This window comes from Haliotis rufescens, unplaced genomic scaffold (assembly GCF_023055435.1).
Source record: "Haliotis rufescens isolate VD_foot unplaced genomic scaffold, xgHalRufe1.0.p SCAF_4, whole genome shotgun sequence".
Lineage (NCBI taxonomy): Eukaryota > Metazoa > Mollusca > Gastropoda > Lepetellida > Haliotidae > Haliotis > Haliotis rufescens.
Window position 1 is genome coordinate 19520436 of NW_025964112.1, and position 576716 is coordinate 20097151.

General features: G+C 39.4%; 10 protein-coding genes and 1 non-coding gene across 17 annotated transcripts; 6 read left to right on the plus strand and 5 right to left on the minus strand.

The window, feature by feature from the left end:
* The first annotated feature begins 9791 nt into the window (after positions 1–9791).
* LOC124132122 (zinc finger protein 91-like) lies at positions 9792–18500 on the plus strand. Its single transcript, XM_046495809.2, has 2 exons — positions 9792–9909; positions 13538–18500. The coding sequence occupies exon 2, from the start codon at positions 13579–13581 to the stop codon at positions 15550–15552; it is 1974 nt and encodes a 657-aa protein (XP_046351765.1). The 5' UTR covers positions 9792–9909; positions 13538–13578; the 3' UTR covers positions 15553–18500.
* A 4049-nt stretch (positions 18501–22549) lies between these two features.
* On the minus strand, positions 22550–42508 carry LOC124132123. The gene is made up of 7 exons (XM_046495810.2): positions 42361–42508; positions 40851–40967; positions 40156–40248; positions 33377–33628; positions 32818–32943; positions 29132–29224; positions 22550–28521 (listed from the first exon to the last, which is right to left on the minus strand). Exons 1-7 carry the CDS (start codon positions 42506–42508, stop codon positions 28211–28213), a joined length of 1140 nt encoding a protein of 379 aa, XP_046351766.1. The 3' UTR covers positions 22550–28210.
* A 6390-nt stretch (positions 42509–48898) lies between these two features.
* On the minus strand, positions 48899–89645 carry LOC124132126. 4 transcript variants are annotated; one of them, XM_048381805.1, is made up of 8 exons: positions 89473–89645; positions 63508–63651; positions 61959–62061; positions 61329–61422; positions 58161–58227; positions 57483–57549; positions 54897–55496; positions 48899–54836 (listed from the first exon to the last, which is right to left on the minus strand). In XM_048381805.1, exons 1-8 carry the CDS (start codon positions 89536–89538, stop codon positions 54400–54402), a joined length of 1578 nt encoding a protein of 525 aa, XP_048237762.1. In that variant the 5' UTR covers positions 89539–89645; the 3' UTR covers positions 48899–54399. The 4 variants fall into 4 exon arrangements, with proteins under 4 accessions (XP_048237762.1, XP_046351768.2, XP_048237763.1 ...); XM_046495812.2 differs by having other exon boundaries at positions 48899–55496; XM_048381806.1 differs by lacking the exon at positions 89473–89645 and adding an exon at positions 89018–89172 and having other exon boundaries at positions 48899–55496.
* Positions 89646–98870: 9225 nt separating this feature from the next.
* On the plus strand, positions 98871–143046 carry LOC124132127 (alpha-catulin-like). 2 transcript variants are annotated; one of them, XM_046495813.2, is made up of 17 exons: positions 98871–99114; positions 111760–111949; positions 114618–114793; positions 115098–115217; positions 117394–117483; positions 118335–118547; positions 119129–119332; positions 119798–119884; positions 123201–123359; positions 125684–125776; positions 126081–126266; positions 127680–127697; positions 130036–130086; positions 130576–130836; positions 134075–134197; positions 134624–134707; positions 135211–143046. In XM_046495813.2, exons 1-17 carry the CDS (start codon positions 99022–99024, stop codon positions 135427–135429), a joined length of 2367 nt encoding a protein of 788 aa, XP_046351769.2. In that variant the 5' UTR covers positions 98871–99021; the 3' UTR covers positions 135430–143046. The 2 variants fall into 2 exon arrangements, with proteins under 2 accessions (XP_046351769.2, XP_046351770.2); XM_046495814.2 differs by lacking the exon at positions 127680–127697 and having other exon boundaries at positions 98873–99114.
* A 13034-nt stretch (positions 143047–156080) lies between these two features.
* On the minus strand, positions 156081–201918 carry LOC124132129 (cyclin-dependent kinase 14-like). Of its 2 annotated transcripts, none has more exons than XM_046495817.2 (18): positions 201712–201918; positions 190179–190250; positions 177708–177748; positions 172403–172571; positions 171652–171806; positions 170983–171074; positions 170273–170352; positions 169472–169566; positions 168758–168820; positions 168099–168160; positions 167064–167125; positions 166820–166940; positions 166175–166268; positions 164943–165006; positions 164666–164763; positions 164358–164448; positions 160205–160308; positions 156081–159379 (listed from the first exon to the last, which is right to left on the minus strand). In XM_046495817.2, exons 1-18 carry the CDS (start codon positions 201758–201760, stop codon positions 159341–159343), a joined length of 1551 nt encoding a protein of 516 aa, XP_046351773.1. In that variant the 5' UTR covers positions 201761–201918; the 3' UTR covers positions 156081–159340. The 2 variants fall into 2 exon arrangements, with proteins under 2 accessions (XP_046351773.1, XP_046351772.1); XM_046495816.2 differs by having other exon boundaries at positions 171652–171818.
* A 4081-nt stretch (positions 201919–205999) lies between these two features.
* Positions 206000–247250, plus strand: LOC124132130 (protein PALS2-like). 2 transcript variants are annotated; one of them, XM_046495818.2, is made up of 15 exons: positions 206000–206090; positions 224152–224219; positions 225012–225130; positions 225331–225486; positions 226060–226215; positions 226847–226925; positions 227848–227996; positions 229802–229933; positions 230363–230474; positions 231064–231123; positions 232765–232926; positions 233541–233743; positions 235381–235500; positions 238097–238132; positions 241346–247250. In XM_046495818.2, exons 2-15 carry the CDS (start codon positions 224183–224185, stop codon positions 241520–241522), a joined length of 1698 nt encoding a protein of 565 aa, XP_046351774.1. In that variant the 5' UTR covers positions 206000–206090; positions 224152–224182; the 3' UTR covers positions 241523–247250. The 2 variants fall into 2 exon arrangements, with proteins under 2 accessions (XP_046351774.1, XP_046351775.1); XM_046495819.2 differs by lacking the exon at positions 206000–206090 and adding an exon at positions 215819–215840.
* A 10166-nt stretch (positions 247251–257416) lies between these two features.
* On the minus strand, positions 257417–280926 carry LOC124132131 (tumor necrosis factor receptor superfamily member 16-like). Its single transcript, XM_046495820.2, has 5 exons — positions 280727–280926; positions 270020–270527; positions 263666–263962; positions 261947–262066; positions 257417–259985 (listed from the first exon to the last, which is right to left on the minus strand). Exons 1-5 carry the CDS (start codon positions 280757–280759, stop codon positions 259753–259755), a joined length of 1191 nt encoding a protein of 396 aa, XP_046351776.1. The 5' UTR covers positions 280760–280926; the 3' UTR covers positions 257417–259752.
* A 6339-nt stretch (positions 280927–287265) lies between these two features.
* Positions 287266–287685, plus strand: LOC125372246 (RNA-binding protein 25-like). Its single transcript, XM_048381535.1, has one exon. The coding sequence runs from the start codon at positions 287266–287268 to the stop codon at positions 287683–287685; it is 420 nt and encodes a 139-aa protein (XP_048237492.1).
* Positions 287686–326787: 39102 nt separating this feature from the next.
* Positions 326788–326860, minus strand: Trnaa-agc. The gene has a single exon. It is a non-coding gene; the product is annotated as a tRNA-Ala (tRNA).
* Positions 326861–374229: 47369 nt separating this feature from the next.
* Positions 374230–542895, plus strand: LOC124132132 (titin-like). The gene is made up of 72 exons (XM_046495821.2): positions 374230–374295; positions 392252–392463; positions 415993–416291; positions 419068–421821; positions 423729–423978; positions 427074–427171; positions 427602–427799; positions 430095–430168; positions 436202–436351; positions 438348–438408; positions 439448–439566; positions 442326–442488; positions 445178–445310; positions 446558–446578; positions 449187–449357; positions 450848–450917; positions 451081–451173; positions 451486–451581; positions 453165–453329; positions 453662–453817; positions 466910–467069; positions 472408–472548; positions 473231–473350; positions 486149–486385; positions 486627–487899; positions 488224–488399; positions 489471–489937; positions 490108–490295; positions 490611–490748; positions 490998–491170; positions 492333–492410; positions 493696–494001; positions 494783–494821; positions 495283–495585; positions 495975–496280; positions 496547–496855; positions 497531–497827; positions 498836–499138; positions 499349–499648; positions 500323–500625; positions 501121–501423; positions 503669–503695; positions 505890–506183; positions 506626–506922; positions 520384–520686; positions 521069–521371; positions 521701–521799; positions 522986–523288; positions 523975–524043; positions 524390–524689; positions 525445–525537; positions 525854–526153; positions 526582–526704; positions 527070–527357; positions 527772–528053; positions 528754–528838; positions 529152–529355; positions 529862–530000; positions 530304–530503; positions 531167–531316; positions 531855–531975; positions 532163–532329; positions 532796–533139; positions 534027–534314; positions 535277–535408; positions 536137–536298; positions 536733–536916; positions 537641–538104; positions 538490–538565; positions 539173–539322; positions 540125–540596; positions 540899–542895. The coding sequence occupies exons 3-71, from the start codon at positions 416030–416032 to the stop codon at positions 540582–540584; spliced, it is 17361 nt and encodes a 5786-aa protein (XP_046351777.2). The 5' UTR covers positions 374230–374295; positions 392252–392463; positions 415993–416029; the 3' UTR covers positions 540585–540596; positions 540899–542895.
* Positions 542896–547092: 4197 nt separating this feature from the next.
* Positions 547093–567147, plus strand: LOC124132134 (A disintegrin and metalloproteinase with thrombospondin motifs 9-like). The gene is made up of 6 exons (XM_046495828.2): positions 547093–547494; positions 551006–551096; positions 555452–555717; positions 559411–559584; positions 562214–562361; positions 564812–567147. Exons 1-6 carry the CDS (start codon positions 547120–547122, stop codon positions 564850–564852), a joined length of 1095 nt encoding a protein of 364 aa, XP_046351784.1. The 5' UTR covers positions 547093–547119; the 3' UTR covers positions 564853–567147.
* The last annotated feature ends 9569 nt before the right edge of the window (positions 567148–576716 follow it).

A 576716-nucleotide genomic window follows, 5' to 3' on the forward strand; every position in this document is an offset into this window, starting at 1 on the left:
GGTGCATCATCTTGATGTTGGTGAAGAGCCACAAGCAGATGGTAATGTGATATTTAAGGCTTGAGTAAGATACAAATATCTGTATCAACATTTATTAACGAGGGGCAAAACGAAAAAATCCACAACTGAGGGAATCCAATCACTGGGGTTAAAGTGGGTTCCTGGTGTTTGCCACGCTGTGCAATTTCAACAACCTCTGATTTTTTTATCACATTACAGGGGCTTTTTTTGTCTGCTTTTCCATTTGAATGCCATGTCCACAACTTATGCCTTATTGGTAACAACATTGAAGTCAGGATTAATCCCTCACAGGCATTCATCGTGTGGAATAGGATCCAGGGCAGCAGGTGGTTTATTGGGAGGGGGGGTCTTCCTAATTGTCAAGCACATATTGTTATAGGTACAAATTCACCCGAGCGTGGTGACTGGTACGACAAAAGGGGGTTAAGGGCAGCATCTCACATAGGACACAACTAATTGATGAATATCACACCAATGTAGTGACACAACTAATTGGTGAACTATAGTTACATACACTGTACTGTATGAATATTTTAAATATATACACCTCAAGAAAAGTATGTCACTACCAAATTTGATTTGAGTGTAAATGTGATTTTCAAATGGTACTGTGTGTTGACACATCATCTGCCTGAAGAATGGTAGCCACCTTCACTGCCCAACATTGTGGGTTTGTTTATGCAAGTCGTTTGCACACCTAAGGAGTTTCTATAGAGAAATTCATGTTTGATGACAGAAAGTGACAATTTTGAATGAAATGGCAAATCATTGACATGCACCAAACTGGCATGTCATGTCGGGCCGTGTTAAACATTAATTATGCTGTAATCAGTCGACGCAATAGAATACACACAGTGACTTGTCGACTGCAACTTGCACAGTTCTTCATCATCACCGGCATACCTACAACAGAGTGTCCCCCAGCACTATCAGGCATCAATGGCAGGATTAAGGGCCAGAAGACCACTAAGACATCCACTCCTCTCACCTCAACACATACGGGACCATTTAGCCTGGTTGCAGGTTCAATCACACTGGATCTGATGAGAGTTGGATGTTATTGCACCAATCTGATGGTAGGACTCATGTATGGGGGCAAAGAGGAACATCTTATTATCAACCAGCATCCAGGAAACAGTGAGTGACATGTGGTGGCAGCCCAGTAATTGTATGGGGATGTTGCTCCTTCGATTGTAAACTTGATTTGGTCACAGCTCAGGGGATATTACATAGACAAAGGTACCAAGATATCATATTGGACTCATTTTGATAACCATACACATGCCACACGTCATGTCTTCATGGACGACAATGCCTGACCACACCGACCAGCACGAGCTGTGACTGACTATTTCCAGAACAACGCCACTGAGACTCTGCCCAGGTGTGAATCTAATCGAGCATCTATGGGATCAGTTGGGTTATAGGGTTAGAGCAATAATATCAAGATTCCTCAAGGACCCTCCAGCACAGAATCGACAAGAAATTATCCCATGTATTGCGTCAGAAATTGCAGCACATGTCTCAGTTGAGAATCAGGTGTCTTATTTTGAGCACGAGGAGATTTCTTGTGGATGTGATCGGTGTACGATCAGACATTGACTTACACTGTTGATCATTTGCCTCTAAATATTCCTAATTACAGTCCTTGTAATCGTTAGCCAAAAACGACAATAAATCTCGAGGGGTGACATTCAAATCATTACAAATTCATTGATATACTGCAGGTTGGGCAAGATAATACTGCAATCATAATCCGGTAGTTTGATGCCAACCAAGAGGAAAATGAAGTGTCGAAACCTAGCCCAGTCCCTTAAGAGGGAAAAGAGACATGTTCTTGCCAAATAGAAACTAGTGAACGGTTATCATAATGTTGTTTCAAGTAAGAAGTTTAATGCACCAAACAGGATGTTAGTAATTAAATGCTACTTACAGATTGTTAATTATTATTTATTATCAAGATTTCACACATTCAACAATGTTATTTTTGTAGGGTTAATAGAAATAGCAGAAACAGTATATATACTCAACAACAAAAGTTCCTGTGACACCAATATTTTAGTGTATTTTTCAAACAAGTAAAGTTTGGTTTTCAATATTGTAGTACATGTATGGAATCAAGTCACAAAAACGCAACTGCTACAGAAAAGCATGCATTCCATGCAAAAGTTGACTTTTATGCAAGCCCCATGCATTTCACTACCCAAGAATGGATATAAAAACATGTGCGTTAACGGGATTCCATATGCATTGTTTAGCATCGTGCTGACAACAACCACTCAGAACAACAAAACAATTACGCAATTATTCAACATTACGATATGCCAGGCTGTCCGAAATGAGCGTCTGCGAGCCATTGGTATGCTTGAAGCAGGATTGAGTCAATGTGATGTTGCAAGACAATTTAACGTCCACAGAAACACCATTTGGTGTTTATGGCAATGTTGGCAACAGACGAATATCTTCACAAACCGTATGTCGTCGCCTCAGATGTGCAGGGATTGCCGCCAGACGTCCCATTTTGACAGGAAACCACCGTCAAGCACGTCTACAGTGGTGCAAACAGCGTCTACGCTGGACGTCCATGCAGTGGGGACAATTTCTTATCACTGACGAGTCTCGGTTTCATCTCAGCCACAGCGATGGACGGATTCGAGTGTACCGACGTCGAGGTGAACGTAACGTCAATCATTGTGTCATGGAAGAAGATCAGTTTGGGGGTGGCAGCGTTATGGTATGGGGTGGGATTACAGCAAGACAGAGGACCCGTTTGATAGTGGTAGAGGGAAATCTCAATGGACAGCGCTACCACGACGAGATCATCGGCCCTGTTGCTTTACCGTTTTGGCGTCGTCATGGCCCAGGCATTACCTTTCAACATGACAACGCCCGGCCTCATATTACTCGACTTGTTCGGGATTCTCTTCAACAAAACAACGTGAATGTCATCCCCTGGCCGGCTCGCTCCCCTGATCTCTCACCAATCGAGCACATGTGGGATGAGATGGATTGGCGCCTTCGACGTCAACTACGTGTTCCACAGACACTCCAGGAACTTAGAAACATGCTCCAGCAGATATGGACAGATATCCCACAGGACTTTGTGCGACGCCTGGTCCATTCCATGAGACGAAGACGTGTTGCTTGCATCGCAACCAGAGGTGGACACACACGCTATTGATTTGTAAATTGACATTTTGGCATGTTCACGTTTTTTTTAATGAAATCACGCATTTTCTGATGTCAGTATGGCAAATTAAACCATTTAAACACTTACAGGAGTCTTTTATCTGTTTCAAACCGGAATTGTTTCAGATTTGGTAAAATCATAACTATGCATTAAATCTTATTCAATGTCACAGGAACTTTTGTTGTTCAGTATATATAACAGCTAAGAATCGCATATCAGCCAATGAAAACGCTGCGACAGTATCTTTAGGCAACTCCCCCAAATATATTTGTTTTGGAAGCAGATTACAGAGCGTGTGATGAACGCACTTTCACTTGGACATGTAAATACTTTCAATGAATATTATGGATCGTGATCCGTTTCTAAATCTCAACTCCAGCTGTGACTGTCAGCAGCATAAAAATAATTCTTGACCACTAACATTATGAACTTCTAATATTCAGATTGGTAGATGTTGGTCATTATTTAGAATGTGTGAGTTATGTCTTTCCTGGTCTGCACAACACAGTTGACATGGCGGTTGTGTCTGCACACAGATCACCCGCACTGTAAAATCACCCTGGTCCGCACAAATCAGTTGATATGGCGGTTGTGTCTGCACACAGATCACCCGCACTGTAAAATCACCCTGGTCCGCACAAATCAGTTGATATGGCGGTTGTGTCTGCACACAGATCACCCGCACTGTAAAATCACCATGGTCTGCACAACACAGTTGACATGGCGGTTGCGTCTGCTCACAGATCATCCACACACACACACACACACACACACACACACACACACACACACACACACACTAACACACTAACACACTAACACACACACACTAACACACTAACACACACACACACTAACACACACACTAACACACACACACACACTAACACACACACACTAACACACACACACTAACACACACACACACTAACACACACACACACACTAACACACACACACTAACACACACACACACACACATACTGTATGTTCTCCCTGGGCAACACAACACCAGTGACACATACCAGTTGAAGCTGTACACAGATCCTCTATATACATGCATATGGTACATATTAGTAATGCTCACATGCAGAAAAGACTATATACTTTGAGTACTATACTGAATAGAGTCATGCTACAGGCAGGTAGCACCACTTTACAAACATGGTCACATACCTACAGAGGTATTGGTGTAATACATGTTCAGATGCAAAGCATAGCCTAACATATACAAAACATATAACCCTATACCTATTCAGTAAATCAGTATAACAGGTCTGAAATTATACTTCAAGGTGTTTGTTCTTTGTGAATAGAATATATATTCACCCATAAGAGGTAAATAATCAGACTGAATGCATGTCTACACGAAACTATATTTAATATACACGCATAGAGTGATATATAAATTTGAATAAACCTATCTAGTCTAACAAAATGTTGCAGTGGTAATACATGTTTGCAGGGTTTACTCCTGGTGATGAGTAGGGGTGACAGGCCCATTGATATATTTGATAAATAAAATAAAGGTTCAAAATATAATATCAAATCCTTGATATGTTTGTCTTGGGATATAGCTGGCAAATACTTCAGGTTTTAAAAGGCTACCTGTAAAAGCATGAAGACCAGATCAAGCAGTGTTTGCAATACATAAAGATATGTCTATTTGAAATACCTGCAGACCATCAGACAAAACTTTTCAACCAGCACTACTCAATGGATCTGAAGTATGGATTTTAACTAGATAAATTGTCTGTAATTAGATTTGTGTATAAGCTTCAAATAATCACATTACACGGTACCTTGTACTAAAGATTTGTATCCTCAGTACATAAAAGTATGCATTATTTCATACTGCCTTAAGATGATATCTTTGAAGAGTAAGTTGTCAAATATGTAATTGTCTTATGTTCAGTCCTTCTTGCCGTTCGTTTGAAAGGCCTCTTTACCAGAGGGAACAATCTTCCCAAAAACGAACAAGCGTCTCGAAACGCATGATCCCCAGTCGAATCCTGCGATTCAACTGTGGAAGTGGCAATCTGTCTTCACTTTTCAACTTAAAATTCTCGTTAATCTGGCTAATGATATCAGTTCCGTAACTTACCCAGGGTTGAAATTGCGTGCCCCATGACAGCCTGCATATTCATCCATCTGTAGCTTAACTTCATAATCCAATTTGGGCTTGATACCAGGCATAAGATGGTATAAATCTTCCAATAATTCCCCGAAGGAATGTCCTGGACAGATGTCTGCTGAAAGAGATTCATCCGCAACACTCTTCAGTTTTGATCCGTATGCCTGAACGCTGGTGCAACTCCTGGTTGATAGTCCTGTCCTGGTTGAGATCCAGGGTGGGTACTATGCGGCCCGTGTGGCTTGCAGAAATCGGAATCAGTAGGCTTCCAGCTCTGAGTTAAGATTTAATCGGTCTATCCACAGGCTGGCACGCATGACGTGCATTCTGGTAGGCATCTTCCCACTGACTCCTACGTCTGGGCGAATGACCAATCTGTAGGTCTACCATGGTCATGGCGTCCGTGCTGACAAGCGTAGCTGTAGTGATACGTGGTGTTCAGCCTGCCCATGGTGGGAACCCAATGACCGTTTCAAGTTTCATGACTCCATGGTGGGTACTGGTTTGTGTACCCTGCTTCACGTGGACCAAATCTTCCAAGCTGACTTGCCAGTTTTTCAGAATGTGACCACCAGCTGCTAGCCTAAGATACAAAGCCTGAAGAGACGAAATGTCGCAAGTAGACACTTTCTGCGTCGTCTGGCCTCAAGTCTTCCTAATCCCCTACAGGCCTGTTGACAGGGGATTTCGTCTAGGTACGTTGTTTTCTTCTAATGTCAGCCATATCTGCTGATGGCATGTTACGTCTCTTGTTAGAAGGTGATGGGTCTGTGCCTGGCAATTTCCTTGTCCCCTTAATGACCTCTTGGTCGGGTACAGATCTCCACCCCTACCTTCCTTAGGGGCTGACCATTTAATATTCTGAGAGGTGCCTATGACTTCTTCGGACTGCACTTCCAGCACTTTTGTGTGGAGTCGCAACTATCATGAAATGTCCACACTTCATGCAGGAGGTGAATATGGACGGATTCGACACCGCCATGTCAATCCCAACACGTTAAAGCTTAGCAACTATGTAAACTAACGGGTAACTAAGGATCACAGGATAGTAAAACTTTGTTGAGCTGAAAATAGCGTGAGGACTACCATAGTAGTATGCTATGTTAAATATTGTTGCTAGCACTAGCACACATAGGAAAGAATCGGGATGTTTATGCCTTGCGCATATGCAACAGGTACAGGTGATTGCACAACTGATATGGATAGTTGATAGTGAAGAGAACTTTTGTTCAAAATCTGGAATGTTTTACAGTGTGATGACAGCCAAAGTACAGGATTAATGGTCATTCACAATAATCATATGGATTCAAATCGAGCATCTTTGACAAGGGTTCCAGACAACAATTCTCACAACCAATACCATCCTTAAAAACCAGCCGTGTATTTGCGAGGACAGCCCGGCAACGTCTGTGCATCTACTGCATTCGTGTGAGATGCCCAGCCAGAAGGCCAATCCTGATAGCAGAACATCAGTTTTGCAGACAACACTCTTTCAATGGAGAGCATATCAGTGGAAAGGGCCCTCTTCTCTGACCAGTCGCCGATCCGACGGCAAGACATGTGTCTACAGGCGTCAAAATGAACGTAACGTGTTCTTGAAGGTGAATGCTTTGAAGGGGGTGGCGTTATGATTAGGGGTGAAATAACGGCTACAGGAAGGACTCAAATGATTGTAATTGATCGGAAATTGAATGCTGCCAAATATCAGATGAGCTTTTGCAATTTCACAATTTACAGAACAGCCCTAGGGTTACATTGCAGCACGATAACACCAGACCACATGTTGCGAGAGTTGTGCAGCAGTATGTTAGTGTGATAGTGGGCCAGCTAGATCCCCTGATCTGTCACCAATCAAACATGTTTGTGACGTCTTCCATATACTTCCAACAACGTTTCAGGAACTCTGGCTTATTCTTCCACAGATATGGAATGCCATTCCCCAGGTTTTTTTCTTCAATGAAGGTGTCAGGTCTGCATCAATGCACAATGTGGACACTGTGTGAACTTGCCTATTAAACCGCCTCGTGTGACATGACCATATTTGTATATGGAAGGACTGCTTTTTATATGTACCGTTGTTCGTGGCCTTACCTTCAGACATTGTTCTTTCCAAGTGATATAAATCCATCTCTTTTTCCTTTGAGTATATTAGAATCAGCCCATAAACTATGATATGTAGCTAACTTCAATATGAATCACTGCCGCGCCTCTTTCCTACTCTCCCTCCCAACCTCATAAGCTGAAATTGGTGTAAAACCATGCTCACTATTTGAAGCAAGAGGGGAACCCACCTACCACTTTACTTATGGCCTCAAGATGGGAAGATCACCTGCTAATTTTTTTTTAAAGGGTAGTATAAAAACTACAAAATTCACAAAAGTCAACTTTCAGATTCATAGAATACTAACGGAAGAAAGTAACTGTGCTTCATATAAAGTTCAATAAACATAATTTTGAACCAGGGAGATAGTTTTATGGATATACAACTTCTTTATTACAATGAATGCTTCTTTAAGTAGCATTTAGAAGCTGTTGTATATCTATAGAACTGTCTCCCTTGTTCATCATACCAACTTCTAAATGGAACTTATAGTAGAAAATATATATTTATTCTGAAATTAAATATTGGACCTTTCAATACATATTCATTAAGACATCCCCTCGATTTTATGGTCATGATTCACAATTTGCACGTACATGTTAATGCACGGCCCACAGATTGGATGGTTAAGTGTTTGTTGGGAGCATGACACTCATACACGTGTTTTTTATTGTGAACAGCAATACAATGATTGTGGGCATGCTGCAAACAGGAATGGCGCAAAACGAAGTTGCCAGACACTTTAATGTTCATCGAAACACATGATTATCTCTTTGGAGATGTTATCTACATCAAAGGAACACTCCTGTCTTGCCACGTCACGTCAACAACGCAACCTTTATGCGGTTGGTGCATCTACATAATTGATACCAAACTGCCATATTAACAGCTCAGACAAAAAGTGGCAGAACCGTACGCTACATTGCAGTACCGGTTGAGGGACTACAACATCCGGCCCCCACGTCTAGCAATATGCTCAATTTTGCTTCCACATGACCACCAGGCACGCCCAGCTTGGTGTAGACAGCATCTGAGGTTCTGAAGACAAGACAGGAACGGGATACTCTTCACATGTGAGTCGTAATTTCATCTTGTCAGCTCTGAAGGTTGTGTAAGGATATATAGACATTCGGGAGAGTGTTTTAGCGAAGCTTGTGTTCCTCAACATTGTCAGTTTTGGGGTTGAAGTGTAATGGTATGGGCGGCATAACAACTCATGGGAGGACACAATTCATTGTTACGGGGCCGATCATTTGATTTGAATTCCTGGGAGAGGGGGTGGGTGGCCTAAATAATTAGGCTTCAGACTATTGAAGAAAAGAAGAAATTGTCTTCCACAAAAATTACATTTGTTGCAAGGTGTTTTTCTCAAATAAGATTCAGGCTCAGAGTTTTAAATAAATTAATATCTGGTTATTTTTACCTATCCAAGTTAATTTGATACAAAAAATCTGAAATTTGTAATCTGTATTTGAAAAAATAAATTGATGTCTCAGTGTGATACCACTTTATGCCAGAACTACTTTAATGACGCAAGGTTTTTAGAGTCAAATCGTGAGGTAAGAAAATACATAAATTGAACATTTGTCCTTTATTGTCAAATACCCTGCGCCACTCTTGAAAATATTAATGTCACTTGATGATAGACATGTTATTGACAAGAAAAAACAACTATCCTCTGTTTATTATGTTTATATTTTGTGATGAAATACAATATTTATCTGAAAACAGATAATCAATATCTCACTCATGTGACACTTTATGCTCGAATTCCTTTCAGTCTGCCTAGTTGATGCTATAGCTTCCAGCCAAAGAAATGTAAGATAAGTAAAAAAATACAAAATAAATTGAGGATATTTTTATCTTCTTGTCTCATAACATGTTTATCTCATTGAGTGACCTGACAAAATGTGTATGTTCATGAGTGACACATGACCTGACTTTAAACAATCAACTCAACAAAACCGTTACAAACAGTGGACCTGATTAATGAAAATAATCTCAATCTGCCCCCCACCTTCAGTATTATGTTCTTTGTTGAATTATTCAACATGTCATAACTTAAAACTTATCCCCTGTCATAGCAATAATGATTTTATGCAATACCAATATCCTCTCAAGATGTTCAGGTGAAGGTGTGGCTATTTTACTCTAATTCAATAGAAAACAAATCTGTGATGAATCATTTACAAAAACATCAATAAAACACATTTTTACACTGCAAATGATATATAAGTTTGTTTTTCTTCTTTGTTGTGTTTGTAAATTTCAACGGGATTCGAACACACCCAGGAATAATTACACCGTTTGAAACTACGTTTCTCGTTTTTACCTCCCTTGCAACATCAGGGGAGGCTACTCTAATTAATGTCACCAAAGCATTAAAATTTCAGATGTCTTTGACGAAAAGAGACTGACGCGTAGATGGAGCGTCCTAAGGACAACTTTAGGAAGTTTTGATAGGTAAATTGGTTCTAGATATTGTATATATTGAAAGACATTGATTAATCTGTCCAAGAATCAGGATAATTCATAGCTTCACAGGTCAGTGAGGTGGATACAACACAATGAGAATAACTAACGAGCTACGAGTAGCCTTGTACGATGAATAACGGTTTATCTTTCCCAAGGAAACTAGCCTATGTCATAGATCCCGAGTGCGCGAATCGAACTGGGGATCTTACATTTAGTTCCAAGGGATGGATAAACCGTAATTCCGAGTTTCGAGTTCGGTCTTCTCTTGCTTTACCCATAATCCATTTTACTGCAAACATATCTAGATCCTATCTTTCCCTTGCCACCTTCAAAATGTTCTAGTATCTGTTAACCAAAACAAATGTACGAAACCGTGAACAAGCAGCCTTTTCACGGCTCATCGGATTGTGTAAAATAGCTCAATATAACCATTTAAATTTAGTATATTTTTATCATTTACACTGAAACAAAAACATTAATTTAATTCATTAACTTTAATAATTGCAAGTTGCATAAATCAACATTGGTGAATTCCAGAATGTCAGTTGAAGTGGGTCACACATGTTGATGTAACGTTACAGCGCCTCAGTAGGCCAATTTTAAGGTTTTCTAGCATGAATAAGTTGATGAAAGACATGCATACCACTACTGGGTGATGAATGGATGGATAAGAAATATTTATCAAGTTATTTATTCAGAATCAGAATACAGAATTATGCTCATTCCATATCATCGCATAGATGATAGACTGAACAAGAGTCATCAGGAGATGACATATATGCTTCTGGTCTGGTTCAATTCAGAAATGGAGTTCGGCTATACTTATACCCACCATTGCCATTGAAAACTATCAGTTCAGTGAAGAAAAAACTAATGCTGTTCAGTATTTTTTAAACTACTTAATCATCAAAAGACACCAGTTCACCACTAGCCTGATCTGTATAAGTAAGTTTCATCCAGAAAAATTCAACGGTTTGGGATTTCTGCTCCGGAAATATGCACTACCATAATTATCAGTATAAAATCTGATTTTAATAAATTAATAAAATGTGTCATCGGGTTATCAGTTTTAGTGCATGTGAGATGATTTGCTACTTTAATGACAAACATCAACACCTTATTTCAAATTTTTCATTTTATTTTTACCCAGAAGGATGGATATATTGGATCGATTCCTATATATGATGACCATATTGTGAGTAGCTAATGAAATGTATAGTCTGGAAGGTAATTTAAGGTACCGACGTTTACTACAATATCTGGAAAACTATCGGACCTACTCCAGTCAAAGTTGGTATGAGATTATTAAACAGTCATACATAACTGGATATTACATTTAAAGACAATCGGTGCATGAATAAAAAATATGTCTATTTAGCTATCACTATATTTCATCAACAGCCAGACCTGTTCGTCACAGGTGGAACAAGCATTCATTGAAACAGCCATCTGCATAATGCTACCCCTGCGTCACAGGGCCATATGACACAGTTGAACCAATCAACTCAACTCAAAAGGGTGCATGGGAATCATGCACGTTGAGACGCCCAACGCTAACACCGTATTCATGCGTTGATTTCACAAGCTTAGTACCTCTCTCACAATTAGGCAAATGAAGCTCCGTAAAACAGGGGCAGTAACTCTGTCAAAATTAGTCGAAATGAAACGGGACTGCGATATGCGTATCATCAACATGTCGACATCTTGTGTGTAGAGTGTCAGGAATATTCTCTGGAAACTGTAGGAGTTGATTTCACAAGTACCCTCTCTCACAATTAATAAAAACTAAAAACTAAAAAAAACATTGACATTAGCAAATATTACGGTAAGGGCTAGAACACTTAAAACTACTTGAAGTAAATTGATGTGATCATTTAAGAAATAAATGGGTGGCACTGCCCAAATACAGGAACTCTGTAATGTTCTTTATTAAAAATGTGATCATGTGACAGGCACAGAGACGGCATGAGTGACACCTGTCTTTGTACCATTTATTTCTATTTGATCTCATCTCTTTCCCTACTTTTCTTGCATTTGTTATTGAGTCACATTTTTGGTTAGGGTCAGCAGTTGCATTCATTTGGAGACACATTAATTTAAAGATTTACAGTATTTTATATCAATGTGGCATTCCATTTGATGTCCATGGATATTCCATGTATTCACAAAGTATAACATTGCGGGACATCATAATGATGTAGGTGCTTTGCCCAGACTAACACAATCAACAGAGCTGCATGGATACCAGTCAAAATGGACAAGCCATATTTGGTTAAGACAGCCAATTGAAGCAGACCAGTGAAATTTTCAGATCCATGGTGGTCGTTTTTATTATTGGTACATATTTTACCACACTACCAACCAGGACATTTCAGAAATACAAATCTATTGAGGGTCCCTGATTGCAGATAATATTAATCAATGGTTTGTCTGACCCAGACATGATTATAGAGTATTTGTACATGCAGCCATGAAAGTATTGATACATAGCTGGGATATTGCTGATTCTACCATGAATTTGGAATTTACTCGATTCTGATTGGTCAATCAGAGGCTATTAATCACAATAAACCCCCTCTAATTGAAACAGCTGTTTCTGACAACCGCATCACTGCGGAAGCTAATACTCATAGAATAGTACTATTTTCAGTCATTGTCGGTAGGCATATTTAAATAATTATCATGATAATATCTACAATTACAGGTTACAAAATGCACAGATGCGGTTACTACAATATTCAAAGGATGTGTGGCAATACATTTCATGCAGAAAACACAATAGAAATCTACAAAGGGAATATATTTACGTTTTGGAGACAACAGAAAGCTTGGAATTTTGGCGCTCTTCTATATACGACTGTGATGTCATATCTTTTGCGTCACAATGAGCGATATGATGTCATAATGGTGACGTGCGATGTAGAGCGAAAGCCTTGCAAGGCTCACTTTGTTTTCTTTAGGGATGCCCACCTCATGTTAGCTTACCAAGTTGCCGTGCTTATATGCTTTCAATGCCTGTCATATGTGAAGTATTACGGTGTAAACAAACTGCTTGAGTATATGCAGCGCCATATTTTGTTTGGTGATTCCCTTATTCAGATCGATAACCCGCTCAAAATACTGGACTCAACCAATGCCACATCACTCAGTATATTTGCTAACACCAAAGAGTTCGCGTTTTATTTAGTCATGGTAGAATGGAGATAAACATACTGAGTTTTCAATGTAGAGCTAGGTTACCTGTAGATTTAACCACCCTAAATTTATCATTTGATACCTCACGCTGCACGTTCGGTTCCAAATTCAATTTAGGGCAGTTAAATCTACAGGTTACCTAGCTCTACATTGAAAACACAGTATGTTTATCTCCTAAATGAGACTTAAAACAAGTTTACAAATCAAATTGAATACATCTTTGCACCACTGCAACATCATGAACAGACAGTAGGTGGAAGGATGTGAGCTAAAAGTGTTGGTGTGAAAAAGGTAGAGAAGTACAATTCACTTTACCATTTGATTTTCTACCCATTATATCAGGTGAAGGATACCTAGTCTGTTTAGTGTTTGAAATAATCCTAAAGTTATAAGTGCACTTGTTTTGTTTTTATGTTTCCAGACAAACTAACTTTGAAGCCCTTTGACCTGAAGATCTTCACCATGAGTTCTCCAGAGGAGTCCTATCTGAAGTGTGATATCTGTCATGCCAATTTCCGGAGCAAAGAAGATTTTCAGACCCATGTAGAACAACACTTCCTGAACACCGAGATCTCCAGGGAGACCAAGTCCGAGTCTCCAGGTCCAAGTGCAGCATCATCAGGTTTAATCTACATCTGTCCAATATGCCAGGAAGACTTTCTGTCTGAAGATCATCTGAAACAGCATGAGCAGTTGCACCAAGGTTTAGAATCATTAGACAATGAAGAGTTATCAAATGAGGATGTTTTAACTGAATACAATGCATTGCAGACTTACCAGCATGGCACTGCAGGTACTTCTTGTGGAGAAGCCAGTGTTCAGTCATATTGTGACAATACAGTTTTGGGGACTGGAGAGGGTAGTTCCGTGTCTAATAGTGAAGATGCTTGTGTCAATACTGTGTTTGGTGCAATGATGAGCGAAGGAGTTGATTCAATCACTACCAAGCCAGAAGTATCTCAGACAGGCAAGAGACCTTTCTCTTGTAGCTTCTGTGACAAGTCCTTCCTGCGCAAGTTTGACTTGAAACGTCATAATGTCACTCACACTGGCGAGCACAGCTTCCGATGTGGAACATGTGGATTAGGATTTTTGGATTCATGTGGCCTCAAGATCCATTTACGTACCCACACTGGAGTAAAACCATACAGCTGTGGAATATGTGGTAAGGCCTTCTCGCGGCAGCATGATGTCAAGCGGCATTCAATCATACATGCCAAGTCTCGGATTAAGTGTAAATGTATGTACTGTAATTTGAAGTTTAATGATCTTACTCAGCTTACCAAACATTTTATTTTCGCTCATTCAGAAGATGATGATGTTGCGTGTTATATGTGTGATTTAACTTTCAAAACTAAAGAAGAGGCTCTCAGACATGTAGAAGAATCACATGAGCAGAATGAAACAGAACCAAGCTTGAAGGCAGGGCTTTCAGACCAGGATGAAGATCGGAATGACTATTTTGATTGTGCCACAGGTCTGAACAAATGTCCTATATGCGAGAAGCTATTCACACGGAAAACCGACGTAAAGAGGCATTTGAAAACACACACAGGACACAAGGATTTCATCTGTGGTATTTGTGGGGTGAGTTTCATGGACTGTTCGGGACTGAAGGTGCATTTAAGGACTCATACTGGGGAACGACCTTTTCGGTGTCATGTCTGTGAAAAGAGCTTCAACAGGGGTTATGACCTAAAGCGTCACATGACAATCCACAAAGATGAACAAATCCTCAGCTGTAGGGTCTGTGATTTAAAGTGTGAAAATATTCCCAGTCTTAATGAGCATCTCCATACACATAAGGAGGCTATAAGGAAATCGCAAGATGACGACGACCTGGAATCCGTATCAGAAGATACGGATATTCCAGGTGATGAGTCTGATCCTGAACTTGGTGAGCAGGAAGACATTCCTCCCACCAAAATGTTTTTTTGTCATGTTTGTAAAACCGGATTCAGTCGTAGTCACGATTTGAAACGGCATGTAAGCAACTTTCATCCAGGAGAATATTTTTTCAAATGTGACATCTGTGGTTCCAAGTTTGATAACCGTCTGGACCTGAAACATCACATGAAATCCCACTCTACCAGTCATGTCACATGCTGTCTTTGCAACACGAACTTTGAATCAGACAACAAGTTACAAACTCATTTAAAGTTCCACACCGGAGAAAATCAACATGAATGTATCGTTTGTAACAATATGTTTTTTAATTCCTATGATCTAAAACGGCACATGATGTCCCACACTCAGGAAAAGCCATACACATGTAGCTTGTGTTCGTGTAAATTCTTTGCTGCTTGTGATCTTAAAGTTCACCTCCGCACCCACACAGGAGAAAAGCCATACTCCTGTCCTGTGTGCTTCAAAGCTTTTAACCGTAAACATGACCTGAAGAGACACACGGTGGTGCACAGCAAGACTCCATCTTGAATATTGTACAGTTTGTTTTGACAATAGTTGTGTGGTCTCACAAGACAACTACCCAGGTATTTGTATGCCGTATTTTGCTAACACTATTTATTTTCTACTTTTTTGTATACACTTTCATAAAGAATGTATTTGGATAGATTCATGTGACAATTTACCTTTAAATCTTATCTCATACTCAAATTGACTGATGTTCATGTAAAGAAAATGCAAACATGTCCCACTTGCAATGCAATTTGCTGTGCAGAATTGTGCTCAGGGTGCAATGAACAGGAGTTGAATCCCAGATTCTCCTTCATTATGATCCTTGGTGTTGGCACAATACCCATGTGGTTTTAATGCAGTATCAGTGTTCCCGTTTACCAGTAATTACCAGTTTTGTACCAGTGAAATTAGGCTTGGACCGGTAATTCAGGTGACTGCCAGTCCCTGTGGACCAGCAAATAAAGTACCTTATAAATCTTTGTTGTTGAACCAAACATTGGTGATATTCATATAAGTACATTTTTCGAACGAAGTCAGCTTGTCTGTTACCATCAGGGTTTCCCTTTGTCTATTTTTATTGCAAGGGAATAACATTTTGCTTTGCTTCGAGATAAAATATCCATTTGTAGTGACTTCATCTTGAAATATTAAAAAAAGGAGAAAATTATGACTGAAGTTAGTGTGAATGATGTTTAGATGAAATTAAGTTACTTCAGAGATGACAAAAATTAGGGTGGGACTGGTAATTATTAGAGCTGCCAGTCCACTAAACTGGCAGTTTCAAAAGCCAGCGGGAACACCAAGTATTAAACAGTATTTCAGTTACTGGGTATATATCAAGGCATGTCAGCATAATGTGGGAGGAAAGCTGAAAGTGACGCTGGTGTAAGATGTGAACCACTTTTGTGAAAGCCATGGGCTATTGTGAACAACATTCAGCTTTTAAGTAAGATGAGGAGATAACGTGGTTCAGCCATATATGATATTTGTAACATTACATGTTTTCCTAGGTTGTTTGTGTGTCATTATTGTACGATGTTTATACATGGTTATCTTTACAGACTATTTTTGTAGATTGCACAAATGAAATAAGAGGCCTCATTAATTAGATTTACATGGTGCATGTATATTCTTAAAACCCAAAACTAGAGAAATGGTTGTGTTTTTTATATACCTTAAGGGATGACATCAGTATGGAGTTATCTCTACTGGCTAGCCAAAACCTTGGAAACTAAGTACCTCTTCAGACGAAACCACAAAGTTGGAACGTCATGGCAAGCAGTCATACCGTTTCATTCCTCGTTTGTATGATGTCGTTTACTTGTACTAATACCTGTGCTGCTTCCACACATTGGGATGCCAAAAGACGAGTGCCTCTCTGCCATGGAACAAACTTTGTCCTGTCCTGAATTATTTTTTGCCTGGCAACAGTGATGGTAACCTGGACCAGCCACCCAGGAGATGTCTCTGAGAGAAAGGACTTGCCAGGATCATGATGATCACCAACTGCATCTGTCTGACAGTGGTAATGTACACCCTCTGGAACTCTGCATGTGTTGGAACCGGTATCTCCCAAACTGAGAAAAACTCAGACTGTTCACATAGTCAGAGGAGTATATTGTGAAAACTTGAACACAACTAGCTGAGGAAGGAGCTCTCACTTCCTCCAGGCTGGGCGGTAAATGGCTGGTAACAGATGTCAACATCATGTGCATGTTTTGGAAGACACATAGGGTCATACAGTTTCAAAGCCAATCCTGTCCCACTACTATGAACACAAGGTAGGTGTCATCTCCCCCTTTCTCTGAGGCAGTCATCTGACCCCATTGAGCACACATCTTGCTGGACTTGTACAAGAAACAAGTGTGTGTTTACCAACTCAGTCAGCAAAATTCCAGCTATAGCACTCCAGCCTGTAAATATTCTAGTCTTGACCAGACAAACCGGTGACTGGGCAGCATCACACACGAGTCCAGCATTATGACATACAATCAATCAAGTCACTGAGTCTATCCGCCTGATCCACTTAGTCACCTCTTACAGGAAGCATAGGGTAATTCAGGGTTAGAGCTGGGCTGTGTTTCTGCGGCATTGACACATCATTGTAATAATTAATGCATAAAAAATGGATATTGTGGGCCCAAGGGCACATTACATATGTGTGATGTCTAACTTGTTTTACACAATCACTTTCCATTTAAAACTTATTCCAATTTTTAAGAAATTTTTGGATCGCAAATACGTTTGATTTGTAATCTGATTTTTCTGACTAATAGTTTTTCTAATGACCAATGAAATGCTCTCATACAGTTTTGTGTCATTCTGAGAATGTTCAGTAACAAATGTATTATTGTTCATGACACAACGATATTATATCAGTTTTCCCGTTTACCAGTAATAACCAGTAAAATTAGGCTTGGACTGGTAATTCATGTGACTCAGTACCTGTGAACCGACAAATAAAGTACCTTATGAATCTTTATTGCTAAACAAAACATTCACAATAATCAATACAGTATATTTTTCGAACAAAGTCAGCTTGTCTACTATAATCAGGGTTCCTGCTGTCTATTTTAGGCCTGCCAGTACCACAAACTTTTCCAACACATCACAATACCCTATGAGGTAATTTGAAGTATTTTGTTGCCAGTCACACCAGCGAAACAATGCCCTGTGATGTCAGGAGTCATCGAGTGTTCCAAAGCTCCTCTCAGTGATCTATTATCTCCTCGATCACAGAATGTCATTGAATAAGCCCAGCGATGCTGAGTGAGTGAGTGAGTATGGCTTTACGCCGCTTTTTAGCAATATTCCAGCAATATCACGGCGGGGGACACCAGAAATCAGCGATGCTGAGAGTTTTGAATATTTGTTTACTAAATGAAACATGCGACAGCACATTTTTTACAGCAAGTGCTAGTTTATGAAATCACTTTTACCGGTATTTTCAATATAGTTTTTATTAATTCAAGTGGCTAAAATCATTATACCAGTAAATGGAAACTAATAAACATGTTATTTTTTAGATTCATTAATTTTCCTTTTTATGCACAGAATGTGGTTTATTAGTTATATTATATTGGTGCTGAACACATCCAAATGTCGCCAGTGTTAATGTAGGTACCCATAACTCCATCCTTAACCTCTATGATCATTTAGGGTTACGTACCTGTTTAGAAACTATGAAATTACTCAAACTTCATCATTAACCCTTGGATCCCCTTTTGCGATCAATCAACCCTTGCTTTATGATCATTAGAGTTAGGTACCCATTTAGTGGCTATCATTGATTTTATAGCAGCCCCTAATATTCTTCTCACAAAAACACTGAGAAAGCAGGATGAAGAATGGTTTAGAATTGAATATTTTGGCTGCTGGAAACATTCACACAAGCCACTTTCACTCGTTACATTTATTCAGTAATGATTCAAAAGCGGACTCACCCTTGTGGCATCACTAGCCATGCTTTTACCTCCCTTGTTCCCTACTATGGTCCACATCCTTGCAGTGTTCCCTACCACACGTTTCTGTCACAGAAATCACACAATGAATTATTAAATACCATGTCTTCATGCATACCCGCGAGTTCGACTTCTGACACCATTTTCAGTTGGTGCCATATCAGCTCATTCCTCACCACTCAGTATCTTGTAGATTACGGAACGGGTCGAATGTGCCAAATGGCATCGGGATCACTTTGAAGGGTCCTTAGACTAAAGTCACAAGACACCAAGCCTACCCGTAACCTTCGTCAGTGTCCATCACCTTTTCGACCCTTTTTCGTTCAGTTGCATAACATTCTAGGCATGAATAGGTAAATTTGCAGTTAGTTTCGGTGTAGACGTAGATCAGTTAGTTAGCTGTTGGGCTAACAATCCGAAAGTCTTGAGTTTGTGTCCGACGGATTCTCATAAAAAAAAAAATGGTTGCTTGTCTTTGAGACACATGACCTACAGCAGAGAGTGTCCTCATGAAAAGTTGTGGTACTGTATTCGAAAGGTTCATGCACAGAAGTAGCCTCAAGTTCTAAACATGCTGTTATAGCATATACATGATACAGCATTTTAATGTAGTCTTGCATGTTTACAGCCGTCACATTTTACCACATGCCCCCAAAAGTCATGAAAAGGCCCACAATTTTCAAGGACACCTAATTAAAATCCAAGGTTTATCACTGTTAATTGGTAGTTCTTCTGACCAGAATCTCCACTGGGGACAAGGAAAACAGCCTGTTGGTGCTGAGAAAAGTGACCCACACAACAAAGAAAAAAAGTTTGATTTATTCACTGGTACAGAAGCATAGCAAAAAAAAAGTGACATGGAAAAATTTAGTAAAAACTAAATATATTTTACAATTGTATACTTATCCTGTATTATCCCTTAATGCATTTACTGCTGTTTTGGGACAGAAAGACGAAGCTGTGAGAGGTCCAGCTGAAGAAGAAGTTCCAACCAGTTGTGTGGTAGCACTCTCACACAGCTGCCACATGACCCAGAAGTGTTGACGTCACATTACTGCTTTAAAGAGTTTGTCAGGGAAATAGCACTGTCATGGGAGGGGTACTTTGACGAAGTAATGCAGGATAAGAATACAAATGTAAAAGATACTTATATTTTACTAAATTTTGTAACTTATCCAGCATTACTCCTTAAAGGGCAAGTTCACACGGAAATGAACCTATTTTTCTTGTACTTTTTCCACATTAAAAGTGTTAACATAGACATGATAGAAGTGTCATAGACAAAAATATAAAAATATCACAATTAATTAACATATTTTTCGCATTAAAACGATTTATATTTTTCACATTTACCAAGTGTTCTATTTCCACAACAAAAACACCATGGCTTATGCCCCTTGCAATATGACGTCATTGGTGCCAATTGATAAACATTATGACGTCATCATGCTTTGTTAGAGCCGCTTCACGTGGTGTAGGTCCAGGTGTGTGATTCTAGCGTCTCAGATGCCAGCCAGCATAGTGTTATGCTGAGTCACCACTGCGCCGGAGTGTGTCGTAGGCCATGTTGTTTTACCGCAAACTGGTACTTAATATCTTTTGCATTGAGAATAGACAGGGACCCAGTTGAATTGGCACCAATTACGTCATAATCTAAGGGGGATAACTCAGGCCTGTTTAGCTCGAAAAACGAAGGCCTCATAACGGCATATCATTTTCACACTATTGTGAGCTTCCTACGTTCACTGTGAAAAAAAAAGAGTGTATATTTTCAAACACAGATACTAATTAATTCTAAAATTGCGTTTTGTTTAGAAAAAGAAAGAAAGTGATTTTTGCGTGTACACTTCCCCTTTAATGCATCTTTATCAGACGGTGCAGGCCTAACTTCAGATCTGATCCTCAAGAGACCCTCGTCAAAATGTCCAAGGAACCATCACCTTGCAATGACCACAACCATGTGACCATTCTTGTCAGATAGAAACAAGAGTGTGGGAGATGCAGGATGTTAGGTAACAGTACAGTAATAGAAGAAAGTGTGACCTAAGGTCTAAAATTGACGTACCAAGCTCATGCCAGTAGCATGTAAACCCTATAGTCTGGTGTGACGAGCACCAGAGAGGTCAAAAGGTCAGCTCAGGGCCAGTTATGAAATCCTGTCACAGACCAAGATGACACTGTGCGTCCTGCACTTAAACTGGACAAGGGTGATGTAGAGCGTTGACCCTTGCCGCAGCAGCCAGACTAAAGAGGAAGACTGAATAGCATTAGGTCAGTTGACCTATTTCAGATCGGAGATGTTTACAGTCAGAGAGGCCTAAAAACTTGACATTTAAATCACCCTGCTCAGTAGCCTAGAATCCCCTATTTAGCCAGCGATGAGGTTCAAGCTCCATACTCATACAATCCCCTGTGAACTGGGTGGTAGACAGACAAGTGGTGTTCGAGATCTGAGAAGAATGTGTGATGTTGCCTGTGAAGGAGCAAAATGATCACTATGATATTTGAGACACCTCCTGAGCTGTCAACGATGATCCCGAGAGGTGGGTACCTGGTAGCCTATGATGAATTTGTCAAATGGCTAAACGATCTTGAATAGTGATGATTTATAAGTTCTGGTACAGATGATGTCTACCAGAAGCCACGTAATCCAAGTTTAACCAGAGTACTATCGCCCTCTTGTGGACCATGAGGTCAGGCTGACAAAGGGCTTTAGGGAAAAGGTGGACCTCCGTTTGTATGGAAGTCAAAAGTGTGTCTTGAATCTTGATAGTGTTGGCTTAGACATTAGGTGGAGATCCTCATCCCTGGTGTGTGTCCTGTCCACCACCTCCAAAGCATAGATGGGCAAAGCATCCTTCCTAAGCTAAGGAATCTTGAACACCGATGATATCGCAAAATCTTTGTCCAATGGTGAGACCAGATCCTTCAGCATCGTTCCGGTGGAATGGAAGTGGTCTTGGACGAAATTAGTGTCCTGTTTATCCATGTCTGGGCCGGGTGATAGAGTAATGGCAGCCTAACATGACTGATTAATGAGCAGACCAGTACTTGGTTTAGCCCCTCAATGACAGTCAAGGTGACAAGAAGTACTGATTACATGGCCGGGGTTCAACCCCCAGATGCTCTACCACTAGACCACGAAATAGGGTCCTTAATCCAGTCAGGGACTTGGTTAAGGCTTAGATGAGTGTACTTAGATCCGTTGTACCGAGGGGAGTCCATATCATCTGCACACATTATTAGGGGCGCTACCTGTATATTGTATCAGGTGTCGAATGCACAGGGGGCATCGTGGGCAACATACACGGAAGCGCCAGGAGGTGCTGAGGTGCTGTTGTCGCGACCGGCACCTGCTGTAAGGACAGCTGGTGTTTTAGCTGGAAGGCCGGGAAAAGGTTCCGAAACCCTGGAAGCATGTAGGAGCATTGACATGAGGGTGGTCGTCGATACCAGAGGAGGTACAAGCGCTGGAGCGGAGATGGGCATCGTCATCGTCATCGGATTCATCAGCGAAGTCTAGAGAACCGTTGGTGAAGTGGAGGGTTGCTGTATCTCAGCCGCAGTAGCCTGCATATTAAAGAGAGAAAGAGCCAAGCATCTTAGGGTGTCTGAGCGCCCACTGCAAACACTGTTTCTTAGATACCCTTGGATAATTGGAGAAGGCTTGAGGAGTGAGAGGGCGGCAGAAACAGCACTGAGATGTTTTCGAGCAGGGGTCCGTGCAGTCCAAACACAATGGTTGGGGATCCCTGCCAGACTTGTTACCGTGGCAAGTAATACAACAAGGAATAAATCTATAAGTCGTGTTCATAATGCGTGCAACAGAACAATGAAAACAGGAAGGCAATTTGTAACTCCAAAACACATTGGTTAAATGAGAAAATTACGCAAAAGAAAGTGCAAACAAACATTTAAACCCGCGAAGAGTTTAGGCAATATACATGAAACTATTACCAAGCTATAAACGGTAATTCAAGACATACGGCACGAGAACGTGACCATGTGGATAATTCAAAAAGGCAGATTGGAACAATTACCGTGACAGAGCCACAAACGAACGTGAATGTAAGACAAATTACGTATGGATAAGACCAAAAAGGCACAAGCCTGCCATGAACAACAGCACAATAGCAAGAGAAAACGATGCATTAATAAGAAGCAAAGAAGGCTGGAAAACTGCACAAAACACTGTCTGTCTGCGTTGAGTGACAATGCAGTAATGTTCTCTTATGTGACGTCCCCATCTGGGTCACGTGGCAGCTGTGTGAGGGTCCTGCCAGACAACTGGTTGGAACAACTTCTGCAGCTGGACCTCTCACAGCTTTGTCTTTCTGTCAAAACAGCAGTAAATGCAATGAGTAATGCAAAATAAGTTAAAGATTTGAATTTTTATCCACAATCTCATATATGTTTGAAATTAAGTCATGAATAAATTGGCATGACATCTATGAATAACCATGATAACTGAATAATGTTTTTCTTATCACAGTTGTAACCTTTAGCTGTTTATATAGACAGCTAATAGATATCAGATAATTCTAACAAGCAATATATATATATATTGTTCAACAAAAATATAAACATTTTGGTTATACCTAAACATGAACAAAATTTTGTTCACAAAGAAACACCCAAGTATCTTGAAAAATGCACTAGAGATTCACCAATAAGAACCTAATAGAATACCTAGAATACAAGTCAACATGTAAGGTATGAATACACATTGCCATTTAGAAAGTTGGGATAAAACTTTCTTAGTAAAGTCCCATCCGGGATTTGAACCCACACTCCCAGAGTGAGGCACCTAATCACCAGCACACAATACCCCCTGTAGCATGGAAGCCTCAGTGACTGAGTGGGTTAAATCTCTGACTTTGTGTGCTGGCGATTAGGTAACTCCCTCTTGGAGTGTGGGTTCAAAATCCCAGATGGGACTCAACCCCCCAAAAAGTACTAGAATCTACACTTTACTAAGAAAGTGTTATCCCATAACATTTGTAACATGTAAGGTGTCTGATAAAAGGGGTGCGCGCATCCCTGCACCCTCCCTCTGGATCCGCGACTGTATGCAAACTTTGATTTCTTTTAGGGGAAAATTAACCTCAAATCAACTCTATTTACATTGCTTCTTCCCTTCTGGCATGTTGACCAACACAGATAATCTGAGAAACATCCACAACTATCCAGTGTTTACAATCTCCATTTTATTCTGATAAATACCCTGACCCATTTGCCACAATACCTTTGTCACAAATCCAAGTCACATCTTACAGTGCTACAAACAGACATCCTATCAAACTACACTGTTCCTTCATGATTGAAACAAGCAGCAGTATTACCAGTACTTGACTTTTGTGTATCATAAACAGGACTTCCCTGACTGTTATACTTATAGTACTCGGGTAACTATCTCTTCCAGCTGACAACAATCAGGTTTCATGATATGAGGTATGCTTATACGAGCCCAAATAGTTCTTGCAATGCTTCAGTGAATTGTGACAACCCTAGTATTTATGTAAATGTACAACAAATTATGACTTTTAAGAGTCAAAGTATGGCATCTATGATATATGTATCCATGCTCTGTCAAATAAAGTTTGTTTCAAGGCGTCAATAGCGGTAATCTGACCGTGGTTGCTGTAAATAACATTGAGTTGTGCAATCTACCAATTACTTCACACACAATTTAGCCAAATTTTAATTTAAACTCATAAATCCAAATATACAATGAACACTTTTTATAACCAGACAGTATAATTACATGATTAATTTAGGTTCTTCAGTATGAATTTGTTGACATTGTATTTCCGGTGTTACATACTCACAGGAATGTCTTTGAGTTTGGGGGAAAATACCACTAAAACTCATTATGGTGTGTATGATGCGCACCCCCTTCTACACAGCTGTGTGTTTTGGGAAAAAAAAGTGTGCACTATACACAAGAAAATATGGCATATCAAATTATCCAGAACATTTATATACAATAGCACTATACAGGGAGATTCTAGATTAGAGGCGACTAAATGAAACTATGTACACATCGAAGTAAGCAGTTTGTAACAAGGTTTACTCAAACGCTGGCATTTCTAGGCCACTTCCATGAAGAATTATGACTGGTATCACAATCAATATTATTGCATGACTGGACTGAAAAGAGCAGAACTTGGTCCTTGTTATCGCTTTTTACGGCAGGCCAAAAGAACTGTGAACAATGTGACACAGCATGTACAGGTATTGAAAGTACTTCTGGAAAACTACACTGACAATACATTCTGGAATGTCTACTGAGATGAAACAAGAGATTGAGATTCAAAACCTCTTTCAACAAAATTTGAGTAGGGGTTCAACTGTGTTGGGGGTAGCAGGGGCTCAACTCATGGTGGGGGTATCAGTGGCTCAACTATGTTGGGGGTAGCAGGGGCTCAACTCATGGTGGCAGTAGCAGGGGCTTAACTATGTTGGGGGTAGCAGTGGCTGAACTATGTAGGGGGTAGCAGTAGCTCAACTCATGGTGGGGGTAGCAGTAGCTCAACTCATGGTGGGGGTAGCAGGGGCTCAACTCATGGTGACAGTAGCAGTGGCTCAACTATGTTGGGGGTAGCAGGGGCTCAACTCATGGTGGCAGTAGCAGTGGCTTAACTATGTTGGGGGTATCAGTGGCTCAACTATGTTGGGGGTAGCAGTAGCTCAACTCATGGTGGGGGTGGCAGTAGCTCAACTATGTTGGGGGTAGCAGAAGCTCAAACCATTGGTGGGGGTAGCAGTGGCTCAATTGTGTTGGGGGTAGCAGTGGCACAACTATGTTGGGGGTAGCAGTGGCTCAACTATGTTGGGGGTAGCAGTAGCTCAACTGTGTTGGGGGTAGCAGTGGCTCAACTATGTTGGGGGTAGCAGTAGCTCAAACCATTGGTGGGGGTAGCAGTGGTTAACTGTTATGGGGGTAGCAGGGGCTCGACTCATGGTGGCTGTAGCAGTAGCTCAACTCATGGTGGCAGTAGCTCAACTCATCGTGGCTGTAGCAGTAGCTCAACTATGTTGGGGGTAGCAGGGGCTTAACTATGTTGGGGGTAGCAGTAGCTCAACTGTGTTGGGGGTAGCAGTGGCTCAACTATGTTGGGGGTAGCAGTAGCTCAACTGTGTTGGGGGTAGCAGTGGCTCAACTATGTTGGGGGTAGCAGTAGCTCAACTATGTTGGGGGTAGCAGAAGCTCAAACCATTGGTGGGGGTAGCAGTGGCTCAATTGTGTTGGGGGTAGCAGTGGCTCAACTATGTTGGGGGTAGCAGGGGCTCAACTCATGGTGGCAGTAGCAGTGGCTTAACTATGTTGGGGGTATCAGTGGCTCAACTATGTTGGGGGTAGCAGTAGCTCAACTCATGGTGGGGGTGGCAGTAGCTCAACTATGTTGGGGGTAGCAGAAGCTCAAACCATTGGTGGGGGTAGCAGTGGCTCAATTGTGTTGGGGGTAGCAGTGGCTCAACTATGTTGGGGGTAGCAGTAGCTCAAACCATTGGTGGGGGTAGCAGTGGCACAACTATGTTGGGGGTAGCAGTGGCTCAACTATGTTGGGGGTAGCAGTAGCTCAACTGTGTTGGGGGTAGCAGTAGCTCAACTGTGTTGGGGGTAGCAGTGGCTCAACTATGTTGGGGGTAGCAGTAGCTCAACTGTGTTGGGGGTAGCAGTGGCTCAACTATGTTGGGGGTAGCAGTAGCTCAACTATGTTGGGGGTAGCAGAAGCTCAAACCATTGGTGGGGGTAGCAGTGGCTCAATTGTGTTGGGGGTAGCAGTGGCTCAACTATGTTGGGGGTAGCAGTAGCTCAAACCATTGGTGGGGGTAGCAGTGGTTAACTGTTTTGGGGCTAGCAGGGGCTCGACTCATGGTGGCTGTAGCAGTAGCTCAACTATGTTGGGGGTAGCAGTAGCTCAACTGTGTTGGGGGTAGCAGTGGCACAACTATGTTGGGGGTAGCAGTAGCTCAACTGTGTTGGGGGTAGCAGTGGCTCAACTGTGTTGGGGGTAGCAGTAGCTCAACTCATGGTGGGGGTAGCAGTGGCTCAACTATGTTGGGGGTAGCAGTAGCTCAACTGTGTTGGGGGTAGCAGTGGCACAACTATGTTTGGGGTAGCAGTAGCTCAACTGTGTTGGGGGTAGCAGTGGCTCAACTGTGTTGAGGGTAGCAGTATCTCAACTATGTTGGGGGTAGCAGTGGCTCAACTGTGTTGGGGGTAGCAGTAGCTCAACTCATGGTGGGGGTAGCAGTGGCTCAACTATGTTGGGGGTAGCAGTAGCTCAACTGTGTTGGGGGTAGCAGTAGCTCAACTGTGTTGGGGGTAGCAGTGGCACAACTATGTTGGGGGTAGCAGTGGCTCAACTATGTTAGGGGGAGCAGTAGCTCAACTCATGGTGGGGGTAGCAGGGGCTCAACTCATGGTGACAGTAGCAGGGGCTTAACTATGTTGGGGGTAGCAGTGGCTCAACTATGTTGGGGGTAGCAGTAGCTCAACTATGTTGGGGGTAGCAGTAGCTCAACTATGTTGGGGGTAGCAGTGGCTCAACTGTGTTGGGGGTAGCAGTAGCTCAACTCATGGTGGGGGTAGCAGTGGCTCAACTATGTTGGGGGTAGCAGTAGCTCAACTGTGTTGGGGGTAGCAGTAGCTCAACTGTGTTGGGGGTAGCAGTGGCACAACTATGTTGGGGGTAGCAGTGGCTCAACTATGTTAGGGGGAGCAGTAGCTCAACTCATGGTGGGGGTAGCAGGGGCTCAACTCATGGTGACAGTAGCAGGGGCTTAACTATGTTGGGGGTAGCAGTGGCTCAACTATGTTGGGGGTAGCAGTAGCTCAACTATGTTGGGGGTAGCAGTAGCTCAACTATGTTGGGGGTAGCAGTGGCACAACTATGTTGGGGGTAGCAGTGGCACAACTGTGTTGGGGGTAGCAGTAGCTCAACTATGGTGGGGGTAGCAGTGGCTCAACTCATGGTGGGGGTAGCAGTGGCTCAATTGTGTTGAGGGTAGCAGGGGCTCGACTCATGGTGGCAGTAGCAGGGGCTTAACTGTGTTGGGGGTAGCAGTGGCTCAACTATGTTGGGGGTAGCAGTGGCACAACTATGTTGGGGGTAGCAGTAGCTCAAACCACTGGTGGGGGTAGCAGTGGCTCAGCTATGTTGGGGGTAGCAGGGGCTCAACTCATGGTGGAGGCAGTGGAGGAAACATTAATTCCCAAACACTTTGTCTCTGTTAGCTTTAAAATATGCCAATCTGAATACTTTTTCGATCTGTGAGCGGTGCTCTTTCATTTTGCTGGAAAGGAAGCTGGTCAGCTGCAGATTGGCATCAGTGGAAGCCGATGGGAATTTGAAGCAGCCAACATCATAGCTGTCAACAACACGATCTTCGACCTTGGTAATGATGCGTAGACAACCTGTGAGCTTGGCATCCTTGATGTCCAGGTTGTACAGTTGGAGACACAGCAACACGTCCTTCACATCCAGCAGGGGAACACACACAGGAGGAGGGTTCCTCACTGGAAATGGACAACCACTTCAGTATCAGTAACCATGGTAACAGCTTTTTATTCATAATGTGTCCAACTACAACAGTGTCTGCGGCAAAGTACCTCGATGTGAAATCATTTTCGTGATCCCTAAAGTGAATGTTGTTTATTGATGCAGTCTTCAACATTCCAGCCATATAACACCTAACCAGTGACCGAAAGTATATCCAATAAACCATGCCATACAGTCACTATGACAATGAATAAACCATGCCATACAGTCACTATGACAATGAATAAACCATGCCATACAGTCACTATGACAATGAATAAACCATGCCATACAGTCATGATGACAGTGAATAAACCAGGTCATGAAGCACGACCTCCTATCCATCTAAGTTGACTCTCATGACAAGCATAGGATATTATGGAAAAATTCCCAATGGAGCTGTGAGAATATCACAATTCTTAGCTATCCTTTGCAACACACTGACTCACATTCATTCATGTTTCATAGTGTTACATAACAACAGACTGTCTCACACAATCCACCACTCTCCATGACAACAGACTGACGTTCAAGCATTTCTGAAACCGAACACAAGTACTGTCATCAGACCATGCAGACAGGACTCACCAGAGACTGTCTTGTTGAAGTAGATTTTCTTGTCCACGGAGAAGCTGATGGCTACAGTGGACTGCTGGGGTTCGAATGTCAGGTTTGCACACACTGGGGAATGAAACGGTTTCTTTATTACAACACCTATTCGTATAACAAAGTCTTGCTCGTCCATAATTAATTACATTTTCAAATATTTCATAGAGACCTGCAAATAATCGTGCAAGCAGCAACTCTCTTTTCTTATCAATCACTAATTATTAATTGGTATTTTATGGTGAACTTCACTACAAAGAGACATCTACATTATTTACTAGTGTAGTGTGGACTTTACCCTAAAAGAAATACAGTTGTGTAGAGGGATGTGTGCATAATTTATTATTCAATTCATATAATTTTCACTCAATTGCGTATTTTCTTGAGTATAGTGCACACTTTTTTCCAAAAAACACAGCTGTGTAGAAGGGGGTGCGCATTATACACGAATTAATGAATTTTGATGTTTTTTCCCCCATGAAAAGACATTAACCTGAGTATGTAACAAAGGAAATACAATGTCAACAAATTCATACTGAAGTACACAAATTAGTCATGTAATTACACTGTCTGGCTATAAAAAGTGTTCTTAACGCGTTATTAACAGCAATCATGGTCAGATTACCGCCAATGGAGTACTCACCTGTGTTGTGAAGGCTGATGGTGTACTCACCTGTGTTGTGAAGGCTGATTGTGTACTCACCATGTTGTGAAGGCTGATTGTGTACTCACCATGTTGTGAAGGCTGATGGTGTACTCACCATGTTGTGAAGGCCAATGGTGTACCCACCATGTTGTGAAGGCTGATGGTGTACTCACCATGTTGTGAAGGCCAATGGTGTACCCACCATGTTGTGAAGGCTGATGGTATACCAACCATGTTGTAAAGGTTGATGGTGTACTCACCATGTTGTGAAGGCTGATGGTGTACTCACCATGTTGTGAAGGCCAATGGTGTACTCACCTGTGTTGTGAAGGCCAATGGTGTACTCACCTGTGTTGTGAAGGCCAATGGTGTACTCACCTGTGTTGTGAAGGCCAATGGTCTACTCATCTGTGTTGTAAAGGCCAATGGTGTACTCACCATGTTGTGAAGGCCAATGGTGTACTCACCATGTTGTGAAGGCCAATGGTGTACCCACCATGTTGTGAAGGCCAATGGTGTACTCACCTATGTTGTAAAGGCCAATGGTGTACCCACCATGCTGTGAAGGCTGATGGTGTACTCACCATGTTGTAAAGGCTGATGGTGTACCCACCATGTTGTGAAGGCCAATGGTGTACTCACCTGTGTTGTGAAGGCTGATGGTGTACTCACCATGTTGTGAAGGCCAAAGGTGTACTCACCTGTGTTGTTAAGGCCAATGGTGTACCCCCCATGTTGTGAAGGCTGATGGTGTACCCACCATGTTGTGAAGGCTGATGGTGTACTCACCATGTTGTGAAGGCCAATGGTGTACCCATCATGTTGTGAAGGCTGATGGTGTACCCACCATGTTGTGAAGGCCAATGGTGTACTCACCTGTGTTGTGAAGACCAATGGTCTACTCATCTGTGTTGTGAAGGCTGATGGTGTACTCACCATGTTTTGAAGGCTGATGGTGTACTCACCATGTTGTGAAGGCTGATGGTGTACTCACCATGTTGTGAAGGCCAATGGTGTACTCACCTGTGTTGTGAAGGCCAATGGTGTACTCACCTGTGTTGTGAAGGCTGATGCTGTACCCACCATGTTGTGAAGGCTGATGGTCTACTCATCTGTGTTGTGAAGGCTGATGGTGTACTCACCATGTTGTGAAGGCCAATGGTGTACCCACCATGTTGTGAAGGCTGATGGTGTACCCACCATGTTGTGAAGGCTGATGGTGTACTCACCATGTTGTGAAGGCCAATGGTGTACCCACCATGTTGTGAAGGCTGATGGTGTACCCACCATGTTGTGAAGGCCAATGGTCTATTCGTCTGTGTTGTGAAGGCTGATGGTGTACCCACTATGTTGTGAAGGCTGATGGTGTACTCACCATGTTGTGAAGGCCAATGGTGTACCCACCATGTTGTGAAGGCTGATGGTGTACCCACCATGTTGTGAAGGCCAATGGTCTATTCGTCTGTGTTGTGAAGGCTGATGGTGTACTCACCTGTGTTGTGAAGGCCAATGGTGTACTCACCATGTTGTGAAGGCTGATGGTGTACCCACCATGTTGTGAAGGCTGATGGTGTACTCACCATGTTGTGAAGGCCAATGGTGTACCCACCATGTTGTGAAGGCTGATGGTGTACCCACCATGTTGTGAAGGCCAATGGTCTATTCGTCTGTGTTGTGAAGGCTGATGGTGTACCCACCATGTTGTGAAGGCTGATGGTGTACTCACCATGTTGTGAAGGCCAATGGTGTTCCCACCATGTTGTGAAGGCTGATGGTGTACCCACCATGGTGTGAAGGCCAAAGGTGTACTCACCTGTGTTGTGAAGGCCAATGGTGTACTCACCATGTTGTGAAGGCTGATGGTGCACCCACCATGTTGTGAAGGCTGATGGTGTATTCACCATGTTGTGAAGGCCAATGGTGTACCCACCATGTTGTGAAGGCTGATGGTGTACTCACCTGTGTTGTGAAGGCCAATGGTGTACCCACCATGTTGTGAAGGCTGATGGTGTACTCACCTGTGTTGTGAAGGCCAATGGTGTACTCACCATGTTGTGAAGGCTGATGGTGTACTCACCTGTGTTGTGAAGGCCAATGGTGTACTCACCATGTTGTGAAGGCTGATGGTGTACCCACCATGTTGTGAAGGCTGATGGTGTACTCACCATGTTGTGAAGGCTGATGGTGTACTCACCTGTGTTGTGAAGGCCAATGGTGTACCCACCATGTTGTGAAGGCTGATGGTGTACCCACCTGTGTTGTGAAGGCTGATGGTGTACTCACCTGTGTTGTGAAGGCCAATGGTGTACCCACCATGTTGTGAAGGCTGATGGTGTACTCACCTGTGTTGTGAAGGCTGATGGTGTACTCACCATGTTGTGAAGGCCAATGGTGTACCCACCATGTTGTGAAGGCTGATGGTGTACCCACCTGTGTTGTGAAGGCTGATGGTGTACTCACCATGTTGTGAAGGCCGATGGTGTACCCACCATGTTGTGAAGGCCAATGGTGTACCCACCATGTTGTGAAGGCTGATGGTGTACCCACCTTTGTTGTGAAGGCTGATGGTGTACTCACCATGTTGTGAAGGTCAATGGTGTACTCACCATGTTGTGAAGGCTGATGGTGTACCCACCTTTGTTGTGAAGGCTGATGGTGTACTCACCTGTGTTGTGAAGGCTGATGGTGTACTCACCTGTGTTGTGAAGGCTGATGGTGTACTCACCATGTTGTGAAGGCCAATGGTGTACTCACCTGTGTTATGAAAGGCCGATGGTGTACTCACCATGTTGTGAAAGCTAATGGTGTACTCACCTGTGTTGTGAAGGCTGATGGTGTACTCACCATGTTGTGAAGGCTGATGGTGTACTCACCATGTTGTGAAGGCCAATGGTGTACTCACCTGTGTTATGAAAGGCCGATGGTGCACTCACCATGTTGTGAAAGCTAATGTTGTACTCACCTGTGTTGTGAAGGCTGATGGTGTACTCACCTGTGTTGTGAAAGCTAATGGTGTACTCACCTGTGTTGTGAAGGCTGATGGTGTCTATCTCCATGTGAACACAACACCCACAGTCATAGTAAAGGCAGCTACACCCACTTCCTAGGGAGCCAGGGTACTTCTTTACCAGTTTCCTAGTCTCTGACTCTGACACAATATAATGTAAAAATATATTCATCAAATCACAAGTAAGTAATTCTGAAAACAAAAACTAATTATATTTGTGATGAGAAACATCTGAACATGCAGAAATAGACAGTCAACATAAAAATTAAAATCTTAACAAAACAAAAATTCTTTGGCTTAAAAACTAAGTGTCTTTGTCAATAATCTCTGAATGAGAATATGGTGTGAATGTACCCAAAAAGATAAATCAAACAGAAACAGTTCAATAAGCATGATAAGAAACCTATTTCCTTTTGTTTGTAAAGGCCACTCTCATGAAGGGACACAAAGGGGTAATGTATTGTGAATCTGACAGTACAGAATTCACACTCTGATCAGCTTAGGAGGTGGTATAAATTAGATTGTCTGGTCAACAAGGGTAGATGGGACACATATTCATCTAGCATATTCTTACCATCAAACCTGTTCTGGTGGCCATCTTGGATATTCCTTGTCCCTAACATGGCCAGGGCATGGTTTCCTCCCGGTGGAATCTTAAAACAGCCAAGATCAAATGACTCAACAATAACTGTTGCCAACTGGGCCAAAACACGAACACACCCACTGAAGGTACGCTGCTGGATGTCGAGTTTGTAGAACTTAATACAGATGCTGGCATACTTCTTGAGGTACGGCACAGCAACACAGATAGGAGGAGGGTTCCTCGCTGAAACAAGATAGGTGTGAGGAGTTAGTGAGTGTGACTTAACATCACTTTGAATACCAGGCCTCGATTTAAGGAACTTGATTTAACTTGCACCAGGCACATGTTGACATGAAAAGCTAGCGGCACTTGACATTACCAGGTTGCACCCTGGTCCCATAATTTTATCAAAGTTGAAACAAAGATGCTTAAAACTAGTATAAATAAGATCCATACAATTTCCGAACTCTGGTGACTGTCATGAATTACAAAGAACACAGTAATTAGTGATTTACTATGGTAAGTAAAGCTTAGAGGTATTGAATGTGTTCAAAGACTGTTGTTGTGTGGAAAGTAAGGGTTAGTCAGACACAAATATTGTAAATTTTACAATGGTATATTTATAATACTGATCCTATCTCACACTATGCATTTCTTCCTTCTTTCAATCCTATGTGGAAATGTTTCCAGCTTCTAAAAATCAATTCACCCTAACACATCCCAGCATCACCATGGTTACCCCGCAAACAAATCCGTCACGCACTATAATTCTGTGCATAGCGACCTACACAAAACAATCAAGTGATTGCCTCTGCCACATCCTTCTCTTTCACAGACCTAACAGGCTAGAGGAGCTGTGATGCAGGGATGAGGGCATATTGTGTGTGAGATGGGACGAGTATCATAAATATACAATTTTATGTAAAATTTTAATTTTTGTTATCTTATCCTATCTCATGGTTTGATGGTGGGGTGCAGATACCCTTGCCTATAGTAGACTACAACTGTGAGACATATACAAATAAGCTCGTGCAAAATAGTGAAATAAACAATCTATAACAATGCCTTGACAAAAAACTTGTGAGCGGGAAAAATACTCCAACACAGGTGATATGATCCCAATATGTTAGTCGGATATAGCAGCATGAATTCAGTAGATCATGCCTAGCATGAATGACCACTTAGCTGTAAAGAATAATCGATACAGCTTGCAACTTACAATTTATCTGGAAGGGGTCATCAGTCAATCGAATCGACAAGACAGGAACGGGACACAGCACTATCTCTCATGGTCAATAGAGTGTGCCTGTGCAGTATCGTATTTTATTTCGCCAAAGCTATCAAAACCGCTCAGGGAATTGTAGCATGCTAAGATGACAAGAGGAACGATCGACAATATCCACAAAAAGATCTTTGAATCAAAACCAGGCCGCACATGCATGAAAAAGGGTACTGAGAACTGTCTTTCTTTTTACCAGTAAAATTAGTCTTGGACCGGTAATTCATGTGACTGTCCCTGTGGAGCTACAGGAAGTATCTTATAAATCTTTCTTGTTGAACAAAAGATCGGTAAGATATAAAAGTATATTTATCAAACAAAGTCAGCTTGTCTGTTATCATCAGGGTTTACTGTTGTCTATTTTTACTGCAAGAAAATAACATTTCGCTTTGCTATGAGGTTAAAATATTTATTTGTAGCGACTTTGTCTTGAACATGTTGAACCAAAGTGAAATATTTCAAACCATGCGCTCCAAGATTATACAACATGGCACCATCAAAGCAGTTGAAGCTTTTAAGTTTTTTAACCCTAGAATTCCGGCAAACATACAAATCATGAATTAGAAAAGTGATCCAGTGATAGCACTGTGATAGCGGGGATGACAAAAGGCCCAAAACTGCTACAAACCGTAAAACAACAAAACATCAGAACATTTCAAGATGACTGGTTGAATGAATTGTGTGGCAGCAGAGAAATTGAATGGGTTCACCAGGGGTGCATTAACATGCAAAAATCGGCTATAAAAGAGCACATCAAAAACAGCATCACGGTGACTGTTGCTGTCTCTAAAAACGTCATGGATGGTCACATGTCCGTAGCTAAAGAAAAAACAGATGACAACCTAACCGTGATGATGAAATTGTGTTATATATGACAAAAGAGACTATTGAATTGCCGAAAAGGGATGGCTGATCTTCTTTATCGGGGGCTGTATACATGGTATACACCCATAGCACATCATTGAAGAAATGGAAGAGAAATTACCGAATCTACCATAGAACACTTGAAACAGAAACTTTCAGATAGCAACTGTATCAGTCTGATTATTGACTAAACTGTCATAATATGGTACTTGTATTGTAACTGGTGGCAAAGCAAACAATATTTCTTGGAAACTATACCGTTCATGGGGGAACGGAAGAAATAATAACTACTTCATTTAATGAAAGAATGGAGTATGCCAATGAACTAAATATTTGGTTTGGGATCAGATGGAGCCAGTGTTATGACCAGCAGCAGAAGTGGTGTTTGTGTGAGACTTAAGACAAGTGATTGTCTGTGCTTAGTGCATTTACACGGCATTGCACATCGTGTTCGCATATCGGATTCCCGTACATCAATGACGTGTATTAACTGTACCAGTATTCTGCGACACAGTATGACAGATTAAAAGAACTTTCTAAAACTTTGGATGACACAAATATTATTCTCCAGTGTCAACAGCCCTGTACTGAAATTTAAATTGAGGCAGCCAAGCGTAACAACACAGTGGCGGTAAATCTCGCAACAACTGAAATTGTTTTCGTTTGTTGCGACTATGTACATGTTGTCTGACATTCTGCCGTACATGGAAAAACTTGTCACAGTCTTCCAAAAAGGACAAGCTGAACCTATCTATGATACAACCTATGGTAGAGTTAACCATTGGAAGCCTCCAAGCCTTATTAGATGAGACTGATAAACATGAAAAGTATTTGAATGAGAATGTAGTCGATGACAAATTTCGTGGTGTCAAGTTGGCATTGGCTCATCCCATATCTGTCATCGCCTTTCAAGCCAAACAAGTGGGTTTTATAGAAGATTTTATTCAATCATTACGCAATCGTTATCATCGCGAGTGTCTTGCAGTCACTGGACATCATTCTGAATTCCTTAAAGTACAATGAACACCTCAAGACATCACTGTGCACGGAGGGGAATCCTTTGACATACTTCCATTGGTCCAAACGATAATGACACAGCACACTTACTAGACCCAGATTGTTCCAAAAGAGATTTTAAGCATTTCAAGCAAGGTGTAGCTGGTCTTGGACCTGTTACTTTTGCGAACATATGGCAGGTCTTTATCAACAAATATGTGGAGGATGACATTGAGATCCCAAGGAGGTGGCCGGAAATGAGATGACTGGTACAGCAACTTGTAGGAACTGAAGCTCAGCAACTGAAGCCATCTTCGATCCAGTGTACTAGCAATGACTGAGCTGATCGCAGCAAGGTAAGTAGCAAAAGTAGACCCATAAAGCTTCTGGTAGATCGTAAATGATGGGGGTAATTAGGGATCTGTTGCGGAGAAGCAGTGGTGGGTGTGGTGATGTGACAAGCGCGACAGTAGACTTCAAATGCTTTCCACTTTCGGTCGTAGAGGGTCTTCGTAGAGGAATGATGAGCTTCTGTGATGGTCTTTGCTACTCACTTGGAATACCCTTTGACAACAAGTGACCTCTGTCCGTGTCACGCTGAGGCAGAAGGTTGTCCGGATAAGAATGAACTATCTGCAAGTTGGACCAACTTGGCGAACCAACTCTGAGTGGTGTGATGAACTGGAGTCATTGAGTGGGAGTCATCTCAGACTTGCTTATGTTGCCCTCGAGATGGTGCACAAGGATGACTGCCTAAATGCAGTCATCTATCTAGGACTCGAACACGATCCCTTGGATGTGCAGGAACTTTGTGGTGGGCTCGGTAAGACGGGCAAAGTGCCATGGGACCGTATAAATTCCAAATAGGAGCACCTTCCATTGGTAGTGGTGGAAGAAAGAAATGGAGGTGCTCCCTGTGGAGGGGATGTCAGCCCGTTATTAATGTTAGCCCAGGGACTACCTGCCATGGCTTGTCTACAGTAGCTGATAATAAACTATGAACCTAGATTTATGTTAGTTCCACACTGACAAGGCAAAATAAAGATAGATGGTCATTTATGGAGTTAATATCGGTTCTTGCCGTTTGTTATTCTCTTGAAAATGTTTCATTATAAATTGTAAATTTCTCATTTCTCAATCGAGACTGTTCCAGGTCTTTCACGCGATTCTTCTTTATTCAGTACTATACAGGCCACAGGCCCTTTGTACCAATATGTATGACATACTGATAAAATATGTATTCTTTCTTCTTTACTGTGATACACACATTTAGCGATATTAAAAATGAGCTTTGTGTTAGTAGATAAAAGAATATTAAATCAAATGGACATTTGGGTGTAGATAATATTTTGAAGGAATATAGAGATGGCATACGTGAGTATATACAGGGCACACCAGCAGGAAATGAAACTCGTCTTCTATTAGGCTAAGTTTGCAAAATCTTTCTTCACGAGGGAAGTTAAGTTCTCCTCCAGTTTCTATTTCCAGCCAGTGTGCACTGCATCTAAACCTTGACATACATGGCCGGATTTTACTCACGGTTACACAATACAAACATTCTTCACATCTGCAAAGAGCAATAATAAAACTTGTATAATATCAGGATGTAACTGTACTCCATATAACTGCTCCTATTCAGTTGTGTGTACAATTTCATTTATGAATAATTGAAAAAAGAAGGGGCTTAAAACGCTACCTTGTCTAACGCCTAAATAACATTGAATTGGGTTGACAACAGGTTGTTCCTTCTGACACATGACTTGACATTACGATAAAATGACTTTAACATTTTGGACATCTTCATGCTGACATCGTGCTTTCCAAATACTTTCCACAAATAAGAACGACGAACAGAGTCAAATGCCTTTGAGAAGTCTATAAAGGCTACATATAGCTTACAACCAGACATACCTAAATATCTTCGAATAATAGCATTTAAAATAAATAGATTGTCAATTGTCGAGTGTCCTCGTCTAAAGCAAGATTGACATTCTGATATTTGGTCATACATATCTGCCCACAAAACTAATCTATTATTTAATATACTTGTGAACACTTTAGACAAAACACTCAATAAACGAATAGCTCTATAGTTATCTTTGATTAATCTTGAGCCTTTTTTGTGTAATGGGATAATAACACCTGTATCCCAATCTTTGGAAAAACACCACTATCAAAGATACAATGGAAGATTATCTCAACATGAGGGACAATGTTAGGTAGTGCAAATTTCAGGTATTCTGGGAGAATTTGTCCATACCAGGTGATTTAGAGGTTTTGAGAGAATTTATACTGTCGATAATTTCATCTTTAGTGAATGGGCCAATCAAGATGTCGTGGGAGATTTCCTTGCTTTATTAGATGTTCGGCTTCGTCGTTTAAGAAATCACTATCTTCTTCAATTGTAGATTGGTTAAATAAATGTTCAAAGTATTCCATCCATTCATTTGAATCTATGGGATTATAGTTACATTTCGCATTCTGCAAGTCCTTGATATTCTTCCAGAATGTCTTTGAATCAGTAGTTTGCTCCAGTGTGGTACGTTTACTGTTCATCTTACTGCAAATCTTCATTGTCTTTAGTTTTTTCTAAATTTGATAAGTGCACGACAGCGTTCGTGTTTCATTAACAGACAGTCATCATCATGCCACGGGTTTCTTGTTTTACAAATATGTTGATGATTGTTATTATTATTCCAAGGTTTTTTTAACATACCTACTGCTGAAAGAATTGCCTCTGTAAACGTTATACACTCTTGTCTATGTCAGTAAGAGCTTCTAAACTCGCTTTTCCAGATTCGTTGCAATTTCGGGCGATTCCATATTATGTATGAACTGTTCCTGCTTGTTATCCACCCAGGTGTATCGAACACGGCGGTCTGTTGATTGCGTTTCCGCGGAGCATTTTACCACAGGGTTGTCATAGTTACCATGGTTACAGGTAGATGTATTGAGTCACATCGAGGCACAACCTCAAAATCACATATATGATAAAAGAAGTCAGATGAGCATACAACATTATCTATGGTACTACAACTATTAGGGCTGACATAAGTGTACTCTCCTATTTGGTTATCCGCACCCAGTCTACCATTCACTATGTGAATGTCTAACACTTAACACAACTCAAGTAGGCTTGTTCCATACATGTTGACTACTTTATCGCAGGAATTTCTTGGTTGGCAGAACCTTGGAAAATAATCTGAGTAACACACATTATTATCAAGGAATGGGAAAATGCCATCTTCTAAATAATCTACTTTTTCGCGATTGGCAATCATACAATAAATCTTCTTTCTTCCTGTTTCAACCTTGCAAAGGTTGTTGCCCTTTGCCATTACCCTGTGCGGAAACATCCAGGAACAGATCAGTGTGGAGTGAGGGAGAAGAAGGTGAGTGTGTAATAGATCCCCCAGAGTCTCATCATACAGAGGGTGTCCAGCTTTGACACTAAATGTTGGAGCCCAGGTGTACGATTAAGTCTTGGATGTTGCTTGGTGCTGTTGAGGAAACTGCAGATATCTGGTCAGTATTTGCACCAACACCATGCCCCTTTCAGCTGAAGCATCTATGTTCCAGATGCTAACTTGTAGCCCTGACATCATGCATACAGGCATCAATCATGACTTACCGGAGACAGTATTGTTGTAGTACACAACCCCATCCACGCTGACTGTCAAGGACACTCCATACTGGTCAGGTAGATAGGTCAGGTTGGTGCAGACTAGAGAGGAAAACACAGTTTCACATGTAATTCAGTCTTCATTCTAAATAAATAATCGTACTGTGTCCCCATGATGCTCGTATGTATCAATACATATGTAACATATATACACAGCCCTATTTTAAAGAAATATGATGCCATTCCCCACCCCTTTATCTAATTTAACAAATTTTCTTCCACTTGGTAAACATTTAATTTCTGAACATGCTGAAGTTGGTGGAAATGTCAGACCCCTCTTAAATATCGACCTTCAAATATGTCAATCTACCCACTTCTCCTCCCTCTACCCACTGGTGTTAAACTTAGCACCCTACCCACTGGTGTGACAATATCAATGACCACCCACAACATGCACAAGTTGGTGTGAGTGAGAGTGAATTTGGTTTTACGCCGCTTTTAGCAATATTCAAGCAATATCACGGCGGGGGACACCAGAAATGGGCTTCACACATTGTACCCATGTCGGTAATCGAACCCGGGTCTTCGGCGTGACGAGCAAACGCTTTAACCACTAGGCTACCAGACCGCCCCTGCACAAGTTGGGAATCAGTTTGTGATTGCTAACTGAAATGTGTTGTGCCCAGCTCTGTCCTTCAACTCACCTGTGTCATTGAGTCCAATCTGACTAACTTCAAGGTGTGCACAGCATCCACAGTTGTAGCCAAGACATCCACATCCAGTCCCATTTGCCTTTCTGGAGTCCAACACGTCATGTGAATCTACCATCAGATCACAGTATATACATGCTATTGTTCTATAAATAATGTACGACAGCAAGAACAAAACACAATACATCAAAACTTGAAACTGCTCATTCCACCATCGAGGGAAAGGACTTAAGACTCTGCAAACACAATTTCAGTCAAACTAACGACATCATGAGCATCTTGAGACATTGTATTACATACTACAGTGGAATCTAATTGAAGAATTGTCCAATTGAAAATGGTCTGGTTTAAGGCAATATCTGGATTACAGAATGTCAGTCATATCATGCTCGGCCAAACAGATCCTTTGAAAAGCATCTAGGACATTCACACTCTTGCACAAGTCACTCACATTTTCACACTTGTCTATTCGAGACACAAGTGGTTTTAATAGCAGCTTACTATACCGTGCTTTGAACTCTCTAATGACGAGTGGCTGCAATACAGAGGTTCAATTAGGAGGCAAAAATTAAATTTTCATGTTGCATAATACGATGTTTGGATGAGATTTGTGTGTTCAAATCATTCAGCCAATCAGAACAAAACCTGGGAATTCACTCAAGCCTTACGATTTGCCATCCATGTAACTGGGAGTGTCTCGGGTTTTATGCAAGTGTAAGTTTGATACAACTTTTCTGTGCTGGTTGCTCAGGTATTGTGATTGATAATGACAAGCTGTGTTTACCGTTTTTTATTGACACGCGCATGACACTGAGTCAATCAAATAAAGCTGAGTTTCTCATTAACAGGTGAGTAAATTCTAATTAACTAAGCAGACAACAGAGTGACAAAATAGACACAAGTTACGGATAACAACTTCTTTAATACTGTAAAGGCGATTCTAACCTCTTGAACAAATTGGGGTGTTATTGGTGGGAACAAGCATGTGAAGTTTCAGGTTCATTGGTCCAGTGGTTTCTTAGGAGAAGATGCACAATGGATGACAGCCTAATCATGATCAGTATAAATACAACTTAGGTTGGGTCAAGGGGAATCTGCTACAGATATAGTAAACTTGCACCTCACAAATATGAGCCTATTTTTCATATTTTGCACCTCGAATCCAGCACATGAAACACTTCACCATGTTCATGATGCAAACATCAGCTTTTGTTACTTTGTGGTGACTGGTGCTGGTGAGCAGGTTCCTCGTCACGAACAGAAATCAAAATACTCTCCTTTGCTGTAGAGTAAATGGGTGTATCTTGATCATGTTGATCAATTAGTGTCCATCAATTTGACATGCGTTGTCAATCATGCTGTCTAATTAATAATTTAATCAACAATGTCCAGTTGTTGAATCCACTTTGACATCAGAAGTAGTTCTGGAAATCTAGGGAGCCATGTCCTATTCCTAGTCCTAGAACAACCGAAATACGGACAATATAAATGTACATTAACTCACCTTTGGTTACAAATAGTCTTGATATCTCTGTTCCTCTACTGCCACCATTTCCTGCATGTGTCAACCCGCAACAAACAGCTAAGACGAACACGAATGTTAGATTTACCTTCCTGGAAGCCATCATGTTGTTGATGTTGTTTGGAGTCATGTGTTCTAATAAAGAGCAGATAACTCCGTATTATTGTCATACTGGAAGTAGGTTTGCAGTAGTTTTCGGCGGGAAATTCGAAACATATTGCGTGCTGGAAATCGTGGAATTATGTATTTTCTCATTTGTAAGGTCATGCTAAAATATAATTATTTGAATATCTTTTAACTATTTTGCATCCAATAAATTACATAACTGGTGTCTAGATCTAATGGGTGCAGGCTAAAACGGCACCCCAGCAAAACGTCACCGATTTCTCTGGCGAAAACGGCACCGCATTTGGCGAAAACGGCTACTATGAGTCGGGCGAAAACGGCACCTCTATTTTTAATAACGATAACACCGATTTTTGTAGTAATATATAGGGTTTATTTACATGGTATTTTATTGGTGATGTATTTACATTTCCTCTTTTCAGAGATATAAGTAAATATAATATTTGATTGGTGATTTACATTGTATTTCCTCTTTTCAGTAAATATGTTCATATATACATGTCCATCTTCATCATCATCATCATCATCCTCTTCACAAAATTGGTCCATGAACAACAGAACATTGTGAAAGTACTTGGGTCAGGGAGAGATCAGGCAATCTGAAAATATAAATGTGTTAAAATACAATATTCGTTATGTTACAACAAGTAAATTGGAGTAGGAGGCTAATTTCTTATTTGTTTTATTTCACAATTAGTTGTGTTTGTAAGAGACGATGTGAGTTTAATTTCTATTATTTTTCTTCAAAGCATGTTATGTTTTCACAATAAGTTGAGTTGCGTATAAGCTAAGTTGGATTATAGTTGGAGTAGAGGCTAATATCTAATGTAAACTTGTTTTAACATCTCACAATTATTGGCGCTTGCAAGTTACAATGTAAGTTTAATATCATTTATTTGACCTAGGTAAAAAATCACAGCATGTACATATTTTCTTAGATCTATAGGGAATCGTGTAATATTCATGTATTTTCATAAAAGTGATTTATAGCATGGCATTTCATCATTATTGTTTTGGGTTGTTTTGGGGGGTTTTTTTGGTTGTTTTTTTTTGGGGGGGGGGGGGGGGGGTAAAATCAAAACTGAATTTATGATTATAAGAACTAGTAAATCTACCATCTTTATGTTAAATAGGTTTGGAAATATTTGTGTGGTATTGAACCTCATGGGAAGGTAAGGATAAGATATATGGATAAACAACTTCTTTTTCACAATTAGGAGCGACGTTTCGGCGTAGGTTCTAACACCGTTATCAAGCAACCCTCTTGAGAAGGAGTTATTGAGAAAACATCAATGTGTAACGATGCACCAGGTTCGCAGTTTTCATCCACGGTATAAGAAAATCTCCTCTTTTTCAGTACTGTTATATTGCTTTAGTTGTTTTTCTCGATTTTTTTTTTTTTCATTTATAAATTATATTATTTGAAATATTATGATCATATTGATTATCATCATGTTATATAAGGGTAACTATTATGGCTTCTTTTATGATTACCGAATGTACAGTACTGAGTCCAAATGAACATAATCAACCACATTTTTATGATGTGCATGCATGTACCAATAGGACCGTATACTAGTATTTGTCTTCATTGAATTATTTCTTCAGTGTTTGACTTTTACTAAATGGTTTAACAAGTGCATCGTTTCAATTTCAATATCGATGTTTGGTTCCGAATAATTGTGTCACGTGTGACACTTCGAAAATACATTGTCGCGAGGAATTAATGGCATGTTGCATATTTGGAGATACTTCCAGTGACATGTCACCTCACTTCATCTTAATAGCTTCTTCAGGAAATATGCCTGCATCCATGGGGATCAGAATAGCTACACTTTAGCATATCTATATCTTTTCTTAATATAATTAGGTGTCCCTCGGATATTGCTCAAAATTGCGTAAATTCACACTCACTCACTCTAAGTATAATGCCTCCACGTCAGTACGTAACAGGAGCAATAACAATAACGTGACTTTAAAATGTTCGATATAACCAGAGAACCCCTGCTCTATAGATGAGTGTGAGTATGGTGTAACGCGGCTTTTAGCAATATTCCTGCAATATCATGGCGGGGGACACCAGAAATGGGCTTCACACATTGTACCCATGTCGGGAATCGAACCCGGGTCTTCGGCGTGAAGAGCGAACGCTTTAACCACTAGGCTACCCGATCGCCCCGCTCTATAAAGGACCCACATGCAGACCCGAGTGGGAATAGGTTCATTTAAACTTTTGTTAGTTGCGAGAGTCGACGAAATGGATCACGTGATTTGGATTTGATTTTATCATCCCGCGATTGCGTTGGACGCTGCTAAATCTCGCTCAGGTTCGATTGTTAAAAGTTACTGACAGCTGAGACAAAATGGAATGGTGCTTACTCCGGAGTTGAACAAAAAGGAACTTTTAAACAACCAAACATCAAAGTCAAAAGAGATTGATGAGATTGAGGTTATAAAAAAAAAACTCCCAACAAATCACGCGTACCACACTGCTTGGTCCCGAATACACTCAAAGATCCCGAATCCCGCGTACCAAAAGGGGGTTGTCAGCCTCACTAAGGGAATGTGGTATAATAACAGCATGAGAATATTTTGAGTTAGAAAGAATGCTGCACGTTCTAAAAGTCAGTAACATAAATAGCAAACAGAAGTGAGGATAGGCGATTGTAATGTCGTTGTAATGCATTTATGGTCTAAGGGAGATAACCATGTATGCATTCATGACATATTTCTTTTAATCAACGCCGGGGTTAAAACGGAACGTGCACGTTTGAATTTCTTTCTCCTTAATTCGGTTGTTTTTTGTCTTCTAATATCGATTCGGCAAAAAAGAAACAGATCGCAAAGGACTCCATGGTTTTGTTTATGGTCAAAGGGAGTTAATCAGTAACTGCATTCCCAGACTTACCTCCCTTTTGGACAAGGGACATAACTCTTGTTAATCGTACGCAGTTAGCTCCCTTTCCTCGAGACACGCCCATGCTCCTCACAGCGATAGTACGTTCCCGGAGCTCTCTATACTATCGCTGCCACCAGTCAAAACTCCCCACTGTGAATAGGTGGCCACAACCATGCTTGGAGTTGAACTCGCAACCGAATGACCGTTATGTTTACAAACAAGTGACGACTGTCGTGACGCCGAATACACTTATCGCTGCTAAAATACTTTCTTCGTTTGTCAATTTGAATTTCTGTTTCATTAAAACTATCGTGTTATTGATATAGTAAGAATGTAAGGGAGAAATTGGTTGATTTTCCGTTAGTCTGCAATCTCGAACCAATCTGATTACCAAAACAACAAAGTAAATTCATTTGGAAAATATGGTCAGTCGTAAACCTTTTCAAATTGAAATATGATGGCCTTCCCAAAGACATAAACAAAAGTATAAACATTACTACATATGGGGTTGGAGGGCAAATTTCAAGATTCTTGAAATGGCCGCGCCCACACTGGTGGCAGCGATGTTACCGAGAGTGTAACGAAGGTGTCACGCGCTGGGAAGGAGCTTGGAGACACGCCGTGAAGTTTTAAGCGAGACACTGTGCGGAGTTAAGACAAGGAATTAACTCCACACAGTGTTTTGCTTAAAACTTCACACACGGCGTGTGCCCTCGATTAAAGGGAGCTAACTGCGCACAACAAGACGATATCAAGAGTTATATCCCTTGTCCCAAAGGGAGGGAAGTCTGTTTAGCAAGTGTAAACATGAATAATAGTTACTTCCCTTTGACCGTAAACGGCACGATTCCCCAAATCTAAGGCGGTGTATCGATGTTGTATGTAGGTAACGGAATAAACTGAGTGGACCTGAAAGAAGCTGAAGTTGTCGGCGTGCGGCCTATGAAAACCACAGCATATTTTCTGCTAACTACAAAACATTAAAATGAGGTTGTATTTCAGTAGGTCTAGTTATATTGCTTTTTGATATTATCACTCGCAGTAGGGCTTAGTTCCTGTTTGGAATGGGAAAAGCCAAGGTCACACTGTAGAGTTAGGTCTTAGCTCATTCTGTTTTGATCTACTTTTATGGCGACAGCTTGTAAATATTCTGGACAAGGCAATTTGGTGTTTGACATTGTGAGCAACAATCCATGTCGTCAAGGTAATATGACACATAATCAACAAAGTTTCTGACCATCCAATCCATTTGGTTGCCTCTTACGACCAGCATAGTCTGTTTGGGATCAGTTCTAGGGTGTGTAATTCCTTAGGGTGTAGTTCATTCTGGTGGTTATGAATATATATATATATATATATATATAGCCTTAACTTTAAAGAAAACGTTAACATTTGTATCAGTGTTTGTTTTGTTTCTTTGTTGTTTAACACTGCAGTCAGCTATAATCCAACTATGAGGGCTGGCTGAAAAGTTCTAAGCCTAAGTGGGATATCTCAATCAGATTGAAACAAACTTTTGCCATCAACAAGTAAAATCATTTAATGAATCAAAGACATAAGAACTGCAACTGTAGTGTTATTATTGTCTTTGTACCAGACCATCTAGTGAACCTACCCATTGAAATCACCAGAAATGGACAAAACTGGCTATAGGGCGGTCATCAAGTACCTGCTGAAAGGGCTAACTGCAACACAGATACATGCTGACATGGTCTCGATGATGCCCCTTCCTTTACCACTGTATAGAAGTGGGCTGCGGAATTCAAGCGTGGCAGAGAGAGCCTTGACGATGACCCGCGTCCAGGAAGCCTTCAACAGCAACCATTCCGGAAAACATTACCCGGGTGCATGACATGGTGATGGCTGATCGACGATTGACCACTCGACATATTGCCAGTGTTGTGGGCATCTCTCATGAGAGGGTTGAGCACATTATCACCAATGAGTTGGGAATGACAAAAGTTTCTGCAAGATTGGTGCCAAAGCTCTTGACAGCAGATCAGAAACGTGTCAGAGTCCTGAAGTCCCATGACAATTTATGCCGTTTTGAAGCAGATCCCGATGATTTTTTGGCCCGATTTGTAACCATGGATGAGACCTGGATTCATCACTTTCAACCAGAAACCAAAATCCAGTCTAAACAATGGAAGCATCCGGAATCACCAGCCCCCCAAAAAGCCAAGTTGGTTCCTTCTGCTGGAAAGGTGATGGCTTCAGTCTTTTCGGATTCCAAGGGTATTCTGCTTATTGACTATCTTGAAAAAGGCCAGACTATCAATGGAAGATATTATTACTGAGACAGTTGCGTGAAGCTATCAACGCTAAGCGACAGGGAATGCTCAATAAAGGAGTCCAGTTCCACCAAGACAATGCTCCTGTTCACAAATCGGTGGTTGCCATGTCAGCGATCCATGATTGTGGCTTCAAACTCATTGACCGACCCCTTTATTCACCCGATTTGGCCCCATCAGACTTCCACCTGTTTCCCAAAATGAAAAACTAGCCGGTCGCCTTTTTCCTAGTAATGATGACATCATTTCCGCTGTGAATGACTTTTTTAGGGTGGCTGAAGAAACTTTCTTCTTGACCGGCATCCAGGCCTTGGAGCATCGCTGGCAAAAGTGTGTAAACCTGGAAGGGGACTATGTGGAGAAATAAATGAAAACCATCGACTTGGTACGGGTCTTTCACAGTTATGCTTAGAACTTTTCAGCCAGCCCTCGTATATAACATGGCAGGTACACATGTATGCATTATCCCGGACACCAAATCCGCCATGTTTGGTTGATACTACTAATAAAGTATTTTGAATCTACTTTGGTAATTAAAGAAGATTTCATTTACTTACGAAAGCATTTAATTCAAGCCGTTGAGTGGGGGGCAAGCCCCCCAAACTCCCTGTTGTTTTATCGACTTAATAAAAATGGTGAAAAACAGAAACCGTTACCAAAATGGCGAAAGGTGGAATTCTTGTTGTTTAACACTGTTTAACAATAATCCAGCTATATCACATGGCCTGCAGAAATAATTTTGGACCTGATATTATAAGCAGCCTGACACTATCGCCAGTATTGGGGGAACAATGACACAATCAGCCAAGTCATCAAGCCTGACCAACAGGTCGAGGACAATCACAAGTTACTGTTGACCTATTTTAACCCCAGAATTTCCATGGGGAATATCAAATTAATTTGGAGAACATGCTAAGTGAGTATGACACATTAATTTCTGGTGTACCTCACTTCAAAAATGGTATCGTTAGGAAATTTGTCAATCAATCATTGAGCTTGGTATGGAAATGAGGACAATCCATAATTTGATATTATATTATTTTTTTCATTTATGGGTAGGGCTGGTAGGGATGATTTTCCATTGTATTCAGCAAAGAAATCACAGCCATTGTAGTTTTGTTTAACCCAGAGACCATATACTCGGTTTAACTCTATCATACCTGCTAAACTGCTTCACTGAACCCGAGAACAACAAACATCAGCATGAATAATATAAATGTTTATTACATATTGACAAGATATAGACAAACAGTAAATATTGCTGATCTTTGGAATAGCGAATCAAGTAGTGTAATGACAGCCACCTTTTCGTTGGTCCACTTTCATAGGTTCTGCCTGGTGATGATTGAAAATACTCCAGAAGACATCCAGACAACGTTTTCCCACCAGTAATGTCTTTCTATGGCTACCACAAATCATTTGCTTATTGTTTGATTTTCAAAGGAAAAGGGACACAATTTCTTTTTTATTGAAACAACTACAAATTCACTCATAAAAATTAAGAAAAAAAACTAACTGAATATTTGGTACAAAAATAAAAGTAAGAAATTGTTTTCGTTTTGATATGCAGGTTTTTAACAATAAGGAAAGCAATTTTAGGGATGTCCCTGTGGACAACTGCTTGTGAGCATAGAGTGGAGCAAGATAGTTTGTGATGTTCAGGTATATGAGCTCCCACTTATAATAATTTGTTTTTGTTTCTAAGCATTGTTAACATTTGTTAAAAGATAAAAGTTGTTATCTTGACTATCAATAACCAACCCTGGTAAATAATTCCGTCTTTGTTACAGATTCCAACTTTCTGCACCTTGAGCTTCAGAGGTCATGTAATACATTAGAATCAAGTTAAATTCCATAGATTTGTTCCCAACAATAGAAATAACTTAAGAAATATAATCCTAACTCCCTACTAAGTAGGGATTAAAAAGAGGTCATAAGAAACAAGAATGTTTTTTTAACTGGCTTGAACTAGAGGTCATTGTAATGTCAAAAAGAATAAAGATAGACAAGAGATTATGCTACGTAAATATTATTTGAAATAGCTTCAAAAACTACAGTGAAATATTTATAAGCTTTGAATTTATCAATACATGTAAGTCTGTCCACAGGAACTTGTAACTTGAGGGAGAGATTTTACCCTTTATACTGACGTTTGCTATGATAACAACATCACAACAGATTCATGTGATTTGTCAGAAATAATTGATGATGAGGTCAATATAACCCCTACCACAACATGGACATCCACAAAATATATGGATACATTTTAATGTAGGTCCTTAGGTAAACGTCTTTGAACTTGATTGACATAATAGACAGTATTTTGAAATTGCTCAGTATGTCACTACTTCAAAACAAAACACAAGCCTTTCCATTCTTTATATGACTGGAAGATTGTCAGCAATTTTTGTTAAAAAAGGTAAAAAATATCCCCAAACCAAATTGGAAAATATTCACTCTAAAGTGATGGTAAAATAAATATTGTTTCATTAATAAAACTCTGGGACCTCTGCACAGCTTTGATATCATGGAATCAATCACCTGATTAAAGCAGATATTGACATCCACCATCATCAACAGATTTCATTCAACTCAAACATGCAATATGATTTTTCATATGAAGGGAAATACGAAGTACTTAGTCCCAGCATAATTTTCATCCATCAGTTTAATCCAAAGAAGATCAAAATTGCCAAAAATAATCGATGAAATTGTCTTCCATTACCATGCTTCAACAATTCCTGTTCCCAACAACCTATTGAGTACATACACACAAGGCGAACATTCACTGCATATAAGGTAGCATGGCTATTTTTGATTGGGCAGAGGGAACTCATCCATCTTTAATTGTTTGGATGACAGATCACAAAGTTATTCTATTTCTTTTTTATAGGTTCAAAGCAACAGTTTACAAATTATTTGTGATGTTTATTGGACAACAAAAATACAAACCTAAATTCCTCAGCCCTAAAGTTATTGCTTTCTGTTTTTCCAATCTTTACATTGTTTGCGGGAATTACATTATAACTACAGTGCAAAACATGGACATTTGTTTTATTAGTAAACAGTCTCATTTAAATCAGATCTTCTGCTCGAATACGTCTCTGCGTGAAGATTAAACAACCCCATCATAGATTATTAGCGTTATATGAACCTGGGTTGCTGATCCAATCAGAAGTCAGCTTTATAAACCTATTTGGCTTCATTCCTTTACCATCTCAATTTGGAAATATAGATGTTCACAAAAGATAAACATACGGAACACCAATATTTCTACATTGGTTCCCCTTTGGCTGTTAATGCCATGGTGCTCCGAAACCACAGGGTGTATAAAATAGCCACAATATAATCTGCAGCTTTTATTACTTACATTCAGAACTGGCCATTTTTAATTGGTTTTCAATACAGAAATTATATATGCTGGTCTGAATGCTTCACTCACTCATACCGATAATTTCGAAGTCTTGCTGATTGGCCCATGTGACACGAGGGGTTGTCAGATCTGCATGCAGAGAGTATCATATCAGAGTAAAAGATCTGATTTTAATGAGATTGATTACAAATGACCTCTGTGTTGGGAAGTGTTTCAGACTGACCAGAATTTGTAGTCAAAGGATCAGGATCAAGGAAGTTTACTGGTCCTGTTCAATCTCTTGTGGTCCTGACCAAAACGGTAAACAGTGCTAACTACCATAGACAATACAACATATCAAACACAGCTGTTCAGATTGTCGACTGTGCGTATAGTTTCCATGTTCCATTAGAAATATATCAGTGGGAAAAAGACAAGGCCGAATTGTATTTTCTCAAATTATCAGCATGTTGAGACTGGAGAGTGCAGATCCATGATGTGCATTTGCTCTTAAAGACATAGCTTGAAATGGATAATAGTTATTTTACGTATTCCACATTTAACAATACAGTTGTACTGCAGATTTAATACATGCACACTGAAATTGATCAATTATTATCAAAAAAGATCATAGTGATAAAAGTTTCTACAATTTTGTATGCTTTTTTATTTTTCTGATACATGAAAAGGTGGGTCCGTCAGGAAAATATAAAAAGATTTTAGCTATTTTTAGTTCCTACTCTGTGACTTTTGTCTCTGGTCGGTGAAACCAGTGAACCATCACATTACAAAAGGGCCACATTATGGCATGGTCAGGTGATTTCACCATACATGCAACAGTGGTTATTATCACAGTAATAGATTTGGCAAGATACAAAACAGAGGCTTATATTATTTATCACACAGTTTTACATCTATTAATTCATAATTACAAAGGAAAAGAACTATGGAGTCTGATCTGAGTTGAATGTAACACAAATGTCTAAAAGCTGAAATACCAGTACATAAATATAGTAAGTAAAATAAAGTTTGATTACAGAGAAAGTTTTATACCTCATAAAGGTGACTGGCTCATGGAAGACATAATTTTGAATCAGGCAACTTCCGTATATTTACCCATCCTGTATTCAGTTTATTACATAGGTATCTTCTTTCTATAATGACAAACAATCTTGATCCATTGGCTACCACAGCATTGTCTTGAGCATGATTCAAATTGACCCATGCTAAAATAGACTTCATACCAAATTGCCCTGATGAGCAGGCAAATTTCTGTGCTATATGTTATAGATAGGAGAGATGGGCATTGTCCGGTCACTTCCCCGGAGAAGCTGTAGTGATGAGTGGGTCCAGGTCCAGGGTGTTTAATATCTATTAATCATAACTGAATGGAGATATTTGAGTGTCTCTACTGCTGAACTGTCATAGCTGATACATAGTCTTAAGAGTAACCTCCCCTTGTTCAAGAAAAATGAAAGCCAGAGGACCACATGGCACCTAACTGAGAGAGACAATAAAAGAAATGGAGCTTGTATTGGCTTATAGTTATTCCAAAACTTTGTGCCTTACAATACTATAAGACCCTGGATAATCAAGGATGATGTTTCTTGATTGGCTAGAAGTACAGAAAGTGCTTACTACAAATCTTCATTCCTATAATCCTACAGAGCCAAGATTCTCCTTGAATATAGGACAAAAGTTTAGAAATTTGATCTGTCTCACTTCTTTTGATTTTTGCCTGAAGTTTTAACAGATGTTATGAAATGTAAAACAATTTTCAACATAATTTTGAAAAATTAAACATTTAAATCAACTCAAGATATATACAGTACAAATACTTCTTAAATATGTTTCTTACATTGTAACCTTGTTTACAATGTTGTTGGGCATCTGTTATTTTCATAATTGAAACATTTTGGCAAATTGGCTTAATATCAGTAATAATAAGGCATGGAATAAACCCAAAACCAAAAAAAAATACAGTTCTGTGTACAACACCTCAATTTAGAATGTATCAAAGACGTATATACATATTTGAATGTATTTGAAAACACCTGTTTGGTGTTAATGCGAGTCTGATCCTTTCCATCTTACATATTGGCCGAGAAGAAAGACATAAAAATCAAGCCATTTTTATTCCATACACACATTACTATATATTCCAGTCTTTATTGGTTTTCAAAAACTTGAAACTCTTTGCAAAAAGTTTAAAACACAGACAAAGAGCTTAATAAACAGATAGTAAGCTAAATCATTGCTCGGAATAACCCTTCATGAAGTGAGGAAATCTACAAAGGCTGTTTACTGAAGTTTATATGTACATTGCACCCATAGCACTCAGCATGCTCAAACACATCACAGATTGACAAATCTCAGCTGAAAATAAACATGGAGTAATGGCAACTTATTGAAGCAAAACTTTCAATCTATTAAGAATATAATTACAACATAATTATGTTAAGACATGGCACAGGTTTCATTGACCAAACGTTTGATTCCTCTCAAATGTACAAGATATAGATGTGAGCCTGCAACTTCAGACAGTAGTGCAAACCTGTCTCAAGTAGACTGATTTCAGGGTACACAGCTCAGCTAATAAAAATCCATATGTAAAACGTTTTTGGCACAGGCTGAGGCAATGAGTATGTGTTAATTGAAGGCTATTGAAATACTCCTGCTTGAGTAAGGAGGGAGGGAAATTCAGGGAATCAATGTATTTGATAGAAGTTGAGTGAGTGAGTGAGTGAGTTGGTTTTAGTATAGCAATATTCCAACAATATCATGGCGGGGGACACCAGAAATGGGCTTCCCACATTGTACCCTTGTGGGGAATCATGCATTTTGAGTCACGTAATCTCTGCATGATTATGAATGTGAATGCCTCAATATCAGTGAATGTGTGTGTATATATATGTCCTGATTTGTAGAATATTTATACCTGATATGATTCCAAAGTCAAAGCAAATCTTAATCACTGTGCATACAATACTGGTGACCTTAAAAAGAAATCACAGTGTAAGAATAATAGAATTTTTCTTTTGATATTTAATGTTCCAACCTCATTTAACAAATACTTATTTGATGCACAGTCTTATCTGATAATATATATTTCACATCGTTGTGTTTGCATATGGTCAAATGAGTTAAAAGTTAATTCAATTTCTCACGACTAGCACAAGCTTTGAACTTTCTCAACAAATAACATCAGATATGTGGAATGTTTTGATTTACACACAAACATGGAACAAAATTAATATCGGGCACCATATTCGATATATATCACATTTCTGTACATTAAAATAAACTTTATGAATCATATTTGGGTAGGTAACAAGATATATGGCAACATGTTATCACAACTTTGTAATTTCGTCATAGTCATTTACCAATATTCCACGTACAAATCTCTTTGAATGTTTTGGTCGTGACATGGTTTCTGAAGAGTTGTCTTTCCTTGCAGCATCTGAAGAAGAACCATGTTCCTTATTATCCTTGATCTCAGAAACCTGTGGCGTGTCAGTTTGATCTCCTGCCTTTGGCTGGAATTCAGGTGCTGCATCATCTATTAGGTTTGGCATGTCAACAGATTTATCCAATTTGCCAGATGCACATTCAGAGTGATCTCCCTTGCCAGAGTCAGCATTAACGTTATCTCCCTTGTCAGATTCACCTTCAGAGAGATCCCCCTTGCCAGACTCGCCTTCAAAGTTATCTCCCTTGTCAGATTCACCTTCAGAGAGATCCCCCTTGCCAGACTCGCCTTCAAAGTTATCTCCCTTGTCAGATTCACCTTCAGAGAGATCCCCCTTGCCAGACTCGCCTTCAAAGTTATCTCCCTTGTCAGATTCACATTCAGAGTGATCTCCCACGTCAGCTATACTTTCAGAGTTACCATCAAGAGGCATTGAATTATCCAGAGTTATTTCAGCACTGTTTACACAGTCTTTGTGGTCCCAAGGCAACACAAGTTCTGTGTCTGCCCCATCTTTCTCAGGATGTGTTGTTATTCCAGAGTTAATTTCCTTGAATGACTCTTCAACCTGAAAAATTTCTGCTTCTGATTTTTCCTCTGTAGTGACATCTTTCTCCTGATTTTCTGCATTGGTAATTAATGAGCTAACACTCTTATTGGATAGGGAATCCACTTTATTTTTGCGGATTCCTTGCAACGAAACTATATCTGAGCAACTTGCACTGGAGTCAAGGAATGCATCGTTGTCATCGGAAAAGCTGTCGTTGAGCGTATTATCATTGAGAGAAATTTCACTGGAGTCATCAACACTGCTTTGGTAGGCCCTGGGAAACAGGAAGTGTTGCTGGGTGAGTTTGTTAGGAAGGTTTTGAAGCATCTGGGCAGGGGAGACAACCATGCTGAAGCGATCCCAGTCACTTGAGGCAGAGCTGCGAAGGCTGCTCCGTACGGAGGAAAATCGAGAAAACCCACCATGCCCTGATAAAAAGAAAAACACAAAAGTCAATGATTATGCTTATTACTACACCAAGGGCTATAACATTAGTACCTGTCAAAACTATGATACATTGAGATAAACATTGTTTTCAGATTTGCTGGTGTTACTGAGTATTCAATGTCATGCCTTCGGCTCAAATTCACAATTCTGAAAACACATAATGTTCAGGCTACAGCATAACTTAAAGTGACAAAGAACTATCTCTCCTGAGTGAATGAATTGGGTTTTACACTGCAATACTCTAGCCATATCTCTACTACTAGAAACACTAGAAAATGGCTATACACATATATTGTACCTATGTGGGTTATCAAATTCTGGGCCTTTGTGTCAACCACTAGTCTACCCTACCACCCCTCTCCTGAACTAACACTCTTGTATGACAAGGGACATTATCTATAAGTCAAAGTAGCAAGTGCATTTTCTATGGATTGAAATAGAACCTTGTCATCAGTGAGGTCAAGCTGTTGCTGGCAGCCATTTGGGATGCAATGTGACAGCCAATGGCTGAACACAAGCAGTCATAAAACCCTACATACCAATACTTTCAGTTCTCCTCACATAGGCAATCCGATGCCAGTAAGTTGTGTTCTTAAGTAGTACATGTATTAAGAGAAATGTTTGTCTTGAATGAAATATATAGAAAATATAGTTCATGCTTAACGTCATCTTCTGATTCCCCCATAACGGTGGCATTATCCCAAGAAATAAGGCTGGAACTCCCTTCCTGCTTGATAATCCAGTAATGCCGCAAAGTATGACACAAGTCACCTCAAGTATGACTTTATAGTAACACAAGTCACCTCAAGTATGACTTTATAGTAACACAAGTCACCTCAAGTATGACTTTAAAGTAACACAAGTCTCCTCAAGAATGACTTTATAGTAACACAAGTCACCTCAAGAATGACTTTAAAGTAACACAAGTCACCGCAAGTATGACTTTATAGTAACACAAGTCACCTCAAGAATGATTTTATAGTAACACAAGTCACCTCAAGTATGACTTTATAGTAACACAAGTCACCTCAAGTATGACTTTGAAGTAACACAAGTCACCTCAAGTATGACTTTATAGTAACACAAGTCACCTCAAGAATGACTTTATAGTAACACAAGTCAACTCAAGAATGACTTTATAGTAACACAAGTTACCTCAAGTATGACTTCATAGTAACACAAGTCACCTCAAGAATGACTTTATAGTAACACAAGTCACCTCAAGTATGACTTTATAGTAACACAAGTCACCTCAAGTATGACTTTATAGTAACACAAGTCACCTCAAGTATGACTTTATAGTAACACAAGTCACCTCAAGAATGACTTCATAGTAACACAAGTCACCTCAAGTATGACTTTATAGTAACACAAGTCACCTCAAGAATGACTTTATAGTAACACAAGTCACCTCAAGAATGACTTTATAGTAACACAAGTCACCTCAAGTATGACTTTATAGTAACACAAGTCAACTCAAGTATGACTTTATAGTAACACAAGTCACCTCAAGAAATAACCAGAGGAGGGCATTTTAGCTTTTAGACAAGAAAGGTTTTCAAGATACCAACTGAATGAAAGCATCTTTCTACCTTCCTACACCATTTGTTTACCGTAATGAACATAGGTAGCAACTAGAATAGGAATAACACAGTTCACTATTATAACAAATGAGAGAGTCCAAATTCAATGAGGAATCAGCAAAATGGCAAAAAGATAAGTGCTCTTATTCAAACTTCTGCCAAAAATGCCAACAAAGACAATCACTTCACCAAACCAAAGGAGAAATGCATGCCACAGTTTAGGGGAGAAGATGTTTACAACACACAACTGACACCTGATGCCAGACAAATAGATATGACTTTTTGTCAGGTGAGCTAAAATACGGAACTTGGGGTGTCATGACATTGATTAAGGGAAAAGTTTGGAGAGGGAATTTACTCGAACTATTCTGCCTTATGACTCACCTTCGAGAATGTAGTGCTCCTTTTTTTCCAGATAACGTAACTCGTCCAGTTTCGCCTTCAATACTTGCTGTAAAACGCAAGAAAGAATAATTCATAATTTTGGAATGATAAATTGGAGTGAGTTATTTCAAACAAAGATGAATACATGCATAGTTACTGTGGACTTGGGATGTCACAACATTACAAATGCAGAACACAACAATAAAATGAAACAAAGTACAATCTTGGACTTATTTCAGCCAAATGTAACTTTTCTAAGTTTGGAAAAAGATTGCCAAGCCACAGCAGTCTACAAACACTGGTATCGAAGCTGGTATGCATACCATCCTTGCTAAACTTTCATTCTTATCTCCAATGTTGTCTACAATTGTAAAGGACATCAGCTATGCCCTAGTTAGATGCTGATCATTTGGATAGTGATAACAATTACCACAGTAGTTTGTCTAGATCGACAATGGCTAATCGTGACTGAATAGCCAGTAGACAGGGGTGGTGCCATCTGAAAATAATCCGTACCTGACCGTTTCCTCATTTGCATATTTTTCCGCAAATATACCCAACAGATATCGTTTTTCATCTGCAACATATCCATTATATGATAAAAGTTATTCTTTGATGAAAGAAAGATACTGTCAGAGGTTGAGAAGCCAAAACAGGTACCACACACAGGGGTCTCACCTTGAGTCTGATGAATCTTTCATAAAGCTCCACCTTGCGACAGCAGTCTTCGAACAGCACAACAAGCCTGTGAAATCATCAAGACACATTATACAGAGCTACTACTTAGGTCAGATCCAAGGGGGAGCCAGATGGACCAATGAAACGTGATCCATAGTAATACTTTATACAGAGCTACTACTTAGGCCAGATCCAAGGGGGAGCCAGATGGACCAATGAAACGTGATCCATAGTAATACTTTATACAGAGCTACTACTTAGGCCAGATCCAAGGGGGGAGCCAGAGGGACCAATGAAACGTGATCCATAGTAATACTTTATACAGAGCTACTACTTAGGTCAGATCCAAGGGGGAGCCAGAGGGACCAATGAAACGTGATCCATAGTAATACTTTATACAGAGCTACTACTTAGGCCAGATCATAGGGGGGAGCCAGAGGGACCAATGAAACGTGATCCATAGTAATACTTTATACAGAGCTACTACTTAGGTCAGATCCAAGGGGGAGCCAGAGGGACCAATGAAACGTGATCCATAGTAATACTTTATACAGAGCTACTACTTAGGCCAGATCCAAGGGGGGAGCCAGAGGGACCAATGAAACGTGATCCATAGTAATACTTTATACAGAGCTACTACTTAGGTCAGATCCAAGGGGGAGCCAGATGGACCAATGAAACGTGATCCATAGTAATACTTTATACAGAGCTACTACTTAGGCCAGATCCAAGGGGGGAGCCAGATGGACCAATGAAACGTGATCCATAGTAATACTTTATACAGAGCTACTACTTAGGTCAGATCCAAGGGGGAGCCAGAGGGACCAATGAAACGTGATCCATAGTAATACTTTATACAGAGCTACTACTTAGGTCAGATCCAAGGGGGAGCCAGATGGACCAATGAAACGTGATCTATAGTAATTCTTTATACAGAGCTACTACTTAGGCCAGATCCAAGGGGGGAGCCAGAGGGACCAATGAAACGTGATCCACAGTAATACTTTATACAGAGCTACTACTTAGGCCAGATCCAAGGGGGGAGCCAGATGGACCAATGAAACGTGATCCATAGTAATACTTTATACAGAGCTACTACTTAGGCCAGATCCAAGGGGGGAGCCAGATGGACCAATGAAACGTGATCCATAGTAATACTTTATACAGAGCTACTACTTAGGCCAGATCCAAGGGGGGAGCCAGAGGGACCAATGAAACGTGATCCATAGTAATACTTTATACAGAGCTACTACTTAGGCCAGATCCAAGGGGGGAGCCAGAGGGACCAATGAAACGTGATCCATAGTAATACTTTATACAGAGCTACTACTGAGGCCAGATCCAAGGGGGAACTTCAGTAGTTTCTGAGAAAACTTGTCCCCACTGCACACAGTATGTACTAGGTAAAATAACATGGATCAAGTGCTGTAACTGTGTAAAAAATCATTTATGGCACCAATTTGTAAACTCAGTCTTGACAAGTATCGCTTAGATAAGCATGCAACTTTCATGCATGTAACTTCGGTGTTTCTGAGAAAGCCTGTCCCCATTGCACACACTATATTGAAAAGCATGGAGCAAGGGTCATAACTCTGTAAAAAATAATATATTGGTCTAATTTTCGAACACAGTCTTGATCAGTATGTCTAAGCTAAGCAAAACTTTCATTCCTGTCCCAACTGCACGAAGTTTAAAAAGCACGGAGCAAGGGCCATAAAACAAGAGTCATCAGAAGATGACAAATCTCCCCTGTCCCCTCAAATTCGAAAGAACAAATCATCTGACTGTTACTTTGTCCAACTTGATGAGAGAATTTCTATCTAATGTGTATACAAGAGTAGTTATAGAACTATCAAAACATTACCATGGAATTTGGATTCGGAACCTTGTATTTCTATGTCAGGTACACACCACTATGACCAGAGTCAAAATCAAACTTGTTGCCATGGAAACAGAACATAATATAAAATCCCTAAATAACAAAAGGCAGCAGTGGACAACCTGGTTTCAAGAAAGAGTAATTATTAGCTTTAGAGCTATGGTCCAGACAAACACACCACTATGAACAGAGTCAAAGTCAAAAACATTTCGATGGAAACAGGAAAATAATAACAAAAATTAAAATTCCTAAATAGCAAAAGGCACCACTTAAGCCCTTGATTAATACATATACCAAGTTTGGATGAAAAATGTTAAGTTTAGTTTAGTTTTTTAGTCGTGCTCTGGAAATGACACCTACCCCTCCCTTTTGAGACTAAGTCCAAATTGTTTCCATGGAAATCAAGGAAAATAAAAATGACACTTCAGGATCGGCCAAGTTGTGTTGAAAGATATTGAATGTTTTTTGAGTTGTGCTCCAGAAACGAAATGCGAAATCCTAAATCCCGGCTCTACGTCATGGTGGGTGATAATAAACTGATAGATTCTTCATGTTCTTTGAGATTTTACAGGCCAGTGGTAGACAATGTGGGCTTGCAGTTTTATCTCCCATCCTAATAATACCTTTGCAAAGGGCAGTGAAAAGTGCAACTGTCTTAGGGCATGTTGGATGTTGGTGTATTAATTATCAAGGAAAAGGTTCTTTCTAGTGAGTGAGTGAGTTAAATTTTACATCGCATCGGCAATATTTCAGCCATATAGCGATGTGAACTAGGTTGAACAAGTTAGGCATTTAGATTATATATTAAAAGCTGTCATCGAAGGACAGTACAACAACCAGCAATATATCACAGATTATAAATTTAAAACTAGTTTTAGAGCAATAAAATAATCAGATACAATACAAACAATACAATATAAAAACGGGCTGTAGGTCGCCAGCAACCAAAGTTAGGCCACCATACTAGGGACCATGGGGACTTACGGTACTTCTGCTACCTACATGGTACCCCAGCAGGATTTACACCATCCCTCTGGCCACTGGCGATTATCAGACAGATTAGCCAAAGAGTTAAAATCAACAAAAATACTACGATTAAAAGCACAGAGATAGGAAATGATACGTTGAATGATACTGGACTTACGTAGGTTCTTTCTAGAAATTATACTTGGAAATGATAGATATAGAACAGGTCCTGGTCCTGTAACGTCACAAGATTCCAGTTACCCGGGACATGTGAATGGGAACTGAGTACTTCTACGATCTCCATCTGATTCCCTGGTCCCTACCTGAGAGTGTCCTTGGCGTCCTTGATCTTCCTGACCAGTATCTTGTGAGGCTCGCCCTCCACACTCTCACCATTCACAGACAGAATCACGTCCCCTGTTGAACAAACACAACATTACATTGGTACTTCAACATTTAATTGTCAAACAACATGTTAATACTGAACTGTTTTGTTGCGTTCTGTCATTTGAATGTTTGAGTGAGGGAATGTGTTTGGTTTGACACTATTTCAGTTATATCACTGCATGTCAGCTTGACGTTGGAGGAAAACCTGAAGTGATGCAGGTCTCAAACCCAATCAGGGATCTGGGATTTGAAGACATGGTTGTAGTATTCTCACATATAGAAGGAATGAAACTCAGCACAGCGAGGTGAAGCACCTTAGATGTAACCTACTCACCATCCAACTCACTCACTCATTGACCCACCAACTCACTCACTCACCCTCCAACCCACACTCACTCACCCACCAACTCACCCTCCAACCCTCACTCACTCACCCACCAAGTCACTCACTCTCCCTCCAACCCTCACTCACTCACCCACCAACTCCCTCACTCATGCACCCACCAACTCACTCAGTCATGCCCCCTCCAACCGCACACACCCTGCCCCTGAAGGAGACAACGTACCTCGGCGCATGCCAGCCAGCCCTGCCGAACTGTGAAGTTCCACATAGTCCACATAGGTCATCACCTCCAACTCGTTGGTCTTCTTGTTCTTGATGCCATATGTCTGTCAGACAGATGACAAGTTATACCATACAGTACAGAAGGACTCTGGGGTGAAATACTTTTTGTGTTCCTTTCTAGAGAGAATCTTCTACTAACAAATTGGGATACATTTTCTGTAGCTAACTTTATTTATTCATTAATCCTAAAGGACCAACTATTTGATAGTCTGGGAGTGTGTGTGTGGGGGGGGGGGGGGGGGGGGGGGTTGGTAATTGAGGTTTTATCCAAAATATAAATTATTTCCAAAAATTAGTGAAATAAGTGAAAAAATAATTATGCTTCAGACTATAAAAAAAATAAGAAGTTGCCTCTCCACAAAAATTTGTTGCCAGGTGTTTTTCTTTTAAAAAAAAATTCAGGCTCATAGTTTTAAATAAAAAATATCTGATTTTGTAGCCGAAAAATATCTCAGGTACAAACTGAGTCAAAAATAGAGTCGCAAGGCTCTGTAGTTCTCCTGACTTGTAAACCATAACCTTATGACACTTGAACCTTATTTTGGTAGCAACATCTAAATGAGTTAAAAAAAAACTTGGCGCAAAAGGTCCTTGGAAACAAAAATAAAGTTATGCAAATAGTGATGCCTGGAACAAACATGGATCTACTTCTAGCTATTACCTTTCACACAAAGATTAAACCCTGTGTCCTGCGGTCTCCTAATAAGTATTTTAGTAAAAAAAATTTTTTTTAAATTACAATATCATATTTACGTGAGTCAATAAGTGAGTGTGTATGGTTTTACGCTGCTTTTAGCAATATTCAAGCAATATCACAGTGGGGGACACCAGTATGGGCTTTATGCATTGAAACCAGAACCGAACCTGGGTCTTCGATATGACGAGGGAATGCTGTCAGTGTGATTGCACCCCCTCACCGTGTAGTGTGCTTGCACCCCCTCACTGTGTACCTGTAGTGTGCTTGCAACCCCTCTCTGTGTACCTGTAGTATGCTTGCACCCCCTCAATGTGTACCTGTAGTGTGCTTGCACCCCCTTACTGTGTACCTGTAGTGTGCTTGCAACCCCTCTCTGTGTACCTGTAATGTGCTTGCACCCCCTTACTGTGTACCTGTAGTGTGCTTGCATCCCCTCTGTGTACCTGTAATGTGCTTGCACCCCCTCACTGTGTACCTGTAGTGTGCTTGCACCCCATCACTGTGTACCTGTAGTGTGCTTGCACCCCCTCGCTGTGTACCTGTAGTGTGCTTGCACCCCCTCTCTGTGTACCTGTAGTGTGCTTGCACCCCTTACTGTGTACCTGTAGTGTGCTTGCACCCCTCACTGTGTACCTGTAGTGTGCTTGCACCCCCTCACTGCGTACCTGTAGTGTGCTTGCACCCCCTCACTGCGTACCTGTAGTGTGCTTGCACCCCCTCATAACATACCTGTAGTGTGCTTGCACCCCCTCATAACATACCTGTAGTGTGCTTGCACCCCCTCATAACATACCTGTAGTGTGAAGCCCCATTTGTTGTTTTCCTGATGAAGTTTAATAGTGCGGCGGCGCCGGGTCTCGTCTGGATCGGTATGGATGGCACGGTCTTTCTCCAGGTGATCCAGGTCATCCCCCACTGACCCCTGCCACATTAGTGGCTGCAAAGGAAGTTATCATCATTCCATATATCCATTCATAAATTGTCAAACTAGTTCAAACAGCCAAACCTCAGTGGGAAGGACCTGGGTATGCTGAGATTCCAAAATGTGTCAGATGCTCAGGCACAAGATAATCAATCTCTTTCATTTGCCAAATTCCACCTCTGTGGGATACATATAAAACAAGAAAGAAGTGAGCAAAGCTCACATACCCCGGTTATCCCCGCTGGTCAACAACAAACAGTAAATAGTTTGTTAATTAATGAAATATACCTGTTGCTTTATGTCAGAGGAACTGCCCTTCCCTTTGTAAACCCATGAGCTATACAAAACCAGTCATCAAAATTTCTAAATTTCATCATGTTTCCATGAAAACAGCCAAAGAAAAAAACTTTCAGAATCTCATAAAAGATAAAAAACAATCATAGTGGTTAATGTAGCAAGTTTGCTGAAGCTAGGATACATAATATTGTAAACATAGATCGTACAAAAACTCTACCCAAAATTTATGTTTCACCATGATTCCATGGAAACGGCAAAAATTAAAAAAATCAGAATCTTCAACCTAGCAAAAGGCACAAGTACTCATTGTGGTAAATGTGTGTAGCAAGCTTGATGAAGCTAGGATGCATAGTTAAAAAGATATCTGCCGTACAAAACACCCACACTAAAAGTTTAAGTTTCTTAATGTGTCCATGGAAACAGCAAAAATTAAAAAATTCAGAATCTTCAAACTAGCAAAAGGCACAAGTACTTATTGTGGTTAATGTGTGTAGAAAGTTTGGTGAAACTAAGATGCATAGTTAAAAGGATATAGGCCGTACAAAACACCCACCCTAAAAGTTTAAGTTTCTTAATGTTTCCATGGAAACGGCAAAAATTAAAAAGTTCAGAATCTTCAAACTAGCAAATGGCACAAGTACTCATTGTGGTAAATGTGTGTAGCAAGTTTGGTGAAGCTAGGGTGCATGGTTAAAAGGTTATGGGCCGTACAAAAGCTCTGACGGAAGGACGGACAGACGGAACGCTATATACCCCCGATTTACTTTGTAAACGGGGGTATAAAAATACATTAGAACTCTGTTAGCTAATATTTAATATGAAGAAAAGTTCAAACAAAGTATGTTAATATCGGTAAACGTAACTCTCTGACATTCCCATCCAGACGCTCGCATGCATGACTTTTCATTTTCTTTATTTACCCTGACCAACAATTCTTTTGAGGTGTCACCTAAAGAATGATGTTCATGTGTTACAAACAACTCTAAAACATTATTGTCAACAATGACCCTACGACTAAATCTCAAAAGTTAGTAAAAATAGAGGCGTGAATATTTATTTTATCACATCACTGTAACATGTATACAGTGAGCTTATCAGCCAGAGTATCTGTCAGTCTGGTTCTTGTTGCACCACTTGGCCGACTGTTTCCCAACTTCCATTACAACATGTAAGAGGGAAACCATGGGATATGCTTCTTACCAAGTGCCACTTGATGGAGTTACCCCTTTGTAACCGTGACAACCAACACTGGCTTCCATCAGATAAAATCATTTGAACACTTTTCATGCTTAGAGAGTCACTTCCACCTTCTTCATACGCCTTGAAGAATAGTGTTACACTGGCGTGAGCAGGACTGGCAAAACAGAAGTCTATTTCACGATTTCACGTCTGTTAATATTGTTGTTATTTCTGCATTACATTTTCTCCTATCTGGTGATCTTGATTTCGTATTTCTAACAGGCAATCTTATGTGTTGGTTATGAAACTGGGAAATGAAATATTATACATTGGAAACATTCTGAATATCTTGAATAATCATGATAATTGAAACTTGTTGGAATTACTTGACATGAATGTGATACAAATATATTATTTTCAACACACAAACATTCAACTTTACCATATTTCCTTTAACAAAAAGAAATATAACCATCGGAAAATACTGTAATAAGATTTATATCTTTGCTAAGTCCATGTTGTACATACTTATAGAACTCAAGTGTATAATTTTCGCTACAATAACATCAGTGATTAAATATTCTCTCACAGCAACACGACCCAACCTACTTCAAATATCCACTCAGTCACAATTGGTCTGTTTAACAGAAGCCAGGGAAAGAAATGCAGTTTTTCACAAGCGTGCCACAGGGCACATGTGCTGATGTGTAGGGGAGTGCTTTACAGTTATAGTGTGACACAGGGCACATGTGCTGATGTGTAGGGGAGTGCTTTACAGTTATAGTGTGACACAGGGCACATGTGCTAATGTGTAGGGGAGTGCTTTACAGTTATAGTGTGACACAGGGCACATGTGCTGATGTGTAGGGGAGTGCTTTACAGTTTTAGTGTGACACAGGGCACATGTGCTAATGTGTAGGGGAGTGCTTTACAGTTTTAGTGTGACACAGGGCACATGTGCTGATGTGTAGGGGAGTGCTTTACAGTTTTAGTGTGACACAGGGCACATGTGCTGATGTGTAGGGGAGTGCTTTACAGTTATAGTGTGACACAGGGCACATGTGCTGATGTGTAGGGGAGTGCTTTACAGTTATAGTGTGACACAGGGCACATGTGCTAATGTGTAGGGGAGTGCTTTACAGTTATAGTGTGACACAGGGCACATGTGCTAATGTGTAGGGGAGTGCTTTACAGTTTTAGTGTGACACAGGGCACATGTGCTGATGTGTAGGGGACTGCTTTACAGTTTTAGTGTGACACAGGGCACATGTGCTAATGTGTAGGGGAGTACTTTACAGTTTTAGTGTGACACAGGGCACATGTGCCGATGTGTAGGGGAGTGCTTTACAGTTATAGTGTGACACAGGGCACATGTGCTAATGTGTAGGGGAGTACTTTACAGTTTTAGTGTGACACAGGGCACATGTGCTAATGTGTAGGGGAGTGCTTTACAGTTATAGTGTGACACAGGGCACATGTGCTAATGTGTAGGGGAGTGCTTTACAGTTTTAGTGTGACACAGGGCACATGTGCTAATGTGTAGGGGAGTGCTTTACAGTTATAGTGTGACACAGGGCACATGTGCTAATGTGTAGGGGAGTGCTTTACAGTTTTAGTGTGACACAGGGCACATGTGCTGATGTGTAGGGGAGTGCTTTACAGTTTTAGTGTGACACAGGGCACATGTGCTGATGTGTAGGGGAGTACTTTACAGTTTTAGTGTGACACAGGGCACATGTGCTGATGTGTAGGGGAGTGCTTTACAGTTTTAGTGTGACACAGGGCACATGTGCTGATGTGTAGGGGAGTACTTTACAGTTTTAGTGTGACACAGGGCACATGTGCTGATGTGTAGGGGAGTACTTTACAGTTTTAGTGTGACACAGGGCACATGTGCTAATGTGTAGGGGAGTACTTTACAGTTATAGTGTGACACAGGGCACATGTGCTGATGTGTAGGGGAGTGCTTTACAGTTTTAGTGTGACACAGGGCACTTAAAATTGTTTGATAGGCACTTAGAAGTTGATGGATGACAAAGTAGACAATAAAATTATGGATAACAACTTGTTTATTATACTGTATTCTACCATGAATTTGGAATTTACTCGATTCTGATTGGTCAATCAGAGGCTATTAAATCACAATAAACCCCCTCTGATTGAAACAGCTGGTTTGACGGCCGCATCACTGCGGAAGCTATTCTTCATAGAATAGCACTTTTTTCAGTCATTGTCGGTAGGCATATTTAAATAATTATACCTACAATTACAGGTTACAAAATGCACAGATGCGGTTACTGCAATATTCAAAGGATGTGTGGCAAAACATTTCGTGCAGAAAACACGATAGAAATCTACAAAGGGAATGTATTTACGTTTTGGAGACAACAGAGAGCTTGGAATTTTGGCGCTTTTCTATATACGACTGTGACGTCATATCTTTTGCGTCACAATGAGCAACATGACGTCATAATGGTGATGTGGGAGGTAGAGCGAAAGCCTTGCAAAGCTTGCTTTGTTTTCTTTTAGGATGCCCACCTCATGTTAGCTTACCAAGTTGCCGTGCTTCTATGCTTTCAATTCTTGTCATATGTTCGAGTGAAGTATTACGGTGTAAACAAACTGCTTGAATATATATACAGCGCCATATTTTGTTTGGTGATTCGGTAATTCAGATCGATAACCCGCTCAAAACACTGTTCTCAACCCAGGCCGCTTCACTCAGAATATTTGGTAACACCAAAGAGTTGGCATTTTATTTTGTCATGGTAGAATGGAGATAAACATACTGTGTTTTCAATGTATAGCTAGGTTAGCTGTAGATTTAACCGCGCTAAATTTAACATTTGAAACCTCACGCTGCACGTTCGGTTCCAAATTCAATTTAGCGAGGTTAAATCTACAGGTAACCTAGCTCTACATTGAAAACACAGTATGTTTATCTCCTAAATAGTGACGTTTCAGTATAGATTCTTATACCATTGTCAAGCTCAACTTCCTGCCTTACATTAGGAAGAACACTGAAACAACCATGCCATGTCTGACAATGTTCAGCTCAAACCAAGATTCTTATTTCTCAATTATTACTATTTCCAAAATCTGAATGGACAGTGAAGGATTTTAATTAGGTTTTTTAAATATTGTTTATATATTTGTTCCCACAGTTCACACAGGCTTGAAGTATGCAGAGACTGGCCCAGGGCTGTGATGACCGGTTCCCTTCTCACCCGACACACTTTGAATGATATGGCATGTGCAAAACGTCACAATCTGGTGTACAATTTTAGATTAATAGGGTGTTTCTCTAATAAATATCAGGGGTGAGGGAAAGGTTTGGGGTGAGCAGATCATGAGAAACAAAAAACTATTTATGAAGCCTTATCTAAAAACATATGGCGTATATCTCCTTATCAAACTTAAAAAGGTTAAAGATGTAAAACTTGCGTTTTTCAACAAATTCTCATCTGTGGGAATTCATAGGCAGAAAACATTCAATCTATAATGCTTGAAATAGTGAGTGAGTGAGTGAGTATGGTTTTACGCCGCTTTTTGCAATATTCCAGCAATATCACGGCGGGGGACACCAGAAATGGGCTTCACACACTGTACCCATGTCGGGAATCGAACCCGGGTCTTCTGTGTGACGAGCGAACGCTTTAACCACTAGGCTACCCGACCGCCCCTAATGCTTGAAATAAGTTCACCCTAAATGTGGATCATCTGTCCACAGTGGCCACTGACACTCTCAACCCTGCCTTGCCTGATTTCCAGTGTAGCAAAGGCACACTGGACTATGACATTCGATACTTTCATAACAGAATCAGCAGTAGGGTACCCTAACCTATGTGCCAAGTAACCATATGTCATTCTTGTGAGTTGTTACATGACACTTCCACTGATCAAACCTTAAAGCCATTTCTCAAGGTCAGGACTGCCTAGGCCATGCTTCCACATATCATGGCTTGAACACACCCTTTGGCCATTGTTAAAAACACTTGGCACTTGGCTGAACTGCTTGATTGCCAGAAGACATTTTCTACCAATTTTGTCATATTAATTACTTCTGAATCTTTACCAGAGCTTCATTATTTTTTATATTGTTACATGATTACTCCAACATGTAAAGATGATGCTCATCTTCAGTTTAGCTGTGTAGAAGAAAAATATACATTGTCAGGAGGGATCTTTACTATTAGTCTCCTTCTAAGAATGTGAACCTGAAAGGAAGTGCTTTGTTCCCCAAATTTCTGTTTTCAAATGAAAATACATTTGCTTTCATTCTCACTAACAAAATAATCACGCAGAAGTAAGCATGGATAGCTAAGATGAAAGTGGGCCCTGTTGGATTTCGAACTGACTGACCAAAAACACTAGGATAAAGTAGTTTCAATCATAGTGTAATGCAAGTTGAGCATAAAGTGACAATGACATACTGTATAGAGAAAAATAAAACTTTACTGCTAACCATTAAGTTGGAAAACCAACAAGCAAAACAAACTAGATACATGATTGTTTATGTTACTTACTTGGAGACCGTGGTCAGCGTAATATGTTGGTACAAAACAAAATTCCATGAAAAGCAGAATAAAGAGTGTTCTAAAAATTACTGTCTCAACAAAATTTGAAAACCTATTTATATACCAGTATACACTCAGTAAACATATTCCTGTCTACTGATGAATGTCCCTAAATCTTACTGCCAGCTGACTGATAACCATCCCAATCAGAACCCTCTTGATGTAACAGTAACTTGTTCTGTATTCTACTGTTTAAAAGAGCTTACTTGTGATATTCCACTTGTAAAAAAAACCAGAAAATGTACACAAAAAGTTTCAAATGTCTTTTCACATTTCAGCTAATTGATATTTTCCTCCCAGAAGCACAATTGCCAAGATATTTAAGATGTCAACAAGGAAAACTTGGACAACTGATTGTTAAATAATGGATATCAACTTCATGAATACAATCATATTTATTGACATTGATAGTCCAGGCCTTTGGAGTATCAAATTATTGACTGATTTGAAAATACAGTTAGGATTCTGCAGCTCACCTTCTTCAAATGGTATTTGAACATGGAGTTATAAATATGCACTTCCATGCAAACAATCGCAGTAACTTATCCAGCAAATATATTTAAGACACCAGTAAATCAGAGTACTAAGAGAGTGAGTGTGTGACTTGGTTTAAGGCCAGTTTAAAAAGCATTTCCGTTATATCATGGGAGGTCAGCTAGCCCAAAGTGGTACAATTAGACATTAGACAAATCTAGACATTACCACTTGGGTGCTGACAATCATACTAACATAACCAGAGTGAATTTATGGATTCCAAGCTATCATCAGTACATCCTGTTACTACTAAGGGATGTAACTCTGCAATGTTGAACAACTTGTAAACACAAAAATGAAATTTAAACTTTCAGTAGCAGTCTATTTCTGTGTGTACGCCATTATTTGGATGATGTAATCGGCTGCCATGACAACTGACCTGCCTGGTTGAGTGAATGGGAGGTGAGGTACAATGGGGTTGAACATCACGTTCAAGAGTATTTCACTTTCATAGCAACGTGCTTGTGTTGGTGTGACTGCTTGTACTCCGCCTAACAGTTTTATAGTGCTAGCTCACCAGGATACCATGGATACCCAACACAGACACAATGTTCTGACTCACAAACAGCCAGTCCTTTGTTTATTCAATTAATGCAAAGCACCAGGCAGGGTAACAACAAGTGCCATCTTTTAATGTTGTTTGGTATGACAAGGCCAGGAGATTCAGCCACTGACCTTCTACTCTCTGGGCACACATTTTATCCACTACACCACCGAGTGAATGTATAAAAAACTTGATGTGATGACTCTGGATATATATGATATTAGATGGGATGCAATGTGATCAGTAATATTTGTATAACCACCAAGGCTGTTTGAAGTGTGTGTATTATATTGATGAAGTGGAACCCACACCAGTAGGATTATCAACAACACAACTTTGACTGCAAAACTGCAACAAGAGCAACAGCTTTCATATAGATATGGATGAAAGTAATGACACACTGAGGTATTGGGGCAAGTTATGAGCACATACTGTCAACAAACATGGGATGATGGACGACTGTACAGGGCTTTACCTAATTGCTTAAAACTTTAAAATGGACGCAAATCATATCCACTGTGAGTCCCATTGGATGAAAAAGAATATGGATGTGGGAGTGAAAATGATTGAATGAAAAAGATTGAAGCATGTATGAAAGATTTATCTGATGTTTCTGTTCTGATACGAAATACCATCAATGTTCGGATAGTCAACGTCAGATTGTCTTCACTCAATCACAAAGTTTTGATTCAAACAAGAAAATCTCCTTCTGTGTCGCAGAAGGCATCACGCATTTTTGCATTTATCCTGCTGTTGGTACAGTGTCCACTCTGAGGCCCCTATTTTAATGCCCCGGACCCCAAACTGTATTGTTTGTTTGTTTGTTTTTTAACGCCGCACTCCGCAATATTCCAGCTATATGATGGCGGTCAGTAAATAATCAAATCTGGACCAGACAATCCAGTGATTGACATCATGAGCATCGATCCACGGAATTGGGATACGATGACATGCATCAACCAAATGAGCGAGCCTCTTCTAACCCGGAATCTTCACACGACCAAACTGTATTACCCCGAGTGCCCAGTTCTCACAAATATAAAGACCAAGGTCTGACTGTATGATAAAGTATAGTTGCCAAGGGAACATATGGTATGCCCCTAATATTTCCTGATAACACATGGACATTTCCATAAAATACCATTCACTGTGTAAATAAGTGACATAGATTGACCCTGAATCATAATTACTTTCACACTCAATATTCATCAAGTTACGGAACAAAGTTTCATCTTAAAAGAATAAAATATGAAATGAAAATATGAGATTGTAAGAGTAGACTTGTTCTAGAGTAGCACAAAGAATTGAGAGAGACTAATACACTTTGATAATGGCACTTACATGTGTTCGTGTCGTGTCCTTGATCACCCGCTGACTTCCTATACCCTATTTAAGCATGCACTCTCTTACAAATATGTAATAATGTGTTCAGATATTTGCTTCCATCAACCTGAAACATTTGAATCTACATGCACTAACGGACTACTGCTTCCTGTTTGGCTGATAGTAGAGTGAGTATGGTTTCAGAAACTGTACGTACATACATATACATATATCTGACACATAACCATCCAGAGCTTGTAAAACGTTTCCAAGTGGTCACTCATAAAAGGCCACCTAGTCCATGTTGTAAACAGGTTAAGCTTCTGAATACTAGCCATTACTAAACTACTAAAACATATTACTAAAACTTGTTAGACAACGTGGAAGTAAAATAATGTGCAGCTAGCTATTATTAACATCCTTAAGACAGAAATACATGTAATCTTATATGATGTAGCATTCAACACATTTATCAAGCAACAGAGAGAACATATTTTCCCAACTCACTTGAGCTTCTTACAGTGCTCACAGCACCAATCCAACTCTAGGGTGTCAGAGTGAGGTGAAAACAAATTTGAAATCACTGGTTGAAATGTGAAACTTTCGCCTTTCAACAGAAATCTTTTGTGTGGCGGACAAAAATTGATTTCTTTCTCGCCCCTGTGCTCTAAACTGGAGAGCTAACATTTGTAAACAGCTTTTATCTCTTTAAACCATGCACCTTCCTTAAATGTTTGTCGGCCCTACAGAGTCGTAAACAATGTCGCTTTGCAGTATAAACAAACTCCAAATCCCTCAGAACACCACTGTTGGGAAACTTAACAGTATTTATAATTTCTCAATTTATAATGTTAACAGTGAAAACCATCTTAAAACAATATCTCATGCAACTTTTGTTGCAAATTAATATTTCTTAACCTTTATAATATCTAGGATACAAATTTTAAACAGTAGTATCTACATTGTATGGCTGGTGCTGTTAACTGACAGTTCATTCTCATCGACTATAGGTGATTAATAAAATCATAACATGTCTGATCTACATAGGGTTGATGGTGTGAGTGAGTGACTGGTGTATATTACCCATAAGGGTAGAATGATCATGTGTGATAACTTTCAGATATTTGCACATGTGCTTCATTGTTGAGAAAAAAATATGATGTCATCCCTTGTTCATGAAATCACAAATTGACTGCATGACATCATCTATACAATATGCTGCTATCAGTCAAGTTTCTCTGTAAGGTTAATATTTTATACATTCTTTCCTCATTTTCTCTCTTAAAATGTCAATGAGTATAATACAGAATAACCGACTCTATACACGCAATTCTGGACTATCTGACCCTCAGATATGAATGCTGCAAGTTCCTTGCCAAAGGTTTGGGATAAACACCATTCATTGGAGACAGATAATTTGTAATTCCCCGTAGTTCATTGGTTATTCTTTAATTAATGTCACAGTCGGCAACATTACAGTTTTATCCAGGCAACCTATGAACAATCATGCCTGGAGCAGGTATAGCAGTGACTGAAAGCACGAGTACCGGTCCACGTCATCTGTGTATGGCACCAGGTGTACCAGTGACTGAAGCATCAGTACCGGTCCACGTCATCTGTGTATGGCACCAGGTGTACCAGTGACTGAAGCATCAGTACCGGTCCACGTCATCTGTGTATGGCACCAGGTGTACCAGTGACTGAAAGCACGAGTACCGGTCCACGTCATCTGTGTATGGCACCAGGTGTACCAGTGACTGAAGCATGAGTTCCGGTCCACGTCATCTGTGTATGGCACCAGGTGTACCAGTGACTGGAAGCACGAGTACCGGTCCACGTCATCTGTGTATGGCACCAGGTGTACCAGTGACTGGGAGCACGAGTACCGGTACACGTCATCTGTGTATGGCACCAGGTGTAGCAGTGACTGGAAGCACGAGTACCGGTCCACGTCATCTGTGTATGGCACCAGGTGTACCAGTGACTGAAAGCCAGAGTACCGGTCCACGTCATCTGTGTATGGCACCAGGTGTACCAGTGACTGAAGCATGAGTTCCGGTCCACGTCATCTGTGTATGGCACCAGGTGTACCAGTGACTGGAAGCACGAGTACCGGTCCACGTCATCTGTGTATGGCACCAGGTGTACCAGTGACTGGGAGCACGAGTACCGGTCCACGTCATCTGTTTATGGCACCAGGTGTAGCAGGGACTGAAAGCACGAGTACCGGTCCACATCATCTGTGCATGGCACCAATCAGCCAAGTCCCAGAGTCTGATCACCTGACCCATTTTAGTGAACTCATCATGACTGACAAATCAGAAAGTCTCAAAACATCCTCCATTTTGTCCGACAGCTTAAACCAGTCAGAAGCAATAGATGTTATCTTGGTCAATGTTCAGGATAATGTTTTTTTTATATTTCTTCTTCAGTGCCATTGCCCATAATGCACAGATCCACTAAAAGGAAATTTAACAGAACTTTTATTAATATGTATCACAAACTAACACTAGGCGAAATACATCTGACATGGTCACACTTTCTGTGGAAAACAATATATCTGGAAATGCAACATGTCATGTTATTAGAAGCGTACAAATTGAAAGCGACACACAGCTAATCAGGAGCTTTGTGTGGCTTATCATTCATTTCATATGGGTCATCTACGACCTTATTTAGAATATTTTCCTGATTTGAACATCAACAAGTACCAAATAGATTTTTCTTTTTGATTTTCCCTGGTTTTGTGCCTTCCTTTGCAATATTTTTTTTATAAATTCTAATTAAACTAGTTAATCTTTTCCAAAACTGATTATATAAATCACAGCAAAAGATATTTATAGAAAAAGGTTGTATAAAGAGTCTGTGGCCTCTAGGACCCATTGACATGGGCCCAAGCTGATACTGACATACAACAGAAAGTTGCATTGTTTGTGCTATATTTAACAACTCCTACATCTGTGAGTCTAAAAGGTTGCATCACAGCGGGCCTCATAACTGGAGTTCTTCAAGACAGGAACATCACAAGAAAGTGTGTCTCACAAAGATAATACTGTCTATATGAACTTTGTATGTTTTTAATTTTTAAGAAAATAGTTTAGCATCTGTGTGAGTTGGCTTTGTTATTTTGCAAAGATTCTTGTGTTAACCTGCTGTTTGAGGCTTAATACAGAGGAGCAAGACAATGGACAACACGGCACGAAACAAACCAAGGCCAGACTTACTGTATCACTTGAGCTGAAAGTACTGGTGAGTGGGAACAAAAATGAAACACCAAAAAATACCGCGAGGATTTTTTATGTTTCCAGAAAGTCAATTCCACAGTGTCTCCTCTTATTGTCTTACTGTTTAAGTTTTAGTTCTGACATTAACTTTGTAATGAACATGTCAGCTTGTACAATAACTTTGAAGTGAACATGTCAGCTTGTACAATAACTATGCAGTGAACACGTCAGCTTGGGTGAATCAATCACTGACATGGGGAAAACACAGATGAGTGAAACAATCATTGATATGGGAAAACACAAATGAGTGAATCAATCATTGACATGGGAAAACACAGATGAGTGAATCAATCATTGATATGGGAAAACACAAATGAGTGAATCAATCCTTGATATGGGAAAACAGACGAGTGTATCAATCCTTGATATGGGAAAACACAGAGGAGTGAATCAATCATTAGTATGGGAAAACAAAGATGAGTGAATCAATCATTGGTATGGGAAAACAAAGATGAGTGAATCAATCATTGATATGGGAAAGCACAGACGAGTGAATCAATCATTGATATGGGAGAATACACATGAGTGAATCAATCACTGACATGGGGAAAACACAGACAAGTGAATCAATCATTGATAGGGGAAAACAGATGAGTGAATCAATCATTGAATGTGAAAACACAGACAAGTGAATCAATCATTGACAGGGGAAAACAGATGAGTGAATCAATCATTGATATGGGAAAACAGACTGGTGAACCAATCATTGATATGGGGAAAACACAGACGAGTGAATCAATCATTGATATGGGTAAAACACAGATGAGTGAATCAATCATTGATATGGGAAAACACAGACGAGTGTATCAATCATTGACAGGGGAAAACAGATGAGTGAATCAATCATTGATATGGGAAAACACAGAATGGTGATCAAACATTAAATTTATCAAAAAAAGATGGCTCAATCAATCATTGAAAAGTGGAAAACACAGACAGTTGAATCAATCATTGAAGCATGGGTACAAACTGACATTAGGACAAACTTACATTCCTTTTAATCCAAAATCAACTCAACAAAACTTTCTTGTAAACTTTACATCATGAGGAACAAGAATTAAAACATTGCTCAGCATTTAAAATGTTTAACTTCCTGCAAAAATATTTCAAATGTATGTGCTTAATCTGAAGCAAATCAAATTAGCAGGGAGAAAACTAAACACAGACATAGTATCACATGACTTGATCTTCATGTTTTTCAAGGCCTTTCTTTACCTATGTCTTAACATGGGGATCTCATGTCAAGATCCTGTGTGAGGAGCACAGTGGCGATCTCGTAAATGTGAGACAGCAGTCATGTGATCCCCACCTCCTTAGAAAATAGCAGAGGTCAGGGTTCATGTCACTGACAATCTCCCTCAAGGGCCATATGACCCTATGTACTCTTAGTAGTATTTACACTGACCGGGAGTGGTTGGAATTGACCCACGGAGGTCTAATGCTGGGGCAGCAAACTAGAAATGTATTTTTCTGGATATTGGCAAGATGTTTAAAAGGTTCAAGCAACAGTGTGGTCCATGTCCTCTAGTGGAGGCAGATACATCCATACATAATTCTGTGTAGACAGTGTTCTATATGGTCCAAGAAGTACATGCTCTTTTACATTTATATATACTTCTGTCACTGACCTCTTTACCCAATTAATATTAATGCACTGTAAATATTTAATTTGAACACACATCTTATCCAGTTTCCAGGAACTGTCCATTGTGAAAGTACTAATACTGATAAGAATGCAAAGGAATGGACACATACTGATGAGAAAGCAGAGGAAGGTACTAATACTGATAAGAAAGCAGAGGAATGGACTATTACTGATGAGAAAGCAGAGGAAGGTACTAATACTGATGAGAAAGCAGAGGAATGGACTAATACTGATAAGAAAGCAGAGGAATGGTCTAATACTGATAAGAAAGTAGAGGAAGGTACTAATACTGATAAGAAAGCAGAGGAATGGACTAATACTGATAAGAAAGTAGAGGAATGGACTATTACTGATTAGAAAGCAGAGGAATGGACTAATACTAATGATTGAAGAGGAATGGACTAATACTGATAAGAAAGTAGAAGAATGGACTAATACTGATAAGAAAGTAGAGGAATGGACTATTACTGATAAGAAAGCAGATGAATGGACTAATACTGATAAGAATGCAGAGGGATGGACTAATACTGATAAGAAAGCAGAAGAATGGACTAATACTGATAAGAAAGTAGAGGAATGGACTATTACTGATAAGAAAGCAGAGGAAAGTACTAATACTGATAAGAAAGCAGAGGAATGGACTAATACTGATAAGAATGCAGAGGAATGGACTAATACTGATAAGAAAGCAGAAGAATGGACTAATACTGATAAGAAAACAGAAGAATGGACTAATACTGATAAGAAAGTAGAGGAATGGACTATTACTGATAAGAAAGCAGAGGAATGGACTATTACTGATAAGAAAGCAGAGGAAAGTACTAATACTGATAAGAAAGCAGAGGAATGGACTATTACTGATAAGAAAGCAGAGGAATGGACTATTACTGATAAGAAAGCAGAGGAAAGTACTAATACTGATAAGAAAGCAGAGGAATGGACTAATACTGATAAGAAGGCAGAGGAATGGACTAATACTGATAAGAAAGCAGAAGAATGGACTAATACTGATAAGAAAGTAGAGGAATGGACTATTACTGATAAGAAAGCAGAGGAAAGTACTAATACTGATAAGAAATTAGAGGAATGGACTATTACTGATAAGAAAGCAGAGGAAAGTACTAATACTGATAAGAAAGTAGAGGAATGGACTATTACTGATAAGAAAGCAGAGGAAAGTACTAATACTGATAAGAAATTAGAGGAATGGACTATTACTGATAAGAAAGCAGAGGAAAGTACTAATACTGATAAGAAAGTAGAGGAATGGACTATTACTGATAAGAAAGCAGAGGAAAGTACTAATACTGATAAGAAATTAGAGGAATGGACTATTACTGATAAGAAAGCAGAGGAAAGTACTAATACTGATTAGAAAGCAGAGGAATGGCCTAATTCCAATAAGATATCAGAGGAAAGGATTGGTACTGATAGGAAAGGATTGTCCATAACAGATAACAATTGATAATGATGGTGTAACATAATGTCAATAACATGTAAATGTTTCCAAGGATGAAAGTTTGAAAATGTAAATTTGACTGCACAGTGTGCTAAAAGACATTTGACTGTTCAATTCTCCTACAATATTTGAAATGCCACAGACTTTAAACTGACGCAACTATTGCTTCAATAGAGTACCTGCTTCTTAAAGGTTTTATGACCTTCCTGTGACTTCCTAGAAACACATGATCTTCTAACATACAACAATTCTTTCATTTCTGTTCACATCACTTCCAAGGAAAGTCAACAGGTACAAACATTGGACCCTTTTCAGTTTGAGAGTGTTTACATTTTACAAAATTAAGTTAAACAGTATTCCCATTCTACAAACTTCACACCCAAAACATCTGCTATCTCTCTGAAAGCATCTCAACAACATATATCTGGAATCAAAACTACTTCAGTGATACATGTAAAGAAGCTTTTTTCATTTCCTGGAAAAGCTATAAAAAAACTGTTAGGCCAACAATTCTAATTTTTGTGTTTCATGTAAACTGCTACCAATTAAAACAATTCTTTAAATAACGCAAAATTAAAGAGCACTGAATCCCTTAAAAGTGAGAGTAGATGGTGGTTTCTAGTCCAGACAAACCAGGATGGTAGTATTGTGTGGGCACTGACACACGTTCATCCATGACACACGGTTACAGACGTATCTTCATCTTATTTGTTTCTAATAACAAGTATTGAGGGCAGAGGACCAATTCTGACCCAGAATCCCACAATATTGTTTGATATACCCTCTGTGGGTGTCAGTGAACACAAGACCAGACAGCATCATTTTAATGGGATGTAACTTGAAATTCATGTTGTTTTGGCTCCATCTTACAAAAGTCAGGTTTGAGTGAACAGTGGATCTTTTTTTTATTTTTAGTTTCTATTCAGTCAGTTGTGTGATGAGATAAAAAGACAATAAATTGATCTACATCACTTTTAGAAATAATGAAAGTAGAGTCTTATTCATCTTCCTTTCCACCCTTGCTGAACTAGGCTGGAATTTCTGGGCTTGATTGCAGAGCCACCAGTGGCTATTACGAGTTATGCCACTCTTATTAACCAATCAGATTCCACCTCTCACATCACTTGCATCTACTTCAAACAAAATAGCTTCTAGTTTGATTGATAATCAAGATCTAAAGTTTAATAAAACACAAAGTGCATCAAATTATGTGGGCACCTTCATTAAAAACATGAAAAAGATTTGGAAAATATATGTCAATGCCCAGTTGACAGTACACATGCTCTGACAAATCTTGCAATCGAGCGAAATCTGCACGGCAGTTTTACAAACCAAATGTTGATTTTGCTACGTGATTTTGATTGCCCTATGCATAGATTCGTTAGTTCAGCCAAAATATAACTCCATAATTGCAACCTAGTTTGGCAAGGGTGGAAACTAGACTTTTATAGTCAGTTAACTTCCTTGCCTTGGGAAGATGAGTCATATGACGTCAGGGTACACCAGGAATAGGCTTGACACATTGTTCCCATGTGGGGAATTGAACCACTAACCCATCACCCTTAACTGTATAACATCGGGGCCGTGTCATGGTCTGAATTGTCTGCTCCATATAATAAATGCAGCAATGTGGTATAAAAACATATAAAAGTCCTCCTACATTTTCTGGTGAGTGGTGTTATGACAGTGTGTGCAAGGCATAATTTCCTTGAGTCCTATTTATCACAAAGCAAATAAATGAGGGGAACAACTATTTTTTCTAACTTCATATTCACATATATAGGTCATTTTTTGTTTCCTAACACAAGGAAACGCAATGTAGAAAGTACATTTTTTAGTTTCCTTCAAGCTTCTTGTCATCATCCTCAGTCATTGGTTTGACATAAACGTGCTTCAAGGACACTTGACATGCATCTAAACGGTGCATACTTCATCAACATGACATAACTGTCAAAACATAACGCAGGTTGTGTAGAGGAAGTATGCTCCCTTTCCTCTCAAGGCGTTGTTTGTCTGTTCTTTAACACCACAGTGAGCATTGCTTCAGCTATTTGACTGCATGCTGTAAATTATAGTCTGGACCAGACAAACCAGTGATTGATATCATGAGTAATAATTCAAGTTGTCGAGAGTGATAACACACAATCAACCTTTCATCATTGTATCAGCGTAATTGGGTAATCAAAATTCTTGTTTCTCATCACCAACCATCCCAAAATACTTCTCTAAGCTTTTTCTTGTATTCTAAATTTGGTTCCTGTGCTGCCCTAAGAATTATGTTCAATTCTGAAGCTCCACTTTGTGATGTAACCTGTCCTGATGACCACAATACTGATGATTTTGATCATGCAAGTCAGGAAAGGCTGCAAGGTATTAGATCCTTGGAAGGGTATTTAGTACAATTGGGAATTCAGGTTGGAATTGTTTGAAAATCTAAATGTAAAATATAATAAAAATTTTACCCCAAAAATATGTTGTTGTTTATGTGGCTTTATCATTAAAGGCTAGATTATTAAACATCATGTATGAGACGTTCAAAGTGTGCTTAGAGTTGACAAAAATCAAACATGCTTGAGTTGACCTATTCCTTGTTCTTTCACTCAGCAACTGATGTGTTGTACATCCCAAGTGGAACTATTCCATGTCAATAATTCTCATATCATATCCTAAAGCATGACCTACTGAGGTTACATAAAAGCTGAAGGAGAATATTGCAGTGTCAGGTCAAAGGTGACACATCTATTTGGATATCAAATTCCATGACCTGCAGAGTGAAGTTGAAGAACACCCTGGGGTTTGAGGGAGGGTATTTATAGACAAGACATGCAAGGCAACAGCTGCAGGAATCCTACACTGAACACACAACACCTGATAAGTCTGTGTAGGTGGGATGTTGACTTTCATTTAGTCTACATAAGTAGCTTTACCAACTTAAAAGTGGCACTTCAGACAAAATCAGAAACATAACCAGTGGTTTCTTTTGTTATTAGTGAGTGGCTGTTGTTATTGCCACCCTCACCTATATTCAAGTTATTGCCATAATGAGCGACCCATGACGTTGGGGTAAGGTAAAATACCATGTCATCAACCAAGTCACCTATCCTGGCCACCCGATCCATCAAGTTGTCACTGACATCCAACACAGGTTGCTGGGGACCTATTCCACGCTGGAATCCACAAGGGGAGGGAGCAAGTCATGTTTTACATTGCTTTTCAGCAATATTCCAGCCATATCACGATGGGGATACCAAGAATGGCATTTAGGTAAATTGTACCTATGTGGGAATCAAACCAAGATACTCCGCATCATAAGTAGACGATTTCACAAGAGGCAACAAACCCCTGTCCATCCATTCACTAAAACTACAAACAACAACAGCGTTCAAAAAAAAGTATCAAAGCATTTCTGTTCATTTTCAGAATCACAAAATGTCCTGAACTGTGTTTTGCTGACAATATTCACACTTGGACTATCGGTGCCTAAGCATAAGAAACTGCCAAATCTCTATGAATTTCAAGTTTCTTGAACTATGATGTATATCCATATTCATTTATGTACTAATTCTAAAGATTCTGTCACATGCTACAATATTGGGATCCCTGACTCCATTAGCAAGGGTTTCCCCTTCTGTTTCCACCTTTTGCATCAGTAAAATGTTAATTACAACAACAAAATATTAAATATGAATAGGTTACATTGCCCCTATTTATACGCAAAAGATGAGAATCGGTTTTACCTGAAATGAACCAAAAAGACACACACGAAAACTTAGCTGTTCTCATGAAAACTACAAAAATATCCAACCATGTTTAGGTGAGAGAGCTGATGGAGTCCTCTCCTGCTGCCCACGATGATCACTGCTACACTGCTTCCAGCCAGTATCACATGTCATTAATAACTGTCAGTTATAACACATTGCACATATATTTCATCTCTTAAAATTGAGGAAACAAGTTAATGACCTCAAAACTACTTCATACCATATATATCATATATAATCTTACTTTGCCTTCAGCTTGTGTTTTTTAAACATTTTTAAAGCTACATTTATCCTATTTGCAGATTTACCACCAAACTATCTAACTTCACATTTTGTCTTGCTGTGCTAATTTCCATTGTGCAATATATACAAATATATTCATAATATACTTCATATTTTGTATAGCATAATCTTATTAAATGTTGACATAATTTAAAAAAATGTTCATTGAATTTTCGGTGGATGATGTCTTTAGATACATTGTTGGATTCATAATGAATTGAACAAATGACTGTTTTTGTGTACAGAAACTTTTTCAAAGGCAGATATTTTTTTAACATCAGGCTATATCGAGGTTAACAGGCTATAATTATTTCCAGTTGTAATGGTTACATTTTGTAGTTGATTGTTACACATTTGTCAACAATTATGTTACAAAATTGCAACATTTTTATTACTTCAAGTGGTGTTGGTTTCTGGTTATATTCATATACATATAAACATATGTCAATAATCATAAGAGATCCTTGCTGACAGTAGAAAATGTTCAATTCTGACTATGTCATAAGCATACGTTTTTAATCACCATCAATTAGTGACGATACAATGTTTTGTTTGTTTGTTTGTTGTCAACACATGTGGTATGGTCAGGGTAACCCATGTGTTCAGGTCAGGGTAACCCATGTGTTATGGTCAGGGTAACTCATGTGTTCAGGTCAGGGTAACCCATGTGTTCAGGTCAGGGTAACCCATGTGTTATGGTCAGGGTAACCCATGTGTTCAGGTCAGGGTAACCCATGTGTTATGGTCAGGGTAACCCATGTGTTCAGGTCAGGGTAACCCATGTGTTCAGGTCAGGGTAACCCATGTGTTCAGGTCAGGTTAACCCAAGTGTTCAGGTCAGGTTAACCCATGTGTTCAGGTCAGGGTAACACATGTGTTCAGGTCAGGGTAACCCATGTGTTCAGGTCAGGGTAACCCATGTGTTCAGGTCAGGGTAACCCATGTTTTCAGGTCAGGTAATCCATGTGTTCAGGTCAGGGTAACCCATGTGTTCAGGTCAGGGTAACCCATGTGGTCAGGTCAGGGTAACACATGTGTTCAGGTCAGGGTAACACATGTGGTCATGGGTTGAAAATGCATGAAGGTCAAGTAACATGTGTTCAGGTCATGTCAGGTCAGGGTAACACATGTGTTCAGATCAGGTTAACCCATGTGGTCAGATCAGGGTGAAAAATGCATGAAGGTCAAGTAACATGTTCAGGTCATGTCAGGTCAGGGTAACAAATGTGTTTAGGTCAGGGTAACACATCTGTTCAGGTCAGGGTGACACAGGTCAGGGTAGCACATGCATTTAGTTTATGTAACCCATGTGTTCAGGTCAGGGTAACCCATGTGTTCAGGTCAGGGTAACCCATGTGTTCAGGTCAGGGTAACCCATGTGTTCAGGTCAGGGTAACACATGTGGTCATGGGTTGAAAATGCATGAAGGTCAAGTAACATGTGTTCAGGTCATGTCAGGTCAGGGTAACACATGTGTTCAGATCAGGTTAACCCATGTGGTCAGATCAGGGTGAAAAATGCATGAAGGTCAAGTAACATGTTCAGGTCATGTCAGGTCAGGGTAACAAATGTGTTTAGGTCAGGGTAACACATCTGTTCAGGTCAGGGTGACACAGGTCAGGGTAGCACATGCATTTAGTTTATGTAACACATGTGTTCAGGTCAGGTCAGGTCAGGTCGGGTTACACATGCACTCAGGCTGGGGTAACACACAGGGGAACATATGTTCAGGTCAGGTTACACATGCACTCAGGCCGGGGTAACACACAGGGGAACATATGTTCAGGTCAGGTTACACATGCACTCAGGCTGGGGTAACACACAGGGGAACATATGTTCAGGTCAGGTTACACATGCACTCAGGTCAGGGTAACACACAGGGGAACATATGTTCAGGTCAGGTTACACATGCACTCAGATCGAGGTAACACACAAGGGAACATGTGTTCAGGTCGGGTAACACATGTGATCAGTTCAGGTCAAGTCAGGTAACACAAGCGTTCAGGTCAGGGAATACATGCGTTCTTCTGAGCCTGATCTATTTTATAGAGTATTAAAATTAGATGAAATTGTTATATTCCCAAAACAAAATAGTGTCCAGGTTAGCAAATGGGTGCAGGGTATTTACAGATAGGAATGTAGATATGTAGAGACTGGGTAATTGGGAATGGTGGTTACTGGACTGTCAGGTATCATTATTTACAGACTGGAATAGTTCTGAGTGTGGTGTAAAACAACATTGACCTCCTCCAAAGATCAAATACATGTTCACACTTCCAGCAAGGTTTCTAACCACTTTTACAAAAACTAGACACCAATAACAATTAACAACATTTATCTGTAGCAATCTCGTCTTTTTACAATTAGTAGTTTATTATTTTGTATTGACACATTCAGTGTTTTGAAATATATATTTTTAAATGTGAAAATGGAGTCATGTTCAAGGAAGTGTTTCTCCTTTTACCCACCTGACTGCTTCAGTCCTATGCTAATTACAAGGACATACTTAGGTTGATAAATGTAGACTGGTGTACTGAACTGCAGTACTGCAATATCTGAATGCCAGTAGGTGTTTTGAAAAGGTTATACAATTATTGATATTGTTCTATTTTAAATGCTATTTTTCAGCCTTACTTTTCACATCAAGGGGTAAATTTTACGTAGCAATTATTGATTTCTCTAAAACATTGGAGTCCATTCAGCGTTATCTTCTATGGAAGCTATCTGCAAACATGGTTTGAGTGCTAAAATGGGTAAAATGTTATAATCCATCTACAGTAATGTGAAGGCTGGTGTTCGTGCAAACAACAGAGTATCTGGTACATTTGATTGTTTCATTGGGGTGAGGCAAGGGTGTATGCTTTGTCCCTTTCTGTTGCAGTTTCTCGTAAATGATTTGGTTTGAGAAATTGAACAAAATTGTCACATTGGTGTTCAGTTTCATCTGGATGTTAGTCATATTTTTCTACTTTTATTTTCTATTTTGTTACGCAATACTGTTAACAAATTACAAATAAAGTTAAAAATATTCCATGATTACTCTTGTAAATGGAATATGTCAGTGACTCTTTCAAAAAATAATTAATAGTTTTTTAAAAATGGGGGGAGGTTTATCCCGTTCACCAAAATGGTATTATGGTGGAAACGTGGTTGAAGTAGTTACTGGATACAGTGATCTTGGCCTGTATTTTGGCAATATATTACTGTGGTCATTTTGACTTCAAATTATTTGATGCAAACATAACACCAATACTTTTATACGAGGCTGAAATTTGGGGTTCAGTGATATGGAACCATTATAGAAAGTTTAACTGTATGCCCATAAGTGATTTTAAAACATAAAATTATCAACTTCAAATAATGGGGTGATAAGCAATTGTGGTAGATATTCTATTCAGTTACTTGCTGTTTTGAAATGTGTTAAATATTGCCTGTCTATTACCAATAAGCAGGAATCTTGTTTTCCCCAAAATTTAGATGAGGATTTGGCTCTTTTATTCATAGTGTTCTAAAACTCTATTTTTAAACATGTTACCTGAATGGCTTATATGCACAGTCTAAAACATCCATTTCTTTTGAGAACTATTTGAGTAGTATTACTGTAAATAAATTAAGGACTACATTGACTCACTTTCAGCATAGCTGTCACAATTTAGAAACTGAACATGTTAGATGTTCTGCCTTTAAGGAAGACTTTCGACCATTAAACCACACTACTCAGTAAAACTTAATCCTCCACAAACATGCTATTTTTTTATCAACTTACACATTGTTTTAGTAGACTTCCTGTTCTTTTCTAAATACTTCTTTCAGACGTTACATGAAGTTGCATATGAGGATGATCAGGGGATGGTGGGTTGATGGTTGTTGGGGGGGCAACCCCTCATTTTTAAAGAATAACACTAAACATGGAAACGTTTAAATAAACTAAGCATTTGATATTTCAACAAACTTAACAAAACTATCAAAAGCAAAATGCTTTGCTAAGAGTTTGCAATCATCTAGCATTTTGTATTTTAAAGGGAAAAAATACTCCAACACTCAGATGTCTAGCCGGCGCTGTTTTAATTATCCCGCGTAATCACCAGATGCCAATTAGTGTCAGGTCAGGTCAGGTAACACATGTGTTCAGGTCAGAGTAACACAGGTCAGGATAATACATGCATTCAGGTCAGGGTAACACAAGTCAGGATAATACATGCATTCAGGTTGGGTAACACATGTGTTCAGGTCAGGTAACACATGTGTTCAGGTTGGGTAACCCATGTGTTCAGGTCAGAGTAACACAGGTCAGGATAATACATGCATTCAGGTCAGGGTAACACTTGTATTCAGGTTGGATAACACATGTGTTCAGGTCAGGTAACACTTGTGTTCAGGTTAAATAACACATGTGTTCAGGTCAGGGTAACACTTGTGTTCAGGTTGGGTAACACATGTGTTCAGGTTGGGTAACCCATGTGTTCAGGTCAGGTAACACATGTGTTCAGGTTGGATAACACATGTGTTCAGGTCAGGGAAACACATGTGTTCAGGTTGGGTAACACATGTGTTCAGGTCAGGTAACACATGTTCAGGTTGGATAACACATGTGTTCAGGTCAGGGTAACACTTGTGTTCAGGTTGGATAACACAAGTGTTCAGGTCAGGGTAACACTTGTGTTCAGGTCAGAATAATACATGCATTCAGGTTGGGTAACACATGTGTTCAGGTCGGGTAACACATGTGTTCAGGTTGGGTAACCCATGTGTTCAGGTCAGGTAACACATGTTCAGGTTGGATAACACATGTGTTCAGGTCGGGTAACACTTGTGTTCAGGTTGGATAACACATGTGTTCAGGTCAGGGAAACACATGTGTTCAGGTTGGGTAACCCATGTGTTCAGGTCAGGTAACACATGTTCAGGTTGGATAACACATGTGTTCAGGTCAGGGTAACACTTGTGTTCAGGTTGGATAACACAAGTGTTCAGGTCAGGGTAACACTTGTGTTCAGGTCAGAATAATACATGCATTCAGGTTGGGTAACACATGTGTTCAGGTCGGGTAACACGTGTTCAGGTCAGGGTAACACTTGTGTTCAGGTCAGAATAATACATGCATTCAGGTTTGGTAACACATGTGTTCAGGTTGGGTAACACATGTGTTCAGGTCGGGTAACACATGCGTTCAGGTCAGGTGACACATCCTTTGTACAAGGTAACTGCCTGATATTAAACATATGACTTGTTGGTTGTAATTACAATATATTCATTTCTTTTCATTTATTTGCTGTAGCAAGAACGTGGGAGGCCTCAATGGCGATGGATCAAATTGTTCCATAAGTAAAACATATCTGGCTATAGCAATCAGTTGTTCTAAAGTGCTTCGCTTAAGGTTATTGTTATTTTAAATATATGTAGTACAAGCTGCAACAAAAATAACTTGATATTAGAATATATAATTTCTGATAAAATACTAGTTTCAGACACAGTTCATCCAATCATTGCATCCAAGTTGTTGGAAGTGTAACTTTTGGGTATATTTTCTTACCCAAGTCACCAGCAGATTGGTAGAAAATCTGGGTACAGCTGATTTCTATTTATGGATTAGTTAACGAGAAAATACAGAGGGTAATCTTTATTTCTGCATATAAAACAATGGCTAGCAGAACAGAAAATACAATTCAAATGGTAAATCATCATGTCTAGTGATAAGTTTTCTTATTTTCACATTTTTATTGACCAAGTTTGTTATTATCTGTTCGTTTACCTGAATTCTCTGAAGGGATACTATGTAGTTTTTTACTACACATAATATGATGTTGATCGTTCAAAATTGCAGTTTGGCTGCAGCTTGTTAAATTATTGTACATCCTTCGTCATGAGAGTGAGTGAGTTGGGTTGGGTTTAACGCCGCTTTTAACAGTATTCCAGTTATATCGCGGTGTGTCAGCTTAATGTGGGAGGAAAGCCCGAAGTGATGCAGGTCTCAGACGTTTACCACTTTGGTGAAACCCACGAGCATGGGTATGGTGCTGACAAACTTAGAAACATAATTTGGCCAAACCGGGGATTCGAACCCACAATCATAGGTTTCTGGCGTGCCGAGGGGACGCAACTCTGCACAGTAAACCGCGGCACCTTAGACGCGACTGGGCCACCTGTGCCCCCCCCCCATGTCATGATGAACAGCTTCTAATTCTTCGATCCCCGATAGATGTCACTTTGCACAACAGTGCAGCAAGAATAGCGCCCAACACAAGTCGAGTCAGTGGACATTATGGTCCATAACAACTAAAAATTGTATCCCCGAAGAAAAAGCCAATCCATATTTCAATACCATCAAAGTAGGAGTGTTGTGTCCCTTTAAGTTCACCCCACCCCCTTTTTTAAAATATACATAATTATATCTATTTCTCAAATAGTCTATATAAATATTTATTGGGGCCCTAAGCATGTATGATTTGCTCTTAGCACGTGATAAGAATATGGTATGAAAATAAAGGACCCTCACCTTAATTGTGTCGATATATGACGTCAGATTTCTAATAAAGTGGGCAAATTCGTTCCATGTTCCACTCTAGCATAAAACTTACTTTCCAGGGTGAAATTTCCGATGCATTTGTCTCCTGTGAACTTTTCGAATAGAAAAAAGGACTGCATTTTACCTTAAACACGAAAGCAAGCAAAGCTTTCGCTTCAATAGCCACGAAAACGCCCCCTTTCTAATGTCGGACAGGGAGTGAAACGTCTGAGGATTTAGTGTGAAGTGTCTCGTGACCGTGTCTTCACATACAATATAGTCAACTGTCATTCAGATAAAAATATGGCACGAGCGGGAATATTGTTCGTTAACAATACAGCACAATATCGCCTGTTGATTTACCGATCTCTAAACACACGTACACCGAGTTCATATACAGGGCTTATCACATGACTAAACATGTCGGAGGGAAATGTTTCACCAACCTTATTCTCCTTCAGTGTTGTGAGGGACTTCATGCCCACATCGCTCGGGCCCCTCGACAGCAACATTGCTGTATATCCTCACCCCCGGGGAAACATGCCCTGGGGGGCCACGAACCGCGAGCAATTCCTTGACACTGTCAACACTTTGACTACACAACACAGTAGCGATAGGGTCAGACCACATACCGTATTAAACATGATGCGCGCTCTAAGCCGCACATATCCAGACTGTTTGAAGACGTATTTTAATGTGTCGTTTCTCTTTGATTACACACAGTAAAGAAAGAGTTGCCGAAAAAACAAATTTGTCTAACGCGTGGTCGTTATATTATGTTCCCGTTCTTCATTTACCTCGGTAAGTGGATCTAACTAAACATTTGGTCATTTTATTAAGAAATAGATCAAACATTTTTAATTTAAAAAAGCATTTGGAATGTAAAAAAATCATTAATGTACTCATTTTGAATGTTTTGAAAGTTGTTTTCTTTTCGATGTTTATGTTCTATAAATGAAAGACGAAGTACGGTGAGTTAATGTATTCAATATTTCTGAAACATTGCGTCTATTGCACAAGACCTGCGCGCGTTAATACAATTTACTCTATCATTTACAGTAGCCTGTTTCTCGAGTAAATTTGTGGATTTGCGGGAACAGGGCCCACTTGCACAAAGCGATCTCAGCCCTAAGATGATCTTAACTCCCATGCTTTAACATAGGCTTACAATAGTCGTAGCGCTAAGATCGCTTTGTGCAAGTGGGCCCAGGAACAAACGTACTTTTTTTGTGGTCGCAAAATGTAAATGCTTACTATCCTTTGCTGTATGTCCCAGCAAAACTTCGCATGACGTTTTTCCCTGGACCTGACTCAGTTTTAATACGATGTAACTATTCTCCTATATCTTCTGCGTCCAACATTCATACTTTCCTAACATGTCATGGATGGGATACCTTCACGAGGGCAGTGCCGTGGCACTGCTTGTCACTCCCCACTCAACAGAGAGGGCGATATTTATTTCACCAATACATTAGGCTAACTCACTGAGGTATGTATCAAGGGTAATTATCAAGCGTAACCACACGTGCTTTAGACCTATACTTGATAACTGTTATCAGACCAGGATGTAGCATATGAAGTGTCCAGCAGATAGTACTTCCACTGATAGAGTGCACGCATATCAATGTCACCGTTGTGTTCTCGTGGAGTGGCCTTGTTGGCATTGCTTAATCCTATAATAACAACACAACGATACATAGTCGATGAAGATATAGTTGACTCATTGAGTTCATTTTCTTTCTACTTTTTTTAATAGATGTTGGAATTCATACTTATATCACCATTATCATTAATGTCATCAGTAGCGTACGTCCCATCGCTCTGGCCAACAATGCCTTAGCATTGTCGCAATTAACATATACGCATACCATTGGTATGCATGGTCTTTAACGTACGATTCTCAGCGGTGCATGACATATCATCCTCATAATTATGAACGGATCGCCGCCGTTATGATCCTCCATAGCATAACTATTGTTGTGATCAACGCATGTATCACGGTTGTGATCATCAACAATTCGTTGTCATGGCTATTATTTTTCGTATGACTGTTGTTGTCTTTATCAGCAGCATTAGCGAACGCGTCACTATCAGGGCAATAAACAACGTACATAATGCATTATGATCACCTTTATCGCAGATTCATCAATGACTTGACTGAGTGTGTGTCTTCGTATGCCCCAACGGCATTCCCTGTCTGATCCAGATCTATAATTTACAGTCTGACGTAATATTACTGCAATGCATGTTGGCTGCGGTGTAAAACAAGGGTCAATCCTGACACTTACTGCTATTACCGCCGATTTCACGGCCACGGAACATAATTCTCAATAAAACAAAGCACTTAATTATAACAAGTGGGTCCTTATAATTTATGAATGAGCAAGCGGCGTTTGTGTTATTCACAAAGCAATTTGCATTTGTATGGTGTTTACAAAGCACTAATTTGAATTCATCTCCCCCATCAACATTTTATTAGCTTTGCTAATCCCAGCAAATTTACATTCAAACACTATTACCTGTTTACACAAGGTTCGACGCGGTAACCCTCGTCGCGCCGAGATGGTCAGTTTGCAATCCTCACGAACCTCACATCAAATATATGTTAAGTGAGTGAGCTAAAACTTAAAGTCACGTGGGCAGTATGTCGTCCATATTGTGACCATCTTAAGATAATACGTTAATAATATGCAAAATAATCTCGACGATGGACATTATACCAGTTAGACTATCACATATTTGTATTTAAAACTATAGGAGCATTAAAATTATATGACTATTTTACATGAGAATACAATATAAAACCGGCCTATACATCCATCGCCATCAACCAGAGTTAGGCCACCATGTTCTAAGCACCATGGTGGCTGTCGTAGACTAACGTTTGGTCTCTGAACATACATAATTTTGATACACACAAGTATTTACATATACATTGAAAAGAAGCCCCGATGAGATGGGAACAATCTAGACTTGCTTTATCTAGGACTATAGCACTACAGTAAGGGCTGAGCGAAAGGGCAAATAATATGGTTCAGGGACTTTAAGACAGACAGACTAGGATTTACAGTATCCCTGCTATACCTTCATGGCATACCAGCAGGAGTGGCGATTTAACTGAAACTTAAACTAATATTCTACGATTAAAACACTGGGGGGGGGGGGTTAATACTTGGAATCATATGATCTTACATATATGATGACGTGTACGGTAAGCCAGCACATGACCATTTTCAGGGATGTTTGGAAGGTATTTACACCATTTGACTGTCTGGGTTGTGTAATTGATTATTTATGTTTCTTCGTAACGCGGGAAGACAAGCTAGGGAAACTCGGCTCTGATGTGTCTAACCATAGCTGCTGCAACAAGGCAGCCCTGACGCCCCATACAACACACACACAGTGGAGCTTAGTTCCGCGACCACTCACGCTTCACTATAGACACAGTCTATACGTTTTACCAAAAATAAGACTAGTCCAATTATTGACACAAAGGATCCCTGAAAACAACACATACTTGAGTGGGACACAAAAAGGGTAGCCCCGGAAAACGATTTCTATCTGGATTATCTTAACTTTTATTTTGTATTTAATAGATTGTAGGTTAGTTACACACTTTCCCCTGTTTATACTGTAAAGGTTTATGGGCAACATTTTTAACATCTTTCGTCTTAATAAAATTGTTTTAACGGTATGTTCAACGCCATGGCAACCATGAAGAAGTTGACACACACACGGTCACAAGTACCAATCACAAGCTTGTCGCAAGATAAGAAACAAGTTTGAATATCGGGTATCGGTTGGCCACTATGGCATGTCGAGTATGGGCAGTGTATGTGGTAACATTTCCTGATTAGTTGATTCATTAGTCCAAATCTCTGTTACCTGACTAATTGCGTGTCATATATCCCGATATATGTTGTTCACGTTATTTACCATTGGTTTCGCTGTACCAGGTTCGATTACATAACGGGCATGTTGTATTCAATATTGCCTTATAGTATTACAGAGAGTGACGTAAACCTTAGTTCACCTTGGTCCAGACCTATGCTTATACTATAGCTGAGTGTGGCGTTATACATGTAACAAACGGATGGTGTGAGGTGCAACAATGACAAGTCCACTAGTACCCACATACGACGACTTCCATGCAAGTACGCTAGGATATAGTATGGTTGTAAACTAAACGGTTAGTATGGAAGTTGTCAGATAAAGTATCGAAATGAGGCGACATTTGAGCCAAGTTTTCCTCATCCATTTCGTTGACCTTTCACATACAGTTCAAAACGTCATTAACCCCTAATCACTCACTCACTCGCTCTGGAGCAATATATAGTCTCCTCTGTTGCTGTGTCGTCAGTTTAGGGTCAGGTATGTATGACCTCGCAAAAATACCATTGGGCCAATGGACATGTCATGTCAGGCTATACCCTGTACATAAAATAAAGTACCAAATATTAATGGTTTTATTGTTGTATCTTTCTTATGGATGGATGGATGGATGGATGGATGGATGGATGGATGGATGGATGGATGGATAGATAGATAGATAGATAGATAGATAGATAGATAGATAGATAGATAGATAGATAGATAGATAGATAGATAGATAGATAGACTGCTGTAAAACCGGCAAATAATCTCTGACATAATATCCCGAAAAAGACACGTTTGTTCGTATACTTTGCAATGCACTTTGGTCTCTATCACCAACCGTCTAACAGTGACCTTTGTCTCGGAGTAGTCCGCTTCGACTTTGCAGTAAAATCATAGATTCAATAGCCACCTGTTTAATTACGTGTCTTTATCAGACGATGTTTACATTCCAACCGCCTTGCGTATATAAAACAAACGTCAGCTAGTTGTGTAAGCAAGCCGCGGACAGCTATTCACGGTATTCAATGCAATTATGTTTTGTTTTAGATGAAGGCATACTTTTAAAAATATAGTACATCAGGCAAATTAGGAAATCTCTCCTTTGAGGTATGACCTGTGTGTCATGTTGGGCTAACAATTGTCAATATTCCGTACTTTTTGCTGTTGTTACAGTACGTTAACCGTCGTTGGTTATATTGAAGTATCTGATGTATATCAAATATTGAACGTTACACCCGTGGCGATTCTTAGTGGGAGTAAAGTTCCAAGGCAACCTATATGTCGCAAGAGGCGACTAAATGGATGGGGGAGTCATGCTCGGTGACTTGGTGGATACATCGTATCTCAATTGCATGGCTCGACGCTCATGATGATAATCACTGGAATTGTCTGATAACTCTCAATTATTTACAGACCGCTGTATTATAACGAGAATATTGCTGAGTGAATCGTTAAAAAAGAAGCAGTATATTTTATGATTTTGTTCTGATTGTCAATGTAACCTCAATTACAAACAGCCCCAGGTCTATTCCAGATCCTCATTCAACATTTACGTTATTAAGATGTAAGTATGAACGCTGTCTTCTGTAAACGATTGGCGATTTCATCTGAAGCTACAATTACTGGTGTCTGGCTCATGTACGCTAGAATATATATACTTTATTAATTATGTATTTATATTAGCACACTTGTAGTTCCCTGAGAGGGTGACGCACATCCAAGTATTTGAATAGCTAAAGGCTGCAAGGCCATGTGTCTTCTGGGATATGAATTTGGTTTATTCTTTAGGACTTAGTCCTATCGCCTTACGCCACCTTTGTCGTATCAGAATTGTATGGTAATTTGATAATTAGTCTTAGGTTCATGCATAGGCCTGTGCTGACATAAAATGTGTAAGGATTGAGATTATTAACGCTCGACCTGTCGACAGAATGTCGAATATACATACTGTAAACTACGGTTATAACGAACACGCTTATAACGAACTGACGGATATAACGAACTTTTTTTTTTGTCCCGACTATCTGCTGTATTATGCTGTATATATGCTTATAACGAACTACGGTTATAACGAACAAAAATTTGTGGTCCCTTTGAGTTCGTTATAACCGTAGTTTACTGTATTTAACTTAACTGACGGAACATAATATGGCACTATAGTTTCGAATGGCAGGGCCGAGATAACAATAATTCTGAAAAAGCGGGTAATATAGGAACTGTATATTAACACCCGCACTTACCGTTAAAGATTCGACGTGCGCTTCTAGCAACTGCTGATTTCGCACTTGGTGATGTTAAATATCGTTACAATAGTTTCCTTGTCGAAGTTTTTCTTCTTTTCTTCTCTTCTTCTTTGTATATGTAGTAATGGTGTCAGAGTATCACGTCATTTGGAGGTATTCAAGGAATATTGTGTAAATAACTCGTAGAGAGTCACCCTTAGGGCCGTATCTGGGACTGGATCCCATGATGATGGATGGCAAAGGGACACAACTCTGCGTCAATAAGTTATGTCCCTGAGATGTTTGGACTCATTTTTGCCTTAACATATCGACCCAGGCATTGAAATTATATAAGGTTCATGTGGTAGAATCCCCTGTTTGTCCCGATAATGATCCCTTCAATACCATGTCGCGTTCGTGGGTTTCACCACAGCGGTATAAATATACACGCGACCTGTTTTTGTTGGAGTTTTCCTCCAATATTAACTGACACACTGATATATAGCTAAAACACTGTTCAAAACGACGTTAATACACAACAATGCAAACAGTCCTCTCAACTAGGAAACAGAATACATATTACGCATGGCATTTTTATTTCCTAGTTCTCGGTACAAATTAATTCTATTGTTTGCGCAGAGATGCCGAGTTTGTCAGCACCATGCATGCATAACCGTACTGCTCATAGCGGCATTACATTCAACTCACTCACTCCTTTCATTAGCCAAGTATGAATTGTTCATTATTGGAAGCACGCATTGCCAACAGCAACAGCAAGTTGTTGAATTTGCATTGCCAACAGTAATGATCAAGTGTCACCAGTTTGATGCAAACGTTCATCCTTTGGATATCATATATAAGCATATGTGAGTGAGTGAGTTGGGTTTAACGCCGCTTTTAACAGTATTCCAGTTATATCGCGGCGTGCCAGCTTAATGTGGGAGGAAAGCTTGAAGTGATGCAAGTCTCACACTATTACCACATGTTTAATGAAATAGGATTACACAATAAATAAGGAAGATACAACAACCAAATTTTACACAGGATGAGGCACATGTTTCTTTCACTACAAACAATCTTTTAAGGTTCTAAGGGACGTCTGTGTCTGTGATAGCACTTTGCCAAAGTCAGTACCTGGTGTTACCACCACGAGCATCGATCACAGCTCTGCACCGCCTGGGCATGGACTGTATGAGTCGTCGAAACTGGCGTTGTGGAATCCTTCTCCACTCATCCTGCAATGCATGGTTCAGCTGTTGAAGCGTCTGTGGTTGAGGCTGTCGGCGTCGTACACGTCTGTCTAGCAGATCCCACAAATGTTCAGGGGGTTTAGATCAGGCGATTTGGAGGGCCAAGGCATCACATTTACATTTTTGTGGGCAAGATAATCCATGGTAACACGTGCAGTATGCGGTCTTGCGTTGTCTTGCTGGAAAATCTCTCTTCTGACGTCAATGGCGGGAATAAGGTGACGTTGAAGGATTTCATCAGGGTAGCGTACAGCAGTTAAATTTCCCTGCACGTGCACCAGATCTGTCCTACCATTCACGGACATGCCTGCCCACATCATGACACTTCCACCGCCGTATCAGTCGACTTCATGAATACAGTGTCGAGTGTAGCGTTCATTTCTCCGTCTGTAGACACGCATCCTACCATCATGGCGATACAGCATGGACCGCGACTCATCACTGAACCATATCCTTCTCCAGTGTACTAGGGTCCATGGTCGAACATTTCTGCTCCATTGCAGACGTGCACGACGATTATGTTGCCGCAGAACGGGCGCTGTATATGGTCTCATTGGCCGTATCCCATGCCGTCTTAGACGATTTCTGATGGTTTGCGCTGAGACTCTACGAAGACCAGGAACATTGTTAGCTGTGTATGCTGCACTGATTGTCCGGTTGCGTAGATGCAACACCCGCATGAAGCGGTCCTGCGCCGCAGTTGTGACCCTGGGTTTTCCACTTCTCGGTCGATCTCTTGTAGAGTTGTGGAGTATGTAGCGCTGCCACAGACGAGAAATGGTACTCTGCCTCACGTTAAAGTGTCTGGCTTCTGATGTCTGACTTTCTCCAGCTTCCAGACGCCCAATGGCTCTGATTCTACAGTCTTCATTCTTTCTACAGTCTTGGCATCATGAGAGTCACGTATACAGAACATCGGAAAGTGATTCGCAGCAGGACTGCCAAATTTTTATACCTATCGGTATATAGGTTAAGTAGCCGTACTTGCACGTGCAGCATGTTTACAGCTTTTTCTCCATGCAATTTCTCCCAGTTTGGTTTCAAGATGCTGTATTTTGGCGACAAGTCACCAAATGTTGTGTTCGGGTGCAATGAATTAGTGTAAAGTCAATATTCACAGTTAGCAATGACATTTATATTGAGTTCAAGCCTTCATCTTTAATAACAGTCAAGTTTGAAAAACAGATTTCAGCTATGCGTTTCTTTTTGGGGGGTATCCAAGGGACGCAACTCGCGGCGCCTTAGACGACTGGGCCACCCGTGCCCCCTATAAGCATATGTATATTTTTCACGATTTTATATAATACGTTTCATCTCTAACACGGAATATGGTTATTTTGTCACGCTGGTTTGAACTGCAAAGATACAGCTTCATTTCTCATTTGAAGCCCTTCTCCTTCCAGAAATGTATAACACAGGGCCAGAGCGCCAACATACCCAACTGTTAAATCGTTCCACAGCCCAGCTGGGAACACATCTTCGTTATCCTTAGCTATGCGGCGAGGATAAACAATTAGGATACGTACTGTTTTGTTTGCTTGACATTTTGCATATGAAACTGTTTCATGACACCTACTTGAACCAGAAACATATACGTGTACACACCTTGTTCTTTGAGCTGATACCTTTCTACTACGAACCAAGGACAACACGCGTACATTGCTCCTGGGGTAAACCCCCCCACCCCACCCCCCACCCCTCTCTCTCACACACACACACACACACACACACACACACACACACACACACACACACACGACAACCATAACAGTCATACACGGTCACAGTTCCAAGCACGATACAGTAAGCGGGTTTTACGCCGCCTTTAGCACTTCCCTCACTGTAGGCACGTGGGAGATGGATCTTGGGTCTAATGCACCAATCACTAGCTACTACATTCGCCGTCCTCTGACCATATGGAGGGTCTCTGGTATAGTTCAAATTTGTTGTTTGTTGTTTTAAGCCGCAGTCAGATATATATCAACTTCCTGTGTATAATTAAGTATGGGCCTTGCAAAAAAAATAGTTTATCAATGTCCAGCGTCATCGCGTTACTGCGATACACAATCAGCCAAGATCACGTATGTTAGTTTGCTCTTTCGACCATCACACGGGACGAGTTCCAATGTAAGATATAGTGCATTTATATTAGTCAATTAGTTAAAATGTTTGCAATATTAAATCCACATAGCGACACTTATGAAAGGGTAGGCTGGCGGCCTGAGATAGAGGGCAGGTGATGGGTGCGAAAGCAAGTAAACAATTATTTTCCTTCGACATGTGTGGTTTGAATGGAAACAAAGTAGTTTAGCAACGCATTTAGTTTTGGAATTGAAACTAATAGTTATGCCATATAGCTTCATTGTGCATTGTGACATCACAGCCATTATGACATCACATTCACGTACGCAAGTGCCCGATGCGACGTCACCCCCTGAAAATGTGATTTAGGCCAGGTTGACTTTTAACGACTGATTAATTCAGTGCATGTGAAGTCTAGACGGTGCATCAATAAAACGCGACAAAGCATAGCTGCATGAGCCGCATCCGATCAATGGCGAAGTCTGCAGACGGTATCGTCAACCCTATAGCCTAACGGCTAGCGTGTAGCTAGTCGTACCGTAACAGTATCTTGCCGGTGAGCAAGATGGCGGCCATGCTGCAGAAGACAGATTCACGCATATCTCTGGAAATACGAACAAAATCTGTAGAACAGACCCTCGTGCCTCTGGTGACCCAGGTAGGATAATTAATTACTACAATTTCCGCGTTGTGCGCACTATTTACGTGAACTGTATCTTCGGAAGAGTGGATTGATGTGCAAATGTTTACTCGACACCGCCTCTGCAGAAAAATACTCATTCTATGTTGATGATAAATTTGATCACATATGCATCACGTTTATTTTGTATTTTTCTCTACGCTTGGTTCATCTGATTGTCATGTTGAATTGTGCATCCAATGATTTGAAATATACTTCTCGGACAATTGTTATGTAATATTTGACACAGAAATGTCACCTCCCGCGCTTGCTGAATGTAAACATTAACAAACCACACCCCCTTCCGTCGCAAAAGGCAAAAAGACAATGTAACACATTATGGTTGGAATGTTGCACAATTTGTATTGGTGCCACGCCCGTATTCCACATGTACTAGGTGATACAACACTATGTTACTTCTAATGATTAATTTTCCTTCAAACACGAATAATGCGCCAGATATTGGGCATGTCCCATACAAAAGAGTTTTACAGTTTATCACACGAACTTAGGTTTTCTTTGATAGTTATGGTATTTAATAAGAAACTTCAGTTTTCTCCAAGACCATCCCATCATTGCCTTGTTAAATATAGGCAACCTACATCCAGAATATTGGTAGGTTCCTTGTTATTTACATATGTTGTCATGTGAGCAACAATTTACACATGAGTCTGGAGTAGAAGAGAATTCTGGTTGTTATCATAGTTATCAGGTTATGCTGCTCCTTGTTCTATCATTATTATTCGAATACAGATGAGTGTGTCATTAAGCCATGTAAGAAATTATAAGAGAATATCATTATGAAGTAAATGAGGACAATAAGCATAATAGAATAAGACTTAAGCAAGTGAAACTAGTCTGGATTTTATTATTAATAATCATAATGATGGTCAGTGGTTCTTTATTGATACTGACTATTAAACATGGCGAAAGGGTTGTAATTAGTGGTAACTTGTACCATAAATGGCAGCTCAAAATTTGGTTTGGTACTTAAAAGTTGAGGGTGCTACTCACTCTTTAATTATTTATTTTTATTTATTTTGTGGTTAACATGTTGAATGAGTCAGTAAGGATTTTAATGATCCTTTTGTTATGTTGGAAATGAAAAGAAAAAGTGGTAGCAAAAATTCAAAATAAAAATAATACTCTCTCTCAAAAAGTTAAGTTTTGACCTTGCTATCAGTATACGTGAAGTTCATGTGATACTCGTTGATATTTTAAAGTCCTACTGGGTATGTTTTGGTAGCATTGGAGTGAACATAACAAGAAGCTTCTAAAATAGAACCCTAAAATTGAAAGCCATCTTCCAGTTACTACAGCAGCTGAAGTGGTAAAAAGTTGGAAGTTTAGTCCCAAAATAAAGTAATATGAGAACTCTGAAGACATTCTTGGGTTGTGAAAAAGGCTTATGCATCTGGCGTTGTTCTTGTACACCTATTACAGTAGACAATGTCAATTAAGGGTGGCTTGTTAGACATTTCATCCTAAAAACACATTCTTGCAATTTCCAATGAACTTGTACCAAGATCGTGTGTTGTTATTGAGCTTGTGTCACCACAGATAGTGTTCTGCTCAACATGTTGAAAGGGGTTTTGCATAAAAAAGTTTACATTTTCTTTCAAACAAGCTTGAAATAAAACTGAACTACCTTGTGTTGTTGAAAGATTGATTTCCCACTCAAGAATGATTGAAGGTCAGATAGCATGAACCATTTTAATTAGTGTTCATCATGTTCATTTGTGTGTTCCAAAGCACTCATGTTTTACTCACTTTATGGCCTGGCAGGTTTGTTCTTTGCTAAATTTGACTTCTTCCCTGAAGGGATGTATAAACTTTATGAGGATATGAAGCACCATTTTATGAACCAAAAGCATTAAAAATATCAGTTTTGGGGGGAAATGAGTAGTTAGTAATTTAAAGTGTATGATCTTGTAGTATCAATACAGTAAAAAGTGTATCATTTCATCACATGAAAACTCACGATGAAGCCCTAATTGTCTGTTTAATTTGTTGGTATGGAGAAACCATGGACTTGTATAAGTTATATAGGTCCGTGGGGAAACTTAAAGTTACATATATGCTTTAAACCCATTTGAATATTACATTGATCATGTTGATTCTGTGCGGTGTTATATCAGGCCATCCTCAAAACACATTACATGTATATTAAACACATGATATTAAAAGCATCCAACATATGATTAGATATGTGACCTGTGAAATGTACCTGTGCCATGATGCTATAAACATAATAAGTAAGAGTTTGAAAGGCTTTTGTTGAACATGTTAAATACTGTTGACTACCAGTCATGTCAATTATTACAATCTATTATTTATGGTAATCTTGAATTTTTTGTCTGCAGCTCTCACAGTCTTAAGCAATAGCCTGCAATCTGAGTCTTCATATATTTTCTGTCAGACTTTCTGCCTTTTTTATCCAGTATGTTTCAGTATAATTGATAGTAGACGAAAATGGTTTTGACATTGGTTGGGCTCTACTCCAAGAAAAAATATGACCCTCTTTAGACTATTTGTTACCATGATACCTGAACGAGAACGTCAAAAGTTGAGTTTCAGGCAATGCAGTTTGCACTAAACTACAGTGTGTCATGTAAAGTTGTTGATGCAACTGTAACCGAGTACAGATGATCACTCTAATTGGCTGCGATATCATGTAACCATACTACACTCTGGTTTAGCTGTATGCTTAGAGAGGAGACAATTTACAAGATGTTCAATACTGTTTATGTTATTCAAATTTAAAGTTAAATCAGTTATGTCACTTTGTCAATTCACCCCGATTATGTTTCGAGCTTTGTCAGCACCATACCAGTGTTTGTGTTTGTAAACATCTAAGATCTGTATCATTCAGGGCTTTCCTCCCACATTAAGCTGACACACCAGGTAAGAACTGGAATACTATTCAAAGCGGCATTAAACCAAACTTACTCACTTTGTCAATCATTATAAGTTAAACACCACTTGGCAATGACAGAACTTCTCTTTGTCCACATCATTTACCTTGATGATAGAACCAATTTTATGAAAAAATTGTGTCACCAGTGGGATTCAAACCAGCGGAGTCTGTACCAAAGGCTAATGTAGTGTTCTGCCACAGCGACATGGGATTGTGTGAAATTAACTACTAAATATTTACCTACATCAGGTTTATTGTTATCCATTTATGAACTGCAAAATATGAGTTTTGTGAAGCTTTTATATGTTTCTCTATGCATTGTAGTGTTTGTACTTACATGTGATTTTGTAGCTTTCCATCAACGAAATGAACAGACAGAAAAGAAATTACTTAATGTTTTGGTGATTGATAAATGTGCTCAAGTTGGTCCAAAATGAATGGTATACTTGCCCAGCGACATGCATTTCATATCCCAAGTTGGCAAAGTGTGAGGTGCATGTGCAAAAGGCTCGGGGAACATATTTCACAAGCATCATGCATGGGTGACTCACACAGTGTCCTCACAGTTAAGCATAGAGTTCCTGAATATCTTTCAAAATACCTGGAACAACACAATGTTTTTAAGCATCTTAGGTGCTATAAGTGCTGGACATGGTTGAAATAGGTTAGAGCACATGGACTATGGTGTGTAATCAACGATTTCAACGATTAAACATCAGGTCCTCATGCTCTAAGTCTAACTTATACTTATTAATATTAAATAACACACAACATCTTGTATATATATCATAGTTTGTAACAACAAGTAGTGTTTTATCAAAATGTCCCATGATATGATAATAGTCAGTTACCATGACCACGCTGATGGGATGTGTTATTGAACTGTTGTTTGTAACATCAGGTTTGATACTGTTAATGATAATGTCCTGATTGTGTATCATGCAGAACAATAACAACCAACACACACAATGGGTTGCTCTTTGAATAGTTCAATGATTAATGGCAATAGCAATTATCTCTACTTGGAAGGCAATGAAAAAATGATTGTCCTAGTTTTCTGAAAAATCAGCTTATAACTTGAACATTTTCATTGGTGGTTTATCACCAGATGTCTGTTGTAACTCGACAGGTAGATATTTTGACATGTTTGCTACGCATCACAAATTCTCCACCAGAGACAGGCACTTATGTCAAACACTAATTCCAACTGAAATCATTCTAACAACTGAACAGGGTTTCACAGTATACCCAGCAAGTCCATCTTTACTCATCAATATGAAGAAACAAAAGAAAGAGACTGACCTGTGTGTTGTGTGTGGAGCTCCTGCCGGGGAGTTGCAAGGCGGCCCACCAAGAGTCTAGGAGTTCCATTATGCATAACCTCTGGTGGTGGAATGCAAAAAAGTGACTTTAGGTGATATGGGCATGGAGAGTTTATCATATTCATCATGTTCACAGGAGTGTGAACTTTGAGCAAGGATCACACTGATTCATGGGGCTATGCCAAAGTTCAGTTTAAGTTCAGCAACCACAGCCGGACATCACATATTTCTTTCATTTGCGTATAGCATGTTAAGGTATTGTGTCATGAATTATCACTATTAATAATTTATGTTTGTTATGTTGGTTTGTCAACATCATGACCATGCTCTTGTCATTCACCAAAGTGGTAAATGTTGCAGAGGACCTGCATCATTTCAGGTCCTCCTTTCAAATTAAGCTGTGATACCAAACTCTCTTACTCACTCACCCTTTTTGTTTAGAAAACATTTCTGAAAATGATGTTGTAAACGTCACTTTTACTAGGTTCAAGGTTTCAGATTGGGTCATTATGTTGGATTTTGACTGATCTTGATCATGCTGATTGTCTTCCAAGATATTCTAAAGATCTTTCTTCAAATTTGGTCATGATAAAATCATAAAAATTCAATTTGTCTCGCAACAGCTCTGAGGTAGTATATAAACATGTTAATTATTCAACTTGTTGAAGGTCCCAAAATGGTTATCATGGTTATGTCAGGTGTTAATGAAGAGGTTTAATTATATTCTTTACCAGATTTGCATATGTTGCAAATGTGATGGATTTTGACCTTGCTAATCCTGTGGATGACTTCTCAGTCTGGTTTTGTGATGAATTCACATGGGAAATCCTTGGTGAAGGATCCAATTAATATTAAGTTTTGAAACACGATTAAGCTTGATGCGGCAAGTTAGTTATGCAATAATAATAAATTATTTGTGAAATTGGTAATCATAGTAATGTGTGCTGTGGGCAGAATTTAATCAATATATCATAATCTGAAACTAGGGCACTCAGGACACTACACACTGTTGGCAGGATTCTTCATGAATTCTGTCAATGAAGCCATGTTAACAACAAGATTATTTTGAAGGGTATTGGGTGGCTGTGGTCTGGTGAGTCTGTGTGTCTGCACTGACTGCACTGCACTGATGATGTAAGGTGTCCACACACTGCTGGCACTGATTGATGCTTTGAGGAATCAGGGATAATTTGAGAGTGAATAAGTGTTTAATGTCCACAACCATTTCCTAGTTGTGAGTAACCTATTCTTTATCATGTTTCTGTTTGAGAGAATATATAGAAAATTGTAGGTTTACTGATCAGATAAAGACACATTGCCCTCATTTGCTGGTGTTACAATATGACTTAAAATATCATCTGTAATATACTGAACAATGGATGGATCTTCAATTACTTGTGTCAGTGCACTTATATGACAACATGTTTCTGTCAGTCCAAGCAATGGAACCATATGTGTGACTGAAGATTATGAAAAATGTTAGACCTGCCAAATTATCACGACTTACGTGGGATATTCTTCCTATTTTTGTATGAGGGTTTGTATGAGAGCATGAAGAAATGTACATCTCAGTGAGTGGTGAGACTTGCCAAGAGAAATTACCTGATATCCGAGACTTCATGTAATATTATACTGTTTGTTGCTGCCCAAGGCCTGATAAAATGCCAAAGACCTCCCTTATTCAATCAGTCCCATACTAACCCATTGATAAAGAAATGCAATGAGTAAGTAAATCATGGCCTTTCTACAGATTATATTTTTTCATTTAACATCTGACTCATAGCCTCTGCTTGCTGAAGTCCCAACAATTTCCCCAAACAGGGACCCTTTTAATTATTTTATCCTTGCTTAATTGGTGTTGCATTGCAGGATGAGATTGATGAAGGTTTTAATGATGTGGTTTGTTGGGCCGAAAGTGACTGGGTGCGCCATGTTCCAGTAGTTATCATGATTATCTTGGTGTCCCTGACTGGCAGTCATTAAGTCTGGGGTCACATATATCGGTCTAGTTAGACACACTGTAGGAAATGGCTGCTTTAATTTATGCTATATTAATGACTTGAAGCTAGGATCACATTATAAAGCGGTATGAGGGATTTGGGTTGAACCTCACTCAGTGACCTTTGAACATATTGAAAACATGTTTAAAGAATGTATTGTGGAAATGTAAATTAAATATGCTGTATACGTTTTGTGTCTTTTGTATGAAAAATGATTTATTTTGATACCACTGATTTGCAGGTGTGCTTTGAGTCTAGATAGTCTTCCTTATGATCAAATGGGAAAAATAAAATATATACTTGATTGATTATGTTCATGGCTCCTTTTAGCATTTGGCTAGAACCTGTAATCACTTACAACTGTACAACTGTAACTGGCCATGTACCTGTTGTGCACAAGTTGATTGAAGGCCTACACTTGGTTTTTGTCTTGATCATGTTGATGATAATGGTCTTGATCATTGATCATGCTGTCAGGCTGATTATTTCACACCTCCATGATGTCTGTTATTAAATGATTATCTATAAGATAATTTAGGTAGTCATAAAAAGGGTTGCTCAAATCTGAACTCTTTTTTTCATGCATTTACAATATGATAAAATAATGGTATGACTGTGCAATTGCTGACACCTCAGTTAGGACATATATATTTTTGTATCCTGAACTTGTATCATGTGTATTGTGCTGAGTTAAAAATGGCAGGTGATTATTAGCTACATCGGTATTGAGAATGATGATATGGATTTGTGTTTTGAAAGATTATATTCAGTGCTGTGTAGTCAGATATGTAGCCCGTCTATAATCATGATAATTGCCAAGTTTGTGCCCTGATCATGCTAATAGAAGGTCACACACACACCAGTCAAATGCAACCATGGCTATATTGACAGGATGCATGTCAGTTCTTGTCCATCATTGATTGGGGGCAGATGTGCACATCCACTCGTTCAGACGAGCAGATGATGACAAACATTGTTGGTTATGGTACTAAGCTGTGTTGTACATTACTAAAGCTTCAGAAATTTAGGGTGATTTAATCATTTCAAAGACATGTTTATTATCTTCATGATCATGGTTATATGCATCTCTCAGTGCACAACACTAACACTGGTCCACTGGTCCGAGTCTAGTATATTTTCTGAAGGACCAGTAAAATGAAATAAATGGTGGTCCGGTGGTCTAGTGTTATTTTGGGGACGAACAAAGTAATTTAAGTGTGTACGACTTTTTAATTCAGCAATAGATTGAGTCTAAACTATAAGCACCATTGTGTCTTGTAGAGATCCAACAGGACCAGTAAATCTTTTTTGTTGCTGGTCATTTGGACCACTGACAACTTTGGTCAGTGTCAAGCACTGTCTCTCAGAAAAGCTAACTTACTGGTAGGACATGAGGATGTTTTGTCCACTTTTCTGTTCTGTATTGTACTGGGGAGTGTTTTCTATCAAGTCATACTTCTGTCTGTCAACTTTCCTCTTGGATCTCAGACAGTTTATCTGTATTTATTGAAAAGTTTACATCAAGGTCTTCTTGACCATTTCTGACTACAATTACTATCGATGAAGTGTGTTAACATGGTTAAGTTACATTTCTTTCAGCATGTTAGGTAATGAACATGATGAAGGTAGTGATATTAAGAATAATTGTGGGTTTCAGATATTTTCCTGGTAAAGTCTACCATGTATACCACATCAGTAAGCATCTGTTTGTAAGAGATGTCATCTATATTTCACAGCACATGTAACTGGATGCTTTTTCATTCAAGAATGTTAAGCATTTGCTCTGTCTAGTAGGTAAACTATAGAACCTGGTGGCTCTGCTTTGTTGAGAACAGTAATCAAGAATTGGAAGTTAATGCTGATATGGGGATTGTTTATTGAGTCAGCACCGATTTCCATCCTAATCATTGAATGAGGCTATTATGATTATTTTGAATTTGCTTTAAAATCTTTAATGAAATCTGTTGAGTAATATTGCTTTCTGTATCACAGCTGTAACAATTTATATTTCAATGTATTGAAAATTGCTTCCAGGCCTGATAACTGAAAGGCTGCAGTTGTGACATTCAGAGGAAGGATTATTAGTAGCTATGCTCTCCTTGGCAAGCCATCACCAACTCCTTTGAGAATCGATACAAATCAGGAATATTTGCCCACCCTCGTCATGTTTGTGTCTCTCTTCACATGTTTCACATTTGAATTTATTCCATTGTGTCTTATGAAGAAATTGATGTTCACCACTGTCACACAAAATTTACATAATTGGGATATAATTTGGCAACATTGTGTAAAAACAATAGTATACTTTTTGCTAAATTGGATTTGTGATTGAAGGAAATTATTCAATTAATTTAACATTTCTACGAAAATAGATCATTGGATGTTTTTTTATGAATATAGTTTCAGTGTGTTATCATGGTTATAGTCTTCGCTGAAATAATTTTTCCCAACCTTTCTGCATCATGTATATTTAATAGTGATAAACATCGTAAAATGATTTATGGTTTTTGCCAAAATATGCAGTGGCGGATCAAGAGAGGGAGGGGAGGGGGTGTCAGGGGTGGCCAACCCACTCCTTTTGAATGTCTGATGACATTTTCTATGCACATTTCCTACCATGATAACAAAGTCATGGTGTTTGGGTGATAAGTAAACTGGTGAATTATATATGGGCATAAGTGAGTGAAAGCAAGCTAAAAATAGCTTCCAATTTACAAGGATAAGGATTAAGAAAAGAAATTGTTTTAGCCCCAAAGTAACACAAATCTTTTTCTATTTTTTGAGTAGGTTACCGGTGTTGATGTTATCTCTTCTCAAGATACCTAAGCACAAAACAATTTCATCTCCGCTTGTGTACCTGCTGGAAGTAGATATCTTATGTTTGTGCAGCCAGTCATCCCTCCATCAATTATCCATCACTGCTTGCTTGTGTGTGCAGCTGCCTGGAGAGCAGTGTGCCATGTTGCACAGCCATTAACGTCACCCACTTACAGCAAGTACAGCCTGCACAACAGTTGGATTGTATGGGACCGCCTCCATGGTGTTGTGGTAGAGCCTCTGCCCAGAGAGCAGAAGGTCAGGGATTTGATCCCTGGCCACATCATACCAAAAGACGTTAAAGATGGTACTTGTTGTTATCCTGCCTGGTGCTAAGCATTAAGGGGGTAAAACCAAGACTGGTTGGCTTGGCATCAGTATACTGTGTCTGAGTGGGGAACTGTAAATCATGAAATTAATGCTTCGCCAAAAAGAATGCGAACACTGACCCCTGGCGAAAAATGTGACTCAATATGAATGCGATAAAAGCGACTATATATAAATGCGATAAATGCGACCCAATATGAATGCGATACGTTATGGATATGTTATCTAAAGAAAATGTCCTCTGTCAGGTTTACAGGATAATCTTCACCTTAAACCAACCTTACATTAATCCAATCACACACCAAATAGAACTGCTTACTAGCGCTGAGTAGTGTACTTCCGCTAAAACAATACATGCGCGCTGGCTCGTGTCGGCCTTTGACACAGTCACAAAGAACAAAGACACTGTGTTGTGTGGATGACGTCTGTCTGGACTTGCAGGTGTGATCAGTGGTGACATAAGTGAGTAGAACTGTTGTCTTGACCCCAGCAGTGACCATGGTGACAATTCACAGGATGTAATTAGTGTTTGAATGACATTGTTTATATACTTGTTACAAGTGCTGCTCAATAAACAGTGATGTGGTATACATAGTTGTTTGTTTTCAGCGTATGCCTAAGTTGGTATTTCTGCTTTCTAAAATGTCTTATTGTTGATATAAATGCGTTGTTTAATGATGCTAACCAAGACCACTCGCATTCTTCGCATTTATTTCAAGATTTACAGTATTCATGTTAACCTGTGGCATGTTATCTCAGTGGGCTAGCAATATAAAATCGGCATTAGTCCGGACTAGTACTTAATTTGGAGAAAAAATCTGGCATACTTCAAAATACCAAATTTGTTCTCCAAATTAAGTAAGCCACCCTAAAAAGCCCCACCTAGGTTGCCTCACCTTTTCGGACATACCCTTTTTGACCAAACACCAAATGGCCTGGCGGGCCTGTGCGCGAAATATGCATATGTCGGAACGCGCACGTTAAATTCCTAATTTTATGTAAGTAAGTAAGGACTAGTACAAGTAGCCAAACACACACTTGCATGCAGGTTGCTAGATGAGGGCAATAATCTAGAATGCGACGTCAAACCCCATTTAACCTCAGCTGCATTTTATGGTCAATGGTGACTCATTCTGCATCAGGGGGTTAGGTTTTGGTGCGAGTGTGTGTGTGTGTGTGTGTGTGTGGTGTGTGTGTGTGTGTGTGTGTGTGTGTGTGTGTGTGTGTGTGTGTGTGTGTGTGTGTGTGTGTGTGTGTGTGTGTGTGTGTGTGTGTGTGTGTGTGTGTGTGTGCTTGCAAGCATGTGTGTGGGGTGTGTGTTGGTGTTGATGGGTGAGGTGGGGGGGGATTGGGGTGTAGGATATAGGATGTCGGTGTGTGTCTGTAGGGGGGTGCTATTATGACATTTGCCTTTATACTTTTCATAAAGACTCCAAGATTTGTAGATGTAGAAGAGGAAGCTGACATGGTTGAAGGTTTTACTGCTTTCATGTATTGATGGATGGAACTGGATAAGACCTACTTGTCTAAACTAAAACTGTCTGCTGTATATCAGTTGTTCCCACATTCCCTAGTATATTCATGTAACAGTGTGGTAACATAATATGACAAAACCATGAAACTGACACATATCAAATTGCTTGTGGCCATCCATACTAGTTATTCTTACCGTATTCAACATAATTTAGGCTGTGCTTCAATAGGAGTCCTCACATTGCATGTTATTTCACTCAGCCATTGTTGAAAGAGGCTCAAACATGGAACTGTTCAGAGGGACCTATAGCATGTATGGTATCATCTTGCAGAAAGGAACAAACAATGCAAGGCATAGTATATCATTTATATCATGGTATATATTCAGCATGTTTAGCAAGTATAGCTAGTTTAGCTTCATCAACAGTATAAAAAACAGAATAGATATTTCTACAATGTTCTAGGCATGTATCATTTGACATGACTGGTTTAGATTAATGGTAGTGATCAAGGGTTAACCATTTTGTACCCCAAGGTATGAAATGAATAGAGAAACTTATAGCCTTATCTTTCCAGAAGAGTGACCACAGAACATGCAAAGCATCAAATAAATTAGCTGCTTGTGTTTGTTTGCAGAATGTATAAAGCATTAGTTCGTTTACCAATATGTTGTGACAACCTGTTGATCCGGATGGTCGCATTCCAAACAGTGTTCGTAATATACTTTACTGCAATCTTTCCCTGTTTTTCTTAGATGTATATTGACCAATTTAATTAGAATTACTACTAAAACATTGTCAGAGTAAACACTGTAACGCTGATAATTAAGAGTTAAGACCTTGCGGGGACCTTGGTTAGATAAGGTGGATCAGGTGGGTCAGGTTGGATGACTTGGTTGATTATGTGTCATACCTAATGGTGTGGGACTCACATAATATTAAAGACTGGTTTGTGTGGACTAGACTTGATTATTTGCAGGCTACTGTGATATAGCTGTAAGTATTGCTGACTGCAGTGAAAAACAGCAAGCAGACAAATCAACAAACAACGAAAATATTAAGTAAATTTTATCATAAGCCTTAAACTACATGGCGTACTACACCTAGACAATGGTAAACATGAAAGTAGACACGAACCATCTCATGCTAACATGTCAGCTCATGAATCATTGGCCATGCATATCTCACAGGAGACCATAGATGTTGAGAAAAGGTTGGCTTCTTTACACATTTGCATCATGATCGTGATGATGGTTTACAACCTTCTTTCATCATATATGTGGAATCAAAGAAACTTATTGAAGAGTACAGCAGCTGGCATGCCTTGGTTTCATGTGTTACCTTGTTTACTTCCATTATGCTTTGATAAATGATGTGATAATTCAATTCTATGAGTAAACAGGATACTCAGTGTCTGAAAGAAGGCAACAGTGATGATTGTTTGTCATGATGTGTATTCCTACATATAACATTTGTATAAACCCATCCCATGTATAATATGTTGAAGTTGGGGTTCAAAGTCACTCACCCTACTCACAAAACATCTCACACAAGGGAAGCATATTATTTTGTCTAACTCACTCACTCTACTCACACAAGTGAAGCTTATTTTTTTGCATGGCCAGCTTTGTGATGTACCAAAATGGAAGATGTAATGTAGCTCAGCCTAAATATGTTAAAAGTTGGGGTTTCAGGATAACAATCCAAGATAAATCCGCAACCTGTCAGCTGAATGATGATGTTAATTGCTCTGTTGCTGTCGTCTCCAGATCACAACCCTTGTCAACCATAAGGAGAGGACTAAAGTCACAGACAAGACTCAGAGAGCTTTGGTCCGAGTTGGGGAGGCAGTCAATCTCGCAGTCGAGCGCTTCACTACCGTAGGCGAGTCGATTGCTGTGGAGAACCCAGAAATCCGAGATGACATGTGTGAAGCTTGTCAAGAGGCTAGAATAGCAGGTAGGAGTGGCACCAGTGGGGTTGGATAATGCACCACTTTGTCTTTTGCCTGATCGTGCCGATGATGCATTATCACATGGTGACTGGAGTCTGTTGTGACATGACATGTGATGCATTACCACATGTGAAGTAGGATGGAATGTGATTGATGGTGAAAGGAGATTTAGATTAAGGATGGTATTGTGAACAATTGTCACTGACACCTCTGTCAAGGGCTTGTGTCATGTTATGGCTGATGTTATGTTGAAGTCCAACATTAGTACTAGTACTTGTGGAGAAAATGGAATGATATAGAAGTCATGATTTCATAGTTGCCTTTATTTAAGTATATTCAGCAAAAAAGGGAGCATTGTTCTTCTTCAACCATAAATCAAATGTAAATTGTTTATTCTGTTGGATCACTAATTTCCCCTTTCGGTACAGTCAATCTTTCCTTGGCAACGCTGCAGGTGATCTGCAAAATTGTTTTTTGTTGTTGAAAGTACAACTTTGAAATACAGTCAAACCCTGTTGTCTTGAACCCCCTTGTCTCGAATGCACTGATATATAAATGTATGTTAATTTTATGATTTCATGGATTTCAATTGATCATCCAATATACAGTGAAGACACTCTCACCCTGATCATAATCACTGGTGACATCACAGTACACATGTTGTCAATTTGCATAACTGGGCGACAGAAGAACATATACATTAGTGAACTCAATAATTCATCTGAAAAATCCTATTCCATATCTTTTGAAAGATTATTTAACTTACTTGTACGAAGGCACTGTCACTGTCATTGTATTGTCACGGTTATTATACTGAAATATTGGTAAAGTGGTGAAGATAACAGAGACGCTGACTGACAACATGTTATGGCACAATCCATCAGTGTCCATCAGATATGTTCCCTATTTTGAAAGTTTTTATATTCAAGACATGCACCATATCAGTCAAGATTTGCCTCAGTCACTGAAATGCTGAACAATTTCTTTTCTTCGATAGGCATATATGATAGTGTATTACCCCCTCCCGCATCTTCCCGAGGCAAGAGAGTTAACTGACTTTAAAAGTCCAGTTTCCACCCTTGCCAAACTAGCCTGGCATTATGGAGTTAGAATTTGGCTGGACTAACGAGTCTATGCATAGTCCAATCAAAATCGCGCATTGAAATAGAAATCCGGCTCATAAACTGTCATGCAGATTTCGTTCGATTGCAGGATTTGCAAAGCATATGCACTGCCAACTCGTCAACAGATATTTTCGAAATCTTTTCATGTTTTTAATCAAGGTGCACACGTGATTTGATGCACTTCGCGATGTAAGACCCGTTTTATCACAATATAGATCTTGATTATCAATTAGATCGGCTTGACTGGGAGCCGCCATTTTGTTTGAAGCACATGCAAGTGATACGAGAGGTGGAATCTGATTGGTCCATAGGAGAGGCATAGAAGGGACATAACTCGAAAAAGCCACTGGTGGCGCTACAATTGAGCCCAGGAACTCCAGCCTAGTTCGGCACAGGTGGAAACTGGACTTTTACAGTCAGTTAATTCTCTTGCCTCAGGAAGATGCCCCTCCCATTACATTTACAAGAAATAGTATCATTTTTAATACACCAATTGTATTTGTAGTTTTCTTAGTAGCCCATTAATCAAAGAATTGACACACAGTTGCAATGTTTTAACAATGAATTGACATACAGTTGCACTTTAAACAAAGCGTTGACATACAGTTGCACTTTGAACAAAGAATTGACACAAAGTTGCAATGCTTTAACAATGCATTAACATACAGTTGCACTTTGAACAAAGAACTGACACACAGTTGCAAGGCTTTAACAATGCATTGACATTCAGTTGCACTTTAAACAAAGCATTGACATACAGTTGCACTTTGAACAAAGAACGGACACACAGTTGCAAGGTTTTAACAATGCATTGACATACAGTAGCCCATTAATCAAAGAATTGACATGCAGTTGCACTTTGAACAAAGAATTGTTTGCTACTGTTCGCGATATTTAACCATTGAGAAATGTTAATGTTATGCTAGCAATGTATGCTATTTCTGTGTACTAGGTGTATGTTATTTCTGTATATCCGATATGTATGTTTTTCAGTACATCAGATATGAATGTAACAATCTCATTAAAATCAGAACTTTTACTCTCTGCATGAAGATCTGAGGATACCTCTGTAGACATGTAGAACAGCAAAAGGTTGCATCAGGTGAACTTTCTACTCGGATGCTTCTAAATTCTCAATGTGTGAGCAATGCATTCAACAAAAGCATCTCTGATTTATGTGTCTTTAAAACAAATATTTAGGAAATCCAAACAACAGTGCCAAATGCAAACAAATAATGCAGCACTATTATATCGTCTTGGATATTTTATAGATTATGTCATTTCTGAGTGCCATGGCATCAACACACAAAAGAGTGAAGTATCGAAAGTATATTTGTGTTCTGTGGCTATTTATATTTGGCAGAGATCACAATTTCCAAATTGACATCTGATTGGCTCAAGAATCCATGTGTGCTTCATTTTGATTGGGTGGTAAATGATTTGATTTTGATGTGATTGTGAATATTAATTCTGTATGTCAGCTATGTATTGTATTTCTGTATGACAGATGTGAATGTCATTTCTGTATCCACTGTATGTGTCTGTCCAGGCTCCAGCATCCAGACTCTTACAGCTTCAGAGCAGCCCAATGATGGCACGCCAAAGGCAGTGGCGGACAAGACCGCAATGGTACGGGCAGCGAGGCAGCTTTTGTCAGCCATCACTAAAGTGCTGCTGCTGGCAGACAGGGTGGTGGTCAAACAGTTGCTCATGGCCAAGGACAAGGTAATCTCACTTTCAGATCTTTTACTTTCACTGGTCCTGGAACATGTCATCCTTGAACATGTCATCCTGGAACATGTCATCAGACACTTATATTTTCTCATTGTTCACCTAGGATTTTGTAAAGGAAAAATTGTGGAAAGTCTGCTGACTTGCCTAGTGGAATTTGAAACAATAGTGCTTTGGCTAGATCTGTCCAAAGCTTTCTCTCTGAACTGTTGTTATGCCCTGGTATTCCTGGAATATCAATTTACAGTTACTAGTCTAATCTGTTTGGCCAGCACTGTGACAATACTATTTTTTTCAGGTCCTCTTTAGTCTAAACAACTTAGAGGATGTGTCAAGTTTTCCTGATTTCGTCTCCGGCTTCACACAGTTTGGGAAGGACATGGTGGAGCTGGCTCTACTGTCTGGGGAGAGACAAAATGTGAGTCTCTCACCTTCATGTGGCTGTGTAGGGTGGGCATAGACAAAATGTGGCTCTCTCGCCTTCATTGTGATTGTAGGATGGGGGATAGACAAACTGTGACTCTCTCGCCTTTATTGTGAATGTAGGATGGGGGATAGACAATGTGTGTCTCGCCTTCATTTTGGCTGTGTTGGGTGCAGATAGACAACATGTGTGTCTCTCGCCTTCATTTTTGCTGTGTTGGGTGGGGATAGACAATATGTGAGTCTTTTGCCCTCATTGTGGCTGAGTAGGATGGGGGATAGATGAAATGTGAGTCTCTCGCCTTCATTGTGACTGAGTAGGGTAGGTATAGACAAAATGTGGCTCTCTCACCTTCATTGTGATTGTAGGATGGGGGATAGACCATGTGTGTGTCTCGTGCCTTCATTTTGGCTGTGTTGGGTGCGGATAGACAACATCTGTGTCTCTCGCCTTCATTTTTGCTGTGTTGGGTGGGGATAGACAATATGTGAGTCTTTTGCCTTCATTGTGGCTGAGTAGGATGGGGATAGACAAAATGTCTCGCCTTCGGACAAAATGTGAGTCCCTCCCTTTCATTGTGGCTGTGTAGGTCGGGGATAGACAAAATGTGAGTCCCTCCCTTTCATTGTGGCTGTGTAGGGTGGGGATAGACAAAATGTGAGTCCCTCACTTTAATTGTGGCTGTGTAGGGTGGGGAGAAACAAATTTAGTAGGGATTCAGCATGTTCAGTACTAATGTCAAAGACTTCACAGGATTTCCCATTGTATGACAAGGACAATAAGGGGATATTACTTTCTTTTCAAGTTAGTTCTTAAATAACTTAAATGTTTGTGAATGTAAGATAGGATTTGTATATGAAAATGCACATTTTAAGGAGTTTTAACAGTAATCTATACTTGCTGCATTTTTTGCAAACAGAATGTTATGGTTATGAACCAGTACCACAGACTGACAGATTTGCCTCCCAGACATATAGGGCATTATCATTAGTATTCATCAGGTTCATGTGTTGCTATTTGTTCTGATAATGACAAGGATTACTAGATAAGATAGCTCATCTGTATTCATGACATGCGTTACTGCTACCAAGCTAGAAGCATGATGAAGAATAAACAGCATTAGTATCCTGGCAAGTACATACCGACACTGAGCTGTGTTATATCACAGCTCTAGACTGGAAGTAATAAGGAGCTTAAGAGTCCTTCTACTGTCTTGTAACTCATACAGATATTGATAGATTTATGGACAATTGCTAATGAGAGCCAGGTTAAGTTTGATAACAAGCCAATCAGACGATACTAAGTAGGTCAAAGTTCACATGACCAGGTCATGGCTGTTTTGAAATTACTTTCAGGACTGTTACTTCAAGTGGCTCAAGTCATGTCCACAGTAGCAATTTAAGACCAGGCATATTAATGAGGTTAAAGGTTGGTTGATAATGATTATAACTGCCGTGAGACTGGTTTTGGGACAATGATTTGGACAAATATTGATCATGTTGACAGATAAGTTGGTTGGGAGCACATGTCAAGTTTGATTATAAGTTCAAGTATTACTTTTTGAGGTTGTTTGAGAACAACATTTGTATATGATATATGTCCAATTGCTAAGTGGCAGTGAGGCAGGCTAGTGGTTAATGTGTTCGTTGGCATATCAAACACCCAGTTTCAATTCTCTATATGGGAACAATTAGTATAGTCCAATTTTCATGTCTCTGCCGTCCTATTATTGGAATATTGATAAAATCAGTTTAAGACCTTATTAACTCACTACTCACTTGCTAAACCCCAGGGGGTAGAATAGGCCCCTATTTCCCCCTTGTCGTAAGAGCAGACTGAAAAAGGAATTGGTTGACTACTATGTATGATCTGGCTTATGGTCATTATACCCCAGTGCCATGGATGGTTCCTAATGGATTCAGATGCTGGTTTGCTTGGTCAGGATTCATTTTATGTACAGGTGGTTGATATAGCTGGTATTTTATGTAAAACAACATGCATTTACTCGCTGAAGTGTCTGATGTCTGATGAAGATGACACCAAACTGTCTGTAGCTTTGATAACAATCATCTGAGAATATTTGTACAATAGCATATAGAAATTATATTAAGACAATGTTCAAGTAATGTTGTGAATGCTTCCATGAAGTTAAAATGATGTTCCCCTGCAGGACCTGAAGAGTGAAAAACACCGTGCACAGATGGGGTCAGCTCGTGCCATCCTCGAGAAGTCAACCATGATGCTGCTGAGGTCATCAAAGGTAAAATATGTTGTGGTTGTTGTATGGGGTGACTATGCTACTCATTTGGATATTTTCATCTTCTGCAAAATATTTATGTATTCGTCACACCATAGGAATATAGAGATTTCTCTAGGTTTTTCCTGTCAATAGTCCTATATATTGTATACTTTCATATGTAGTCAATGTCCTTGGCATTGTGTGCTTAGTATTCTATTTTGGGTGAATGAGGTAAGCAGTAAATGTTTTAAGATTGACTGTTATATTGAAAATGAAGATAAGCTGGTTCCTTATGTGCAGGGACCTGTGAAGTTTCCGGGGTAGAATAGGTCTTCAGCAACCCATGCTTGCCGTAAAAGGTGACTATGCTTGTCGTAAAAGGCGACAAACGGGATCGGGTGGTCAGGCTCGCTGACTTGGTTGATGCATGTCATCGATCCCAATTGCGTGGATCGATGCTCATGATATTAATCACTGGATTGTCTGGTCCTGACTCGATTATTTACAGACCACCGTCATATAGCTGGAATATTGCTGAGTGCGGCGTTAAACAACAAACCAACCAACCTTAGGTGCAGGGGCGGTCGGGTAGCCTAGTGGTTAAAGCGTTCGCTCGTCATGCCGAAGACCCGGGCACGATTCCCGACATAAGTACAATGTGTGAAGCCCATTTCTGGTACCCCCCGCCGTGATATAGCTGGAATATTGCTAAAAGCGGTATAAAACCATACTCACTCACTCATCATGTGCATGGAATACACAGCATGCAGTCACTGGTCTGAATGGTTTTTGCCATGTCAGGTAAGGAGTGTTGGACTAGCAAGGCTCTGTTCATCAAACATAAACTGAATCAGTTATGCCATCACTCACAGACCTGCCTCCGCCACCCGGACTCTCAAGCATCTCAGCGGAACCGCGCCGGTGTCTTTGCCCAGATCAAGCAGTCACTGAATCTAGTCCAGCACATTGTCACTGATGGTGGCTACTACCCTGTCAACGGTCACACGTCGCCTACCACCAATGGGGATTCAGGAATAGGTCTTGCAGCTGTTCCTAGCACCAGTAGAGCATTCAAGGAGTTTGAGGTGAGTACGGTCAAACCATTTGCTGAAAGGTAGTCAACCCAAGTTTGATTTTCAGTGTCCAGCTAGAAGGGGTCAAACTTGAGTACAAAACCTCAATTATTTTAGAAAGGTAGAATGAGTTGAAAGGTTAGTAAATGTCTGATTAATCAGAAACAAGACATAATGAAAATAAGAATAAGATCATTTTGTATATATAATGAAATAAAACCATTTGGCATGCATCGCTGCAATGTTGCACTCATAGGTTTAGGTCAAGTCTCCAAATAATTTTGTTTGGAAGCCAATTATTTGACCCTCGGACATTGACTAAATGTATCTGGGAAAATTGATATTCACATCAAAATCAAAATACATTTGTTTCAGTTGACCTGCCCTTTAACAGATCATACTGAGCAATTTTGGAAAAGTGAGCTCTGTTTCAGACTTGTAATCTTTTAGAGGAAAATACCCTTTAAAGTAAAATTTTATTGTTTCTAGCTCTCATCCTGTATCCATGACAACCCAAAAAATACCTTTGTTTCTAAGATTGACCAAGAGCTATGCAAACCAGACAACTGTATAGAAATATTTTTTACCCCCAGGATCAAGTAGATCTGACACGTGTAACACTGATTGGCCCAGTCACAGAGGAGAAACTTCAAAGTGCCTTTGATTTTGTAATTGACACTGCCCAAGACTTCACTGACTCGGCCTACACATCCCACATGAACCGGGAGAAGATCCTGAGTCTCTCTGATACCCTCAAGGATGAGCTGCAGGACCTCCTCAAGGTTGGACAGAGTTTGGTGAGTTGCCCCGGGCGACCCAGCCCATGAACACTAGCACTGCTTAACACAAAACTGTAGGTGTGAAGGTTATTTGACATTTAGACTGACTGGTTCCTTCCCTCTGAATACATGATCATCTCCCATTTTGATGAAATGTGATGTTTTTTGTTTTGGAAGACAATCTTAAAAAAATGGTTGATTATTTTGATAATTATGCTTGGAAAAAAAGAAAATTCAATTTCATATGATAAATCTTATGGTGTAAATGAACAAAACACTTACTTTGATTGAATAATAGTACATTAATTTCTGAATTGTCTTAATATCCACATTTGTTTTGTGTGTATGCAGACGCCCCATTGCCTAAAGTTCACCTACAATTAGGTTTTCATCTTGGACACTCAGCTTAGATGTAACAAGAAATTGATTGTATTCACTTGTATGAAAATTTGTATTTATACATCATGTACAATGACTTTTCAGAATTCAAAGGACACACTGACACCAACCCAGGAACTTGAAACAGCCATTTTGAAAACTATTGAAGCATCCAAGTCATTTCGGAAGCAGGTGGGAGTTGTTAATTTGTTAGGAGCAAATTGATTTCTTTTTTTAATTTATCCTGCATTACTGCGTTATGCACTTACTGCTTACTTTTGATAGAAACGAAGCTGTGAAGGGTCCAGCTGATGAGAAAAAGTTGTTCCCCTGACAGAAGCAGGATCTCAGTCACCAGCTTTGGTGATGTCATGGAACTTCAGATTACTGTTGTTCACCGGACAGACATGTTGTACATCCAGTTAATTGCTGCTTTTGGCTGTACCCATGGTCTTCAAGTTTGCATTCAACCAAGTCTGTTTCTGCCTTGATGGTGGTCTCTTGGTTTGCGTTGTTTATATGCAATAATATTTATTTTAGCACTTGAAGTTGATAGTTTGTCAATGATTTTCACATGTTGTTGTTCCATTCTGCCGTCTTAAATCTGCAAATGTGTCACGTTTTTCGTGGCACACATTCTGTATTTCAGTGTTGGCTCGGTATTAGCACTGCGTACAAATACCTTTAGCCGTCTATTGGCGTTTATGGTGTAATACAATCTTATGATATGTTATGTATCCATTATCATGAACTTAAACCTTGTTTGTTCTCTATAATTGGCTATCATACTCTTAGCAACTTCTGCGTAAATTGTCTCAATTTATATTAGTTGCTTGCACTCTAAGCCATTTGTTCCGTTGCTATTGTGTAATATGTTGTCTATATTATAACGCAAATCCAGTATTTTAAGTTAAACCTTGTGTTACTGTGTTACATGTTGATTCCCAAATTTAAACAATAGGTTAATCCAGAAATCTTGACGTAAAAGAACTTAGTGTGAAACCAACAACCAACCAACAAGTGATGTACAATCAACAAATGTATTACAAAAATTCACAAGGTTTACAAATCAATACAAATTACAGTGGCAGAGAACAATAGTGTGGTAGTAAAATATTCAATGGGAAAATATTATATGATGGCAGTGGTCAGTATCAAATACAAAAATACAGCGGGGATAGCAAAAGTTAGTGGTTATTATAATATATATTCATCCACTGACGACAGTGTTCAAGCTTCCGTGATAGGGAATCAGGGATGATGAGCGATCCTCACATGAAAGCTGTTTTCAAAATAATGAAATATGTGATTAGGAAATGTGTGAGAGATACTTAAACATCCTCACATCTCCTTATATACAACATTCCTAACATTCAAGACAATTCTGTAAGGCTTAAAACAATGCTGGATGAGTCTCACCATTTCCAGAAGTTACCACATCTCTCTAGCGTCTAACATCTGACAACTGCTAACCTTAAATGGTACTACATTCCTGATGACTAATCACTGCCAATATACAATGCAATGAGCATCTACTGAATCTCAACAGAAACATAATAACACAGTTACAATAATTGGTAAACAATAAAATATACTGTCATTCTCTATAACACTTGTTCAATCTCTATAATTGGGTAATCTATCTATGTACAACTTCAACTTTAAATTAGCTTTTATTTTATGCTTGCTTGTTCATATTGCTCGGGGCAAAAAATCTGTCAAAGATCCTCACCCAGGAGGGGCTTGGGTACCCCATCCTCGTCACGAGTCCCGGGATTCATCATCTCCCGGTATGTCTTTCAGATAATCCAAGCGGCATTCCAGGAGCCGCTCTCCTGTCCCCACTCAGAGCACTACTTATCAGACTCCTCTGAGGTGTCGTTAGTTGAATCTTTTGACAAAACCCTTTGAGTGGGATATGCACCTCGGTCTTGCCCAGATGCCAGATTGATGGAAGACTGCCTATCAGCAATAGCACCCTCTCCTGGCTCAGGCATCAACAAGAGGGACACTATATAGTCACACCCTACTTTCATCCCACCTGACCCCATGTTGAAGGATATGGTCAGGACGCTGGATGAGGAAGATCTCCATAGAATGATAGGCTCGTCCAAGCCGATAACTATCAAGATCCCTGACTGACATTTTACTTTTACAGGCATTAGCCTCATCATTGGGCCATGGATCTTACCGAAACCAATGCCAACAGGATTGATCACTTCCAGATGGTCGTGGATTTTTCAACAGAGGCAGATTGACCACTTGCGCAATCGCCTCAAGGCAACGTTCAGCAGATGTCACCGCCATCCACCGTCCTATGGGTATCTGGCCTTGTCCAACTGGGATTCTGAGTTTAAGTGCTGGCTCCTATATCAGCAGTGGTCAGCTGCAACACTTTTTAATGGCCAGATTACTGACATGCACACCCAGGTCTCGTGTTATGCTGGTAACAAGACACTCAGGCTCTGGAGCACGTATCCCAGAAACTTGGCCTGCGCGCATCTAAGTCAGGCAACTATCGGCAACTCATCCCCTCAAGGACCAGACTATTGATAAATCTTCCTTTCATATTCCCACCTCCAGTCATCCCAATAGTTGATACACAAATAGGTTGGAGACTGGGCCTGTTTTGGAAAAATTGGAGCGGTATGGCAGACCCTTACTCTGTCAACAGCATAAGGTATGGGTACCACCTCAACTTGTTGGCAGACCCACCATTGACAACAGCACCTACGCTGTGGCTCTACCCCAGGAAACAGCATCAGCCTTTGGGGTGCAACCTAAAAGTCTGTTGAAGAGAGCCATAGAGCCTTAACGTGAGGTGATCACAGTGATCTGGTGCCTGCAGAATCAGGGGTCTCACACACACTCTCTTCTCATACACACTTTCAGGTTTTCAACCTGGTGGATCAACTGGGTCTGTGCTTCTGGTCTAGCACATATCCGGTTGTCGGAAAGTGCTGGCAGACACCCTATCCAGGCAAGACAGAGTGGCACCTATGGAGTGGAAACTCCACCCTGAGGCATTCCATCTCATATTGTCAACCAAAGATTGACCTATTTGCCACACGCCAAACCTGCCAGATCCAAACGTATGTCTTGAAGATAACAGATCCGCAGGCATGGGTGGTTGTGGTTGATGTGTTCAGCATCCTTTGGGAGGGGTTAAGAGTGTACACTTTTCCATCCCTGGTACTTCTACCCCAGGCAACCACACCCCACACTAGGCATCTTCCATCTGCATGCCTGGTTCATCTACAAAGATCCCTTGGCAAGAAAGGTTATTTGGCACAAGAGGCTAAGGCTATTGCTATAGCACATAGACCCTCAACTCAAGACCTTTAAAATGATAATTAGTATTGCAGGATAAGTATACAAATATGAAAAATGTCTAGATTTTACTAGAATTGTAGCTAAAATAAAATAACTTTTAGCAACTGTGACATTGCTCAGGAGAAGATGTGATAAGGTACCTGAACATGTTTTGAGAATCAGACTGTTATTGCAGCTACTGGACACAGCCATGGACCAGGCATCAGAGTTGTTCAAGATGAACGAAGACCATGAGCTGCTACAGGGTCTGCGTATCGCTGGCATGGGTGGAGATGTGGACCAGGTGGAGGAACTCACCATCAAGTTTGAGGAACACCAAGAACAGTTGGAGGAGGTGAGTATCAGGACTGATGGGTGTCAGGACAGGTGGAATGATGGGTGTCGGGGCAGGTGAAGGAGATGGGTTTCATGATTGATGGGTGTAAGAAGTATGGCTGTAAGGATTGGTGTCAGTGAAGACGTAGGGGATGGATTTCATGACAGTTGGAGGAGATGGATTTCAGGTCAAGTGGAGGAGATGTGTGACAGGACTAATGAGTGTCGGGGCAGGTGAAGGAGATGGGTGTCATGAGGGATGGGTGTTAGAAGTACAGTTGTAAGGATGGGTGTCAGTGAAGATGTAGGGAGTGGATTTCATGACAGTTGTCAGGACTGGGTGTCAGATAGATGGAGGAGATGGATATTGGGGCAGGTGGAGGAGATGGATGTTGGGGCAGATAGAAGAGATGGATGTCAGGACAGGTGGAGGAGATGGATGTTGGGGCAGATAGAAGAGATGGATGTCAGGACAGGTGGAGGAGATGGATGTTGGGACAGGTGGAGGAGATGATGTCAGATAGATGGAGGAGATGGATGTCAGGGCAGATGGTGGAGATGGATGTCGGGGCAGATGGAGGAGATGGATTTCAGGGCAGATGGATGTCAGGGCAGATGAGGGAGATGAATGTTGGGGCAGATGGAGGAGATGGATGTTGGGGCAGATGGAGGAGATGGATGTCAGGGCAGAATGGGAGATGGATGTCGGGGTGGGTGGAGGAGATGGATGTCAGGGCAGGTGGAGGAGATGGATGTCAGGGCAGATGGAGGAGATGGATGTTTGGGCAGATGGAGGAGATGGATGTCAGGGCAGAATGGGAGATGAATGTCGGGGTGGGTGGACGAGATGGATGTCAGATAGTTGGAGGAGATGGATTTTGGGGCAGATGGAGGAGATGGATGTTGGTACAGGACGAGGAGATGGAAGTTGGGGCAGGTGGAGGAGATGGATGTCAGATAGATGAGGAAATGGATGTCAGGGCAGAATGGGAGATGGATGTTGGGGCAGATGGAGGAGATGGATGTCAGACAGATGGAGGAGATGGATGTCGGGGGAGATGGATGTCAGACAGATGGAGGAATCGGATGTCAGGGCAGAATGGGAGATGGATGTTGGGGCAGGTGGAGGAGATGGATGTCAGACAGATGGAGGAGATGGATGTCAGGGCAGATGGGGGAGATGGATGTCAGACAGATGGAGGAAATGGATGTCAGGGCAGAATGGGAGATGGATGTTTGGGTGGGTGAAGGAGATTGATGTTGGGACAGATACAAGAGATGGATGTCAGGGCAGGTGGAGGAGATGGATGTCAGACAGATGGAGGAGATGGATGTCAGGGCAGATGGGGTAGATGGATGTTGGGGGAGATGGATGTCGGGGCAGATGGAGGAGATGGATGTCAGGGCAGATGGTGGAGATGGATGTATGGACAGGTGGAGGAGATGGATGTCAGGGCAGGTGGAGGAGATGGATGTTGGGACAGATACAAGAGATGGATGTCAGGGCAGGTGGAGGAGTTGGATGTCGGGGCAGATGGAGGAGATGGATGTCGGGGCAGATGGAGGAGATGGATGTCAGGGCAGATGGGGGAGATGAATGTTGGGGCAGATGGAGGAGATGGATGTTTGGGCAGGTGGAGGAGATGGATGTATGGACAGGTGGAGGAGATGGATGTCAGACAGATGGTGGAGATGGATGTCGGGGCAGATGGAGGAGATGGATGTCGGGGTGGGTGGAGGAGATGGATGTCAGGGCAGGTGGAGGAGATGGATGTTGGGACAGATACAAGAGATGGATGTCAGGGCAGGTGGAGGAGATGGATGTTGGGGCAGATGGAGGAGATGGATGTCGGGGCAGATGGAGGAGATGGATGTCGGGGCAGATGGGGGAGATGAATGTTGGGGCAGATGGAGGAGATGGATGTTTGGGCAGGTGGAGGAGATGGATGTATGGACAGGTGGAGGAGATGGATGTCAGATAGATGAGGAAATGGATGTCAGGGCAGAATGGGAGATGGATGTCGGGGCAGATGGGGGAGATGGATGTCGGGGCAGATGGTGGAGATGGATGTCGGGGCAGATGGGGGAGATGGATGTCGGGGCAGATGGTGGAGATGGATGTCGGGGTAGGTGGAGGAAATGGATGTGGGGGTAAATGGAGGAGATGGATGTTTGGGCAGATGGAAGATATGAATGTATCAGGGCAAATCGAGGAGATGGATGTATCAGGGCAGGCGCCTTGTGTTAGTAGCAGGGGATGGGTGTCATGACAGTTGGAGGAGATGGGAGATTGGAGACTTTAACATAATGATGATGATCCATGCTTGCCTCCTTTGGTTTCAGGTATGCAAGCTGCTGCACCATCTGGCCTCCACTGACCCACTGGTGATCACTGCAGAACACAATGAGTCATTCCTTCACAGCATTGGGCCACTGGTGAGTTTACAGAACTTTAATATTAACTCTCAAGCTTGGTTTTTCACAATGGAAAATTTGGATGAATATTTTCTCACTGTTTTTTATACAATAACAATTAGATAAATATCACTGCAAGGATTCACTGGTTGTGGGTTCGAATGGATCAGCCATGATTTGTTGTGAACAATTATCTTCCCCTAACCCTGTTAATCTTAGTAATTTAATAGTGTCAGACTGCTTTCAGAAACGAACCTCATGTAATGACGTATAGATAACGCTGTTCCCTGTTCTTTATTGGCTACCACTGTATTCCATTGTTCAGACCCTGTATGCAGCCCAGACTCTCGCTCAGTACCCCTGCAGTAAGGTGGCCAAGGAAAATCTGGAGGTGTTCGGAGATGCCTGGAAGTCACAAATTAATGATCTGTCCATTCTTGTCAAAGAAGTCAATGATGTTTGCCAAGGAAAGATGGACAAACCAGTATATCTTTCTTTACCTCGACCTGGGGTGAGTACTTGCAAGGGAGATAACACTGTTGACTCTCAGTAAGAGAGTTGCCCTGACTGACTTTAATATATAATCTTATTCTTGGGATTTGAAAGTACTGATATTTGAGACAGATATGACAATCTAATTATTGTTTATACTTTCTGTTTTGAGATGTTTAGGCTGTTGGTGTTACAAATATGTAACTTCCCAGAAAGACAGGGAGGGATAAGTCCTTGATATTGCTGAGGGATTGTCAAAACATTCCATAAGCATGTTAACAACGTCATCGAGATGAGGTCTCCAAAATGTACTGTTAGTCTTTACCTAACACTGACATCTCTTTTTTAAATCAAAATAACCTTTAGTCCAAGCATCACCTAGGGATGTTAAAATCCCCCAAGATTGCAGGAAGTCAAGGTAAATGACTCAACTGTACGGTATAAGCGATGCATTGTATTTCTTTTGCAGATTGGAATGTACTTGAACATTCTAGGAAATATGCAAACATGCATCTTTAAACATACTTAGTTACCTTGGTTACATTTGATTAAAGTGGCATTTTTAAAGCTGTAGTTTCAATGAAGACAGGGTTGACATATGGCTCTCAATGTTTTCTTACAATGCTTCTTGAAAAGGGTACTAGCAACTGTATCGAAACGTCACATTGAAAGAATACAAAAGTTGAAATCCAAAAGTCAGGTTTGACTTCAGCATGGTTATAGTGTGAGGAGGCAGTGCATGGAGACAGAATGCAGATAACGGAATGTCTAGCACCTAAGGCATCGACTAGAGAATGCTCATAGCGGGACTGATTGACAATAGGAATGTGATCTAGCATGACATATGTAGACATTACCTTGCTTGGTTTCTGTTTCATATTACTTGCAGGTTGTACAAATTTGACATTTTTTTTCAATTGTATTCTTGATAAGATAAGTCTAATACTTGCAAAAGGAAATTATTTAGGATACAAACTTCAAGAAAAGCAAGTTATTCATTTATTTGTTTTGTTGTTTAATGCTGCACTCAGCAATATTCCAGCTGTATGATGGCAGCCTGTCAAGTCTGGACAAGACAATCCAGTGATTGATATTGTGAGCAATGATTCACTCCGTCGGGGTAGGATGACACACAGTCAACCAAGTCACCAAGTCAGGGCACCTGATACACTGGGTTGCCTAAGAATAGCATAGGTTGCTGGAAACCTATTCTAACATGGAATACCCCCAGGGCAACTGTGCCTTGCTTCCTTGGCATTATGAATTATTCCTTGATGAAATTGTGTTTGGGTTATAGGCTGCTTTGGAATTTTACTCCTTCTTATATACAAATCATATCTTCGTGACATGTAAAACACACTAATTTGCTATATCTAACTGAGCTGTAACTACTGAATGCTAATACATGTACATTTCTAACAACTCCAACTAGAGTTCCACTCCACCCCAGGTAAGTACTACAGCTAAGTGTCACATGGTCACCTCTACGTGTGTGTTAAGCACTCCAGCTAAGTGTCACATGGTCACTTTTACGTGTGTGTTAAGTACTACAGCCAAGTGTCACATGGTCACCTCTACGTGTGTGTTAAGTACTCCAGCTAAGTGTCACATGGTCACCTCTACGTGTGTGTTAAGTACTCCAGCTAAGTGTCACATGGTCACCTCTACGTGTGTGTTAAGTACTCCAGCTTAGTGTCACATGGTCACCTCTACGTGTGTGTTAAGCACTCCAGCTAAGTGTCACATGGTCACTTTTACGTGTGTGTTAAGTACTACAGCTAAGTGTCACATGGTCACCTCTACGTGTGTGTTAAGTACTCCAGCTAAGTGTCACATGGTCACCTCTACGTGTGTGTTAAGTACTCCAGCTAAGTGTCACATGGTCACCTCTACGTGTGTGTTAAGTACTCCAGCTTAGTGTCACATGGTCACCTCTACGTGTGTGTTAAGTACTCCAGCTAAGTGTCACATGGTCACCTCTACGTGTGTGTAAAGTACTCCAGCTAAGTGTCACATGGTCACCTCTATGTGTGTGTTAAGTACTCCAGCTAAGTGTCACATGGTCACTTCTACGTGTGTTAAGTACTCCAGCTAAGTGTCACATGGTCACTTCTACGTGTGTGTTAAGTACTCCAGCTAAGTGTCACATGGTCACCTCTACGTGTGTGTTAAGTACTCCAGCTAAGTGTCACATGGTCACCTCTATGTGTGTGTTAAGTACTCCAGCTAAGTGTCACATGGTCACTTCTACATGTGTTAAGTACTCCAGCTAAGTGTCACATGGTCACCTCTAAGTGTGTGTTAAGTACTCCAGCTAAGTGTCACATGGTCACCTCTACGTGTGTGTTAAGTACTCCAGCTAAGTGTCACATGGTCACCATTACGTGTGTGTTATGTGCTGCACAGTTACTTATTTTACTGAAGATGTCAAGTGTGCACTGGCAGCATACATGGCACTGTCCATCACGATCCCTTTGATTTGCTCCAGTGTCATTTGTTATTAAATGTATTTACTAGCGTAGAAATATTTTTTACAGTTGTACAGATGTGTCTTTATTTTGATTTTTGAAGCATGTGTTGTTTTTGTCAGAAGTTTTAAAAAGTCTTTTTCTGATGTTTCTACATACCGGTATATGTTTTATCACTGGCTGCAATATCTCAGCTTTTGATGTTTTCCTGAAATATTTTGATGTGAAGGGTACCAAATTTGATTCAAGATCCTTTGAGAAGATCTTTGTTTTCCAATTGTCCTTGTCTTTTTGTTGTGTGATGAATCAAGCAGCCTACTTTCAGTATAAATGTTCAGATATGGGGATGCTGAGCATTTATATTAAATGGATTTGAAATGATGAATATGGCAAAGTAAAATGTTTAAGATAAGGTTATAATTCTCAGAATGTTCAGCTGAAGAAAGAAAACAAATTCATAACATATTTTGAGGAGTTTTATTATGTTGAGAATTTAGGATGTGCTATTAAGATGGTAACTGGAATTTATGTAGACATGGCTGAGTAAAAAAAGCAATGTTAAAAATGTGTTGCAAGTGGTGCACCTTCTTCAAACAATCCTTGAACCTCAACATCACAACATGTCTTTCTTTGATCAGGTCTTGTGAACAAATGGCGATCACTCCAAGATAGCTGCTATTGTCTTGGTACTGCTAATATGGGTTTGCATAGTTAAAAATCCCACTGACTTTGCTACCATACATTGTGACTTCTACATGAAGTATTCAATTTACAGCCAGTTTTCAAGAAACTATGACCTACAAGGAGACAAAACTATTTTGAACCCAGTATTCCAAAGTTTATGTCATTAGTTCAACACTAGTTCAACATTAACAATCAGGTGCTTCAGCTGATCAAAGCATTGCATGACACAGACAGAAGGACATGTGGTCAACATTTCATGCCATGGTTTTCTCAGTTATTGGATCCAATGTTGTAATACAGGGTCAGTGTGTGTCCTGCCTAGACAAACTAGACTGAAATACTGATATGCATGTATTGTAGACAGTAGACAGACTCTTGAGGGCTTCTTAGGAGATGTGGAATACAGGATGTGTTTGTCCTGTCTAGACACACTTAGACTGACATACTGATTGATATGCATGTAGACAGTAGACAGACTCTTAAGGGCTTCTTAGGAGATGTGGAATACAGGGTCAGTGTGTGTTCTGCCTAGACACACTGGACTGACATACTGATTGATATGCATGTAGACAGTAGACAGACTCTTGAGGCTTTTGTAGGAGATTTGGTTTACAGGGTCAGTATTGGTCGTTTCAGAAACATGGGACTACCGCCAGATCCTTCAGACCTGCTAAGCTTGATGCTGAGGTAAGTCACCTGAATGTAGATAGACGTGAGAATATGCTCTACAAGGTTAACGTCAACTAAATATGTTTGGCTTGCAAGTCTATACTAAAAGTGTGATTTCTTTTGAATCTGTTGAAGGGAAAACAGCATTTGCACTTGTAATATTGAGAAAATGTTGATTGTGCCTTTGTTAGGTGAATAGTTTCCAAAACAGTGTAATAATGACTAGATGATCAATCATTATGCATAAGTGGTGACCTCTTTTGGAGGACTTCATGGAGGGAGCATTGTATGACTAGGTATGTCCAATTACCACTTTCAATTACCATCTTACATGGCTTAGACAGATACAGTTTCAGATCATCATCAAGACTACACGCGTGAAACTATCCAAAGTGGCATTTGACATCATCATGCTCATTCCTGCTCCAGTCATACTATGCTTTCCCACATTTAAGTTTTATGAATGCAGTGCTAGATGTGTAAGGTCTGTTTACCTGGTGGTTGTAGGAGCAAGCTAAGATTGCCAAGCTTGGTCTGGAGATGAAGCTAATCACTTCGGAGATGGATGCTGAGACAGACAAGTGGGAGGAGCCAGACAATGACATCGTCAAGCGTGCCAAGAACATGTCCAGCATGGCGTTTGCCATGTACCTGTTCACACGTGGAGAGGGGCCACTCAAGACTACACAGGACCTATTTGTGCAGGCCGAGTTCTTTGCTGAGGAGGGCAATAAGCTGTACAAGACGGTCATGGGTTTTGCTCAGAGGGTAAGCAGCAGTAGCAGAGAATAAGTTCAGTGTGAGCATGTTAATCATCAGTTTTAGGCCCTTTTTTAAACCTTCTACTCCACAAGTTACATTTATAGTTTTTTTAATACTTTGTAACTGCAAACGTGTCATCGGGTATTGATCTGTTTAAAGAATATGGGAGAAAGTTCCTATGTTATAAAAGAGAAAGGATATATCAAACTTCAGTGCAATTTGTTGTATTACAAGTCCATTTTTTGTCTTCTTCCTCAAGTAATGAAAAAGATTATTCATTTCTCGTAGGTTAGGCATGAAATAAGTTCATCCGTATTAACATGATTAAGTTGGGTGCTCATTAGGTAAACACTCTCTGTGTTCTGTGGAGGAACTGCAAGTTGCAGAGAAATACCTCTGTAGTGATGCCTGATTTACTTAGTTGGTAAGCCAAGCTATAATGTAATGTATTCAGTGCTAATGATATTTATTTGGTCAGGCAGAGTGTTACGTACAGTGTTTGAAGTGTATTAAAATGTAGCCAATCGGGGAGGAGCTCTTTTCATATAAAATGAAATCAAATATTTTTTACTTATCATGTATTACTCCTTAATGCATTACTGCTTACTTTAAAACAACAAAAAGACAGCACACAGCGATGGTCTTGGGTGAAAAAAAATAAAGTCCCACTCCTGCCTTTTGTGTGGACCATCGCCGCTATCATGTGACCTTGATGACAAGTCACCTTCCTCACATCACTGCTTGTCTCACTATAGCAAGCAGGTGTCCCAGTGGAGCGCTTCAAATTGGATTAATTTAGACCTTTAGTTTTTTGGTATAATTCTAAAATTGATGGGTGATGTATTCCTTTCATATTACTTTCACCATGTTGTGTAGTTTAATGTGGGTTATTTAGGCATAAAAAAACTTCTTTTTTCCTGCAATGTACTAGTTGTTTCCCGCCATTTTAAATTTGTGTTACAATTGTTTGCCTGCAAAGGTAGTCAAATTGTTGACAATTCCCACCTACGTATGTATAACATATACATACGTTTTTAAATACTAGTAGCTTTGGCGTTACATTGAGTTTGCGTGTATCAATAATATGTACACACTTTAAAGTCTGAAAAAATCTGCCGATAGATACTGTTTAATTCTATGGCAATCTTCCAACTCCGTTTCATCAACAATTCTTTATTTTGCATAACTTATGTTTGCGCATTGTACTAATTGTCAGGGAAAAAATCTTCCCAAAGCCGTCACTCTACCAGCTCAACTAAGGCCTTACCTCAGTTGGTGGACGGTAGAGTTGAATGTCTTAGGGGGAGTCTCTTTATCAGGGGTATCCCCGAGTCTGCACCTGTTCGTAGACGCCTCCCTTCAAGGGTGGGGTGCTCACCTGCAAGGCCAGACAGCCTCATTGCTATGGTCCAGCGCCCATCGAAAGTAGCACATAAACAACTTGGAGTTGGAAGCATTAATACCATTGTTAGAATCTGCCACAGTCCGTCCAACTCGCAATATCCACAGACAACAGCACTGTGATGTGGTGCCTCGCAATCAGGGATCAACGCACTCCCACTCCCTGCTTCAACAGACATTCAGATTTATTCATCTAGTGGATCATCTGGAACTATAATTCATAGTTCAGCACATCCCCAGATGTCAAAACGTACTGGCCGATGTATTATGGTGTCAAGACAGGGTGGCTCCCACCGAGTGGAAACTTCACACAAAAGCATTTCAGTTACTGCTTCAGAAGTCCGACCTGTTTGCTATGTGCCAAAACCACCAACCCATGATGTATGTCTCCCTGTTACCGGATCCGCAGACTTAGGGGTTGGATGGTCGCGCCCTAGTGCCCAGTGAGAGGGTTGTTCGTCGAGCTCAGAAATCTAGCAGAAGACAATACTCTACTCCTCCCACAGTGGTCGAACCTACTCATCCACCCTCACAGCAAGTTGCCTCACCCAAAGCTAGACAGATTTTGTCTGCACGCTTGGGTCTTCTTAAAAAGGCGTTAAGGGCTATTCAGCTTTAGCTCATCGTCCCTATACCAGAGGACAATACGATGACAAGTAGGGATCATTTGAAACTATTTTTGCAAGGCACTTCGAGGTTTGCGAGGGCCCCCCTTCGAGCCCCCCTATGCATCCTCACTTTATGACCTCACCAAGGAAACAATATTTCTCTTGACTTGAGCCATGGCGGCACGGGTGATCGAGCTACGTGTGATCAACATCAACCAGGTCTGTTTTGAGCATGGGACACACCGAGCAGTATATCTCAGGTTGTGCTGGGAGTTTGTAGCAAAAAATCAACTACCAGGCCAACCCGATCATTCCTTCACCATCCCACCAATATTGACTATTGTGGGAGCCGAAGATTGAGGGTGAACTTCTCCTGTGCCCGGTGCGAGCACTTTGAGTTTTCATCTGCCGCTTCTAGGCTAGGCGTGGTTCCAGGAAGCGGTTATCTATACCCATGTCTCCTACATCCACGCCCTAAGTTAGTTGCAACACCATATCCCTATGGTTATGCACAATCATCCTTCAGACTTACAAGACCGCCAAACTGGATCCCCAGGGAGTGAAAAACCCTCATGAGATCTGGGCGCTAGCCTCTACCTGTTTTTGGAGGTCTGACACAGTTTTCTCTAGTGTACTTATCCTGCATTACTATGTTTAACGACCCACCCGTTGCAGACTTGCCTCCCCACTTTGGCTTCAGAAACCTCAAAAGTATGTTTTTTAAGCTCGGGCGAAAGGCAGTGATGTTAGAATGGTGACTTGGGCCATACAAAAGGCAGGAGTGGGACTTTGAAACAACTATATTTCTTCACCCAAGACCCAAGTCTTTTTGTTGTCGTAAGGTAAGCAGTGAATGCATTAAGGAGTAATGCAGGATAAGTATATAAATGTAAAAAATATTTAGATTTTACTAAATTTGTCAGTTCTGATGTCGACTTAAGTAGTGTTTTACAGAGTTGCATCCCTTAGGCATGTCAGAATTCTATGATCTCGTGTTCAAAATCCCAAATTCACCCTGATTATGATTCTTGGTTTGTCAGCCCATAACCATACTTAGGGTTTCAGCAAAGGGGTAAACATCTAACACCTGCATGACTTTGGGCTTTCCTACATTACCTGACATGCCATGATATTCAAAGCAGTGTTACACCCAACTCACTCACTTGTACACTGTAGTGACAGTATGATAGTAAGGATGAGGGCAGTGTGTGTCATAGGTGCCCCTTGTCTTGCAGGTGCCCCCGTGCCACCACAAGGAGGAACTGTTGATATACCTGGACCGGGTGCCAGTCTTCTGTCAGCAGCTCTCCATTAGACTTAAAGCGCCAACCTTTGGAAAGACGCCAACCTTCAACAAGGTGAGAAGTGGAGTAGGGAATAAATATGCATAGTATCACCTTAAGCTTAAGATTATGTATAATCATTTTCAGACTTAGGCACGGAACTCAAAGGATATAAGAATGCAGCACAGAACCCCCTTGATTCTGAACATTGTTTCATATGCATGATCTGTACACATAGTACTTGAACTGGAATCAGTGGACATAAACCATTGGTTTATGGTTGCTAAACATCGTGAATAGTATAGGATTATGTGACTACTATTTGTCAAGTTTCTGTGAATCATTTATGTCTCCCAAGATGATTGGCAAGTATGTAATGTATGAGGCTGGGATTCCTGTGCCATTCTTCAAGGACTGCTTGACTCCATGGTGTCTAGAACTTAAGATTCAGACATTTATGCACTTGCTTGGAAGCTGAATATCTGCTGTTGTTTTCCTTAGGTTGACAGTACTATCCAGGAAACAAAGAATCTTATGAATGTCATTGCCAAGGTCGTCACAACATGCTTTATTTGTGCCACAAAGGTAAGTCAGAAGTTTGGGAAGCTTTGGATTGAAACTACTTTTGTTCTGTAAGGAAATGTTGTCAAGTATCTGTTGTCAAATCTTGTGTTTACAGTGACAGTCACAACACTTCTTGACTAAATGCACATCCATGTGCCTTGTAAGTTTCCCTTGTGGAGTTGAGATTGCCAAGTGATTTGAGTGAGTGAGTGAGTATGGTTTTATGCCGCTTTTAGCAATATTCCAGCAATATCACTGCGGGGGGCACCAGAAATGGGCTTCACACATTGTACCCATGTCGGAATCGAACCCGGGTCTTCGGCGTGACAAGCGAACGCTTTAACCGCTAGGCTACCCAACTGCCCCAAGTGATTTGAAGCATTACACAGAATAGGTGATTAATACTGGTAACACATCAAGCAATGGTCTCTTCACAGGAGTTCACAATGGTGTGTAGGCATGCTATTTATAAGAATCCCTTTCATTGCTGTCAGTTTGATATCCCTTACTCAATTCCGTTGCAGTTCAACATTGACTATCGTGTATCGCCCGGTGGGAGTTACAGGTGGCGCTGTCAGTATGAAGGTTCAAGATCAAGTGCGGGGAGTGACACAGATGGTGGAGGCCTCAGCCCACACTCGGAGGGTGGAGCTATGTTCAGGTCATCGTCAATCAGCCCTCACTCTGAAAGCTTGTATCGAACCTCATCGTTGTCAAAGTCCCTCAGTACTGAAAAGTCATGACAGGAGGAGCTTAGTGGCTAGTGAATCCTTTATGTCTGCTAGGTGGCGCTTCTGCAGTCCACAAAAGTCAAACACAAATAAAAAAAACGTGGACTAAAAACAATGAGATCAGTGGAATATTCCTGCAGTTTTACAGCCCTTACAAGACTGAGGTTTCACAATTCATGGAAATATTGTTTGATTGGTAATTGCAATGTATGAATTGATATTTATTTAAGTTGGTGCCATTTGTGATGTTGCAAAATGAAATTGTTCCTTTTCAAATTTTCTTGTAATGAACTACGCAATCAATTTTGGGGCATTTCTCAATGCTTGTAAATTTACTCTAAGAAAAGTGTTCATGAATATTTATCATTTGGAAATGGATGCAACCAGAGCATCCAATCTATTCAAACCTGCTTGATATTACAATTGATGTGTGATACTGTACACTCATACCCTCTATGTTTTCAAAGTTCAAAATTTTTGCATTAGAGTATAGTGAGTTAGGACAGCATAGTGGTGCATTTACAACCAAAATTATATCAAAATAAAAATGTGATTAATGGCTGTCGTTTTTATGAAAGCTTTATGAGCATTATTTTACTGCTGGTATCAAAAGTTTATGATGTTATTTATTTGAGCTTTAAATTTTCATCCCTCATTTAATGTATGTAGACGTGTTCTCATAATATACATTTTTTTATAAAGAATTATTGTGGGACCTCATTAATTAAACATTGTGCTTATTTTGCATTAAATACAGTGAAATTCATTACTCCAGACAGTTTTGGCATCATTACAATGTTGTAGTGGACAAATAATAAACATGGATTATCGTGAAATTCTTTGTTGAAAACTGGCTAAGTTACCAGGAATAAAGTCCAGATTAACGAGGTTCCATTTTGCCATGTGTGTTTCATAATAAGGTGACTGATTGTTGGTGTGCAAATTCAGTATTGTTTTGAAAGTAACATGCATTTCATGTAAAGCTTTTTGTGAAGACTATTTGTACAAACCCAGTTTGATGGTCACAGTGTACTGCTGTTTGTGTCAATCTCTACAGCTGATATCTAGCTTTATGAAAAAAATCGATTACAGGTTAGCAATTTATTTTTGTATTTTATGTATATAAATATCATAACTTACAGTGTCAAAGTATTAAGAAAACCAATTCACATTATGGTAATACAAGTATGGTCCTTTTGTGATTAAAGTTGGACAAGTCAAAATGGTAGTATTTCATGGATCTGGTTTTATTTTTTTTGTTTATTGTCATTTTATTTGACAATTTTAGAGTCTGTTATATATTACATTTTAAGAGTGATTGACATAAGGAATGGCAACACAAGATATATCTCAATGTCTCTTCCTGGCTGTAAAGAAATGTTTCTCTGCTTATAATAATGAGACAACCAATCATGGCAGAAAGATTTTTATTTGTGCATTAATGTTTTAACTTTTCAGCAGCTAGGTTTAATCTTTTGCTGTCCTTTTTAGGATTAAGTGCTTGTCAATTTTACAATACAGATGATACTTCTCAAACATTTTATGAAAATATCTGTCCATTAAATGTTTTCTGTTATAAAACAATCCATATCAATCTCAAAATATCAATATTAAACAATGCACTTGTCAAATGCAAGGAAACTTATAAGAGCAGATATTGTGGAGTATCTATTTTTACAGCGATATTCTTGACTTGTAAATATTCACAAATCTTCCTGAATTCCATGCTCTTGCTTCAAACTGTCACCGCATTTCTGTGATAACCAAAATGCTGAACTAATATAAGATGCTACTTGTTGAAAAGCATATTTGCATGAGATAATATTCCAGTCGCATGTTTGTATTAATGTTGTTAAGTGTTGTAAACTTAATCTAAGCCAGTGATCGCAAGCAAGAGGACTTTGACCCCACTGCTTCGAACTTGGCAATGATGGGGATTATTTAACAAGGCAGTGATTTCTGTAAACGAGTTGATACATTTTTTAACTTTAGCTGATGCCAACAAATTAAGACTTGAATGTAGTAACTGTTGCTATGGTTAACTGCTTCAATTTGTGTTTTTATCACTCTCCACACATAAGTCATCTGTATCTTTTGATAAATTATCTTGAAATGTAGCTAATATGAATTTATATGTAAAGTAGGTAGAGTAATTGGTTGCCTTAAGGATATGATCCTGCTTGTTCTACTAGTGTTTGTTAGTCAGTTTGTCAAGTAGGTTGATCGTGTTTGGATGATCAAAGTGAAAGTTATTTTATCAATGTTTAGCAGCAGGCAGTTTAACTTTATGATGATGCAATGAGCAATTTGTGCCAACTTGGAGATTACACATTTTCTGGTGATTTCCTATGTGGAGAGAGGTTGTATTCAAAAGGTAACCGCCATTAATTGGCAATACCTTGTATGATAACATTGCCAGAGACACTTGCACATATGTACATACAAGCATACAGTCCTTCATCCTGTGTTCATCAGTGTTCAGGTGTTGTCAAGAGGTTTAGCGCAGCAGTGATTGTCTTATCCTGAGATTTCAATACCACGTGATTTTTGCGAGGTAACCCCTATTTTCCTACTGTCTTATCAAGGAACTGAGTTCTCATCCCTTGCAGGACTGTTTTGAGTCTGTGATACACATTGATGTCATAAATGAACCTTTAAGTAGAGCTTAATGGATTATGAATTCAAAATGAATGTCACTTATATTTTCAGTTAGCATTTTATTTCTGAAAATAACAGAATTGTGTCTAAGAAAATGGCATTTTTATTCATCATTGTACATTGCTTGTAGTTAGAAATCTTTCTGACAATTGAAATTGGTTGTTTGTTCTGTAGGGAAGTAGTGGTAGATGTTGTCTTCATGAGAGCTGGTTGTAGAGAAAATTCAACTTTTATCATGATTGGGTGGTGCAGGAGGTTTTGACTGCATTGTTGCTTGTTACAGATTAAATTCAGACCTATCATTTTAAAGTGGGAAAGTGGATAGTCCAATGTGGATGATGTCTTTGAGGTTTGATTTAATAAGTTTTAATGTGAACTTATAAATGTGAATGTACAAACAGCTGTTCAGTCTCAGTGTTAGAGTAGGAATGCATTTGTCCGAATCATCAAGTTGTCATGGTGACCCATGTTGATAGTGTTGCTTCCACATGCCTGATGGAAAACCTCAGAAATGTTTTACTTGTCAAAACAACATTGTCTAAGAGACACTTATTTCAATGTGTACATAGTATTTCTTTCAGTGTTGTGTGAAACTCAGCAAGTCATTGAGAATGTACTTGGTAATGTGCATCGGTGAAAATGTGCCGTGTAAGAATTCTGTGGAGATATAATTAATGTTTCCTTGTTTAATGCAATGTAGTTCACCTCAGGTTTGCCCATACTTTTGTACATTTTTTTCTTGCATTAAGAAAATCCCATTTATCATCACATATTATGTATCCAATCTGATCTAAATACATTTTACTCACATATAATATTTGCTATATCTTTTGTACAATATTATTTCAGTATTTAATACGAGGTGTAGTCATATAGACGCTTTTCTCCCATCATGCACCTGTAGCTTGAAGGAGAAGTGAACAAGGCCCCTTGTACGACAGGTAATCAAGTTCACAACTCTGTATGGAGGAGTCTTAGTGCTCTGATTGCATTGTAAACTGGGGCTCTGAAGAATACAGGGGTTGTAGTAAGATGTCAAACAGTCCATGTGAAGGATTCAGACTAGAGAAATCTCATGTTAAGACTCATTCAGGAATTAACAGTTACTGCAATGAAAGGTCTCAGTGATGTTATGGCTGTAATGATCAGGATAAGATTATTATGAATAACTTCATATAAGCACTGAAAATCTACTGCATCTTGAGACATCTTACAACAACTCTGTACCCTGCTTTTATAGTCTAGTCAATGCTATTGGATTGCCAATATTTATAGCTGTGTAACGTAGTACAGGCAGCACATATACCTACTTGTGTCAGTAGTCAGGTGTGACTGTTGAATGTATGGATGAACAGGGGGATGAAAGGTTGTAGTCATGTCACCCATGCTGGTGTACAATACTTTTGTGGATAATATGTATATTTGAAACTATGCCCACATGCCACCTTACAGTCATGGTGCACCTGCTGACTCCATAACATGTAGTCATATGACAGTCATGGTGCACCTGCTGACTCCATAACATGTAGTCATATGACAGTCATGGTGCACCTGCTGACTCCATAACATGTAGTCATATGACAGTCATGGTGCACCTGCTGACTCCATAACATGTAGTCATATGACAGTCATGGGGCACCTGCTGACTCTATTAAATGTAGTCATATGACAGTCATGGTGCACCTGCTGACTCCATAACATGTAGTCATATGACAGTCATGGAGCACCTGCTGACTCCATAACATGTAGTCATATGACAGTCATGGTGCACCTGCTGACTCCATAACATGTAGTCATATGACAGTCATGGTGCACCTGCTGACTCCATAACATGTAGTCATATGACAGTCATGGTGCACCTGCTGACTCCATAACATGTAGTCATATGACAGTCATGGTGCACCTGCTGACTCCATAACATGTAGTCATATGACAGTCATGGTGCACCTGCTGACTCCATAACATGTAGTCATATGACAGTCATGGAGCACCTGCTGACTCTATAACATGTAGTCATATGACAGTCATGGTGCACCTGCTGACTCTATTAAATGTAGTCATATGACAGTCATGGTGCACCTGCTGACTCCATAACATGTAGTCATATGACAGTCATGGAGCACCTGCTGACTCCATAACATGTAGTCATATGACAGTCATGGTGCACCTGCTGACTCCATAACATGTAGTCATATGACAGTCATGGAGCACCTGCTGACTCTATTAAATGTAGTCATATGACAGTCATGGTGCACCTGCTGACTCCATATCATGTAGTCATATGACAGTCATGGAGCACCTGCTGACTCTATAAAATGTAGTCATATGACAGTCATGGAGCACCTGCTGATTCAATAACATGTAGTCATGGAGCACCTGCTGACTGTATAACATGTGGTCATGGTGCACCTGCTGACTCCATAACATGTAGTCATGGAGCACTTGCTGACTCTATAACATGTAGTCATGGTGCACCTGCTGACTGTATAACATGTAGTCATGTGACAGTCATGGTGCACCTGCTGACTCAATAGCATGTAGTCATGTGACAGTTATGGAGCACCTGCTGACTCTATAGCATGTAGTCATGTGACAGTCATGGGGCTGTGGTTGTTTTTTGAGGTTATGGCGGGGTTAGATGTCTCTGACCGTAAAACCACATGTACGAATATTAGAATTTAAATAAGGCTCTTGTTGATTTTCATTGATTTTTTGTAGCTTTTACTTCAAGAAGTTGTGTACATGTGACTACAAATATTTACATGTACACATTCATGTTGCATTTAGTCTTGAAGGCAGGTTCTTTTTCTCAAACTTTGTAGTATGTTGTCATGGAATTTACACTGAAAATTCTTTTGAATCCATATCCTTTCAAGGTTGTCAATCAGATTTATTGATTTTGTTATGATCAGCAGCTTTGTTGTATATTCAGTCACTCTATCAAGAGACCTTTGTTCATGTATGTTCGATTATCGCTGACATCTTTGTATCTTTGGGTGTTGCATTGTTCTTGGAAGTCAAATCATGAATTTATTCCTTGATATTTTGATAATCTAATGCTTGTGAAAGCTTTAACCAACCTTCCCCAGCATTCCGGATTGTGTTAGAGTATAGAGGTTGCTAGCTTGATTGTAGATGGCGCTACCAATACATTAGGGCGATACATGCATGTGTGCATACTGGCTCCAGGCTTTTAGCTGGTGATCTGTTATCAGCTGGAAGATAGGTGTCTCCTCTTGGTTGTAAAATTACCACAAATTGTAAATATTTGTGAAAATGTCACATTTTTAACAGATGAGAGTTGTGTGCTTGTGGGTATAGCTTTGAAATTACACTGTTTTTTTCTGTTATGATATAGAAAACTGTAAACCAGGGGGAGATAACTTGTTGAAAGCAGTGTGCTATCACAAAGCAGTTTGTAACTGGTTTGACCAGGAAGCTTCATTACAATATTATGAGCTCTCCCTCTTATGATCTTGTCTTCAGTCCTTAACATTAACCCCTCTGCTGAAAACAGTCATGTGAATCAAACTTTATGCCGAATCAAATACCAAAAGATTTGTTATTAATGTTACTCAAGCTTTTGTAATTTCTGTATTCATACATTTCAGTACATATGTTTCATAAAATATGAAAATCCTATTTCTTCAGTATTTCCTTTACATTTTCAGATGATAATTATGTTATTACTAAATGAGAAAAATGCTACATAATGTCAGAAAAAGTAAGTGTATGCATCCGTGATGATTACACTCTTCCATTTATACATGTGGCCTTGTGAGAGCATTGTTACATAGACTTTGCATTTACTCTGTAATCACAAATTTTATTTTATTTTTGTACGTTGTATTACTACAAAAATATACAGATCTTTTGTCATTTATTTCCCATTAGTTTCCTGAACCAGAAATCCTGTTATTGGAAATATACATAACCATATAATATAAGAAAAATGTTTGTGACTACACTGGATTTTTTATTTGTTTTAAACTTTAAAGCAGTGTCAATATGAAAAATAACCCAACTAAATATGTTCAATCATGTTTTCTAATTATTTTTGTTCTATGGTTGATAATGTCAAAGTATTGAGTTCACTATGTCATCTACCTCAGGTATGTTGAAAACATTACAGACTATGAAGTTGTCCTCGTCCCAGGTAATCTTCCTTTGTTTACATATACTGAAATATTTTATTGTTCATTTCTATCTTTATTTCTGTTTGGTTCCATGTATGTTGGTAGGTTTCTGGTGGTTGTACAAAGTGTACATTGACACTATGGTGCTATTTTGTTTTCTCCCTTTCCTGTGTAGTATGCTGGGAGGAATCTTCTTCCCTTATTGAGCGTGTTAGGTCAGGAAGGACAGGTTCATACAGGAGACCAGCTTGGTTCAACTGCTGTGGAAAACAACACAAAAGCAGAGAAGTCATGGAAATCGATGCTACTTTTAATTTTTGTTACATCAATCTTTTCTTTCAAGGCATGTCTTTTTTCTGAATTTGTTTTTGAATTCTACTTTCTCAGAACATGGTGGAAGGTCATTCTTCATTGGAATATGAAAATGTAGAAATGTTTCTCGAGTCAACGTTGAGCTAGCTGTCCTGTCAGAAAGTTGATTTTAATTTTGTTGTTTTTCATCCATTATTTCTATTTTATTTGGTCAGTATGTCAGAAAGAGGACTACTTTTGTCTGTTTTAATGACCCATGTTATTTTTAGAATAATGCCTTTTTAAAAAATTGTTTTTATGATGTTAACCTCAGTAAGCTACTTCAGCTTTCTGTCTTCAGTATTTACACAAGTCAGCAAATGTCTCCTGTAGGAAGTCTGCCCAGACAGCATCAGTGTGTTTTGAGTGCGGCTGTTGTGTTGTACGATATGTGTGATTCTCTCTGCTGTCACCAGATGGCAGCACAGCCTTCCCTTTGTTGGCTCATTTCATGGTCAAAGCAAATAAAACATGTATGAAAATATTGTCTTCTTGATCTATACATACTTAGAAAATAACTAACGAGCTATAGGGAATATTATCATACCTCCATGTCAGAATGATGAGATCTGATTGGTCCACGTGATTTTGATAAAATACTGTGTAACCCGCCTTGGAGGGAAATAAACTTTTCAGCTGGTAATAAATCTCTTATACCCAACCACGAGCACTACAGTATGCACGTGCATTTCTGAGAGACATAATATATCCTTTATACCCTGCTTCAAACCAAAAAGCCACACTCCGAGCCAATGGATGTCACATGACCTCAGCTCAATTGAGCAGCTGTTTTCTATCAATTTGGAATTTATTTGAATTAATCTACAATATCACATTAAAACATGTCGGAAAGATAAATTTGTTGTAGCAGGAACACTCGGGGTCCAAGGGGTGATCCTACTACAACTTATAATGGACTATCTGTCTTGAGTGAATAAAGCCTTTGTTGAGGGACTTACAGCATTCATTCAACAGGGATAGATAAACCTTAATTCCGAGAAGGTTATACATTAACAGTTTAAGAGTGAATATGTAGAAAAAACGTATGAAATGTCAAATCTACAGAGAAGGAAGGCACCCTAATGTTCAAATAATGTCATGAACTATGGATAACATCATATCGTTGCTTCAACTGACCACTCAGCATTGAGAATTGCAATGTGCATGTGCAAATATCAGAAGTTATTACACATGATCTTTCTCCCCTTATGGGCCAGAAGAGACACACTGCTGGGCTTATTGGTCTTTTTTAATATAATCATGGATTTCATGTGTAATCTGTAATTTATTATTTAAAACAAAAAAACTAACAATTTACATGTTACAGTAACTGACTTTCAAGGCCTACATCATAAGCTTGAGATTCAAAATTATTCAATTTAAATGCTAGTTGTTGATAAATGGTCGGATTTAATTGTAGTTTGTGAGATGTTGATGTGTACAAGGAGGTCAGCTTGTGTTCATAGCGTGAGGACGTGTTTTTCGAGAGCTCTGATAGCTCTGATAGCTAACCGAGAAATTGAGACACGAACAAGATTGACATGCACAAACTGTAAGTCTACATTCAGACATTGTATAAATATATGCGAAAATTTTATTATTGATGTGCAGTGATGGAGGCGCAATTCGCCCAAAATTATTCACAACATCAGAATGCCAATACAGATTTTCAACCAGGCCATGTTGTTCAGCCACAGGTCAGTGTAGACAACGCAGAATGGATCAAAACCTTATTTGATCAAATGAGGCACTTGACTACCATGGTTAATTCCATAAACCAGAGGATGCAATGTGTTGATAGCATTGACAGTAAATTAACTATGACTGACAATAAGCTGACATCTCTCGACATTACAATGATAGAGACAACACTTCGCGTTCATAAGCTTGAAGCCTGTGTGAGAGAGACTGCATCAGAAAACAAAAAGCTGAAACAACAGGTACGGGAGCTTACCGATGTAAGATGTACAGAGTACCGATGATCGGGACAGGTTGTCGAGAGATGTAGAAGACGTGTTTTATGACATAGACTCCATATACCAGGAACAGCGAGACCTGAAAGAATCTGTTATTGACCTGAAAACACGCTCTATGAGAGATAATCTACTCTTTCATGGGATCCCGGAAATGCCTGGAGAAGAACCTAAAGAGGTAATTAAAGGTTTCTTAAAGAAAGAAATGAAGGGTGACACAGACATCCACCTCTTACGTGTACATAGGATTGGCCCTCACTTATCTAACAGACCACGTACTATAGTGGCAAAATTTGCAAATCACGACCGAACGGTGGGAAATCCTGACTAACACAAGACAGCTGAGAGAAACGCAATTCGGTGTTAGTGAACAGTTTCCTCAAGAAATTGTGCAGAGACGAAGAGATCTACTCCCCATTTTCAAGGAAGCAATGAGGCGTGGTTTGAAATCTAAACTCACAGTAGACTGACTGTATATAGACGGGAGACGTGTGTACCCAGGAGACGACCCGTTTATAGATCTCACCCCACTAGGCGCTCCCCCCCCCCAGCAGGAGATCATATGCGAGTGCCGTCGGTCGGTCAGACAACAGAAAACCCAACAAGATGGCCAGGACTGAGGACACGGGAGAAAACAGGCCGCGGTAGGAAAATAACGGAGGTCAGCAAACCCGTGAGTCATCTAACAGTGAAAACGTAACTTAAGAAACTTAATGTGTGTGGTATTAGGACAAAGCTGTTGAACCCCGATTTTGTGAACGTGTGATTTAGATGCTGTGAACATCCAAGGATTTTCAGTTCATATGAATAACAGAACTAACGTACTGAACACACGTGTATCTGGCGGGATCATTGTAGCCATCAAAGAGACACTATTTGACAAAGTGAGCGTCATCAAAAAGATACATGATATTGTTTTATGGTGTAAGATACCAAGTGATTTCCTGCATGTTAACGATGACCTTATCCTAGGAACTGTGTATATACCACCAGAGCAAAGTAGATTTCATTCACCGGAAATATTTACAACACTAGAAAATGATATTATTCGTATGTCAAACTGCTCACAGTATATGTGTATTGTTGGTGATATGAATTGTGGTACTAAAAATCTTCCGGATTTTATCATTTTGGACGAATATTTATGTGACAATGATATTATTGACGAGGAATTATTGTTTTCAAATGTACAACGGTGTAAAGTTAGATAGAATATCAATGGATACTGAAACAAACTGTAATGGGTATAAACTCCTGGATTTATGTAAATATAACGGCTTGTATATTGTAATTGGGAGATTAGGCAAAGACAAGGGTATTGGTAAACTGACATGCAGAAATGCCAGTGTTGTTGATTATTGTATTGCATCAGCAGAAACATTCCCATTATTAATAGATTTTGAGGTGCAGGAGTTTGACCCGATCTCGTCCGATGTACACTGTGGCTTATCGTTCAGGTTAGATTGTACAGCACAACTGTCTCCAGTTATAGATGATGACAAAGATGTACATGTACATAAAGTTGTAAAAAGATGAGTTCCTGATAAAAGTGAAACATTTTTATGTAATACCGATAAGGTTGCCATTACCCATCAGTGTACAGAATTAGATGCATGTAAAGACCAAATAGAGCCAAATGACATTAACCAAATTGTAAATAAACTCTCTCAGACGCTGGTTACTGCGGCTGAAACTACTCTAGGTACTGTAACAAATTCTAGACACTCTGTACATAAGCAGAAGCATAAACCCTGGTTTGATGAAAAATGTAAATCATCACATAGATTTTACCACAAGCGTAAACTTATATATGGAAGGACTAAAGACAGTAATAGCAAAGCTATGTACATTTCAGCAAGTAGAGCTTACAGTAAAACCCTAAAGAAGGCATTTAAAACATATCAAAACAAATGTGTCCAACAACTGAGTGAATGTAAGGATAGTAACCCTAAGAATTATTGGGAAATTTTAAAATCATTTGAACCAAAGAAAACAGCAGAAAAAATCAGTATGGACAAAAATTTTAGAATTTTTTAAAGATCTTAATCAAAGTTCTGATGATAATGACAATGTTTTTGTCAAAAACATAAATTATGATAATCATGATGATATCATAGATTGTAGGATTACAGAAGAAGAAATTATGTCAGCGGTCCGTGCATTGAAGAACAATAAGGCTTGTGGGTTGGATGGTATTTACAATGAGCATGATGAGTACATCAAAAGCTCTATTCATGTTATGCTGACGGTTTACGTAAGTTTTTTAACCTCATTTTTGACACTGAAGTTTTACCTGAAGCTTGGCTTGTTGGCAAAATAAAACCAATCTACAAAAACAAAGGAAACCAAGCTGACCCTGACAATTACAGAGGTATTTCTAGCCTAAGCTGTTTAGGTAAATTGTTCACTACACTATTGAATAATCGTTTACAAGCTTACTCAGTTCAGACTAATCTAATATGCGAAGCACAAGCAGGATTTAGAAAAAATTACTCAACAATTGACAATATGTTTATTCTTAAAGCTCTCATTGATATCTATAGAAATCTTAAAAAGAAGTTGTATTGTGTTTTCGTCGATTTTAGCAAAGCTTTAAATACAGTATGGAGGTGTGGTCTGTGGACAAAAATGATAAAGTCTAATATCAAAGGAAAATGTTTTAATGTCATATATAATATGCATCAAAATATCAAATCTTGTGTTTCACATAATAACAAGGTGTCAGGTTTCTTCCCATGTCAAACTGGTGTAAGACAAGGTGAAAATTTGTCACCTTTCCTGTTTGCTTTGTACCTTAATGACCTTGAACAATTTTTATCTGAAAATGACTTTGAAGGACTGCATAATATAAATAACCTTTTAATAGATTCACTTGAACTGTACATAAAACTTTTTCTCATTTTGTATGCCGATGATACTGTTTTAATGGCCGAAAGCCCAGAAGATTTAAGAAAGTGTCTCACTATATTTGAAGAATATTGTACTATGTGGAAACTTAAAGTCAATGTTGACAAAACGACAAGTTGTTATTTTTGCCAAGCGCTCCACAAATAGTCTTCAATTTTATGTTAAATGGCTCGATTCTTCATGTTGTTAAAGAATATGTTTACCTTGGTATTTTATTTACAAACACTGGTAGATTTTGTAAGGCGCTAAAAAGACTGACGGATCAGGCATCTAGAGCAATGTACGCTGTATTTCGTAAAATTAGATTATTAGAAATTCCTTTTGACTGTCAATTGAAATTATTTGATCAACTTGTTCAGCCAGTATTGTTATATGGATCTGAGTTGTGGGGTTTTTGAAAATGCTGTTGTCATTAAATGTGTACATCTTAAATTTTGTAAATATATTCTCAAGTTAAAACAGTCAACACCCGATTACATGGTATATGGTGAACTAGGGAGGTATCCTCTCAGCATTTTCATCAAGATAAGAATGATTTCATATTGGTGCAAGCTAACATCATCACAAACTAGCCTTTCTAGTATAGTATATAAACTTATGTTTCAAATGTCCATTGCAAATCCAAATTACCATTTCCCACTATTAAAGCAAGTAAAATGTATTCTTCAAAATATAGGCTTTAATTACATTTGGTTGTCTCAAACCTTTATTAGTGTCGCTTGGTTGAAACAAAATGTGAAACATGTTCTCATTGATAATTTTCAGCAAAAATGGAGAGAGTCAAAGGAAAATTCATCTAAAGGTTACTATCATAACATGTTTAAAGAGTTACCATCCCTAGAACCTTATTTACTAGAACTACCAATCACCTTACGCATCTCTCTTGCTCGTTTTAGAACAGCAAATCATAGATTACCCATTGAAACAGGAAGATGGTATAATATTGTAAGAGAGGAAAGAAAATGTACATTGTGTAAAAATTTGATATGTGATGAAATGCACTTTTTATTAGAATGTCCAAAACTCTCAGAAATTAGAAACAAGTTTTTGCCTCAATACTACTGTATGTATCCTTCTGCCATGAAATTCTCTCTTTTGATGTCTATTACTTATAAGCCAATTCTATTAAAACTGGCGAGTTATATAAGATCATGTATGGAAATGTTCCACTGACATGTTTTCTCCTATTGTATATAAATCCTGTATCCAATTACATCTCTGTATCACTGCCGTGATTTACCAGAATAAACATCATTCATTCATTCATTCAGGAAGACCTGTAGATGTTCTCCAACATAAAATTCACTTACAGAAATCTTTTAGGGCCAGTCAGTAATATCTTTCTTTTTTCAAATGGTCCTAACCGGTTTCTGTAATCACTCTTACAGAATGTAACAAACAACATTACCCAGACAACACTTTGCCACAAACATTTTATTCTGATGTCTGTTGTATACAGTTAACAGAAATGAATCTGACACAAGATCCTGCTCCAGTCTATATGTCAACTCCATCTCTTCATGACTGTATTAATGAGGGATTCTGTAGAAACACTCTCCTTTCCCTAGGAATGTTAGATTCAGGCCACAATATTAGACACTTCTGGCTTGTTCAAAGAGAAGTTCTTTTGTGTACAAAGACAATTTTAAGTCCACATTTTCAATATATGACTCAAGGTTATATTCTGTATGTGCATCTTAAATATTTAGTCAGCAGGTAAGATTCATAAAACACCTAGGCCTCATTTCACAAATTTTATCTTAGCACTATGACTGTCTTCAACCTACTTGAGCATGTAGTCTAATACTAGTTGCAGCATTAAGATTGCACACATAACTGGATATATATTGAACCCTAGCGTTGATAATAGATAAATCTTATTTCTCAACTTACATGAACCTAATGCTACAGTTTACCAACATCAGTCTGATATAATTGTGAATCGATATGGAGCTATTGTGATTGCCATGAATATTTACAGAGATACTGCTAGACAATTTACAAACAAATGCCCAATGCTTGATATGCAGGTGAAGTGTTAGTGGAATCAAAAGAAAATTTGTTTCATATATTTCACATAGTATATATCAAAAGAGTAGCACCATTTCAAAAATATTTTGCCCTACTCTTAAAATGTAAGCACATGACCAAATTAGATCTTTCCATGCGAGTTGTAAATATTTTGAAACACTAGATCCAGTTAAGCAACCAAACCAACAAAACCAAACAACATTATACATTGCCACACTCAAGTAACCTATTTCTATTGCTGGTTTTCTTCATGAAATGAATCCACTGAAATGATGTCCGACACAGATGGAAAATCTATATTACAGTCTTACATGAAGCTGATATTCCCCAGGAATATCAACAAGTATCCACTTGTGTACACTCAACAAAACCTCAGTAAATACATATGTTAACTAACTGAACAAAGTCACTTAAAGGAAATAAACACACCAGAGTCCTGTTTTATTCAAATTTTAATGTACCAAACAGACAATGAATTGAAGATGCTTTTCACATGTTAATGTTTTTACAAGATTGCCGAGATCTGGTAATAATGCTAGTCATGACCATCAAGGTCTGTATTGTGACAAAATGAGATACTGAGAATGGGAAAACCAATCCAAACTTAACAATGTGTGAACAGCAGACATCACAGAAAATGATCCTAAGGATAAGGAAGTTTGAATAATAGAGGGAGATGACTAATTGCCAGATGAAATCCAGGAGTGATAACTCTGACTGTTGAGAATGAGAAGCAGAACACCTACACTGCAGATGTAGGAAGTTAAGAAAATAGAAATGAGTTTTATCTAGTATTACATTGTAATCATAAAACAAACATACAGGTAGGTACCTAACTGAAAATATCAACTACAATCACTAAAAGTAAGGCTTACTTTCACACACCTAGAAATAGTTTATATAAAATTATTTTCTGTGATGGATGATGTAAATGTTTGTTGGTGGGAAGAATTGCGACAGCAGCATTTTAAATGAAACAAAATCATCTCACCAAAATGATTTGACACAAGTGTGAACATTTACAAACTTAAATATTACAGCATTAGTCCCAGCACATAGAACATGTTCAAGTTTGGTTTGTTTATACATTTGTAATGTAAGTACAACAGCTGGCAAGTATCATGAAAATACTTCATTGTGGAAGAAATATGAACATACAAACATGTGACAAATGAAAACATTTGTGGCCACTTCTATTTGCTCTACAACATATATCTTTCAAAACAACAAAAGCATTGTGAATAGAAAACCATCCCCTAAAATAAGTCAAATTTTGGAGACTACTTGAGACATTGTTTGATTTAATAAATAAGAGATATGGAACATAAATAGTTTGATTCTGTGACATTGTGTTGACTACCACCTGTTACGGTGCTTATGAAGCACCTTTTAACTGGAAGTGAGAGAAAAGGAAGGTAATTGGTAAAGTGCTTATCAAGAAGCTGGTACTGCTATTATAAGGTAAACACTGATGCACTGCACTGTTATGCTGTTATGTGGTGCAATGATATTTTCAAATAAACAGGAAATAATAACTACCAGGAAAAAACATTAATTCCAAGTCACAATCCAATGCTAGCCATATGCAAATTTACAGTCTGTTTCGTTAAGATGTGTACACAGATGATACTCTTAATGTTGAGTTAAGCGAATCGTTTTTAATTTATGCACCACCAATTTAGAAATTTAAGTTCACAAAATTTACCTATTAGAGAGAACAAGACATTTGGCTGACTTAGTTTGAGGGATGTAGCAGCTACTCCCAGTCCCAGACTGGAGCTATGCATAGTTCTAAGTCGCTACCAATAAAACATTGTCAACAATGTGAGCAGGCTCATCACAGCTAAAAAGAAGCTAGCAGCAAAACCAGTTTGCGTGCATGGTTAAATACACATAATACAACAACAAAAGATTTCAAATAAAATACACCAAAAATATACACTTAAAGCAATACATGGGCACTGCTGGAACAAAACAATTGATATATTTTTGATTCGATCTTCCTTGACTTAACAAGATCATCATAACATTGGTCCCCATGACGCCTAAAATGTTTTCACTGTAAACTCTCAATCTGGTCATAATTATTTCGCTCTGTTTTTTAGTGATTCATCATTGATCAGTGCAGAGTGATCTTAGCAGATTGCAAGAAGTGTATATTTTCAAGACTAGAGAACAAACAGAATCACATTCAAAGAACATAAATGCCAAGCACAGATATATACATATGTGCATGCTTTGTTTCCCTATAACACCAGACATCAGCATTAACAAGCTTATCTTGCTTTTCAAACTTAGATATTTCACATTAAAAATCAGTATTTGTCTTTTTGTCACTAGAAAAGTAAAACCTGACAAATATACCTTTCTATTTGCTGAGTGAGTTGGGTTTAATGCTGCCTTTAACAGTATTCCAGTTATTTCAAGGCACGTCAGCTTAATGTGGGAGGAAAGCCCTTTTCTTTGCTGATTAATGGAGCTATTTCAGTGACATATCTTATTCTGTAAGGAAAGAAGCTTTTACGAGAATGTAAGACTATTTCAAGGAAACTCTATTTCTGTAATTTTTGAAAATGTAGAGTAAATCTGTTTCATTTCATTCTTAATAACTGTTCACACATTTTGTGGAGGTCTAACAACATTAGCATCCTCTTTCTTACATTCCTTATTCCTTGGATGTAGAAAGAGAACTCGAGACCCCACAGTCAAGTATAACAAAACACTAAGGAACTTGTACATTTCTTTTAAGCATTACTATTGCTGTGACACAAACCAGTTTGAGAAAGACAAGACAACCTGCAGTATCATGCTGATGTAGGAATTGGCACTGGAATGCATCTATAAGTTACTACACTAGCACGCTATATAGGGGACTCTCACACAGCGGATACACATGGCAACAGAACACTCAGCCTACTTCACACATTTCAGTCTGTATACCATAGCAACTTTATCCTTGGTTTAACATACTGATACCGCAAATCATCAATCCACAAACATTTGGACTGAATCAACAACCAATTTCACTCATCACTGATGATCATATCATGTTAATTTGTAAAGATGGTTAAAGATTTGGTAGTGAATCTACTGATAATTCAAATAAAATGTTGTTTTAAGGAACATAAAGGTAAATCAATGCTGACATAGAAACAGAGGTTTGATTGTGTGAGAGACAGGTGATAATATTAGGGAAAAATTTTGCACTTTGGGATACTGCTAGCAGTTGATTATAACCACAATGATATTAATTACATTTTCGTACATTTTCAAGTTTTCAAGCCCAGAATTCCAAAACCTTTTATTGAAATGATCATAATGATATCACCACCATTGGGCTCAGATAAAGGACAAATAGACACGGAACAGAGGTAATGGAGACTTGTATATTTGGTGGGTAGGGAATCGTGCAGGTCATCATGACAAGGCGGTTGCATGCTGGGCACTGCAGGAGATCATGGAAGCTAGAAGTGATACTATACAAATAGGGGGACATGCATGAATACCAAGCCAGGGTTGCTTGGTCCATGAGGGCATGAGTTGTACATACACATACTAGGTCAGTCAATTGAGTGATGTGCATGTCGTAGTGGCTAGGGACACAGATGGTGGCTATCACAAATGACACCCAAAAGGCTTTTGTCTTGACATGCAGAGCATTGACCAGATGGCTACCCTATAAGGACAGGGATCCAAGAGGCATGGTATATCTTTGCTGGTCATCTTATTATATCTTGAGTTCATCAGACATTGCCTGTGCAGGAAATAAAAAGGAAGAGCTGGGTGCATGAGGTTTGAGTGGAGCAGGGAGGAATAATGGAAAAAAGTGGGGTGAAGAGCTGAAGCTGGAGTGGGAGAGAAAGCAGAAGACTCTTGATATGTCCCTACAGTTTGGTAAATGGTTAGATGGAACTTGATACCAAGACTTCAACAATCAGTTACAATACACCACATTGAAATTTCACACTTGAGGAAGAGCTGTAAAACCACAATCTCACAAAAATGTTCAATATCACTTCAGACATACAGTCTGTTGAGCTAAGAGACACGATTGTCTGTTTTGTTTTCAACCAAATATGTGATTGATTTCTGGGCATTAATAAGACATCAAGCAAACACTCTTATCCAAACCCTAAAGAAAATGACAGGCTATCTCAAACCTAGTATACGCACATATAGACAAGAAGAGTGCTGTGTTGTAAAATATGCTCAATATACAAAGAAAATATCAGCATAATGCAAGTTGCATGCGTCACTATCACAATATACACATTATTGCAAAAATAATTCAACTGCACAACAACTTTGTCATGACTATGTGTTACTAACTGCCAATAAGGAATGTTCATTAAATTTTCAAGCTGTGTTCTGCTGTATCATAAGCTGTTAATAAGTTTCAGATAATGGTATTCAAACAGATAATGAGTTTCATTATCACTAAGATGCTACAAGAAACACAAAGATGCAGTTTGGACAAAATAAAAATAAATATTAAAACTTCATTCCAGAAAATAAAACTTTGGTATGTGAACATATGCAAGATATGAAGCCATATTCATGGCAAGTTGACTATAAAAAAAAACCTTGTCATCAAAGTGAGAAAATAACATTTTACTCAGTGGGAAAATACCATTGGGATACTGAATCAGAGACTGTGATGAAAGATATCCATGACTGTCACCAGTCTGAGAGGTCACACCACATCAAAAACAAAATCAGCAAACAAATGAACCTGGTATAATATGAATGTCTTACGTTTTGGTCAATTTTACCTCTCATAACTTTAAAATGATCATGAAATGTGAGGATTGGTGTATTTCAAGATCATTCAAAACTCCAATTTAAATCTATGATGAACATTAACTTAAAATAATACAGTGTCACTGAGGTACATTCATAATTACTTCTTTATCGTAACACATTTCTCTAATCATAATGTTTCCCACCAAAAGTCACTACCTTACAGAGCAGGACAAAATTCTTTTGACAAAAAGAATTCCATTTTGAAAAGAAAGACTCAAAAAAATGTTTTCTGGGTTAAAACATATTGAACAACATATAACAAAAGGATAACAGTGGCATGACCCTTCAAAGAAATAGGCACTCTTGAAAACAAAACAAAACTTTGTGTGGCATTGCATATAATGATCAGTCAGTAAGAAACACCCTCAATTATCAAAGGTATCACATCACCATTGTATTATGATAAATATCCTGGACTACCTGGATATGTTAGTTAATGGGTCCAGGGTATATATCATAATATAATCAGAAATAATACACTTGATAATTGAAGAAGGCTGAGACAGGCCCTAACTTACCTTCGAGTGAGAAGTACATCATGTTTTATGAGGAACTTGATTCACTAAAGTAAACCCTGGTCACAGTTGCCATCAACTAGTGCAAAGTAAACTTAGCAACTTCATAAACCACATGGACTCAGGTTATTTCATATCTGAAACATATTTGTAAGGTGCCCCTTTGTTCATCCAAATGGTTTTTAACTTATGGTTTTGTATGCAACATAAACAATTCTATTAACAAATTGAAAGGAATATTTATTCCCAAAAGATTTTGGTTTCTTTTTTAACTTCATGAAAATGTTAATGAGTAACAGTAACAGACGAACAATTTAAATCTATGAAACTCACCCTACATAATGATGAATACCCTGGATGCCACCATGGTTACATCCTAGTTAGGGACTGGTCATTTATAATGGGGGGGGAGGGGGGGGGGGGGGAGGTAGGGGAGAGGAGGAGAGAGAGAGAGGGAAGAGAGGAGGAGGAGGAGGAGGAGGAAGATGGTTGCGAATGGGTCCAGGGAATAATCATATCAGAGTAAAGATATCATACTATATAAAACTATGCAAATCCTCCAAAGGTTTTCATTAAGTTAGGACTTAGGACTGACTGCCACAATCTGAGCATGGTTATGTACAAGATGAGATTCAGAACACAATGTAGCACATTCTGACACAAGCAGCAACTACAGCCACCCTGGTGACAATAGGGTCTTTGACATTCACCTAGGCAATCACTAAAGCCTGGTCTTCTCAACGTTTCTACCAAAATACAAGTATATAGCTCATCATTCTATCTAACAAAAATTGTATTCATCCAATTCTGATTCAATACTATAATTATATTATAGGTCAATAACCTTCTCAGTATCCTGAATACATATTGACATAAATTCACTTCAGTTTTCAGTGTATAAACATACTTACTCTGGTAATTTTTATTCTGTTTTCATTATTTTAAGTCTTTGCTTTGTGTTAGGAAACATATGTTTCAATATGAACACTCAGTATGAATAAGCTTCACAATGTCATTTTCAGCATTAAACTATATTAGAATATTTGTTCCTTTCATAGAAACAAAATAATAAACAAAACCAAATGTGAGCTGCTGCTGTATACAAAGTGAGACAAAAGTATTCAGGCTGAAATACAAAATACATTATAGGCATAAGGAAAACTTCAAATTCAAGCAGTCTACAGAAAATGATTCATTTTCAATCAAAATAAACAGAGCTTGCACATAAGCCTGAAGGACAACTGAAGGCTCTCTACAATCATCCTCTTTATCTAGGCTAGCACTAGCACTAGGCTAGCACTTCGGTAAACCTACACTAACCCCTGGACCCATCCAAGTGGTTCTCGCAATCGTAAATTACCTGCCCTTGATTTTCCGACAAATTATACGTCAAGATAAGGAAAAAGAAAATGGGCAAGGGAGGTAACTCCTACTGCCCAGAAACCAAAGCCACCACTAGTTTTGATTGACACGAAGACATCCTTTCGTCAGCAAGTCAGTTTTTAAATGTTGAATTTTTTGCAAACATCACTGCAATTAGTGGGTATGGCCACTATGTTGTTGATATCAGAAAAACCAACATTGAGCCTGGTTTGTAACTTGCATTCTGAGTGGGACATTAGACCTTGTGGCATAGCCAATCAAACCGGCTTAAGGAAATCAAGGGCAAGTAATTTGAGATTGCAAGAACCACGAGGATGGGTCCAGGGATAAGTGTAGGTTTACCAAAATGCTAGCCCTGCAGAAATAGAAGATGCTCTACAATATGATCTTAAAGTTCTAAATATTGTCAGTCTTGTATAACAACACACTCACAATACTTTCATTCTGATATCACACAGCCAGTGAGTGAGTATTGCTTAACACTGCAATACCATCCATATGCTTGTGGTGTGCCTATAATATACCTCCCTCTCTGCCTTGCACTTGTGACGTCTACAAAACACGGCCGACAGGGGTTCTATACATGGGACATATAAATAGCCTATCTAAAAGGATTGTATCACTATGCTGTAAAAGGGGTATAAAAAATTAGCCTTGTCATAAGACTGATCAACATTTGTACAAAATAGCACAATCTTTAAAACATTCTCCATGTGTAGTAGTGGGGACAATAATACAAAATGCACTTCATATTGTAAAAGGCATTCACATTGTGTTGTAAAAAGACTTAGACAACCTTTCTAAGTTCTGTTGGTCAAATCTATCATTGAGAAGGAATTGTTGAACTGCCAAACCTCAGTGTCTAATCTACACACTGTAGTACGTCTTCACATATTAACCCACCTATATATTATCTTGTGTGTTTCTCATCTCCAAGCTTAGCTTCAGAGCAAGCAAGTTAGGGAAAAGAACACAAAAAACTTTGTGGACATTTTCCAAAAGTGCATGTGCTTTTATAAAAAATTCATGGCATTGTTATTGTGCTTAGCCAGGTGCTGTTTCGGGGCTGAGGGTTCAAAACACAACGTTGCAAGGGAGAGTAACTTCTCATCCAACAACAAGAAATTTGTTGTGTTTGTTTTTCAAAACAGGAAAAACATTAATTTATTTATTGTTCAGAGAGGACAATATTTTGAATAAGAGGATAAATGGGTAGACATAAAACGTTTTCCTATATTTTTTAGCATATAGTAATATGGGACTTGCTGGGGATGAGAAACACTTCAAAACATGAAATATCATTCACCGCTTCAGATAGCCAGGGGCCCCCCGAGTTATTTGCATCTGATAAAACAAATAACCCAACATTTCTGAGCAATATGGTCCCCTAATTTGATTGTTCTGATACCTGGACCATCAATTTTACAGGATCATTTGACCCATAAACATTCACATCAATTTAAAGTTCTGTCATTTAACATACACCAACATACACATTGTTGAATTACACAGAATTGATTTAGTCATGATTATCTATTTGACATATAGTTTCTCTGAAATTTATCCTTTCTTCCATGATTGAGTATCATTCATATCTCATCCATTTTGCAGTTCTTTGTGAGAAAATAATATTTGTAAAACCTGAACAAGATATTTACTCCCTTGTGAGAATGTCCCTAGATCTGATATGGCAGAGTTACAGGAATCCTAGGACTCTAAGACAAACTGCTGCACTGATGGAATCCATACACAAAACTAAGGTGTATTGTGAAGATCCTAAACAATCACAACTAACCGATGAAGCTTCACCTTCGTATATTTTCAATCATCATATCAACATCCATATCAAACAGTCTTAGCTTTAAACATGGATTGTTCTACCAATGAGAGACTCTGTTAAAAACCTACTGTGACATGACTTTGATTTGGTGTTTTTAATGTGAAGTCTGACCAATGAAATAAACCGACACAACTGGTTATGAACAAATTAAGAACACATCAAGCCAACAGAACTGCTTGATACATGTTGTGACCAATCAGCAAGTAAGAATACCTTGGTGATGGAAGGTGGGTCGTTGCTTCTGATAAATATGTGGACAGAGTATGGTAGAATACAAACAGATTTAATGACAAATGTGAAAACAAACTAAGATCTTACATTAAAGCATATTATTTGTTTGGAGAGACAAGTTTCAACACTTTCCCAAAGAGAGTATTTAGCACATCTGATTTCCACAGGAATCTTTCCCTAGTAGGAGAGAATGAAAATCCAGATTCTCTGATAAAACCTGCTTGAGTTTTGAGTTTGTATCAGAACTAATTTTTTCTGCGTTGTCATCAAAAGTGTCCGTATCCATGATAACATGAATGATGGGTCTTCCCACCAATATGTCAGTGTCTCAACACAAATGGCTGACAACAGAGAGCGCCCCCTCCCATTTCTTGCAGCTACAAACCAGACGCATGGCCAGACAAACAGATGCATGTACATACAGACAGACAGCTGCCTACCATCTAGACACTGACGAGGGTGGGAATGTAGCAACAGTTTTTTGGCTGGATTGTTCTGCAGTCTTGTATTTACAAAGGGAGAAGACAAATCCTCAAACCTCTTGAATACCCACCGTGATTTTACACACACATTGAAACCACCTTGAAATTTAGACCGATTTTACTGAACATTTAGACAAAGTGTCATGTTACTTATTTATTGTTTTCAATAATGTCATTTAGTTCAATGAAAGTCAAAAGTGTAATCTTTCCAACTATGACATCATTAAGTACAAGGTCAAAACTACTCAAGCTCAATGTCAATACTAAATTGTAATCATCATATGATTACAAACAGTATTTTTTCAGTATCAAAATCAAGTTAAATTCAAGTATTTCATGTCAAGAAAGGAATTCTTACTGGTTCGATCATCTCCAGTTTACAAAAGAAGTTTTAGCAGATGTCTTCTCCCGAGTCTACAAATCTATGTACAAGAAGTTTTTGTCTTGTTACAAACAGGAACAACATGAACACACAGTGAAAACTGAACACTCTCTCTCTCTCCACACTCTCACTGGTTAGCACACTCGTTAACACCCTGTTAACACACAGTTTATAATACACTCGGAAGTCCTCTCATAGGGTTATACAGGCTACTGTTAATCTTCTCTAGTCTCATGCTGATTGCTTCGGGTGTACATCTACTTGCTTTGCCTGCAATGTAAAATTGTGCATAAATACAAAATGTGGGTCATAATTTATTAGCCCTATTGGGAATCCAGACAAGAATAGATCCTTCATAACTTAACCTAAGCTTGACTAAATGGATGCCGTGAAATTTTCTACCAGTCAGGTTTGTGACAGAAGTGCTTTCTAAAAAAAAGATTCTGCCCTGGAATACCCACTGAGTTTAAGACATGGAGACGACAACAAAGCATTGAGAAAGCTGTACATGATTTGTATGTGCTCCATATTGTCCATGATCCTCTGCTCACAGACAGTAAGATCTATTTTTCTATAAAATAAAATCACAAAATATTTGCACAATATTGATGTACAATCATGTAAACCTGTAAAATCTCCTTTTGAGCATACATAGTCAAAAGCCTTTTACATGAAAGTTTCATACTGATTTATGTAGCAATGCCACAGTAATGTGCCAAAAATGAGGCTTTTTAAGAATAGTTTCCATGGTGGAACAAAATGTGTTTCAGTGTGTAAATCTTAGAGACACCATTTCTGGAATCATCTATGCAAATTTTCAATCTAATGCTTTCAGATTTCAGTTTATGACAGACAGATGAACAGTGGTCATTTCAGACTAGTAGCCTATGTAACATAGCCATATTTGGGGAGAAAACAACTTGTCCCTCCAACATTTCACTTGTCTCGGACTAACAGATTAGAGGCCATGTCTATCCCTGATGCACTGACACAGGCTCACAATGTGCCGCAACATAAACACACTTGTACTAAAAATGTGCAAATGGTTCAGTGTATCAAACATTTGTAAAATGAAGGCCTGTGATGGCATCCCACCTTGAGCGTTGTCCGTATCCCGCTGCGTCCAGTGGGTTTCTTGGAGACCACTTCATCCATCTCTGGCAGCATTTTCAGCCCAGGAATGTTGAACACAGAGGCAGCTGGTGAAGGAAAGAGTGAGTGAGTTGTGCAGTACTTCAGTTATATCACAGCGTGTACGCCAGATGGGAAAGTCCCAAGTGATGCAGGTCTTAGACATTTACCACTTTGGTGAAATCCACAAGCATAGGCATGGTGCAAACAAACCTAGAAACATTATCATGGCAAATATGGGATACAAACCAAAATCATCAGAACAATAGTTATCATTGTTAATAATTCTAAGAATACTACCTCTATTACATCATATGTCATAATCCTATATTTTGGCTGCAATCACACTCTAACTAAATCTTCAGATTTTCAACAGAAGGCCTCTTCATTATCAACTTTACTTAACTAGTAGTCACCGCAACAACACCAAGCAGCTCACAGCTCTTCTGTGTGCAAAGGCGGGGAAATCTTCACTTCTTTCCAAACATCTACCAACTATAGTCTGGAAGGTAATTTAAGGAATTGACGTTTACTACAATATCTGAAAAACTATCGGACCTACTCCAGTCAAAGTTGGTATGAGATTATTAAACAGTCATACATAACGAATACGGTGTTAGCGTCGGGCGTCTCAACGTATGTGATTCCCGTGCACCCTTTCGAGTTGAGTTGATTGGTTCAACTGTGTCATATGGCTTTGTGACGCAGTGGTAGCATTATGCAGATGGCTGTTTCAATGAATGCTCGTTCCAACCGTGACAAACAGGTCTGGTTGTTGATGAAATATAGTGATAGCTAAATAGACAGATTTTTTATTCATGCACTGATTGTCTTTAAATGTAATATCCAGTTATGTATGACTGTTTAATAATCTCATACCAACTTTGACTGGAGTAGGTCCAATAGTTTTTCAGATATTGTAGTAAACGTCGGTACCTTAAATTACCTTCCAGACTATAGTTGCAGATGAATGGGAAGGTTGGAGGAGTACTTCTAGTGTAACTGAGGTAGTATTATTATCACATTAACAATGATAGTTGAAATTGAGTCCCAATGTACTAAATGTCCTGTGCTGGGATAATCTCTGACTTGGCTGGATGGAAAAGGTACCCCAGGTAAGTCATTAGCTGGATCAAAAAGATCATGTTCTGGTGGAGCTGAGATCTGTGTTGATCTGCCAGGAGGAAGTCGTGCAGATAACCATGAAGAAGAACTAGCTGCAGTTGGCAAAACTGATGTTCTTGGTGAATAGCCAAGGTGCTATTGAGATCCCAAACAAAAGAACTTGGAATTCCTAACGTCTCCCATTGACTGCAAGCCTAGGTATTTTTTTACGACGATACTTTCAATCTTCAGAATGGGAGATTTGCTCATCAGCCTTGATCTACAATATATCCATGAACCGGTACCCATTCATCGATATATTAGGCTTCTTGTAGATCAAGGCTGATGAGCAAATCTCCCATTCTGAAGATTGAAAGTATCGTCCAGGCAGTTCTTCTTCGAGACTAAGAAAACTGGAGAGTAAAACCCCTTGCTGTCGTCAGGGTCATGAAGTGTAGTTTGTGTCTTGATCCATAACAACTGGAATGACCATCTGACTTAGGTGGATAGTAAATCCTCCTGTTTGCGGACTATGGCATCCAGTAGACTTTGGATTCGTTTGACTTGCTCCGTTCTGATAGATTGTGGCATGACCCCTGTGATTCCCTCGTAGGATTCGAATGCATTAGGATGACATGATGAATACCTACAACAAACCAATTTAAATAAGCTTTAATGTCCAGGGAGTGCTTATTTGCTTATAATTCAGAAAAGGAGTGGCCAGGATCATATCAGAATAATCTGATTCCTCCCCAAAGTCTGCCTTGGAATCCATCGAGTTGTGGGTAATACCCGGGAGAGAGGTACTTTGACATGTGGTGTCTGTAACATCCATGGAGTCCACATGTAGAGTCTGTTCTGGTACCATGTGGTGGACGGGAGGACCTTTTAATGGTAGATGACTTGCCGCCCATATGGTCCGAGTGGGGACCGTGGTCCTGTGATGTTATGCAGATAATCTGGGCTTCATTTGGTTAGCCGTTCTTCAGCATGCCGTGCTACCTTGCAGTGACTGTGATGGTTGGGAATCTTGACTGGGTAAAGCATGGGAGCTGCTGTCCTGACGACTGGCTGGTGTTGTGCTAGGTCTGGCAGCTGTGAGGCTTTGGTGGTGAATGAAGATGGCTGCTGCTGATTTCTGCTTGGAGAATAACTACTCTAGCAGACTTATGAAGAAGGTGAGGGCCGGTTCAGGTAGGGCAGTTGTCCATGGGTTGTAGGTTTAGGAAAAGACTCAGTAATGATGGAGAGAGACGCAATGGCATTCCCAGTCTTTTTCACTGCTTCCTTACGCCTAGCCTTCTTTATGGAGTCTGACAGTTTGTTGAAAGCCGACTTGGAGATGCTCACAGGAAGCATGAGGGTCTCCTGAAGATGGATCTACTTAGCTAGATAAACTGAAAATTAGTCAGTCTATAGTATGACTTTACTACTAAGTGCTAGAGAAACGAGACTGTGAAAGTTAATGTTCACTCTAACACACACACGAAAGAAATGAGGATTTTCCTGCCTTTGCACACAGAAGAGCTGTGTGCTGTTTGGTGCTATTTCAGTGGTAACTAGTAATGAATAGTTGACAGTGAAGAGGACTTCTGTTGGAAATCTGAAGATTTAGTTATAGTGTGATTGCAGTCAAAATACAGGATTATGGCAATGATGTAATAGAGGTAGAGGATTTGTAAGAACAATAGGTTCCTGGCACATCTAAGGGATACAACACTGCACACTGAACTGTCGTGCCACAGACAACTAGGGCCACTAGTGCCCCTGGCAGGTGTAATACCTGTACCGTCAATCGACAAATAGAGGGCAGGCCCAAAATACACGCAGGCCATCAAATATAATGGCTGTATTTGGCAAAAAATAACTAAGCTTAGAATGAACAAGTATTTTTCTTTCTGAAAACCTTGGATATGTCATTAACATGTCCTGATGCCATAGCTAAAGTACTCACGGAAATGGAAAAAAAGTGTTTTTTCGATCTCAGATTTTAAATAAATGCAGTTAATATACAAAATATATAAATATTCAAACAACTCAATTAGTACTTATTGGGCCTTGGCAGAAATACAGCGTATCAAAGGTTTTTATGCCTTTTTACATGTAAAAGTGTGTAAAAATATGAACAAAATAGACAATTGTGAAACTGAGCATAACCAGGTGTTAGTAGATCAAGGTGAATGTCCATGACCTATGACACCTTGACGACAGGTGAAAACAGGTGCTTGAAACCCACGTGCATGTGATTTGTCAGTGGTTAGTGATTTGTGAGTGGCATTGTGGGATAGTGAATCATCGTCAAAATATCAGAACGTAAAAGTAACATATTCCCTTCTCAAACAACAACTTACATGTCATTATTATTATGTACATAAACATAGCTGTTATTTTTATTGTTTTGATAACTTTTTTTTCCAAGGCTAATTTGCATAATGCCTATAGCCTGTTTCTGCCATGTCAATTTGGATTTAGTTTTAGTTTTGAATGTTGAAAGTGCCTACAAATTACCTCCTGTAAAGTACATTTTGTATTGAGCACTGAGATAAAACTAGCAAATCCAGACTAGTACTTTTCCAGTTGTTTTGTTATTTCGTATTTACATCTACGTAATGCTTTGTGTCGATTATTAAATCCAGCAAAACAGGTTTTTTTCATTTCCATGAGTACTTTAGGATCATCCATTTCAGCTTCATAGGCCTTGTTGTTTCAGAGGAGAAGTTGGAAATGCAAAAATAAACGACAGATGGACACCAAGCGACAACATAAGTTCACTTGACATATGTCTAAACAAAACAGAGAATATAGTCGAATACAATGATTTTCAGTCTTAAGGATACCCTAACCGTAACAGTGAACAGTCAGAATTACTGCATAAATGAAACAGTAACAAAATGTTTTCACTCTTTTAGCATAACCTGACTGTACCTTACAGCGGACAACAAGACCATGTGACTGCAGGAAAAGGTATTTCAGTTGTAAGAGAATCTATATTGTGGCCAAGCTGGGCACGTACCATCTGGGAGGTCATGTATCTTTGGTGGCAGGTCCCGGAAGTACTCATGTTTCATCGCTATCTTCGCGGACAGACGCCGACATGGTTCCATCTGCGTAATAAAATCATGACCATGACTTTGTTCACCTGAGGTTTACATTTAGAATAAGGCAGGTAGTAACAACAATTGTGACAGACTGTTTCGTTTATCATTATTCCGAGCATCACAGCACTGTTGTCTCTCATCATGTTGATTCTTCTCTATTCATGTTTAGGACCAATCCATGAGAGACAAAGTGACACATATTTATGTCAAGACTGAAACATACCTGTATTAACTTATCAGCTAAATCTTCAGCATGTTGCACAAAGGACAGCTTGGGTATACAACATGACAGTGGCTGACGCACAAATACACCAAACTTTTCTACAAGGTAAAAACAAATCATTAGTATTGCACGAAACATCATCATACCATCTGACATAACACCATTTATTCATTAACATCAATGTTCATTGACATGAATTATTGTCAATCAAACTTAACACTGGCTTAATAGAAAGCATCCAAGAGAGGCAATAATTCCAGGGAAGATTACCACTCACTTGTATCATAGTGAGGGAACTTGGACACTCCCTCCCATGTACACTCAGTTGGTGTCCCCAGCACCTGGGGTAGGAGAAGAAAGAAGGTGTTGGTACATGTTGGGCACAATAAGCAGATCAAGTGTTTCTACATACCTTTCATTCTGCAAACAAAAAATAGGTGAGGTGAAATGGGGTTCAACATTGTGTCCTAGATTATTACACTTATATAGCGATGTGCATGCATGTGTGTGTGTGTGGCTGCTTGTACTAGTCCGGACCTATGTTATAGTGCTAGCCCACTGAGATACCATGCTGCAGTTTAATATGAACACCCCATCAGACACAGCACTCTGACTCCGAGTCGACCAGTCCTTGTTTCAGCCCTTAAAGCCAAGCACCAGGCAAGTAACAAGTACTATCTTTTCACGTCTTTTGGTGTGACGTGGCCGGGGATCAAACCTATCACCTTCCGTTCTTCAGGTGGACCAAGTAACAAAAATAGAAATACTGACACCAAGTGGAAGTAGTTCCCACCTGAGAGAGTGTTGTGTTTGCAGTACGGTTACGATAACAACCAATCATCCATGCCACTGTGTCTGACCACTAGATCTATAAAATCACATCTTACAAGCCTGCGTTGACCTGGAGTCAAAGAGCTCTGTCACCTGTCAAGAGGTATGACAATTTTGGTTAACATGATATTTCTTTTCTTTTGTGATAGAGCTGTGACACAGTATAAACAAGACAAAGGGCCTCCCAGCATAATATTCAATATTACACTACAGTAAACTACGGTTACAACGAACTCAAATGGACCAGTAATTTTAGTTCCTTATAACCGTGGTTCGTTATAAGGATATATACAACATCATACAGCAAATGACTTGGACCAAAATTTATGTTTTAAAATCTGTCAGTTTGTTATAAGCGTATTTTTACTGTATTTATATATCCTGTATCCAGGAGGAACATACTCAACATGCACAATCACTTTGCTACATATGACTTGTTTGTTTGTTGTCTGATGCAGCCCTCAGCAATATTCAAGCATTACGACGTCAGTCTGTAAATAATTGAGTCTGGACCTGACAATCCAGTGACGGACATCATGAGCATCAATGTACAGAATTGGGATACGATGACATGCGTCAACCAATCATGTTAGTCACCTCTTACAACAAGCATGGGCTGCTGAAGATTAGTTCTAACCCTGATCTTCATGGGTTTTGCTTCATATGAAGTGTACATACCCTGAATATTTTATCCAGCTGATCGAAGGCATCCTTCATACCGGGAAAGGTTGCGAGGCCAGATATCATCTCTGTATAGATGCATCCAACGCCCCTGTGGAATACAATCTGAGTGAATTCCATTGTGATACTTACAAACAAAAGCCTCAAGAGACTCTATCAGAGTAAGCAGATTCTAAGAGCGTGCAGCTGATCTTAAAAGAGTTATATCCGAACAGTGCAGCAGATTCAAGTAAAGGTCAGCATATTCTATCAGCTAGGCAGATCTTGGCAGTTACAACAGATTGCAACAAAGTTCAACATAATCTAACAAAGGTAAGCAAATTCTAACAGAGGCTAGCAGCTCTATTCCAACACAGATTTGGCATGAAATATCCCCAATTATTGTGTTTTCAAATCAGACTTAACTTTTCAGACCACTGACATTGTTGATTTATGTAGATTGCCTACATATCATATCTGTTATGGAAAAACACTGAAAAACTGTGTGCCATGCTTTTTGTAACCCTACCCTTCTTCTAAACTAACTTCCAGCTCAGGTGTGTGCTGGGCTGTCACTGAGACATCCAAAGCATTTGTATTGATTAACACATTTGTTAAACATACAAAGATATCTAGTGGTTACCATGGTAACAATTTACTTACCACATATCTAGTGATGTGGAGTAATCGGTTGAGCCCAACAGCACATCTGGAGGGCGGTACCACAAGGTCACCACTTCGTGGGAATAGGTTCGACTAGGAATGGACTTTGCTCGTGCTAGGCCTACAAGTAGACAGACATGTTAATAGAATGCAGGAATCTTACTGCATACAGAGACACACTTGCATTTCACACTTACTCCATTCATAAAGGTCCTGTATATGAATGAGATGGACATATGCTTACCAAAGTCAGCTAGTTTGAGATCTCCCATCTCACTGATAAGAAGATTCTGGGGCTTAAGATCCCTGCAAATACATGGAAATATGTGAGACAGATTCAATAATATACCAGTATCACTGCAGAGAAACACACTTTTGTGCAATATCGCTGACACAGCATATTGTAATATTCCCACAGCACACATGTGGTTCTATCATGTCTATGTCTATTTAATCACTGAACTGATCACCTGTCATTTGAAGAATTGCTTTTTAAGAAAATTTATATTTTGGTAAAACTAGGTTAAATACCAAACTGACTGTAGTCAAGTGTGAGTATATGTATTTCAATACTGTAAGTAGGTGGTTTTGACACATGTATACCTTGTTAAGTGCAAGAAACAGTGCTGGGCCAGAGACAACAGTTTCTATGGCATATACATCATGATACATGGCACCTAGATTCTTACACGCACACTTAAAAAAACTTTTTTTGTGAGCCAAAACTTTTCAGTCAACCAGCCCAAAATTGGCTCTTATCTTATCTGATTGTACATTTTACTGTTATCATATGTACTTTTATCAGCTGAGCTAACTGGAACAAACAGAATATAACTAGACTTGGATTTAGGACTGGAGGCTAAGTCGTAGACTGCACCTATCCCGACTGGGATAATGACATGTGTTCAATGCTGAAACTTGAGTTTCTAAATTCAGTTGAATGGAAAAAGCTGGATGAAAACATTTGTTTGTTTGTTTATTGCCACACTCAGCAATATTCCAGGTATATGACGGCGGTCTGTAAATAATCGAGTCTGGACAGGACAATCTAGTGATTGATGTTATGAGCATCAATCCTCACAAATGGGATATGATGACATGCATCAACCAAGTCAGTGAAACTGACCACCCAATCATAAGTCGCCTCTTATGGCAAGCATGGGTTGCTGAAGACCTATTCTAGCCCGGATCTTCACGGGTAGGGAGAAAACAGAAAGAGATGGAAGATAACCAGTGACAACATCCCCTCTCCCCTCTACCAGTGTACAGTGAGTCTCACCTGTGTAGAATCCTCCTTTCATGGCAGTAGGACAAACCACGCAGCAGTTGGAACAAAAACAGCTGAAATATACAACATAGATGTTGACATGGTGGAGGGAAGAGAGAATCTGCAATGTTACTCACATCATATATAACTTTTTAACTAGTCAAGCGTTGATGTTAGTGAGAAAACTACAAATCATAAAGTCAGTCCCATGCCCAAGAGTGACAGAATTTAATACTGTTGCTACAGGTATGAATAATACGTTTTGGATGTTTTCACACCAATACGGTGCACAGAATAAAATCTCTAACATGTCTAATGGTTCACTTGTTGTGAGAGAAGTTCATGTGTCCATGTAGCTGAAAATGCATAGATTAACCTTCCCTTGATCTGTACAAATGTATTAAATACAGGCAGAGATCACCGGGTGGAAACTGATGCAGTGGAATGAGAAACAATAACATTTGTTCTGACTTATCATGCTTATGAAGTGATTGACTGGAAGTACAATAAACTAGATTTTGAGAGAAAACAAACTTCTGACGTATTATTGATGTCATTCAAAAATATCAAATTCTGATATATTTACAGGTATTCCTCCTGTATTGTGGTATGATGGGCAGTTTTACTGAATGTCAGCTTAAACCTCTTCAACACATCAACAGAGCACTCACCTTCACATTGAATGGGTTTAAGCCACCCTGGTGCTTTTCTAAATATTGACTTAGATCTGTATGCTGAAAGAAAAAGTTGTACTTCAATTAAACGTTTTGGACAATCCAAGTAGTATCTGTGGATAGTATCCTCCAACTTGTAAAGGGTTTACAAACATAGATTTCAACAAATCCACTGAAACTGTTCAATTTATTTCAACATTAAATGATTATTCACTTGTTTTGTTTCATAAGAAACAAATATGGCAGGAACAAGTCAGGCAGCAACCAGCCAAACCAGTGGATGATAACATGAAGAACCATACCCTCTTTTGGTAAACTATGACACACAAACAGCTAAGCCACATATTTTCCGCTGAGAAAGAAAGAGTGTGGCATCTTCCAACTGAACTGGATATTCACTTTTAAGAATACTTGACAGCTATTATTTTCTTCAGGTAAAAGTAGTCCAGTGAAGAATGGTTTGGTGTAATGCTTCAGTATCACAGTTATATATCACAGAAGGTTGTAGATGTTTGTGTCTTACACTTTGGTGAAATCCTCAAGCATGGGTATGGTGCCGACAAACCTAGAAACATTATCAGGGCAAACCTCGGGAATCCAACCCACAATCACTGGCATGCCTGAGGGACACAATTCTGCACATCAAACTGCAGCACCTTATGTGACGGCCACCTGTGCCCCCCATAATGATCAAAAGAAAAGCCAACTCACCACATATTCAAATACAAAAGTGAGTGTTTCCTTGGTGTGAATGATGTCATGGAGAGTAACGATGTTGGTGTGGCGTAAACCCTTCAGCAAAGACGCTGAAACAACCACATGATCAATAAGTCCTGAACTTATATGTATCGGTGACTATTGCATTGTATTGAGAGCAGAATTTTGCAACAGCATTCCAATAATTACAAAAGTAGATTTCCTTGCATTATTAAACATAACAAAGCCAAACACATATGACAAAATTCAACAAATAATCGTTGAGAAGTTGATGTAGAGGAAAGCAAGACACCTCTTATTATCTGGAATTAATATATTAGTATTTCCTGAATGGATACCTACATACTCTTCAATAAAGTATATCTTTGGAAAAGTAATCAGGCCATGGACAATTTGTGATGTAACCATCTGTTACTGTTTGAATGCTACTTTAACAACTGAGTTTTACGAACTCACTTTTACACAAACTCAGCAATTTTTCTGGAATCGTATTAATCGGACAAAAAGCAGTTAGTATGAAAACATTGAAGTTTTATGTATAACTTCTTTATAGTTAGTAGAAACAGCCTAAAAATAATCAAATCTGGACTTGACAAAACTGATATTATGGTCGATGATCATGCCATCAGTGCATGATGACACGCCAAGAAGTCACAGAGCCTGATCACCAAATCCTCTTTAGTCAGCTCCTGTGACAAGCATGTGATACTAGGGACCTATTCATCCCTGAAATCCTAACAGGGAAGTTTCGATCTATAATACTCAGCGTGGATAATTAAAATTAATTAATCTCACCTTCTCTTATTGCAGTGAAAGGTGCACCCTCTTCTTCCTGAAGACGTATCTCTTTCAGTGCCACCACCTGATTGTTGAGGCTGCAATACACGACACACACAAGCTGCATGACCAGACTGCAGTCAGTTATACAAGTTAGCATTACTTACTCTGCACATTGCAGGAGGTGGGAATTCATATGAGCTGAGGCATGACAATGATAGTGAGCAAGATTATTTTGGAGCTATTAGCAATATTCCAGTCAAATCTAGAATTTGGGACACCAAAAATGGGCTCATATTGGGAATCGATGTGACAAACCAAATCTATAACCGCTAGGCTACCCTTCAGCCCACTCCAAGGGTAGAGAAATGCACGATTTGAGGTGTGTGAATGAGCAAAATGATGATGTTTTACACAGCAGTAGTGTTCAAGCAATATCACAGCAGACGGGAAATAATGGAGCCTTGGCCAGACAAGGCTGGGGATCGAACAACAGACCTTCCACTCACTGGGTAGACACTCTATCCACTAGACCATTGAGGTGGTCGACAATGCTTGAAATTGAAAATGTGATTTCAAATATTTGTGCAAAGAAATAAGAGGACATCAGTTACCATACCAGAGCAAAAACTGCACATGATATATATTTGATACTCAGTTTTTCAGTCCACAATGTGAGTACAGATCAGAGAGCATACACACCAAGTAGAGAACTTAGAACCACCTACCTGCTAATACCTTTGTAAACGGTGGCATACGAGCCCTCACCGAGCTGCTCCAGTTTATGGTAGGAGTCTGCTCGGCCAAACGGAGACTGTCCCTGAAACATTAGTATGTCACTGTCGGTGGCCGTACAAATCACATATATTGTTTGATGATATTTACTGTCCTCAGCATTATTCTCAAAGGGATTCCATAGCAAAGGACACAATTTCTGCAATACATGCACCTAAACTGGTTCAATTCTTCAATTGTATAACAAGTACAAAATGATGTATTATCAATACAAGGTTGCCTGTATGTTAACAAACTGTACTGTGATGTTTTTCAACTATATGAATGTGCAGGACTTCCTTATCAAAGCTGTTTCTGAAAATAGGTTGAAGACGGCAGATTATCAGGAAGGTCTAATATTGATCAAATGAGAAAACATTTCCGTACATCTATGCAATTGTTCTAATCTCAAACTGATAATATGTTTGGTGATAGCTAAAAAAATGCTCCATGCTCCACTATAGGATTTTTCCAAAGATTTCTTTTTAAAAAATCGATTGGAAGAATACTCCAGTACTACATGACATGCTGAATGTTGCTCCCACTGACACTATGTCAACAAGACATGTACAGATGACAGTGTGTCCAGGATACACTGTGATACTGTGATACACTGAACTCACCCCATAACTGGAGGTCCGCTTGGAGAGGAACTGGCGACAGTAGGCGTGGCCTTCAGACTTGGGCCTCTGGAGTCGGTCGCTTTCACTAGTGGGGAAATTGGTCACCAACATGTCGCCTGCTGAGTGGTGTCGCTTAACAGGGGTGTGACGTTTGCCTGAGACAGAAGCTGTGAGTCAAAAAGTATAAGTTGAGAACCTTTCTCAAATAACAATCTCTAATAAAAATTTATTTTGCTAACACCAGTGTCTCCATCATTTTATCTGTCTGGGTTCTTCATATTCCAGGATAAACTTGCAATAATAGGTTTGTTGTTGGGACACAAATGGCTTTCCAGGAGAATACCCAGAGCTCTTCTTTAGAATTTCCCTTGCAATCATGTTTACATATTAATGTAATTTTTTTCTTCCCAGTCCAAATGGCTCTGAGGGTTCTCTCTTACATATCTGGAAGGTCATCAAAACATATTGCATAAACACAGATTTTCAAGCATTTCCAAATCTGCTAAAAAAACAAAATTGTCCTTGAAGCAATCATTCTAAGTAATTATCAGATTTTGTTTGTTTAATACTGCACTCAGCAATATAACAGCCTTGTCACGGGAGCCTGCAAATTATCAAACATCTGGACCAGACAATAGGTTATTAGAGACCTGTTCTCACCCAGAAACCCAACAGGTGAGTAAATATCAGCTAATGCAGTATGCAGGATCAATTAAATATACACAGGTAGGTATTTTCCAATATAACTTACTTGACATGCGGGGAACCACAGCTGACTTTGAGTGTCCCCGGCCGACGTCTCGCCAGTTGCCGCTGCCGTTGGTGGCTGTATGGCCGCTGCCGTTCAGGATGGGGAGATCAGCAGGGGAGAGAGATTCGTCACGGGAGGAGTAGCCATTACTCAGAGAGCCAGGGTCTGACTGGCAATTGTACAATAACAAAACATTAAGTATAATCATCGAGATGCTTCCAAACTATGTTTTTATGGGAAACTGTGATGTTTGCAAAATGTGAATGCTCAAAGTCATTATGAAAAAAAATACAGTTTTTTGATTGCCATTAATTTATTAATGAATGGTCTTTCATCAAAGAATGACTGCCAAACTGAGTGAAGAATTGTTGCCATCAACTGTTGATCATCATTGCTGAATTTGGCATTCCCAAGGCTATGAAGAGGGACAATTAAATAGATTAAATTAGAAGAGTTTGCCAGAATGAAGACAGTATTTTAACTGAAAATCAACAGTCACAATGGCTGAACAGCAAATATTGATAAACTTTAGCCTCACAAATGTCAAAGTGACATAAGTACTGGTATAAATGTACTGTCATGACTAAAACATCAGCCCAAACAGGAAACAATTGTTTTTGTTTTTATTTTATTCTTCCTTGCATAAATATCATTACATGACAAGGGTCATGTTTCTATTCACAACAAGCATCATCAGTACGTGCAGTACATGACATTGCACGGGTTTCCTCCTTTTCTACTCAGGGCAACATGAAATGAAATCCATAATACCAAAACTCAAAAGCAGAACTATGGCAAAGAAGTATTTGAAAGTATTTGTTTCCCCTTAAAGAAGCCTTCTACGCCACATGGGATCCAACCAATCAAGCTTCTTTGGCAGAAGTAATTCAAGTTAAAGGACTGCAGAGGGGACATTGAAAAATAATTTACAGCCAACTCAAACAACGAAGTCAATCATAGTTTGGCTTAGAACTTTGCCACCCGTTTCGGAGGTTTTTTTAGTCTTGCTCTTGTAACAAATCCAATCACACTATAATTTTATGGAAATATAAAAAAACAACATAACATGAAATAACACTAAGGAGTAAAAGGCATGATTCCACCATCTGGTTGATATGTATGTAACGTTTTGAGATGAATCATGAACAAGTCTTTGGTTTAGCTATGGAACTGAACCACATCCACTGTGTCTTCATGGTCCAATTTGCTTCCATCCAGAGAAAACAAGAAAGGATTAATCAAATATCACTAATTATCAAGAGGCACCAGCTCACCAGCTGATAAACATGCTAAATATATGTGCAAAGTTGCATGAAGGACTTGTGAACACTTGTTTAGTTCTACTGAGGAAATCTTGGAATTGATGTCCATGAATGGTAAATATACAAGGGTGCATGTCATAATGGTGTCACTGGATGTGTATTAAGTTGTAATACTGGCAATGTGTGTGTTATCTGTAATACTGGCAATGGGTGTGTATCTGTAATACTGGCAATGTGTGTGTCTGTAATACTGGCAATGTGTGTGTTATCTGTAATACTGGCAATGTGTGTGTATCTGTAATACTGGCAATGTGTGTGTCTGTAATACTGGCAATGTGTGTTATCTGTAATACTGGCAATGTGTGTGTATCTGTAATACTGGCAATGTGTGTGCATCTGTAATACTGGCAATGTGTGTGTATCTGTAATACTGGCAATGTGTGTGTGTCTGTAATACTGGCAATGTGTGTGTGTCTGTAACACTGACAATGTGTGTAGCTGTATACTGGATGTGTGTGTATCTGTAACACCGGCAATGTGTGTGCCTGTAATACTGGCAATCTGTATGAAGTTGTAATACTGGCAATGTGTGTGCATCTGTAATACTGGCAATGTGTGTGTATCTGTAATACTGGCAATGTGTGTGTATCTGTAACACTGGCAATGTGTAAGAAGTTGTAATACTGGCAATGTGTGTGCATCTGTAATACTGGCAATGTGTGTGCATCTGTAATACTGGCAATGTGTGTGTATCTGTAATACTGGCAATGTGTGTGTATCTGTAACACTGGCAATGTGTAAGAAGTTGTAATACTGGCAATGTGTGTGCATCTGTAATACTGATAATGTGTTTGTGTCTGTAATACTGGCAATGTGTGTGTATCTGTAATACTGGCAATGTGTGTGTATCTGTAACACTGGCAATGTGTAAGAAGTTGTAATACTGGCAATGTGTGTGCATCTGTAATACTGATAATGTGTTTGTGTCTGTAATACTGGCAATGTGTGTGTATCTGTAATGCTGGCAATGTGTGTGTATCTGTAATACTGGCAATGTGTGTGTGTCTGTAATACTGGCAATGTGTGTGCATCTGTAATACTGGCAATGTGTGTGTATCTGTTATGCTGGCAATGTGTGTGCATCTGTAATACTGGCAATGTGTGTGCATCTGTAATGCTGGCAATGTGTGTGTATCTGTAATGCTGGCAATGTGTGTGTATCTGTAATACTGGCAATGTGTGTGTATCTGTAATGCTGGCAATGTGTGTGCATCTGTAATACTGGCAATGTGTGTGCATCTGTAATACTGGCAATGTGTGTGTATCTGTAATGCTGGCAATGTGTGTGTATCTGTAATACTGGCAATGTGTGTGTATCTGTCATACTGGCAATGTGTGTGTAGCTGTAATACTGTCAATGTGTGTGTAGCTGTATACTGGATGTGTGTGTAGCTGTATACTGGCAATGTGTGTGTGTCTGTAATACTGGCAATGTATGTGTATTTGTAATACTGGCAATGTATGTGTATCTGTAATACTGGCAATGTGTGTGTATCTGTAATACTGGCAATGTGTGTGTAGCTGTAATACTGTCAATGTATGTGTAGCTGTATACTGGATGTGTGTGTATCTGTAATACTGGCAATGTGTGTGTGTCTGTAATACTGGCAATGTGTGTGTAGCTGTATACTGGATGTGTGTGTAGCTGTAATACTGGCAATGTGTGTGTGTATCTGTAATACTGGCAATGTGTGTGTGTCTGTAATACTGGCAATGTGTGTCTAGCTGTATACTGGATGTGTGTGTATCTGCAATACTGGCAATGTGTGTGTATCTGTAATACTGGCAATGTGTGTGTGTCTGTAATACTGGCAACGTGTGTGTAGCTGTATACTGAATGTGTGTGTGTCTGTAATACTGGCAATGTGTGTGTAGCTGTATACTGGATGTGTGTGTATCTGTTATACTGGCAATGTGTGTGTGTCTGTAATACTGGAAATGTGTGTGTATCTGTAATACTGGCAATGTGTGTGTCTGTAATATTGGCAATGTGTGAGTATCTGTAATACTGTCATTGTGTGTGTGTCTGTAATACTGGATTTGTGTGTCCTTAATACTGATGTCATCTGTGTCTGTAATACTGGCAATGTGTGTGTATCTGTAATACTGGCAATGTGTGTATCTGTAATACTGTCAATGTGTGTGTGTGTCTGTAATACTGTCAATGTGTGTGTATCTGTAACACTGGCAATGTGTGTGTCTGTAATGCTGGCAATGTGTATGTATATCTGTAATACTGGCAATGTGTGTGTGTCTGTAATGCTGGCAATGTGTGTGTATCTGTAATATTGGTAATGTGTGTGTGTCTGTAATGCTGGCAATGTGTGTGTATCTGTAATACTGGCAATGTGTGTGTTACGGTATCTGTAATACTGGCAATGTGTGTGTGTCTGTAATATTGGCAATGTGTGAGTATCTGTAATACTGTCATTGTGTGTGTCTGTAATACTGGATGTGTGTGTCTGTAATACTGGATGTGTGTGTACTGACTGTCTAAGGTACATGCATGCAGGAAGTGAATTCACTAAACAGACTTCTCAAGTCTTCCTTTGGAGATCTCACTCGTGGGCATCAACTGACCTTTGACCTTTGACCTTTGACCGTTCACCTTTGAAATGAGGAAATAACCAACTATGTGCTAAACCTAATTTGTCATTTTTTAGTGTCAAGAAACAGTAAAATATATAAGTCTTTCAATCGCAGAGGATAATAACTGTATGAGAAAGTTGAAAGCTTTCATTTTCTCTTAAACTACAGCTATGAGTAACTTAATTGTTTCAGCTGTAGATTATCTGTAACAAATTGTAACAAATTGACAGTTAAATGACATGCTTTCTGTAAAGCAAATTTGAGGTGAGGTGAAATTGGGTTTAACGTCGCGTCCAAGATTATTGCACTTATATAGCGACGTGCATGCACGTGTATGTGTGTGTGTGGCTGCTTGTACTAGTCCGGACTGATGCCGATTTATAGTGCTAGCTCACTGAGATACCATGCCGCAGTTTAACATGAATACCCCACTCAGACACAGTATACTGACTCCGAGCCGACCAGTCCTTGTTTTAGCCCCTTAATGCCGAGCGCCAGACAGGGTAACAACAAGTACAATCTTTTAACGTCTTTTTGTATGACGCGGCCCGGGATCGAACCCTGGACCTTCCGCTCTCCGGGCGGACGCTCTACCACAAGACCACGGAGGCGGTCAAAGCAAATTTGAAGCCAATGCATAAATTTGAAGCATGTGCATTACAAATTCCCAATGACCAAATCGCACAAACTGTACATGCGGTATGAATAAACAGGCTAGTTCAAATGCAGCACGGATATCGAAGCATAAATTTAAAGATTTTCATGTATTTTGTATGTACTGAATGAAATTTCTGAGCAGAAATATTTGTGCTGTATTTATTTTCATTATTTAATGCATTATTTGAACTCTCAGGCTGTATTATTAATCTGATTACTCACTATTTTGTTACTTTGATGCTGTATTTTAAGTCACATAGTCCATACGTAATGGACATTCGTAGAAACATTACTTGCCAACTTTGCTGGCTCGTACATTATTTGTAACGAATGTCGAGTTACATGTGCATCATCTTTAACATAATAAATGTTGTAATATCAGAATCTCAAATACATCACATTCCTAGAAATACAGACACTTTTTAAGATAAAAATATTGAAGACTTGGACACTTTCCATCAATTATCACTACTGGCTCAAAATAAAATGTTCCACGCACTGAGGCTAATATCTGGTCTACCATTGCACCAAGATGTGGACGGAGTAGAAAAATAAGGACAAACATAATAGTATAACCTCCTGACCCTAATTATTTCTATGTACAAAGTTTAGTCTGACCTGGGAAGTCGTACAGTGACCAAGCCCTCTCATCAACCGGATGTTTTCAAGTGAAAGCAAGTGTGCAAATTACGATAATTACGTGAGAGTGATTGACATCAACAGTTACCGGTACATACCTCCTGGTCGCTTTCATGTATTGTATCTTCCTTGGTTAGAGCTGAAACACAAAGATTTGTTCATAAGACATTATCAGTATATCAGTCACATTGTAAATTGTAAAGTTGTTGTACAAGACTTTTTTTAAACACAAACGAGAGTCAAGGCCCCTGGCACTGCCTCTGCTTCTGTAAAATCAGCGATACTGTTACTTGCAGAGAGGGTAGAGAGTAAGCATGGTAAGGGCAAATAAAGTAAAAAAAAAATATTGCAATTTTTTGGCAAACATCAGTTGTCCTATATATATTAAGGCAATTTCTGAGGGGAAAAAAATCATAACAATGGTAGAAAGAATTTAAATGTCCAAGTGAAAGTGCTGAAATCACACATACATACATATTTGGGGGCCAATCAGTCCACACACAATTTTGAGGAAATTAATGTTAGGAATATTGAATAAAATTTTGAATAGAATCAATAAACTAGATTTTAAACATGAAGCAAGACATAGAACAAACAAACTCTTTTTATAACCTGGTGGTGTAATAAGAGGACTAACTTGCATACTTCAGTACGGATTTGTTGACAAGCTAATTTTAGTGTTGTGTACTAGAGTCATTGTATTTGCTTTGGGAGAAGAAAAAACACATCATTGTGTCTGTGCTGCTTCTAAACTTTGTATTGCCTTCCTCAATTTTCCCTCGCATATGTGACTGATTCACTCACAACTTTGAGCATAGCAATGGCATCTGTAAACAGGCATATCATAACGACAGTGCTCACCATATACAGGTAGCAGGTAACAAAAGAAGTTATTAGTATCAAAACATTGCAATGTTGTCTTTTAATCAGGCAAATGAAAACTCTCCGCTTAATGCAAACATTTCAATAATTCTTATGATTGCATGATATTATTGAGTATGCTGCGTATAAAACTGACATCATAATTGACAGCAAATTCTATCAAATGCAGCATTGATGTTCCCAAGTAGACTTGATGTGGATGAGTCACTGTGCAGCCGCCAGTGGTGATACCTGTCTTGTCAACAAGCACAACTGCAACGGCTTAAACTAGGCAACACATCACACCATAACAACCGATGAATGAACCTAACCTAACAGCTGCTGACAGTGATAAATCATCTGGTAGAACTCTTCATAAAAGGTACATAGAGGAACTTATTATTAAACTTTGTCAGTATTATTACCATAGTAGGTATTCTACTAATTCAGTGATTGCTGTTTTATGCCATGGACAACATTCCATCAATGTCATGGTGACCTGTAAATAAACAGGTCGCCACATGGAAACAAATGCTTGACATCACAAGGACCAATCCACATCATTAGGATATGATGACACACAGCCAACTGGTTAATATTGTGACCACCAGACCTTCAGTCTTGTCAGCTTACAATTAGAATGAGTGCTTGGTGTCTATCTGTCACAGAAGCCCTACAGGCTAAGCCTATTTAGGGTTGCAGTGTCATATTCAGTTGATCCTATGGTTTTAACCCCCTGGATGCCAGAGGGACATACATGTCCCTCACAAGATATATATATATATGTATGAAACAAGTACTTGACAATGAAAGGTTCCTGTGAATTGTTCATCTGATCAAGCTGCAAATATCTAACCATAACTGCTATGATTTAGTCTGATAATTTTTACATGCATAACACTGAGGTTGCAAAACATTATTGGCACAAGAACTTCCTTGTTGTGTTTCCTTATCTGCAACCATCATCAATCAAGGTTGCCATTATGTCTGAATCCTGCTTACCAACTAAACATGATTTATATTGTGTCCTGTGAGAACACAATGCCACGCATCCAGATGAAGATGGGGTCACTTTAAAGACAGACTTGTGTTCCTTCATTTTTGTGCAGGCAGTGTGGGGTTGGATAAACAACATTCTCACAATACTGGATGCTGACAACTGTCTTATGGCCAATAATTCACTGCGTCCTGTTCCACAAAGAAATTAAAGTTCAACATATGAGACCCACCAGGAGATTGTGCTATGACATCATAAAGACATTTGGCGTCAACTTACTTCAGTGAAGATTGATATTTGTGATGTCATGTATCTCGGTAATAAATATGAATTGAAGCGCATGAATTGTATTTTTGTGTTCTGAAGATGCTGTAGTTTTAAAATATAATGAAAAACCCCAATGTAATTGTTCACCCATAAGGTCCCTTTTTTCATGGTTGGTCACATAATATATGACAGTCATAATCCCTCTCAGGCCACTGGGATCAGCTACAGCTTTGTGCTGTGAACATGGTATAGTAAGTCAGTAAGCATGTCATTGCACATCCCAAATGTGTAGATTGATTATCATTATTTCAGTCACTTGCTTGTCTGGTCCAGACTCAATTATTTAAAGACCACTGTCATATAGCTGGAATATTGCTGAGTGTGGCATCAAACAACAAACAAACAAAAACAACAACTTGCAGAACATAACTCATCATATCATATTGCTATGGCTATCATTAGTCTATATGAAGCACAAGGATCAAGCTAATGTATCCACAAAACATGAACATGGTAACTTTGTCACTTTGTTAATACAAGTGGGGGAAGGACAAGTGACCATGCATAGCAAAGAGCAATCCTACAATGTTCGAAATTAAGCATGAAAGTCAAGAGGTCTTTGTCCATGTTGTCATAGCCCTTATGTTGAATTAGAGACAGAAAGGGTCCCTAGATTCAAACACTGTAGGAGCGAACTTTAAAGACTCTAGGACCCCATTTAAATCGAACGCTGTTACATATGTCACTAGTCTGTTTTCCCCCATGACATGAACATGATGAAGGCAGTCCACTGTATGCATGACAGCAATGACACTGTATAGAGCACACAGAGCATTCCGAGCAGGTAAATTGAATTAACATTCACACAGGTTTCACATACATTATTTTTAACAGTAGTGAGTCATTCGATGCTATCCTCCAACACCAACTTCACTTGTTCCCACATGACATAAAGCTTTTCCTCTGGACTAGGCCTTCATAAATATAATAGTAGATTTTCATCACATCATTTTATTGTCCCCAAGTACCTACAGACAAAGAAAATCTCTATGTCTGTTTCTCTTTTCAAATGATGAAATACACCATAGTCCTACCAAACCTTCATGCTTTTGTGTGATTGTGAATCACACCAGTTATTCAGTTATACCAGAGCTGGTACATGGATGCCTTTATCTGTTTGTTTACAAACAAGAAAAATGTAAAAAATTATAATGCCTCCCATCTCACAATCTTCAGATATTTGGAATTAAGTATATGCTCATCACATTGAAGGCCTGGGTTTGATTCCCCACATGGGCACAATGTGTGAATAATACTTCTGGTCTCCCAGTTCCAACCAAGATGTTGCGGTAATATTGCTTAAAAACGACATAAAACAACACCCAATAAATGACTAATAACAAATGATACAAAAAAAACTTCTTTACCATTGATCACATATCTTTCCACTATCATCAGCAGCCAGTGGTGACATCCAGCACGGCTGGACAGACTCACTAATATTCTATCTATTTACTGGTGTAATTCCATCTGGGACTACCTATGAAGTTCAGAAAACAATATCAATCATACAATGTCCGTGTTGGAAAACACATGCTGATTTGCAGGACTTCAAAACAGTGAATGGCCTAAGCTGTGACCTTGACATTAAACATGTTACACACAACTTTGACACATGGCAGGTATTGATAAGGTTGTAAGAGTTAATTCCACATTAACGACAATTAACTGCCATATATGTGATGGGATTTGCAGAAACATTGCTAAGAACCTCAGTACAAGTTACAGCCAGCGCCAAAAGCCTTGATAACCCTAATAAACAAGTGCAAAAGTGAGCGTGGCTCAATAATACCCCTGAACCGCCTAGTGTGTCAGTAGTTACAAATTAAATAGCTAGGATAGGGTTAGGGTTTGAAAAATTCATAAAAAAATGGAAAATTCATAAAAACAATATTTTTTCTTTTGACTGCACCCCTCCTTATGACACAGATTATATGTACGAAGTTGGGGATGAATCCACTGAATAGTTAAAGAGAAATTGCGCAGACAAAGTTTTCGGACGGACTTTAGGGTTTGAAAATTTCATAAAAAAATGGAAAATTAATAAAAACAATTTTTTTCTTTTGACTGCACCCCTCCATATGACACAGATTATATGTACTAAGTTTGAGATGAATCCCCTGAATAGCTTAAGAGAAATCGCGAGGACAAAGTTTTCGGACGGACGGACGGAACCTTGGTATAACTATATACCCCCGACATTTTGTCGGGGGCAAAATAAAATTGAACAATACGGGGGTCCCTCAATTCAAATCCACTTGCAAAACACCTCAAGGTCCCAAGGACCACTCCCTCCCCTGACTTCTAACACTGCTACAGTCAACACACACCCTAAACCTCTGAAACTATCAACCACAGCAAAACCACAAGTTTATATCCATGGATATAATTTAGGATAAAACTTTACTTACAACATGAATTCTCAGGCCTACCTCTCATATGTGGAAAAGGTCTGATTGACCATGAAATATTAAGTCAAGATGTGCGTAGGGCGTGCACTTGCTAGATTGATTATGGTAGTGTAAGATGGGAGGTGAGTACAGCCATCTTAATAGACCATGTGTATAACAAGCTCTGGTATGAAATCAAAGGCTTGTATGTTTGAATACTTATGTTTATTTGATTGGCAGTTAATGATCACACTTTTGCCTCTCCCTTGCTATGAATAAATCATAAACTTGAGAAACTGTACACGATAGTTTGAGAATGTCCTGAAAAAATAAACTTCTCCTTATAACATGTATAATGTATCTTGTGTATAGTTAAACATGTTAAATTCAAAAAAGTATCTATACCATGTACATGATGTATGCATCAGGTGTTAATTCCAACTTTCGCAGTCTGTGAAAAATATTTTTAATATACCAGATAAATGTCTTGGTAGAATTCCAACATCGGCTAGCTTGATTTAGCGGTACTTCACTACAGCTATCATGAACAACTCATAAAGATTTTGCTGAACAAGTTTTGTTTTTATTGATATTAATATTTCTAAAAAATGAAAATTTGTTTTACAATTAGGAAATTACCACCCAGGGAGCTGCAAATGCTGTCACTAAACATGTTAAAAACACATGCAGTATGTACCACAACAAGTGCCAGAGGAGCTTAGAAGATTGATAAAGGAGGACACTTTTCATGCTTATTAATACATACACAAGAGAGATCAAGCAGGAGACAATGCACTTAGCATTGCTTAGTTCAAGCATTGATGAAACCAAAACTTTGGCAATATTAGGATATTAGACTGACAGCTTTAAACAGAAATGCTGTAATCAATATGCTTGTGTGTGATTTCCTCAAATGACCCAGAAATAGCAATCACACAGATACATGTTTTACCTTTGCTCTTGTACACTAGTGATTCTGCAAACAATGCCCCAAGTTATTCCTTAGATGATTTTTTAGTGCAATGATTGACACAAATTACCCTCCAACCATGCCAACCACAACTGTACAACGAATAAAACTCTTCGAATTGTTCTGATTCTAGATGCACTTTTCACCTAGTATGAGTGCATATAAAAATTACTCAGACTGGTATAGACATTGGTCAGGGGGCAAATATTGGTGTATGGAGCTTAATACAGCAAATACAGTTAGCCTAAGACAGATAAGCAATCTCAAAGTAAGACTATAACATGTATAAGGCACAACCTACACATTTGTGTGAGACTGAAACGCATCATTCTTCATGCTCATGTAGGCATTCACATATTCATATAGTACTATGTACTTATTCTTGCACACCTACTTTACTCAAGAGTTTTACAAATCTGGGTAGTGATAAAATGTCCTTGTAATGTTAAAACAATGGGAATTTTTTGAAATTTGTTCTAACTTGCAGCAGGCTAGTGTTAAGACCTTGAAACTACAAATGTAGTTGGTGTGTATGTCAGCCACCTGGCAGCAAAACAAATACCTCTAAGATGAGGTGATAAACATGATCATATGAAGCTATTTAGGTGATATTTATCATGTGTTTGTGTTATTCATGATGAGATGGAACTTTCTTGTCTATTCTTTTCCATACATATTTCACGTTCCATGTACAATCACTTCATTAAGTGGTAGTTAGCCACAAAGCCCTAAATATATCTCTTTTCTGATATTCTTCTTACAAAACTAGGGTAATTCTAACCTTTTCCTCTCAACTAAATGTCATGTGATTGCATAGACATTGTGGACATAAAAAGAATTAATTTCGTAACATGCTAATAACATGAATGAAACATGATTAATTTATTCATTAACAAATATATATTGTATATGGTAAATTAACAATCAGTAAGTGATTGTAAAGTGTATGTGTGTGGATAAGCTGAACACTTGCACCGATGAACTGTGGATAGATCTACGCTACGTTTCTGCGGGATGGCAGCATTACTGTCATAATTGACAAATTCATGATTAGGGCTCATTGTAAATACAACAAGAGTTATCAGGAGATGACATATCCCCTCGATCTGGTGCAATTTGGAAATGGAGTTTGGCTACTTATACCTCACTTTTTGGTTCATTGCCATTGGATACCTTCAGTTCAGTGAAGAAAAATAATAATGCCGTTCTGAATTTTACAATATCCAAAATCATAAAAAGGCACCAGTTCACCTCTAGACTGATATGTATCAAATGTATAGCAAGTTTCATCATAAAATATTCAACGGTTTGTAGTTCTGCTCCTGAAACGAGCACCTTCCTCATTTTCAGGAAAATCCTACTTATCGCCATGAAAACGTTAAAAAAAAATAATCCCAACTCATCAAAGGGCACCAGTTGACTACTGGACTGATCTACATAGCAAGTTTCAACAAGAAATGTTCAAACGGTTTAGGGGGTTAGACGGATAGACGGATGGACAGACATGCTGATCGCCACTTCCCCCCTGTTTTGAACAGGGGGCATAATGAGCACCAATCACATGACTTAACTTTTGTCTGGACTAACAATGGGTTTGTTGGCAAGTCAAAGAACACTGTATGTAAGTCAAGCATGGTTATGGTGCGTCACAAAACAAAATCAGTAATAGACAAGCCACTGGATATCAAGTTTTTAGTCCTCTCTGAAATATTGCCGCCCAAGGGGAGTTTAAAATAAGATGTGGTACTACTGAAGTGAAACAGTTTATTTTACCTGATTAAGCCGTATTTCATATTAGAGAAGATACTGTCTATCAGGAGATGGTAAAATATGTCAAGAGATTGTAACATTGAAAATATACATAAAAACCTATGTAAGTCGCAGAAATAATCAAAAAGTCATGTGATTTTTGGCTGATTTTAACCTCTACTGCAGTGAAACTCAAAAGGACAGGTAAGGTTCTGACATTAAGAAAGTGAGCAAGTCTGGTTTAAAATGTTGCTTTGAACATAGGGAACATAGGCTTTGAACATCAGGGTATTATCAGGGAGGAAAGTCCAAACCAATGCAGATCTTAGAAGTTTGCCTTTTTGGAGAAACCCATCCCCATAGATTCAAAGCCATGATCACAGGTTTCAGGTATGGACAGAGAATTTCGGAGCCTTAGATGACAGGGCAACCCGTGCCTCTAGGGGTGAGGATTCTTGAGGAGGTCTCCTTAGGTACTTGAATCTGGGAGCCCTAATTTCAACATTCGGGTTATGCATTGGAGATATGTACATATGACATATGCTCTTACAACAAAAAGAGATATCCAAAGACACTTTTTGCAACAAATATACTACATCCATTTAATACATACTTACCTAAACATGCATAATAATTAATATCTTATATAAATCATTGACAATTCGCCTTATCAGGTATTCCCCAGAGAAATATCTGTAACTGCAGCTGATGCAAGGCTCTGTTGCTTGTGTGATGACTGACTGGCTACAGCTACATTGCATCACAAATTGGATGAACTACTTTGATGACTGAAGGAATTATTCATAGTGTGGTACACCTGTACCTGACAGACTCTGCCTTGCATTAACGTTGGATTAGGGTCATCGGGTTTAACTTTCTCCATGAGATCAGCCTTAGTACCAGTAGCTGATGGGACCCTGCAATTGAGGCACCCAAACATGTACTGATATACAGGAAATTGGCACCGAACCAGCAGTTAATAAGTTAATGGTTATGTTGGCCCAGGAATGATCATGCAAACACACACAGTATTCCTTCTTTGACAAGACTTCTAATAGGGTTATCATTAGGAAATCGCTCATTCAACTGAAGCAGTCTGTCCCATGCTTAAAGTATCCTTTCAATAGTTTACCTACGAGTAACATGTTTTATTCATTTGAGGGAGTGCTGTAAAAAATAAATCAATAGTCCTCCTTTAATGTCTCTTTTTTTCAACAATTGAACCTTTAACTGCAATACCTGGCCATTAGGCTAAAAACTTATTTAATCTAGTTACCCCCCAAAAAGAAGAGTTTTTCACTTAATTATCACTGATTATTTTAAAAATGTGGCATTGTGATCACAGTGATTAAAGTGCTTACAAGAAGTTGGCCCAAGTTTTAGAGAAGTTCAAGGCAGTCTATTTAGGAGTATGTGGTGTTTGTGCCATCACGGACATAGCCAGCAGGGCATGTCGCTTATTCATGTTCAAAGTTTGAGCTTTTACCAGTTTTTAAAGCAGCTTTCAAAAACGAAAGTTGACTTGAACATGTTTAAAGCCATGAACAATTCTGAGCCATTTGATGCCAGACATTCCTCGTATAGTTTCCCTTCTGCCAGTTTGTACAAGCAGCTGAAAGTGGATACACAGGCAGACAACAGACAAAATGTCACACCACCATAATTCAAACTTCAACATGATCAGCGTATTTCTTGCTAAACTACTGTTGGAGATATTAAAAAAACAGTTTTGGTTCTCACATGATTATTAAAAAAAGTGGAATGATTAGCAGCATGTAACCACAAAAACATTCTTACTAATTTGGCTGGTGGCCATAGCGATCCTAACATCTATGAAAAAATAACATTTACACATAGAAATGTTGTGAAAATACAACACAGCAACACGAACATGATACAGATCATATTGTGTTGTGACAATTCGCTGTCGCCAGGTGATGCACTTAGTGTAACCTCTCATCTGCGTAACTCCTGACAGGTGTGGAAAAGGGGGTTGCCGCATAATACACATACCATAGGATTCATGGTTAAATTGGTGCAATGATAACAACATATCATTTTTTTTCATTATTAGCACAAAACTACATTTGCTACTGACTTAATGTCTCATGTATTCAATAATATTTCAAAAACATACCATAGTTGGATTCAGATTCCATCATCAAGATCATCTAATTCACATCATTGTTATAGCTTGTTCCACTATTGTTTCTTTGGATTTAAGCAATATTTCAGAATCTAAGTTTGGACTTTTTTTCATTCATGTAAATTGTTCTTGTCTCCTTGTTGCTGTCAACCAAGGTAGCAATACATTTGGTTAACTACATGTAGTTATTTCATTGATTGCTCAAAAAGACTTTGAACACTAACAATTACAGGCCAAAAAGGAATTTATTTCTATTTCCCACCTCACTTTAGAATCTGCACTGAATCTAAAAGCCTTTATGAGGGAGAGATTTTAATCTATATTTCCAGTAGTCTGCAAAAATTATCTGCTACAGAGTTGCCATCTAGTTATCTGCTACAGAGTTGCCATCTAGTTATCTGCAACAGAATTGCCATCTAGTTATCCGCTACAGAGTTGCCAGCTAGTTATCAGCTACAGAGTTGCCATCTAAATACCTGCCACAGAGTAGTCATCTAAATATCTGCTACATAGTTACCATCTAGGTACATGCTTCAGAGTTGTCATCTAAATACCTGCCACAGAGTAGTCATCTAAATATCTGTTACAGAGTTACCATCTAGTTATCTCCCACAGAGTTGCCATCAAGTTGCATGCTTCATAGTTGCCATCTAAATATCTGCTAAAGAGTTGCCATCTACATATCTGCTACATAGTTACCATCTAGTTATCTGCTACAGGTTTGCCATCTTAATATCTGCTACAGAGTTACCGTCTAGTAATCAGCTACAGAGTTGCGATCTAAATATCTGCTACAGAGTTGCCATCTGAATATCTGCTACAGAGTTGCCATCTAGTTGCATGCTTCATAGTTGCCATCTAAATATCTGCTACAGAGTTGCCATCTAAATACCTGCCACAGAGTTGCATCTAATATCTGCTACAGAGTTGCCATCTAGTTACATGCGTCGAGTTGAGGAAATGGCAAACACAGCAAAGATCTAATAAGCTTCTAAAGAAGTCTCAGCTACAAACCTACGATAAAAAAATATAGGAAATTAGCCTTGCTGGACTTCTGACAATCACATAACCTCATAACACTGAAACTGCTACCAGGCATATGGCGGATTGTTTAATGATACCTGCAGCTGAGCCACTATCTACATGATAAGCCCAAGCTAGCCAATCATCTGCACAGCTAATGCCAAATTCAATCTGTCAACAGCTACACACATACTAGGATGATGACTCAGTGAAGAGCTTGGTGAAATGTCAGTTTTTAAGGTTAAATCCGATCGATCAAACACCATTATCTGGTGTTTGTGTGCATGAATGGGGGTGTTTATTTGAATCGGAGCTAATGACAGTTAAATGGTGAAAAATGCCAAGCCACCAAACCTATTTGACCACAAAAAGTTCACTGTTTACAAGCAATGCTCAGTGGTTTAGAAAATCTGATTAGTCTTGACGGCAAAGAAAAGAAACATTATTATAACAAATCATGCACTGTCACTAATTATTGCATTCACATAATCCACTTAAACTAAATTTCTAGCCATTTGTGGTCCCTCATATAAAGTCATAAAGAAGAGGTCATATTAACATGAATAACATTATCAAAGGCAATAAAATGTTACATCCTCTGGTAAAACCATCAAAATAAATATTAACTGTTCCTTTACTTCTAGCTCCTTCATGCCTCCTTGGAACTATTCCCGAGCTAAGATATTTCATATCCCATAGTGGCAGTGGTAACCAAACAGAATCAGTTCTTCACATCATTATTGCTTCAGCCATGTTGGCTGTGAGGAGGCTACAACATCACAACACCCTGTTGCATATGTTTTCCATGAGCTGGCTTGCCATACAAACAATATCTTTAACGGTTTCCTTTCAAAATACATTTCCCCAACACCGTTAAGTATTTTTATTTTGTTAGTTGTTTAACAATGCAGTCAGCAATATTCTAGCTTTATGAAACCGACCTGTAACTAATTGAGTCTGGACAAGTCTTATTGATATTATGATTGATATTATGAGCAGTGATCTATACCATCGGGTTAATTGATAATCTATAAAGCAAGTCATTGAAACTGGCCGCCTGTTTCATTAATTTTGTTTAGCAATATTCCAGCTATATGACAGAGGTCTGTAAATAATCGAGTCTGGGCCAGACAATCCAGTGATTGATATCATAAGCATTGATCCACGCAATTGGGATACGATGACATGAATCAACCAAGTCAGCAAGCCTGACCACCCAATCCTATTAGTCGCCTCTTATGACAAGAATGGTCGCCTCTCATGGCAAGCATGGGTTGCTGAAGGCCTATTCTAACCCAGATCTTCACAGGTAGTTTCATTAAGTTGCCTCATATGACCAGCATTTGCTGTTGGGGACCAAATCTAACCCAGAATCCCCATGGTCAAATATGCTTATATTCATGAAGAATACAATGAGTAGTGATGAGTAATAGAACACAAACAATATGGATCTTCCTTGTGTCACATCTGTAAGCTCTGTATTGTGTGATGCTCATATTAACAATCCTAAACACTCAGGAAGGACTCAGAAGGTAACAGATATACACATCGGGACACCATGTGAATTCTTTTCTCTTTTCTTTTGTTTACAATATGAAACAATATTAATATTTCTCAGTTTCCCAAATTTTCTCTCTCATGCCTCTTTCAGTTAAATTGTATACGGTTAAGTAAAGTCAGGTCACTAAAGAACAAAATTATAATGTCCTGTTCGACCTTCTGATTTGTGCTTCTATTTATCTGACAAGTAAATCATGTTAATAAGTGGTACTTCCGGGCAGTGTAGGTCAAAAGTACCGGTACTCCATGCTTGTTGCAAGTCAGCTGAAATGGTGACAGAGAGGTCATCACTTCGTGAGTCTGACCTGGATGATCATGTCTTTTATCGTACCCTGATCATGGATCATGGCTTATGGGATCTAACACTAGACTGGCAAAACCTTTCTCCATCGCAGGCTGCCATGATAAACATGTTGCTGATATCTGATAATCATGATATGATGATGCTGCTGGCTGTCAAAACAATATTCACCCACACAGTTCACATTTCATGTAATACGTATACGAAGAGGCCACATCATGCATGAATATCTTGTTCAGACTTACAAAGTTTGCCAAAACTTGCTGATATTCTTCTCTTGAGTTTCTTGATTCTGCTCACTTGTCCTTTTTCTTTACCTGAAATGAACAAGGTCAATAGGTCACGGTCAGGTCAAGGGAGTTTCTGTTCTTCCAGCAAAGTAAAAAGAAATTACACATACAAAATGATGAATATTCACATTTCAAATATTAAACTAAAAACTAAAGACTTTTAATAGAAAATATCATGCCATATACAATAGATGCCCTTAGGTTCCAGGTACCAGTAGTTTTTCTGGGTGTAATTTACTGTAAATTAAAAAAAAATTGTATAATGTTCTTGATACATTGATCAAACAGCTGTGTTAATATTTGATCATCAAATTACTTTGTTGAACATGATGAAGTCCTATTCAGGTGAACATTCACCTGTGTCCACTCACTGATAAAGCTGGGAAAACCATGAACACTTTTATTAAGCCCTTGGTTGTATTTGCCTCCCATTGAAGCAGCAGGACCTTTTCAGCAGACAAATATTGTCTGTTCAAACACCCCCCTGTGGCAGTTTCCCTCATACCAGATACAACTTGGACGAGTTTTGTATTGTTCTTAAGTTTAAAGCTGCCTATAGAAACACCAAGGAAAGTGTAAAGGATATTAATTTTAGTAGAAGCACATAAGATTTTCATGTGATAAGATGTACAGGGTCAGATGCAAACCACAGTGACCAGCAACATCTTTTTGAGGGAAGGTGTCATTATTTTTATATATTGATAGTCATGATTGTAAAATACATAAAACATATCCACCTGATAACCATTTTCCCAAGGCAAGGGCATTAACTGACTATAAAAGTCCAGTTATCAGCCTTGCCAGACTAGGCTGGAATTCTGGAGTTACATTTTGGCTGGACTAAAAAGTCTATACATAGTGCAATCAACATCGTGCTACGAATTACACATTCAGTTGCTAAACAACATGGATTTCAACGTGCAGATTTCGTTGCAGGCTGCAGGCTTTGCAAACCATGTGTACTGTAAACTGGGCATCTACAGATATTTTGCAAAACTTTTCATGTTTTTAATCAAGGTGCTTAAGTGATTTGATGGTGCTAAGACCCGTTTTATTACAACATAGATCTTGATTATCGATCAGATCATTTTGAAGCAAACGCAAGTGATATGAGCAATGGAATCTGATTGGTCAACAGGAGGGACGTAGAAGGGACATTACACATAATAGCCACTGGTGGAGATAAGATCGAGCCTGGAAATTCCAGCCAAGTTCAGCAAGGGTGGAAACTGGACTTTCATAGTCAGTTATTGCCCCTACCTCAGGAAGATGCCTAATAACATTAACATATCTCAGTATAATTGTAAATCAGCATGCATACTGATCAGGATGATAAACTAGCAAGTGTTTGCAAATGTAAATACAGTGAAAACATTAGGCTTGACCCTATTAATCCTGAAATTGTGCTTCCAAAATGATTGTCATTTGGGTTATCCATCTATATACAATGACATCAACATGACATCAACACATATCTATGATTTGTAGATAACCTAAATGGCTTCATCGCCCATAAGCAACCATCTTCCCAAGGCAAGAGAGTTAACCGACTTTAAAAGTCCAGTTTCCACCCTTGCCAAACTAGGCTGGAATTCCTGGGCTCGATCGTAGCGCCACCAGTTGCTATTACCAGTTATGTCCCTTCTAAGCCTCTCCTATCGACCAATTAGATTCCAGTTCTCGTATCTCGTATCACTTGTATTTGCTCCAACAAAATGGAGGGGCCCAGCCAAGATGATCTGATCGATAATCAAGATCTTTATTGTGATAAAACGGGTCTTACATAGCAAAGTGCATCAAATCGCGTGAGCACCTTGATTAAAAACATGAAAAGATTTGGAAAATATCTGTTGACAACGAGTTGGCGGTGCACATGCTTTCCAAATCTTGCAATCGACCGAAATCTGCACGGCAGTTTACGAACCGGATTTTGATTATGTTGCACGATTTTGATTGGACTTTGCATAGACTCGTTAGTCCAGCCAAAATGTAACTCTAAAATACCAGTCTAGTTTGGCAAGGGTGGAAACTGGACTTTTATAGTCAGTTAACCCTCTTGCCTTGGGAAGATGATAAGCAACATGGCATTAGGGAGGTACCACCATTGAGGGAGTTTGTGTTCTTTGCATATTTTTTCACCAAAATTAATCCAGTTACAAATATGCAATATTATAAGGGCAATAGAAGCTGATCGAAACTACAGAGGGAGAGAGTGAGTTGGGTTTAATGCCGAACAGTATCTCAGTTATAGGATGGCATGTCATCTTAATGTGGGAAGAAAGCCTGAAGTGATGCTGATCTCAGCGTTGATGAAACCTCCGACCACAAGGATCATGCTGACAAACCTAGAATCAGGGTCAAACAGGAATCGAATCCAAGATCATAGGTTTCTGGCATGCCCAAGGGACACAATGCTACACAGCGAATTGCACCTCCTTAGACGACTGGGCTACTCATGTACCATAAACTACACAGGGCAATACATCTAAAATATATCATGAATTTCTTTTCAGCATGTTTCAGTTCAGAGTTCAATAAATAAAACAAAAGTAAAGTCAGTGAGCTGACATTGCTATACACCCCAGTAGCAATATTCCATCTACGTCAAAGCAGTCTAGACATGGCAAACCAGTGGTTTATAGCATGAACAACAACCACCAAATAAGTGTATTAATATGTACAATAAGCTTAAACATGTTTAAACAATGTGGCAACTGTTTTAGGTAACATTTTGAAAAATCAAAACAACAAGTATGTAATACTTCTATACCCTGCCAATAGTATGTTCTATTGAGTGCAATACTCAAGCCCCTGCCTACATAAGCCGCCTAGTACTTGTTCCAAGTACTAGTGGCACTGAATCAAAATATGATTAATATGCTGCTTGCTTGTCATACCTTTAGCCATTAGGGTGGTGTTACTATGTGAAGATCATTGGGAGGAGCATTATCATCGGACACACTTGGGTTCTCAATTTTATAGTTTATTTTCACAAAAAATATCTGTAAACCAAGAAACAGTCTGGCAGGACAAAAACTGCATAAACTCTACCATATTGTAGGTAACATGCTATTTCATATTAACCTTGTGAGGGTTATTACTTTCAAGTGAGACTTCCTGAAAGGTTTTACATTTGAAATGTCAGATCAAATCTGGGCAGGTGATGAAGCCTTGTTCAACCTTACATTTGACTGACTTCAGTTGTTTGCATACTGCACATGGTCTTTCTGTTGCCCACATTTATTGAATTGGTTTTTAACACTATTGTATCAGAAGGCAATTTCCTCTGCCTTGTGTTTACATTTTCAACTAAAATAGAGAAGTATTTTAGCTAACTTATTAACCATCTAAATGCAAGAAATAACAAAAGAATAGCAAATATTGGCAAACCTTATCATGCCTTACCGTGAATCAATAATTTAATCTTGGTATAAAATGAATTCCATGGCAGCAGACAAGAGAAAGAAAAAGGCATGTTTTATCCATCACTTAATTCCAAACACTGGAATTGATTGAAACCAATGACCAATGGTGTAATCTAACCATCTTCCCAATCTCTCTTAGCTCCTACATACTTGAAGCAAGTCATTGATCAGGTGTATACTCAGTTTATCAGCCACCTTATCATGCTTGTCATGTCACAAAACCATTAGGTGCAGTCTGGTCTTTCTTGATTGGACTGAGATAACTGACGCCATAGAAATGTAAATGTCACAAATCCAAGAACCTCTAATTATACCCAGTACAATACGTCCTGAATGTTCTGCTCATGTCATTGTTTACATGGCATGGCCAGAATCAATTTAATGATTATATATCAAAACAAGGACATGCTCAATTAACGGGTCATTAATACATTTATAGCACTAAATCTCAGGAAACATGATAAGTAGAAACGTATCCCATGGAGAATACGGGTAAGATTTGGTCCCACAACAACCAATGCTGGTTGGAAGGGGCAACTTAATGGATCAGGGGATCAGACTCAGGGCCTGGTTCATAGTGTTTAATTGTGCCATGACAGCATAAAATGTTGCTCAGAATTTTTGTCACTGGATTGTCTGGTCCAGACTTGCTTATTTACAGGCTGCTACAGTATTAAACAACAAACAAATTTATGTCCAGACATGTCTGGTAGGTGCAGGGCACAATGGCTGTTTTCTCAACTAATTATATACTTCATTAACTCCAGCTGGTAGTACATGCAGGTGTGACCATGAAAAGGGCTCCTGGACAATTAACATGGTTAGTATACTTACCAGCCTACAGATTACAGCCCATCTGGCCTTGGTGCTCACTGTCCATAAGATAGCAGGACTACATGCTGTGAATAAACAGCTGTGTCACGTGGGCGGCACTTCAGGAGAGGAGATGACAAAACTAACACCTTTACTATTTTGTTCAGTGCTTTTTCAGTACCAGTAAATGAGAAAATAACATGACAAATTGTTTTGTATGTTTATGAAAAGAACATACCTGTTTAAAGGAGTATGGATACAATATCTGAGTATCATGAGCGTGATGAGTATGAGGGTTGGGTTCAACAGTGATATGATAATGCTCAATTTCAGGGAATTATCTACAATAATCAACTTAGTGTCATTGGCTGTCACATTGGCATAAAAATAAAAGCACTATTTTGTAAAAGAAATAATAGAAATCTTATTATTAATCAAGTCCATATTTCATTTAATGTTATGTAATAATGTGAAAAAAAAGTTTACACTTTGGACCTACTTTTTATCATTTGTTAATGGTCCTGTTATCACTTTTGCAAATATAAAGCATTAGTTATTATCATAATAATTTCAAATAGGATTTTTAACATTTGCTGTACACCTGAGGCTGAATGTCAACCTCTGAAGACACCCAGGTAAATCCTTCAGAAAAATTAGCATGAATGGGTGTTACTCTGCACAGCAAAACTTGGGGCCTTAGACAACGTATTCGACGTAATAAGCGCCCCCCTCTAATAAGCGCCCACGACGATATTTGCTAATATATTGACTAGTGAACAATCCCAATTAGCACCCCTTCCGATTGATCAATGTACACAGGACTTATTTATTCGTGTATATAATGTTATATGCATTCTTAATTATTGGAAATTAAATTCTGGTAAAAAAATATATCTGTCGTATATAAACATTTCAGACTGTCAGCATAAACCACGAAATTTACGATCTTTCAATTCTGTTGTTTTTCACCAAAATAATATTCTAATAAGAGCCCCCTATTTCTAACTTTGAGAGCGCCCTGGGCGCTTATTATGGCGAATACGGTATGTCCCAGCCCAATATTTGACGATGAGAAAATACCTGCCTGAATCCCAGTCATAAACAAAAATGTTCAATGGCCAAGTTAAAGATAAAAGGGTATCCAAATTCAACTACTACAGAAGAAAAGTGTTCTCAAGCATTCCACAGTGCTTGCTTATTGTTTGTTTGTTGTTTAACACCGCACTCAGCAATATTCCAGCTATATGATGGCGGTCCCGAAATAATCAAGTCTGGGCCAGACAATCCAGTCATCATAAGCACCGATCTGCGTAATTTGGATATGATGTCATGCCAAGTCAGCAAGCCTGACCATGCAATCCAGTTAGTCGCCTCTTATGACAAGCATGGTTGCTGCACATCTGGGTTCTCTACCCGGATCTTCTCAGTGGGTGAGTGAGTGAGTGAGATGATTGTGAGGGTTTGAGTGAGTGAGTGAGTGAGTGAGTGAGTGAGTGAGTGAGTGAGTGAGTGTTGTATCACAGTATATCAGGTTGATGTGGGATTAGAAAGCACTGAGTGATGAAGGTCGTCAATGTTTACTGCATTTGTGAAACTCATGAGCATGTCTAAGATGATGACAAACTGAGAATCGTAATCAGTAAATTCTGGGATTTGAACCAACTGTCATACTACAAGATTCTCAGCTCCATAAATACCCCATTGTGTTATTTTACTGTGTTTTGATAATGAAGTCAGAAGAAAATTAATAGTAGGCCAACTGAATTCTAATATAAGTAAAAAATACCTCATACCTCTTCCAATCACAAGCAGAAATTAGCATTTTACTAGTTATGTTCAAACCCTTGTTTTTATCAATACTTGTATCATTTGTAAGGACACATGACCTACCAATACGATACCTAAACCATTGTACAGAGTAGTGGGAAGCACTGAATGTTCCATGAATCATTACACCCCTAATCACCATCAATCTTGTTGTGCACACAATACAACAGCTTCATCATATGTATTACTTGGGATACAGGACAGCATTAGAAACTTGTCCATTAGTCATCAAGAGTCATAATTATAAGGGTCCATAGGACTAGCACAAGTTAAAAATTGGCTATTTGAATCTGTAAATATAATCAAAGTTTACATTGCATGTTACATATTTATACTGACATTTCAATTCACATGATTCCGTGAGAAATATATTTGCACAATCAAAGTTCAGAAGTATATGTTTCACTTGCTTCACTCACAATTTGATTTCAAACAACAAAATCCCCATCTATAATATATGAGGGGTGTTCATTAAAGATTTCCCCTGACCCACTTCCTATTGACCTAGTGGAATGAAACTTGGCATAGGTATTAGTCTTTCTCCACATAGGAACCACCAAGAGTGACACACTTCTCCCATCGTTTTATGCAACCATGGAGACCTCGCTTGTAAAAGCCCTCATTTTGCGTCTCAAACCAGGACTTGACTTCAGAAATCAGTGTTTCATCATCTGTGAAACGTTTTCCCTTCAAAAATGACTTCATGGTTGGAAAGAGGTGGAAGTCAGATGGTGCAAGGTCAGGAGAGTAAGGAGGATGTGGAAGGATTTCATAGCCACAGGACCGCGCTTCTGTCTGGGCAACATGAGAGTTGTGTACTGGAGCATTGTCTTGCAGGAGACAGACACCCTTGGTCAGCATGCCACGCCTCTTAAGCTTGATAGCGTCCCGCATTTTCCACAGCAGTGAAGCATAATAAGCTCCTGTAATTGTTGTACCCTTTGCCAAGAAATCCATCATCACTACTCCATGCTGGTCCCAAAACACCGTGAGCATGACCTTGCCTGCAGAGGGTTGGATGCGTGCCTTCTTTGGGGACGGTGACTCCACATGCTTCCATTGCATCGACTGAACTTTAGTCTCAGGATCATAGTGATGGACCCATGTTTCATCCTGTGTGATAAGTCTGTCAAAAAAGTTTGCCTGGTTTTTTTGGCACATGTCCAAAAGATCCTTTGAGCAATTGACTCGTTCCTGCTTTTGGAAAGGTGTGAGCAACCTGGGAATCCATCGTGCAGACACCTTATGCATGTTCAAATTGTCATGGATGATTTTTTCCAAAGACCCTACACTGATCTTGACATCTTGTGCTAACTGGGAAACAGTTATACGTCGGTCTGCCAAAATGGCGGTCTCCACTTGATGGATAGTGTCCTCATCAATGGCTGAATGGGGGCGACCAGGAATGGCAGCTGTTTCCACAGATGTCCGACCACACTTGAACAGGCTATGCCAGTGTTTAACAACGTCATATGATGGGGCATCTTCCCCATAAGTTGCTTTCATTTCATTGAAAGTTTCTTTTGGTGTGCGACCTTTCAAATATAAAAACCTAATCACTGCTCGGTATTCTACTGGCTCCATTGTCACACCCTACTCGATCATAACACCTGTAAAAGTGGTAAGATTAATAGTTCGGTGCTGCAAATTCAGACATAACCCATAGATACATGTATCATTACACATGTGAAATTTCAACCAAATATGATAACCCTAAGTGGTTTAGGGGAAATCTTTAATGAACACCCCTCGTACCAAAGGATTCAGAGCACAGCAGTTATATCGTGATGTTATTAAAATCATTGAGACAAGTCATTAAGTCAAATGACCACAATTTTACAGACACAAATAGATGAACTTAAATTTCCGGAGTATGATATTGCACAAGGACTAGTGTGAACAACATTAATTTCTAACTCTGCAACTGCACATGTGGAGAGTTCAAAATCAACATAAATTCTCTGGTCAGGGACTAGTAAAATTCAGGAAAAACTACCGAGGTAATAACATTTCTTTGTGGACAACCACTTTTAACAGTAGCATGTGATTAGCTCAGATCAATATGTAAAAGTGGCATTTAGAAGCTGTAGGAAAAACATGGTTTTTATTTTTCAATGATGCTACAAAAACTAATATCTATATTGATTATTGAACCATAGAATAAGCAGTTTCATTAACTGCTATCATCACTGGAAAAAGGCACTGTAATAATGGTAATACATCAAATAGAGATGAGAATATTGAAAATATACTTCCTTTGAAACAAGATGTTTGTATGCATTCCTAAAACAATCATTAATTGTTGTCTCCCTATAAGCATTTGTTACGAATGATAAGAAACTGCCAAGCAATCAGAAACATGATGGTGAACATTCCTGAACAGGCTGAGAACAAACTGACATAACTTTATCATGGATATCCAATCATGAAGATAGGCACTGATAGGCAGTTGGTGAGTTGGATTTAACACAGATTTGAACAGTATTATCACACTGCATTGAATAATGTGGGAAGAAAGTGACTTAGACACATGAATGTCAAAAGCATGGTGATGACATACTAAGGATCAGCATGATCATAACTGGGTGAGTGAGTATGGTCTTACGTCGCTTTTAGCAATATTCCAACAATATCACGGCAGGGGACACCAGAAATGGGTTTCTCTGATCGTACCCATGTCAGGGATCGAACCCGGGTCTTCGGCGTGACAAGCGAACGCTTTAACCACTAGACTACCAGACTGCCCCGATCATAACTGGGACAAATATGAGATTGGAAACCATGATCACAGATCCTGACCTCTAAGGGACACAAGTCTGCACAAACAGTTATACTGTCTTGAAGTGAGTGATCATTGCTTTACGTGATGAGACGCAATCAGCCAAGAGTCAGAACCCTGACCACTTGCCTGACTACTCACCATTTACGTCAGCTCTTGAGCGGTAGTCACCATTGGTAAGAATCCAACTAGTACGCATCTCACTAATGACTTGTGATTTGTGTAAAGTAACTAGACCTAGGGAGAACACAACTGTCCCCCAAGATTTGCACTTTTCTCCGACAAACAGATTAGTAGCCATGTTTAACCTGCTCCTGTGACAAGCCTAAGGTACTGGGGACAATGCCTTAGACAACTGGACCACTCATACCATGAAAAGTATGAGCAGATAATAATGTCATGATATTCCAGTTTTATTACCTAATAAACAGTGATAAAACACAAACATGGATAGAAGAAATATTTACAATAATCAATTTTATTTCTTGTTACACCTATTTCATGATTTCGAGAGGAGGTAGCTTAGGAATTAGGTTGTCTTTTTCATACATGAATATAAGAAAATGTGATATATTTCTCATATGGATCATTTCATCTTATTCAAAATCAACATTACTGTAGATTCTTACTCAATTAAATTTTAAGATTTGAAAACATCAGAAACAAAACAGAGCTGCATTTAATTGGTCTATCAAGGCTTATAAGGATAATGATTTGGGACCACTTACAATGAGGAGGTTTCTACAAGCCCTTAAATCTTGTGCAATTGAATTTGAACTGTCAGTGTCCAAAATTAAGCATGAAAGGCGAGGGGTCCTTTTCATAAGCCTAATAATGAAAGTACAAAATTTAGGGGTCCCTAGATTCAAAAACTGTAGGAGCACCTAAAGGACACCAGAATGCCCCTTAATTCGAACACTGACAGTGGATTGTCGAGCTACATCTTCATAGCCTTGCCCTCGGAAGTATGGCGCTTACAGCAGGCTGTTAGCTACACCATGACAGACAGTTGGGAAATGGCACAAAGCCAGGAATTAATAAAATACACAGTACAGAGATTTCTTCACTGAAACTCATGACACTAGGTCAGGTGCAATTGGCATGATTTGGAAAATCCTGGCCGCCAGTGTCAGATCAAACTAAGAGCCTAGAATTCAATTTGGCCATGTATGATGACATTAAACCTGGTCACTGTCCTAGTACATATTAGTTTGTAATCGGTCTGTGAAACATGCTGAGTGCATCAGTCTACATAGTAAAACGACCTATGCCCACCAGTCAAAACATGACATAATCAATACAACAAATTAATATACTTAACATCTTATGCTAAAAATATTAACATAATCAAACAACAGTTTCTGAAAAAGGCTTACACTAGACATAAAACAAACAGTATGATGAATAAACAATTAAACATGGGCAACTGATCAACATTATGACAAATAAAAGTAACAGAGAAGATTACTCAGATAAATTTGATTTCAGACAAATATGGAACTGTTATTTGTTTATACCAGTCTGATAAACAATAAGATGCCTCAGAAGAAATTACAAAGGCAATTATGAGACACAACAACTGTTATTTCAATGTTGAGGTTTCAAACGTAGATTCAGTACCTGTAAACTTCATTTTAAACCGAATGAGATAAATCATCAAAGTCTTCACAGTGCACCATTATTTACGGTATGGTGTAACAATATGTTTACAGGCTAAGTGGAACAAAAACAAGCATTCCCTACATCTGTACATATCATATTAAAAATAGAGTTTGAATGCAAGCTGCATTATAATGAGACATCTATAGGCTGTACACTAACATCAACAATGATGAATAAGATTATGTCATGCTTCGGTTCACCATAGGACTTTAACAATAGAAACAGAAAGGGAATTAACTTTTTGACATTTCTTCTTTCAAATGTAGGGCAACATTGATTATGATTAACATGACAAATAGTGATTATGTAATCTTTGTTTTTTTAACTTGTTACAAGACATTAAAAAATAACCTTCAACGATTTAACAAAGCACATGGACTAGATAAAGCACAAAAGTAACCAAATATGATATCATATCAATATTTTACTCAATTCATATTTTCTCAGCTATTGATTTTGATTAAATTAAGAACCCAATCCATCAGTAATAAATAACACGTCAGTTACAAAGAATATATCTACATGTACTCATGTCTTAATACCTGCCAAACATGCCAGCTGTGCTGGGCCTAATTTATTTTATGGGGACGAATTGATTTAATCAATAGACAATCCTAGCAATTTACATACTTAACCTATCATAAAACAGCCGCGATCGACATAAACTAACAAATTAGACGATCTGTATCGACAACATCTATTACGCTCTGGGGTTAAAAATAACGTGGAACTGATGAGTGAACTGTCAAATCACTAGGCCCTAGACCTAACAAAAACAAACCTGCAATATTTCCCTGTCAAGAGTTTCATGATAAACATCTTCTGCCATTTTCGATTCAAAAATATCTATACAAACATCATGATTTGGATTTCCTTACCTACACACAATCTTACTGTCTGACATAATCATAGTCTATTATCAACAAATCGGCTCAAGCTCATTCACAAGTCAAGTCTGCGACATTGTTCCGACGAAACTTACCATCTCGCATGGGGACTTTAGCAGATGGACTGCGACTGTCCGCAGCCATTTCTAATTTTCTTGAATTTAGTAGTTATCCAACTGTCGAGATTTTAACCCATAACTTGCAGCAATAACGCAGAAATAGGTCATGTCGTTCGGTTCTATATTTGAGTCATCAACATTCTTCTTGAAAGAGCAGCCATTTTTAACTACTAAGGGACGTAACTCGTATTATGCTTTGGATTCAGACAGACATCCGCCGAACGAAGTCAGCCATTCAAAAAGTTAGGTTCAAATGAGCATGCATCACATAAATTATTCAAGGTACAAATATTGCATACAGAGTTGTATTTGCTCGTTATTGCTATAGCATGTAGCACATATATTCAAAATGAATGACAAGTGTAGTTATATGATGGACGCTTTCTATTTAACATCCATGATTTCAATTTAACAAAATTATGAGTGAAAATGGGCATCTTCACAAAGAATTTTACAATATTGTCACAGTGTTCAGTGAGAACTATATATATAAAACATAATTTCACCTATATACATGCATGTCCTTAAGGGTAATGTGTGTGTGTGCGTGCGTGTGTGCGTGCGCGCGAGGATGCGTGTATGCGTGCATGTTACAAAACAAATTTCTAAAGTTTTCGGACTATCTTCTATCATATTTGTCTTAATAAATGTTTGCTTGTAAAGGTTTAAATATCTTCCAAAAATTAAACCGAAAGTAAAACTAAACGATATGACTATAGAGGAAAACGAATACAAGAGGGGTATGTATGTAGCCTATATCGGTCATTGGTGGATCTTTCCAAGGATCAGCGCAATGTCAGGCAACGTGATAGAGCTGAACGATTGATGACTGTTCGCAATAAAATCCGATTCCTTCATTCGATACATAAAAGTAAATCCACGTTGTAAATCAATGCCAGTCAACGACCTGTGTCAGCCACCATTGTCGTGGTTTCAATACACACGGGAGCACATGGTTGGTTGGTTTGTTGTTAACGACGCACTCAGCAATATTCCAGCTATATAACGGCGGTCTGTAAATAACCAGTGATTGATATCATGATCATCGTTCCACGCGATCATGTTGGTCGCCTCTTGTAACGACAAGCATGGGAGCACATGTATATATATATATATATATATATATATATATATATATATATATATATATATATATATATATATAACATATTATATATATATTTTAATGATAACCTTGTTCCATGTGCTCCCATGCTTGTCGTTATGCATGCACATGTGTGTGTGAGAGAGAGAGGGAGAGAGAGAGAAAGAGAGAGAGAGAGAGAGAGAGAGAGAGAGATAGTGCTAGCCCATTGAGATATAATCATCAGTCTAACATGCATGAATACCCCACTCAGACACAGTATAATGACCCCGAGCCGACCTGTCCTTGTTTTATCCCCTTAATGCCGAGCGCCAGCCAGGGTAACAACAAGTACAATCTTTTAACGTCTTTTGGTATGACGTGGCCGGGGATCGATCCCCGGACCTGACGCTCTCCAGGCGGACGCTCTATCACTAGACCACGAAGGCGGTCAGGATCAGGTCTAGACAGTTATAGAAAACAAATGCAATGTAGCTTTATTATCCGTCTACTACATGGTTTGAGTAAGGGTTGGTGACTGAAAATAACTAGTCCTCCGGCTTTGAGTGTGTGAATTGAGTTTAACGCCTCTTGCTGTATTTTAGTTATAATATAACAACATGCAGGTCAGATTTAATATAATATATGTTTATTTGTTTAACGCCGCACGTAGCAATATTTCAGCTGTGTGGCGGCGGTCTGTAAAATAATCGAGTCTGGACCAGACAATCCAGTTATTGATATCATGAGCATCGATCCACACAATTGGGATACGATGACATGTATCAACCAAGTCAGCGAGCCTGACCACCCGATCCCGTTAGTCGCCTCTTGCGACAAGCATAATCGCCTTTCACGGCAAGCTTGGGTTGCTGAAGACCTATTCTATACCCCGGATCTTCACGGGTCATATATAATATAGTAATATAGTTCGGTGAAACAGAGCAAGCAGGGCTCTGGGGCTGACAAACCAGGGTTTATAATAACGGCGAATATGGGATTCGAACTCATGATCAACACGTCTCAGATTCAGAGACACATATGTGCACGATGCATATATTAGGGTGCCTAATACCATGCACTGGGACACTCGTGTCCTCTCAGCTTCGACCTGTTTGCGATTGTATATCCGCATATCCCGATGGCATAAGTCGATGCTCTCACTATCGACCACTCATTGACTGTCCTTCGTGGGATATGAAAATATAATGTTAAATGGGAGCCTACTGTAAGTTTTTATCTATCTCGACGGCTCATGAAATCCATTCGATTCTGGAACAGCTGTAACAGACAAACTACGTGTCAACAATAGCAGCATCAATTCACGTTGGTACACAACCGCCAGATCTTAAGATGCTTAAGTTGTTAAATGGGGAATTCTGCAACAACGATGTGATATATATATTGTTGTCATTCGGCAGTCTCGATGCCGGATTTACTCTGCGGGGAGCCGTCCATTATAAACATATAACATCTGTTGTGTGATATTGGACACCATGTTACGATTAGGCGCTAATTGCAGCAGCTAATTTGACTGGCATTCCTACGACACGATCAATGATGTATCATCTAGTTTATGAATCAGGCTCGTGTTAATTTTTGTCAGTTTCAAGGCAGGTACAATGACTGAGAATTGTGCAGTGTGCCCGATTTTGGGTTTACACCACTTCATGTCTTGTGACGTTCTTCATGCATGGAGGGACGGTCAAAGTTGTAAGTTACCATTTCGGTGGTTTCCTGTTTTGCAATATAACACACACATCACACAAATGAGGTGAGGCGACGAGATCGGACAGTAAATCAGGGAAAAAAGTTACAGCTAATAATTAAACATTGCAAGAGAATGTTCATGGCAAGTATATGTTTGTTCGTTGTTCAACACCGCACAAGAGCCTGCATGGTCCAACATTCCAGCGACTGATGTTATGAGCCACGATCCACGTCTTTGGGGCACGATGACACCCAATGGAAAAGTCCCCAAAATTTGCGACCCGATCAATTACGTCGCCTGTCATATTCTACCCATATTCTAAATACGACAGAGGGAGGAATAATCTTCACAAATGGTCAATAATTAACACATCTGCGACTGGAGTATACATCATCACCTATTAGTGAGGACTGCTTGCATATAGGTATAACATGCACGTCTATAATAAAGTTTTGTATACACACGTTTGGTAACCTAAATAACATTTGATGGTGTAACAATTGCTTGTTTGCGAAACAGCTTAATTGTGGTTTATTTGCGAAATCCGTTCTATCTGAAGCGCTCGTAAAATATCAAACATCATCTTCGTCGTCAAGGTTTCGTTTTAAATAATTAATCAGTTTCAATTAATTAAAGACAATAATAGCTCAGATTTTTACTTGTCTGTCATCTGCAACTTATATTTGAGTGTTTCATGATACACCATGTGAAAGAAATATAGTTGAAGTGATTTGTGCATGCGATGTTTTAATTACGATCACATCACATTCAATCTATAATTATGCCATGTTTGTTTGTTGTTTAACTCCGTACTCATCAATATTCAAGCTATATGGCGGTGGTCTGTAAATAAAAGGGTTTAGACCAGACAATCCAGTGATTTTATATAATTAATGTTGATGATATAATAGAAATGTAAAAAAATATGCATATCTTCGGAAACTGTTAATATTATAATTAATTAAAAGTCGGTATCCGGTCCTTCATTAAAATAAAGTAAACAATAATAGTGTTGTGGCTTAGGAAAGGATTTTCAGTTGCGCTACGTTATCGTCACAACAAAATATTATTTTAATGATATATGTCTATTATCAGAGCTGTATATGAACCCCATATAAATAGTGTCGCTGTGTGGGTTCCGGTCTTTGTTTAATTGATATATTACTGCAGTAGTGATTTCGCAAAAAATATAACAAACCAAAGGGACAGCGGCGAGACATTTCCTGTTGATATCTAAAAATGTTTGAAATAACTGATCATAGCTGGACGTGGTAACTGAAAACAAAACAATGATGGCCCTATAATGATAGTTTTCGTGACTTGGATTATTTTAGAAATTGTATCTAAATAAGTGCTGAATCCATAACGTCATGGTGGAATTAACACAAAACCGTTGAAACAATGAAAAATAATGATACAACACGCAACAATGACAAATATGTGAAACACGAGTTTGTAATCGAAGTCCTCCGTGGGACACCGGCGCTTCGCCAATCAAAAGCCTCATTACAAACATTCACGTCACGTGACTACAGGTGTTTGCTGGCTTGCAACACTCAGGTGAGACATCAATGTTTTTGTTTTCATCTTGCATCGTAATTTAACCCAGTATCGTAAGATCTGGACTTGCATGTACTTGTGTATTGTGGCTACATATCGAAACGGTTTCGTAGTCGCATGTTTTAAATGTGGACAACTTTGCGTCTGTGAAAGTTTGTGACCGAGTCGGGATGGCGGTAAGGTTTTCAGGTTATGGCGTCGGTGGTTTCCTGTTCATCGTTATTATTTCTGGGTGACTTGAGATTGATTTGGCTAATTAGCTTGTGCATGAATAACTTCTCCGTCGTATTCGTGCGCCCGTTGAGGCAGTGGAATATATGTCATTGGTACTTTACAGCGCCTGTGTTCGTAGATAGCCATGCGGAAGTGATCGAGTTCTCGGAAGCGGAATGTTAGGGTAACGCTACGAAAATAGACTGTCACTTGTTTTCGAGGTACACAAAAGCGTTAATAATTAATCGATGTAATCACGGTGCAACAGTGGCGTTATACAAGACCTTACGTAATGCATGTGGTTTCTCAGTTCACAAAAAACATTCACTGATAGAATTGTGCCAATCGAACAGTGCCCGTTTCAGTGTCTGGGTCTGTATAGAGGGCGAAGATCAACGTGCATGGAGTGAAACTTTTGAAAAAAAATAATATAAAAATAACTTTATACTTTCAAACTTATCTACACCAGTAGATCTAGTTCATTAAATCAAGTTACATTTCTATTTGCATGATTTGTGTAACACGTGTAATGTATGTTTATGCTGTTTCCCCGGCAGTTTTTATCATGTGCATTTCCACATTTATTTTGATCATGCGAAATTTTGTTGTAATAATCTTACTTAGGTGCTGCAATGTATTATTTCATTATAATGAAATTTTGGAATTACAAGTATATTAAAAAATGATATGACGTTGAATATGAATGTGAGCATCTAGATGAATCATCAATTAAGTACATGCATTAATTGGGAATTTTATAAGCGTGCGAAGCACGCGCAATGAAATTGTAATTTTATGAGTAAACTGAAATAAGGTCTAAATGCGATTATCCCTGGCTTCCGGCGGAAGTCACAAGCCTTTTAAAGTCACGTGAGAAAAAACGAGATCTCGTCCTTGATTCTCTGAGCGAAGAAGAAAAGACAAGAATATTAAGTGTGATAACAGTTTACTCAACCAAAAATAGGTACTGGAACAGAACCTGCTGAGTCAACAAAAACCGAACGTCTTGGAATGTCTGTGCCATAGGCTCAAGTATCAGTTTCTGCACCAGTAATCGAAGACCACAAAGTCAACTTGTAACCATGTCTTGAACACCTCAGTGGTCCAATCCACCCAACACACAGGTACCATGATCCCACTTCATAGAACCAATCCAACTAGAACTGCAACAAACACCAAAAGTGGATCCTTCTTTCTCCATAGTCTGCAAACTCTTCTAACTGCAAACAAAACAAAAAACACTCATGAGTTTGTGGTTTCACTAAATAAGCTCTTCACATATAAATTGAGACTCCACCATTAATCATTTGATAATATGATCCAGATCAAAATCTTTCACTAAAGATGTAAGTTGAATCCATTCAAGTACCTAATGTATAATCACTAGGGTGGAGAGGGAGGGATTTAGACCTTATTTCAGTTTACTCATAAAATTACAATTTCATTGCGAGTGCTTCGCACGCTTATAAAATTCCCAATTTTATTTCGTAAACTGAAATAAGGTCTAAATGCGATTGTTTAAAGTTCTGATCCCTAATAAATCTGTATCCTAACAGTTTTGCATTGTAATATCATCTGATTCATTTAGTTTAGAACAATGTTTGCAAATTTCTCATTGGTGGTTTTTTGAATGCCTTTTTCGTAATATCTATGAAAGGTTTTAGCTTTTGACCAGTCTGCACATTTGATAATTTCAGCAACTGACATCCCAAAGTTTCTGGCTTTGGAAGTAGCCGCTGATCTAGTTGAATGAGCCTGGAATTTCTTGGTATCAATCCCTGCCTGTTCCATCAGCTGTTTCAGCCAATTAGAAACAGTTGATGTGACAACTGGTCTATGTGGCTTGGAACATCCCAAGAACAATTGATGTTCCTGCTCTGAAGATACTCTCCAGCACTTAGTTCTGTGTAGATAAGCTCTAATTGCTGATGTGGGGTCAAGTTCAGGTATGTCAGATGCATAAACGGTCACTTTGCTTGGACAAGACCCCACCTTCCGTGTTTTTGTCAATCTAGTAATAACAAATTCAATGTGGTCTCCAAAATCTGAAACATTGTTAGGATCTAATTTGTGCAACTCAGAAGCCCTACTCGCGTTCGTCAATGCTAACAACATCGCCGTCTTTTGTGTAAGGATCTTATCAGGTAAGTCACTGTTTGGGCCTAAACTTTTGATGTACTCTGTCACTGTGTCAACGTCCCAAGTTTCGGTATACTTAGGCTGGGGAGGCCTTTCATTGAATATTGCTCTCATTGTGTTCTTAATTTCTTTCGTTTGACCTACCGGTTCTCCCTGCACATGGGGATGAACCGCTGAAATAGCTGATCTTATTGCATTGATTGTGCTGTAAGAATAGCCTGATTCATACAGATGAGTGAGAAAGTTAATCACATTTGCCACAGAGGCTTGAAATGGATCAATTTCCCACCCCATGCACCAACTACGCCATTTCTGCCAGGAGCTGTTGTAAGAGTTCCTGGTGCCTGGGCGCCTGGATTTGGAGAGTAACTCGGAAGCCGATTCAGAAATGCCTTCTGGCTGGTTACAACTCCCGAGATTCTCCAGGCTGCAAGGGTAAGAGACCCTTGTTCCATCAGGGGGTGGGTCTCCCCTGCTGGAGACGACAACATCTGTGGGTCTGGAGGGAGGAGGATTGGCTCCTCTGTTAACAAGCTCATCAGAATAGAGAACCACGGTTGGCTTTGCCATGTGGGAGCTATTAATATGAGTTCTGATTTCTCCTTTTTTACCTTCATTAGGCAACGGCCTATTAATCTGAATGGGGGAAATGCATACGGTTTCATGTCCTTCCATTCCATAAGGAAGGCGTCCGTCTGCCATGCTGTCGGATCTGGCCGCCAGCTGACATACCTGTCCACCTGTCTGTTCAGTCTGTCGGCAAACAGATCCACATTTATTGGTCCCCAAATTTTGTTTATTTGCTTGAAATAAACTGTTTTCAGTTTCCAATTGCTGGAGTCTGAGTGGTGTCTCGACTCCCAATCTGCCTCCACATTGTCCTTCCCGGGAAGGTATTCGGCCGATATAATGTTCTTTCTCTCGAGGCAGAAATCCCAGATCATTTGGGCTACCGTCAACAAGTCCCTGGACTTCGTTCCCCCTTTCTTGTTGAGGTATGCCACTGCTGATCGGTTGTCCATCCTTAGATGGATGTGTACATCTGTTCTGCTCTTGGCAAAAGTCTGAATGGATAACCAAGCAGCAATAAGCTCCAGGACATTGATGTGGTGTTTTCTCTCGGAGAGACTCCACACTCCACCTGTCCGAACTTTCCCATACACTGCTCCCCACCCCATTTTCGAGGCATCTGTAGTTATGACTATATCTGGCCCTGTCGAGAGAAAAGATTTGCCGTTCCAATCGGCGAGATGATGTATCCACCATCTCAATTCCTGTTTGGACTCTACTGTCAAAGTCACTTTCGTCTCGTAGTTTTGTTTTGGTAGGAGAGCGTTCGTTCTCAGCATTTGTAAATGTCGATAGTGTAGTGGTGCTGGTAGCACCGCCATCATTGAGGCAGTTAGTTTGCCTATCAATGTCGCTAGTTGTCGTACAGTTGTGTTGGAACAAGTCAACATCATTTCGCACTGTCGAAGAATGCCAGTCACTTTGTCCTGTGGCAGTGCCAACGTCATGTCTATCGAGTTGACAGTGAAACCCAAGTACTCTATTATCTGACATGGTTCTAGGACTGACTTCTTCCAATTCACCACAAAGCCTAGTTTCTCTAGAATTTCTAGGGTCGAATCCCTGTCTATCCTCAATGCATCTTTCTGGGGATTGGCCAAAATCAAGTCGTCTAGATAAATTTGGGCTCGGATTCCTATTCTGCGTAAGAAAGAAATCACTGGTTTCAAAAGCTTCGTGAATACCCTCGGTGCTGAAGCAAGTCCGAAGGGTAGGCACTGAAACTCGTACAGTTTGTTTTGCCAGCGGAACCTTAGGTATTTCTTGTGCTCGTTGCACACTGGGACACAAAAATAGGCATCTTTGAGATCTATTTTGATCATATAGTCCTGTTTGTTTACCAGCTCTGTCAGTGTCACTATTCCTTCCATTTGGAAGTGTTGGTAAGCAACACAACAGTTTAGTTTCTTTGCATTGAATACCGGTCTGTGACCCCCTGTTTTCTTTGGGGTCACAAACACTGTGCTCACGAATTGGTTTCGTACTGGAGAAACCCACTGCACTGCCCCTTTCTCTAACATTTTTGTTACCTCTGCAGACATAATGTCCATTTCTGATTTTTGCATCTTTAGTTCTGTTGGTTCTGATTTTTGCTGAGGAATTTGATTGAATTCTATTCTGTACCCCTGAACAATGTTTAGAATGTAACGATCCTTTGTCAACTTTTGCCAATTTTTTATGAAGTGTTTTAATCTCCCCCCTAGTTTGGGATCTTCCTGAATGACCTGAAAGTCTAGGTCCTGTAACTGACTGTGCAGTGTGTTTCCCTTTTGATATTGTGAAACATACATACCTTCCTCTGGAAAACCCTCTGCCACTGCCGTCTCGCTTTCTGGTCGAGTTGGTGAAACGCACCTTCTGGAAAGAGTTGGTACTGTACCGGCCCCCACCTCTGTAACCCTGGTAACTTGATGAGGGCCCTCTGTGAAAGGGTCGACTGTTTCCTCTGCTAAACCCTCTAGTAGAGCTCTTGAAGCCATATTGGCTCTTGTTTTTGTAGTCTGAAAACTGTCTCTCAATGTCCAATCTCTTCTTTCTGTCCGTGGACAGCTTTAACAATTTCTTGTAAAAACCTTTGCCAAACAAGGCCTTCTTGTCACTAAACTTTTTCTCATTCTTTGAGAGAAATTTCTGGGCTTTCTTCTGACTTTTCATCAGCTTTGTTAGAATGTTCAGCCTTCTATAGAAGGTAGTGGCAACGTTAGCTTGCCCCAACAAACAAACAGTCTTTTCAACTAAATTCAAAAAGTCGTTCACATCAATCTCTTCACCACCTTTATCCCTGATTTTATCTACTGTCTGCCACACTTGACCGAGTGGTCCCATCACATTGAGTAGTCTTGATTGGATTTTTCCCAACCCTGCTTCAACAGATTTAGCCGCAGTAAATCTTTTTTCTTCCAACATATCTGACCATTCTTCATCAAGCTCTAGTGGCACAAATCCTTTTGGGGTCGGACAGCCCTCTAATATATTCTTGGTGATAACTTCATCTTTAATGTAGTGGTTGAAATGCTCATGTGCATAATCTAGCAGTTCGTTAGACAGTTCTTGTTCAGCCCTATCATCCGTGGGCTTAAAACGCTTATACAGGTGATTATCAGTACTAACAGTACGATCGTTGGAAACACAATACTCCGAAACTGACGATTCTGATGAACTAGTGTCACTACTTGAGCTGGATGACGAGCTATCGGAATGAGAACTACTTGTGCTACTGTCATTTCTTTTGCGATGACAATGGCGCGAAACGGCGTGGTCCCGTTTAGGAATTGTGAAACCCTCCAGTCCTTCCTATTTCGTTTCCTGCTTCGATTCTCCGAATCAATATCCTTAGGTCTGCCATTGTCACCAACTGCCTCATGGCTCTGGTTATTGTTTGCCTCGTGGCTGGTTCCAGCGGCTGTGGTTGCCTCATGGCTGACAGGCACATGGCTCCCATGCTTTTGGCTAACAGGAATTCCATCCTCGCCATCCGAAGCCAAAGAATGATCCGATCTCATGACGGTTAGAAAACCGAAGAAAAGAGTTAAGCCAAGAAGAAATCACAAAAAGAGCAAGACTGACGAAAAAAACCATCGAAGATTGCTCACGATGAAAAACACAAGACGAGCACGCAAATTTTCCACGTCTTGCGTCTTCGGAAGCCAGAGAATCAAGGACGAGATCTCGTTTTTTCTCACGTGACTTTAAAAGGCTTGTGACTGCCGCCGGAAGCCAGGGATAATCGCATTTAGACCTTATTTCAGTTTACGAAATAAAATTTGACGATTTCTTCACGTTCATACTCATAGATTGTACAATGAATAAAGTTTCACTACTGGTCATAGACCAGTTATCGCTTTTTTTTCATGTTATTTCTGACATATTCTGTGTACAGAGTTTACTGTACTAATAACTTAAATATTCGTGAAACTATGAACAAATGCGCTTATTTCTATCCATGGAATAACTTCTTTGAATGGCATTTAGAAGTTGGAATGGTAACTAACACAAAATTGTTATGGATGAGCAACTTCTTTATTACAATTGGGCGACGTTTCGGTGTAGATTCTAACACCGTTATCAAGCAAATGAGATTCATTCATTCATCTTATGGAATAAGATTCAGTTGATTTCTTTTATAAGGCTACGATAGGGAATAAAAACAGTGGCAATAGAACTTTCCTGTCAACTTACTGTACCAGTTATCGCCATTGTCTTAACAGCAAGTGCCACGAGATCACGCACACAGCTTCAGTTATACGAATTACAACTTTTAGGATATCGGGTATCATACTTAATTGGTTTATTCATCAAAATGAATAAGAAATGCTATTATCAATTTGTCGTCTGTATAATGACGAAAAGCAATATTCCCTAAATATGATCTACACATGCTTATCCTTTACACTATGTCTTGTGATTTCTCGATATATACAGGCTATGAATTTTTGGAAATATAGATCTAAAAGGTTTCAGAATAGTAATTTTGGGAAGAAATGACAGACAGATAGAAAGCAATGACAGAATTGAAAGTGCATCATTGTGTTATTTAATGTATATTTTCATTGAATTAGTCAGGTGACACCACCACAGGCATGTCTTTTCTAAAGTTGTGTTTGAGCAAGGTGATTATGGTGTTTTAAAAAAAATAAAATTCTCTCAAGAGTTTCTCTCATAATGAAAACGAGCAAAAGTAAAATGTGATGCGATCTTGTGCTATAATGGGGAGTTGGCGATAATTGGTCCTCTGCAATAACTGGTCCCTAGCCAGTAGACATGATAATATAATTATCACAATTCAATTCCTACTGCACATAACATTAATTAGCCAATTCCTAGAAGATGGTAGTTGAATATTTCCCTTGGTTCATATTTTATTGATTGATCTTTTGGTGAGGGAGTGTTGTTTTCTGGCAAACAAGTGATTGATGATGTTGATCTCATGAACAACAATCCACCCTGTCAGGTATGATGCACTCAATCAGCCAGGCCACACGTTGCTCTTAAAAAACATGGGTACAAACACATTACTACATAACTAAAATTCTATAATAACAATCCCTTCAGCCTCATCTGCGAGTTTGTTTGTTAATGTTATCAGTTATCATGGTTATGTGGTCCTGTGGTACAATCATTACAGGGATCATATTCTACCCCAGAATCCCAATGAATTATCTTAGCATAGGTTTCTGGAGACAAATTCTAAGCCAGAATCCCCACAGGCCTAGAGGAGTAAGACAAAGTGAGAAATAATCTTCGCAAATTGCCGCATGATTAACACATCATATTAGTTTAACAGGACAGGGTAAAGACGGGTATACACCATCACCTATTAATGATGAATGCTTGTATATTAGTATAACATGTCTATACTAAAGCGTTTATGCACTCATTTGGTACCTAAATAACATTTGATGGTATAAGAGTTGCTTACTTGCTTGCAAAATCATGTTATTATGGTTTATTTGTGATATTTGTTCTACCCGAAGGACTCATACAATCTCCAACATGATCAAGGTTTCTTTTCATATAAATATATCCCGGTACTAAAAGTTCAGCTCTATACATGTCTGTAATCTGCAGCTAATAATCACCTGTTTTATGATACACCATGTGAATATATTCGTGACCTGTGTATACGATGCGCTACCATCACCTCACTTAGTAATTCTATATTTATACTATGACATCTTCCCCAGGCAAGGGAGTTGACTGACCGTAAAAGTCCAGTTTTCACCCTTGTCGAACTAGGCTGGAATTTCTCGGCTCTATTGTAGGGCCACCAGTGGCTATTATGAGTTATGTCCCTCCTATTGACCAATAAGATTCCACCTCTCATATCACTTGCATTTGCTTCAAATAAAATGGTGGTGCCCAGTCAAGACGATCTGATCGAAAATCAAGATCTGAATTGTAATGAAATGGTTCTTACCTCACAAAGTGCATAAAATCATGTGTGAACCTTGAATAAAAACATGAAAAGATTTGGAAAATATCTGTCGACGGTACACATACTTTACAAGTCCTGCAGTCGACTGAAATGTGCACGATGAAATTCATGTTGTTTACGAACCGGATGTCAATTTGTTACGAGAATCTTTGATTGGACTATGCATAGACTTGTTTGTCCAGCCAAAATATTACTCCATAATTCCAGCCTATCTCAACAAGGGTGGAAACTGGACTTTTAGCATGTTTAGAGCAAGTTAACTCCCTTGCCTTGGGATGATACTATGACTTATTCGGTAGTTATTGAGTTTGGTTTTACGTCCATATAGGGAATGGAACCTAGGTGTCAGCATGACAAACAAATGCTTTAGCAGTCATGCCAGCCAGGTGCACTTTTTCATAAGCATTTTTGGGTAAAGTGTGGATAATAATTGTGACACAATGAACATTCACTCGTATTATCTGGGAATCTAACCTATTACCAACAGACCCGAGCACAACTGAAAGATGAAAGAAAGGTGGCAGTGTTGTCTTCTGGGGCAGCACACTTTGTTGTCCCTAATGAGTGCTAGGATCTTCTGATCAGGGTTCGAATCCCAGATGTGCCCTGATTATGATCCATGGTTTGTCAGTGCTGCACCTGTGCTCGTGGGTTGCACCAAAGTGGTAAACAGCTACCTTTCTTCTCACATTATGCTGACCTTCTGTGATATAACAGGAATGCTGTTCAATGCAGAGCATATAGCTGGAATATTGCTGAGTGCGGCGTTAAACAACAAAGCAACCAACCAATCAATGCAGAGCAAAAGAAAAGTCACTCAGTTATCATGATCAAGGTGCTTACTAAAGATATATAAATAAGATAATGATCATAACAATAAGTCATGATGAGACATTGAGCTACAGAAATATTATTGTTCAGATTGTTCATAAAACAATAACGAGAAAGAAACAGTGCTTTAGGAATACTCTTCCACATACATATGTATAATGCTCATGGTTAAATTGATGTTTATTTTACCATGTTTACTAGTGAGGATATGAAATGAAATGTTCTTGGGTGGCTACTGGCACTGAAAGCATTAGAAAATAAGTTGAAATAGAGAGCCTGTACTCTTAATATATTAGTGACGGTATGTGATTCAAATGAATATCCTGCTGTGAATATTTAGCATCCATAAGTAGCATCTGACATAATTAAGATGATTAAGTCAAAAGTATGATTTTGCAGATTCCGGATACGAACATGAGTTGTGTGAACTTGCCCAATTCTGGTCATTTCCTCTGATGTTATATAATTCAAGAACGGAAACTGAGTCAAGTAGAAGTAAAGTTTGACATGTGGTGGAAGTATATATGGGACATGATTCAAGTCACTTGACCACAGAGAGAAAAGTATGTATGGAAATAATTATCAACATGTCTGCATGTTTTGTGCACTGCAATGTCTGAAGTGGATTTGAACAGAGATTTTGTCTAGGATCTGCCTTATAGCATGATTAGGGGGGGTAGACTTCATTTAATATGTTTAATGATTATGTGCACAGTGGTGTTTGCTAATTGATGTCTGGTTCTGATAATCAGTCGTATGCTTTAGATCTGCAAGTTTCAGACTCCACATCCTTATCATTGTGAGTCATTTTGACAACGAGTGACAGAAATTGTTTTGAATAGGCCTCTCCTCATCATACCCCATCCATGTCATGCTTTTGGTACAAAGTAACATAGTGTAAGGTAGTGTTGTTCAGAACCGATTAATTTTATTGACTTTTATCAGGAAATTAATGATTAAAAATTTGATTTTAAATATTATTTCCCAATTATCTGTGAATGAAATTGTTCTTAGTATATGCAAGATTATTTGTTATGGTATACATCATGTACATAGTTTACTATATAGATGATATGTTAAGATATAGTATGTGTCAACGTATTGTAAAAAATGGTAAAAGCTCTTTTTAACATTTGGTAATTTTTTCATGGGCAATACTTTCATGTTAGGATTATCATTGATCATGTTCATAGATGTAGTATTATTGATATGTTTGGTAAAAACAGCATAAACAGATGAATTCCTGATTTCGAATCATCTTTATTTATTGATGAAATCTTAACCACATGGGTTGTAGCTACTAAAATGTTTGAGGATTGTGAAGCTATGCTCCGAGCTGAATGACTGACATGAGATAACCTGTGTATTTGGGCATAGAGACCAAGGATGCACCGGTGATAGTACAGCACATACCATGTACACCGTCTGTAGTGTGTGGCAATGCTGGCATGATCATGATTTGACTGAGTTGGTGTATAAGTGGAATAATCATGGACACGACGCTAAACCCCAGAGTTGTCTGGACATTCTCAGGTTCAAGGTTATTCATGTCAACCTCAAATTTCTGTACGAAGTACAAACTAATAATTGGGCTGATCATGATTCTGTAAAATCACCAATGCTTCAGGTAAGCCAAGGTGACATGTATTTCACCCATGTAAGTACCAATAAACATGTTAAACATGATAAAGAGAAAATAGTTTTATTACTGAGTTCTATATTATCATAGTTATATATTGGTTAGCATGGTTAGAATATCTCTGAAATTAATTACACACCCAAATGTTGTAAAACATGGTATAATACTACCCTCAGCATTATTTCATTTATATCACAACCATCTGTAAATAATCTTAATCTGGACCCGACAAACCTTTTACCGAAAGCATCAACAATAATCCACATCAATGGATATAGCATGCACATGATGCAGTCAGTCACCGACCGACCCTTGAAAATTTGAGTTACAATAGGTCTTCAGCAACTGATGCTTGTCGTAAGAGGCGACTAACAAGAAACAAACATAATGAAACAGGTGGTTAGTCTCAGTGACTTGCTTGAGGAGTCTGACCACCCTATGTACATATTTTCTCAATCTTGCAATCACCACAGAGAGACACTTACACCAGTTGAAAATCCTGGATAGATGCCTACTACTTATTTCTCTTGGAGTACAAGACAGCTTCATTGGTCTAATGGTAGAGCGTCTGCCAGGAGTCCCCAGCCGCATCATACCATAAGACTTTAAAAGATGGTATTAGTTGTTTCCCTGGCTGGCGCTCAGCATTAAGGGCTAAAACAAGGACTGTCGGCTCAGAGTTGGCATACTGTGTCTGGGTGGGGTATTCATGTTAAAAGTGCGCCCTGGTATCACAGTGGGCTTGGACTAAAAAAATGGCATTAGTCAGACTAGTACAACCTTGGACGCGACATTATACCCCATTTCATTTCACCTCTCACTACAAAATTAAAAAAACCAATTTAATTATTTAATATCAACAGTATTGATTATTGACAGTCAACCATGTGTTTCACCAAGCAGGTTTTACAAATGCTGTGGCATTTGAATTGCTGTTCTTTTTCATGTTTAAACATGTAAACATGGATTCACTGTAACCACTATTACAGTTAAGTGCATGTCAAGACTGAGTAACTTGGTCTAATTAACCCCTTTGTTCAAAACTAGCAATGACATGCATCTTCTGCAATCGTCAACTATTGACCAGAAACTCAGCATGTATGAGTTATTGCTTTTTCAAGTGAAATCAAGCGTCTTGATCAACGTAGAGGACTGCTGTGGAAATGGTTTATCACCATGATCACCGATACTTGAAAATATTGGCATGTGTGTTGAACTAAATTGGATCAGTTGTCTTCATGGGTATTGTTGTGCATGTTGTGTACTGGGCATGTACTGTGGGGTTCAAGTGATCATATTTCACTCCACAATAGCGATGTTGATATCAACCTGAAACTGTCATGGTACGTGGTATGCAGGTACAGTTTTCAGCTCCCCTGGCCTTTCAAATTTCAAATGCCTAAAAGTTGGTGTGGATGTTTGTTACTTTTGAAGGTTCAAGTTTGTTTAGGGAATCAAACTTGGAATTTTAATATGACCTTCATGTTAATAATGTAGCCATTTTATATATCTCAAAAAAGTATTCATTAAAATTGTCTAAAAAACTTAACAATGCTTTAACAGAGGCCTGAAACTTGGTGGGTGAGATGGTCACCTTATCGAGTACCAAGGTTTCTTAGGCATCCTAGTTGGAAATTGATTTCCACAAGACAGTGTGCAGCCATTACAGAGACAGGGCCCGGACACATCAGCACATGATACATATGATGCAGCAACTCAGGTCACTGTAGTGCTACCTGGATCAGCTTAGATCAGCCTGGTCTGATGGTTCCTTCAGAGGCCACCCATCATGTACTGAGTTGGAGGACAATGGCCGAAAGTCTTTGACATAATTTCATTGAGAGAGTTCCTTCCCATAGCAATCCAAAGCCTCTCTACAGGGTTGGGAGGCTCCCAATGCCAGGATTTTAATCTCCACAGACAACACCATAGTGTCACTCAACAACAACATATGGGATCAACGCATTCAGGTCACCTGGTGGATGTGCCAAGAGTTTGATGCACCCAACACTGATGTCTTTGCCACAAGATTCAATCACCAGTATTCTTGTCACCAGTTCCATTGGCTTGGGGTCATGCATCTTCCCGAAGCAAGTGAGTTAACTGACTATAAAAGTCCAGTTTCCACCCTTGGCGAACTAGGCTGGTATTATGGAGTTACATTTTGGCTGGACTAATGAGTCTATGCATAGTCCAATCAAAATCGTGCACCAAAACCAAAATCTGGTTCGTAAACTGTCATGCAGATTTTGGTTGATTGCAGATTTGCAAAGCATGTGCACCGCCAACTCGCTGTCAACAGATATTTTCCAAATCTTTTTAAGTTTTTACTCAAGGTTCTCACGTGATTTGATGCAGTTCGCGATGTAAGACCCGTTTTCTCTCAATTCAGATCTTGATTGTCCATCAGATCGTCTTGACTGGGCACCACCATTTTGTGTGAAGCAAATGCAAGTGATACGAGAGGTGGAATCTGATTGGTCCATAGGAGAGGCATAGAAGGGACATAACTCGAAAAAGCCACTGGTGGCGCTAAGATCGAGCCCAGGAATTCCAGCCTAGTTTTGCAAGGGTGGAAACTGGACTTATTGCAGCTATCTACTCTGTACTGCATCCAGATCAAAGAAGATTAGCATTGCTCCAGAGATAACAGCGATGCTAGAGAGCTTTCTCTTTGAGGATCAGGCCTGCATGGGATCTAGGTGTGGTGTTGCAACATTTAACAACCACTCCCTGCAAGCCACCAGCAGCATCATCATTACAGTTTCTTACTGTTTCTGATTGCCTTTGCCACATTGGCATGTGGCGAGGTACACATGTTAAAAGTACAGTTTGGCAGGCCCTTTTGGAAGGTGCATCTGGGTCTTGTGGGTCTTCTTAGCCAAGATTCAGGAGACTACTGCTGGTTCACTCTGCTATCTTTCTCTACGTTTTAGGGACAGGGAGATGAAGAGGATTTACTTAAATCGTGAAATTAATGCATCTCCTAGAGAATGCAACCGCTGGTCCATAGCCAAAAATATGACTCAATATGAATGTTACACCCTCCTCCTCTCAAGCATCAAAAGAAAACGTCCTCTGTCAGGTTTACAGGAGAATCCTCACCTTAATCCAACCTTACATTAATCCAATCATACACCAAATAGCACCGCTTATTAGTGCTGAGTGGAGTACTTCCGCTAAAACAATACATGCGCGCTGGCTCGTGTCGGCCTTTGACTCAGTCGCAAAGAACAAAGACACTGTGTTGCGTGGGTGACGTCTGTCTGGACTTGCAGGTGTGATCAGTGATGACATAAGTGAGTAGAACTGTTGTCAGTGACAATTCACAGGATGTAATTAGTGTTTGAATGACATTGTTTATATACTTGTTACAAGTGCTGCTCAATAAACAGTGATGTTGTATACATAGTTGTTTGTTTTCAGCGTATGTCTAAGTTGATGTTTCTGCTATCCAAAATGTCTTATTGTTAATATAAATGCGATGTTTAATAATGCGAGCAAAGACCACTCGCATTTTTCGCATTTAATTCACGCTTGCGTTAATTTCAAGTATCTTTGTGTCCAGGGTTTGAGATGTTACCTTGAAACTACAGGGCCTACAAGAAGACAAAGGAAATGTTTGTTTATTCTGCCTAATGGCACCTAACAACAAGGCTGAGGTCTCAAAGAATACCATGGTATTTTGTTAAGGGCAGCCATCAGGCAGACGTATTTGTATATGTTGAGAAAGGTATAGCCTATAGCATGTATGGGCTGACTTGTATTTTGAGAGCCATGTAAACAAAAGTCCTGACACAGATGGTATTTATCATGTTTATACTCAGTGGCATTTGGCAAACAATTCAACAACATCATTCAGAGAATAAAAAGCTGACTGATTTAGACAAGTAAGTTGTCATCAACTTTTTCCTGTTTTAGAACATCATGTCATATTATCATTGTCATCAGGTAATCAACGCTATCATGCATTTAAAACACTTGTGCATAATAATTATTGACATTCACAAGCTGTTACTAATTGGTATTAGTAAATTGTATGACATATATATCACAGGACAATATTTAAAATATTTCTGTTTGAAGGTTTTAAGCAGCATAAAAACATTATCAGTTCACCTGCAGATAACAATTAATATGGACGTGCTACCCGAGTCCTTCCTTTCAAGTAGGAGGATAATGGCGGATAGGAACTTGACTTTACTCCCGGAATATCCCTGCAGTTATTCTGAGTGGCTGGATTGTTTACCATGTTTATCATTGGACATGATAAAATAGAGATTGAGTGTAGTGGTTGCTGTGATCCTCAGGTTTTGTTCCTGGTGTATTTGAATGTAGGGGCTCCTATGTAACTTGAAGGAAAGTAAACTCTACATAGAAACCTTGCCGATTTTAATACTTTAAGGCATACCTGATCACAAATGCTTGACCAAAATTAAATTTAAAAAAGGGCGAGATCGTCACTCACACGAATAAATCTGCCACTTGGGGATAAAATGGGATTAACAGGGTGCACAATTTTAACAATCGGACCAACACCCAGTCTGCCTGCTTCCACCTCGGATTTTGTAATCACCGTACCTGGCTTTTTCTGTCTGCTCATTCTCCTGATTACTGTATCCACAACTTAGAGTATCATGTCAACTTACACATTAATAGTAACAACATTGATGATACCTGCAGTTGTCTTCTCAGGGGAGCAATCCAGTGAACAATTATCACAATGCTGTTTCATATCAAGTCTGTTTGTCAATGATGTAAATGTTAAATTGGACAAATAAAACAAACTTTGTACACAGCTTACTCTTTTCATTAATTGTTTGTTTTATATTTTAAAGTAAATGAATACTGGGTGTACGGATGTATGTTACTTAAATACACGATTATCCCTTGTCCAGCTGCTAGACAAGTAGGAAGTCATCTTTCATGGTACCAAAACAGGATGTTAGTGATAAAATAGCACGTTGCAGAAAATAAGTGTTTTTTTTAATTATTCACTATGTCACAATCAAAGGTTCCACGAAGTCAAAGGGGGATATAGGAATTGGTGCCATCCTTCCTTCCGTCTGTCCGTCACATTTCGTTTCCGGAGCAGATCTTGAAAACTGTACCATATTTCTTCACCAAACTTGGCACATGGATAGGTCTAGTGGTGAACTGGTGCCTTTTGATAGTTTGGGATTTTAAAAAAAAAAATGTTTGAGTTTCCATGGCAACGACTTTGACTTAGACTGAAAATGGCGGTAGTCCTTGTTTCCGGAGCAGATCTTGAAAACCGTACCATATTTCTTCACCAAACTTGGCCCATAATGTCATCTAGCAGTATTGAATACATTTCCTTTCTTGTTGGTTAGTCCTGCATTGCTTTTGTGTGTATGTTCTTCCAAAAGTGTCGTGGACACGGTTGTTGCATTCACTGACTAACTTCATGCAGAAACACAACTCGTTACAAATACAACAGTGTAACTGATCTTAAACCTACTCAACTGTATACATGGTATAAACACTGCCTCCTATCCTGTATATATTCTTGTCAACCATACTCTGTACTTCACTTGCTTGATAACGGTGTTAGAACCTACACTGAAACCATCGATCCAAATTGTAATAAAGAAGTTGTTTGTCCATATGTCTCATCCTTACTTATTACAAATACAGTTACATATTCTATCATAAACTGCAGATGGCAAAACAACACCAGTAACAACTTTTTTTAGTGCTGCAATTATGCCATTTACTAAAAGGCCCAGTGAACATAGTTCACAGGAGCTAATGCATTGCACACAACCGGACATGTCATATTGCCGGGGGATATAAGTATTTCATACTTGTTTTTCTTGGGAAGTGACTTAATTTTTTCTCTCTTTACATGCCCTTTAAAAAGAAAGAAAAGAGTACACCAGATAGTCATGTTGTATTTTGAACAAGGTTGCAATAATTAGTGAGTTGCATTAACTCTGGTTTGAACTGGATTTCAGTGTGTCCGCTTGATGTAGGATGGAATTTCAAAGTAATGCAAATAATACAGGTCATTAGCTCTTTATCTCTTTGGTGAAACCCATCAGCACAGATATGGTGCCGACAAAACCAAAGCTCTAATTCAAGCTAGATCTGTGACTTAAACCCACGACCATCAGATTCAGGTAGATCTTCGAGCTGCAAAGCTGCATTGTGAATTGTGGTGCCTAAGACATGAAGACCACTGGTTCCTCCATTCCACAAAGTTGGATTCAGTAGTTTCTGACAGCTTGTGTCAGTGCACAACAAATGAAGACAAGCTCACTGCTGTGTGTCTCAAACTACCCACACAGCTGCTGCTCTCAATATTGATCATTGGTTTTTTTCTGAGCCAAACTTGATTACTTTACCATGTTTACATTGTTTAGAGGTCATCATAAATCTGCAGTATTTTAGATTACGTTTTTGTCATACATCAACATTTATTTGTTCACTGTCTAGAATAGAATGATATAGAGAGCTATCTGTAAATATGCATAAGCATGATAAACAATGATATAGCTGAATAAATTGAAACTGAAGTGTGTAGTCCAGTTGTTGATTTGATTCTAATCTCGCTTACAGACCCAAGGTCATAATTTTATCAAACATTCACCGCATTCCACTCTCTTCCCCTTCTCAAACAGACACTTAAATAGAATTATTTTTCTTGGCATTCCTGACATGCCGAATGTGTGTTTTTTCATGTTCCAAATACAATTTCTCAGCTGACCCCTAATTGTTTCTGTACCAATGCCTTATATTATTCTGTACTAGTGGATATCCACAAAAGTTCTGTCTATATCCCTTATACCTGCTGGGCATGTTTCTTTAAAAAAAAATGGTTCTATAATTCCCTGGCAGCCATGTCTCGATCTGAGTTCTTGCTACAGCAACTCAATGGTTCCTGTTTCCAAGTGTGAACATGCATGCCGTGAACGCTTCTGATTATTATGATGAAGGCTTCTGTGGAATTCTCTCTAAGGATTTACCATATTACACCTTGATGTTAACACTTAGATTAGAGTCCAAGAACATTTGTCAATATTTGTCAATGGCAAGGCCTTCTGTGACACTTATCTTACGGTTTTACTCCAGTGTTGCAGAGCCTTACTGTGGCTTACATCACGACTATTTATAGGCAGTAGGTCTTGATGATACAAAATGTCAGTGAACAGGTGAAAGCAAGCTGAGACAAAAGCTGTGCCTGGGTTTAGACTGTGTGTTCTGTGTTTCAGACAGCATTGAAAGGGACGGAGGAGAGACAGCATGCCAGCTGCCATTATGGAAAATTCAGCAGGCCAAGGTAGGGACCTCTTCAACTTTGGATGTTTGTGATTTCAATATATATTTTGCCAATTTGTGGACACTCACTCATTTTTAGCATGGTGGGGTAGGCTTGTGGATGAATCATTGGTTCATCACGTGGAACACCAGGGTTAGCAGTGGTTAGATTGCCCCACATGGCAAAATGTATGAGTCCAATCTTGGTGTCACCTGCCATGGTCATGTTGCCCTCACTGAACAAGAGCCTGCAGAAGCAATAAAATGTTCTACTGTGAACACGGAATGTATGCTCTTTCTATGGTTACCAGTAGTGTGGTAATGTGTGGAAAGAATTGAAAGATCTCCTTTTCCATCATTGCCACATTCCTGAATCAGAAGTGCACTCAGTTTGTTACGGTCAGCATGATTTACTGTGTTTGGCTCTGTTGAAAATGTGGCAGCTTTTAATCATTACGATGGACACTTTTGGGGGATTGTGTCTTGTTTATAATTTATATGGCTATTTCTATTTAAAGTGTATGTATTCCATGGTTTGGTTGCTCTCTGCTGGTTCTTATTGGAAGGTCTGTTGTTGCACACTTTGACATCTATTTTTTTTCTATCCCTGCATACACTGAATCACATGGCGTAAGAGGTATGCGGACAAGATGATGAAGAGAGCTGTGCATGGATAGCTCTTAGAAGAGAGACTACTGAGTAATCTCATTATGAACAGCCTTGTTTCCGCCAGATACAGGTCAAATGACTGGATGCTGACTTATAAAATACCACTGATCTCTTACTTACTCCATGTTTCCATATTGATGCTCAGATGCCATACAGGAACTGTGTGATTCAATGGATGTCCTCATGGACAATGGAGCACAGGCTGATGACCTGGATTTCCTCAAGGACCTTCTCCAGGACCCTGCTCTACTTGGAATGGTTCAGGTAAAATAACTTGTCAGATTCCATTTGTTTTGATGATTGGAAATGTTAATTAATAACTTGCAACTACTTTAGACCCAACTTGTCCTCAGTAGTGATCATATCAAACAATTATTCATCTTAACACAAAGTTTTTTATTGTTTCTGTTGATGCATATTTATCTTACTCATTGTTGAAATTTCAACCCTTCATTTCGTTTTAGGCAAAGGAAAACATAGAGCGCAAGACAAGAGAGCCGAAGACGCTGCAAGCAAGTGACATATCCAAGGAGGTACAGTTTGTCCTGGACAACAACCGCGACAAGGACAGCAGGGAGGCTGCAGCACTGGACAACATCATGCAGAACCCTCACTTCAGAGTGAGTCCCCACCTTCAAAGACTTGTTGCTCCACTGGAATAAACCAGGCAGATTTGGTATACTGATGCTGGTCATCTGCCTTCCCCCTCTCTTCCCCCTCTCTTCCCCCATGGTGACCCCTGGACAAAAATAGATTCCCAATGCCCTCCAACTTGCTTCAGACATAATCATCTAAAGAAGTCCCACATTCTCTATGCTTTTGGACAACATGATTTTAATGGGAATTAGGTGGCAATTTGTTACTGATTGTGAGTCGTTATTTGAAATGGGGATACCTGAGAAAACAGATTCTCAGCAGTTACCTGTCTATTACATACATTAATTACTGGGCAAGTTTCCAAGTTTGATAACTATTTGCTGGTTGCCATGATAATATAGGCGTATTGGCCAACTCAACTGTGTGCGTTATGTTCAACTTCAGTATTAGAACTTGAGGGGGTCCTTGAGGGTTTCTTCTATTCTATTTTATCTATGGACCCCTGATATCCTTTAATAACATTAGTACTTTGACCCCTGGATTCCCATTGGTAAGTTTGTAATCTGAACAATGATTGGATGAACTATCTGTTTCAGGCATTAATGCGAGCCCATGACGAAGTGGCAGACAAGCAGTATGGTGATGATGTGTTTGACACAATGCAGCTCGATGCCCCACCACCGCCAGTGTTTAATGCCATCACAGAACAGATTAGATTCGTCACCATCAGAAAATCCACAACAGAACCGCTGGTAAGAACCTGAAGTTAGACTTGTTCCAGGCTGACAAATACAGCAAGGTCATTGGGCATTATAATATAGCAAACATATTGTTGAAAGGTACTTCAGGTTGTCATGTCTATGTGAGCAGGGTGATTGTTAAGGTATTGTCAGTATTGTTTGTATTGTTATGTAAGAATTGAAGAGACTGTTTTTAAAATCATTTGCAGATATTGAAATAATATGTATTGGCAATTTTCAGTTTCTACATTACCTTGTAGGATATTATATCGCACTGCATTTGTTCCTTAGTCCCTATTGCAGATGTGCTGGTACAGAAGGGGGTATAATCATGATAATGGGTTAACTGTCAATTTACAAACTCAATTTCAAACACGGGACACGTGTAACAAATTTATCATTATAAGTTACTAAGATTATATCATGTTATATTGTGGTCACATTAAACAATAAATGGTTACAACATTGTACAAGATGAGTTATTGGCGTTTTTCTTAAAAATGAGGTCATATTGTCCACTGACTTACACGATGGTAGGTAACATGCCAAACATATAGCCACATGTTATGACCAGAAATGCAGGTTTGCCTGCTTGTTTTCACAAATATATACAGAGGTACATGTGTTTGTGTGTGTTTCCCAGGGCATTACTGTCAAGTTGGATGAGATGAATGACCTTGTGATAGCCAGGATCCTGTCTGATAGTGTCATCGACCGGCAAGGTAACACTGACACTGTTATACTAGATGTTGAGGGGCTCAATGGGGAGAGTGTTCGTTCTCACAGTCATGTTCCAGGTTCAGACCCATGTCTGTCATATGTACTCTGTGGAGATTCTGAGAACTGGTTTTGGAACACAATGATTGTTGATTAAGGGATCCGATGGTTACAATGATTGGTTGATTGTGTACAATGCAGAGTAGTGTTAATAATGTTCAGCTGGTCCATACTAAACTTGGTTTTGATGGCTGGGATTTTACAGTGCATTGTAAAATAAGTTCACTCACCGCTAAGGCTAAAAAAATAATAGTCTTGGTTCTCAGGCACCGCTGGCATCATCATAAAGTCTGCCACACATTTCGTTTAAATTTCCGTTTTCAAAACAAACAAAAAATCCTAATACCTAAAAACGATGAGATCCAAAATAGCACACAGTTACTTCCCTTTGCATTCTCGCTGCTTTACTGCACATCTCATGTTATGGCCATGGCAGCAATAAGAGTTTGTATTTTTATTGTGTAGGGAGGCCCTTTCCCAGATTGATGGTGCACAACTGTTTATTTGGCTACATACTGGTTTTAACAAGCAAAAATAAATTAAAAAAGAACGCCCGTCCGCACCATATTTTCAAAAGCCATTGCCTGAGAACAAATTCTTTTATTTTTTTAAGCGTAAGCTTGCATATGTGATGTCTTCAATGTCTTCAATTTACTTGTTTCAATTTGTTGAATGAACTCCTTTAACATTTCTGCAAGACATTGAACTGAAATAATTCTGTATGTAACAGGATGTGTTTTATCAAATCAATGATGTATATTACAAATTAATGTTTTGTACAAACATGGTGGCTAGCATGGCAAGCTTCTTGGTTGATGGAACTGAGTTTTCTTTGTTTTACATTGAATCCATTTTATGTTATTTCAGGCTTGTTAAGAGTTGGCGATATCATTCGTGATGTGAATGGCTATCCAGTGGCCACCCCGGAACACTTGATGGACATCATCATGGACGCAGACAGCAACATCATGCTCAAGATCGTACCATCCTACAATGACCATGCCAACCCAGAGCTGGTCAGTGATGTTGCTGAAACTCTAGTCCATTAGGATTAGTATCAGATTTTAAGGATGCCAACTGGTCTTTATTAAGAGAATTTAACTTTTTCTAAAATAGGATTATGAAGAAAGAAAAAGGGTTTGTGTGTGTTTTATTGGATGAGGCGCACTTGTTAATTATGCTATTTGATTAAGAAATAATTGACGAGTGGAGTGGTTTATTGTACAATAAAACACTCCAGGGAGAGTAAACACCCTATCCTTGAGGGTACTATATATATAGTTTCAGCATTCTACACTGAAATATTGGTCGTGTAGATATATTAGAGTTCATGGTTCATCATATAATAGATCTATGGTATTAGCGATGTGATAAACATGATAAACTTGGTAAACTTGGTATCACAATGTGATAAATAAGAGAATGTAGTCAGATAACAGGAGGTACTTTGTGTATAAGATCAATGCATCCATGTGATGCCTACTTGCTCAAACACTGTCACATAATCTTCCCAATATGTTTAGATAAGGCTTTCCTCAATCTAGGGTTGTTTCTGACTTTCTGTAAACATGGTAAATAAACATGATTTCATGCGGGGGGATATAGCGATCAGCCAGTCTGTCTGTCCGTCCGTCCGTCCGTCCGTAATCATTTCCTTTTCCGGGGCAGAATTCCAAAACCATTCAGTGTATTTGATCGAAACTTGGCAAATCTATCAGGCACATACTGAAGTGGTGCCTTTTGATATATTTTGGGATTTTTCTAATTTTTATTTTTTTTTACATTTTTATGGAATGAAGTTGGACATAGACTCAATTGGGGATGGGGTTCGTTTCTGGGGCTGAATTCGAAAACCATTCAGTGTATTTGATCGAAACTTGGCAAATCTATCAGGCACATACTGAAGTGGTGCCTTTTGATATTTTGGGATTTTTCTAATTTTTATTTTTTTAAATTTTTTATGGAATGAAGTTGGACATAGACTCAATTTCGGATGAGGTTCGTTTCCAGGGCACCGAAGTGGTGCCTTTTGATATTTATTTTTTTATACAAATTTTTATTTTTTACAATTTTTATGGAAAGAAGTTGGACCTAGACTCCATTGGGGAACGGGTTCGTTTCCGGGCCAGAATTCGAAAACCATTCAGTGGGTAAACAATATGCTTCTTAAAGAACATTCAACTGTTGACTCATTACATACAGAATTGCACATTTACTAGTGGTTACTTTACAGACAGCTGCCGGGGGGGATATGTCATCTTTCTGATGACTCTTGTTGATAAATGAGGCCATTTACTGGAATGGCATAACAATAATGCTCAAGCTCTATCGTATTCATAACAGGTTTTCAGTGAGTGAAATAAGTCTTCATTACTTTAAGAACGGCAGTATATGAATAGGATAAAGAGATCACTGAGATTATTACCATCATGTGTCTGTACCATAAATAAAATGTATATGGAATAGAACAGTTATGTATTATGCTCACCAAGGGTGCCTCCCATAACATAGTTTATTGTCTTCTACAGAGTTGTGTTCCTTACCTGTAGGCTATATTGTATGTTAAAGTATGGGAGTTACGATCATCTTAGCGCTAGGATTGTTTTGTGGAACGGGGCCCTTTTTAGCACCTTACATGTGTTTCTTGATTTCACCAAAGTGCATCACATGCAATAGTATACTTTGTTAGCTGCTACACTGTTCCAGGCAGCACTAAACCCATTCTCACTTGTAAAGACTTGTCCATCATTGAGGTTTAGAAGCCAAATGCTGAAACTGTTTAAGCGTCTTAACAGACTTACAATTGTAAATATTGTTTCAGAAATACATGAAGGCTCACTTCTCATATGACCCCCTGAAGGATCGACTGATTCCATGCAAGGATGCTGGCCTTCCCTTCCAAGATGGAGATGTACTGGAGATTATCAATGAAGAAGACCCCAACTGGTGGCAGGTGAGGGGTACTTCCTTGAGGTTACTGTGGTTACCACTCTGCTGTAGAATGTACACACATTAGTTTGACACACATATGCAACCAATATATAATCAATTAATAATCACTTATTTTAGCTAGTGATGGGAAGGTTTGAGGAGTTTGGGTGAAAAAATGCAATACAAAAGATGTCATGCTAATACATGAACAATGATTACTATTAGTTCTATTATCACTAATTTCAAATGCCAATTATCATGGTTATCAGAGATATTCATAAATTACCTCAGTTTGGAGTTGGCATTGCTATTCTATATGTATGTGACACAGCTGTTATATGGGTACCAGTTAGTACCTTATTGAAAATTTTGTCCAGGTTAGTAAGATAAATGTGAAACGTTTTGTCTTTGAAAGTTGAAAACACTGGGCTTTAGGAAACTTGTGTTTCAGGCCCGCATTGCTGATGCGAATGGTCCCACTGGGTTAATCCCATCCCAGTCATTGGAAGAAAAAAGGAAAGCTTTTGTTCAGCCAGACTTTGACTATTCAAAAGGAAGTTTATGTAAGTTATGACATCTGTATCATCAGATGACAATCATCTCAACACTGTCTTTGTTTGAAAAATGCAAGTGTCTCAAGTTGCAATTGTTGGAGCCGTATCTTTAGTTTTCTGGTGTTATACAATGACAATTGTATGTGTTGAAATCTCTTCCAGATCTGTATCTTCACAACCTTAGATGCTCTTCAAGTAGTAATCAAACTGTTGGGACCCGTGAAGATCCGGGGTAGAATAGGTCTTCAGCAACCCATGCTTGCCGTAAAAGGCAACTATGCCTGTTGTAAGAGGCGACTAACAGGATTGGGTGGTCAGGCTCGCTGACTTGGTTGATGCATGTCATCGATCCCAATTGCGTGGATTGATGCTCATGATGTCAATCACTGGATTGTCTGGTCCAGACTCGATTATTTCCAGACCACCATCATATAGCTGGAATACTGCTGAGTGTGGCGTTAAACAACAAACAAACAAAACAAATCAAACTGTTGGACATTATTAGCTCTAGATATTTAAAGAAAAAGAAATGACAGTATATGTGAAACCTGGTGCCTATGCCTACTGCAGTCTGTGACTATGATCTGTGTGTTGGCAGTGTGCGGTCTGACAAGGAAGAAGAAGAAGAAGTACAAGTACAGTAGCAAGGCCAGTAAAGGTAACTTTTAACGTAGTACTCTGTCAGCTGCCATCATACTTTACATTAATGTTTCTAATAAGAACAAACACAGGGTTTTATGTGTCGCACAAATGTTGAGATAGGATACAGAGAAGGAATTTACTGCACCTTATGGAGGCACCATAATAGTCATTGTACCAACAGCGCATGAAGAGCAGTTATGGGTGTCTGTCATTTCATCCATCAATTATGTCTACTGTCCACATGATCATTGATTCATTCCAGGCTCTAAAGTAATTATCAAAGTATACTATAACTTTAAAAGTAATTATTACTGGTCCCCTGGACCCCTACTTTTATATGTCAACACTCTCCGTACTTGATGGCTGAGGATTTCACTTGAATGTGATGAATGTAATATCATGATCCTTCTACCACAACCACCTGTATATGTTATTATACCCCCGTTTAAGAAGTAAATCGGGGGGGATATAGCGTTCTGTTCATCCGTCCGTCCATCCGTCCGTCCATCCGTCCGAGCTTTTGTACGGCCCATAACTTTTTAACCATGCACCCTAGCTTCACCAAACTTGCTACAAACATTTAGCACAATGAGTACTTGTGCCTTTTGCTAGTTTGAAGATTCTGAACTTTTTATTTTTGCCGTTTCCATGGAAACATTAAGAAACTTAAACTTTTAGGGTGGGTGTTTTGTACGGCCCATATCTTTTTAACCATTCACCCTAGCTTCACCAAACTTGCTACACACATTACCACAATGAGTACCTGTGCCTTTTGCTAGTTTGAAGATTCTGAATTTTTTAATTTTTGCTGTTTCCATGGACACATTAAGAAACTTAAACTTTTAGGGTGGGTGTTTTGTACGGCCCATATTTTTTTAACTATGCATCCTAGCTTCATCAAGCTTGCTACACACATTTACCACAATGAGTACTTGTGCCTTTTGCTAGGTTGAAGATTCTGATTTTTTTTATTTTTGCCGTTTCCATGGAATCATGGTGAAACATAAATTTTGGGTAGAGTTTTTGTACGATCCATGTTTACAATATTATGTATCCTAGCTTCAGCAAACTTGCTACATTAACCACTATGATTGTTTTTTTTATCTTTTATAAGATTCTGAAAGTTTTCTCTTTTGCTGTTTTCATGGAAACATGATGGAATTTCGAAATTTTGATGACTGGTTTTGTATAGCTAATATATTTTCCAAAATTATTTCCACACATGGAGATCATCATAAGTATCTGTGCTTTGTGTTAGTTTGAATTTATGAATTCTTTACCATATCTGTTAAGGCTAGATGGAAATTATTAATTTATTGATTTTTTATATGATATTATTCCATTTTTTATGTGTTTTTATATCAACAATTTTTGGTCCTTTTGATAATTCTTCTTGTGTAACTCCTCAATCAAATTTTTATTCAAAGGTGTTCATAGTGATCTACTTCCTCGTAGTGAACACTGGTAACATGGGAGATTTGGGGGGGGTCAATTGTCACTGGAACTCAATCTTAGTTTTTAAAACATTGAAGTTAAAATCAGTTAGAAATATGTAATATTTCATTAACTAACAAACTATTTACTATTTGTTGTTGACCAGCGGGAATAACGGGGTTATGTGAGCTTTGCTCACTTCTTTCTTGTTTGTGTATTTCAGAGTTTGACAAGTGCGACCTTATGATCTATGAGGAAGTGGTTCGAATGGCACCATTCAAACGTCGGATCCTTGTGCTAGTGGGAGCACATGGGGTGGGTCGTCGCTCGCTCAAAGAACGCCTCATTAGGGATGACCCAAAGCGATTTGGTGCCGTCATGCCGCGTAAGTTCACACATATAAAACAATGGGCAATTCTTTCTGAGTGAAATCCAAGTCTTCATTAAGAGTCCGAATGAGCCACCACTGTTGCCAAACAGCCTTGAAAAGTCAAGCATTGGTTTCTTTGTTAGCATAGTCAGGGGCAGGGGGTTGTATCCTTGAGGTTAAAGTGTCGGCTCATCTTGCCGAAGACCTGGGTCTGATTCCCCACATGAGTACAATGTGTGAAGCCCATTTTCCGGTGTCTCCAACCATGATATTTCTGGAGTATTGCTCAAATTTGTGTAAAACTATACTCACTCACTTGCACAGGCGAGTAAAGGAATCGGGTGGTCAGGCTCGCTGACTTGGTTGATGCATGTCATTGTCATCTATGCTCATGATATTAATCACTGGATCGTCTGGTCCAGACTCGATTAAAACAATTACAGACCGTCATATAGCTGGAATATTGCACTTGCACAGTCACATTCAAAGTTATGGGTTCATTTAAGATTTTGTTAATTTGATCACATTCTAAGATCTTAAGCTTACTGTATACCAGTGCTGAGTTAATTTGTCCAACTTGTAAACTGGTGTGGAGTGATCTTTCAATCTTGACAATCTCTGATTTGCAGACACATCTCGCGCTCCAAGAGAAGGAGAAGAAAATGGAAAAGGATACTATTTCATTGACAGAGAGACAATGGATGCTGACATCAATGATGCCAAGTATATTGAATATGGAGAATTCAATGGCAACATTTATGGCACAAAGATAGAGTCCATCTATGATGTTATCCGCAGTGGAAAGATGTGTGTGCTTGATGTCAACCCAACAGTAAGTGTAAAGAGCTCATCTAGTCATATACAATACCATTGCCTGCCGACTGTCTTGCCAGCCATAATCCATCATTCTGTCCTCACATTTTGGTAGTCACTCCTATGGGTTTGATAATCTGTCACCAGATAATTTTGACATATAACAGGAAAAAGTATCTGTGCCTCACATCAAGTGGTGTAAATGTTATGTTATTGAAAATAGCAACATAATATTTGGTCATTTGTCTGATCAATGGCTTATCACAACAAATTTATTGACAAAACCATACTTGGTAACAGGAGACAGTGATACTACCTAAAAGAGGGGCGGTGTAAGAGCTCAATTAACAATGTCAATACTGGTTGTGACCACCATTTGCGCATTTGAGACACCAATGTCAACCAAAGATTGTCCCAACTGAGCTCGTGTTACCGGCTGGTTCTGTTCCTGTCGTAGATGTCTCTCCATCTCATCCCATCTCATCCCATCTCATCCCAGACTTGTTCTATAGGGGAGAGGTCTGCAAAGACAGCCAGCCATGGCAGTACAACAATGTTATGCTGTCTCAAAAAGTCTGTTACAACACATGCAAGGCACAATCCTGCTGCAATGTGACGTTACGTCTCTGCATTTGCACAAGGGATAGAACACGATCTTAAAAGATGTCGTTCTGGTAGCATACGCCATTCAAATTAACAATGATGAGTTGTGATAACTCCCAATTGTGTGCTGTTCACATTCAAAATCATGTGTGTGATTATCATGGTGTCAACAAACACACAAACATCCAAATTGTGTTCCGTGCATGAAAGTTGTGAATCATGACCTTAAAGTCGAGATGTCTTCATGAATATTTATTGAAAGATTCATTATTTGATTTCAAAATAAATTTATTGAACTCAGTAGAAGTACAGTTACTTTTTCCGTTATATGATATACATGATATATGGATCGAATTTTGACCTAATTAAATGCTTGCATTGCCACCATGGATAGAAAGTCGGAAAGTCAACCAAATCAATAATGAGGCCAAAGTTTAGTTGAAGTAAGTTTCCGAACAAGTTTGACAGACATTTAAATATTGGTGTAATCAGCCAAATTGCATGTCAATGACCATAATGCCTAAAATGACATGGGACTTGTTTCTTAACTATATCAATATAGATTAATGTTTTAGTTAATACAATTGCAATATGAACCAGTAACACTTAGAATAGACATGGTAAGTAAACATTGCCACATCTTGCAAAATACCCAGGTTTGATTTCCACATGGTTCATTGTGTGAAGAATCCACACACATGTCCAGAAAGGTTTTCTGGTCAATCTTTCACCTGCTGCTTCCGGTGAGACCAGAGAAAATCAAGTGTGGCTCATGTTCATCCAAAAGGAACTGACTGTAACAGGTGTTGGGTGTCTATGATGTTTAGTGTGTACAGTTCAGTGACAATGAACACTTGGTAAGATAAACTGATAAGAAGACTCCTCGCTCTGGCTTTGACCGGTCATTGTGACCGGGTTGATGTTCACGTTTGCAACCATTGATGAATGTTTTGTCTCTGATCATGTGGTGGTGTATTTCATGCAAGGCAATGGCCAGTTACTATTGTGAGTTTAATTTATGCAACCCTGCTTATAATCTTCAAATCCTTCCAGTCTCTCAAAGTGCTGAAGTCACCGGAGTTCACATCTTACATCGTGTTCATTGCTGCCCCTAGTGTGGAGGCCCTCAAGGTCATGTATGAAGATGGCAGGAAGCTCTTAAGGGGCACTAAGGTAACAACAGGCCCTCCCGAATCTCTTCCCCTGTCCCTTCCACTGGCCCACCCTAGACCCTCCCCAATCTCTTCCCCTGTCCCTTCCACTGGCCCACCCTAGACCCTCCCAAGACCCCCTTCCCTTTCCCTTCCACTGGCCCACCCTAGACACTCCCCAGACCTTTTCCCTTTCCCTTCCACTGGCCCACCCTAGACCCTCCCCAGACCACTCCCCTATCCCTTCCACTGGCCCACCCTAGACCCTCCCCAGACCCCTTCCCTTTCCCTTCCACTGGCCCACCCTAGACCTTCCCCAGTCCCTTCCACTGGCCCACCCTAGACCCTTCCCAGACCCCTTCCCTGTCCCTTCCACTGGCCCACCCTAGACCCTCCCCAGACCCCTTCCCTTTCCCTTCCACTTGCCCAACCTAGACCCTCCCCAGACCACTTCCCTTTCCCTTCCACTGGCCCATCCTAGACCCTCCCCAGACCCATTCCCTGTCCATTCCACTGGCCCACCCTAGACCCTCCCCAGACCCCTTCCCTGTCCCTTCCACTGGCCCACCCTAGACCCTCCCCAATCTCTTCCCCTGTCCCTTCCACTGGCCCACCCTAGACCCTCCCAGACCCCTTCCCTTTCCCTTCCACTGGCCCACCCTAGACCCTCCCTAGACCCCTTCGCTTTCCCTTCCACTGGCCCACCCTAGACCCTCCCCAGACCACTCCCCTATCCCTTCCACTGGCCCACCCTAGTCCCTCCCCAGACCACTTCCCTTTCCCTTCCACTGGCCCACCCTAGACCCTCCCCAATCTCTTCCCCTGTCCCTTCCACTGGCCCACCCTAGACCCTCCCAAGACCCCCTTCCCTTTCCCTTCCACTGGCCCACCCTAGACACTCCCCAGACCTTTTCCCTTTCCCTTCCACTGGCCCACCCTAGACCCTCCCCAGACCACTCCCCTATCCCTTCCACTGGCCCACCCTAGTCCCTCCCCAGACCACTTCCCTTTCCCTTCCACTGGCCCACCCTAGACCCTTCCCAGACCCCTCCCCTGTCCCTTCCACTGGCCCATCCTAGACCCTCCCGAGACCACTCCCCAATCCCTTCCACTGGCCCACCCTAGACCCTCCCAAAACCACTCCCCTATCCCTTCCACTGGCCCAGCCTAGACCCTCCGCAGACCCCTTCCCTTTTCCTTCCCTTTCCCTTCCCTTTCCCTCCCACTGGCCCACCCTAGTCCCTTCCCAGACCCCTTCCCTTTCCCTTCCACTGGCCCATCCTAGACCCTCCCCAGACCCCTTCCCTATCCCTTCCATAGACCCTCCCCAGACCCCTTCCCTATCCCTTCCACTGGCCCACCCTAGACCCTCCCCCGACCCCTTCCCTATCCCTTCCACTTGCCCATCCTAGACCCTCCCCAGACCACTCCCCAATCCCTTCCCCTGGCCCATCCTAGACCCTCCCCAGACCCCTTCCCTTTCCCTTCCACTGGCCCACCCTAGACCCTCCCCAGACCCAACTGGACCTAACTAGACAACTCCCCTGTCCCTCCACTGGCTCTCCCTAGACCATTCCACTGTCCCTCCACTGGCACTCTCTAGACCATTCCACTGTCCCTTCACTGGCCCTCCCTAAACCACTCAACTGGCCCTCCCTAGACCATTCAACTGGCCCTCCCTAGACCATTCGACTGGCCCTCCACTGGCACTCTCTAGACCATTCCACTGTCCCTCCACTGGCCCTCCCTAGACCAGTCCACTGGCCCTCCCTAGACCATTCCACTGTCCCTCCCTAGACCATTCGACTGGCCCTCCACTGGCCCTCCCTTGACCACTCCCCTATCCCATCCACTGGCCCACCCTAGACCCTGCCCACACCCCTCCCCTTTCCCATCCACTGGACCTAACTAGACTACTCCCTATCCCTCCCCTGGCTCTCCCTAGACCACTCCCCTGTCCATTCAACTGGTCCTCCCTAGACCACTCCCCTGGCTCTCCACTGACCCTCCCTAGACTACTCTCTATCCCTCTATTGGTCCTCCGCAGACCACTCCCCTGTCCATTCAACTGGTCCTCCCTAAACCCCTCCCCTGTCCCTCCCTAGACCACTCCCCTGCCCCTCCACTGGCCCTCCCTGGACCATTCCACTGTCCCTCCACTGGCCCTCTCTAGACCATTCCACTGGCCCTCCATTGGCCCTCCCTAGACCATTCCACTGTCCCTCCACTGGCCCCCTCTAGACCACTCCCCTATCCCATCCACTGGCCCTCTCTAGACCCTCCCCTTTTCCTTCCATTGTCCCTCTTTAGATCCCTACCCTGGACCCCCTTCCCTCTTCCTCCCTGGCAATCACCCCTATTCCCTACGCTTTTCCAGAGACTTTCCACCAACCCTCCATGGCCGTCCTAAGATCCCTTCCACTGACCCTTCTCAGAAACACCCCCTGGCTCAATCCCTGACTGTGCCTTAAACTTGTAACTGTAACAGGTCAAAGGGGCATAACCCTTCCCAATCTTATGCTCAGTGCCTTCACCCTTTATTAGTACCACTTCTGTTACATTCAGTTTGTGGTTTAGTTTTACGGGCTTTCAAGACATTCGCAATATGTATGTTGCAGGACAAAAGAGGAGTCAACATGGTGGAACTGAGATCGGTAAGATTCATTTATTGCTAGATATCCAAAGGTCAAATCAGAGTTATGTTTACTGCTAATCCACAAATATACTGGAGTTACTTTGCAGAAAATTTGTTTTGTTTGTAAGCCGTAGGACACTTATAACCCCCTTCCTTATGTTATTACTCCTCTGTTTTTCATGAAGTAGCAAAATTAGCCCCCAATACCCGAGCTTTTCAGGAAAGTAAACAAGTGAGGTTTGGGTGGTTACAATACCATATTTACTTAGGTATAATGCACTTTTAAAAGTAACAGCAATACAGCTGTGCAGAGGGTGTGTGCATTATACATGCTACAGTCAATGTCTAAATTCAGTCAATGTGTAAAATGACTGAAATTTTCATTTCGGCAATTTACAGGCATCAATTGTCTTTTTACAATAATTTCTTTATCAGATTAACTAAAAGATATTTAGCGCCAATGCAGGTTTGCTTGGCATGTATTAATGTAAGCAGAGTTAGCTCCCCTTGGAGGCTCGCGTGTCTTTGGAGGCTCAGTCGGGGTTTGTGCTCGCTTCGAGGGTTGCCAATAAATATCATCAAGTGTTTACCTGTGTCCTGTTGATGTGTGACAAGTGTATAGTTCCTCCTAACCTAACTGGCGTAGAAGTTCAAAAGGGCTTAAAAACACCACAATAGACTAGGATAAGAAGCCATAAAATATAAAAAAGATATACATTGACTTTCGCATCTTTAAGTCTCATCGCTAGTCTTAAAATATAGATCTGTGATAATCAAATTGTTTTACTGTCCTTTGTCGCCAGGTTTTATCTTCCAACAGTATGTGTTATTATTGTATAACTTGATTTAGTCACAATATGGCTGAAATATTGCAGATATGACTATAAATCTTTACTCACTCACACACCTTAAATCTTATCATTTTCAGTCACAGGGTGATGAAATAGAACATAAGAATGTTTGGAATGCATTGTCATAAATAGAACAATAATTGTAGAAGGATTGAAATATTTTGTCCTTTTGTAAATTGCCTTTACAACTTCAGTCATTTTACACATTGACTGTATCAAACAAGCCAACAATGAGTTTCAATGGGCATATGGTGGTCTGTGACTCAGATGGTTGCATGCTCATTGTACCCTGATGGCGTGGACCATTGCTTGTACTTGCAGTCACTGGTTTGCCAGGAAATATGTACAGGCTGCTGTGATATGGCTGGACCATTGCTTGTACTTGCAGTCACTGGTTTGCCAGGAAATATGTACAGGCTGCTGTGATATGGCTGGACCATTGCTTGTACTTGCAGTCACTGGTTTGCCAGGAAATATGTACAGGCTGCTGTGATATGGCTGGACCATTGCTTGTACTTGCAGTCACTGGTTTGCCAGGAAATATGTACAGGCTGCTGTGATATGGCTGGACCATTGCTTGTACTTGCAGTCACTGGTTTGCCAGGAAATATGTACAGGCTGCTGTGATATGGCTGGAACATTGCTGCTTGCAGTCACTGGTTTGCCAGGAAATATGTACAGGCTGCTGTGATAAAGGCTGGACCATTGCTGCTTGCAGTCACTGGTTTGCCAGGAAATATGTACAGGCTGCTGTGATATGGCTGGAACATTGCTATACTTGCGGTCACTGGTTTGCCAGGAAATATGTACAGGCTGCTGTGATATGGCTGGACCATTGCTGCTTGCAGTCACTGGTTTGCCGGAAAATATGTACAGGCTTCTGTGATATGGCTGGAACATTGCTGCTTGCAGTCACTGGTTTGCCAGGAAATATGTACAGGCTGCTGTGATATGGCTGGAACATTGCTGCTTGCAGTCACTGGTTTGCCAGGAAATATGTACAGGCTGCTGTGATATGGCTGGAACATTGCTGCTTGCAGTCACTGGTTTGCCAGGAAATATGTACAGGCTGCTGTGATATGGCTGGAACATTGCTGCTTGCAGTCACTGGTTTGCCGGAAAATATGTACAGGCTGCTGTGATATGGCTGGACCATTGCTGCTTGCAGTCACTGGTTTGCCAGGAAATATGTACAGGCTGCTGTGATATGGCTGGACCATTGCTGCTTGCAGTCACTGGTTTGCCAGGAAATATGTACAGGCTGCTGTGATAAAGGCTGGACCATTGCTGCTTGCAGTCACTGGTTTGCCAGGAAATATGTACAGGCTGCTGTGATAAAGGCTGGACCATTGCTGCTTGCAGTCACTGGTTTGCCAGGAAATATGTACAGGCTGCTGTGATATGGCTGGAACATTGCTATACTTGCGGTCACTGGTTTGCCAGGAAATATGTACAGGCTGCTGTGATAAAGGCTGGACCATTGCTGCTTGCAGTCACTGGTTTGCCAGGAAATATGTACAGGCTGCTGTGATATGGCTGGACCATTGCTGCTCACAGTAACTGGTTTGCCAGGAAATATGTACAGGCTGCTGTGATGTGGCTAGACCAGTGCTGCTTGCAGTCACTGGTTTGCCAGGAAATATGTACAGGCTGCTGTGATATGGCTGGAACATTGCTGCTTGCAGTCACTGGTTTGCCAGGAAATATGTACAGGCTGCTGTGATATGGCTGGACCATTGCTTGTACTTGCAGTCACTGGTTTGCCAGGAAATATGTACAGGCTGCTGTGATATGGCTGGAACATTGCTGCTTGCAGTCACTGGTTTGCCGGGAAATATGTACAGGCTTCTGTGATATGGCTGGACTATTGCTGCTTGCAGTCACTGGTTTGCCAGGAAATATGTACAGGCTGCTGTGATAAAGGCTGGACCATTGCTTGTACTTGCAGTCACTGGTTTGCCAGGAAATATGTACAGGCTGCTGTGATATGGCTGGAACATTGCTGCTTGCAGTCACTGGTTTGCCGGGAAATATGTACAGGCTGCTGTGATATGGCTGGACCATTGCTGCTTGCAGTCACTGGTTTGCCAGGAAATATGTACAGGCTGCTGTGATATGGCTGGACCATTGCTTGTACTTGCAGTCACTGGTTTGCCAGGAAATATGTACAGGCTACTGTGATATGGCTGGACCATTGCTGCTTGCAGTCACTGGTTTGCCAGGAAATATGTACAGGCTGCTGTGATATGGCTGGAACATTGCTGCTTGCAGTCACTGGTTTGCCGGGAAATATGTACAGGCTGCTGTGATATGGCTGGACCATTGCTGCTTGCAGCAGTAAGCAACATGCACTCACTGATTTCTTGTTTCATGTTTTCCAGGAGGAAGATTTTATCCGTACAGTGCAAGAGAGTGCTCAGATCGAGCAGGTGTACAAGGCATATTTTGATGAAACCATTGTGAATGACAGCTTTGAAGAAACGTTCCGATCCATACGCAAGTTACTGGGAGACATGGAGGTCCTCCAGCAGTGGGTTCCAGTCAACTGGGTCTACTGAGACATCGTCAGAGAAACATTGTCTGGTATGCTGACATTGTCAGAGAGACAGGGATTGCATTTGGAACATGGTAAACTGAGGCAGAGCTTTGTCTATATGTCAGGATAGCTCAAGATGTATGACAATGTTGCTGGCGGTGTAGTAAGTCAACCCTTTGTGGGTAGTTCCATTCGTCAGCCATGTTTGATGCCATGAATAGTGCTGTTGCAGTTAAGAATACCACCATTGCACATGTTTTTTATCATGTAGCTTCACCATCACCAAAGCCTCACCTAAAATGAGAATTGGAATTACTTAAATCAGGTCATAGGAACAGAAACATGTCTGATTTCATTAAACAATGAAATGCAATAGGGCTAGACGTTAACCAGTATATTGGAGTTTTCAGGCATTATTTGTCCTGGATATTCGTTGTATGCAGATATAGTTGCATCACTAAACATCATGCACCAGCAGCTGTAAGGCTGACTTTCACTATCATTGCTGTCCTATTACATGGAGATGAACAATTAATACAGGTTACAGGGCTGATGTTATTATTGACAGGGCCCCATTTAGTTTCATCTTGAACTGTGGTGCTGAACTAGATGAGCAAGAAGATTAGTTGGTGTTATGCCATTACAAGTCCCAGATATGTGTTGTTGACCCAATTGTCATTAAAACGGAAATCATGAAATTGAAATGCATATCAAGGCAACCGAATGTGCATATAACCATGGTAACACAAATTTAATGAGAAGCATTACCTAGAAGTCACAAAAATCAACTTGGTGAATGTGGTCTGAATGGCATTCTAAGAACAAGAAATATGTGTGGATCGTTTTGCTATTCACATGAAGACTACAGAATACTTTATTTGGACTGTGGCCAGTGTTGTTGGAAGAGGATGGATGTTGAAATAGAATCCTTATACAGGGACATTCACTTTCCCTTTATAGTTTGGTCATGTGATGATCACTTAAGGATCTAATTTCTATAGTTTTTCCTGTCACACCTTTTTTAGAATAAATTATTCAGAATATTCCATGTCTCCAATGCTGAAATACATGTGATCGGAAAGACAACTTGATCAAAATAAGGCTCTTTAACAGCAGCAGAAATTAACAAATAAAACCAGAAAATGTACTAGCTGTCAGGATGCCTGTACCATTAGACTGACTGATGGTGCCAAGTTCTGTTACTGGTCAAAGCCTTGTCTGTTGCTTTGAGTGCCAGTCAGACCTGTTAAATATGGTTTCTTTAAATACCTGGTAATGGTATAGCTCTCTTCAGAATGCATGTTATATCATTATCACCTGTCATTCAGTTTTGAACCTTTCTTGAATATGTTGTCTAAATTGTCCTGGTTGTTTCTCTGCAATGAAACCAAATGTCAAAAGTTACAAGAACAGGAAACATGGATCATCGATATGTATCCCTTGATATAGAGTTGGGTTGACACGTTGATACTTCAGTTGACATTGATTCTTCAGTTAACATGTTGAAAATGTATGTAACATGTTGAAAATTCAGTTAACACATTGACACTTAAGTTAACATGGTGTTTTGTCATTAAGAGTTCATATTTCTGTTAGATAGCTAAGTCAAGACAGCTTTAAAAAACAAAGGAAACAAATATGGATGATCCTTTTCTGTATGCAACACACTGAACATATCCTGAAAGTGTGCTTTGAAGTGGTGGTTTGAAACTGACCCCGTAACCATGGCAACTAGAAGCAGAAACACCTAACTTATTTTAGTAGTGTTATCATTTACCTTCTTGCCATTTTTGTATCAACATTTGTTGTAGACCTTTTGATATATTTGTGTTAAGTAGTTGTTTGAAAAGGACAATAAGATTTCCAATTTAAGTCTTATTCTTCTTTCTTGGTATTGAAATATTTTCATTTACTTAAAGCAATAACAGTTCTTCAACCCTGTCAGTTACAACCAACCATGTACTCCTGCTTATATATTTGTATGCACTTGTACGAAGGAGGAACATACATAGAGAATCATCAGGAAAGATGGGGATGAAAAGTTCAATGAAATTTAACCTTTTTTGTGTAAACTTTCCTATACTTTACACACACACACACACACACACACACACACACACACTCACACTAACACACAGGTATTATTTGTTTGATTCCTCAGTAATCCTTCTAATGTTGCTTTTTGTTCATTTTGATTTGTGTACCAAATTACTAAAAGACATCTGTATAGTCCCTATAGCAGTCAAGAGTTACCTCCCTTACTCTGCGAGAAAATCTGGACGATCAGGAATACTTCTCATTGCTTAGTGTTAACAATTCTATATTTGTTTTTCTATTCGTTCAATTTACTGTTGCGGTCATTTTAAACAGTTTAATGATAAACATTGAATGGTATGGTATAATTGATTCGGTTTATGTGCAAGTGGATTTGAATAATTTGTTTTTTTGTATTGTATGGAAAAAAATTAATATGTCATGTTTGAGTGCAGCTGAGAGATGTAATAAAAAAATAGGAATATATTATCAGATACTAATTGATAACAATTATTTTGAAAATGATGTGACAAGGTTATATTTTTATTTCACTTTAAGGGCATTAACGAGAAGCCGAAACTGAGGGAAGTTGAAGTAAGAAACTTTTAATGAAACAAAAATCTTTTTTCAATATAATATTCTGCTTAACAAGAAAATATGTCTGTGCCTAATTGAATGTGTAATTGTTTTATTTTATGACTTTATCAATTCCTCAACTGTTCTTAGTAACAGATTTGTGTAATCAGCAATATTTCATGAGGGGTCCTTATACATGTACCTCCGTTGTTGTTATTGTTGTACAGATATATCATTGTCCTACTTCATAGTCACCGCTGTCACATGTTAATCATTCCAAATGCTTGTTGTGTAATATTACCGCAAACACAGTAGATGCTGGTCTAATTCATTCCAACAGGCTTGGGTGTCACAGTTACATGCAAAATGAAAAACTTTGTAAAGTGTTCCGCCAGGTATAACAGTCTTTCATTAATATGCAGTTGTGACTGATGCAGTATGAAGAGAGAGTTTTGTTTACTGTTAACTGGTTGAAGCTTAGGAGTTGAATGTAATGATGCCGATTGCACCAGAGATGGATCTGTGTATAGTGTGTGATAGCGTGTATTTGCATTCCCCTGCACACCAGGCCCAGGCAGTTCTACTCCTGTCGCTTTGTGATTTGTTTAACATAGTATGCTCAATAGAATACATTTATATTTCTTTTCACCCATTTATTCTGAAAAGTCATAGTTTGAATAAAAGTTGGTGCATTAGTAGAATGTGGTATTCTAATTATCATATATAGTGGTGATTATTGTTTTGAAATTTCACTGCTGTAGAGCTGATTAATGGTTGCCAAGCTGGGAAGTCCAAACTTTAGAAGAGCACTGCTCGGGCACTAACACTGGTCCACTGGTCCCAGTCTAGTATATTTGCTTAAGGACCAGTAAAATGAAATGGTCCGGTGGTCTAGTGTTGTTTTTAGGAAGAACAAAGAAATTTAAGTTTGTATGACTTTTGAAATCAGCAATAGATCAATTCTAAACTCTAAGCACCATTGTGGCTGGTAGAGATCCAACAGGAACAGTAAATTCTTTTCTGGTGCTGGTCCTTTGGACCACTGACAAGTGTCAAGCACTGGGAGAGTGTTCTGGTGATGTTGTAACACTCACAGAAGACCTTTGACCCTTGACCCTTCCTGTGTACAAGGTAGGTCAGTGCAGATGGTATAAGGTATGTGCATCCACTGTCTGTAGACTTGTCAATAGTGCCTTGCACCCTTTTAATAAGATAACCTGACAAGATTGACAACACAGCACTTTATCATGCCTGTTGGTCTTGGCATCTAAAGCTGTATGCACACTGAAAATAATTTTGTGTGCTTATAACCTTTTTATTCTGACAAGATACTATTTTTGAAATGAGGTTAAAAAATAAGAGACCTTGAATTTTGACACCAGGTAACTATTTAATGTATTTTCCATTGGTGAGGACGACATCATTAACATGCTTATTAGGCAGCAGTTTGAATTATTTCATTGATAGAATATACCTTAGAATCAAAATGTAAATTATTTGTGATCACTTCTAAAGCATTCCTTATGTATTTGTACATACTCAAATAATTATGTCATAAGCCAATGTGAACTTTGAACTTATTGACCTCTGTACTCTGACCTATGCACCAGGTAACACAAGTGTGCCGTGACATTATTTTTATGAAGAGTATATTTTGAAAATAAGATGTGATATATTGAAATTTATCTTACAAAGATTGTAAATTGTGTAATTTATGCATTCTGTTAACTCCCTCCAGATTATCAGTGCCTGATTCTAGTTTTCTAAAACCTGAATAAGAAATATTCTTATTTCCTGTGTTACTTTACACATTGAGTATGTGTTGGCATTTTGTTAAGAACTGTTAGATTATTATCCTGACTGACCTAGGATGTTATCATGGCTATGCTTTGGAGAATTACTTTCACTTTCAATATTTCTACGATTTCTTCATATTTTTTTGTAATTCATTTGGGGTTTTACCTGTTTTCTAAAGTGATTGTACAGTACTTTTCTACTTTATATCTGTAGTCATATTTGGTATGAGATTTTAGAAAATTGCATAGTACAGTATTTAGTTTGGAAGTCTTCCACTAGAGTAAAATACACTTGGGGTATTTCATGGTTGAAAAAAGTGACTTCAGTATCTGTTTTTTAAAGGGTGACTAATCTATTAACAAAGGTTGAAACATGAGTAATAGCATGCCCATGCTTTTTCTTTTGGGAAGTTGTCATAAGTTGATGTAACCGAGGATCATTTTGAACATATCTTGATGTCCTCAGGTATAATGAATGGTTGAATATGCTTGAGTTAAATAACACCATAGCTTTAACTTGGTTACAATACACATGAAGGATAGATTGCAAATAAGTGTTTATTGTAATCTACCCAGCAGTTGATGAAAGTTGCCTTTTTGCTGTAAATCTGACAAGAACGACTAAAATGCACAATGTATATTATCAGACAATTTATGTACTTCTTAAATTGTATCACATCACAACTTAATATGAAGATGTAACTAATACAGATCTTGTTATTGAGCAATATTCACTCACTTCTCACTGCATCTGGTCAGTGATTCCATTGATTAGCTGGCACAAGGCTTCAAACTCTTCTTTCCTTCTGAGAGGATGGTTGTTGATATACCTATTGTAAAACAAGATGTCACCTCATTCACTAGTAACAAAGTAACATGCAAAACTATTTCTTTTCGTCTGAAAATAAAAAAAAATGTTCCATAACATATTTGACATGCGCAAGGTTTAACTTTAAGGTTTCAGCGTCAAGACTTGCTAGAATCTTGTCCTGATGTTTTATTTACCACATATCATCTAAACTAAAAAATAATTTCTCTTTGATAAAAACAATTAACCAGTAATATTAAAAAAGGTAATTCAGTGGTGAGACTGAATCACTTACTGTCATGATTTACGTTAAAACAGTTTTTTTGACTGTTGATGTTCCATAGCTTTATAAAACATATACTTATATACTAGGATGTAATTTGATTAAGTGCAAAGGAATAAAACGTTAATGATATACATCCAGTTAAGTGTGTGTTCATTGTTCAGCCTTATCACTTATTTGGCATGTGATGTAAACTATATACTCTTAACACTAAAATGTATACTATTTTCAATAAACTTTATGTGTCATTGTTTGTTTGTGTGTGTGTCATTTGTATAATTGTGATTAGTTAACCAAGACAACTAAAAAACATAAGGCCACGCCTACTAATGGCCCATTGTGTCTTGATCGACTGTTAATAGAAAGGGCGGGGCTTGTGTTCCATTAGTGCGCTTAATGATGTAGGTCACCGAGTTCGTGTTGTCCCTAGTTTTATTATGTTAATGCATAAATAAGCAGTATGTGAAGTTATTATTGTTGACGTAGTTATTTATGAGAATTGACTTCTATATGTATCTGTGTTTAAGGTGATATATACGAAACATCCGGTGTGCATAATGTGCACATTCGCGTAGCGGATTTACGAGAAAGTGTGCTCACCGTTCTTTTACGTTTATACCTCCATAAACGCAAAAACACATAGTGACGTCATTCTTAAATAATCTGAAAAAAAGAGGTACAACTTTTCAGTTCCGTTCCCAGCAATGACGACGCTTAACATTTTTATATAGAATTCCGATGTGCCATTTTTATATGTCTCCCATAAATGAAAAAGCTATTATTTTGTTTCCCTTTATCACAGTCATTTCAGCTATAAATTGTTCATGCATCTCTCTGATCTGTTGCCTGAATGTTTACACAAGGCATCAAAATGGATTTGTTTGCACTTCCAAATAAAATAGAAGCGACACGACCCTTTCCATATTCATAAGAAATTGAATCCAAAAGAATGACAAACTCTCGAATATCTAAAAGCCTAGATGTTACATGTCAACTCCTGTATATAATTTACAAAACCTAAATACTTTGAAGTAAATTTGTTTTACTCGTTAATGTCACCCTTATTTGATGAAACAGATATATAAATGATTGCTGGTTTGATACAGTATGTGATGACAGATGGACCAGAAGTTATTGAATCAACCCAAGACTGTGCACTTTATACTTATACTGACACATGACAGCTGTCTGGTTTGATCAAACTAATCTTTCTTCTTCTTTGAAACACTACGGAATTACAATTTTTTTTATTGAACATCAAAGGCTGCATGGATCTTGGTTAAGGAAGTATCCCTGTTGATAACTGCCAGAATTCACTGCGGCCCCAGGTTATTGGAAGTCAATGTGTTTGAATTATGTGTCATACGTTAAACCACACTGGAGTAAAAATCCTTGTCAGATCCTGGGGATTTTCTGTATTGCAGGAACGGTAGGCACAGTACTCTATGTATTGGCTAAGGCCACCGAGCCTCCAGAGGCTATTGCGTATGGATAATACTGGACGGGAAGACTACCACGAAAGGCCAACTGACCTCAGTGAAGTGACTGATCTAGTCTGAGGACGTAGTTGGTGCTCACACCATCTACCACTTGCTTAAATGGTTCTTTCTTTATAAGTAACAGGCCACTGGTTTTTTTTGTTTAACGCCGCACTCGGCAATATTCTAGCTATATGACAGCGATCTGTAAATAATCTAGTGTGGACCAGACAATCTAGGGGTTGACATCATGAGCATTGATCTCAGCAAATGGTAATGCCATGACATGCATCAACCGAGTCAGCGAGCCTGACCACCCGATCCCGTTAGTCGCCTCTTACGACAAGCATGGGTTGCTGAAGACCAATTTCTTACCGGGACCTTCACATTGGTCAAATAAACGTGCAAGAAACCTGTGATCTTGGTTTCGAATCCCACGTTCGTCCTGATGATGTTTCTTGGTTTATCGGCACCATGTTATGTCTGATTGGTTTCAAGTGTTAAGTCTAAGGTCTGCAATACAGTTAAGCTGATCCCTTGGTATCACTGAAATACTGTTCAAATCACTCACTCCAGTTCAATTGCCGATGGCAGACTGACGTAAGTCGGTGAGTGAGTAAGCTTGTACACAGGTTTCAGCACTTCCAAAAACATCACGGCGGAGAGCACCAATAGTGGAATCGCACATTGTAACTATGTGGGAAGCTGAACCCCATTTACATATATCAAAGCAGGGACATCGCACAGACAGTTAAACAAAGTGTTCTTGTATGCCTGTTTCTATATGATTATCAAGACAAGGTTGTTAAACATTTCAGGCGCTTGTATTCTATGAATATTGTCAATGGTTCAAAATAGGTTAGAGACTTCCATTGTAGGTGTCACATTTGTTTAGGAGCAATGATTATCGCTGGCATGTATCCAAATGGCTAAGGCCTATTAACATAGATAATTTTGAGACACAAGGGAAATCTTCCGTGAAAACTCTTTTGGAAAGTGTTTTAGTCTCGGGGCCAATTTCTGCACTTTTCTCATCTACAACAAAGGGGAACTGCTGTAAAAACGGTAGACAATTTCCATAGATTTTGTTTATCGTATTCGTTTAAAAAAACACACAACAACATCTGCTTTTATTTCCGTTGCTACAATTTCCATTTATGCAACATCTAATAACTTAATTTGTCAAAATGTTTATTTGCTTCAATTTTCAAAGCCAAGTGTTTTTTTACGAAACGATTTTCACTCACTATAAATGCTAATTCTTGTGCACTGTCATAACGTTATGTGATTATAACACAATGACCGACACCCATATAAATATCAGCTTTGTCTTCAAAGACAAATACATCTATAACTAGTTTCTTTTCAAAAGAAATTATTTATGAACCGTATGTTAAAAACTAGCAGTTATTGTCGGGCTAATGTCAACACCCACTTAATAGCATGGCCGTCTCCTTTATTGTAATGACTGGTATTAGCATTAGAGAATTATATCTTTTTATCATAGTGTAATAAATACAATATAGCCAACGAAATTTGAGCATAGGGAATTCAAGCAAAGATCATATGCAGCTAATTGAGTCTCAAACGGAGTCCGAGAGGACAATTTGTCGAAATAATCGCCATTATGCCCTGATGGAAATTGTCCGTATTGGGTTTTGTTCTTTTCAAAGGAAGACAACTAGAAAATACATATTCAACTGGGAAAACAAAACGAAGTGGTCAAAAGTAGGATTGACGTTAAAAAAGTCGGTCGGCATTAGTTGCTAGTCATGTCGTCATTTGGGGATAGCTGCTGTCAAGTGTTACGACGTCTAAAGTAGACTAAAACAGGGATATATCTCAGGCGAAGATGGAAAAAGGACATGTGTTAACGATTACAAATTACAACTATCGCCATTGCACACTGCGAACTTTCTTTGAAGTTTTTATATATCGGCTTATGATAACCAAAACCACCATCTGCTCCATCTTTGTTTTTGTCTGTAAGAGGAAACTTTATCGCTGAAGCTGTTTTATTTCACTTGATCTTATATCGCGGGTTCCTTCTTCATCCATTATCGAAAATATATCCTCAAAAAGTACACGACATTTTACATGTATAATCGTCTAAATGTGGAAATGCCATTAAAGGTTACCGCTCGGCCAATTTTGCAGATGTAAGTATTCAGTTTGAGAGTTTGGGTATCGGTGGTATAGTAAGTACAAGCAGTTTAACGCCGCTGTCACAGAATATTCCCACTATATCACGGAGAACAACAAATAATTGAGTCTGGACCAGACAAACCAGTTTCCGAAACTAAAGCATGAACAATTTCACCAGCCTTCGGGTTACAATGGCAACATAATCACCGAGCCTTCTTTTTTTCAACAGTCTAAAGCATAATTATTTTTGCAAGTATTTTGGGGGAGAATTTAAAATCCCAGCTCATGTTGTTTAGCGATTAGTAACCACGAATCTTGGGTTTACTACTATCAACCAGAGACTAAACAACGGTGTGGAAACATCTAACGTCTCCGATGACGACGAAGGCAAAGTCTGTTTCATCAGCTGGCAAGGTGCCTACCGAAAGGCCAGGCCGTTAATGTTTGTTTGTTTGTTTGTTGTTTAACGCCGCACTCAGCAATATTCCAGCTATGTGACGGCGGTCTGTAAATGATCGCATCTGGACCAGACAATCCAGTGATTGACATCATGACCATCGATCTACGCAATCGGGATACGATGACATGCATCAACCAAGTCAGCGAGCCTGACCACCCGATCTCGTTAGTCGCCTTTTACAGCAAGCATGGGTTGCTATTCTACCCCGAACCTTCACGGGTCCCAGTCCACTAATGACCAATATTGTGCTAATCTGCTTTGGCAACTGCGTAAAAATCTTAAGGCTAAACGTGGTGGAAAACTGCCGTGTTGCTCCACCAGGACAATGCGTCTGTTGACTGTGGCTTTGAATACATTGAAAATCCCTCGTATTCAGTAGATTTGCCTCGTCAGATTTTCGCGTCTTCCCAAACTTGAAGAAAGAACTGTCTGGTAAGCATTATGCAAATGATGATGACGTCATTTGCACATTGGAGGACTTTTTACACCTCCAGGGGGACGTCTTGGAGACCATTATGTTGAAATATAATTAGAAACCAACTCCGTCAACGGAGTCCATTATGATTCGTATATAAGTGTCTAAGTGAGTGAGTTGGGTTTAACCCTGCTTTTAACAAAATTCCAGTTATATCACGGCGTGTCAGCTTAATGTGGGAGGAAAGCCCGAAGTGATGCAGGTCTCAGACGTTTACCACTTCTGTGGTACCCACAGCACGGGTATGGTGCTGATAAACCTAGAAACATAATCGGGGCGAACCGGGATTCGAACCCACAATCATAGGTTTCTGGCGTGTCCAAGGGACGCAACTCTGCACAGCGAATCGCGGCGCCTTAGACGACTGGGCCACCCGTGCCCACCTTCGTATATAAGATGATCCTATCTTTCTAGACCAAAAGTCATATACATGTATATTCATGTATCTGAATGCGAGCTTAGTGTCTTGTATTTATTTATTTATTTGTTTCTTTGTTTGTTTAAATACTTTTATATTTGAATTATTTACTTGAATGATGACGATTAAACTACATAATTATGGTTTTATTTTTCTAATGGTTATTCATATACAGTGGGATTTCGTTTCATTAAATAAACAATTCAGTATAAAATCTGCATGGTTGAGCGGTATCCAATCTAACACTAGGTGTATGGTTGATATTTTGATATATGGTTTCACAGTACCACAGCCAGACAGGGGAAGAAATTAACTATCCGTTTCTATCTGGTCGGTAAATCCACGAATAAATATTCACGTTGCATGTAATCTTATGTGTGAGATCTTCTCTGATGGCGCGTCGTCCCCAACTTTGTAAGAATAACCCAAACAATTATATTTATGTAAATGCTTACTAAATTCTTGTCTGATTTTGAATATGCCAAACAGATGTAAAAACCATGTTGGACAAGTGCAATAATTACCCAGGTATAAATCCCCGCATTGTGTCATTTGATACACAATGTAATTATTTGTCCTGAAGAAACACACTTACGCGCGCACGCACGCACGCACACACACATATATTGTTTTGTACTGATCACCTTTCTTATACAAATAACCATCTATACTACTTATCAAGTTGTTTTTCAGGTACACTGGATACTGTTTCTTATGTTGAGGGGCGGTGGGGTAGCCTTGTGGTTAAATAGGCAACTCGTCACGCCGAAGGCCGGGGTTCGATTCCCACATGCACATGGATACAATACGTGAAGCTTTTTCTTGGTGTATCCCGCCTTGATATATGATGAGATATAGAATGTAGATACTTTTTAAAATTCACTCGGTTCACTAATTCAATCGTGGGTGTTAAAAGATTAGGTTCAGAGTTCGCAAAGATACACACAAACACATGTTTGTGACATACTTTTCACACTTGGTATTGGGTATGTAGTGGTATGGTGTGAAGATGTATTTCCTATGAGTTTGGAGAACACTCGTGTCATTCGGGGAAAAGCCGGAACGGTAATGTTACTACCGAAAGATAGCATTTCAATTATATACACACACGCATGTGTGCGCGCTATATACATTCATGTAATGTGTGTGTAAGTGAAATGCTATATACATTCATGTAATTCACATGTGTATATCTATTGTTAATTAACCTGTTTAATATTACTACTTTTTCAGAGTGACGAAAACTATTATTCCTAAGTATACTAATACAATGTTACGAATGTTATATTTGGGATAAGACTTTCTTAGTAAAGTAAATATTCTCGTACTTTTGGGGGGTAATTGCCAGCACACAAAGTCTGCGATGTAACCCACTCAGCCACCGAAGCTTCCACTTAAATGAAAGTCCGACAACTGGTAGTCTAGATCACGTACTTTGTGTGCTGGCGATTACGTGCCTCACTCTGGCAAGTGTGGGTTCGAATCCCGGACGGTACTCTACCCCCAAAAAGTGCGAGAATCTGCACTTTACGATAAGAAAGTGTTATCCCAAATATAACATTTGTTACATTTGACCACTTTCTAAATGGTATTGTGTATTCATAAAACAATGTTGCTTTGAAATTCCTTTTGTGTAAACTGGAAGTAAATAAATGTAGATGAATGAGACTTTTGATGACAAAAATAGTACAGTTATATGTTATTGGTGTCCGAAAGGACAGGTGGTTCTAAACACCTTCAACAAAGTAAACGGACCAATACAGGGAAAAGATGGTCGTGTCAGTGGAAAGTGTTACGTGGATGTAATATTGTTTTCAACTGGGAACCATCATGTTTTCTGATCGTGTGTATCTTCTTATTAAAAAAATATAAAAGAGATGATAACAAATATTTGAATAAAGTATGCAACATTAGAGTTAGAAAGATTTAAAAACGTGGAAGAAATTTGAATGATTTCCGTAGCTCCGCTAGAAAAGGGTCGGGCCCCTGTCAATGGAAAACCTATATTTCGAAAACTAATGCCATTCATTATTAGCCATTTGATGCTGAAACGTTGTGCACATTCAACTAAAATTGACCTTCAAAAGACACGAAGGCATTCGAAATGTTGTGTTGTGTAACGCCGCATTTAGAAATGGTCAAGCTGTATGACGGCGGCCTGTAAATAATCGAAGATGGATCAGACAAACCAGTGGCTGATACTGTGAGCATCTTCCTTCACCATAGAGGCACGATGCCATCCAATCAACCACTTATTGGAGCCTGCCCATCCGACCAATTCAGTCATTCTCATTCATGGTCTAGACTTGGTATTAAGTGCAATATGTGGCACTGAAACATTGTCTCTGGGATGCGAGGGCAATTAATAACTGTTAGACTAATATACATAATAACAGAGTAGTGTTGTAAACGATATTAATCAAATTTGCTTTGAGCGCCAACTTGCCGAGCCTAGCTCTCCTTTTTAAGAACACCAATGAAATAGAAAGCAACGTTCTAATGATACCATTTATTGGTCTAGGCATCAGTGCCGAATGTGTTTACCATGGCAGCAATTGGCTGCATCCAAACAAAATTATAAACTTGCGTTGCTTTTAGAAATGTGTACACAAGCACATGTACAGGCACACGCACGCACGCACACACACACACACACACACACACACACACACACACACACACATATATATTGTTTTGTACTGGTCACTTTTCTTATACAAATAACCATCTATACTACATATCAAGTTCTTTTTCAGGTCATAGTGACTGAAATGAATTGAATGTTGAGACTTGTGTTAATGTGGTTATACCACTGAAATATGGCCGATGCAATGTTCAATATTTACTAATCTTAAATATAAGTTCTTGTTAAACTGGTTGTAGAATTTGATTGAATCTGATATTCACCTTCAACAATGCCAAGAAGATGAAAAGGGTAATGATGGTAATACTCACAGCTATTATAATTATTAATAATTCCTGACATAATGTTTATAAGGAAATGTGAGACAGGTTGAAACTTGAGATTCAATCTGAAAAATGACCCTGTCCATAATTCTGACATATGGCCACTTCAAATGAATTTAATGATGTGGAGAAATTGTTGGAACAAAAATTAGAATATAAACATGTCCCTTGAGGAACAAGCACTCATAATTTGTGATCTTCACCATATCCTGGTGTTCTCATTCAAATGATTATCTGCACCATAAAGCACTCTCCATGTGTAACCATGAGGAAAAAACACCAACCAACTATATTTTCATATTCAAATTAAGGAATTCTTTATACAAATTTATATCAAATTCAACAAAAAAGGACATTAATGTATTTAATCTGCTCAGCTAACAAATAATTAACTATTGTTATTATTAGACTAAAAGAAAAGTCAGGGAAATAGGAAGGGTTGTCCTTGTGATGGTTTGTAAATCATTAAAGAATTGGTTATTCTTTAGGGATAATGTCATAATTCTGGAATCTTTAACAGTTTAGGGGCAGACATTCTAGCCGTCATCTGGGTAATAGCAGAAATAGGATTGCACAGGCTCAATTAAATTCTTAATTTATCATTTGTATGCAGGATTATGACTTGGGAGAAAAATGATGGTTTTGACAACCAGTTTTAATTACCATTCCAAGCTCACTTTTCAACTTCCAAGTTAGCTCATGACAGATTGACTTAATAGTTTCTGGTTTGTTTGACCCATTTTGTGAATCTTAACTGTTTCTATTTATCATCTTTTTGAAGACATTTCATGGGATAAACAATTGACATGACAGTTGGCCTGATATCAATGTTTTCATAATATATGACCAATACTTAAAAGCTACAATGCCCTTTTCATAATCATAAGAAATCTCCACTAAAAGCAGAGTTGGATGTAAGATTCCATAATGTTAAATAGGACTGTGGCAATGGCATTCCTTGGTTTAATTGTTGCCGCTATAAGATTTCCATTTCTTCTGATGGAAGATAAATCAAGTAACAAATTTTATTAAGTAAAGGAATTAATTATGCATATAAAGTTCTGTGTTTGAATTGTCAAGTAAATGGTATCCATGGCAGAATATTTGATATGATCTGCTTGAACTGTGGGTTACTGGAGAGTAAATGCTATATAGATACATATATAAAACTGTACTTCTTATGGGGACTTGATTTTTTTTATATTCAGAGCAGATTAGTTATGTGGCTCCATTGCATAGTGCCCACCAGTGAGTGTTTATGGTGCAAACTGCTCTCAGTAATGTCATTGTGGCATGACATCAAGAAGGGATTCCACCAATGGTCATCATGGGAAACTACACCCAATATGAAGGACAAATTTGTTTCCTAAAAAAATACTTGAATGAATATAACCCTAAATCAGTGTAGAATATACAGATGGTCTTGACCTCCAAGATCAACAACTAGAGAACAAGAATTTTCCAAAGCAGAAGTTAGTCCAATACCAACATTCAAATAACCATGTCTAGATTTCAGCTAATGGCAGTGTTCTTTTGTAAAATAGAGAATAAAATAAGATGTGAGTCCTTTGTGGGGCATAGGTGCAACTGTGGCATATCATTAGTGATAAAGTGAGTATGGTTTCACGCTGCTTTTAGCAATATTCCAGCAATATCATGGTGAGGGACACAGAAATGGGCTTCACACATTGTACCCATGTGGGGAATCGAACCTGGTTGCTTGGCATGACCAGCAAACGCTTTAAACACTAGGCTACCCTACTGCCCCTGATATCATAACTATGCATGATATCAAGTGGTCCTAAGTTAGCAGAAATTAGCATTTATCAGAAAGTTGGTTCATCAATTCTTTGGAAAGCATCATTCACCAATTCACATTTACATGTAAGCTACAAAGTATGCAGTTATCCGACTTTGTATTCACTGTAAAATATAATGGCATAGAGTTCTTTTGTACAACAGAGAATAAAATAAGATGGGAGCTGAAAATGAATGTCCTTTGCAGGGCAGAACTTGAAACTGTGGCATGATATCATAACTATGCATGATATTGTGTGGTCCTGAGTTAGCATAAATTAGCATAATTAGCAGAAAGATGGTTCAGCAACTCTTTGAAAAGCATCATTCAACAAATTCATATTTACATGTGAGCTACAGAGCATGCAGTTAAAAGTTCTTCATCCAACTGTATTTTCACTATAAAGTGTACCTTTGACAGTAACACCAGACAATGGGTCAGTGACTGGACTGATGCTGAATGACTTACTTTGATCTGTTCATTGCAAGGACTGTATGTCGTTATATTTTCCTTTTAGTTGTGCCTGTCGGAGAGCCACAACTCCAGAGTTTGGATTGGTTTGGTGTTGATGGAGTCGTACAGTAGAGGTTTCTTGTGGTTACTGAATTTGCATGTCCTTTTTGTTTTGATTTATTACGTTATCATGCAATCCAGCACATTACCAACAACAACTAGAAATTTATGATGAGGATTTTATTATCTCATACAATCCATTATAATAATCAAATACATAAATATTCCTTCTGAAAAATGGTGTAATACAATGAGTCACTATAAACAATGTCATGACGTCCAGTTTAGGGTATCTTGTTAAACACATTCTCAAAATAGTTGTAAATGCTTGAAACAAATATAAAAGGGTTTGATTCATAAAACGAGCATTGTCAATGTATCAATGATAACATGTTTTTTGTTATTATAGAAAATAACATACAAAAACAACTGACATCTGCCCCAGGTCAGCTTGAATAATCATTGTGCTATTAGTCTAAATACCTTGACATTTGACAATAATTGCTAAGGTACAACCTAAGCTCAAAACACTTGTATTCAGGCACTCCACTGTTTATAATCATTGCATTTTCATTAAACTTTCTTTAATTGTTGAGTCTTATGACATGGTACCTGAGAGAAATTAAAGATTCAAATTGCTGCGAATTTGATTACTGAACCCTTGAGTGTAAACCAATCTTTGAGCATAAGACACAGCCTTTGATCTTGAAATAGCTACTTACAGCTTATCTTCATTCCTATATCAACTTTGATTTGAATCCACCTGAGAAAACAGTGTAATCAACAACATTGCATTTTGTCATGAAGATGCACATATTTAGCCCCATTTGAACTGGAAGATCACTCTTGGCTGAATATTCTTTACAGTAACTCACATGAGAATGACTTTGAACAATGTGTGCTGTGTAACAAGAAATACCCTTGTGTTATTAAAACAGATTATGTCTTGACAATGATTTGATATCCTATCATGTCCATACATGTGCCTCGACGCCAATATCAAAGTTACTGGGAGATAGATATATACACACAGACAGTGACAGATGAGACAGCAAGGTACAAACAATTATTTAATGTCACAGGAAGACACTACTGGCAGACTTTTAATCCTTATTGGATGAAAATATGCAGCTTTTTTCTGAGATAAAGGGACCAATAATGTGTAAACATTATCTCAAAATCTCTAACTTATATGCTGTAAATTCATTTTTATAACATTTACAATTAAAAGGACCTCAACAAAATCAAAGGTAAAAGAAGAATATTGATTGTATATTTTGAACAATTGGATAACTTTGAAAGGCACACAGATTCTGAGAACATTTTTGAAATTCTCTTCCTACCAGTAAACGTGTGAATAGAATGAAGGAATGACTGATTGCATCCTGTTGTGGTAACAGTAATGAGAAGATGAAAGGTGAAATGAACGTCTGTTCATATCACATGTATGGATATCATATATATCAAACCTCATTCTCATCAAACAGTGACATATTGCCACATTTATACAGACATCGCAAAGAATATGATGTCAATAAGTATCCATGCATGTCAAAATGACATCACAAGCAATGACAATATTCCCACACAGAAATGTTTTGAAATATTTACATCAATCTCAATGTCGCTATATCACAAAGTCTTGACGAAAAATGTCATCACACTGATGAGATTCATGTAACATTCACATTAATCCAAAGAATGCAAGTCACGAAGTTCTGTAATTCAAGATGTTGGTGCCATATGCTGAAATGTGAAAATGTCCTTTTTTAAAGGCAAACTTTTGTCAACACGAGATAACTATGTTACTACATGAAGACATAACGACAATGATATATACATCGTATTTCACACAGCTGTCACTGTATAATTCTGTTATCACAACGTTGTTCCATTCAGTCTTGTCCCTCCTTGACAAGTGTTTTTTTTCAGACACGCAGGTGTCTTCTTTGACAAGTATTGTCTAAGTCCAAGTTGTATTCAGCACAACAAATGTCACATAATGGAATTATATTCCAGTGGTAAGATATCACATATATGAATACATTATCTTCATAACAGATCAGTTCATATCAGAGAACGTCACTATCAGTTTACATATATTAGAAGTACCATGTGAATTTAGTTAACAATTACTTTTTTAAAACTTACTTTGAACTGAATAATTTGTTCACCTACCACTGAAAAGAGATATCAAAATTATGCACCTGGGTAAGAAAACCATACAGATAATTGTAAAAATAAGTGTTGGCAAAGGAAAACCCTATTAATGAGCAACATCACTAATAATATGCAAATCATTAACAAAAAGGGACATGATAGCTTCACAGTCTCAAATAGAAAAAGATTATTTATGCTAAATGCGATGAAGCTTCAATACAGCAATCTGACTCTCATTGTTATCTGTTATGAACTGATCTCCTTTGAACTGACAAAATGTCCAAGCAGCACAGGTCCAGAAGAGATCTTGATGATATTGCAAACATCCCCCATGTTTCCAGCTATAACACAAAATGCTGAGGATTGTTCATATTCAATGGTTGGAGTTCAGTGGAATCTGCGATGTGCATGCTTCGTAAAACATCAAGACGACCAATATTTTTCAGAGCTTGGATCAAAACACCCACTGTTGCTGCATCACTTTTGCTCCATTCTTGAATCATGTGTCGCATTGGAATAACAGAATCTTGCTTTGACTTGGATTCAAAGCCAGATATTTTTCTACTGTTGAATCCTGAAATAATACAGGAAGAAATTTAAAGATAGTACACATTACTATATGCCTAGACAAAAGTATAAACCAGACAATATATAAAAAGTATCTTCTACACATTATCTTGGGATCGGTTCAACAAGAAATCATTTGTTAAAGAGAAATGTAGGTCTTAAAATGTCTTCCATGGCTTGAATAATAAAAAACTCTCCATCTATGATTCATCAATGTGTTTTGTTCAGTTTGAATTTTGTACTAATACATGCCCAAAACTATATTTAACCAACTTATTTAATACAGAGCCATTAACCTGTAAGGGACTAAGAGGCAAAACATATATTTTCTGGCGGTTAAATGTTGTTTAGTTGATCACATAATTTTTTCAAAGATCAAAGATGATACCACAGTTTACATAGGCACAAAAAAATTCAGTATTTCAAAAGCTAATTAAAAAATGATTGCATTGATCTCTTCCTTTCACGAATACACTGCTGGGATGCACTGTTTCCTTTGTCAAGTCTCTGCTCATGGAAAACCTAATGCACACTGAGCTTTGATCAACAATATCTGTTCAACATAAATTAGATTTTACATTCATTCTTTCTTTACATTCAGACATTCATACATTGATAAACATGACAGGAATGGATCACAAGATCTGTTGTAGTTTGTAATATTTAAAGTTGTAGTTTTTCACGTCTAATTGTCTCTGCGTCGACTCATAACCTGAATAGCCTAATCTCTATGGCTCAACCCAGCCGAGACTTTCAATAATTTTATTGCCCTAAACTTCTAAAAGCCTATGGATATTAAAGCAAACAATGCGGAAGATATTGAATAGACTATATTTTTATGATTCTAACTGAGCTCAGCGAAGTCTTTCATTTAGATGAACACAAAACCATCTGTCGGATAGAGCAAGGTGAGTGGTCAGGCTTGGATACCTTGATTGTGTTTCAGTTAAACAAGTCCTACAGGAAAGTAGATTTACTACAGAAAAAGTTGCTGTGCCATTTGTTTTTCCTTCATTTAAGAGCCTGAAATATGCTAAAGAATGATTTCTTCATAAAAAGTAGGAAAACTTCTAAGCATAAGGAACAAATTTACTGATCAATATCAGACAATGAATGGATAGGGATTGTACTTTGCATTTTTTCACATAACATATTTCCATATAACTTGATATGTATCATCAACAGTCTTCTAATAAGGACTGAGTGAATAAACATATTCAAAATATCAGAATTTCAAACATTGCTTTGAACTGCCTTATAGTGAGGGACATGAAGACTGTGAAGTCAGGGTGGTGGAGAGAAGAGCCATAAGTCTGTCAGAGGAGGTGAAGCAAATAGCTAAAAGGCAAGTCAGTGACACTCCTGCCTTTAGAAGTAGTTTTATTGCCTGTTGCCTGAAGCTGCCATGGATCAAAGACTAGCTGCATACACTTACATACATAGGAGTTTTCTGTTGAGGAATGAGTACAGACTTGAGTGATGTTAGATTAGCATTCAGTATACCCAAAGTGAAGCCAGACATGGTGGATAAAGACAGACCTTTTTGTAACAATAACTGCTTTGGTCAACAGTTTAGGAAACTATTTATATCTCAGTAGGTGAATGTTATGTGTGTCCTTTTAGAAAGATTAACTTATTATTTTACTCCTATTAACTCTCCAGTTTCATTAAATGATTAACTTCTAGACCTCAGCTTGACTGATGTCACTTATGGTTCCTTCATCATTATTGAGCCATGAAATTTAGCATTAACTAAGAAAGTGAGCTAATTGGATTCAACAGAATAACCCCTCATTAAAAGTCATTTGTATTTTTAATCAATTGAATTAAGCATGAATGATAAGCACATGACCTACATTCAAAAGCATAGTGGCATTAGCAAAGCTGATTGATTGGTAATGGTTGAAGGGTTTTATAACTGTTAGGTTGTTGAGAAATGTTTTTGCCAGCAACACTTGGTATACATACCTATTTCCTTCGCAAGCCCTCTCCATTCTGTTTGACTTGCACTCTGAGAGAAACACCGCTCCAGTTCCCTTTTCTTAGCTTGTGGCAGGTCTCGTATCCTAGTTGCACATGTTACAATGGCTGCAAACGAAAATAGGCATATATACACTTAATGCTTTACCACAAAAGCTAATATGTATACAATTAGCTAGCAGTAATAATAGATGTGTATCTTGTTGTATGAGCAACACTAACATGCAGACTGACCCATCTAGCATAGCAAGAAGTTGCATTATCTACAAAATATTTCATTTGGATTTGTTGGTTCTTAATTGTAAATCCAATCAGAAATTAAAATGTGAATATGATTATGCCAAAGAAACTCCTTCCATATTTCCTTTCCTTTGAGTCTTCTTTTATATTTTTTGTAGCAGGGTTATTAGCTACTTTGAAACACTTTCTTGCCCTTAGAACATCCTTTGATGTGCTGATAATTTAAACATCCCCTTTACACTAAAATAGATTCATTAGTCATCAGATATCACATTCATCCATATCATAATTCCTCCACTGTTCAGTGAATCTTTCTTTCATTTCTTTTATTCTCAAGATTACATAATCAATACACTCCTTCCATCCATTACAGAATCAATGGCAATAATTTCTGCAGTGAAGCCAAGCTCTAATCCTAGTGACACATACCCATAACCCTTCCTCAAACTACACCTACTTCAAATTTTATGACATGATTTTATTTCTAAGCAGGGGAGGCAACCCTGCTATCTGACAATACGAGTCGCTCTGTTTGGAAGTGGACAACCCCACTCACACATTTAATGGCACATGAAAGAATGTACATTATCGATTAGTGGCAACATTCTCCGCTTTTTGTCAGTAGCTAGGAGTAATTGATAATATCACAAGAGGCGAGTGTTAGTTCGCCTATTGAGTCCCTTTGAAGTAGAGAGCAGTCAGTTTTATACCACTTTGATCACCAAACTCTACATGCATAAAGTTTTAATTCATTGCCACTGTGGATTCATCAAAGATTGTGTTATAGCTCTGACATCAGTTGTCGGGGACAAAAATTTCGCTGCGAGCTGTCGATTCACCATTGATGCCTGTATGATGTCCTTTATCAAATTCATATACATACACCTAAAAGATTGAACACAACTTTTCTGTGCTTGAGATGTGTCTCTAGGAGATAGCCTACAGGTTCAAATGGGAACAACCAAGTGGGGCTTATTCACAATGAGGGGAATGTGTTCCTGAGGCACTTAGTTAGAGGGGCAATTTAAAGCTGGGAGGTGTTTTACATTACTTTAACTGGATGGATTTTGCAACTTGACTACTGACGCAAAAACAATCAGACCTGTTTTCTAAATGTCATAGTTGTTTTAAAAAAAGAGTGTGAAATCCATGGCTACATTCTTTAAATAACTGCAAAAGTAGCACTGATGCATGATGGAATATCCATAGTCAAAAATACTAATTCTAATGTGATTAGGCAAACTAATCAACAAAATGGGTCTTTTAGGGACACAACTCTCCAGATTCAAACAAATAAAATAACTGTTTTTAATTTGTCTACCTTTCATTACATTTTTTGATATCTATCTTAATTTATTACTTTTTTTTACATCTATCCAAACTCAGCATCAGCCAAAGTTGTCTTGGCACTTCCACCCAGGGAGATATCAGACTAATATTGTAACAGAGGGAGGTAAATGGACTTACCACAATTAGTTCCCTTTTGCTGATGTTCAACTTCCACATAAATCCCACTGTCTCCACCTGAAGCTTTAGAGTATTCAACATCCTCATGAGGCTCTCGTACAAGACGCTTTTCCTTCATTCTGCGATAGTGAACAAGAATAACGTATCCCAGAAGTCCAACCACCACAGCTCCAAGAATTGCACAGTATAAGGGAATGATATCAATATCCTTTTCCCGAGGCTTGTGTTCTTTCTGGATGGTGTGCTCATTAGGGATGTGATATTTACCCCCTGGGTTTGTGCTGTAGATAGGTACACCTGAAAACAATAATAAAGATGTTGATCCCACAGAATAACATATACATGTACACACACAAACCTTGTTTATAGTTAGGGCATCATCCATGCATGTAGTCCTATAAAACGTACTGGATACATCATAGAAATTAATGAAATATTTAGGCATTAGTGTGACAATAATCTTCTTTTATACATTCATTTGATATTATCATATTTGAAGGATGTATTTACAACTGGGTATAATAGCAACCTATCTTTAGCATGTTCAGAGAAATTTCTTACCCCTGTAATGATCATATTCACCATTCCTATCATACCCTCTATAAACCTTGACTAAAATTGCAAATTCAATTTACATGGAATGCGCTTTAATCATCTTCCAACCACAGTTTAATCTGTCACGGAACTGCTGCCATGTATAAGGATAGACTCATTAAAGATGAACTCAGCTGGACTAATGCTGCTAATCTTGCCCATATAAACTTCAATCTGCATAAAAACGGTCAAAATGTGTATGAACCTTTTGCGTGAGGGCAAATGAGAGATGAACATAGTTGCCTTCAAAGAGGGTAGTTTAATGATCCTGACGGCTTTTTAGTTTTAGTACAGCTGATTATAACATAGCCACATCTAACACAGATTCTGCAAGATCATACACACGGATTCATAACTCCTCCTTTAAGTTAGGGATAATTACAAAACAGCTGACAACTATCAACAAGATTACGAGCAGGGAATAAAAAACCCTCGTCTTTGGGGGAAATTCCTTTGCTCCCTTCCATGTCATAAAACAGGCAAATGAGGTGGGTAAAGTATGATGGCTTCCGCACCAACGTTGTTACAGTCCCTACAAACAGGCTGTATACATCACGCCTATCATATCTTACATATAACGCCTGCATATTATGCCAAAAAATCATATAAAAAGTGCTTCCCAGGTACGAACCCTGCTCATGATGGATACTGTTTTACACATAATTAGCAAAACTGAAAATCGTACAGAAGTATGTCTTTTCCAGATCCTTTGACATGAGTTTTTACTATTTTCTCAATTACAAATGGTCAAATAAGACTGTTATTAATATACAAATACCACTTTGCTTAATTTTGTTCAGAGTAATTACATGAAGATTACTTTGTATCTTCTCCTTAAAGTGCTGCAGTCATAAATTACAAGTCCTAAAATTTCTTGAGCTTAAAGAGTGATTCTTGTTCTGAATATTGCATAATTCACACATAGAAATAGTCAACATTAGTTTTCCGGAATATGTTGTTATAGTGAAAGTATTATCCAAAATGGCCGCCAAGATGAACTGGCAACCAAACAGCTGTGTTGAGGGAAAGATTCTCATCATAATAAATGCAACACGCCAGCGGAAAATCACTGCCTTTTCAAAAGCATACTGTTTTCTCTGACTAGCAATAAATTTTGAGATTATTTTTGCACATGTGAGCATGAAAGAAAGCAAGTTAGTTTGCCAGGGGCCATATATGGTCTAGATATCAAACGCAAGCTTCACTGGGTTGAATGTCTAAAACTACAGTGAATAAACCTACACCAAAACTTAACTACTTTTTGTATTTTTGCAGTGCCAATGCTGAACGATTTCAACAAACTACAAAGTTTTCAAAATGTGTCATTAAGCCAAGATCATACCACCCAATTCAATATGAAATGATAGTGATATTCTTATGTTGTACTGAAATGTTTTTGATAAGTTTCCATAACAAGCTCACAAAGCACACTTTCATCAAAGGTTCCCTGTGAAAGCCTTCCATAAATCATTAAATTCAAATGAGACAAATATTTTGCATATATTTGAACATGCAAGTTGTACATGTGACAAACCACCTTTTTAAGCATGAAAGGGAACCTTTGAAGTTTATCAGAATGTTCTTTTGCCCCTTGTGAGGTAATTTAAGACTATTCCATGATAACTTGATATAATTCTGAATAGTCCTCAAACAAACAGAACAGAAAGCTTTCTGTCTCTTGAGTATTGATGATGCCAAACATTTTAATTGCTTTAAACATTCTTAAAAAATGTTTAATCTAAAAGTGAGCATGTGCTCATCAACAGATAGTTTGATGAAAGGAATCCTTCTTTTGATATTTTTAACATGTTACCTCTTAAGACCTGTTTATTAAAATGTCTAATGCATTTAAATATCTTCATTGATGCTTAATAGTGATTTTTGCTGCAGTCTCTTTTGGTAATACGTTTTTCAAACATCAAAGGGAAGTTCAAGCAGCACATGCTCATTTGACAAAACTGCTTCAAATGTGAGCATTAACTGTATCAATGTATATTTAGCATATATATTAAGTTATCAATTTTGCAGAAAAATGAAAAAACAATTCATAGGATTGTTGTATTTCGGAAAGTCATGGCTACCAATTATCTTGAATTTTCAAATTGTGCACAATTTAACTCTGGCCTATTCCTGACCTGCTATAATGTCGTAATTGAGCAAATTTTACGAGCTTGCATAAAACTCATCCCAACGTGTTTGATACATGACGACATTAAAGCCAAAAGGGAGTTTACAACTCTCTAGAGACGATTCTCATAACGCTTTATGAATTCAAATATATCACACATTTCTACAGTTAGTACCAACAGTCTATGTTATCATTCATACGGTGCTTTGAACTTGTTTTTTTAACGACACATACAAAGTGCTACAAATTCTATAATGCCAGGATCAATCAATATTATGCATGATGCAAAATGTTATCCAACGCCTAAAATGTAGCATTTGCACGACTCATCTACAATATTACGCCCATCCCCCACCATACCTAATTAATAGCCATTATTTGGTTTAGGGCTAAGAGCGGGGTGGTCCTAATTCTGCCGTCTTTCTCCTTTCATACAGTTTCAAAGGGAAATTGTCTTTGATCATGGCTCTGGTGCAAATGTGAACATCGGTAAAATATTGTTGAGTTTGATCTCGCTAACTTTCCGAAGCCCGTAGAGGCGATCACGGACATTGATGATGTAATTATGCTCTAATGAAATCAACGTCCTGAGGGGAATCTCTCGTAGAATTGGATCTAACATTACAAAGAGCTATTTCAAAGGAAAGCTGTTGTTTTATGTAATTTGGGGATGGAGTGATTTCAGTGGGATTCCTTTGTTTTATGTAATTGGAAGACAAGAGCCGACTGCTCTCTACAATAAACGCAAAAACGTTGCCCACAAAAATGTCAGATGTTCAATTCGTGTTTTGAAGTTCTTTCAGATGCTTTTTGTTGCGGCATTATTTTTTCACTAAGGGAAAGATTGATGGGTAGGGAATCGCGGGGCTGTCAGCCATTTTCTTTGTGTTGTCAAACATTGAGGATCAGTTTAATTCCATACCAACTTTCCACTACCAGTAATAACAAGATATTTAACTTCAGATGCCGTGCAAAGTTTCTGTTCCAGTTATAAGATGATATTCAACTACTTGTTTAGTTTTGCCTTCCTTATAGCAGTTATAACATGATATATACTGATAATTTATTTTTTTGTTATTATACATATATGTAGCATGGAATATAATATTAATACATCTTATTGTAACAGCAATCTCTGTTAGATTCCAAGAGCATGTTAACAAAGTTTTCTCATTTCAAAGGTTCTGCATGATCTGTGAAGTATCTTTGAAAAGATCACTTGAATTGATATTCCTTTTATGTTAAGAGATAAACACTTTGTCTTGAGAGTATACTATTTGCCTAATCACAAGCTGTTGCCAGTGTATCTTATTGAGTTAGAAATGAGTTTTATCACGTTTTTGTTGGGTAAACATTATCAACCATGTGCACAGATGTAACAGTGACAGGTGAATAAACATTTTTTTCTAATAGGACAAACCGTTGAAATATACCTTCCTTAAACCCTGAGGAATAAGATTTGCTGAAAGTAAATTGATATTCAACTATGTACATCCAAGTAAACTTAACCCTCATATCATCATCATTACAAATTAATGCTGATGGAAAACATGCAACTAATTCTATCATTATCTACTTTCACAGAATGGTCATTCACTTCTTTCTTGCTAGCTGCATGGGTAATCATCTTAGATATTAAATTGTCAACAACTAGTGCACTAAGCATTATCATATTAACAAAAACAATTTATATTCAAATGAAATTAATCATTTATTTCCTTTGCAGAAATGATTCTGATTTAATGTTGTTTCACTAGACTGTATTCTATGTATTTAGACAAAAACAGGATTTGACAAGTTAAGGACCAATGCTAACAAAATGATACCCTTTTGTGCTGTTAAATAGAAAAAAATTCTCTCCAAAAATCTCTCTAACAAAAAGATGGAAATTATGTTTTGGCTCTGACTTTGAACCAATATTTAACTGCACTATCTCATAAGCTATCGGCAATGTTTCGTCAATGTTGAATTTCCAATCATCTGTGATAATTTGACTCAATTCTGGTCAAAGCCCAAAGTGAAACTAGTTGTGTGGAATAATGTGATTGTGTCCTCCGAGTTCTTCTCTTCCACAGGACTGTGTGAAAGACGTTAAGACAGCTCTTTCACTGCTAAAAGCTATTCCCCTTTGACTTGTTTAGAAACAGGTGCCTTAGAGACACACTCTAATCCTTTAGATGTTCGCACTGAATAAAACTTTCCTTTTCCTTTGGTTCATGAAAAGGGACTTGGCCCTTTTGGAAAGTTGATGATCGTTTTCTTTCGAAAAAAAAACACCCCTAAGCATTTGTTTGTTTAGTTTATTTGCGCTTGGGAATTACAATATTATCATTCTGTCTGTTTATTCAATTTGTCCTTTGTCATAAAACTTGGAGAAAAGACCTAACAGAATGTTTGCAGAGCCAACTATCGTATTACACTCTTTGGAGTCCTCTGAGTGCGGATATACCCCATGTCGGGGGGTGGGGTGGGGTGGGGGGATTATTTGGAAACATTGAAAAGAAGATGTCTGGGTTTTTTGGTCAAAGATGATATGGAATACTTTTTAGTATTTTCAGATCATGACAAATAGGGTTTGTGCTTGATATGTGTCCATTTATGTCATGTCATTGACATCGAATGAAGCAGTGTATTATCAAGCTTTCAACAATATTGACAAAAGTGGTTCTTGTGCCCTATAAAGCTGGGTGTGGCGAGTGAGCATATTAACCACTATGCTACCCAAGCATATATATACAGATAAATTTGCTTCCTGATATAATTATTCAAAGATTTATTTAGATTGCTGAAAATACAATTTATGTGCACAAGATTTTTTGTCTCCAGGCATCACAACAGTGCCATATTGATCTGTAGCTCACCTGATTTGATACATTATAAATCATTATACATTAATGAATGTGTTACATTATAAATCATTATACATTAATGAATGTGTTACATTATAAATCATTATACATTAATGAATGTGTTACATTATAAATCATTATACATTAATGAATGTGTTACATTATAAATCATTATACATTAATGAATGTGTTATATTATAAATCATGATACATTAATGAATGTGTTACATTATAAATCATTATACATTAATGAATGTGTTACATTATAAATCATTATACATTAATGAATGTGTTATATTATAAATCATTATACATTAATGAATGTGTTACATTATAAATCATTATACATTAATGAATGTGTTATATTATAAATCATTATACATTAATGAATGTGTTATATTATAAATCATTATACATTAATGAATGTGTTATATTATAAATCATTATACATTAATGAATGTGTTATATTACAAATCATTATACATTAATGAATGTGTTATATTATAAATCATTATACATTAATGAATGTGTTATATTATAAATCATTATACATTTATCAATGTGTTATATTATAAATCACTTTATTTGAAGTTAAAAGTTAAAGAGAGAGATGAATTGCATTTTACATCTCATTTTAGACCTGTATAAAATATTTCATGACTTAGCAAGTATGGTTGCTTTATTTCTTTCAACAACCAAACAATTTATATTAACTTTAAATCATTTCTGAACAGAATTGTTTCGTCTGTTTCTGGAGGTATTAGACAATGTCTTGTTACTTACTTAGACATATTGTATCCTGGGATGGCGAGCATGTCTGCAGCATCTTCTGGTCACTGGAGCAAACTGTGCATGGTTGACATTTTTCAGTGAAACTGATTTCACGAGCAAATGTTCCATTTGGACAAGAGTCACACACTGAATTCTGGTTAAGGCTGCACTGCACTGAGATTCCCCAGCCTCCTGGGCAAATTTCACAAGCCTTACACTCTCCAGTGTCTAAAGAAAAGAAATATTCTGATGCACATTCGCACACAGTGTCATGAGTAGTATTGCATGGTGATTTCACAAATGCATCCTTTGGGCACTTGGTGCAGTTCAGACAAGGCTGAGAGTGACTTCGGTGTGGTGAATAGGTACTTCCCTCTGCACACTGTTCACATGAGGTGTTATTTACAACAGTACATTGCTGAGTAGCCCCGGACCCTGCCGGGCATCTTGTACAACACTGTTGTCCATTTAAGTCATATTCATCTTTCTCACAAGCACATTGCACCATGACCTGGCAACACTGAAATAAAAGAAAGACATTTGTGAAATCTTAAAAGCATTTCTACATTAAAGCAAGTAAAAATCAAAAATATGATACAGAAAAAAATAAGTTGACATTTATAACACATTTATACTGAAAGTATAGTACTGAGTGATCATTCAAAAGTCAGTTAGGAATAGTCATCAGATCCTCCAGAAGATACAATTTTTTTCATACCTTGCTCACTACTTGAATCCTATTCTTATAGATCATACATGCATAACCACTCATTCATTCAAACATTCATTCATTCCAAATTCAGACTTCTTATTTCCTTAAAGTTTTTGTTGAAAGACATCTTTCATCACCTGTAACCTATTGTACAGTGCTTTTGGGGAACATTCTTCTGTTTAAGGTTTAAATTTGTAATGAACTTTAATGAAATGTTCCCAGCTGATATTCCCTAAAAGGAAGCTGGCTTAATCCTGGTTTTCACTATGATAAATGATATCTATGAAATCACAACAACAAAAAAACCATTCATAATATTTTTTAAATTAAGGATGAGAATTTTGACAACAGAACATGATTTGCCATCAGGGCTCTGCTCATAACTGGTGACCCCAGAAAACCCTTTCAAGCAGCCTTTCATGGCTGGCCATAAAACATACCAACACATCAAAATTATCATGTTAGGATCTGTGTCCGTAGCATTTACAGCAAATTATCGCACTTGTGTTAGAGCCCTGGTTAATTCAAAGTTGGACCTATAAATCAGAGATGAAACTAGAATATCTGTGTAAAATGACAGTTATGCAGGACAAGGGTCTTTGTATCACAAGCTATGAAATACAACTTTTGATTCTGAATTCGTCACTGCCTGGTTGTTCTCTTCTGCAGAGTTGAACCTATCCATCTTTGACCTCAGTCCTTCAAAAGCATCCGAACATACTCAACTTACCAGATAAAATGTAAATAGTTCTTATTTGCCTCAAAATAAAATCATGTTCCCGAGATAAAACATTCAACAAATATATTGGTCTATCCCCTTTATATGAAACCCGAAATTTAATTAAATAACACATTTTCTAACAAACATTTGAACCAAGTCAAAATACATAATAAGCTTCTGAGAAATGGAAATCCAACATAACAATTTTAATAAATCAGTAAATGTCTAATTATAAAGGATGACTGAATTAAGAAGAGAAGAAGTCGTTGAATGAATAACCAAACAACCAACTCCAACCAAGCATGACTGAGAACTACTCCAACTACCAAGTGAGTTTGTTCCTGTAATACCTGTATTCTGCGATCTAATCCCCTCTTTGTGCTGCTCAACCCCTCCTAACATAAGAACCCCCTTCAAACATTGTCCCTGTCTGTATTCATAGCTCCACCCCTCTCTCTACACACACACACACACACACACTCCTGTCACAATTCCCACATGGGTATATGAAAACCAACTGAAACCTTTAGACCTATTAATGTTCTTTAAATTTAGATTGTCAAATACAGCTAAGCTTATTTCATCAAGGAAATACAAATCCATAGTTAGAATTTAATATAAAGGAATTTGTAAAGGATTTGCATGTTGTTATAGAGGGGGTGAAAAATGACTGTGTCAACCCTCTTCTTTGTGTTATTCTCCATGTTTCTCAATGACACAAAGTTCTCAAATAAGTTTATCATGACAGCCACACATATTAATATTCTAATTCTAACTAATGAACCTAGAACTGAACCCTCAACCCCATAATAAACAAGGGATGACCAGATGAATGCATGGAAGTTTATTTCACATGGATAATATCAAAATATATTCGTAAGTGGAATATACATAAATTAATTTCTACAAACACTACTTCCCACAACTTGCACACTCAACGATGTAATGGCATTGATACTATCGCATAATTATGTTTATCTTTGCTGATAAATATTTTCTGCTGTCCCTTTGAAGACGGACTTTTGTTGGCTGATGAAAATGAAATTTGACGTCAAAGATCAAACAAATCCTGCTTTGTAAATAAGTATTGCTTGCATAATTTCTTTCTTCGGGTTCGTCATTCTATGAATCTGAAACAACAAGCCCAGATCATTGCTCATCAGCAATATCAAAATAGCTATTTTCCCAAAATGGCTTTCATTAATGATCAAAGCTAGAGAAAAGATGGTGGTTTTGATCACGGCTCATTGACATAGCAGACTCCCATTAACTGTCAACCATAAAATTTCGCACTCTCCCGCCAAAGGCTACTTTGTCATCGCAATTAGCATAGGAGTGGACTGTGCCATCGCGATTAGAAAAGTCAAAGACACCGTCCGATTGCTATCTCGGTTGTACAAGCAAATTGTCTGGCCATTTTACCCTCCATTTAAACACACTGCAGTTATCAGAAAGACTAGATAAATCCTTTATGGTCGAACTGACCAATTAACTTGGGTCACTTCCTCTTTGATGAGAACGTACACATACAGTTCAAGCAGACGATCGTTGCACGGACTACACATGCGCAATCAGACAAATCAACTTCCGACAGCGCGTGTTCAAGTCAAATTCGATGCATGTGGTTATATCGTTCGCTGTATGGAGAATTGGTTAGTCGCTGTAGGCGGAAGCCAGCGCTTTGATATGAATTTTACGACACATTCGTAATTGAAAACTGATTTTAGTACTCCGTGCTTCGTGAAAGAAGTGCAGAATTAAATGATTTCACATTCATGCTAAATATAACTGAAGGGATATTCTTTGTCCGAGCGTTGCGTGAAACAGGTCCGATATTAAACCATGCTGGAGAGGGATTTTCGGGCGTAGCATTTAATGTTACCATCAGGCATTCAAATGGTGTGATTTTATGACAATGTGAACTAAAACATCAAACGTAACATCGGGTCTACGGCGACAAACAGGATGTATATGTTTAAAAACTTACAATTCCTTTCGTCTCACGAGATAAAATGTACAAAATATCCTACAGGACCACTTTAGCTCGGAAAAAGACAACACCCACTTGGTTTGAGTTATGTATCACTCAAGAGGTTGACAGTTGCCGGCCCCGCGGTACATAGAGGAACTAAGTGTGATTCAAATAAATGCCACTCACGTGCATTCAAAGAAGTTGCACATTAATGTAACGCCATTTTTCAATACGTTATTTTCTCTATCGACCCTAGGTGATCAAACACTGTATACTTAACGTGTAAAATCTCTTCCTAAATGTTTTGGTGACAGCTCTTCGGGCAAAATAACTTAATTGCTTACAAATTGAACTTCTTGACCAAACAATTTTATTGTTCACATTTGACCTGGATTAAATCGTACGATGTTTTCGTACTTAACACCAGATGTATTTCTTTCCATTATCTCAACACCTTGCAATTCCAGTGACAAGTTCCATTCTAAGCCCCGGGGTATGTTCAGACATATACGAGCAGCGCCCAATAAACGCCACGATATTAAATTTTGAAACACATTGTCTCTCATGGGTTGAAGTGTTACTCCTTGATCCACCCTCGGGGGGGGGGGGGGGGGGGGTTCTTTAATTACCTCGTATTAGATTTATTTGAATGACAAATGTGTGATCTGATGTGTCACAACTTGGTCGATGAGAACTGACCCTGTAATCAGCAAGTGATGGCGGGTGATCTAAGTTAGTTTTAACTGGTTACCGTGAAGATGCCATTTAGCGTTCATTTGACAAGAGTTTGACAGCAGTAGGTTCCTTCTTGACAAATACTCTCTAATTGAACACAATGGAACACGACCGTAGTGTCCCAATAACGTTAAATCATCTCTATTTAGCCGCAACAAACATCGCACAAGCGTAACGATGTTACGCTGCAATGACAACAACTGACATTGTCGCTGGATGGCCGTTGGCGTAGTTGTGTGTATAACATTCAATGTTTGCCGGACCGCCGCTCTAAACAGCTGTTTATGCACCTTCAAAGCAAATTTAACGATGTTCTCTACAACTTGCTTTCACAGATTGTTCATCGACCAACGAACGCATCCGACATTACGCGAGGCCCTGTATGGGTTGGTAAAACAAAGCTATATATATAATTTCATCCAAAGGGTACCAATTTTCATACCTTCAAATGTAAAGGGTTTTGGAAGGGACCAAATTATTACACTTACAAATCGGAAGTCTAAAATTTAATGTTGACCTGAACCGATCGCAATTAAAGAACGTAATTTAACAAACTCAGATGGCCGTCGCTTCACCGTTCCGTACCATCCCAGGAGCCCCAGTTGCAACTTTGATCTAACCGCCCATTGTCTCGGAGTTTAAAATGACAGCGTGGGATGACATGGAGTCTAATTTAGTTTATAGATTCAGCGTTCGTCCCTTTATCCCTTGGTAAACCAATGAGTTAGAACAAGACTCCGTGTATCCCCTCACAGACAGAGGTGGGCCACCTGACCGTATAATAAATTAAATAACTTAGTTTACGAGAGGCTAATAAGTTGGGGGTTTTAAAGAAAGGAGTTTAATTACAACCGCCGTATTTGCGACATACGCTCACGTACCCCGAATTTGTCTTTGTGAATGTACCATTGTGCACCTAAATGACATTGTCCTAAATACTAGGACATTTTCAGAACCGTATCCAATCAGTACTAACTACCTGTCTAGAATACACACAGCCGCTTGTTTTGGTGCAAGGAGGTACTAGGTATCCGTTGTCTACAGTTTACTACAGAACTGTTGTGAGTGCAGCAACACATACTTAATGCGTCCAACCACTCTCTTACAATTACCATGCATGTGACACTCCCAACAAAAAACAAGATCGTATAAGTCCTTTCTACCAACCCTTTCTTGGTATCTCTCAGTTACAACCTCGACAGTCCATGGCACCGAGGTAAAATACCCTTTAGCCTATTCGTGTCTGCATGTCTTATTATGCTTTCTATTAGCCGTCTTCTCTTGGCCAAGTCAGGTTCAACGTAAAGTCTCCTAATTTGAACCATTGCCTCTTAACCAATTACAATTATTCCACAGTGTCTGTATGCCATGATAATATGGACCGTCATCTCTTAAACAAATCAGGTTCATGTTATAACGGGTGTGGTATGCCAAACCAGGTCCCTAAACCCTACGACAGCATCCTCTTCCAAGTACACCGACCTTTTCTTTGTGAACATCCATCACCTAATTCCGCTATTCTGGAAAACAGGGCTACCCAAACCCTTACTGTCCTTCTATTTTAACATCAGTTGCATGGACACCACTCCTTCAGCAATCGCCCCCCTCTTCAGCCCTCTTGCCCACCCCCCATTATTGCCCACCCACTAAAGAATGACAAAGCCAGATGTCCAAGAACTGATCAATTAGAGCCAACTTGCTATCCGGCCATAAACTTGCCGTAACAATTGGAATGAGTTTGATATGTCCTGCTATGCTGGGACGACGTTATAAAACGGGGCAATAATTGATACAAGAATATCCCATCGTCTCGCCCCGCTGCCACAAAGATGCGGGCAATGGAAACTGCCTTTGTTGGGTATTATTCAAGAAATTTTATCACATCGCAACAATGGTTCTAAATATGTCTTTCAATCGGATTGGTAAAGAGGGAGAAAATACTAAAAAGGTGATATTAATGACATTTCCTTTTCCTGTCGATTACAAAGCCTTAATGATCACATGTCCTGTAATTAGCCATGCCAGGAAGTTTTTTTAAGTTTAGCGGTTTATTCAGAAAGTTACCCAAGTGCAACCATTAGATAAGCAAGTTTCGTTCTGCTTCATAAAGTACACATGTCTAAACAATATCGTACCATAGGTTTTGTCCCTCACTGAAAGTATTTGCTTGTTACTGTGTCAAATATTCTGGCAGCTCTGGCAGACCGGTTAAAGTGGAGCTCTTAAGTCAATTCAATTTACTTTTAAAGGGTGATCAATTTGAGCAGCTGATGGGATGAGTATCTTCAGAAAAAATCAAGTTTGTACAACTTTTTCTCAATATTTACCTTCATAATGATAGATTAACAGTTGAAAAGATTGCGATACCGTTGCGTTTGAAGGCGAGTTTATTAGTCGCCCGAATGACGGTATTTTACGATATTGCTCAGATTAAAGTTAACTGATCTGCTTTGAAGACAGCACTACTTCATCTCCGAGTGCAAGATGGCGATGTTTGAGAATTATGAATGTTGAGAAATGGTGACCTCACGCACGGCAGCCATGTTTGTCAGGAGAACGGCGGCGGGGTGTGTGTTGACACTGAGGCTGATCGGCAGTAGTCTTATAGCCCTCAAACAGTGTATAAATCCTCCGGGAGCACTTTAAAAGAAGCCACATCTCTACTTTCTTCGGGCCCAACTACACCAGTGTGTACACGGTCTTAAACAGGGTTACAAACCACATTCAGGAATGTGGTAGCTCTGTCGTCTGTTTGCGATGGCGATGACGGTTGCCCTGAAGATATTACTCCCCTTATCAGGCGGTCCGAACCTCAAGGGCTATATAGTACAACGCTTAGGAAGATTTAGTCCTTAATTCCGGGATATGCTTCCAAGTACACTTTCCGTGAATGTCAGATCGTCATATGAATGGACGCGGCAAGGCAGAACTCTTGTCTACTGATAACTGTATTGGTGTCGGTAAGATGGATAACGGTCATTGATGTCAATGATATTGGTCATTGGTCTGATGCAATACCATGTTAGCTAAGAGTAATCTGACCTGGAAACAGTTTATGACGAAAATTTGAAACCATTATCGATTTGTATAAATCTGAAGGGGTTAATTCTTGTTACAGTAATCCCTTAAAAGGTGTGTGTAGAAAAAATGGCTTTACGTTTGTTCTAATGAATAGATTCAGTTGAAATAATGCAATTGGGTACAGAGATTCGTGACGAATATTGTTTGAAATACGGAGAATACTCGTTATGCGTGGCATTGTTTCCAGCGTGAATCTCTGATCTCTGTTAGAACGGCATTGAACGATCGTTGACTTTGGTTGTAAAATCATTTCAAAGGGATCATTTACGTATAAGAGCAGACTTCAAAGGTATTCGAATCGATAGTTGATGAACAGATTTCGCAGACGTCAATACTTATTTTCGCCTTCAATGCTGGATTGTCCGGAGGCTATTCATTCTGAATTTGTTTGTTTATTTTGAATATTTCCTAGAGCAAAATGTGTGTGTTTAGTTGCTTTGCTTCAGGGAGATACAATTTATCAACGCGAAAGCATGTCACGTTTTCGACCGATGTGCAAGGCAGACGACAAAACAGCGACACTTAGAGGCAAACTGCTCCAGCAGACGACACGGTTTACATGTTAATGTTTTTGTACAACTCATATGATAAATCTAAACTTGTCAATGCAAACTTGTGTTTATTTTAGCTCTTTTGTATTTAGAACACGTTTTCTGTTTATATCTAAAGTTTGCCACATAACCAAAAACCATAAGGACATATTCGCCCTCTTGTCTGATACACATCAAATAATTGCCAACCAGTCCTCACACTAAAACCACTGCACTGAAAGACCCTTGTTTGTAAAAGGATAATATCTAGAATGTAATCATTAAAGATAATGATACAAATAGCCACGATAGCATACGTGGACAAATTAACACTGTCAGGCGGCATGACCAGACCTTTGTCTATGACAAACTGACATGAACTTTGCACCAATGGTTTGTTCACATCTGTGATACACGTATCTGTCTTTTATAACCGAGTTTTTCACGATCACTTTTACCGGACCAGGACCCATCAATTTTCTAGCTGACAATCTCCCACCATAAACCATCTTAGACCGTCACTCGGTAGGCGAGTCGCTCAAGTGAAAACATCACCGGCATGACTGACTACAGACAGGCCACATACCGACTTCGTATCTGTCAATATAGCGCCCTCTCTGCTCCCTATACATCACAGAATGGCCCACTGATATGTGTATGTCCTACACCAGATCTTCTGTTTTTGCATGTGTATCATATATATGCTTGTATGTGTATCCCACATATGCTTGTATTTGTATCGCATATATTCTTGTATGTGTATCTCATATATGCTTGTATTTGTATTTTATATATGCTTGTATGTGTCCTGTATGCTTGTATGTGTCCTATATGCTTGTATGTGTGTTGTCCTATATGCTTCTATGTGTGTATTATATGCTTGTGTGTGTGTGTGTCTTATATGCTTGTAAGTGTGTCCCATATGCTTGTATGAGGCCTATATACTTGTGTTTGTCCTATATGCGTGTGTGTCCTATATCATATGTGCTTGTATGTGTTATATATACTTGTGTGTGTGACCTATATGCTTGTCTGTGTCCTATATGCTTGTATGTGGCCTATATGATTGTATGTGACCTATATGATTGTATGTGTCCTATATGCTTGTGTGTGTCCCATATGCCCGTGTGTGTCATATATGCTTGTGTGTGTCGTATATGCTTGTATGTGTCCTATATGCTTGTGTGTGTCGTATATGCTTGCATGTGTCGTATATGCTTGTATGTGTCGTATATGCTTGTATGTGTCCTATATGCTTGTGTGTGTCGTATATGCTTGTGTGTGTCATATATGCCTGTGTGTCGTATGTGCTTGTGTGTGTCCCATATGCTTGTGTCTGTCCCATATGCTTGTGTGTGTGTCGTATATGCTTGTGTGTGTCGTATATGCTTGTATGTGTCCTATATGCTTGTGTGTGTCCCATATGCTTGTGTGTGTCCCATATGCTTGTGTGTGTCCTATATGCTTGTATGTGTCCTATATGCTTGTATGTGCATATTTTCATCCTCTTTATCGGATAACTGGCATGTAGTTACTTATTTGATTTATCTATCTGTGTTTTATCTTCTAAATTTTGTTGTATATTCTGAATTCCTTATCCTGATAATATATAAGTTACTTTATTTGATCTCAATTAATTAACTGATAAATAGAAGATGTATTATGTAGATGTGTTACCAATATGCTTTGTCCAATTTGAATAAGTGAAATCCATTCGTGAAAACCTTCTGCAAAGACCGGGTATACTAGAGTGACAAGTGTTGAATTCGGTTGCTGCATGTCTCGATGTATATTTCACACATTGTGATCATTGTGACGTCGCGTCAGCGGAATGCAAACTGTCACTAAGCTCCATGTTGGTCCCAGGTGTGCCCGCTAATTAACGACATGGTCACGGTTAATTAAACTAAGTACTTACTACTGCATGTGCCATATGATGTTGGTTGCATATTACAAATTGAATGAAATCCATGTCAGGTCAGAATGTGTTATTTCACCTGTCACCTACGCATCTCACTCAATTTCACTCGATACGTTCACACCTGACTGTGATACATATTCAATATATGAAATCGGAATACCGGTATAAAATAAACTACTTTTACCTTGAATAGTGTGAGTAAATATATATCGGAAAATAAATATTGACTAGAATAATACAGGTCAACTGTTATATACAGAAGGTTGTCTAACGTACGAAAACGTACGACTTGACCTCTACTTGTTCTTATGATGTTTAGCCGACACTTCAATAACTCTTCAAACGGCTCCACTGTGTCAACCGAGGGTTATTGACAACTTGCGTTCACGCTCACAGGGGGATTTGTGAGGACACCGACATACTACACTCGGATAGAGGGTAAGAGGGAGGGAGAAACGAAGGAGGGACGAGAAGATTTGATTTGGCAACCTTATCCTCCCGTAATTCCGACTTCGTGTCAATCATGCTTATATTTAATTGCATGTATAAGCATTGATTACATTTTGAATATGGGGACTCTATATTAACGTTAATATGTACTAAACGAGCATTGATACCTGTTTCGAAAGTTTCCTAATGTGGATCGATATTCGATGCTATTAAGCTGACCTGCTGATTGTATCATTGACTGGTTTCAGAATAACGCGAGAATTTTAAATTAAGGTAAATAGTTGCATAAACCCCCCATATCGGTAATAAACCGACACGAATCGCGAACGTTTAAAGTTTAGGAAAGTTTGACGAATCTATGTAAAATAACAACAACAAAATATGGTAAATGATTCACATGTATATCTGACGTAAATGGGCATGAGAAATAATAGAAAAGGCAAACATATTTTAGTAAGAAAAGAAATCTTAAGCGAAAAGGAAAGCTTGATAGAGGTTTCCCACGTTGGGACCTCCCCGTGCCCCCCGTTATAGCGCGCGTGTTTTCCCTACAGGCGAAGACAGATACAGTGTTGACTGTGGGTTTGTTTTACTCACCACGATCACAGCCAGGAAACAGATCCAAGACATGTTGACAGATCGCACTTGACAGTCAGACACACAATATGCTTGTAGTAAATTCCTTGCGCTGCAACCAAGTATATAGGGACGCGAGTTGAACTGACACGCGTTGTTGTAGAGCTCAACCGCTACATCTCAACACACGGGCCTCACTGCGGCAACTGTCACTCAATGCATCTCGTGTCAGTTTCAAGGCAGGATCGATCTGCTCTCTGATTGGCTGAGCGAGAGGTGACAGTGATTTATACCTTTGTAAGTAGTGGCTCCATGAGCCATATATGGGTAGTCTTTATTTACACTAAGCACATGGTAGGACTGTCGGCGTCTTTTGAAGATTGGATAAGTGAGAGCCTTTAGAATACTATTTGTGTTCAGTGACCCGACAGAAAAGCTTCAAGTGAAAATAAGGCCCCGAGTTAACAGAAAGAGACAGTGCGAGTTCCGCTTCAGCGCCTAGCTATCTCCGCGGGATTTTTATGACTTACTAGGAATATACAAAGAGGTCGCGCAGCATACACGATCATAAACTGAGGGAAGAAGACACAACCGATTCATCAGATAACTTTTGTATAGCTTCAAGATGTGAAGCTTAGAAAATAAATAAATAAATAAATAAATAAATAAATAAATAAATAAATAAATAAATAAATAAATAAATAAACATAAATAAATAAACAAATTATTTAGAAAAACTGTACATTGTGCTAGTCGAAAGCCATATATGTCTCCTGTTCAATTAGGCATTTGACACCGACCAGACGTTCCTGGATTTTAATGAGATCGATAGAGATCGGGTAATGAGAGACACATGCGGCAATGGAAGTACTTAGACATATTTATTAGGTAGGTAATATCTACAAATTGGATTGGCACTAGAGATGGGTTAATCCTTTTGGTATTCCCACTTCTGAGACAGATACTACATAACTGCACGTACAAGCGCCGTCGGGTCAAGCAAGCTCACCAATATAGATGTACAAATTAATGACCAATTAAATTGGCGGCTTAACGACGCGGATCATGCCCCGTCAAAGCCCTAAAATCCATTTTAGACAGTTGTTACGAAAACTTGTTGTTAACTTCGTCTAATGATGGATTGTCTTTTTAAAGACATTTTTGTGACACCCACCCTTTTAAACCGAAACAATCTCCCAAATACACACAAGTTCACGCTAAAAGTCACCACCACCGTTTTACCATTTTATTTGTGTAAGTAAGGAAAAGTTATATGGCGGGACAACATTATTACAATTTGGAGCGACGTTTCGGTGTAGTTTCTACACCCTTATCAAGCAAGTGATGTTAGAACCTACACCGAAACGTCTCTCCTAACTGTACATCTTTTCCTTGTTTAATACTCCAACTAAATTCTAAATGCCCCTCAAAGAAACTTTATTTGAGAAATAATAATACAATTTTTCGGATTCGGTGTATTCTCAAAAACAGCCACCATCGGTGGTATATAGGAGCATAACTTATGATACAGTTCATATAACAAGACAGTTATGTACATGAATTATATGAATATATTATATAATGCATACGGAAGATGTAATGTATATTTATCAAATATTATATGTCTGTTGTCAAAGGTAATATTAAGTGCTTTGACAAAATACATTTTGAAGGTAAGTCGGTATAGATCATGGTGAGGCTAATATCTCTGAAAGTTTGAAAATGACGACCATACCTTATTAGGCATATACTCATTCTGGTTCAAATTCACAAAGGATGCTATACTATACTATACCCCATCGCACCACACCACACCATATGCTGTATGATATGACTTCCCTTGACATGATATGATAACATTGATATTGGGTTTTCCAAATATGATTATCTTTTGTAACTATATTTTTATATGACTTTGTGGTGTTAAATTATGTTCATAATAATGCTATTCATGCACATCTCTTACGAAAACATCTCTAAATAAGTAACTCTTCAGTTTCCCGACAATGACATGAACATTCTTTGTCCCGACTGTGGTATTTTTAAGACGTTTATGTCATTATTATGTTTTTAAATCTTTCTAAAACAATCTTTGAAAAGCTACACAGCGACGAGGACAGCGCTTCCCTGAAGGCACCACATATGGCGAAAATTGTCCTCCGCCTATTGCAAATGTCCAAGTAGAATTTCATCCTATCTTAACATTTCACCAAAGTTCTATTATGTATAGGCATTGTGCATGGCAATATGTGACTTGTTAATAAAACATGGGTGCCTTTGTGCCCAGCAAATTCCCTGCCGCGCCCCTAAGAAGGCTCACTCAAAAGCTCTGTGCCACGTCCATTGTCTTTTTCCGCCATTGGCAATGCGTGTAAACTTGAGCGCTGCCTCTTCTTGTAAAATTAACATTTTTTGGGAATGTTATATATTATTCAGCGTGGCTCCTGGTAAAGAGATGTCAATATTTCATAGCGGATTACAAGCGCACTTTCCGCTCTGATTGGTCCCAATCAATAAGGATAGTTACAACGATGTTTCTGATTCAAACATTTGAAATAGGTAGATGAAATAATTTGAATTTCCTATATAACAGCCTGGGAGTACTTCCTTAATCACCTTGATATTTTTTTTATTTTATAACTTTTGCTATCACGATGGTTATCGTCAAAACTACTTATGCAACCAAGGTGTCTATTAACATATATAGACTCCTTAAGGAAGAAAATGTATGGATGTCAACGTTTATATTATGAGGAACACAACGTTTCGGAGCGTATACTTACTCGTTCACCTGATGCGAAGAAAGTATATACTCCAAAAGCGTTGTGTTCCTTATAATAAAGATCGCTATATGGCTGAAATATTGCCGATGCGATGTAAAAAATTTAACTCACACATAAAGAAGTTGACATCCTTAAACTCTCTTGCTTTTGTGTATCACTTCTAAATGCCATTCAAAGACTTGATATAGACTTCTTGACATGCCTAAGGTAACATGTTATTCGTATGATTAATACTTCGTGGTAGCTCTAGTATACGTTGTTGTTGTATTTGAAGTAGTTGTTGTAGCGCTAGCAGTTGTTGCTATTATAAAGGTTGTAGTAGTTGTTGTTGTAGTTTTAGAAGTGTACAATGGTGATTATCGCATAGAAGAGTATTGACTCCAGTTGAGTAGTGTTTGTGGAAGTAGTGGTAGCATATACATTTTTAACACTACAAAATGTAGTGGTAGAGTTTAATAGTGGCAAAGAGTAAATGCTGATTTGTCCGTTGTCAGCTCTGCTTTATATACACATTACTTCAGTCTGTAAGTAATCAATAGTGGGGTGATCGTAATCTAAGACTAAGACCGCAGGAAAATAGATGTTTTGTGGGCGTATATTTCTTTCAATCTGACGAAGGAGGTCAGTAATACTATAAGGAGGACAAAAGTAAGGAGGGAGTCAACTTTGGTTTTTCAACTGAAATCGTACAAGTTAATAACTGCAGGCCAGGTTTCACGAAGTGTTAGAGTTATACGACTACCGTAACTCTGTTTTTGTGTCTTAAAGCTTTAGTATTGACTAAAGCACAAACGTTGTCTACAACAAATCAACAATTCTTTGCTTAGAATGGCTGTACTCATGGCTTTCACCAAAGTAATACAGATTTACTACCTGCCATCTTCGATTATCAGTGTGTTGTATCTCTATTCTTTTTATGAATATCCTGAACCCATTCGACATTAAAGCTTTGTTTCAGAAGTGACGTCTCCATCGCAATCTCTGTTATCACTAACTTAGCACAGGATTTCTCTCGCTCATGGGTGCAATCTGATTGGACGGCTATATTTAGCGACGTCACTTTCGAATAGGGTTTAAAAAAGCTATGGTACCGAATTGATCCAGGCTATTTAACACAATAGAATTGAGATATAATACCTGGTTCATCAAGTTGAACAACCTGCATCAATTTCCTCACGCGCTGACAAGCCGTTATACCAACTCACCCACTATGTGGTTAGCAGCCGATATTCTCTGTCGTCACTTCCTGTAACTAGTTAAACCAGACTCGAGATATTTTTTCCTGAACGGATAACGATATCCCCAAATACCCGTGAAGATCCGGGGTAGATTAGGTCTTCAGCAACCCGTGCTTGCCGTAAAAGACGACTATGCTTGTCGGAAGATGCGACTAACGGGATCGGGCGGTTAGGCTCGCTGACTTAGTTGATGCATGTCATCGTATCCCAATTGCGTGGGTCGATGCTCATGATGTCAATCACTGTATTGCCTGATCCAGAATCGATTATTTACAGACCCCCGTCATATAGTTGGAATATTGCTGAGTTCGGCGTCAAACAACACAAGAAACAAACAAACAAACAAACAAACGATATCCCCAAAGTGGGGTGTCAGTAGGATGAGAATGGGAATGATTCATTTTATCTATGTTCTAGGATCTGTAAGAGAGACAATGGTTTTTATGACATTAATAGTAGAATATTTGAAAGCTGTCCAAATGTTAAATATTAAGAGATTTAAAATATTAAAAGTGTATTCTGGTTAAAATGAAATGAAAATCTCCGTTGCCAATTTTCAGCATCTACAAGAGTTACTAGACACAGTAAATGTGCTCTGTGAATTGACAAAATAATCTTTAAAGGATCCACTTCCTTCGATGTTTATATGCAATGTCCACCGACATACATACATATTTATTTCTTACTGTCGCAATAATACTTAATCACTTTTAATGGTTGTTTAATTACGCTAAATTACATTCACGATCAACAAAGTAGAAATGCATTAGTTATAAGTACCGGGCCCAAAGTTCAGTACGTACAGCAGTCAAGTTGTAACAGATGACACAAACTTCGCCAGTTCTGAATGGGATCTTTAACAGCCATTCCGAGAACCGATTCATTGCTGTAGCCACAGTAGAAAAAATCCGCTGAAATATAAACGGCCGTTTAGAATTAAGAACGTTTAATCTATGATAGAACCCAAAGTCTTTAGAAGACTGGATTGAACATATCTCTAAGAGAAGCATTCACGAAATCAGTTTCAGAAAATTACATACATTTGACATAAAATGTAAACGAAGCGTTTGAAAGCCGAATCGTCACAATGGCTGCATTCAGCTCGGTGTTTACCATTCATTACAAGGTTTAGGCTCTTTAGAACCGATAAATAAATGAGGGGGCACTGTGAGCGTTTTTAATCTGAGTAGGAATAATTAGAAAACTATGTGTCTAGTAACTGCAGTCAGTGCGAGGCTGCAATAACGACGGACTTCAAACGGAAAGTGCGAGTCATGCTCGTGCTAGATAAAACAACGCTGAGGTTTGGAAGTTGGAGATTAAAGACACTGACGGTTTAGATGGTGCATGTTTAATAGCCACTGCTTCCTGTCCGAACTTTATGCTAGGAAAACTAATACGTGAGAATGCCACTGTCTGACGTGCACGCGTCCTGTACGACCGGCGAACATGCTATATGGAAATATAACCTCTCATGTGTAGTTTTTGTGCTTGTGCTTTTATTAGTTGTTAATTCTTAAAGCCAGTTTCACAGCTTTACAAGATACGGATGGGTGACATGCCAACATTTATTTATGTGTATATATCATCATCCCAGTAATATATATCATCCTCATCTCATTTTAAAACTATTCTTTTTAATTTGAGGGAGCGAAGGAAAGGTAGTGCATCAACGACCTGACATCATCGCAAGGCAGAAAAATACATCGTGTTGTATAGTCTATAATGTTGTCAAACCGTTGACTATGAAGAACAGTGAACGGTAGAACTACAGATGTGAAATAATTTTCATAACATATAGCTAATAATATGATTCCCGTTTCTGCTAAACAACTTTACTCACACAAGTTGCGCATAATTTGTTTTCATTTTAAACTAGCGCCAGTTTTAACGCATTCTGTAATATTAAAGCATTCTATTAAAAATAAACGAAACTTAAAAAATCCGCACGCGATCGCCTCAATCGTGTGAGACACAACGACGCCGAATAAAACAAAACATTTTTTCACTTTTACACAGCTCATCAAACGATATCTGTGTAATTAGCCGCCGATTAAGAAAGTTGTTTTTACAATAGAATGAGAGACGCGAGCTAGAGAATGACAACAAGACGACATAGTGTCGATGTTGAGATAGCTAATAACAGCACCCGAGATGAAAGACGGCATCAACACGATGATAATGGGGGATAATCGGTTAGGCCCCAGGCTGATTGGTTTAAGCCATCTCTGGTTGCAGGTACTATAAAAATATTATCAGGCCAGAAAAAACTCTTTCAGGATTAAGCTATCTTCTGATATGATTTATCCTTTCCGAGTCGATTTTTGTTGTTTTTAAGACCATTGACACCTTTTTTTAAATGTTTAATGCACAAGCCGGTCACATATTGTTTGATTTCTAAGAAGTTGACGGATGACAAAGCAAGATTTGTCGTACTTTCATTTGGATTTTTATCTGAACTTATTTTTGGATGAAAGGGTATATTATTTCACGAGAAAAAATAAGGAGGGAGAAATATGGCTTCATCTATGCACGATAAATGGGGAGAGAGAGAGAGAGGGGAGAAGAGAAAGGGTGTGCGAGAAACAAGAAGGGAGAGGCTTCATCTATGCACGAGAGAGAGAGACAGGGAGAGAGAGAGGAGAAGAGAACGGGTGTGCTAGAAACAAGAAGGGGGAGGCTTCATCTATGGACGAGAGAGAGAGAGGAGGAGAGAAAGGGTGTGCTAGAAACAAGAAGGGAGAGGCTTCATCTATGCACGAGAAAGAGGGACAGAGGGAGAGAGAGAGGAGAAGAGAACGGGTGTGCTAGAAACAAGAAGGGGGAGGCTTCATCTATGGACGAGAGAGAGAGAGGAGGAGAGAAAGGGTGTGCGGGAAACAAGGAGGGAGAGGCTCCATCTATGCACGAGAAAGAGGGACAGAGGGAGAGAGAGAGGAGAAGAGAACGGGTGTGGTAGAAACAAGAAGGGAGAGGCTTCATCTATGCACCAGAAAGAGGGACAGAGAGAGGAGAAGACAAAGGGTGTGCGGGAAACAAGAAGGGAGAGGCTTCATCTATGCACGAGAAAGAGGGACAGAGGGAGAGAGAGAGGAGAAGAGAACGGGTGTGCTAGAAACAAGAAGGGAGAGGCTTCATCTATGCACCAGAAAGAGGGAGAGAGAGAGAGAGAGAGAGAGAGAGGAGAGAAAGGGTGTGCGGGAAACAAGAAGGGAGAGGCTCCATCTATGCATGAGAAAGAGGGACAGAGGGAGAGAGAGAGGAGAAGAGAACGGGTGTGGTAGAAACAAGAAGGGAGAGGCTTCATCTATGCACGAGAAAGAGGGACAGAGAGAGGAGAAGACAAAGGGTGTGCGGGAAACAAGGAGGGAGAGGCTTCATCTATGCACGAGAAAGAGGGAGAGAGAGAGGAGAAGACAAAGGGTGTGCGGTAAACAAGGAGGGAGAGACTTCACCTTTGAACGAGAAAGAGGGAGAGAGAGAGGGGAGGAGAGAAAGTGTATGCGAGAAGCAAGAAGGGAGAGGCGTCACCTATGCATGAGAAAGAGGGAGAGAGAGAGGAGAGAAGAGAAAGGGTGTGCGAGAAACAAGAAGGGAGAGGCTTCATCTATGCACGAGAGAGAGAGAGAGAGAGAGAGAGAGAGAGAGAGAGAGAGAGAGAGAGAGAGAGAGAGAGAGAGAGCAAGAAAAAGTAGTGAGAGAGGAGAGAAGTGTCAGCTATGCACGAGAGAGGAAGGGAGTGAGAGGGGCGTTTCTTCTATGGCACCGAATGTGTCCACGCTATTTGCCATAATAGAATGACGATTATTTGGGTAATCGAGGTTGGTGACATTCTTGGATACTGATAGTCGACCTTAAATGTGCGATGTCCCCCACAAACTTTGTAAGGATTAGTTTGGCCTAGGCACATCCACTCTCGGGGGTTATGATAGAAGTCCGGCCTTTAGTGGATGACCAAATTGTTTCAACGTTCCAGCTTGAGACCTTTCCCTTGTGAAGCGTGTTGATTGAACGATGAACTAATTCCAAGCCCTTGAAGTTCCATTAGGGCCAAATTAAGCTTGGAACCTCATGCTACCTTTCTGTTTACATTCTACCATATTTAACACACAAATATTCAAACATGTGGCACTTATTAACTCGTTGATTTAAAAAAAATGATTGGAATTAAGTCATAAGCTTGCTTTAAATTGCATAACGGATTTCGAATTATCTTGTATTAATCTGAACGTAATACAATTAGTTCCAGCCGAGACTTCCAAACACTGACTACTAGTATACGTCACCGATTTGGGCTTGTATTTTCCGGAACTCTATTTGTCAGTGTGGAAATCTGTTTGAGTTTGCGTCAGAAAAAAAGTGGAACACTTTCAAGTTTGTTTACATGCATTAAAGTTTGTCCTAATTGCATCCTATAAATTCAGTAACCTGAACCGAAACTGTAATTAATATTTTGTCAGCGAACAGAGAATAAGATCATCACCATAAACTCAGCACGTTAAGAGAACGCCCAAGGAAATTGAAGTACCAGTGATGTGGCCTGTAGCCGCGCAGAGGGGAGAGGCACCTTGGGTTGGTTGAACAGTGTTCCCCTTGAACATAAACGTCATGTCCTGATGCATGTTATGATGCACACACGGTCGGACTGTAGCATATGAATAGTTGTGGGCCTTCCCTTGCTACTGCCGTTGTTCCCGATGGTAACAATGGCTGGTTCACGCGTATAGGGCAAGCAGGATGCAGGTGGTCTTTAATATAAAAACTAGAGGCACGTACTTAGCGTTTGATGTTTGGAGACAAAAAGGGTCTGTGCTAATTTGCAATTTTCCAATACGGGCTGTTTCGTCAGGTCACCGCTATATGTCATGCATAATCTCCAACTCTCCATCTGTATCATCGCCACTCCTCTTCTGTATCATCTCCACTCCTCTTCTGTATTATCGCCACCCCTCTTCTGTACCATATCCTACCTCTTCTGTATCATCTTCACCGCTCTTCTGTACCATCTCCGACATCTTCTGTGCCATCTCCACTCCTCTTCTGTATCATCTCCACACCTCTTCTGTATCATCTCTACTCCTCTTCTGTATCATGCTCTGTCCTCTTCTGTATCATCTCCACGCCTCTTCTGTAGCATCTCCACTCCTCTTCTGTAGCATCTCCACTCCTCTTCTGTATCATATCAACTTCTCTTCTGTATCATCGCCTCTCCTCTTCTTTATCATCTCCACGCCTCTTCTGTATCATCTCCACTCCTCTTCTGTATCATCCACATTCCTCTTCTGTATCACCCCATACTTCTTATGTATCATCTCAACTCCTCTTCTGTATCACCGCCTCTCCTCGTCTTTATCATCTCCATCCTTCTTCTGTATCATCTTCACTCCTCTTCTGTATCATCTCCGCTCCTCTTCTGTATCATCTCCACTCCTTATCTGTATTATCTCCACTCCTCTTCTGTGCCACCGCCACTCCTCTTCTGTGTCATCGCCACTCCTCTTCTGTATCACCCCATCCTTCTTCTGTATCACATCCACTCCTCTTCTGTATCCCCCCCTCTCCTCTTCTGTGTCATCTTCATCCTCTCCTGGGGCGGTCGGGTAGCCTAGTGGTTAAAGCGTTCGCTCGTCACGCCGAAGACCCGGGTTCGATTCCCGACATGGGTACAATGTGTGAAGCCCATTTCTGGTGTCCCCCGCCGTGATATTGCTGGAATATTGCTAAAAACGGCGTAAAACCATACTCACTCACTCACTCATCCTCTCCTCTTCTGTATCACCCCATCCTTCTTCTGTATCACCTCCACTTCTCTTCTGTATCATCGCCTCTCCTCTTCAGTGTCATCTCCATCCTCTCCTCTTCTGTATCATCTCCACTCCTCTTCCGTATCACCCCATCCTTCTTCTGTACCACCTCCACTCCTCTTCTGTATCATCCCCTCTCTTCTGTATTATATCCACCCCTCTTCTGTACCACCTCCTTCTCTTTTCTGCGTCATTCCCACCCTCTTCTGTATCATCCCCACCCATCTGTATAATCTTCAACGCTTCTGTACCACTCCATCATAGATCACGCTACATCAACCATCATGCATCACCTCCATCAACCATCACGCATCACCACCATCAACTATCATGTATCGCATCCATCAACCATCATGCATCACTTCCATCAACCATCATGTATCGCATCCATCATCCGTCATACATCACCTCCATCAACCATCACGCATCACCACCATCAACCATCATGCATCACTTCTATCTACCATCATGCATCACTTCCATCAACCATCATGGATAAATTCCATCATCCGTCATACATCACCTCCATCAACCATCACGCATCACCTCCATCAACCATCATGCATCACTTCCATCAACCATCATGCATCACTTCCATCTACCATCATGCATCACTTCCATCTACCATCATGCATCACTTCCATCTACCACCATGCATTACCTCCATCACCCACCACGCATCACCTCCATCAACCATCATGCATCACCTCCATCACCCACCACGCATCCCCTCCAACAACCATCATGGATAAATTCCATCATCCGTCATACATCACCTCCATCAACGATCATGCATCACCTCCATCAACCATCACGCATCACCTTCATCAACCATAACGCATCACCACCATCAACCATCATGGATAAATTCCATCATCCGTCATACATCACCTCCATCAACCACCACGCATCACCTCCATCAACCATCGTGCATCACCTCCTTCAACCGTATCTCACATGAGCATGCATGTGTCAGTCCCCGTATCTCACCTGAGCATGCTTGTCTCAGTCCCCGTTTCTCACCTGAGCATGCTTGTCTCAGTCCCCGTATCTCACCTGAGTATGCTTGCGTTAGTACCCGTATCTCACCTGAGCATGCTTGTCTCAGTCCCCGTATATCACCTGAGCATGCTTATCTCTGTCCCCGTATCTCACCTGAGCATGCTTATCTCTGCCTCCGTATCCCACCTGAGCATCCTTATCTCAGTCCCCATATCACACCTGAACGCGTTCTACCCCACCTGCATGGCATCTCTCTTCAAAGGCTCTACTCACTTACCAGTATAACCCTCCTATAAACGAAAGCGACCAATGTGGCGGAAAATTGACAGTCTGTTTGGAGGGGAGTGAGACTTGAGAGGGTGTGTGTGTGTGTGATTATCTCCTCACATATAAACAGAAGGTAGGTTAACCGCGTGTTGTGAGGGTTCAATAGATCACATGTGTTGACTCACACCTCTAAGATCTATGCAAGAACACTGTCTACCAACAGCTTGTGAGGTGGGAAATTGAGGCCAGGCGATATTGATGGGCTGCAGTTTACTGCATCCATACACACAGATAGCTTATGGCAAGTCAATGCATAGTAGCACGACATGAAAATGTTGTATGGAATCTTAGAAGGAACATTGTCGCGTCGTTGCCTTTCTAAAACCAAGGAGAAAGTGAAAAAATGATCAGAGAGCGACAGCGTGACATTTCAGTAATATTGCCGCGCTGTCTAATTGCAGCGATTTGAATAATAATATAATAATATATAATGTCGCGTTGTCGCATTGTCACCCTTTGTTAAAAACTCAAAGGGCGACAATGCGACAACGCGACATTTTGACCATTTGTTGCATTTTGGCACATTTTGCTTGGTTTTGTTAGGGCGAAGCTGAAACAATGTCCCTTCTAAGATTCAATACATCAGTTTCATTTTGTGCCTTTATCACCTGATTTTGCGTTGACTTGCCACAAACTATCTGTGTGTTTTGGTACAGTAAACTGCAGCATTAAACCAATAGATAAAAGCGACAAAATTCTTTCCGACGATTGTACGATTCGACTGTATCATAAGCATTATGAATCACTTTCAAATAATGATGATACCAGGTGTTCCCGAAAAGGTCTGAATATCCTGCCCCATCGGTAGTACCCGTCACAAACACTTTCAAAGGCAAGTCAAGTATTCACCTGCAAAATGCACGGGAACATATGCTACAGGTCAAAATGTGAAACTGCACCGGACATCGTTTAATTACTGATGCGTCAAATTTGGAAATATCCTCCACATGTCCACCATAAAACGTTTCGAAAGCTTTACTGGGTTTTGAGTAAGAGCTCTTTGAAATCTTCGTTGAAAGGGCATGCTCGACTGTTCCTCAAACTTTGTGAGATGTAGACAACAAAGGCTTGAGCTGCTGGAATAGTGCTCGACATAAAGGGTAGGTGATTAGTGGAAAGTTGAAAAATTATATGACCATACGAAAAAAACACCTCACCACACCATCATGCATCACTTCCATCAACCATCATGTATCGCATCTATCAACCATCACGCATCACGCAACAAAGGCTGGAGCTGCTGGAATAGTGCTCGACATAAAGGGTAGGTGATTAGTGGAAAGTTGAAAAATTATATGACCATACGAAAAAACCACCCCACCACTTGAAAACACATTTACAGATATCTGGTTTCCACGAGTAGAAGCAAGCTGGGATTGGCGTACGATTACAACGTGATGGTTCCAGATGAAAGTGGCGATTATTCACCGATGTGTCCTTATCCTGTCAGAGATGTTGACTTGGATGTTAAATGATTAGATTTAGATGTCTGAATATCACATCACAGGCTCGGACACAACTTTTCGCCAATTAATAATGGGGATCAAACAACTGATTGTCTCCCCGATAGATGATGTCATTCCCGTGACGACAAATCGTATGCTGTTACAGTGTATGCAACTGTAGACGCCTTAGCTATTTCTTGTTGTATGTTGACGTCACTTAAATTGTGATTTAGCCAGTCATTTAGCCAAGGTTCAACATTCACTGATGTTAGCCAGGCATGTCGCGGCAACACAGTCATCATGTCACTGGTTCTTTTCGGATGGGATTTATCTGATTATCACTCCATCATCTCTCATCAAACGGTGCAAAATTTTGTCGATGTCTGAAACTACGGGTGGCTATTGGGGTCATAATGGTTACAGTAGTTAGTCACTATCGCTTCCATTGCAATTGCCGTACACAAGTAGTGTGTGTGATGTGCAACTTTACCTTCTCGCAGTGCCAATATCTTTGCATTATCGATATGCTATAATGCAATCTAATTCAGTTCATAGGGAAGTAGATATGGAAGTTGCTCAGAGAGTTAGTAATGGAAGCTCTGATAAATGTCTGAAAGAAAGTTACAGTAAACTACGTTTATATCGAACACGCTTATAACGAACTGATGGATATAACGAAGTATTTCAGTCCCGGCCATTTGCTGAATATATGCTCATAACGAACTACGGTTATAACGAACTAAACTTAGTGATCTCTTTGAGTTCGTAATAACCGTAGGTTACTGTATTAGTATTAGTATTAGTGAGTGAGTGTATCTGACAAATCAAGGAAATAAGATCAGGGCAGTTCTGGGATTCGAATCAAAGGACGCAGTTCATTACGGCGCCTTAGACGACTGAAACCTCTGTGAAACTCAGATGTCTCTTTAAATAAGGTATATTTTTGACGGCATGGTTCAGTACATTATCAGTATGTATTCACTGTATTATGTCTATTGATGGAGTTCAATGACGAGGGATATTTGTTGAAATCTATGTATCAGCGTGACCACCATTATTGTGTTGATTATCTGCTTGTGACTGAGTGAGGGTCTTTTGCTACTTTAGATCTTTATTGCATCGGAATCTGGCTTTTTACAACAACATCGCTACTTGCAACGTACCTGACAGTGTGTTGTGAAGGTCTACCTTGCATTGATCAGCAACGTTTCAACAGCCATACGGCGAAACCACATTTAACTCGAACTTCATTCACGCTAACACCATTAACTCTATATATTGGTTTATGTTCTCGACAGATTCCTCATCGGCACAATGTGTGATATCCATACTCCTTTGTCTCGAACGACGGGTAACTCGATTCCACCGATTGTCCCGAAGTCTTTAAGCTAACGAGGAATGAACTGTACATGCTACAATATTAATATACCATTACAGTCATGAATGATGTACACACTCTGAAACATTAACGAGCAAGCTCGAACTTTCCAAAGTGACTTTGAACATTTTAGAACCAGGTTCTGCAACTTGCAAGGTTCAACAATCACTGATGTTACTTCGAGTGAAATGTAAGGTTGTTTACAAATTAAAGAGGACGTATACATAAAACCCTCCATGTTAATGATGTGAAACGTGTATTTTGTGCAGACAACTTGAGTTAATAATGAATACAGCAGGCATTTTGAATATCATACGTGTAGCGTGATCTCTGGGGCCTTTCGGAGGCGTTTTTTAGTAATGACAGCATTGATGTTTTTGCGGTTATGTTACTGGCATACAACGGTACATCATATCTAACGGTTTTCAATAGATATGTTCACCATAAGGCATTAAAAACGATCTTGTTTCTCAATACCCACCCACTAATGAGCCCCCACCCGTAAATATCTTTTGATATTTTTCAACACTGTTATGGAACTCAAAATTCGTTTTTGCACCGCATTCTGATTTTTTGCAAATAATCCTTTTCCCGTCAGCATTGCCTTGGTCCGGCAAGAGGCAACATGGTACATAAGAGTCAAGTTTCCTTTCATGGATTTGTAACCTACAAAAGAAAGAATAATACGATCCGCCGCCCCCACTCCGTTAGGTTCTAAAAGGAAGTCACGAGAGACAAGACTATTTTTGTAACAGGTCAAGAAGCCGAACGTTTACGTTATAACTTTGACCCAGGCCTGACATGATGTCCGTATAACGATGCGTATAACCCGGAGAACATGTTAATTTGTTGGTGCCTAGTATCGTTTCTTGACACGTTCAAAGATTTTATACGATTGTACTCATTTAAGCTTGGAGTTCCCCAGTCCCGCGAAGTATTAAAGAGAAAGTACAATTTTCTTTCGAATTTGTATTAAGCATAGAATGTAAGCGTGTGATATTTTTCTCGGTGGAACTTTCATGTATTTTCCCACCCATTTCAACGTATGGATGTCGTCAACGGAGGGGTCAATAACCTTTCTGTAATATATAGGGTTGAGTGAGTATTTATTCATATAGTTACACTATTAACAAAATTGAACACATTTCCAATATTTCAAACGTTCTCCAGATGTTAAACTTCCTGACAGGAGATAATGATGTTCTGTCGCTCATTTTAGGAAGATTACTATCCTGATTTTAGTATCGTTATTTCTTTCTCGAGTTAATGAGTACGTGGAAGTTGTACGTACCAGTTATATGACGGTTGTCTATAAATGATCTAGTCCGCGCCAGGCAAACTAGTGTATGACTGCAAGAGCAACGCTTCATGCCATTTGGACACGATCCTACTCAAACATCCTGGTCACACAACGTACGGTAACTACCGGGCCCTCATTAGTCGGCTATTTTGACACACAGTAGATAATGTGGACCTATTCTGTCCTAGAATGTCCCGTTTCAATCTTCGTCACAAGGGTGACTTCAGATAAAATATCGTATAACGTGTCATCATTGCAGGTCGAAAGAAAACATGTCTGGACCGGATACATTACACAGTCGTCTAAGGCACCGTATTTCACCATTGGTTAGCCACCACCATGCCCGTGCTCGTGGGTTTCACTGAAACGTTAAACGTCTAAGACCCGCATGACAGGGCTTTCCTCGCGTACTGCGCTGACTTGTCGAATTATCATTGAAATACAAATGTTCTGACAGAGTGACGTGAAACAACATACTTCTATATACCAGATATGTTCGGCAAAACAAGATATTTTTTAAATTAAAACTATTAGCCAAAATATTTTTTACCCCCAAAAAACACATTGATTTACCAACATTGATGAAAAACATAGTTGCTTCTTTCCATGACCTTCTTTATTTGCTTATAACCAAACAATCCTATACACTAAATTACTTAAAAGACATTCATATTTAACCACATTGTGCTTACTTATGTAATAGAATATATCTGTAGAAAACACAGCGTCGGATCGAAGGTTGGGTTCGGGGTTGTATGCATGGTGTTCGACAACAATCTCCCATCCCCACCCTTAAATAGTGTAATTATGATCCCCATACTTCCGTTAAACGAACCCCATCCAATTGGAGGTAATTATTTTCAAATGTGAATGCTCCTCTTTAAAAATATTAAAACAGAAATCAAAATTCAAAATGGGAACGCTTCTTTCCTAACTCATCCCCAACATTGAAGTTACAAATTCAAATGTGAACATTCCTTTAAGATATCCTGGTTCCAAGTCTGGTAATCAAGTGAACATGAACATAGCCCTGAACGTACAGCGGAACTCGAGGTGTATCGGTATTACTGCCCTTGCGGATACTGTTGGGATTTACATAACCCTAAAATATATAGAGAGAAGGTGGAGTTTGGGTTTCCACAGTTTCCCTCTGGGAAACATTAATATATTATTTAGATGTTCTTGTTTCAGACGTAGAATAAGTGCATCCGACTCTGCGGAATGGGATTATCTTCTCAATCCATCAACATTTCGTTCTAACCGTAACCCTTTCTCATTCGCGATCACCTAATCTAAAAATCAAAACAACATTTGTCTGTATTATTTGCATTAATCCCAAACAACACATAAGAAGAACAATTTTACACAACTCAGTCTAAAGACGAGACATTTCTGGAGCGGTGCTATATATATCCAATTCCTATTCATATAGATCGTCTTTCGGAAAACGATATTTCTGTTATGACAATCGTAAAGTCCAATGCAATAATAACAATTTACGGTAGTCGTAACGTTAAAATCGCTTTGTATTAGACGCCCTAGCGTCGGTTGGGTCGGAAACAAATTGAACTGTCATTTCCAAAATTGAAGCCAATAATATACTATCTTTAGTTACAGACACTATTAGTTATCGTTGACTGAAACTTTGTGTGTAGGTGAGCTTCAGTGCCTGTAATAGTGTCTGTTTACACAGAGTGCTCTTAGTAATTTTAATTGAATTGAACTCTTTTGATGACGAGAGAGTGTAAATTGCCGTTGGCTAATTGGCAGATACCGATAAAAATACAGCAATGAATTATGTTACAATATTCTTCAAAAGCTTTGTAAATTGACAAATGATGTATGATATGATTATATTCGCAAAGTCGACTTGTTTCACTGAAGTTTTAAATTCTATGGAACCAATCAATTCTTTCCTTCATCAAATGCGTGTAGGTTAAATAAAAGGCACGATGGCAAATAAAACGGTTCCACGCAAGGCATGTGCTGAATTCACGCCTATGTGCATCAACCATACATCATTCTTCTTTGCAGAATATGAAGGCTGCATCGAAGGAGAGGAATGTTAAAATGATATGCAGTAAAAGAAATCATGTTCTTTGATAAATAAGGGTGGTTTAATGATTGCAATGTGAAGTTATTTAACAGCAACGTTTTCTCATCTCTTGTCATATGATCATCACTTACAAAAATTGAAATGAATTTTTAGGTCTTAAACAAGACAACCATCAAAGATTACTTTATTTCAGATAAGAGACCTGATTTTAACTTAATGATAATGATAAAAGCGACAAAACCCTTACCATAGTTATATGAAATCTCGATTGTATGGTTCCAACTATATCATGAGCATGTGTTTATGAATACAACTGAACATTGGGATTCGTTCCAATACTTGTGATTGTACGAATTTTCTTTATCTTTTCCATTAGGGGATATGGTCCCGAATAGATAGGCAGTACTCGATGCTCGTCGTATAAACCGATTTTTGGCTAAAACGAGGACAACTTGTTCGCAGTGTTGTGCATAGTATCCTCACGTAGACAACTTTGCTAATGTTATCAACCACTGCATTGCTTGTCTTGGTAAGACTAGCGGTGTTCAGATTAATTGAATAATCGAAGGCTGATTGGAAGCTTCAAACGACCAAGCAATCGGACGCAATTTTTTAAAATTGAACACAAACGCTTGTCCCCTCTGCCAAGTTCTCATCTGTTCTAATCTTTAAACAAGTAGATTATAAAATATATTGTGTCGTGCCATTCGAAATGTGTTTAACTATTTAGTTATAATTCTAAACAAACTCCTGAGACGGTTTTGTTACCTGTTACCTAGTATTTGGAAATAAAATGCTGTACTTTTTGCTCCGGGTGGTGAAGTTTTGCTGATCGTAACATTGAAAATGAAAGCCAGCAAAATAACGCTAACGGATTAATTTCGATGATCGATCGATTCGGGTTATCCAATCATCCATCATGATTTTACAACGTATTCCCAACACTAGTTAAGACTCAAGATTCAAGATTCTTTATTACAATATTGGAGGTCTCCATTTATACCTAATTTATTTGTGGGTCTTTCACTATTATTGTACAATTATTCCATGATATGTGATGTGATACATAATGTATTATATATTTTAAAAAAAAGTTACATATATATATACAGATATTCAGATACAAAGCAAGACCTTTGATTGTTGAATGTGTTAAGAGTCTGTTACTAGCATGACACCGTTGTACTATTGCTGACTACAGATGGAACAACATTCACACACACACATACACTTTTGTTTTTGTTGCTGTTGTGTTAAGTCGAATTTCTTTCATTGGTTCAGTGGAGCGAATCATATGTCAAAAACATTCGTGACATCTGATTACACGTAATACAAGAAAACCTTGTTATGTTATGACGCTTTCGGAAACTACAAAGGTATTTTTTTCATCCAGATCTACACGTCGAACTTGTAGAAACTCACACGTACATAAATATAATTTTATTGTTAAAGAAATGGACACGTTGCTTCATGCAACTTGAAATATATGCCAGAAACAATGAATGATGACGTGGTCGCAGCCAATCGTGAAACGTGACTCTTGCTTCCAGCAGTCAATATTTCTTTTTGATGTTTATAACATGATGTTCTTAACATTTTTTTATGATGAAGGTTTGTCATAATAAAACAAATAAATGAAAGCTGCCTCGGTTCTGCACTAACTTTGTACTTAATGCAATTGTGTGTTCAGCTCGAATCGTTAAGGTTTGCCCATAGATAGGCAGCTTACAGACATGGCCGGTAGGGGTCCTGAATGGGTGCTCAGAGCAAAACTGTACTTTGGGATTTTCTGGCTTCTTGATTGTAAGTTCACCTGTGTGAAAGTCAAGTTGGCTTATGTCCTGGTCATGGCCGGAGTCCGGCGTCTTCCGGATAAAGTCCATCATTGATGACATCTAAATGTATTCAAGAGGTGTGTGTGTGTGTGTGTGTGTGTGTGTGTGGGGGGGGGGGGGGGGGGGGGGGGGGGGGGGGGGGGGTTGGAGGTCCGGTTAACTCAAAATGTTTAAAATGACGACAAGTGGAAATTTTGTATTTGTAGTAAAAAGTGGAACTCAACGCATCATGATATTTCATATTAAGACCTTAAGTTTATTCATATTTTGTTAGTGAAAAAACTTCATTTAAAATTCTGAAGGACCGCGTGCTTAGAAAATTGAATCTTTGTTTTTGTTCAGGGTAATGGCCTTAAGAAGATGCAAAACGTAACGGACAGTTGACTTCGCTAGACACAGCTGATGTTGGAAAAACAAGTGTTGTTCTTAGAATCAGTTGACACAAATGGCTGAAATTTAAATGCCTCTTTATAAGTTTCCGGCGTTTAAAACTCAACAAAATAAATGAGTAACTTTCTCATATTCTCATGAGCTACAGCGTCGTAGCAGATGAGATGGGTAGATCGAAACCATCTTCAGGTTGCTTGTTAGCGCAGTTGGTATGGCCTTGTACGGGTTTAGCGTACATGTCTGCCCTGTTAAAAATACTGCGAATATAGCTGCAAGGTTGCTAATGTCGAGTGATATTATATCACTGACTCATACCGTTAAAAACGAACCCAGGTACAGTTCGTAGCAAGTATATTCTCATATTACATGTTTGCAGTAGCCAGACCTGATGCGATAGACTGATATGAAATAGTCCAGCAGTTGTCTTCTCTCAACTGTTTACACTTGTTCTCATCCATCCTAATGAAAATAAAATGACATTGTATACATTTCGCTTTTTGTCCGAAGCCATTGGTTGCAGTCTGTAGCTCTTAAAAAGAATACGCTCTCTTTGACAACTGTTATATTTGGGATAACACTTTCTTATTGAAGTACACAATCTCGTACGTTTCTAACGTGTGTGTACAGAGCTCACTGTAGACTATAATTCATGAAAATCGCGCAAACACACACACAAACAAACAAATCTACATTGCACCGACAACTCGGTGTTCTGGGTTATGTAACCTAACCCAGTGGATAACGTCCAGTCCCATTAAGCCAGCCAAATTAAAACTATCAAAATATAATGTGATTGATATAGAACGGTGTCACCAAATCATCAAAGAAACTATACGTGCTCGTCAGCATAAGGCGATTCCCTGATGACGGTAGCTAGGCGATAGCCAGTTTTACGACCCACCAGAGATGAATGTGTATGCGTTGTTCTATACAGGACCAGCCAATATGCTATAATCACCACAACGCTACAGCTCGGGACTATTTGCATAGCAGGGCACTATACAGACGGTAACTAGTTTGTAGAAGAATGACTATAGGAACTGAATTGACATCGGTACAGTTAAACAGTCATGATGACCTGTTTTCATGAGATTTGTTGTGTGATATGAACGTCCATGTTGAATATATTCAGTCCAGTTTATTTTTCAAAATTCACCAGCATTGCTACAGCAGCGTCTTACTTAAAGTCCGTCGCCTTATGCTGTAAGTTTAGTCCATGTCTTTGATTAACCGAATCATCGCGTATTCTTGTCAATGCGGTTATGACTTGAACACGTCTGAAAACTGGACTGTAGGGGCCTAGCGGTTAAAGCGTTTGCTCGTTACCCCGACTGCCCGGGATCGATTCCCAACATGGGTTTCATGTGAGAAGACTTTTTGCTGGAATGTTGCTAAAGGTAGCGTAAAACTATATTCACTAACTCTGGGGACTGTATCAATAACTCTTGGCACATATATTCTATGATGAATCATACTCCGTTGTTCCCCATGCTGAGAGTAGACTTATGAGAATTGGAGCATGTCATCGATCCCAATTGCGTGGATCGATGCTCATGATATCAAACACTGGATTGTCTGGTCCAGACTCGATTATTTACAGACCGCCGTAATATAGCTGGAATATTGCTGAGTGCGGTGTGAAACAACATACCAACCAACTAACTTGTGAGTATCGGTTGGTTTATAGTTTTACATTACTGTGTGTATGTAAATATACCTGCCCCAAGTACGTCAACCGCCTTGATTCTTTACAGGCCGTCCAAATATAACTGGAATGGTGTTGTCTGTCTGCGGCATAAAGCACATTCACTTGCTTCATCTACACAACCAGTTATTACTCATAAACGATTGATAGACATTATTTCGGGGGACTATTTTTTCTGGCCAGTTCTGAAGCTGATTATAATGATAAGTCCTATTGATCATTAACCATAACAATATTCAAAAGAAGGAAAGAAGTGGTTATTCCGAGGTACAGCTAATCAATTTGGCATGGCTCAGTGGACAATCTTTGATCAATAATGCTAAACGATACTGAAGACATTTGATATCACTGAATGAGGAGTTAACATTTGGCCACGTCTGTAGCATGTTTATGTATGTATATGGAATAAATATGTATTGTACACTTTGTATGAGTGTAAGTGATACTGCTGCATGCACGATTGATTTTGAATTCTCGATCTTTTATTATCAAAATTTGCCTACCCAGAGACCATTTAATGGAACTATGAGCTGTCACTGTTTCGGATGCATTGTGTCCCAGTCCCAACACCTATGAAAGTAATGTTATATACATAATGTATATGCTGCTTCGTGTATTGAGTCGGCGCAAGGTTCTAATCGAGAGGCAGTTTTTGAGAATATTTTCTTTTTGTATTTTTGACACTCAAAGATGATTATGTCATATGCATTATCCATTAAGAATACCTTCAAACATTAGCCCGAAACAGTGTACGGGGTAGGTGAGTGGGTTGGGTTCAATCTCTAATAACAGTCGTGTGAGCTTTACGTACTAGTAAGGCAAACTTTAAAACCTATGAGATTATGGTGTTGATAAACCAAGGCTCGCGCTTCGGTGAAGTCAAGGATTCGAACTCATGACCATCAAATACTGACAACAAAGGAACGCAACTGTGTCGTGTTAGTAACTTAGCCGCCCGTGGTCACAACCTTGTCTCGGGAAGAAATGCCCTTGAATATACTGAGGATCTTTAGAAGCATTCGGATCGTCATAGCCGAACTAATACCGTAACGGCAATACGATGACACATACCTCTAATATCAAATGTTAAATGTATGTGTCATTATATGTAAAGAACCGAGATTTCCCCCGTGGTGCGCCTGGTTAGACCCCAGCGCCATATTGCAGGTCGTCAAAGGCAACTAACATGAGTTGGGTGGTCAGCCTCGGTGATTTGGCTGATTGCATATCATCATATCCCGGCAGCGTGGGGCGGTGCTCATTCCTTCAGTCACTGTTTTTTTTCATCCACGAGTAACAGGCCGCCCTGGTGTAGCTGGAATATTGACGTGACTGTCACGTGACATGACAAACATACTGTACTGTTATTGTTGTTCAACAACCAATTAGTATTCCAACCAGACCCGTACCCAAGAGGACCAAAAATATGCAGTCATTAATAAGAGCAATAACAGATGGATATATGGTCTGTATTTATAATCACAAGGATCAGTCTAAGTTTGTGAACAATAGTTATGAACAAGGTTTACATATATATCCAATCAATTCCAAAAGATACGCACATCCCAAAGTATGGACGTCGGCACCTGAAATTCGCCGCTGACAACTGAATCACTGTGTTTGCCGACAGGGTGGTGGTTTGTCTGGCAGTAGTTGAAGCCGGTAGGTAGCGTTGACACAAGAGAGAACGGACAATAACTACCGTTGAAATAACGACGTGACACGCAGACGTGCGCTTCTGGGACGATCCTGCGCCCTGTTTGTCTGTGTATTACATGCACTACAGTAGATCGTATAGGGCGAACCTGTAGATTTCTCGCCACTCGCGTTGTTGTTGTAACAGCTTCATTCATCCCCAATGCTCGATGACAATCGTTTTTGGCTACTTTTGGCATGGTGCACTCCGTGTCACTCAAAGAACTGACGGGTGTTTGTCCCACGTTTCTCTTTCAAAGGTACATTCAACACAAGCTATCCCAGCCTGGTTCCCTGGGCGCTGCGCCAGCGCAGCATACCCAGGGAACCAGGCTGCAACAATCCATGCATGTTGCACATTAAAGGTTGTATTTTGTTCTTAGCACGAAATACACGTTCTGTCTAGTTTATCACATGCATGTGAAAACTGAACAGCCTCTATTCAGTACTCAAATCCAAAAAGATGACGTATGGAACACATCATCTCTAGGCAGGGGAGTCAACTGACTATGAAAGTCAAGTTTTCACCCTTGCCGAAACAAGCTGTTAATATGGAGTTATATTTTGGCTGGACTAACGAGTCTAGGCATAATGCAATCAAAATCGCGTAACGAAAACGATATCCGGTTCGTAAACTGCCGTGCAGATTTCGATCGATAGCAGGATCTGCAAAGCATGTGTGCCGTCAACTTAGCGTCAACTGATACTTTCCAAATCTTTTCATTGTTTTTTTTTTATCACGGTGCTCACGTGATTTGATGCACTTCGCGATGTAAGACCCGTTTTTTCTCAATATAGATCTTGACTAGTTCGACAGTGGAAACTGGACTTTTAAAGTCAGTTAACTCCCTTGCCTCGGCAAGATGTATGGAACGTTTCTCGGCACGTTATTCCTTACTCTGTTTCTTTTGTTGTGCAAACAGATAAATGTTTTTGGATATCAATGAGATCGGATGTTGCAACGTGACATGCGCGTTTCTTTTGGAACTTAGTAATATATTAGTTGCATGTACGTTATTTGTTCTTCGAACCATAAACATTTAATAGTCTCTCAAAACCTGTGTTGAAGGAATGTGATGTATCACAACTGGGAGGCTATAAACGGACAGCAGGGACAATTAGGAGGAATCACGGACTCTTTGAAGATTACACGGCCAAGTGAATGAGGAAAATGGGAATTCGTCGCGTCAGCAAGAATCGTCGTGGTTGCATGCCTTCCAAATGGAAGCTCCTTCATAACACAGAACTCACTGATGATGAAAATCTAAGACATTATCAGGTGGTTAGCGTAATGGGACGAAGTCTGCTGAATAACAATACTGCACAAAAAACACACAAAACCGTTCCAGTCTAGAATCCTGGCGGAAAAGTTGGCAGCGCAAAAGACCAGGAAACATACGAAGCCGTTTGCTCGTTAATCGACCGTTCTCGTTGAAGCTAAATTGAAGGGACGTATTGAAATTGGATTGCCCTTGTTTGCGACTGTACACAGAATTATGACGTCATACACGATGACATCACAAACATACGGAAGTATGGACGATAATTGCCTTTTATATATCTTGTGACTATAGCCGTATATACCTCCACAGCGCGAATCACGTTAAGTCACGTTCCACTGATTTCAGGTGATATTTTGAGCCGTACCTGTAGATGCCGTCAGCTGCGGGAAACTTCAAAGGGATCAGTCATCGCGTAATCAATAATTTAATACAGAGCTCAAAAAGTCTGTGTATTGTCGAGCGATTGTTACAAAAGATCAAAGAGACCGCCGCTGTATGGCTCATACGATCAATGATTAAAAATTGAGTTATTTTTGCCTGCTATTCGCGTATCGCTAGAGCGCAATTAAAGTCGAACATCAAAGCTTTAATTTTCTTAAATTCACATATATATTTGAAATATTCATGGTGAGAACATTTTAAGCTGGGGAATCCTGGGAGTATTAAAGTTTGTAATTTCCCTTAGTGAGACAAACCCTGAATAACACATTGGAAATCGATATGGCAAAACGTGCTACGAAACAGATTGGTTAGAACATATCGCTTTATGCTGTTAACGTTTGTTAGGAGAAAACAGTTAAAGAATTTATGCCAGAAACCGAGTCATTCCCATTGTCCCATGGAGCGGTAAATGACACCAAGGGAGGTAACTCATTATGAGTTCAGACCGGGGAGGGTACCATAAATTTGGGAAGCAATACCAACATATTTTTAAACGTAAACGCCTACGTTTTGACTAAATTGGTTTCCGTATAACTGTCGAGCTCTTTGCTCTGAGCACCGTCTTTTTGTTTCACTGGGTGGTATTTGCTGAGTAATAAAAGGCACGCCAGCCTTTTTTCACACAGACACTATTAGTTTAAAGTCACATTTATTTCAATATGACCCGAGGAGGTGTAATCCACGGCAATTCTGAAGTCGTACTCTCAGGCAAGTTCTTTTTCAGTATTTAATGAAGCAAAAATATGGAAATACAATAATTCTTCAAAGGCAACCAAGGTCAAAGCCACGGGGCATGTGAACCTTCAATGTCAAAGAGGTCGGTTAATTGAGGTCACATATGACGCAGATCAGTTGAAACAAATCCGAATGAATACAGCCTAGGGGATGATAAAAGCTTTCGTAGCCATGATACTGCTACGGTTAAATGAGTACAATTGGAATTACAGCTGAATCCCGGTTGGAAATGGAAACATTTGAAAGTAATATCCCGGAGGATTTAGTCTCAAAACGTGTGTCCAGAACGGGCGTAAATGGGGGTCAGTTGGACAAAATGGCTTCTTGTGATGGTACTTGTGGTAAGTGCCAATTTTGGATGTCACTTTGTCGTATTTTATGGCAATCTCCTCCATGGGTTGATACCCCTTATGTAGACACAGGTGTGCTCGTGCCAGACCAAACTGCAAGTGTAGCAGGTCATGATACGGGCAGGTATGAAATATTCTTGTTTCTCGTGACGTTTGAATAAAAATGACAGGGCATGTCGATTGTTGGTTTTGTACGGCGTGGCCTCTTTCGACCGTTTCACTATGGCTGGGGGTATAAAGAGTCGGAACACATTGCGAACTATGCTTGACAGTGAACCTTTCGTCACAATGGGGTATGGTAAACATTTTTGACATTATCCTGATGTTCCCGTGTTTTTTAAGGTGAACAATTGACTTGCCTTTGCATGTGTTTGTGACGGGTGCCACCGGTGGGGCAGGATACGCTCAACTTTTACACCTGGTACCATCACTATTTGATAGTGATTCATAAACACATGATCGTGATATAGTCGGAATCGTACAATCGGCTCTGCTTTCAGCAGAGATTTCTTATGAATATGGAAAGGGTTTTGTCGCTTTTATTTTCATGAGTAAACCGATTGTGGTCGTAAAATGATCTCATCATGTCTTGGCGGACAATCGACGTAGACATCACCGATTGCTGGTGGATATTCATAAACTTTATTGATACCGAGTCGCGAGTCAAATTTTGCGCATAACATCCAGAATATATATTTAAATTGTTGGTTAAAAGATCACCGTGTGGAATAAGAAGTAGAGACAATGGTTTGTGAAAAGCTGCTGAACTGGAGCACTGGAAAATAAAAAACTGAAAACTTCCATCGCCAACTTACAGATCTGTGAGGCTGAACTATTGATCACTCCACATTCTCAAACAACAAAAACCGATAAATCTCACACATTTTCAAAAAGTCAAATGTCCGCTATTTTCGGCAAGATTCAATGGCCCGAGGCTGTAGTCATTGAGGTCCTTATGGAATGGTTTAAGAATTGATTTCAATATTTGTTTGAGTATATTATAAAGGTGAAAACCAGTGTGGACATTGTGTAAATCCACGCAACGAAATCATTGAAGTCAGTTATCACAAAAAGATAAATGAACAATAATAATGTCACAGCCTTCTTATATCGTCATTAACACAAACATTTTAGACAAAGATACGAAATAAGTGACAAAGGGCGCAACTAATTTTCAGTGTAAGTAAACCCAATTTTACAAGGGGGCATGTCTCCCAGAAAATGCTTAAAATTAGATGCTCTTAAACGCTATTTCCTGCATTTTGGGACCGTTTATGTTAGATTTATTTGTAGCAAGATTTTGGTAATATATTTATTTATTTATTTTATTTGTAATATATACGTGTTTCACCAAACACAGTTTTGACTTTCATTCAAGAAACATCTATAATGACAAATGAAATCTGAACATTAAAACGAATCGATAATATTACATTAATTTGTTTTTGCATGTTGATTCGTAGTATGTGAAGGTTATTTTTTTTTATATATAACTATGGTTTAGATACTAGATAGCAATATATTTTACACCATATAGCCAAAAACAAATTCGCTATCCGTAAATGGCAAATGAATGTACGTGCATTGCTAGGATTGGTTCTTCGATCTTGCTATTCAAACATCTCACTGGATAGAAAAAGACGCTACACAGCTAACAACTGCAGGTTTTTGACAGAAATTGTCCAGGCTGGGGCCATTGGGAAACTATGTGCAGTGTCTACCTGGATACCGGTGGCGACATGGCATCTGTCTACATGCATGTTAGCTGAACGATGCTTAATATTATGATATATGTATCAAATCGCATGTAACACAACATATCAGGAACGTTACAGAATTAGACAATTACTTTCACTTAGATGATCATGAGAATGACATGTTTTCGAATAGGAAAGCTCTAGCTCTCGTCCGTGTGAATACAGATGATACCTGTCAGAGAGTTGCCAGTGGTTTGGTGTTGGGCAATATTCCATCGAACCTTGAAACATAAAAATGATCATAAGGACTAATATGTGATTCTATCCCACTCATGAATCTGGTAGCTTAGTGTGTGTCTTGGAGCATTTGGTCAGGATCCCGTGAGACGAATTAGACAAATCAATGACGTTATAACGACTGAAGTTCCCCTCAGAACTGAGGATGTTTGGCAGTTCAACCAAGTCTTTTTCTCCCCAAAATGCAGGAGCTGCATGTGTTAGTCCAACGTGTCCTGGAAACTGGACATTTCTCCAATATATGCCGACATTTTACTGCCTGGTATTATGACAGGGACTCCCAGGCTCTGTGGCGGTTTACGACATGTAGACACAAAGCCTGAATGCTATGTGAAGGTCAGCTCTGGTCACGTTATTTCAAGTAAGAAATTGCTCCATTTCATTGCACGATTCAGTGCCGTTCATCTAAATGTAGCAGTCAATACTACACGTTTTTACTGCGGGCAGGGCCAGGCCATTAAATCCCGAGTTTATATCTGCAAGCTGAATACTCCGATCGTGGACAACGACAGGTAGACATAAGCTACAAGATAAACCCAATGGCCGCCAGTCGTAACGACAACCGTAATTCGGTAGTGGGGAAGTCGTAAAAGGGCCGTAATCTGGAAATACCGATTTGAGGCGTTCGATGCGTTTCGCTCTTGGATGCGATGAAACGAAGAACATAAGCTAAGCCTATTCTGTCTTATTCAGCTAGCAGGTGAAAGGCTCCTTCATAAAATCTGCCTTAATGCAACATGTAGGACGAGCAGGCTACTTTGGCATTGTTATTGTCATGTCAAAAGGCCGACATAAACTACACTGACTTCAGATAAGCTAATTAACATACAAAGTTTACACATAGATGAGTCGGGTTAGCTAGGTTGTTTAATGTCACGTTTTATCGCTCCTTTATTGCAGAAACTAAAAGTGTACCTTCAGTTACCTTTCGAAATAATATCGAAAATGTTATGTCTTTTGAATATTTCTTGAATACACTTGACTAAAGAAAGGGTTCTCGTTTTAACTGCCTTTGAAGACCATAGTGCAGGAGATATTAATTTATTGTGAAGTTTTATTGGTTTGCACGATTGATCAAACACAGGGTCAGATACATTGCTGTTTTATTACATAATTGTCTTTGATGTGTTTCCATTTTGATGGAAAACGATATTTTGTACTTTGAACTGTGGGGAGAAAGTTCAGAATGACTCAAAAACGTTCAAAATTCAAGCACGGGCAACTTCTAAGACTGAAGCACACTTTAAAATACAAAACTACTAGTTACAGGAAAAGCTCATTTTTATTCATATTCCAGACGTGTTATTTATTTGTGTGTGTTCAAAATAAGCAGTCTGGTACAAAGGAAAATGAAGGCTGCGGTTGTCTGTTTCAAGTCAGTCTGAACCAGTACAGCTGACATGGGTAGGAGCTTCGACTTTGTTAAACATACAAACACCGCGAGTAGATAATCAAAATTCAATTTTCAGTTCCACTCAAGTATGTTCAGTGGTATAGTTTCCTGAGAGCTCGTTCATTGAAGTCTACAGTGTCACTCAAATATGTACTTCAAAGAAAGATGCGCCCAAACTCGTCTCCAGTGTCACTCAAATGTGTGATTTGTTTGTGAGGCAATGTGCATTAGATGACCGTTACACGATAAAGAACATTCGGGAAGCGAGGGGACGATGAACACATGGGTTGTGGGAAGACTTTATTATACACTCTATAGACAATGGCGCCAAAAAGCAACGTCTGTCGTAAATACCACGGAAACTATAGCGAGTTTAACGCCACAGCGTCTTCTGTACATCACGCCCTGTCAGCACTGGCGGATCCAGAGAGAAGTTTGTGTTTGGAGGAGGTGGTTGGGGCCTTTTCAGACACCTTACGAGGCAGATCCCTTGTATCATGTGTTCGTGACGTAACATGATTTGGGTAATGTGCACTCTCCCAAACGAAACACACACGCACTTGCACAAAGCGATCTTAGCGCAACGACTATTGTAAGCCAATGTTAAAGTATGGGAATTACGATCATCTTAGCGCCAAGATCGCTTTGTGCAAGTAAGCCCAGTCAGAATAACGTGGGATAAGCTGAATGTAATGGATGTATCGGGGTGCAAGCCTACCCACAGCAGCAGGGAGTCGGATTTCCTCATATAGGATAATACCAGGGGCGGATCTGTGATACGGATTTGAAATCCGGAGATTTTTATACAAGGTGGAAATTACAAATTTTATAGAGTTTTATTTGCGGTGATTTACACAATAACTTACGAGCTAAGAGGAAAAAGGATGATCTCTCCCAAGTGAATTATTGTTGTAAGCCACAGCAGGAGATAATGTGTAATTCCGAGGGTCGAACGATTTCTTGTATTTATTACCCAATATGAAATTTAATAGAATGTGTTAAGAAAACTACTGCCTCAAAATGAAAAGAATATGTGATCAGCTTGTCTATGACAATACGGTCAGTATGACGTAAAGTTCGACACCATGAAGAATGAAGGATTTCGATACTGACAGGGACAGGCGCCCCTACCTTCCACCCCCACCCTCGCGCTCCCCTGTCCACTTTAGGTTTTAACCTATCATGTGTCTCTGTATATTTTGTGACGTAGAGTGTGCAGTCTCCCTCTCCTTCATGAACCCACACCATCCGTGTTTGTTTTAAAATGTTGGCATAACAATATTTTCGAACAGGCTATTCAACCAATCAGAGGGCGTGAGTTCTACAACAGCCTATCAATGACGAGCAAAGGCAGCAATACCCTCTGGGCATGTGCAGCTCAAGTAGTACCCCCAATCTCAGTAGTCACTGGGGTTAAAGAAGGGCATGACGTGCCGGGCACTTATTAGGAGGAATGGGCGTGCCAGAATCTGGGGTGGGTGGTTCACCAAAAGGCAACGGTTCAGTGATTTGTTCGAGTATCGTAAACCATATCTTGGTGGGTCGTTCAGATGGACATTTTTTAGAAATTGATAGTGTTCAAGTTCGTGCGATGACAAGAAATTATTTGGTAGCTTTGATGTGAAAAAACGGACAAGCACCCCTTTGGAGAGGATCAACTTTAGTTCACTCAAGGAATACCAAAAAGTGCAAACGTTTTAGGTACTATCGAGCATGCTCTTTCTACAAAGATTTCAAAGAGCCTCACACGATTCTTGCTCAGAAGTTGTTTGATCAACGTTACAACATTCAAGGCCTCCGCAAAGCTTTCAAAACTTTTAATGGGAGACAAATTTCAAGCATCGGTGGCAAAAATGATGTCCGATGCAATTTTGTTTGTTACCATATGTTTCTGTGTTTTTGTCAGGCGAACAATTAACTTGCCTTTGCATGTCTTTGTGACATGTGCCACCTATGGGACAGGATACGCTCATCTTCTGATGAACACCTGGTATCACTACTATTTAATAGTGATTCATAAACACATTCTCGTGATATAGTCTGAATCGTGCAATCGACTCTGCTCTTGGCAGAGTTTTCTTATGAATATGGAGAGGGTTCTGTCGCTTCTGTTTACACTGTCCGATGATGTATGATAGTAGTGACTCCCGAGTCAAGGCCATGTACAAGCATCATAGTTTCACGGTCATTTTGGAAGGACATGATTACAATGTCCAGTAGCCATATCCGGTATATCGCCCCTTTAATGTCAAAGGACTCAAAACAAATGTAAAGGTTCATGATAAACGGAACACTTTTGATCGCGGAAGTGTTTTTTATAATTTAAATATATTTTTAAGAATTACGTTTGTATTGAAAGGTAACGTAATGTAGCTTCATCTTCAGTTGTACTTTTGTTCGGATTATAAGGTATTGGATACTTCTGGTCAGTAAGGGGGCACGGGTGGCCCAGTCCTCTAAGGCGCCGCGATTCGCTGTGCAGAGTTGCGTCCCTTGGGCACGCCAGAAACCTATGATTGTGGGTTCGAATCCCAGTTCGCCCTGATTATGTTTCTAGGTTTGTCAGCACCATACCCGTGCTCGTGGGTTTCACCGAAGTGGTAAACGTCTGAGACCTGCATCACTTCGGGCTTTCCTCCCACATTAAGCTGACACGCCGCGATATAACTGGAATACTGTTTAAAGCGGCGTTAAACCCAACTCACTCACTCACTCACTCTGGTCAGTAAACCGGGACGAACCGACATTTATGCAAACTATAAAATATATAAAAAAGCTGTGAGTCTGTTTTGCCTATAGTGTTTTATGGCATCCATATTATTATCTTTAGTGTCATATTTACAGAAATGTGCCGTAAACAATATCAGGTCCTCAGATTAGTGCATTTGTTTTAGCGATTGAACATCCCAATATTCGTTTGACGAATACAACTGACAACATCATGTTCACAGGGGAAATACGATATCCATCACTATTGCTCATATCTTGGATTCCCGGTGAAGTCAACAGAGATATATAAACGAACCTCAAGTACCATCTGGTCTGGCACCGATCATGAAAGAAGCATCGCAAGACGACAAATTAGGTGAATCTTCTTGGTATTTGTGGATTTTATGGAACAATCAGTAGTTCAAATTATGAAAAATTTGCATGAGGGGAAATGTGATATTTTAACTTTACTGAAGATGCATCATAAATTCTTTACACGATTCAGAGCAGTCCATTCTTTCATTCGGGTGATAAAGACGAACGTCATCATTTGCAAGTGATATTTTCTCTGTTTTAAGGGACTTTTCTGTTCGCTTCTGAAACCAGGTGACATATTGAACATTCCATGACGTTTGTTCAAGCAGATGATTGTTGAACTCACTATGGGATATGGAAGTACAAACTAACTTCCTCTTACCATCTGGCCGTAGGTCGACGGAATTGAACAATGAAAGTGTTCAAGGTTTCTTAATCTTTATGGTAAAGGAGGGTGTATGATAAGGGCCCTTTCTGGGTCAAACTTACGGAATATTAGTATGACAATTATCATACATGTTCCACTGAAAGCAACTAGCCTCATGTCCATTATACACTTGCAGGTTTGGGATTTCTGGCGTGATAAAACACATACAAATGCTGAAATGAGCGGGGGATTCCATTTTTCCAACTTCAAATAAATACTGGGCAAAACCGTGACCCAAGGGGATCTTCTTACCATAAATTAGTAGATTGTATCTACCCCTTCTTAGCGGTGAGGTTAGGTGAAATGGAGTTTAAAGATAAGCGACGTGCATGCATGTGTGTGTGTGTTTGTGTGTGTGTATGTATGTGTTACTGTTACTGCCTGTACTAGTCCTGACTAATGCCGATTGTGAGATACCATGCGCAGTTGAACATTCTGACTCCGAGCAGGTCAGTCTTTGTTTTAGCCCCTTTAATGACGAGCACCAGAAATTGGGGAAAAAGTTGTGCCATCTATTAACATCGTTTAGTATGACGCGGTCGGTGATCGAATCCCGGATCTTCAGCTTTCCGGGCGGACGCTCTACCACTAGACCACGGAGGCGTTGAAATATTGTAAAAATATTATCCAAAAAACATCAGTCTTTCAGACACTTTTTAGTAGTAGTATACAATTGTGGTCTTGCTACCGCTTAATAAAGATCTGAGGATATGCCATTAAGGATCACGTCACGTCGATCAATCACAGCCTCACTCACAAGATCGGGAAAGTGACAAACGGATTGTGTTGTCTAATCATGCAACCTCGAAAAGGTTAACATAGTATCCGAAAGACAGTTATGGGCTGTACAACTGATTCCGTCAAAAGCACCGTCTATCTTTCGCATTTGAATGAGTGAGCCTGGTTTTACGCCGCTTTTAGCAATATTCCAGCAATATCACGGCGGGGGACACCATAAATGGGCTTCACACATTGTACCCATGTCGGGAATCAAACCCGGGTCTTCGGCGTGACGAGCGAACGCTTTAACCAGAAGGCTACCCGACCGCCCCCTTTCGCATTTGAAACAGAAGAGACTTTGATGACCGTGTGAAGTACTGCGATACAATCTCGGCCATCTATTAGACTTTACAGAAATTTCTTTAGTTCACTTTTCAAAATTTGAATCGAAACCTTTTTCAAAATAGTTTTCAAAACGTAGTCTGGAATGGAACTCGACAATTTGAATCTAGTGCGGTGAAGCCGCTTTCTGATTGGCTACTGTCGACTTCCTGTCAGTCATTTCATTAGTCGATCGCGAAAGGTCGTTCTGAAGTGACCTACCATGGGATGTCCTCAGATCTGTTTTCTTGTGATAATTTCAAAATATGTGAGTCTTGATCTGAACAAAGTCTCGTTCTCATTTATATGAACACATCCGATAACATCCGATAACTTAATATTCAGATTCTGTTGGCCAAAAGGGTCCTGATCACACCTGTCCTGTCCTAGTGCTTATAAAAAGAAAATACTCATTATGGTCATATTTCGCCGGAGAAATCGTTCAAAATGTATCTTCTTAAACTCGGATGGGCTTCTCACAATTCACCACTGAAGAAATATATGGACATTATGTTATGCTAGACAGATGCATACTCACGTGTGAGACTTTCCCCCAAGATCATTTTCCGTTTTATTTTTTGCAGATTGCTGGCTGTACTTCTTTTTCTTTAGTTCCTTATTTTTTTTGTCAGATATATTTTGTCCACTGCATGTACTTACACAACTAGAATCATACAATAACGGTGTTTTAAATTAGTATTAAATAAATTAAATATTCAGTTTGCATCCTGGACAAACAAGTGTATAGACATGCGGAAGTTGATCAATACAGCCTGTATGATGCTTAAGATCTAAATATCATTACTGTAATGGTATGGCTATGCAAGTTAAACACCATCCAACACTACAACTGATTTATGGCTCTATATAATTATTTAAGGAGAAACGAAATATTAACTTATAGAAAGGAAGAGGGGCACTAAAACGCATGAGCGGATATTAATAACGGTACCGAATATTCATTCCAGGGACAACAAACATCGAAAATTCAAATTTTCCAAATTTGATGTAATGTTTTATATGTTGCGATCTTTCTTGATTTAAATCCGTAATTTTGGACATTTGCAAACACTATTAGATGGTAGCGCAAGATCAAAGAGAGAGCGGTGCGTCTCGTGTAATTTGAACCAATCAAAATTGAGGAAAAAATCTTTTGCAGATGACGTAATGGTGACGACCATTAAAGTTAATTATAGGCGCGGGATGTTTTCACCTCACTGCATTAGATGAAGCAAACGGAATACCAGACGTGCTTGCGTGGAAAGGACGCTAAAACTCGTAATTAGCTGCAACATTTGAAAGCAATCTTTTATGACGTCATTTAATGGTGGACTCCCGACCGTAAGAGGGCGTTATAATCCAACTATTAAAAGGCGGGGAGAGCGTCATACTAGCGGAACCTTCCCTGCTCTCCCAGCTGATTCCCCAGAAGGGCATTGCCGTATGTTTTATCGAGTTTTCACGTTCTGTGTATTGCGCAACTGAGCGGTGTTACCATAAGAGATATCATAAATCCGACGTTACGAAGAGCGTAAGGTGCTCATCTCACGGACCTGTGGTGTAATTAGAGCGCCATCGTAAAATCGTTTGAAGGCTTTCATAGGTTTAAGAAAGACACCACTACAACAAGTATTGCTTTCTATATACGCCCCGAGCGGTCAATAAGAGATAACAGTAATTGGAGTTTGCTGGTGATTTTCTCATCAGTCGTATAAATCCTTAAGAACACATACGACTATTTCGAGTCGACGAGCACCATCGAGTACTCATCGGGTTATCGGTTCACGATCGGAATATATAGATACCATTACTTGTTTCTCGGATTTTAAAATTCTCTGAAACATATTCAGGCTTTAAAGTTAGTACAGTGCTCTAGAGGAACGTCCCTTGGCCGTACAAGGATCCGCTTGATGTTGGTTGAAATATCAGATTTGCACTGACCATGATCCTTGGGGTCTCTCCGTGTCACTAATGATGGAAGCACCTATGACTCGCGTCGCTTGGTGCTCTCGTAAAACATTATATGGATAGTATAACATACATGTATGTTGGTGTATGGGAGGCCATAGGCCTATGTACATTTCAGTTATATACAGTAACACACAATTGAAGCAATTACATTGAAAACAATACTAAGCTATAATATTAGGTCTTTGTACGTAGTGATAGAGCTCCCTTCACATACTTAGCTATATTTCTGAATACACAGTCATTTTTGCTATTTAAGAGATTGCTGAAGATGAAAATGAACTTCGTCCTCAATATAACCATTGTAAAAAAGCCGACAAAAGCGTTGTGAAAAAACCATATCCTCTCTTCTGTCCAGATTACTCCGCATAGACAATTCACTTAATCTTAACAGGCACAGCATACCTCTATTACATCTATTTATGAAAGCCGTAATATAATATTCCATATCCAACATAACCTTAAGGGGTAAATAATACCTTATTTTATTTACCTTAGACAAGACTAAAAGGATAACCGGAATTTTGACTTGACTTCGTTTATTGCATGGAAATGAAAATAGTTTTTGATTGTTAATTGAAAAAAATATTATGAAAATGTGGATATGAAGTGCGCTTGATTGGGATTAGTTATACGCATGATATTGACATTAAGATTAAGTCTTTAGCTCTTCATATTAAAAAAACAACATTCTTGCAATTTTGAGATGATATTGATTATTAGAAATTTACAGAAACGGTTGTACCGTATGGTGAAACTTCAAATGAATGTTTTTAACAATAACTTGTTCTTAAATATTTCCTTTGATGACATGATTTCCTCTCACATCAAAGAGACTATGATTTCAAGGAAAGGAGCTGACCCCATTCGTCCATGGATTGACAGACCAGTCACCCTTAACGAGATATATGGGGTGATGAGTTATTTAAAAGAAGTATCTGATCCACGAGGATCGTGTATTGGTAATTACTTACCATTCTTTGCTCCAACGCCTACAGTTTTCGGGATTCATTTTACATTGAAATTCAGACCCTTTTTGGAAACGCTGTTTCATTATTTGTTTTTTCGAAAATGGTGACATGTTATGATGAAGCGCGTGGACAAACGTAGCGGGGACGTATTGAGCCCCCGAAATTGGGAAATCTGAACCAGTGACTCATTAATGTACAGCAGTATATGTACTACTTACAATAACCAATTACTTAAAAAATCCTTAGCATATATTACTTAAAAATCTTATTATATCTATGACCAAAACGTCTCTTATAACGTCTCTCTGGACACCCCACCCCCCAACTCACACACACACACACACACACACACACATACCCCATCCCTGCCCCCTCCACCATCTATACTCGTGACAAAGACCCACCGGGATCTGTCCAGATCTTCTAATGTCGTGACGCCATCCCTCGGCAGTTCTGCGTTTCCACCTCGTCCATATATTATTTATCACATCTACTCTCTCAGAAGATATAAAACATTTCCTAGGTGGGTGATTATCTCCCTTGAAGTAGCTCTTTTGAAGACTTTTATTGCCCCAGCATTCTACAGATGACAACGGATAGCGTTCTTTGAGTAATCAACTACTTGGCAAGACTACGTCTGTTTCCGGCGGGTCAGTCAGTAATAAGAATGTCACCAGCAGACGCCATCCTGGGGTTTAGTTTGTTGTAGCATCGGAGAGGTTATTGCAAACATATTCCTGCGTTACGTAACATCAAGGCTACCAAATAATTAATTATGTATACCGTGGGAAGAAAACTAATAATTAGAATCTGCTTGGGGCTTCTCGCTTACAAAATGGAATTTGGCATAAAAACAAAATCGTTATAATATAAAAATGTCATCAGAGTAAGCCGACCTTATTAGCATCGAAACACCAAAAAGACATAGTTTCCATAATGCCTACATTCATCCTCGACAATCCAGTGTAATATATCGCTGCATAAGGTGAAATGGGGTTTAAGTCGCGTTCAAGATTATTTCACTTATATAGCGACGTGCATGTGTGTGTGTGTGTGTGCGTGCGTGCGTGCGTGCGTGCGTGCGTGCGTGTGTGTGTGTGTCTGCTTGTACTAGTCCGGCCTAATGCCGATTTTGTTAGTGCTATCCCACTGAGATACCAGGCTGAATGAATACCACACACAGACACAGTATACCGACTCCCAGCCAACCAGTCCTTAGCCCCTTAATGCCGAGTGCCAGGCAGGGTAAGAACAAGTACCATCTTTTAACGATCGAACCCCGGAACTTCCGCTCTACGGGCGAAGGCTCTACTGGACCACCGATGTGGTCAATAATGTATGATTTCACACTGAACTTCATCATTGTTAGTGACCGATTATTTATCTAACAACGGGTAGGATGTATTGGACCCCAGTATTTTCAACAATGATTATGGCAATAATGTATTTATTTATTTCCAAAAATGGATCAAAATGATATTTTCTCCACCTACCAAAAACATGAGTTGGTTTCTTATCTTTGATGATCGATTATTTCCTGGGTTATACGTAGGTGGTTGTAGTGGAAATATATTTGTAGTAATTGTCAGTCGTGGCAAAATGATTGAAATACTGGTAAAACATGTCAAGTGCTGTCGTGGGCGGATTTGAACAGCAGTTAGCAGCAGCGAGGAGACCTTTCCAAAATGATTTTGTACTATGATTAGAGTTATCTGCCCTTGTATACATGAACATAGGCTTGATCGTTTGAGAAGTTTACGGATGGAATAGTTTCTTAAGGCTAGCTGTACTTATATAAGAGCTAGAAGAGGGTGGTTCAAGGCCTTTTGGACCCGAATTGTTTCTTATCTACTTGCCAGATACGGTTTGGACACCTACTTGCGAACATTGAAGGCTTTCAGCCCTATTCCGGATTCAAGAAAGGAGACATTCAGGCCTCTTGAACCATTCAACAGTGACATTATTGTGAACATTCGTGAGCGCAATTACGATACTTCCAGGGCCTGTTAACTTATTATTGCTGCCACACAGGTTTTTTCCGACCCATTACCTTGCCTTTTTGATTGTAAACCAGAGACTATGTGTTGAAATATACTTAATTGATTATTCATTGATCCTGCGTGATCATTTTATTGATCATCTCGCAATACTTTATTCAGTTCTGTCCAAACCGATTTCTGGGATTATATTTACATTTCAATTTTGAAATAAGATCGTTACAACATGATCACGCCTGTGCATTGGCATTTCGTTAGAATAGGATCTGGTGGTCAGTTTCTGTTATTTGGTTGATAGCGTGTCATCGTGCCCCGGTGGCCTTGGTCATCGCTCATGCTTCGTATCGCTGATTCGCCTTGTCAGTGCTCAATTATTTACAGGCCGTGATATAGTTGGAATATTGCTCATTGCGGTGTAGAACCAAATTCACTCACTTACCCACTTTATACTATCACACATCGTCGGCGACTATCGTCACTGAGAAATATGCCATGTTCGCACGTTGGTCGAGTTCTCTGGTCTGACGTTGCCAGTGTCTCACGTGTAAAATATAATATTCACTTCCTGTGCGGATAGGGGCGGATCTAGGATTTTGAAGAAAGAGTTTGTCGGTGGTTTCTGCCCAAAAAGTCACAAACACTTTATGTATCATTATTAATACATTTACCCACCCCACCCCCTTCCACTGGCGCACGCTATATACAGGCAAGAAAACATGGCGGCTCTTTCGTTTCGGTCTTAACCGGATGTTCCACATGAAACTCCATTAACCCTAAACATCTTCATAATTAGCCAGATAATTTTGACGAAATAATAGAACCCCTTCCATAACGAAGTTGTTATTTTAATAAAGAGTAAAATGTTACGTGTACTTGTATATATTTTCAACATATTTTTTTCCAACCACGAGGACAGCTTGTTTTAGTAATTCATGATGCAACAAGAATTTCCTTTTCATTCGTTAGGACATCTCTCCTCAACAAAGTGCGTCACGCTGTGTAATTCATCACTATGCAGGAAGATCAATGAATGGTCCATACTTAAATTAGTGTCCATTTGCATTGCCAGTCGTCCCCAATCGGGTCTTACCGTGACCGTGATGGCACATACATGTATATAGCTTTGTACAACCTGCCGTGATGTATAAAATAGATGTATGCTGTGTCTGGTCCAGCTATATTCATATATGACATGCATGCAATAAAGATCCGGTACTGTCAATATTTACTTAACCCGGGCAGCCAATCACGCGAGGGGACCCGGACAGCGCCGATCTCTGGGGTCCCTGCATGATCTGCGCTCATGCGTATTGGATGCTGACTTTATAGATTGAGTTTCCTGATTTATTAAGCTGCGATAGATTTTAAGACCAGCTGTTAAACACCTATCCGGCTGTTACATCGAACAAAACATGTATGATACCATAAAAGTCTATTAATCAGTTTATTTTTAATAGCTATTTCGATTATTTTGCTGGTATTTGACTATATCCAGTCTGTCCAATGAGATCTGCCCCTGACTTCGTTCAACTTCGTGATTGGTTGGGATTTGCCCTCCGAGGTTATCAAGCCGTATTGGTACATGTAGGTTGTGATTGATTGGGGACATGTCTCTGAGACGCACAACTGAATGTTAACACTTACATATTTCATAGAACAATATCTGAGTTATATCTAAAATGATTATTAATGTTTTAAAGTTCATTAATGGCGATTGATGATGTGCGTTGGCTACGTACATACGACGGATGTCAATACATTTTTTTTCCGCAAATAAATATGCAGTGATCTAGCAATATTTGGCCAATGAGTTGCCCTCACACATCATAGTAATAATTCAGTTAGGCCGAAGTTGGACATTGACAGGAGTTATTTTCTCCTCCAGACAAATAATGAAGCATGTTTTGGAATCGAGGGCACGGCTGGTCCGCGATTTGCTATTCAGAGTTACGTCCCTTAGGCGTGCCAGAACCCAACGGTCATGGATCCTAATACCAGATGCACCCTGATCATCATTTTAGGTTTATCAACACCATATCCGTTCGACAAACATAATTCCTGAAAAAAAGTTATGCATAAAAAAATATGTATTAAAAACTCTGAAAAGGGGATGAGTATAGGCTGGAGCCGAGAAAGGGGTGAGAATAGAATAGGGGTGATTGTTGTATTAAATATTTGCTTTAGACTCTGTACAAGAGATCACATGTCCGTGCTCGTGGGTTTCCGAAGTGGTTAACGTCTAACACCTGCCATAGTTCGGACCTTCCTCCCATACCAGGGGACACGCCCTAATACCTAAAAGAGAGTTCAAAGCGTCGTTAAATTAAACTCACTGTTTCTGAATAAGACCGAGAAACAAAACATACAAAGTGCACATGTTCATCCGATGGTCGTGGGTTCGAATCCCGGAATTGCCCCGATTATGATCCGTAGATGAGCGCCTATGACCTGTGTCCCTTTAGACTGTGTTTCCACAGTATAAGCTGATATAACTGCAATATTTTTTCACAATGACATTAAACCCAACTAACAAACTCGCTAACGAATTTGAATTATTTATAATCAGACTGTAATATTTGACATGTTTGAAAAAACGTGTCTCTCCATGACAAGGGGCTCCTGTTCAAAAACACGTCTGTGGCAAATTGCCCAGTTTCACAAGACCAAGCCACTTCTCTTAGTGCGCAATCGCTCCCTTATCAAAGATGCCCCGATGACAGCAATTACACATGATTATCATCAGTGATCAAAGAATAAAACAATATTCACTATTTGAAGTCCTTATCATATCTTCATCAGAAGGTTAATTTACTCTTTAGACAGACGTAATGTTGTTGGAAAGACTTGCTGGAACCACTCAAGGGAGGGTTTGAGAACAATTGTCATGTCAAAGACATTAATGGGCGTAACTATGTTTCGGTGACCATCTTTACGGGCACTAAACGAATTAACCTTTGACCTGTGACCTGAGGACATTAATCCGGAAACACACGATGCCGCATGGTTAAACTTACGTTCAAGCGTTCCGGACAAGAGATAGTCTGTTTCCAAGTCAGACGTTCATAGCCATTAACCGACGGTTTTTATGATTTGATTCTGAACATTGTCTGTGCTGAAAACAAATGTGCCCCTATGGACGACAAATTAGACTTCCTGGCAGCGAAATTAACAGGTGACAGTAGGTCGACTTTGATCTTCTTCGGCAAAGCGAGGCAAGCCTTTGATCTTCCCGGAGCACGTGCACCCTCATGCATGGATTAATTAGGGTTATTAAAAATTCAGGAATTTTACAGACTATCGTGTCGTCTCTCAGCCGCTGGTGCATTTTGATAAGTAGATTAGGGTGATTAATTTCGATAAACTAATTCCTCAATGGCCGCACTGAAAACACAGTCTTTCAAGCTTTTTTTTATTGATATGATTTCATCAGAATTGTCAAATAAAATTCTTCTGCTTGAGTGTACACCTTTGTTGCGAACGCAGTCGTAAAAATGGGAATATCGTAAGAGAAGATTTCGTTTGATCCCCTCTTGTTAACAATATGATCAGTGACGGATTGAACACGCTACAATCGTGTTAACAGGCAACTGACCACCGAAGTTATCTAATACATTACCACAACACGTTTGAGATTCAAAGACTCGCCATTCTCTCAGACAGCCAGCGTTCTCTAATGAATCTGAAATGTCAACTATTCTCAACCCGAATGCCATCGCTTTTATCCGAATTCTCATGCATGAATATTCATAGAATACTTTTGATGGCGGTGTCTGATGGCATTGCCGTTCATTGATGAGGCAATACAGGCAAATGAATTATTCTTACCATATACACGATTCAGCAGATACGGAGACAACATTTTAGTGCTACCCTTATGAAAAGTGGTCGTAAAAAGGTAATTGGATGGGCCTGTTAGAAAAGTAGATGACAAACAAGGAATAAAAGAGAACCTGTACAGGAAAAGAAAAGGACAATTCCATCTAAATAGGTATAATTATGATGAAGATAATGATAATTATGGCTATATGATAATAAAATATACGTATAGTTATATTAATGATCACCATAAACGGTTGAATATAAGAAAATGGCATCTGTTCCAGAGTAATATTCAAATGTTTTGAACAAAATTGCTAAATTTGGAATCAAACATGTTTAAATTAAACTGATTGATTTTGGAAGTTCAACCAAATGCACTATGAAAAGAAATAATACCAGGATTATTAAATTTAACAAACACCACTAACAGGAGTTTTCCGAGGAAGATGTGTAGTTACACGATGCATGGCAAAGTTTAGAGTGAGAAAAAGTCGTTTTGTTAATTCATTAGGAAAGAGCCAGCCTGCCAAGTCGCGGCGGGATCCCTGGGTAATTTATGGGGTTCATTTTATGACCCACCGTGACACACCATCCTTGTGATCGAGTGGACTTGATCTTCACCCTCGTTCTCCGAGGAATCCGACTGTTGTGTCATACTCGCCCGTCTTGAGCGGGAAACTGGTCGTTTGCTTCGGTTTATCATCAGAGGTGTGCCGGCATGGCATCGGTTCATTCCTGCCAAGTGCAGTGACGATGAAGTTCAAATTTCAATTACTTTGGCAACTTTGGGGATTAATTTTTGAAATAGACTTCAGGGGAAGGCTGTCCGTCAGGACCTCAACACAATTGGGATTTTTCTTTTTGTCTGTTTTTCTACAACTCAAGAATGAAGAATGGAGTAAAACAATTTTCTTCGACCTTATTAGAATCTCCTTAATGATCCCTGGCCCCCACTACACCCCCCGACCCCCCACCCACCACACACACCTCATATGAAAAAAACCCAAAAGCAGAAATGAGAAAACATAATTAAAACAAATTCAACAAAACAAGAAGTAATAGTAATTTTTACTTTTACTTTTGAAAATAATAATAATAATAAGAATATTAATAATTTGTTTCACAAATAATAATGAGTTTTTAAAACAATAAATAGAACATTAACATTTATCTGCCCAAATCTAAAACCCAAGCAGTGGATAGAACTTACCTTTGAACACAACCATATAACGGATGATGGCTTTAATTCCACACAGTATCTGTAATTACAGTCTAACAGCCCCGCCACCTCTTTATTATACTGCCTTATATTCGATTTACACACCGTTGACATCTCCGGGCATAAATAACGGGATAAAATGACGCCTGACTATCTGGCTAAGTATCTGTTGATTAACTACCGGAAACTCTCTAATAACCGACCGGCTTCAAATGAAACGCAGGCCTGTAATGAACACCAACTTTGCATCTGTGAATGAAATAATCTGCACACGTTTCACGGTCGAGACAAAATGTAAATGTTCCCTGTTATTAAAGAGAGTACATTAGTGAAAGGAGCGTAAAGCACTGCATTGGACGTTTTGTGTTGGTCGTCTAGGAGATACGAAATTCAAAGTGTGCATTATAATCGAAAGCCTCAGTTCACACCTGTAATTAAGGAATGTTTTACCATAGAGGGTATTCGAATTCTTTAACGCCGGCCTTTAATAAACAAACTCGTGAACTATTTAGAGAAGAACAACAAAAGGCTCTCGCTATTGCGAATACGGTTATCTCGAAGTGCTCGGCGTTCACGATTATTGATAATTAATGTCTGCCGTAAATCTTTGGTCAAAAGCCAATTGTCGAATAAAGGCTGGCATCGATTGATGGCTGGGTCACGTGCAGAAGTATTTTTATGTGTTTTGGGGATGCGCCTGCACGAATTGCATCAATAACAGTCGGTCTGGCATGGCTGAAAAAATGGAGGTCTGGGCTTAGTTAAGGAACCGATCATGTTATATTCTAGGAGTGTATTTTTGTTGTTGTCTGTTTTGGTTTTAAAGAATCTGTTCCCGAAAATGTTTGGAATATGCTGTTCCTCAGATGAACACCACCACCACCCACCACCCCCACCTCCACAATAAAATAAATCGTCGACTGGACATGCTGCTTTCAGGGGGAAAATAAAATTTGCAGCCCCACCACAGAATATAAAGTTGTCGGTCCTATAGCCAACGGGGTCATTGAATACTGTCAGTGAAATTACGACAGACGCAGTTTGTAATCGTATGAATTCAGGCTCAGGCCTTCCACTTTCATGTGGCCACAGAGGAAATCACTCTTCTTGCCTGACATAATTGAGCTGTGTTTTTGTGCATGCATGGCGCCGGCCAAGGGGCTTCATGTTGCGCTGCATCGCAGAGGAACGTGTGACATACACCTACCAGGGTCAGATAATACACAATTCCGAGATCCGAGAAGGTTATTCTATAGTTTTAAGTTATCTTTTTAAGTATGAAATTACGTATGAAATACTAACCCAATGCAAAGAAAGATGACTTACCCGATCAATTGGTAACGTTATAAAGTGATACGTCATGAACACTATAGATGACGTCATATCGTTTTGTTCTCAAAACTTGAACAGTAAGACGTGACAGTGCTTCATCTATCTAACCAGCATTGTTTGTTTGTCTTTTGTTTAAGGCCGCACTCAGCAATATTCAAGCTATGTGACGGCGATCTGTAAATAATTGAGTCTGGACAATCCAGTGATTGACATCATGAGCATCGATCTACGCAATTGGGTCACTATGACATACGTCAACCAAGTCAGTGAGCCTGACAACCCGATCCCGTTAGTCGCCCCAACCGACGAGCATGTTTGCCTCTTACGATAAGCATGGTTTGCTGAAGGCCTATGCTCGATCTGGATCTTCCCGTGTCCCAATCAGCATCAGTACTAAACTTGACATTATGGCTTCAGCGCGTTATGATATGAAGGGACGGGGCAACTGCAATCTCCTACCCTCTGCCACAGATGTGACGATTCATCGCATCTCATACAGTCCATTCAACAAAGTATGTATGTGTATCGTCATGTTCATTTGTAAACTGCGATTTACACATTGTTTTGCATCATAATTAAGATATCCTATGTTTAACAACATGTTTATGCTTCCATCATCACCGACTTTTCTAATTTCAGCGCGTTTATTTACAAACAGGCCATTCCTATGCAATAAAGATCTAGCCTGTGGTAGTAGTGTGATGCTGCATCACTGTATCGGAGTGTGGTGCAGATGTCAGATATAGCACCACTTCTTTCCATCCTCACTGTCAATATACATCAAGTACCAAAGGCCCTATGAGCTACACTAATGTTGGGCGTGTGCTTTAGGCACACAAATACACGACATACCCTAGTTTCATGAATTTTTATACTTGTTTTCAATTCGGAATTAAGCCGAGAATTAATAACATTCATCAAATCAATATACATGATAAATATAGTATCTTTCCGAATTCACGAGAAGCGCTAATTCTTCCAAGTTGGTGGCAAAACCTGCGAATCAACTCGTATCGTGCTTGAAAGATTTCGTTTTATTGAAATTGGAAAAAGGACACTGCAAAAGTTTTTGGAGATGCGGGGTATCGATCCCCGTACCTCTCGCATGCTAAGCGAGCGCTCTACCATCTGAGCTACATCCCCGACCTGCCACATATTGTGAAACAACTCTTCATATACACAATCCAAAACTAGCACGTCTTTTCTCCGGGTGGTGGACAAATATGCGGTGCCTGACAAGGGAATATTTAGACTTTTTTGTGCGATATTGTCAGATTATCTTCTAGAAGTGTCAAAGTATATTGTAGACTTGCTTGGGATTTTTCGGGTTTTGTTTCAGAATCAGAGACAATGTATAGTTATAGCGACCGGGGCTCTAGATAAATATAATAAATACATTGATAAAACTATAAAAAGAGTGGAACTACTGTACCAGTTATAGTTTTGCTTAGACCAATCTAATCGGACATTCGATTTCCTCTGAATTTGACATAGCCATAGGATTTTATTTTCAGTGTGTGTAAGTTCTATTTATAGCGCGGTCGATCCTGAAGATCGAGCTTTAACCATATGCATACACTCATCGATATAAAGATCCCATACATCATCTATGAATATTTTGTCATATAGAGGAGGGGCCTATATATTCACTGAAAATTCCCATTGATCTTTGAATGTTATTGGCACAAAAATACTGAGGATTGTATGATATCATATTACGGTATGTATGCGCATGAATATTGCTTCCACAGACTTCGATATCTAGAAAAAGTAATAAAATAATATGTGAGAGATTTGGTGCAAGAGATTAGAATGAGAAAATATAACAGGTGTTAAAACCATAAAAGGCGATAAAAGATAAGGGTCATTTGTGGCTAACTGGAAAAGTCAATCATTAAAGTTGAAAACTTTAAAATGTTGGTATGAAATATTGGACTTGTTCAAATGGCTATATATAACGACGTACTGTAACCCTTTCCTACATTTTTTTACAACTGACGTACCCCGTGATCAAGTATATGCGTCGCGGTAACATGCGAACAAGACAATTTTACGAACTTCAAGAGAAAAAGTAACTACATGAGCATGTTTTTTATAACCATATAAAGTGAGACTATATCAGCTCCACGCTCTTACCAGTCCAGATCTGTTAAATATATACCTTTGTTATCTTCGTCTAATAAGGAAATCAGTTTGAATCAAAGGATTTTTCTTGTTAGAACACGCTTTCCAACTCCCCCAAAACCAGCCTGTTTGATAATTTGAGGTTGACCTAAACATTCAGTGTTGTTATAAATACAAATATGCAAGTGTTAAATGAACTAAATAGTATTCTCATTTGTAACACAGAAGATAACTCCATGACGATATCTGAATAACTTGCACATTTTCTAAATTATACACGACTGTGGCACGTATCATTGTCCTTTGGGGAAACAGACCTATGCCATATTCAAGACTAAAGCTTATAGTCTCTGAAAATATATAATTTCGATAGAAACAAATATCTCAATGTAAATTGAAAAGGAACCCTTGGGCAGTGAGATGGGAGATTTTGAACCTGAGAAAAATCTAGACTTGCTTCGTTTAGGGCTTTTGCTTAACAGAAAGGTTTGGGGGTAAGGAAAACAAAATGGTTCAAGGACTGTGAGACACAGACTAGCCTTATACGGATTGGTTCTATTTAGGAATATTATATATATATATATATATATTCTCACTGTTCATGATCTTACTATAAAAACATAGTGCCATTGAGGCAGACTGAACTTATGAACGTCAATTTCGCGGTCATGTGACCGACCTCTCGTCCAATGGCTGTCAGTGTAAACATGAAGTCACACGTACTAAATTAAATTGTGTTTAGATCTTGGCCTACATCCTTTGAGGTAAGAAATTGTGATAAAAAATTATAAGAATTGACGCAAGCTCTGACGTTCATACAGTTTGGCCCTCACTCTATGAAGGTTCATACTCCAATGAACTCACACAAAGTGAAGGTCAGTTCTTAAATGAATGTCACACACAAAATAACAGTCAAAACATCGAACTTAGTGCAATAAAAGTCAAAACGTCCTCCCCGTGCGACGTCATGGCATATAGCGACGCACTATTCGACGCCACATCTTTGGCATAAAGGAAAGTCTCTTCGCCTACACACTAGCTGTATATTTTAAACACGTGCAAGACCCGTGAAGATCCGGGGTAGAAAAGGTCTTCAGCAACCCATGCCTGCCGTAAAATGCGACTATGCTTGTCGTAAGAGGCGACTAATGGGATCGGGTGGTCAGGCTCACTGACTTGGTTGATGCATGTCATCGATCCCAATTGCGTCGATCGATGCTCATGATGTCAATCACTGGATTGGCCCAGACTCGATTATTTACCGACCGCCGTCATATAGCTGGAATATTGCTGAGTGCGGCGTTAAAAAACAAACAAACAAACAAACACGTGATTAATTTACATTTTGAACCAGAGAAACACATTTCTTTCCGACTTTGTGTTTCCATTTATGAACAAACATAATATACTGGTACTGATTTTAAACAGTTTTCCGATAATGTATAAAATGTAATAAGTGAAACATAAGGGCGAACACAACACGAAACAGATTTTTAAAATAAGAGCCTTGCTTCTTATAAATGGGTCAGCTTCAGTTAATGATTTCTCCTCATTACATCTGAATACTTCTATAAAGTTAACCACCCCTTGATACGAATTGAATTAATGGTCGTGGCATTAACACGAGCTGGCCCCTGATAAGGACCCGGTCTAATAGTAAACGGAAGTTATTAAGGTCCCGAGCTGTTTATAGGTATAACCTCCCTGATGTGATCAGTGATAGTGATAATTTTAGCCCGACATGACCCAGTGCGAAATCAGGTCCCATTGGAAGCACTCGTTAAATCACAACCATCTGTCAGTACGTTGACTTCTATGCTTGATAGTGTTCGTAAACAGAAGTGAAAATGATATTACTCATCGAGTCTTTGTTCACTGTATCGACTGTCCGAAGACCATTTGATCAATAATTCAGTAGGCGAGAGATCCTGCATAATTAACAGTAAATTAATGGATGGTTGTGACAGCCTGCTAAAGCTTGACCTATCGTGGGCTGGCTGTTGTAGTGTCATTTAATTTTACTGGGATTACATCAGCGATAGTTTCCACATTAAAGTTGACCCTTTTCGGTTTTATCCACATGCTCCATACCGGAACATACCTCTACGTTGAAGATGGTTGAGACAATGCTTGTAAATTGTTTGTTTTTTGTTTAACGCCGCACTCAGCAATATTCCAGCCATATAACGGCGGTCAGTAAATAATCGATCTGGACCAGACAATCTAGCGATTGACATCATGAGCATCGATCCACGCAATTGGCACGCGATGGCATGCATCAACCAAGTCAGCGGGCCTGACCACCTGATTCCGTCAGTCGCCCAATGGTGTAGACAGATGTTCAGAATTTCAATCACTGGGTTGTCTTGTCCAGACTCGATTATTTACAAGTTGCCGCCATAACATATCATTAAGTGTATCATAACTTCATTTTATAGTAATATATAATAAAGATGCATATAAGACACCGGATAATGAAGGATGGGCAATGATAGACCTCGGAGCCCATACACAACTTGTATACCTTCCCCTGGTTAGACCAGGGATGATTATCGTTGCCAAAGTTTGGCTTACTGCGTTTCAGCCTCAATTGTTATTCTACTTATAAACATCATCAGCCCCCTCCTCCAGAGTCTCGTCTGAAACCACTGACCGAGGATGTGTTTAAATAATACTTAAAACCTGATCCACTTATGCATGTTGGGAGGGGAGGACTTCCCTCTTTGATCCTATTGCTGTGGCAAGTTTCTCTTTCATTATAGTGACTCCTCGTGCAGGCGTTCCGTGACGAAGTTTGGAAAAGAATTATAATCATTGGATGTTTCTTTTACCTGCATCTCAATATTACATCATTATATGCTTACATGATGAAGATTGACATGGTAAAAAAGAGACGTAAATGAAGTTCATAAAACAAAGATGAATGATATTCTATTTTGATGAATGAAGAGACTTTGTAATCATTTTGGCATTCACGTATACAGTTACACAGTTTAGGTGCTCAAGGGAACTATCTTAATTTCTCTTCTTTATGTAAACCCCAGCGATCCGACCTACCACACAATTCTCTATTGAAGATAAGTGGCTTTGTCAATTGGAAGGAAAGTCTCTCTTAAAGTTCTCGCCTCACACTTCAATATTTCCGATATAAACGTAGATCAAAGTTCGCCACTACGTTGCACCAGAGACTTTTCTTCTAGGAAAGGCATATCAAACACAAGCTCCATGCAGCGATCGGAGCTTCAATTCTCTTAGATGAAGTTTGTGATAACGCTGTACGGAGTTGGCATCAAACGACGACACCCTCACCCTCCTCCATCTTTAAATGTATGTGCCCCAGGCTTGAAAGCCTCGACCACTTAAAGGTCAGTGTTTCATCTCAAAATGAGGGTTTCCATGAATTACAAGAACCACTTGAAAGTCACTTCTCGGTTCCGGCCGTCAGGACTTGCAACACGTAGAACCATACCATACGTACAGATCTCGACCCGCGCACTGCTTCTGAACACTCCAACAAGGCGTTATACCGAGGTCATACGTCCCGAATAGGATACAGACACTAGATGTTGTCATTTCTTTTTATGAAATATGCCCTACATTGTATCTCGAATTCCGCGAAACCAGAGTTTCCTGACATAGAGTTATTTGGTCCGGATTCTTGAACATGCCATGGACAAGGTTATACTTGCATCTCAATATTGCATAGCTCGCCAGGGCAACACCGAAACACTGGTTTCATTGTCGGTATGCGCAGTTAGCTATATCGACAGACAGGTGCCAAGTTTCAGTGAGGGCGTCACACGGCGGGAGAGGGTTTGGGTGTGCGTTATATTTCCCGCAGGCATGGCCTTCCAACATATCATTTAACTTCTTTCATCACCCCGACATTCTTGTGTTGTTTCCTGGAATGGGGCGATTTGGTGTTTTCCATAAATGTTTTCTTATTTCAACTTGGTGCCCGATAAGATACATCTATGGAATTGTTTATTTCATATATGGTAGTATCAACGTATAGCCCTGTATTTGTCCATGTAATTAACACTGCTTATATTGTACATTGTATATTGTAACTGTATATTACTTTTGAGTAATGGAACATCTGACATGTTTTAGTATGCTCATATGTTATATTCAGAACACGTGCAAGACCCGTGAAGATCCGGGGTAGAACAGGTGTTCAGCAAACAATGCTTGCCGTAAAAGGCGACTATGCTTATCGTAAGAGGCGACTGACGGGATCGAGTGGTCAGGCTCGCTGACATGGTTGATGCAGGTCATCGTATCCGATTTGCGTGGACTGTCTGGTCCAGACTTGATCATTTACAGACCGCCGTCATATAGCTGGAGTATAGTTGTTTTAATGGAGTATGGCGTTAAACAACAAACCAATATATTCAGAAACGACACCACTAAAATTCGTAAAAAAAAATACAGCATGAAGAAACAAACACAACACAGTTCAGGCTTTGACACAAATCTCTTTATACTATGTGCTAAATAATGAACCCAGGACTGTGTCCATTGTTATTTTATGATGATCAATAACAATATCCATCCATGTGCAAGGACGCAAAGTAGGATCTCACCAAGGCTAGTTTGCACAAAGGTATCGTAGTACTACGGTGGTGATTGGTCTATTGTTTTAGCATAGGCTAAATTAGAAAAGTCGTATCACTAAGATCTTTGTGTGAAATTGCGCCCTGAACGGGGTGTTCCAACATGCGTGTAGTTTGTCTCACAAGTCCCTGAACCATATTATTTAGCCTTCTGTCAAAGCCTTTTCTGTAATACAAAAGCCCAAAATGAAGCAAGTGTAGATTTTCCTCAGGTTCAGGAATGGGACTACTTTTTCAATTTATTTGTTTCAGTTATTTCAATCTCATTAAAATCAGACCTTAGTTCTCGCAACCGCTAAACAAAGATCTGAAGACATTCTATTAGGGGTCACGTCAGAACGACCTTTCATCCGACCAATCAGAGCGTCGCTTACCAGATTATGAAAGTGACAGTCGGAATGTGATTTCTAATCATGCAACCTCGAAAACTTTAACACGCAGTATTTCGAACGATAGTTACGGGTTTAACGACTGAATCCATACAATCTTGTCCATCTATTAGTCATTCCAGAATGTTCTTTTGTTCAGGTTTCAAATTTGTAATCGAGAATTTGTCAAAATATGTTTCGAAGCGTAGTCGCCAATTTGAAATTAGTGCCGTAAAGCACGAAAAAGCGGTTTTCTGATTGGTCACTCCATTGGTCGGTCAAAGTTCGCGCAAGCCCGGTCTGACGTGACCCGTAATGGGATGTCCTCAGTTCTTTGTTTAGCGGTAGCGAAAACTAAGATCTGATTTTAATGAGATTGCAGTTATTTGTTTCTATCAAAAAATGTTTTTTTCCAGAGACTAAGCGTTAGTTTAACATGCATGGAGGATGTGAACAAACACCAAGAAATGCTGACGTCAAACATGACGAACATGACACGTGATAATGGTGATACGATTTGGTCTTCCGTGCAATTGTTTAATAAGAACGCCATGACTATTTATCTTCTGAAAATATGTGATGCTTTCTTTTCACATACAGGGCATTAGAATAAGGTTCTATACACTGAATTGCTCGGCGTTAATTGGACCGCGTTGTTTGGTGACAGGATTGATTGCATGTCGTCACAACCCGACGGATGGGAGATTCTTCATAATATCAACCATCGGTTTGTAGGCAGTGACTCGATTATTTACAGGCAGCCTTGATAAACCTAGAATATTGCTGAGTGCGGCGTAAAACAAGAAACTCACAATCAGTTCAGTTGGACAAGACTGACTACATATATACGCACAGGTTACAGCCTGATACATGACTTAAAGCATTGCCCAAACCGACAGCTGTATAATGGCTGCTTGTGTTTGGAGTAAGCACGGAAGTACATTCCGTCAAACTCGGTTAGACATGCAATCAACGCCATAAATGTCAACCACAACCAGTGCAGCCGGGCCAGTAGTCACCTAGGGGACATAACTCATCAATCTGTTCATCGTTCAATACCACGACACAGACGATAATCAAACTTCATGGATAATAAACTTTTCGATACTGACGACTTTTAGGGTTTCATCAACCCTAATCGATCATTGTTTATCTAATTGAAAACGGTATCTGTGGACAGAACATATTATTTACAGTCTGGAGAAGCAAGCCGTTTGTGGATGTGCGTATTATTTATGTCGGATAAACCATGGAATATGAATGTGTTTGAAGATCTACTTGTTTGAGGTCTAGTATTCTTTTGCGTCCGTGATTCTCTGGCGTATTTCATGCGATTCTCCACGATGTAGATGATGTATTTTATTTAAGTTTATATGTCTATTTCGGTATATAGAGCAACGGCTAGTGTCTGTCATGGGCAATAAACAATTCGCCAAACTGGGCTTGTGACAAATTGAGATTGGGCTGCTTATTTCAGTGCATTTAATGCATCATGTTCGGCTGGGGTTCTCAGCTGAGTCGCTTTTATCATCATTTGATTATACCTAACAACTTCATCGGGACATTTTATTGCCCGACTCAACCAACGATCAGCATAAAGAAAGTCCAAAAATTATGATTAAAACTCTTTGAAGTTGGCCATCATTGAAAAGTCGCTAGAATATCAATTATGGGAATATAAAGACTACCATACATAATTAAAGATTATAGTAGAATAAAACAGGGAAATGTGCATTTATTGCCTTTAATCATCTAAAGAACTTCATACGGACATTAAAGAGACGTTTATCCGAAGATCGAACGAAGCTGGATCAGAACTTTGAATTGTATGAAAACAACGACGCGACTCACACACGAGCAATGCTTCAGACGGAAGTTGAGCCATACATATTTTATCTCTTTTTCTGCGAAAAAACGCAAAAACTCCGCAATATTTTATGTTCAATTTGCCTCCTAATGTTTCCCTTGAGCTCGGGGCGTATTCAACCGCGGCATTGTTAGGGATAGAATGGGGTGAGATAAAAACTGGCGGGAAAAAGTCCCTTTGCGGAAAGCCGAGCGAACCATCCAATTTCTTCTAACATTCAAGAACTGATGTTGTGTAATTAGGGAATCAAAATATCATCAAATTCTAAGTTAATGATTTTAAGCTATAAATTTTATAACTATCGGAAGCTCTTTGGAGGTTGTTCAAAGGGGAATCGAAATGATTGCTTTTGAAGTATGGAAACCCGTTCGGGAAATATTTTCAATGATTTAGGAGAGCACATTGTCGGAGACGATCAGTTTGTTTTTTCACAGTAGATTCTCCCATTTTCCCCTTTGTTTGTCCCATACACCGCGTATGCATGAGCAGCCGAAAATCGAAGACATGAAAATTCACACCCTCTGTGATTCGCGCCAAAAATCATCAAGGCAAGATTAAACCAGAAATCGAAATTCGTCTTTGTTTTCCATCGCCATTTTTATAGCTCGTTCGCGAGAAAAGTCGTAAAGGAAATTTAAAACTGGTCGTAAATTTCCCGATATTGCGTAAAATAAATACACATCAAACAAAAATGGGATTAATGCACTGGCTCGAGCCACGGACAGGGTCTTTATTCTAGCGCGTGACTACCGCTAGCAGACGACATATGGGAAAGCGACGCGGAATAATACAGAGGGTCTTTATTCCGCCTGTTGGTACTAAAACCATTCTTCAATGAAGCAGTTACTTCCCTTTCAATGAAATCTCTTTGAAAATGTGATCTTTGACACGTGTAGATGAACGGTAATTTATCCGTCAATCGAGTTACCTCCCTTTGAATCTTTTCAATAGATAACGGCTGATCACTTTCATTCAGTAAACGATGCTTAGTGATATTAACGAGACCAATGACATTATATGTCAGATGCAATGGCTACTTCGTCTGTCTGTTGTGTCAGCAGAAACGGGTTATCCGTGTCGTTATTGTTAATTTAACAGACATATATCTGAGAGAGAGAGAGTACATTTCATAAGATAAACAAGCCTAACCTACATCACATGGGGAACAGTCTAGCCACGGCAGCGGAGACATCCGAAGACATGCGCAGACAAGTCAAGGGGTTACTGTTAGTCTTATCTTTCATCAAGACGAATGTCGCAAAACAACACTTGTAACTGATGAGGTACTGGCATTTCCTTCATTAAAATAGTTGTTTATTTTTTAATCAATTCATCTCAAGTCACCGGATACTTAAAACAATATCGTAAAATTTATCAACTGTCGGTTTAAGGTAGTTAGTGTAACGTATTTCTAACCGAACAAATGGACCTGAACACGAACATTCAAATCCCTCCGCCCCGTCCTCAAAATGACCTTGAACATTGGGGTCATTCGGCATGTGTTGCACGTGCATCGCACACGTTTTTAACGGCCGTCTCAACGCATCATTGACAATTGATGTGGCGGCAGAAACCATAATACTACATAAACGGCTAAACACTCTGCTTTCATCACAGGCACAGAGTAAGTCGTTCATCACTGAACTATATACAGTGGTGTGATGTCTTCCTGATGTTACAATCCGCCGCGGAGGAATCCTTTGGTGTATGCAAGTTATTGTGACATGTTCCTGATGAGCAGTGCGCTCTAAGAGTAATGTCAAATCTCATTACCCACGTAGCCTGGGTGTCTGCCTGCTGTTACCTGACAGTCTTCCAATAACCATTCGCTACTCTTCGTCAATTTCCGTGAACAGTCCTGAGAATGTATTACCGTAAAACCTATCTATCAGGGACGCTTTTCTCGGTGATAAGAACCATATTGCAGTTAGAACCGTCTTGACTAGCAAGGTATACTGTAAAGCGGTTTGGCGTGTTTAGATAAGGTATTGTGGTATTGGAGTCAACAAGGCGAGTTTCAATATAATTTCACACAACATGCATCTTTATACACAGATGGGCGGTTTGGTAGCCTTGTGGTTTCTGGTGCCCCCATCTCTTCTCGCTCATCAATTCGTTATAGCATACCCAACAAATATAATTTGGGTCAAAGAGAATAATGTTCGAATCCGTAGTACCCCCCTACCCCCCCCCCCCCCCCCAAAAAAAAAAAAAAAAGAAAGAAAAGAAAAGAAAAAAAGGAACAAAGAAAAAAAAGGAACACTAGTGGTTGATATTATGAACATCATAACGCGATTTTACGACTTCTTAGGCTACTCTATCTCATACAGTCTCTAAGTACTGGGAGTCTGACGAAAATAATATTCCGACATGAGTGATATCAGATATATAAGATACAATAACACGTATTCCGCGACAGCAATAGGCGAGCTTCTTGGGACGAGGTGCCACACATTGGTATCGGGCGGACACATCGTCTTGTGATCACAAACATTGATTAAAGGATGGGTGATCACTGACGACGATCGTATGTTTCATCTATGGATTTCTTTTTCTCCGCAATCCCAATTTTGCAACTTGCATCACGTGGTCTGGTTATACTGAAGACAGCATTTGACAGGACAGATGTGGCTTGTGACTATATATCACGGGCTACAAAAAGGGTTAGCAACTGCACAATATCTTTGTCCCTGGTTATGTTCCTTGGTTATCAGCACCATACTCGTGGTGAACGTCTACGATCTACGTCACTCTTTGGTAATAATCTGACACGCGGCGAAATGTCTTAAATAAAGATGAAAGCGTTGATGAAATATGGATTACTACGTCTCTCATCCCTCTCCGTGAAGGTCCGGGTTACAACTGGTCTTCAGCAATCCACGCTTGTCGTAAGGAGCGTATCCCAATTGCGCAGACCGATACTGACGATGTCGATCACTGGATTGACTGGTCCAGACGGCCGCCATATACCTGGAATATTCTTCAGTGCGGCGTTAAACAACAAACAAACAAACCTCGCTCATCCCCGATAACGTTAGAAGAAAATTTAAAATGAGTCTTTTGATCCATTTATGTTTTTGTTAAACCAATGACGGACGCGGTGTATAAATTCATCTTGTGTCCACGTGGGTATAAACCCTTTGCTTGAAAGCACCATGTCTGTGCCAAATGTCCACAAAAAAGTAAATTTTCGACCGCGTTGCTACTTACTGTTTGGTGCTACTTAAGAAGTCATAGACGTGGCTGTAAACAAGAATTTGTAGACAGAAACAAACGTTAATATTTAGGTATATTTTTTTTCACGGACTATAGGATTTAATACATGCAAACATTATCAGTCAACCAAGCTTATCTATACAGTGCCACTGAACATTACTCGATGCTGAGGCTATCACCATACTACTATATGGTTGTGAAGTATGGTGGTTTCAGCTAATTAGAATCATTGAAAGTGTGCATAAAATTTGAAGATGGTAAAGCAGCATATTGTTTTCACGACTACAAGAATTTGTAAATGTAAATCAAACCTTGTTGAAAAAACAGCCAAACTATTTTGTTTTGCCAAATTGTAGGTTACATAACTTATCAATACAGTGCCAGGGAACATCATTCGATGCTTTAATGGTTTTTCAATACCAACATGTGGTTGTGAAGCATGATGGTTTGAATAAATACTCTCCAAAATAATTAGGTGTTCATGAACTATAAATGCGATGATCGGTCGTCGGAAGCAAGATCAGCTTTGAAAGATGCACGACTGCCAGAGATAGAACGGTTTCAGAATCAAAACCTAACGCCCCAATACACATGAAACATTGCCAAGGACAATTTTCTGCATCCTTATGTCTGACATTTCAGTGAAAGGTCGTGCAATCGCTATTATTGTTGATTGTCAATATTCACAGAAACACGTAAACCTAAGGGCTCTTGGCATGCTTCAAACTGGTAGAGCTCGGCGAGAGTCAGCCAATATGTTCAATGTGCCTCAATCTGTGATTTGCAGACTTTGGAACAGGTTTCTGCAGGTACAAATGCACATTGCGCACCAGGTCAACAATACAAGTTCACGATCGATTGATCGGAAACCAAGCTTTAAAAACTCAAGCCCCAACAACCAATGAAATCGCCGTTCACTTGCGCCAGGCCACCGGGGTTAAAGGGACTGACAAGACAATAAGAAGTCCAGATTTAAGTTACACTTTATGGGTGGGTGGACGTGTCTGGAGGCGTTTTAACGAACGTCATGCGAACGTCAGCTTAAGGCAGTATGACAGATTTCGGGGTGGGTTAGTGATGATACGGAGCGGGATCACCATGACTACCAGAATGCCACTGCATTTTGTCCATGGAAGGGTCACTGCACAGTACTTCCGTTACGCTAGCCGAACGAGGTAAGGCGCTGCAAGAGAAGTGGACAAGACTCCCCGAAATTGTCATAGGGAGATTGATTCGGACTAAGCCATGCCGTAACGGATGTTTGACCAATCGTGGGAGCATGACCCATTATTGGTCAGTTCATCTCAAACGTTCATTTTTGGACTTCACACCCATGTCGTCTTTCTTGGTTGTTTGCACCCTTACAATACACCGCCAATATGGTCTGTTGGTTGTTATGCTACATCCAGTCTTTCCTTTTTCTTATTCACCAATTACCATCACTCAATACCTCTTTCTATATCTGTAATTGCTATCGTGTCCGGTTGTAAGCTGCATTTGGAATTCATACACTGATGCAAGTTTGTTTGTTTGTCTTGTTTGTTTGTTGTTTAACGCCGCACTCAGCAATATTCCAGTTGTATGACGGCGGTTTGTCAATAATCAAGTCTGGACCAGACAATCCAGTGATTGACATCATGAGCATCGATCCACGCAGTTGGGATACGATAACATGCATCAAACCAAGTCAGCGAGCCTGACTACGCGATCCCGTTAGTCGCCTCTCACGACAAGCATAGTCGCCTTTTACGGCAAGCATGGGTTGCTGAAGACCTATTCTACCCCGGATCTTCGCAAGTAACAACACAATAACAGTTATGTTCCTCTGTTGAACACGCATCCTCGACAAATACCCTAGACCAATGGACCGCTTCCGTGGTCTAGTGGTAAAGCGTCCGCCCGAAGAGCGGAAGGTCCGGGGATTGATCCCCGCGTCATGCCAAAATACGTTAAATAGTGGAACTTGTTGTTACCATCCCTGGCGCTTGGCATTAGTCCGGACTAGCACAAGAGGCCACACACGTGAAGGCGCGTCGCTATATATGTGCAATTATCTTGGACGCGACGTTAAATCACCCACCACCCCTGAAGCAATGGCTTTGTTTAGGAAGTGATCTCAACACCTCCATCAGTTGCTTCACACAGTTTCTATCGCTCACAAGTATAAATTGTTTTCATGACTATTTTAAGCGTCGCTTATTTCGAATGGCACTCATAACGCAGCTATGAATGCTAATGGGCACAGGGTAATTAAAAGATAATGGAATGAAGACACAATACACTAGGTTATCGAGGATGTGGAACAGCCCTTTTTCACGAAGCTGGATTACGTCAAAGTTGTACGGTTGCTGTATGTTACCAAGGGCATGCTAACACGCCGTAATATATTTGACTGATAGTGTTGCAAGCTGCGATGAACCTCACTCACTTATGTTTCCAGAACAGGACTGTACACTTTTAGACTTGGCTATATAATAAGCCTCACGGTTTGTCAACGTCAGAAGTAAGCATATCTTGGCTTTAACGTAACAGAAAGGAACCATTTGACTCAAACATGCACATCATGTATTTAAGGAATTGCATATCAAGTAATGCGTATGGCCAATGTTTCATGACTGGAAATACACAAATAGTGAGTGAGTGAGTATGGTTTTACGCCGCTTTTAGCAATAGTCCAGCAATATCACGGCAGGGGACACCAGAAATGGACTTCACACATTGTACCCATGTCGGGAATCGAACCCGGGTCTTCGGCGTGACAAGCGAACGCTTTAACCATAAGGCTACCCGACCGCTCCTGAAATACACAAATAAATGCTCTGGGGTATATGCATGTACTTACATAACACGACCCTCTCGGCGGGTATGTCTCACGTTTACCCATATTCGGTAACCTCTAGAGCTAGGACGAATCCAAATATTAACTACCCGGGTACCCATCACCCTATTACCCGAATCTACCCGGGTACCCGCTGTAGATATCACGAGATAGGTACAAACTGTCCGACTGGTAAATGTTTGACCGTCGCCCTGGCAAAATGTGTTTAGATAAACGTGTAAAACGATCTAGTCATGCATACACTGAAGTTTACTGCATGAAGTTTAGTCTTTATTCAAACATATAAATGTCAGAAGGAATGGGTGCATTGTCAGAAAGAAACGGGGACATTAGTCACTTATAGTGTAACCATAGAGTTTTAGATATGTTTTGTCATTAAACAGTATATCATGTGACTAACCACGGGTCCGGGTAGTCCTGTGGGTACCCGGGTCCTACTCAGTACCCACGTGACCCGAGTACCCAAGTTACCCGTCCCAGCCATAGTAACCGCAGTTACGGCTTCTCACGTATACGTGGCACGGGTGTTCCAGTCGTCTACGGCGCCGCCATTCGCTGTGCAGAGTTGCGTCCCTCGGCCACGCCAGAATCCTATGATTGTGGGGTAGAATCCCGGTTCACCCTGATACTGTTCCTAGGTTTGTCAGCTTCATACCCATGCTCGTGGGTTTTACGAAAGTGGTAAACGTCTGAGACCTGCATCACTTCGGTTTTCCCTCTCACATGAAGCTGACACGCTGTGATGTAACTAGAATACTGTTCAAAGCGGCGTTAAACCACTGAATCTCACTCGGTACATTAAACACAATTATTTAAACACATTTTTTCATAAAGGCGCGCGAAATAATGGTGTCACATTTCAGCAGGGATCTCTTGGTCGCGCAAGTGTCCTCAGACACATACACAATAGACTGGTTCTGGGACGTTCCTGCGAATGAGCGACACTAGCGGACGACCAGTGAACCAGTCTATACAATAAACGCGTCCGCTGCGATGTTGATGCACACTGTACGCTGTCTAATTAGAGCTTCCTTTTGAGGTTTCCGGGTTAGACTAGACCCTCAGCAACGTATGTTGGTCATTGGGTGATTTAATGATTTGGTGGTCAGACTCGACGAATTGTTTTATTGGTATCATAGTGTGGATCGTTGCTCATAATATCAATCAACTGGCTTGTCTGATTAGAATATATACAGGCAATCGTCATATATCTGAAATATTACTTAGTGCGACGTTAAACAAAACATATTTACTGCAGGTTTTTTTATGTAATTGAACTGTGAAAGAACTGTTGTTAAACATGATTATGTCTATTTAACCATCTATCATTCGTGTAACATTTTGTAAAAAACTTATATGGCTGGTTAATTTTCTTCAAAACAAATTGGTTCAATGAAGACTGGGGTAAGAAATGAATTTTCAACCACTTGACCCCTATCATATTTGAAATTTTGTAAATTTGTCCCGAAAACCCCCCACATTTATTGATTTTCAAAGATAAGATGGCTGGGATACCCATCATAAGTTGTGCATTATAAACCTTATTATACATTTTAAAATATAACCATGTAGAAGTATTCTTTGAGTGCTTACTAAGTGCTTACTAAGTGCCAGTACAGTTCATGTTGTGGAAGGGGCGGTTGGGTAGCCTAGTGGTTAAAGAGTTCGCTCGGGTTCGAATCCCGACATGTGTACACTGTGTGAAGCCCATTTCTGGTGTCCCCCGCCCTGATATTGCTGGAATATTGCTAAAAACGGCGTAAAACCTCACTCACTTATGTTTTGGTTATGATATCGCTAACTTGATATATTTTAATTGAAAATCAAGCATATAACAAAATCATAGAGGTTTGTTTCTTTTACTCCTCAGGACATAACAATGACATTGCTGACTGTGGCATAGCGTAAACTATTATTCATTAATTGTTTCAATGTAGCACTGAATGCAATATGAAACCATCGACGAATCACCATTGATAGTAACAAGTCAAACTGGGGATTCGAGTTTAGGTAAAGTTCACCTACAGTGAAGCTAAGAAGATAATTATATAGGGCGTTACAAACAGTACTCTGGTTCCCCTGTGACGCGTGATCTCTATCAGGCTCATATTTCAGTCACCCCTCTGCTTGGTGGCCACGGGCTAGTAAAATATTTTCCTCCCATGGGAGAAATACTCGGGCCTTTAAGTCAACCCGACATGCAGAAACTATTTTGTTTCTCGTGAATAATCTTGAATGTAGTGATCTGAATTGCTCAATATTTTATTGTCTTTGTACTGGTGACAGATGCAGACTGCGAAGCCATTTTGCACAGTTATCAGTTTTATCCATGATATCGTGATATCAACCGCTGGCTGTGAAAAAAGGTCTTCATTTGGAAAAGGATCAAAATTGACTCCACAATATTTAGTTCAATTCAATGATCAGACGTAACCATAGTCCACTCCAAAAGTTCAGGACAAATTGATATTTGTGGGATATTAATTAGATTCTCCTTTACAACCTAGTAAAGTTTTAGTTTTTCGCAACAATTAGAATTATGTGTTTGAAATCAGTACAAATATCAAACTGGGTATTCTATATGCTCACAAGGTCGATATTTCATATTCAATATAAATAGATGTTTGAAATTAGTATAAATACCAAACTGGGTTTTCTACATGCTCACAAGGTAGATATTTCATATCTAATATCTCTTAGCTGTTGTGTATCGAGCAACGTGTCCATGGTTCTAAGATAAAACAGCTCCTTTGAAACAATAACACATTCAAATTTATGTTTTGAATAAAATGGGAGCTTGTGAACCTCCTGTATTTAGAATTGTTTTCAAAACTGTGCAGGCAATGTGCACAAAGGGTAGAATTGTAGCCATCCTTGGACACGGTATTCAGTAACAGTGCAAGTAAACGAATGATAAAGGTTAATGTCAGATTGCAGTATCAATGTTTACTCTATTCCTTCCGACCCTGTGCTGAAAGGGTATGATGCAGATCGATTCAGGCCTTATTCAAAACTATTTCTTATTATCGGGGAAACTAGCCTATCATCAGGAAAGGAAAAAAAATAAAATTATTATTTTCATTATTACTTAATTATTCATGTTCATAATTAAGTTGGTTTTTAAACAATCTATAATTCGCATTTTGCGACAGGCAGTGGGGGTATTTGGAAGCTATATCGGTTTCTTTTTAAGGTTTAATTGTTTAATGAATTACTAGCAGTCATGATCATTAGGCAACTAATGTGTAAACACAACATAATGCTGAATGACAGTTGTTTCATTTACACTTTAATTAAGCATGTGTTATGATACTTGATGTATGTCTCATGTAACTATCATCAAATGTGTTATGATACTTGATGTATGTCTCATGTAACTATCATCAAATGTGTTATGATACTTGATGTATGTCTCATGTAACTATCACCAAATGTGTTATGATACCTGATGTATGTCTCATGTAACTATCACCAAATGTGTTATGATACCTGATGTATGTCTCATGTAACTATCACCAAATGTGTTATGATACCTGATGTATGTCTCATTTAACTATCACCAAATGTGTTATGATACCTGATGTATGTCTCATGTAACTATCATCAAATGTGTTATGATACTTGATGTATGTCTCATGTAACTATCATCAAATGTGTTATGATACTTGATGTATGTCTCATGTAACTATCACCAAATGTGTTATGATACCTGATGTATGTCTCATGTAACTATCACCAAATGTGTTATGATACCTGATGTATGTCTCATGTAACTATCATCAAATGTGTTATGATACTTGATGTATGTCTCATTTAACTATCACCAAATGTGTTATGATACTTGATGTATGTCTCATGTAACTATCACCAAATGTGTTATGATACCTGATGTATGTCTCATGTAACTATCACCAAATGTGTTATGATACTTGATGTATGTCTCATGTAACTATAATCAAATGTGTTATGATACTTGATGTATGTCTCATGTAACTATCACCAAATGTGTTATGATACCTGATGTATGTCTCATGTAACTATCACCAAATGTGTTATGATACCTGATGTATGTCTCATGTAACTATCATCAAATGTGTTATGATACTTGATGTATGTCTCATGTAACTATCACCAAATGTGTTATGATACTTGATGTATGTCTCATGTAACTATCACCAAATGTGTTATGATACTTGATGTATGTCTCATGTAACTATCACCAAATGTGTTATGATACCTGATGTATGTCTCATGTAACTATCACCAAATGTGTTATGATACCTGATGTATGTCTCATGTAACTATCACCAAATGTGTTATGATACTTGATGTATGTTTCATTTAACTATCACCAAATGTGTTATGATACTTGATGTATGTCTCATGTAACTATCATCAAATGTGTTATGATACCTGATGTATGTCTCATGTAACTATCATCAAATGTGTTATGATACTTGATGTATGTCTCATGTAACTATCATCAAATGTGTTATGATACCTGATGTATGTCTCATGTAACTATCACCAAATGTGTTATGATACTTGATGTATGTCTCATTTAACTATCACCAAATGTGTTATGATACCTGATGTATGTCTCATGTAACTATCACCAAATGTGTTATGATACTTGATGTATGTTTCATTTAACTATCACCAAATGTGTTATGATACTTGATGTATGTCTCATGTAACTATCATCAAATGTGTTATGATACTTGATGTATGTCTCATGTAACTATCACCAAATGTGTTATGATACCTGATGTATGTCTCATGTAACTATCACCAAATGTGTTATGATACTTGATGTATGTCTCATGTAACTATCACCAAATGTGTTATGATACCTGATGTATGTCTCATGTAACTATCACCAAATGTGTTATGATACCTGATGTATGTCTCATGTAACTATCACCAAATGTGTTATGATACTTTATGTAAGTCTCATGTAACTATCACCAAATGTGTTATGATTTACTTGATGTATGTTTCATTTAACTATCACCAAATGTGTTATGATACTTGATGTATGTCTCATGTAACTATCATCAAATGTGTTATGATACCTGATGTATGTCTCATGTAACTATCACCAAATGTGTTATGATACTTGATGTATGTCTCATGTAACTATCATCAAATGTGTTATGATACCTGATGTATGTCTCATGTAACTATCACCAAATGTGTTATGATAACTTGATGTATGTCTCATTTAACTATCACCAAATGTGTTATGATACCTGATGTATGTCTCATGTAACTATCACCAAATGTGTTATGATACTTGATGTATGTTTCATTTAACTATCACCAAATGTGTTATGATACTTGATGTATGTCTCATGTAACTATCATCAAATGTGTTATGATACTTGATGTATGTCTCATTTAACTATCACCAAATGTGTTATGATACTTGATGTATGTCTCATGTAACTATCATCAAATGTGTTATGATACCTGATGTATGTCTCATGTAACTATCACCAAATGTGTTATGATACTTGATGTATGTCTCATGTAACTATCACCAAATGTGTTATGATACCTGATGTATGTCTCATTTAACTATCACCAAATGTGTTATGATACTTGATGTATGTCTCATGTAACTATCATCAAATGTGTTATGATACCTGATGTATGTCTCATGTAACTATCACCAAATGTGTTATGATACTTGATGTATGTCTCATGTAACTATCACCAAATGTGTTATGATACCTGATGTATGTCTCATGTAACTATCACCAAATGTGTTATGATACTTGATGTATGTCTCATGTAACTATCACCAAATGTGTTATGATACTTGATGTATGTCTCATGTAACTATCCTCAAATGTGTTATGATACTTGATGTATGTCTCATGTAACTATCACCAAATGTGTTATGATACCTGATGTATGTCTCATGTAACTATCATCAAATGTGTTATGATACTTGATGTATGTCTCATGTAACTATCACCAAATGTGTTATGATACCTGATGTATGTCTCATGTAACTATCATCAAATGTGTTATGATACTTGATGTATGTCTCATTTAACTATTACCAAATGTGTTATGATACTTGATGTATGTCTCATGTAACTATCACCAAAAGTGTTATGATACTTGATGTATGTCTCATGTAACTATCACCAAATGTGTTATGATACTTGATGTATGTCTCATGTAACTATCACCAAATGTGTTATGATACCTGATTATGTCTCTGGTAAATGCCCTTTTTCTACTATCATCACAATGGAATCACATGTTTTGAATCCAAATGCGCTCTTAGTGCGTGAGTGAGTATAGTTTTATGCCGCTTTTTAGCAAGATTCTAGCAATATCATGGCGGGGGACACCTGAAATGGGCTTCATACATTATTCCCACGTGGGGAATCGAACCCAGGTCTTCGGCGAGACGAGAGAACGCTTTAACCACTAGACTACCCCATACCCCAAATAGCATCTGAAGTTTACTGAGAAACCAAGGTGAAATACTGGACTTCTTCATTGGTAACGTTGGTGTAAATATTTGGGGCAGGACATTTTGGTAAGACGTAGACATCCCCATTTGGATCAATTTTTCTCCCCTCCTTGCTGGTCTGGTTCTTTGTGCATATGAATCGGAATTTCTGCTAACATAGGCAAAGTAGATACAAGGGAATTTGGCAAAAAAGCTTGAACTTGAACTTCAGGTATATCGATGATATTACCTACCTGAACTAGAAAGAAAGGCGACTAGTGAAACCGCCTCTTCTGTTTCATATTTAGATGTGTGCATAAAAATAACAACAAAATATCCACCAAACCGTATGACAAGAGGCGTGACTTCAATTTACCCTTTATGTCGAGCAATATCCTCATTTACCTATCATCACTATGGAATCACGGTCGTTATAACACCGGGTAAACACCCGATTGACGCTCCATCATGTGTGGTTAAGGTAAACTCAGTTGACGGTCTTATAAGAGTGAGTGAGTGAGTGATTATGGTTTTACGCCGCTTTTAGCAATATTCCAGCAATACCACGGCGGGGGACACCAGAAATGAGCATCACACATTGTACCCATGTCGGGAATCGAACCCGGGTCTTCGGCGTGACGAGCGAACGCTTTAACCACTAGGCTACCCGACCGCCCCGGTCTTATAAGAGAGGAACACAGATTGATAAATATCATAGTGGTTGAGGCTCCAGTACTGTCAGTCAGGGTAACGGATCAAACACACATCGATGACCTTTCAATAGCCCCAGTCATTTCGGTATTTAAATGAAAGATTAAGAGACGTTGGTGTGAGAATTTTAAACGTCAAATTGTTGACATTTCGTGACGCACGATGAAGAGCCGAAAGCCCACGTAGTATGTATAACACATGTTACTCGATTTTTTATTTCATTTTTTTGCATTGCCTCATTATTAATTTACAGTACAAGCAATTAGTACCCTATTATAAATCAATATGAGGCAATAAAATAAAGGAATTGCACACTTTATATGAATTATTCATACGAAATGAAATAGAACGAATCTAAAAAGAAATGTATATAGATAATGGCAGGTTTCATTCGAAAATGTCATGATTGTGATTATGCAATCTTCATGAACTACAATGTATTTGGGATGGACTAGAGTTTTGTGATGAGAAGGGGAAATACATTACCCCATTCAACATTCATCAGAATTAACCGCATCAGAATACATCACTTCTTACGACCAGCATCTGTTGCTGGGGTTCTATTCTAACCCGGAGCCCCCACGTGGAGGACGCACTTCATGACTTCATATACAGAACAATAAAATATCTACCTGTTATCTTCTACGTCCTAACTACGAGACCTGCAGAATCGCACTACCTCGATGTCCCGCCAATAGCAACCAGCTAACATAGTTTCTCTTTCGACGCTCTGTATTGTTTTGCTATTTATATCACGACTATATGACATTTTGCTGTTTTTTCCATCTCAGTAAACGGCCGGTCATAAAATTCCCCCAACATGTACTTCACTGTAGCGGAACAAACGCTTTCAGCAGATCCACACAACTGCGAAATTTTCACAACAAAGGAACTAATTTGTACTGAGGTTTTGGGAGAAACGGGGGATTCAATTATTCTATGTATTTCACATGGAAAGCAATGTAAAATGGTCTAGCGATTAGGCCATGAACAACAAACATTTGTCATTGCGTTTGGTATAGGGCGTTGGTTTATGAGTGAGTGAGTTTTGTTTAAACGCCACTTTGAACTTTATGTTAGTTATATCCCCGCATGTCAGCTTGATGTCGGAGGAAAGCTCGAAGCGATGCAGGTCCTATAAGTATACCGCCCGTGAAGATCCGGGTTGGAATAGGTCTTCAGCAACCTATGCTTGCCGCGAAAGGTGACTGCTTGTCGTAAGAGCCGACTCACGGGATTGGATGGTCAGGCATGTCACATAGCTGGAGTGCGGCGTTAAACAACAAACAAACAAAACGTATACCACTTGCGTGAAACCTATAACCATGGCTTATGTGCTCACAAACCTTGAACCATAAACGGCCAACCGGGATTCGAACCCACAATTATTAGGGTCTGGCACGCCTAAAGGGACGCAACTCTGCGCAGCTCTTTCTGGCGCCTTCGACGACTGGGCCTCCCGTGCCCCCTGAACGGGTGTCTGCCAAAATGGATGTGTGCATCACGTGCGGCTTCTATATAGGTCACAATGTACTAGTACTGGAGTTCAACCTATCACGAATGGATTAATTAACAGAACGGCAACATTCGCCAGGGAGCAGGACAAGATGAGTGAGTGAGCGAGTTGGGTTAACGCCGCTTTTAACAGTTTTCCAGTTATATCACGGCGTGTCAGTTTAATGTGGGAAGAAAGTCCGAAGTGATGCACGTCTCAGACGTTTAGCAGTACGGTGAAACCCACGAGCACGGGTATGGTGCTGACAAACCTAGAAACATAATCGGGGCGACTCGGGGTTCGAACCCACAATCATAGGTTTCTGGCGTGGCCAAGAGATGCAACTCTGCACAGCGAATCGCGGCGCCTGAGACGACTAGGCCACCCGTGCCCCCAGGACAAGATGAATGTGGTATTTTCCCAAATGTCACGGAGAAACTATTTCTTTTGTAAAACAATTTAACAATTGTCTGAAAAAGTTTCTGTTTATCTGTGAGTGATATATCATTTAAAACATTTGTCGCTGACGGTTATAAGTTAAGTTTTAAGCTGAGCTGGAAAACATAATGTCCCCTAAATTAATCATTTCAACCCTCAGAAAGGTACCGTTCCCAGTGAAATCCCCGGTCAAGACGATCTGATCGATGATCAAGATCTATATTGTAATAAAACGGGTCTTACCTCGCGAGGTGCATCAAATCACGTGAGCACCTTGATTAAAAACATGATAAGATTTGGAAAATAACTGGCGAAGTCCTTCCATGTTGTTTACGAACCGGATGTCGATTTCGCTGAGCCCAAATAGAACTTCATCATTCCAGCCTAGTTCGGCAAGAGTGGAAACTGGATTGTTACAGGCAGTTAACTCCCTTGCCTCGGGAAGATGTAGAAGCATCGAACCAGTGTCTTTGGTTCAATGAGCGACCATTTTCACCACTATAAGCTACCCGGCGTCTATAATGGTTATGGAATAATGTCGTTTTGTATATATCAGGACATCAACACTCGTACACGGTCGGCTGGAGCGGTTTCCGGATTCCCATTGTCCAGACACACATCTTTACGGCTTCCCTAGCTTTGTCTTTGTCAGATATATTGTTTGTCAGTTTCACTGCACGATGGGCGAAGGTTGAAAACAGAATAGGCAAACAGAGTGAAAGAAGAAAGTAGAAGAGATGTATACCTGACTGACAGAGTCAGAGAAGTTATCCCAGAGAAGAAATGTATGCTTGGGTCACTCAGTCCACATCAAGTTTAGAATATTCAGATTTAAAAATACCGTAAATAGCCAATAAATCATTAGAACGAAATAGCACCACGTCTCCATCCATCAACAGATGTAATCCCCGACAAGAGAGGCGTGATCGGTTTGTGAGGTGACATAAATCACCATGGTAACATGAATGTGACCAATGCGACTGACAGATTGGGTCGTCAGAACACATTACCTCCCAACATGTCACATATTCACGTCAAGATAGAGTTCACATATCCCGACCACTGATCAGTTTCGCATGTGAATACCGATCTGTGACATAGTCAGTAGGGCCCCCCGTACCCTTCCCGTACCCTTCCCGTACCCTCCCTTCTACCCTCCTTCCTATAAACAACGAGATCTCCTCCGGTTGAGTTCCCCCCAAAGAGCTGAACGCTGTACAGGCCACACCCCGCACTCTACCTGGTAACGCCGTGCTTGAGAGTCGTTATGACACAAAGGTTCGCTCCATGCCTACAAAATAGCTGCATTTAGTCACAAACGCGACCTTAAAGCTTCATTACAATATACATGCATCAGTAGAGTTGATATGCGTTATTAAGAACAGTTTGAAGGATCACCTGTACGCGTTACCGTATTTTATCAAATTCGCACCAAGACACTATTACTGATTGGGTATATTCGTTTCGAGCGGAGACATGTGTCTATAGGAAGAGATGGGTATTGACTATGTAAAAAGGTTTGTTGTTGGAGGGCAGTAGAGCATCAGTGTAATATTCAAAAGAAATATATTATTGGCACAGATATCCATAGTAATTCTATATTTTTGATAGAACAGTTTCTGAGAAGCATTTAAAGACTTGTAATTTGCAATACCATCTGTTATGAGCAGCCTGTCTTATCCAGTGTATTAAATGTCCTTTCTATTGCGATAAATGCTCTGTCCTCATTAGTTACCGTAGAATCATTTGAAGCCCGGTTTGAATGACGAGACGCTAAAAAAAGCCGTCCAATCAAACAACACTCACTAGCGAGAGGAATTCTGTTCTAAAAAAGTTACTGATTTAAGGGAGAGGTAGATAGCGACGACACATCCGACACGTTGCTATGATGGTAAATTGGCCCACGGAATTTATCATAATCGAATGGAGATACACATGTATAATACACTGGATAACCGAGGATGGGCTAAGTGCCGATACCGATGTCGTTATTATGCTGATTTCTGTCCCAAACATCAAAACCTACTCTTTTGGACAAATGAAATGCATGATTCGGTGTTTTGTTGATTCATGCAGAGGACGAGCAGAAGTATTTTACAAGCTCACAGAATGTACATCATTGTGAAGTGTTGCTCTATTAAAATGCAATTGTTGTTGTTGTTATTATTATTATTATTATAAATAATAAATGCAGCAAAGAGGGTTTGGGTGATCATGGCACAGTCAGGCTGGTTAGGCTCATCAGCAGCTCAGGGCCCTTGCCCTCTCCACACGCAGCCCAGGCAGTGAATGGGACTTCTAGGAAGCCTGCCTAGTCAAACCCACCCAGAACTTTTCGGAGAATGTGAAGACTCCCCAACACTGCAGCCTTCTGCATTACCCAGATTGTCAGAAGGACTGTATTCGTGGTAGAAAACCCGGATACTCTCCCAATGTCAGTCAACAGATTGGGAGGTACTAAACCTAAGGCACCGAGAACAATGGAGAGTCGGACAACTTGGTACTTGGGATGCAAGCGTGACATTTCGAAAGCGAGGTCCGCATATTTTCCATGTTTTTCCTGAATCTTGTCAAACACATTAGTGTCAAAAGGGACAGAAAATTCAGTGATATAAATGATTTCATTGGATTTATAAAAAAGGACAAGATCAGGTTTCTTGGCCTGGATACGTCTGAGGCTGTAAACGGGCCTATTCCAAAGAATTTTGTATTTATTATTTTCCATGACGCCTTCTACATATTCTGGGTCGTGCCATGGATGGACCTCTGTGTCAAAACCACAAGCATGGCGAAGACCGTAATAAAATGATCGAGCAACACCATCATGTCGCTTAAGATACTGTTTTTGTGCCAAAGCTGGGCATCCACAGACTCTCCTTGAAAAAACCGAGTCTGGGCCGACTTGATTTGGCACTTCGCTTGGTTGACACTCATTTCTGTACCGTCCAGCAGTACAGAACCATCAACATAATCAACAATGACACTGAGATTATGTCCCACATCCTTGGCTCGTTTTAGAAAACTGTGGAATGCCTTGTTTTCATCATGAGTCTTGACATGCTTCACAAGAGGATCATCTAACAAATAAATGTGTGCAAAAGTGTACAAAACAATTCTATCATGAAGAGCCTCCACATTAATCAAACCACGCCCTCCCATCATAATTGGTAAATTTATGCGATTGAGGGAAGAGCGAGGGTGGTGGGATCTTTTGTCTGCCATGACAGTTTTAATATTATTACCTTTATAAAGCTATTCAGCTGTTGTGGTTTCTAAGTATATCATTAATATTGTTTCACAATGTTATTTCGATTTTATATTACTTAGATATAATGCTATTCATATATACATAAATGTACCACTGTCCTTAAACATATTCACATTTTGACTGGTTGTCTTTCTTTTTCTAAATCCACCCAAACCCCAATACAACCGAAAAAACGCCCTCCCTAAGTGTCCGATTGAACTCCGTAGTGCTGAAAAGTTGAAAGTAAACGGACGGCTGGCTGGCCGATGGACAATAGACATTTGACCCTTGGTGCTGGTGAGCTAAACGACAGGTTACGTTTTTCAGTTGGTATTTGCAAACGGGCTGCCAAAGAGCTGAGGGCAAGCGTGTTCGCTTGTCCGGAAGAATAAGTTGATTCCTTATTTTCGTACCAATTCTTTCTTTTACGCCCTGCCGTTAAAGGGGTGCAATATTGTTGAAACCATTTTAAAATTTTATCCATTCACACGCGCGTCCATTCAGCTGCGCTTGCCGAAGGGTAATCCATTACATCTTCCATCACTTTCCTTACACCGACTTTACGTGGACACGCAGTGGAGGATAGTTGACAGGGCCAAGTTCCAACGTGTTATTAAAAAAAACCCTTTCATGTGTCTGATTAATTCCCCCGAGTACAATAACGACGATTTGAATTCCCTCTTCGCCAGAATGAGGTCACAGACAGAACCGTTCAATTGTTGTCGTTTTTGTTTTTTTAGATAAAACACTCTTGGCAATAAAGGGTATAAAACATATTGGTTTTTCGTGCTGTGCTGTTGTTCTCTGTTACTTATCATGTCACTGAACACTAGTCTCTAATACCTTTGGTTGTATTACTGGCTGCTGTTTGTGTTGTAGAGCTTGGAGTCAATGGGCAATAGCTTGGAGACAATGGGGTGTAGCCCTGGGTGTTTGAGGCGTTCGTGACCCAGGTTCGATATCAAGAATGTATACAGTACGGGGAGCTTTTATTTTGGAAAGGACTGTGTATTGTTAATTTGTTACTTGTAAATAGTGCTAACTACAGCCCGCGGTGACATAACTGTACTATTGCTAACTACAGCCCGCGGTGACATAGCTGTACTATTGCTGACTACAGGCCGCCGTGACATAGCTGCACTATTGCTGACTACAGGCCGTCGTGACACAGCTGCACTATTGCTGAATACAGGCCGCCGTGACACAGCTGCACTATTGCTGACTACAGGCCACCGTGATCTAGCTGTACTATTGCTGAGTACAGACTGCCATAATATAGCTGTACTATTGCTGACAACAGACTGTCCTGACACAGCTGTACTATTGCTGACTACAGACTGCCGTGACACAGCTGTACTATTGCTGACGACAGGCTGCCGTGACACAGCTGTACTATTGCTGACTACAGGCTGCCGTGACATAGCTGTACTATCGCTGACTACAGGCTGCCGTGACACAGCTGTACTATTGCTGACTACAGGCTGCTGTGACACAGCTGTACTATTGCTGACTACAGGCTGCCGTGACATAGCTGTACTATTGATGATTACAGGCTGCCGTGATACAGTTGTACTATTGCTGACTACAGGCTGCCGTGACACAGCGGTACTATTGCTGACTACAGACTGCCGTGACACAGCTGTACTATTGCTGACGACAGGCTGCAGTGACACAGTTGTACTATTGCTAACTACAGGCTGCCGTGACATAGCTGTACTATTGATGATTACAGGCTGCCGTGATACAGCTGTACTATTGGTGACTACAGGTTGCCGTGATACAGCTGTACTATTGGTGACTACAGACACTCTCGTGACACAGCTGTACTATTGCTGACTACAGACTGCCGTGACATAGCTGTACTATTGGTGACTACAGGCGGACGTGACACAGCTGTACTATTGCTGACTACAGACTTCCGTGACACAGTTGTACTATTGCTGACTACACTCTGCCGTGACACAGCTGTCAAAAGGAAGGCGTGACATGACTAATTATTGCTGTCTTTAGGCTGTGACAAAGCTGTAATATTGTTATATCCTATATAACTATACTTATGCAGTTCATCAAATCAAAATACGATTATTTCAGGATGTCACGATATAGTTGTAATATTGCTGACTACAGAGTAAAACACCTTCCACTCCCCTCAGTAAACATGCGTGCATCGATGATCATGATGTCAATGACTGGATTGTCTGATCCAGACTCGATTATTTACAGACCTCGTCATACGGCTGGAATATTGCTGAGTGCGGCGTTAAACAACAAACAAACAAACAAACAAACAAACAAACGGTAAACATGCCCCACAAGCCGTCCACCCCATTGGGGTAACTACGGTATATTCCGGCTCAGTGGATGTACATCAAAGTGACCTTACAATGGCGCAACAGCGTAATATAACCACGTGATTGTAACGCGAGGTAACCAACCCCAGTAAGTAGGGTGCCTGAGCGAATTTAAAGTTGGTTGCACACATTCAGTCCCTTACATTTATTGCACATTGATGCAATGCGTGCATTTAGCCGGGTTGTCGGGACAAGAAAAGAGAACTGCATGACTTGTCATGTTTTTAATGTTGAAAAAGGCAAACAGCTTTCAAGTTCAAATATTGAAGAACCTTAAAAGGGCTTGATATAATGGTTGTCAGGTGGTATTTTAACAACGGAGTCAATATGTGCGATTGACAAGATAGTTTTGTAAGCCCCGCCGTTGTAAGTGCACTCTCCACATGCAAGGGACAGTAACTAATGAAAAACACCACATACTCACACACCAGCCCGCCAGGATTTACTGCAGCTTCAGTTACCCCATTGAGAAGGACTGTCGGCTTAAATGGAGCCATGGCATATTCCAGACATTAAGTAACATAAAATAAATACCGAACAAATTTTATTACACAGCCATTTTCAATTTGGTACCGCGGACGTGTTGACATACGACCGGAGAGAATTGTTATTGTTTCTGAATCAAAGCGCTGGTTGTAATCAGGTTTCACAAGTTAACGTCTGGTAATAGAATCCACATAACTATGTGCATCTGCAGGTATCATTTTCTCTCTCTATCCACGTATTTACGTATTGTGTCTCCTGTCCTCTCTTGAGTCCCCCTTCTCCAATCTCTGTTTTTCCTCTTCTCTTCTTCTATCCCCCCCCCCTCTCTCTCTACCTTCTTCTCTCTTCTTTTCCCGCCCTCCTCTTTTTCCCTCTTTTCTTGTATCTCTCTCATTTTCTGCTTCTCTCCCTTCTCCGACCCCTTCTGTCCCGTCTACCATTTCTTGTTTGTCTCTCTATCCTCGTGATTATGTGTCTTTTATTTATCCTCTCTCACTTCCTCTTGTTCCATTTCACTATCTACCAACTCTCGCACACTTCTTTACTCTTATTTCTCCTCCTACACTCTTGTCAATTCCAAATTCATGTTATGTTTCTCCTCCTACCCTCTCAACCGACGCCAAACTCCCTGGCCTCTCTTCCTTCTGTCTTTTCTTTGCCCTGCGCTTCCTTCTTGGTTGGCCTACACTTCCTTCTTGGTTGGCCTTCACTTCCTTCTTGGTTGGCCTACACTCCCTTCTTGCTTGCCCTACACTTCCTTCATGCTTGCCCTACACTTCCTTCTTGCTTGCCCTACACTTCCTTCTCGCTTGCCTCACTTCCTTCTTGCTTGCCCTACACTTCCTTCTTGCTTGCCCTACACTTCCTTCTTGCTTTCCCTCTTCTTTCTTCTCCAACTCAGCGTTAGCGTAATGCTGTCCCATCTTCTCTCCCAGTACCGACCCCCTCCATTTTACAACTCTACATCTCGAGATGACTACGGATGTAAATATATATCCTATTTGGTTTTGAGCTGAAAGCTGTCAAAGGAATAAACTACAGTAAGCAAAGCAATCATAAACCACCGGCTAAATTCCATATCACTTCGATCTGCTTTTATCTCGGTCTCCAACAAAAATCACCATTTTATAGACCGCATTTACGAGAACATTTACTTTAGAGAGTGGTGTTTGTCTGTAGGCGCATATTACATAATGAAATATGAATGGGTACAATCCCCGATCTGCGTCACTGTAATTAAAAGCCACAGTCTAAGGCTTTGTAGTTCAGTAGACTGGAATTGAAATTCACCGCGGGCATCATCTACTGAACTAAATTCTGACAAGAAATTTAATTTTCTGAAGCAAAATTTAATAATCTGCCCTCGGGAATCCGTGCGCAATTCCTCAAATCCCGTCAGAACATGGCCACGTCCCTTGTACCCCCGTAAATCAGTTAGAGTTTAAAATACGTCAGCAGTAATTGTGTGAGGTCAGGGTCATTTAAAACAAACATGCATGACCTTAAAGTCAATATCAGAATGAGTCTCGAAAGACGATGTTAATCTACAGAGAGTATATAATTAATTATCTCGAAACTTTGTAATCGGATCTTAATCGGACAAAAGGATGACGAATATTTCCTCTCTCTGGTTTTTAAGGAGCACGCGTCTATCAATAATTATTAATGGGCGGTTCTTGGGGTAAGGTTTGAAATATGCTCCGAGGCTACGGCTACAGATAATGGATTCACCTCATTATGTTTAAATACCATACAGTTTACTGAACTAAACCGCCCCTTCTCGAAACGATGCGTGTGTAAAGAGTTTGTTCTCTTATAAGAGACTGGATCTAAATTCAGTTAAGAGACCGGGCTCTTTATGGAGGAAATAGGTTAGATATAGGATAGATATTTTAACCGGGCGTGTTTGAGAGAGAGAGAGAGAGAGAGAGAGAGAGAGAGAGAGAGAGAGAGAGAGAGAGAGAGAGGGGGGGGGAATGAGTGAGTGAGCGAGTGTGTATGTATGAGTGAGTGAGTGAATGTGAGAGAGTGAGTGAGTTAGCGAGTAAGTGTGAACGATTGAGTGAGTGAGTGAATGCGAGAGAGTGAGTGTGAGAGAGTGAGTGTGAGAGATCGAGTGAGTGAGTGAGTGAGTGTGAAAGCGTGAGTGAGTGAGCGAGTGTGTATGTATGTGTGAGTAAGTGAGTGAGTGTGAGAGTGAGTGAGTGAGTGAGTGAGTGAGTGAGTGTGAAAGAGTGAGTGGGTGAGCGAGTGTGTATGTATGTGTGAGCGAGTGAATGAGTGAGTGTGAAAGTTAGTGAGTGAGCGAGTGTGTATGTATGTCTGAGTGAGTGAGTGAGTGAGTGTGAAAGAGTGAGTGAGTGAGCGAGAGTGTTGAGTGAGTGAGTGAGTGAGTGTATGTGTGTGAGAGAGAGTGTGTGAGAGTGGGTGGGTGAGAAAGTACGAGTGTGTATGTTGGTTATAGAGAGTGAGTGAGTCTGTCTGTCTGTCTGTCTGTCTGTATGTATGTATGTATGTATGTATGTATGTGTATGTATGTATGAGAGAGAGAGGGGGGGGGGGAATGAGTGAGTGAGCGAGTGTGTATGTATGAGTGAGTGAGTGAATGTGAGAGAGTGAGTGAGTGAGCGAGTAAGTGTGAACGATTGAGTGAGTGAGTGAATGCGAGAGAGTGAGTGTGAGAGAGTGAGTGTGAGAGAGTGAGTGAGTGAGTGTGAAAGCGTGAGTGAGTGAGCGAGTGTGTATGTATGTGTGAGTAAGTGAGTGAGTGTGAGAGTGAGTGAGTGAGTGAGTGAGTGAGTGAGTGTCAAAGAGTGAGTGGGTGAGCGGGTGTGTATGTATGTGTGAGCGAGTGAATGAGTGAGTGTGAAAGTTAGTGAGTGAGCGAGTGTGTATGTATGTCTGAGTGAGTGAGTGAGTGAGTGTGAAAGAGTGAGTGAGTGAGCGAGAGTGTTGAGTGAGTGAGTGAGTGAGTGTATGTGTGTGAGAGAGAGTGTGTGAGAGTGGGTGGGTGAGAAAGTACGAGTGTGTATGTTGGTTATAGAGAGTGAGTGAGTCTGTCTGTCTGTCTGTCTGTATGTATGTATGTATGTATGTATGTATGTATGTATGTATGTATGTATGTATGTATGTATGTGTATGTATGTATGTATGTATGTGTGTGTGTGTGTGAGTGAGTGAGTGTATGTGTGTGAGAGAGAGTGAGTGAGTGGGTGTGAAAGAGTGAGTGAGTGAGCAAGAGTGTTGAGTGAGTGAGTGAGTGTATGTGTGTGAGAGAGAGCGTGTGAGTGGGTGGGTGAGAAAGTACGAATGAGTGGGTGAGTGAGTGTGTATGTGTGATAGAGAGTGAGTGAGTGAGCGAGTGCGTATGTATGTATGTATGTATGTGTGAGTGAGTGAGTGAGTGTATATGTGTGAGTGGGTGTGAAAGTGAGTGAGTGAGCGAGAGTGTATGAGTGAGTGAGTGAGTGAGTGTATGTGTGTGAGTGGGTGTGAAAGTGAGTGAGTGAGCGAGAGTGTATGAGTGTATGAGTGAGTGAGTGAGTGTATGTGTGTGAGAGAGAGTGAGTGAGTGGGTGGGTGAGAAAGTACGAGTGAGTGGGTGAGGGTGTGTGTATGTGTGATCGAGTGTGAGTGAGTGAGCGAGCGAGAGGGTGTGTGCGAGTGAGTTTTGTATTATGCCAGTCAGCACTATTCCGTCTTTATCACGGCGGCCTATTCATAACTGAGTTTTAAACTTGTATGCCAGTAGGAGATTGCACGATCAACGATCCGTCGGGACGCGATGACACACACTGTAACCCCATCCTCATTAATCTCATCTTACAACAAGTACCGGATACAGAAAACCTATTTTGATCCAGCGGGATCCCCACTGAGGAGTCTTACGTCATGAAAAATATAGATATTTCATGATCTTATGCACAAAACAGCTTCATATAGTTTGTTTGTTTGTTGTTTAACACCGCACTCAGCAATATTCCAGCTATATGACGGCGGCCTGTAATATTCGAGTCTGGACCTGACAATCCAGTGATTGATATCATGAGCACCGATCGACGCAATTAGGATACGATGACCTGCATCAAGTAAGTCAGCGAGCCTTACCACTCGACCCTGTTAATCGCCTCTTACAAGTATAGTCGCCTTGCAAGCTTCGACAAACATGGGTATTCTGTACACGGATCTTCACGGGTCCCAGTCTTAGTGTACCCAGTGAAATGTCTGGCGTAATGCTGACAGTGATGGAAGACCCAATTTCTGACTCACTCTATCAGCAACGACAAACATTTAACCATCTACATCACTATAAAACGTCAATTTGACCCGGTTGAGTTTCGACTGGCTGCAACTAGTATTGCTCTGAGCCAGGTCGGTACTGATGCTGATTATCTGGTATTACTAATCTGGCTCTATCTTTTAGCCTTGCATATTCGTCCAAGATAACTATTAGTTTCCATTCTTAAAATACTTTGAACAATCGAAGTGTGACAAACATTTATGTCAAATTGTGCGACCCAAACGCCGTTTTGAAATAAACGCGAATCTTTTATGTCCGCTTTAATTAGTTCAACTCAAGCCTTACACCAGAGTGAGTGAGTATGGTTTGGTGCCACTGTTAGCAGTATTCTTGGCATGGGGATACCATAAATGGGCCTCATATATTATACCCACGTGGGAATCAAACCCGAGAGTTGGACATGATGAGCTAACGCTTTAACTACTTGACCACGAAAGTATTTTTCGGTGAACATTTTCCAGTTTACCATTTCCGATAAACCTTTCAATGATCGGCAGGAAGATTAAGATTATATTACCCTTCAATACAATACAATATAATCCCGTTAACATATTTTCGAAAAACAGTTCCTTTGTTTGGCTCGATGATAGGGTTCATCTGTTAGCAGTGTGGCAAGAGTTCTCTCCCTTCAATCGTAAACATTACACAAGAATTTGTTGATACTATATTATATGTATACTATCATTGTCTGATTCAGAATCTGTATTTGTTGGTGTTGATCGGCTGATGTGCTAGAGCTAGAACTACTTCTTCACTGTCAATTAAAGGTGTTTCGGCCGAACAACACAATGCTGCGTTACCATAATATAGGTAACACATCTATTCCAAGACAATGTACATTTCCTTGCATTATTCGACATGAAGACAAAGTCTTACAGCCAGCAACACATATTTATTCCGTAGAGTGGCCACCAACCCCAAATATAATTAAATAAAAGGATATATATCCGTACGCATTATTCATTAACCCGAAACTTTGTTAATCCGAACGATGTCACTGTTTACGATACCGTCCTTATTATAGGGGTTTCGCTGAGCGACAAATTATTGAAGCTAATATCAGACAGAACATGCTGTCTTGTTCGACCTGATTATCTCTAGTGCCTTCGACCGGGAAGGGATATCGTACGTCTGGTTGTTGACTAACACATTCTTAATTGAGTGTTGCTGCAGTGGGTATATTAATATTCAATTTGGGCTGAGGATGAGGACATCCGTGGAAGCCGAGCTGCTGCAATGACAATTCCATCATATAGGCACATGTTGATTATGAATTCTGGTGTTCAACAATTACTTTGATATAGATTTACGATACTCGTATGTTTCTTCTTCAGAAGAGATCACTTGTACATACAGGCAGGACTCCCCGAAAGACAGTATAATCCTTGTCACAGATTTGACTGTGCTCTTGTACATATATTGGCATAAATTACACATTGCACACATCACAGTGTGGTTTATAGGGCAATCTTACTCATCGTGCAACCATAACATTCTTGCACGTCTTGATTCCGATTTGTTCAATGACTTCCATTTAACCAACATATTAATAAATGGCTAAATGTTCAGTATGAAGCCAGTACGTAATACTGGTACGGCAACTTGGTCATTATTAAATTAAATATATCCAAATTTAACCCAAGTATTAAAAATATTTATAAACATTTCCGGCATAAAGCAAAGTCTCAAACAGACACAAATACCACGGTGACCTTAACCTTGTAAGTAGGTCAATCATAACCTTCCAGTTGAAGTCCACAACCTAAAGGGGGCACGGGTGGCCCAGTCATCTAAGGCGCCGCAATTCGCTGTGCAGAGAAACCTATGATTGTGGGTTCGAAATCCCGGTTCGCCCCGATTATGTTTCTGGTGTCAGCACCATACCCGTGCTCGTGGGTTTCACCGAAGTGGTAAACGTCTGAGACCCGGATCACTTCGGGCTTTCCTCCTACATTAAGCTGACACGCCGTGATATAACTGGAATACTGTTAAAAGGGGCGTTTAACCCAACTCACTCACTCACCACAACCTAAAGATGATATGTACAACGTATATTCCACCATCAGTAAACACAGCTTACTAAGTCTATTGACCTTCAGGATAAACGGCATATATGTTTTCCTATGTAAAATGGAGCTAAACAATTTCTTGGGGAACCAGGACTTACTTTTGTCATTGTATATTCAGCGGAATATATTCTGATTATTATCTTATTTCCCAACGGGGTTATGACAAGGTTGTATTACGAGTCAAATTATGTTTTCCATTTATTTTAATGAACTTGCTGTGGATATTGAAAGTGTCTGTTTTTCTCTGCGGATGATCATGTTCTTTTTTCAGATATGATGAGAGGTCTTCAAAAACAAGCAGAATTTCGTTTAAAGGTTAATAAAAATAGTCCTAAGGTAATGGTATTTAGAAGAGGGGACATGCTTTCTGTCACGGAGCAATGGTATTATGAAAGAGTGAGTGAGTGAGTTGGGTTTAACGCAGCTTTTAACAGTATTCCAGTTATATCGCGGCGTGTCAGCTTAATGTGGGAGGAAAGCCCGAAGTGATGCAGGTTTCAGACGTTTACCACTTCGGTGAAACCCACGAGCACGGGTATGGTGCTGACAAACCTAGAAACATAATCGGGGCGAACCGGGATTCGAACCCACAATCATAGATTTCTGGCGTGCCCAAGGGACGCAACTCTGCACAGCGAATCGCAGCACCTTAGACGACTGGGCCACCCGTGCCCCCTATTATGAAAGAGACAATCATCAATAGAAATACTTTTAAATATATCGTAATACTTTCCACATCTCAGTTATCATATAATTGAACATAGTCTTCGAGGCTAAGACAACACGTGGTTGTATATTATGGATACTCGCGGATCGTTAAATTTTCCTTGTTTATGAAAATAAATGATTAACTTTTTCATCTTGTGGCTGAGACATCGGAGGACATCGAGCTTGTGGTTTTCTTGAAAAGGTTCATATATTAGCCTGTAAGATGGTGAGGTGAGGTGAAATGGAGTTTAACGTCGCGTTCAAGATTGATTGAACTTCTATATAGCGACATGCAGCCTGTAAGAGATATTTACATCTCCCGATGAAAACTCTTAATTATGCTATTCTTGTTGAATACGGTCGTTTTCCAATGTATAGTTATACATGTAAATGAGGTACTGTATTGGATTAAGATTACTAGAATGCCAGATCACATATATGTAAAGAAAAGCTATAGCATGTCACACCTTTCAGACAATGCTGTTAAATCCAACTGAGTATCATCTGTTAAAACAGTATTGTGTTGTACTGGAACAAGGAACAGAATATGAAACTTTATATCTCAATTCACTTTACAAGTTTAAACATTTTAAAACTATATTTGAACCAGAGAGATATTTACATATCACAAGGACCCCCCCCCCCCCCCCCCACACACACACATTCACCCGTAATATGTAGATGTGGAGTTTTATCACTGGAAATAGAAAGGGGGGTATAATATCGCGTATAATTTGAAATTAAGACACAGTATCCTATCGATTTTGAGGTTATAATAAAAAATACCCAATAAAACTTGAACATATATGGAGAACTGACTCGGTCTCCCTATGCTGTCTCAGAGCAGAAGATCATTGAAGAATAGCAGTCTGTGGTGGTAGTAGCAGTAGTGGTAGTGGTAGTGGCTGTTTGCGTGTTACCACACCACGTCAGGGGGTATTGTTGCTCCCACTATCAACCATCGGTTTGTCTGGTTCGTAGAATTATTCGCAGGTCCAATGTCGAGGCCGATTGGTCAGATCACGTCAATTTGATTGAAAAAAATCTTGCATGCTAATTGTGTCCAGTTAATTATTTTATCCCAATTCATTCCAGTTATATAACTGTGTTTTATTAAGAGGTTGCCCTTTTATGAAACCATTAATTGCCATTATATAAACTTTCGCAAATGAAAGTAAGAAGACAATATATTAATCTTAAAAATATAATTTAAATAATGCATGTTACCTAAAATATTTTGTGTTACCGTAATTGGCCACATTCTAATATGTATGGCATCAACAATGTTCATACAAACAATTTGGCTCATTTCCTAATTCATGAAACTCGACAGCCAAGGTTATTGATTGTCTGTCACATCTTAGAGCATGTGGGTGCAAGCCTTCAAAGCACGATCATGTATATTTATGTAATATACGCAGCAAGTGTTTCAGACCACGGTCCGGTATCACTGCATGTATGCCAGACAGATGTAGGTGTGGTACCCAACAGCTTCTCCAGCCAACTAAGCCAACAGTGGAGTCTATTTTCCATACCCGTCTCCCGGGGAAAGGGCACTGCCGAGGAGCTACCTGTGACGTTATTGATTCGCAGCTTGTGCATATGCTGATGACGTAAAAATAACACGAAAAGGATGGCAGAATATATTTTCGTTCAACTGTTGGTGTCAAAAACTGATAAATATCTTGGTCCATTGACTTAATGGCACTCACGGATTTGCAACATTGTCCTGCTGTCATAGTGACGTCTTTGCACTGGCATGTGGGTTATGACGTCTTGATGATGACGGCCATATTTGTATGGTTATCGAATGGACTAATTATTGCAACAATCAAGTCACTTTATTCTGAATGTAATAACATTCTTACCATTCCAAAACTTTGACATTTTGCCTTCTTTCTGTTTTGTCTCTGTGCAACTGGATCTAACAAATAATGAACCTATAATACCCTGGATAATCGAGGATGAACACTGTGGGCGTTTTTTTCACTTGGAGTTGACAAGCCGGGATGCCCAAAGCGACGTTAATCCCAACAATTTCACCACAAAAAAATGTATTATCAACTCTCAAATATTTAAAAGTTATATAAAAAGAGGCATTTTCAAGAAATGACTAGTGGCGTGTAGTCTTGAACCGTAAACTTTGTAACATCACCTCTCAAGGTGCCTAGAATTATTATCAAGTTCTTTCTTTCTACCTATTAGGGTATTGATGCCAACTATTACGAAGAATATTCTCGCATATGACCTATCGACCCAACAAGAGAAAATGCTTAACACTTCTTTCTGCATGTTTGAGTATGCTAACAGATTTGAAAAAAAAGAGAGAACATTCTCGCATTTAATACATCGGCCTGACCAGTGAACTGCCTATATTCTTTCCACCTGTTGGGATACAGCATACAAATATTACAAGGACGCTGGGGTGGCCTAGTGGTTAAAGCGTTCGCTTGTCACGCCGAGGAACCGGGTTCGATTCCCCACATGGGTACAATGTGTGAAGCCCATTTCTGGTGTCCCCCGCCGTGATATCGCTGGAATATTGCTAAAAGCGATGTAAAACCATACTCCCTCACTACAAATATTACAAAAAATATATATTCCCTCATTTGAATCATCGGCCAAACCAAAGAAAAGTTATGTTTACATTCGCTGCAGTTTCTAAGAGTTCCCGGTAGATAACGGTCGATGTTTTCACCATGCGTTCCTTTGCCCTTCAGATCCGTACTTTCTGTCCCTTCATGTTTTATCGCACAGTCGTCCCCGGGGGGTAGGTTGCAGTTTCTCAAGCAGAGTTTGGTGGGTGCCGCGTAAAGAGCCCTAACTCATAGCTGTTACAAAAACTGCCAAGACAACCCCATGTCTCTGATTACCTCGCAAATGTCAGCCACGTCGAGAAAGCCTCACCTAGACTTGGGATTCCAACCTACTGCTGAAACACCTGTGAAGGTATAGGGTTTGCGAACACCTATGCATTCTTTCTCGTGTAGCCGTCAACGTTTATGTTGCATTTACGTGCAGTTAACGTCAGGGATGTCGGTGACCTTCATTTGCTAGGGCGATATGTGATCTAACTTTGACCTTTCGAGAAAGATCGTTGATATATCTACAGAACAACTATATACTGTTTTCACAATTGGTATGTAGAATTCTGGGGCAGAATGTCCTTAGTGCTCAACGTTTTCGTGAGAGCTGACTGATTGGAATAGTGTGACTACTGTGTGACGCGTTGTCCCACCCGGATCGTCAACCATTGGTTCGCGTAGGGCAGAAGCGTTGATTTACAGATTGCAGATTGCAGCAAAATAGCTTGAATATAGCTGACTGCGGCTTCAACATTTACTCATTAACTTTAAAAAATATCACATGCAAAGTGATAAGGGTACAGTCAAGAGAACTTTTAGGAAATGAACCAATCAGAGATCTCCACTCGATCGGTGCGTCTAAAACAAACCCATATTCGGGATGTTCCACATCATCACAGGCATCAGTAGCATTGTGTCCACCATACCGAAACAGCCCTCCCTATACATGAGGTCACAGTGGTCAGCCCTGCAGTTAACACTTTGCTGTGGGAAACGTGGGGACACTGGATTATCTAAAGATGGTGAAATGATAACATGTTATATTTTGCCACAGTGGATTCGGGCCTACTGTATATGACTTCTTGTTTTCATGTGGTGGACAAAGTTCTTTTGAGGACTTTGAAGATGATTATGTTTTATCAGACTAACGCTTAGTCTCTGACAATATATAATTTTGATAGAAGAAACTAACTCCGTTTATATTAAAAAGGAGCTCCAGTGAGAAGAGAGATTGAGAGCCTGTGCTTGAACCTGAGGAAAATCTAGATTGCTGCGTTTAGGGCTTTTGCATTACAGAAAGGCTTGGCGTGAAGGAAAATAATACGGTTGAGGGATTGTGAGACAGACTTTAAAAAAAAAAAATTCTGCTTTTTATGTCTTAAATCGGAACTGAACTGAAAATTATTAAATGACAAATTTTAATGCTTTTTGACCTCATACATATTCATATTTTCTTGCACACGTTAATATCGCATAAACTGGTGGAAAATCAAAGATATTGATACTTTGCGTCTGTGACCTGCGTATATTATTGGGAACATAGGTCAATTTATTCCGATGTACACTATCCTCGACCCGATTGTAGCAAACTTGAATAATACATTAACGTGTAACCTCTATTAACTAATGTGATATTAAATTCTGTTGTATCAAACCTTTAAAGACTCCACCCATACATCAATAGGCCACTAATGTAATGATTTGGTTGGTTTGTTGTTTAACGCCGCACTCAGCAATAGTCCAGCTATATGACGGCGGTCTGTAAATAATCGAGTCTGGACCAGACAATCCAGTGATTGACATGAGCATCGATCCACGCAATTGGGACCGATGATATGTATCAACCAAGTCAGCGAGCCTGACCGCTAATGTAATGAGGGTTGGGGAGAATCATTAAGTCATAACCTCAAATGTTCCTAATAATATGCGCTAACACGTTGATACATTTGCAGGATTTCGATATAAAAACGTTGTGATTTGCACTTAAACCCCCACAGCACATAAAATACATGCCCGTGAAGATCCGAGTTTGAATTGATCTTCAGCAACACATGCTTGTCGTAAGATACGACAAACGGGATCAGGTGGTCAGGCTCGCTGACTTGATTGATGCATGTCATCGTATCCAAATTGCGTAGATCGATGCCCATGATGTCAATCACTGGATTGTCATGTCCAGACCCAGTTATATATCGACGGTCGCCATATAGCTGGAATATTGCTGAGTGCGGCGTTAAACAACAAACATAAATTACATTGCATAATGAATGTCAGAAGTGCATTTAGCAATCATGACTTACCAAACCTCCGAGTCTAGAGAACTCCTTCTACTCGTGCCACTTGTCAGATGACAGGAAGGAGAAGTGCATGCTTTGCGAAACAAAATTGTGAGACAATTGTTTAGGAATGCCCTTAATCAGTGATGCGATAATAAAAATCTTACACTCTAAGTATCATTAGTTAATGGTGGTTTGATGCGGTTATTGTACAACCCGTGCATTTTAATGCCACCATTAACTTATGAAACAAAGAATTTAAAGAACCCATCAATTAATGAAAGTTTGATACAACCGGGTCCAACTGGTCATGAAAAAAAGCATGGCTTAAAAAGCAGAAATCCCGGAGATGATTCCCAACAAATAATTATTTTATTAAAAAACAAAAACATGTAACATTTTAGTCGTATTTCAAGAACTACGATCAATTATTTCAAGTAAACGGAACCATCAACTAGCCTACGGTATGGCAACGTGGTGTATAATTAACACAATTCCACTAAACCCCTTGCATTAAATTGGACACCAAGTGGTTGGTAAAAATAGAGAAAAAACATTCGACCCAATCTCCTCGTGAAATTGCCCCTGTCTACAAACTGACTATTTTCATAGCAATGCAAAGATATACGACAGCAATTATAGTCAACATTGAACACAACCTCGTCCAAACCACGTAGAATTGACTTGGTTGCCATTGCTTAAGCACCTGTGGCACGTGATGTTGGTACGTCCACGCGCATGCGCTAATCACCTCTCACAAATTAACACCTCGAAGCTGTTTTCGTTTTTCCCCAAGAATCATTTGGGAGGTTCGTGTTGGTAAATGACTTATTATCGGGATAGTGTTTTATCTCTTGGGGTTACTGTGTGTTTTTCGCGCTCTTTGATGTATGAGTAACATTGATTAGGCTGATTTTAGAATGATCAGAGAGGGAACTTTGTATGCGGAGTGGTATAGGCTTCTTTAATGAGTGAGTGAGTCCAAAATTCGCCCAGAACAGATCGTGAAGTATATCATGGCATGACAGCTTACTACTACTACTGCTGCTGCTGCTGAAGATACCGTTACTACAACTATTACTGATGTTGCTACTACTACTACTACTACTACTACTACTGTAGCTACTGTTACTACTACTACTGCTGCTGTTGTAGCTACTGTTACTACTACTATTACTGCTGCTACTACTGCTGCTACTGTAGCTACTGTTACTACTACTACTGCTGCTGTAGCTGCTGTTACTGCTACTATTACTGATGCTACTACTACTACTGCTACTGTAGCTACTGTTACTACTACTACTGCTGCTGTAGCTGCTGTTACTACTACTGCTACTGTAGCTGCTGTTACTGCTACTATTACTGATGCTACTACTACTACTACTACTGCTACTGTAGCTACTGTTACTACTACTACTGCTGCTGCTGTAGCTACTGTTACTACTACTACTGCTGCTGCTGTAGCTACTGTTACTACTACTATTACTGCTGCTACTACTGCTGCTACTGTAGCTACTGTTACTACTACAACTACTACTGCTGTAGCTGCTGTTACTACTACTATTACTGATGATGTTACTACTACTACTGCTACTGTAGCTACTGTTACTACTACTACTACTACTGTAGCTACTGTTACTACTACTACTGCTGTGGCTACTGTTACTACTACTACTACTACTACCTCTGTAGCTACTGTTACTACTACTACTGCTGCTGTAGCTACTGTTCCTACTACTATTACTGCTGCTACTACTGCTGCAGGGGCGGTGTGGTAGCCTGGGTCCCGTTCCACAGAGCTATCTTAGCGCTATGACTACCGTAAGCCTATGTTAAAGTATGGGAGTTACAATCATCTAAGCGCTAAGAATGCTTTGTGGGACAGGGCCTGGTGGTTAAAGCGTTTGCTCGTCACGCCGAAGACCCGGGGTTCAAATTCCCCACATGGACCCATTTCTGGTGTCCCCCGCTTTGATATTGCTGAATATTGCTAAAAGCGGCGTCAAACTATACTTACTCACTCACTACTGCTGCTGCTGCTGCTGCTGCTGCTACTACTGCTACTATAGTCTTTTATATGTTCAAATTTCTCTTAATATGAGTGGAAGGCTTAAAGGGCCCGGATAGGGTCCTGACAAACAATGGATCATCCAGTACTACGACTACGACTACGACTACGACTACGACTACTACTACTACTACTACTACCACTACTACTACTACCACCACCACCACCACCACTACTACTACTACCACGACCACCACAACTACTACTACTACTACTACTACTACTACTTCTACTACTACCACCACAACCACTACTACTACTACCACCACTACTACTACTACTACTACTACTACCAACACTACTACCACTACCACTTCTAGTACTGTCACCACCACCACCACCACCACCACTACTACTTTTGCTACTACTACTACTACTACTACTACTACTACCACCACAACCACTACTACTACTACCACCACTACTACTACTACTACTACCACCACTACTACCACTACTACTAACACTATCACTACTGGTACTGCCACCACCACCACCACCACTACTACTACCACCACCACCACCACTACTACTGCCACCACCATCACCACCACTACCACTACCACTACCACTACCACCACCACCACCACCACTTCTACTACTACTACTACCACTACCACTACCACTACTACTACCACCACCAGCACCACTACTGCTACCACCACCATCACGGTCCAACATGTTATATACAATATTTTTATTACAGAATAAATGTATCTGTATTAATTTGTTTTATGCTGATTATTTATAGCATGCGAGACGTGCCTATTTTGTTTCCCACTAAACTGCCGGGCCAAAGAAAACAAACACCCGTGTTGGATAGTGGCTACAAAGAAAACAAACACCTATGTTGGATAGTGGCTACAAAGAAAACAAACACCCATGTTGGATAGTGGCTACAAATGAAACAAACACCCATGTTGGATAGTGGCTACAAATGAAACAAACACCCATGATGGATAGTGGCTACAAATGAAACAAACACCCATGATGGATAGTGGCTACAAATGAAACAAACACCCATGTTGGATAGTGGCTATAAATGAAACAAACACCCATGTTGGATAGTGGCTACAAATGAAACAAACGTTAGTCGATGATAATGTGTTTGACACGGGTATCATATATATGTTTTGAACCTTATGTTTGTCGTGTCTCGGCGATTGTTTTAAGCCTAGTAACGTTTTCATAACGTTTGTAATGTTTTAGTCAAATCAAATGTGCAAGTGTATACTTTCCTTTACCCGGAAGTTTAGACTGGTTTTGTAAACTAAAATCAGATATTCCGCAGTCATGGTGCTAGAACGAACCCAGCCTTTCACGATATGATACATATACAGTCGCAGGTGAGGGATATACATGTATGTAGTAACCTTGGAGTAATCGAGGCTAATGAAGTAACGGCTTTTCGCATCCCCACTTCTTGCACGAACATAATCACCATTAACAGTAGGGTCCGGTTAGTCAAAACCTGGTTATCTGTTGACCAGCCGTTAAGTCAGATTTAACTGTCCGCTAAATATAACCAAATGGTTACATTATTTCTGAGAGCATTGTTATCTTCAAAGGTTGGTTAAATTAGGAGATAAACATGCTGTGTTTTCAATGTAGAGTTGGGTTCGCTGGAGGTGTAACCGCGCTATTTTGAATTTGGAATCGAACACGTAACAGTGTGGGTTTCACAAAGTGGTAATCTTCTATGATCCACTTAATTTCAGTATTTCGGAATAACTTAATTACATATCAGTACGGCGCTGAACTATAATCATTTTGAACAAAAGATGTGGGCTGGTTGGGGTCTGGCGCAGGCAAACCAGTTCCCTATGATGTGGGGTACATGAGTTGCTGAAGACAAATTCTAACCTGGACCTTCACGGAAAGGTTTGAACGAACCAATGGGATATGACTGAAGGCAGTTAAAGGAACATTAGGTCCTGGCAAAGTGACAGTCCCAGCAAGTTTCATTCAAATCAGACCGCCTGTATGGTCTAGTGGTAGAGCGTCCGCCCGTTCGGGTTCGATTCCCGGCTGCGTCATACCAAAAGACGTTAAAAGATGGTACTTGTTAATCCCTTGTCTGGCCCTCGGCACTAAGGGGCGAAAGCAAAGACTGGTCTTCTCGGAGTGTGGGGTATTCATGTTAAACTGTGGTATGGTATCTCAGTGGGCTAGCACTATATAATTGGCATTAGTCTGTGCATGCACGTCGCTGTATTAGCATCATAATCTTAAACGCGACGTTAAACCCCAATTCACCTCCCCTCACCTCTTTAGTCAAACAGGGTATGCTGTATGCTTCCCCCGAGGGAGGCCACGCATTTAAGCAGACCGGGCGGGTTCCATTCTTGCTTTGAGCATAATTTAATGATTTTGTTTTTAAACCGACTCAAAACAGACGTCATCCCAACAATAGTAATATGATGACAAAGGATGTCACTGCTCTTCGTGAACATCCGGGGTAGAATAGGTCTTCAGCAACCCATGCTTGCCGTAAAAGGCGAGTATGCTTGCCGTAAGAGGCGACTAACAGGATCGGGTGGTCAGGCGCGCTGACTTGGTTGATGCATGTCATCGTATCCCAATTGCGTGGATCGATGCTCATGATGTTAATCACTGGATCGTCTGGTCCAGACTCGATTATTTACAGACCGCCGTCATATAGTTGGAATATTGCTGAGTGCGGCGTTAAACAACAAACAAACCAACAGCTCTTCGTAGAGGCTGCGTAGAGTTATGCGTTAATAACCTTGACGTCAATAATTTATCTCTTATATCATTACTTTCACATTCCGTTTGATGCTTTATACTCCTTGGTATTCAGAATGAGACAGTGTCATATGAGTAATTGCATCCATTCATCACCGTATACGTGGACAATTATGTTCCTAGAGAGATTGTTAGCTGAGGATGTTTCCGTATCATAAATATTATATTGTAGAAATATATGAATTGTATTCTGCGAGCCTTTGGCGAGCACAATACATATTTTTTATTCCTAATATGATATTAATGATACGGAAACACACGATGGTGATAACATGTTTGTCATTTAATGTCATTCTTAAAATAACCGATGTTTAATACGTGAGTGAGTGAGTGAGTTGGGTTTAGTTGGGTTGGGTTTAGTTATATCGCGGCGTGTCAGCTTAATGTGGGAGGAATGTGGGAGGAAAGCCCGAAGTGATGCAGACGTTTACCACTGGTGCTGACAAATCTAGAAACATAATCGGGGCGAACCGGGATTCGAACCCACAATCATAGGGTTCTGGCGTTCCCAAGGGATGCGACTCTGCACAGCAATTCGCGGCGCCTGATACGTAATTTAGCTCAATAAAGTAACTTCAGAAACTGCGCATGAATACAGTGTTTGAGTTAACCGCCCCATTTATCATAAAGTATACCAGATGATTTGCAGCCTTGTTTGTCTACAGAAGTAAGCAAACATTGTGAAACTCCTATCTAAACTTATTTGAACGTTACTCAATTGTCTATCGAGCAAGCCCACATTGCATCGATGTATGGTATTGCGATACCTAGATTTTTGGAGCGGTTTAACAATCTATCCATTAAGTGATAAATTCCTTCATTATGTTTATACCTTTTCCATAATATTACATAACACATGCTACTTTTAATACAATGTCATATCATAAACCTGTTGCTGGACATTTTCAAACAGGAGAACATATCTTAACCTTCTTTTGATACTGTCTCGGATATTTGATGATAACCACCTGCTTTTTATTTGTAGCGACGCTGACCCATCTGTTTGTACTGTGTTGTGATCGTTGTAAGTCCTTCATCCACACGTCACGCAGTATTCCCTCACGTAACAAAACACTGTACATATGTTTATTTCACGTGATCCCTCGTTAGGGCTGATAGATTTGCCTTCCTTATATTTGGCTAATGTGTAAGCAGGGGCTATTGTCGTAATAGTGAAAACAAACAGCAGGTTCAGAAATAATAATGAAACAATATTTGGCATGAGGCTTAAATACTTAGTCTAAATAAAGGTGATAATAAGTTTCATATTCTTATAACAAAACAAGAACAAATATGCATAAATCTTATGTAAATATTCTAAATATTCCTGAAACAAAAGTCAGCAAAAATGGATGAACATGCAAGTATAACACTTACTGATATAAATGTCAAGTTTGTTTAAAGTTGAATGTCAAGGTGCCATGCTTGAGGGGCTTTAAGTTTAACACGGCATGCTCCCTAAACTATACGTAAACAGAACCCACATACCGTTGTAATACCTTACCGGGGGACTCTTTAACAAAACGGACTATAGCCACTGTACATGGCTTGTGACCTACAAACCAACGGCTAACAGGTAAGTTACTTAAACTGACTTACAATCTTTAATGTTCTGCGATTGATTTTACGTAATATATGCCTGACAGCGAATGTTTTATGTGAAATTGACAAACTCCGTGCAACACGCCTGTAAACAAATTTAGCTTGACAGCTGTCAAGGCGTGTTGGGTGTATATTCCAGTGATGACATTGGACGCTTGTCTCTGTGTGGACAAGTTGCATACAATGTTTTCATAATCACCAGGTGGTATATAAGCATGTAAGTACATATTTCTTATATTACGCAAAATACCCTCTAACCTAGATGCTTGTTTATTCGTGTGGAAAAGGTGACATGTTTCGGTCACAGTTCAGTTATGCGTGAGGCTTTATGTCAATCTCTCTATGGTTGAATGATAATACGGTTGTGTTGTAATAGGCATAACATTGCGGCCTTATCGTTAAGTACCTGGCGATCACTCCTCTTTCTTATGATGACATGAACTTATGTATTGTTGTATATTGGTTTGCGTGTTTATTATATTGGTTTGCGCGTTTATCAATGCAAATGGTATCAATATCAGCGTGTAGAGTGTAATGGACTATTTCCTCATTCAAGCCTTTGTAATATTACTACAGCCACACCTGATGTTAATTGATGATGGAAGTTGTATATTTTGATATCCCTTTAGACCCATATGGTTTCGGGGTTGGAATAGGTCTTCAGCAGTCAATACTGGTTGTAACTACATGGATGGAGTGGTCAGAAACTTGGTTGATTGCGTGTCATCGCACAGAATAGGATGTTGCTCATGATATCAATCACTAGTTTGTCCGGTCCAAGCTGTATTAATTTACAGGCTACAATATAACTGGAATATTGCAGAGTCGGTGTTAAACACCAACAAAGAAAATGTTTAATTAAAGGGTAAACTATTACACATAAAACAGATTGTATGTTAAGTGATAATTATAACGCTTAAGTTGTGAGTTGGCTGCTAGAATGATCAATGACTTACATCAGCTAAAATAACTATGATTTAAATCAACTTTAATTTACACCTGTCACCCAACTTTGAAATGTACAACGACGATAAGAGCAGGGGATGTCAGGCTGAAATATACACCTTACCTCATGAATAGCATTGTCTGTGTGTACAATAATGATTTCCTTGTGTCCCCGTGACGTCCATACGTGCAGGTTAGTATAATGTTACCGGTGTCCGTGAATGAAATAGGCTGTACAGGATTCCTTCAGTTTAAAACAGCCGCATAAATCAAGCCGAGCATCGAAATACAAGTACCGTAAATGTTACCCAAATCGCGGCAGCGATTGTACTTTTTGAAATTCATATCTTTTTGACCACCAAAGTAGAAGGTGCTACTTTCTGGCGAAGAAGTGTTGAGAAAGCATTCAGCTTCCTTATTTTAGTAGATATCGATTTCGAATCTTTTACCATTTGGGTAAAACATTTGTCTTGGCGATACTTTGAGATGGGATGAGAAATCACATGTGAGTGAGTAAGTGAGTGAGTGAGTATGGTTTTACGCCAGGGGACACCTTAAATGGACAGAGAACATGACGGAGTAAGGTTTCAGGGACGGGATACAATTCTCATATATTGGACTTTACAACATGTAGTATCAGAGAGGTGCACAATTCCATTGAAATTCTTGTCAAAAAGTCCCATATATGTCAATATCATATAATAATGTCAATATCATTTGTACACTTATTCTGATATGCCACATTGAACCTTGAAATATTTAACAACTTCCTTAAAAGACAAATTCCAATTATAAAGATTAACCTGTCTCTCTATCCTTTCGAGAGATTCAGCAGAGATTCTAATCTGAGAAAGTAGTTCGGCGGCAAGTACTATCAATGAATCTGAATATCCATATGTCAATGAGCATGCCATGTCTGGTGGTGTTTACAAGCAGAGTCGACACAGCGTTATTAAGGTACTAGTGTCGTGGTAGAGCGTCGAAATGTAGTACTCCAATGTTGACACAGTGTATAGTTCATGCCGCCCGCCACATTGTCCGGCTTAACCTAGACTTCATACATGCGTTACTGGCATTGTAATTTATTACGGGGCCCTGTTAAGGTTGAGTTTAAATGTCTACGTACATGATATGTGCAATTTTGACAAGATTTTCCCCACGTATGTATGATCCCTGTGAATGGCTGTTAGATGTGGACTATTTAAACCGACAGCCTATTTTTCAGTTTGGGACTGAAGTATATTTACGAAAGACGTTTATATTCGACATGATGTGCAAACTTAGTATAGGATCTTTTAAAGCTATAGTTGACTCTTTAAACGAGCATAAGAACGAAAGTGAGCGCATTTACTTTAAATCTATTCCTCAATCAATACCGAAGGATCATAGGTCAATATTTCACAACTACTGGAGGATAAGAAAGGGATCTTTCATGAATATCAATGCAGTTCTTCTATAAAACCTTTAAGTTAACCCCAATAGGGCCTCAGTGTATGAATGCCTATTCTGCTGAGTGTAAGTGTGTATACTGTGGGGCCCCATGGTGGGGAGGGGGCATTGTGTGAGTGACAGGGGAATGTGTAGCTGGGACGTGCCCTGTATAGCCCTTGTATGTAAAGTGGGGACTTTACACATTCATAACCAGCAGCTATAATCAGTTTCACTATTTGAGCTGGTTACTGTCATCAAGCTTAAGAACATGCTCCATAGACAGATCATCTTTATTTCCTCCAAGTGATGAAGATACATTGATATCAGATACTACAGTATTCATAAATGTATATATAACAGGGTATATATTGAATGTACAGGCAGTTTCACATCGTTATCATATAATGTTACTGAGTAGGTTTTTTCCACATTTTAACATAATATTTGACATTTCAGGGCTTGATTTGGCTTTATAAAACTTGCACAAGTGAAACCTATTATTGAAAAATGCAACCTAATATCTATGTCTTCAGACATAAAGTGCATGCAAAAAACATTCTCACTAACCATTACTTTTCCACACAATAGCATTCTTTGAACACACTCAATACCTCTAAAGTGTATTTACCATTAATTCATGTGACACTGGCAGCAGAGCGGCCTTTGTTTCAACTTTGATAATTTTAAGGGACCAAGGTACAACCTGCCTGTGTTTGGTGCAACTAGGTTTTCATGACAACATGTAACTGGTGCAAGTTAAATGAAGTTCCTTAAATGAGCCCTGCATTTACACTAGGCCCTTATTCCACCTCGTCCTCCAACAGTTCAAACAACCCAACTCAATTGTTTTTGCCTGAAAGCAGTATTATAACATGTATTCTCTCATAGTGTATATTGTTTATGCCTTAAGTCAGTATTATATCTTACTGTATTCTCTCATAGTATATATTGTTGATGCCTTAAGTCAGTATTATATCTTACTGTATTCTCTCATAGTATATATTGTTTATGCCTTAAGTCAGTATTATATCTTACTGTATTCTCTCATAGTATATATTGTTTATGCCTTAAGTCAGTATTATATCTTACTGTATTCTCTCATAGTATATATTGTTTATGCCTTAAGTCAGTATTATATCTTACTGTATTCTCTCATAGTATATATTGTTGATGCCTTAAGACAGTAATATATCATACTGTATTCTCTCATAGTATATATTGTTGATGCCTTAAGACGGTATTATATCTCACTGTATTCTCTCATAGTATATATTGTTTATGCCTTAAGGCAGTATTATATCTTACTGTATTCTCTCATAGTGTATATTGTTGATGCCTTAAGACAGTATTATATCATACTGTATTCTCTCATAGTATATATTGTTTATGCCTTAAGACAGTATTATATCTTACTGTATTCTCTCATAGTGTATATTGTTTATGCCTTAAGACAGTATTATATCTTACTGTATTCTCTCATAGTGTATATTGTTTATGCCTTAAGACAGTATTATATCATACTGTATTCTCTCATAGTGTATATTGTTTATGCCTTTAGACAGTATTATATCATACTGTATTCTCTCATGGTGTATATTGTTTATGCCTTAAGACAGTATTATATCTTACTGTATTCTCTCATAGTGTATATTGTTTATGCCTTAAGACAGTAATATATCTTACTGTATTCTCTCATAGTATATATTGTTTATGCCTTAAGACAGTATTATATCATACTGTATTCTCTCATAGTGTATATTGTTTATGCCTTAAGGCAGTATTATATCATACTGTATTCTCTCATAGTGTATATTGTTTATGCCTTAAGGCAGTATTATATCATACTGTATTCTCTCATAGTGTATATTGTTTATGCCTTAAGGCAGTATTATATCATACTCTATTCTCTCGTCTCGTTGTCTGTAATCAGCTTTTCTCTATGTCAGTATACTGGGGCTAGGAAGCAACCTATTAGGAAAATGTGCCAATGCTGGCGGTAGGATACACATAAATATAATTCACTGTCAGGGACATTTACATATTGACCCATATCCAAAACAGATACATGTAGTTGTTTTTAGACTGGACTGCCGTCATGTCTTCCAAACCTGATGAAGACATCTGGAAACCACAGCTATGAGTCTTGTTGCAGTCACAATAATAAACCAAACAATAAATAATATTATATTTACTCAAAGAACAAATGTTAAAGCATAGACCTTTAAGTTAAAACACAACTATATTCTAAAGCATTAACATGTTTCTCTTCAGATATATAAACTATTCATAAATTAATTGTTTCAGTAGCAGATTATGATAAGACTTTGTGTTAAAAATATTTGCAATATCTTTGGGCAGTTGTGTTTGGTATTAACACAGAAACTGATTTATTTCTTCTGTTTGTTATTCTGTAAATGAGTATCGTGTTTAGGTCACTTCACAATACAAAACCTACTCAGTATGTCTGGTCATATCACCATACAAATGGAGTGAGTGAGTGAGCTAGGTTTTACACTACTTTTAGCAATATTCTAGCAATATCTTGGCGGAAGACACTAGAAATGGGTTTCACATTGTGGACAATACCCATGTGTAGAAGTTTTGACAACAGTTTTGACTCCCCTCACCCCCCCCCCCCCAAACACACACACATACACACACAACGCCCCTATCGACCCACCCATACAAATGGAACGTCAGAGAATGTAATTCTTTATAAATTACCATTTCCTTATAACTTCCCTTCCTTCCAGTATAGTGTACATGATCTCTCTCTGAGGAAAAGTGTAGAAAGTGTAATATGATTCAGAAAGTACATCACTAAAACCAATAATATTCTGTACTGTCTGTAATTTTCTTATTGAAAAACTGGTCAACTCTATTTTCTTTGCTTATTGTTTTTCAATGTGAACATGTCAGGAGTAGAAGCCAGGGTTGTTGTCAGGGGTGATATGAGGTTAACTTAAAAAAAGCTTCAAAATTGTAAAAATGTAAACATACAAAAGCATGTTAAAATCAAATCCAGGAATTGATTCTCTTTGTGCTTCTGCAAAGCTCATCTGTCAACAAATATAATATATAAGTTGGTCTTGTCTAATGAAGATACAGCATCGTTCTACAGATTAGATATGAAAGGTAAATTATCAGCTGTTTGCTTAACACCTCCAGGAATGTGGAGAGATGTTGTAATGGTAAAACCTATACCGTTTACACAGACTGAGCGGCGCATGCCGCCTATGGAGTGGAGATGGGGGTTGTGGAGTTAGGGGGGACATCAGCCCTGCTGTGAGGGGGGTCATATTCTCAGCCATCTGTTGTGTTCTAGCTCTGGCTCTCACGCTCACAAGCTTCTCAATGGAGCTATCACACACACACACACACACACTAACACAGGATGCTGGGGCATTTCGGTGCAACACTTGCTTTACAAATTCCAGATATTTTGTTTTTTTGTTTTCAAACAAACTAGGTTTGTTTAGATTCGAAAACAGTTTTCATGGAAATACAGAAAATGAAATCTAAAACAAAAATGGTACTTAATTTCCTGTATATAGTTTGTTTGATGAAATTTAACAGAAACTGTGTCCGCAAAAGACAGTGTAACTACCGGTGTTTGCAATATATCTCAGATTGAAGATAAAAATCTTTAAAACCATTATATCTGTATCAGAAATGTGCTGTGAGTGAGTGTGGTTTTATGCCGTTTGATCAATATTCCAGCAATATCATGGCTGGGGACACCAGAAATGGGCTTCACACATTGTACCCATGTGGGGAATCGAACCCGGTTCTTCGTGTGATGAGCGAACGCTTTAACCATGAGGCTACCCCACTGACCCAAAATGTGCTGTGAATATAGAGAACACACTATCTTATTGCATTAGTAGGCATTCTGGATCCCCAGTACATACCCCAGACTGGTCATAAGAGCTGACTTTAAATTGAGGATTGGGTGGTCAGGCACAATATCTAGGCTGCTTCTTGTCATCATACTTCAATGGTATTGGTTATGCTTTGTCTCAAGTCTACTCCTGAATGCCCTCCCAACCTCTCGCCCTCCTTCCCACTAACTAACCATGAAATTATAGGCTGCAGCCCACACTCTATGATCTGACCCATTGAAAATCATTAAGCGTTTTCCATCAGAAAAGTGAAACATACCTGGGGGTATGGCAGAAAATACATTGAGGATCAATATTAGAACCCAGGTCATTGAACACAGCACACTAAGCAGATCAGAATAGTTCAGTGGAGCCATCACCATCTGCCAAAATACTGTCCACCAGAAAACTATTTCTGTTAGCAATACTATTTTTGACACAGAATTTATATATACTTACCCAAAGAGTTAACATTGGCACTGTGCCACCTTGGTTACATATAGTTGTATCTGACATAATCAGCTGATTAAATCAGATCGTGAACCTATGGAAGTGCCTCCTCTCCTGGCATACATCAGGGAACTTATTGAAGTGCTGGATCTGTGCAGACAGCAATGCTTTTGTTTTCTGTGTGTGATTGAGTTAATGTAAATAATTTAAATTTGATTTTGATGTATAATATAAGGAGCCCAGAGAATCGCTTCATTTTTTCCTGAAACTGAAGGAAATTAGACTTGCCAAAGTATTGTAGAAATACTTGCAGCATTCACATACAATGTATATTTGTTTCAGGGTTTGTATAAAGGGCTAATGGATTAACATCACTTGGTTGCAGTCAAAGTGTCGGGATGAGCTAAATACAACAAACCCACAACTCATTTTGGTACTTGTGTTAAGTTACATAACTAGCTTTTAGAAAATATACTAAGCTGTTAAGGATTTTCACGTTTCAGGACTAACAAAGTCAATACTGTTTTGACACTCTCAGCATGTAGAACTTTAACATTTAAAGCTCAAACTTTCCCTTTGGTTTTTAACTTACTGCAAATGCAAATGAAATCTTAATGATTGAATGAGATTAAAAACTAATTTTGCCTTATGTTTGTGATATTTTGGATTCTATGATTAAATACTTATTCATGTTTCAATGTGTGTCATGATTTCTGACTAAGAATCAACATTCTCCTGCTTTGTAATGATTGTTATTTTTCTGTTCACGTATCCTTGTAAAGTTAATGTCCTGCTTTATTGTTGAGATAGACCTCCCCAACATGTTGGGTAGGATAGTCTCAAGGCTGTCTCTTCGTCTGCCTTCAGTTTACAATGCACATGATAAGTTTAATGAGGGAACAGTTTCCACACAACTGAATGCTTACCTGTCTTCCCCTTCCCATCAAAGACTAATCCTTTTGGATACACATGGTGAAAACCAGTTTATGAGGAAATTTGAATACATATCAACCTATTATGTCTCGTAACATGCAGTGAGAACTGGTTTTTAGTGACCACATATCATCCCATCTACTGCAGTAACACATCCAGAAGTGGCTTCTAGTGACCACATATCACCCTATCTTCTGTAATAACACATACAGAAGTGGCTTCTTGTGACCACATATCACCCTGACTTCTGTAATAACACATACAGAAGTGGCTTCTAGTGACCACATATCATCCTGACTTCTGTAATAACACATACAGAAGTGGCTTCTAGTGACCACATATCACCCTATCTTCTGTAATAACACATACAGAAGTGGCTTCTAGTGACCACATATCACCCTATCTACTGTTATAACACATACAGAAGTGGCTTCTAGTCACGACATATCCCCCTATCTACTGTAATAACACACCCAGAAGTGGCTTCTAGTGACCACATATCACCCTATCTTCTGTAATAACACATACAGAAGTGGCTTCTAGTGACCACATATCACCCTATCTACTGTAATAACAAATCCAGACGTGCTTCTTGTGACCACATATCACCCTATCTACTGCAATAACACACCCAGAAGTGGCTTCTAGTGACCACATATCACCCTATCTACTGTAATAAAACACACCCAGAAGTGGCTTCTAGTGACCACATATCACCCTATCTACTGCAATAACACACCCAGAAGTGGCTTCTTGTGACCACATATCACCCTATCTTCTGTAATAACACATACAGAAGTGGCTTCTAGTGACCACATATCACCCTATCTACTGTAATAAAACACACCCAGAAGTGGCTTCTAGTGACCACATATCACCCTATCTACTGCAATAACACACCCAGAAGTGGCTTCTTGTGACCACATATCACCCTATCTTCAGTAATAACACATACAGAAGTGGCTTCTAGTGACCACATATCACCCTATCTTCTTTAATAACACATACAGAAGTGGCTTCTTGTGACCACATATCACCCTATCTACTGCAATTACACATCCAGAAGTGGCTTCTAGTGACCACATATCACCCTATCTACTGTAATAACAAATCCAGAAGTTGCTTCTTGTGACCACATATCACCCTATCTACTGCATTAACACATCCAGAAGTGGCTTCTAGTGACCACATATCACCCTATCTACTGCAATAACACATCCAGAAGTCGCTTCTTGTGACCACATATCACCCTATCTACTGTAATAACACATCCAGAAGTGGCTTCTAGTGACCACATATCACCCCATCTACTGCAATAACACATCCAGAAGTGGCTTCTAGTGACCACATATCCCCCTATCTTCTGTAATAACACATACAGAAGTGGCTTCTTGTGACCACATATCACCCTATCTACTGTAATAACACACCCAGAAGTGGCTTCTAGTGACCACATATCACCCTATCTACTGTAATAAAACACATCCAGAAGGGGCTACTAGTGACCACATATCCCCCTATCTACTGTAATAACAAATCCAGAAGTGGCTTCTTGTGACCACATATCACCCTATCTACTGCAATTACACATCCAGAAGTGGCTTCTAGTGACCACATATCCCCCTATCTACTGTAATAACAAATCCAGAAGTCGCTTCTTGTGACCACATATCACCCTATCTACTGCAATTACACATCCAGAAGTGGCTTCTGGTGACCACATATCACCCTATCTACTGCAATAACACACCCAGAAGTGGCTTCTAGTGACCAAATATCCTCCTATCTACTGTAATAACAAATCCAGAAGTCGCTTCTTGTGACCACATATCACCCTATCTACTGCAATAACACATCCAGAAGTGGCTTCTAGTGACCCCATATCACCCTATCTACTGTAATAAAACACATCCAGAAGTGGCTTCTAGTGACCACATATCACCCTGACTTCTGTAATAAAACATACAGAAGTGGCTTCTTGTGACCACATATCACCCTTTCTACTGCAATAACACATCCAGAAGTGGCTTCTTGTGACCACATATCATCCCATCTACTGTAATAACACACCCAGAAGTGGCTTCTAGTGACCACATATAACCCTATCTACTGCAATAACACATCCAGAAGTGGCTTCTAGTGACCACATATCGCCCTATCTACTGCAATAACACATCCAGAAGTGGCTTCTAGTGACCACATATCACCCAATCTACTGCAATAACACACCCAGAAGTGGCTTCTAGTGACCACATATCCCCCTATCTACTGTAATAACAAATCCAGAAGTCGCTTCTTGTGACCACATATCACCCTATCTACTGCAATAACACATCCAGAAGTGGCTTCTAGTGACCACATATCCCCCTATCTACTGTAATAACAAATCTAGAAGTCGCTTCTTGTGACCACATATCACCCTATCTACTGCAATAACACATCCAGAAGTGGCTTCTAGTGACCACATATCACCCTATCTACTGTAATAAAACATATCCAGAAGTGGCTTCTAGTGACCACATATCCCCCTATCTACTGTAATAACAAATCCAGAAGTGGCTTCTAGTGACCACATATCACCATATCTTCTGTAATAACACATCCAGAAGTGGCTTCTAGTGACCACATATCACCCTATCTTCTGTAATAACACATCCAGAAGTGGCTTCTAGTGACCACATATCACCCTATCTTCTGTAATAACACATACAGAAGTGGCTTCTAGTGACCACATATCACCCTATCTTCTGAAATAACACATCCAGAAGTGGCTTCTAGTGACCACATATCACCCTATCTACTGTAATAACACATCCAGAAGTGGCTTCTAGTGACCACATATCACCATATCTTCTGTAATAACACATCCAGAACTGGCTTCTAGTGACCACATATCACCCTATCTTCTGTAATAACACATCCAGAAGTGGCTTCTAGTGACCACATATCACCCTATCTACTGTAATAACACATACAGAAGTGGCTTCTAGTGACCACATATCACCCTATCTACTGCAATAACACATCCAGAAGTGGCTTCTTGTGACCACATATCATCCCATCTACTGTAATAACACACCCAGAAGTGGCTTCTAGTGACCACATATAACCCTATCTACTGCAATAACACATCCAGAAGTGGCTTCTAGTGACCACATATCGCCCTATCTACTGCAATAACACATCCAGAAGTGGCTTCTAGTGACCACATATCACCCAATCTACTGCAATAACACACCCAGAAGTGGCTTCTAGTGACCACATATCCCCCTATCTACTGTAATAACAAATCCAGAAGTCGCTTCTTGTGACCACATATCACCCTATCTACTGCAATAACACATCCAGAAGTGGCTTCTAGTGACCACATATCACCCTATCTACTGCAATAACACATCCAGAAGTGGCTTCTAGTGACCACATATCACCCTATGTACTGTAATAAAACATATCCAGAAGTGGCTTCTAGTGACCACATATCCCCCTATCTACTGTAATAACAAATCCAGAAGTGGCTTCTAGTGACCACATATCACCCTATCTACTGTAATAAAACACACCCAGAAGTGGCTTCTAGTGACCACATATCACCCTATCTTCTGTAATAACACATACAGAAGTGGCTTCTAGTGACCACATATCACCCTATCTACTGCAATAACACACCCAGAAGTGGCTTCTAGTGACCACATATCACCCTATCTACTGTAATAAAACACACCCAGAAGTGGCTTCTAGTGACCACATATCACCCTATCTACTGTAATAAAACACACCCAGAAGTGGCTTCTAGTGACCACATATCACCCTATCTTCTGTAATAACACATACAGAAGTGGCTTTTAGTGACCACATATCACCCTATCTACTGCAATAACACACCCAGAAGTGGCTTCTTGTGACCACATATCACCCTATCTACTGTAATAACACACCCAGAAGTGGCTTCTAGTGACCACATATCACCCTATCTACTGTAATAACACACCCAGAAGTGGCTTCTAGTGACCACATATCACCCTATCTACTGTAATAACACACCCAGAAGTGGCTTCTAGTGACCACATATCACCCTATCTACTGTAATAACACACCCAGAAGTGGCTTCTAGTGACCACATATCACCCCATCTTCTGTAATAACACACCCAGAAGTGGCTTCTAGTGACCACATATCACCCTATCTACTGTAATAAAACACACCCAGAAGTGGCTTCTAGTGACCACATATCACCCTATCTACTGTAATAAAACACCCCCAGAAGTGGCTTCTAGTGACCACATATCACCCTATCTTCTGTAATAACACATACAGAAGTGGCTTCTAGTGACCACATATCACCCTATCTACTGCAATAACACACCCAGAAGTGGCTTCTTGTGACCACATATCACCCTATCTACTGTAATAACACACCCAGAAGTGGCTTCTAGTGACCACATATCACCCTATCTACTGTAATAACACACCCAGAAGTGGCTTCTAGTGACCACATATCACCCTATCTACTGTAATAACACACCCAGAAGTGGCTTCTAGTGACCACATATCACCCTATCTTCTGTAATAACACACCCAGAAGTGGCTTCTAGTGACCACATATCACCCCATCTTCTGTAATAACACACCCAGAAGTGGCTTCTAGTGACCACATATCACCCTATCTACTGTAATAAAACACACCCAGAAGTGGCTTCTAGTGACCACATATCACCCTATCTTCTGTAATAACACATACAGAAGTGGCTTCTAGTGACCACATATCACCCTATCTTCTGTAATAACACATACAGAAGTGGCTTCTAGTGACCACATATCACCCTATCTACTGTAATAACACATACAGAAGTGGCTTCTAGTGACCACATATCACCCCATCTTCTGTAATAACACACCCAGAAGTGGCTTCTAGTGACCACATGTCACCCTATCTACTGTAATAAAACACACCCAGAAGTGGCTTCTAGTGACCACATATCACCCTATCTACTGTAATAAAACACACCCAGAAGTGGCTTCTAGTGACCACATATCATCCTATCTACTGTAATAACAAATCCAGAAGTGGCTTCTTGTGACCACATATCACCCTATCTACTGCAATAACACACCCAGAAGTGGCTTCTAGTGACCACATATCACCCTATCTACTGTCATAAAACACACCCAGAAGTGGCTTCTAGTGACCACATATCACCCTATCTACTGTAATAAAACACACCCAGAAGTGGCTTCTAGTGACCACATATCACCCTATCTACTGTAATAAAACACACCCAGAAGTGGCTTCTAGTGACCACATATCACCCTATCTACTGTAATAACAAATCCAGAAGTGGCTTCTTGTGACCACATATCACCCTATCTACTGCAATAACACACCCAGAAGTGGCTTCTAGTGACCACATATCACCCTATCTACTGTCATAAAACACACCCAGAAGTGGCTTCTTGTGACCACATATCACCCTATCTTCTGTAATAACACACCCAGAAGTGGCTTCTAGTGACCACATATCACTCTATCTTCTGTAATAACACACCCAGAAGTGGCTTCTTGTGACCACATATCACCCTATCTACTGTAATAAAACACACCCAGAAGTGGCTTCTAGTGACCACATATCACTCTATCTTCTGTAATAACACACCCAGAAGTGGCTTCTAGTGACCACATATCACCCTATCTACTGTAATAAAACACACCCAGAAGTGGCTTCTAGTGACCACATATCACTCTATCTTCTGTAATAACACACCCAGAAGTGGCTTCTTGTGACCACATATCACCCTATCTACTGTAATAAAACACTTCATGCATTACATTCTGTAACAGGGGAAGAAAGAACTTTTCTTCACAAGTATTTATGCCGGCCACTACCATGATGTATGAAAATGATATGAATGCAGTGCAAATGAAAGATGAGATTAAAAACCTAACCTGATAATTTGTTTCTGTGGTCAATGTGTCAACAAATGGACTGTCTCATTTTATTGAGAGTTTGTTCAGCTTTTTTAAGTGTAGGCAGAATAGAAGTACTGGTGTAGGCACAGTGAGAAGTCACCTACCTTACTGTTGAATTTTTTGTCATTTTCCAATAAGGAAGTAGACTGGCATTTAGTCCCAGAAATAAAGTTATCTCTATTTAAAAATAAATATCTAAAAATATAAAGTAAATCAAGAGGGAGCCCAAAACAATGACTGTTTTGGAGACAGAAAATAAGCAAGTTGAAAAACAAAAATTGATGAGCACCACAAAATGTCACTCTGGCGTTGTCCCTGAATATAGGTATAAACGTTCATGGTAACAATATTGTTTATTCAAGTAACTGGCTTCTATAAAAAGAGTGGAGAGGGATTAGTTTTAAGTGATAATCACACTGAACATGACAGAGGCACACCACAATGTTGTTTACAGAGATCGGCATCTAAAGATCACAGTATTTAGCTTTTGGATGTTCTAGTTTAGTAAAATTTCCTTTCACAATGCATATGGTTGGTCAGATAATAGTTGGCCCTCAAAGATATAAAAGTGGTTGCTAGAATATCCTGTTCCCTGTCATCCTTACCATATTCACCACTAAAAGCACCCCTAGTGCTGAGAATATTGACAAATGTAAAATCCATAATATAGGCTACACAAGAAAATATGGACTGTCATGCAGATGTTTGCATGGTCTATGTTGGGAACTCTTATAAAGATTACAGATTGGTTAGGGGGATATTACTGGATCAGGCTGCTTAATACACCGATTTCTGTATTTCAGGTTGTTTTTTATCGTGAATTATTTATTGACTTTAAGAGCATAAAACTCCTTTTCCACTTCATTTATAGCTCATCGGGTCCGAAGCACCAAGGGGAGCTTTTGCCATACCATGTCGTACGTGGTCTGAAAGTCAACAATTTTTTCAAACCACTTCTTTTTCTTGAACCACTAATTTGAAATTAATTAAATTTGACTGGAAGCATACCTAGGTGGTGGGGATTAAAATTGTACAAATGATGGGACTGACCCTCAAAGGGGCTTAGGGGCGGGGCCAAATAGGGGTAATTTGGCTATATAATTGCTTTATACGACTTTTTCTCTGGAACTAAGAGATAGATATCAACCATATTTGGTTGGAAGTATTCTAAGATGATGGGAATTCACAATTGTACAAATGGTCGGGCTCATCCCCCCAGTGGCTGACCCCACAAGGGGCTGAGGGGCGGGGCCAAAAAGAGTTTACACCCCACCGTATTATTTGTACAATTGCTGAGTATAATGAGAAGAATGCACATATGCTACCAGGATTGGCCCTTCTGTTCATCTGTCCAGCACTCCCAAAGGAGTAAGAACCTTGACCATAACATGCAAACCGATATTATCCCCACCCTATGATAAACAGATACATTGTATACATTTGTTTGTTATGAGGAGAATAATACATTAATGCCAATAGGATTTACCCTGGGGTCCAGCCTTGCCTCTGGAAACCTAGATCCTGGATCATAACATGGAGAAGGTTCAGATCTTTGCGCTACATGTGTATTTAGAGAAGTACACGTTTATGCTGTCAAATTTGCCATCCACCCCATTTAAATGCTGACAGAGTCAAATTACGAAATATTTGGCAGTATTATATCCATGCACAATTGCGTAAATATCCAGGTGAGCGATACAGGCCCTATGGGTCTCTTGTTTGTATCCACTCTGACAGAAATAATTTAAATCTGTTTGTGATATTTGATTAAAGTGTTACTAAAAACAATCAAAGATTCCTAATATAGATAGAGATATTTTTTATTAACATACCCAAAGTTATATTACCAGGTTTTATCCTATATTTGTTATCAAATGTCTGAGGCCATACAAAAAGACCTCATGACATTTTGGTAGACTTTTAAAACTGTGTTTTGAATGTATGCACATGCAGCCAGCCAGGGGAGATAATTCTGAATTACCAGTCAGCTTCATTTAACCTTACCTGTAAGTCAATGGGAGAAATCAGCTGACAGAATGACATTACAATATGTTGTCCTCATCAGAGCTGATTGTAACATAAACAAACCATTCTCGGAGGCAGATTCAGAACTGCACATACTACCAAGTGAACATGCAGTAACATGACACTGCTTGGCATGTAGGGTGTCTGAAAAAAAGTTGGGATGCGAACACCCAGCATCCTCCTGAATCTGTGTCACATGTGTCTGTTCAACAATGTGATTATGGGTTTGTCAGTGTATGCATGGCAAAAAGTGGAGTGCAAATGTAAAAAAGTCTGTTACCACTGTTATACAGTAGGGCAGTGGGGCAACTGTAATGGCATGGTGTTAATTACAAAGTGAAGTAGCTGATACTCTCATATCAACTATTCAGTAACCACAGCATCAGAAATCCAGCTACCACCCTTTAGTGATGGCTTCTTATCACTCGGTGGTAGATTGAGCTCTTGTGGTGTGTTACCTGCCTCAAAGTTTGGGCGGGGGATATAGGAACGGAGTTAGTCTGTCTGTCCATTACTCAAAGGGGACAAATTTTCTCAAAAACTATTGAAGTCAGAGAAATTAAATTTTACACACTGTTACTAGTCATGATGTGAAATGAGTTCGAAAATTAGTGTTCTAAGTTCAGTTATGTCCCTTGCTCTGTGCTTTTGAACTTAGTGCATAGTGTGTGCAATGGGGACAAGTTTTCTCAGAAACTGCTGCAGTTGCATGATTGAAACTTTACATGCTTATGTAAGAGATTCTTGTCAAGACTGAGTTCGAAAATTGATCCTGTCATATTGTCTTTCACAGAGTTATGGCCCTTGATCCATGTTATTTTACTTTGTGCAAAGTGTGCGCAATAGGGACAAGTTTTCTCAGAAACTACTGAAGTTAGCTTATCTATACTTATCAAGACTGAGTTATTTTTCCAGAGAAGGGGCCTTTTGTGTGTATAAATTTCACATTTAATAATTTTTCTGATTCCATAAAGCGGCTCAAGTGCCTATCTCTTCTTAAGCTAAATTTCACATTTAATAATTTTTTCTGATTCCATAAAGCGGCTCAAGTGCTAATCTCTTCTTAAGGCTACATAGGACTTGTTTTTTATAGTTTATATTCACTACTGAATGAAACAACACAATTCTTCTGTGCCCCATGGCAGGGGATATTGATAACCCTGTTTTCTTGTTATGCCACCAATGTCACACATCTCATGTTAATACAGTGGTTTTATTATCATGATTCCCTTTTTCCTATCAAGTTTGATGAAATTATTATATTATACTGTCCTTTTTTACACAGACTGCCGCCAGTCAGTATTTGCATTGCATCACGTTTATGAAGCGTACAATAAATTATCTAGAGTATCTTACTCTCTCAGTAATGTTTGCCATTCCTGAATCAGTTGTTTGCTGGAAATGTTGGGTGTCCCGAAACTATTGTGTTATAGTAAAGAGTTAAATTGTTTGGATCATTAGTTAGCTTTAGACTGCTGTAGGCATTTAAAATGTTTCGAAGCAGTGCCTCCCCAACTTTTACAAGACTCCCTAAATGGTTGATCCTTAAGATTTTGATGAGGTTCCTCATAAACAATAATAAGTCTCTACTTATGCAAGGTAATCTGCCGTAGGTGTTAGATGCGAGACTTTTTTCACTGAAAATAATTGTCTGTTTTGAAGCAGTGCCCCTCCCTAAATATCTTTTACAAGAATCCCTAAATGGTTGATCATTAGGATTTTAATGAGGTTCCTGTTAGACAAGAATAAGTCCCTATGTATACAAGGGTGATTATTACATAAGCCATTAGCATAAAAAAATGTTTGAAAAAATACCCCACAGCTTGCATAGGCAGGAAGCTAAATAGGGAAAATAACTCATGAAAACTGACAAAGCTAATTATTTCCCTATTGACCTATATGTGAGTAGGTACGATCTTGTAATGACTGTAAAAATAACAAAGCTGAACACGAAAGCATAACATACTTCACTTGACCTTTGTTCCCATGAAGGTTACACCTGGATTGATGATTCAGCATAAGTTTAAATGGTGATGTGCATTAATTTATGTATCATACAAAAAGTAAACCCAATTAACAGATTTACAACTAGTTAAAAAAATTAGCAACATCATAAATATCTTTTAACATTATTTCACACACAAACAATAATATGAACCACTTCTCTTTATGCATCATCCCACAGATATCCGTGACCCAACATCTAAATGTTCCCGAAACATTCAGTATTACACCCTGCTGCTAGCCAGTGTTTAGCATGTATGTGTGTCTTCTATTACACGACCAATCTTTTCCTTCAGATTGGGGCTGATCGGTTCCTCACTGGACGAATGTCAGGGCCTGCCAAAGATTTGGCGCTGATTCAGACAAGAGCTCTCAGGAATCTGGATCGGAGTACAGGACCCGAGTGAATTGTGCAATACAATCTTTATATCCTGGCCAGTGGCGACACCTATCTGTCGTCAGGGGAACCAGGGACTTTCAGACAGAGGGATGTACATGCACCTCTGAGGTAAGAAAATAATTTTATTGAAATTATTTGATTGATTTATGTTTCTGTTGAAGTTAATTGTGTTAATTTGAAAGATCAGCATAGTGTTTTCTTTTTCATACAGATTTTTGGTTGTTAGCGTTTATGATTTGCATATTTATGTTTTTTTATTTAGTGTTGTGTCATTGATGTATACATAGCATAATAACTTTGGAGTACATTACATACGCAGTGTGAAATAAACTGAATTAGACAGATTATGTTATTGTTGAAACTGACAATTAAGGATAGTATTTGAAATGAATAATGAATGTCAAGGAGTCCTTGTCAAAGTTTTAGGGATACTTGCTGTTGAAGGAAAGTTCAAGGACCCAAGAACATAGCCTTATTTTTCACTGTTTATGTGTGGAATTATGTTTTCTTCTGATATATTGATTACTCTTTCCAAATCTGGATCTCAACATAACTTTTTATTCTTTGCTAGGGGGATGAGAAGATGAGGTTAATTTGGTGAATGAGGTGGGTGAGCTGAATTAGATGGGTGAATGAGCTGAATGAGGTGGGTGTATGAGCTGAATGAGGTGAGTGAGCTGAATTAGATGGGTTAGCTGAGTTGGGTAAATGAGTTGAATGAGGTGGATGAGTGAATGAGGTGGATGAGCCAAATAAGATGGATGAGTGAACGAGATGGATGAGCTGAATTAGATGGATGAGTGAATGAGGTCGGTGAGTGAATTAGATGGGGGAATGAGCTGAATGAGGTGGGTGAGCTGCATTAGATAGGTGAATGAGGTGGGTGAGTGAATGAGGTGAGTGAGCTGAATTAGATAGGTGAATGAGGTGGGTGAGTGAATGAGGTGAGTGAGCTGAATTAGATGTGTGAAAGAGTTGGGTAAATGAGTTGAATGAGGTGGGTGAGTGAATGAGGTGGGTGAGTGAATGAGGTGGGTGAGCTGAATTAGATGGGTGATGATCTGAATGAGGTGGGTGAGTGAATGAGGTGGGTGAATGAGCTGAATGAGGTGGGTGAATGAGCTGAATGAGGTGGTGAGTGAATGAGATGGATGAGCTGAATCAGATGGATGAGTGAATGAGGTCGGTGAGCTGAATTAGATAGGTGAATGAGGTGGGTGATCTGGATTAGATAGGTGAGTGAGCTGAATTAGATAGGTGAATGAGGTGAGTGAGCTGAATTAGATGTGTGAAAGAGTTGGGTAAATGGGTTGAATGAGGTGGGTGAGTGAATAAGGTGGGTGAGCTGAATTAGATAGGTGAATGAGGTGGGTGAGTGAATGAGGTGAGTGAGCTGAATTAGATAGATGAATGAGGTGGGTGAGTGAATGAGGTGAGTGAGCTGAATTAGATAGGTGAATGAGGTGGGTGAGCTGGATTAGATAGGTGAGTGAGCTGAATTAGATAGGTGAATGAGGTGAGTGAGTGAATGAGGTGAGTGAGCTGAATTAGATGTGTGAAAGAGTTGGGTAAATGAGTTGAATGAGGTGGGTTAGTGAATGAGGTGGGTGAGCTGAATTAGATAGGTGAATGAGGTGGGTGAGTGAATGAGGTGAGTGAGCTGAATTAGATGTGTGAAAGAGTTGGGTAAATGAGTTGAATGAGGTGGGTTAGTGAATGAGGTGGGTGAGCTGAATTAGATAGGTGAATGAGGTGGGTGAGTGAATGAGGTGAGTGAGCTGAATTAGATAGGTGAATGAGGTCGATGAATGAGGTGAGTGAGCTGAATAAGATGTGTGAAAGAGTTGAGTAAATGAGTTGAATGAGGTGGGTGAGTGAATGAGGTGAGTGAGCTGAATTAGATGGGTGATGATCTGAATGAGGTGGGTGAGTGAATGAGGTGGTTGAATGAGCTGAATGAGGTGGGTGAGTGAATAAGGTGGGTGATTGAATGAGGTGGGTGAGCTGAATTAGATGGATGAGATGAATGAGGTGGGTGTATGAGCTGAATGAGGTGGGTGAATGAATGAGGTGGGTGAGATGAATGAGGTGGGTGAGCTGAATTAGATGGATGAGATGAATTAGATGGGTGAGATGAATGAGGTGGGTGGGTGAATGAGGTGGGTGAGCTGAATAAGATGGATGAGATGAATGAGGTGGATGAGATGAATTAGATGGGTGAGATGAATGAGGTGGGTGAGATGAATTAGATGGATGAGATGAATTAGATGGGTGAGATGAATGAGGTAGGTGAGATGAATTAGATGGATGAGATGAATTAGATGGGTGAGATGAATGAGGTAGGTGAGTGAATGAGGTGGGTGAGTGAATGAGGTGGGTGAGATGAATGAGGTGGGTGAGCTGAATAAGATGGATGAGATGAATTAGATGGGTGAGATGAATGAGGTGGGTGAGCTGAATTAGATGAGTGAATGAGGTGGGTGAGTGATTGAGGTGGGTGAGTGAATGAGGTGAGTGAATGAGGTAGATGAGTGAATGAGACGAGTGAATGAGGTGAGTAAATGAGGTGGGTGAGTGAATGAGGTGGGTGAGTGAATGAGGTGAGTGAATTAGATGGGTGAGTGAATGAGGTGGGTGAGTGAATGAGGTGGGTGAGTGAATGAGGTGGGTGAGTGAATGATGTGAGTGAATGAGGTGGGTGAGTGAATGAGGTGGATGAGCTGAATTAGGTGGGTGAGTGAATGAGGTGGGTGAGTGAATGAGGTGAGTGAATGAGGTGGATGAGTGAATGAGGTGGATGAGTGAATGAGGTGGGTGAGTGAATGAGGTGGGTGAGCTGAATTAGGTGGGTGAGTGAATGATGTCGGTGAGCTGAATAATGTGAATGAGGAGGATTATAGAATACACTGAAATATGAAGACAAACTGAATTATATTGATCAGTTAATAGGATTAGATAACATAATAAACTTTAAACTTTTACATGGAGCAAATTATACAACATGATTGAAGTTAGCTGAACTAAGCACTCAATCATATAAATCTGACAAAGAGTATTTGTTACTATGGAAGACATGGGACATTAGTGTCACACACTACTATGAAAATATGGGTTCATTTCTTGTATTATCAGACTCTGGTTTGCCTGACCCACATTTGATATCGGGCACAATTCAGGTAAAAGTCACATCTCAAGTATGTGGATGATACTTATGTGGATGAAGATGATCTCGCTTTGCAGATGAGAAACACACATGGAGTTTTCATGGTTTTACCTCATCATTTGAGACAAGTAACTTGTTGCCCAAATGGTTTCAAGTATATATGCTGTAATTGTACACCAATTAGAAGTTTCAAATCTATCTCAATCTGGTAAAATATGATGACTCAACATGTGAGACCATTTATTATTTTTTGTTGTCATGCAATGAATCATGTTTAAGCATTTTTCAGCTCTCGTGATGTATTGATATGTACCACATTTCTGTTATGTAAACTTATGTTTGTGAATGACATGGTTAGAACTCACCAGAAAAGCTTGAGAATGAAGCACTGATTACACAGTTAAACAATTATCTCATTTCATACAAAATACAACTGAAACATACAGAAGGACATACCTTGATAAACCTTTTAATATACTCTGCTTGTTTCATTTGTATGTATTTGTATACTTTACAGAGGTTTTCAAAAGTGACTTTTGATGTTCCTTTGAAAAACTGTGGTAACTTTTCTATATTTCTTGATTGACAGATTTTATATTTAAAAAATCCTGGTTTGGTAGGTTGGGAAAAAAAAGTGAAAAAGTCATGAAGACTGTTTTTCTGTTCTTAAAAAAATGGTTTCCATATAAGAAGTGTGTGTCTGGTCTTGCAGTTTTACCCTTTCTGTGCATGATATAGACCACTGACAAAAAATGAGGGAACTAACTATTTGAACGTAACTTTTGTTGAGGTCTACATTTACAATACGTTATGCATGAACAGCATGTGATGCATGTGCACACAGAAGCCAAAGTATGTGCGCCTATAGGGAAACAATCACTAATGCAATTGAGCTGAGCACATTCTGAAAAATGCCTCTGAGACAGTATCTCATTGAACAGACAAAATGGCGAATTGTGGGTACAATAGAGGTGGGTGGGAGAACGTCAATATCCCAAGTTGCCCGAATGTTTGGCAAATCAAAAAGTGTAATTTCTTGACTGTGAGACAAATACCATCAAACGGGTGGGGTTGCAGGGAGACCTGAGCATTGCAGGCCTGAAAAAAACCACCTTGACAAGATTGTCTCATTACATTAATTGCACTTTGCAATAAATTTAAATCTGTTCCTGTTATCAATAGATAATTCTGTACAATAACAGGAAGGCGTTAGGAAATGGCACTATATACATGTATACAGCCCACCTTTCAGTTGTCCTCTGAAGGGTGTGACTCTATCAGTTTACCATAGGTGACAACAGAATAAAAAAAAACATTAGTGCTCTTCAGATATGTTTTTTCCCACGTTATATTTTCTTAGAGTTTGTGAAATTTGTAGACAAATTAAAATGTCTCTTCTGCTAATTTTGCTACTGGGACATTGTAATTGCAAAAAGATGATGTGGTTTTCAGCGATGAAGATTGAAAGTAAGGTGATCAACATTTTATGATACTCTTGAAATATTCTGTCATGCTATTATTTGAATCACAGTTTAGTAAGTACAAGGGCCACACATGGAGAATATTCCTTACTATTAGATGTCAACAAATATATTTTCTGTTTAGTCAAGACGTTAATGGCCACATGCAATTCTTTTGTTGCTAGTTCAGCACAGTACAGTTTATTTGTTGGTCCTTTGCAACAATATGACTTCAAACTGAAAATATAGCTATCATTGGCAACATGATAAAGGATATAAGATAAAAATACCACACATGCACCTCATGTTGTGGGACCAACGCTTGTCTTGATGTATGTGTTGTGATCTTGCAGTCAGATTTGGCAAGTTATCTGGCAGTGGCTGCGATGACATTCACATGTTTATGTTCCCTGGGCAGCCATTGAGCAGTGTTGAGCTGTAGGGAGCTGAGAGCACTGTGTGGATTAGTTGAAGCTTCAATTTATACATATAGATTAATGAGTACATTTCCCACTTTAAAACTGGTGGTGGGGTGGCTGAATGGAAAAAATGTTCTTTTGTCACACAGAAATCCTAGGTTTGATTACACTGATGGGTGTCTAGGGGTAAGGTGTGTCTAGGGGTAAGGGTTTTCTAGAGGTAATGATTTTCTCAGGGTAAGGGTTGTCTGGTGGAAAGTGTTGTCTTGGATAAAGGGTGTCTAGGGTTAAGGGGAGTCAAAAGGGAAAAAGGGAATCTGGGAGTAAGGTGAGTCTAGGGGTAAGGGTTGTCTGGGGGTAATGGGAGTCTGGTGGAAAGTGTTGTCTTGGATAAAGGGTGTCTAGGGTTAAGGGGAGTCAAAAGGGGAAAAGGCAATCTTGGAGTAAGGTGAGTCTAGGGATAAGGGATGTCTGGGGGTAAGGGGTGTCTGGGGGTAAGGGGTGTCTGGGGGTAAGGTGTGTCTAGGGGTAAAGGGTGTCTGGGGGTAAGGGGTGTCTGGGGGTAAGGGGTGTCTGGGGATAAGGGGTGTCTGGGGGTAAGGGGTGTCTGGGGGTAAGGGGTGTCTGGGGATAAGGGGTGTCTGGGGGTAAGGGGTGTCTGGGGGTAAGGGGTGTCTGGGGGTAAGGGGTGTCAGGGGGTAAGGGGTGTCTGGGGGTAAGGGGTGTCTGGGGGTAAGGTGAGTCTAGGGGTAAGGGTTTTCTAGAGGTAAGGATTTTCTCAGGGTAAGGGTTGTCTGGGGGTAAGGGGTGTCTGGGGATAAGGTGAGTCTGGGGGTAAGGGTTTTCTAGAGGTAAGGATTTTCTCAGGGTAAGGGTTGTCTTGGGGTAAGGGTTGTCTTGGGGTAAGGGGTGTCTGGGGGTAAGGGGTGTCTGGGGGGAAGGGGTGTCAGGGGGTAAGGGGTGTCTGGGGGTAAGGGGTGTCAGGGGGTAAGCGGTATCTCAGGGTAAGAGGCGGTAAGGGTTGGGTAGCATTTGATCATAGTGGATTATGATGGCTCTCGAAATGATAGATTGGCTATTAATCCAGTTTTTATTAGGCAGGGTCAGTTAGGAATTTGACACTGTGGTAAATTTTGAGTTTCTGTCTCCAATTAACATTCGTACCATTGAAGGACACCATTGTGTGGATGATTTTGGTAAGGGAGCTAACTCTGGTCAGTTTACTAAGAAGTGTATTTATCAGGACTATTCCTTGAAAGTAAACATTGTAAACAACTATAATACACAATGTGTTGTAATGCCACCCTGTACATGTATTTATACAATCTGCAAACTGTGAAGATCCGGGTTAGAATATGTCTTCAGCAACCCATGCTTGCTGTAAAAGGCGACTATGCTTGTCGTAAGAACGACTAATAGGATCAGCCTCGATGACGTGGTTGATGCATGTCATTGTATCCCATTTGCATAGATCGATGCTCATGATGTCAATCATTGGATTGTCTGGTCCAGACTCTATTATTTACAGACCACCATCATATAACTGGAATATTGCTGAGTGTGACGTTAAACAACAAATGAACAAACAGTATCCAATCAGCAGTATTTCTTTTTCAAATTTTAGAGTCAGAATAATTAAGAAAATATTTAAAGGAATTCTTTTCGACACATCACAAAAAATACTTAATATTGATTAGAAAGAAAATGTCATTTAAGGTTTTGTATCCCCTGGCACCCAGTGCATCATTGTGACCTTTGACATTAATGCCAAACCAAGGCATGTTGCATCTCTATGATAACAGAGGAACTAGCCTGCCAGTGCCAACATAACACTGACTGAAGTACTCTCACCTACATACGATGAGAAACAGTTGCCTGGAAGATAGCAGCGGGGAGATTTCTTAGCTTGGAACATGCGGTCGAACAACTACCTCTATATATTGAGCATATATTGATTACATGAGCACTTTCTGGTGTAATGATGTTTTCAGGGTTCTGTAGAGAGTTGATAAACAAATGTTGGTTTCATTCACATAGCGAGGCAAAATATGGCTCTGTTTTTATAACCCTCTCAGTGTCCTATTGATTAGCAGCTGTTAGACTTTCTCTTCTGTTGAGGAAACTTTTAATTAGATGTCCTACATCAATTCAGGGAATAAGTTAGTGGGAACCTTGAATACTTTGGATACAGGTTTCTTGAATTTGTTTACTGGAATAAGTACATGTATGAAAAGATATTTAAAGTTGTTTTGGGTGTTAAGAAATACCTGAAATAACTGGTTACACCATGAATAAAAAAAATGTTTTTGTCATAAATTTATAATGTGATCAAATAGAATTTTCATTGTATTAGGCAATAACAAATGAATTACATAATGTAGATTTTCATACCTGCCCACCTCTCTATTCAACACCTTGCCTCATAATGTTATTGTCCCTATACAGAGGAAGGCAATCACTTTGTGTGTTGCCTTGTTTGTTTACTTGAGGAAATTATTATAAATGTTAAGGTGTGACAACAATCAACAATCTACAATCTACAATCAACAGCAAGCTGTGACAAATTCATGACTGGTGCAGCTTACCTTTCTGCACCTGTTGCTGATAATTGGAAGACGTCAAAACACATGTTAGGAATAGGCTTGTGAAGATGTGATTCACATCAGGCAACAGTTCATGTACATGTGAATAGACTTGTCGAGATGTGATTCACAACAGTCATCAGTTCATGCACATGTGAATAGACTTACCAAGATGTGATTCACATCAGTCATCAGTTCATGCACATGTGAATAGACTTGTCGAGATGTGATTCACATCAGTCATCAGTTCATGTACATGTGAATAGACTTACCAAGATGTGATTCACATCAGTCATCAGTTCATGTACATGTGAATAGACTTACCAAGATGTGATTCACATCAGTCATCAGTTCATGTACATGTGAATAGACTTGTCGAGATGTGATTCACATCAGTCATCAGTTCATGTACATGTGAATAGACTTGTCGAGATGTGATTCACAACAGTAATCAGTTCATGTACATGTGAATAGACTTGTCGAGATGTGATTCACATCAGTCATCAGTTCATGTACATGTGAATAGACTTACCAAGATGTGATTCACATCAGTCATCAGTTCATGTACATGTGAATAGACTTGTCGAGATGTGATTCACATCAGTCATCAGTTCATGTACATGTGAATAGACTTGTCGAGATGTGATTCACAACAGTCATCAGTTCATGTACATGTGAATAGACTTACCAAGATGTGATTCACATCAGTCATCAGTTCATGTACATGTGAATAGACTTGTCGAGATGTGATTCACATCAGTCATCAGTTCATGTACATGTGAATAGACTTGTCGAGATGTGATTCACAACAGTCATCAGTTCATGTACATGTGAATAGACTTGTCGAGATGTGATTCACAACAGTAATCAGTTCATGTACATGTGAATAGACTTATGAAGATGAGATTTGCCTTCAACAGTTTGTTTGAAAAGTGAAATGCCTCCTGCCTAACTCTTTTTGATAATGTTGATGAAAATCTAGTACCAACTATATTTGATCTTGCAATTACCTTTGTCCTGTCAAGGTCATCTTAACAAAGTGGGCAAACATCTCTTTTTGAAAACAAGTGTAATCCCTGTCTCTTATTATTTTGGATACCAAGTCGTTACAATGTTGAAGGTGACATATCAAGAAAAAATAGTTCAACTCATTTTGTTTTAGATTATAGATCAGCAGATAACTGATTATGAAGGAATTGTGGATCTTCAGGACAAGGGCATATGTTGTCGAATGCGCATGCACAATCTCCCCAACATAGGAAGGAAGGAAGATATTGGGTTTATCAGACAGCTGTCTGCCATCTGGGATGGGATGAATCTCACTGCATGGTATTCTCCCAAGTCCAAGTCCTATTTTCGATATCAGACAGAAATCTTACACTCAGCAATACTTTGGCCACAGAACACTTCCAAGTAGCCCTCCTGCCGATCCTGTCCAATCTCGTTGCTAGGTGGAGTTTCCTTGGATACAAAGTGGCATCAGTACAAGTCTTGCAAATGTAAAACCAGTTATTTGTTTTCTTACATAATTTCATAGGATTAAGTATTTACTATGAAGATAAATAACAATATTATGACCAAAAACAGCATTTTCTGTAATGAGAGCAAGCTATGTCATCTTTGGCAAGGAATCAGGATAGCTGGGTAGCGTTGCTATGGTTACCAAGATGGCTGCCACCAATAAGGGAGCAACTATTGCATCCATACGGCTGAGGAAAATGTCATGGGTCAGGATATACCATTGATGATGTCAAACGGTATCAGCTAAGATTTCGTGAGGATTTTTTTACCATTTCATCTTCCTGCAGCACTGTACCTGGTATTTTGACGCTCGTACAACCAGCGTTGTTTTCTTGGATTTTTCTCTTCATTTTCGGACCGAGTTTGATGAGGATTTTATAACAAATATACAAGGTAAAATTGTGTTATAAAGGATGATGAAGATACATTTTATTCAGTATTCATAATTGGATTGAATTGCCAGCAGATGGTATCAGTAAATGTACGTTTTTTTCTGGACTAAACAAACAAACTATTCGGTCTGCACAATTTTTTTCATTATTTTGTGCTTTGTTTTAGAAGAATTTATCTATCATTGGTTCCTGTGCCTTCCAGGGGCTTTCTTTCTGATTTGACCTTCATTTTGTTGCACGGTTACGTGATGGATTAAAAAGCGTAAAAGAATTGACAACATTCATTTTGATACAATGTTGATTTTAAATATTAAAACCTTTTTGAAATATAAAAAATATGTCTGTGTTAATTTTTAATAAACGTAATATTTTTTCTTGTAAATTTGTATTAAGCAAAAAGATTTCATTAGAAATTTTATTATAGTTTTCAGAATTATTTTATTCATATAAGAACCATCTGTCAAGAGAACCACTTCTTCACTGAAACCAAATATGAAAAAATATCTACCATACAGATAAGCATACATAGATATCAGTATAAGTACATATATTCATATCACTCATAAGCCATGCCCATGGGACGTCATTTCAACTTTAGGTGATATGCTTATATAGAGACTGGGCTCAGTCTTATGATAAGATTAGAAGTAAGCTGCAGTGACTGGGTCTTGTAACCATCAGCCAAAGCTACAGTAATAACACTCTCAGTATGTTAAATCTGGGGAACAACATCTGACACTTTGTATTCTTATGTTGCCTGAACAATGCCAACATTTTTTTTCTATGTTTAATTTTATTTTTCTGAATATTTCTGGAACTATACCAATATATACAATGGAACTATACACTATGTACTTGATTTACTTTGGAGCACATTTGAAAGGACAGTTTGTATATTTTGGGTTGATCAGGCAATCCTTTTAAAGAGACTAAAGGAAAATAGTGATACAAATGGAATTTAGGAGCTTTATAAATCAGGAGTACTCATACTTTTATATCAGTTTAGACACAGAATGATAACATCCTTCAACCCAGAATGATATTGTTTACCACCCTTGAATGATAACATTCTTCATCCTAGAATAACATTTTACACCCAATAATAACATTTAACACCACAGAATAATGACATTTACTATGCCAAAATAATGACATTTACTACCGTAGAATATTGACATTTAACAACCCAGAATAATGACATATAACAACCCAGAATAATGACATTTAACAACCTAAGAATAATGACATTTACTACTCCAGAATAATGACATTTAGTACCCCAGAATAATGACATTTACTACCCCAGAATAATGACATTTAACAACCCAGAATAATGACATTTAACAACCCAGAATAATGACATTTACTACACCAGAATAATGACATTTAACAACCCAGAATAATGACATTTAACAACCCAGAATAATGACAATTAACAACCCATAATAATGACATTTAGTACCCCAGAAGAGGCTTTAATGCCTAGTAAATGTTATTGCATTTAATTAAATTTAAATTTCTACCCCAGAATAATGACATCTACTACTCCAGACTAATGACATTTACTACTCCAGAATAATGACATTTAGTACCCCAGAATAATGACATCTTCTACCCCGAAATAATGACATTTACTACCCAAGAATAATGACATTTTCTACCCCAGAATAATGACTTTTAACAACCCAGAATAATGACATTTAACAACCCAGAATAATGACATTTAGTACCCCAGAAGAGGCTTTAATGCCTAGAAAATATAATTGCATTGAATTGAATTTGAATTTCTACCCCAGACTAATGACATTTTCTACCCCAGACTAATGACATTTACTACTCCAGAATAATGACATTTAGTACCCCAGAATAATGACATTTAGTACCCCAGAATAATGACATTTTCTACCCCAGAATAATGACATTTACTACACCAGAATAATGACATTCGGGCACTCCAACACCCAGAATATTGACAATGGTATCTTGTATTTCACTGAAACAGGACCAGTGAAGAAGGATTGCATTGAATTCAATTTCAACATTCAATGTTAAAATACCTCTGAATGTAAGAAAATATGAACTTTAGAAAATCCCAATTCTGTGCAAAATATTGATTTTCTTCCTCAACCTGCCTGCCAGGGGCACTTAGTTTAGAGACCTAAATAAATCCCTGACATTTTCAATAACATATATATCAGATTGTGGACATTTCCAGTGTATGTTCATGCAAGCATGTCATTGGAATACTTGTGACAAACTGTTCCTTGACAGCTGGGATTATTTCATAGAGCCAGTAGAAAAAGAAAGTTTACAGATCCTGAAAGTGGTCTTGTGCAAGTGTTCCCAAATCACATGGATGTTTTTCAAGGAAACTAAAACAATTACAAACCTTCAAAAAGATTTTGTGACTGATTTGTTTACATTGATAGATAGAGAGTTAGAGGTGGTCCTCAGTAGTGATCACGTGAGGTTACCACTCACAACACCCTGGGGGACTTGAGGTAACTTATCTGATGTCAGATGCCCTGACCACTATGTGTGATGTCATATATACAGAGGTGTACATAACACGTTGATGCTAGACATATATCTTTGCTATGTGTGATGTCATATATACAGAGGTGTACATAACATTTTGCTGCTAGACATAGCATATTGCATCAAGATGACACTCATTTGTCTGATATTAGCCTGGCTCCAAGGCTGTACTGAAAGTCCATGGATGTATAGTAATTCTATCCTCATAATAGGAAAGTCTAGGTAAGCAGACGGTCAAAGGATGTCCTTGTTTTTTTTACAGACAGCTTGTTTTTATTGTTTATATAATATAGAAATTATGATTTAAACTAATAATAATTGCTATAGAAACTTGTGAAAGTCAACCGGTAGTCTGATATCAGCAGTAGCAACAATGCTTTCTTCTGAGTAGGTTAATGATGAAGGTCACGAGATAGATATATCTGATTACAAAGTTATTAATACTTTCATCATTAGGAATATGCTTTCTGTCGGATGGGGTCAATCCTGTTTGAAAAGTTTTTAGTCCAGATTAGTCAAAATATCAAGCTTAGTGTCAAGGCTTTTGTAAATACATGCAAAAGCGACAACCCTTCCCATATTCATCCGAAATCTCTGCTAACAACAGACTCGATTGTACGATTCCGACTTATTCATGAGATTGTGTTAATGATTCACTATTAAATAGGGATGATACCAAGCATTTGCGAAAAGGTGAGCGTATCCTGCCCCACTGGTGGCACCCATCACAAACACATGCAAAGGCAAGTCTATTGTTCATCTGAAAAAACATGTGAACCTATGGTACAAGTCAAAATAGGGAATTGCATCAGACATAATTTTTGTCACTGATGCGTCAAATTTGGAAATGTCCTCCACAAGCTACCATATAACTTTTGAAAGCTTTACTGATCGAGGCCTTGAATATTGTAAGCTTGATCAAACAACTTCTGAGCAAGAGTTATTTTATTAACATGGTTTAAACATGGTTATTTTATTGAAAGCCAAGGTTAACGCTACTGCTATGAAACTTTATATTTGCATGTGTCTTAAGAAATCCTACCACATGAAATGTTAGTGGCATGTGTATCAAAGGTCAAGGTCAGTTTTGAGGTTATTGCGACAAGTGTTTGAAGCATTCATTGCCAGTTACTGTTGACCCTGGGTGGTAGTTACCTTAACAAATCCTACCATATCAAATGTCAAGGCCATATCTGCTAAAGGTCAAAGTTACCGTTTACATAATTGTAAAGACTAGTATCAGTCTTTCTCATTAACACTTCCCAATGATCATTGACATTAGAGGACATATTCCACATGGTCTCAAACTAGAAAAAGGTTTTTCAAAATGTGGTAAAGCTTTTATCATTAGACATAGTGTATACCTTTGAAAGGTTTGGGCCATCTTTGAAAAGGTTTTTGTCAAGATAAGTCAAAAAGTTGTGTTGATGTTTTGTGAAACATCTTTACATGGTTATATCTACATATATGAAACTTTGTATTCATCATTTATCTTAACAAGTCTACATGTAGTTGTTGCCTCAAGGGTCCCGTTCCACAAAGTGATTGTAGTAGCGCTGAGCTCGAGATGATCGTGACATAGACCCTTGACTGTCAAAAGCTAAGATACATTTGTGGATTGGGGCCAAGGACTGGAAGTAATGTTTTCAGACTGGAAGTGCATGGTGGTTACAAGTTTGTTATGATTTTTGGCCTTTGAGGAAATGGCTGTGAAAGGACTACTGTTTTGTTGAGAGGGTTTAAAGTTGTACTGTTCCCAAACCAATTCTGTTGTTTTGATAGAATTGGGCAACATTTGGGATGTTAGATAAATATAAATAGATATAAGAGAGGTCAGTTGTAGCCTGATTTTCTTAAGTCCTAATAGTTCAGGATATGTTTCTGGAGGGAATGTTTAGGGACATTCAAGAAACAGTGGGAATGTTTTTTTTATCTGTGCACATAACTTTCTTGTTTAATACAATCAGCATTTGATCTTATGCTCCGTCCATTGTAGTTAACACATGTAAACAGAGTTTCTTGAAATCAACTTTTCTCTTTTCTGAAAACCATTATTGTTTTCTTGGAGAATGGGGTAGAAATCATCTGGTATTGTCTGATTCAAATACAGTTGTCAAAACCAAAGTTACTAATTTGATATTTTATTTTGGAATATTTGAATATGTGCATATGAAATTAAGTGTTGAATATTGATCAAAACCTTGACTTCTTGTTATGCTAACTTTTGTTAGATGTATGGTGGTTGTATCAGGATTGGTTGGTGGTTGTATCTGGTTTAGATTAATTTTCAACAGTTCTGAGTTAAATAACCTTCGTTTTATGTAATTTCAATGCAGTTTAAACTGGTAGACAGGCATCACATTTGATTTCCAGGAAGTAATTCAGAAACCATTCCATGTTTCTTAGTGAAATTGTGTATGCAGATCAGGCAAGCGATGAACTGATGCCATCTGATATTGAGCATGTTGGGGAATCTTGAAGACATCTATGTTTTCCTATATCCCTCAGGTAACAAGGTAAAATGAGGACTGAGTTTGTTTCCAGTGCCAAATTCATAAACCGTTCATTATTTCATGATTCAACTGTGCCAATTTGTTGGACTAAATAGGCCTGGTGCTCATGTCTTTGACAGAAATTCAACTTGATTCATTTGCAGTTGTAAAAATACAAGGATAGTAGGGCCATGGATCATTTTGTCTTCTTCTTTTATGTCTTTCTTTAAGTGGGGAAAAAGGGGATGTATTATTGAACTGAATATATATGTAGGAATTGGATGTTTGTGACCTATATGTTATATATATGATGAATGATGTTGTTTAAAGTAGAAAGAGCACTTATTTATTGGCAGGGAAAATATTGGACATGTACTCAAAGCTGTCTGCCCCATGTTTAAGGTAGCATATGCACTGGGAATTTGAGACCTTGCTATTTTGATACTGGACAAGTGCTGAATGTAGATTATGATACAGTCAATGTGTAAAATAACTGAAATTTTCACTTTGGCAATTTGCAAATGTTTCAGTCATTTTACAATTATATTTTATTATGATAACAAATTCCAAACATATTTTTCTCCATTTTACCACCTAGTGATTGAAAATGATTGAATAAAAAGAAAATGAGAGTCACTCTATATTTGTTCAGGTTTTTTGCTTCTAATTCTAGCATCTTAAGTCTATTCTGATGTTTTTAAGCCCCTTTGAACTTCTTCATAACTTTAAGTCAATCTGAAATCATTGTAAAATGACTGAAATATTTTGGAGTTTTGTAAATTGCCTGAGTGAAAACATTTCATTCATTTTACACATTGACTGTATTAGGACATATAAACTATATTAATTTAAAGATTTGATTTAAAAATATGTTGCAACATTTATAAGTAAATATACACAAACCATTTATGAAAATAATAACACTTTCATATCTCATCTGCCCCACACAGAACATTGATTTACTCAAAGGCAACCGTAACTGATCATACAAGCATACCAAATGCTGAAACTGTATGACAATTATCATGTTATGAACAATAGGACTTCAGCAACTTGCTGTAAAAGGCGACTATGCTTGTAGTAAGAGGTGACTTATGGAATCGGGTGGCCAGGCTCGCTGACTTGGTTGATGCATGTCATCGTTCTAAGAATTATGACAGTTACTTGTGCCTTGAGTATATGTTCTCTTCTGTCTCTGGCCACAGTTCCAGCAAGGCCTACACTGTCAACTATCTGTGGTGTATTGTAGACCATAAAATAGTAGGACGGCCCTCCCCAACAGTTTAATTATCATGAACCATCAGCCCTACGGTCTGGCATGTAACTGATACAACCCAACACCCTGCTGTTAACCTCCCTGTACTGCTGCAGATGTGCAATAGATGTGCAGACATTCGCAACTGACCATTCTGGTAACCACGTTAACAAATATTACGTAATATCCAGGGCTAGAGTTAATTCCCTTAGCCGATATTTCTACGACTATGACCAGCGACAACCCAATAAAAGCAGATCTTAGCAGATTACAAAGATTTCTTATCATATCTCTCATTAGCATGTCGGCTGCAAATTATTAGCTGAATATGTGTGTCTTCCACGAAATTTATTTTGCTACAGCCATGGACGTCTTTATTCACTGGGACGATTTCGTCTTGGACCTAGATATGCCACTTGAAGAATTCCCATTGTACCACCAGGGGTTGGTTTCGGATGACTCTTGGTCTGAAAAGAATGACAGTGATGTTACCGCTACCAAGCTGTCAGTATTACCTCCCAAAATGTTTCACTCATGGAAAAAGATAAGAAATGAAAATATGATTGTGTTTAGGCCCAGACCATACAGCTCATAATTAATATTTACCCACCATAAAATAAAAAATAGATTAATTGTAGTCATGATTAATTAGACAAAATCTTCAGAAGATAACAAATATAAATATTCGTCAAAATATGTACAGTTTTCTTCAGCGCGATGTGTGATAGAGGCCTAACTGAAACTAGGTTAATAGGTATGTTAAACTTAAGAAGAAATGGTGAAAACAATGATTAAAAAAGAAATACAGATCTTACAAAAATAAGTCTAATATCAATAAAAATTAGGTTTGTGGTTTAATTATTTCTGAAAAATTCAGATTTAGTCGCATTTCCTGAATCAAAATCAGAAATATCGCAATTGTCCCAGATTTGTTTATGGCACTAAAATAATTTTTAACATATCTCATTTTTATACACTGTGTTAACCAAGGACTTTCATTAAGAATTTGTGGCTGTTATTGAAAATCACAATCTGCACTTTTGCCGATTTTTTGCTCTCTCTGACAAAGACAAAGCGTCACACAGTTATCAAATACAATGACAACAATATGCTTTAGGGTGCCAACAAATGTCAGTTGTAATGTTGACAATGTTAAGAAATACATGAGCGTAAATATGTATTGTGAAATATATCTTTTGCATTGAAAATAAGGCAACAACGATGACTACAGTGAACTTGTTTCAATACAATTGTCTTGTCATCAGCATACTCTTGGGTCTCACCAAGTCTCAAACATCTATGACCGATGTACCTTTGGACATCAGGCAGACACACCATAATATGACTAAACTACTTTAGAGACCCCAAGTAGTGCGAATTATGAAAATAAACATGTAAAACACATTAAGATGTAATTTTGAAAATTAGAAGCCTGGGAAGAAATGATTTGTGTAGAGCATACTGTAAAGCAAGATGGTATCATATTGTAAAAGTGTTTTGCAATTAACAGGTATGAGAATTTTCCATGGAACCGCAGAATTCTGCACCAAAGTTTTTATGATACATGCCTTTACAATATACACATAAATCCTTTAGTTTCCCAGACCCTTTTAAAAAAACAACCCCATCCTCACCTCCGAGTTTAAAGTTATATCATTATGTCATTACATTCCTAACAAAACGACCCGTGAACATCCGGGTAGGGAATAGGTCTCCAGCAACCCATCTGGCTGTAAGAGACAATTATGCTTGTTGTAAAAGGTGAATAACGGGATCGGGTGGTCAGGCTCGCTGACTTGGTTGATGCACATCATCGTATCCCAATTGTCTAGATCGATGCTCATGGTGTCAATCACTGGATTGTCCGATCCAGACTCTATTATTTACAGACCCCCGTCATATAGCTCGAATATTGCTAAGTGCCTGTGTTAAGCAACAAACCTATCAAAACCTTCCTCATTTATCTGCCAGATGTGTTTTACCTTCACCTTTTGACATGAAACCACTGGGTTTAGTTCATATCTCAATTTCTAACCTGACTTCAAAGCTCAGGAAAAAAACTCTTAATTTATTGATAAGAACTGGAAATTGATGAGAGCAAATGACTTCTTAATTTATAATGTGTTGACTGTTTATAATGTATTGACATTAAGAACCACATATATGGCAGATAAACCATTCTCAGATACTACCATCACACAGACTACTATATATAGTACACAAGATTTATAATAGGGTCTCAGCCCCCAAGCTTGATACTGGTGTTTTGTTAGTGGACTGATAGCAGCTGTCATATTTATATACATGGTGACCTGACTGACCCTGGCCTCTCTATATTAAAGCTCCATCCCCCTCAACTCTAAACAGATAATATAAATAGTTGCAGGCAAGTAGCACCGACCATCAGCAGGTGCCTGCCGGATCAAGTAATATTTTCTTGATAACATATCTTCTTTGAGCTGAGCTTGATGCTGATCTGGCATCTCATTCATAATTGTTGGCTTCATGACTTCAAGGTTAAACTTGGCAGGATCAGTTCTCTCAGGAAGCAGAAATGTTGTAGTTTCTTAAATTTGTAAGTATTTTTTTACATGTTGATTTGACATTTAAATACAACTTGATGGAGTGTCTTGTGAATGGTATGTCTTCCAGATTGATTGATGTATGTTAGGATGAAAAATGTTCCTACAATGATGAAATAAATCCATGTTTAATGAATTGTTTGTAAAATGTTCTCATGAATGTAGTATCTTGGTTGTGAGATGGAAATGATAATAGAAATGCAGGGGAAATTATTGACAACATACCAAATAGCTGCCAAAAAGCTATTAACCTTTGACTGGAATACTGCTGATGGTTCAGCTTTCTTGTCGCATAGTGGGCACTTGTGACACAGTTGTCTAAGGCGCTGCAGTTCACTGTGAAGGGTTGCAACCCTCACCTGAGCAGATAGTCTGTAATTGTGGGTTTGAATACTTGATTCACACTGATTGTTTCTGGGTTTGTCAGCATGTCACCCACAAATATCTTAGACCTCCATTTCTTCACACTTTCCTCCAACATCCTGCTGACATGCTGTGATATAACTGAAATACTGTGGCATAAGACCAAACACACTCACTCACCCTTGTCACATAGAGTTTTTTGTGGAATGTATGATAGATAAACAGAAGGGTGTGCTGAGGTAGTTAAATCACAGTGGCCTGACACACTGGCTCATTGGCAGATAAATGACTTGAGGTCTTTGATGGGCATATAGAAGTTGGAAGAACATGAATGCATGACACTTTTTATTGATAGCAACTTCTTTATTATTCACCTGATGAAGGAGCAAGAAGTAGCTCTGAAGCGTTGTGACATAGACAATAAGAAACTGCTATTCATAAAAAGTGTCATGTATTCAGATAAATGCCTTAATTGTCTTTAGGAAAAGCTTATCCAAGAAATCTCTTCATTATGATCGTTTATTTAAGCCTTGTTAGATGATTCTAAATTCATCATTTATCATATTAAGAACATAACAGAAGGCCATGAAAATATTTACCTTTTTTTAAGAAATGACATAACCAACTGTGAACAGTCATGTTACTGAAACATCATATGGATGAGGTCAAACTATACTTTCGCAATTTTTACATCTCAGGGAATGTCATAAATAATGGATAAGCACATAGACGGGTTCACACCCAAACTGACTTGTTTTGAGGGAAGTTAGTGTTTGGTACACACATATCTTCCATGAAAAACAGCCACCAGTGCCTATGATGAGAGACCTTCTGAAAAGGTCATATAATGTTAATGGCTGGGTGCCATGATGTGTAATAATACCGTGTATTAATGAAGCACCAAATCTACACCCTAAAGCATACTAAAAGTGCTACTTTATTACCCTGGTCCATGGATCAGCATGTACTCAAATTTCATTCTCAGCTCCCTGGGGAGTATACAACCCAAGCTGCCAAGGTTAAGAGTCATGTTACCATCTCATCCTTTTGGTGTGGATTCAGTCAGATCAATGTCAGTTATATGTCTAGTTTTACACCAAAAGTACGCCCATAAAGGGAAAATATCAAATTTGAACTGAAATATTGGTCTTAAGATATTTTACAGGTGCTTCAGTGTTTGTGCAATAAGTTAATAAGTGTAACCCATCTTCCTAGGCAAGAGAGTTAACTGACTTAAAAAGTCCAGTTTCCACCCTTGCCGAACTAGGCTTGAATTCCTGGGCTCTGTCGTAGCGCCACCAGTGGCTGTTACGAGTTATGTCCCTTCTATGCCTCTCCTTTAGACCAATCAGATTCCACCTCTCGAATCACTTGCATTTGCTTCAAACAAAACGGCGGCGCCCAGTCAAGACGATCTGATCGATAATCAGGATCAATAACTTGTTATAACACGAGTCTTACATTGCGAAGTGCATCAAATCATGTGAGCACCTTGATTAAAAACATGCAAAGATTTAGAAAATATCTGTTGACAACGAATTAGCGCTGCACATGCTTTGCAAACCCTGCAACTGACTGAAATCTGCATGACAATTTACGAACTGGATTTCGATTTCGAAGCGCAATTTTGATTGGACTATGCATAGACTTGTTAGTCCAGCCAAAATGTAACTCCATAATACCAGCCTAGTTCGGCAAGGGTGGAAACTGGACTTTTATAGTCAGTTAACTCTCATGCCTCGGGAAGATGGTGTAACCTGAACCGGTAATGAACATCATTTTGAGATATTGTGATGTCCGATACATTAAGGCCTATGAGATACTGTCGTGACAGTTGTGCATAAATAGACAATGAATGATGTGGAGGGTCATTGCCCAAAGCAGGGACCACACAGGTCTATGTCATAAAATTGGGAAAGTACGAAGCAGAGAGAATTAATTAATCATCTTTCATTGTCAACTGAGTCAGTTGTTATTGGAAGAAAAATGTTTATCTTTTTTTACTTTGTGAAGTCTGCAGATCCCTGACTGATAGGATGACCTTGACCTTACTGTAGAGGTCTCAGGAAGTGACTTACAGATTTGTTGTTTGTTCACAAGATATGTAATTATTTTTTGTTTATATATGGAACTAATTGAATCTACAGATTCAAACCCAATATGATGATGCTGACTTCAAAAGTAATCTACATTTATTTCCCAGAAAGAATGAACATTTGTACCATTGTACCATTCCACTTCATAAGGTTTATGTTTTGTCCCAGTCATTCAAGGCACTGCATGTCACTATGTTTATGGGTTTGAATTCCAGAGTTCCAATGGCCAGGCTTCTTGTAATGTTTTCACCATTCTCTTGCTTGGATGTTCAATTGAGATAAGTGTAACTACTTATAATATATTAAACTGAAATTTACAAGATGTACATCTGTTCCATTGGACAAGAGACCTATCATATAACTGCGATACTGACGTTCATAAGTGTATGAAAGACACAGTTTGACTATGACCCATCCTAGTGAACAAAACAAGGAAATGCACATTCAAACAATTGTAGAATTGACCGGACTTACAGTGACAGTCTACAGCAATCTATGAATTTACCATAGTTTCTGTTTGACACATCTTTATAATTACCTTTCAATGATTGGCCAGTTGATCAATGATCGCCACAGTTTTATTAACAACTTCGGAAATCTCTTGCATCACATTTACCGTCTCGGCCATTTTGACGTCTTGGATGTACTGGATGTACTTGTATTATGACGAGCTATCACTGTGACTGACTGACTGACTGAGGTAGATCATAACAGACCTGTCTCTAATGATGGTATTATTTGACTATATTTGCTGTAAACAAACGACAAAAGATATCACTGTAGAACAATGTGAGCATACATACCCTCATGTCCTTGTATGGCTGTCAGTGTAAACATGAAGTTACACATACAAAATAAAATTCTGTATAGAACTACATCCTTCGAGGTAAAAACAGTAATATAAAAATTATAAGAATTGACTTTCACTTTGTGTGAGTTCATTGGGGTATGAACCTTCATAGAGTGAGGGCCAAACTTAGGAGCTTGTGACGACATTCATACAATGTTTGGCCCTCACTCTATGAAGTTCATGCTCAATGAACACGCCCAAAGTGAAAGTTACTTCTCAATTACTCCAATTATCCAATTCCATGGAGAAAGAATTAAGGCATAATGAATGAAGCTATGAACATGATATTCTGTCAAAACACTCTGGCAAAGATTAAACACTCCACAGGTCCAATGCTAGTCGTAGCACTAACATCTCCATGTTGAATGGGGCCCTGGACCCTCATTAGGTAGTGGTGAATATTGTGGCAGGGTGCATAAAGAATAGTTTCATTTAGAGACATTTTGCAAATCAGGAGGTAAACACCGGAGGTTTCAAATGTTATATATTTCCATGCGTCATGCGTTACATATGCATTTACCAAAACCCATAATTTTATTAACATTGGAAATACCTGTTAGCCGCAATGTTCCATAGCACATTTTTTCTATTTGAACTCACAAAGCTGTGAAACAGTCATTACAGACATGGCATCATGATACAATGGATGATGTCATGCTTTCAATACAACTGAATCCACCTACTCAGCAGATTGCAGAGAAAAACATAGTCATTGTGATACTCATGTCGCCATGCCAAAATTCCTCATTTTCAAGTTTGGGATTAAGTGAAAAAAGATATTCCTAACGAAAAGTATTGCCAGGTTTCAAATCCCATTTATTAGCTCACCGGGTCTGGAGGACCAAGGTGAGCTGATGCCATACCGTGGTGTCTGTCGTCCGTCTGTCCGTAGTCTGTCATCCGTACATCAACAATTTTTTCAAACAACTTCTGTACCACTAATTGAAAATTAATGAAATTTGACTGAAATTGTACAAATGGTAGTGCTGACCCCCCCAGGGGACAGAGGGCAGGGCCAAATAGGGGTAATTTGGCTATATTGCTTTAAGCGACTTCTTCTCTGGAACTAAGAAATAGATATCAACCATATTTGGTAGGAAGCATTCTCCATTAGTGAGGATTCAAAATTGTACAAATGGAGGGGCTGACCCCCATAAGGGGCTGAGGGGTGGGGCCAAATAGGGGTCATTTGGCTATATTGCTTTAAATGACTTCTTCTCTGGAACTAAGAGATAGATATCAACCATATTTGGTAGGAAGCATTCTCCATTAGTGAGGATTCAAAATTGTACACATGGTGGGGCTGACCAACCACTCACACACCCCCCCCCCCCCCATCTCCCCCATCTCTCCCCCCCCATCTCCCCCCCCCATCAAATACTCATATGCTACCAGGACTGGCTCTTCTGTTCATCTGTCTGGCACTCCCAAAGGAGTTAGAACCTTGACTATAACATGCAAGCCGATATTATCCCCACCCTATAATAAACAGATACATTGTATACATTTGTTTGTTATGAAGTTAGGATTCGCCCCTGGAAACTTAGATCCTGGATCATAACATGGAAACTGTTCAGATCTTTATGCTACATTTGTATCTAGAGAAGTACACGTTCATGCCGTCAGATTTGCCATCCACCCCTTTTAAATGCTGACAGAGTCAAAATTACAAAATATTTGCAATATTATATACATGTACAATGCAAATGTATATTCTGTCATCATTGCGTAAATATCCAGGTGAGCGATGCAGGCCCTATGGGCCTCTTGTACATTAACAATGTTATAAAGTTAAGTTTGTACTTAGACATGCATGGCTTAATCTTTGAGACAAGTATATAATTACTGGCAGGATCAACCAGATAAACATCACCTGCACTACACACTCATATTTGTTTTACTGTATATTTAACTTTGTTTTCAGCCTCTGACCCATTGCTGCTGTCTCGTAAGTTGCTGCCATGCCGGAGAAGACCGAGATTCAGCTCGGTGGCACGAAGCGGTTCGAGTGTCGTGTCATCGGCTACCCTCGTCCGGACATCAAGTGGTACAAAGATGGGGTTGATATTACCCAGAATTCCCGCTTCAACTTCGCACATACCCGTGAGGGAGTCATCTCTATGTTGATAGAGAAGGTGTCACGACAAGATGAAGGATGTTACCGATGCCGTGCCCAGAATTCGGAGGGGATGGCGTCAACTGCTGCCTACCTGTTTGTCAGGAGTAAGAATGGATTTATTTGTTCCTGTTTTTCTAAATTCTTTCTTTCAACAGGATGAAATTCATCCTGAAGATATCAAAGATAGTTTTCTGTTTACGAATGTGTCCATCCATTTGTCTGTGACTTGTTTCAGATTTCTCAAGAAACGAATAATAGTAGATTGTGTTTTTTGTGTGTTTTCAGTGAACGAGACTAAATGTGTAAAACTTCAATAACAGATTCTTTTGCAGTCACAGGCCTAGAAAGGTTGACAAGGCTTAAAAGAATAAAAAAAAATTCAGATTCTGCCAACCCAGAAAATAGTTTCTGTTTCACCAAATGCACACATTGGTGTTGACCACCAAAAAATGTTACAATATGTTGAACTGCAGATATTCAGGAACATTTCGAGGAAGAAAACAAATGTCTGAAATATTTTTGCATCATATATTTTTTCCCATGCACTCATCAGGAGTTTTCAGACACAAAATTCACAAACAATAAGAAAGAAATGGACTATAAAAAAAGTTGTTGTTTTTTCTTTTTACTTAGTGTACTTGGCCAACCAAAAAACATTGGAATAAAACTAAATGTTTAAAATACAACTGTGTTTCAATCCATCCAGTCTGATACTGTTTCTTTGACTTGTAGTTGATTGATAGAACACATAGGTTTTTAATTACTTTAGATGTGTGACCCTAGAGTTTTGAAAAAAGTCTAAAAGGCAACTAATAAAAAAGAGAGGGTGCTTACAAAGGGCTTCATAATTAGATGAAATATAAGAAAAGTTTTTTGAAGTATTTTATGTGAATAAACAAAGCCCTTAGATGAAGTAAAAACGAGAGGAAATTTTCTGTGCAAGAATTCTTGCTTGATGCAAAAATATTTACAATTACAGAAACATCAAAGTCAAAAAGATCCTTTGGTTTATTTATGTTGATGACACTAAACAATGTTTGTAGTTAGGAAACCCCACTTTGCTTCTGTCTTTTGCTATACTTGTGGCCAGGTAATACTCACGCAGTAACTTACTTCTGACGCACATTACCTGACCGGGGGGAAACACTCTGCCTGTGTTGTTAAGCCAGCTGGTGGCCAGACGAGAAGCTTAGGTATTCCCAGAAAAACGCATTTTTGTTATCGGCAGGTGGCGCTTATCAGCCGTCTTGGATTTTCCAACAGAGGTTCACACCAAGAACATATCTCTGTGTTTAGTTGTTAGGGACATAGTCTTAATGAGGCAGCCATCTTGATAAACAAATCTTAACTTGTGTCAAACATTGATTGTAAAAATGTAACCACATTTAAAATAGGATGATACACATACTACTAACCAAATTTATGTCAAAAACTTAAATTAATTTGAGAAATTAATTGCAGGATGTATGTTTTCAGAAGTTGTTGATTTAGAAACCATTTCACCAAATTTTGATGAAAACTTTGAAGAATGGAATGTTGTAGTTGTTGAAGGTAAGCCAATATGGCATGTTGATGTTGAAGTCCTGTTTCCCAGTATCTTAACCATTTTTCCCCGAATGTTTTTTCCCTATTAATGTGTCAAGAACAATATTTAGCATGAAGCTGATTCAACAATGCACACCCTTTGACTCGTCCTTTACTGGACCTATACTCATGTTTAAATATTGTGTTCTGTTTCTGAACATTACAATTATTTATTTGTTTGAGTGGATAAAATTGTTTAAGTTTTTACTGAAAAACTATCAAATGCAGCAATTAGGAAGCAGTTCAAAGGTTTGAGGTCAGAGAATTTTTTGGTTACTTAAATATTGGGGTTGGGAAATTAACATGTGTCGGTTCCAAAACATTCCATGGTGTGTTGGTGTTGCTCTATAACTTTATGCAATGGTACCATGATTTTTGTGGGTTTTTTAAAATCTTTTGATTATTTTCTACATTTTCACAATTAAGCTTTAGTGGGTTGGGGATGTATGACAAAACTTAAACAATTATGTTATTTATCTGACATTAAACAGTTTAATTGTTTCCTTACTACTAACAGTTTATATTCCATTTTCAGCTAATGTGAGTTATTTATTTCAGTCCCTGTTGTCTAACCTTTCATCATGCATGATGTGTACTACATGTTGAAGTTGAACTAATTCAACAATATCCTGATGATTCCTGTTTCCAGGCTAACACTTAGTTCTGTGTTTCAATATTGTCCTATCATAAACTTTTCTGAAAGCAGCAGTAAAATTCTAAGATATTAATACTGATATATATCCACAATTATTGCATCATTTAGACAGTCGCATCAGTTAAGCATGGACATAATATGTTGTAGATTGTAAAGTTTGATTTCTTTGCAAGAATTTATTATTATTATTATTATTATTATTATTATAGAATGTTTCACAATATTTTAGGGGTGTCACAATATTCTGACCTCACATATTGATACATACAAATCGCTATGCTTAATTTATGCCATTTTTGTTCCAAACATTCTGAAATTCATTCACCAGAGAAATGGTGTAGTGGAGCATATTGAAATGCATCTGTATCTGTATTGAACTTACAGAACAAAATTTTGGCATCCTTATTTTACACACTTTCTTACTTCTTCTTTGACAGTTCTATCAATGTAAAGTTCTAAAAAAATAACAACCAAAAAAAACAATCATACATTGTTTTGAAATGGTTGATCAGTACACTGTAATGAAAGAGTTTCTGTGCACATTTTTCAGAATTAGATTTTTTGAGTACACCCAAAATTTAGATATGTAAATTGTGACAATTATAGAGACCAAGTTAACCAATATGATTTTCTTGTTTCAGCTCGAAAATCAAAGTTTCTGGATGATACTCCATCTGTTCACTCAATGTCATTTGTGGAAGCATCGGAAAAAGACTTAGAACATGACCGTGAATATAAGTCAACACACATGAAACAACGAAAACAGGAGTTTGAAGCGATGGAGACTGAAGAATATGAACAACATATCTCTGTTGAGGAACAAACAGAGATCCACATCACTGATCGATCCACGGGGAACATCAATGAGAACAAGAATGTGTCAGAGGAACCTGAAAACAGTGAGGAGTCTGAGGGCAGCTTGTCCTCGCTGGAGGACCTCAGTGGAACCAAAGATATACAGATGAAGCTTGAAAAAATGGCCCAAATGTATGAGGAAGTTACAGAAGAGAAAAGTACCAAAGGTAAAAGTGTTTCTTTCAAGATAGAATCGGAAAGTTTTACCCAGAGTACTGAAATAACAGGAGAATCTGATTTGACAGTTGAATCAGAAGTCAACATATCGGAAGAGAGAAAATCCAAGAAAGTCAAAATTTCGATAGGTGAGTCAAAGACTGATGAAAATAAACTTGAAGAAGAAATCAGGAGGAAAGAGGAGCAACTGTCAGTACTGATTACACAGGGGGCAACAGAAGCAGATGTGACAGAAACAAAGGAAGAACGTACATCTTCATCTCAGCTGGATGTTTCAGGAGATGACACCAAGCTGTCAACCCAAACAGCAGATGATTCGGGGCTGGGTATCAGCTTCAGTGCAGACATGGAGGAAAGATCTTTTACTGAGCAAGATGACTCCATGGTAATCACAGCATCATTTGAAGTTGAAAGCAAAGAAACTAAAAATGTGGAAATCAAGTCTGATATTACTCAAATAAGTGAGTCAACAGTAGTTGAAGAAACAACAGAGTTTGAGACACAGAGCAGGGAAAGGGAACAGAAATTATCTGCAGAAGCGGAAGTTGATGCTTCAAAGGAGGAGCTGGGAGGATTATCCTTTGAGGCAAGTGTAACAACTGACAGCTCAGAGGTGGAACAGGCTGGTCTGACAGTATGTGCTGAGGTGGAGATAGAGGAGAAGAAGGTTGAGCAGAAGCTGGAGGAAGGAAAGGAGGAAGTGCTGGAGAAGAGAGTAGAGGAGACAGAATCTCTCAATGGAGAAGTTATCCTTGAATCTGCTGCTGCTCATGATGTTGCTGGTCAATCAGATCTGGTGTTACCTGCTGTCGGAATGGCAGAATACAAGTCTGAGGAGCTTGGAGAACAACAGTCAGTTAGTTCCTTGGAGGACCTATCATCTGACCATGCTGCTGAACCAAGAACAACTGCTGATGAGTATTATGGCGAGAAGGACCTTGTCCTACCACTTATAAAGCAGCTTCCAGTCTACAAGACTGAGGAAATGAAAGATCAACAATCTGAAGGATCGGTTGAGGATTTACCTTTTGATGAGATATCCCAGTCACAAACAGATGTGAATGTTGAGGAACAGCCTATAGCTGCAGTAGTGGAAGCTGTGGGTAGTGTTACAGAGGTCAAGGAAGGCCCTCCCGAACAGGAAGTCTCTGACGTGCCAGAGACTACTGGAGAAACTACTTCAATGAGTCTCGGCCCTGACAGTGGCATATTTGATATGTCTCTACAAGGGACTCAGTTCCAGGTGGAGGAACTGGAGGTCACTGGATCTTCTGTGGACAGTGCAGAGCATCTTGAAGCACAGGAGGCATCTATGGCTAAAGAAACAGTGTCTGGTGCTGATGAAGTTGAACGAGTGCCTAAATTTGTTAGTTTTAAGCAACATGTTGATGAGAGTAATGTGGATAGTGCAATAGAAACAACTCAGAATCTCCAAGAGACTGAAGTCTCTTTTGTATCAAAAACTGAGGAAGAAAAGGCTGAAGTTAAGAAAGCCCAGGATGTATTCATGGCAGATGGGGTCAGTGAAGAAAGCCTTCCAGGTGATGAAGTGCTAGATCTCAGGGCAAATGAAATAGCTGCAGCTGCTGAAGTTGACAGGAACAGTTTGCAAACTGTTGACAAAAATTTGGAAGCGGCTAAAGTTGATGAAAGTTTTCTAGATGAAGGAGATAAAACAGAAACTACCAAACAATTTGACGAAGATGTCAAGGCATCAGCTGAAGTAAGTGTGGAGCATGGTACTGGCAAGCAATTGGTGAAACAGACATCCATAGAAACATATATAGAACAAGCATCTTTAGATGACCTTGCCGCTCTCGCAGAATTAAATACAATTGAAAATGAGGAGAAAAGTCAAGCAGGTGAAACTATGGCTGGTGAAAAAGTGATGCAGAAGGCAGACAAGGAAGGCGCTGTTGAAACTCAGAGCAGTATTCTTTCCGAGATTGCAACAGGGGAGGATAATCTCAGTGAAATCAGCGAAGCCCCACAGCCTGCAGAGGTCAGTGAATCCAAACAATGCCAAGAGACGGACTCAGAAAGGGCACAAGTAATGCCAGATGAGCTAATTTTACAAGCTGATGGAAATGTCGAGAACACCAAGCAACCTGGGGAAGAGGATGTGATGCTATTACAGGCTGAAGTCGATATCTCTGAGACTGAAAAAAAATTGGATGAGACATTGGCACTGACGGCAGATGTTGATGTGAGTGAGCAGAAATATGACTCAGAAGGTTCAAGATTAAAGATGTCAGCCACTGTAGATACAGAACAGGTCCTATCACCACCAAAAGTCACCCGAGTTCCGGAAGATGTGTCGGTACAGTCTGGCGAGACCATTCAACTTGTATCAGAAGTTCAAGGTCAGTTGGTTATTTCATAAGGTTTATTTGCTCAGCATGCTCAGTGTTTCTGTGTTAACAAGGTAAATAACATGATCGCTTTCAAAACAGGTGTTCAGTAATGTTCTGTTTTTGTAGTCAGCATAAGGGATGGGGTGTTCAGTGAATTATTTTCTCAATCAACATTTTTTACAAAATTGATGATATGATATCAGTGACATATGTTTGTTTAGATTAGATGGTCTTTCTTTATACTTTTACTGAAAATATATTTGTGTCATTTACACATCATTAGAGGCTAACTGTGTATTACATAAAGTTACATTACACCCAAACATATTAAAACTGTTTATAGGCTTTATAAATTTGATTTTTAAAAAGATCTTTAAACATTTAATGACACTCAAGCAGTTGGATGTTTATATATGTTTTCTCCATTTATCTGTTTGTACCATGGCACCTATTGCAGTCAGAATTCTGGGGTGTTGATCTATAAATGATTCTGTATTGGGCCAGCATAATGCTGGATTGTATACATGCATTATGTAAACCACATGGTCCTCTTGGTTATGAACGTAGCCATGATGATGTCAGCCTGTTTAGATTAATCTGTATTTATTATCATATACTATTAGATGTTCCTTCATGTCAGATCATATTCAAACTACAGCGGCCGTCACATGTTGGATATGAACATGCATACAATGTGAAATCTTGCCAGATAGTTCTATCTTGAAATATAAAGAGGGGCGGTGGGATAGCCTAGTTGTGAAAGCGTTCGCTTGTCATACCAAAGGCGTGTGTTTGGGTACAATGTGTGAAGCCCATTTCTGGTGTCCCCCGCCGTGATATTGCTGGAATATTGCTAAAAGTGGCATAAAAACATACTAAAATGAAAAGTCTTTCTTGAGTCTTAAGTCTTTCTTAAGAATATCATTTTTTAATGCAGGGTATATTTTATTGTCTGTTATGACACTCATAACTCTTTTAGATCAGTTATGTTAGAAAATATATTTATAGAAAATCATATGAACTGAAATATCAAATGCAAACAATTCTGTTTATAAATTGACCAACAGTTTTGAATGTTTTTGTCAGTGACAATCATTGCCTTACTCATCACTCTTACACTAAATATCATTTTGATAATGTCTTAGTCCTTGACTGTAGACTGTGAAAAAAGCTGATGAGTGATATGACACAGGTATTCCCTGGTAATTGTTCAGTTGATCTAGCTTTGGGATTTGAATATTGGTCATACTTCAACAATATTCACAATACCAGTATTTTCATGATTACTTGTATGAGAATACATGGAATATGTCATCTTGATTCCTGATTGTCTGTGGAGGTAGTGGTATTTTGTTGTACAAGGGATATGAGTATGTGTTGTCTCTGCACCATTTAGAGATGCACTGTTCAGCGATTATTTGTAGCACTATATTTTGTTTTAATTTGGTAGGAAGATGCCCCCTTTCAATGGCTATATGCAGAGGATATTTGTCTATTCTCATCAAATAACTACCGGTAGTTCACCTCATATTGTGACCTGCAAAGTTGATACCACTCATGAAAATATCACCTTATGGTTCAATTTGGTGGGAAGGGGTACCTTTCATTAATTATGTAAAGCAATATTATGTTTCAATTTGGTAGGAAGGGGTACCTATCAATAATTATATAGAGCAATATTATGTTTCAATTTGGCAGGAAGGGGTACCTATCAATAATTATATAGAGCAATATTATGTTTCAATTTGGTAGGAAGAGGTACCTATCAATAATTATATAGAGCAATATTATGTTTCAATTTGGTAGGGAAGATGTATTTTTCAACGATTATTTAAGTCAATATTTTGTTTCAATTTTCAAGGAAGATATACCTTTCGGTAAATTATTTAGGTCAATATCTTGTTTCAATTTGGTAGGAAGTCCTGCCCCTGAGGTGAAATGGTTTAGAGAAGGGGACACAGTGAAGCCCACTGAGAGGATCTCCCTCATTGCTGACAATGACATCTACACTCTGGAAATCAGGGAGGCCTCCAGTACTGACGCTGGCACATACACCCTGACAGCTCACAACTCTGATGGCACCATCTTCAGTGATGTCCAGGTCACAGTCACTACCCCACAGGAGGAGGGGGCCACGGGGGGAGCACCTGAAGGGGGCGAAATCAGGTGAGTCTCGGGAGGGGGAAGGTGAAGTGTGTGATGGGCACCTGCAGGGGAGGAGTTATTAAGTGTTGGGTGGGGCAAGGTGAGGTGTGGGATGGGCACCTGCAGGGGAGGAGTGAGTAAGTGTTGGGTGGGGCTAGGTGAGGTGTGTGATGGGCACCTGCAGGGGCGGAGTTATTAAGTGTTGGGTGGGGCAAAGTGAGGTGTGGGATGGGCACCTGCAGGGGAGGAGTGAGTAAGTGTTGGGTGGGGCTAGGTGAGGTGTGGGATGGGCACCTGCAGGAGAAAAATCAGGTGAGTCTCAGGAGGGGCTAGGTGAGGTGTGGGATGGGCACCTGCAGGGGAGGAGTGAGTAAGTGTTGGGTGGGGCTAGGTGAGGTGTGGGATGGGCACCTGCAGGGGAGGAGTGAGTAAGTGTTGGGTGGGGCTAGGTGAGGTGTGGGATGGGCACCTGCAGGGGAGGAGTGAGTAAGTGTTGGGTGGGGCTAGGTGAGGTGTGGGATGGGCACCTGCAGGGGAGGAGTGAGTGAGTGTTGGGTGGGGCTAGGTGAGGTGTGGGATGGGCACCTGCAGGGGAGGAGTGAGTAAGTGTTGGGTGGGGCTAGGTGAGGTGTGGGATGGGCACCTGCAGGGGAGGAGTGAGTAAGTGTTGGGTGGGGCTAGGTGAGGTGTGGGATGGGCACCTGCAGGGGAGAAGTGAGTGTTGGGTGGGGCTAGGTGAGGTGTGTGATGGGCACCTGCAGGGGAGGAGTGAGTAAGTGTTGGGTGGGGCTAGGTGAGGTGTGGGATGGGCACCTGCAGGGGAGAAGTGAGTGTTGGGTGGGGCTAGGTGAGGTGTGGGATGGGCACCTGCAGGGGAGGAGTGAGTAAGTGTTGGGTGGGGCTAGGTGAGGTGTGGGATGGGCACCTGCAGGGGAGAAGTGAGTGTTGGGTGGGGCTAGGTGAGGTGTGTGATGGGCACCTGCAGGGGAGGAGTGAGTAAGTGTTGGGTGGGGCTAGGTGAGGTGTGGGATGGGCACCTGCAGGGGAGAAGTGAGTGTTGGGTGGGGCTAGGTGAGGTGTGGGATGGGCACCTGCAGGGGAGGAGTGAGTAAGTGTTGGGTGGGGCTAGGTGAGGTGTGGGATGGGCACCTGCAGGGGAGAAGTGAGTGTTGGGTGGGGCTAGGTGAGGTGTGGGATGGGCACCTGCAGGGGAGGAGTGAGTAAGTGTTGGGTGGGGCTAGGTGAGGTGTGGGATGGGCACCTGCAGGGGAGAAGTGAGTGTTGGGTGGGGCTAGGTGAGGTGTGGGATGGGCACCTGCAGGGGAGGAGTGAGTAAGTGTTGGGTGGGGCTAGGTGAGGTGTGGGATGGGCACCTGCAGGGGAGAAGTGAGTGTTGGGTGGGGCTAGGTGAGGTGTGTGATGGGCACCTGCAGGGGAGGAGTGAGTAAGTGTTGGGTGGGGCTAGGTGAGGTGTGGGATGGGCACCTGCAGGGGAGAAGTGAGTGTTGGGTGGGGCTAGGTGAGGTGTGGGATGGGCACCTGCAGGGGAGGAGTGAGTAAGTGTTGGGTGGGGCTAGGTGAGGTGTGGGATGGGCACCTGCAGGGGAGAAGTGAGTGTTGGGTGGGGCTAGGTGAGGTGTGTGATGGGCACCTGCAGGGGAGGAGTGAGTAAGTGTTGGGTGGGGCTAGGTGAGGTGTGGGATGGGCACCTGCAGGGGAGAAGTGAGTGTTGGGTGGGGCTAGGTGAGGTGTGGGATGGGCACCTGCAGGGGACAAAATCAGGCGAGTCTCCGGAGGGGCTAGGTGAGGTGTGGGATGGGCACCCACAGAGGAGGAGTCAGGGAGTGTTTGGAGGGGCTAGCTAAAGTGTGTGATGGGCACCTGCTGGGGAGGAGTGAGTGAGTGTTAGGAGGGGCTAGGTGAGGTGTGGGGTGGACACCTACAGGGGATGAAATCAGGTGAGTCTCGGGAGGGGCTAGGTGAGGTGTGGGATGGGCACCCACAGAGGAGTGAGGGAGTGTTTGGAGGGGCTAGCTAAAGTGTGTGATGGGAACCTGTTGGGGAGGAGTGAGTGAGTGTTAGGAGGGGCTAGGTGAGGTGTGGTGTGGGCACCTGCAGGGTATGAAATCAGGTGAGTCTCAAGAGGGGCTAGGTGAGGTGTGGGATGGGCACCCACAGAGGAGGAGTGAGGGAGTGTTTGGAGGGGCTAGCTAAAGTGTGTGATGGGCACCTGTTGGGGAGGAGTGAGTGAGTGTTAGGAGGGGCTAGGTGAGGTGTGGGGTGGGCACCTACAGGGGATGAAATCAGGTGAGTCTCAAGAGCGGCTAGGTGAGGTGTGGGGTGGGCACCTACAGGGGATGAAATCAGGTGAGTCTCGGGAGGGCTAGGTGAGGTGTGTGATGGGCACCTGCAGGGGAGGAGAGAGTGAGTGTTGGGTGGGGCTAGGTGAGGTGTTGGGTGGGCACTTGTAGGGGAGGAGTGAGTGAGTGTTGGGTTGGGCAAGGTGAGGTGTGTGATTGGGAGTATGATTGAGTTGAAACGAACTGATGTTTATCTGAATGCATTTGGTAAAAGGAAGTAACTTGGATCAGTTGCTAGCTGTCAAAATGGATCAGTTGCTAGCTGTCAAAATGGCTGAATCAAAGCATTTCTCTCTGTGAAACTTTGGACATATATTCTAGGTCCGTATGAATTAATGTTGAGGAGATAAATTCATTGTCGCCCTGTCCATCAGGGCATATGGTGTGATTTACCCTGTGTGTGAGCCCGATGACTCGGGGTGCCTAGGCTCACACACAGTACATCACCCCAGAAGTTTTGGTGACAACTTATATTGTCTGAACTCACTGTTGAATAGGTAGATGAGTGCAGTACTAAGCTTTATGAATGACGTAAATGTTGACAAGGGGATGGGGAGCGACAATGGGTGCAACGTGGAAACATGGCTGCCAGGGATGGGCAGAGGGGCTAGATGACTTACTGGATGGCAGGATGTAGAACCAGTGATTCAGATTAGGCAACACTGACAGTTTTAGTAGCAGGGTAGTACTAAATACTAATACTAATACTACTGCTGTAACATGTTTCAGTAATACATGTATTTATGATTCTGACAGTGTGACAGCCATCCTGACGTCTCCAGAATTTGTCATCAAACCAGAAGATGTGACTGTTCAAGAATTTGAGCAAGTTAAACTTGTGTGCTCTGTTAAAGGTAGGTGGCTTCTCTACTGATACCACTATTATTATTTACTAACTACATTTCAACCTTTGATATTATTTTGCTCATGAGGTCTTACCAAAGGATTTGGTGATTTCTCAATTTTTAAAGACAAATGCGCTCCATGATGACTTTATTGGTGTTTGAAAAAAAGGATTTTCTCTTGTTATCCCTTGCATAAACATTTATGGTTAAAGCACCTGATGTTATTTCAAACACATCTTTTTGGTAAAGATTATTTCATTTGTATATTAGAAGCAATGGTACCATCATGCATATATAATTACTGAACTATTCAATCCTTGATATCTCTTAGAATCTGAATCATTTAGTTCTGTTGAAATTGTGATGTTCTTCATTATCTAAATATCTGCAAAACAATTTATATCTTTTATTATATTTAATCTTAATTTCCATGGTTTAGGAACCCCAACACCAGAGGTCAAGTGGCAGAAAGAAGGTCAAGCACTAAAGGCAGACAATCGTATGAGAATATTTGAATCTGACGGATGCCATTATTTAGAAATTCCACAGGCAACTTTCATGGACAGTGGTGAATATGAGTGTGTAGCTACCAACAGCGAAGGAACAATTTCTGTGGTTATAAGACTTACAGTTGAAGGTAAAGGTCATATAGTCTTTAAATTTGGTGGCAGCGATGGTAGAATGAGTGCATATAGATCCATTGGCTTGTAGATACATGTAGAGGCAGTTTGTTGTACCAGTAACTGTTCCATGTTGTTTGATGTATCTAGTTTAAGTTGATAAACAAAAGGACTGCATGATATTACCAGTATGCATATCATTTTGCAATGTTTTCTCTGTGTTCCGGTATATTGGGTAAGGAAAATAGTTATTATTATTATATTGTTATTATTCATGTCGTTTAACCTCAAATCTACACATGAATTCATTCACAAATGATGTTCCCCTTCAAAATTGATTGACATCATAATAATTACTCTCGTATGTACAAAATAGGATCTGCATGTGGAATCAATACATATCACACCACAGATACCTGTATTGCAATATAAAGCAATTTAGTTTCCAATACACAGCCATAATAAACAAAAGTCTTTAATAATGGTGAAACCTGTGAATTGCCTGGAAAAGTGTATCAAGGGGATGGAGTAATATTCCTTTGTATAGGATTTGATGTTATCAACTACATAATCCCAAGGTTTCCGGGATTCAATGCTATAAAATGAAACCAACCAACACTACTTCTTTTAGTTTTTAGCTTTTCAGAAACATTATTATGAAGAAATAGATTCCATGCATGCAGATATGATGTTGTTGCTTCTACTGTTGTTTATCTTGTTGTTGTTATTGCTTATTTCAACAGTTTTCTGTTGTTTCAGAATTAGAGACAATGAATTATTTGCTTGCAGTAGATGCTTGAATCTGGTTATTTTGTATTGTGAAAGCCATTACATTGTCTTCTTGATACACTGAATTAAAATACATTTTGTTTAGATTATGGATTTGTGTTTCAAATTACCCAAGTATATCGGTTTACCAGCTGAAACAAAATTGAAATAAAAAACACCTCTTCTTTGTTGACCATGCATCTACCCTAGGCAAGAGAGTTCACTGCCAAACTTTGCTGGAAATTTGGAGCTCAATCATAGTGTCACAAATGGCTATTATGAGTTATGTCCCTTTCGTTTCCCTCCAATTGACCAATGAGATTCCACCTCTCATATCAATATCACTTGCATTTGCTTCAAACAAACTGATCTGATCAATAATCAAAATCTATATTGTAATAAAACAGGTCTTACTTCGTTAAGTGCATCAGTTACATGAGCACCGTGATTAAAAACATGAAAAGATTTAGAAAATATCTGTTGACACCATGTTAGCGGTACACATGCTTTGCAAATCCTGCAATTGACCAATATCCTCATGGCAGTTTACAAAACAGATGTTACACGATTTTGATTGGACTATGCATTGACTTGTTAGTCCAACCAAAAACTCCATGATTCCAGGCTAGATTGGCTAGGGTGGAAATGGCCTCTTATATTCAGTTAACTCCCTTGCCTTGGGAAGATGTTGACCATGAGGAGTTTATAATGTTTATCATGATAAAATAAGAACCCTGTATGGCTTAAAAACATTAAAAAATCATTGTGAAAATGTATATAAAGACTTCCATTTGTGTTTTTATGGGTAAAAGGGTAGTGCTAATCTTCGGAATGACTGAATATGTCATTAGTAGAATATGTTTTATGGGTTTTGTGATCACAAAATAAAATATTTGCTTCTCTGTTTAGATAATCTGCCTTTGTTTTCCTTATGGCTGCTCTCAGTATGTGACATGGAAATGTGTAGAGTCTGTAGTTGCTCTTTTGTGGTGTGATAGTAACTGTTGGTAGATCAGTGCATGACCAGACTTGGAAACAAATGAAACAGGAAATCTCCTGTTTAAGGTTATACCCTTATGAAATATAACCATATGCTGATGTTAAGTTAACTTGTTTTGTAAAATTTACACAGCATGATTAAAATAAAGATACTCATAATATACAACTTTACTGGCCCAATCTATGACATAAGCTTAGTGAAAATGCTGAAAAAAACTTGGCACAGACACCATATAGGAAATAATATGTGGTAAATGTTTACCTTACAGTATTATGAAATGGTTTCAGTTACACCTCATGATAGTTTGTTTTCAAATTTACAAATTGTAAATTGTATATTATGTGGTTTATTTTGAAAAAAAAGATGGTATAGTGTTTCAAATATTAGTTAATGACTGCCTGAATATATGTTAGATATTAAACTAAAAACATTTTCTTTATTACTGATATGGATATAATTATTTTATAAAATAAATTTGGAGAAACTAAGGTGTATGAGAAATAGGTTCATGCAGAATGTGAACAATGTTTTGTTTGTTTCACAGGGATCACTGATGTTGAGAGCGGACTATCCAATGAGGAACTCCGGATGGCAATGTCGGAACGCTCGGACACTGATGTCAGTACTGAATCGACAACACGTAGATATATCAAACTTGTAGGCGCGGCTGCAGCATTCACTCTTGTAGCTTTCGGGGTCCATAAAATGGTGCAGGGTTTCCCCAAGGGGAGCTAACCCATGTTTCTAGTCGATGGCTAAACAGAACTTTCAGTGATATTGAAAGCAGAATTAACATGTTTGACACAGCAGAGAAACCTACCTCAGTTATATGAAGGATGGTCAATTGTTATCTAAATAAGGTATTAGGCGCTGACTAAGGATGATTAAGTTGGTTTGTATTAATTACTAAAGCATGATAAAACAAATTTATTAACATGTGGACAACCAAGTTAAGTAGGTAATTTCTTTTACTATATTACACAGAAACTGATCAGTGATAAACCTTCCATGAGTGATATTTGGTGTGTTTGATGATTTGAATGAGTGGTGTGAATGAGGAAAGAAAAATTGTGATACTTTTCACTTACTTTTAAAACTATCGGTAATATCATCACATTTTGAATATGTTAAATTTTCATCAGATTAGAGGCTATTATTTTAAAATATAGTTATGTGAAAAAAGAAAGATAAATACATATTTATTGAATAAAGTAGAAAAAATTCATGTTGTTAACAATTTTGTCACAATATGCTTTTTGGCGTCATGAAAGTGTATGATCAAGAGTAGTATTTTGGTCTATCTGGACCTTAAACAGGAGAAACAGATTTTTTGGTTCCACTCTTGTATACACTGCAATGGTGAGATGTTGCATTTATTCAGATTTTTCATACTGTATTCATATTGATATTATATACTCAGGGATGTTATAGTGACAGTTATTAAATGCTCAGTGTTTCATACATTCCATTTGTTGCCATTCCAGGATTTGTGACAATACATGTATTTGAATTGTTTTATAATTTTTTTATTATGTCTTTAATTTGAAACATATTGTTGCATACAAAAAAGGCAAATTGAAGAAATATTTTCTTAAAGCCGAAGCAATTTCTGAAATGCCTCTTCAAAATTTAGAAAAGGCATATATTGGAAACAATTTTAATATTTATTTTCCCTCTTTCTTTTGTTTTCTTTTTTGGTTATTAATGTTTTGTTGAAAAGTTTTGTTGTAAAAGCAAGACATTATTGAAGTTAAAAGAGAGGTACAAGTGTTGTTCAGAACTGATACTGTGCAATATGGATTGACAATCAGCAACATTATTTACTGGAAATTGATTAAGTCATTACCATTGGAAATCGCTCCTATGATTCCAATCCTTAAAAGAAATCATTGAAGTGATTGGTAATCGTTGATTGAACATTGTGACAAGATTCTGGAATGACTCTCCTTGACCTCATTGTGGTGTTAAAGTAACTTGTTCAAGTGATGACATACTACATAAAACTGTATGTCTTCTAGGTTAAACTAGAGGGACAGTACATAGACAGTTCTGTGTGTTAAAAGTCATGCATGAAATAATAAGAATGCTTCGAAACTTATTCAAATCTATTTCTTGCTTTGAAGTTGAGTCTACTCTAAAAAATCACAAGAAAAGTAAAAAGGAATAATTGGTCTGTACTTTATAACATACAACAGGTTCAGCCTTAGAAAGTTGATTTTAAAGACTAGTCCAAAGAACTTGTGGAAATATAGTTTGTAGATAGTCCTGTTTGAACAAGATGAAAATGTTTACAATTGTTGCGTTTGCTGTCAGTTTTATTCAATTCCAGTTTGTAGCAAAATTGAAACATTGAGACCTGGTTCAGAAGTTTTAGCCGTAAAATGCTACTCATGATGAGTTTATGACACACACCATCTTTGGATTGTGACTTGTCCTCAGCACAATTTAGTAGTCTTGGACTGGCGTGAATTTCAAAGGCTGAAGGTTACCAATACTATTAAAAAACATATTACAGAGAAGATGAGAAAAACTGGTCACATTGGAACAAGTTTCTTTGATGCCATGTAGAAACCTGTTATTCCACTGAGTCTTATACTGCATCTTGACTTGATCAATGTTTGAATAAAATGTTCCCATTCACATGTTGCATCTCTGTGTTCTGTGTGTTGTGTGTTTCTTGATTCCTACACAGTAGAGAATAGCATAGACAAATTTCATCATTTGGAAGAATTTTTCTTAGCTAGGAGACCAGAGTTACATTTGTACAATGTTCTATCTCATTGAATGGCTGTTGATTAATAAAAAGGAACCAAATTCCTTATGAATAAGCTCTATGTTGAAATGAAACAGTAAACTTCTTCCAAATATTGAAATTGATTACACAGATGTTTAGCTGTAGTGATCTTGCATACATGCATGAGTGTTACCTAGGTATTTCATAGTCATATCTTATTGAATATTGTTGTTCTTGAAGCTGAAATTCTTACTCCATTTGAAAGTAACTGTTTGCTTTTTGTTTTCTGACATTAATTTTATGCTTGGATTGAAGATTGATTTCTAGGTAGATTCTGTATTGATTCAGAAGACAAGATTTGGGTGAAAACAGTAATAGGTTTCCTTTGGAACTATATTTAATAATGGAAAATTGTTCTTTTTTTCTGTCGTCTGACTTCTACCACAGGGCTTCATGTCATGCTATCAAAGACACCATAGACAATACCCATACCTTGTCAGTTGTCCATCACAGTAACAGTTTGTTACTTTTGGTTTTGAGTACTTGCACTTGCCTGATGTCATGGAAATGTCTGCACGTGTCTCTATTACCTCAACATGCAATCAGTAGCTGCCTCAGCCAGGCTTGCTCATAAGAACACAATAGAATAAGTTTGCTGAATGCAAACATGAATAAAAGAAACAAGGTGTTTATATCCTTTGCATGTAAAGATAAGTATTCTAGGAAGATGGTGAAACAGAGATTAGGGTAACATGATCCACCAGTGGGACTTGTTCTTGTGGAGGATGGTGCTTTGATATATTGCACAAGATGCTGCAGATCAAGAAAAACATGCATTACACAGGTCCTGAAATGCCAAGTGTTGTAAGTTGCTTGCATGGTAGTTCCAGATGCAGCTAATAAACCAATGGCTTTATCCTCAGATGAATGACATGCCTTTTGTTAACTCAGGTTGTTATGTTGATGAGTTATGCTTCAGATTACAATGGGATTCCCACGAAATACATCTAACTGCATATTACATCTGTTTGTTCATGTTATGCAAAACCCTCTTTTCATTTCTTACTTACATGTTATGGGTGTCCCATAAGTATCTGAAACTGCAGTGTGCTTCGTGGTCTGAGGTGATGCAGATCAAAGTACAGAGTTGTGTCCTGTGGAGCTGCTGGTCTGAATTCACATTCACCCAAATTGGGATCCTTGACCTCTCAGTGCCATATGCATTCCAGAGCTCATTGGTTTCACCAAAACTCTACAACCTGTTTTATTTTTGGGCTTTACCTAACATTCATGTGAAACATTCACATAGGTTACAAAGATGAGTTTAATGAGTACAGTAAACTACGGTTATAACGAATTCAAAGGGACCTCTAATTTTAGTTCGTTATAACCGTAGTTCGTTATAAGCATATATTCAGCATAACTACAGCTAATAGTAGGGACCAAAAAGTAAGTTCGTTATATCCGTCAGTTCGTTATAATAGTGTTCGTTATAACCGTAGTTTACTGTAGTTATATGAGAGGATTCCATTACCTCCAGGACAATGCAGGACATGAATGTCCAAGAGTTGCGTGCCTAAGGGTCAGAATCTGTTGGGTTTGGGATCCCAGATTTGCCTAGTGATGGTACTTGGTCTGTCTGCCCCATAGCACTGCTCGAGGGGTAAATGTACAAACTGTGTCAATTAAGTTGACATGTGATAGAACTAAAATACTGTTCAATGTGGCATTTAACGCAAACTCCATCACTAAGCCCTTGCATATGCAGCTGAATATGCACATACTAGCGACATATCATACTTACATCACCTCATACACATGTTCTCTACCAGGTCCTACCTTAAAGGGCCCTTTGTTTTGTTAAATTTTGTTAGATTAACTTTTGTAGAATTTTGTAGGGTTTCTTATGCCTCTCTTGTAGCTAAACCACTTTGTTTTGCAAATTTTTGATAATTGAGAAGATGTTTAGTGCCCTGTATGTTTCAAGCTGACAGGTACATGTGGGAGATTGCAGGAGCTCTTGGGACTTATGGAACACCCTCATGTTCATACACACATTCGCATGTTCTTTCATTTCATTCTACAAATAGTTGTTCCATAACCTTCCTCAACAACATCCATCCCTGTTCCTGCATGCAGTTCTATTATAAATTTTATCCTATTTTGGAGAAGGCATTTAGCTACTTAACACACAACATGGATTGGTTTGTATCAAAGTTTGCATTGAAGAACAAATAATTTCTGCAGTGGCTCCATGTTTTCTCCCATTATGGTAACCCCTCCTGACTTTGACAGTGGGACGGGAAAGCACAAGAAGATCCTGTACTGCCCTGGATGGTGACCTATGTGACCCTTGACCTTCACAGTAGAGAATGATCATCATTGTGGCCTATGTGACCTTTGACCTACATAACATAAGATGAACATCACTGACATCATCCTTGTCATTTGAGAGGAGGATAACCAGTGCTTTGACCACAGTGGGTAGTTACAGAGAAGGATGACTAATAATGTCACATCTGTGTTCTCAGTTGAGATGCATGTACATGGTGAATACTATTCTCGTCATTATGATGTGGTATTGAGTAGTTAGAAGACAGTACAACTGTATTAAGACATATCACTGATGTGATAATTGCCAGACAGACCTTGAACTCTTCAAATTGAGGTTTTGAGGCAATTATGGCCATGTTTCAACATCAACTTGCATTCCAAATGTACTGACATATGGAACTCTGGAAGGATACTGAAATTACTTGGTCAAAGATGAGCAGTATACTCCATGAAGATGGTGGAAGCTAACAGTGACAATTCACAGCCTCACAAGGAAAACATTTTGGGGGGGACTTCTTGTGAGAAGATGCTGACAACTTCTACAACAGAAATTAATGGTTCACATCTTGTGGAAATGTCCAGTATCCAGTATAAGAATCAGTTCATTCAACTATGTTGGTTATAACTAATTGAAGCAATCACTTTGTAGGTCTCCAGAGTAGCCCTAATCCTCCCCATTTCCATATATGTTGGTGATGAAATTAAGGACTTCTTGGTGATTACACTTTACAGTAACATGTGTGAGTCCAACTTCAATTCAGAATATATTGCATGGAACGTCAGTAGGAACATCATACCCAATATGATTATCATACCTCAGTCCGTCAACCATCCAAACACTTTGATTCTTCACACAGTCTGGCTGTGTGTATGTCATCCCAAACCCTTGGAAGCCATGTGTGACCATAACACAATCAGGTTATGCCCTGCATGGAATATCAGATCTGTCATAGCATCATGTATTACAAGTCAATAGCAACAATCTGGTACAAACTCTATGGGATGAGCCTTTTGCATAGTTGTCAGTATATGACTGTCAATCTAAAGACTGTGAATGCATGGTACTGATCCTAGGACCTCCACCTATACACAGAGCATGTTCCACACTATAGTCAAGACACTGATAACCATCCTTCTTGAGGACCACCTAGGCCCTCTTGGGACCACCTGCTTATGGATCACCTGCTTGGATTTACCTTCTCCCAGACCACCCTAAAGAAGTGATGTATTGTATAGTCGTGTGATCACATAGAACACAAACATATACCCTATCCAGCATGATAGATGAAGCAAGGTAGGTTCTACACTCACAGGATGTTGCATGAAAAGACCTGTAGGAATCACAGCCATGTAGGAACCATCCCACACTTGGTGTGCTAGGAGATTCTTGTGTGGAAAGGCATGACCAATTCCCAAGGATGCTGTGCACCTGTAATTCCTCACTGGATAGGCATGACGATTCCAAAGGATGTCCCTTGCAGATTGGAAGATGCAGCTTCAGCAAAGGATGTAGTCTTGCATGGTCACAGCACACATGCATAAAGCACATGGAGCTTGCACTTATTGAGTTACCTCCCTTGTAGGACAATTTCTTGCGGGTATATGCTGTCACCACAGAGCATACAGATGACAGCACAAATGTGACCTTGAACTTGGGGGATGTCGTGGAGGTTCTCAACTCAACTCTTCAGACAGGCAACTGGCTGGTGAGGAAAACAACTGACAAGGAACAGGTGAGATTTCTACAGAAAATTGTAGCACTTTAGAATAGAAATATTAAGGTTTTATGTTGATTCACACAATGTCATGAGGAAACATCTGAAACCTTCTGGATTTTATGATGCTTTTAGCAATATTACAGCAGGGTACATCAGAAATGGGCTTCACACATTGTACCATGTGGGGAATTGAACCTGTGCCTTCATCACAACAAGCAACTACTTTAACCACTAGGCAATCCCACTGCCCCAGCTCTTCAAGAAAAAAAATAAATGTAGGATGATGTAACAATGAGTCAGAAAAAGTAATCTTTAAGATAAAAAATAAACCATCGGATGAAAAGAAGTATTCTTTATTCATTATTGAAGCAATGATGAAAACTATGATGTTCCCAAAGAAGACTATGCATGATATTTGCTGATTATGCAAAACAAACTCTTTGATCAGTTATCCTCAATATTACATTCAGATTATAAAGATAAGAAGTGACACTCTCCACAGATCAACTTGAACCATAATTGTTTGGCGTAGCAATATTTGAGAGAAGTATTTTGAATGGAATATTTTTCTCGCCAAGCTTCTGCTACACTCACTGAAATAAACACTAACAGTATCTTTTTCAATGAAAATGTTATTTAAAAACTTATGTTTACTGAAGCAGCATGAATAAAACAAATATAGCTATTTGTGCCTGAAATTGATAGTGGAAGAAAGACTATGTGGAGCAGCTACTGCTCACTGCATGTCTATGTGGTTAGCGTACCTAATGCTTCTCATGTGTCGGGAATACATCAGCTATACACAAAGCATAAACAGTATCATTAAGCTTTCACCAGAAGTAGTACCATGTGCGCCACTATGCTGAGAGGAACAGAAACACAAGATTACTGATATATTTTTGTTACAGTTGTTTTTATATCAAATGAGGCATGAGTTATGAGGCTCTCATGATTGCATCATTGAGTTTTCTTACTTTGTATTTATACCTGGACTGTTCAGCTCATTTGTATCAATTAACCAATTTTTTTACCTATTGAATGATAATGATTATATTAACGCAGTGATGCTAAACACAGCATATGGGTCATGGATGGCCCAGATGTCGAATGCCCCACCAATGACAGTGCATAGTTATGTCCCTTAGGCATCCTGGCAACCTATGATTGTGTGTTTGAATCCAAGATTTGCCCTGATGATAATGGGTTTCAAAAGAGTGGTAAACTTCTAAGACCTGCATCTCTTGCTGCTTTCTTCCAGCATCAAGCTGACACACTGATATAACTGATATTCTGCTCTAACTGAGATAAAGCTCACTCATATGAACTTTGTTGTGAATAGCTGAATTCTTTTTTAAATCTGGACTGGATCAGACCAGTCTGGCAATTTGTTAATGTCGGGTATCTTAAAGTATATCTACAGTCCTTGTTTTTAGCATAACGTAATGTGGTGGGAATAGTGTTTTTTGTAGCAAGATAATGGCTTGTGTATCAAGAACTATGATAAGAACAAAGTTAGCCCTACTTTTCAGCGTGTTTCACACCTGTGTCAACTTGGAGTAGGTGGTGGGGTAGCCTAGTGGTTAAAGCTGTCACTTGTCACAGCCAGCATGAATCAATGCTTGCTTAAATGTGTAAGGCCGATTCGTGTCATCCCCTGCATTGATATGCAGGAAATAATGTTAATACCAGTGAACTGCCTAACTCACTGTGGGCCTTGGTGGGTATTGAATTGGTTCCCACACAAACTGAACTGGGTATCTTGTGGGTACAATATGTTGACTTGGAGTGGCGGGAAACATCAGATAGGTTTACATGTACCATGTCTGACGGAAGCAGGTGGGGCAGGTGCACCCCCAAGATCCCCTCAATCTGCATTCACTATTGTATGTCATTGTGCACTGAAGTTCTGGATCACAGGTCTTGGTTAGTTATCAGCTGCCATGTTATGTACCTGTAAAATTATTGACTGATGTCAAACATTGTTCCAGTGCCCCACTTGACTGTGTTTCAGGTAGCCTACATTCCTTCCTCCTCACTCAAGTGCCAGGATGTGCAGCTCTCCACACCAGAAGGTAGGATATTCAGGGAATACACATAACCACAATGTAGCAGATGAGTTTCATCATTACTCTGATATGAGAAGTAGTTATCTTGTTTCACAGAGAGGATGTGTAAGCAGTTAACTACTGGTTTGTCCATGGTCTAGTGGACAGACTGCATGGAGAACGGAAGGTTGATGGTTTGATACCTGGCTGTGTCGTACCAGATGTTATGCACTTTGCATTGAGGGGATAAAACAAGGAGTGATGAGTCTGGAGTCAGTCTACTGTGTCTGAGTGGGATATCTCGGTAGGCAAGTACTGTAACACCAGAATGTGTCCAGACTAGTACAAGCAGCTACACACACACAATCATTCATATTGTTATAATTTTGAACATGACGTTAAACCCCATATCACCCGATCTCATTAAAATAAGACCTTAGTTCTAGCTACCACTGAACAAAGATCTGAAGAGATCCCATAAGGGGTCATGTCAGAATGACCTTTCATCCGACTAATCAGAGCGTCGCTTACCAGATGATGAAAGTGACAGTCGGAATGTGATTTCTACCTCGGAATGCACCCTCGAAAACTTTAACACGGGGTATTCCGGACGATGGTTACGGGTTTAACAACTGAATCCATACAATCTAGATCATCTATTAGCCATTCCATAATGTTCTTTTGTTAAGGTTTGAAATTTGTAATCGAGAATTTGTCAAAATATGTTTCGAAGCATAGTAACCAATTTGAAATTGGTGCCGTAAAGCACGAGAGAGTTCCCTTCTGATTGGTCAATCCATTGGTCGGTCAAAGTTTGCGCAAGGTCGGTCTGACGTGACCCGTAATGGGATGTCCTCAGATCTTTGTTTAGCAGTAGCGAGAACTAACATCTGATTTTAATGAGATTGCATATCACCTCACCTATAGGTAATTGTTATATAGCTGAAATATTGCTAACTATGGTGTAAGACAGGGTTCACAAAGATGGTACTGAACCACAAATAAAAAACCCTGATTGAATACATTTATACTATTTGTTAAGTTTAATACTGACTGGTTTCTGTAGAAACAAATGGCAGTGCACGTCGCCGTGAGCGCAAACTGTCCCGATCTCCCAGTCAGAGGTCGACTGAAATAGAGCCAGGGGACACATCCGACGATGAAGGCCATTTCAGCCTTAGAGAAGTAAGTTCTTCACCTGCTGTGTCATACTTACCTCACAAATCAAGGTCAGAAGGGGAGACAATTCTTAATCTACTACTTTACATTATTTCTTCCTCTTTTGTAATTATTTATTTGTAATGTCATAATACTTTCATCAAATTTGATTTGTGGATACTGCAAATATCCAATTCAGGTACAGCTGTCAATCATGTGTATCTCATAAAACTAAATGTAAGCAACAATTAAGCAGCAGTAGAATTGTCTCCTTGAAACTAATATGCATCTTATATATCTTCATTGCATTTTTATTTTATATATCTGAACATTATGCTTCAAGTGTCTTGTATGAGTCTTCCTTTTGTGTTTACCTATATATTATGCTTCTTATTCACTGTTTGTGTCTGAGGTAGTGTCTGCTGTATATATTCACATAGCCCTATTTCTCTTTTGTTAATTCATCTTCTTTAACTTAATGCATGGAATTATCTTTCTTTTATTTTAGCACTGTATTCTAGAAAGAGCTTGACCCTATGTTTTGCAGGATCAATAACAATTGTCCATACTCACATCAGTGCTTTCTATGCTAAATATTCTCAAGTCATCATAATTCTCCAAAATGATTTAATGATATCCTTTATTTTGCCAGCATATATTTTTCCTGAAAAGTATACATGTGACCACGGAGTCTGAAGTAAGTGTTCAATGTGGAGGTAAAATTGTTGTACCCCTCAGTTAATCCAGGTTTATACCCTGCACATGCAGTTAGTGATTACAGGAAGACTTTCTTGTCCCCCATATGTCCATTTTTAAGTAAAATGTTTGGTTTTGTTGAGATATCTGAAACAAAAGTAAACATCACATGAACAAGTGAATGTGTTTTGGTGATGTCAACAATGTTGTTACTGTAATGACATCTAAAACATAAGATCCTGACACATTTTATGTCCATATTTTATGATGAGAAATGATACAAATCTAAATCTAAATGTTGATTCAGTTTCGGTATCATGAGAGGTATGTTTTGTGGGCCTTATAATCACAATCGATATATCAAAGGCACTGACTCTTGATTATTTTTACTTTTTTACTTGCTGTGTGCATTTTTACAGGAAAATACCTGTCAGAGGTAGGGAAAAAACAAAAACAAATCAATTTATTTTTAGTCCTCTCCTCCATTACAGGCCAGCTGGTATAAAAAACAAAAATGGTTTAATGTAGGATGAGAGCCTGAAACACAGCTGTATACGTAGCATTTAGCAATGTAAACCTGATGAATCAAGCAGGAATACTCTTGTGCATCTATGCATCCTATCAATGTCAGGAACAACAGAAAACTATATTATGACTCCCCTGTTAAAAATGTCAACTTCAGTGGATCCTTATTGATGGTGTGATATGCTATCAGCTTATCAGTGATATAAAACAAAGAGTTCAGAATTATATGTTTTCCAATTCGACAAAATTTATTGTTGGCGGATCTGTAAAGCAAGTTTAAAAAAAGTATAGCCTCAGGGTAGGCAAACTGGGTTTTTCTTGGAATTAGGATAGTTTTCAGTCACTGCGTCAGGACATACAATTTGTTTGCAATCTAGATGAGATGTTCTAGTGCTAGGTAGTGGAAACTGTATGTAGCATAGATGCATGTTCACATGGCCTATATTCCACTTTCATTAATACTCATTAAAAATTCATTATATGACTCGTGAAAGTGGTAAAAGATCACAAAACAGTAATGTTAGGCCACAACAAACTAATTATTTGTTCTTCAGATTCATTTCACTATGTTTGAATACAGAAGGTGAGATTTGTTTTGTAAGTAACAACATTTAGTAACTCACCAGTTGATGGAATACTACCAATTGGATTTCCTGAGAAATGTCTTTTGACTCTGACTAATGTAACAACACCGTATTTGGGATAACACTTTCTTAGTAAAGTACAGATTCCGGGGATTCGAACCCACACTGCCAGAGTGAGGCAACTAATCGCCAACACCCAAACTCAGTGATCTAACCAACTCGGCAAACCAAGGCTTCCACAAAAATGAAAGTCTGACAACTGGTAGTATGGATCACATACTTTGTGTACCCCTCTGACAAATGTAAATTGGCACGGCACTCATGGCCGAAAGCTATGAACACACAATGCCCTTTGGAAAGGAGTCAGATGTAACAAATGTTATATTTGGGACAAAACTTTCTTAGTAAAGTACAGTTTCTAGTACTTTTTAGGGTTGAGTCTCATCCGGAATTCGAGAGTGAGGCATCAGAGTGCCAGAGTGAGTTATTTTGACCATCACCTTTGATGGTCAATGTAAGTTATATGTACCTAATTATATTTATCTGATCATTTTCAGAAAATTATAACTCAAATTATCATTTCTGTTGATAACAGTCTGAAGAAGCAATAGTTAATTTGTTGTTGACATATGTGTTTATTATGTTCTACATTATGATGACTCATCATTTATTTCAAGTAGTTCAGACAATGTCTACAGCTATTACGTATTATCCTTTTGCTAAACCTTATTATGCGAATATTAAAACAAAAGAGGTAGAAATAATCTTTACAACTGAGGATGTCAGTATGCATTTACTCACAACAATGATGAAACCTCTGGATAAAGAGATTAATTTGTGTTGAAATAGGGAAATATTATTTTGAACAGAAATTCATAATTTCAAAGGCGAAAAGAAAAAATGAGATTTGTAGTTAAACTTGACATATCTATTTCATGTTCATGTTTGTTAGAGTATACACATTGTTATGCTACATTCCAGGGCTTCCCAGTGTATGTTGTGATAGCTGACTACGCCCCTGGCGAGAGTGAGACAGACTCACTCCGTCTCAGCGAGGGGCAGTTTGTGGAGGTACTGGACATGCAGAGGCCGGACAGATGGCTGGTCAGGACAAAACCTACCAAGACCAGTCCTGCCAAAGAAGGTGAGACATCGGTTAAGACTAAACTCACCCATACTGAACCCTTTAAGACAGTCCTGGCAAAGAAGGTGAGACATCGGTTAAGACTAAACTCACCAATACTGAACCCTTTAAGACAGTCCTGCCAAAGAAGGTGAGACATCAGTTAAGACTAAACTCACCAATACCGAACCCTTTAAGACAGTCCTGCCAAAGAAGGTGAGACATCGGTTAAGACTAAACTCACCAATACTGAACCCTTTAAGACAGTCCTGGCAAAGAAGGTGAGACATCGGTTAAGACTAAACTCACCAATACTGAACCCTTTAAGACAGTCCTGGCAAAGAAGGTGAGACATCGGTTAAGACTAAACTCACCAATACTGAACCCTTTAAGACAGTCCTGGCAAAGAAGGTGAGACATCAGTTAAGACTAAACTCACCCACACTGAACCCTTTAAGACAGTCCTGACAAAGAAGGTGAGACATCGGTTAAGACTAAACTCACCCATACTGAACCCTTTAAGACAGTCCTGCCAAAGAAGGTGAGACATCGGTTAAGACTAAACTCACCCATACTGAACCCTTTAAGACAGTCCTGACAAAGAAGGTGAGACATCGGTTAAGACTAAACTCACCCATACTGAACCCTTTAAGACAGTCCTGACAAAGAAGGTGAGACATCGGTTAAGACTAAACTCACCCATACTGAACCCTTTAAGACAGTCCTGGCAAAGAAGGTGAGACATCGGTTAAGACTAAACTCACCAATACTGAACCCTTTAAGACAGTCCTGCCAAAGAAGGTGAGACATCAGTTAAGACTAAACTCACCAATACCGAACCCTTTAAGACAGTCCTGCCAAAGAAGGTGAGACATCGGTTAAGACTAAACTCACCAATACTGAACCCTTTAAGACAGTCCTGGCAAAGAAGGTGAGACATCGGTTAAGACTAAACTCACCAATACTGAACCCTTTAAGACAGTCCTGGCAAAGAAGGTGAGACATCGGTTAAGACTAAACTCACCAATACTGAACCCTTTAAGACAGTCCTGCCAAAGAAGGTGAGACATCGGTTAAGACTAAACTCACCAATACTGAACCCTTTAAGACAGTCCTGGCAAAGAAGGTGAGACATCGGTTAAGACTAAACTCACCCATACTGAACCCTTTAAGACAGTCCTGGCAAAGAAGGTGAGACATCGGTTAAGACTAAACTCACCAATACTGAACCCTTTAAGACAGTCCTGGCAAAGAAGGTGAGACATCGGTTAAGACTAAACTCACCAATACTGAACCCTTTAAGACAGTCCTGCCAAAGAAGGTGAGACATCGGTTAAGACTAAACTCACCCATACTGAACCCTTTAAGACAGTCCTGACAAAGAAGGTGAGACATCGGTTAAGACTAAACTCACCCATACTGAACCCTTTAAGACAGTCCTGCCAAAGAAGGTGAGACATCGGTTAAGACTAAACTCACCCATACTGAACCCTTTAAGACAGTCCTGACAAAGAAGGTGAGACATCGGTTAAGACTAAACTCACCAATACCGAACCCTTTAAGACAGTCCTGCCAAAGAAGGTGAGACATCGGTTAAGACTAAACTCACCCATACTGAACCCTTTAAGACAGTCCTGACAAAGAAGGTGAGACATCGGTTAAGACTAAACTTACCCATACTGAACCCTTTAAGACAGTCCTGACAAAGAAGGTGAGACATCGGTTAAGACTAAACTCACCCATACTGAACCCTTTAAGACAGTCCTGCCAAAGAAGGTGAGACATCGGTTAAGACTAAACTCACCCATACTGAACCCTTTAAGACAGTCCTGCCAAAGAAGGTGAGACATCGGTTAAGACTAAACTCACCCATACTGAACCCTTTAAGACAGTCCTGACAAAGAAGGTGAGACATCGGTTAAGACTAAACTCACCAATACCGAACCCTTTAAGACAGTCCTGCCAAAGAAGGTGAGACATTGGTTAAGACTAAACTCACCCATACTGAACCCTTTAAGACAGTCCTGCCAAAGAAGGTGAGACATCGGTTAAGACTAAACTCACCCATACTGAACCCTTTAAGACAGTCCTGACAAAGAAGGTGAGACATCGGTTAAGACTAAACTCACCCATACTGAACCCTTTAAGACAGTCCTGGCAAAGAAGGTGAGACATTGGTTAAGACTAAACTCACCCATACTGAATCCTTTAAGACAGTCCTGGCAAAGAAGGTGAGACATCGGTTAAGACTAAACTCACCCATACTGAACCCTTTAAGACAGTCCTGACAAAGAAGGTGAGACATCGGTTAAGACTAAACTCACCCATACTGAATCCTTTAAGACAGTCCTGGCAAAGAAGGTGAGACATTGGTTAAGATTAAACTCAACAATAGCAAACCCTCTAAGACAAAGAAGGTGAGACATTGTTTAAGACTGAACTCACCAATACCGAACCCTTTAAGACAGTCCTGCCGAAGAAGGTGAGATATTGTTTAAGACCCACCAAGACCATTTTTGCCAAAGAAGTTTGGATATTTTGTTAAAGAAACCCACCAAGCCGTTTTAGTATTACAAAAACCTGTTGTTGTTTTTATGGTCCTTTCCAAAACTGTATCGTTCAATACCCTGCTTAAGTTCTGCCAATGTTCCTTCCCTTTCAAGACCATGAAATATTCACTTAAGTTTAATCTATAAATGATTTGCTTCAGGATGGGTACCATCTGCATATTTGAACCTGAAAATGCTGGGCAGCACAGTAACCAAGAGGTCCACAACAGAACAGTTTCGTGAGGAGATCATTCAGATCTCAAACAAACAGCAGGAGTCTCTCCTCAAGAGGAGGTAACTCTTTGAGCACATCTATATAATTTGTTTGTTTGAGTTTAATGCCAGTCTTGATGTACATGTATATATCCCTTTATCAGGAATTTGAAAATTAATAATACTTTAAATTGTATGGTCTTTATTTTTTGTTCTCTTATTTACAATTTATGAAATAACCACTTGTTGCTAATAACTGATATCAACTACTATTTTGTTAATTGGTAACACTCGTACTATTTAGAGTTTCATGTCATTGTGAGAACTAGAGCTTCATAAAAAGAAATAATTCATTCATGAATATACAGAAAGGATTACAACATTTTTTTACCTGCCCTAAGTACTTGTCCATATTTTTTCCTGATCCAAATATTCCCCCAGTTTGTCATGGAAATTACACAAATATTTGTACCATGCCAAATTGTACATAGAAAAATTATGTAGAATTCATGCAAGTCCCCGTAAACCTGTTTCTAGCAACACGTCTCTGTGTTTCTCTGGTCCTTTTCCCCTATATGATAACCAACAGTTACACAGAATAATATTTCAAGATAGCGTAATGTTTAGATGGATATATAGAGATGGCATTAAGTTTTCAGTTCCTGTATCTACACTTGGCAGTCATGATGATTGTGATGTACACTGCAATCTCATCTAAAACTGATATTTTACTCTGTTTTGATATCTCACTGTGTGAATGTCTGACAAGAAGTTTGCAGCAGATGAAACCAGAATGAACTTTGATCACTAATTCAAAATGGATGATGTGTGGGTTCTTGAACCAATCAGATGTTAGCTTTCTTTATCAGGTTCATTTCTTTATCATCTCTAGTTGGAAAGTTTGATTTTAATAAAAAAAGCTGATACAAAATGTGAATATTCTTTCGATGGTATTTCTCTTCTGGTAGCAGACATCATGGTGCTCATTAATGACATGGCATACATAATATCCACAACTATATAATGGTGTGACTTTATTATTTACATTCAGAACTGGTTATTTTAGTTCTTTTTCGAGATACAGAAATGAGACGTACTGGTCTGAATGCTTAAGCCATTCATACTGATTATTTAGAAGCCTTGACATTGATTGGCTAATCAGAAAGTGCACCTGATATGACCCATGGAAGGGGTGTTGGGTCTTCAAGCAGAGAGGTATCCCATCAGAGCAAAAGATCTGATTTTAATGAGACTGATGTACATTGCCTCAGCTTTGTAGACATGTAGATTGTGGAGTCTTGCTGTGACCTTCTTTATTGTGATTATAGGGATCCTGATGACTTTCCATTGTGAGTAGCAGTTATCTGCCCTTGGCTTGCTCTTCTTTATAGAGAGACTTAGATTGTTGGGATAACAATCATTTGGTTATAACATTTCAGAATATTGTTGTCTTATATTTCTTTCAATAAGTGTCCAAATTGTTGAAAATTATAACATTCAATCTTGATATCTGATGATTGGTTTAAACAACTGAAAATGCTGTTCTAAATGTCATTTTGTTTGAATTTTCATAATATTTGGACATTATTTTGCTTGATTTCTTCTTCTGTTTAAAACTGAGTAGAAGTTATTTGTTCATAATCTTCTATTAGGCCACCTTTTAGCATTAATATGCTAGATATGACTTGAAATGTATTCTTTTCTCATTTACTTTACATTAGCATGGGTATGGGTAGATTTGTTTGACAACTGCCTTGTTTTGAACTTTACTTTTTTCAGTTTGGTGTGCAAAAGTTAATTTAAGTTTTTGTCACAAACAGTTAGAGTTACATTTGAAGAAATTATTGCAACAGCTAGTCATTGTTTAGTTTGTATTTATTACAGGACTAATTTCATATATTCCTGCTGACTTCTCGTATTTAACTGGTTCGACTGCTGGGCTGCGCAGCAAGCTTGGCACTAGGCCAATCATGCATCTGCATCCACATGACATCTATATTACAGAATACAAAGATGTTAAACCTCGAAAGTCCCCAGACAAAATCTGAGTAATTGTGACAAACGCCTCTGCTTACATGACTTGTTGCTAGAGCAATTTAAGTTTCATAAACAAACTGCAATCTGTAATTTAACGCCTAATTGTCGTCCAGTGGCAGCCAACCAGAAATCTAATTGTTAGCATAGACAGTAGCCCAGTCTGTCACATACCTTCACGCTATATTGCTGACATGTATAACTTCTTACATCATCACATCCTGCTGACATGGTTGGTCCAACTCACTGATATCATGGCCAAATCCTTGCTGACATTAATAACTTCTTACATCATCACATCCTGCTGACATGGTTGGTCCAACTTACTTATATCATGGCCAAATCCTTGTTGCCATTTATAACCTATTATATCATTACATCCTGCTGACATGATTGGTCCAACTCACTGATATCATGGCCAAATCCTTGCTGACATGTATAACTTCTTAAATCATCACATCCTGCTGACATGGTTGGTCCAACTCACTGATATCATGGCCAAATCCTTGCTGACATTTATAACTTCTTACATCATCACATCCTGCTGACATGGTTGGTCCAACTTACTTATATCATGGCCAAATCCTTGTTGCCATTTATAACCTATTATATCATTACATCCTGCTGACATGATTGGTCCAACTCACTGATATCATGGCCAAATCCTTGCTGACATGTATAACTTCTTAAATCATCACATCCTGCTGACATGGTTAGTCCAACTCACTTATATCATGGCCAAATCCTTGCTAACATGTATAACTTCTTATATCATCACATCCTGCTGACATGATTGGTCCAACTCAATTATATCATGGCCAAATCCTTGCTGACATGTATAACTTCTTATATCATCACATCCTGCAGACATGGTTGGTCCAACTCACTTATATCATGGACAAATCCTTGCAGACATGTATAACTTCTTATATCATCACATCCTGCTGACATGGTTGGTCCAACTCACTTATATCATGGACAAATCCTTGCTGACATTTATAACCTATTATATCATTACATCCTGCAGACATGATTGGTCCAACTCACTTATATCATGGCCAAATCCTTGCTGACATTTATAACTGTCCTCTCAAGCGATTCCAAAAGATGTTGCTAACATGGTCAGTGCATCTCCTAGCTTGTGGGTTTGGATGGGTGCCTGGATAAATCATGATTAAGATTCTAGGTTTTCAACAAGGTTTGTGCTCGTGGGTTTCATGAAAGTGGTAAACATCAAAGACTTGCATCACTTATGTCTCATTAAGATTCAAATGACATCAACAATGCCACCCAGATGATGTAAGCATTACACTGGTGTGAAGTGATATTTGCACAAGAGCACATACAATTTATATGATCTCGGTTATTTCTAACCCTATGGGTAATAAATAGAGATTATTATACGACCATGTGCGTCATCATACTCCTTTTATGAAAAAAGTGTCAGAGTTCTTGCATTTCTCAAAAGGGTGTGAGGGTAATACATGAATACTTACACGAGTTTTGTAAAATCACTCTCACACACATGCAAGTGTAGTAATTTCGTAATTACACATCGTGTCTTAATTCTATTGAGCTCCCCTTTAGGAAAGTGCACTGATCATGACCACTGTCTTAGAAAACCACAATTGTGGAATGACAGCAAATGTTTTCAGCTATGATGTTTCTAGTGTGACATCATTACTACCTTATATCACAATAACATTTGAATGACATCAACAATGTGCATGTTCCAGCAATACATTGGTGAGCGTGAAGTGGTATTTGCACTAGTGCACATACAATTTTTATGAAATTAGTTATTTCTGACTCCATGGGTAATAAACTGACTGATTAGAGCACAATGTCACTTACTGATGTTGATTTGTCATATGCCTTTGCTGATGCATGAAGCTCTAGAACATGGTCTCATATGGGTTGCAGGTATGCTGTGACGGAACTCCTGGAAACGGAACGAGAGTACATCCGGCACCTGGATCACCTCATCACGGACTACTGTCAGAGGCTTGGGGAGAAGGACACCCCAGAAGTCCTCAAGAACAAGAAGGATGTCATCTTTGCTAATGTTAAACAGATCCATAAGTTTCATGATGAGTAAGTAGAAATGTTATGAATTAGAATTATGTACTTGACATAAAAAACAAATCAAAGGACCAGATATGATAAGGATCCTTTTGCACACTGGATCTCCATGATTCAAGAAATTAGAAAAAACATTAGAAATTATTAGAAAAGTTGTCAGATGTGTTCATATGAAAGAGAACTACACTATGTTCATTTAAGCACTTGAATGTTTGGAATTAAAACAACACTAAATGTATAGGTAATTTTTCAAATTGGCAGATTTTAGTGTATTAATGATACGTTTCTCTAATATTTAGACATGAGCAAATGTTTCACCCAAGCAGATTTAGAGATGATCTAGAGATGTAGACAAACATTTGTTTAAGAATTCATCTTGGGTCATGGAACTGCTGATAGATTTTTTCTTGAAGTTGGAAAAAATCTTTTCATTGATTTTATCAATTCTTATGTACTTGAAGAAGACAACATGCAAATGAATAAAAGAAAAAGGGCTAGGTGTCAATCACTTGAACAGTATTTAGACAAATATTTTCCATAAACATAAAAATTAACATTTCCAGTGACACAAAAAAATCGGCCCTCGATCGTCCTTTGTACATATTTGGTGTTTGTTTATAACAGATTTTCATGCATGAAAATGGACATCCACTCTACCTACATACATGTACTCATAATTCAGATAGAATTGTCTCCCTTATTGCACAAACTGATGGAAATGGCATAACATGTAATGTATACTGATACACTGCATACAGTGATAACGTATTGGTAAGCAGTTGTGGCCGGTTGAGCTCAGTGAACTATCTACCAAAGTGAAAGCAACATAGTTTGCAAAAAATCTCTTTGTAAACTGAACACCTCAGACAATATACAGACTTAGTAAATATAGATGGGCAAATTGTTATTGTTTCCTGAGAAGATATTTGGATTAATTTTATCTTCTGGAGCTGAAAGGCATGGTTTATCCCGTCTTTTAAAATGCTGCTAGTCACTGTGCAGAGTTTCTTGCCTTAGTCATGCCAGGATTCTATGGTTATGGGTTTGAATCCCTGATTGGCCCTGTTTATGTGCATGCACGTCTCAATATAAGTGCAACAATCTTTGACGTGACATTAAACTCCATTTCACCTCACCTCACCTGTTTATGATCCTTGGTTTGTGACACAGTCCCTGTGCTCATGGGTTTCACCAGTGTGGTACACGTCTCTAAGACTTGCTTACTGTTGGTCTTTCCTCCCACATCAAGCTAACATACGGTCAAGTGTGAGATAACTGAGAATACTAAAGTTATGTAAGACCAAACTCAATCCCTCACTCACTCTTGGTATTCACGGAAGTAGTAGACCAACCTCTCTTTGGGTTTTCCTTTTGGCTCAACAAACTCTGATACATCTGAGCTTCTGTTGAAAACAACATTAAAACAAACTCACTCACTCATATAGCTGTGAATATTTTATGTCTGTTTGCATCAGTAACTACCATATGAACCTTGTTTTCAGGGTGTTCCTGCAGGACCTCTGTGCATGCGCTGCTATACCATCTAATGTTGGAGCAGTTTTCTTGAAAAAGGTAACAAGAGCCTAATCATTGAAAACACATAATTTGTTCTTAATGATGTTGATTCTCAATAATAATTTGAATTTGAAATACAAAATATCATTTAAGTTTGTATAAAGTAGGACATTGTAAAGCAATAGCATAACACATTATTTTTGTGTTTTCCTGGTTTCAGCGTGATGAGTTTATGCAGTATGTTGAGTACCTGTGTCCGAGGGAGACTGCTGAATACTTTCTGGAAACAGAGGAAGCTTGTCTCTTCTTGAAGGTTTGTGCCATGTTATTAGTTATTTCCAGGGACATAATTAATTATCTAATGGAGCAAACATCTAGGTTTCTAAAAATGACACAAAGAATATGTGTTACATTAAGTCTTGTATAATGAGGATATAATTTCAAAAGACAAAAAGAAACACAGAAAAAATGAAACAAATAATTTTGATATCAAGCTTTTGGAGGACTTATGCTTTGCCTAAATGGTAATGAATGTTGTCCTCTTGAGCTCTGTCTCTGAGTGAAGTTTTGAGTAAACTGTTGTGTTAGATACCTGTCTACATGCTGGTGATATTTTCCTCCTCAGAAATACAGTGCAAGCATCAAGGACACGGAGACAGCACTGAAGGCACACCTGATGAAGCCGGTGGAGAGGCTGGCTGCCTACAAGTCATTCCTCCAGGTCAGTGTACTGTCTGCATCATCATTCATGGCCTGATAGGTGTGGCCATAGTCTAGAATGTCTAGTGTCATAAAATCTAACCTTAGGACTATACTAGAAAGTGTCCTGGAAAGTGTCCTAGGCAGTTTCCTAATTGTCATCCTTAATAATTGTCATCCTCGAATATCCTGGGTGGAATCCTTGGGAGTGTCCTGGATATTGCCTTTAACAGTTTCCTAGTTGTTGTCCTTTGTATTGTCCTTGTGTGTTCCTTGGGAGAGTCCTGGATATTGCCTTTGACAGTTTCCTAGTTGTTGTCCTTTGTATTGTCCTTGTGTGTTCCTTGGGAGAGTCCTGGATATTGCCTTTGACAGTTTCCTAGTTGTTGTCCTTTGTATTGTCCTTGTGTGTTCCTTGGGAGTGTCCTGGATATTGCCTTTGACAGTTTCCTAGTTGTTGCCCTATGTAATGTCCTTGTGTGTTCCTTGGGAGTGTCCTGGATATTGCCTTTGACAGTTTCCTAGTTGTTGTCCTTTGTATTGTCCTTGTGTGTTCCTTGTGAGTGTCCTGGATATTGCCTTTGACAGTCTCCTAGTTGTTGCTCTTTGTAATGTCCTTGTGTGTTCCTTGGGAGTGTCCTGGATATTGTCTTGGACAGTTTCCTAGTTGTTGTCCTTTGTATTGTCCTTGTGTGTTCCTTGTGAGTGTCCTGGATATTGCCTTTGACAGTCTCCTAGTTGTTGCTCTTTGTAATGTCCTTGTGTGTTCCTTGGGAGTGTCCTGGATATTGCCTTTGACAGTTTCCTAGTTGTTGCCCTATGTAATGTCCTTGTGTGTTCCTTGGGAGTGTCCCGGATATTGCCTTTGACAGTTTCCTAGTTGTTGCCCTATGTAATGTCCTTGTGTGTTCCTTGGGAGTGTCCTGGATATTGCCTTTGACAGTCTCCTAGTTGTTGCTCTATGTAATGTCCTTGTGTGTTCCTTGGGAGTGTCCTGGATATTGCCTTTGACAGTTTCCTAGTTGTTGCCCTATGTAATGTCCTTGTGTGTTCCTTGGGAGTGTCCTGGATATTGCCTTTGACAGTTTCCTAGTTGTTGCTCTATGTATTGTCCTTGTGTGTTCCTTGGGAGTGGATATTGTCTTGGACAGTTTCCTATTTGTTGTCCTTTGTATTGTCCTTGTGTGTTCCTTGTGAGTGTCCTGGATATTGCCTTTGACAGTTTCCTAGTTGTTGCCCTATGTAATGTCCTTGTGTGTTCCTTGGGAGTGTCCTGGATATTGCCTTTGACAGTTTCCTAGTTGTTGCTCTATGTATTGTCCTTGTGTGTTCCTTGGGAGTGGATATTGTCTTGGACAGTTTCCTAGTTGTTGTCCTTTGTATTGTCCTAGTGTGTTCCTTGGGAGTGTCCTGGATATTGCCTTCCTGGGTAGAATCCTTGTCATGTTGTATGTGTATGTTGCAAGACTGGACAGGTAAGACATCAGAATACTGTTGAGGATAGGATATTTTATGAGTGCTTCAAATAAATTACACTAAATCTAAATTGTCAATCATGGAATTTGTTACTATGGAAATGTAGACAAATGAGCCATCTCTGTCCAGGACTACCTGAGGTACACCTCGCGAGCGGGGCAGGACTGTGCTGACGCGGAGGCAGCCATTGCGATGCTGAATGAGATTACTAACATGGTCCAGCAGATCCAGATGCTGAGCCTTGTTGAGGGATTCTCCGGCGACATCAACGAATGTGGACCACTACTCAGACATGTCAGTAACTTTTGAATATTATATATTTATTTGGTGAGTGAGTGTAGGAGAATGTTATCTGACTTGGACCAGGAAAACCAGTGTGAGCACTGACACAAGCTGTCAGCAGCTGTGAGGCTGACCACTGGGCCCCCTGTTTCCCCATGAACAAGATGATAGTGACAAAAGTTGTTTTAAGTTTATTGACAAGTGATAATCCAAATTTCCTTTAATCCGGATTCCTTATCTTTGTTTATGGTGTGTTTTTTAAGATTTTACTGCAATGCTATCTACAAAATGTGTGAGATCTGTATTTTTCAGTGTATATATGTTATGTGATCTTGTGTTTTCAGGATGATTTCTTGATGTGGGATAGCCCAAATGCAAACTCAGGACGTGGCAAAGAACGCCACCTGTTTCTGTTTAATGACAAACTCATCTTAACAAAACGCAAGAAGCCTGACACGCCGACCGATACGGCCACCTATGTCTTCAAGAGCCTGGTTGAGGTAGGAACTAGATCATATAGATGTGATGTTAAAATATGGGAGTAATCTGTCATACAGACCCTGAAACAAATGTATCCAATAAAGCCTGTGCAAGTCTAGAATATTTGGCAAGTCTAGCTTACTGCAGTATCTGAAAATGAAGAAAGGCTCCTGGCTCTTATTGATAATAATTTATAACTATATCTTTACTGTTGCTTTTTTTAAGAATATGTTCATTTCAGAGACTAGATGTAAGTCTAATATGGGCGTTACAAGAGTCTTAGTCACATCAACATGAAAGCAAAATGAAAACTTAAAACTTAAATCCTCAGTTTGGAAGGGAAAAGGAATGATATGGAAAACATTACATCTGTGTTTACAACATTGCTGAGAAAGTTTTCAGACATGTTTATATGATTAGCTCCTAATCCTTTTTCTTTCTTGCACTTGCAAGTTATGACTTGTTACTTGATCATGTACAGAAGTGGGTAAGAGTTCTGGAGAAAATTTAGCTGCGAGCCAGTGTGTTATCATCACAATTATCTGGAGTCAAAGACTTGTTGATGTTCAAATATTATAAAAGAACCACCTGAAACCTCTAATATAAGGCTATTGATTCTTTTCTTTTCATATGGAGTTGTTTTGAGTGAAACAAAATGCCAGGATTGGAAAGATAAAAATCTATTTCTCATTAATATAATTTTCATAATGATTTCTATCTTTCCTTGTATTTGAAAATGTGCTTTTCTAGTGGATTTATCACACCTCATCCTTTTTATGGTGAAAATAGTCTTCATCTATTCAAGTACATTCAAGTTTGTGTTTGGAGCTTTTTTGACATGCTTTTACTTGATAAGTAACACATTTGGAGTAAGTCAATATTTGGACATCAGTCGATCCTTGCAGGGATACAATGGCAGGTATTGCTGAAACTGTTCTCTTGTCTTTGTGTTTGTATCTCAAGGATAGAGACACTTCTGCCACTTCATAAACTGTGAAGGAAATATTGCCTTCAAACTCCACTGCCTCGTATGTCTGTTTAGTTTTGACTTGACAGGCTGAGTGAGGTATATATCATGCTCATACCCATGGCCCATTTCCCTGGGACAGATAATTGGTTTACAGCTTCAGAGCAGTTGATGAGTTTCCAATCTTCTCTCTGTGTTTCTGCCCATCAATCTGCAGTGCTAGGCATGTGGACTCTTCAATGCAGATTGCTTTTTCACCATCTGGAGACAATGTGACCTTGACCTTGAGACACCAATGACCTGACATTGCTTCATGGTCATGTCCTTGAGAGAATGTATGGAAGCTTAAGTGGTTATGTGTGTGCAGGAAATTGTGCACACTGCAGTTTGAAATGTTGTTGGACAGTTAACTCGTCTGATCTTTCCTAGTGGAAAGTGATACAGTTACCTTGCGTTGTAGGTCCTACTCACATTGTTGACATGATTGATGCTTTCCAGATTCATCAAGAGCAAGTGTAATTTTTGTCCTTGTTAATTTTAAAAAATTTCAATTTCAATTTCTAGCTTTTGACTAAAGCTGTTTTCTGAAAAAGCAGGTCAATTAAAGTTGACATGATATGAGTTGGTTATCAGCTAAATGTCATGTCTATGGGACAGCCAAGACAGCTACTGTTTCACAGGAGTCCATGTGTAGAATCTAGTGTAGACTGACTTTGGTGTAAGGACAGAAATAGGACAACCCAGGGAAATACCTCTCATCACAAGCCCAACACAGGGTTAAGAACAGTATCACAAGAAACTTACTTATATGTTTTGGTCTAGATCTGCTTTTGTCAGAATACAACAAGGTGATTGTCTGCACAAAAGTTTCATCTCCTTGCACTCTTTTTGATTCGAAAAATACTCTCAGATATCGGATCAGGAACAATATCCAAACAAGTTTTTTTAAAATTCTTTTTTGGCACGTGTATTTGTTCAAAAGAGAAACTATAACATATTTTTTTTCATGGGATGTGTGTTTATTTATCTATGCGAACAGTGTTGTGACCTTTAAGAGGAATTATATTGTACAATTGTTATGTGTTGAAACATATTATTTCTATGCCAAAAAAGTAGAAGATGGTGGGAATCATCATGACGTACACTCTTCAAAAAAGAAACGAACAGTTAGACTTTTAGTAATTTTTTTGTACGTAATAAAGTCGATATATTTAATTTAATATCATAGATAGTCACATGTTGTCATTGTACAAAGGCATTGAAAACTGGTCAGTGTAATGTTACATAAGGCAACAAGGTTATATCAGCACTGTAATGCATGGGCTAATAGATGTAAGCACAAGATTGGAATTTGATTTTCCATCTGGGAACAATGGTTCAAGTTATTTATTAAAAAAAGAAGTTTTTTTTCTATTTTTCAAAGATTTCATGTCATAAACACAAGGTGTATTCAATTTCTTTAACAAACAGGAATGATATATTTTATGCGTAGTGAAAAAGATATCTAATCATGTAATAATTCAAAAGCTCAAAATTTTATTTATATATATATCATTCAGTGATATAATATGGTCAGGGTGTACTCTAGTTTTCTGCACATTGGAATGTATTTCTGAGGTTACAAAGGAAAGAACAATGAGTGAGTGAGTATGGTTTTACGCCGTTTTTAGCAATATTCCATCAATATCATGGTTGGGGGGGAGGACACCAGAAATGGGTTTCACACATTGTACCCATGTCGGGAATTGAACCCAGGTCTTCGGCATAACGAGCGACCGCTTTAACCACTAGGCTACCCGACGACCGCCCCTTGAAAGAACAATGGAATGTAAGTGATGGTTCAGCCTGTATAAGATGGTGTGTGCTGGTCACCTCAGATTCACCCCACCTCCATGTGTACCAGCTGTCCTGTACTGGGAGAAATGCAGGTGTAATGAGACACCACAGAGGAGAGACTCTTGCTGGCTCCTGTTGTCTTCAAATTGGGGGTTGATGTTCTTCTGTGTCGGCATGCTTTGCTGTGTATCAATGTTCTGGTGTGTCATGACTTTCAGTTAATCACGAGCACAATCACAGAACTATGTTTTAGTTGTTTTCTAATATTAATTAATAAAATATTAATCAGTAAAATCATGTATATTACACTCCCTTGCCCTGTACTCCCACCACCTTGCCCTGTTCTCCTACCACCTTGCCCTGTACTCACACAACCTTGCCCTGAACACCTACCACCTTGCCCTGAACTCCCACCACCTTGCCTTGCCCTGTACTCCCACCACCTTGCCCTGTACTCCCACCACCTTGCCCTGTACTCCCACCACCTTGCCCTGTTCTCCCACCACCTTGCCCTGTACTCCCACAACCTTGCCCTGTTCTCCCACCACCTTGTTCTGTACTCCAACCACCTTGCCCTGTACTCACACCACCTTGCCCTGTACTCACACCACCTTGCCCTGTACTCCTACCACCTTGCCCTGTACTCCCACCACCTTGCCTTGCCCTGTACTCCCACCACCTTGCCCTGTTCTCCTACCACCTTGCCCTGTACTCACACAACCTTGCCCTGTACTGCCACCACCTTGCCCTGTACTGCCACCACCTTGCCCTGTTCTCCCACCACCTTGTTCTGTACTCCCACCACCTTGTTCTGTACTCACACCACCTTGCCCTGTACTCCTACAACCTTGCCCTGTACTCCCACCACCTTGCCCTGTACTGCCACCACCTTGCCCTGTACTGCCACCACCTTGCCCTGTACTGCCACCACCTTGCCCTGTACTCACACCACCTTGCCCTGTTCTCCCACCACCTTGTTCTGTACTCCCACCACCTTGCCCTGTACTCACACCACCTTGCCCTGTACTCCTACCACCTTGCCCTGTACTCCCACCACCTTGCCTTGCCCTGTACTCCCACCACCTTGCCCTGTTCTCCTACCACCTTGCCCTGTACTCACACAACCTTGCCCTGTACTGCCACCACCTTGCCCTGTACTCCCACCACCTTGCCTTGCCCTGTACTCCCACCACCTTGCCCTGTTCTCCCACCACCTTGCCCTGTACTACCACCACCTTGCCCTGTACTCACACCACCTTGCCCTGTACTCACACCACCTTGCCCTGTTCTCCCACAACCTTGCCCTGTTCTCCCACAACCTTGCCCTGTTCTCCCACCACCTTGTTCTGTACTCCCACACCCTTGCCCTGTACTCCCACCACCTTGCCCTGTACTCCAACCACCTTGCCTTGCCCTGTACTCCCACCACCTTGCCCTGTTCTCCTACCACCTTGCCCTGTACTCCCACAACCTTGCCCTGTTCTCCAACCACCTTGCCCTGTTTTCCCACCACCTTGTTCTGTACTCCCACCACCTTGCCCTGTACTCCCACCACCTTGCCCTGTTCTCCCACCCCCTTGCCATGTACTCCCACCACCTTGCCCTGTTTTCCCACCACCTTGTTCTGTACTCCCACCACCTTGCCCTGTACTCCCACCACCTTGCCCTGTAATCCCACCACCTTGCCTTGCCCTGTACTCCCACCACCTTGCCCTGTTCTCCCACCACCTTGCCCTGTACTACCACCACCTTGCCCTGTACTCACACCACCTTGCCCTGTACTCCCACCACCTTGCCCTGTTCTCCCACAACCTTGCCCTGTTCTCCCACAACCTTGCCCTGTTCTCCCACCACCTTGTTCTGTACTCCCACACCCTTGCCCTGTACTCCCACCACCTTGCCCTGTACTCCCACCACCTTGCCCTGTACTCCAACCACCTTGCCTTGCCCTGTACTCCCACCACCTTGCCCTGTTCTCCTACCACCTTGCCCTGTACTCCCACAACCTTGCCCTGTTCTCCAACCACCTTGCCCTGTTTTCCCACCACCTTGTTCTGTACTCCCACCACCTTGCCCTGTACTCCCACCACCTTGCCCTGTTCTCCCACCCCCTTGCCATGTACTCCCACCACCTTGCCCTGTTTTCCCACCACCTTGTTCTGTACTCCCACCACCTTGCCCTGTACTCCCACCACCTTGCCCTGTACTCACACCACCTTGCCCTGTACTCCCACCACCTTGCCCTGTACTCACACCACCTTGCCCTGTACTCCCACCACCTTGCCCTGTTCTCCTATCACTTGGTTCTGTACTCCCACCACCTTTCCCTGTACTCACACCACCATGCCCTGTACTCACACCACCTTGCCCTGTACTCCTACCACCTTGCCCTGTACTCATACCCCCTTGCCCTGTACTCCCACCACCTTGCCCTGTACTCCTACCACCTTGCCCTGTACTCACACCCCCTTGCCCTGTACTCACACCCCCTTGCCCTGTACTCACACCACCTTGCCCTGTACTCACACCACCTTGCCCTGTACTCACACCACCTTGCCCTGTACTCCTACCACCTTGCCCTGTACTCCTACCACCTTGCCCTGTACTCACACCCCCTTGCCCTGTATTCACACCACCTTGCCCTGTATTCACACCACCTTGCCCTGTACTCACACCCCCTTGCCCTGTACTCACACCACCTTGCCCTGTATTCACACCACCTTGCCCTGTACTCCTACCACCTTGCCCTGTACTCACACCACCTTGCCCTGTACTCACACCACCTTGCCACACCTCACCCTACCCCACCACACCTTAACCTGGCACATACCCCTTGCCTCCTCTCTGCCTTGAGGGATGTCAGAGCATACTGTCTGTGTTTCCAGTATGCCTGTGTAGATCAGATGTTACCAAAATAACTTCAAGGCAGAATACATGGCACCATAGTATTTTATCTCCATCATCTGGTTACCATAGAAACCAGATTTTTATGTGCACTGCATCCTATCTACTCTTGGTTATCTCGATGACAGGTGGTTGGTGATCAGTTTGAGTAAACTTTATGTGAAGACATGATGTATTAGTCTTTAGGTTTCAGAAGTTCTACTGCCTCATGTCAGGTTAACTCTTTTAAAGTCACAACAATTATTTTGAGATACAGCAATAGTTTATTGTCATTGTTAAGCAACAGGTATATATGTAATTGATTTATAGGTAGTTTAAAATACCGCTAAATATATGAAATGAGAAAGAATGAAGTGAGATGGATAAAATGGTACATCATTTTCATATTTGAAATAAAGAAAAAACAAAGGAAAGTGGAATGACAATTACTCTTTTTTATTACTTTGTTCATGGAAACCTCAAAACACATGGTGGGTGGGTGGGCTGGTTGGTTAGAAATTAAAAGAAAATTTGAGAAACATTTTTTATAGGTGATCTCTTTATGGTCTTTTTGGTGGGATGAAATAAAAAGAAATGTTATGAAATAAATCAGGTACATGGATAACTGGTCAGAGAACATATTTAACAGATTCCTGTTAGTTCACATATTCAACAAGAAGAAAAAAGTAACTATACTTCAATGTTATATATTTTTTCTACATTTGTGAAATTCTGAGTGTATCCTTAAAACAAATAACAAGTGAAAAACACTTGCATGATGGGAGTTCCACCGTGATAATGAGTGCAAGTTGAGCCAGGAGGGATCGACATTGACTTTAAGACAGTGCCAATGAGTGCAGTACTTGATCAGAGCCAGGTTCCCTCTGTCTTAAAGTTCAGGTTACCTACCTAGGCTGTACAGGGAGTGGGCAACATCCTCTGTGAGGAGATGCTGGTACATCAACTGGGATACAGGTGGCTAGGAGGGCAAGAGCACAAAACACATGGAAAGGTGGTTAGCTGAAAAACCGAGCTTGGCAGCCTTCTCCTTGCAGTGCTAGTGATGAAAAAGTGCCCCAAATCTAAGCAGATCAGACAGCTTTAAGAACATGGTTGAAATATTTTCTTTGAACAAAAGATAATGTTAATGTTTTTATTGTTTGCATCCATAGTCTTTGAAGGTTGGATGTAAAGGTATTGAAATAAATGTTATGGTAATTCTGTTTTGAGTTAGGGGCACGGGTGGCCCAGTCGTCTAAGGCGCCACGATTCGCTGTGCAGAGTAGCAGCCCTTGGGCATGCCAGAAACCTATGATTGTGGGTTCGAATCCCGGTTTGCCCTGATTATGTTTCTAGGTTTGTCAGCACCATACCCGAGCTTGTAGGTTTCACCGAAGTGGTAAACGTCTGAGACCTGCATCACTTCGGGCTTTCCTCCCACATTAAGCTGACACACAGTGATATAACTGGAATAACGTTAAAAGTGGCGTTAAACCCAACTCACTCACTCACTCACTGTTTTGAAGTTTGTGCCTTTTGTTACATATGGTTTGCTTGTACCAGAACTGATGCAGAAACTGTAGTGAGAATATAAAGGCTTTTTAGGGTCACTTTCTTCTTCCTGTATATGGGGGCACAGGTGGCCCAGTGATGAAGTTGTCATAATTTGACTTGAATTTTACTTGTTGTTGTCCTGACTATGGTCTGATCTGTTTGTGAACACAATATCCATGCTCATGAGTTTCGCTAAAGTGTCGCTACATGTCTTAGACCAGCATCTCCTTGGGCTTTCCTTGCACATTAAGCTCTAACAGTGATGTAACTGAAATACTGTTCCAAGTGGTGGTAAACTATCATTTATACTATTCTTGATGGAAGTAAGTTCCCTCTTCACACAATATGATGAGGATATGATACTTCAGTTACTGATTGATGTGTGATGAATGTATATATATTTATAATTTGATGTAGAGTAACTACTGTATGACAGTGAAGCTGTTTTATTAAATGTGGTAGATACTTATGTGGGGTAGTGTATTTATCCCCAGAGTCTCCTTCCTTCTTGACTTCACATGATGATGGAGCTGTATGAATGGAAGCCACATAACACTTCACACCTACATTTTTCTGGTCTTTATCTGGTCGACCATCAAAGGTTTTGGTTTGTAATTTCTGAGAACTACTGTTCAAAGAACTTTATTCAGAACCTGTCAAAATCTGTTTTCAACAAAGCCAGCTGGCCTCTAGGACTCAAATAAAAAGTGTTCATGTGAAGCTTGGCAACTAGATTAAACAGGGAGATCCTCTGTGTGTGTGTAGTTGGATGGGTTGCTTTTGGTGTAGCTGGGTGTATTTAGATGGGCTGGGTTTGTTGTTTGTTTGTTTGTTTTTTGTTCAATGCCATACTCAGTAATATTCCAGCTATATGACGACAGTCTATAAATAATTGAGTCTGGACCTGATGATCCAGTGATTGACATCATGAGCATCTATCCAGACATTTGGGATACCATGACATGCATCAACCAAGTCAGCCAGCCTGACCACCCATATCCCGTTAGTTGCCTCTTCTGACAAGCATGGATTGCTGAAGACCTATCCTAACCCCGATCTTAATGGGTCAGGTTGGGTGTAGTTGGATGGGTGTAGTTTGGTGTAGTGTGATGGGTTGGGTGTAGTTGGATGGGTGAAGTTTGGTGTAGTTGGATGGGTTGGGTGTAGTTGGATGGGTTGGGTTTTACTATTAGGTATTTTACTAGAAGTGTTATAGAAGTGTATTCAATGTATTCTGTCATGAAGAATGAATGAGTTATGACAATGGAATAGTTCATGTTGATAGGGGGCTTCACCTATTTGGCTGAAATTCTTCGTTGGAAATAATAAAAGTTACAAAAATAGAGTGACTAAAATACTAACGATCTGTGACAGATGTGCATGAAAAAGGGAACATATGATTTGGGAAATCACAAGATGAATACCATGAGGATAACTGGAAGCCCTGTCTGGAACAATACTGAACAAATTTAACTGCATCTTCAAGTGCCACCTAACCCCATTTCTGGTGTCCCTCACCTAATATTGCTGGAATATTGCTAAAAGTTGTATAAAACCCAACTCATTCACTCTCTTGCCTATTTCTAGATGTTATTAGTGCCTTGTGTGATCCACAGATAATCAATAATTAGATCCACATGACAGATTTGAGTTAGCAGAAAAACAACATTATCATACCTCCATGTCAGAATGATGAGACAAACAACATTATCCTACCTCCATGTCAGAATGATGAGACAAACAACATTATCATACCTCCATGTCAGAATGATGAGACAAACAACATTATCATACCTCCATGTCAGAATGATGAGACAAACAACATTATCATACCTCCATGTCAGAATGATGAGACAAACAACATTATCCTACCTCCATGTCAGAATGATGAGACAAACAACATTATCATACCTCCATGTCAGAATGATGAGACAAACAACATTATCATACCTCCATGTCAGAATGATGAGACAAACAACATTATCATACCTCCATGTCAGAATGATGAGACAAACAACATTATCCTACCTCCATGTCAGAATGATGAGACAAACAACATTATCATACCTCCATGTCAGAATGATGAGACAAACAACATTATCCTACCTCCATGTCAGAATGATGAGACAAACAACATTATCCTACCTCCATGTCAGAATGATGAGACAAACAACATTATCCTACCTCCATGTCAGAATGATGAGACAAACAACATTATCCTACCTCCATGTCAGAATGATGAGACAAACAACATTATCCTACCTCCATGTCAGAATGATGAGACAAACAACATTATCATACCTCCATGTCAGAATGATGAGACAAACAACATTATCCTACCTCCATGTCAGAATGATGAGACAAACAACATTATCATACCTCCATGTCAGAATGATGAGATCTGATTGGTTAATGTGATCCTAATCAAATACTATTTATCCCACTTGGGAGGGAAGTAAATTTCTGAGCGTAGAATAAATCCCTTGATTTTACCCCGCCATGAATAACACAGGCTGCATGTGGATTTCTGAGTGGGAGAATAAATCCCTTTTACCCCGCTTTGGAGCAAAAGGCCGCACTCTTTTTGCAATTCAATGAAAGTCATGTGACATAGCACACATTAATCTCAGCTCTATCAATTTTGAATTTGTTTTAATTGATTTACACAATGGTAGATTGAAACATGTCAGTAAGATAAATTTGTTGTAGCAGTATCACTTCACGTACATGGGGTATTTGGCGTCCCTCGTTTTATAGGACTTATGGTGTATGAAAGACTTGCAACCAACACTTCAGAAAGCTTTCAGCATCTGTCTTTATAGAAGTTTACACATAACTTATATGATCTTTCTGAAATGAAGAGCTGTGTTTGCATCAGTCATGGGAGCAGGTTCAATACATCATATCAAGACTTCTCGGATTATTTTTACATGTGTGGGGTTTGATAGCATTATAAGCAATGGGTCATAGATACATAATGTATTCATAAAATATTTGTAAATGTTATTAGACAAATTGTCAGAGATAAGATTAATGACCATGTTTATTTGCGCTGTCTGGTATCAATGTAACTGGGTAAACATTAAGTCGTTAGACAGCATGTAACGTAAACAACAGCATAGTTCATGCTCGGTGTAGGAAAACAGCTTGTGCTCATCCTGTGGCAGGCAACAGCAGCCAGCCTGCTTCCTGAAACAGGGAGGAGAAATATGAACTGCTCAACTTTTGATAGGGATATTCCGAGAGTCCAGGTGGAGACTGAATCTGACTGGCTGCTTTAGGATGTTGTCAAATGGACAGTGGTTAGTTTTGGCAAGGAACTGATTCATTTGTTTTCTTTCAACCTAAAGAAACTACTGTTCACATTTCTGTAATCTGTTGTCCTCTGATGTTTGTATCAGTATGAAAAATCTCAGTATCACTTTCACTGAGTAGTATAGTTTAGATGTTTTGGAGTGGACATTATTCTCTTACATAGCACAGTGTGGTTTCACAATTCTTTGTCAATACATTCATCAATGTTTTGAGGGTATTCATCATGTCTCTGTCTCAAAAACCTTAGGAGATTCTTTATCGAAATCCTACCCCATACACCAGTATTAAATCAGGCTGAAAGGAGGATTGGGTGGTCAGGATTTGTGACTTGGCTGACTGTACAAGATCTAGTATGGATCGTTGTTCATGATATCAACCATTGGTTTGCCTGTCCCAGAAGTGATTATTTAGAATTTGGAGTGATATGGCTGGAATATTGCTGAATATGGGGTAAAAACAAATTGCACTCACTCTGTCAGAAGAAAAGGTTAAAACAAAGTGGAAGTTAATTCACTCACAAATCACTGACAAGTACGAGTGATAACACAAGGTGTTCACATGGAGGTCCTGCCCTACCTGTCCTATACACTCTGAGGGAAGGTCAAGGTTGCAACAGTTGGCTCCTGAAAACATTCCACGACCATCAAGTCAATTATACAGTTCCCTCACAAGAAATTTGAGGATGACAACATTTTGCACAAGTCGCATGTCTTAAGGTTTCAATTGGCAGGTGTATCCTTTGGCTTGAAATGCTTGAAAGAAAGAAGCCAGCAGGTGGTTGGAAATGATACTTAGACAATGTCGGTACCTATACATTCAACAGTATATTCACATGCTCAAAGATGATTAAAGCAAGATCAACTTGTCACAGGTATATATGAGTTAGTCACACAAACCTATTAAATAAAGTATGTTTGGTGATAATTTGGCTGCTAAATATTTCCTGAGATAACTAGACTACATCATTTAAAAGACATTTCTAAAATAATCATTGTGTTAATTCATTAAGATGGCTTGGTGAAAATACAGGAACATCTGTAGCCAAGAAAGAGGACAGTAGGTTCAATATAACCTCACAATCATTTCTTTGTTTGTGGTAAGATGCTCAGCTGATACTCATTCAACAATTTTTGAACAATTAAGACAAATATATCTTTGAACATTGCTATTTTGTTTGGTTTGTTTCTCCTTATTTTCTCTAAATTTCCATATGATGAGACTTTTTGTTGCAATAGGTCTTACTTGTCTGCCAAATGCTGAATCTGAGGAAATAAAACAGATCAGTTTGTCATTAACATTTTCTTAAAGAAACTATCGTCTTGGGAAAGAAATATCATTCAGGGCAATGTATCCTGGGATGAATTCTCTTTAGTATAATGGGTAGTATATTTTATAACAGAAGATATAATTCATCTTATTCCATAGAAAATATCTTACAGTGTTTCAAATATGAGTTTCAAATGTGAGTTTCAATTTTTCCACCATGAAAATCATAACTTTTGAAGCAAGAATCATCTACTTCAACTTGACTGTGAAAATATGAAATATAAAACATTGTAGACTTTGTTTCAACAAGCTTTCTGACAGTTATTACTCAAAGAAAATCATAGATCTTCACAAAACATCTGGAAACATCTTCCCAGTATTATTCACTCATAAATCCTTCGTGAAATATGACAAAAAATAAGCCAGATTCATCCGATAAGGTCAGAAAATGACCTTCCTGCTTTTCATTAGATGAAAGATGTTCTGTGTGCAGAAAAAACAAAAGGTAGTGTGTTGGTGGCATCTATGTTGTCTGCTTTTTATTACACTTCTTGGAGTCTGAAGGCTCAGAGATTCGTTGTCCTATTTTTACATACAGTGTAGGTACTGCTGGTGTCTTCCATGTCTTCTGCCTCACTTAACACCAGAATGAGATGTTATGAGGACTAATTGTTTCATGCTGTGGCTGCTTGCCCAGTTGTAGTTATGGTAGCTTCCTAGTCTGAAGGGAGGCTAACCTCCTGGACTGCCCAGTCTGTTTACATCTGCTACACTTTTCTCAGGGAATAATGTCTGTGTTGGAAGGTTTTTGAAGAGGCAATGTGAGCATGTGCTTCCTGCATTGGTGTACAAATTTGTGCAAGGAAACTTCTTCCGTGGATATTTTTGGAAGCAATTTTGTATCCAATGTCAGGGGTTGGTGACAGCCATCTTGAAATTCCATTTGGGATCCAGTTTCAGTGATATGTGTATATGATCGTAAAGAGGTGGAATTATTAGTTATCGTTGCATAAGAACAGTAAGTGTTTTTATTCATGGATCCAGGCCAGGAATGATTATGTTATGTGTTTTGTGCTTACTCAGGTATTTTTCACGTGCACCTGTTCTGCTACTTTGACTGGTGTAAGAGTTACAAGATCACCAAACTTGAAACTTACACTTGGCAACAATCCAATAATTTGAGCCAAATCACTGTTGTCATGATAAAAGAAACTTGAAGGGTTTGATTATATGTAAAATAATTCATGCATATAATTACTTTTAAACTGGTCCAACCTATTTTAAATTCCAGCTCCAAAATATTCAAATCAATGAAAATGTGATCGAGGATGACCGGAGATTTGAACTTTGGTATGCAGAACCCACCTCTGAGAAACTAACATTCCAAGCCAAGAATATTTATTCTAAGCAAGCCTGGATCAGGGAAATTAGAGGAGCATTGAAAAGATTAGGTAAGTAATAGACAGAGTTTAAAAAAATTGTTATTAAAGAAAATTGTTTTCATTGCATGGTTCTCCCTTTCAGTGATATATCAACATATGACGGTGACATTAAAGGGCAACAACACTCCAGCTTTGAAAGTATTGAAATATGGATGGCTTTTTTTCTATAAGCCATTTTGGTTTGACATGCGTTCAGCACTAATTGGCATCTGGTGATTACGTGTGCTAATTAAAGGGGCACATGCAAGATGGCTGTGTGTTGGGGTATTGTGAGGTTTACTATAGTGTCTTGGGACTCCTGAATCTTTACCTTTCTAAATTATTGATAGGCCAAGGACCTTCCATGCATAATTTCAAAATCATGCATTCAGTCTCCTTCAATTCCTCTTCTTCCCCTGTGCGTTTTAAAGGAAAAATAATTATCACGAATACCTCATATAGTTGTGTCAATGCTAACTTATTTAAACTATTTAGAGTTTAATCTGTATTTAGTGAAACTATTGCCAAATTGGTAAGATGTAATATTGAAAGATTATTATTTGATGTTTCATGGTATATTTCAGAGAAATGATGATGTCACTTTTAAGAACTGTTCTTGTTTGAATGTTATACAGTTTTGTATTGGTATTTAGGAAATATATCTATAGAGGTAAAAAGAAAAGTAATATTGTTCTTAGATGACCTGTGCTAAATGTGTACCAGTACTCACAATTAAATTGACCTTATTTAACAGAAGATTTAGATGTTTCATTTTATGCTGTATCTGTATGATAATTGATGTTGTAACATTGTATTGCTAACCCAGTTACTGTGCTGGGTAATTATAATTTCCAGTTACAGACTCCTTACTCAGGGTCCAATAAGTATATAACCCTTCCCAATGATAACAGATATTTGAAGAAACCTTTCTTACTTAGAGTCTAAGGAGCAGTGTCAATTATCTTTTATATTATAAGGAGTTTAATATCTTTGAAATATTTCATTTCTCATTTGAAACAGTCACCTTTTTAAGAATTTAGCCTTGGTTTAAACTGTGGGGCTCCTTCGTGACACACATACATGTTCCTCCACTTCTGTGTCTTGACATCGAGTTGAATGATGAAATACCACTTCACAAAGACACACACCAAGACAACCTATACTTTAACAGTACTCTATGTTTTATACAGATGTCAGAGATGTTAACTGTAGAAGGAAACCAGTCAGACTTGGCATGCCTGCACCTATTGTCATCTGCAAAAATAATCAGTTAAAATGAGGGCCTTTTATTTGATTTACAGACTTTTACTCCATAACATTGGGTTTATAAATGAAAATAAAACTTTGAACAATGGTTGTATCAAAAGTGATCTCTCAATAGTATGGTCAGTTGGGTGATACAAGGGGGAAAAAAGAATAAAAAGGGTCTTTAAAGATGACAAATAAAACTGTTTCCTTCCTTCCCTTAATGCCAACTTTAATTTTTTTGCAAACAAATTTTTTATTTCCCAGACTATGACGGAAGGAAAAAATAGTCACAATGATAAATTCTATTCTATATTGGGGAGAATTTTAAGCTGTAAACCAAGGAAAGAAACAAAAAAGCCTGAGCTCCCTCGTCTGTAAGTGTCTGCGCTGGAGATATGGATCAGATGCCGGTGATAAATATATTGCGATATAATTACTGCAGACTCCTCCTTGCAAGGCTGACTTCCTGCTGAGTGGACTCATTTGTTGGATGTTAGGATGGAGAACACATGGTGTGTTATGTAATAAACTACTCTGCTTACATGCTAATTAATTACTTTAATTTGATTTTAAAGTTGGGTTGATGCACCTGCTGGGATAATTTTTTCAATATCATGTTTGAATTTAGATGTGTTATATAATTATTATGATGAAATAATTAGGCTACAAGTTGCAGGTGAGATGTTCAGGGAAAATGTATACTTGAAATGTTTGTCATTGTACCTGATTTTAGTGTCTTGTTTTGATTTTAATTTGTGTAGTATGGCTGTGTTTGAGGTGTTCAACTGACTGTTGATCATGTGGGCACTTATCATAAACATAAACAAAGTGATGAACATGGAGTATTTTGAAATAATAATACATGGAGGAGAAGCGCACAAACAATAGTTTCATGAATACTGGCTTTGAAGTTCCTTAAATAATTCCAAATTTAAGGGAAGGGTTTGCGTAACCACAGCCATAGACAACCTTATTACCAAAAAACATTGTTCATGATGTGTGCAGAGAAACAGAGCTCTTGCAACAGCTCCTAATGGAAGGGTCTATCATTGGAAACGAAATTGATGATTCAGAGATAGTTGTTACTCGAAAATAATAAACTTAAGTAACAATAGGATGACAGCCCGGGAAATGTTCTTAACATCTGGCATGCCTTTCAAAGGAACTGAAAGGATGCAATTTTAGTTTTAAATCTTAATATAATAGAGAAAAAGTAACAATCTTCTGTTAATTGCATATAAATTGCTGTATACTGAAGATATGTGTGATTCCATTGTAACTGCTTTTGTTTCATGTTTATCATGTAGGTGGAAAAGTCGATTCTGGTGCAATGATTGATGCGAACTATTTTTCTAATGAAGCATCGCATTCATACAGTATCTATAACCTAGGATATATCTGACATGATTCATATCAATGAAATAAAAAATAATAATAGTTGTAACCAAAGAGCATTTTTGGAAAGGTACCAGCATTCCCTGAAAGTCTATTTCTGTAAATGGGAGAAAAATGATGAATGTCTTGTATTCAATGAGCTGCCTAACTTGCCCAGATAACACATTTTGAAACATGTGGTCATTTGCATTCCCTTAACCTTAATCATATGTGTTAATGAGTTGGATTACAAGGTGGGTAATTAGTTGAGTGACAAAGAAGTCTCACCAGTACATATATGTGTTACACAACTATTGGGGGACAGAGTTCCTTGACACAAGGGCAGTTCCCCAAGTAGGCCCTGAGCACTCGTCAGCATTACGTGTGTTTTTGCCCTTGTTTCTGTTAGGTAAGATATCTTCTTTATCCATCACATGAAAAACATGCTTGACAATATTCCAACAGTTTATCAGATTGTTCTTGAGACAAAACAAACACTATCATTTCGTGGTCTATGTGGATGCCTCTAAAATATTTCTCTGAGTTGGCCTGTTTTTACTACGATGCTTGGAATGATTAACAACAAAGTTTATTTATCTTCATATGAATGATACTAATTACTAGGAAAATACAGCTGATAAAACAGAGAACAAATATGCTTTCATATAATTCTAGGACTGTTGTTTATTCCTGCTGTGATATAACGTTAACTGAATAGACATTGACAGAAACCAATTCTCATCATGTAAGATTGTGTTAATCATCAACTGTCTTGCTTCTGCTTCACCAGACAATATATTCTAAATAATGTTATTTCTCTGGAAACAACAGAAACCTGTCTAGAATCAATGGGTTGTATAAGTTTTGACGAATGATATAAATTCTTTCCAACATTCTTCTGTACTAGTTGTGACAAATGGTTTCTATCAGATGTGTCTATATTTGAGTTAGCAATTTGTTAAAGGAATAAATTAACTGTTATAAAATTAAGCAGACATTGGCATGAAGATTAACCACTGACAGTAATTTCTTTACAGATATTTCAGTCCCCTTAACTGAGCTATCATTTAATTTTGAAAACAATGTCTACAACTGAATATGTTCCTTGTCTTAATCAGATATGGTCATACCTAGAGCTATTTCAAATTCAATAACAAGCAATGTCTTTTTGCAAGAAATGTAATGCAATGATATTATTATTGTATAAATAGTTGTTTTTTTTATACATTTAATAACCTTTAGAATGAGAGATATTTGAAAATAAATATATTTGTTATCATGCAGTTCTGTGCCAAGATGTGGGTTCGAATCCCAGTTCACCCTGATTATGTTTCTAGGTTTGTCAGCACCATACTCTTGGTCGTTAGTTTCACCGAAGTGGTAAACGTCTGAGCCTCCCTCCCATATTAAGCTGACAGGCCATGATATAACTGGAATACTGTTAAAAGCAGCGTTGAACCCAACTCGCTCACTGTGCCAAGAATATTGTAATAGGATAAATATTTTGAAACCTATAGTCCATGTATCTCTGCAGCTGTTACAGATAAATTAAAAGAAATAGTAATACATGCATGATGCCAAACTCAACCTTGACATACATATTTGAAGAATATTCTACTAATATGTTATAGCCAGTACTGTCCAATGTATTTCTTGGCAGAGCTGACAGACAAATATTTAGAAAATGTAAATGTCAGCTTAATGTGGGAGGAAAGCCCGAAGTAATGCAGGTCTCAGACGTTTACTACTTCGGTGAACCCACAAGCATGGGTATGGTGCTGACAAACCTAGAAACATAATCGGGGCGAATCAGGATTCGAACCCACAATCTAGGTTTCTGGCATTCCCAAGGGACGCAACTCTGCACAGTGAATCATGGCGCCTTAGACAACTGGGCCACCCGTGCCCTCTAATGAAAAAAATAAGACTAATAAGTAGAGTTGTTGAATCATTGAGTTCAAGGTCAGAAACAAATGTTCCAAGTATATCACAATATGACTGTTACTGGTCTGGTGGTATAGTAGCATTTAATCATGGTTTAAGTTATCAGTGAATTGTAAAGTGATTGTGGTTAATTTGATAAAGTATATAGTCTACTGTTTCTGATTTCAATTTGAAAAAGAGAAACACAACAAATATTTATTTTTGGTAGACCCATCTTTTTATATTGGAAGCAGCTAGTATAGGTGGTTTATACAATTGTACAGTTTTGGAGTGGTTCATGAAATCTCTCTGCAATCTCACAAAAGTAAATTCAGTGTTTTGATTGCTTTCTTTTCATCTCATGGTGCCTGTTAACTTGGTGGACCAGCATTACTGTAGGTTATTGTGAATTGTGGGTTGGTTTGGAACATTAATAACAAGATAAGTGATATATTCAAACCTAAACATTATTTACTTAGACACACAGAAAACTTTTAACTTGAAATAAATGACAAGGAAATGATTTGATTTGTGGGTTTCACCAAAGTGGTAAATGTCCAAGACCTGCATCACTTTAGGCTTTCCTCACATAGCAAGCTGACATGCCATGATATAGGTGAATTACTGTTCAATATTGCATTAAAATTCACTCACTCACTCACTCACTCACTCACTCACTCACTCACTCACTCACTCCACACTCACTCACTCACTCACTCACTCACTCACTCACTCGTAAAACTCTTGTCAGATGATATTTCTTGGTGAGTTCCTATAAAGCGATTCATCTGTAACTATTTTTAACCCCCTTTACCACTCGTAGGTGTTGAAGACACAGACATCATGCCAGAACGACGTTCCAATGCGGCATCTCCATCCAAAAGATCCAACATGGAGAATGGCGACATTGGTGACGAAGTTGACAGAGGTGGAGACAGTGGCTCTGAGTCCGACAGAACACAAGGTAGAGCATGAAAAATAATGTTTAAAAGATAATATAAGAAAAGAAATCTTTGAATTGTTTTAAAAACCCTGACAAAACCCTTTCCTGATTCACAAGAAATCTCTGCCAAAAGCAGGGTCATTTGTACAATTCCGATTATAGCATTAGTAAATAGTTGTTCATGGTTTCTGTCTGGGTCAGTTGGCTGCTAACAGCCTTAACCAATGATCAGAGTAGATTGGACAGCAAACAAACTGTCATGCACAAAAGAGTCACAAAATAGCATCCTTGCCTATAATGTATTAATGCAATTGACCCAAACCAAATCGTCGAGTTGTAATTGTTTTATTTTTTCTTATTGTTGAAGGAACAGATTGGAATAATCTCTAAGGACCTGTTCCACAAAGTGTTTTTAGTGCGAAGATAATTTCCACATGTTAACCGTGACTTATGACAGGCCTAAGGCCCAAATTGATTTGTGGAACCAGTAGGTAGTACCAGTGTAGTGTTTGACTGCATATTATGATACCAATTTTAACTCATACCTCCTGCATTATACCCAGGAAAAAACATGTTCTTGAAATGACAATTTTTTCTCTTTGCAAATTTGAATAACCTGTAGAAATGAAATTGAATCATAAAACATTATCTTTTAACTTTGGAATTAATATTTTGTTTTCATATTTCCTTCATTTCATTCCAGACTACGTCTCCCTGAGCTCCCTGGACACCGATATGAGCAGCTACCACACTGCGCATGAGTTCGAGGACGGATCCACCCAACCTTTCTTCAAACGCCGCCCAAAGAAGATTGTCTGTACAGGTGAGAGAGTTCACATGCAGCATAGTCCATGCACTCATACTTGCCATTGTTTCACATGTGGAGGGAAAAACCTCTGCCAGTGAGATCAACTCTGCAACAGTCAAATGTTCCAACAAAGACATTGCATTCTTAAGGGTGAGGGACAAGGAAACATGTATGTTGTCAGGTGTCAGGAAAGCACTCTGCCAGTGTTGTAGAGAAATATTACCTTTGCCATAGTTATGTAGTTATGCCAAGACATGAGTAACTGATGATGTAGGTGTTTAGGATGATTGTGAAGTTGGATAACATCCTGTCTAAAGTTATCTCCCTTGGACTGTCTGTTTAGTGTGTAAGTTTGTGTCATCACGGGAGAAATTTCATTGAAAAGTGTGAACAAAATCTCAGTATCAAGGTGTCACTCAAATTCAAAGGCTTTGTTCCTGGGTTTTCTGTATGACATAGCCATATCAAAATAGGTCATCAGTACCCTATTTCTATCACCCTGTAAAGATTCCAGGGCAGAATAGGTCCTCTGTACTCTAGGCTGATTACCTAGTATGAATTTCTGGGCATAATAGGTGCCCTGTGCTCCATGTTTGTCACCAGTAGGGATTCCAGGCAAACTAGGTCCCCAGTACAACATGTTTGTCACCAGCAGGGATTCCGGACAAACCAGGTCCCCAGTACACCATGTTTGTCACCGGAAGGGATTCCGGGCAAACTAGGTCCCCAGTACAACATGTTTGTCACCAGAAGGGATTCCAGGCAAACTAGGTCCCCAGTACATCATGTTTGTCACCAGAAAGTATTCCAGGGAAACTAGGTCCCCAGTACACCATGTTTGTCACCGGAAGGGATTCCAGGGAAACTAGGTCCCCATTACACAATGTTTGTCACCGGAAGGGATTCCAGGCAAACTAGGTCCCCAGTACAACATGTTTCTCACCAGAAGGGATTCCGGGCAAACTAGGTCCCCAGTACAACATGTTTCTCACCAGAAGGGATTCCAGGCAAACTAGGTCCCCATTACACAATGTTTGTCACCAGAAGGGATTCTGGGCAAACTAGGTCCCCAGTACACCGTGTTTGTCACCAGAAGGGATTCCAGGCAAACTAGGTCCCCAGTACAACATGTTTGTCACCAGAAGAGATTCCGGGCAAACTAGGTCCCCAGTACACAATGTTAGTCACCAGAAGGGATTCCAGGCAAACTAGGTCCCCATTACACCATGTTTGTCACCAGAAGGGATTCTGGGCAAACTAGGTCCCCAGTACAACATGTTTTGTCACCGGAAGGGATTCCAGGCAAACTAGGTCCCCAGTACAACATGTTTCTCACCAGAAGGGATTCCAGGGGTAACTAGGTCCCCAGTACAACATGTTTGTCACCGGAAGGGATTCCGGGGAAACTAGGTCCCCAGTACAACATGTTTCTCATCAGAAGGGATTCCATGCAAACTAGGTCCCCATTACACAATGTTTGTCACCAGAAGGGATTCCGGGCAAACTAGGTCCCCAGTACAACATGTTTGTCACTGGAAGGGATTCCGGGGAAACTAGGGCGCCAGTACAACATGTTTGTCACCGGAAGGGATTCCGAGCAAACTAGGTCCCGAGTACATCATGTTTGTCACCAGAAAGTATTCCGGGCAAACTAGGTCCCAAGTACACCATGTTTGTCACCAGGAGGGATTCCAGGCAAACTAGGTCCCCAGTACATCATGTTTGTCACCGGAAGGGATTCCGGGCAAACTAGGTTCCCAGTACAACATGTTTCTCACCAGAAGGGATTCCGGGGAAAGTAGGTCCCCAGTACACCATGTTTGTCATCAGAAGGGATTCCGGGGAAACTAGGTCCCCAGTACACCATGTTTGTCACCGGAAGGGATTCCAGGCAAACTAGGTCCCCAGTACAACATGTTTGTCACCGGAAGGGATTCCAGGCAAACTAGGTCCCCAGTACAACATGTTTGTCACCGGAAGGGATTCCAGGGAAACTAGGTCCCCAGTACACCATGTTTGTCACTGGAAGGGATTCCAGGGAAACTAGGTCCCCAGTACACCATGTTTGTCACCAGAAGGGATTCCAGGCAAACTAGGTCCCCAGTACAACATGTTTGTCAGCGGAAGGGATTCCGGGCAAACTAGGTCCCCAGTACAACATGTTTCTCAGCAGAAGGGATTCCAGGCAAACTAGGTCCCCAGTACACCATGTTTGTCACCAGAAGGGATTCCAGGCAAACTAGGTCCCCAGTACAACATGTTTGTCACCGGAAGGGATTCCAGGCAAACTGGGCCCCAGTACAACATGTTTGTCTAGCAATTATGTCTTCTTATTTTGCTGATGTTGTAAGTCAAGAGACAGGTGGAAAAACATGGAGCCAGATTTGATTTGAGGTTAATTTTCAAACAAAAGTATATGTTAAATGGATATATGTTTTTATCACATCAGTTTAGTTTTTTGTTTTCTTTTCCAGAATTAATAGTTGCCTCTTAATTAAAAAACTAATATTGACTTCCTTCAGGTAGGTTAAACAGTATATATCTACAATATACTTACAATTAACATGGATAATTCCAGTAATCACTTCCATGAGGTACCGGTAATCCACAATACCATTTTAATTAGAACCAACCTGTGGATAGCAGACCCTAGCATTTGCTAACTTTTCTTCTTATTAATCACTGAGAGAAACGCTTCCCAAAATAGCACTGTAATATAAGCTGTTGCTGGAAAAAGAACACGCAGGCTAAGTTTAAAGTGTTATGACTGGTGCTTGGAGCAATGTATGGTCTGTTTAAAGTAAATGGACTGACATGCATCTGTAGAACATACAGATGTACAACTTTGTATCATGGAAAACAATACTTTACTTGACCCAGTAAATTAAAATGCCCATTTTGGTGACCAGAGTTGTGTCCCTTTGGTGGAACAGAAACCAATGATCGTGGGTACGAATCCCAGTTTACTCTGATTATGTTTCTAGGTTTGTTAGTACCATAGCCATGCTTGTGAGTTTCATCGAAGTGGTAACTGTATGTCTTGGACCTGCATCACATCCGGCTTTCTTCCTTAACTTCAAGCTGACATGTCGTGATATAACTAAATACTGTTCATAATACATGTCGTGTTAATTTGGGGCCTAAAAAGTCCTATGGGATTCATGGTCTTGCCATAGTCCCTTGGTCTTGCCAGTATCTGCTAGTGATGGGATTGAACCCCAAATTAACCCTGATTATGTCCATACCTACATGCCGTACCTCATGAGCTGGAACCTCGGAATATATATATGTTCAAAGCAGTTTACCAAGATCTCCATCTCTAAAGTAGTGCATTCAGAAGTAGTCTCTTAATTATTTGGTTTACAGATTGTTTTTCTAAAACTCAAGGGTTGGTGGTCAAAGCTCTGAAAAGTAGAGTCAGCCAGGTGAAGTTAAAAAATACATGAAAATATTTTTTTAATGACTACTTAGAGGATTACTTTCCTCCTCATATTGACCTACTTTGAAGTGTTTTTATTGTGGAAATTAATGAAATTTTAGGCAGGTGGACAGTAAACAAACATTTACCGTACAAGGAAACCCACTTTAATTGATATGGTATTGAAGATTCATTCCCAACTGGTTGATTTATAAAAGTGGTATAATCATATAACCTTCAAAATCATATACATAGAGATCAGATGAGATTATGTTCAGTTACCAAACTATGATGATATAAATGTTTAAACATTATGAACTACACAAAGGTTCACTCTGATATCATGAAATTCAACAAACACCAGGTCTGACAGGGAGTGTAGGAGGAGATTGAAGTTTTCTGAAACAAATCAAAACAAAATACATGAACACACAAAAATTCTTTGTAAGTGGATATGAGATCAGATGAGATATGAGATCATGTTTAGTTACCAAAATATGATGATATTTACTTTCAAACATAATGATCTACAGAAAGGTTCACTGATTTCATGAAATGAAACAAACACCAGATCTGACGTTGGGTGTAGGAGAGATTAAAGTTTCTGCAAAACAACAAAACAAAATACACACAAAAAGACTTGAAACAAATACATTTTCCATCATAATTCAGTTTCAATAAACATTCAACTTTCAAAACTGGATGATCAACACTGATTTCATGAAATGCAGCAGCCCTGACTGAGTGTGGGAGGAGACTGAAGTTTTCTGAAACAGACTATTCATGTATCATCTTGCCTGCCACCAAAATTCCACATGCTCATCTCTGGCTGCAAGACTTCTGTCTCTTTAGTTGAACAGTAAAAATAACCCAGGTGCCAGCTCTGCTTGCCTGCTGCAGCAGCCTCTTGCCCAAGGATACATTAATGGCTGGCCACACTGACACTAACTGACCCAGGACCTGACCAGTGGCTGGTAAGAGGAGTTTTGGTCAATTTTAAGTCTGAAGTTAAAATTTTGATATTTTGTGACCCCTGCTGGCAAGGTTGTGGGAGGGAGGGATAATGGCTGTACATATAGAGGTGGCTAGTGCTGGTTTGTGGGGGTCATGGGTGCTGGTGATTAGATCTTGACATGTTTGCAGGTCGTTCTGCTGGAGTACCTCCATGTAGCTTCACTGAGGTACTGGTATGTTCAGGTAATCATGTATTAAGTCTTTGATAGGCATTTAGAAGTTGGAATAACATAAAGACATGTAACTTTAATGGATAGTAGGTTCTTATTTGTTTGTAACAATGTTCAAAGTCAACTTCTTGCCCCTTTATCTAAATACTCAGTGAATATTCATGTATACTCAGTGAACACGTAGTGAATACTCATGTCTTTATAGCTATTTGTTGCTTCTCATGTACAGATCTGTATATACAACCTGGGTTAGCAACTTTTTGTATATTTATTACCTTCTGCATCATGGTCAGGATATATCTGAGAGTTTATGGCAAGATAGTGTGTATCAAGTTTCGTTGCCAATTCCATTTTGACATTACCAAGGTACTGATAAATCCTGTGAGGTTTTATAGATGGGGCAGTGATGAATAGGGATGTATTCTCTGAATAGCTTGGAGTTCCTGTGGCTGCTTGGTCAGATATCTGAATCCACTTTGTATGCATATCAGTGGAATTCTGGGTGTCCCATGCTGTGATACGTCATACAAAACTGTCTAAAACCATCGTTATTTCAATGGTTTTGTCTATAACAATGACTTGTATGTTCTGCTTGATACACAATAAATTGTAATGAGATTTTCCAGAATCTTGATAATCTTGACAAGCAGATATGAAAATGGAGAAAATCCAGTTAATAAATTCCTAAAGGCAAAGTGAAAAGGAGTTTTCATGATGGTATATGTATATGGTCCTTCACTTGACATCTCATCCAAGACCATAATGTAACTTTAATGGTGAGGCCAAATAGGAAGAGTCACTATGGAGTATGATTTACATTTTGCTGTAGCCTCATGTACAGGATTTCACGACCTGAATGGACTTGTGCACCATGAGACAGGGAGTTCAGCTTGTAACATCCCAATATGCAATATATGCTGCTACTGACTCATGTAACAAATGGCTCATTACAAGTTCACAGAGAATTATTTTCGGTGAAATATTTGTGTGACAATAACATCTATCTGGAGACCACCATTGCACTCTTGGTATGGTAACGTGAAGTACGAACAGGCTCACTTGAGATGTGAGGTGACATTATATCAACAGCATTGGGCAATAAGATAGGTGGATTCTTTAACAACTAATGATTAACTACACAATATTCCTGCAAAAAGTGTGCTGTGCTATACTATCTACACTTGTCTAAAACTAAGGATATACTGTTGATGGTCATGGGGAATTGTGTAAATGATGTTTCACTGGTAACATTTAGGCCATACAAATTAATTATTTGATTTTCATCTCTCCCAAATCACTTTCAAACACTGCCTCATTGTATTATTCTGAAGAAAATTGCAATGTGAATTCCCTTCTCTCTTCTCTTGATAAAATGCACCTTTAAATGCAGGTATTCTCATATTTGGTTAAAAATGTAATCCTATTTACTGTGGCCTTATATAACATGTTTTTGAGTACACACAAACAATGATAAAGAAGAGAGCAGGTAATTGAGTGTGTAGGGGTACACCTATCCTCCTAGTCTCCATGATAACAGTGAACCGATGCTGACTGGCCTTGTGTGAATCAAGTGCAGGATTCAGCATGGAGAGACTTGATACCTGGAGCTTCTGCAGACATTCCAGTGTATTGAGTGAGAAAGGATCATTACTCTGGCAGATGTGTGGATCTTTATAATTAACACCAGGTCACCTTGTAGCTCTAGACACCAAGCCTATAGGAGGCTACAGTCAGAGTCTATGCTACCACATTACAGATAGTACAGTTATGTAGTGATGGTTTGGGCAGATGTGTTTTTCAGCAATATGTGTCATAATTACCACTATCACATTCAACATGTTCTGTCAAAATGATACCACCTAACTTTTTAAGGGCACATTTTTTGTATATCAAGAAATTACCCTATGAAATGTTGAGTGGTATAACTGAATTACATAACAAACATACATATCACTTTAATGATTGTAGATTATGTCCCTTTTGTGATTTAACAACAGGCTGCATTATACTGATTATTTTCATGTAGAAGTGAGGCGAGGTGATTTAGTAGTGAGGTGGTGTGCCTTTTTCTTGAAATTACTGTTCTGTAATTCAAGCAGGTGAACAGGTGTTATAGTGAGTGAGTGAGTGAGTATGGTTTTACGCCGCTTTTAGCAATATTCCAGCAATATCACGGCGGGGGACACCAGAAATGGGCTTCACACATTGTACCCATGTCGGGAATCAACCCGGGTCTTCGGCGTGACGAGCCAACGCTTTAACCACTAGACTACCCGACCGCCCACAGGTGTTATAGTGGCAGGGGCGGTGGAAGGAATAGCCTACAGTTTATCAATGATAAGATAAGTTTTGTGATAATGTTATAAGTCAACAGTGTACTGAGTCTACTGACATCATCAGATGTTTATGGAAGTTGATATTGTAATATGGTTTATATCTTACATACTTTATGTGTTGTTTCTTTGAAGAATGAAGACTAAATTGATATGAGAAACTTGAATATTCACATGTCTTGGCATAGATAATTTATATGCCAATCCATGCTTTTTTAAAGTATTTTGAAAATTGAAGAATTTGGCCACATATATGGATGAGCAATCTAAGAATGGCTGAAGGAAGATACGGGAATTATCTGTCTTCACCAACAATATGCACCTCAGAGTAGACAGACTGTAATGTAAGCAGCATGTCAGGCCAGGTGTATTATGTCAACATCTGCAAGATCTTGTTTGTCACTGCCAGTATGGGTTACTGCTACTGGGACGATCAGTGTGATCAGGTACAGAGCATGTGTGGAGGTATAGTTACAGCATCTGTAACATCATAATTCTATTTCTAGTCAAGTCTGACATCAGATAGGGAAGGTTGTATGAGTGTATTCAACATAAATATGTATTTTCAGAGCCTGTTATCGCTTGTTTGTTTGTTGTTTAATGTCTCACTCAGCAATATTCCAGCTATATGACAGCAGTCTGTAAATAATTGAGTCTGGACCAGACAGTCCAGTGATTGACATCATGAGCACCAATCTACTTATTTTTGGTAAAGCCAAAAGGGAATACATGATTACTACAAACAAAATATGGAATTTGCAATATTTAATACATCTCTACATCTCCTGATCTTGTCTAATGTATGTTAAATCAATGTAAATATGTAATTTTGAAGCTATTATTTTAGGAAAGCCCAACCAGAACAGATGAATGATGAAAGCACTTGTTTCACAGAGGCCATCACTATCTCTTGACCTTGTGTAATGTGTGTTAAGCCCGTCAAGGTTACCCTCTTATTAACCCATCTTCACCTACACATGTACCTATGGTCTGTGTATAGCTAGGATGTTTATGTTGAGCCACCTCTGGATGTAGACAGGCTCAGGTTTCAGTAGATTACCGTAATTAATGTTATGGTTTGGTCTTGTCAGATTACAGGCAAGTCTAAACATCAGACTAACATCACTACATTAAAGGTATATTGCCATGGTTGTTTTTAAAGGGGGTATGGACCCAGACTGCAGTTTCCTATGTGTGTCAGTGGGACATGTTATCTAAGGCTGTGCAATCCCATGTGAAGAATCATATCCTTAAGCCATTCAAGGATCTGCTGAGCAAAGCTTCAAATCTCAGTGTCATCCCTATCAGCACCAAACCCATGCTTAGTGGTTTCATCAAAGTGTTAAACGTGTATGACCAGCATCACTTTGGAGTCCATACTTCCCTCCCACTCCAGCTGACACGCCAAGATATAAGTGGAATGCAGTTACAGTGGCTTTAAACTACACTCACTCACCCACTGCCTACCTTACCTCACTCACTCACAACTGGGGTCAAAGATGGCCCAGTTGTCTCAAGCACCAAAATTTGCTGTGCAGAGTGCCATAAACCTATGACTGTGGGTTCAAATCCCAGATTGACCCTGGTATTGTTCTAGGTTTACCTGCATCATACTAGGGTTTGTGGGTTTCACCTAAGCGTTAAATGTCTCAGACCTGCATCACTTCAGGCTTTCCTCAAACTTCAAGCTGACGTGCCACGATGTCACTGAAAGGACTGTTGAAAACAGCATCAAACCAAACTCACTCACTCACCACTGTGTAAGAAATAGTTAAGGATGTCTACTGGTATGTGTTTGTGTCCACTGCACAAGTAAGCTGTGGTATATTGGGAGTCCTTTACAGCATATCTTAAGTCAATCTGTCGACAAAATGACTGAAAGTCAAATTGTCAAAAAATTTGGTGTTATTTATGAAACAAAGTGTGAATTAATTCCCAATTTATGACAGGGTGCATATTGTTTATGGCAAAAGGAATAAGAGTACGGCTGTAACATTCTTGAGCTATTTTTGTCACTGCATAGTAACCTTGTTTCATGACGTTGTCAATGGAATGTTGATGTACATTAGAAATTGAGGGATATATGTAGACAGGAATCTTTTTGTTCATTTGCTAAAAAAAAACCACACATGTAGAAATTATTATGTTTTCTTATAGATTAATGTTTGTCCAAGGTTTAGCTACTTTTGAAATATACTATTAATTACACTTATATGCAAAACTGTAAATTGTTGAGTGATTTCTCTATGTTAGTCTACAATAAAGTATAAATTTGGTGTAGTAGGTAGTAGGTGCACCTAGCTAGATAGAATGCACACTTACGCCATTCATTTTTCATATGGAAACTTAGATTAAGTTACCTGGATTTTAAAAATACCTTTCTCAGAAAACGTTAAATGCTCTGACTACAGATCATTGGGCATCAATAAATGCAAAGACTTGTTACAATGAGTTTTAGTAAGACAAGGTCAACCTGAACTGAGAATCTATGTGAGGTATTCAAAGATGACATATGTATTAGATGCTTCCAGCAGGTTGATGTCTCCTAGTGTCAGTGCTGTGTTAAGGGGGAGATATGTGTGTTATCACATGTTCCATCAGAGCTTTTCTACCAGCATACCAATGCAATCATAAGAAAATGGTAGTTCTACCTTGACATGTTCAGAGTGACACATGTATTAGAGGCAGATCCAGGATTTTTTTTAAGTAAGGGAGTTCAAATTTCAAATTCTTAACAGACTGTTTGCATGTGTGTATTCGGGGTTGGGGTCAAATATTGAATGCATTTGTGTATCTTAATACAAAGAGGTGTTTTCCCTCCCATGTCACTGGGGTTCCCTATTTTGCCTTGTATCCTTTATTTCTTTGTTTTTACTTGACTTGCCTTTGTATGTGTTTGTGACAGGTGCCACAGGTAGGGCATGATGCCTTCGCCTTTTTGTATACACCTAGTATCATCACTATTCCATAGTGATTCATAAACACATGCTCTTGACATAGTCAGAATTCGATTTATGGACTCAGCTGTCAGTGTAGATTTCTTATGATTATGAAATTTTGTTATTGTCACTTTTATTCATATAGGATGTGAGGGGGCAGTGTGTCAAACTCCACGAAACCTTTGGATTCATCACTGTTTGTGTATAATTACTGTATGATGATAATCAGAAGCCATTGGAAACATTGTTTTACAAGCTGTATTTCAAGCAAGAAATCCTGGGTAGACTTTAAATTTCCTTGATTTCATTTCAAGGTGACATTCAACTGGTGGATGTGCACCATATGATTCAAGTCTGCTTCAGAAGATTTGGCCTCATGATAGATACCATCTTAACTTGCCAAGGTGTTTGACTACATGGTTTGAATTCCCTGGCAAACTGTCAGACATTTCTTTAAGGTTTGGCACAAAGTTCACCTTGATGATATATAGGAATCTGTGACAATGGTCCAACAAATCTGAGCCAAAACCTGAAAGAAATTTAATCCTGAATAGAAAACATAACAAGAAAATGCAAACAGTTTTAATGGAGTGGTTTACATGAATCTGGTAATATGCTGAACATTATGAAATAGAGCGCTTAGATAATGTACTATCTGCATGTTGGCCCCGTCAAGGTGTCTGAATATTGAACTTGATTTCCTGTGTAGCAAGTCATATTTTATATCATCTTTTGCAAGTGTATTTGTTTTCTCAAGTCACAAATTCAACAAAATGTGGTATTTGACATGGAGTCATAGAAAGCATATTCATTATGGAGAAACACTGAAAGAAATACTTTGATTTTGTTGATTTTTGTCATGGCAGCATAACATGTTGTCATTCATTGTTTATGAAACTTCATTGCCTTTCATGTCTGTCGAACAGCTATTCTGATACATGCAAAGAGGCTGGAAAGAACATTACTTTTATATTTACAATGTAAATCTAATATAATATGTTTGGGGTTTTGTAGTGGCCCTGAAGTATCTCTTGCTTTTGAATATTTGAAACCCCGAAAACCCATGATTGTCTTATCTCCTAATAAATATTATTATTTGGTACATGAGTGAGTTAGGTTTTCATATTTATCCGATTGTGATACCAAGTCTATTGGATTGGGTTATGGCAGCGATAACACTCACCATTATGATAACATACCCTATAATACATTGAGGGCACTCTACTGGCAGTCGTGTGTTGTAATGTAGCCCACAGTGATGGATGACTGTGTCATGAGTACTTTTCCTGTATGGCTGGCATCACATCAAGTCCATCACCAGTGTCTCATTACCAAACGGATCATAACATATGCTCTGCAAATCAGACATGTGTTACAGTAGGTTGGTTTTGCAAGTAGAAAACATTGGAAGAACTGGAAGCCCCGAGCAGGAATCTAGGTGGGTGTAGTCAAGTTTTTAAATTCCTGTTTAGCTGCTGGAGAGCAGGATGGTTATCAAAAGCAGTTCCAGCTTCACCTTACCAGTTGGACTATAAGCAGTTTCACAGAAGCAGCACTCAGTGGAACAGTCAGTTTGTCTTCTAGTCAGTGGTTTGGCAAATCTCAGTTACTGCAAATTCACGAAATAAAATCTGTTTATCTGAGAGTGGTTAGAAGATGGTTGTGTTTAGGTTGTTGTTAGCCTTGGGTTTGGTCTTCTGAGGGTTAAGGGTTAAGTTGTTCTTCCATATTTTTTTTTGGCTGATAAGGTTTGGCAAGTTCCCAAGAAACTTGTGCAGGGATAAAATTGGAATTACCAGATATATGAAAACACTGCATCACATTCCTGAGACGTTACATCATAATTTGCGTGGAACTATTGCTTCAATCCTCTTACCTCACTCTAAACGGTGAAGGGCATGTTTTATTTTGTCAAGCTGCCGTATGAATAGGTATAAGGTAAGACATGTTATGCAGTATTATCTGTGTATCGATATATTTCTTTGTTTTCCGATGGTGCACTTAGTGTCCACCCGTATACTTTACTGTTAGGCTTGGTTCTTACAGATATAACACGGGTTGGTTGCACTCCCCAAAACATGTCTGTCATAGAAAATTGCTTCCGATTTGGCAAGTATCTGAGGGACAGGATTTGTCTGTATGGCACTCGTGGCATTTCAAAACACCCTGAAGATGAACATAGCTGTCAGTTGTGGAAGTAGAGACTAAACCCCTAAAATATGCTTGCAAACTGAATTTTTATAATTCAGTTTGCAAGCATATTTTAGTGGTTTAGTTGGTTTATGAATATTTTAGTGGTTTAAGAAATAAATATAAAATTTTTTTAGTAGGAATGACTTCAAAAGACATTAATATAATCGATTATCATTTTGTGCCAAACATTTTGTCAACTGCAATTAATGCTGAAACCTTAAAACAATATAGAAATAGAAAGAACAATGAAAATGTTTCAAACCATTTTTATATTACCTGAATGGTTGACTCAGATCAGTCTTTATGGATTCAGATACATCTGTGAGGTCCATACGTTGGAAGTCAATATCAGCTGGGCTGTAGGTAGCCTGTTGGTTACAGCATTGCCTTGTCCTAATCAAAACTTTGATTCCCAATATAGGCAAAATGTGAAGTCTGTTCTAGGTGTCAATGGCTGTGATAGGCTTGAGTATTAAAAAAATCACATTAAAACATTCTCAGTTACTAAACAACTAGTATTAAAAAAAGTCATAATTTTAAAAGAATCGACGATCGGAAAAGTAGTATGTAAACAACCTTGGTTGTTTCAAGATGTGTGGCTGCCATGAGATTCCCTGGGCAGTGCTGCATGTGTGAAAAGGTGAAGATGCAATACAGTTTCAAGATAACAGTTTCAAGTTGTGAGATGTGTTGTACTGTGTTTGGTCATATGCTTGACAGTAACAGTGTTTGTGCTCTCATTACAGAGGGGTCAACAGCAAAGCTTGATTGTGTTGTTGGTGGAAACCCACTACCGACACTCACTTGGCTGACCAATAACATAGAAGTTGAGGAGACTGCCACCCGCAAGTGTGTTGTCGAGGGAGACAACTGCGCCCTCGTATTTCGGGAGGTGAAGAAGACAGAGGGTGGACAGTACACAGCCAAAGCAACCAATGTTAATGGTGCTATAGTCAGCACAACAGAACTTGTTGTATTAGAAGGTAGGCTTGTTATTGTGTACAATCTTGGAATATTCTAGTATTCCAAACTTGTAAAAAATAATCTTAAGATTTTCCTACCTCAATTTTACTAACTATCTCCTCCCAATGCAGATGTGATTTTTAGCTTGAACGAAACATGATTCGTTTGTGTGTTCAAATTGCTAATGAAGATAGCATGGGTTTCACTTGCATATTCATATTTGTTTGTTAATATGACCATCTAAGAACTGTGATGTTGCAGAAATCCAGGATCACGAGGCTGTATCGGAACCACCGTCTAAGACAGTATCACCAGAGCCACAAGAGAACGGTCAGCAGGAGGCAGAAGCTGTCAAAGAACAAGAATCATCACAAAAACCAGAAAAGAAGCCTACACCAGAACCGGTTAAAGAGCCTGAGCCAGTAAAGGAATCTACACCAGAACCAGTAAAGGAACCTGAGCCAGTAAAGGAGCCTACTCCAGAACCAGTTAAGGAACCTGAGCCAGTTAAAGAACCTGAGCCAGTAAAAGAACCTGAGCCAGTAAAAGAACCTGAGCCAGTAAAGGAGCCTACACCAGAGCCAGTAAAGGAACCTGAGCCAGTAAAGGAATCTACACCAGAACCAGTAAAGGAACCTAAGCCAGTAAAGGACCCTACACCAGAACCAGTAAAGGAACTTACACCAGAACCAGTAAAGGAACCTACACCAGAACCAGTAAAGGAACCTGAGCCAGTAAAGGAACCTACACCAGAACCAGTAAAGGAACCTACTCCAGAACCAGTAAAGGAACCTGAGCCAGTAAAGGAGCCTACTCCAGAAACAGTAAAGGAACCTATTCCAGAACCAGTAAAGGAACCTGAGCCAGTAAAGGAGCCTACTCCAGAAACAGTAAAGGAACCTGAACCAGTTAAAGAGCCTACTCCAGAACCAGTTAAGGAACCTGAGCCAGTTAAAGAACCCGAGCCAGTAAAGGAGCCTACACCAGAAACAGTAAAGGAACCTGAGCCAGTTAAAGAACCCGAGCCAGTAAAGGAGCCTACACCAGAAACAGTAAAGGAACCTGAGCCAGTTAAGGAACCTACACCAGAACCAGCAAAGGAGCCTACACCAGAACCAGCAAAGGAGCCTACTCCAGAACCAGTAAAGAAACCTGAGCCAGTAAAGGAGCCTACACCAGAACCAGTTAAGAAGCCTGGGCCAATAAAGGAGCCTACTCCAGAACCGGAAAAGGAACTTGAGCCAGTTAAACAGCCTGAGGTAGTTAAGGAGCCTGAGGCAGTAAAGGAGCCTACAGCAGAGCCTGTCCAAAAAACTGAAGAGCCTTTGACAGAACCTGAATCAGAAGCAGAACCAAGCAAGGCAGCAGAGCCATCAGAGCCTGTATCGGCCGTTGAAGACCAGAAGGAAGAAACTGTTGCTAAAGGCAGTGCTCCAGTTATTAAAGAAGATATGAAAGACATGAGAATAGAAGTTGGGCATCTTGCCCGTTTTGACTGCCGTGTGTGTGCTTACCCTGATCCAGAAATTGTATGGTATGTTCTTTTAGTAATCTATAATAGTTGGAGAATGGTGAGAGTTGAATACAATAAAATAAATTTCACAATTCATATAACAAATATTCCACTGCTGGGGCATCCCCTTAGGTTTGGAAAAGTTGATGTTTTCCTATGGCTGATTTCATTATATATTTCTACTTGGCTGATACATGTATATCACTACTTAAGATTACAAATGTTGAAAAGCTAGTTGTCACATAATATTAGAAAAATTATCCAGTCACTATTTGCACATATCCTTGATCTTGCTAAGAGAAGTATATTCAGTTGTTTTATAACCTTCTGATTTCCCTCCTCCAGGAAGAAGGATGGGAAGGTTGTAAGGGAGAATGAGAAGTTTAAGCTGATCAACGCCAACGAGGACATCTTCTCTCTCCTAATAAAGAATGTCAAGGTGGCAGATAGTGGCAGATACCAGTGTGTGGCCAAGAACGAGTATGGCGAGGCCACCACAGAGGCCTTGCTCAATGTCATTGGTAAGTATTGGATGGTACCACAGAGGCCTTGCTCAATGTCATTGGTAAGTATGGGATGGTAGCACAGAGGCCTTGCTCAATGTCATTTGTAAGTATTGGATGGTACCACAGAGGTCTTGCACAATGTCATTGGTAAGTATGGGATGGTAGCACAGAGGCCTTGCTCAATGTCATTTGTAAGTATTGGATGGTATACACAGAGGCCTTGCTCAATGTCATTTGTAAGTATTGGATGGTACCACGGAGGTCTAGCTCAATGTCATTGGTAAGTATGGGATGGTACCACAGAGGCTCTGCTCAATGTTATTGGTAAGTATGGGATGTTTACAGGGAGACCTTGCTCAATGTCATTTGGCCTTGCTCAATGTCATTTGTAAGTATGGGATGTTTACACGGAGGCCTTGCTCAATGTCATTGGTAAGTATGGGATGGTACCACAGAGGCTTTGCCGAATGTCATTGGTAAGTATGGAATGGTACCACGGAGGCCTTGCTCAATGTCATTTGTAAGTATGGGATGTTTACAGGGAGGCCTTGCTCAATGTCATTTGTAAGTATGGGATGGTACCACGGAGGCCTTGCTCAATGTAATTGGTAAGTATGGGATGGTACCACGGAGGCCTTGCTCAATGTAATTGGTAAGTATGGGATGGTACCATGGAGGCGCTGCTCAATGTTTTTGGTAAGTATGGGATGTTTACAGGGAGGCCTTGCTCAATGTTTTTGGTAAGTATGGGATGTTTACAGGGAGGCCTTGCTCAATGGCATTGGTAAGTATGGGATTGTACCATGGAGGTCTTGCTCAATGTCATTGGTACTTATGGGAGGGTACCATGGAGACATATCTTAATTTAAACAAAGCTTTATATGTATTTTTCTCGCTTATGCAAAATGTAGGGTAGACCCATCCAGAAGATTGTGTCTGAGAATAAGGACTTGTTTATAGCAGTATGAATTATTGGTGCACTCTGAGAGAATACGTTAATATCCTAAACCATGTTGACACTCGCATAAATATGTGTTTCCAAAATAATCACAGAAAATCATGTTATCATTTGTTCTGATTTTGCAGCTCTTAAGGCAGAGATTGAAGAGGAAATGATGGCCCCACGTTTCACCACAAAGTTCTATGACCTTGACTGTCTGGAGGGTGTGCCTATCGACTTCAACTGCATGTATCAAGGCAAGCCTGAACCTGATGTCGCCTGGTTGATTGATGGCAAAGTGGTCACAACAGATCTCAACTTTGATGCCACAATGACAAATGATGGCAGACAGGCAGCTCTTGCTTTCCGATTGGCCCAGACCTACCATTCAGGGGAGATAACTTGCAGACTCAGGAACGTAGCTGGAGAGGCAAAGTGTCGTGCATGGTTAAATGTCAAGGAAGATCCGAAGAAACGGGGAACAAAACCCGAGTTTGTGGAGAGACCGAGAGATGCAGACATCAGAGAAACAGAAGAAGCAACATTCGAGGCAATCGTCATGGGTGACCCTGCTCCGGAGGTCACTTGGTACTTCAAGGGCAGAGAACTCTTTGTAAGTCAAATTTAATAAATTGACTGCATTTAAAAAAAAACTAACCTTTAGGTGTAATAAGGATATATGGTTAAGAAATTGGTAATAGTTATTTGTTTTCTCTATGCACATGTCCTACAAGCTATACAATCAGTGCACCTTGTGAAAATATAGACTGATTCTGTGTTCAGGAGTCAAAACGCCGTGATATCATCCAGTCGGGTGATACGTACACGCTGGTGCTGAAGGATGTAATTCCAGCCAATGAGGGCGAGTACACTTGCCGGGCCAAGAATGCTGCTGGAGAAGTCTCTTGTCAGGCCTGGCTGACAGTCCTGGCACCAAAGAGGAGAGAAGCATCGCCACCGATATTCAAGGAGTAAGTCATGGCCCTTTCCTGTGGTCAAAAATAATCTCTAGTTATATTTTGAAAATTCCATTATTTAAATATGAAAATAATGTTTGTCATTAATTAAGTAAATACATTAATATCTAAGAATTATGTTTATGCTGTCAGAGAACATGTGACACTGTTGTTCACTGGGGTCATTTCTTTATTTTGGGGTCAGTGATAATGACCTGAATGTAGCAACAGTTTAGTGTGTGTGTTTTTAAATCTGTATTTCTGCATCCTGATTTCATCTGATGAATTTGAATATCATATCCTGCCTCTAATCTTCACTTATTTGAACAGAGTACCTGAAAAGAAGGCCAAACCCTATGGGTTCCCTCCATCCTTCACCAAGAGAATCATGGACACTATTGCTCCTCCTGGTGGCTCAGCAAGATTTGAGTGCCGCACCATCGGTGTGCCAGAGCCAGAGGTTGAATGGTTTGTATGTGTTATCAATTTAACATAAGGTAAACACTGCCTCAACAAAACATGACACAAGTGTTGGGCTACCATGATTTTGCGAGAATACTGCTAACAGAAGTTTGAAAATGCACTTCAAACGGAAATATTTTCAGACTTTTTTGTCTTGTTAAGTCACTTTCTTTTACCATTTGTAATATGGTACATTTACAAATATCCAATACACCATTTATGCAGTCTCCTAATTGTTTCTAATTTTGAACCCAGGAAAAAGGATGGGCTTCCTATCAAAGACGGTGGCAAGTATTCAATTGGGAAGGAAGGCAACACCTACTATCTGACACTGGATGATGTGGACAAGGATGACATGGGAGAATTCACCTGCACCATCACAAACGAGGCCGGCAAAGCAACCAGTATGGGAAGGCTGAAGGTTAAAGGTAAAATAATTGTCAAATTATTCCTCATGATAAATGCGGGGCCACGGTGGCCAAGTCATCTAAGGCGCCGCAATTCTCTGTGCAGAGTATGATTGTGGGTTCGAATACTGATTCGCCCTGATTATGTTTCTAGGTTTATCAGCACCATACCTGTGCTCCTGGGTTTCACTGAAGTGGTAAACGTCTAAGCCCTGCGTCACTTTGGGCTTTCCTCCCACATTAAGCTGACACGCCGTGATATAACTGGAATAATGTTAAAAGCGGCGCTAAATCCAACCCACTCACTCACTCACTCATGATAAATGCATATCTGTATTGTACTGTTTCCATGCACCTGGTACTGCACAATGTTTGCACTAGGTACTTGAACTGTGTGTACCGAAATAAGATTCTCAGCTGACTGGAGAGTATACAACTATAGCTGCCTAAATGGCACTAGAAGGTTTGTATACACAGAACCAGCTCTTCCAACTGGGTATCCATTTGCTGCTGTGTGAATAGAGGCCAGCTTTGAATAAAGTCACTTGCCTAAGCACAAACCACATTGTTAAACACATGTGTTTCATACAGAGTGCAACCTTGTTAGACCAGACCCTGTTAATGTAGAAAGCCCATCATCAGGCAGATCTTGATAGAGACATATTTATACATGGAAAAGAACATTATTCCGCAACAATGATTTGTTAAACCAGGAATTGGCTAATCTGGATGAGTATCCTTGGCACAGTACCATCCATAATGCCCAGGTTTCACTGTATATACTAAAACATTTCTTCAAAATAATTTTGTTTTTGAAAGAACCTTGCCTCTTCTGCAGTGTTCAAGATGTGGAATGAAGGAAACTAGGCTTGGATTGGTATGATCTGTACTTGCCTAGGCTTTATATACAGACTGGAACTAATTTTGTTGTGTTTTATTATATACAATTTCCTATTTTGACTTGTAACATATGTTCCTGTGATTTTTAATTGACTTGTGATGGGTACCACCGGTGGGGCAGGATACACTAACCTATTTGCGAATCCTGGTATTCTCACTATTTAATTGTAATTCATGAACACATGTTTATGACATAGTCAGAATTGTAGAATGGACTCTGCCTTTAGCAGAGATTTCCTATGATTATGGAAAGGGTGTCATCACTTTTATTTGTATTTTTCAGAGGAGAAGGCGTACTCCCCTGAGAGAGTGATCATGCCTGACTACACACCTTCGTATGCTATCAAGGCAATGGCAGAAGGTCAGTTCATGACTCCTCCGCACAGTTTCTACCTCTACCCTTCCCTTTCCCTGGGAAATCTGAGGGTTACCACAGTTGTAATGCCCATATACCCTACCATACACCATTGACTATCATCTCTATGGGACAATGCCTTGGTCACTCAGTAACGCATATCTGTGCAGATTTAAATACTAAAGTATAGATTGTATTTCACACACTGATACTTGAATACTAGTTAGCACTGTTTTTCAGAAACTGCACAGAATGTTTTTAAAAGTAAATGTTGAAATTAAAAAAGCCATATTTTCAGCAATTGTTTTCTATAAAGGTAAAAATTTCATCAGTTCTTGCATTGACCTGACTGTACATATTATCACCAAATTAAAAACTGTATTTGACTTAGCATTGCCTCAGTAAGCTCTACCCATTACACCTCAGAATGATCTTTCATCGGACCAATCAGAGCGTCACTTACCAGATCGGGAAAGTGACAGTCAGAATGTGTCTTCTAATCATGCAACCTCGAAAAAGTTATCACAGGACATTCCAAATGACAGTTATGCCCTAAATGACTGATCAAAATCATTGTCTATCTCTCGCTTCAATTGGATAAACAATAGAAACGGAAGACACTTTCCATAGCCCATGAGAGGTACTGCCATACATTCTCAGCCCTCTATGAGACAATTTTCAAATTTTGTCAAAATATTTTTTAAAGTGTAGTCCAGGATGGAAGTTGCCAGGAAAGTGACCAGTGCTGTACAGCTTGAGAAAGCTGCTTTCTGATTGGCCAATGTTGCCTTCTTGTTAGTCATTTCATCGGTAACTGTAATGTACTTGTTCGATTTGTCAGTGTTTCACTGGGGCCTGAACTGTGATACGCCTTTCCAAAGTGGCCTCCCCAATGGGGATTCTGACAAAGAATATGTCCCCTGTATCCTGTGATTGTTGTAAGAAATGACTAAAATGAGTATCTGGTGGTAACAATGTGTGGCCTGGCTGATTGTGTCATTGTATCCATGTGACATTCATCAGTGCTCTTTGTATCAGCCCCTGGTTTGCCTGGCATAGACTTAATTGTTGCTGACCATGGGATAAAACAATATTCAGTCACTCATTAAACATGGCCATTTGTATATCACATGAAACTGACATTTTTGAAATCCTTGCAAGTGTCCCCTTAGCTTTATAACTGATTTGTCCAGGTTCTTATTGTGTTGTAAACAGTATTGAAGATAACTCCAAAGTATCTCCTCTGTTAATGCCACTGTCATATTTAACATGCTTAATTTTTTTCTTCCAGACAATGTTCCCTCACTACCATTTGACAAACCAGTTCTCCTGGACATCAAACCAGATGGGGTCAAGTTGGGCTGGCTCCCAGCACACACTAGTGATCTCCCGACCTCCTCAGGCCCAATCACCTACATCCTTGAGGCCCGAGAGCTGCCCAGTATGAGATGGTCCCGTATTGCATCTGACCTCCACGGAACTCAGTACTATGCTAAAGACCTCTCTCCCAACAAGGAATACAACTTCAGAGTTCGTGCAGAGAACAAGTTTGGATCCAGTGAGCCCACACTCCCTGCTGTGCTGGATAAACGAGAAGGTAGGTATCAAAGTTTGCATGAGGAGGTGTCAGTACTTTGAAAATAACTTCTGAGCAATTAGGAATACAGATTACCTCTTTCTTGTGAATGACAGTTAGCTCTGAACTAGAGACTAGAAAAACCTAATTTGTATCCCCAGCAGCATATCGTACATGTAACATAATGGATGGTCGGTAACACTCGGTAAATCGGCTGAGAGCCACGAAGATGTGGATTGTTGCTACTAATATCGATCACTGGATTGTCTGGTCCAGACTCGGTTATTTCCAGGGTGACATCATGTAGCTGGAATATTGCTGAGTGTTGCATAAGACAACAAACAAACAGATTTTATTTGAACAAACTAATTTGGAGGGTATGTTGTATGTTATGTGTGGAGTTGATGGAAATCTTGTATGCTGGAATTCGATCCTGTTATTTAAACCTTTCTTTAAATAAACCTGATACCTACCTGAGCTCTAAATCTAGTGTCCATATCAGTGTTGTCAAAACATTGAGATGTGACATCAGCCCAATATTTTCTTCTTGTGTGTGAAATTGAACCAATCACAAGCTATAAAGTTTCTAATGAATGCGTCCCTCCATTTCTGATACACTTGTGTATTTATCTGTTGATGGGAGAAATGAATATCAATTGACATTCAAAATGTTTTATATAAATTCTTTTGGTTTAATCCGGTAAATTTTCAAAATTACAAATGCAAATTTAGTCCTTCAATTTTTTCTTTTATATGTCCGGTACAATATGGATCATTATCTGAACAATGTTCCTTTTTCCAGTACCAAAGAAAGCGCCGAAAGAATTTGATGATTATATTGGTAAGTAACAGCCAAACCTGAAAGAAAGGACCATAGTCTGATCAATCATGCCCTGTTTTGTGATGACCCAAGGACATTCATACATGTACATCTTTGGATTACCTTACAATTCCTTGACTTGTATGATGACCATACGAGAGCAATTTCCATTTTTCCTCTTGCCACCTTTTCTTGGAAGTAAAGCATTAACTCGTTTCCAGATAGGAAGTGACAACAGTCAGTGATCAGTCATGGAATTTAGGATTTGAAAACTCTCTTTGTCATTTCTGTGAAATTTTAAATGTTGCCTAGTCGTTCAGCTGAAATATAGTAATGACCCCTGTTGAATATATGAATGTAATTTTTTATATGTTTTTTTTTTATATATTGATTGAATAAATTGATCATGTGCACAGCAAGAATGTCTTTTTTTATTATTTGAATGCTGGAAATGACATAAAATGACATTTAAAACATTTCAGGTGCTCCCAAACTTCCCTCTGCTAAACCCTACATCACAGACATTGGCGCTGAGACTGTCAGGTTGGCATGGGAACCAGCTCGGTTGCCTGTTGACCGATTTGAAGCACCTCCAATTTCATATCGTTTGGAAGCTCAGGAGTTGCCCCGAGAGGACTGGGTGCCACTAGTGAACCGTATCCATGACCCAAGTGCGTATCTATCTGATCTGGCTGGAGACAGAGATTACAACATCCGTGTCCGAGCAGAGAATAAATATGGCATCAGTGAGCCTTCGGAGCCATTATGGCTGCCAAGAGCCAAAGGTAAGTCACGTAAGGCAATGATAAAATATGGGTCTCTGGTCCTTATTCAAGCGCAAGAAAATAATTAAAGTGTAAACCCACAGGGCAACACCAGTATTACAAAAGTATTTTTTAGTCTGATGCATTTGTGATGATATTTAGCTACTTTGACAAAGGGTGACACATTTCTGGAATTAATATTTTCTCATTTTCTTTATTATAAACTGATACCAGCCTATATGGATCTATCATTCACCAATTTAATATAGTCCAAGTAACAGCATATGAATAACAACATGAATTAAATGAGCATGTTGATTGACATAAAGAGATGATCAGGGTACAAGTCCATATCTAATCTTACTGTATTGACAGTGTTACTAAAATTATTATTATGTTGGTTCTTCCAGCTTTCCCTGGAGTACCAATCAGCCGTCCCCAGATTGTTGAGTTGGAGCCGGAGTCTGTGAGGCTGAACTGGCGCCGTGTTGACATCCCGACATTTGAGAGCCATGATGAACCTCTGCGGTACATGATCGAGAGGAATGAGCCGCCCAGCAACATCTGGAGCCGAGTAGCCGGTAACATCCCAGACACCACATACATCGTCCATGGATTGGCTCCGGGACAGGATTACCGATTCCGTGTGAGATCTGAGTCTCCGGATGGAATATTGGGAGAACCCAGTCCAGCTACGTCACTGTACAGAACTCTAGGTAAGAGTAGACATGAAGTGGTCCAGATAATGTATTCTCACTCGCCCACTCTTCTGAAACAACCGGCCCCATGTTAAAGGTATAAATATAGCATAATTTCATTGGTAAGCTATGAATGGAAAAAGGTAATAATCTCTTTCACAAAAATATTAATGGAAGAAGAATGTCATTGTAATTTATAAGAATCAGCTTTGAACTTAGTCCAGAGCTGTTTGTATTGATCCATGAGATATGTACTTTATATACTGAAAATATCTTTTTCACAGCGCTATCCAGAGTTCCTGTTGATGCTTTGGAGATCGATGATTATGAGCCTGACTATGAGTCTGTCCGGTTGTCATGGCGACGAGTGGAGGTACCACCCTATGAAACAGATGAAGACCATCTGACCTACATGATTGAAGGCTCTGAGCCTGGAGTGGATGACTGGAGACCTCTAGCCACTGGTATCCCAGGCACGACCTACAGACTACCGGACATTGAGCCCACACAGGACTACAGGTTCCGGGTCCGAGGACTTACCCCGTATGGAATCAGCCCTCCTTCATACCCAGCCAGCATGTCCAGGACTATAGGTAAGGCAGATGTGTGTGTCCTGAACTGCCATATTTCCACGTACTGATACAACTCTTGCTCAGAAGCTGTTTGATCAAGGTTACAACATTCAAGGTCTCTAAAAGCTTTATAGAATACATTAGAGGACATTTCCAGATTTGATGCATCAGTGCAATTCCCTATTTTGACTTGTACCGTGTGTTCCGATATGTTTTAAGGTAAACAATTGACTTGCCTTTGAATGTATTTGTGATGGGTGCCACCGGTGAGGCAGGGTATGCTTACCTTTTTGCAAACACCTGGTATCATCACTAGTTGATAGTGTTTCATAAACACATGCTCATGATATTGTTGGAATCATGCAATTGACTTTGCTTTTGGCAGAGATTTCTGATGAATATGGAAAGGGTTTTGTAGATTTTCTTTTCTTCACAACACTTGGAACAGGACATGATCATTCATAGTTTACTAGACTTGCTTGTTTTAAAAGACCCAATGTCTATAAGATGTCCTAGTTCTCCAGAATGATATTCTTCTAATTGGGTTTTGGTTTCAGTTGCTTCAGCCATTTTTTGCAGAAACATAACTCAATCAAATGAGGCTCATGTTGTCTGTTATGTTAGCAACCCAACATGGGTGTACAGGAAATATGTCCCTTAATCTATTGTTCCATGATTTCTTTGAATTCATTACAGCTCCAATGAGACCAATCACAGAAGGTGTCAAGCTGTCTGAAATTAAACCTGACAGTGTCAGGTTGTCATGGCGACCACTCAGTCTTCCTGACCAAGATATGGAACCAGTCAGATACCAGATTGAGACACAGGAAGTTCCAAGCCTGGACTGGAGACCAATCGCACGTGACGTGAAAGACAATACCTACCTTGCGACAGGCCTCACTCCAGGACGAGATTACGCCTTCCGAATCAAGCCAATGGGTATTCTTGCTGATCTCGAACCCTATCCTGCCGTTACTCTCACATCTTTCCCAGGTAAACTATCTGAACATACACATACTTTTTGATTGACTTATTAACTTTTTTACAATTTACGCTTTGATAGATTCTGTGATTTCTCTTTTGACATGCAGGCAAGATTATTCCAGTCATATTAAAGATGTGTATAAATATTCCAATCTGGGACAAGGCAAACCAGTTGTTGATTGCATGTGCAATAAACCTTGCACACACAGCACAATGACACACAACAACATGGCTGGGCTAATTGGGCGGTAGAGCTCTGTGACGGGGTAGTATGGGTGGTAGAGCTCTGTGACTGGGCTGTATGGGTGGTAGAGCTCTGTGACTGGGCTGTATGGGCGGTAGAGCTCTGTGACAGGGCTGTATGGGCGGTAGAGCTCTGTGACAGGGCTGTATGGGTGGTAGAGCTCTGTGACTGGGCTGTATGGGTGGTAGAGCTCTGTGACTGGGCTGTATGGGTGGTAGAGCTCTGTGACTGGGCTGTATGGGTGGTAGAGCTCTGTGACGGGGTAGTATGGGTGGTAGAGCTCTGTGACGGGGTAGTATGGGTGGTAGAGCTCTGTGACTGGGCTGTATGGGTGGTAGAGCTCTGTGACTGGGCTGTATGGGCGGTAGAGCTCTGTGACGGGGTAGTATGGGTGGTAGAGCTCTGTGACTGGGCTGTATGGGTGGTAGAGCTCTGTGACTGGGCTGTATGGGTGGTAGAGCTCTGTGACTGGGCTGTATGGGTGGTAGAGCTCTGTGACTGGGCTGTATGGGTGGTAGAGCTCTGTGACAGGGCTGTATGGGTGGTAGAGTTCTGTGACAGGGCTGTATGGGTGGTAGAGCTCTGTGACTGGGCTGTATGGGTGGTAGAGCTCTGTGTTTGGGCTGTATGGGCAGTAGAGCTCTGTGACTGGGCTGTATGGGTGGTAGAGCTCTGTGACTGGGCCGTATGGGTGGTAGAGCTATGTGACTGTTGCAGATTGAAGTATTGATATAGACTTGATTATTCAAAGGACCCAACTGTTTTCTTTTTAGTGAGGCCACGACTGCCTATAAGACAACCAATCATGTCCGAGATGGGTCCAGATTCCATCAGGTTGTCATGGCGACCAGCTGAATTGCCAATGTACACCCGCAAACCTATCCCAATTACGTACACAGTTGAGATGCAGGAGCCCCCAAGCTCCACCTGGCTGACGTTGGCTCGACGTATCCCCGACACCATGTACGTGGTGAACGCACTCCGCCCTGACAAGGACTACATCTTCCGCATCCGCCCGGACACTGAGTATGGTCCTGGAGAGTCCAGCATTCCACTCCGGTTGAACAGAAGACCAGGTCAGTTAGGCTATAAAATGAAATTTTTCTTATCAGAAAATTATTTTCAAAATGACAGAAATCAAATTCAAACTAGACAGGAACCAAGGTGGCAAAGTTTAGGCAAGGAAAGATAATTCCCGTTAATATCATGAATTTTTTCAGAAGGCATGTTCCAAGTGACTGATGCAACATTGAGAAAGTTATAATGTGGAGACATTCTTCTTTCAGTTCTGGCACTGCCACAGAGGGAACCAATCATCTCCAACATTTGCGCTGACTCTGCGTTGTTGTCATGGCGACCACTGATACTTCCTACTGGAACCAAGTTGTCGACTCCAGTTACGTATCGTATTGAGTCTAAGGAGCCTTCAGGTGGAGTATGGACACCTATGGCCACCAACATCCCTGGAAACAGTTACACTGCCCGATTCCTTAATCCAGATCGCGACTACATGTTCCGAGTATGTGCTGAGGGAGATGGCATCGATAGTGAGCCAACACCTGGAGCCTACCTGCCACACAGAGCAAGTAAGTCCAAAGCATCATTATTTTTTGTCAAAATATATGATGTTGATAGGAATTAGAATTTTGAGTTATAAGTTTCTGAAGTTTCTGAACAGGTTGCTGAAGTTGTCTACTAGGGAGTAGTTCGGGGTAAAGAAATTTGGGTGGCCATGAAATTACTGAATGATTTATCTGATTGAACCACAAACATCAGCTCTTCTACAGAGAGATCGTGGCACTAAGACCATACCATACTTTGGCATAGTAGCACTGAGATTGCTTTGTAGACATGTCTTGTTTACGAGACCGAAGAGGTTAACATCATGAACAAGCTGAATATTTGACTAAAAGAAATTATGTGAGAGGCAAGGTGATTTTACCTGCAAAACATTCACCTGTTGTGTTACCCTTTACTTTAATGTTAATATGAGCAAATACAGTTTGATGATTTAGAATTTCCTGGGTTACTGCTTGAACGTATATAGTCTTACCATGGTATTAAACAGGCAGCAATGACCTTCCTGGGTGCATTTTCAGAGTAGATTTTACCACTGGTATCTGCAATATGTGCAGTATAGATGTTAAGAATGTTTAGATGGAATTCATTTACATGTCTTCCACCATTCATCTTTGTTAGAAATATGACAAAAACATCATGTTGGTGTATCTGAATTCCATCCATTCAATCTTCTATCCAGGCCCTCCACACATGCCCAGAGAGATGCCGTATGCCTTCAACATCAAGCCTGACTCCCTCACGTTGTCCTGGCGGAATGTGGAACTTCCGACTCGCATCACAGATTACTCACCGGCCACATACCGTATCGAGATGATCGACTCACCTGGCGGTGACTGGAAGGTTCACACACGGGGTATTCCGAAGACGCAGAGTCAGGTGACAGGACTGGTTCCAGACCGAGACTACTCCTTCAGGGTCAGGGCAGAGAACGACTACGGTCTTGGGGAGCCAACTGATTCAGTTGTTGTGAGAAAACGAGCAGGTACAGACATTGTTTTGGACCTTCTAGATCCTACATTGTTTGGTTAAGATTATTTTGTTTATGACAGGTGGTCATGTTCAGTATATTTCTTGGTACTGGTATCAAGCTTGCTTAAACTTGGCTAAAGGCAGTCAAATCCTTACTCAGAGACTCTATCACTGAGACTTGTGAGGAAATCATATCTCTTTTGACTTGGAAGAAATGGTTTGCCAGGTTACCCACGGTACAGTTCTTGCTCTGGAGATGCTCTGCTTAGAATGATTGCTATGAAAGTGTACTTACATTGATACATTTTACATAATATGCCTTGATTCTTAAATTATTTCACTACAGCATTCTAATCTATGGACTCACTTAATCCTTTATTTTATACATTATGGTATTACAATTGTATCTTCTTCAAGTGCAAATTGAACAACGCCTATTTCATATTTCACTGGTAGCAGCAATTGTTTACAAATGAAGTTCTTAAATGATTTTCAATTCTGATTGCAGTGCCACCATACTTGCCCCAGGAAGAACCATTCATGTCAGACATGCGCCCAGGATCTGTCCGGATGTCATGGCGAACAGCAGACATGCCATCATATGTACGTGACCAGATTCCTGTGACTTATACGATCCTGTTCCAAGAGTTGCCTGACACCAACTGGCGCCCTCTAGTGAGGAGAATCCCTAACACATCATACCATGTGTATGGCCTTAACCCAGACCGAGACTATGCGTTCCGTGTACAGGCTGAGAATGACTATGGCATGAGCTCTCCAACACAACCATCCAGGATGCCAAGATTTACAGGTAGGATGAGGAAAGGTGGTACTGGGAGGGATACATATGAAGGTGGAGGATTTGGGTGAAGGAGGAGATGTGAGGGTGGTGTGAGGAGGGATGGATATGGGGGTGGATGTTTTGGGTGAGGGAGGAGATGTGAGGGTTTTGTTGGGATGAATGGATATGGGGTGCATGATTTGAGTGAGGGAGGAGATGTGAGGGTGGTGTGGGGATGGATGGATATGGGGGTGGATGTTTTGGGTGAGGGAGGAGATGTGAGGGTGGTGTGGGGATGGATGGATATGGGGGTGGATGTTTTGGGTGAGGGAGGAGATGTGAGGGTTTTGTTGGGATGAATGGATATGGGGGTGCATGATTTGAGTGAGGGAGGAGATGTGAGGGTGGTGTGGGGATGGATGGATATGGGGGTGGATGTTTTGGGTGAGGGAGGAGATGTGAGGGTTTTGTTGGGATGAATGGATATGGGGGTGCATTATTTGAGTGAGGGAGGACATGTGAGGGTGGTGTGGGGATGTATGGATTTGGGGGTGGATGTTTTGGGTGAGGGAGGAGATGTGAGGGTTTTGTTGGGATGAATGGATATGGGGGTGCATGATTTGAGTGAGGGAGGAGATGTGAGGGTGGTGTGGGGATGGATGGATATGGGGGTGGATGTTTTGGGTGAGGGAGGAGATGTGAGGGTTTTGTTGGGATGAATGGATATGGGGGTGCATGATTTGAGTGAGGGAGGAGATGTGAGGGTGGTGTGGGGATGGACGGATATGGGGGTGGATGTTTTGGGTGAGGGAGGAGATGTGAGGGTGGTGTGGGGATGGATGGATATGGGGGTGGATGTTTTGGGTGAGGGAGGAGATGTGAGGGTGGTGTGGGGATGGACGGATATGGGGGTGGATGTTTTGGGTGAGGGAGGAGATGTGAGGGTGGTGTGGGGATGGACGGATATGGGGGTGGATGTTTTGGGTGAGGGAGGAGATGTGAGGGTGGTGTGGGGATGGATGGATATGGGGGTGAATGATTTGGGTGAGGTAGGGATGGGTATGGGGTTAGTGTAAATGGGGAAGGTAGAATATTCTACACATTTTGTCTACTTTAAGATGCATATACATTTTAGTCGAATAGTAACATGAAATGTGATGTATTAGTTTCAGAAATGGTGATAAATGTGACTAAATACATAATATCAGCTGTAATGATTAGCTTGATACTTGTGTATTGATCTCAACCAATAATTTGCTGCTCAATATAAATGAAACTGACAGTCATATTCTTCACATACCTTATTCATCATGTGCTCCAACTTCTATAATTGCTGCTCCAAGGTAATTGGAAACTTGGTAAGAGTTTTTGCTAACACAATAACCCAACTGTTTCTTGCAGTGTAAAACAATAGCCACACACAAATTATTCTCTTGAGGTTCACCATTAGCAAAGATTATACCTTAAGTAAATACTAAGGTTATGAGTGTTATCTCCCTTGGCCAGTGTATTGAAACATTTAGCAATAAACATGCTGTTGAAATAGCATGTACTATACTGCATCTCTTAACATCACATTTCCCAGGGAACAACTTTAGAGAGATTGATGCTGACAGACGAAGTAATTGCCTTTTTTTGTCTTAAAGCCAGATCATTTCTTGCCTTGTGTTTCTGATGAACAAAATGTCAAACATAAGCAAAGATCAAGATTCCTTTTTTGGGGTTATAAGAGCAGTTATTTCAATTTGTAACTTTGTTTAACCTAATTCAAGACCTATATGCGAGGAATATAAAACATTATTATCTTTAATGCATCTGTTTTTCATTCTGATTTTATTATATATATTTTTGTAATTGAAATGCATCTATACTGCTCTACGTTTGATAAGGAGCACTCCTTTGATTGAAGATGACTATTTTGGTCCTTAGTAAATGTGGAGTAGTATATCTGGATTCACCAAGAAAGAAATAGAAATGATATGGTCTAAATATATAAAGCAGAATTAAAATACTTTTATGCATTGAAATTTTGCATAGTGCATCATTCCTTGTTTGTACTGAATATTCACATAAAATGTCTTGAATCTCCTTTTTTAGAACAAACACCTTATGATTTAATTCCTTACGACATCTATTTATCTGTCATAGATCAAAATAAGTGTGCACAAACTGGGTCGAATAGAATTGACATGCTTGTTCATTGCAATCAGTTGCAGTGAAATGTTGTGACCCACTCCAGTCAGGTGTGACATCATGTGATGTGATTTGTTTGTAGATTACAGACTGAGAAACATTGCGGAAGGTAACATAGATGCATGCACTGCACTATGGAACAATTTTCTTAGAAAATTGATAATATATTATGACATATCGAGTGGGACAAGGGCACTTCTTTCTCTCTCTCCGCATGACATCACTTGAATTTCACAAACTTTATGTATCATTAGCATGATATCTGCAATATTGTTCATACTATGAGTATATTCTATACCTAAGTCTTGGTGTGGTGATAAGGCTATTCAAGCTGAATAATATAAATTCCAGGCATGAGATGCTTATCTAGAACACCGACTGATTGATTGTACCATATATATTTATGGGAAACATATAGAAATGTAGATGTAGCTGCTATTTTATATAAATTTTTGCATTATTTCACCTTTTTCCTGCAAAAAGTGTAAATTTCATTCTAAAAGAATAAAATACTCTTTTTTCGATTAATGGTTTTCCAGTAAGTAGGTTATATTTTGTAATGAAATAGATATGTTATTATTATGATTTATGACAACGTTTACTATCATAGTTCTTCTTACGGAAAGCAAGACCTTGTCAGTTTCTATTGTATATAAATGTTTAACCTTCTTCACGTTTTAGAAACACCCCATTGTTCACTGAGGCACTTCCTTGTGCAAAATAATACTTCGATGTTTTCACTTGTTTATCCTCTCCCACTTTCTCACAGTTTACAAAAAAAAGTTTTCATAACTCTTGAATTTTGTGAAGACCCTTTGATAATCATTCCTCTTTTTAACATACATGTACATGTGTAAAAATAGTCATTAAAAGGGTGGTCTTTTAGTTCAGAAAAGTAACACCAGAATGATTAATGTGTATATATATCTAATTTGTAGTTTAAATATAGGTGAACTCTAATGTAACAATGACGTTATGAGGCAGATTTAGGAAAGTATCACCTTCAAAAGTTTTTGAGATAAGTGGAAATTTCATTTCAAAATCCACACACAATCATAACATTAAAGAAAATATTTTCAGTATATGGTGATCCTTTGCTAAACTATTGTGTAACGAAATATAGATCCAATCTTATATATGTTGTTTATGTCATATATATATATAATATACATGCATTTCATATCATTATTGCTTTGACATTTTGAATTTTATTATTTTAATATTTTGATTCTTTGGGTTGTATTATATATTTTTAAAATTTTATTTTATTTTAATTTTGTTTTACATTTTCAGTGTTGTGATTTTTAAATTTTATATTTGCTTATAAAACCCCTGTTGTCTTGTTAGTGTGCATAGCCTGTCCCATATGCCTTGCTTCCTGATGTAGTCCTCTCATGTAATTCTTTCATAATTACCAAATTAATTCAAACAAAGATGATCTCATGATCTGTTGAAGTAATTACATTTGTAACATGAAAAGTTTAGCATATATCATCATCAAAGTACTTTTCAGAGATATTGATCATAATTTTGTAAGAAATATTAAAATGTCAGTAAAAGCTTTTATTTCAAAATATTGTGTAATAATTTCATACAAAATGATTAATATTACATTCAGTCAAGTGATATATCATTGTACCCCTTTTTACTGCCTTTAGATATTGCAGTGTCTTAGTATTGTGATTCTGAAATAAATGTACTGGTACCTGCAAAAATGACATACCTCTGATCTGTTAACAATATGTGCCTAATCTGAGTCTCATTTGTACTCTGAATAATACCCATCCTTAAGTCTTAGGATTTAGTCAACCTTATCCTCGCTATACAAGATCATTTTCCCTTTTCCCCAATATCTGTAAATCATTTGAAACGGAGAAAACTAATTTTAGTTAAAATAACTCCCCTATTGCTTATTAATTTACAAAATAACAAAATGCAGTGCAAAATAACAGTTCTGGATCCAGTTCTATAGAGACATCTGTGTGCTACAGCAGTTTTGTCAATGCTAAGAATGCTTTATGGAATGGTAAAAGTGGCAAGTAAGTGAGAGTTGTCTTCCCTTGCTTAGAATCAGCTCAGCTTATTCCTGCTTAGTGAGCAGTCTTCTAACATGTCCATGTAACTGATACTATTAATGATCCTCTGCTTAAGCTTTTACAAGTTTTTTGGGGGGGTCAGATGACATATGTTTTTCCCTCACTCTTGGATGACCATGAGAGGCAACATGTGTCCCATTTTGGGGTGCAGATCATCCTTCAGAAAGGTGGCACATAGGGAGTAAAGAGGTATGTCTGTTTTTGTAGATATTCGAGGACCAATTGAAATTCCAGAATTTGAAGACTATGAACCATCCAATTTGCGGCTGTCTTGGAAACGACCTGAGATCCCTGCATATGAGAAGACAGCACCAACATATCAGATCGAGACATGGAGACCGAAAGAACGTGATTGGCATCCATATGTGTCCAAGCTGACTGAACCATCATACAAGCTGACAGACCTTGACCGCTATAAGGATCATGTGTTCCGGATCCGTGCCGAGACTGATACTGGTCTTAGCGCACCTTCTATTCCCATTTCCTACTCTCCCAGAAGAGGTCAGTATCACAGAACTCCTTTCTGTCCCTCTCTGTCCCTTCCAACAGTTAAGTTAGATCTCTTTTCCTTGGAGTTGATAGCAAGTTAAAGTCGTACCATTGACAACTGACATATATATTCAGTTCTGTACATTGTACCATGATTGAAGCCAGTTCATGATGTCACCCTCGGTTATTTGTGATATTTAGCTATGAAATAACTAAAATGCTGTTAGAAGCAGTGTTAAATGCAACTCACTCACTCACACCAGATCTCCAGATGTCGAAATGCTTTATTGGGAACAAGGGAGACACTTGGTGAGTGTTTTAATAAACTATGACCATTGACAATTCAGTTTTATTTTTCTGGAACTTCACAGCAACACAAAGCATGAAAACAAATCTATAATTTGAGCAGGTTTGAATGTTTCAGCAATATCTTATTTGATTTTTTTCCTTCCAGTTGTGCCGAGAGTCCCAGTAGAGAAGCCTGAGATCTATGATATCCATGGTGACTCTGTCAGGGTGTCATGGCGACCTGTCTATCTCCCATCCTTCTCTCCAATGGACCTGCGTTACCGTCTGGAGATTCGTGAACTCCCAACCACCCACTGGCGAACTCTTGTCCCCAACACCTCAGACCTTTCCTATCAGGTGACTGGACTTCGGCCCAGACAAGACTATGCGTTCCGAGTCCGCGCCATTACTGAAGAAGGCCCCTCAGAACCATCATACCCGGTCTACCTGTACAGAAAGCCTGGTAAGTATATTTGTCTTGTGACAATGTTGTGAAATGGTTGTAGTCCACTGGTTAGGGTGTTCTTGAATTAGGATACAGTGTATGAAGACTATAAATTTAAGCCATCCCTGCCCTGATGTTACAGCCAAATTGCTTGATTTGTGTGTTGCCTGAGGAAAGCTACGTTCTGATGAACTGTCCGCTTCATATGAAAATCTTGCACTAAACAGATCAACATCTGTAAATGCATAATAAGGGCATAATAATTGTATGGTTGAAATGTTCACTCGTCCAACCGAAGACCCAGGTTCGATTCTACACATGAGTTTAAAGTACATTACATCATAGTGACCAAGCAATGACACAACAAAATAAAGTTTATTGTTGTAAAAATATAATATGTTAGTTTTATCCAGTGTTTTCTCAATACTGGTATGTGTAATTGCCTTTTGCATGTCACCGTCTTCTTCGGACATGTCTGCTTTGTGGGAATGCACAGAGCTAAGACTGATGGTTAGCGACTATAACGTCACTAACATATGATGTCACTGCTTGGTCACATGACTACACTTAAGCGTACATTCTCACTTAGGTGTATTTTTTATCGACAAGTCCACATATCCATGTATTTGAAATTTTCCTTCCTGGATATTTAGAGTCTACTCAGATGAAGGTTTTACTGTAGACAGGAATGGATGATACTTTGCTAATGTCTGAACAGTAGCTTGCAGCCTCTGCCACTGAGTCATAACAAGTTAAGGATGTCCACCAGTTTATATTTAGAGTATTTAACTTTTTCTGAGATAGGTATTTCTGAAATCTTTGTTTAAGAAATAAAGTTTAATCTACTCCCATGTATAGTGTAATATAAATATAGTTTTTCCCTGAAATATTATAGTTAAAGCAGAAGGCTAAGATGCCAAATTTAACACTAACCTTGTGTTTCATTAGAGGGGGGTCGGTGGGGTGGTAAAAAGAAACTTGTAATAAGTGCCATAAATTGAAAATGCTCGAACAGGGCTAACTGATGCATAATAAATTGAAGTGTGTCGGCTAGAAATGAGGGTGTGATGTATGTGGCATACTGTGGTATTACTGGGTGTTTTGTATGTAGGTTCATGAAGGAATGAAGTTAGTTGGATAATAATGTGTGTGATATATGTAGGCATAGAACGACATGTTTTTGTATGTAGGCTTAAGAGGGCATGAAATGTGTCAGCTAATAGCGAGGGTGAGATGTATACAGGCATAGAACAAGGTGTTTTGTATGTAGCTTTATGAGGGTGTGAAGTGTGTCAGCTAATAATTTAGGGTGTGATGTATCTAGGCATATAATGAGGTGTTTTGTATGTAGGCTTATGAGGGTGTGAAGTGTGTCAGCTAATAATTTAGGGTGTGGTGTATCTGGGCCAAGAACAAGGTGTTTTGTATGTAGGCTTATGAGGATGTGAAGTGTGTCAGCTAATAATGAGGGTGTGATATTTGTAGTCATAGAACAAGGTGTTTTGTATGTAGGCTTATGAGGGCATGAAGTGTGTCAGCTAATAATGAGGGTGTGATATATGTAGTCATAGAACAAGGTGTTTCGTATGGAGGCTTATGAGGGTGTGAAGTGAGTCAGCTAATAATTTAGGGTGTGGTGAATCTGGGCCAAGAACAAGGTGTTTTGTATGTAGGCTTATGAGGATGTGAAGTGTGTCAGCTAATAATGAGGGTGTGATATATGTAGTCATAGAACAAGGTGTTTTGTATGTAGGCTTATGAGGGCATGAAGTGTGTCAGCTAATAATGAGGGTGTGATATATGTAGTCATAGAACAAGGTGTTTCGTATGTAGGCTTATGAGGGTGTGAAGTGTGTCAGCTAATAATTTAGGGTGAGATGTATACAGGCATAGAACAAGGTGTTTTGTATGTAGCTTTATGAGGGTGTGAAGTGTGTCAGCTAATAATTTAGGGTGTGATGTATCCAGGCATATAATGAGGTGTTTTGTATGTAGGCTTATGAGGGTGTGAAGTGTGTCAGCTAATAATTTAGGGTGTGGTGTATCTGGGCCAAGAACAAGGTGTTTTGTATGTAGGCTTATGAGGATGTGAAGTGTGTCAGCTAATAATGAGAGTGTGATATATGTAGTCATAGAACAAGGTGTTTTGTATGTAGGCTTATGAGGGCATGAAGTGTGTCAGCTAATAATGAGGGTGTGATATATGTAGTCATAGAACAAGGTGTTTCGTATGTAGGCTTATGAGGGTGTGAAGTGTGTCAGCTAATAATTTAGGGTGTGATGTATCTGGGCATAGAACAAAGTGTTTTGTATGTAGGCTTACGAGGGCATGAAGTGTGTAGGATAACAATGAGTGTGTGATATATGTAGGCTTATGAGGGCATGAAGTGTGTCAGCTAATAATGAGGGTGTGATGTATACAGGCATAGAATGAGGTGTTTTGTACGTAGCTTTATGAGGGTTGGAAGTGTGTCAGCTAATAATTTAGGGTGTGATGTATCTGGGCATATAATCAGGTGTTTTGTATGTAGGCTTATGAGGGTGTGAAGTGTGTCAGCTAATAATTTAGGGTGTGATGTATCTGGGCATAGAACAAGGTGTTTCGTATGTAGGCTTATGAGGATGTGAAGTGTGTCAGCTAATAATTCAGGATGTGATGTATCTGGACATAGAACAAGGTGTTTCGTATGTAGGCTGATGAGGGTGTGAAGTGTGTCAGCTAATAATTTAGGGTGTGATGTATCTGGGCATAGAACAAGGTGTTTCGTATGTAGGCTGATGAGGGTGTGAAGTGTGTCAGCTAATAATTTAGGGTGTGGTGTATCTGGGCATAGAACAAGGTGTTTCGTATGTAGGCTTATGAGGATGTGAAGTGTGTCAGCTAATAATTTAGGGGGGGGGTGATGTATCTGGGCATAGAACAAAGTGTTTTGTATGTAGGCTTATGAGGGTGTGACGTGTGTCAGCTTATAATTTAGGGTGTGGTGTATCTGGGCATAGAACAAAGTGTTTTGTATGTAGGCTTATGAGGGCATGAAGTGTGTCAGCTAATAATGAGGGTGTGATATATGTAGTCATAGAACAAGGTGTTTCGTATGTAGGCTTATGAGGGTGTGAAGTGTGTCAGCTAATAATTTAGGGTGAGATGTATACAGGCATAGAACAAGGTGTTTTGTATGTAGCTTTATGAGGGTGTGAAGTGTGTCAGCTAATAATTGAGGATGTGATGTATCTGGGCATAGAACAAGGTGTTTTGTATGTAGGCTTATGAGGGCATGAGTGAGTGAATACGGTTTTACGCCGCTTTTAGCAATATTCCAGCAATATCACGGCAGGGGACACCAGAAATGGGCTTCACACATTGTACCCATGTCGGGAATCGAACCCGGGTCTTCGGCGTGACAAGCGAACTATGAGGGCATGAAGTGTGTCAGCTAATAATGAGGGGTTGATGTGTGTAGGCGTATAATGAGGTGTGATGTTTGTAGGCTTATGAGGGCATGAAGTGTGTCAGCTAATAATGAGGGGTTGATGTGTGTAGGCGTATAATGAGGTGTGATGTTTGTAGGCTTATGAGGGCATGAAGTGTGTCAGCTAATAATGAGGGTGTGATATATGCAGTCATAGAACAAGGTGTTTCGTATGTAGGCTTATGAGGTTGTGAAGTGTGTCAGCTAATAATTTAGGGTGTGATGTATCTGGGCATAGAACAAGGTGTCCTGTATGTAGGCTTATGAGGGCATGAAGTGTGTCAGCTAATAATGAGGGGTTGATGTGTGTAGGCGTATAATGAGGTGTGATCTTTGTAGGCTTATGAGGGCATGAAGTGTGTCAGCTAATAATGAGGGTGTGATGTATACAGGCATAGAACAAGGTGATTTGTATGTAGGCCGATGAGGGCATGAAGTGTGTCGGCTAATAATGAGGGCGTAATATATGTAGTCATAGAACAAGGTGTTTTGTATGTAGGCTTATGAGGGCATGAAGTGTGTCAGCTAATAATGAGGGGTTGATGTGTGTAGGCGTATAATGAGGTGTGATGTTTGTAGGCATATAATGAGGTGATATGTATGCAACTTCATGTCATATATATCAGGTAGACAGCTGTTTCTTGTGTAAACCAGCAACATATGGCGATGTTACTTTATCTCCTACCAACTTATATCAAAGTGGAATTCCTGGAAGCAGTGCCAAGATAAATGTTGCGTGTAAGCCACCTTCTGTCTGATGTATGAACAGTTTTACCTGTCCTTAAAGGTGCAGGGGTAGCGCTTGGAAAGGATTAGGTATCAATTATTAAAACAATTATTCCAATGTTTTTATTCTGAAAAAAAATTATTATATTGATTTTCACATGAGAGGATGAAATGCTGAGATTTGTGCTGTAATCTGATTGGCTCGAAAAAATGGTAACTGTATTCGCTTAAAAAATGGATAAAATTGGACCCTCATTAAAACTATTTACAATGAGTTATTGAAAGATTTATTAATGGTGTTGACAGGACAGAGGTAATGCCTGTTCTTGGGGAAAAGACATAACTTGCTGTCTGTATAACATACACTTTCTTCACTGCTGTATTTTCTGTAAAAAGTATTGTATTACACAATATTAAAAAAATATGGACTATCTTGAAAACTTTCGGGCTCAGTATGAGGCAATTGTAAAAAATCTATTAGAGTGGGGCGCTTAATACCCCAAATACGGTTTGTGGAATTGAAAGCGTTGACATCTTCTGGAAGTTTCATTTTACTGGATTAAAGCACCACACTATTTGGAATGTATGGTTATAACTATAAACATTTGATAAATTAATATTTAAGTAAATAGTGAACTTTACTGTTGTATCATTTTTGTTGTTGATACTGATGTTTTAATATAAAGGTCTTTTTGCATAATATTTTGTTATCTCTATTCAAATACGGAGCAAATTAGAATAAATTTATTTTGTTTTATTTTGATTTTGTCATGTTTACCCAAGTACTATATTTTTCTCAATTTCAAATATACAAGATGTAGCATCTCATGTTAAAGGCACAGTCATGTATACACTAATCTGTATATCACTATTCATACATCTGGGAAAGTGTTAACGGTATCTCCAGATCTGTATATATTGATTGTTTATGTTGAACTGTTCGACACCATGGTCTTAGATACTAGATTGTTTCTTGAATGTCAGAGGTAAGCATGGAGGATATGATAGTCTCTGGACAAAAACATGATCCACTGAAGAATATCAGTGTAATATTGGCAAAGCAGAACACTGACTCCATCACATGATCGTATGTTGTTCTGTAGCTCCGTGACCAAGTATGTCCTTGTGTAAACTCCTGGTCAGAACAGACCTCCTGTATTCTCTGCACGTTGTAAGAAATAAAACAAACTAGAGCAGCCATAAAGTTTGCTGATGAACCAATGTCAAGTTTGCAGTGGCTAGGCTATACTTGCACTATTTACAACTTTTTGGACAGACATTAAGGCATGGATGGTTGAAGCTGACATTCCTAGGGCATTAAAAAAAGTACTTCATCCTCCTTGCAAATCATTACATATCTCAAATGCATCACTGTTGAAGAAATAGCCCTAAAAAGTTTCTACTCAGGCTGCTGATTCCAACATCAGTGGTGCTAGTAGGAATTCCTTCTGCTCTCTGTACGTCAAGAGATAAGATGGGGGACCTGGGTCGATTGTTCTGTCAGTTCTGATAATACTGGCGGTGTTACATCAGTGCTTTTCACATGAAAATACAATCTTATCTTATAGAAACAGGTTTGATGGTGGGTGTTGTGATATTGATGTAGTCATGGTTGCCCATCATGAGTTTCAAATGTTCAGGTAATATGTATTCTTGAAGTCTGGATAGGTGTTTATAGTGCAGATATTACTTCAGTGTAGGAATGTTTACTCACATTTTAAAGTTAGCTAGTAAAATGTTGAGATTTATGCTTAAATGAAGCAAGAAACAATATTAAAGGGGCACGGATCTAAAGCAATTCCCCGGGACTGGTTGTTGCCTTTGTTATTGTTTTTTCCCTGTGAGTACCCGGACGATACGCAACGCAACTGAGCATGACAAGAGACTGGGCTACCATCTGCAAGGACAGCTAAATAAACTTGGAGGCAATATATGTTTTACTCATTTTTGAACATTGATTGGTTAACCGTTATCTATAAAGATTTCGACAAAGGGTGCATGTTAATTAATTTCTTCAGCCTAAATGAACAGACAAAAAGAATGGCGGAGCTCATTTGGAAATACCCCTGATTGTTATAGTTTTATAATAAAAAAAAGTATCTATGCAGTGAAAGCATTTTCGGATTTCGGATTGCGTCGATAATACGATTACTACTCCCTTGTTGTAATCTACGTTTTCTGGTATAACCTTACACTTGTGTATTTGTCGTCTTTCACAAGATGCTCAGTTAATGAATTTATTACAGGTGTAATTAGTGGTAGCACCACTCAGAATACCTGACAAAGGTTCCCATTTGGCATTTATTGTGCCTGGGGTAATGATTCAATCTAAATCCAGGTTTGAAGTGAGGTGAAATGTGTGTTATTTAATATGTATGTGGCAGCCCAGCAAGAGATGAATGATCAGTTGATTTACTTTTTTGTAAATCAACGGATCGTTCCTAGTCATCAAACGATTAACAGACACTACATTGATTAATTAATCACTGTTATCTTGCACATTGGATATGTCAAAAGTGAGTGTTTACATATATAGGTTTACTAAAACAAAGGGAATACACTCATATCATGGTGTGAAGTGTAAAAACAACATACTCTGTTCAAAGGGTTAACTGATAATACGTTGATTGATTGCTCATTGTTATCTAACTCAATGGATTTTTTTAGGAACCTAGGACGTTTTGAAAATAGTTGTCACATGGGTTTTCTCAGCCAACCTTTGAGACTTGACACCTATGTTAAACACCTGAAACAATCTAAGTGATCAGTTGAGAAATGAACACGGGTTATAATATCCCGAAACGATATATATATTTTAAAATATTTGATTGTTACAGAGACATGTGACATCGAATAAGTTTCTATGTACAGCTGCAGACATGTGGGATATTGTTCCTTTGTGTTGATATTCAAGGATACATTCCTCATACAAGGAAGCTGCCTAAAATTATACACATAAATTTGGTATGTTGTAATTATGTTATTTGCATTTTGTTTTCCTTCATTTGCTGTAGCACTGGACAGATTTATTCTTGTTCCTCTTGGTTGGGAAATTCTTCGATGCACGATAGACGTTGTTTTCACAAGTCTTTTCCTTTGTAAGCATGTATATATTACAGTCAGTTTGTAAAATGTGATCCTCTCAGGCAGTTTATAAAATGTGTAAATATATCAGTCATTTTGACTGAAAAATCTGTCCATTTCTTTAACAGATTGACTAAAATTGATTAAGATGATCAAAAGGGCCTAAAAACATCACAATAGATTATTATGTAGGATTAGAAGCCAAACAATATAGAAATGTTCTTTTCATCGTAACATTTTCAGTCTCTTGGTGATGATATTAAACATAAAAATGTTTGGAATTCGTTGTCATAATAATACAGATGGACATATTTTTCAGTCAATTTGTAAAATAACTGAATATTCAGGCGTTTAATAAATTTCCTAAGTGAAAATTTGGCACATTTTGACTGTAAAAATATAAACACGATAAAATAAGCAATGCTCAGGAGAAATATTTACTTTGTGTTGCAAGTCAAAATAGTGTAAACGAAAATCTCACAATTACCAAGCAAGTGACTTATCAAAACCTCGTCACCATTACCCATGCTACCCACAGAGATTACATTTTATTATTATTTCCAAAACTGTATTTCATTTTGTTGATCAATGTGACCATACGCCCTTATACTATCAATAAAAGTGACAAATGCGCTTACGAATTGCGCAGCACAGGTCGCAAACTAGTCTCGGTTTCTGCTATATCATCCGGGTACTCACGGAAAAAAACAATAACAAAGGCAACAACCAGTCCCAGGGAATTGCTTTAGATCAGTGCCCCTTTAACAACATCTGTAACCATGGTTGGGAATTTTAACTTGAGCAGTGAGAGCAGGGCTATGGGCTGGATTATGAGCCACGTACCGGTATATTTTCAGGGGATTCCTATTATAGTTTCCTTTTATAAACAATCATAAGGGTACTAGGTAGCTATTTCACCTTCAACACTGCAAGATATACCTCCGAACCAAAATGGCCAACATCCAACATCTTCATTAATGCACAGGATAAACATTAATCAAGTTCCAACTATTTCCTGTCTGTGTGTTTTGTGACATTTTCTATCTCCATTCTAGCATATAACAAACCTGTCAAATCACTAAAAGCGTTTCCTTGTGTACCTGGTATTGATACTGTAAACTTGAGTGGAAGAAACTACCATGACCTTGATCTGCAAGGACTCATAACCAAAATAGAATTAAGACCTTTAGGAGGTGATAGTGTTATGCATTCCATGTATGTGATTACATTTTGTTGATGTTTTGTTTAAAAATAAGTCCTGCACCTTAAAAGGCTATCTTATCGATAGTAGTGTCTTTGTAGTTAGGCCTGCTATGACATTGAATATCAAAGCTCTTAGGTTAATCATCGTTCAAAGACGACCTACATGTCAGTATGGTGGAAAAACAGACTTGAAGATGTTCATTTCAAAATAAATCTTGCATCTTCACAAGATTACCTCTAATGTTGGCAAGTCTTGCTAGGGTAGTGCATTCTGGCAGGTGATGCGGTGATGTGATAGTTATCTGGGGCTTGATGGTAACCTCCTGGGGCTAAGGTTTGCTGGAATCTTCTGATGATCCAAACACCTGTCCATGTTTAGGTGGGAGATAAGTAGTCAGGCTTGATAGATGTTGAAGACTTGCTTCACTCGTGTAGGGCATGGTCTAATTTGTATTTCCTTACAGTGTTATAATGGTATTTTCCTTAACGGCAGCCAATTTGTGAAGTTTTCACCACCTTAAAGAACTTATCACTTAAGAAATTTGGAAAGATCTATGTTGAACAATGTGTCCCTTATTTTGAATTAAGTACTCCATGTTTTTGATGAACTACTTTCAATTTCACATCTTTGAAGATATATCTTGACAATGCTATCAATGCATGACATCTCTGGGAGAGGAATGGGGATGTCTAGCAGCTGGGGGCGGCCTCCCACAACAGGGACTGAATGTTTTGATAACGCCTGTATGTTTATTTTCCTGGTAATGTACATATTTCTCCCAGTCAGGCTGAATCATGTTTCTGACACTTGCTGTAGGTGAACTGCCATCTCGTCTTTATGTAATCAAAGGCATTAAAAATGTTACTTTTATTTACAGTTACTTCATACAGTAAACTATGTTAATAATGAAACGCTTATAACGATCTGACGGATATAACGAATTGTTCATTTGGTCCCGGCCATTTGGTGTATATTTTATCATATAAGACTGATGGATGATTACGAACATGCTCATAATGAAATAAAGGATATAGTGAACTCACCTTGTGGTCCTGTCTGTACTCTGTCAACGATAAGTGTATTATGATCTATTAATCCCTGTGCTGAGCTCCTCACGTGTCACCAATCTGCCTATTAAAACATCCGCGACCAAGCGCTGCTGTTCAAAGTGGCAATAAACAAATGAAGGCAATTGATTTACTCTTAAGTACTGACACCTTGTCCTCATTTACATCCTCAATTAACAATAGTGACACAGTGATTAGGCTATAGCCTTTGAAGTGGATATATTCTGTGTATAAAATGCGAAGACTAGAGTGAGGAAATCCATCTTTCAACGATTGTTCAAAGCAAAATCACTAAACCATGTTTTTATTTATGTTATGTATGATGAATAGAAATAGTACACGTACAGTGCACACTTTAGTTATTTATCGAGTAACATGATGTTGTCACATGACTTGATGCAAGATGTCTGATGGTCGAAATGCGTGTAACGAACGACAGATATAACAAACTAAAATTAGTGGTCCCTTTGAGTTCATTATGACCGAAGTTTATATATTGTAACTGTATAGGTGGTAAATACCAAACTGAAGGGGTAACATTTTAGACTTGCTGTCATGTCCAATCTTTTGATCCACCCTTATTTCTTTAAAAGTGTACAAAAAAAGCATTCATGTATTGTTTCAGCAACGCTTTTGGATACCTGTCCTTCTTTCCCTGACCCGTGTGTACTTACATAAAAATATACCACTAATATAGAAACATCTTTATGTGACCTTACGTGATTCTCTCTTCACTCACTGTGGTGCATATTATTTGTTGAGATCTGACTGCAACAGTAGTGGGTAGATTTCAGTAGTACAGAAGGAAACTGTAGATGTGCGGAGACGAAATGGAGTAGGTAAACATTGCTGGCTGGTCATCATAGTGTTTAGTTTTCAGGTCTTATTTTGAGAGTTCTCTTTACAGCCCATGTTTGAATCTGTTTAATGTAGGTTCTTACAAAAATTCTTTCAGTTATCAAACAATTGGAAAAGCAAAAATATTTCTTTCGTAAACACTGTTTCAAATTATTTGTTTTCACACTTATGTTTATACGTGGCTGAATATTCACTTCATGTTTTGATGATTTTCTTATGAAATGTTAGCATTTGTTTTGCTCATCTCATCACAATTCCAGTTTTGTTGATATCTATAAGGCATGGCAATAATGCATCAAACATTTACACTCTTTTTTGAAGCAGACTTTTAGCTTTAAATACATTTTTTTGATCTCATGAAATATCAGCATTTGTTATGTTCATCAGGAAAAAAATTCACTTTTTGCCCATGACTCAGGACTTATTTTTAGATCCAGTAATGATGACTCCACCAGGCAGACATTTCACAAGGAAGGCAGTATTTAATCCATGTCCCTAATCACCTTGGAAATTGACTCCAACTGCTGGAGGGAGATTATGCTGCGTTTAGCACTGGGGCCTGCAGGCTGGGGCAGTGCTACAGAGAAGGCAGGGTGCATGTTCCTCCTCGGGGACTGGGCAGGAATTACCTCATTCTTTTCCCCATATATCATTGCTCTTGGAATCAAATCATTGCACCCTCTGAAAGCTGCTGAACATGCCTATTTTCGTGGACTAACATTTCTAAGATCGTGGACAGGCTGCGATAGCATAGCAATTTTTGTGGATGCAACTATTACCAGCATGAAATTAGACTTACAGGAAAGCACTGGTAGATGAGGTCTGGGCTTGTATGGTGTTGTTGCTTCTCAGGAGCAAAGGGTTGTACCAATCTGTGGTGGTAGTTGTGACATCCTGATGATGATGTTTGCTTACTTTAGTACCTCTTCACCAAATCTACTGCAATGCTATTCCTAATGATGGAATGACCAGAACTCTGCAGTGTATAGTGAATGGATTAACAGACCAAGTCAAGGACTTTGATGTGGAGTTTCTTGTACTTCACAAATCATGGGGATAATATGCCAAACAAGATTGGAGAATATTTGTATATTGTGTGTTTAACTTTTACTGAATTTGGATTTAAAATTATCAGAATCAGATCAACAAGTTTGTGAGAACTTGCAATTGTGCCCTAATGCCACCCTATCAAAACACATCATAAATGAGATGGATATCTCTCATGTGTTGTGGATGTTACTAATGGTTCAGGGCACCCCCAGATGGTGTTTGCCTTGTGGCCAGTTCTCACTGACCATTAAGCTGCCAAACTGACCAGCCAGATATTTGACCCCAGTATTTTGGCCAACTGCTTTTCCAATTATACCAGTCTCATGACCATTTGAATGAGATTTCAAAGTATGACAAGGTAGATTGGCCAGACAAGTACAAGACAAGCAGTTCCTGACTGTCCAGTCACAATTGTGTCTGACGGAGTTTCTGAATTTGTTTTCAAACAGCAGTGTGTACAGAGTGTGTATATTTTCACATGTAGGACAAAACTGAAATTTGGAAAGGATTCATATATAGAATTTATCAATTTCTCTATGGTCAAGCCGTTCCAAGGACAACACCTGTATGTTCCTGCCTTCAGTTCTAGTTTCTTATACCGTGGATTCTCAACCCCAGGCACCTTCCATCTGGGAAGCTGCTGACTTCTCCCCTTGCTGTTTGTGGTAACAACTTGAGATATTCTGTGTAGATATTCTGCTACCACAGCCATGCTGACATTTGCAGTAAAGCCGCTATAGTACCTGATTCAGCACCATTCCTGAAAGTCTGCTAGCAGAGTTTTTTCTGAAATCAGCATGTCGCAGGATCTCCTCTACTGGCGCCGAGAGGTCATTCACTATAATCTGTATGGGAGGAGGAAACAGTTATATTTTCATCATTTTTTTGAACACAGGGGTAGGTTGTGTAACTATTTAAATAACAGGTTTATTATAATAATTAATTACTTTGATTCTGTAATGATAAAACTTAGAAAGTGATGTTTAGGAAGTGATGTCCCTATACTCAAAAAGTGGTTTGTTTTAGTATGTTTGAATTAGGGATCACTGGTAATAGCATTAAAACAAACCTTGTCTCTGTTTATACTCAAACATTGTCTAAGTGAATCCATAGAGAAAATGATGCAAGTCTATGTTCTAAACTGCACTCCACTACCACTGCCCAAATATATTGCCACTAAGGGTGCGCGGTATTACCGGTATATCGGTAAATTGAGGTTAATTCTTTCCATGAATTCACATTATTATGTTTTAATGCTCGGTATATCGGGTGATTTCAAATAGCGATTTCATCATGTGTTTAATGTTATTCACTTGCCAAATACATGTACCAGGTACCTTCAAAATCTGTAATTCCAAAATGCAAGTTCCCATTCTGGAGTTCCTCTGTGGCAGTGATGTAACATTGTCATCACTGTCCCGGAGAGTGCATCCTTGCATATTTTTTGAATGAGTAATCTTGTTTTCTTCCATTTATGAACTTCAGTTCCTGCATTGATGTTTCAAATTGCTTCTGAATCAAATTTTGAATTATACAATATATTGTGAAATGTATCGCAATATCGCCTTGTGCATTGTCGAATATTGCAAACTACTTTAAACATCCATTACCCATCCCTTTTTGCCACACAGACTTTTTTTTGTCAACTGCAGTTGCACATATTGTTTCTAAAATCCCTACTGACAATATAATTTTTATGAATATAAAATAATTATTATATTAGTTTGTTACCTAGATTTCTATCCTCAATTACTGATTTATTGCAACTGTGTTATTGTCCCTGAATCAAAACTATATTTAGATTACAAAATAAACAGCCAAATAGGAAGTTGATGTGATCTATGAGTGAGACATCCCATCCAATCAGTGACAATCAGTACTCAGACTATGCCCTTGTCTGTGGAGGAAACAAACTGCTGTCATTGTACAGTGGAAAGTTTTACAGGCTCTGAAAACATAGGCACATGACTCACTGACTTCCGAAAATGATCTTGTCAAATTTTGATATTTTCATTTCCAGCAATCCCGTACATCCCCTTCTCTGCCCCTGAGATTGAGGATGTTGAAGATACCTCCGCGAAGCTTCGCTGGCAGCTTATTGACGTTCCAGCTTTCGAATGTGAAGATGAGCCTCTATCGTTCATGGTTGAGAGTCAGCGTTTCCCTGACTATGAATGGAGGCCTGTTGCCCGGGGAATCACGGGAACATCTCATCGCTTGACGGGACTGCAGCCACGACAGGATTACTATTTCCGTATCCGAGGAGAAACACCGTATGGACTGACGGAGCCATCCACACCAGCCACTCTGTACAGGAGACCAGGTCAGCTTCTCTCAGACACAAATATCACTGTTTATCACTTCACAAATATAAAACAATGTTATATGTATCGCTGTTTATCCTAATCATTCAGAAATGTGTTGTGCCTCTTGAGTAGAGGCTGATTAAATCTGAAAGAACTGAACATTGTACTTCTTCTAGTTCTTCACTCTACCATTATGTAACTCAACATTTTATCAAGGACAAAATAAAACCCAACTAATTTATAGTAGTAGCACATAGAGAAGATAATATAGCCCATCATGTGCAAGATGAAGATAATGCTGTCATTTTTTTGTCCTTGGAACTGCAACACACAACTTAATTGTATGCTCAAAATATCAGATCTTCATAATTTGTTAATTCTTTGCTGTTAACTGTTCAGTTTCATCAGGAGTGCCAATTGCTAGACCGTCTATTTTCGCCGATGAGCCGTATGGCGCCAGACTCCGTTGGAGCAATGTCCACATTCCATCCCGCAAGTCCATGCCAAAAATGTCCTACGTCATCGAGATGCAAGAACCGCCACGAAGGGAATGGACACCAATTGCAAGGGACATAACTGCACATGAGTACAAACTGACGGACCTCAGCCCACGCAAGGACTACATGTTCAGGATCCGTGCCTCCGACCCAAGTGGTGACGTCAGCCGACCTACACCACCCATTCCGTACTGGAAGTCCACTAGTAAGTAGGAGAGGAGAGTGGATACGGTGTTACATAGGAATACCATTGTGATGTCAGATCATTGATATATCATTGTCACCAACAAAATATACATGCCCTTTACATCGATTGCTGTAACTCTCTGTAACAGGATTGGATGCACGTGTTTCAGTAGAACTATCATCTTGAGGCACTACGGGTTAACAGCATTTTCAGTTTTTGTCCAACATAAGACTAACAGTATCTCTCTGATAGGGCTCATTCAGGTTTTTTTACTCCAGATTTTTTGCATTGATAGGGGATGATAAGAAACCATTGATACTAAAGCAACTTGCATGTCTGTTCTCCAGGACTGAGCTACGAACCACTGGTTGCTCCAGAATCCCTCATCAACCAGGAGGACTTCACTCTGACAAACAGACCCTATATCGAAAGCCTCACTGTTAAAGGTAAGTGCTTTTCTGACATTTTTCATTTATTGAATAAATGTTCATAAACTAATTTTTCATTGGGGCTGATCAATGTCAGAATACAATATGTATATCAATAGTGAGGATGGAGTAACAGTTACAATTCACGAACATATGCAGGAGCTGGGCTTTGAGCAGAGAGACACAGAACACGTTGGTATATTATAAATGTATATACTGATGGTAGTCCAAGACATCCAGCACATATCGGAAACAAACAGTTTATAACTCAGTTTCATACCACATAACACCTGAGACATATATATCTACATACATTAACAGTGAGTGAGTTTGAGTTTAATGCGGCTTTGAACATTATTCAAGTTATATTACGGCGTGTCAGCTAAATGTGGGAGGAAAGTCCGAAGTGAGGCAGGTCTCAGACATTTCCACTTTGGTGAAACCCACGAGCACTAGAAACATAATTGGGTGAACCAGGATCCGAAACCTGTGATCATTGTTTTGAAAGAATGAATAATAACTTTATATGTGCAAATTTGTTATGCTAAGTGTTGATTATTCAGTTGCTGCAATATAGTGAGTGAGTGAGTGAGTGAGTGAGTGAGTGAGTGAGTTGTGTTTAACGCCGCCTTTGACAGATTTCCAGTTATATCACGGCATGTCAGCTTAATGTTGGAGGAAAGCCCGAAGTGAAGCAGGTGTAAGATGTTTACCACTTCGGTGAAACCCACTAGCACGGGTATGGTGCTGACAAACCTAGAAACATAATTGGGGAAAACCGGGATTCGAACCCACATTCATAGGTTTCTCTGCACAGTGAATCGCGGTGCCTTAGACGACTGGGCCACCAGTGGCCCCTGCTGCAATATCACATAGCTACATTATTGTGATTAATAGGGTTTAACATCATCCATATTTTCATTATGTCACAAAATGGTACATCATCACAACAAAATGTTGACTGTAGTGTCTTTGCAGATTTGACATTTCAACCAGTTTTCTTCCTAAGATGATAATGGTAATTATTAACATATAGAATAACTTACTTAGGATTTACAAATGATCTGTTCCTCATGAATGCTGTGAGTTTGATGCATGGGACTTACACTGTTCTTTCACTCAGATAATCTAGTTTGTTGTGGGTTATTCTCTAAATATGTATTTTTATTGTTTCGTATCAAAACTTGTCTTGTGACACTTGCAGTTCCACCTCGGCTCACCATTGAGAAGCCCACAATGTATGAGTCGACCCCCGAGTCTGTCCAGCTGTCCTGGCATCCTGCTCGTGTTCCCAAGGCAACCACCTCCCTCTCCAGGACCACCTACAGAGTGGAGATGCGGCCTCAAGATTGTTTCGATTGGCGAGAGGCGGGATCCGGCATTGTTGGTACAACTTTCCAAGTAAAGGACCTCCACCCATTCCTGGACTATGCCTTCCGTGTCCGTGCAGTCAATGATTTCGGTTACAGTGAACCAACACTTCCTGTATTCCTTAACAGACCAATAGGTATGCACGTCAAGACCTTATTTTCAATTAAAATAGGTTTATTAAATTTCATTTCAAAATGGTCAAAATACTATTACTTTTGAAAGCATGCATATTAGTGTAAAAAAATCGATATTGCTGTTTGGAGTGCTCTTTTTGATTAAAACTCAGAAATCTGTCAAAATACTCAATTCGAATAAAAAAAAATACAATTTTTTATAAAACTTGTTTCATGGATTTGTTATTATGTAAATAATTCCGTACAAAAAAAGAGTTGTTGTTCCTTTATTTGTTTAATACCAGTACTTCTGTGCATGGTGCAATGATGTTTTATTATGATGAAAGTATATGATCATAAATATGATATACATTTCAAGCTGAGTTCTGTGCACAGACATTGCGAATATAGCCAGGCAGGCAACTGTTTATTTGGGTAGATAGTGACCAGAACGGTGACCAAAAGCTTGGCGGTAGGCTAGCTGACCAACTTGCTTGGGTTTAACTGGTTACAAATAATGGCTTATACACATTCAGAATGAGATTTATATAAATGTGTTATTATTTTCTCATATCAATTCTCAATTTGGCCTTAAACAATGATGAATTTTAGTCATTAGCTGACAGAATGGTATCAGTTACAAGACCTGTAGACAATATTACATGTACTTGTATTTTTGGTATGACCTGAGTTACCTCACTTGTTTCAGAGCACAGGCTGTTGGGTGATGAAGATGATGATGAGGCATTTGACTTCGGAAAACCAATGAGCGAAACTGGTGAGTTATTTCATTATTATGAAATTAATTGAGTTACGGGAAAACAATGAGAATAAAGTATTTTAAAAAAAACACTTTACATGGGTCCATGGTTTTTTTCCTTTAAAAGGGCCTTGCAGTTCAACACAACTCCAAACATTTACAGGTACTGTTTGAAATAAACACACTTGATATTCTAACAATAGTCTCATTCATTTTCACTTTTCCAAATTTCAGGTTGGTGTAATTACAAAAGAGAAACCAAAATGTATATACGACAATGATTATCCATAGAACTAGTTCAATATAGTCTCATATTTTAACGCAAATGGATAACTCCTATAAACAGAAACAATTATTCTTTCAGTGCCACCAAAGCTTCCAATTGATACGCCACGTCTGCTCACCATGGGCCCAGAGTCGGTGCGCATGTCCTGGATGCCGGCAAGAATCCCAGTGTATGCCAAGTCTACACCCATCACCTACACCATCGAGGTCAAGGACACTCCATCTGGGTCATGGAGGGATCTGATCGGTGGAATAAGTGACATGAGTCACGAGATTGGTGACCTGAAACCTTCTCAAGACTACCACTTCCGTGTGAGGGCAGAGAATGAGTATGGTGTCAGTGAACCTACCTTCCATGCTGTGCTGTCAAGAGCGAAAGGTAGCATAGTATTCTTTATTGGTTAATCCTGTGTGAATAGGCACTTGAGGAATGTGTGACTGTTTGCATGTGGATTGCTGCTCATGCTATCAACCATTGGTTTATCTGAATAGTGTGAGCATAATCTGTTTTATGGTGACTATTGAACGGGTGGTCAGGCTCGCTGACTTGATTGATGCATATCATCGTATCTCAATTGCTGGATTCTCTGGTCCAGACTCGTTTAACAATCAAACAAACAAACAAACAAACAAACAGTACAACAAGGACCCCAGCAACCTGTACTTGTCGTAGGAGTCTGCTAAATGGTGTGGGTGGTCAGACTCATTGACATGGTTCTTTGCATATCATTTGCCAAAAGCATGGATCGATGCTTGTGATATCAATCTGGTCCAGACTTGATTATATACAGCCCACCATCATACAGCTGAGAGTGGCACTACAAGCATGGTGTACTCTGGACCTTATCTATCTTGGAATCCCTATGGGGTACAAACATTGGTAAGAGAGTATTTAATGTGCAAGTGGATAAGATATATATAACTATTCATTATCTAGCTTCTGCCCTTACATTAAGGGACTTTTTTTTCTAAATTGTTTTGAATACCTCATTGCTAAAATGCATTTTAGGTTTCTAAAAATTATGAACACAAAGTGAGCTTACCATCAGGATGTTTAAAGCTAAAGCTCCTGTTATATTGTGTGATTATCATATAGCAGTTGAAAGTTTGGATTTGATGTTTTGATCATTTCAGCTGCTGAGAAGAGACGCCCATCCATTGAGCGTTCTGACGATGGAATACTGTCATCAAAGACACCATCCTACATCGACAGTCTCATGTCTGGAGGTATGCCTTGAACCCTTGCATATTCATGTACAACAACTTCCATGCCTAAACCCTTGTTTACCCTCAATACGAAAGAAATGTATGAAGTCAATTGAATAATGTTAATAAGTACTCTGCTTTGAAATTTTTATCTTGAAGATCTCAAAATGGGATACTTGTCAGGAATATTTTCTATCATGGCCTCCATGCACTGAAGGCTAATGGGCTCTGACAGAAGATCGAGTGACTGTAGTTTAATTATATTAATGGTCAAGAGTAAGCAAATGAAAAATGTCCATGTGACCATGTAACCATGTGACTGACGTTTGACTTTCAGTGCCTCCAAGAACACCTACTGGTCGCCCAACCATCAATAGCCAGACAGAGGATCGTCTTGTCTTGAACTGGCAACCTGCAAGAATGCCATCCTACCTGCGCCAGACGAAGGTCAGCTATATTGTAGAGCAGCGGGAACCGCCAAATCATTTATGGTCTGTCATTGCTGAAGATGTCCCAGAAACATCCTACAAAGTGCGTGACCTTGACCCTGAACAGGACTACATGTTCCGAGTGAGAGGTCAGAATGAGTTCGGTACCAGTGACCCCACGCTTCCAACATCTCTAACAAGAGAAAGAGGTAGGTGACTTAACTCTGACTTAATTGTCAATCTAGCTGTCAATAGAATCAAATTCAAGATTAAATATGTTCAGGGAAACATTTACAATTTATCATATGGCATCACATATAATGAGTGGTAATATTGGTTACTCAGGTAGGAAATATGGGATGTTCTATCTAATCACATACAGTTAAGCCTTGTTAAGCCTTGTTAACTCAAATGCGATCATTTGACATATCATTCATGATGAAGTAATTTTATGGTTCTGGTAGAACCTGTATTATGATCATTCTGTTTGCGTCAAAATATTGAACATTCAATGATGCAAAATCTTTCTTGACTCAGAAAATGAATGTTTCCTGTTGTAGTGAAGCTAACTTATTACACTATGATAGTGACCTGGGCTTCTGTGAATGCCTCTAAATGGATGTACTTCTTCCCACAGAGGACCCCAATGCTCGGGAATACCGTGGACGCTCCAGCTCCAGGGCTCGCAGTGTCAGTCCGTCAGCTCACCGCAGATTGTCCCTCACACAGAAAGATGACGATCCTTTCTCTGAAGGAATCCGTGAGTGTAGAATCAATTTGATAGGATCAAAAGAATCATGGCCATTTTGCCCAGTCTTAGAAGACTAGCTATATCATGTGTACAAGAGTCTTTCATATATTTTAGAGGATAGAAACTGTTCAAGATTATGACTGTTTTCATTTTCTTGTGATTCATAATGATAAAAATGAATTCATAAAGCTCCTGAATTCCATCATAAAGATGATCAATGGCCCTTGATTAATTCACAAATGTCACAGTTGTTAATTTGCATCTATTTACATCTTCAGTTTTGTCATATTTTCAAAACCAGAATGAATATTAAATCAGGCACTGCTTAATGTATCAGTATCAAATTAATCGTAACCATTTAAATATTTTTCCAGCCATTGCTCCTGATTTCGTTCTGCCCAAAGAGAACAAGCAGTATGGGGTGGAAGGTGGAACAGCCAAGATCATCCTACAGTTACGTGGTAACCCCCTCCCTGTCATCATGTGGTACTTCAATGATGAGAAGATCATCTATGGTGACCGCTACAATACTTACATTTCCCCCAGTGGTCAGGTTGTCCTGGAGTTCACAGACATGGGCTGGCCTGATGTTGGACATTACAAATGCGTGGCCGAGAATGACCATGGAATAGCTGAGAAGACCACACATCTTGAGATGGCAGGTAAGAGATGATATTAACAATATTTTGCTGTGTAACTGTTCTAAACATAGCTTATTTGCAGCTACCACTGGTACATTGGAGAAAGGCTTGACACAACTTCCAACTGTTTGCTCTATGGATTGTGCTGTAACATCAATATAGAGCCAGCATAGAGAAGCTAATTGCTTTTTCAATATTTAAACAAGATGACGTCACCGACTTCAACTTTTTGACTGTTTGTCAGCAAATTTTCAAAATATATTTTCCTTATGATCCTAGCTAGAACTTCTATATCATATTAATAATGTAAAAGGACTTTAATCTTAAAAAACTTTGGAAATCTGTTCAGATTTAGGGATCACAAGGAAAACGTATGAAATGATCCAAATGATGAAATAAATAGAGCACAGATTCTACATGCACCTTACATTCCAGATCCTCCGACCATCATGGTGGCCCTGAAGGACACGACCTTGGTGGAAAGAGGCAGTGGCCAACTTCTATGTCGTATTGATGGTTATCCCACCCCATCAGTTAAGTGGAGCAAGGACTGGCGCCCTCTGTCAGAGACATCCAGAATCTATGTGTCGAACCAGAAACCAGACACCTGGACGATGAACATCAACAATGTCATGTCAATGGATGAAGGCCAGTACATGGTGGTGGCTGAGAATGTTGCTGGGAAGGTGCACTGCTCTGCCAGGCTCACTGTGGAAGGTAGCTGCATATCAGAATTGTTGATTTGGTGTACGTTTTTTTGTAAATGAGTTAATGCCAGATTTAAAAGCATTTTATCATTACTTGTCCTACAAAAAAACCCTATCTAATTGGGTTTTCCTAATCGGCTGGTCGACATGACATTATATAGATATGACACTGTATAGACATGACATTGTAGTGTTTTATGTGGACACAATTTCTTCATAAGAAACAGGCACTTGATCTAATACTTTACTGGACCCATGAGGATCAGGGGTAGAATAAGTCTTCAGCAACCCATGCGGCGTAAGAGGCAACTAACATCATCGGGACCTTGTACTGATAATTTGTTGCATGTGTCCAGAGGTAATGGGGTTTGCAAGCAGAATGTACCTGCTCATCCTTACACATTTAGATCATTATCCATAATCCGCTCCAAATGTCATTTCCTTGCGCAATCATTCCCACTATCGACAGTTAGAAGTTTCCACATTTAAATGCAACAAACCACTTGGTATTTTGGCACAACTGTCAATATTTTCATGGTCAATCCAGTTGTTACATCCCTCCCCTTGAACGCCGTCTTGTATTACTATTCTGCTCCTCCTAAACCCTACAATCCCTTATGTGATTTGTTATCAAATATTTGGTATCCTGAAGACAAGCAGAGGACATATTCTCTAAGAAATGGTCATAATTTGAGGATTCCTTTTCACAGATGTCATGCCAACCAAAGGTACCACAGATTTCAAAGACACTTCCAGCATCGAGGATGGTTACTACGTCTTGGAAGAACTTGGCAGGTAAGACATTCATTGAAGTATGTGGTCTGAGGCTAAGTTGACTGATGGGAATCAAGGACAGATGCAGGAATTGTAAAAGTGGGAAAGGGGCAAATTAATAATTTGGCAATGTATATATATATGTTTATTTATAGAAATGTTTTTTTAAAGGATAATCCCCATATGTGAATCTGCCTGTAGGATTGCTTGTATATTAAACAGTTTACTCTAACACTAACTTTGATGATACAATGTAGTAATACAATTATAGCTCTTGACATTTTTTTTTTGGATTTCACTGGTATGGTACCAACTGATTAATCTCACATTCCAGGGGTCGTCATGGTGTTGTGCACCGAGTCATTGAGAAATCAACCGGCAACGTATATGCTGCCAAGTTTGTGCGAGTACGCGATGACACAGAGAAGGATTTCTTCAGGCCAGAACTTGAAACATCACGGATGGTAGACCACAAAAACCTCCTGTCACTTCATGATGCATATGAAACACCCAAGAAACTCATCATGGTCAACGAACTGTATCCTCAACAAAGAACATTCATTAAAGTTCACATTTTATCTTCACCTAACTTAAAATGGGTTTCAGTGTCCCGGTTGCACATTTCATAAAACTGTTATGTTTTCACATTGACCTTGGCTAAATAATACCTTGAAAAGTGTGTTTTTTTGTATGAAATACCCTGGATGAGATAATCTTGACACTCCCCACTCTTTTTAGTAGAGTGAGTGAGTTCACCTTATTGATGAAGCCCTTGAAGGAGGGGAACGGTGCTTATAGACAAAGGATTATGATTCGGGAGATTTTGACTATGGAACTTAATTGTGGATAACTTTCAACATTCATTGATGTATGTCAAAAGCAAAATAGTCCTGTTTTCCACAACGATCACAATTCTTTTCAACCTAAGAAGAAAGTATTCAAAGAATTAATCAATTTCTTGTTTTCATATGAACATACAAGTTGCTTAATCTGCTAACATAGTAGTTAAACATAAAAGCAGTTGTGGAACTTAACCACTGCCAGATTGACCGGTGGCTCGCTTCTAGACCGCATCATCAAATCTGGAAGTCTGACTGAGAATAGTGCTGCCTTCTATGTGAGGAAGCTACTGGGAGGCCTGAATGAGCTTCACAAGATGAACATTGTACATATGGACATCAAGGTGAGGAAGAGGCTAGTCCAACACTGGACTGGATTTCATGTCCTTGACTTCTGTGGCTCATATTGTTGAGTATTTTATAACATAAGTATCTGGGATTCAAAGCCATGATCAATAGTTTCTGGCATACTCTGCCCAGAGAATTGAAACATTTTAAAACAAAGGTATGTGAATGGGAGACAACCTATAGTAGAACTTCTCTCAACTCTCATCTGAGCTATTGTACCCTGATGGTGTGGATCATAGAAAAGAAAATGTAATTCTTTTGAAATATCATGCATGTTAACCTAATAACTTTGTGTGCAGCCAAACAACCTGATGTTCCCAAGTCCTGAATCTGATGAGCTCCGGTTGATTGATTTTGGCTTTGCAAAGAAACTTCCTCACACCAAGGATGTTCTGTTCAACTTTGGTACGCCTGAGCACGCGTCCCCAGAGCAGATTGACCATGAGCCCGTCACTCTAGCCAGTGACATGTGGTCAGTCGGTGTCCTCACTTACATACTGTGAGTAGCTTCAGTGTTCCTTCATCATATAGTAACAATACAATACACTATATCATTGAAACTTAAATATGATATCACATAGAAACATCAAGGCATTTTGTAAGTAATTATATATTTTCACTTCAGTGGAGATAGGAAAGAGGATTTTGTTATTGCTGAGATATAAATGTGGAGAATGTGGGTTAGAATTAGTCCCGAGTAACCTCTGCTTCTTGAAAGAGGTGACTTAAGAAAATGGATTGGGTGCTCCATCATATCCCAATGAGTTTGCCCATAATATCAACCCATGGTATGTCTAGACCATGCTCAGTTATTAACAGGTTGCCATGATATAGTGGAAATATTGCTGTACAAATAAATATATAAATAGATCTTGTTGAAATGAAAATCATTTGAGAAGATTGAAAAAATGAGATTCTCTCTTGGCTGATGTCAATGGCTCAGCAACATTTGGAATATGCAAGATAAAAAGTGATGGATTTTAGATTTGTTCTAACATGAAAATGGACTGCAAAAACAGGTGATGAAGTAATCAAATATAGTAATCCAATCCTGATAGGAAAATGCCTGCTACCAAAAGTTAGACAGGGATTTGGACAAATAAATAATCTATTTTTTGGTTCTGAGAGATATCGTTTAAAATTAATACCCACCATTTTGCAGGCTGAGTGGTGTGTCTCCTTTCCATGACAACACTATTCGAGATTCCCTCATCAAGACTGTGGACTGTGACTGGCAATTTGACACCGCCTTCAACAAAGTCTCTGCCGATGCGAAGGACTTCATCTCCAAACTCCTTGTCCTTGACCCAATGTAAGTGAAGTGAATCCACATGCAGTTTAAGTTTCTTTAGTACATAGTTCTGATGTGGTTATTCATTACAGCCTCATGTGAACTGAGGTCTCCTGTGCTCATTAATGCCCAACAAAAATGGGGATTGGTTGGTGACAATGGCTGCAATATTTCTTGAAAGGATAACCGTCAAGAGGACCAACTCTTATTGACCTGAATGTCATCGTATCTTGATGGCATATTGCTCATTCTGTCATTCCTTTGTTTTGATATATAACAATGAGCTTGCTGACAAAATGTCATGGTTAGTTAACTATGGAGAAACTGTTGACACACATATTAACAAATATATATGCAAAACAATATTTCATCAATTGGTAACACACTAAGACTTAATCTCTTGAGCTTCTTAAAATTGCATGGAGAGTTACATTTTTGTCTTACAAAACTTTATACAGCCATAGATATGTCAGTAAATGAATGATGAACCTGATGGATACAGCTGATGATGGAGCCCTGTAGTGTTAACATGGTTTGAATATCCTAATATTATTTCCAGGGACCGCTTGACAGTTGAGGAGTGTTTAGAACACTCTTGGCTGAAGAACACCACAGACCGAAATGGAGGTGCTAAGATTGATGTGGGCAAACTCAAGACTTACCAAACTCAGGCACGCCAGGTAAGCAAGTGTGAGGTAAAAGTGAAAGATTGAAAAGTTTTCAGATGAACTGAGACATGTTTGCAAGGAATCTGGGCAAACAAGACCTTCACAAAGCCAATAGGTTAGATCGTTATCTCACATGAGTTTTGTCCCGAGAATTGTCCGGACTCACTTTTCAATGTGTACATTGTTTTCTTGTCCCCAGACTGGTGAGCCTTCTATGCGGACTGTGGCTGACCTGTACAGTCTGAGCAAGTTGTTAGAGGGCACTCCCCGCCATGGAGGTCTACACCCAGAGGTCGACTCGGCCACAAGCAAGATCACTTTCCCAGGGTCCGAGGCATATGGAGAGTTTCTTGATGATGAGTCTTGGTAAGGGAATCACACTGACATTCTTTGACTGCAATTTAATAAATATGAAAGAACCCATTTGATAGATTTCTTTCCATTACATGTGGTAATAGAGCTTATCAATGTTTTCATTGATATGTATTGCTGGTTGTAATTTCTTGATATACATTGGATTGATACATATTTTCATTTGGGGAAATTTGGAACATCAACCTTTCGTTCTTTTGTTCATTGTGGTGTTTTTGGTTTCCTAGTTGAGGAAATATCACTTATTGGGTTCATGAAAAATGAATAAAAGGTATTAATTATTGCCAATGCTTGAAAAAATAAGGGTTAGAGTAACTATATCCAGTGTCACAATGAAGACAAGATTACACTTTATCATATGCAAATGTCAGAGAAATTCCTGGCACGAAACATTGCATATTGGAGCAGTTATCAAAACAAAACAATCACCCACAAAGTCATCCTATCGATCCCATGCTAGGTATGACTGGCAGATGCGCTACCAGCCTGGCCATGAATCAGAGCTCTACCCAACCAAGGACACTGATTACTCTCTGCGAGTGCGTGGCTACCGGCGCCAAGCTGGTGAGCCCGATGACAGCTTTGACCTTGAAGATGAAGTTTATGGGGATGACGATTACTCTGTAAAGGCACCTACTGTCCGAGAGCGCCGTCTGTTGTCTGATGTGGACAAGGAAACCCTGCCGCCTTCCCTGGAAAAGGAAATGGCATGGATGGCGGAGATGAGAGAGAAGAGACCAAAAGATACTGATGAGATGAGCATTGCTTCCAAGCGATCATCCCTGGGATCTGTTTCAACGGAAGGTACTTGAAACTCTTATAGCAGGCTCTTAATGGTATTTGCCAGGGCTGACCTGCAGACTCATATCTTAATTGAACAACTTCTGTAAGTCTATGTGGTACGGTAAATACATGCAGAGCAATAATATTTGTTCTTTCCTAAGTGAATGTCTGATAGACCCTGCATTGGGTCAAGTTAGGTGAACTTTCTATATCCTTGGTATAAGTGAAAAAAGTATTTAGAGAAACATCTGATTCATGTATCTTGAAAACAAACATAAACAGGAATTTCTAAATGAAAACAAAAGTATAGGCTACACATATTTTGTTGTGGATACTTCATGTGCCCTTCCGTTTATGAGCGCAATGGCATATACACTGGTGACTATCGATGTGATATTAATGTTCTTTATGGGTTTTATTTTGTTATCATTAAAGTTTCCAAAAGAAATGAAACCAAATCATTTTGAAAAGCTGACATCTGACTGGTGCAGAATAGTTGTGTCTGTCATTTGGAATGTTTTAATTTGTAATCAATGATACATCTCCTTAGATATGTTAGACGTCATGAAATTTATTTGATTGGTGTCCTTTTTTCTATACCCATCTATTTCACAAGGTTAAGAGAATGAATAAGACATACAATATGATGAAAAGAAAGCTGATAGCTCCTATATCATTCTGTAGATAACAAATGCCTGATCAATTAATCTTGTTTTGCTGTTTGGTGGTTATTTAGTAAATATCAACACATGATCTTAACCTGTGGGTTTGTAATTCATCCCTTTGATAAAGGAATAATAACACAAGTAAGGCATGTCATTTCACAATGACAAGCATGGGTATGCTTCCAACAGCTCAATATTCAATGTACGCCACCTTCACAATGAAAAATGACTTTCTGTTTGCAGGATTCCCTGGTCCAACATTCAAGGCCAAGCTGGAGGATATGGCTGTCGGGGTAGGGGAGACAATCACATTATGTTGTCACATGATGGGGCCGCCCTTGCCCACTGTTGCCTGGTATCGCAACGAGGAACTCCTCTCAGATGCTACCCGTACAAAGATCGGTGTGTGTGGTGATGGCCGAGCTTACCTCACCCTCTCCAATGTGAAGGAGTATGACACAGGCATATACAAGTGTGTCGCCCGGAATAAGTATGGACGCTCCTCGTGTAGGTGCAGGCTGATGATTGGAGGTGAGAGTTGATCACATGTTGGAAGTACTTGAAGTTGATTGGTCAGTGAGAGGTATCAAATGTATGTTAGCATGTAAGTAACATAATGAGTGTGAAAGCATAAGAAACGTAAAAGATTGTTCAGTTTTGAGATTCTGAGTAGTGAGAATTCACTTATAGTGCTGTTGAATATTCTTGACCACAAACACATACAGTTACATCTGTCTAACCGTGACTAACAAATCCAGATCAACTCTACAGTCTGGAATGTACTGCTTCAAAGTGTGTATATTTAGAATTGGGAAAAGTTTGTAAGGATACTTCTTTCAGTTTATGTGTAACATTAAGATACAGGAAACATGTTTTTGTATCATTTTAAACAAGTATATTGGTTTAACAGCATGTGACACAACTTGGATATCAGTTGCTACCTTCATGTCAGAATGATTGATCCATGTGATCTTATAAAGTACTATGTATCTTGCCTTGGGGAAAAATAAATTTCTCATCGGGTGAATAAATCCCTTATACCCTGCCATTAGCAAGACAGGCTGCACATGGATTTCTGAAAGGCAGAATAAATCCCCAATAATACCCCGCTTCCAAGCAAAAAGAGGCACGCTATTTCCTGAGTCAGTTAAAGTCATTGACATAGCACAAGTTAACGTCTGTTCAATCAAACAGCTGTTTTCTATCAAATTTTAATTATTTGAATTCTTTGACAATGTCCTATTAAAACATGTCAGTAACATAGATTTGTTGTAGCAGGATCACTCGTGGTACATGAAGATGTATGCTGGAGGCTTGTGGTATAAAAACCTAACATGGGATTTATAAAACCTCATGTAGCCCTCATGATCCTGCTACAACTTATAATGTCTGATGGATAAGTATATGTCAGACTCACAGCAGTATCCATTTCTGAGATGTCTAGTCTATGGCCATAAGCAGATAGTTACCCAGAGTGTGTGTTGTCCTTACAGAGCCCCCTGAGCGGCCAGGTCATCCAGTGGTAACTCAGATCACATCTGGTGAGGCCTTTGTCATCTGGACTTCAGCCAAGACTAATGGCAACTCTGATATTCTTTACTACAGGCTGGATTACAAGAAACCAGGTGAGCGCTTGTTTGATAATGACAGAGGCACCGCAGTACTGCAGTATTGCAGGGCACACCAGGTATGGGCTTCACATTCTGTACCCATGTGTAGAATGGAACCTGGACCTTTGTACAGTCAGTCAATACTAACCCCCACTAGGCTACCCAACTGTTGTGTCTCTTTAATAATGTTGGTTCTGTCAATGGGAGATGATCAAAGATGAAGTTATGTAAGCAAGGATTATATTCCACCTAAATATTATCCTGGGGGAAGTTTTACATTAGAGTATAGTATAGGATAGGATTAAACACACTGGTATGGGTTCAAATTCACTAGGGAGAATCATCCTGACACTAGAGAATTTCATCCCCGGGATAAAAAATAGGGTAGGATCATATTCACTCTTACAGTTACACATGTTTGGAGACAGTGTTCACTTGTATAGATGTATTCTGCATCTGGAGTTGAAGATTGGTTGAGCAAACAAGATTATCTCATATTCATTCAGCACTACTTGTGTACTAGTGGTTACTCAGCTATTATGTCCAAGAATCAATTGGTTTAAATTAAAGGACCATGCTTTAATTGGGGTTAATTTGTACTGATATAGCCAATATGTCTGGCAATGGCATCAACCATCATCAGTCTGCAGCAGAATATTTACCGAGTCGCACATGGTAATGACAACCAGATTACTTAAATGTGTCATGTTTCACTCTTTTAGCAATGAAACTATTATCTGTAGGAGCAGAGAAATGGAAGACAGCTGCCAAGGTGACCACAGAGTGTGCCATCGCAACAGGTTTGATGCCAGACACACCCTACAGGTTCCGCGTGTGTGGAGTGAATGAGTTTGGGCCCAGTCCTTACAGCTGGGGGTCTGTGGAAGTCACAAGCAAACCTGCAGGTACGCAACCGATGTGTGTGGGTGATGGGTGAGGTTTAGTGTGTACAGAGATATACAAGTTTGAGGTGGGTGGGTGGGTGAATCTAGTGTAAAGAGGTGGGTTGAAGGGATGGGTAAGTCTAGTGTATACTGAGATATATAGGTTGAATGATGGTTTTATGTGTGGGCAAGGCCGTAGTTAACTTTTTTTGACAGGGGCGGAGGGGGGGGGGGGGGGGGGGGGGGGGGGGGGGGCAAATAAGATTTTTCATTTCTTATTCAAGTTAACTTTCACAAGGAAAAATGTTTTCTATAAAAAATCCAGGGGGCAGTTGCTGGCTGGCTACGGCACTGGTGGGGGGTAGTTTGTTTTGTTGGAGTTACATTGGTGCAGTGATCAAGAAAGGGATCTGTTGGGATTTAAATAATAAATACTTCCTTCTCCTCCTTGACAGGTGCACCTGCTATCACCTCTGATCCTGAATATGACCTACGGTTATTGCGACAGCGTCAGACTGTGGCACCGGAACCACCAGCAAGTCGATGGGAAGTCAGTGAAGTGGAAGAGGTTGAGACTGAAGCTGACCTGAAGAAGACCAAACCAGAAGATGTGTACAACCTCGGAGACACACTCTGGAAGTCAGTATTTGATATACTAGCATTTATTGATGTATCCTCTGAGATATAACTTTGCTCACCTGGACTGACAGTCTAATCTGATTTTTCATATGGCTGTCATAAAGAAAAGGCTTTATGATCTATAGTAGGGCTGTACATAGAAGTAATGTGGTGGTTGCAACTTTTACCAATCCTTCATGAAAGTTTCAAAATAGAAAGAAGAGTAACTTTTTTCAGGCATGTGTAGGTCTACTTCCAAAAACAGGATGTGCTGCTATTTACTCTATATGATTCTTGGGTGAGTGAGTGAATTTGGTTTTACGCCGCATTGAACAGTATTCCAGTAATATCATGGTGTGCAAGATTGATATGGGGGTGGGGGGGGGGGGGAGCCCCAAATGATGCAGGTCTTAGACGTCTACCACTCTGGTGAAACCCTCAAGCACGTGTATGGTGCTGATAGACCTAAAATCAATCAGGCCAATAAGGATTCAAAACCATGAACATAGGTTTCTGGTGTGTCCAAGGGAAGCAACTCTAGACAGGGAATTGCAGCTCCTTAGATGACTGGGCCACCCGTGCTTCGGGTGATTCTTGAATCAATCCTGTACCCCAGTACAGGATTCTGAAAATTAAAAGGGAAAAAAATACATCAAACAATAAAGAAATAACATGTACTCATGACTTGAGAACAAATAATGATTTCGGTTGGAACATCAGCATTTCATGCTCTTGCTGTTCACAGGGGCAAGTTCTCACAGTACATAAGCTGCAATAATGCTGCGACAGAAAAGGATCATATAATGCGAGTGGTACCTCTAACAAAGGACAATGAAAGTGACAGGTTGCGTGAGTTTAACATTCTTAAAGGCATCCAACACAACCACGTTGGACAACTTTTGGAAGGATTCCAAACAAGCACAGACTTTTACATGGTGTTGGAGAGAATGACAGGGGACAATATTGCTCGTTACCTCGGCTACAAACGTAGATACAGTGAGGATGCTGTTGTGTGTGTTTTACGGCAAGTGATTGATGCCTTACAATTTTTGCATCGCCATGGTTATGCACATCTGAATCTTCAACCTGGTAGCATCATCATGGCCAACAGACAGAGTCTCAATATCAAGCTAGTTGATTTCAGTCTAGCAAGGAAGATCTCACCAGAGGGAGATACTGTGCCAAGGATGGGCTACCCTGATTTCATGCGTAAGTAACTGAGTCTGATTATTTTTAGATGATGTAGGGTAAGATCTCAAATAATTGTATTGTAGGTAATGAGAATTGGAGTTTTTCTTTCCAAGTTATAAGTAGCTACCTGGGCAACAGAAATCCTTTTCTCTTAAGACAGGTAATAATGTGAGTTATTATAAATGTTTCTTTAGCTTTGATGTTATCTTTCTTGTTGCAGATCAATTTAGTTTACAAGATCAATTTGAATTCTTATTTTTTTTATGGTTTTCTGTCTTAACTAAAGAAAGAATTTGTAGATTTCTGACTCCATAAATCTTCATTTGGGACAGTCTATTAAAACAAGTAGTCATGCATCATCAAGGGAAGTGAGACTTCTGACCTCTCCCTATTTCACCTTCAGCTCCTGAGGTTGTTGTCGGAGAGCGTGTGGGCTGCTGTGCCGACCTGTGGGGACTGGGTGTCCTAGCCTTCCTGCTGTGAGTACACACTGGTTGCCCCAGCAGGGGCACAACACATCAGGAGTAATGTTGCATTAAATATATATAGACATTCCAACAATATCACCTGGAGTGAGTGAGTTGGGTTTAACAACACTTTGAACAGTATTCCAGTTATATCCGCCTCATGTCTGCTTGATGTGGTAGGAAAGCCCAATAACTTCTTGTGAAGAAAGCATTACTCTCTCATGTTTATTTTTCATCAAATTTCTGTAAATAATTATGAAGGCGAAAATATGATTGGTACTAAAAATATTGTCTATGTAGTCAGGTATTGTCACTGTTAATCTCTAGTTGTTGAAGGGTTTGTAAAGAAGAAAACACCTATTTCATATTTGCTTTTCAGCAAGAATGATTTTACAGAATCACATTCTTGGTTAGCTTATGTCACATGACTGATTAATGTACAGACTGGTGAAGGAATTACTAGTGAATATTGTCAAGAACAAGGCATACTATTTTTTATAAAACACGATTCCTCATATCATGTCCATAAATACATAGTTCTTGATGGGTTGGTATCATAAAGTGTCATTTTACTGAGAGGCACACACAAACTAAACTTTCTGATTACCTTGTGTTTCAGGCTTAGTGGGGAGTCTCCCTTCTCTGCCAACACAGATGATGAGACGCTTGCCAATATTGCATACAACAGATATAATGCTAATGACATGTATGAAAACGTCTCAAAGGAGGGACTAAAGTTTATCTTCAAACTCCTCAAGCGTATCCCAAGGTGAGTCACATGCACAGGCACATGCACAGGCACAAACACATGCACAGGCACAGGCACACTCACAGGCACATGCACACTCACAGGCACATGCACACTCACAGGCACATACACAGGCACACTCAGAGGCACACGCACAGGCACAGGCACACACACAGGCACATTCACTCACAGGCACACACACAGGCAAACGCACAGGCACATGCACAGACACACTCACAGGCACACTAACAGGTACACTCACAGGCACATGCACACTCACAGGCACACACACACGCACAGGCACACTCACAGGCACACTCACAGGCACACGCACATTTACATGGACCAGTTGTTTATTACAGGGGGTAGAGGCTCAGAGGTTTTTGATGCACTGATGTACTGAAAATAATTACCCTCCCCTAATATCTTGAGATGATCATCTTTGTACATGTTTTTCATGCAAAAGGCCTTAATATTTTATTATAAAATGGCCATTTTTTCATGACCCTCCTTAAATATGTGAATGATTTTTTAAGACCCTCCCCTTGTGACTGTCATATATTTGGTGACCCTACACTGATTCTCACCCCCATCTCATTTATAATAATGGATCAGTTCCTTGGGATAAAGAATGTGATGGATGGTAATCAGGTTTGTAGTGTCATCAGAAGAACTTTCAAATGAGTCTACAACTGTCTCAATCTGCTTTTACACTTATCAGAAAGTAACCAATGAGCTACAAGGAACGATGAATTAACTGCCCTGTATGCATGGATGTTGCCAGTCCTAGTCTTTGTGAACCAGCAGATCTGTTATGTTTCAGGAACCGTCCAAGTCTGGCTGACTGCCTGGACATGAAGTGGATGCTGCAGACAGATGCCATCATCAAGTCACGGAGTGAAACTTGGTTCCCAACAAACAAGATCCGCACTTTTGCTGATGAATATGACAAACGAAGAGTGGCTGACAGCTTCAGACTAGATTACACAAAGCTTGAGCTGACGACCAAAAAACCTGTAGAAAGCAAGCGTGTGCGCAAAGAGAGAAAACCTGCAGCTGAAGCTGAACCTCAAGCTGATCAGTCGGTAACTGAGAGCACAAAGAAATTTGCCCCTAAGGTTATAAAGGAATTGGAGGCTGAACCTGAAAGTGAGGCTGGTGCAGGTGAAAGTGAGGCTGTTAAGCCTGAGACAACAGAAGAGAAGATAGAACAAGTTGCTGATGATGTTGTGTCCAAAGCTCTTGATGAGGCCATGCAATCTTCTGAGTTAACCAGTGCATGATGTGCACACCTTGTAAGTGGTTTTAAAAAACAAAATACAATTGTACAGGATAAACAAATATATTTTTCTTAAAATGATCAATGATTTGTTTTTGTAATTTGCTCTGTGATTTGTGTTGAAATTACACTCCAATTTGTTTGTACACACACAAACATGCTTTAAGAAAAGGAATTCTGAAATAGATCTGTCACTGTAAAGTATTGGAAAGTTATTTAATGGTGTGTGGTGAATACAAATTAATGCAGTTCATCTGCTACTTTATACTCTGTAAGAAATTCATTATGAAGGTTTATCTAATCTTATATTTATTTCAGATAGGATTTCTTACCAAGGAATGATGGAATGAAAGAACAGCGGTGACTTGTTGAGATGTGTATTTTCGAAAATACGTGAAGACTTCTATATATTTCTACCTATGTGATAACCAGTTGCCCTTCATCTAGATATTCCCGTTTGCCTGCAGTAACCTCAGTCAAACATTCTGTACACTGAATCAGATTAAATCATCACTTATTTAACAATTCCAGAGTGTTCAACTTTAAAAGTCATAATATAGAGAAACTGGCTACTTCCCTGTTATATATGGAATATAATGGTTCTATTTGATTCAGTTCAGTGAATGTTAAACTGGGAGACAAAAGTGTTTCTCTTTATTCAAGGTTAGTGAGTGACCTTGACCTACTTTGTGTGGTGCTCCTACTCAGATGTGTGAGGGATTGTGAAATGTGTAATTTTTGGTACAACATTGCATCACACCTAGAAGTTGTGTACATTTTTGAATATTTATTTTTGAAAGGGTCAGTTGCAATCTTCAGATTCTGAAGTGAATTTGAGTCTGAAAATGTGATATTTTAACCTGTTTGCATTTGAATGCATTTTATGATGCTTGACTAAGTCATCTATGTACTTATGACACATTATATGTGATTAGTTTGATTCCTCTGTGCTTTCTGGAATGCTTAGTGATTGGTGAACATATCAATCATTGTGTAAGTCATACCAAAGAAGTGATATTATTGCGAAACTATTTTTTACCCTTTAACCCAAAATGAATGTTGTAAGCGTAATTGGTATATATTTGTGCATATTTTTCTATGTAAAAAAGAATACAGATGCACACTTGCATCAACCTTTTGTCATCACAAACTAAATACCAGAGGATAAATGGATATCTTTTGGAAGAAAAAAATAGTTTTCTATATTCACAGTATATGAAAAGGAGATTTGGGTGGTCCAATGTGTTATTCATTTATTTAAAAAATGTTTACATTGTAGATGTCTTTATATTTTGTATTCATTGATGGACAAAGATAGCAGTTTGTGAACAACCACTGAGTATTCAGAAATAACAGATGAATCCTAATGTGCAATATCGATGTTATACTTTATCATATTACAAGAATTACATGCAAGTTTTCTGCAAAGGTTTACATATGTGTATTTATTTTATCAATGGATGTAAACAGCTCCTTGCATTAACATAGGTGGATCCAGAGTGGTGTGTGTGTCCAGGCCCCACCTTTTGAATGTGGTATGTTGTAGGCAGTAAAATTGTTGGAGGGAGGATTTTCATATTTTGGACACCTCCAATTTTAAAAATGCCGGATCCGTCCTTGCATTAAGTTAATTTGATTTGAGACAAGACCAGGGCTATGTTGTGTGATGTTGAGATAAGTACTAAGAGCTGGCAACTGCAATATGTAGATCTCATAGGACTCAGGGTGCAGTGCCTGTGCCCAAATTTGTGTACAGTAGTCAGGAATACATGATGGGAGGTTGTGGTATGGTTTTTGTGTGACATGTACAGCCAGATTAACAGTTTGTTTGCATTGTTTTCAGAATATTTATTTGAAAATACTGAGCTCAATCTATGACAACATGTTTTTGACTTGGCTCATTCAATATCACAGATTTCACAACATTTGGCATTCAGGGGAGATTACTGCTTGGAAGGGAGATAACTGGAGAGGTTATTTTTCTGATCCATTGCTTGTATTTTTCAATCATTTCTTCTGAGTTGTTTCTTTCTTTTTTTGTAATGGTAGATACTGAATTTGGATATTTAGTTTTTTTTGTAAAAGTGTAATTATTCAAGTACATTTGCTTTGCATGTATTACTTTGAATGAACAATGTAATGACCATATGTTGAAGGATTTTGTGATTGAAATGTTTACCAACCAATCTGTGATCACATTACTGCATTTATTGTGTGAAATACCCTTTCTTCGTGTAGACTATTTACCCTTTGGGTGTCAGGAAGGGCAACTGTGAACTCCTCACTATATAGCTGAAATAAACCCTGTGATAATATCAAATTGTATGTTGTTAATTGACTCTGATAATGCCTAGTTTACCTTTGGAAAATGCCAAAGTTGTAACAGTCTCACCTGTGTTCTGTGATTCTACAATTTCTTGATTCAACAGAGAACTTGTACCTAATTCAAAATCAGATCTTGCATGATTCCATAAAACATCTTGATTTTTATCCCCCGCCGGGCCAGAATGGCCGAAGGGGGATTATGTCGTGGTGCAGTCCGTCCGTCTGTCTGTCTGTCCTACAGAGGGTACTAAGCTTGTGAAATCAACTCCTCCTACAGTTTCCAGAGAATATCCCTGAAACTCTACACACAAGATGTTGACATGTTGATGATGCGCATATCGCAGTCCCGTTTCATTTCGACTAATTTTGACAGAGTTACTGCCCCTGTTTTACGGAGCTTCATTTGCCTAAATGTGAGAGAGGGTACTGAGCTTGTGAAATCAACTCCTCCTACAGTTTCCAGAGAATATCCCTGACACTCTACACACAAGATGTCGACATGTTGATGATACGCATATCGCAGTCCCGTTTCATTTCGACCAAATTTGACAGAGTTACTGCCCCTGTTTTACGGAGCTTCATTTGCCTAATTGTGAGAGAGGTACTTAGCTCTTAGAGAATATCTCTGACACTCTACACACAAGATGTCGACATGTTGATGATACGCATATCGCAGTCCCGTTTCATTTCGACCAAATTTGACAGAGTTACTGCCTCTGTTTTACGGAGCTTCATGAAAAATACAAAGAAAATATAACCACGTTAAAAAAATTCATGCGGGGGATGTTGTGCTCTCAGAGCACTCTTGTGGAGTAAGTGAATGAGTGATGTTTTATTATCAGCTAGGGATAGTCCAGCCATACCATGACAGCCCCTTATAGTGAGTGAGTGTTAAAACACAATTCAAACTTGATCAAAGACGAGATTCAGGAAGCGTAGTACGGGAGGAGATAAACAGAAATGTGTTTGTTCAAATAACACCGTCATCTTGCTTCCTTGTAAACCTTTTATCTGCAGAAACTCCTTGCTTTCCTAATTCTGCTACAATTTCTTGCTCTGACACATCAGACAGACAGTCGGGCACAATGCCGCGACAAGAGTTAAGTGGACTGTGCACAGCCACAGCAATGTCCTTATTTGCAAACAATTAGACAGATAGTAGATTGGGAAATTGCTGTCTCTTTGTGAATTCAACCAGAAGGACCTTGACAGGTCTTTACCTTTACCTCTCCACAAGTTTCAGAAATACTTTTGATATAACAAACGGATTGAGATTGATTGTCTGCTTGCCAAGGATCTCTATTATAATCAATCACGCACAGGAATCAATATGTTGAGATACATCATCAGTTTCAATTTCAAATTATAAATGTCTTCTTTTTGGACGATTGGAACCCAACAATTGTTTGGACATGGTGAAGCCCACCCTCCATCGTGTCTGAACATGGAATTTTATTGCATCGGATCTCCAGCATGCAAATACCAGGGATACAGGGGTGTTGTACTCGAAATATGACATGATTAGCTTTATTTGTTAAAAACCTTCATTGCCGGGCTAGTTCGGCCCATAGCAATACAGTATTCAGCCGTCTACATTACCAGATCGGCCCATGAGCCACCGCCTTCTGGCATAGGACTCCAGACGATTTATTACATCAATAATTAGTGTATTCTGCGACCAAAGACCAAACAATACATTTGTCAAAAATAAAATACATGTATGTGCAAAAACATCCTATGCACAGGGCTTGGAATGACCAGCCGATTGACCTTCTAGCACCTGTTCGGGTAAAGTCAGGGTCAAAGTTGTGTGTTGGGCAGGGGAAACCTGTTCCTGGCACAAGATCCCCAATCTACCAGACTCCCCATTCTCCACCGGCATAGAGACGCAACCCACGGCAAACGGGTTGCTCAATTTAGTCACCTTTTAGGACAAGCAATGGGGTGCTGGGGTCATATTCTGATACGATGTCGGCGTCGTCTACCGGACATAGAAAAAGTAGAGAGCGCTCTCGACCCACAGCAGACGATCGACATCAAGATACAGATCGACATTCTAAGGATCGACCCCTAGAGTCACATCCTAAGGCTCGACATTCACAGGATCGAGCCTCAAAGGGACCCAAAGGAAAGCTCTTCTTCAGGTCGTCGGTCGCGGGGTCGATCTTCTAAGAGTCGTCAGTCTAAGGATCGATACTCCCAAGGGTCGACATTCGGATCGTTCTCGTCAACATTGATCATCACGGGAGTGGACTTCTACATCGAGGCATTCCTCCAAGCAGAGGGAGATCGTCATTATGAGACCAATTCTGAATCTTCGGACCGTCATCACTCCATGGATTGATCTTATAATTATGACCATGGCCGCTCCCGTTCGATCGCGTTCTTTGGACTCTTGGCTCTCAACACCATCCCTATCGAAACTCATCACGAAATTATGGATACGACAAGCCCCTCGGCTAGGATTGATATCCATCTCCATCCCATCGATACCAGCCTATGCGATACTATCTTTTTCCCACACCTGATTGATATGGGGATAATCGATATCGGCCCTACTCTAAATACCCTTCAATGCCTGATTACTATCGCTATGCTTCTCCTACACATCGACATCGAGATTGACATTGACATGAGGATCGACAGGAAATCGACATCGACCTTCCTCTCATTCACGTTCCGCGTCCCCTACTGATACCGATCCAGATCAGTGATCACCCGACATGTCGCACTCCCTGGTCGTAACGCCGCCCTCTCAACTTCCTGTGACAGACCCTTCCACTAGTACGGTTCCTCCAGCGACTAATCCCTTACCAACTTCATGGGGTCATAGAGATCAGACCGTGTTCTCGGCATCACAGATGGGATCGCTTTTACAGTCCTTGTCGGCAGCCTTACAGCAACGCACCGAACAGTCGGGGGTATCACCTACCGATGCTAAACCACAATTGCATTACAGACGACTCCAGGTACTGCGGTTAGAGACAGGCTCGATAACAGGCCTATTCCTCCGGATGCTATCCCTGACAGCCAGGCTTCACCTCCATCAGCTACGCCCTGGGGATCCTACTCTGATTCTTCCTTGGATCGCGTACACACTCAACTTTCCTCGTAGTACAACCGAGGATGATCTCCTTTTGGGGTTTGCGATGTCCACTAACGCGGCTTCTCCAATCACGTTGCCTCCCGCGGCGATCATGGCGGACTTCCCAAAGAACCTGGATTTGGCCTTTGCCGCCTTCCGTCGTCAGAAGGACAAACTATCTATGCCCCGGTTCAACATCGCTGGGGACACATGGGATGTCAACCATTGTCTCTTCTCAGAGGTTGGACAGTAACATTGCGACCCTCTCCCCGAAGCTTTCCTCCACTACATCTGTTATTGATGATCGGGAACTAGTTCATCTGAATGTCACCATCAGACGGACCCTGTCCTTATTGTCCACCATACTGTCGGCGACAGACGCAGTAGCTATGTCCGTGTCCCATGCTAAGACGTCAGAGGAATCATACATCAAAGGGACCCTAAATTTAATCAATAGAAATTCCAGGACGTCATGGACCTTATCACACATCAGTTGGTATCACTTACTGCTCAACTGCGAAGAGGCCTACTCACCAGGTCCTACTGTCCTCCTTAAATACATCATGTTTAGAACAACAATCTGCGACTATTTCAGTTAAGTGTTTTAGAACTAGGAAGACAAGAGCTCTCATTTAGCTGCATGTATTGGTCCAATTGGCTTGTACTGGGAGGTTTTATAATACTTGCGTTTCAGGTCTTCCCAGTGAAGCATCTCCTTTGTGATAAAGGCATTGATTTAAATGTTGCATTTGTATAGATATATAGATTTCTGATAAAAAAATATTGCTGTCTGCTGTATGATGGCATTATTCCAGTAATCCATCAATGTGTTTTTAAGAACCTTCTCATAACGCTTAAGACTTTAATTATTAAACTGACAATGAACATCCCCCTGGTGATATTCATTTGTGATACCTGAATAAACTCTGGAGCGCTCTCAGAAAACCCCCAATCTACTTTGATGATGAGGACCAGTATGTTATAATAGGGAGTTACTATACTAACTATACATCCTTCTCATGATTCAGTAAACCTGCTACGGTTCTTAAGTTAATTGATTACTGATTCTGTAGGGATCTGTACAGATGGTTTAAAACGTTTGCCACTCACTGTATGTCGGATACAGTGTATGCTTGCCCAACAGCACAGGCAACAATTTGAAACAACCCCGTATAGAATGGGTTCCTTCTACGTTATAAGCATTGCGGTCATTTGTATGAATTGTGTTTCTCCGGTATCCGTGAGGAAAATGTGTTCAAAGGTAGACGATCTGTCACAACTGCGGCAAAACCAGCGACTTCCTGGAAAAGAATTATTTTCAACCATGACAGATGGAGTCATGTTATGTGCACGCTTATGCCTTGGTGTTACGCTGTGTGGTTCTTTCAACTTCAACACCAGAACTGGTGCTTGTGAACTCAATGACGTCACTCTTGGGACAGAAGGAACCGAAGTAGTCCATGCACCCAATTACGTTTTCTCCGAAGTCAACTTTTGGCCAAAGGTAATCTTCAAAACCCATGTCTTTCATTAGTTTCCCCGTGTAGTTCTTGGGGCGAAACATGTCCCTGGTACCCATGCTTGTCGATACAGGCCGCAGAGATATAGGTGAAATGTTGTGGGATGTTGTAGAATGTTGCGGACTCGCGCGATACAGGCTGCAGAGATATTGGTGTAATGTTGTAGAATGTTGCGGACAACCACGATACGGGCCGTAAAGATATAGGTGGAATGTAGTGGGATGTTGTGGAATGTTGCGGCCTGGCGCGATACGGGCCGCAGAAATAATGGTGTAATGTTGTGGGATGTTGTAGAATGTTGCAGACTGGCACAATACAGGCTGCAGAGATATTGCTGTAATGTTGTGGAATGTTGTAGAATGTTGAAGAATGTTGCGGACAACCGCGATACGGGCCGCAGAAATATAGGTGGAATATTGTGGGATGTTGTAGAATGTTACGGGTTGGTGCGATGCAGGCTGCACACATATTGGTGAAATGTTGTAGAATGTTGCGGAAAACCGCAATACAGGCCGTAGAGATATAGCTGGAATGTTGTGGGATGTTGTAGAATGTTGCGGACAACCGCGATACAGGCTGCAGAGATATTGCTGTAAGGTTGTGGAATGTTGCGGCCTGGCACGATACGAGCCGCAGAAATATAGGTGGAATGTTCTGGGATGTTGTAGAATGTTGCGAACTGGCGCGATACAGGCTGCAGAGATATAGGTGGAATGTTGTGGAATGTTGCAGATTGGTGCGATACAGGCTGTAAAGATATGGTTGGAATGTTGTGGGATGTTGTAGAATGTTGCGTACTGGCGCGATACAGGCTGCAGAGATATTGGTGTAATGTTGTGGAATGTTGCGGACAACCGCGATACGGGCCGTAGAGATATGGTTGGAATGTTGTGGGATGTTGTAGAATGTTGCGAACTGGCGCGATACAGGCTGCAGAGATATAGGTGGAATGTTGTGGAATGCTGCAGATTGGTGTGATACAGGCTGTAGAGATATGGTTGGAATGTTGTTGAATGTTGTAGAATGTTGCGTACTGGCGCGATACAGGCTGCAGAGATATTGGTGTAATGTTGTGGAATGTTGCGGACAACCGCGATACAGGCTGCAGAGATATTGGTGTAATGTTGTAGAGTGTTGCGGACAACCGTGATACAGGCTGCAGAGATATTGGTGTAATGTTGTAGAGTGTTGCGGACAACCGTGATACAGGCTGCAGAGATATTGGTGTAACGTTGTAGAGTGTTGCGGACAACCGCGATACAGGCTGCAGATATATTGGTGTAATGTTGTAGAGTGTTGCGGACAACCGTGATACAGGCTGCAGAGATATTGGTGTAATGTTGTGGAATGTTGCGGACAACCGCGATACAGGCTGCAGAGATATTGATGTAATGTTGTAGAGTGTTGCGGACAACCGCGATACAGGCTGCAGAGATATTGGTGTAATGTTATAGAATGTTGCGGACAACCGCGATACAGGCTGCAGAGATATTGGTGTAATGTTGTAGAATGTTGCGGACAACCGCGATACGGGCCGTAGAGATATGGTTGGAATGTTGTGGAATGTTGTAGAATGTTGCGTACAGAGATATTGGTGTAATGCTGTGGAATGTTGCGGACAACCGCGATACAGGCTGCAGAGATGTTGGTGTAATGTTGTAGAATGTTGCGGACAACCGCGATACGGACCGTAGAGATATGGTTGGAATGTTGTGGGATGTTGCGTACAGAGATATTGGTGTAATGCTGTGGAATGTTGCGGACAACCGCGATACAGGCTGCAGAGATGTTGGTGTAATGTTGTAGAATGTTGCGGACAACCGCGATACGGACCGTAGAGATATGGTTGGAATGTTGTGGGATGTTGCGTACAGAGATATTGGTGTAATGCTGTGGAATGTTGCGGACAACCGCGATACAGGCTGCAGAGATGTTGGTGTAATGTTGTAGAATGTTGCGGACAACCGCGATACGGGCCGTAGAGATATGGTTGGAATGTTGTGGGATGTTGTAGAATGTTGCGGACTGGCGCGATACAGGCTGCAGAGATATAGGCGGAATATTGAGGACTGGCGCAATACAGTCCGCAGAGATATAGGTTGAATGTTGTTGAATATTGAGGCCTGGCGCAATATTGGCCGCAGAGATATAGGTGTAATGTTGTGTCATGTTGTGTAATGTTGTGTAATGTTGTGGACAAAGCGATACAGGCCGTAGGGATATAGTTGGAATGTTGCGTATTGCCGCAGAGATACAGGTGGAATGTTGTTGAATGTTGTTGAATGTTGCGGACTGGCGCGATGCAGACCTCGGGAATGTAGTTTGAATGTTGAGGACAGCTGTGATCTTCCCGAGGCAAGAGTGTCCACATGCCTATATCAAAGCCTACTTTCCACCCTTGCCATTTCAAACCTACTTTTCTGATCTAAAATATGAAAGGACTATCGCACATATCGACAGCCCCATCAGAGAACGTTCTCCAAAATCAACATCTGGGTTCCGAAAACGTGGTCGTTGCCATCGCCTGTCGAATTGTTCCAAAAACTAAGTGAAGTCAAATATTTCGGAGTGGTTCAAAGTTTTTAATCAACCCGCCAAAGTACTATCTATACATATATAGTTCATTGTTGTTTTTTTTTTATCTCGAACGACTGAACGCTTATAGCGGTGAGGTGAGGTGAGGTGAGGTGAGGTGAGGTGAGGTGAGGTGAGGTGAGGTGAGGTGAGGTGTTTAACGTCGCGTTCAAGATTATTATACAGGGACGTGCATGTGTGGGGCTGCTTGTACTTGTCCGGACAAATGCTAGCCCACTGAGATATCATGCCGCACTCAGACACAGCATCCAAGCCGACCGGTCCTTGTTTTAGCCCGATAATGCCGACCACCAGGCAGGTTAACAACAAGTTTTTAACGTTTCGTTGTATGTCGCAACCTCCCGCTCTCCGGGAAGACGATCTACCACTTGTCCACGGAGGCAGTCTTATGGCAGTGACTGAGATGAAGTGTTATTTCCAGACGACCCCTGCGGAGTGTTTCACGTTACTGCGATGTTCAGTGTTACTTTGTCCTGCCTAGTCTGTATGAATATATTAGTGTAAGATGAGGCAGTAATAAGAATCCTAACTGTGTTGGGTGAAATGGTTTACCGTGGCGTCTTTGCCGTGGTTATTTTGTGTCTGTCAGGGGTGAAATCTCGAATCTTTTTGTAATCTGATGGACCAGTTAGCCATCTTTGTGAAGCCATTCGAAATAAGAACATCGATCTTGTTGGATATCGCCTTTTCATCAAAGGGAAACAACTCGTGTTCCACACAGGGTAGCGCCACGATCGCTGTAATACACGGGTGGAAACAAGGCTTTTGACATAGGCAATTATTTTATGAAAACATGGGGTTTTAAGTTTGTTTGTTTGATTTGTACTTTTTCAATGGATTATTGATGTTGGAAGAATTATTATTATATACTCATATGACCATGCATGTGTTGCCTGCCAGAGACTTGCCGGAGTGTGCATGAACCACACGTGCCTCGAGTCCCAGTACTGTCAACCAAAGAACGACACTGACTACTCCTGCAAGCCTTGGGGTGAGTATAAAGGACGACAGTCATTCCAGTATTATTCATAAATTTTAATATTCAATTATTATACCATATTTAAGTTATTTTCCTTCTCCTGGCACTTTTAAAAAGACTAAATTCTTTAAGTTCCCCTGTGTCGCTAAATAGTGTAGAAAAAAAATCAGAAATCTGGGAAATACAATCTTTCTAAATTAATTCAAAGTGTGTTTTTATTTGTGTGTGTTTTATTTGAAATGTGTTGTGCACATATAAACTATTTATGAAATGTGAAAAATATCAAGTATTTGTCATATACTCAACAACAAAAGTTCCTGTGACACCAATATTTTAGTGTATTTTCAAACAAGTAAAGTTTGGTTTTCAATATTGTAGTACATGTATGGAATCAAGTCACAAAAACGCAACTGCTACAGAAAAGCATGCATTCCATGCAAAAGGTGACTTTTATGCAAGCCCCATGAATTTCACTACTCAAAGAATGGGTATAAAAACATGTGCGTTAACGGGATTCCATATGCATTGTTTAGCATCGTGCTGACAAAAACCACTCAGAAAAACATCAAAATTACGCAATTATTCAACATTACGAAATGCCACGCCTGTCCGAAAATGAGCGTTTGCGAGCCATTGGTATGCTTGAAGCAGGATCGTAACCAATAATCGACAAGACAACTGGATTCGAACAACACACCTACGAAATCGATTCCAGCTTGCAACAGTGACTGCAAGAAGCATCCCTGGCCTTCAACGAATATCTTCACAAACCGTACGTCGTCGCCTCAGATGTGCAGGGATTGTCGCCAGAAGACCCGTCAGACGTCCCATGGACGGCCATGCAGTGGAGACAAGTTCTATTCACTGACGAGTCTCGTTTTCACCTCAGCCACAGCGATGGGCGGATTCGAGTGTACCGACTTCGAGGTGAGCGTTATGTCAATCATTATGTCATTGAAGAAGATCGGTTCTGGGGAGGCAGCGTAATGGCATGGGGTGGGATTACAGCAAGACAGAGGACCCGTTTGATAGTGGTAGAGGGAAATCTCAATGGACAGCGCTACCGCGACGAGATCATCGGCCCTGTTGTTCTACCGTTTTTTGCGTCGTCATGGCCCAGGCATTACCTTTCAACATGACAACGCCCGGCCTTATATTGCTCGACTTGTTCAGGATTCCCTTCAACAAAACAACGTGAATGTCATCCCCTGGCCGGCTCGCTCCCCTTATCTCTCACCAATCGAGCACATGTGGGATGAGATGGATCGGCGCCTTCGACGTCAACCACGTGTTCCACAGACACTCCAGGAACTTCGGAACATGCTCCAGCAGATATGGACAGTTATCCCACAGGACTTTGTGCGACGCCTGGTCCATTCCATGAGACGAAGATGTGTTGCTTGCATCGCAACCAAAGGTGGATACACACGCTATTGATTTGTAAATTGACATTTTGGCATGTTCATGTTTTTGTTTATGAAACCACGCATTTTCTGAAGTAAGTATGGCAAATTAAACCATTTGAACACTTACAGGAGTCTTTTATCTGTTGCAAACCGGAATTGTTTCAGATTTGGTTAAAAACAAAACTTTGCATTTAATCTTATTCAATGTCACAGGAACTTTTGTTGTTCTGTATATATATAAATATATGCATGATACTTTCCATATTTCATAAAAAGATTCTTTGTACGTAGGTAAGCTCGCATGCACGCACGCACGCACACACGGACATAGACATACATTATATATACGGTATGTTTTACGGTAGGCCTAGACATTACCTATAACAGTGGGTATATTCAATGATGATGTTTATCGCTAAGAAAATGGACATTTCTTGGAAAGCGCACTTTGCAATTTTTTTGCATAACTGTAGGTAATAATCCTTATCGGCTGAATGGTTTCACTTTATAAGCATTAATTTAGCATACATGCGTTAATCATCGCGATGTTTCGCTATTCTATTTCAAGTGGCGAGGACTATAGCAACACATACCAAATTTCAGTACATGTTGTCGTAACTGCGTTTTGGGTTTAAGGCCAGGTTCACACAGTGCCGATTATGGCTCCCGTTTGAGATCAGAAAGAGCGACGACACGTAAAGTGAAAAAGTCGGATAACTATCCTTAATGATCTGGAATGTCCTATCATTGTCTGAACGCAGTCGTATACTTTCGTAACAGAGTCCTACGGATCAGGAAAGGTCCAGAGAGGTCGGCCAAGCACTTCCGACAGTATGGTGCGTCCCGTAACATTCGGGAAACCTTTTTTTCGGGAAAACTCCGATTTTGTCTCGTCGGATTACAATCGTCACTATGTCTTGACAGATTCTGCTGTATCGGATCAAAATCGTAACAATTTCCCGTGTTGTCTGGGCGGTGTCCTGTGGATCGGGCATAAATTGTTCATTGCCCTTTTTTTGTCGACTGAGTCCAGATTGCGTCCAGATCTTGCCGAATGCGAACCGTCTTTGTCGGTGCACTGTCCGGTCAGTGTCTGATCTGTGTCGGATTGCATTCGGGAGAATCGGGACGCTGTCGGAGCAGATTAGGTCGTTTTTCACCATGCGGAAGATACTGATCAGATCAGATTCAGATTGAGAACGGGAGAATCGGGACGAATTCGGCTGGAAACGGCTGAATCGGGACGCTTCCTGAACAAAATCTGATTGTCAATTTCCCGCCACGAATCACAGGATCCTTGATCAGACTTTTGACACATTTTAATTGGGAATGGTCCTATCAAGGACGGCTGTAAAACTCCTGAATGTGTGACTGAGACCTAACTGAACCCTTCTACAGTTACCTATTTTATTGTCGTTCCGTGTCGTTATACGAACATACGTTTTAATCGCTCCAGTCCATCAAAGACAAATTCTACACAAGCGGCTCGTAAGTTTCGGTATTTTTCCGAGTACGACACACATGAGTTCATGGTCAGATCAGACTGTTAAAGAATCAAAATGAGGCATTGTTACATGTGACATGTGACAAATACGGAACACTAAAAAGAGATGTTCAGTACTTACTTTGGCAGCGACTGAAGCCAATCGACGCCATTTTTCAGTCTGTGACGAGGCTGGCCTGTCTTGTGTATAAGTTGTCTTTGATGGACTGGAGCGTATGTGAGTATAACCTATGAGTTGTATTTATTCCTGGAGATTCGCTGTGCAGAGTGGCGTCCCTTGGGCACGCCAGAAACCTATGAGTGTGGGTTCGAATCCCGATTACGTTTCTAGGTTTGTCAGCACCATATCCGTGCTCGTGGCTTTCACCGAAGTGGTAAACGTTTGAGACCTGCATCACTTCGGGCGTTCCTCCCACATTAAGCTGACACGCCGCGATACAACTGGAATATTGTTAAAAGCGGCGTTAAACCCAACTCACTCACTCACTCGCTATTCCTGGAGAGAGAGGCATAACGTAAGTTCCGAATTGATGCCCTTTGTTATGTAGTAGTTCAAGTGAGGGTAGAGTTGAACTCATAAGCTGTTCATCATTCATTATAAAATCGCTGAAATCAGACATGTGCTGAACTGGCGCCCTATTCTGTTCTGAAGTGTCCGGTTAAAAGGTAGGTAGGTTTAGTTTCTGGAGAAAACTTATAAACTGTTAAATATTGTTAATTTTACTTTGTATATAGAATACGCAACAACTGAACTGGTGGCTTTTGCGATTCGGGAACTTATAATTTGCAGTTTTTTGCTGTCGCTTCAATGACAGATAATTTAATTTAGTGTAGGATTTGATACCAGTGTCAAACTATCACGTTTCATTTACTGGACTCCTTCAAAGATTTCATCACAATCCCAGGGGGAGATGGTTGTTTGAAATTGTTGGAAAGCGTGAAGGTGTAAAAATCATTAATTACTTCAACTGACCTCGACTCGTTTTTTAACCCGTTCACCTTGCGATACATGTTTATAAGCAGGAAACCTTTCGTTCGTAACCTGAATAATAAGTGTTATCCACTAATCAACCCTTCACAGTATATGTTCCCTATTAAAGAACGACAACAATTCCTCCAGGCGTTCTCTCACTACTTTAATCGGTACAAAACTCACTCGTATCACTTATAATTAAAGATGCACTTTGCTGAATATGTGTATATTTGGGTGAGGGTTTACCGCCGCTCAGGACAATAGTTTAGTTTTATCACAGCGTGTAATGTACGAGAAAAGTCCGAAATCACACAGGTCGAGGGCGTCTACAGCCTTCATGAAGCCCATGATCGCGATAACGTTGCACACAAACCAGGGCGAACCGCGGTTCGAACCTACAATCGTAGTTTCAGGAAGTTCAAAGAGACGCAACTCTCAACGGCAAATTGCGAACTAGTAGGCTTTCTCATTATTTTTTCAACAGTGGCTATGTCGTGCTCTGATGTGCAGCAGTGTCAACCAAACAGCCCAAATGGGGAGTACTGGCTCCATCTTGGGAGCCATCCGTTCAACAAAACCCGGATATACTGCCACGACATGAGTACAGAAAATCCTCAGGAATATGTTACGCTTCTCCACGAAAACGATGGCTTCTACCCTGCCAAACAATCACTTGGGTGTACGAACGAATACACATGGCCAAACAAAGGTGGATCTGTGTGGTTCCAAAAGATTAGATTAGATGTCAAGGTGAGTAACATAAGACGGGTGCAATTAGGGTTTATACAGTTAGAGGTATTTAAATAACAGTGAGTTAGTATTGAACCGCACTTAAACAGCATTTCAGTCATATCACGGGGTGTCAGCTTGGTGTAAAGGTCGCCCCAAGAGATACGAGGGGCGATTGATAAGTTCTAAGCCTAACAAAGAAAACAAAGTCAGTTTGATACCAAAGCTTTTTATTTTTCGACATAGTCCCCTTTAAGGTCAACACACTTCTGCCAGCGATGTTGCAATGCCATTATGCCACTTTGGTAGAAGTCAACTTCTTGGTCTCTCAAAAAGTTGTTGACCACTGTAATGACGTCATCATCTGACTGGAAATGAGTTCCAGCTAAATGCCTTTTCGACTGTGGGAACAGATGATAGTCCGACGGAGCCAAAACAGGTGAATAAGGTTGATGTTGGAGAAGTTCAAAGCCACACTCATGGATTTTGGCCATTGCTATCAGTGATGTGTGTGCTGGAGCATTGTCGTGATGATATAGCACATCTTTCGTCAACTTTCCACGTCGCGTAACTTTGATTTTCTCTCTTAACTGTCTCAGAAGTTCCACATAGTAAGCCCCTGTAACAATACGGCCTTTAGGAAGCCAGTCCACCATGATCACACCTTCAGAATCCCAAAACAGGGATGCCATGACTTTCCCAGCTGAAGGCACAGACTTTGCTTTCTTTGGAGTAGGAGATGTGACATGTTTCCAGTGTTTAGACTGTTGGTTTTGATTGAGGCTCAAAGTGGTGGACCCATGTTTCGTCCATTGTAACAAATCGTTTGAGAAAGTTATCTGGATCACCCTCAAAAACCTTGAGGTTCTCCCTTGAGTGATTCTCTCTTTGACGTTTCTGATCAGCTGTCAACAGTTTGGGGACCCATCGAGCAGAAACCTTGTGCATTCCTAGAATATCTGTCAGAATGAAATGCACTCGCTCCTGAGAGATGTCCACTAAGTTGGCTATCTGTCGCTGTGTCACTCGTCGGTCGTCCATGACTATGTCCAGGATTCGCTGTACCATTTCAGGTGTTGAAGACACAACAGGTGGACCAGGATGGGGTTCATCATCAGTGCTCGATCGCCCGTGTTTAAACTCTGCCACCCATCTTTTCACTGTTGCATATGACGGGGCATCTTCCCCAAGTGTGGATAACATATCCTCATATATGGCATTGGGTGTTAAGCCTTTCATGTAAAGGTATTTGATAACAGCTCGCTTTTCCTGTTTCTCCATTTTAAGTCATCTCATTGCAGTCAATAGCTTATACTGAACTAAATAATGTGTCCAATACAACAATCCTCCTGGGTATGTCAATGTACTTGATCAGTCTATCACCACCACAAAGGAATTCAGCCGTACCACACTCCTTCAGAGGTAGGCTCACAACTTAACAATCGCCCCTCGTATTTTCCGCTTCGAGCCCCACGGGCAAGAGTAAAGTGTTGACAAACCTGGAAATGTTAGCAGGACGATTCTAGGATTCGAACCCACGATCATGGGTTTCTAATTTACCTAAAGGACGAAGCTATGCTCAGGGAATTACTGTGCATTAGACGACTGTCCGTCCGTGCCCAATAAACTGACAACATGTCAAAGCTAGTTAGATATTTAAGGTATCTAACATCTATTTTATTATATAAAAGGCCTTATTTTTATGCCTGTAAATATATGGTGATAAACGTAATAATTACTAGGAAATGGGAAGATGGTCGGGGGATCGAGGAACGGACTTAATCTTTCCGACCGTCCGTCCGATTCTCAATGGGGACAAATGTTCTCAAAAACTATGCAAGTTAGAGAAATGGATTTTTACACACTGATCTTACTGGTCATCATCTTAAACGAGTTAAAAAATTGGTGCCGTTAACTATTCCTTTACACAGTTCTAGCCCTTGCTCCCCGCTTTTCAACTCAGTGCCTACTGCGTGATATTCAGATATGTTTTCTCAAAAACACCATAAGTTTCATGAATGAAAGTGTGTGTGCTTATCTTGTTAAAACTGAGTTCGAAAATTGGTGACGTAAAATATATTTTTCCAGAGTTACATCGCTTGCTACTTGTTTTTATGTTTGTGCATACACAGGTAGGCCCTTGATCCATGTATTTTTCTATGTAGTGCATAACGTGTGCCATCAGATTTTCTCATGACATAAGGCCACCCCAGTGCCTAGCTCTGGTTTATAGTTAACATTAACTTCCATGTTATTCACTACTATTCGATTAAACAAAAATTCTAATGTGCCGCATGGCTAGGGATAGTGATAAGGCTGTTTTCTTGTTTAAGCAGGAATTCAACTTGGTGCTGCTAGTGTCTCCACGCTAATGATCCTTGGTTCACGGGTCCCATTCATTCAAGTCAAAACTGCTATGATCTTCATTGTATTAAACTATAACGCACTAGAGACCTTGTTTATAAAATACTTAATATAACTTTGACACAGGAAGTCCAATTGGTAAATCTACAAAACACCGAGGGACCTCAACCTTGACCAAATTTAGGTGATGTTATATATGTAAAATCTCTATTCAATGCTAACATTAACTTCCTGAATGTAACTAGAGGCAAGAATTTCGTAAATGACTGACTTTCAAGCAACCTTGGCATGTGACACAACCATATGTATTGATTTAATTATTAGGTCTTCTTAAATGATTTGAACATACAGATGTTTGACGAATTATTCCAAAACATACAGATGTCCGAAGAATTATTCCAAAACATACGGATGTTTGACGAATTATTACAAAATATTTTGCCATATTTTATAGTTTGACCTTGACATTGGCCATATTTGGAGGTTACCCAAAACATGATGCGTTTGAGAGCCTGCCTTAGAGATAATGTATAGTGCGTTTTGTCAAATGATCAATACTCAAGTGATCTTGTACACAAGCATTTCTAACGCCTATCTCACACTGAGTGACCTTGACCTTCAATCGCATGCGAGAACAATAGTTGTTGCAAACTTAGGTGGGGGGACAAATATGAAGACATTGCCAATACTTTCTGAATGAAACCATTTTCAAGCCATTTCAAAAGCCTTTAAAGCAACCCTAACATTTGACGCAGCCATGAGGTATTGTCCTAATCATAGGAAGACTGGATAACGCGTCGTTTTTTTAGAAATTAATCCGAAATTCGGGAAATTTTAATCATGTTTCATAATTCGACCTTTAGTAACCTTGGCCTAAATACGAAGTTCACACAGTTGATGCGAATGAGACCCCACCCTAGAGATCATATTTACTTTTACTTAGGTTACATCAAGTTACATTCATAAACACCCAAGCTAGTCAATATTCGTGTACACACGTTTCTTAAGCCTATTTCACACGGAGTGACCTTGACCCTCAATGTTATTCCCTTATAGGGGGTATATCATGTATGACGTCTGACATTTGCCATGAGCACGTGGCTAAGAAAGCCAATGCAGTGGCAGGATACAAAACCAAGCAAACACATTAACCAGGCCCCATCCTAGAGGGGGCTGCCTAATAAGACCAAATAGCCAGCCAAATAACAATACAAAATTTAATGTCGGGATGACAAAACTGTGGAACATTTCTCTTATACTGTAATGAGTACGCCTGGAATACATGAAGGAAGCAATAATATAATTTATGACAATTATCAAATTCATGGCCTATTTTCCATTCATCCAAAGAACATGGCTGTTGTGCGGAAGGACTACACATTCGCCAATTGGACTAATGCGGCAATGCAATATGGCAGAGCTGCTGACTGCTATACCACTCACGCGAACGGTCTTGCTAGGTGTGGAACTAAAGGAAGATTTACAGTTGACTTGAGGGGAACTGGATTGGCTGTCGTGCCAGAGGTAAGCATGTGATATTATGTAAATAAAAGCGACCAAACCCTTTCCATATTCATATTAAATCCCTGCTACAAGCAGAGTCGATTTACGACATCGACTATATCATGAGCATGTGTTTATGAATCACTTTCAAATAGTGATGATACCTGGGGTTCGTGAAAAAAATTGCATCATTTTGTCTCTGACGCGTCAAATGTGGAAATGTCCTCCACATGTCTATCATAAAACGTTTTAAAAGCTTTATACAGGCCTTGAATGTTGTAACGTTGATCAAAAAGATTCTGACCAAGAATGGTACGGCGCTCGTTGAGAGGTAGAATTGGTAGAAAGAGCATGCTCGATTGTACCTCAAATGTTGTGAAATGTGGACACCAAAGGCTGGAGCTGCAGGAATGTTTAAAGGGAAAGTGCTTGTATGCGTGCGTGCGTGCGTGCGTGCGTGCGTGCTTGTACTAGTCCGGACTAATGCCGAGTTCATAGTGCTAGCCCACAGACATAACATGCCGCAGGTTAACTGAACCGACCAGGCCTTGTTTTAGCCCCATAGTGCCGACCGCTAGGCAGGTAAGCACCATCGTTTAACGTCTTTGGTATGATGCTGTCGGGGTTCGAACCCACGACTTCCGCTCTCCGGGCAGACGCTGTATCCACTAGACCACGGAGGCGGTCCATTGACCTGATGTTTCTGAGCGTCCGAGGTATCACCGATACCCGCTGCAGAATTGTTACAAGAACTGTATGTTTCACCAGATGGTCGCAAGTATTGAGTCCTATCATCATGCAGTGAGGCAGAGGAAGCACCAGAAAGGGTAGTCAAGTAACTTTAAAACAGTGCCAAAATACACACACTACTTCGGTTAAGTATTATAATATGAGTATGTCTGGAATTTGAGAAAATATGATTTATTTAGTATTTTAATTGGGTGAATGTGTGTGTTCGTATGTTCGTGTATTCTTGGAAATGTGTCTCGGCTGCTACTACAGAAGGGGTCTCCCACATATAGCCAACCTTAACATCTCCACTGATTTTTATATGCAAGTTAATATGAATGGTTGTGATTTCAAAACAACCAAAATATGCATATCACATTTCGGAACAGCCATGTTTGAATAAAACGTTTTTAACAACGAAACACTATAATCAAATAAAGCCAACTCCATTTGCAATTTCAATGGGTCGTTTACGATTTTGTGTCGGTATATTTCAAAATTAGTAGGAATAGGTTGTCTTAAAGTTCTGATAATAAATCAACCATATCAGAGACTTGTGTTATGACTGAGAGTACTCAATACATCTCTTCGTTATCTGTATTGATGTATTTAGAAGAGAAAAAACCGTTTAATAAGTCTTTAAAAGCATCCCAAGTTCGTTTGTTTTACAAACGTTGATCACTGCCGTTAAAGACAAATTTGTTTGAAGATAATCGGCACATAGATAAAAACATGTTCAAAGAAGTGAAGGAACATATATCAAGTACGATAGTTAGGGACCGACCTTTTGTGGTTATCAAACAAAATCATTATGCTTCAGGCTTTTCAGACAAAAATAAACTGCCTGCGACAAAAAATGCAAATTACTTTGTTTGAATTCTTTGTATCTCATGGCATTCTCATCAAATTTTAATAGTGCTGATCTTGACCATTGTAGTACATTCTAAACATTCAGTACACTGCTAAGAACACATAAACCCCACATGGCACACCTACCTTTCTTTACTAATACTCTGTAGAACGCTGCAAAACACACGTATATCCATGCAGCTTTAACAATGTGGCAACGAATCAACAAACATCTATGGGGATCTTCTTCCGTATAAACTCTACACAATAGCAGGATTATAGAGGTCGGCGTCGTGGGAATGAACCTATATATGTGTAGAGGCTGATGAAGTCATCGAGTTGTTGTTTTAACCCTTGTGTTTGTATCACATTCAACGAATGCTCCCATCCAAGGTTCATGCTTGAAGTCATAACATAGCATAATCAGCACACATGAACCAACCTTGTTTGTCACCTCAGTGGATCAGCTTATTTATAAATATTAGTTAAACATATTCTGGATATTTGGCTAAGCTTACAACTTGTTTATCTCAAAGGGTGATGTAACAAGGATGAAAATCCATGGGTGCCACATAGCATTGAGGTGAATGGAAAATATCCGAACGTATTCAAGTAAAGTATCGATTATACATATTCAGGTATATATAGGATATTATCACTAAATGCATAATAATACTCATACCATATGGTGGTAAAGATACTGGATTTATCTATTAAAGGGGGATACAGGTTAGGGCCTTTTAGTTATTCATGTAGGATTCATCCATACCCCAGATTCACTTTGTGGGGCGGTCGTTAAAGCGTTGGCTCGTCACGCCGAAGACCCGGGTTCGAATCCCGACATGGGTACAATGTGTGAAGCCCATTTCTGGTGTCCCCCGCCGTGATATTGCTGGAATATTGCTAAAAGCGGCGTAAAACCAAACTCACTCACTCACTCACCAGATTCACTTTGTCTTCCAAGACTGTTGGCAAATTGTGATGTAGTCATCGTTATGAGCGAATGATTTAGTTCGGTTAGTCAGCTGAACCACGTGACACACGACATCTGCTTGCTGCTTCCTTTTTTCAGCAAACTTGGAGGAAATACGGTTATAAGTCTATAATCCAGTCCATTACTCGCAACCAAGAAGGAACCGTCATCGAGTTGAAATGTGGCGGGTACTGTGGACATTGTGATCCAGCAGGGCCTCTGACGTTGCAAGTAAATTCAGCTGAGAGTGAGTGTTCTTCGCAACTGATAATAAATTGATATTGTTACGTGTCGATGCACAAATTGAAACTATATGTTAACCCAAGAATCTGTACGTAAAAGAATTTGGTATGAAACTCTCTCTTCTTTTTATTTCTCTTTTTCTGCTTCCATTCCTCTAAGCCGAATTTCTTTTTCCATAGCCACTTTTTCTCTTCCAAATTCTAACCTCTTAAATAACATCAGTTTTTTTCAATCAAGGCCAGAACATCATCATAAAAAAATCATTCCAAACAGGTGTGTTATAACATTTTCCTTGACATTAGCCTTAAGCATACCCGATTTGATATCAAGTTTGTAATGTTTGGCCAATTCGACCAGTTCTGACTTTTTGAGTGCAGATAATTGTTCCGTAGAAGTTTGGCTAACAAACTCATCTACACTAAACACCATAGGGATTGTTGGCTTCACACAATTTTAGACAATGAAATGTTTATATAATAATTTGACAAATAATTTGTGATATATATTCAATTCGATCCCGGACGAGCCCCCAATTTCTGTTATGTGTCGATTCTCAAATTGAAACAATATATTACCCAATAAATCTGTATGTTAAAGAATTTAGTGTGAAATCAACAAATGGCATCAACAATTGTATTACACAAAAATCTAGGTTTACAAATAATCAACACAAATTACTACACAGCAATTGAATTGGCAGTACACATTAGAGTGGTCGTACAATATTCAATGGCAGTATAAAATGTGAAAGCTGTGGAAATAACACCGACAAGAATAATAATCACCTCGCCGCAACAGTGGTTAAGCTTCCGAGATAGGTCTAGGCTAGGAATCCAGGGTGAAAGCTGGTCTTGATGTAATGTCAGACGAAATGTGAGATGACAGACGTAATAAGTGGAGCGGACGCGTGCCTAAATATCTTCCAGACATTTCACACAAGGCTTGGCCAATCCAACACAGAGTATTCCACGTTTCTATAACACATGACATCCATCCATGCTATTCCGGAAGTTTACAGATTTTTCGAGCATCTAAATAGTATAACTTCCTCACCACTGCTTACATGAAATATTACTACATTCCTGACAACTAATCATTGTCCAAATACAATGTAATGAACTGCTACTGAATCTCAACAAAAACAATGCAATACAGTTACAATCATTGTTTAACAATACATTACACTGCCATATATAATACTAAGTTATTTAGGAGATAAACATACTGTTTTCAATGAAGAGCTAGATTATCAATCGGTTTAACCTCGCTGAAGAGAATTTGGAACCGAAAGCTCATTGTGAGTTTCAAAAGTAATATTAAGCGGATTAGAAACTTGATCGACCAAGAGGAAAAGAGAATTTTCGAACTACTTGAAAGTTCGCTTTTAACTATTCTTTGAAAAGTATATTAGTTTAATTATCTCAGCTCGTCATAACACAATCTCTACCCGGACTAGTTATAAGCAAAATCAGTAAGTATTCGAATAAATTTATTTGGACCGCCGAGTTCTCGACCAACATGCTTCAAGCAATGGTAGGGCTACGACAATCGTACGACCAAGATGTTTCTAGCAAAAGAGCTTCTGTCAATACAAAGTGTTATGCATTTGATTACATAGTAAAATTCAACTTGTGTGGCGTAATAACGAAACATTTTTGTTTTCAATGACGATCCCCGTAATAAAGGTTGGAGGGATCCTGAGCACGGGACAGCAAACTTTAGATAAGACGGTTATGGTTATAATTTCCTTGCTTGATGTCACCTAAGACATTTAGCTTTCTTTGTAAAGCCGGCACAAATCAACTCTAAGTTCGCAAGGTTATCGGGGACAGCTTACCGATAATCTACAAATGGAAAAAAAATAAACAACTTAGTTTCTGCCATGTAAAAGCATACATCAGTATTTGTAAAATATAAAATAAAATACAGAATCTAAACACGAGGGCGAGAGTCTACTTGTCATGGACAATCATGGTTCCAACTTTTTCAGTCTGTAAACATTAATAACCAGTGTCTTGAGTGTGAAACGTACAGCTAACCAGCCAAAGTGGCTTATAGATTAGTCATGACATTGTCTCCTGGGAGATATCGCTTGATCTATCCCAACCGATATCATCTGTGGATAATAAATATGTGTTCGTAATACTGAACAGAAAAGGTTAGGGATGTGGAATATTTTTACGAAATTGATTGGTTGGTTTCCATTACACAAAATAGCCCCCGAAATAGTCATGACACCCAACTCTTTTTGTTCAGAATAGAAAACCGTATGTGGTACACGTATGCCGTATGTTGTCATTCCAAGTTAGTTCACGATTCCACGTCTCCGAGACTGGCAATTTACCGCTTTGTGTTTGTATTGTAGGCCAGTTTGCGGTTGTTTGGTCTTGTCATTTGATACTTTTGCATGCTTATATCGGCGAATATGTTAACAAGTTTACCACTTTCTTTCAGACATACCGTCGACTTCTACCACAGAGGTAACGTGTGGTTAGAACTCCCTACCCATGTTGTATGCCTGTAGAGAGAGAGAGCGCCTACACGGCAGTCAAATGTCTGTCCAACTACACCCTGAGCCCCCGAGTCACTGAATTTTGTTTCAAAGCCGCCTTGGGCAGTACTTCATTTAAATTGCGGTCTGTGGGCTAAATGTAAGACGGAAGTCCAATTTTATGCAAATCTTAGCCGCTTACAACTTTGATGAGACCATGAGCACGGGTATTGTGCTCGCAAACTATACATCATAAACAGGGCAACTCTGGGATCCGAAACCACAATAACCGGTTTCTTGCACACCAAAAGGATACAACGTCATGACACTACCGTTATTCGACCAACGCTCATCCTCGATTATCCAGTCTTTGATATAACCATTCCATTATGATTAAAACCCTTGGCACATTCATTTATATAACTACATGACGTCACCACCTCCACTGCCCCTATATCATCTTATAATTGATATTGTATAGCTCGTTAATTTAATTTGACTGGACGGTTATTTTTAGCACTGTGCTGTTCGAATGGGTCCAGGGTTTTTTTTGCAACTGAGATATAATACACAGGTTATCGAGGATGACTAACGCTCAGCGTTGTAGGAAACAACATGGAAACCTTAAATATTTTGTCGATTTCGCTCACAAATAAAAATACTTCGTGCGAGTCGCGAATGAAATATTGATGACGTCTACTTCAGTAGAGGTACGATAGATTTAAAAAAAGATAGGGTAAAAAGGATTTGGCTGACTCACTGTCAACCATATGCTCCTTGCTTAAAGGTTATACCCCACAGTTAAAAATAATACCTTTTTAATAATGCGCATTATGCATATATACTTTTCTCCCGGAAATAAAATATCCGGTTAATGCTTGTATTTAGGACTCCAAAACTGACAATTAAGTACTTGTTGGTTACACTTTGTGACCTGGATGCACTGGATCGTTCCTCATATCAAACACTGGATTGTCTGGTCCAGACTCGGATATTACTCACCGCCGCCATACAACTAGAATATTTCAGAGTGCGGCTTTAAAAAACAAATACAACTGAACAATGAATGCATGATTTGAAGAGTAGTTTGCTGGAGGTGACTTCTGTCACCGGGTGATAGGGAGGTCAGACTCGCTGACTTGGTTGATGCATGTCATCGTATCCCAATTGCGTGGATCGATGCTCAGGATGTCAATCACTGGATTGTCTGGTTATTAATTTTATTTCACCATTATTGTCAATTACCGCTTTTCCTGGTGCCGTATTATACTTTGAAATAAATGCTTGAATCCTGTGATAAGGGTGTTCAACACGAACCCCCGATCACTACATCATTTGGTCTCTTGTATATCCTGAAACTTGCTCATCTTCAACTTGTCGACACTTCTCTGGATTCTCAATATATGTTGAACTCTGAAAGCTGAAAGATAAATAGTTACTTCCTTTCATGCAATGTGTAATAATTGTCACCATAAATATTGTTCCTAAAAAAAAATGTGCAGTGAAGGTATCCTTGCAGAGATATATTCAAGTAAAGTCTTTGGTACATGGGTGTTCTATTTAACCGCAAGAGTGTTTACATAATAACAACATTAATACAACGACGTTTGGAATAGTGTAGTATACAAATGTTTTCAAAATAAAATGTGTTAATAATGAATATTTGAGAAGAAAGGAATATGTATTTAACATTGTATTAACAATGTGACTTATGACATAAAGAACCAAAAAAGATGTGTAAGTGGTACTTGTTCTATTTGTAGGAACTATGTGTTCACAGCATACAGTTAACTAGTCTGTTAATCCACGCCTGGACATTTAGAGGGACTAGTTGTTTCCTCCACAATTGCAGTATGTTACACAACCTACTAGTCTGAAAATACCTACGGACTAGTTCCATATCACAAATAGTGTCTACCCCTGCACGGCATGTTTTGATTACAATATAGTGTATCTGTGCATTTAAGATGAACGTGTACATATTGTATACTCTGCAAAAAAGGAAACGCATAATAAGGAACGAATAAATGTTTTTTTATTGTCGTGGTGTATAACCATATTGTATGTCGTCACCTCGTGCTTTCCTCACATACCAAACTCACATGGAACTGAAATACTGTTCAAAGCGGCGACGACCGGGAATCCACACAGTTTTGTAAAACGAAGAACTCGACTTCTGTGCGCTCTTGTTTTGATAAAACCCTTCCAGGACTGGATTGTAAACAACATGGTCAGCAGTGTATTATCACATTCTGTATCTAAATCATCATTTATTCTTGTGATAGTGCACTAGAAAAGTGTCTCCTATACCATCTGTATTAGCATTGTAATTGATGGAATAAAAAAATGATGGAGAAGTTATCGATAATTATTAATATAGACGGATCTCCACTGGAACGACACTAAAGAGAACAGAACCAATCCATGCTGCATTATACATGCAATTGTTAGCAGTCTATAATATACACTCACTGGGGACGCAAAGTTACTGTAGATAGAAAATGAGATCTAGACCTCACGTTTTCTGCGTAGCAGAATATCTACCCAACAATAACGGCCAAACCCACACACCACTACTTCCATATGTTCTCTAGGGAGTGCTACACTCAGCTTAAGACTATGACTCTCAGGACATAACTGCTTTCATGGCATGCATAGAATAATAGGGGCAATAAATGCTATTCCGGAATACCGATAATTACCAACCCCACACGCATCAGAAATGTCTATGTGTGCTCTATGGAGTGTCACATTGACAGCCCTCATGTTTATTGCTTGAGACTCTATGGCCTTTCCTAGTGATTGTCACTCTCCCACGACCTGTGGGGATAACGATCCCCGGTGACCTATACAATATACATATATGGGTTGTAAGTGTGTAATTAAAACAAAGGACGAATCTAGGTACAGTTACAGTGGATGATTGCGTTCGCTGGTGCGCCTATTGATTACTACATATCTACCGCCGTGAGGTTGTCTGAATCTCTAACCTGCGCCTGCTTCAAGCTATCATGGTTTTTTTTCAGAAATATCCCGTTGAACTTATTTCAAGGATCGATGCAAATAAGTAGTTTGTTGGATACAGCCGGGATAAAATATATTAATCTGACCTCCCGCCCCCGCCCTTAACAATTACATTTGGATGACTAGACGATGATATTTGAAACCCCCAACCGACACCCCCCCCCCCCCCCCCCTCCCCACCCCACCCACACACACACACCACGACCACCGCTCCCCACACGAACAAATCAATACTTATAATGAAACATTTGAGCTATGATACCTTCTTTTATAGTATTTCCAGTTATACATCGATGCATACCTTGTACGAAATGCCTCCGTATCTGTAACAATGTGTTAATTGTGTGTCATAATCTAGAACGCAAAAGTATAAGATGAGATCCGACAAATATGTTACAACAACAACAACAACAATGATAATAATAATAGGTTGAAGAGGGAAGAGTCAGTTTACTAGAAGAGGGGGGATCAGTCAGTTTACTTGGAGGCGGAGTTATTGACCATCTTGTGGAAGGTCAGGCCTATACATACTAAGGGATGCAAACTCCAGAATGCCCATATCAAGGGCAAACTTCGGGCAGAGTACAAATGTAGATTAAAGAAAATCTGGAATTCAGAGCTGAACGCTCGCAATAAAGTCAAAGCCACAAATACTTATGCTGTGCCCGTCCTTTCGTATTCTTTTGGTGTTGTTGATTGCACGAAACAAGACATTCAGGGAATTGCCACTCTCTCAATCGATTATATTTACCAATTATGATGGGAGTGCGTGGTTTGATTAATGTCGAGGCTCTTCATGATAGAATTGTTTTGTGCATTTTTGCACATATTTATTTGTCTGATGATCCTCTTGTGAGGCATGTCAAGTTTGGGTTTAACGCCGCTTTTGACAGTATTCCAGTTATATCACGGCGTGTCAGCTTAATGTGGGAGGAAAGCCCAAAGTGATGCAGGTCTTGGACGTTTACCACTTCGGTAAAACCCACGAGCACGGGTATGGTGCTGACAAACCTAGAAATATAATCTGGGCTCATGGGTTTCTGGCGTGCCCAAGGGACGCAACAGAGCGAATCGCAGCGCCTTAGACGACTGGGCCACCTGTGCCGCCGTAACCTCGAGGAACCATGGGTAGAGGATTATAATGATTGCGTACACGAAAAAATAAAATTACCATTGTTGCGTTTCATTACACCTGATTGCCTGAAAAAATGTAATTAAAAAGTCCAAATCTAATACGGTGCCAGGGCCTGATGGTATTCGAATCCGGTTTTGGAAACTGTTCCCTTGTGTCCAAACATCATTATTTCACTGTTTAAATTCTCTTGTGGATACATGGGATGTTCCGCCTTGGTTGTGCAAAGGTCGAACAATACTTCTCCCAAAGAGTGACCAAAAAACTTCCGCCCTATTACTTGTCTGAATACACAATACAAAATATTTACAGGCTGTCTTACATATATTGTGTCATCATACTCCGCATCCAATGACATTGTTTACATGGAGCAGAAAGGAGCTAGAAAGGGATGTTGGGGCTGTAAGGATCAACTACTAGTTCAGAAAATGATCCTTGAAGAGGCTAAAACTTACCATCGTAACCTTTCAATGTGTTGGATAGACTACCAATCTCATAAAATAAAGATCTTAGTTCTAGCTACCGCTAAACAAGGATCTGAGGACATCCCATTACGGGTCACGTCATACCAACCTTTCGCGAACTTTGACCGACTAATTGAATGACTGACAAGAAGTCGACATTAGCCAATCAGAAGGCAGCTTTCTCGTGCCTTACGGGACTAGTTTTAAACTGGCGACTACGTTTCGAAACAAATTATGATAAATACCTCGATTAAGACTTTTGAAACTGAACAAAAGAACATTGTGTTATGGCTATAGATGGCTTAGATTGTATGGATTCAGTCATAAAGCCCGTAACTGTTGTTTGGAATACCCCGTGTTCAATGTTTCGAAGTTGCATGATTAGCAAACACATTCCGACTGTCACTTTTATGATCTGGTAAACTTCGCTCTGTTGGTCGGATGAAAGGTCGTTCTGACGTGACCCGGAATTGGGTGTCTTCAGGTCTTTGTTTAGCGATAGCGAGAACTAAGATCTGATTTTAATGAGATTTGATAGACTACAGAAAAGCTTATGATTCTGTACAAATGGATTTTGAGTCACTGGAATGTTTTGACCTCCCCGAGAGACTACTTGTTTTACATAAGTATTTAATGAATTGCTGGTCAACTCGACTTGAGATGTATTCGGAACCCATTTCTATTAGAAGAAGAATATTTCAGGGCGATTCTTTCAGTCCTTTGCTTTTCTGTTTGTCACTAAATCATTTAAGCTTTTTGCTCAGCAAAGAGGAAGGTTATCACCCGGGACCTCCTCAGAACAGATCCCCAACACCCCTTACTCACTTCCTTTACATGGATGACCTTGAACTTATTGCCAGTGGGGGATCTACCCTCAAAAAACGGATTCTGCTTGTCGAGTCCTTTTTCTAATGATATCGGCATGTCCTTTGGACTCGGCAAATTCAATATTCTTCATTTGAAACGTGGCAAGGCAAAAGAGGGAGTATCAGTCAGCTTACTTGGAGGAGGAGGTATTGACCATCTCTTGGAAGGTCAGGCCTATATGTACTTAGGGGTGCAGATTAGGGGGAAACTTCAGAATACCCATATCAAGGAAAAACGTCGGGCGGAGTACACATGTAGACTTAAGAAAATATGGAGTTCAGAGCTGAACGCTCGCAATAAAGTCAAAGCCACAAATACTTATGCTGTACCCATCCTTTCGTATTCTTTTGGTGTTGTTGATTGAAACAAGAAATTCAGGGTATTGACACCCTTGCACGAAGAATCATGTCAGGCAATAGATCCTACCACCCTCGCTCTTCTCCCAATCGCTCATATTTACCAATTATGATGGGAGGGCGTGGATTGATTAATGTGGAGGCTCTTCATGATAGAATTGTTTTGTGCATTTTTGAACACATTTATTTGTCTGATGACCCTCTTGTGAAGCATGTCAAGACTTATGATGAAAACAAGGCATTCCACAGTTTTCTAAAACGAGCCAAGGATGTGGGACGTAATCTCAATGTCAGTGTTGATTTTGTTGATGGTTCTGTAATGCTGGACGTTACAGAAATGAGTGTCAACCAAGCGAAGTTCCATATCAAATCGGCCCAGACTCAGTTTTTCAAGGAGAGGCTTTCTGAACGACCACTGCATCGAATTTTGCATGTGCAGTGGTCGTTCAGAAAGCCTCTAGAGTCCTCTCCTGGATGAGGTCGTCTGGCCTGAAAAGTGAAACAGAAGGCTTTCTGTTTGCTGCTCAGGACCAGTCACTCCAAACTCGAAACCGTCAGTGTGTGATTTTGCATCAAAATGTAAATATGAAATGTAGATTATGTAATGAATTTAATGAGACTGTCCAACACATTGTGAGTGGATGCCCCGTTTTGGCACAAACACAGTACTGTATCTTAAGCGACATGATGGAGTGACTCGATCCTTTTATTACCGTCTTCGCCATGCTTGTAGTTTTGACACAGAGGTCCATCCATGGTACGACCCGGAATATGTAGAGGGCGTCACGGAAAATGATAGACACACAGTTCTTTGGAATAGGGCCGTATACAGTCTCAGACGTATCCAGGCCAACATACCTGATCTTGTCCCTTTTGATAAATCCAATGAAATGATTTTTTTATTGAATTTTCTGTCCATTTTGACACTGGTGTGTTTGACAAAGATTGAGGAAAAACATGACAAATATGCAGACCTCACTTTCGAAATGTCACGTTTTCATCCCAAATACCAAGTTGTCCGAATTCCCATTGTTCCCGGTGCCTTAGGTTTGGTACCTTCCAATCTGTTGACTGACATTGGGAGAGTGCGCGTGTTTGCTACCAGGAGTACAGCCCTTCTGACAATCTGGGTAATGCGAAACGCTGCAGTGTTGGGGAGTCTTCACATTCTCCTAAAAGTTCTGAGAGTGTTTGACTAGGCAGCGCTTCCTGGGAGAAGTCCCATTCGCTGTCTGGACTGCGTGTCAAGGGGGCAAGGGCCCTGAGCTGATGATGAACCTTACCAGCCTGACTGTGCCATACTACTACTACTACTACTACTACTACTACTACTACTACTACTACTACTACTACTACTGCTGCTGCTACTACTAGTACTACTCTCTCTGAGTATACAACCCAAGCGGTATGTGAAGCCGTAGAAGGCCACATCCTACCCATTCACTGCGGGATAAAAAGTGAATACATGCGAAATAAATTATTTAATAACTCATGTTGGTAAAGAAAGGTGTATGTGTCAAAATAATTAAACAAAAGCGAACGTTTGTTCTGTGAAATCCCAGCTGTTCAAGTGTTGGACGGTCAAACTAAACAACACTACAATTGAAACATTTGAGCCTTGATACGTACAGAAGGGGCCTCCTTGTGGCTATGTTCTGAATCTACATCCATTATTATTCTGATCTACACCCGTCCATTTAAGGGACTATTTGTAAAATGGATGTCAATGTGTATACAACAGTCTGATATTTCGACTTCTTGTGTATTGGCGACTTCTTGGGGGAATTTGCCGCTCGGAGAGTTTAAGCTTAAACCTCAAGTTCCGCCCAGTGTTGAGCTTGTGATGTGAAACATACAGGGGCTAGTTTGCGGATTTGGTGATGGGGCGAGGCAAAGACCGAGAGTATTTTTTTGGAGGCTTATCAAATCACCAAGGAACTAGCTATAGGATCCACGGCGAGTTGCGGTCTCTAAAGAACAAGTTATTATTCAGGCTAGATATAATTTTGTCAGGTGACTATGCTATTGCAGGTCTGAGTGAGACACTTCTCTGGGTAGATGAGAAAATCATTGTTAGCGGTTATAAATGTATAGGGGCAAAATCGATCAGAAATAAATAGAAACGCCAATCGTATTTCAGGAGGAGTCAGCTTTTTTTATATATAAAAACTGATTTATTGAAAAGGATGAAATGTACCGTCTTGGCTAGAGAGACGGAAGGAATATTGTGGTCACAGCTGACTGATGGAACAAAATACAAATTTCATCTACTGCATATGCCACCTTCTTCCCAAAGATTCATCCCCGCAGGGATGTAGATCCCTGAGGGGTTTTCTCTGCGTTACAAAGACAGGTTTACACTTATCAAAACGATGGAACAATATGTATATTTGGTGATTTCAACACAAGAAGTAGCGACACTGATTACATCGAAGATAAGATAAGATAGCGACACGCAGTATACTGGATTGCACCGCTAATAGTTACAGGCAACACATGGCAGATTGACCTATCTGATTGACTTTGCATGTTACACGGGAGTGAGTGACGTTATGATTTTACATACGTTTCAACCAGAGGTAAATCTGTTATAGATTATGTGTTTGCGCCACATGACCAATTACCCTTATATGATGACTTTTCAGTGCGGCCTTTGACTGATTTAATCAAAGATCGTGATTTATGCGTGCCATAGAACGTTCCGGATCATTCACTGTTAGAAGGGTCTTTCTTCAGTGTGACTACGCTGATACCATTTTACAACATATTGCAAAGACAGAACATACACTTGACGGTAGAAATGATGTGAATACTGCGTTTGATGAGTTTACAACACTTATAACCACAAGCCTGGATAAACTGTGTCCAATAAAGATTCAACAAATTATCTAATAATACCAAAGGTTAGTCTCGTCAAAATCCTTACTGGTCACCGAAAATTCAGGGATAAGGTATGCGGCCTTTAACGGGACTGGCGACGGCCATCGGGACAAGTAGCAAGACAATTATGCGGGAACAATATTACTCCCAGAGAAAAGCGAATGAACAGAAAGTATAAACGTGCTTACCATCTTCATGAACAGTCGTTACTTCACAGGCTCCATGCATATGATACAAGAAGCTTTTGGAAATCATTTTCAAAATTTGAAATTGTGACAGAAATATACAGATCCATGTGGAGGTGATTGGTGAAGAAGGGGTGACAATAACAAGTCATAAGGGAGTTCTTGAAAAGTGGAAAGAGGATTATGAACAGCTCTATAAACAAACTTCATCTGCATCATGGTTTGACAACCGCCTGAAATCTGTGAAGGAGTCTTTATAGGCTGGTGAGAATAGGTCTTTTCAGGCAGTGGGCAACCACAGTGAAACTATATTAAATGGCGAAATGACAAGAGATGAAGTTCGGGCAGCAGTGGTCAGATCCAAGCTTCGTAAGGCGGTTGGTATTGGCAGTATTGCAGCTGATGCTCTAAAGAATGACTTTTATTCAATCATTGTTTCAAAAATGGATGTGTCCCTGACTCATGCAACAAGGCATAATTAATCCAATTGTAAAGCCCACTTCCACAGAACCAAGGAAGCCACTAACATACCGAGGCATCACGCTAATATCAGTACCCTGCAAGATCTACTGCCATATACTAAGTATACGACTGTCCTTTATTGAAAATGCCGGGCTATTGGTGGAAGAGCAAAATCGGTTCAGGAAACAAAGGAGCTGTTGAGACCAGTTAGTCAGTTATTAGCTCACGGGGTCCGAAGGACCAAGTTGAGCTTATCCCACACCGTGGCGTCCGTCGTCCGTCCGTCGTCCGTCCGTCGTCCGTCGTCCGTACGTCACCAATTTATTCAAACGGCTTCTACTTCGAACCACTAATAGGAAATTAACGAAATTTGACTGGAAACATTCCTGTGTGGTGGTGATTCAAAATTGTGGGCTGACCCCCAAGGGGCTGAGGGGCGGGGTCAAATAGGAGTAATTTGGCTATATTGCTTTAAACGACTTCTCCTCTGGAACTAAGAAATAGATATCAACCATATTTGGTTGGAAGCATTCTCCGGTGGTGAGAATTCAAAATGGAGAAATGGAGGGGCTGAACCCTACACCCGGGGACTAAGGGATGGGGCTAGAAAAAGTATATCACTTGGACACAGTTAAGATCCCAACCGTATAACCATATGTACAATTGAGAGTATAATGAGAGGAATGCACATATGCTACCAGGACTGGCCCTTCTGTTCATCTGTCCGGCATTCCCAAAGGAGTTAGAACCTTGACCATAACATGCATACCGATATTATCCCCACCCTATGATATACAGATACATTGTATACATTTGTTTGTTATGAAGAGAATAATACCTTTAATATGATTTATCCTAGATCATAATTTGGAAACGGTTCAAATCTTTATGTTACATTTGTATCTAGAGAAATATGCGTTCATGTTGTCAGATTTATCAACCACTCATTTTAAATGCTGACAGAGTAAAAACTACCAAATATTTGCAAATGTTTATTTGGTCATGATTGCCTCAATATCCAGGTGAGCGATACAGGCCCTATGGGCCTCTTGTTATAACATTGTCAACAACAGGCGAATTTCAGGACCTTTTCAGTCCACCTATACTGCTTCATTGATATGAAGAAAGCCGTTGCTAAAACTTTGTGGTGTGCAAGGTAAACGATGGGGGCTGTTCAATTCTTGTACGAGGGCGTTAGTTGTGCAGTCAATAATAACGGGTTGTTAACACATTAATTTAGACGCCGAAGGGTGTAAAACAGGTCTGTATTATGTCTCCAACACTTTGCAATCTATATTGACCACCTTACTCGTGACATTAGCTTGAATTGTGGTATTAACATCGGCAACATTAACCTTAGCATCTTACTTTTTGCTGATGACATTGGGATACTTGCACCGACTGAAGAGGATCAGCAAAGTTGTGTAAGATTCGTAAATGGTATGCAAAGTTGAGGCTTAAAATTAGTACAGTCAAAACAAATTTGATACATTTCAGACCATCTAACGTCCACCGCTCCAATTTTGGTTTCACATGTGGTAATACATCTGTAGATTATTCAAGGGGCTATACATTCTTGGACTTGGTTGGATGTGGTTGAATGAAAGTTTAGACCTAAAATTAGCAGTAAGTTCTGCAACGCTGGCGGCATGGCCTATGATGTCCTTACAGCTCTATATAACTCACTACACAACATGTACTCCGATATGGTGCAGGCTTATGGGGACTTTATGAACAAAGTGTTATTAATTCAGTCCAGAATAGAGCATGTCGGTTTTTGTTCTCGGCGCTAGTGCCAATACATCCAACAAGATATGGGAGATATGGGTTGACATCTTGTATTGCAAAGCAACGCTTAGAGATATACAGATATATGGTCAGTGCATATTTATGTTGTGATTGTATGGTCTGTGCAGTATGTATATGAAGGTAGTGAATGTATTGCCCGTGCAGTGTGTATATGTAGGTTGTGAATGTATGGTCTGTGCAGTGTGAATATGTAGGTTGTGAATGTATGGTCTGTGCAGTATGTATATGAAGGTAGTGAATGTATGGTCTGTGCAGTGTGTATATTTAGGTTGTGAATGTATGGTCTGTGCAGTGTGTATATGTAGGTTGTGAATGTATGGTCTGTGCAATGTGTATTTGTAGGTTGTGAATGTATGGTCTGTGCAGTGTGTATATGTAGGTTGTGAATGTATGGTCTGTGCAGTGTGTATATGTAGGTTGTGAATGTATGGTCTGTGCAATGTGTATTTGTAGGTTGTGAATGTATGGTCTGTGCAGTGTGTATATGTAGGTTGTGAATGTATGGTCTGTGCAGTGTGTATTTGTAGGTAGTGAATGTATGGTCTGTGCAGTGTGTATATGTAGGTAGTGAATGTATGGTCTGTGCAGTGTGTATATGAAGGTTGTGAATGTATGGTCTGTGCAGTGTGAATATGTAGGTTGTGAATGTATGGTCTGTGCAGTGTGTATATGTAGGTTGTGAATGTGTG

Bases quoted from the DNA above. Each gene is read 5' to 3' on its own strand.
- LOC124132122 (XM_046495809.2), top strand. From the start codon at position 13,579: ATGAGTTCTCCAGAGGAGTCCTATCTGAAGTGTGATATCTGTCATGCC.
- LOC124132134 (XM_046495828.2), top strand. From the start codon at position 547,120: ATGCTTGCCCAACAGCACAGGCAACAATTTGAAACAACCCCGTATAGA. The intron at 547,495-551,005 runs GTAATCTTCAAA...GTTGCCTGCCAG, and splicing joins AAGTCAACTTTTGGCCAAAG to AGACTTGCCGGAGTGTGCAT. The intron at 559,585-562,213 runs GTAAGCATGTGA...TCCTTTTTTCAG, and splicing joins GATTGGCTGTCGTGCCAGAG to CAAACTTGGAGGAAATACGG.
- LOC124132130 (XM_046495818.2), top strand. From the start codon at position 224,183: ATGCCAGCTGCCATTATGGAAAATTCAGCAGGCCAAG. The intron at 224,220-225,011 runs GTAGGGACCTCT...ATTGATGCTCAG, and splicing joins GGAAAATTCAGCAGGCCAAG to ATGCCATACAGGAACTGTGT. The intron at 226,216-226,846 runs GTAAGAACCTGA...TGTGTTTCCCAG, and splicing joins AATCCACAACAGAACCGCTG to GGCATTACTGTCAAGTTGGA.
- LOC124132123 (XM_046495810.2), bottom strand. From the start codon at position 42,508: ATGACTCCAAACAACATCAACAACATGATGGCTTCCAGGAAGGTAAAT. The intron at 33,629-40,155 runs GTAAGTCATGAT...ATCTTGTTTCAG, and splicing joins CTACAACAATACTGTCTCCG to CGAGGAACCCTCCTCCTATC. The intron at 29,225-32,817 runs GTGAGTACACCA...TTCATTCCCCAG, and splicing joins CATCAGCCTTCACAACACAG to TGTGTGCAAACCTGACATTC.
- LOC124132126 (XM_046495812.2), bottom strand. From the start codon at position 89,538: ATGTTGCTGTCGAGGGGCCCGAGCGATGTGGGCATGAAGTCCCTCACA. The intron at 62,062-63,507 runs GTATGTTATGAG...TCTGTCTGACAG, and splicing joins AATGGGGCTTCACACTACAG to ACATATGGCATCAAGAACAA. The intron at 55,497-57,482 runs GTGAGTCATAAG...TCTTTTTATCAG, and splicing joins GGAGCACTACATTCTCGAAG to GGCATGGTGGGTTTTCTCGA.
- LOC124132132 (XM_046495821.2), top strand. From the start codon at position 416,030: ATGCCGGAGAAGACCGAGATTCAGCTCGGTGGCACGAAGCGGTTCGAG. The intron at 445,311-446,557 runs GTAACTCTTTGA...TTGTGATTATAG, and splicing joins GAGTCTCTCCTCAAGAGGAG to GGATCCTGATGACTTTCCAT. The intron at 489,938-490,107 runs GTAAGTCAAATT...TTCTGTGTTCAG, and splicing joins TCAAGGGCAGAGAACTCTTT to GAGTCAAAACGCCGTGATAT.
- LOC124132127 (XM_046495813.2), top strand. From the start codon at position 99,022: ATGGCGGCCATGCTGCAGAAGACAGATTCACGCATATCTCTGGAAATA. The intron at 118,548-119,128 runs GTGAGTACGGTC...TTTTACCCCCAG, and splicing joins GAGCATTCAAGGAGTTTGAG to GATCAAGTAGATCTGACACG. The intron at 125,777-126,080 runs GTGAGTTTACAG...TCCATTGTTCAG, and splicing joins TTCACAGCATTGGGCCACTG to ACCCTGTATGCAGCCCAGAC.
- LOC124132131 (XM_046495820.2), bottom strand. From the start codon at position 280,759: ATGTCTTGGATCTGTTTCCTGGCTGTGATCGTG. The intron at 263,963-270,019 runs GTAAGTAACAAG...TATTGTTTTCAG, and splicing joins CCAGGATACAATATGTCTAA to GTGTACCTATCTACAGCACA. The intron at 262,067-263,665 runs GTAAGTCCATTT...TTTCGTTTGCAG, and splicing joins GCAAAAGGGAACTAATTGTG to CCATTGTAACATGTGCAACT.
- LOC125372246 (XM_048381535.1), top strand. From the start codon at position 287,266: ATGGGGAGAGAGAGAGAGAGGGGAGAAGAGAAAGGGTGTGCGAGAAAC.
- LOC124132129 (XM_046495816.2), bottom strand. From the start codon at position 201,760: ATGGCTGCGGACAGTCGCAGTCCATCTGCTAAAGTCCCCATGCGAGAT. The intron at 172,572-177,707 runs GTATGTACCGGT...TACAATTGCCAG, and splicing joins TACATGAAAGCGACCAGGAG to TCAGACCCTGGCTCTCTGAG. The intron at 171,819-172,402 runs GTAAGTTATATT...TTTGACTCACAG, and splicing joins TGTGGTTCCCCGCATGTCAA to CTTCTGTCTCAGGCAAACGT.